This window comes from Sus scrofa, chromosome 5 (assembly GCF_054392235.1).
Source record: "Sus scrofa isolate SSC_HxYL_T2T_F1_AM1 chromosome 5, Sscrofa_HxYL_maternal_Yorkshire_Landrace_v2.0, whole genome shotgun sequence".
Classification (NCBI taxonomy): Eukaryota; Metazoa; Chordata; class Mammalia; order Artiodactyla; family Suidae; genus Sus; species Sus scrofa.
Genome location: NC_139387.1, coordinates 6277462 through 6766810, shown reverse-complemented (window position 1 = coordinate 6766810; position 489349 = coordinate 6277462). Strand labels below are relative to the sequence as shown.

Below are 489349 nucleotides of genomic sequence, written 5' to 3'. Positions count from 1 at the left end.
CCAGCAGTAAACATACTTTCCCCTTTTAATACTGTGAAAGTCGTTGTCAACAGATAGACATTCATGTATGTAATGTTTAATGATGCCATGATAATTACATTGTGTGGATGTAATTTATTCAGCAGGTCGTTATTGGGCTTCCCAATTTTTCTCAATTTACAGAAGACTCTGATGAACGCCTTTGAACACACAAACTTGCAAATTTTTTAAACACTCATATTTGTCTTCCTTATTTATAAATTCCTAGAAACGTGCACATTTGTTTATATCGTGACCAGCTGCAGAACTGAGAAGTTTAAGAGTGGGAATCCGTGGGTGGGTTGCGCCTCATAATCCCCGCATGATGCTCATGCCCGGACCCAACCTCTGGAGGCCTGTGATAGTTCCAGGCACTGGCATTATTTTAAAGGACTGCAAGGGATTCTGATGTACCGGGGTGAGACTGGGTGAGGCTGTCGGAGTAAGCGCGTCGTCGCGGCAGGTGCAAAGGCGCATGAATTGCAAAACATGCTCCACTCTTAGGCGGTTCGCGAGCTTTCGTAGCGCCTTTGCAAGGGGCTTAGCTGGAACGTGACTTTAACGATCTAAGGATTCCTCCGTGCTCCAGTACTAGGGGTCTAGGTTTGATTCCACCCGCTTCCCCAGCGGGCTGGGATCGTGGGGAGGGCGGGAACAGCTGGGAAGATGACGTAATGTGCTTAAGGCTGGCTTCGGGGGCCTCCCGCGGCCGGGGGCGGAACTTGTTAACCCTTCAACTCCCAGCAGTCAGAGGTAGTAGCTTGCGGAGCCAAACCAACAAAAAAGGGAGCGGTTCCTTTAAACGAGGGGAAGAAGGTTGGACTGAGGACCCGGAGCCTTCTCTTCGCATTCGCTAAGAGGCCGCCAGGGGAGGAGCCTTCTTATGCAAATCTGAGCTGCTGATCGTTGACGCGCCATCACCCCACGCGCCGCTCCGCAAGGCGATTGGTCAAGATGGGCCTGGTCCCATTGACAACAAACAAGGGGGTGCGCGGCCTGGGGGCGGGGCCATAGAGGGCGCGGGTTGGGGCGGGGGAATCCCGCCCCGCCCTCCCGCGCAGCGCAAACATGGCGGCGGTTGGCACCGGCCGGTGAGGCAGTACCGGGCGGGAGCTCTTGGGTGTCATGGGTGGTGACGGCGGCACCGCCCTCGCGTCTCCCTGAGCGGGACGGCAGGGGGGTCCTCTGCGCCGAGCCGGGCGATGGACGAAAGCGGCGAGCTGGGCGGTCTGGAGACCATGGAGACCCTCACGGAGCTGGGCGACGAGCTGACCCTAGGGGACATCGACGGTGAGTGATGGGTGGGTGGGTGGATGGGAGTGCGGGGGCGCGCGGAGAGGAAGGGGTTACGGCGGCGCGCGCGGGGGCGCGTACGCCCATCCCCCGGCACCCCAGTCTCGCGCGGGAAGAACCGGCACGCGCGGTCGCCCCGGCAGTCCCCAGCCCTCGGCGCTGCGGGTTTCAGCCCCGCCGGGCCGCTCGGTTTCGGCAGACCATGGGATCTTGTCGGGGGCGTCGCGGGGGAGCGGCCTGAGGGGAGCGCGCGGCCGCCGTTTCCCTTGCGCGCCTACACGCGCCGCCCGAGGTCCCGCTTGCCAGCCAGCGGGCCCACGTCGCACCTGTCACTCCCCGCCCGGCCGCGTGGGCAGCTTGGGATTCCCGGGGCCGGGCCCCCAGGCTCCGCGCGCTCACCCCTCAGGTCTTCTCCGGGTTGAGCCACGGCCCAGTTTCTCCGTGCTTCGGGAAACTTTGGGCAGCGAGCGGCCGCAGAAGCAGGTTGCTGATGAAACGAGTGGTGGCGGCGTAACGTGGACGCATCTCTCCGGGGTTGAGACCGGGCCGCTCCTGCTGTCGTTCTGCACAGGGAGTTGAGCAGCAGGAGTTTTGAGTTGTGGCCCCTCGGGGACAGGCTGGGGAGCGGGTGGCCTTTGTTCCGACGACCTTAACAGCGGAAAGGAAGAGCTGGTAGGAGCCCAGGGATGCTCTCTTGCAATACTCTCATTTGGTGGCTACGGAACCTAAAGTTTGCAGAGGGTCAGCGGCTTGCCCGGGGTCCCCCAGCTGGTTACAGAGCACAGTTCCTGGGCCAGTGTTGGTGTCGCCACTACCTGATCCTGGGGGGTGAGGAGTCCAGTGAATAGGTTAGTCACCAAAATAATAATTCTCAGTAGTTGGGCTCTTCCGATATTCTAGGCCCCAGACACTTTATATTGTTTCACTTATTCCTCACTACAGTCACTCGAGATAGATGTTCTTATTGCTCCTACTTTACAGGACACTGAGAGCAGGAGGTGTTAACTTTAGATTGTCCAGAACCCATGCTCTTAATCAGTAACTCAGGTGTGTTTTGCTCTTGAGTTTTACCAAGTGCTTTCAAGTCCAAGATCTCACTACAGCCTTGCAGGCAGGTAGGATGGCTCCCATTTAATTATACAGATGAAGAAACCCAGGCAGCAGAAGATTCTCTTCCAGGGGATGAGATAGTGGCAGAGGCTAATTGAAAAGGATCTGTTTCACATTTTGCTTTGGTTACATTTCACCCCTCGGCCTGACCTTGCTTTCTGATTTTGGTCATCCAGGCAGTGTGGTAAGATCCTTAAATGAAACCTCAAGTCTAACCACAGACTTTTCCACTGAGTGCTGCTAAATACAGAGATGTGTTGACAAATGGGGGAGGGAGGTTCTGAGAACTTAACAAGGGCAGCTAACATGTTGTGAGTATTTACGTGCCAGGCACCGTATTAAATCCTCACACATATTAATGTTTTAGATTCTTTTTTTTTTCCTTAGTTTTATTTTAAGGCCGCACCTGCAGCATATGGAAGTTCCTGGGTCAGGGATTGAATTTAAGCCACAGCTGCGACTGGGGCAATACTCAATCCTTTAACCCACTGTGGGGGGCCAGGGATGGAACCTGCACCTGAGCCCCTGCCCTGCAGTTGGATTCTTAACCCACTGTGCCACAGTGGGGACGCTAATGTTCTCAATTCTTAACGAGTTCCATCAGGGAGACTCCTTGTCATACTACACTCCTCCCCTTCTTGTGGATCCTGACACTGAGGCTCAGGGCCTCATTAACTTACCCAAGTTTACATAGCCAGTAAGGATTATGTCCAAAGCTGCCTACCAGCAAGCTCACACAGAGAAATTTGTGTGCATTTTGCATTCCCATTCCAAAATTGATCCCTATTTGTCTTAATTTGTAATGTGTTAAAGTACCTAGTAGTTAAGTATTAACCTTATCCCCATAGATTCCTGAGTAAAATGTACATTCTGGAAACTACCAGAGTGGTTCAGTGGCTTCACGGGGCTCCATATTAGATTTGGGGGAAAGTGGCTCCCTGTCTTCATTGGTCAACAAGTATTCAAGTGCCAGCTGTGGTTTCTGAGCTTCAGGGAACATGGAAAGATAGAAAAGATATGGATAGATATGTTGTGGCTCAGCAGTAATGAACCCAACTAGTATCCATGAGGATGCGGGTTTGATCCCTGGCCTCGCTCAGTGGCTTAAGGATCCCGAGTTGCTGTGAGCTGTGGTATAGGTCACAGACACGGCTCATATCCTGTAGTGCTGTGGCTGTAGTGTAGACCGGCAGCTGTAGTTCCCATTCACCCCCTAGCCTGGGAACCTCCGTATGCTGCAAGTGTGGCCCTAAAAAAAGCAAAAAAAAAAACCAAAACCAACAACAACAAACAAAAAAAGAATAGGAAAGATAGAATTTTATGACTTCATGGAGCTGGAGATGAATAATGAAACTGTGGTGCCAAGTACAGAACAGCTCACAATTACCCAGAGCAGTGATGGAACATCAGCATTGGAGGGAGCTCGGTGTAAAGACTGGTTTAGTAGGATGGTCACTACAAGGCCCTTCACCTGGGCCTTGGAGGAAAGAAGCATTGGGCGGTTGAAGGCCAGCCATCTGCAGATATAAATTTCCCTGAATACTTATCCATTCATCCCTCTCCATGATGTCAGCCCCATGAAGCCAGGGCCTTTATTTTGTTCCCTTCATCAAGAATTAAGTAGTTTGTGGAATACCTGAATGATTTCAGGGACCTCGAGCTAGGCAGGATTCTAAGTTGTCCTAGGCCCAGCCCTTGGTGTTGGGTTAGATTAGGGCTGGCCAGCCTGGATGCTTCTAGAAACCAGTCAGGTGAGGAAGGAGAGACTCCGTGTGTGTGAACACATATACTTCCTTTGTGTGTGGTGGAAGGGGGTGGGTACCTGTAACCTAGAGAGCTAATGCCTGCCTTTAGGAGGCAGCCCTCTGGGTGTGAAGTGATGATACTGAGAGGAGGATGGATGGGGATGGGAAATGGCTGTTGTGTAAGATGCTGGGCGTGATGGGACGTGGCCTCAGTGAAACTTGGCCTTTAAGGCAGAGCAGAGGTGGAATTCTAAGATCCCGTCAAGGCCTTCATCCTGGGCACCAGGAGGGTTCAGAAACCAGCAGGAAGAGCTGGTTTGCGGAGGTGATGAAAATTTGTCCTAAATGGACTGAAATTGATTTGCTAGTAGGAAATGGGAGGCAGATACTTAAGAGAAGGTTAAAACTGGGGATGCAGATGGAGGAGCAGACACCCAGATTGGTGGGTTGAGGATAGAGATGAGAGAAGAAGATGGAACCAGAGGTCAGAGCAGGTGAGGGAAGTGGGATAAACTAAGGGGAGGTGAGCTTTCTGAGGAGCTGTTAGTGGATGACGGAGACAGTGCTACAGAGGACGGCAAGGATGACAAGGCCACGGAAGGAATCATGGGGTCTGGCAGTTAGGAGGCCCACCTTCGACAGCATTCGGATGGAGCAGGGCTGGGAAAACCAGAAAGGAGTCAGGGGTGACCAGGTGGTGGGCGAGGAGAGGCAGCTGCTCTCTTTGGAGAAGGTTGAAGAAACTTTTCAGCGAGCTAATTTCTATCTTTATGGGTTGGCCTATTCTGGACCTTTCATATAAATGGAATCCTACAGTCTGAGGCTTTCTTCACTGAGCATAATGTTGAGTTTCATCTGTGGGGCCCCACAGTGTTCCCTTACATGGCTAGACCTCATTTTGTTTATCTGTTCTTCAGTTGTTGGACATTTAGGTTGTTGCCACTTTTTGGCTTTTACAAATGAAGCTGCTCTGAACATTTGTGCACAGGTTTTTCTGTGGACATGCGTTTTCTTTTCTCTTGTGTGGATCCTCTCCGTTTTTTGTTTGCTGTCTGTTTTTTACTAGGGCTTTTGATAGCCCTGTTTATTCACTTGCTTACTTTCCTTGTTCCTGTAACTAATTCAGCCCTGTTTTGTGACGGAAACTCAGTACGGTGGTCAGTTCCTTTTGTCCCCTTGTTGGGGTCTCTTTTGGAGCTTGCCCTGTTTGTGCCCCAGCTGATGGAAGCTTGTCTAGGTCTGCTGCTGTTCTGCACTTATCCTGGGACTACCCTTAACCATCCCTGGGGGAGGAGGGGTATGTTGAAGCTCCTGTCCCCTAGTTCTTGTTTTGTTTTGTTTTCCACTCCCTTACTTCGATGTAGCACATCATCCAGTACCTTCCTTCAAGAGAGATAAATTGAGGGGGGGGGGTTGCCTCTCTAAAAATATCTTTATTCTCACCTTTCCAATTTGATAATTTGAGTGAGTTAGATTCTTAGGTTGAAAGCATCGCTTAATTGTTTTCTAGCTTCTAGTAGTTGAGAAATCTGATACCATTTTGATTCCCGACCTTCTGTGTGTGACATGTCTTCTGGAAGCTTGTGCCATCTTATCTTCATCCTTGTTGCTCTGAATCCCATGACCGTGTAGACTGACGTGGCTGAGCTATCAGTCATTGTCCCTGTGTGGTGGGCTCTGAAGGGCTCACAAAGTCAGATACGTGCCTTCAGGCTGTCCTCCTGCACCCCAGTCGGCGGAGAAACTTCCAGCTCCTTAACCTTGGAGTGGCGCTGTCTTGGGCCTCTGCTGGCTTCTCTCAGCATCTCTTCCATCTTTGGCAGAGTCCCCTGACAGTACCTGGCACTAAAGAGGGCTCTGTCAAAGTGGGTCTAATGGGGAAAGGAAAGCACTTCAAGTCTGGGGTGTTGGATGGGCCCCCAGTCTTGGTGTCCACGTCACCGGGAAGCTTGGAGTGGCCCAGCCCGTGTTTGGGAGGGAGTGGCTACACCACTGGCAGGGGAGGTGAGGAAAAGGGGTAGAAACTGACTTCGTGTTTCTCCAGTGAGTCATGCCTCCCAAAAACAGCTCAGTGAGGTGAAGCTCAGATCTGCTTTTTACCTGTGGTACCTTTTTCAAGACACAAGCTCTGTCTTGACACTTGAACATGTGTCACTGTTGCTAGTGTTTGGGTTGGAAGAGCTGCGTGGCTCTCAGCGTATGTGTTTTCTACCAGCTTTTAGCTCCTAATCTCACCCGGCTCCAGCTCCCGGGACACAGCTGGGTTTGCTCAGGCCACTGAGACCTTCTGCTTGGGTTTTGCCTCCTTCCTGGGTCTGTTTGGCCTCGCCCTTGACAAACGTTGTGGTGTTCACGCCCAGGCCTTTGGCCCAGTGTTCTGGAGCGCTGCATGCCTCTCACGGAGCAGTCTTTTCTGTCCTTCTCACACTCAGCTCAGGTCTTGATATTTTTTAAAAGTATGCTTTTGTTTCTCTCTGGACTAGGTCTTTTCTTTTTACAGTGTTGTCATTTAAAAAAGAGGTTCTTAAGCAGCTTTAGTCACGTAGCACTCCCGAGCATCACATTGTCCGCCCTGCTGGCTTCTCGTCTGAATGTGCAGGCAGGTTGTTACAACATTTTCACCTGCAGGTTGCTGTGTGTTGAGACACTTGAGGTGCAGTGACCGTGGAATTCAGCGTAATCCGTCTGAGGAGCAGACACCAGCCGTGTCCCTGTGCAACATTTGCGTCCTGCAGTTTTTCATTAACGTACACACTGTTGCTTTGAACATGAGTGAGCAAGTCGCTTTGGAGTTAGTTCATTGATGCGCATTTCCCAAGGAGGACTCTCCAAGTCAGGAGTGGAGTGACAGCTCTTAACACGTGCCAGCTGTAGCCCTTTCATTGTAAAAAACGTCCCCAGTGCTGTAAACTACTGTGGTGATTGGGACCTACTGTTTGGAAAATATTTTCATTTTTTTCCCCAAAAAGGTAATACATTCAATATGGCAAAACAAGCACTATAAAAGGGTAGTGTGATGTCTTGCCCCCAGCCCTGTCGTCATCGGCTTAAGGCCTACAATCCCCAAGCTACTAATTTTTTTCAGTTTCCTTTACCTCCTTCAGAACTTTAATAGAAGTAAACAAATACGGATTTTCCTTTTTGCTACCTTTTTTATTTTTCACAAACGGCTAGCATGCTAGATAAGCTTTGTTCTTCTGCAGCTTATCCTTTTTTTTTTTTAATCCTAACAACGTGTCTTATAGAGATCCTTCCAGCCTTTTTTGCTGCTGCTTGTTTTCCATTGTATAGCTGCACTGTAATGCATTCATCCAGTCCCTTTTTGATGGACAGTTGAGGGTGATTCCAGTCTTACTGCTAAAAACTGCTGTAAGTGAATGGCTTTATAAATTCATCATTTCACACATGTGCAGGTGTGGAGCAGGATAAATGACCAGAAGTGAGGTTTCTGGGTCCAAGTGGGCTGGTAATGTCCACAGCATACATGCTGCAGGAATCAAGTGAGATAAAACTTAAAAGGAAGGGGCAGAAGCTAAATTCTCGTCTGGCTCCTTGTGCATTTGCGTTTTGTTTTCTTTTAAATTTTTTTTTTTTTTTTTTGCTTTTTAGGGCCACACCTGCTGCCCATGGAAGTTCCCAGGCTAGGGGTTGAATCTGCTACAGCTGCCGCATCTGTGACCCACACCACAGCTTATGGCAACGCCAGATCCCCAACCCACTGAGCAAGGCCAGGGATCAAACCCATGTCCTCATGGATACTAGTCGGATTCATTTCTGCTGTGCCACAGTGGGAACTCTGCATTTGTGGTTTTGATAGCTCCTGTCAGACTGCTCTCCACAGTGGAGGTACCAAGGTTCTCTCGCCAGTGGGGAGGAGAGGGCCTTTTCCCCTCATCCAGCCAGAGTCTGGAGCTCTCCCTTTATTCTGCCTGTCTCTTTGCCACACGTGTGCCAGTTTAGAGCTGATGCCAGCCAGCCCCCCAGCAGTGCACACGTATGGACCCCTCTGTCCTGCTTCTCGTTTCCTCATGTGACTTTTCTGTGCTTAAAACCAGTGGACAGTCAGTGGGTAGCCACCATCTTTCCGGGCAATCCCTCCCTGGGCCTCCGCTGTGTCCTCTGCTTGCCCAGGACCCTTGTGGTTGCGATTGTCTTACTCCTGCTGCCTTTGGTTTCTTGGAGTGAGCCGTCGTCTAGATTGCTTGCTCTCTGTTCTTTTAAAATTGCTTCTGAAGTCACAGCAGTTCCTTCTTAGCCCCCTGCCTTGGAGGACTTGAAAAATAGCTCTGAGAGTTCCCGTCTTGGTGCAGCGGAAGCAAATCCGACTAGGAACCATGAGGTTGTGGGTTCGATCCAGCATTGCCGTGAGCTGTGGTGTAGGCTCGGATCTGGCATTGCTGTGGCTGTGGCGTAGGCCGGCAGCTGTAGCTCCGATTAGACCCCTAGCCTGGGAACCTCCATATGCCGTGGGTGCGGCCCTAAAAAGACAAAAAGACAAAAAAAAAAAAAAAGAAAAGAAAAGAAAAGAAAAAATGGCTTCCGGTTTTACATTGTTTCCCTGAGGCTCTTTTCTGCCTGGGTTCCCTTTCATGCAGTGCCTTGGTGGCAGCCTTGGCTGTCCTGAAATTTCAGTGCGTCCTCGCATAAAAATCCTTTGGGGGTTTCCATACCTATGAATAGTGTTCTGGAAGTTGCTTCCTTTCGCTCTAATTTTCTTAAGACTGCTTTTCACCAAAATCTGTAGACGTTTTTAGAAATGCCCTTTTATGAAGAGTCTCACTTCTCATAATAGTTTCCTTTGAGCTTAGTAGTTTTTCTTGGTAGTTTCTGAGCTGGTCGGGTGGCCTCTCTGTGACTGTTTGTTGGGCAAGACTGAAATGGACTTGTGAGAGCTGCTTTCCATTGTGTGATTCTTCTACACAGACATACACTGCATTTGAGAATGACTCTGGGACCCTTTCGTCTTGGTCCTACCATTGTACCATCATTTACCTTGAGCCCCACCGGTTCTCTCGGTGAATGTAACCTGTCTTGTTCCTTATTAGTCATCGACTCTGTTTATAGACCGTCTACTTTTCCATCCTTCATCAGGTCGTAGGCAGCACCCACTATGTGCCCAGCACTGGGTCTGGTTAGCCCTGCAGTTGAGACCCTCACGGAGGGCCTGTTTTGTGCTGGGCCCTGGGTGCAGCACTCTCAGAGTAGCATGGTCCCTGCCCTCACATGGTGTGAAGGGCCCTTTACCTACACTGTCTCGTGATATGTTTAAATTCTTTCTCCGATTCCACGTCATGTTACAGATAAAGAAACTGAGGACCAGCTCTCACAGTAAGTTGTAGAATGGCAACCATAATCCATTCAAGTCCAACTCCAAAACCCACGTGCTTTTCTTTTCCTCTGCCCCACGCAGAGTCCCTGCCTTACATGAGCTTGCGAGCTTCACGCTGTGAACAAGGCGGGGTGGTGAGCTCTGCCCAAGGACACATTCAGTCCACATGTGTTTATCCAGAAGGGCCTGGCTGTGCTGGGCACTTGAAGTGACTTCCCCCACGCCCCGCAGCAATTTTCTAAGCCTTGTTTCCCCTGCAGGGTGGGGTTGGGGATGTCTGTCTCCCAGGTGCTGTTAGAATGGAGCAAACGAAACACAGAAGAGGAAGAGGGCAGGAGATAACACTCTGTGACGCCCTCTGAGAGTGAATGAGGAACTAGCTACGAGTCGCCAGTTGACTCTTAGGACCAAGGGGCCGTTTTGAAATGTTTATTTCTTCCTTTGAAAGGGCTTTTGTAGGTGTGGTGGGTGGGACACAAAAGAGCAGTCACAGAGAACAGGGTGAAGTGTTCCATTTCTGGACCACAGACTCAAGGGTTAAACTTTGTTGACATGGTGGAATTTTTTAAAGAGTAGCAGAGTCCCAGAGCCTGGGCCTCAAAGTAAGGCTTTCTGGGGAACCTCTGTTTACAAACCAATCTTAAACCTTCGAAGGGCTTGGGAACTGGAAAACAGCCCTTCTGCACCTCCCAGGCCTTGGGAATTGCTCATGAATATGTGTCTAAATGTCCCTTAGAATCCAGCTTCTGTGTCTGGCCCCGTGGAACTGGTCCGTTGGGCCCAGTGATGAAATTCTGGCTGCTGAACCAGATGCGGAACTGCCTTGTTAAACCTGTGCCTGCTTGACTCAGGCCCTCGTCGCACACAGCAACAAGCCAAGCGGAAGTCATGCTTCTTCCTAAGTGTGAAAGTTCCCATGGAGCCTCACACTTAACACAAGTCCTTCTGATACATTTGTCTTCCTAACAGTGCTGTGAGAGAGATTTTTATTCCCATTTTGCAGATGAAAGTATGTAGTCAGAGAAAATGATTTGTCCAAGGGTTACTGTTCTGATGCAGTGGGGTCAGGAGTTGAACTTGGGCCTTGTGACATGGACTCTGTCCTCCTCCCTGGCTGTGGGAATGAGGTGGGAGATGCCCTGGCTCAGGAAGCCTGTCCCAGAGCCCCTGCTCTGGTCAGAAGCTGTTTTTAAAATTTTAAGTTTAAAAAAATATGTGTGTTCATTCCAGTTCATTGTGAGTATCCACTCCATTCCCAGCAGAGCACTAGACCCTGGGGTGTCAGGAGATGAATGAAACAGTCCTGACGTTCAGGGGGCTGACGTCTGAGAACCAGTCATAATACAAAGCCAGATGCCACAGAGGCCAGAACAGAGGAACAAAAGCCTAAGTTTTTGGAGCACTAAGGAAGAGAAGTAGAAAAATCTTCACAGAGACTTTGGCATTTGACCTGAGCTGTAAAGGATGAGCGAACAGCGCTTTAGCAAAGAGAATTTGGAAAGACAAGGTGTTCATTTTGACAGGATTGGACCAAAGTTTGGAATAATTTGCATGCTCTGGGAATATGTGATTCGTTTTGGCTGGAGTACAGTGTGGGACAGAGGTCCTCAAACCCTGCTGTGCCAAAGACCCTGCCAGGGTACACCCCCAAAGAGCCAAATGTGGAAGGTCTGGGGTAGAGGGGGGCGGCTGACTAGTGGAGGAAGTGGAATCAGTGTCCCTGGCTGAGTCAGGAATCCTTTTGAAAGGCTTGACCAATGGGACCCAAATAAGCTTTTGCACAACAAAGGAAACTATTAAAAAAATTTTTTTTAAAAAGGAGTTCCCATTGTGGCTCGGCGGTAATGAACCTGACTAATATCCATGAGAATGTGGGTTTGATCCCTGGCCTTACTCAGTGTGGTGAAGATCTGGCATTGAGCTGTGAGTTGTGGCATAGTTGGCAGACATGGCTTGAATCTTGGGTAGCTGTGGTTGTGGTGTAGGCCAGCAGCAAATGATGCAACCAACAAAGGCTTTATCTCCAAAATATGCAAACAACTCTTATAACTCAACAGCAAAAAAAAAAAAAACAACCCAATTGAAAAATGGGCAGAAGACCCAAATAGACATTTTCACAAAGAAGACAGGAGTGGCCAACAGGTACATGAAAAAATGCTCAACATCATTAATTATTAGAGAAATGCAAATGAAAACTACAATGAGGTACCACCTCACAGCAGTCAGAATGGCTCCTATTAGTAAGTCCACAAATAACAAATACTGGAGAGGGTGTGGAGAAAAGGGAACCCTCCTGCACTATTGGTGGGGATGTAACTTGGTACAACCACTATGGAAAACAGTAAGGAGGTACCACAGAAAACTAAATATAGAACTACTGTATGATCCAGCAGCCCCACTCCTGGGCATCTATCCAGACAAAACTTTTCTTGAAAAAGATACATGCACCCCTGTGTTCATTGCAGCAGTATTCGCAACAGCCAAGACATGGAAACAGCCTAAATGTCCATCAACAGATGAGTGGATTAAGATGTGGTACATAAACAGTGGAATACTACTCGGCCGTAAAAAGAACAAAGCAATTCCATTTGCAGCAACATGGATGGAACTAGAGATTCTAAGTGAAGTAACTCAGAAAGAGAAAGACAAATACCATATAATATCATTTATATCTGGGATCTAATATATAGTACAAATGAATCTACAGAAAAAAAATCTCATGGACTTGGAGAATAGACTTGTGGTTGCCAACGAGTGGGGGAGTGGGATGGACTGGGAGTTTGGTGTTGGTAGATGTAAACTATTGCATTTGGAGTAGATAGGCAATGAGATCCTGCTGTGTAGCACTGGGAACAATATCCGGTCACCAGTGATGGAACATGATGGAGGATGATGTGAGAAAAAGGATATATGTATATGTATAACTGCGCCACTTGGCTGTACAGCAGAATTGACAGAACATTGTGAATCAACTATAATTAAAAAAAAAAAAAAAAAAAAAAAAAAAAAAAGGATTCTGGTTCCCTAAGTTCAGGGTGCTTCTCTCGTTCAAAAAAAGAAACGCTTGACTACTGCACTCAGGTGTGTGGGTGATTTGCAGGCTACATCTTTTTTTTTTTTTTTTACTTTTTAAGGCCACACTTGTGGCATATGGAGGTTCACAGGCCAGGAGTTGAATCGGAGCTACAGCTGTCAGCCGCAACCGTGGCCACAACAACATGGGATCCAAGCAGCATCTTCGACCTACACCACAGCTCACAGCAACGCCGGATCCTTAACCCACTAAGTGAGGCCAGGGATCGAACCTGCAACCTCGTGGTTCCTAGTCGGGTTCTTTAACCACTGAGCCATGAAGGGAACTCCCAGGCTACATCCTTGATAAAGTGTTATTAGTTATCTTTCTCAGACTCAGTTTTGAGCAGGTCCCTCTCCTGCTTCACTGCATTCTGTATCAGTCAGGAGTCTTGGTGGTAAGCAGCAGAAACTGCCTCTAGCTAGCTCAAACAGAAAAGGAGTTTTTTTGCAAGGATGGTACACAGATAGATCAGAAAAGCTGGAGACCTGGACTTGGAAGATGGGCCAGAGCCACGGGAGGCTTGGCAGCAGAGCCCAGCTGAGGAGAGCCTGAGCAACTCCATAAACTGTGACAAGAGTGAGAAGAGACAGGTGCCTTACAAAGAAAAAGATGTCAGAGGGCAGAGAAAGGGCTGATCCAACCCGCCAGGCAGTGAAAGCTGGGTCTAGAAGGATGAAGTAACTTCTTTCATGGGGGTCTCTGTTTTCCCTGTGAGGTTGGGTGTGGGAAGGGAACCACCACCAGAGTCCTTGCTCTGTGCTGGGCCTCACGCAGGACACTCGGGATCCTCCAGCTCCTGGCACACAGCGCACAGCTTGTGCACGTGCTGGGTGGATGTTTGTGGCATGATTGACTAACTCTCTTGGCAGGTATCGTTTTCGTCTTTACTCCTGGGGAGACTGGGGTGTGGTAATGAATGGAAGGGTAGGTTGGTGGGTCGATGGGGTCTTTGGCTTTGGCCTTTCACTTTAAGGACTGAAAAAGGTTGAGATCTCCTGTTCTGGAGACTCTGCCCCCCAGAGGAGGACTGTTCAGGTGAAGCGGCTGGTGCCTGACTCTGTTGACACTTGATCACCTGGCGTCATGCAGCGTGAGGCCCTCGGATAACAGAACGGGATTGTGCAGGAGCACTCCTTGGAGGCTTACTCTCCGCGTGTTGCCTCTCTTGCAGTCTTGTTCCAGGACAGTGAGAGGGAATAGCGCAAGGCAGGGCAGGAGCAGCCCAAGAAGGACATACAGGAGTGCTTGGGATGTCACGCCCTCCCTTCCCCTTCCTGAGCTGGTGTGTTTGAGCTCATTCAAGCACCAGCTCTTACTGAGCGTCTGCCCGATGTTGGGCCCTGGTGACATCCATGCCGTCGTTGAAGCAGAGCATGTGTACAGGGTGGCAGCTTAGAGCTTGCCTTAAATCCCAGCCCCAGTACCTTCTGACTGGTTGATGTTGGGCAAGGGGCTTAACCTCTCTGGGACTCGTTTTCCTTGTGTATGAGGCGGAGGTGATAATGGTGTCTACCCCAAAGTGTTGTAGAGATTAAATGATGAAATTTATGTAAAGTGCTTAATTAACATAATAGCTGGCACATAGTAAGAGCTCAGTATATGTTAACAATTACTGTACTATTTTTATTGTTCCTAATTGACTTAAGTTTTTTCTTTTTCTTCCCCCTTTTTGGCTACCCTGCAGCATATGGAGATCCCAGGCCAGGGATCAGATCCGAGCCTCAGTCTTGACCTACGTTGCAGCCGAGGCAATGCGGGATCCTTAACCCCTTGTGCCGGGCTGGGGATCGAACCTGAGTCCTGGCAGTGCAGCGACACCAACGATCCTGTTGCACCACAGCGGGAGCTCCATGTTTTTTCTTTTTTTCTTTTTTTTCTTTTTTGCTTTGTAGGGCCATCCTGGCGGCATGTGGAGGGTCCCAGGCTGGGAGTCCATTCGCAGCTGTAGCCGCCGGCCTATGCCAGAGCCACAGCAACTCGGGATCTGAGCCACGTCTGCGACCCACACCACAGCTCACGGCAACGCCAGATCCTTAACCCATTGAGCAAGGCTAGGGTTCAAACCTGCGTCCTCATGGATGCTAGTCGAGTTCGTTAACTGCTGAGCCACAATGGGAACTCCTGTTTTTTCTTCATACTTGTGGTTCTCAAAGTCTATCCTTGACCTCTTTCTAAGCATTCAAAGTAATGAGTGGAATAAGATGGGCAGCCTGTCAGACGTGGGGTGTCAACAAATCCAGTGCCTCTGATTTGGTGCTGGGAAGGGTTAGGGGCTTGGACACAGGGTGGGGCTCGAGAGGTGCGGTGAATTCGGGAGCCCAGCCGCCGCCGTGAGGCGGGCAGCCCCGGGGATGGCGAGACTCCTGAGAGGAAACCCCCACTGTGCTTGTTGGGGCGACTTCAGGAGCAGGGTGCTCATGGGAGGAGCACAGGGTCCAGCCGAGGGTAGAGAAGGCTCCTGCCTCAGTGTGCCGCTCGGGCTCACCTGCCTAAGACCCCCATTTTGGACTTGGACTCTTCTCTTCCTGCGTAACCACCACCACCACCCCCTGGAAGCACTTGTGAGAGCTGCGCACTTGGTACCCCATTTAAAAGAGAGCTTGAAAGGGCTCCCTCACAGGGGGATTTGCATTGTATACCTCGATGTGTGGAAGTGCCAGCAAGGTGTTAGAAGCAGAAACAACTGGGTGACCGTGCTAATGAGGTTCTTTTCTAAGATCGTTTTTTAAAAAATCACGTTGGAGCTTTGTCTATAAATACACACATATTTGCATATAAACATGAAGTAAATCACCCTAAAAATCCACAACAGGAGTTCCCATTGTGGCGTAGTGGAAATGAATCTGACTAGGAACCAGAGGTTGCGGGTTCGATCCCTGGCCTCACTCAGTGGGTTAAGGATCCGGCGTTGCTGTGAGCTGCGGTATAGGTTGCAGACACAGCTTGGATCCCGCGTTGCTGTGACTCTGGCATAGGCCGGTGGCTGCAGCTCCGATTAGACCCCTAGCCTGGGAACCTCCATATGCCGTGAGTGCAGCCCTAAAAATACCAAAAAAAAAAAAAAAATCCACAACAAAAAGCTTTTTAAGTGACAAACTTCAACTGGTTCCTCTTGCATCGTGTGCCGTTTTTCACCCGAACTCCCAGCGCCGGCCCCGGCAGATGCTCACACAGGGTTTCTTCTCCACAGCACATGCCTCTTGACCGTGTTCAAGTCTTGTGTCTGGCACATAGTAGGCTCTGTTAAAGTTTGTTGAATGCATGTCGTGAGGGATGTGTCTTTATCGATTTGTTCTTTATTTGAAAAATGAGAGTGGTGTTGTTGAAAGGAGCATCTTGTCAGGGCAGGAAGTCTCATTTGGAGAAGAATGTAGTAATTTGGGAGGAAGCTATACTTGCAAAATGCAGTCAGGCAAAAACCTCTCTCCTCTCCTCCTCCATGAATCAGTTACATGCGTGTTATCCTGAGATGAATCTTCCTCCCTTAGCAGTGAACTTCATATCGGAAGTAATGAGAGACGTTACATAACTACCCCGCTCCACACACACTCTGATGCCCCTTACTTTATGGTCACTCCAAGTCTGTCTTGCTTCTTTCTCCCAAGCTGTGATGACCTAAATCCAAGAAATGTGGGGGGTGGGGTTTTGGTAGCAGAAAAGAAGTGCATGAAGGAGAGACTCAGACAACCCTCCATATGGGTGTCAGTTCAGATCTCAGCTCAGCCACTTTGTAGCTGGGGGAAGGGGGCCTTGGGCAGGCAATTTAGCTTCTCCGAGCCTTATTTTCCTCACTTGTAAAGTAGAATAATAATACCAGCCTCTGAGTTTATGTGAAGTGCTAAGTAGAGATCAGTGATGGCCGTGACCATGTGGTCCTCATAGAATCGATGTGAAATGCATGTAATTTCAGTCCTCATCACCTTCTGTGCATGTAAGTAAAATATAAATGTGATTTCTAATTAGAAAAGATGGGGACGTTCCCGTTGTGGCTCAGCAGTTAACGAACCCGACTAGTATCCATGGGGCTCCAGTTTGATCCCTGGCCTTGCACAGTGGGTTAGGGATCTGGCATTGCCATGAACTGTGGTGTAGGTCACAGGCATGGCTTGGATCTGGAGTGGCTGTGGCTGTGGTGGAGGCCAGCAGCTACAGCTCTGATTTGACCCCTAGCATGGGTACCTCCATATGCTGGGGGTTCGGCCCTAAAAAGACGAAAAAAAAAAAAAAAAAAGAAGGAAAATATGCTTATTAGCTTTGTCCCTGCGTTGTTTTTGCTTTTAAACATCAGTGGTATAACCTTAGGCTTTTAGTCAAAGGTTAAATTGGAATCTAACCTGGAGATGTCCCTCTTTCAAATGTTATGTTAAAAAAAAATCAAACATTTTATTATGTGCTGGACGTATTCCTATACATTAATATATACCTATCAGAGTTTGGATTGTTCCCATATTTATAAATAAAGAAACTGAGTCTCAAGGAGATAAATAAATTTTCCAAAGGCAGCACAGCAATTGCATTACTAGATTCACAACCCAGTTTCGCTGATTCCACTGCCAGTTTTTTTTCCCCTCTTTTTTTTTTTAATTTTCTTTTTATGGCTATGCATGGGGTACATGGGAATCCCCAGGCCAGGAGTCTGAGTGGAGCTGCAGCTAAGGCCTACTCCACAGCCACTGCAATGCCAGATCCTTAACCCATTGAGGCCAGAGACTACACTGGGTTCTTAACCCACCAAGCCACCATGGGAACTCCAGCCAGTTCTCTTTGAATTCAAACTTGGGAATCTCCATTCTGTTTGGCCTTCCAGTTTGTTCTTAGTTTAGCTTTTTGACATCCTGCTTTTCTTCATTAATGATTCTTTGATGGGAGTTCCCTGGTGGCTCAGTGGGTGAAGGATTCGGCATTGTCACAGTGGTGGCTCAGGTCACTGCTGAGGTGCAGGTTCAATCCCTGGCCTAGGAACTTCTGCACGCCGCAGGCATGGCGTATATATGTGATTCTTTGCCACATTTCCTTCACACAGTCCCTGTGGCCTGTTTCCCAGTTTTCATACATGACCAGAACTTTTCTATAATTGATTTTCAGAAGAATCTCTTCATTTGACAACGTTATCCTAGTTTTTATTTTAGCTGTTTTGATATTCTCTCATATGAGAATATAGCCCTAAGTTTTTGTTTAGAACGATTCTTAAGCTTCTGATGAGCTCATGATTGGGGGCTCTGTGCAGGCTGCTGAGCAGCTGCTGGGCTACAGGGCCCTCCTTCCTAGAGCACTGTTTTCCTTCTTTTTTTTTTTTTTGGTCTTTTTGCTATTTCTTGGGCCGCTCCCGCGGCATATGGAGGTTCCCAGGCTAGGGGTCGAATCGGAGCCGTAGCCACCAGCTTACGTCAGAGCCACAGCAACGCAGGATCTGAGCCGCGTCTGCAGCCTACACCACAGCTCACGACAACGCCAGATCGTTAACCCACTGAGCAAGGCCAGGGACCGAACCCGCAACCTCATGGTTCCTAGTCAGATTCGTTAACCACTGAGCCATGACGGGAACTCCTGTTTTCCTTCTTTAGTAAGGAGACTATGAGGGGCAGATCCCTTCATGATTTGTTCCCGACTACCTGCCCACCTGGGTGCCCTTCAGCCGCCCACCATATGGCGCCAGGCCTCCAAGCCTTGGCTTATGATACACTGTGGGCCTGGGTTCACTTTGCATCCTGATCAGCCCTCAGCCCAGCTTCTTCAGGAGGCTGCTCGGCCTGCTGGAGTCAGTGATTTTATCATGGCCCCGTGTTCTCCTTGTCTGTAGTGACAGTCACTGCACTGTGTCACTTTCACTAACTCTTTGTGGCAAAGGGTTGTTCCATCATCTCTGTGAGTCAGCGCATGCTGGGTGTTCAACATGTTTGTAACCTTTTGCGTTTATATACCTATTTTATCAAAAGTAGAAGCTTTGCGGAAATTGCTTAGATTTGTCCAGATTTTCCAGGATAATCCAAATTTCCAAAGTATTTTGTTCCAGGCTTCCCTAGTATCCTAGAGGTCAAAGATCTGGTGTTGTCACTGCTGTGGCGTGAGTTTCACATGCTGTGGGGACAGCCAAAAAAAAAAGTCTTGTCCCTTGTCCCATTGTGAGTGTCCCTTCCAATTTTGGTTCAGATGTCCAATTTTTTAAACTGCCAGAGGGCTTAGTGCTGGAAAGGTACAGGGGAGTGGAAGAGTCTGTCTATGTGCTTGTAGAACACAAGATATAAGAAAAACATTAAAAATTTAAAGTTAAAAATATACTCCTATACTAATATATCATCAGCACATATCAAAGACTTATTAACATTATTGAGAAAACCAGCAGGATAACAAAGCTGGACCCAGGGATAATGCAAGAAACTGATATGTGGGTAGTAGAAAAAGAATACGTTTGCATTTTGTGTGTGTGTGTCTTTTTGTCTTTTTAGGGCTGTTCCCACGGCACATGGAGGTTCCCAGGCTAGGGGTTGAATTGGAGCTGCAGCCACCAGCCTACACCACAGCCACAGCAATGCCAGTTCCGAGCCGAGTCTGCGACCTGCACCACAGCTCACGGCAACGCCGGATCCTTAACCCACTGAACGAGGCCTGGGATGGAACCCACAACCTCGTGGTTACTAGTTGGATTCGTTAACCACTGAGCAAATTTAGATGCATAACTGGTTAACTCACAGGGTGATAAAAACAAAGCTTTTAAGCTTATCTTTTTACCAAACAGAAATCATTTGCAACTTGTTAATTTTCTACAAGCAAAGGTGTGTCTAATCGGGGATAAAGAGGAAGTCACAGAAGTTTGTTCCCTAGAGCCTCAGGCGGCCTTTAGGTGGACGGGTCAGACAAGACTCTGGCCTGACTTTAAAGAGAAACTGTATTTTTTCCCCTTATTTTCAACTTCTGGACTTTTTTTTTTTATTTTCGTCTTTCTAAGGTGGCACCCACGGCATATGGAGGTTCCCAGGCCAGGGGTCCAGTCGGAGCTACAGCTGCCAGCCGACACCACAGCCACAGCAATGCAGGATCCTTAACCCACTGAGTGAGGCCAGGGATCAAAACCTCAACGTCATGGTTCCTAGTCGGATTCTTTCTGCTGCGCCACGACGGGAGCTCCCTGAACTTTTTTTTTTTTTTTTAAACAAATCACAAGATTTGGTTAGGTTCCAGAGCTAAAAGCTGGCTAGACCTGAGGTAGGAAAAGAGTCCTCGGTGGGAGTCATTGTTAAGTGTTTCACGATGGAATTGTGCAATTAAAGGGTGTGACCAGCAGGAAGGGAGGGGCGGGCGCGGTGACCACATTCTCAGATCCCCTCCCCACCCCCGCAAAGGTGAGTGCGGGAAAGGAAGAGAGCAGTTTCCCCAGGGGGATGCGGAGCTCAGCTGAGTGCGAGGGAGGGAGCCGTTGGGAGGAATCTGTGAAGCTCATGCTTAAGCAGTTTGATTTGCTTTGAAAGACTGTTGGACCAACAAGATACTCAAAGATGTTTTTGTCACTGGGTAGGAGGCTGTGGTTGAAATCAAGGCAGGGTATGGAAGTGGAGCAAAGAGATAACTTTTCTGTGATACCAGGCAAGGGGACCTGCCAGGAATTCATAGCAGACTCACAGCAGAGGAAAGAAGAAAGAGCAGTTGAAGGGAGTGAAGATCACTCTTCTTTTGATTGAAAGAGCTAGCACAGGTTCCCTGCTGTGTCGCGCCAGGGGAGCCAGGACGAGCCAGCTGGGGCAGGGTGGTGCCCTCAGGGGCTGCCCGTGATAGCCAGCCTGGGCAGGTGGTGGGAGAGCCAGATATGCCAGAGCAGATACTGAGAATGACTTGGCTGCCCTTTGTTTTCCTTTTCTCTCAATTTTCAAATGTTTTATTTTATTATGTAATACTCGGTGTATGCAAAGGAATACATGACACATTTGTGTGTTACAAAACACAAGCCCTCCCCACCTGATTTTCCTCTGTGGTTCTTTGCCAGTAAAACGAGTTCACGCATCCCTTGCTTAAGATATAGGATGCCTGAGTCACTAGTTTGCCCTCCTGTGTCATTTGGCACCTCCTCCAGTCTCCGTTTCCCCGGGATGGTGATCCAGAATTCCCTTGAAGTACATGATGCTGTCCCTGTGCCCTGAGCTTCTTCCCAAGTGAAGGTGCCTCCTGGTGTTTGAGTGGGGCAAATTTAGGCACCAGTTTACCTGTTAGCGCTGATGCGCTGTTCCTTCTGTAACTGCTTGCATTTCAGGGCTTCTATGTTGAAGGGTGTGGTTAACAGCCCGGCTCCTTAACTGCTCCTTTGGGTGACTGGAGAAAGCAGAAGTGATCACAAATCCCACAATGGTGGGAAATGGAAAGTTATCTTGCAGTCAACCCTTAGGTTTGATATGGATCTACTTTTGATTTTTTTAATTTCAAGGGTTTTTTTTTGTTGTTGGTTTTTTTTTTTTTTGTCTTTTTAGGGCCGTACCTGCGGCATATGGAGGTTCCCTGGCTAGGGGTCCATTCAGAGCTGTTGCTGCCGGCCTACGCCAGAGCCACAACAACGCCAGATCCGAGCCGAGTCTGTGACCTACACCACAGCTCATGGCAATGCCAGATCTTTAACCCCCTGAGTGAGGCCTGGGATCAAACCCGCAACCTCATGGTTCCTAGTCAGATTTGTTTCTGCCGCGCCATGACGGGAACTCCAATTTTAAGTTTTTTTAATTATTAGAAAGAAACATCTCAGAAGGGGAAATTGGATCATCAGCTTGAAAGCAGGATATTGGAGTTCCTGTTGTGGCTCAGCGGAAACGAACCCAGCTAGTATCCATGAGGATGCGAGTTCCATCCCTGGCCTTGCTCAGTGGGTTAAGGTTCCGGTGTTGCCATGAGCTGTGGTGTAGGTCGCAGACACGGCTCAGATCTGGCGTTGCTGTGGCTGTGGTATAGGCCAAGTAGCTACAGCTCCGATTCAGCCCCTAGCCTGGGAACCTCCATGTGCTGTGGGTGCGGCCCTAAAAAGACATAAATAAATACATAGATAGATAGATAGATAGATAGATAGATAGATAAATTTAATTAAATGAGAAAAAACCACAGGGCTTATGGGGAAAGTGGGATTAGGGGTCGTAACACTCAAAAAAAGATAGAGAAAAAAATAGACATTCTAAGAAAAAGACAAGGAGGTACAAACTACCATGTATAAATCTGTAAAGATTTTGAATCACTGTGTTGTACACCTGAAACTAATATATTGTAAACCAGCTATAGCCCAATAAAAAATGAATTTAAAATAATATAGATCTTCAAAGCAGCACAGTTTTACAGATGTTAGGTGGCTCTGAAATAAATGTTTGACTAGCACAATAAACACAGCACTCGACCTTGCAAAAGACCTGAGGTTTGCTTGTGGAAATGAGTTACTGTGAAGTGAGGGAAGGCGGGCTCTCTGACGCCAGATGGAAATTTCTGCCCCCAGATGTGGATGGTTGTAGTTCATTCATAGCACATGCAAGTGACCTGACGGAACTGATAGAAGTTTGAAGTGTGTGCATTTTTTGTTTTCCTCTGTGGCTCATTTCAGCTGAATATGGTTTTCTGCATAGTTTAGTGTTTCTTTCATGCATAAATAAACACAAAATTCCTGTTATGCCTAAATTGTTCCCTAATATATCCAATGCATTTGAACAAATTTGAACTTAAAAAAAAAGTCAAAGCAAAACGAACTGTCAAAAACCACTATGTGTGACATGTACTAGGTAATACTCAGTGCCGGGCACTGTGCTGTGTTCTTTCTCAACAACAGGACGAGTTCGGTGTAATTGTTTAGTCAGCTGCAGCTCAGAGAGGTGAAACTTGCCCCAAGTCGCAGGACTAGGACAGGGTAACTAACTCTCAGTGACTCTGCCACTCTCTTTCCTGAGCAAAAAACCCCCAGCAAAGTGCGGCAAATATTTGCAGATATATCCATAACATATGAACGTTTTTCAAATCACTAAAAAGAGACAAATAGTCCAATAGAAAAAAGAACAAAGGTCAAGGGCAGGCCGTTCACAGAGAAGGAATACTAATGGCCAGTAAAATGGGGGTTTGGCGTTCAACGCGTTTAATCCTCATTCCTGTCAGTCAGAACAATTAGGTGTCATTTTTTTTCCCATCAAAAGGACAGAAATAAATGTGAGGAAACACTGGCAGGAGTATAGATTGTTTTAACCTTTCCAGAGTATTCATACCTTTCCTTTGACCCAGTCATCTAATTTCTAGAAATTAATCCTAAGAAAATAATCAGGTAAGTGGGCAAAGATTCTTGTACAAGGTTTTTGTAAGCGTTGCTGGAAATGCTGAGACGCTGAAGGCACACCTCCATCATCACTAAGTGATTAAGTTCTGGTGCGTTGATACAGTACAGTGTAGTACCACACAGTACAGTACGATACGTGGGACTCTCAGAAAGGATGATATCATATCCATAATGCTGACACTAGATGCTCTTCACATTTTATTAAGCAAAGGGAGCAGGGAACATAGCACGTTCCCTGTGATCCCATTTTTGTAAAACCATCCCCACACACATGCATGCTTGTGTCTGAAAGCAAGCCTTGTATGGGAAGAAGTCTGGAAAGGTACACATCAAAACATTGCCAGCAGATGTCTCAGGGTGGTGGAATTACTGGACGGTTTTTATTTTTATCGTTATTTTTTTCGTTCAACTTTTTTCTAATTTTTTCCTGTAGTATGTTACTCTTATGATTTAAAAAAGAAAATTATTACTATTATTTTTACTGCCGCACGTTTGGCATATGGAAGTTCCTGGGCTAAGAGTCTAAATGGAGCTGCAGCTGCCGCCACAACCACAGCAACACCAGACGAAGCCATGTCTGCTTCTTAACCCACTGAGCAAGGCCAAGGATCAAACCCACATCCTTGTGGATACTAGTTAGGTTCTTATCCTGCTGAGCCACAAAGGGAACTCCAAGAAAACTATTTTAAAATACTATCTAACACAGGTCCATAATCATACAACAATATAAGAATAAATGACCTTGGAAAATAGTTCTCATAGCACATGACAGGGCCAGGTAACAAATACCCGCAGAATTTTTGACTTGACTGCAGTTTAGAGTCATTGTTACCCCACCGGGGGCCCCAGAGTCTTCATTCCTGACCCGATTTCCAGTTAACCTCATTCTCAGGGAGATGCCACTAGACTGAGCCAGACAGAGTGGCTTATGTTAACCTCCAGGTCACAAATTCTGTAAAGTACATGAGAACTTGGGGTCTCCTTGGATGAAGCCTGGGACTGTCAGACACAGGTGACAGCCAGGGCCTCTAACTTTGGTCATGGGACCAAAACTCATTCTGGGGCCCAACCAGCTTTGTCAGGCAGCTTAAGCCTTAGTTTAAGAAGCAGCTAAACATGGGGATATGGCTGGGTGGGATCCAGGAGCACCCCCTCCAGGTGAGCTGGGGTTTGCAAGCCTGGGCCTGCAGCTCTTCGTGCAGGAAGCAGAACTTCGTTTGCAAAGCTCCATAAAACCTCGGGCTTCTCCCAGGCCTCCCTTTTCTAGGTTCATGGCTCCCTGCAGAAGTGAGAGCCTGTAATTGCAGCACACGAGTGATGGGAGCAGGAAGAGCTCGGAGATGGCAGGAGCTCCCATGGGGTGTAGCTGGAGTCACAGAGCGAAACCTCGCCTGGGCCGGGCCTCCTGCACCTTGATTTTGCGGCCTTGTTCTGCCTGGTGGGCCTCCCCTTCTTTGTCACCGTACACCAGATGGGGTCCTGGGGAGGCCCAGTGCACCCTGCTGGAGCAGTGGCTCAGAGAACCTCTCTGTTCCTTCTCCTTCAATTGCTCAGTCTTTTTGTTTTGTTTTGTTTTGTTTTGTCTTTTTAGGCCTCACTCATGGCATATGGAGGTTCCCAGGCTAGGGGTCCAATCAGAGCTGCAGCTGCCAACCTACGCTACAGCCACAGCAACACCAGATTCGAGCCACATCTGCGACCTACACCACAGCTCACAGCTTTAACCCACTGAGCGAGGCCAGGGATTGAATCCGTGTCCTCATGGCTGCTGGTCAGGTTCATTTACCACTGAGCCACAACAGAGACTCCAGATGCTCAGTTTTAATGGCCCCTCTGTGCCTCTCCACCCAGTACCCATCTGCCTGGCTGGAGAGAGCTCCAAGGAGCTCGTCCTGTGTGCGTTGAAACGGATTTTTTTTTTAATTTAAGCAGTCACATTCCATCTGCCTACACACACTTAACCTCCTTTGTGAACTAAACTTTGTGACCTCTGCAGGTTCCTTCACCAGCCAGCCCATGTCTCACCCCACAGAAGGTTTTGGAGAGCACTTGTTGAGATACGTGGAGCCGAGCGCCCACGGAGTGGTGTTCTAGAAGCGGCAGTAACGGGCCTTTATGACGGTCTGCCCCTCACCAAGCACCTTGCATAGACAACGGACAAGCCTAGTGAGTCTCAGGACAGCCTCTTGTGAGATGTGGAGACAGTTGACTTGCCCACATTCACACAGTGGTCAGCTGGGCCCTTTGAGACCCCCCTCGTACTGAGCCTGCACCCATCTCCCAGGCCCCTGGCCTCTTTGTCCTTCCTTAGCTTCCCACAGATTAGAACAGTCAGCCGGGAGTGATGCTCTCCTGGCTCACAAGGCAGTTGTCTGTGTTGCTTCCCCAGAGTTGGGATGTTAGGGAGTTCTAGAAAGCTCAACAAATGATGAAGTGTCTCTTAATCCTTTTTTTTTTTTTTTTTTGGGTCTTTTTTTTTTTTGCCATTTTCTTGGGCCGCTCCTGCAGCATATGGCGGTTCCCAGGCTAGGGGTCGAATCAGAGCTGTAGCCACTGGCCTATGCCAGAGCCATAGCAGTACAGGATCTGAGCTGCATCTGTGACCTACACAACAGCTCACGGCAACACTGGATCTTTAACCCACTGAGCAAGGCCAGGGATCAAACCCGCAACCTCATGGTTCCTAGTTGGATTCGTTAACCACTGCGCCACGACGGGAACTCCTCTTAATCATTTTCTTAAAGCATTTTATAATCTTATGTTGTGCTTGGACTGTGTCAGCACTAAATTGTCTTTTGTTTAAATTCTATGCTGAGTTTGAAGATGTTTCGTAGTTTAATCACGTACAAGGAATTGGAATTAGTTGGTACACGAGTTACAATATCTGTGGCATTCTGCCCATTTCTCCCTCCCACACAACAGGCTAAGTGGGGACAGAGAGAGTGTCACAGTGTTTGGCAAATAATACCAGTGTGTAGTCATTTCATCTTGCGAGATGCTTTTTTGCCAGTGGGTTGAACTGACTGATCCCTGAATGTGCTGAACTGCTAAGCTCCAATTCTCCTGTATGGAGGGCACTCTAGAAACCCCTGGTAGCTTTCTCCTTGCCTGAGATAAGACTCTCCATAACTCACTTTCTCTCTCTCTCTCTCTCACACACACACACACACACACAGAGCTGGGAGGGACTTGTTAGTGAAGGTTTGGAGAATGGATGGAGATCGTGTTTGGGGGCTTTCCACCCCCCCCGTTTTTGTTTGTTCATTTTGGTGACCAGATCAGCACATCCTGTGGCCCTGAGGGTTTTGAAAGGAGGGCGCCACAGTTTCGGAACAAAAAGCAGCTTCATGGGCCTGTGTTGGAGAGGAAAGGGGAGAGAACATGGACGGGGAGGGAATCGTAGAACTGAAAATCCCAGGGATGAAGTCGAGGCTCCGAGTCCTAATGGGGAGCAGCGCCGTGGAGGGAAGGACTCATGAGAGAGGAGTTGTCCGTCATGATTAACTTCTCTGGATCAGCCTTTGCGAGGAGGAGCCCGGGGAGGAGGCTCTGGAAGCAGGCTTGGGCTCCTAGCTACTTGAAGCGTGATCTTGAGGGGGGCACGGTCTCCAGGTGGACGCATTCCCATGGCCCCACGGACTCCTGGCCCAGAGGGAAGGGACAAAGCCACAGGAGGCCAGGGTGAGGCCTCCACAGCTGGAGTCCAGGGCCCTGGTTGTTCTGCCCTGACCTTTGGATGACCTTTGGACCGTGAATGTGCCAGGGTGCTGGGAGGCAGAGAATGGGTTCTAATCTTTGCCGTGTCCCGATGAGCCGTGTGACCTTGGCCAAGTTATTTCCCTGTTACGGACTTGGCATCGGATCTTCCCATCCATTCCACCTCTAAAGTCCCGTGACTCAGGGACCGTGGACTTCATCACCCCTGAGTGTTTCCGGGGTACAGCAGTGCCCAGAGACATGCTCAGCTTGGAGAGAAGGCCCAGGGCCTGCCCGCGGTGAGCAGAGTTAGGGTCTGGCACAGCTGTGCAGCCAGAACCACATGGCTCCTGCTCCGCCATGGGGAGCAATGCCAAGACTGGAGGTGGCTTCACAGCACAAAGGCCTCAGAGCTCCAAAGACTAAGGAGAGCGATGACCCCAGCTGTAGAAAGGGACCAGCAGTGTCCTCCAGAAGCTACCCTCGCCCAGCAGAGATAGCTCCTATTAGGCCTGATACAGACAATCAGCAGAGTGGGTAGGAAGGGCCTGGACGTGGTAGGGAGAGAGAAGGAGGTCAGACAGATGCAGTTCTGTCCCAGTCTGCCTTGGTGGGCCAGCTCGGCCCAGTGGCATCCCCCTAGGGGAGGGAGGTGACCCATTTCTGCTGTGGTCCTGGGAAAGCTGTTGGATTTCATGCCTCATTTCTTAAGGCATTTTGAAAGTTAGTAGGCAGTTTGGGTGGCAATGAAAGTATTCCTTTCCATTTGTTCACAGAGATGCTGCAGTTTGTCAGCAATCAAGTGGGAGAGTTCCCCGACTTGTTCTCAGAGCAGCTGTGCAGCTCCTTCCCGGGCGGCAGTGGAAGTGGCAGCAGCAGTGGCGGCAGCAGCAGTGGCGGGAGCAGTGGTGGCGGAGCCGGGGACCCCTCAATGCAGCGGTCCTTCAGCCAGGTCCCGTTACCTTCCTTCTCTCCCTCGACCACCTCCCCCCAGGCTCCAGCCCTCCAAGTCAAGGCTCCCCCCACTTCGGTTCCCACGCCGCCCAGGGCGACCCCTGTTCTCCAGCCCCGCCCCCAGCCCCAGCCCCAGCCTCCTGCTCAGCTGCAGCAGCAGACAGTCATGATCACCCCGACCTTCAGCACCGCTCCCCAGACGAGGATCATCCAGCAGCCTTTGATATACCAGAATGCAGCTACCAGCTTCCAAGGTGACTCCGAACTCCACACGGGAGTGCTTGGTTGGTTCAGAAGCTTACATGCCAGCGTGCAGACACTCGCGAGGCAGACTGTAGCGTTCTTTCCCCTTGGGGCTGGCAGGATCTGTCAGTTTGGTCCCGTCTGAATGAGGCTTTGGTAACTGGCAGTAAGACGAGTGGTGCCAGAACAGTTCACATTCAGCCTTTTCAAACAGCTTAGATGTCTGCTGTGCCTGCTTCAAGGATACTTGGTCAAAGACTCCAGCAGGCACAGTAGACCCAGGGCCGTCCTGGTAACTCGAGGTGGAGGCTTAAATCAATTAGTCTTGAAACTTACCCAGGCACCAGGCACATCTCAGCACCAGTGGGTTGAGAACCACTCATCCAGCAAGCATCTCCTGAGCATCCAGTATGGAGAAGACTATGCTTCTTAACCGAGGCGCCGTGTCTCTGTGTCGCTGGCCTCACAGTGGGCCCTTGGTGTGCACTGGTGAATGAGTGACTCTGGGTGCTGTGCTGTGTCCCAGCACCTTTCATCACATTTCCCTCCAACCCCGTGGGGAGCCCTGGGTGGGATTACTGTTGCTCCACTAATTCCAGAGGCTCTAACAGTTCTTCTGTGGGCTTCAGGGAATTTAAGGGCTGGGGAGGCAAAAAGCAAAAGGCAGAGTCAGTCATCCCAAAGCACGCTTGCTGTTCGTTGCCTGGGAGGAAATGAAGCCCCAGGGAGGTGTTGGTTCCTTCCCAGAGTCTGTTCACTCCCTTGCCGGGTGCAGTCATTTGCCGATGAGCCTCCCTCACCTCCAGCCCAGCACCCAGAGCAGTAAAATCATTTGTACTGTTCTCTTGGAAGTTGATGCAGCCCTCATGGGGTGTTCGTGCCCCCTAACCAACTTGTAGATGGCTGTGCACATCTTCCTGCGCAGTAGGTGGGAAGGTGCGGCAGCGTGAGGCCCTCCGTCCTCAGCTCGTGCTGCAGCCACAGTCACAGAGTGCAGTCCTCGTCCAAGTAACTTTTTGCTCCTCTTCTCCCAAGTCCTTCAGCCTCAAGTCCAAAGCCTGGTGACGTCCTCCCAGGTGCAGCCGGTCACCATCCAGCAGCAGGTGCAGACCGTGCAGGCGCAGCGGGTGCTGACGCAGACGGCCAGCGGCACGCTGCAGACCCTCGCCCCGGCCACGGTGCAGACAGTTGCTGCGCCCCAGGTGCAGCAGGTCCCGGTAGGTGGCTGACAGGGAGTCAGGGTGGCCCCAGTTGGGGCTGTGGGCTGGTCTTTGGTTTGGTCTGTGTGCTGAGGCCAGCAGAGTGTAAGGGAGCAGCTTGTAGGGCAGGTAGAGGTGCCTGAACCTTAGCGAGGCACCCCTGAGCCCCAGGCAGGTCGCGTCTGTCGGTGAGCACTGGCACTCCCACAAACTCGGTGCCTGCTGGTGTACGCGCTACACGTACAAGGGCTTTTAACCTGGGAAGAGGGAGTGCTGCTGCTCTGGTGGTTAGGACTGGGTGCTGTCAATACTGTTGCCCAGGTTCAGTCCCCGGTCTGGGAACTGAAATCCCATGTCAAGCTACCACATGCCACAGCCAAAAGAGAAAAAAAACAAAACTGGAAAGAAGTGTGCCAGAATATCTTTAAGTCTGTACTATAGCAGACTGCCTTTCTCCCTTCCTTCCTTCCTTTTCTCTTTTTCTTTTTTCTCTTTCTTTTCCTTTTTTTTTTTTCTTTTTACAGCCACACCTGCAGCATATGGAAGTTCCCAGGCTAGGGGTTGAATCAGAGCTTCATCTGTGACCTGCACCACAGCTTGTGGCAATGCCAGATCTTTAACCCACTGAGCGAGGCCAGGGATTGAACCCACATCCTCACAAAGACAATGTTGCATCCTTAATCCCCTGAGCCACAGTGGGAACTCCATAGACTGTTTCTTTTTTTTTTCTTTTTGCCTTTTCTTAAGCCACTCCCACGGCATATGGATGTTCCCAGGCTAGGGGTCGAATCAGAGCTGTAGCCACTGGCCTATGCCAGAGCCACAGCAACGTGGGATCTGAGCCGCGTCTGCCACCTACACCACAGCTCACAGCAATGCTGGATCCTTAACCCACTGAGCAAGGCCAGGGATCGAACCCACAACCTCATGGTTCCTAATCGGATTTGTTAACCACTGTGCCACAACGGGAACTCCTAGATTGTTTCTTACTAAGGAAGTAATTTACCTTTTCTTAAAAAAATTGAGTTTCCATTGTGATTTGGCAGACTAGCGTCTATGAGGATGCAGCTTCGATCCCTGGCTTCACTCAGTGGGTTAAGGATCCGGTGTTGCCATGAGCTGCAGTGTAGGTTGCAGATGCAGCTCAGATCTCCAGTTGCTGTGGCTGTGGTATAGACTGACAGCTACAGCTCTGATTCAACTCCTAGCCTGGGAACTTCCATGTGCCATGGGTGTGGCCCTAAAAAGCACAACAACAACAAAAATTGAGGTTTACCATTTTTGCTTCTCAGCCATGTTTCTAAGCATTCCTAAGTTGCCTGAAATCGGCTCTCTCCCTCCGCCATCCACCCCAAGCCCTGCCTGCTCTCTCCCTGCTGCTGGGCCACTGGCTCTGCTCTCCTCAGCCTTTAGCCTTAGGACCCAGAATCCTCTTTAATGGTACTCGTTCTCCCCCTCCACCTAGGAATTAATCTGTCTTCTCAGTTTTATAAAACTTCTATCATTCTTTCCTAGAGGGTCCATGTAGTAAGAAGTAATACGAGGTAGAGGAGTTCCCATCTTGGCGAAGGGGAAACGAATCCGACTAGGAACCATGAGGTTGTGGGTTCAACCCCTGCCTCACCCAGTGGGTTAAAGATCCAGCATTGCCCTGAGCTGTGGTGTAGGTCGCAGATGCGGCTCGGATCTGGCATTCCTGTGGCTGTGGTATAGGCTGGCAGCTGCAGCTCCGATTAGCTCCCTAGCCTGGGAACCTCCGTATGCAGTAGGTGCGGCCCTAAAAAGACAAAAAGAAAAAGAAGTAATACAAGACAGAAAAATCATGCTACCTTCCTTTTCCTTTTCTTCCTTTGGCTTCCAGGTCCTGGTGCAGCCTCAGATCATCAAAACCGATTCCCTTGTTTTGACCACACTGAAGACAGATGGCAGCCCTGTCATGGCTGCAGTCCAGAACCCAGCCCTCACTGCCCTCACCACCCCCATCCAGACGGCTGCCCTTCAAGTACCGGTAAGAGATGCCCCCACCCCCTTTCTTGGGGGTGTTAGGCCTCAGAGATGTTAACGAAATCTCCAGATGCTGAATAGATGCAGAAGCTCTAGAGTCAGATTGAAAAATCATCCCTTTTGGAGTTCCCTTTGGGGCTCAGCAGGTTGAAAACCTGACATAGTGCCCGTGAGGATGTGGGTTCGAACCCTGGCCTTGCTCAGTGGGTTAAGGATCTGGCGTTGCTGTGGCTGTGGTGCAGGCCGGCAGCTGCAGCTCCGATTCAACCCCTAGCCTGGGAATTTCCACATGCCGCAAGTACGGCCCTAAAAAGCAAAAATAAAATTAAAATTAATGAAAATAGGAACAAAGAGTGGGAAAGCAGGTTTGAGGGGGATCCCTCCCTCTGTAGTCTGTTTAATAAAAAGCCTCTCTTGATTGTCAGTTCTGCCCTTGAGCTTTTGATGGTCGAATTGTATGAGGAAATGCAGTAAGTTACTTCTCCGGCATGAGAGAGGAAAAATGTGTCCTACACCAGGAGAAAGCTTTCCTTAGGGCCAGTGATGTGGTTGGTGCGCCACGTGCGAACGCGGGGTGGTAACAGCGTGACAGCAAAGCATATGACGTGATTCAGACGCCCCTACCTCAAAGGTCAGCATTTACTCAAAAACAGAAAAGAAAAGGTTAGCATTTATCTGTGCTAATGCTAGTGTGGCCTGTGATTAATCAGCAGTGATTTGGAAAGGGGCAGAGCACCTGAGGTACGGTGGCTCCTAAGGCTCCTGAACCTGATTTAACCCAGGAAGGCAGTCAGACCACACAGCGCATCTTCAGGTGGTGCCACGTGGCCGAGGCCAGCAGGTTTGTGTTTCGAGGTCGCTTTCCTCAGACTCACCAAGCAGTCCCTCTGCTCTGCATCTGTGTCTGTTCTAGACCCTGGTGGGCAGCAATGGGACCATTCTGACCACAATGCCTGTGATGATGGGGCAAGAGAAAGTGCCCATTAAGCAGGTGCCTGGGGGGGTCAAGCAGCTCGAGCCCCCCAAAGAAGGAGAAAGGCGGACGACACACAACATCATTGAGAAGCGGTACCGCTCCTCCATCAATGACAAAATCATTGAGTTGAAGGACCTGGTCATGGGAACAGATGCCAAGGTAGGTGCCAAGCAGAATGGCGTTTGTGCCCATCATCTCTCCCGTCTTTGCTGCGGGAATTCAGGGAAGAGCCAGGCCCAAGCTGAGTGAAGGCAAGAAAGTTAGAGGTGCTTTCTTATTAACGCATCTCTGTGTCTTAAATTCCAAGATGATTAAATATTAACCGTCGGGGAGCTGGTAAAGCAGTGGCCTGCCTGGACCTTTGACTCTGCTCTGCAGTGATGGTCACAGACACCGGCTGCTCACCGAAGGCCAAGTACCCGGCCGAGTGTACCTTTGAGTCAGCTAATGGCATTTTTGACATGTGTTTGATTGTATTCAGGGATGGCTCGCAATATTTTAACCTTAAGGGAAGAGACAAAATGGCCAAGAGCAGGTAGAGTAGATTGGTTTTTCATACCTTTCTGGTGTTGCACTGAATATATCTTTTGGCTTTGGCACATAGGAGTTTTTTTTCCTATTATCTGTTTATTTTTACCTCTATTTTGCAAGAAAATGTAATTTTCCTTTTAGCCTGCAAATCTGAAAGGTACTAATATACCTTTACTTAACCATCCAGCAGTGCTCTGGTCTTTTGCTTGCCATTTGTTTTCCTTAAAGTTTGTTTTGATGCTAGAATTATTATAAGAAGTGGGAGTAAGAGCTAATATTTAGTGTTACTGTGTGCTAGGCCAGAGTCTAAGCTCTTTACACATATTATTTCATTTAAGCCTCACGGCAAGCCTATGACTCAAAAACTGTCATTATCACTCTTTTATGGAGAAGGAAAGTGAGGCTCAGGGAGTTTCCATCATGACGCAGTGGTTAACAAATCCGACTAGGAACCATGAGGTTGCGGGTTCAGTCCCTAGCCTTGCTCAGTGGGTTAAGGATCCAGCATTGCCGTGAGCTGTGGTGTAGGTCACAGACGCGGCTCAGATCCCACGTTGCTGTGGCTCTGGCGTAGGCCAGTGGCTACAGCTCCAATTCCACCCCTAGCCTGGGAACCTCCATATGCCTCAGGAGCGGCCCTAGAAAAGGCAAAAAAAAGTCAAAAAGAAAAAGAAAGAAAGTGAGGCTCAGAGACATTGAGTAACTTGTCCTGGGTTGCACAGTTAAAAGTGAGAACCTGAACCCTGCACCTCCCACTCCAGAACCTGAGCTCAGGGCCTCTGCTCTCCTCACTGCAGGCTGATCTGATGCTGCTGTGTTTTTCACCCATCTCCCTTCCCAGATGCACAAGTCTGGTGTTTTGAGGAAGGCCATTGACTACATCAAGTATTTGCAGCAGGTCAATCATAAACTGCGCCAGGAGAACATGGTGCTGAAGCTGGCAAATCAGAAGAACAGTGAGTGTGCTCGTTGAGAAAAGGGTTTCAGATCTTCTGGTTGTGGGCCGAGTCCTGTGCTGGGCACGGGGGACTTCTCACCGATATGTGTAGATGCCCTCAGGGGCGAAGCAGGGGCAGGGGCAGGGGCAGGGGCTGGGGTGGTGCGTCCCTCACCCAGCCCCGCCCCAGCCCAGGTGGGACGTTGTAAAGCGGACCATGTGCGAGGTGGGCTTTTCTTTGCAGAGCTCTTGAAAGGCATCGACCTGGGCAGCCTGGTGGACAATGACGTGGACCTGAAGATTGATGACTTTAATCAGAATGTCCTTCTGATGTCACCTCCGGCCTCTGACTCAGGGTCCCAGGCGGGCTTCTCCCCCTACTCCATCGACTCTGAGCCAGGAAGCCCTCTGTTGGATGATGCAAAGGTAATGAGCTTTTGAAATCCCCTGACCCCTGGAATCTCTCCCGTCTCCCCTGAGTTACTAGAGGAGAGGCCACAGACAGAGGCCCAGGCCAGGTGTGCAGAGGCCCTGGGCTGGAGAGGAACAAGGATATTGTGAAATTAGCCAGGTACTGGGGAATAAAGAAAAAGAAAACCGACTCTGTGTGGGAAGACAGCCTCCGGTTTTATGGGTTCTTGCTGAAAGGGCCCATCAGAGAGGAATAAGGGCCAGATCCAGGACGGGAACACGCAGCAGCTGGCGTGGAGCTAGAGCTGCTGGAGGCACCTCATTACTTCCCTTGCCCGTAATGAGCCTGGCAAGACCACTTTGGGAGGTTGATAGTTGGGCTGGATGCGGCTGCCTCTGGGTCCTCTTCAGGAAATTGCAATTTGCAGTCTAACAGACAACATTCCTACCAAGGGCCTGTAATTGTAGAAGAAAGCCCTTGGCAATTGTTTGATGGAATTAGTTAGAAAAGGCTCAAGCCTAATGATCTTCCCAGGAACCTGTGCAGACCGCTGTGGTTAATACCACATTTTGACATTGGCGGTTTCTGGCTCCGAAAGCACCAGGTGCCCTTCTAGCATAAGTTTTTGATCAGGCTTGGGTTTTTTTTTTTGTTTGGTTGGTTGGTTTGGTTTTTTTTGGTGGTGTTTTTGTTTTTTATATCATGTACTTAATTTTATTAAGGAAGTTCTATTTTGAAAAATTTTATAAACTATGATTCAGTTGGGTAGCAAAAGTCCATATGGCATATACTTTGAAGTAGCCAGCTATCTGAATCATCAGGAGAAATTTTCAAATGGTTTTAGAGCACTGAAAAGGAGTGGTGTGGTGTATACACACTGGAAGTCAGGGGAGATCTGGCTCCATCCTCCCTCCACCCCCCGGACTCCCTGGGCCGGCAGGGGCTCTGCCTCCACTTCCCCCTCTGTAGAAAGGGGAGAAAACAAAACAGTGTTGTAGTTTCAGGAAGGCCAAGCTCCTGTAGATATATTCACGCTGAAGTGTTGTGCCCTTTAACCAGCTTGGCGTTAGAGTTTATATGTGATAAAATACATCTGTTTTAGTGTCAGACCGTACGATGAGTTTCAGCAAATGTACACTTTTGTAGCTCTCACAGTAATCAAGATAGATACAGATTAAAAGCTGAAAACGTTTCTTCTAAGGTTAGGAACAAGACAAGTGTGCCCACTTTCACCACTTTTATTCAATGTCGAATTAGAGGTCCTCGCCACAGCTCAAGAAAAAGAAGTAAAAGGAATCCAAATTGGAAAGGAAGAAGTAAAACCATCACTGTTTGCAGATGACATGATACTATATTTAGAAAATCCTAAAGAGATCAGAAAAAAAACTATTAGAACTAACAAATTTAGTGAAGTTGTAGGATACAAAATTAATATACAGAAATCTGGGAGTTCCTGTCGTGGCGCAGTGGTTAACGAATCCGACTAGGAACCATGAGGTTGCAGGTTTGATCCCTGGCCTTGCTCAGTGGATTAAGGATCCAGCGTTGCTGTGAGCTGTGGTGTAGTTCGCAGACGTGGCTCGAATCCCGCATTGCTGTGGCTCTGACGGCTACAGCTCTGATTAGACCCCTAGCCTGGAAACCTCCATATGCTGAGGGAGCCGCCCAAGAAATGGCAAAAAAGACAAAAAAAAAAAACACCCAGAAATCTGTTACATTTCTAAACACTAACAACAGAGTATAGGAAAGAGAAATTAAGAAAACAGTGTCATTTACAATTACATTGAAAAGAATAAAATGCCTAGGAATAAATCTAACCAAGTAGGTAAAAGACTTGTGCTTGAAAAACTATGAGATACTGATGAAAGAAATTGAACATGACACAAACAGATGAAGAAAATATAGGAGTTCCCGTAGTGGCACAGAGGAAATGAATCCGACTGGGAACCATGAGATTGTGGGTTCAGTCCCTGGCTTTGCTCAGTATATTAAGGATCTGGTGTTGCCCTGAGCTGTGGTGTAGATCTCAGACGTGGCTCGGATCTGGTGTTGCTGTTGCTGTGGCTGTGGTGTAGGCCAGTGGCTGTAGCTCCAATTAGACGCCTAGCCTGGGAACCTCCATATGCCACGGGTGCGGCCCTGAAAAGAAACAAACAAAAAAATATCACGGTCATGGATTGGAAAAATTAATACTATTAAAATGGCCATACTTGTCAAGGCAATCTACTGATTCAGTGCAATCCCTATCAAATTACCAATGACATTTTTTTCACAGAACTAGAGCAAATAATTCCAAATTTGTATGGAAACACAAAAGACCCCAAGTAGCCAAAACACTTTTGAGAAAGAAGGCTAGAAATAGCATGTTCTCTGATTTCAAACTACAGTGGTCAAAACAGTGTGGACTGGCCCCAAAACAGACACATAGATCAATGGAGCAGAATAGAAAGCCTAGAAATAAACACATACTGATATGTCAATTCATCTATGACAAAGGAGGCAAGAATATACAAAGGAGAAGTGACAGACAGCTTCTTCACTAAATGGTGCTGAGAAAATAGGACAGCTCCATGCAAAAGAATCAACTGGACTACTTTCTCACACCATGTACAGAAATAAAGTCAAATGGATTAAAGACTATGTGTAAGACCTGAAACCATAAAACTCCTAGAAGAAAACACAGGCAGTATGCTCTTTGTCATTGGTCCTAGCAATGTTTTTTTGGATATGTTTCCTCAGGCAAGAGAAACAAAAGCAAATATAAACAAATGGGACAACATCAAACTAAAAGAGCTTTTGCACAGGGAAGGAAACTATCAACAAAACAAAAAGGCAGCCTACTGAATGGAAGAAGATATTTGCAAACTGTATCTCTGATAAGGGGTTAATATCTAAAATATGTAAAGAATTCATAGAACTTAGTGTCAAAAAAAAAACAATTTAAAAATGGGCAGGAGGGAGTTCCTGTCATGGCTCAGCAGAAACGAATCTGACCAGTGTCCATGAGGATGTGGGTTCGATCCCTGGCCTTGCTCTATGGGTTAAGGACCCGGTGTTGCCATGAGTTATTGTGTAGGTCACAGACATGGCTCGGATCCCATGTTACTATGGTTGTGGCATAGGCTGGTGGCTATAGCTCCGATTCAACCTCTAGCCTGGGAGCCTCCAGATGAGGGGGTGCAACACTAAAAAGCAAAAAAAAATAAAAAGAAAAATGGGCAGAAGGGAGGTCTCTGGTGGCTCAGCTGTTTAAGGATCCATTGTTGTCACTGCTGTGGCTCAGGTTGCTCTTGTGGTACAAATTTGATCCCTGGCCCCTGTACTTTTGGTGCAACCAAAAAAAAAAAAAAAAAAAGCAAAGTTCATGAGTAGACATTTTTCGGGAGAACACATACAAATGGCCAACAGGCACATGAGAAGACGCTTCATGTCACTAATCATCAGGGGAAAATGCAAATCAGAATCACAGTGAGATAGCACCTCCCCCCCGTCAGGGTGGCCATCATCAAAAAGACAGCAAATAGCAAGTGTTGGTGAGGATGTGCAAAAGAGGGAACCCTGGTGCACTATTGGTCGGAATGTAAATTGGTGCAGCCACTATGGAAAACAGTATGGAGATTCCTCAAAAAATTTAAAATAGAACTGCTATACAAACCAGCAGTTCCACTTCTGGATATTTATTGGACAGAAACAAAAACATTAATTCAAAAGGCTGTATTACACCCCCAGTATTCATTGCAGCGTTATCTACAGGAGCCTGAGATATGGAACCTAAGTGCCCGTGGGTAGGTGAATGGATAAAGATGTGGGGTACAGGTGCAATGTGCTAGTCAGCCTTAAAGAAAAGAATAAAATCTTGCCATTAGTGACAACATGGATTGGCCCTAGCGGGTGTTATATGCTAAATTTAATGAGTCAGACAGAGGAAGAGAAATATTTGTAATTTCAGTTAAATGTGGACTCTAAAAATCAAAACAAATGAACACAACAAAACAAAGAGACTCACAGATCCTGAGAACAAATGGGTGATTGCCAGAGAGGAAGGGGTTGGGATGGGAGGGTGAGCGGAAGAGGAGAGAGAGATAAAGAGATACAAGCGTCCAGTCACAGGGATGAAATACACACCCTGGGGATACAGTCAGTGATGCTGTGGTCCTTTTGTGTGGTGACAGCTGGTACCTAGACAACGTGGGGGTGCTGTAATGTATAAAGATAGCAAGTCACTATAATTTATTGAGTTGTGCACCCAGAACCAGCACAGTGTGGTAGGTCAGTTATACTTCAGTTTAAAAAATAATAATAAGTGAATAAATCGCTAGTCAAAAAAATGATGAAGAACGTATTTATCTCGCTTCAACACACACCTTCGCAGGAAGTTCACACACCCGTCCAGCCTCAGACAACTTCCGATCTTTTTTGCCACATCAGATTAGTTTGCCTGTTGTGGGATTAGGCAGAAACGAGTCGCGGGGTGTTCTCTGTTGTGATCGAGCTCCTCAGCCCCTGGTTGTGGCATTCTTCTCCCAGGTGGCAGGAGGGCCAGTGTCCTGGGGTCTGAGCAGCCCTAGGAGGGTGAGCCTCTTAGTTCCCTCCTGGTTTTAGTCCCATCTGACCCAAGGGGCTTGAAGTTAAATCTCACAGTCTGATTCTGATATACAGGTATGGAAGTAAAATGCTGTCTAAACGCACGCAGTATTCATTCTAACCTTGTGGCCCCGTTTTGAAGGTCAAAGACGAGCCAGACTCTCCTCCTGTAGCGCTGGGCATGGTGGACCGCTCGCGAATCCTGCTGTGTGTCCTCACCTTCCTGTGCCTCTCCTTCAACCCCCTGACCGCCCTGCTGCAGTGGGGAGGGGCCCACGACGCGGACCCGCACCCACACTCAGGTTCTGGCCGCAGCGTACTGTCGCTTGAGTCAGGTAGGCAGAGGGCCACCAGGCGTGGGTGGGCTGCTGTGGCAGGACAAGGCCCTGTGTGCACCTGCCCGGCTCGTCCTCCAGGCCCAGGGGGTGTTGGTGGTGCTTCCTCATCCACTCACCTCTGAGAAGGGCCGGCAGAAGTAGCATTTTGAAAGTAATAGGGCAGGAGTTCCCATCGTGGCGCAGTGGAAACGAATCCCACTAGGAACCATGACATTGCGGGTTCCATCCCTGGCCTCGCTCAGTGCGTTAAGGATCCAGCATTGCCGTGAGCTGTGGTGTAGGTCGCAGACACGGCTTGGATCCTGCGTTGCTGTGGTGTAGGCCGGCAGCTGTAGCTTTGACTAGACCCCTAGCCTGGGACCCACCATATGCCGTAGGTGTGGCCCTAAAATGTCAAAAAAAAAAAAAAAAAAAAAAAAAAAAGGCAAACCCAAGGTCAGTCAGAAAGAGCAGAGGAAATCAGGGCCCCGCACTACCACAGTTGTGGGGGCCAGGGGTGGGCCTTTTGAGGGAGGATGTGCTCTTACTGCCGGAGTCGTTATGCCAGTGGCCTAAGCCCACCTTGTTTAACCTTCGTGAAGCTCTTCTCCATGGTGACGAGGGCTGCTGGGTTCCCACTTAGGTTCTAGAGCTGTCCCACATTTGCCTGTGGTGTGGATTAAGGTGCCCTAAGCACTTAGACACTGTTGGTAAATGTAGCAGTCTTGACATCTGCCCTTTTTCTGGAAATGAGGTAGGAGTCTCTTTGCTCTCATGCTGCCGGGGTTGGTCACGTGCCCTGCAGGCTCCCAGGGCCGCTTCAGGGGGCCCTTCCTCAGGGCTCAGCGGGGATGCTCCTCCTTAGGTTCTGGGGGCTGGTTTGACTGGATGGTGCCCACGCTGCTCTTGTGGCTGGTAAATGGTGTGATCGTCCTGAGCGTCTTTGTGAAGCTGCTGGTCCACGGGGAGCCAGTGATCCGGCCACATTCGCGCTCCTCAGTCACCTTCTGGAGGCACCGGAAGCAGGCAGACCTGGACCTCGCCCGGGTGAGTTCTGCGGCCCCCTTTCCCCAGCCTCCCCCGGGCTCGGTCCTTAACTCAGCAGCATGTGTCCTGTACCCCAGTGCATAAAAGTACTCCAGGGGACCCAGGGGGGGAAGGGACCCCGCCCCAGCAGTCAGGGCAGTGGAGGCCAGGGCGCCGGGGGAAGCCATCCCTGGACGGGAGGTGATCTCCAGTCTGGTATGACAGGGAGCCCACGAAGTGTGGTGGGAGCTTGGGCACAAGAGATGAGCGTTGGCTGAAGGAATCTGGGGCTTGGGCCGAGCCGTCACGGGCAGAAAGGACCTTCCCGGTGGCGAGGAGGGCTTGGGGACTGGCGAGTAGACGGTACAACCGGTGTGTAGGATGTGTTGGGGGTGGGGGAGGCTAAGCTTATAGTGGAGCCAGGGCCCGAGTCAATGAGGTGTTTGTTCAGTAACTGATTTGGGGCTTTTTCTCCAGTTCTCTGGAGAATCAAGAAAGTTTTTGAGCAGGAAAATTAGCTGAAAGTGTTCTTCTGAAATCAACAAAGGAGTTTTGGGGAAGGATTTGGGGCAATTCACAGCACTGGAGGAAGACTTAAACATCCATGTCTCTGGAGGAACAAGAACCAGGACAGCCCTCAGCAGCAGCAGCCACGGGCTTGCTCTCCTGCCGCAAGCTGCATTACCCACAAGAGAATCTGACCAGCCAGCCCGTCTGTTCCACAGCCCCGGAACTGTGGGCCGTGTCCGGGGCTGTGGCTGCAAAATGTAGATGTGGTTGTTGGGGGTCTACCCCTTAGAGCAGGGTGATTCCCCAAGAAAGGCGTCCCCAGATGTACCTCCTCGAGGCAGGTGCAGGCCTGTGTTTGACAGATGCCTTCTGGTGCTGTGTGAAGGGATGGGGAGATACAGTGCACAGAGCGAGGGGGGGGGCTCCTAGAAGAGATCGGGTGGCAGGTGGCCAGGACCTGGAATTCATGAATTCAAGAAAGACTTGAGATGTAAAATGGAAGGAAAGTGGCTGTGACAGTGACTCAGAGATGGGGGAGGCTGGAAGCAGTGGTGGCTCCCTCTGGACATGCTGAGAGGGCACTGAGGGTGAGAAGGCCCTGGACCGGGGTGACTCAGGCAGGTCGGGGGCAGATCAGGAATTTGTATTTCTAACAAGCAGAATGAAAAGGCCGCCTCGAGGCCAGCGAACGTTGCACCTTCTTGCTGTTTGCTAGGGGGATTTTGCAGCTGCCGCTGCAAACCTGCAAACCTGCCTGTCGGTGCTGGGCCGGGCACTGCCCACCTCCCGCCTGGACCTGGCCTGCAGCCTCTCCTGGAACGTGATTCGCTACAGCCTGCAGAAGCTGCGCCTGGTACGCTGGCTGCTCAAGAAGGTCTTCCAGCACCGGCGGGCCACCCCAGCCACCTCGGCAGGCTTTGAGGATGAAGCCAAGAGCAGCGCCCGGGATGCAGCCCTGGCCTATCACAGGCTGCACCAGCTGCACATCACAGGTGAGGGTGGCCAGCCTTGCCCAGCCTGCCTCGAGGTGCCACCTGCCATCTCCCCACCTGGCTTGGTTTGCTAGTTTTCTGCCCCAGTTGAATGAAGTCGCCTTTACACTGTTCATTTAAGATGATTAGACAGACCTTCCACCCACAGCCGTGGCTGCAAAGATTGTAGTTCGTCAGTTTAAGAGGCACGTTTTTTCCCAGTAACAATGTCTACACTTGGCTGTGTCCTCTACGCATAGAATGTCACGGTGGAGTTGGCAGTGTTTTTCCCTTGGTGGTACTTAAATTAATGGTGAAACTTAAAATTGATGCCATCTTAGATTCAATGAAATATGATCATTTATTCCCTCGACATACTCCTGCTACGGTAGAGAAGCAGACAGGTCAGCAAGTGAATGCCAGTTCATTGTGGTAGAGGCAGCAGAAGGTTTGGGTTGCAGTCGGGAGGGAAAGGGTACTTGTTGGGGCGGCTTTCAGGAAAGGCTTTCTGGAAAGTCTTGATGTGTATGGAAGAAGGAGTGCAGAGTTCACCAGCTCTGCACAGGCGCGTGTGCCTTCCACGCAGAAGGATGTTCCCAAGGAGGAGCCCCACCTGGGTGGCTCTTGGGAAGAATGGTCCCCAAGTGGGCTGTGCAAGGGGAGGGCGATGGGAGCCGCACGGGGAAGGGCATGGCGGCTTCAGATCGGTGCCCCTGGAGCTGTGAAGTTTCCCTCGGACGGAGAGGGTTAAGACCAGCTTTGGGGAGGCCTCGTAGAAGCTAATGCTGAGACGGTTTCCTGGTTTCTCGAGAGAGTTTGGGTGAATGGTGTTGCCACCACAAAGGCGAGGAAAACAGGAAGCAGGTGAGGAGTTCTGCTTGGGGCACTTGCCTGCGAGACACTGGGGGGCGGGGGGGCGGGGGGGTGCCGAATCCGCCATCCAAGAAAAGGAGCGGGTCTGTGGCCTGCAGGTGGGATGAAAACCAGGGGAGCTTGTGGTGAAAGGGGGTCCCTCGAGAAGGAGACCTGCATGGGAAGGACAGGCAGGGGACAGGGAGTTGGGCAGAAGCTGCCCGAGAGGGGACAGTTGGAGCAGTCAGGCTTGGTGTAGGGGGAGCAAAGTCAGAGAGAGTTCAGGACGGGAGGTTCCTGAGGGGCCCTGTGATAGGATGAGGGCAGAGGGCAGCAGGGCACGGGGTCACGGGAAGGGGATGGGAGGCCTGGTGGCTGAGGGAGCTCCCGCTTGGAAGTGGGGTGGTGCCAGGCCCCAGGGTGAACGGGAGACAGAGACGGGCCAGCGGAGGTGCCCCGTCTGCAGATCTTGCCTGCGTCTCTCTCCTGTCGGGGCCCCTGGGGGAGGAACAAGCCCTGTCCCAGGCCTCTGATCAGGAGGCTGCAGCGGGTTCAGCATTCCTGCTGGGATGGTTCACATCGCTCATTCCCGCCACATTCATGGAACAAGCACTCTGTGGGCCTGGCCCTGAGCAAGGCACCGAGAGGACAGCGGGGACCAAAACATGGTCCCCACACAGCCCCTCCCTCCCCTGGGGAAGATGCCTCTTGCGGGAGGCCTGGCTGCGCCACCGTCTTACCTTCGACGTGGGCTCAGCTTCCCCGCCTGTCCTCAGCAAAGCGAGGTGACCACTTGTCCTGGCCACCTCCCAGCCCTGCAGTGAGGACCAGAGCAAGCGGCAGCGTGCGAGCCTCAGAGCCTGGCTGGGCCCTCGGGCCTGAGCAAGGGCACTTTGGTCCTGGGCTTTAGGGTCACCGCAGATGGGCTGTTGGGCCTCTGCTGGCCTTCTGCCTCCTCACCCAAGGCGTGTCCGGCTGTCACCGCTCAGTTTTGTGTTGCTTCTCTCTCTCGAAAGGGTGTCTGTTCATATATTGTGGGGTCTTGCTGAATGAAAATCAATTCTCATCAGTTTGGTGGGGGGTTTTTTTGTTTTTTTTTGTTTTTTGGTATGTGTTTTTTTTTGTCTTTCTGTCTTTTCTGGGGCTGCACCCGCGGCATATCGAAGTTCCCAGGCTAGGGGTCCAATCAGAGCTATAGCCACTGGCCTACACCAGAGCCACAGCAACGCCAGATCCGAGCCATGTCTGCAACCTACACCGCAGCTCACGGCAACGCCGGATCCTTAACCCACTGAGCGAGGCCAGGGATCGAACTCACAACCTCATGATTCCTAGTTGGATTCATTAACCACTGAGCCACGTGGGAACTCCTCAGTTTGGGTTTTTTAATGTTATTACCTCTCTTGCAACATTTGGAGGCATAGGACTGTATTAGCAGAGCGTGACCACGCCGTTGACACAGTTTGGGAAACGTCACAGTTTGTGCTTCCGAGTTCTGTGCACCAGCCTGCAGTCAGAACCACGCCATTTACACAGGGCCGGGGGCCGGGGGCCGGGGGCCAGGCACTGGCCATGCATTTCCCTTGTCCCCAACACCCTGTGAGGTGGAAGAGCACACAGCCACTGAGTCACAGAGGCTGATGGCCCATCCAGCACTGTCTGATCTTAGAGTTCACATGCTCTGTGCTCGAGAAAGCGGGAAAAAGTGGGACTCTGTCAACGTTCCTTACCCGCTTCTGCCACCACAGGCAAGCTTCCAGTGGGATCGGCCTGCTCAGACGTACACATGGCCTTGTGCGCCGTGAACCTGGCTGAATGTGCCGAGGAGAAGATCCCGCCCAGCACGCTCGTTGAGATCCATCTGACGGCCGCCATGGGGCTCAAGACCCGGTGCGGAGGCAAGCTGGGCTTCCTGGCCGTGAGTATCCCTCAGTTCCCTCATGGGACCCTTCACTGAGCGCCCTTCCCAGCCAGGAGCCAGGGTGCAAAAATAGTGGTGTGCCCTGCCCTTGGGTGCTGACCACCTAGGGGCGAGGTGGGTCATTCCGCAAAGGCTACGGCCCTGAACAGCAGTCCGACCTGCCTCCTCGGGGCCCTTCCAAGAGTTTGAGTGCCTTGAGGTGAAACGATGGATAGAGTCGGTGATACAGAGTGACCTCTATTCAGGTGGTGGTGGTGGTGTCTTTTTAGGGCTGCACCTGCGGCATATGGAGGTTTCCAGGCTAGGGGTCTAGTCAGGGCTGCAGCTGCCAGCCTACACCACAGCCACAGCCACGCCAGGTCCAAGGTGCGTCGTGACCTACACCACAGCTCTGGGCAATACCAGATCCCCAATCCACTGAGCGAGGCCTGGGATTGAACCCTCATCCTCGTGGATACTAGTCAGGTTCATTACCTCTGAGCCACGACAGGAACTCCTCAGGTGTTCTCTGTGTGGAATCTTCTGGTTGTGGCTCCTGGTTCTTTTATTCACTCAGAGGGTGTTTTAGTTGCTACCCTGTGTGATCATAGCAGTACAGGCCCAGAAAAGGCAAACAACGTACGTAGAACAAGGAGCCCAAGTCAGACCCTGGGTGGGAATGGGGTTTCAGGCGCCTCCAGTGTGCCTGGCACAGGGCCAGCCTCAGGAATTCACAGTCCTTCTTACCGACTAGTTCACGGCGTCCGCTGCCCTCAGGCTTTGTCTCAGCGCGGCGGACACAGGCGTGTTTCACTCGGTGCCTGTTGGGGGTGGGCTGCCCAGCACATCAGCTGAGTGCAGAACAGAACCATCACGTGGCCCCGTTCGTTTCCAGAGCTCAGTCGTGGTGCTGCTGGGCTGAGAACGAGCAGGAATGTGCCCTGTGGTGACACTGATGTTTCATGAAGTGTGTCACCATGATCTGGGTGACAGAGGGCATGGGAGAGCCTGGTGTACTTTCTATGTCTCCACCCTGTTTCCAAGACCCAAATAAGACGTTCAAGCCGCACAGGTTACTGGGTCCCTGATCTGGGCCAGGTACTTCCCAGAAAGGGGATGCGGTGGCGAGAAGGACCTTCGCCCTGCCCCGGGGCACACACTGGCTGGCCGGGCATCCAGACCCAGGACCAGGCCTTCAGAGCACCTGGATGAGTGTGAGGCTGGGGCTCATCTGGCTCCCGACCCCGGCTTCGGGCCAGGCCAGGTGGGCTTTCTGGGGGGAGAGAAGCTAGGCTGAGGGCAGGAGGTCAGGCCGCTCCCTCGTTCCTTTGCTTATCCCCGTGCTCTGGGCCGTGACTTCCCTGCCCTCCAAAGTATTTTGAATGAATTGGTTTTATCAAAGTACAACACATATACAGAAAAATATGCACATTTAAACTTAACAGCTTGGAGTTCCCATTGTGGCTCAGCGGTAATGAACCCAACCAGTATCCATGAGGATGTGGGTTTGATCCCTGGCCTCGCTCGGTGGGTTTGGGGTCTGGTGTTACCATGAGCTGTGGTGTAGGTTGCAGATGCACCTCTGCCGTGGCTGTGGCGTAGGCCAGCAGCTGCAGCTCCAATTTGACCCCCAGCCTGGGAACCTCCATATGCCGCTGGAGCAGCCTGAAAAAGCAGGAAAAACCGTTAGCAGCTTGATGAATGTTCACAAAAAGGACTTCCCCATGTAACAAGCGCCCAGATCAAGAAGTGTACGTTCCCTTCCCTTCCCTCCTGCTGCCCCGCAGAGGTAACCATTAATCTGAATTCTGTCGCCGTAGTTTAATCTACTTGTTCTTGTCAACTTTTTGTTGAAGTACAACATACACGTAGAAAACTACGTAAATTGTAAATACACAAGGCGGTGACTTCACAGAATAAATACACCCTCATAACCCGCAGACAGATCGCGGAGCAGAACACAACCAAGACCCCAGAAACGTACCCTGAGCCCCTCTCCGTCCGGCCGGGGTCACCACCACCTCCGCTCCCTCAGATGTCTTATTTCTCTAGACTTCATGTGAGGAAAGTCAGACAGCGCGTGCTCTGTGTGCCTGCCCAGCGTCACGCGTGAGGTCCCTGTGTGTCGTCGCGGGTGGTTACACTTTGCCAGGCTCGCTGCTTCAGAGCGGCCCATGTGTGGCCAGATGCTGACAGGTGGGCTTAGGGCTTACCTCCTGTGCAGACTTACATCAGCAGTGCTGCTGTGACCGTCCCCGTTCAGTTTCGGTGACCGTGGGATGGCACTTCTGGGCCGGCACTGCGGGTCAGTGTGCGTATGTTCAGCCTCAGGAGACACAGCCCGAGTTTCCCAGGGTGCGTGTGCCCGCGGGGGCCTGAGAGCCCCAGTTCCGACCCGCCGAACACGTGATCGTGTGGTTTTCTCGGCCCTTCTGGTGGCGCCTCAGTGTTGTCGTGTGCAGGTCCCAGGCGGCTGAGGAGGTTGAGCACCTTGTCGCTGGGCATTTGACTAGTCTCTTGTGAAAACCCTGTTCAGGCCTTGTCCCTGGTTTGTGTTTGGGATGCCGGCCGGCTTTTTGTTGGTGCGCGGAGCTCGTTCTTCTGCCTGTGAGACTTTGCCGGCCACGGGCCTCGCGTGTGTCTCCTCCGCACTGTGGCCTGGTCGCAGCGGTGCTGATTGATGAGCACGGGTTCTCGGTGTTCATGGGATCTACATTCGTCTTTTCCATAACAGTTAGACATTTTATGTCCTGTTTAATAGATCTTTATCACCTCAGAGTCAGGAAGGTATTCTCCTATGGTGTCTGCTAGACAGTTTATTTTTAATTATTCACACCAGCTCCGTAATCCGCTGGGAACCGATTTTGGTAGGAGTTGGGGGAGTAGGGGTACGAGATCTCCTCTTTTTTCTTTCGTATCTCTCCCTCCCTAGAACGTGTTGTTAAAATGACTGTCCTTCCCCCACCGCACCAAGTGGCACCTTTTGCGTAATTAAATCTCCGTGCATGACGAGTCTGCTTCTGGTCGCTCTAGGCTGTTCTACTGCACCAGCACCGCAGACCCCTAATGGCCAGCTCCTCTCATACGTCTTGATACGTGGAGGAGTCAGTCCTCCCGCTTTAGTGCCTAGTGATTGCCCTGTACCTTCCCGTATCAATTTTATCACCCCAGAAATCCCGCTGAGGCTTTTGGGGTTCTTTTTTTAATGATTTTTATTTTCTCCATTAGAGCTAGTTTACAGTGTTCTGTCAGTTTTCTACAGTACAGCAAAAGAGCCAGTCACACGTACATATATACATTCTTTTTCTCACATTATCCTCCTTCATGCTCCATCATTTGTGACTAGATATAGTTCCCAGTGCTGTTCATTGCTTATCCATTCCAAAGGCAATGGTTTGCATCTATCAACCCCAGATTCCTAGTCCATCCCACTCCCTCTCCCTCCCCCTTGGCAACCACAAGTCTGCTCTCCAAGTCCATGAGTTTCTTTTCTGTGGAAAGGTTCCTTTGTGTCATATATTAGATTCCAGATATAAGTAATATCATATGGTATTTCTCCTTCTGACTTACTTCACTTAGTATGAGAGTCTCTAGTTCCATGTTGCTGCAAATGGCATTATTTTGTTCTTTGTTATAGCTGAGTATTCTATGGTGTATATGCAGCATATCTTCTTTATCCACTCCTCTGTTGATGGACATTTAGGTTGTTTCCATGTCTTGGCTATTGTGAATAGTGCTGCAGTGAATATACGGGTGCAGGTGTCTTTTTCAAGGAACGTTTTGTCCAGATATATGCCCAAGAGTGGGATTGCTGGGTCATACACTAGTCCTGTATTTAGTTTTCTGAGGTACCTCCATACTGTTTTCCATAGTGGTTGTACCAATTTATATTCCCACCAACAGTGCCGGGGGGTTCCCTTTTCTCCACACCCTCTCCGGCATTTGTTATTGTGGACTTATTAACGATGGCCATTCTGACTGGTGCGAGCCACTGGGGTTTTGATTGCCCTTGTTGCTAAGATGCAACCGCTCTTTAAAAGGGCTTCAGCCCATTCGAGGAAGGCAGCACTATTCACAATAGCCAAGAATCGGGAAAATGGTTCCCTTACTGAGCCCCGAAACCCTGGAATATATTTGGTGTGCCTAATAGTGGTTTGAGGTGCATTTCCTCAGAAGAATTTTCTTCCTGCGTATAAGAATATATGTGCGTTATAATTTATTTAATGTGATCATACCAGAAACCCTGTTTTGCCACTTGCCTTTACATCTTGGGCCTCGTTCATTGTTGCCTCCTTGTTCCATCGAGGTACTTGCTCCCAGCACATGTAAATACCGTCCTTGGCTGAGCCACTGAGCTGCTGCTGGGTGGTTGGGTTGTTTCCAGGATTTGCATTTGCAAACAGTGCAAGGACCTCTCCAGGTTAAACCCCCAGAAGTGGTGAAGCTGGATCAAAGAGCATCCGTATCTGGAACGGGAAGGTATTGCCGAATGTGTGTTTTGTGGTAAGGTGGGAAGAGGGAGAGGCCAGTTTCCAAGAAAGTAATGGCCCCTTTTATCCATTTGCTTCTCTGGGGATGAGAATAAACACGAGACCTGGATCCAAGTTCTTTCTTTTCTTTTTTCTTTTTTTGTCTTTCTAGGGTCGCAGCTATGGCATATGGAGGTTCCCAGGCTAGGGGTCGAGTTGGAGCCGTAGCCACTGGCCTACACCACAGCCACAGCAATGTAGTATCCGAGCCACGTCTTCAACCTATACCACAGCTGACAGCAGTGCCAGATCCTTAACCCACTGAGCGAGGTCACAGATGGAACCCAAGTCCTCATGGATGCTAATCAGATTCGTTTCCGCTGAGCCGCAGCAGGTACTCCCAAGAACTTTCTTAAGAGGAAGAAGCTTTGAATTTGGTGTAATACATTTCGCCAGCAAAGAGTTGGGCACAGACGGCTGGCCTCTGTGAAAATGGTTTAGACCAGAGGTTCCCAAACTTCCCTAGTTCGTGGCAGCCTTATGTCTCAGTAATTTTTTCTTCATAGTTTCCTTTCACTAAAAGAAGTACCTAACAGTTCTCTGTGTTAATTAGTACAAACATCCTAAGAGATATTTATATCTTAACAACTTAGTGGCCACTTGGAAAAAGAACACAAAAATGAAAGAAGAAACAATCATTTTATTCTTACTAACCGTACCTACTCATGGGGTGTGTGTGCCTGTTGCATGTACCTTCCCAAACCCTGAATCAGACTGGCCGCCGCCACCTTCATTTCCTGTTCCTCATCAGGCTTTCATACAGTGCTTGCTTTTTATTACAACAGCCTCCAAAAACTCAGCTTCCCAAAGATGAGGTCACCCAGAGGAAGGTCGTGCAAGCTCACACTGAGACTGAACTGCCCCTGACTAGCAGTTTGCCTGGTGTCCGATTCATGCTGAGCATTGCCGTATTCACCCCCAAATGTAAAATAGCCAGTGGTACCCCCGTGGGCTCGCTGTGGTGCTTTGGGGTGCCTTGGCACACAGTTGGAGAACCACAGGGTAAGCCTGGTGTGGGAGGACATAACTGGGGTATAGGGTGGCCCTCGGGATCCAAACAGCTCTGAGTCTCCTGCCACAGCCACTCAGCTCAGCAATTAGCCCATGAGTTACGGGGGAGGGTGTGCTTCGGCCCCAGCTGGAGTGAATTCTGGTGTCTGTAAAATTTAGGAAAGTGATCACAGGGTGATAATGCCAAGAAAATTAAAACAACAGAAGTTATTTTCTGTTTCCCTTCGAGAAGCCGTACTGTGGGTGACTATCCCAGGATTTTTATTTCTCATTAATGCAAACCGCTGAACTCGGGCTCGCCCTCCCACTGAGCTTCGTTATAATGAAGGTTTTTCTTTTCTAAGAATTAAGCTTAAAAATGTATTTTAGGAGTTCCCGTCGTGGCGCAGTGGTTAGCGAATCCGACTAGGAACCATGAGGTTACGGGTTCGATCCCTGCCCTTGCTCAGTGGGTTAACGATCCGGCGTTGCCGTGAGCTGTGGTGTAGGTTGCAGACGCAGCTCGGATCCCGCATTGCTGTGGCTCTGGCGTAGGCCGGTGGCTACAGCTCCAATTCGACCCCTAGCCTGGGAACCTCCATATGCTGCGGGAGCGGCCCAAGAAATGGCAAAAAGACCCAAAAAAAAAAAAAAATGTATTTTAACTTAGTGATTTTCTAAATGACTTCTCTGGGTTCCTCTTGCAGTATCAGCTAAGCAGCTTGGGTTCAGCTTCTGCTGGTGATGCCTGGGCCCTTCTTAGGGACCAGGGGTCCTCAGTTCCCCTGATGCAGCCATCAAGCTCCTTTGCTTATCAGGCTTGTGCTCTCAGGAGAGTTGGGGATCTGAGACTTCAGAGGGCCTGGAATTGCCGCCCCCCGACCCCCAACCTCGGTTTCCTTCAAGGCTCCTCAGCTGCTGTTCTCCGGCCATGGCTGTTACAAGCTCCCGTCCAGTGGGAAGGTCACAAGCTTCTCGTGTTTGCTCCCCAGTCCCCTTTTTAGTATGGTGACCAGCAGAGAGGAGGAAAGGCCTTCCGTGCCGCCAGCCCTGGTCCTGCAGGCACTGTGATGCCATGGTGTGACTAGAGCAGTTGAGCCAGGCCCTGTCCTTTAGAATCCAGGCAGCCGTCTCCAGGTCCCCCCAGGAGAGACGGTCTTCTTGGTCCGTGTTCCTTGAGCGGCGCTCTGGCAGTGCTGTTTCTGACCCTGGCGTTCAAGTCCTGCGAAGCCATTATGCTGACGGTGACTTAGAGCCCAGCAAAGGTCAGAACCATCAGACTGAACCGGATGTGGAGGCAGCTGCCTTCATTGTGGAGGCGGCGGCCAAAGTGAAGGTTGAGGTCCCCTGCCCAGCTCAGCACCCAGCCCCATCCCTGACCCCACCCCAGGCTCCCTCAGCTTCCTGCAACTGATGCTGCTCTCTGCCTCCCTTCTTCTCTGCTGAGCCTCTCATCCAGGTTGGCCTGTATGGTCTTATGGGTTGGAAATCATGAGTCTTAGAATAAAGATATCCTTGCTCAAAAAATGACACCATTTCTGAAAATACAGATGCAAGGCATTGTCCCTGCAGTTCTCTCCGGCCACCAGGAGTGATGTTCTCCTGTGGGCAGAAGAGGGCCCGGAGACTCTCTGTCCAGCAAAGGAGCTCTGAGTATTTTCCTCATGAGGCCAGTGTTCACGGATGAGGCCCATCCAGGAATCCGGGGGGAGCTGGACAAAGCCCTTGCTGGGCCAGTCGCGGGGGAGGAGGACAAGCCTTAGGGCTGCCCTTTCGTTCCAGTGCTTTCTAGTGTGACAGTGGTGGGAAGCCAGTCCCTGACCCATGGGCCTGGTCCGGTAACCTCTTCCCACTTAAAAGTCAAAGAGATGAAAATTAGTCAAAGCAGAATACAGTTTTGCCTAAAAATACTCTGAAAGCTGTTTAGTGAAAATGACGGACGAGAAAAAGTCCCAGGATCCAGGGGGCTGCCTGGCTGGGGGCCCGCGAGAGCCCTCCCCAGCTCTGCAGGCCGTGCGCCCGCACGGCTGAGAACAAGATTCCAGTTGGGTTAGGCAGACCCAGCAGAACAGGGTGCAGCAGGGCTTCCACAGATGCCTCAAGGCCCCACCCACTCCCGCTGGGGCTTGTCCCCAGTCCTTGAGCCTGGCGGGTGCCACCAGAGCCAGTGCCCTGCTCTCAGGGGTGGCGTTGACTTTAGGTATATTCTGAGGGCCCAGCCCTTCTGTTGATCTCCCTTTCCCAGCCTGTCTCCATGGTGCTGCTTTCCGATGGCCTCCTGATGGCTGCAGCCAGCATTCTGCCACCCTGGTGTCACTGTGGTCATTGTCCTTCCACAGAGCTACTTCCTCAGTCGCGCCCAGAGCCTGTGTGGCCCTGAGCGCAGCGCCGTTCCTGACTCGCTGCGCTGGCTCTGCCACCCCCTGGGCCAGAAGTTCTTCATGGAGCGGAGCTGGTCGATGAAGGCAGCTGCCAAGGAGAGTCTGTACTGTGCCCAGAGGAACCCAGGTGAGCCGCCGGGACTGCGGGTGACTGCGCTCCAGAACGTGGAGCCCGGGACACCTCGGTCTTGTTTCCCCGAAGCTCAGGGAGGTCAGGGGCCCGGTCAGCAGCTGAGCCAGGCGTGGGGCCCACCTCGCTGACACACGAAGCCTGTGGTCCTGCCATCAGTTGCACGGCCACATGTTGCTGAATTGCGCTTGAGCGCCGGCTGTGACCATGCCCTCGTTCTGGGCGCTTTGGAGACGGAGGACGTGCGGAGATGCTGTCCGCTGGCCCCGGTCCCTGCTTCCCTTGGAGAGCAGGCAGACATCGACGGAGCAGTTAGGGAACAACAGGCGACAGACGGTCATCAGGGACTCCGAATGGTGGCAGGGACAGGGCTCCAGGCGTCAGGAGATGGTGGCTTGCTGTCCCTGGTGTTTGACACTGATTGGAGTCGACTCGCTCAGCCTCCGAGCAGGAGAGGCTGGTCGGGTTCACTCTGGCTTGAGCAGCCAGTGGCTTTCTGCGCTCTTGCCGCTCTGCACGGCGAGTCGGAGAGAGGCAGGCCCCTTCTGCAGGTACAGGGCTGTGGGTCAGACAGTCTGGGGCGAAGCCCCACAGTGATTCTCTTTAGGGACATTATTGCTCAGTGTGAAAATGGAGCGCAGCACCAGAAAGTAAGAGCGAAAGCGAAAGCCATTGTCTCTCGCTGTGTCCTCAGGCTGCTTTGTCTGTGCCGTGGTCTGCCACAGGCTCTGTCACCTCTGGCAGTATTGTCCATAAGTGGCCTGGCTCCCCACCCCTGTCACATTGCAACCCACACGTCTGTGGCCTGCGAGGGGAGGGAGGACACCGTGCTTTGGGCCCGCCGGTCGGGAGACTTGTCGGTGGCAGTCAGCGGTCACAAGCACTGCAAGGCCTCTTGTTTAATTGGCTCAGCCAGACCATGGGTGACCACAAGTCCCAGGCAAAGGCTCTGCTAAGCAGGACCTGGGGGCTTCCTGATCCCGTCAGGCAGCAGCCGGCGCCCTGTCCTCTGCTGGCTGTCCTCCCGGCCGCAGGAGCCGAGGCAGCTCCTCAGACTGGAGGTAGCCGTCCACCTTCTCATTTTCTGTTTTCTGACAAGGATGTGGTCCCCACCTCACAGCCCCCAGCCTTGAATGGAAGACCTGAGCATGTGCCGAAAGACACAGCACCCCTCCCAGTCCAGAACCAGCCTTGGGCTTGGCCGCCCTCTCCGCCCGGCCCCACCCTCTGACCATTTCCGGGCTCCGTTGGGGAGGCTTGGCACCACTCAGAAGGGGGACCTGTTCCTGGGGTTCCTCTCCCTGCCCTCTGTTTTCTCTGTGGGACGAAATGAACTCGCAGGTGAGACCCACTCACCCCTTCTCCCCGCCTCCCTCCTCTTCTTCAGCTGACCCCATAGCCCAGGTGCACCAGGCCTTCTGCAGGAACCTGCTGGAGCGAGCCGTGGAGTCCTTGGTGAAGCCTCAGGCCAAGAAGAAAGCTGGAGACCAGGAGGAGGAGAGCTGGTAACGACGGGTCGGGCCGTCTGCCTGGGAAGGGCCCAGGCAGCGTGGAGGGAACAAGCCCCCCAGCGTAGGGTCTGCAGGGAACCCCAGTGACTCCTTCGTCTTTGTTTCTCGAACCTGGCAGCCCCACAAGAGCCCCCTGTGAGCGCTGACCTGGCCCTTTGCCCTTTACACCCAGACCCATACGTCACTTCTCCGCCTTTTCTTCTTTTCACCTGACCCTTCACCACGTGGAGTCAGTGCTTGGGGGTGGGCAGGGGCCTGTGGAGGGTGTGGGTGGAACGTGGACAGCTCGACAGAAGGCAGGCGCCCCTGCCCAGACATCTTGGGGATCCAGTCCTTTACTGAGCATGTCAGGCAATGGCTTTTTTGTTTTGTTTTGTCTTTTTAGGGCCGCTTCTGCGGCATATGGTAGTTCCCAGGCTAGGGGTCCAATTGGAGCTACAGCTGCCGGCCTACACCACAGCCACAGCAATGCCAGATCCCCAACCCACTGAGCGAGGCCAGGGATCGAACCCACGTCCTCATGGATACTAGTCGGGTTCGTTACCACTGGGCCATGATGGGAACTCCGACAGTGTCTTATTCTTAGTTGCTGAGCTCAGTCTTTCCTTGACAGCAGAAGACCTGAGAGGCAGACAGGTGCCAGTGTCACTCTCGCTCGAGGCCCAGGTCCTGACCGGAGTGCACCTGAGCAGAGGGGAGGGTGGCTGTACCTGGGAGATCAGAAATCTTCTGCGCAGAGATGACAGTGGATTTGGGTCTTGAAGGGCGAGGGTTGGAGGAGAAAGGCTGGCTCTCCCCACAGAGGGAGGAGTGTCAGGGAGGCGTGAGGAGGATGTGAATGGGGGGGTAGGCAGAGCTCAGGGTGTGCCCCCCAAGTCGTGGTCCTTGTGTACATTTTGATGTACGTGGGACCCTGTCTTTTCTTTCTAGTGAATTCTCCAGTGCTCTGGAGTACCTGAAATTACTTAATTCTTTTGTGGACTCTGTGGGGATCGTGACGCCGCCCTTCTCCAGCAGCTCAGTGCTCAAGTCAGCCCTCGGTAAGCATCCGGCAGGGCGGCACAGGCCTCGGTTGCCTGCTCCAGCCCGTCACAGCCCTTGTGTCCCTGGGGTCCAGCGCCGGTAATGAGTGGGCACTCGAGAATCTTCTCTGCACCTGAGCTGTGTATCTCTGGCCTCATGTGGCCCCGTCCACAGGTGCTCCCTGCTGGGCAGCCTGGGGTGCAGGGGTAGGAAATGGTGATTCTCGCGAAAGTGGGACAGTGAGTGAATGGGTCCTCCTGGGCCCTGGCAGGTGGGGCAGGTCAGGAATCCTCCCAAACGCCCAGAATGGCAGCAGGTAGTCTGGGCCCCGGGGGCTGGTGGGGACTCGCACTTTAGTACAAGGGTCGCTGGGGCTGGTCTCGGGTCTGACTCTGCAGAAGCAGCCTGTCATCCGGGCCTGCACCCTGCTCCAGCACCACTGCCTTGGGTAGTGCGGCACTGCCGTCAGGGTGGTGGCACAGAGCTGCCACCTCTCAGGCCTCTGTGCCACCACCCTGGGGAGAGGGGCGTCGAGCTCCCTTCTGGCCACTCTCCCTAGGGAGGCACAATCCCCAAAAAGCAGCTGCTCTGTTGTGACCAGCGACCTCGTGGCCTAACTTTATTTCAGAGTTTAGAAAAGAAGTTCTGGGGCCTTTCATCCTTTAGGTCTGTTCACTGAGAAAAACTAGGCCTCAGGAAAATGAGTCTAACGTGAGCCTGTTATTACAGATGCTTTGGAAACGCCGTTTTCACAGCCATGGCAAGTTTAGGTTGTTTCCAGCTTTTTACATAACACCCCCGTCATCATCTTCGTTGAACTTTTTTTCTCTATTTAGGTCAGATTCTTTGTGATAGATTTGCCGAAAATGGGATTGCTAGGTTAATAGGAGTGAACTTTTTGTTTTTGTTTTTGTTTTTTGGGGCCACTCCTGCAGCATATGGTGGTTCCCAGGCTAGGGCTGGAATCGGCCTACACCACAGCCATAGTAACGCAGGATCCAAGCCACATCTGTGACCTACACCACAGCTCACGGCATCGCCAGATCCTTAACCCACTGAGTGAGGCCAGGGATCGAACCCGCATCCTCATGGGTACTCATCGCGTTCGTTAACTTCTGAGCCACGATGGGAATTCCTGGCGTGAACGTTCTTAAGGGTCTTAATACAAATTGCCAAACATGTTCTGAGATTGTGCTGGCTGATGCTGCCACCAGAGTCGTGTCAGAGGACAGCCCACAGGCCCCAGCCTGTCACCAGGAGGGAGCGATGGCACAAGCCGGGTGGCAGCCAGGTTTCTGCAGCTGCTGGAGCCCATTTGGTTCTGTTCGCCTCCAGGTCCGGACGTCATCTGTCGGTGGTGGGCGTCTGCCATCACCATGGCCGTCAGCTGGCTCCAGGGAGACGACGCGGCTGTGCGTGCTCACTTTACCGAAGTGGAGCGTGTCCCCAAGGCGCTGGACGTGACAGAGTGCGTAGCCCACCTTGACCCCCTTGCTCGCTTCTCTCCAGGGAAGTCTAGGCGCTGCCGGTCTGGGTTGTGGGAGGGAGCCAGTCTGGGTGTCCGTCAGGGTGCAGGCTCAGGCAGCCTGGGGACTCTGTGACGGATGGAGAGAGAAAGTGGGGGTGGGGTGTGCGGGCTCGCGAAGAACCCACCTGGGCCAGCGCCGTGTGCGTGTGTGTGTGAGAGAGAGAGAGATCCAGCAGCTGTCAGCGCTGCTTCCGGGGCTGCCTCCCCCGTTCTCTGTGGAGCCTCAGGCTAACGGGAAGGGAGAGTGGGTGGCTCCCAGGGATGCCAGTGGTGTGCTGATGGCTCCCGGCCAGTGCCGCGTGTGCGCCCAGCGCTCCTTTGCTCGTGCGCCGGCGCTCGTCCCGTGTCCTCCCCGCCCTCCGCCCCAGCAGCCCTGCGCTGAAAGGCCTGGAGCACAGGCATGACCGGAGCGCTCTGGACTCTCCTCTTGGGGGACTCATGCCTGTTTCTCGAGGGCATCTGGCCCATGGAGACGGGAGCCTGCGACATCCTGGCTGCTGCTGACTGGCTCTGAGTGTCCCTGACATCTTCTGTTACTCGAGAGAGACGTTGTGAAATGCTCCAGGGCAGAAAGGCCTCACCAGGTCTTTCCCCGGAGCCAGAGCTGTCGCATTTCCCATCAAGTGGACGCTCAGCCAGGAGAGCCGGGGGGAGATGAGAAAGACAGGGCAAGGCAGATGCCCTAAAGTCGGTGTGACACTGTAGTTTCATTGAAGTTGCACCCCTGCCACCCACCCCTGCTTAGTTTTGGTTTTGGGTTTTTTTGGTTGGTTGGTTTTTGCTTATAAAAAAATAGAGGTACATTTCTCACAGAAGCTGTACCTCCCAGATGAAGGTGTCAGCTCGGTCGGGCGAGGGCTCTCTTCCAGGTCGCAGGCCTCTCCTGGTGTCCACAGTAGAAAGGGCTCGCGAGCATTCTGGAATCTCTCTCGCTCTCTCTTTTTGGCTATGCCTGCAGCATGAGGAAGTTCCCAGACCAGGGATCAAACCCCAGCCGCAGGAGTTGATGATGCCAGATCCTTAACCTGCTGAGCCACCAGGAACCCTGGACTCTCTTTTATGAGAGCGCTAATCCCTCAGGACCGCAGCCCTCCCAAAGGCCCCACCTCCCCCCACCACCTTGGAGATTAGGATTTGAACACAGGAATTTGGGGGGACATACACATTCAGCCTGTGCCACACAATGAAGTATTACTAGACACTCGCCAGAGTAGTTAAAACTTTAAAAGCAGACAATGCCCAGTGTTGGTGAGGTGGAACATCTGGAATTCTCATTCCCTGCTTAAAAAAAAAAAAAAAAAAAGGCAAAATTGTACATCATTACTTAAGAAAATGATGCGGGCGTTCCTATTAACACTAAATATGTAGGGAGTTTCTAGGCATGTGCCCAAAATAAATACATCTCTTCACCAAAAGACATGCATGATGATGTTCATGAATGCAAGACTCACAAGAGCCAGATAGTGGGAGCTTTTCACGTTTTCATCAAGAATGCAAGAGATAGGAGTTCCCGTCATGGCCCAGTGGAAACGAATCTGACTAGGAATCATGAGGTTGCGGGTTTGATCCCTGGCCTCGCTCAGGGGGTTAAGGACCCGGCGTTGACGTGAGCTGTGGTGCAAGTTGCAGATGCAGCTCGGACTTCACGTTGCTATGGCTCTGGTGTAGGCTGGTGGCTACAGCTCGGATTCAACCCCTCGCCTGGGAACCTCCATATGCCGCAGGGGCGCCCCTAAAAAAAGAAAGAAAAAATTGCAGGAGATGAGTTGTGCTGTAGTCACACATCAGAATGCACCGGAATGGAATAGCAACTACTACGTGGAACACTGAACAAACCTCACACACACAGTATTGAAAACACAATGCAAACCACTCGATTCCATCTTATATAAAGTTCAAGGACAGGCATACCCCACCTCTGGTGTTAGAAGTCCGGAAGGTGATAGGTTTAGAGAGGGGAGAGCATCGTTGGGAGCAGCCCTGGACACGGCTTCTGGTCCTGGAAATAATCCACTTCTTGACCTAAACGGTGACGACGTGGGTACGTTCACTTTATGGTAACGCATGATACACTAGGGGTTCGTGTGCGTATTAGGTAACGTGCTTCTAAGCACGCTGACCAGCGAGCACCACCCTGTACGTGCTGTCTCCCCGCCAACAGGTGCATTGCCTAAAGTCACCTCACTCCGAGAGCAGGGACCCTCAGCTGGCCTTCCCTCTGCCGCAGCCGTCACTCTGGGGTCCCTTTGCTCTTTAGGGATAAGGATGCCGTGGAACCCCAACCCCACCCTCCCCCTTCCCTCCCCCATCTGCTCTATGAAACGAGGCCAAGATCCGCCAGAGAGTTGAACACCCAGCCTCTAGGGGAATGGCCTCTTAGCAGGTGCAAATAGTCAAGCCAGTACCGCCTGTGGCCGCAGGTGGCAGCGGGCAGTGTGGCGGCTGCTTCACAGAGGAGGAGCCTGAGAATGTTTGACCTTCTCGGTGGCAGTCCTGGTGCCGAGCCCGGCTCAGGCCTCTGAGGTCTCCTCCGCTCCTTCCAGGGTTCCAGTGTTCATTCAGCAGACACTTGACAGAGGACGTATTGGGTGCCGGGGGCATTCTAGGCTCTGGGAGGCAGCCGTGCACAGGACAGCCAGTTAGGACCATGGGCAAATACGCAGTGGCCCGGGCTGCTCGGCACTCCCTCCGTGGGAGCTGTTGCCTTTGCCAGGCCGGTCATGGCTCCTGTGAAGCAGCCAGCGCATCTCGTCAGGGCAGGGCTTCCAGGCCAGAGGCAAATCAGCCTCCACAAGTTCACACAGCACCTGGTGCGGGAAGGAGGCCCATCAACCAGAAGTCAGTGTCCGGGAGTTCCCGTCGTGGCTCAGCAGAAATGAATCTGACTAGCACCCATGAGGCTGCAGGTTTGATCCCTGGCCTCGCTCAGTGGATTGAGGATCTGGCACTGCCGTGAGCTGTGGTGTAGGTTGCAGACGTGGCTTGGATCCTGCGTTGCCGTGGCTGTGGCGGAGGCCGGCAGCTACAGCTCCAATTCAACCCTTAACCTGGGAACCTCCATATGCTGGAAGTGCGGCCCTAAAAAAAAGTCAGTGTCGGGAGCAGAGGGCCTGATCCAGTGGGCAGCCAGAGGAGGCTTGTAGGGGACAGGACGGGAAGGATGGCCAGAAGGCCCGGCAGGTGGAACGAGTCTTGGGAGACAAGTGGGAAATGGAAAGAAAGGATGTTCTGGGCAAAGGCATCCACGTCAGCAGAGGCCGTGAGTAGGGAAGGGAGAGGAGACGATGCTCCCAGGCCGGAGTCAGCAGCAGGGTCAGAGGTGGCCGGGGGCAGGGCCACGGCCAGGAGAGGGGGCCTGGCTGGGAGTTCAGTCTCCCTCTGCTCCCCTCTCGGCCTCCTCCAGCCTCGCTGGCTCCTGGATCGTCTCGCATGGTCAGACGCTCAGGGCCTTGGCACTTACTGCTCCTCTGCCCAGAACCCTCTTCCCTAGAAAGCCCGCGCCAGTCCCCCGGCTCCTTCAGGTCTCCGCACAAGGGTCCCCTTTCCATAGAGGACATCCTTGACCCTTATAAAGTGCCCCCCTTCCTCCTCATGACTTTCCTCCATGGCCCCTGCCCCGCCTGACATGCATAGTCTGCATCGAATGCATTTATTATCTGACTCCTTTGCTGCAAAGTGAACCGTGTCGAAATTCCTCAAGTGAGGAAGGCGCTTAGGGGTAGGACCTGGCCCTCAGTCAGGGCTGGCGTTTCAGATCTGGAGCTGGGTGCCTGGAGCCATTGTGGCAACATTTGGTTCAGTATTACCACATGTTAGAGTTCCCACTGTGGCTCAGTGGTAATGAACCTGACTCAGTATCCATGAGGGCACAGGTTTGATCCCTGGCCTCGCTCAGTGGCTTAGGGATCTGGCATTGCAGACTCAGACTCAGCTCGGATCTGGCGTGGCTGTGGCGTAGGCTGGCAGCTGCAGCTCTGATTCAACAGCTAGCCTGGGAACCTCCATATGCAGCAGGTATGGCCCTAAAAAAAAAAAAGAACGACATGTTATGGCGGGGGGGTGGGTCACTGGCTCGGGCTCCGCCCTCTTAATGTCCAGGTGACAGGCACTGACTTCCTGCCTCTCTGTCCAGGAGCCCTCTCGTGAAGGCTGTCTTCCACACCTGCAGAGCCATGCACGCCTCGCTCTCCGGGAAGGCGGATGGGCAGCAGAGTTCCTTCTGCCACTGTGAGAGGGCCAGCGGCCACCTGTGGAGCAGCCTCAATGTCAGCGGGGCTACCTGTGACCCCACCCTCAACCATGTGAGTGGGGGCTCATCTGGCCCCTCGGGGAGGTGCTCAGCTCTGCTGGCCAAAAGCACTCGCACCCACCTTGAGCCTACCCGGCCGTGGGGCTGTTGGAAAGACCGGCCAGGCAAGCAGCCCCTTTCCCTGGAGCGTAGCCTGTTGGTCCAGGTGGGCTTCCTTTCAGGACTCAGGCCAAGCACGGCTCCACCTGGGTCAGTCCCAGGTGAGTGGCCCCCAGCTGGCCACGGCCATGCATTTGCTCCAGGCAGCTCGCCCCCTCGCCTGCACATCCTGAGCCAGCCCACCCTCCCCGGCCGCCGGCATACCCTCAGGTGGGCAGCTGTGGTGCATTGTAGTTGCATTGCATGTTCTGGCAGTACCCGTGCAGTGTTTCCACAGTGCATCACAGAGGCCTGCCCGCCCTCAAGAGACTTCCGCTTATGCCTTGTCCCAGGGCACTGCTGTCACTGTTGGGTCACAAGGCAGGGCCACCCAGGAGAGGGGAGGGTGAGTGCCTGCAGCTGAAGATGAAGCATTGTCTGTTCACGGAGAGGCCCGTGGTTTCACTCCAAGAGCAGAGGCAGCATCTATGTCCCGCAGGCTCAGTCTTGGAGCCCCTCACAAGGGTTTGGTCCCAAGTGGCTGCTCTGGCACTTCTGGCTTGAAGTCATCCGTGGCCCTGGACCCTGGGGTGAGCCCAGGGTGGCACGCCAGCCCTACAGGAGAGACAGCGTGCCGATAGGGCCAAGACCAAAGGCTCGAGGGGCAGCCCCAGCCCACTCTGTGCCTTTCCTCTGCTGGTCTGCAGGAGCGTTTGTCTTCACGAGAGAACCAGGCTGTCTCAGCTGAGTTTGGGGCACAGGAGAGAAGCTGTGGGCACCCTTAGGGCTGGGGTTCCTCTATAGGGGGAGGAGGGCCTGGGAGAAGGGGCCCCACAGAAACTGGCCTCCATCAGAGGGCTCAATTCAGCCCCAGGCTGCTACCCTCCTCCTAGAAGTGCCACCTTTGAGGAGAGAGGCCTTGTCTGTGTGCCCCTGAAACTGTCAGCAACCAAGCAAACACTGGCCAAGGTCGGCACCATGCAGGCACCAGGAGAATCCAGGTGACCTGGGGCGGCACTGTGACCTCCCCGGGTCCAGCGCCCTGGAGACGGGAAAGCTGTGCCGGGTGAGATGAGGCCCGGCCTGGGCGTGTCCATCGGAGTCTAAGGGCCGCGTGTGACCATCTCCAGGCGCGCGCAGCTCTCCTCACTCCCACGGCCCCTTGGTGCTGAGGCCCCCTGGGGCCAGGCAGGAGGCCCTGCCTCGGTGCTGTGTGGCCTTGGTGCCTGACAGTGGCCAGCGTGGACTGAGGCCGGGCGTGGTGCCCACTCTCAGAGCTCTCATGTAGCGCTCATGGAGGCCCCGTGGTGCCCCTTGTGTGGGTAGGAAACTGAAGCTCAGAGGCCTGGCCGTGTAGTGGGTCATGTGGTCAGTCGATGGCAAAGGTGCAGTAGATCCGGGTCAGTGGCTCTGAGGCCAAGCGTTCGGCTGCTCTGAAGCCCTTGGCTGCCCTCTGTCGAAGCAGCGAGCCTCTTCTCCCCTCTCCTCCGTCTCCAGGCTCTGCTGCTGCTGCAAGGCCCAGGCCGTGGCACCTTTTGAGTGTCTCAGCCTCCAGGCCAGCCGTGGGGCGGCTGCTGTGAAGTGGGAGGGACCTTGACTTCCTGTCAGGCCCATGAGGGTTCCATTCCTGCCCCTGCCACGTGTGTTCCCTGAGCTGCTGCCCCCTCTGAGCCGTGGCCTCCTCACTCGTGAAGTGGGAAGACGGATCTCCCACCCGGGGCCATGGAGAGGACTCAGCTCGCCCTTGACGTGGTCTCACTCCCTGCGGTGTGTCCTGGGCCGCCCCAGCTGGGGCTCCCCTCTTGCTCCTGGAGCTGCCAGGTGTCGGGCCAGGGGTGGGGGGCTAGTGATGCTGGAATCCTTATCCGAGTCATCAGCCAGTCACCTGTCTACTCCCTTGTGGCTCACCCCGCAGGTGGTCCAGCTGCTGACCTGTGACCTGCTGCTGTCGCTGCGGACAGTGCTCTGGCAAAAGCAGGCAGGGGCCAGCCAGGCCCTGGGTGAGACCTACCACGCATCAGGTGCTGAGCTGGCTGGCTTCCAGCGGGACCTGGGCAGCCTGCGCAGGCTGGCACATGGCTTCCGCCCTGCCTACCGCAAGGTGAGACCCAGCCTGCTGCCAGGAGAGGTCAGATCAGAGTCCTGGAACCCAGTGGGGCTCCAGAGTGGGGTCGGAGTCGGCCCTCTGAGGTCAGCTGACCTGCCAGGCACTGGGCTGGGTGCCCAGCATCCCTTCATTTGCCTCATGTTGGTGGAGTACTTGCTGTGACAGGCCAGCACAGATCGCACCCCACTCGGCAGACGCGGGCATGGAGGGTGGGGCTCCAAGGGCAGGGGGAGCAGGGCTGAGGGTGGGGGGCTTCCAGCCCTCGTGGGAGGGGCGGGAAGGACACGAGCAGCTTTCTGGCTTTCCTGGAGGCGGGGGGCAGAATCACGCTAGAACTGCATTTCACTCTTTCTGAGCCACTGGGGGCTTTGGTTCTGCTTCCGACTCTCCATGTGATGTCGCCTTGGCGGTGGCCACGGGGTCTGAGATAAGGCTATGAGAGCAGCTGTATAACTGGGCTTTCTGGACTCAAGTCCACACATTGTTTCATTTTTATGGTTAATTAGAGCCACGTACTCAACATATTCTTGCCTGAATTATTTTCCAAGAATTCAAGTGAGAAGCCAGGAGTGTCAGGAGGGAAGGCCAAGTATGGGGGGGCTCAGGATGAGGCTGCCCCACTCTTGGGGACCTGGGACCCTCACGGGTTACACCATGGCCTCTGAGCAGTGAACCAGGACAGACACAGCAGCCAAAACATGAACATGTGAGAGCCACCCTTACAGAGGAAAAGGGGAAGCCTGCCCAGCATGGCAGCCTCAGAGCCACCTCTGAAAACACCTCCATCTGCCTCTCCCTTGCTGAACCCCGTCCCGGGCGGCACAGGGCCCTCCTCATGCAATGAGATGCTCGGGTATCAAAGAACCTTGAGATTTCAAGAAATTAGAGACTTAGGCCTGGCCCTCCCATCTCTAGTGACTCATATTTTATAGAAGAGCTGCCGAGTTTCAACTGAAGAAACAGTTTCCTTTCTGAAGAAACAGTAGGAAACAGGACCCTCCTTGGTGCCAGTCCAGCGCTCCCCTGCCCCCGCCTCCTGTCCCTGCCTCACCTCTGTCCTATTTGCAAGCTGCAGGCTTCCTCCGGCAACTCAAGGGGACACCCAGGCCGCTTGTCATCCAGCCCCAGAGGGCGTGTCGGTGCTCTCAGTCGCCTGTAGAGGAGGCAGCCCTTAGCCTCTTCCTCAGCTCACTCACTCGCTCCTGCCCCACCAGCTGGCCTGTGCTCCGTTGCCTGTTCCTGCCCGGCTTGTGTCCGGTGTCAGAGTGAGAACAGGAGGTGTCCTTCAAGGGGCAAGCAGGGCAGGATATTGTGGGGGAGAAGGGAAGGGGTGTCGTCGGATGGCAGACCAGATGCTGCAGGGGTGCAGACAGGTGACAGCCCTGGGCTTGTGTCCCCCTGTACCTCACCAGGTGTTTCTGCACGAAGCCACCGTGCGCCTGATGGCAGGAGCCAGCCCCACCCGCACCCACCAGCTATTAGAGCACAGCCTGCGACGGCGCACAGCGCAGAGCGCCAAGCACGGTGAGTCCACCGCGGGCGCCTGGGCCTGGGCGGGCGCTGCCTGGGGAGGGGAGAGGGGGCTCAGCCTCTGCGGGGTTCTCCAAGGTGTGAGGATCAAAGAAACCCAAGGCTTGATGGGGTGGTCTGCTGGCAAGGGTCCCTAAAAGTGCCGTGGGCCTGGGATGATGCCGGTCAGGTTGTTGTGGTCCAGCCTCAGTGTGGAGCGGGTGCTGGGGGTGTCCCCGTGCAGGAGCCAGAGGAAGCTCGGGCCCCAGAGCCCCACTGATGGGCTGCAGCTCAGCCCCCCGTTACCAGGGGGGCAGCCAGGGGCATCTCCTCTGAACTAAGGAGGCACTAGACCTCCCTCATGTGCTGGTGGTGACAGTTCAATAAACAGGGTCACACCGAGCCTGGGGACCGCGCCTGCGTCCTAGCGGGCTTTCAGCGAGTAGCTCCTACCTGTGTCTCATCCTTCCCGCAGGAGAGGTGGACGCCTGGCCCGGCCAGCGAGAGCGGGCCACCGCCATCCTGCTGGCCTGCCGCCACCTTCCCCTCTCCTTCCTCTCCTCCCCGGGCCAGCGGGCAGTGCTGCTGGCCGAGGCCGCCCGCACCCTGGAGAAGGTGGGCGACCGGCGCTCATGCAACGACTGCCAGCAGATGATCGTCAAGCTGGGGGGTGGCACCGCCATCGCCGCCTCCTGACCACCGGGCTTTGCCCACCTCGGCCCATCACCTCCCTCTGTCTCTTAGTCTCTCTCTCTCCCTCCTCCTTCTGTCTCTCTCTCCCTCCTCCCTCTGTCCCTCAGGCTCTCTCCCTCCTCCCTCGGTCTCTCAGCCTCTCTCCGTCCTCCCTCTGGGAGCTGTAGGATGAGCCTTGTCTGCAGAGCTGTCACCTCCCGAGGCTCTGGGACCACCTCAGGCTAGTGGGCCCCTGGGCAGAGCCCTTGAAACTGCTGTGGATAGATGCCTGCAGACTGGGGCCAGTGGGCCTGGGCAAGGAAAGACAGGGTGGGGCAGCAGGGGGAGCTCCCAAGCCGCCCAGCCCCACCTCTGGGCCTCCCAGGACGTGCTTCCTCTGAACATCAACCCTCCCCTCCTTCCCTGTTTTTATCAGGCTTTCCCTCTGAGGGATGTAGGGCTCTGGCACCAGAGCACTTCGCCCTTGGCGCTGTGCCCAGCACGCCCCCCTTTTTATACGAATGTTTTTATACCAGTGTGCTTGGGGTTGCCGTGATGCAGGGCTAAGCTGCTGTGGCATCCTGCTTCCCTCCCCAGCTCTGCATCCCCGCCCTCGTGCCTGACAAAGCCAGTTCCTTGTTTTCTCGTGATTGCACAGGACAGCCAGGGAGGGAGGCGGCCTGGCCCCGGGAGGTGGGTGGGAGGCAGGGGGCAGGCCTGGGCATGGATGAAATAATGTCGGCATTATTTTTTAATTTTTTAAAAAATAAATGGTCTCTTATTTAATTGTCCTGTTCCTTCCCACTCCCCCGCCCCCTGGGATGTCAGCCTGAGCTGGGGGTAGGCCCCCGGGGGCTGGAGGGATTGGAGGGATGGAGCCGCCGCTGGGGCTGGGCCAGAGGGCCTTCGGTATGGCTTCTCAGCTCCCACCTCAACTCCTACCTCCATTGTCTATTTTTATCCCTAATTCTTGACCTGAAAATAAGCCAGGGTGGCAGGGACCAGACCCCAAGCCCTCCCTAGTGACAAGCCCCTTTTCGGGATGGGCACAGTGCTGCCCAAGATGGGCCCTAGGAATGAACTCCCCTGCCTTGGGGGGGGTCCTGGGTGGGAGAGTGGTCCCACTTTCTGGATCCCCTGGCTTGGTGCCTGCCTGGAGGCCATTTCTCCTGGGGCCTGAGGACTGCCTGGTCCCCCCAAGCCTGCTGGGAGGCTGCTTGGGCCAGAAAGTGGGCTGGGACCTCAGCACAGACCTGGGGGTTCTCACAGCAGGGGCTCCCTTGGTGCCAAGTGCAGGCGGGAACAGTTGCCTTGGACCTGGCCCCCTCTCCTCTCCTCTCCATCCCCCACCCACCAGGTGAGCCAGCCCCTGTGTCACGTGTACATACTGTGCCTTTTCTCGTTATTGTTTAGGGGTGGGGGGGTGGTTTTTTCACTGGAAAGGGGGATACGCCTATGGCTTCCTTGATGTGGAATCATTCACTGTGTCCTGGATGTGGGTTATTCAATAAACACAGATCGGTACCACCCAGTATGAGGTGTGTGAGGGTCTGTGGGGGGACCACTGTGGTGACTGGCCAGGTGGCTGCGTGGCTCAGCATCCAGTGGGTCGGCGACGGAGGACAGCCTTTTGCTCTCTGCTCAGAGGCCCCTGGGAGGCTTCAGTCCAGTAGGCCTCCCTTGCCATCCGTGCACCTGGCCCCTTCCACCAGCCCCGCCGCCTGGCTCACTCCAGAGCTAGCACAGGCCTGGGATATGGGGTGTTGGTATTGCTGGGGTCAGAGGTCACTGTCTGCAGGACCTGGAGCTGGCTGTTGGTGGACAGCAGCAGTTCTTTGGGATTTGGAGGCCCTTCTGTGTCTGCCCTGGTGGGTGGGGGCGCCTTGGTTGCCCCACCTCCCTGGAGGATGTGGCCTACACGTCTCGTCTGAGTCCAGCTCCTGTACTTCCCAGCTGGGTCCTCTTGCAGCTGGGGGTAAGTCAGCCTCTGGTTCCATGTGTGCAGAATGGGGATGACGGCCCCTGCTTTTGACCAAGTCCCCATAGGCCTGCTGGCCAATTTGAACGATCCGGCGCACGTCAAGTGCCAGTGGACAGCAAGGGCCTGGTGAGCCTGTGAGGGGCCTGTGGGGAGGGGGGGTCGGGGTGCCACTCGGGATGAGCCTGGGGGCTGAAGTGTGTGGTCCCAGACCTGGCCTGGCTGAACAGTGTGCCAAGGCCCTTCGGCTCTCTGAGTCACTCCCTTCCCTGAAGGGCAGTCACTGGCCACACTGTCCCAAGGCCCAGAGCAGCCCATGGTGGCAGGTGGGGGGCGGCTATAGTTGGTCCCTGACCACAGTCATTATAGCACCATCGCTGGCGGAGGCCGTACCCGTGGCCTGAGCCTGGCTCCCTAGGTCGGAGATACAGGGCCCTTGGGACGGGTAATAAGGGAAAAGGGCACACCTGCCTCCCAGCACAGCCCAGCCAGAGCCTGTGTCACCAGGGTGGGTGGGCGTGGGTGGCTAATCTGTGCCCAGGAACCCAATCCCTTTGTGAGTCTCTGCAGGATCCATGACTCAGCACCCACCCCCCTCCCCCAGCTCTATACAGCTGCAGGGTGGTGCCTGGGGCGCCCCCCCAACCCTGAGGGTGTGAGGGTGTGAGGGTCATCTCCCCTGCAAGCCACGGGAGTCCTCGCTGCAGCCGTGACCATGCGCTCTAGGATCTGTCCTGTCCTGGGGTTTCTGGGCCTTGGTTTCCTCAACAGCCATAAGAAACAGCAAGGTGGGAGTTACCTTGTGGCTCAGGGGGTTAAGGATCCAGGGTTGTTACTATAGTGGCTCGATCTCTGGCCCAGGAACTCCCACAAAAAAGAAAGAGTGAGGGAGTACCCATTGTGGCTCAATGGGTTACAAACCAGAGTAGAATCCGTGAGGATGCAGGTTGGATCCCTGGACTCACTCTGTGAGTTAAGGATCTGGCGTTGCCATGAGCTGTGGTGTAGGCGGCAAACGCAGCTCGGATCTGGCGTTGCTGTGGCTGTGGTGTAGGCCGGCAGCTGTAGCTCTGATTGGACCCCTAGCCTGAGAACGTCCTTATGCTACGGCTGCGGCCCTAAAAAGCAAAAAGAACAGCAAGGTGGACCCTCCTACAGGTGGGTTTGGGGGCCTCGGGGCAGCTCAGCCAGAAGAAGGTCTGATACTACCTGTACCCTGGGAGCAGGGGCCCCTCCCTGCCAACACACATCTAGAACCTTCCCTCCTCCCGCAGAATGTCTGCTGCTGCCACTCCACCAGGTTCACACTGGAATTCCTAAAAACTGGAATGCGCAGTTCCCGGCCTCACACAGTGGGTTAAGGATCCGGTGTTGCCGTGAGCTGTGGTGTGGGTCGCAGACGTGGCTCGGATCTGGCATGACTGTGGCATAGGGCGCCAGCTACAGCTCTGATTCAGCCCCTAGCCTGGGAACCTCCATATGCCACAGGTGTGGCCCTAAAGAAAAAAGCAGCAATGGAATCAGCTGGGTGACCTTGGCGAGAAACTTGGGTCTCAAGACCTCAGTTTCCTGTCTGTAAAGCCACACACCCAGTAGGGCTTTGTGAGGAAAAAATAGTAGCAAATGCTGGCCGTTAAGCAGTATACTGTGCCTGGGGTTCCCAAGGGGGAATCCGAGGTTCAAGTGGATGGTTTTGTTGGGGTCACACAGGAGCATAACCCAGCCCTTCACCTCCCCAGCAGTGCCTGGCACAGAGGTACTTGAGGCACAGAGGCTGTTGACAATACCCTGGGCCACAGCCAGGCACAGGGAGCCTGCCTGGCAGCAGCGGGGAGAGCTGGCAGCGTGGGGCATGTGTGGGGTGAGCACCCGGGTGGGTGCCCTGCCAAGGCTCGGGGTCCAGCCTCCCCATCCCCGTTTCCCCCAGAGCAGCCCTAGGAGGAGGCACCCCCCCCCATCCTGAGCACCAGCTGTCCACCCGGCCCACTGCCCACACCCACTGGGGGGGTGGCCCTCGGCCAAGCTGGCCAAGTGGCCTACAGGCCAGGAGCCGGCCCAGGGCCAGACAATGTCAATGAGGATCAGCCAGGCTCAGCCAACTTGAGCTGTAGAGCTGGTGACCGGCCGGCAGGAGCTCACCTCCAATAAGGGGCATGGACCTCTGGGGCCACCAGACCCTCTCCCATAGCTGGGACTTAACTGCTCCCTCTCCCTTAGCTCCTGCTTGTGTGGACATCAAGCCTGGCATTCAGCCCTGACCACCCTCTCCGGCCGCTTCTTCCTGGCTCCCAGAGCACTTGCCTGCCAGCTTTCGGGAGCAGTCCTCCACTCTTGCCCATGCTGTGCCCTCTGCCGGCACTGCCGTCTGTCCAGTCAATGACCAAAGCCTCCTCCGTCAGCGCCTCTCAGAGCCGAGCTGGGGCTCCTTTATTCTCAGGGGTGAGAGCCACAGAACAGGGTTTATTTACACAAGGAACTCTGGCCCCAGTGGGCCTCAGCCCTGCAGGCTCCAAGGCTCCATGTCCAGTTTGGGTGGGCAGGAGAGCTGGCCTTGGCAGCCCGCACCCCTCCGGCCCGAGGCCTGGGCCCGGGATCCGGCGGATGGCGAGTCCCCCACGCAGAAGAGGGCTCCTAGCAAGGCAGTGAGTGCCTCGGGAGAACCAGCGGTCCCGTCTTCACACAGTGACCTCGGCTTTGCTGTTGGTACTCAGGTGCCGGGCTCCACGGCCAGCACTGCCATAGAGGCCAGGCGGCTGCGGGCTGAAGGCCTCGGGCAGCTTCTCCACGCTGAACTGGCGCCGGGGCGCGTGGCCGGGCCGCCGGGGCGCGGGGGAGGCGTGAGCCGCCGGGTGGCCGCGGGGGGCGGGCCGGGCCGGGCGGCTGGCGCTCCAGGCCTTGTAGTGGACCGATGGGGTGGGACCGGCGGGGGGCGCGTAGCCCGGCGGGGCCCAGGGGCAGGCGTCGAGCAGCGCGGGCACGTCCTCGGGGGGCCTCCGGGCCCGCGCGGGGAGGGTCAGCGGGGCAGGTTCCGTCGCGGGAAAACGCTGGTAGAAGTCCTGGGGGGAGGCCTCTGCAGGGACAGATTGTCGCGAGCTGGGGGCGGGCTCAGACCCAGGGGGAGGGGCCTCAGCGCCTCCGGGGCGGGGCGGGGCGGGGACACCCCCGCTCTGGGTTCAGCGATGGGGCCCCAGACCAGGGGGTGGGATCCGCCCGCGGCTTAGGAGCCGATTGGTGCAGGCGCGATGCGGAAGCCGGCTGGAGCGCTGGGAACTTTAGAACTCGAACTGGGACCCGGAGCCTCGCAATCTAGGAGCTTGGACACCCGGGGTCCAGTGAGGCCAGTCGCTCCCGGCACAAATTCGGCCACTCACCTGCGGCCTTGAGCGCGGCTGCCTTGAGGGTGGTGTACTTGGCGTAGTCGGCCTGTAGCGTCATGCCGCCGCCGCCCTGCAGCCGAGAGGCGCGCGGGGGCCCCGGTGTCACTGAACCCAGGGGCACGTTGTTGGGGCGTTTCTTGTCTGGATGGGGGAGGGAGGAGATAAGCAGAGCGGACATGAGGACATCTTGCGCCTGCGCCACCACCTCTCTGCAGCCCACTCCCCAAGTGCAATTCAAGGAGAACTTGTGAGATGGCTTAGAAATTAATTACTCCATCCGGACTGAGCACAGAACCTGTCTCTTGAAGACAGACTCTCCAGTGCCTAGTGCAAGGCCTGGCTCAGAATAACATGAATAATAGCCAGCTCTGAGTGGTAACCTAATGGATGACTTGCCAGCATGTTCGATCTGAGCCTGGCAGTGAGGTCCAGGACCTGCTTCTCCCAGAGACGAAGAGAAGGTCTGAGGATTAGCACCCATACTGGGGCGGGGGTGGGGTGGGGGGAGGTTCTGTCAAGCCTGTCTGGCCAGCAGGGGTCCAAGAGGGAGGCACCAGCCTGAAGGAAAAGGCCCACAGAAGGGCATAGACTGGAGCCAGGCAGCCCCCTGGGCACTGAGCCAGAGCCTAGAACCAGGCAGACCTCAGAGCCTGAAGTGGGGACCCCTGAATCTGGAACCTTCCTCACAGAGTCCCTGAGGCTGGAGGGAGCCTGTCCACCAAGAAGAGCTGATTGGCTTGTGCAGCCGGCACTCACGCACCTGCCGAGGCAGGCAGCACTTCCATTTGGGAAAGAGCTTCCGGCCTCAGCTCCCTCTTCCCCTGCTCCTGGCCCCCCTCAGACACAGCAGGCTCTGTGCTGCAGATGCACAAACACCTGCCCGCTGCCCTACTCACCGGTGCTGTTGTGGGTGGGGCCCCGGGGAAGGCCGTCACCCATCTGCACCTGGACACAGCTACCCAGGGGTGGGCCCAGAGGGGGAGGCAGTGGCTCCTGGGGGCCAGGTTGCTTCAGAAGTTCCGTCAGTGTCCTGTGGGGACAGGGGGGGATGAGCAGCCCTCCCAGCCTCCTGCTTCTCTGTCAGCCAGGTCTGGTCTATCAAAGGCCATCGCTTCTCACTGTGCAGCCCCGGGCAGCTCTTTCCACCTCTCTGGCCTCCCCTCTCCCCTGTGACTGACCTCACACAACCAGTCTCCCTCCCAGGCATGACCCATAGCCCCAACACTGCCAGTTCTCAGAGCAGGTCAGGAAACGAACGGCGTCACCAGTAACCGGGGCCACCTTATTTTCCAAAGGCTCCGCTACCCCCAAGGCCCTCCATGCTGAGCCTCCTCTCCCAACACAAGCTCTGGGAGCGTGTCAGCCTCCCAGCCTTTGCTGGTGCCACTCCCTCTGGTGTCAGTTACTTTTCTCCACCGCCTCCGGTAAAACTCCTACTCATTCTTCAAAGCCCAGCGGAATCCTTCCTCTACCAGGAAGCCTTTTCTACCTGCCTGCCCAACGCCCCTCCTGCGGCAGGAATTCTGCTGGGCTCTGGGGCATCGCTGCAGGCACAAGCCCGGAGGAGGGACAAAGGAGGGAAGGGAGGAGCCAGGAGATCCTGCAGTGGCCACCCCACACCAAAGGCTGGGCGACCTTGGGCCTGGCCTCCCAGGACACCCAGCCCCCACCCAGCTGTGCCAGAATCTGACTGCGCCTCCCCCCCCCACCCCACAGCCAGACCCCGCCTGCAGCCCAGCTGCCTTCAGAGCCCGGAAGCCATGATTTTCTCCCAGCTTGCTCTGACCCTCCTTCTGGAGCTGGGCCTCAGAGGACTGATTCACCAAGAGGCACGCTGGAGGCCGGACACCCGGGGTGGGCACAGTTTGGCTGCCACGTGGCAGAGTCTGAAAGTCTCCGAGTGCCAGCCTGAGGCGACCTTCACGCCCTGCCCGCTCCTCAGCTGCCCACCCCTGTGCTCGCCCCCTGGGCAAGCACCCACCAACCAGCTCTCCCAAACACCTGAGCAAAGTGCATGCCTCTGAGCCTGTGCAAAACTCTCCCCAAAAACAGACTCCAGCTCCCCACCCAGGCCTCTGAGAAGCCTTCCCTGGCCATCAACCTCATCGTGGCAGAATTAAGAGTAAGACTTAAGGGAAGGGCAGGGTTCAGAACACACCTGCGCGTGAGCTCAAGGTAGGCTCCAGGTCTTCCCAGGTAAGAACTAGGAATCAGGGCCCGTAGGAGCCTAAAACCCAGAAAGAGGAAGGCCCTGGCCCAGGCCACACAGCACCTCAGCAGTGGCCCAGCTCTTCCTGCAGCATCACCAGTCCTGCTTCCCAGAAGTGGGTTCCAGGTGAATGTGTCACTAGACGACCCCAGCCGCCCCTTCTAAACCATTATGGCCCTCAGTTCCTGCTGCCCCACTCTGGTGAAGGCCATGCCCTGTCTTCTCGCCCTCACCTGGCAGGAGGCTCCAAGCTCAGGAGGCCCAGGCTCTGCTCCTGAAGCACCCAGGACACAGGCTGAAAGCCACCACATCACGGACAGCAGCTGCAGCACAGTAGCTGAGGCCAGGGTTCCAGCCCCAGCTCTGCCCTTCAGCTGTCTTAGAGCAGGTGGGCTAAGTTGTCCGGGGGACACGGAGTGCCACGAGGTGCCAAGGAAGCCCTCCTTTCCCTGAGGTCTAGGAGTGAGGAAGCATCCACACAAAGCCCACCCAGGCATGGGGGCTTCTCTCCGCTGTCACTTCTAAAGCCAGTCTGTCATGCACCATGTCAGCAGCCCACACACCCAAGGGAGCAGGAACCTGGGTGAGTGAGTGAGGAGGGCTCTGGACCCAGGACGTGAGGGTGGCTGGGGGCATGGGAGTGGAGCGGGCGGGGTGTCCAGGGTCAGGACACATAATCCCAGAGTCCCTGTCCCAGCTGAGGAAAGGAACCTGGGTCCTGGGGACCCCATTTCACATGAAACTCAGAATTCAACTAGCACCTGTCCTGGTCTCAGTGAAAACAAATCTGTGCCTCCCCCTTCAGATCCCCTTCTACGCAGGGGAATACCCGACCCTTGCCTGGGGCCGCTGAGTGAGCAGGGCAGCCCTTCTGAAACCACCAGGTAAATAAGGTCAGGCTCCAGTCACAGCCATTGGGGGTGGGGGGAGATGAGAGAAGCTGGAGGGGAGAGAGCCAAGAGAGCCCCAGAAAATGTCCCTTCCCTAGGGACCTTAGACGCCCAGCACTACATCAGCCCACATCCCTCAGCCCGCGCTGGTGGGGCCGAGCCCCCAGTCCCCTCCCCAGGGCGCAGGCCTCTGCCCTCCCCGCCCACTCCGGAGGAGGCGGGAGCCGCGGGGGAAGGCAACCCAGCACCCAGTTCCAGCCGGAAGGTCAAGGAGAGACAGAGCAGTATCAGCTGTCTCCCTCCGTGACGTGGGGGTGGGGGGCAGACACAGACCTGGAGACAATCAGAGGCAGGGAGGAGAAACCAGGCGGAGGGGGCTGTGGAGGAGGGCCGGTTTCGAGATGGGCAGAAAGGATGAGGCGGCGCCCACGGGGCAGGCTCGGCCGTCCAGAGGGCTGGAGGGGTTCCCAGGGCCGGCGCGCGCTCACCTGGTCACCGTGCGCCGGGCGCGCGGGCTGTGCGCCCTCTCCAGGCCGAGGCGCGCCCCGATGCCCGCCAGCACGAGCAGGGCGGCTACGCCGCAAACCGCGTAGACGGCTGTGTGGCTGCGCTCGCGGCCTGGGTCCCGGGGCGCGGCGGCGTCGCGGGCACGCGCTGGCGGCCGGCCGGTCTGCACCCAAGCCGGAGTGTCGTAGTTGGAGCAGCGGCTCTGGTCGAGGCGCCGCGGCCCGTCGTGGCAGCAGAAGCGGTAGCCGCACGTGCCGCAGCAGAAGTTGTAGGCGCCCGAGCTGCAGTTGAAGGGCGGGTCCCACTGGCCCATCACGTCGTAGTAGCCGCGGCAGCGGTCGCCCCCGGCCGGGGCCGCCGTCCCCGGCGCCGCCGGCTCCTGCGCCTCAGGGGCCCCCGCGAGGCCCGACGGCAGCCGTGCCAGCAGCAGCACCAGCCCGAGCGCGAGCGCGAGCCCGAAGCCCCGCGGGCGGCGGCCGCCGCGCAAGCCCGGCGCCCCGGCCCGCTCCATCGGGCCCGCGACTTCGGCTACAGCGCCCGGCGCATGGCGGCGCGCCGCGGCTCCCTCCCGCCCGGCTCCGGGCCGGCTGGTCCGCGCCCGCCCTGCCGCCCTCACGCTGGCTCCTGGCAGACACCTCCGGAGTCGTCCGTCTCCTGAGAAGCTCCCAGACCCGGGTGGGCTCGGTCCGGACCTCGCGGGGCCGCGCCTCCGGGGGGCGCGTCCTCCGCCGGGGCTCACCTCGGACCCGAGCCGGCCAGGGCGCGCCCTGAGACTCCCTCCGGGCCGGGCGGCGGGTCCTCGCCTGCGCGCGGCCCCGGCCACTCCCCGGCCCGGCGGGGGTGCGGGGCCCCGGCCTAGCAGGGGCGGCGGGCTGCCGGACACCGCTGTCTTCCCGCCGCCCGCTCCGCACTGCCCGCGCTCTGGCTGCGGCTTCGGCTCCGCGCGGGCTCAGGCGGGCGGGGGAGGGAGCGAGCGGGGGAAGGAGGGCAGGCGGGAGGCAGGCAGAGCCGGGGGAGGAGCGCGGCCGCGGCGAGGGGAGGGAGGGGACGCGGCGGGGCCCGCAGGGCCGGGGCGCCCCACCGGGGACCCCCCCCCAAATATTCCTGGGAACTGGCGCTCCCGGAGCTTCATCTCCGCTCCTGGGACTGGTACCTTGGACGTTCGGCCCACCGCGGGAGCGCTTCTGTTTTACAGACGCAGGGACTGAAGGGACCGAGCAGCGCCGGAGGGTCCTTGCTGTCCATCCCTCCTTGTCGGACCCTCTGTCCGTTCCGATCGAGATAGATGTGTGACTTGAGGCAGGGCCATTCCTCTCACTGCGCCTCGATTTTCCGCCAGTTAAATGGGAAGGAAACCCGCAGCGGAGCCGCAGCAGAGAGCGAAGTATGGGTCCCCTCCGCCCCACCTGGGGCGCAGCGTTCACCCCAGGGCGCGCGCCCTGGTCCCAGAACTTCTTGAACACCGGGCTGGTGTCCTGGGGTGTCCCCATTTTTATGCGCAATGGACAAGGCCTGGTAGGCGCCCTCGCCGAATCCCTCGGCCACCCAGGTGTAAAGGGGAGGAGACTGGATTAGCCCCCGCTTGGATGAGGACAGCGGAGGGGCCCGGCTGGGGGCAGAGCCATTAGCGGACCCTTCCACCCGGCACCACAGGACCCTCAAGCCCTTTGTCATCACGGGAAGAGGGCGGGGGGGGGGCAGGTACAGAACGTACTCAGAGCACTACTCAGGTTGTGTTTTTGGAGTTGGGTTTAACTGGAGAATGTCACGAAGCTGAGTGCCTTGCTATTCTCGGCTTCGGTTTCTTATTTTCACATCAAAAACTATTTCCGGGAGTTCCCTGGTAGCTCAGCAGGTTAAGGATCTGGCATTGTCGCTGCTCTGGCTTGGGGTACTGCTGTGGCACAGGTTCAATTCCTGGCCCCGGAATTTCTGCATGCCACCGGGGGTGGCCAAAAAATTTTAAAGTAATTAATTAATTTAAAAAACTCTTCGCGGGGGCAGATTGAGTGATTGATTAATTGATTGATTCCTACCTCCTGCCCTTTCTAAGACGCAGAAATCAATATGGGGCTTCCCACTGCCTAGATGGGCGCAGCAGGAAGGCGAGAGCTGCATGGGCCAGTTCCCCGCATTGTCTCCACACAACGCAGGCCTCTGTCATAGCTGCTGAGTGAATGAAGTGACTCCAGTCTCTGGGCTCCTAGGGTCCTTCCTGCTCCCCTTTGCATCATCTCTTCACTCAGCTACTGGGATCAGCTTATAAAAATGGAGGAGGTGGAGGAAGAGAGAGAAGAAGGATTTACATTTAAAGGAGGATCAAGGTTTCTGTTGATGAGATGAGGGGCTGACAGGCTAATTTCAGGTATTAGTGGGCTAAAACAGGAAGCGGGTGCCCCCCCTACAATTTCCTCCCCCATCAGAGTGATTCCTTGTGCCCTGGCCAAATACAGCCTGCTCCTCCCTCCTCCACCCACCAACCTGCTCCTGATCCAGCTTGGAGACCCTGCCCCCTTAAAAAACTTTATTACTTGGGCTCAGCAAGTATTCAGGTTCGATCCCTGGCCTCGCTCAGGGGGTTAAGGATCCGGCGTTTCCAAAAGCTGCAGCATAGTTCACAGATATGGCTGTGGTGTAGACTGGCAGCTACAGCTCGGATTCAGCCCCTAGTCTGGAAACTTCTGTATGCTGCGGGCGTGGCCCTAAGAAGACCAAAAAAAAAAAAAAAATTTAAATAAGAAGCTTTATTACAATTTTAGGGAAAAAGAGTATAGATGAGCAAAGGGATAAAGTGAAACTGCCTTAATCCCATGACCAGGGACAACTGGACAACTGATGCTTTACAAACCATTTGTGTGTGTGTGTGTGTGTGTTTTGTTTTGCTTTTCAGGGCTGCACCTGTGGCATATGGAAGTTCCCAGGTTAGGGGACTTAAATTGGAGCTGAAGTTGCCGGCCTATGCCACAGCCACAGCAGCTTGCGATCTGAGTCACATCTGTGACCTACACCACAGCTTACTGCAACACCAGATCCTTAACCCACTAAGCAAGGCCAGGAATTGAACCCACATTCTCTTGGATACCAGTCAGGTTCATAACTTGCTGAGCCACAACAGGAATTCCCTCTTTTTTTCTTTTTAGGGCCATATATGCAGAGTATGGAAGTTCCCCAGTCTAAGGGTCAAATCAGAGTTGCAGCTGCCAGTCTACACCACAGCCATGGCAATATGGGATCCAAACCACATCTGTGAACTTCACCGCAGTTTGTGGTAACATGGGATCCTTAGCCCACAGAGTGAGGCCAGGGATCGAAACTGCATCCTCACAGACACTCTGTCAGGTTCTTGACCTGCTGAGCTACAACAGGATCTCCCAGACCGTTTTATAGCTGGGTTAAGTTTACTGTTTGCTGTCAAACTTTCAGTTTGTTATTCTGCTTTTGAATTTTGTAAGTATATTTTCTGGGGCATGCTTTTCTGCTTCCTCGGCTGGTCTACCTAGAAAGGGAATCCATGGCTCCAACTGTCCAGTTTGCATCAGCGTCCCCATCACACACTTCCAAGCAGCCCTTTAGGGTACTGGGGCTCTGAGCATGGCAGCTTCTCCCCCCTTTCCCACCCTTTCCCATCCCTCTTCCCAGGTAGGATAACCCTACTGGATCCAGAGCAAGTCTTCCAATGCCCTCCTCTGGCTTACAGCCCCTCCCTGGGCCCCTCTCTTGCCCTCACTGTCCTGGCATCACTGGGTGCTCTGCTCAGCTTCTATCCCAAGTGGACTGCAATCAAGGAGATGTATATATATCTCCATTTATCAGCGAAGGGCTGGATTCCAGCACGCACCCCACCGAGGGACTAAGATCCAACCTCCGCTCCTCCCCACATCCACGGCTTCCTCCCCATCTCAGTCTGGTTCAGTGGTCAGCCAAGAACTAGGGATGCCCATATCTACCAGATCCGTGCCAGGCACGCCGTGCCCTCTCCCTGTGAACACACAGCCTGGCCAGGAGGCGGGAGCAGGAGAGGACAGATGCAATGGCAGACCACAGTGACTGGCTGAGCCCTGGGGTCTGGCCATTCATTCAGCCACCACTGTCTCCCAGGTACCCAGCCATGTGCTGGGCAAGGGGATCTAAAGATGGAGCAGTCCAGCTGAAGAGAGACCCCTGTGCCCAAGCTGCCCTCCCTGGACCCTGGGGTCTCTCTCCATAACAGGGCACCAGAGCACCCGCTTCTCATCTCCACTCCCGACCGCCCCCAAGCCTGTGTCACCAAAAATCATCCATTGATCTGGGCTTAAAATAACCCCTGGCATCTGCAGCGAGCCCCATGAGGCGGGCAGAGAAGCCGTGTCTCTGCTCCTGAAGGGCACCCGCCCCGCCCCCAGCTCCAAAAGCTGGCAGCTGGAGTGTGCGGGTGTCTGAGTGTGCTCAGGACTGTGAGTGAGAGTGAGCATGGCTGGGACTGGCACAACTATGAGGGCCTTCCCTGCATATGGGCACTTGTACACACATGTGTGTCTGTGTGTGGATGCACCCATGCAAACATATTCCTCCCTCTCACTGTTGAGTCGCCACCTGGTGCCCAGCTCTGACTGGGCAAGGCTCAGGGTCCTGAGAGGTTGTGGACATTAAGAAAGCCTGTCTTGGGCCTCAGCGTCCCTATTTTAGGTGATAGGGCACAAACCTGCGCAGTCTTCCTACAGAGAAACCCAAGACCCAGAGAGGGGAAGTGACTTGCTATGGCTGGCATACAGCCTGGAAGGGGCAGTGTCTGGCCTGGAACCTGCACTGTGAGCCCCAAACTTACCTTCTGGCCAGTTCAGTACAAACAGAGAGAGGAGCTGGAGGACCCCAGCCCAAAAGCCAGGGAAGTTCTCCTAACCCCCACAGCACACCCAGTGCCGGACAATGCCTGACATGCCAACTCCTCCAGGAACCCCCAGGCCTTCCCACAGGTTGTTTCTCCCTGGAATAATGCCTTTCCAGCGCCTCACACTCAGAGCTCCTCCTTATTCATTTTTGGAGCCAGACTAAGGCAGGTTGGAATTCCTGCTCTAATAGACCAATCAACCTTTCTAGGCCTCAGTTTTCTCATCTGCAAGGTGGGCTGCTAGCTCCTCTTTGGCAGGGCTGAAGGGAGAAGCCAGTGGGTCTCCAACTGAGAAACTTTCAGGATCACACAGCCTTTTAGAAGCCCCCATGACAATGATGTTGCAAGGATGGTGACAGCCACCGTGGGTGCCATCCACAAACCTCCACGGTCTCATTCCCAAACCCGTTTTGCTCCCATTTTCTCCGTGGTGGAGGGTTACCCTAGAAGCAGAGATTCTAGGGGACTATGGACTCCCTGCTAGTGCAGATGCGGAGGGATGCCAGAACCGGAGGGGTTCTGGAGGGGAGGGCCCGCGGCTCTTTTGTCTCCCTGAGAGGCAGCTCGTGACTCAGGCTCCAGCTGCCTGTGGGAGGGAGGGGGCGCCCGGGCTCCTGAGGTCGCGAGGGAGCAGCGGTTGGTGGTGGGGGTGCTGGGAGCTGGGGCTCAGCTTCCCTTCCAACTCCTCATGCACCCAGTGAAGGTGCAAACCAGAGCTGCCCACCAACACCGTAGCGCGGCAACACACCCAGAGAGGACAGCGCTCATTGGAAGCCCCACAGCGCTTGCACCCGGGACAGGGGCGCCTGCCGGGTCCTGGGATACAACCGGGAGGTCAGCTCCGAGCCTGGAGCCAGAGATGCGGGGTGGGGGCGGTGGAGAGAAGGCCACCTCTCCCCAGAGTCAGGGCCATGCCCTGCATTTGACACCTCCAGGCTCGGTCTGGTCGCGCGTGAGGACCAGGACCCCGCGTGAGCGCGAAGGTCCAGAGTCTGCAGAGTCTACCTTTGGTCTCAGTGCCGTCGCTCCTCCGTTGGCTCCCTTTTCCCTACCGGGTGGGCCTTGAACCCCCACCCCCGTCTATTCGCTCCTGGCCCCGCCCCTTTCATCAGCCCCGCCCTCTCATGGACCCCGCCCCAGCCACGCCCCTCGCCCAAGCCACGCCCTCTGCGTCCCGCCGCCCCACCTTCCGGTGTCTGAAGGCTGACAGCCGAGGTGCCGCGGGTCCCATTGACCGCAGGAGCTGCCGAGATAGACTTTCACCTGCCCTGGAGTCGCTGGCACGGTCCTGGATCCGGGCAGGACGCCCGGGATCGGTCCTCAGATTTCTGCAGCTCAGGGGGGTGAGGAGTTGCTTAGAAGCCCGTTGGGCCCCGGCACCCCTGTGGAGGCCCCCCCGGAACAGTTTCTTGGTCCTGCGGAGTTCCCCGGGAAAGAGCTTGGGCCGGGAACAGGGGCGTCTGTGTCCTCCTGGCTCCTCCTCCACTCTCCGTGTGACCTTGAGTAGTCGTTCCTGCCATCCCCCCACCCCCACAGGTCAGGACCCGGCAGCTGGGGAGCCCGCACAGGCTGGAGAGAGGTCAGATTTCCGCTCTGGGTGAGGGAGAACCTGGCCTGAGCCACCTACAACAGAGCAAAGGAGAGTGAGCTTCCCCCCAACCCCCGTGCCCAGAGGAGGGCCAGAGGGGTCTGGTGGCCTCTCAGAGGTGACAGTGAAGGGTGGGACCGAGGGGTGGGGCTGGAGGAGCACCTGGTTCCCTGAAGTGGGTGGCCCTGTGTGAATGGTCAGGAATGGCCCCAGGAAAGGTTCTGGCACTCAGGGGCCCTGGTGCCCAACTCTCCAGGCTTTTCTCCTGTTCCCTCTGCTCTGCGCCTTTGCACACAGTTCCCTGGGCCAGGAAGGCTTCTCTGCTCTATTCCAGCAGGAAAACGCTGCAGGACTCAGGGCATACCTCCTGCTCGACAAAGCACTCTAAATGCTAAATTAGTCCCCCTCCTGCTTGAGGCATTCTCTGGCCCTGGCGGGGATAACCCCACCCTGTCACTGTGTCCTGCTCTGTCTCTCCCACTGGACTGAGACCTAATGGCATAGCCTGAGGCTGACCACCTGGCACTGACCAGGATGGCCCTGGCCCAAAGCAGGTGTGCTGGGATCAGGTGCGATCAGCGGGGCAGTAAATAGATAAGCAGTAACTCCTGAGATCAGAGCCTCAGGCCAGCCTCGGGAAACTTCCCAGGGACTTTCTGAGGGTTGGGGGCTCAGAGCAGAAAGTGTCTGCATCTCAGCAAAGGAAGGAGGTGGAGGCACTCCTGGCGTGGAGACCTCACCTGCCATGGGACCTCTTTAATCTTGGACAGCTGGTTGGCTTTCAGGCTCCAGGGGTTTTTTTGTTTTGCTTTTGTGGTGTTTTTTTGGCCACGCCTGAGGCATGTGGAAGTTCCCAGACCAGGGATCGAACCTTCATCAGAGCAGGGACCCGAGCCACTGCGGTGACAACACCAGATCCTTAACGGGCTGCACCACAAGGGAACGCCCAGGCTCCAATCTGAATGTGGGCGACAGGCCCAAAGACAGGCTACCGGCCTCCAGAGGCAAGGGTTGGCTGAGACAGAGGGAGCTTAGGGGTCAGGTCCTTCCTCCCTGGCCTCACCAGCTGGGCCTCCCCACCCCCACCCTGAGCCCAGAGCCTGGGCTGCCCGGCAGGAAGTGAGAGGTGCCTGCAGGAAGCCCCAGGAGGAACTGAGACTCCAGCCAGCCCCGCCCCCACCTGCCAAAACCCCGGGGACTGTGGGGAAACCTGACCCTTGATCAGGAAAAACTGGCCAGAAACAGGCCAGAGAACAGGGCCTGCGTCCCTCAGTTGCCAACCCGACAGGCAGCTCCTCCAGTCTGTCCTACATCCCTGTTACTGCAGAAAGAGACCAGTCAGGAGGGAAGCCTTTGAGGAGTGATGAAAACAAAGAGGAAAGCCTGGACTCAGTGCCTGGAGTCTGTCGCTCCCAAGGAGAACACCTGGGCCAGTGACTGACCACCCTCCGGGCAGGCAGGTGTCCGGGTCTAAGCCAGCTCCATCGCTGCTTATTGCATCTTGAGCCAGATCCCTTCTCCTCTCTGGGCCTCTTCTCGCCTATCTGCAAGATGGGTCATATAGTCCCTGCTCATGCAGGTAAATCGGTCCAGATTTTCAGGAAAGCAATTTGACCAACAGAGGCCTTAAAAAAGGTCAAGGCTGGAGTTCCCTTCATGGCTCAGCGGTTAACAAACCCGACTAGGATTCATGAGGACTCAGGTTCGATCCCTGGCCTCGCTCAGTGGGTTAAGGGTCCAGTGTTGCCATGAGCTGTTGGTGTGGGTTGCAGATGTGGCTTGGATCTGGCGTTGCTGTGGCTATGGTGCAGGTTGGCGACTGGGAACCTCCATATGCTGCAGGTGTTGCCCTAAAAAGCAAAGCAAAGCAAAAAAAAAAAAAAAAAAAAGTCAAGGCCTGTGGCTGAAATTACTCTCCTTCTGGGAAACAGACTCAGGCAAAGATTTATGTTTAAAGAGGTGCTACTGCCTCAGTTACAATAGCAGAGGTCGAAAACACTCAAGTGGAAAAGTTTACAAATGAAAACTTTGGTTTAAAGACAAAATTCAGCAAATATGATAGTCAAGATACGAATTTCCATGTATAGAATGGTTACTCAACCCTGGTGTTCTGAATCTGGGGTGACTTCCCGAAAGACTCCACCCTGGACTACCATCCTGAACTTTCCAAAGTGTCTACAAAACACATCTCAACTTTTTGTTCTTTTAATAAAAGTCATTTTTTAAAAAAGCAAACACAAGTACCCACTCCCCTCCTCCTGTTGTGAAGACCAAATACATTCACTTCCAGAAGGTTCTTTAGAAAGCAAGGGCAGGATGGAGGGCTAGAAAATGGAGGCCTCTGGGAGGTGGGGCTTTTTTAGGGGAGACAGACCCCATTCTTGTCCACCCATCCCCTGGCCTCTGCTCCTGGTTCCTCCCCAGGGAATTGCCCTCTGCGATTCGCTGGATGAGGCCCCCTCTCTGGGCCTCAGTTTTCTCATCTGCAAAATGGAGGGGGAGTGTGTGCTCTCTCGAGTTCCCTCCCAGTCCTCCTGGGAGAGCCACGGGCCAGGAGGAGAGCTTTGTATCCCCCTCCCCCCATTTTTCTTAAAAGGAAACTGAGACCAGACCAGGGGTTCAGTGGGCACACAGTGGTGCCCGAGGTTTGCATGTCTGGGCCCCAGGGGGGTTTCACCCACTTGTTTCACCTCCAGGTGCCCCCACCCCCGGCTGCGGTGGAAAAGATGGTGTGGGAGACAGGCATGGCCGGGAACAACTCAGACTGCTCCCCAACCCTGAGATGGAGAGAAGGGGAAAGATGGGCCCATTCTGGGCCTGCCTCCCACTGTCCTGCCTGTTGCGCCCACCCTGACCTCACCCCAGCCACCTGGCAGCCAGGGAGCGGGGGACATCTGAGCCGGGTTCAGGAGGGAGAGGTGGTCCTCGAGGCTGCAAATGCTGCTGACTGCTGACTGCTGACTCTTCTGAGCTGGGAAAGGGGTGGGCAGGCAAGGTGGGTATCTGCTGGGCAGCTCTGATAGGCAGGTCAGGGAGAGGCGGGCAGAAAGCATCGGATGCGCAGAACAGAACAGGGTCAAGGACCTACAAGTGGAACAAACTGGTACCCAGGGTCCCATCTTCTGACTCGCCGTCCAGTGCCCCTTCCGGGGGTGCTAAACTGTGACAAGTTCCATGGCACTGTCCAGGGTGAAGTCCGGGTCAACTGTTTCTAACTCTGTGTAGGAGGGCCAGCAGGAGAGTCAGTGGCCAGCTGAGTTCACAGTGTGGTCCAGAACTGGAAGAGATGGTCTCAGCTCCACTCTCCAGGGCAAGGGGCACCAGTGTCCGAGGAACAGTTCCACTGGGATGATGGGTGACTGCAGGGAGCTGGCACAGAATGGCCAAGTGACCTGAGCACTTGAGGAGGACAGGCCACAGAAGGGAGCTCAAGGGATATCAGGTCCAGCTGGTTCAAGGCTACAGGCCTGCCCTGGCCTCTGAACAAAAGAGCCTCCTGCAGGTCTTGGGCCCTGCCCTGTGTACAGCTCAGAGTGCTCTGGAGGCGGCTAGGACTCCAGGTGGTCTCTGATGGAGAGGCCTGCCAGGGTACCTTCGGTGTGAATTTGCAGTCCAGCCCCAGAAGCTGTAGACTTCCTCCCAAGTGTGAGCCTGGGGTTCTGGAAGCGGCCACCAGGGTAAAGCTGGCATCGTAAGTTCTAGCAGGTTGGGTCAAACTCAGGGCTGACCCTAGGGTACAGGTGCCAAAGAATCAGGACAATCCAGGCTATTTCTTAGAATTACCTTGTGCGAAATCCCAAAGGGTCAGTTGGTTACTCATTGCTGTCATTGGCATCAGTTTAAAAGCAGAACGACTCTGAGAGCAAGTATTAAATACAACATACAGCCACAAATTAGGCATCCTCCCACTTGATCCTTCTCCTAGATTCATTTTGGCTGATGGTGGCTTCCCCATGCTTAAAGAAAAACGCCTACTCAGGGTGCCCAACCCCTCAAAGGCACATAGCTCAGGCTTTGAGGGCTGCCAAAGATAGTCTGATTTTAAGCCAAATGCGAACACGCCATAGGATCCCATGTAGTCCGAACCCTGTGTCTGCAGCGCCTATAGTTCTGCAGGATGAGCCCGGGAGCAGCTTGACTCTCAGTAAAGAAGCAGGTGGGACCAGGGGAGAGGAGCCGAATTCAACCTCCAAGCCTCTGCCTGAGGGCAGCCTCCTGTCCCCTCCATCGCTACTGCTGCTCAGGGCCGGCCGTCTTGGTGGTCACCAGCTCAGTGGAACCCAGCTCCGTGGCTGGCACAGGGACGCTGTGGGCAGGTGGGGTGGTGGCTGAGTCTTCGCTGGGTGGAAGCCAGATGGGAGCAGTGGCATCCAGGGTTCCAGGAGAGGGGACGATGTCATTATCCAGGGGCCCTGGTTGGGGGGTGGGGGGGGTGCAGGGTCAGGATTGGGTCACAGCCTTCCGCCATCCCGTTTCTGGAACCTCCCCGGAGAGAGAGCCCTCCGACTTCTGAGAGAAGTCAGGCGAGGAAGCCCCTAGGCGGCGGTGGGGAGGGGGAGGGTGGCACATGATGGGCCCTCGGGACCGGAAGTGCTGGGAGGGTTTGCGCAGTGGCAGTGCTGACACTGGGAGAGGAGGCGTGGGGGTCAGTTTGGCCTTCCCGGAGCGAGGGCAGGACGACCCCTCCCTCCCCCGGGCCCCCAGCCCGCGTCTTCCTCACTCAGGCGCTCACCAGGCCGGGACCCTGGGCAGGGCCGCTGCTCCCCGCTCAGCCTGAGATCTCAGACGGCGCCCCTCGCCGCCCCCTCCATCTGCCTGGCTTCAGACCCCCTTCCCAGGGCCCCTAGCCCGCCAGGGCCATGTGTCCCCTCCGACGGCCCCCGTCCCCCAGGGCCGGACCTTCCCGGGCTGGACAGTGCCTCTCGGTTCCTCTAGACGGGGAACGTACCGTCCTGGTCTCCGTCCAGGGCTTCCGGGGCCTCCGGGGCAGCCGAGGCGCGGGGCCGTTGCCTGCGGCGCCTCCAGCTCACCAGGCCCAGCAGGACCAGGGCCAGCGCCAGGCCCAGCAGCGCGGGGGCGCCCAGGAGCAGCGCCGGGAGTGGCAGCGCGGCCTCGGCCTCGGCGGCCCCGGGCCCCACCGACTCCTGCGGCTGCAGCGCCGTCCCGGGAGCCAGGCTGCTCGAGCCGCCTGCTGGAGGGGACGGAGAGGGAGGTCAGGGGCAGAGGGGAGGGAAGAGAGGGTAGGGGAAGGTCGGAGGGAGGAGAGGCTGGGACGGGAGGGGAGGGACAGCCGGTGGGGGGGGGGGGAGCAGGAGGGGCCACGGCCGCGCGCAGGCTCCAGCCCGCAGCCCGCATGGCTGAGCCACTCAGGCTCCAGCCCACAGCCCCCCGTTAACTGATGCCCCAGCCCGGGTCCTGGGCAGGTGCGGGCCATGCCTGCGGCTCTGGCGGGGCACGAGCCTCGGTGGCAGGACCCTCCTTCCCTCCACCAGGGCTGCCCTGGCGCTCCAACGGCCAGAGCCGGGTAACGCTTACCCGGTCCAGGATCGGGCGTGCGGAGGAGGCTGCAGGCCACGCAGTTGCGCACCAGCAAGTCGAAGCACTGGGTCTGCAGGCACTGCGTGGGGACCGGCCCGTCCCTGCCCCTCAGACTCCTCGCCCTTCGCCTCATGCTGCCAAAGCCCAGGCCTGTCTGCACACCCTGCCGGGACAGAGTCTGGCCTCTGCTGCCCCACGGGGAAGAAACCGGGAGGGGCCGCCACCCACTCCGCCCCGCCCCGCCCTCCTGCCTGCTGGGGTGGGACGGGGTGGGACCACTCTTAGCCAGGGCCTCAGCACCCCAGACCTTCTATCTGTGGTTCCTCCATTCAGCCACTCAACCATCACCCCCAGACAACCACGGGGCGGGCTCCCTGCTGGGCACTGGGACAAGGCTGGGGCTCAGACAAGGGCCCGCCCTTGGGGAGCAGAGGATGGGTCCCTGAAGAGGACACAGACCTCGGGGAGGCCTCTTCTGCCCTGCCCCCCAAGGCCAGCCCATAGGCCCAGGTGCTCCCCACCAGCCATCTCCCCCCAGCTGCCTCCTCTGGGAAGCTCTCCTGCCCTTCTCCCGCAGAGCTGGTCAGTTCATCGAAGACATCCTGAGGGCCCCCACATGGTACCAAGCCCCAGGGGACTCACACTGGTGGTGGTGATGGGGGAGACGACACCTCACAGCATGGCATCAGTGAAGGTGGTACCACAGGGCACGGGAAGGCTTTGTGGAGGAGATGATAAGGTGTTTGCTGGCTGAACTGAGGTCGCAGGGGGCGGGGGGCACCCAGGGTGAGCAAGGGGCCTGGGGGCCAAATACGAAGGCCAGGGAATGCTGGAACCAGAGGGCCGGGCTGGGGCCTTAACTGAGAGAAGCTCGGATTCTGGCCAGAAGGGCACTTGAGAGCCATGCAGGGAGTGACACAGTCAGAACCGCTGGCTGGAGTGGAGGGCACAGACCGGGGGCAGCTCGGTCTCCAGATCCTAAGCAGGAGGGAGGCTCAGATCAACAGATGAGCAGACAGACCCAGGCCCAGTAGGCACTAAGTGGGCAGCCCACCCACCCCACCTCCTCCTCCCAGGGCTGTGTGTGTCCTGGCCTGCTCGCCTGTGTCTCTGTGGGGCCTCTTCTGTGTGTCTCCACTCGCCAGTGTTTGGGGAAGCCCCACCTGTCTCTCACACTGAGTGTCAGGCGGACACTCAAGCCCCCTGGGCCTTCCTGGACTTCCGCTGCCCCCTCCCCCGGGGCAGGGGCTGGCAGAGAGCCTCAGCATGGACCACGGGCTTAGAGCCTCATGGTGGGCCTGGCCAGACCCTGGGGCACTCAGGGCTGGGGGTGTACAGCGGAAGGACTGACAGTCCCTGGGGCACGGAGGGGGCTTAGGGGCTGGAGTAGATCTTCAGCAGCTCAGAGGGGAGGGGAAACTTCTAGGCAGAGGGCAAAAGCAGGAGCTGGGAAAGTGGAAGCCGACTCTGGGGACAGGCCTGGCCCCTGCCTCCAGAGGTGCTGCCGAGGGAGAGAGACTGAGGCTGCAGCTGGGCGGGCCAGGCCGCAAGCCATAAGCCCTGGGCAGTGAGGAGCCCCAGGAGGTACCTGAGTGGGGGAGAGGGTCTGAGCTGTGCCTTTGAAGGGACGTTCCCCCTGCTGTGGGGTTGGAGACAGGGTGAGTGGAGTAGCAAGGAGGCTCCCCCATGACTCAGGGCCAGGGAGCAGCCAGCAGCTGTTTAGGAGGGAGGAGTGATGCTATGGAGTGAGGGGAGCAAGGCCGGCCCCCAGGTTTCTGGCTCCGAGGACACGAGGACTCACACAGAACCTCGAGCCGGCTGGCCTTGAGCCGCCCTGGCCCACTGCCTCTCCGTCCCCTGCCCACGGGCCAGCAACTCCGTAGCAGGAAGGTGTAGGCGGTGGGGCAACTGCAAAGGAGAAGTGGGTCCGGGGCGGTGGGTGTGGGTGTGAGTGGGGGTGTGTGGTGAGGGGGTGGGGGAGCCAGGGGCCTGCCAGGAGCCAAGGCAGGGAAGGGCCTCCTTAGGGCAGAGGGGTGGGGGCAAGGCCTAAAGACTGGGCCCCTGTCCCCCCCCCATCGCTACTGGTCCTGTTCTCACCCGCGACCCTCAGGGCGGCAGGGCCCTTACCACACATGCGGCATCTCTTCACCCCCAGCCAGATGTTCAGGCCAAGTGGGCTGGGTCTTGGGACCCTGGAGGGGGAGCCTGTCCCCGGGAGAGGGGAGGCCACTCACAGGAGCCACCTCTATACCGGCCACCTGGAGGGAGAACCAGAGAGGCTCCACTTTCACCCTTACCAGTGCCTCCTAAGTGCCTGCAGTGGGCAGTGCCAAGCACAGAGTGGGCAGCAGGATTGGTGTTGATGGTGTGTGGGGCACCTGACTCCAGACAGACCTTCCACTTGCACCTTCTAAATAGGGAAGTGGGGGGATGTTCCCGTCGTGGCTCAGCCGTAACGAACCCAACCAGTATCCATGAGGATGAGGGTTCGATCCCTGGCCTCACTCCATGGGTTAAGGATGCGGCATTGCTGCAGCTGTGGGGGTAGGTCACATACATGGCTCGGATCTGGTGTTGATGTGGCTGTGGTGTAGGTCACAGCTACAGCTCTGATTCGACCCCTGGGGACTCTCCATATGCTGCGGCTGTGGCCCTAAAAAGACTAAATAAATAAATAAGTAAATAATAAATAAATAAATAATAAATAGGGAAGGGGGGAGTGCTCGAGTCTCCACTTCCACAGCTTAGCAGTGAAGAATAGAAATTTCACCCTCAGACCAATGTAGTAAAAGTCAGGTTATTCCTCAAGTTTTTTTTTTTTTTGTTTTGTTTTTTTTGTCTTTTTAGTGCCACAGCCGCAGCATATGGAGGTTCCCTAGCAGTCGAATCAGAGCACATCAACGCCAGACCCGAGCCGTGTCTGTGACCTACCCCACAGCTCACAGCAACGGCGGATCCTTAACCCACGGAGCGAAGTCAAGGATCGAACCTGCACCCTCATGGATGCTGGTCGGGTTCATTAACCACTGAGCCACGAAGGGCACGCCTCCTCAATGTATTTTTTTTTTTTTTTTAACATAGCTCCTTAAAAAAAGACACAACAAAAACCTTCATTATAGGTGATTTACAATGTTCCGTCCATTTCGGCTGTATGGCAAAGTGACCCAGTCATACATATATACACATACTTTTTTCCATATTATTTTCTATCATGTTCTAACCCAAGTGATTAGCTCTAGCTCCCTGTGCTGTACAGCAGGACCCCATGGCTGATCCATTCTAAAGGTAATAGTTTGCATCTATCACCCCCAAACTCCCCGTCCATCCCCCTCCTCCCTCTCCCTCTTGGCAACCACAAGTGTGTTTTCCATTAACATAGCTCTTAGGTCAAGGTTATTAACTTTTTGGGGGGTGGGGAGCTGTGCCTGTGGCATGTAGAAGTTCCCGGGGCCAGGGATCAAACCTGCACCACGGCAGCGACCTGAGTCACTGCAGTGAAAACGCTGGATCCTTAAGCCACGTCACCACAGGGAATTCCCAAGTTTATTAATTTTCTAAACTTAAATCTTCTACATCACTTCTTTTTTCTGTTTTAGGGCCACACCCACGGCATATGGAGGTTCCCAGGCTACGGGTCGAATAGGAGTTGCAGCTGCTGGCCACAGCCACAGTCACAGCCACAGCAACTCGGGATCTTAGCTGGGTCTGTGACCTATACCACAGCTCATGGCAACACCGGATCCTTAACCCACTGAGCAAGGTCGGGGATGGAACCCGCATCCTCGTGGATGCTAGTCAGATTTGTTAACCACTGAGCCTTGATGAGAACTCCTCTGTTACTTTCTGAATATGAGTTATGACTGAGAGAGAAGTTAAAGTTTCAAAAATCAATGTGGTTCAAGCAAATGTTCCTCGTTCTTTCAAAAGTTTTTACTTGAGGAGTTCCCGTCGTGGCTCAGTGAGTAGCGAATCCGACTAGGAACCATGAGGTTGCGGGTTCGATCCCTGGCCTCACTCAATGGGTTAAGGATCCAGTGTTGCTGTGAACTGTGGTGTAGGTTGCAGATGTGGCTCAGATCCGCCGTTGCTGTGGCTCTGGTGTAGGCCGGTGGCTACAGCTCTGATTCAACCCCTAGACTGGAAACCTCTAAATGCCGCGGGAGCAGCCCAAGAAATGGCAAAAAGACAAAAAAACAAAAAAACAAAACCCCAGAAGTTTTTACTTTAAATCATTTGATATCATCAGCTCACATGTGCCCAAGTAGAAAAAAAAAGGGCTTTGTTGCTGAAAACCTCTTCTAACTGAATTTATGTCTCAGTGTTCTCAAGTTTGTGTGCTTGGATGAGTTTTTTTTTTTTTTTTTTTTTTTTTTTTTAAGATGATTAATTTAAGTCTATCAGGGAAAAGGGAGTCTCCCTTGATCCGTGTCCCCAAAATACCCCACAAAACACCCTCCCGATGGCTCTGACACAGGTGCCAGCGTGACGTCAGTTTTTCAGTTGGGGAAATTGGGGCTCTGAGGGCCAAAGGGATGACCCAGCACCTACGAGGGGGCCGGGCTGGGGTCTGTGGCCAGCGGACCGTGAAGTGCGGCCTGTGTCCTTCATGCCTCAAGGACAATGTCGTGGAGGGAGGGCTGGTCCCCGGGGGCAGAGAGGCCCAGATCTGGATGTGAAAGTGCAGACACATGTGTTCTGTACCTAAAAATTAGTTTTATTTGTCATTTTATGAGTAATACCCGGACACATTTTCATGAAAAGAACCCCAAGTACCACAGAGGTCTCTGATTAAGAAGGGACAGTTCTCTCTGTCCCCAGCGGGAGTCTGTTTTCACGCTGGAATCTTTCAGTCCAGTCTTATTTTATGCCTTTAAATTCCATACGTGCAGACAGAAAAACAGGTCTCGTGGGTCCCAGAGGGGCCTCAGGGTGTGACCTGTTCCTTCATCTCTGCTCCTCCAGGCCCGTCCTGGGAGCTGGCTCTCTGGCTCCACCTGCTTTTGTCCCAGCGGCCGGGTGCCCCCGGAGCAGGGGTTCCCCTTGTCTTTCTCGTGTATTTAGCTCTGACGTACAGGACACTCCCAGAAAGTCCCCCTCACTGGGGACAGTGGGAAGGATGCGACATTGGGCCTCTGGACACCGAGAGGGGGAGGGAGAGGCAGGGAGGTCTGTACAGAGTCCTGGGGAGGCCGGAGAGTCCCGGGTCCCTCTCCCCTGGAACTCAGGCTGCGCAAGGGCAAGTCGTGCCCACCCAGGAGGCAGTTGTAAAATCCCTGCCCGGCTCTCCCAGGCCTCATCTGCTGATCCTCAAGCCCCTTCTTACACACTCATGCGCACACACACACACACACACACACACGTGCCGTCTAGCACTGTTCTGGCCAGGGCGGCCCCTGCACTTCTCTCACTGTGGCCCTGGGCTGGAGACAGGGCCCCTTCAAGTGCGGTGGGAAAGGAGACCTTGACCCTTGGCCTCACAGCCACAGGGAATGGAGTCCCCAGCTCCTGGGCCAGGCCTGCGGGGTGTAAGGTGGCGGGCAGGGGTGGCGAGGCTGGTGGGGAGGAGCAGGGAACCTCGCAGGGGCCATCCCTCCCCCAGGCATCATTCAGGGCACCACACAGGAGGGACACGGCGGCTGCCCTGAAGGCGCAGGCCGACCCCATGTGCAGACACCTCCATTCACTCACCAGATACCTTCTGAGACCTACTGTGCGTCAGACACCATTGTCCTAGGTCCTTAGGGAGACAGCAAGGAACCACAGAGTCAAAACTTCAACACTAAAACCATGTACTAGGTGAGAAGGTGACAAGCGCTGGAGAGAAAAATTCAGGAGGGAAGGGTGGCAGGAGGGCCAGAGACTTGGGCAAGGCCCTGTGAGACCTTGGAAGAGAGGGACAGACGTGTGAGCGACCCCCTGGGGATGTCTGCGAATGTGCAGGCAACGCCCAGGGGTCGGCCCGCAGCCTGGAGGATGGCGGCGCACAGCGTTCCCGCCCCCCACCTGCCTGGCCCTGCGCCCTGCATGTCACCTGCATCCCTCGCCTCCACCCTGCGGGGGGAGGTGACAACGCGATTCTTACTTTACAAAGAACAAAGCAGGCTCAGAAGGCAAAGGGATGAGCCTGGCAGCCGCTCAGCCCCTGAGCGCTCCCATCCCTGCCCCCGCGACACAATAGCTGTAGGTCGATGACACTGGAGTTGGGGGGGGACCCGGGTCCAGCTTAGAAGGGGACCAAGTACTGCCCCCCCCACCGGCCTGGCCTTGCAGGGCTATTATGCAGTCAGGCCAAGCAGCCACCAGATGTTAGCTCACAGGGCTCCCAGATGTTGTCGGCATCGCCCAGATATAGCAGGGGGACCAAGGAAGCCTGCCTCCTCTCCAGCTTGGGGGCACTGACTACTGCCCACTACTCTCCCTCCCAGAGCTGCTCCTCAGGGACCCCCCAGTCCACGGGGTCGCACTCAGTTGGGACTCAGCAGATGTGGTGGGGGGGCGCAGGGCTGGGCAGCCCGCCACACCATCTCACTCAGCCTCTCCAAGGGTCTGAGAAGTCCCTTCACAAAGATTCTCTGCTTGCAGCTTTACGGCCCCAGGGGAGACTGAGGGAAGGGCTGCTAAGCCAGCAGGCTCCTTCTGGAAAAGGCCCCTCCGTGCTGGAGTCCTGCCAGGTAGACCTGGCCCAGAGCCGGGTGTGTGTGGGGGAGGCGAGCTGTGGCAGGGCTGCATCTCGAGAACCTCTGGCGCTCACCTCACCCACCACAACCCCGGGCACGACCAGCCATCCCTTGGGCCACCGTCTGAGGAGGGCGTAGCCGTGCAGGTGCGGCGTCAGGCACTTCAGTTTCTCTGAGCCTCACAAGAACCGCAGCAGACCATGTGGCTCAGAGACAGGAAGTGAGCAGCCCCAGGTCACACTGCATGTTGGCCGCAGACCCCAAGTCAGTGGGACTCAAAGGCCGGGTCCTTTCCCACTGCATCACTTCCCCTCTGCGGCCGGGCTGCCCTGCCGGAGCCACAGCTCAGGCTGCCCCTGCCTCTGCTCGCTGAGGGGTGGAGGAGACACAGGTGCCACGCTGCGGCACCCCCTCCTTGCGGGAGGCCCTGCTCCCCTGGGCAGGGCTGGGAAATAACAAGGCAGAACTGGGGCCAGAATGCGTGGGTCTGGGCTGCTTCCTACGGAGAATGCGAGCTCCTTGGGCCTCAGGGCACACAAGAACCAGTGACCCTGATCAAGCCCTGCCCTGTCTGGCAGCCCCATGCCTCGTCCACACAGCCGGGGCCCCCAATACCCATTCCCTCCGCTGTGCCCTCGGAGGGCATGGACCCCGCGGTGCCCAGGCCCAGCTGAAGGGCAAATCCTCCAGGAGCCTCACGCTGCCCACCCACTCGGACCTGCAGCCCAGGGGGCCGAGCCCACCCTCAATAACCGCCTTCACCTGTGACTGTGGCCGGCCCGAGAAGTCTTACATTTGCTTCAAGCTGGTTTTTTTTGGCCACCCTGTGGCATGTGGAGTTTCCGGACCAGGGGTCAGATCCAAGCCGCAGTTGTGACCTACACCACAGCTGAGGCAATGCCAGATCCTTAACCCACTGTGCTGGGCTGGGGATCGAACCTGTGTCCCAGTGCTCCCAAGATACTGCTGTTCCTGTTGTGCCACAGAGGGAACTCCCATTTGCTCCAGGTTTTATGTTTAAAATAAAGCCTTCTTGTTCTCAGTCCTCACAACCAGCTGGGAAGAAAGGCATCAGTTATCCTGACCCCATTCCACAGATGAGGAAACTGAGGCATGCCGAGGCTACGTGACCTGCCTGAGCTCGTGAGATCAGTACACAGCCAAGCACCAGGCTCTCCTGTCTCCCTCCCTAGCACCAGGTACTAGTGCCGGGCACCACAGGGGCATAAAGACTGGCCTTCCATCACTTCCCATGGTCACAAGTGTCTCCTGGACAATGTCACCGGCCCCGCCGAGCTTGCTGGGACTGGCTGCAGTGACAGCACCGTGTGCCCCCACCCTGGCACTTGGAAGGCTCCCAGAGCCTCGGCTGGAGAACGTGGTGCCATTTCTCTTGTTAAATGGCAGCAGGTGGCGAAGAAAATGTGGCAGAGAGACCAGAGCGGGGACAGGGAGAGAGCGTGCCCTGTGCTGGCTGGGGGAGAGGAGGCGGGGAGGCAGAGGACCCCGCTTCTCTCCAGCCCAAAATGACAAGGCCAGAAGAGGTAGGCGGGCTGTGCCCACACCGCTGCCCTCGCCTGCTGGGACATCATGCTCCCGCAGCCCCTGCCCTCCACCGGCCCTGGCTCTGCCCTGCAGCCCTGCCCTTTATGGTCCAGGCTTCTGAGGGGCTGACAATGCTGGTTTCTGGGAGCGCCGGAGCCACCAACCTCAGCGCAGCTGGCCACCCCTCCCAAATGCCAAGGGATGTCTTGGTGGATCCTCGTGTTCGGAGCCCCAGGCCTGGAGCATCCTCCTCCTGGGGTGGCGGGTGCTCCTCTCTGCTCACCATCCTCCCCTCTGCGAAGCCTCCCTATGCCAGTGGGGCCCCGAAGGTGGGAGCCACGTTTGAAGAGACCGCACTTCCAGATGCTTTATCTGGCACCAGGCCTGTGTGTCCACTGTTTCTGTGCCCTCGGCTCAGGGCCGGCCCAGCAGAGAGGCCCAAACCTTTGTTCAGTGATTAGGCGCAGGAGAGAACAAGCCGAGAGAAATGGCAGAGACCTGAGGCTAGTAGCTGGCTCTGCCTCCGATGAGCTATGTCACTGTGCCTGCGCCTCTGATGACAATGATCTGTTTCATCAGCTGAAATGGGGAAGCACGGCCGGCCTCACAGGTCTGCTGGGAGGGCGGCAGGTGTGAACGTGAGCTCTGCAAAGTGTGAAGCTCCGCCAGGCTCGGGTGTCATCTGGGACCTGAACCAGAATCTCTGCATCTGGGGTTCTCGGGGGCCCCGGGGGCTGCTGGAGACCAGCCAGGTGTCTGCAAACCTTACTGAGCACTCGGGGTGGGGCGATGAGCCAGGTCTGGAAGGAACCCAAGGAGGAGAGAAAGGTGGGCCCCACTCTCATGGCACCTGCCCCAGTGAAGGGCATGGGCTGCAGCTGCCACGGTGACGTCAACGCAGAGGCCCTGTGGTGCTGGCACTGCCCAGGGCATCCCGCAGGGACAGTCCTGGGACCTGAGGACAGAGGGCACAAGCTGGGTGGAGGTAGGAGGGCGCTGTCACGCTCCAAGGGAGCCAGGACCTGGCTGTCTTCCCGAGGCCTCTCCCAGCAGTCCTCTTCAGCCCCAAAGCGCCCTGTGCGGGCCCAGCTGGTGACAGGGGACCCACAGGAGAGCAGACCTGGCTACCAGGGTCTCTGGAATGTAACCCAGTACCTCCAAAAATTCTTCATTTTTTTTCTATTACTTTTTTTTTTTGGCTGCACCCGTGGCATGTGGAAGTTCCCAGGCCAGGGACCGAATCCGTGCTGTGGTTGCAGCCTGCACCACGGCTGTGGCAACACCGGATCCTTAACCCGATGCACCGCAAGGGAATCCCCACCAATTCCCATTAGACCCAAAGGAGAAGGAAGGCAATAGTCATTGCATAATCTCTTGCTATCAACCCAGAAACCAGCCCTCCGGCCAGACTCTCTCACTTAATTCTCGCCAATTTAAGAAGTCACAGTCTAATTCCTGGATTGTGTCAGTTTTTGAAACTAGCTCTGCGTGATTTCAAATAATAGTCCAAATTACTGTTCACTTGGTGCTCACCTGGCGCTGTGCAAGCTTTAATATGTTTATTACAAAATACATCCAGCACGCAAACAAGCACGCGGTAAAACCACCCGGGCGCATCACCCGCACTATTTCATTCAACCCTCACAACGCGGCAAGGAAGCAGAACGACCTCCATTTTCCACCTGGGGAAACTGAGGCTCCAGGAGGCAACAAGCAGGGCCTGTAGGGATGACAAGGCCAGAGTTTCCTCTGGGGCGCAACAAGATCAGTGGCGGTGTCTTGGGAGTGCTGGGACGCGGGTTCGATCCCTCGGCTGGCACAGTGGGTTAAGGATTCGGCATTGTTGCAGCTGTGGCCTAGGTCTCAACTGCAGCTCAGATCTGATCCCTGGCCTGGGAGCTCCATGTGCCACGGGGCAGCCAGAAAAGAAAAAAAAAGGTGGGCAGGGCTGGCAGGGCCAGGATGTGGAGTCGGATTGGGCCCCGAGAGTCCAAGCTCTCGCTGCCTGACTTGTAATTGTTCTGAGTCAGTTTTCTCATTTGCAGAATCAAAGTGGTGGATGAGACCAGTGATTTTCAAACTTTTTTTAGCCACAGATCCTTTGTTCAGATGAAGTCTTAAGCAGAGATGTAACACGTCAGGTGGACGAGGACCCAGGGCTCTGCTGGGGTGAGGATGGGATGGGCGGCTGGAGTGCTGCCAGCTGGGCTCCCCCCCACCCCCGCAACCTCAGTTCTCCCACTGGAGCTGGAGCGCAGAGACCCCGGGCCCTGAGGGGACTGCCTGTGACCTGGGTCTCCCAAGCCCTGGCTGGTCTTCGGCAGCAGTGAATGTTTACTGAGCCGGACCAAGCGATGGGGAGGGGCGGCCCGAGGGTGGTGGCCCTCACAGGTCCTCCAGGGAGGGGTTCTCGGAGCTCCTCAGCAGGGACAGCAGGTTCAGGGCCGAGACGCCCGGCACGTGGCCGGCGCAGATCTGCAGCATGCGGACCAGGCGCTGTGCCATGGTGGCTCGGAAGTCTTCTATCTGCAGAGGACGAGCAGAGAAGACGGTGAGGCAGCCTGCTCCCCTGGCTGCCAGAGGGGGCTGGGGGGACAGCTGTCCGCGCCACACCTAACCTCAGCTTCCAAACCCTCCAAACCCCCTCCGGGGACACTAGAGACCGTGACCCCTGCTCCGGAAGAAATGAAGGCTCAGCAGCAGGGCTGGCGAGGTTAGGTCAACTGCCCAGAGACACACAGTGCCGGCAGAACCTGGGTTTGAACCAGGGCCAGTCCCAGCTGATGCCCGGGTAGCAGAGGCCCCAGGGGCTCCCTCACCTGGGAGGGAGAGGAGGGGCGGACAGAGAGGGGTCCTCACTGGGCGGAGGGCGGTTCCCATAGCAGGGCCTCCGAGGGCTGTGGGCCCCAGGGCTGTGTGACTCGGTAGGGGCAGCAAGGCTGTGCCAGGGCCTGGCACCAGCTCGTGCGGGCAAACCAGATGCTCCATGAATGTTTGCTGAAGAGCAAACGCTGATGCTCAGATGCCCTTCCGTGACCTCCAGGGGGCGTCAGAGCACCTCCTCCTTCCCCTGCTCCCTCTCTAGCCCGGGAAGGGGGCCCCCTAACCAGTCACCTGAGCCAGGGACTAGGCGTCCCTAAGTCCTCCTGCCCTTACCTTATCACCTGTCACCCGTGACGTGCCCCAAAAAGGAAAACGCAGGTATGAGGAGTGCCGACTAGGTGCTTGGGGAGACAGAGTGCCAGGTCTGATGGCTGGAAACAGAAGGTCGGCCACAGACGGTTTTGGAGAGTGGTCTCGGGCTGGAGGATGAGCCCTGACCGGGTGCAGCCTGCCACCTCTCGGCCACACGCAGAATGGCATGCTCATCGCAAAGGGGACCAGCCACCGCACTTGGTCCTGGAGCAGGGGTTTCCCTGTGCTCCTTTAGAGCCAAAAAAAGGAAGGCTGGAGGGGTGGGGGACCTGACAGCCCACAGTCAGCCCGCGAAGACAGGATGGATTCAGCTCGCAGATGAGCTCGGCTCTTCTGCCTACTTACTAGCCCTGAGACTGTGACCCGCCGCCTCTTCTGCTGTGAGGAAAGCCTGGCAGTGGCAGGCCCTTCAGGCATGCCCTGGGCCCCTCTGTGAGATCAGAGTGGTGGTCTAGTCGGGGTTCTGGAGGGACTAGGGAACACACGTGTGTGACAGGGCAGGGCGGGCACTTAATGGATGCACTGAGCGAGGAGATGCAGGGCGGCTCTGATGCGAGCTGCCCCGTCCCCAGGGGATCCAGCAACGTCTGCCGTGTCTGATGCTGACACGCAGATTCTGCTTAATGCCGCTCACATCTTCTGCCAACACTCATGATGCTACATTTCACTCAGGGATTAGAGAGGACAAGAAGGAACTTTTTGGAGTTCCTGCTGTGGTGCAGGGGGTTAAGGATTCAGCGTTGTCACTGAACTTGGGTCGCTGCTGTGGCATAGGTTCGATCCCTGGCCTGAGAATTTCCATATGCTACAGGCACGACCGAAAAAAAAAAAAAAACCCAACGTAATTGCTTTCTCGTTCAAGTCCACAAACCCCCTGAATTCTTCCCCCTTCAGCCCAGAGGGGTCCACAGCCCTCGGAGCAGGAAGCCCTGATCTGGATGGAGGTGAGGGACCACGTGCTGACTCAGTCCCCTCGGTACATCACTCTGCCTTTGGGAACAGGTGCAAGACCCAGAACAGGGCAGGAACGCAAATCTTTAAAACCAACCTCCAATAAACAGGCTCCAAAACCAACTGAGCAGGCCTGGTGCACAGGGGGTGGGGGCAGCCCAGGCCCTGGGAACCCTCAGCAGACTTCCCCGAGGGAGCAGCATCAACTCCTCCTGAGGCCCCTTTAGCAAAAAGTCATCAGGACCCAGCCATACTGCAGAGAGGCTGAACAGCCAAATTCACCAGTAGAATAAATTTGCTTTGCTCCCCACCCAGGTAGGTGTCACCTCTTGAGAAACACCAACAGAGCAAGTCAGGGCAGAACCAACACCATGTACCCATCCAGCCACCTGCCCACCACCCACCCCTGCTGGACCCCCTGTCCCGGGGCTGGGACCGGACAAGGTCTGCGATCCAGGGAGGAAAGGAGTCGACAAGAGACCTGGCCTCACGGCACGTACTCCGCAGCAGGAATGAGGTACTAATGTGGACCCACAGATCCACATACAAGACTTAGGGACGCGTCAAGAGAGCAAAGCAAAAGCAAGAGGTCATGGTGCCTGGCGTCCGAGAGCAGCTCCAGAAGCCGCAGAGCGTCGCCCTACTTTGCATGTGTGCGCCCCGAGGCTCACGGTGACCCACCGAGGGCAGTGGGCGGGAAAGCCAGGATTCCTGTCTCCACACCAGGGGCCCCTTCATTCGGGTACTTGGCGATCCCCCGAGAAGCATTCCCAGCGGGCCCCCTGCGTGTGACGGCCCCGCCCCACCCGCGCGCTCAGGGGGCTCACCTCCAGGTCACAGAAGAGCAGGGGGCTCCGGTAGGTGTGGGCCAGCTTCACAACTGTGCTGCGGTGAATGCTGCAGTGGCTCTCCCGCCCGGCTGCAAAGAAGCCATGCCTGAGTTCCCGTCATGGCTCGGGGTAAAGAACCTGACGAGTACCCATGAGGACGCGGGTTCAATCCCTGGCCTTGCTCAGTGGGTTAAGGATCTGGCGTTGCCGTGAGCTGTGCCGTGAGTCGCAGATGCAGCTCGGATCCTGCGTGGCTGTGGCTGTGGTATAGGCCGGCGGCTGCAGCTCCAATTCAACCCCTAGCCTGGGAACCTCCATAGGCCACAGGAGCGGCCCTTTAAAAAAAAAAAAAAAATGCCATGCCTGTCATCTCTGCCCGGATGGCTGCAGTGGGAAGCACTGGGCGAAGCAATTCACTTCCCCTCTCTGGGCCTCAGTTTCTTACGCATCTCGTCGTGGGTGACAATCCCGTTCTCCTTGTTACCAGGGCAGCCAGGATGACCAAATCGGACGATGCAGCCGAAGGAGCCTGGAGAGGGTGCTCTGTGGACGAGCTCCTCGTCTAAGAAGTGAGGCAGTAACGGGTCTACTGCTCAGTTATTGGAGAGTCAGTGAACGAACACACGGACGTGACCTGGTGTCCCCGCGCTCAGCGGCGCTGAGAAGTGTCTGGGCCGGGCCGCCCTGCAAGGAGCAGCCGGGCAGACAGCAGGGTGCCCTCTGCCAGCAGGGTGCCCTCTGCCGAGGCAGGCGTGGGAGGGGCGCCCCAAGGGCCCAGACGGCGGGGCTGGTCAGGAAGGCGGCCCTCAGGAGGCAGAAGATGGGGCTTGGCTGGGCCAAGAGGAGGAAGACGTGTGTGAGAAGCCCCGCGGTACAAGCAGGAGAGGCCCGGGCTCCGGAACACGACCACCCAGCTGTGAATCCAGCTCAGCCGCACGCTCTTTAGCTGCGGGGCCCGGGCAGTTACCCGACCTCGTGAGCCCGGCCTCCTCAGCTGCAGAAGGGAGAAAACAGTACCGACCGCGCAGGGCCGCTGTGGACTAAGTGACATAAACGCAAGGCGCTGAGTGTCTGGCGCAAATGAGGGCTCAGGGCAGAGGACGCTGTTGTCGCCACTGTCCACATGGCTAGGACGCGGGACTTGTCCAGAGAACTCTAAGCTGAACCAAAGAACGGAAGAGGGATCGGACATGAGACTAGACAGGAAGGCAGGGGCCAGACTGCAAAATACTTTGTGCCTTTACAGGAGGTTGGGTTTTAGTTTATTTCATTTATTTTGTCTTTTTGAGGGCCGCACCCACGGCATACGGAGGCTCCCAGGCTAGGGGACCAACCGGAGCTGTAGCCGCCGGCCTACACCACAGCCACAGCAACGCCAGATCCGAGCTGCGTCTGCGACCTACACCACAGCTCATGGCAACACCGGATCCTTAACCCACTGAGCGAGGCCCAGGATCGAACCTGCCACCTCATGGTTCCTAGTCGGATTCGTTAACCCACTGAGCCACGACGGGAACTCCAGGAGGTTGGATTTTACTCTGAAGGCCACAGAGAGCCACCAAGCACCGCTAAGCTATTACCTCAGTGGATTTAACTTGGCCGAATGATCAGTTCAGATTTGCTTCATAATGATCAACAACAGGTCAGACTCTAAAGCCCACGGTCTTTTCTTTTTTTTTTCTTTCTTTTCATGAGGAATATGGAAGTTCTTGGACCAGGGGTCAAATCAGAACTGCAGCTGCTGGCCTACACCCCAGCCATGGCCACACTGGAGCCAAGCCGCATCCGCAACCTATGCTGCAGCTTGAGGCAATGCTGGATCCTTCACCCACTGAGCAAGGCCGGGGATGGAACCCGCATCCTCACGGACACTGTCAGGTTCTTAACCCACTGAGCCACAACGGGAACTCCTTATTTTACTGGAGCACAGGTGACTTACAGAGTTGTGTTTTCAGGTGTGCAGCAAAGTAAGCCAGTTATCCATATTTGCACATCCTTTGCAGGTTCTTTTCCCACATAGGTGACTACACAGTATCGAGTGGATTTCCCTGTGCTGGACAGTAGGTCCTTGTTACCTGTCCTATTTTATACCCAGCAGTGGGTACACGTCCATCCCAACCCCCTCCCAAGCCCATGTTCTTTCTAGCACCCGGGCTGCCTTAGCAGGGAGTCCATAGGCCCAGCGGCAGCTCGCCCTGGGTGGGGGGTGGGCAGCAGCAGGCGGCGGGGGGGGACACTTACCGCCGGTGACAAGGAAGCTGACCTTCCCTAGGAAGAAGGTGGCGTCCACGTGGTGCAGGGACTCCTCTACATTCCGGAGGCTAGGGTGGCAGGGTGAGAAAACAGAGCAGAGGACAAAGCTCACAGCACAGAAAGCAGAGGCCCCCACACCTCGGACCCCAGAGAGGCCAGAGAATGAGATGAGGGTGACAGGAAACAGCCCTAGAGGAAGACTCTGTCACTCCACTTCTTTTAAGACTACTTTAAAAAAATTTTTTTTTACCTCATAGTTGATTTACAATGTTGTCAAATTCTGCTGTGGAGCAAAGTGACCCAGTTACACATAGATAAAACTACTTTTAATGACAATGGGACTCAAGGTCATAAAATAATCGAATAGTAAACATGGGTGTGTTAAGCAAACAAATAAAAGGTCCCCATTCTCAGCACCACCCTTTCCGTCCCAACTCCCCGGAGATAACTGCTGCCAACAGTCTGGGATGTGAGTCTCCCGGAATTTTTTTTGTATGCAAATGCAGACAGTGATAGTATAAGCATCCAGTTGGGTCTACTTGGGTTCAACATCCTTGTCACATTCCTTGCAACGACCACACAGTACCACACACCATCTTCCCTGTGATGGACATCTAGACGGCCTCCAGGGAGTTCCCGTCATGGCTCAGCGGAAGCGAATCTGACGAGCAGCCAAGAGGACGCAGGTTCCAGCCCTGGTGGCCTCGCTCAGTGGGTTAAGGATCCGGCATCGCTGTGGCTGTGGTGCAGGCCGGTAGCTGTAGCTCTGATTTGACCCCCAGCCTGGGACTACCCATATGCTGCAGGTGTGACCCTAAAAAGACAAAATAAATAAACAAACGGCCTCCAGTTTTTCACCATTACGAAGACTGATGCATGGGCGTTCCTGCTGTGGTGCAGTGTGACTGGCAGCGTCTCTATGGTGCTAGGAGGCAGGTTTGATCCCCAGCTGGGCACAGTAGGTTAAAGGATCCGATGTTGCCACAGCTGTGACCTAGGTCACAACTGCGGCTTGGATCTGATCCCTGGCCTGGGAACGCCATATGCCGTGGGGCAGCCAACAAAGAAAAAGAAAAAAAAAGAAGGCTGCATGAACATTCTTTCCCACATATCCTTACACGTCCAGAAAATGTTTCGGTAGGACAGATGCTAGAAGTGGAATGGCTGGGTCACCGTGTGTGTCTTTTTAAAATGGTGATAAATACAAATGTAATCCAATAAGATTACAGCAATTTTAAGTCATATCAAAGGTGTGAAAATACTCTTTTCTGCTAAACAAAGCACTCTGACCTCTTGGGTTGAGGCTTTTTTCCTTCAGTGGTGTCCAGGTGGTGAAGGACTCTGCTGTCTCCTGGCCAAAACACCATCTCGGTCAGGTTTCGGCCAGAGTGAACAGGGCCTGAGGCAAAGAGCCACGATGGCCCTGCCCCTAACTGTGGCTTTGGAGCAGGATCTCGCCAAAGCCGGGCCAGCGTCCCTTCTAGTGAACAGAGAGAGCTCACCCAGACAACGGCCCTGCTGAGCCAGGACCCTCTGCCAAGCATAGCCGATCTCAGCCCTTTCTGGGCCCCACCACGGGCCCAGGTTGCTGCTGACCGTCCCCAACTGGTCAGCTGCTGTGATCTGGACTTGATGCCATGTGGATCTGGCGTCTCTGCCCCTGGGTTCTCAGGTGATTCCCCCACCCCACCCCCTTAACTCCCACCTCACGGCCAGGTGATTGCCTTGGTCCCTGTGTGGGGTCCTGTCCCGCCCTTAGCCTGCTGTGCCCCAGGAGGGAGAGGGTACGCCTCCTCCTGTACGCCCCAGGCTGGCTGCAGTCCTGTCCCCAGGGTTGCCAGCACCACGGAGAGGCCAGGCCAGGCCAGGCCCTAAGCACCAACACGCTGCCACGGTCACAGCCCCACACCAGACTGAGCTGGGACCCTGCACAGGCCTCCAGACGCACAGCGATCCTCTCGCTCTGTGCCCTAACCCTTCACCTGAAACATTCTGCTCACTTTCCTCGTTACTCGGCCAACTCCTCCTTATCTCTTGGGAGTCTGTTTGGATGTCACCTCCACTAGAAAGTCTACCTCGGCCTAAGCCCTGAGGTCTTGTGTGGGCTCTCATGGCCCAAGGCTTCCTTCTTTGACAGACGTATCCCAGGTAACAAAACTGTCTGTTCAAAGGCCCAGGCAGGACGAGGAGCACCTTGAGGACAGGGACCTGTTTCATCCGTGTGTGTGGCCGCTGTCAGGGACACAGAGTAGGCTTCAGAGAGCATTGGCTAAATGACAGGTGACACTGCTGGGATTTGCCAGTGTCTTTGAAACATCTTGCGGGGCCTGCTGGCTCCTCGCTCCTCTCCAACCAGGTTCACCCCAGGCAGCCTCTGCTGCTGTCCTCATCTGCCCATCACAAGTGAGGCCACGTCCTGGCGCACCCCTCAGCCAGGTCTACAGAGCCCTGGTGGCCCCCGGTGCCCAGCTCTTACCTGTGCTTGCTGTGCAGGTTGATGACAAACACAATCAAGTCAATCCGGGGCCGAGTCACGCTGGAGGGCAGGGGGAGGGAATTTGCCAAGTGGCTGTGAAACAAGAAATTGACTAGTATCCACAAAGATTGCGGGACTGGAGGAGTTCCTGTTGTGGCTCAGTGGTAATGAATCCCGACTAGTAGCCATGAGGACTCGGGTTTGATCCCTGGCCCCGCTCGGTGGGTTAAGGATCTGGTGTTGCCGAGAACTGCAGTGTAGGTCAAAGATTTGGCTCAGATCTGGCGTTGCTGTGATTATGGCGGAGGCTCCGATTTGACCCCTAGCCTAGGAACCTCCATATGTCACAGGTACGGCCCTAAATTAAAAAAAAAAAAGAAATTATAGGACTGGAGTTCCCAGGTGGCATAGAGGCTTAAGGATCCAGCATTGTCACTTCTGTAGCATGGGTTTGATCCCAGACTCAGGAACTTCCACATGCCATGAGTGTAGCCAAGAAAGAAAAAAGGAAGGAAAAAAAAGTAGGCCCAAATTTGGGGTCTGTCAATGATCAGCTGTGTGACCTTGGGCAAGTCACCCCCATCATTCTTTTTTTTTTTTTGGTTTTTAGGGCCACAGTCATGGCATATGGAGGTTCCTAGGCTAGGGGTCGAACTGGAGCTGCAGCTGTTGGCTGATGCCACAGCCATAGCAATTCGGGATCCAAGCTGCATCTTCGACCTGCATCACAGCTTATGGCCATGCCGGATCCTTAACCCACTGAGTGAGGCCAGGGATCGAACCTGAGTCCTCATGGATCCTAGCTGGGTTCATTAACTGCCGAGTCATGAAGGGAACTCCCCTACCCATCATTCTTATCTGGACTCAGTCTCAGGTTGTCAAATATCCACCCAGAGAATGTTTTTGAATCCTCTACTTCTGCCAATTTCCATATATTATCTCTATTTCTTATCTGCCCTCTCCCTTCAGCTTATAATTCAAGTATACCAAAAAAGCATAAAAAGCTCCAAAGTTAAAAAAAAAAAACCACATATACCCTTAAGAGTTCAGTTACCTAGAAGTTACTACCATTAAAGTTAGAGTATTTTTCTAAACATCTCTCCATGTACATAATGTAAATGCATTCAGACACTAAATACAGTAGATATAATCTAAAAATAATATAATAGCATTGATTTTATTTGAATTTAACGGAAGTAAATTAAAGTAGAACTGAAAAAAAGATGGACTTTAGATAAATTATATTTTTTCTCTCTTTTTTTTTTTTTTTTCTTTTTAGGTCTGCGCCATATGGAGTCATATGGAGGTTCCCAGGCTAGGAGCTGAACTGGAGCTGGAGCTGCCAGCCTATACTGCAGCCACAGAAAGGCCAGATCTGAGCTGCATCTGTGACCTACACTGTAGCTTGTGGCAACGCCGGATCCTTAACCTACTGAGCAAGGCCAGGGATCAAACCCGCAATCTTTGTGGATACTAGTCAAATTCTTAACCCACTGAGCCACAACAGGAGCTCCCTGGATAAATTACTTTTTAACCATGAGAAATTATTTCCTGAAAGAACCCAATTTTAAAAGATTATGAAAAAATTAGTGGGTTATCATTTTTAATTGTATGTTTTAATTTCATCTATATTGGATTTTTTCTCTTTTAAGAAAAAAGAGAAAATTAACATTCTTATAATTTATCCTACCATTTGGACAAGACTTATCAATGTACATTTATATTGCTACTATTACTGTTGTTATATACATTTATATTTTGCTCTAACCATAACTTTGGGCTTCGGCTGATGAAGGCAGCTTCAGCTGCCACTCTAGAACATTGCTGGTTGCCAAGGGAGCAGAAAAGGGTACTGAGGAGTGTCTCTCATGGGCAATTAAATACTTTAGCAATTAAGAGACAATCATTTTCTTGCTCACAACTCATTGGCCAGAATCAGTCACAGGGTTCCAATAACCATAAAAGGTCGAAAAGTGCAATCCTGGGAGTTCGCTTTGTAGCTCAGTGGTGACAAACCTGACTAGTACCCATGAGGATCCTGGTTAGATTCCCAGCCTTGCTCTGTGGGTTAAAGGATCCGGCGTTGCTGTGAGCTATGGTGTAGGTCAAAGATGAGGCTTGGATCTGGCATTGCTGTGGCTATGGGATAGGCCAGGGGCTGCAGGTCTGATTGGACCCCTAGCCTGGGAACTTCCTTATGCCACAGGTGTGGCCCTAAAAAAAAAAAAAAAAAAAAAAAAAAAAAGTGCAATTCTGCTTCCTGCCAAATGCTCCAAATAGCAGAGAACTGGAAATATCTGGCAATGGAATGAACAGATGACTTTATGGGTGGTTTGCTTTTCCTGCCTAAAAGTCTGAAGAGTTATTTACTCTTGAGGTTCAATGACTTAGGTAAGCTATAACTTGCAGGAAGTGTTCTGTATCCACCTTTCCTGCAATAAGATATACGTACCCTGGGAATAGTTTTCTTCTATTACACTTTGAACTCTTTTGCTGTGACCTTCTCAAATCTTTCGTCTTTGTAAATAATTAAGTTTTCAACCAAGTCTTCTCTACTCCTTGTTGTTTCTATATATTTATTAGATAGATCTTATATGGTATTCTTTTTGATCTTTTTTTGCCCTTAGCTCTGAAACCTCTCTTTTCCTCTCATTCTGTTGTGTTATCACTTGGCTTTGAATGCGTCTTTTAAAAATCCGCATTCTTATTAAATGTCTCAGTGGCAAAAAGCACTCAAAAAGACTTGTTCTCCTCTTTCCAGAGGGGTTTCCTCTTCCGATTTTTGCATGCCATGTGACTTGCTCTTTTTTGGCAATGGTTTCCATGACACTTCTTTCCGTCTCGCTCAAGGTAGGCAACTGTGCCCATATTTTCCATTTACTCTGATGCTAATTAAACTACTTTTGTTTTTAATCCTTTCCTATTTCTGAGCTATGGGTTTGAGGTTTGTGGTTATGTGTTTGATGTTCTACAGCCTAAGAGCCTGGCAAGATAGGCAGAGCACAGATGGACCTATGAACAATCTTTATTTCAAGGGGAAGGTTATGTTCTTATTCTAACTAGTAAGGGGGCATTTCCAATTCCCATACAGGAAATACCCTCTAGATCAGGATCATTCTCCTTCAGTATAGAGCCCTGGAGCTATCTTTCTATCAGGAGAATAACACCCACACACATTCAGTCACTTGACTCCCCTCAGCAGCTGTTTCTACTCTTTTTCATTTAGAAAAAGGAAACAAAATAAACTTTTCAGTCAGCTTTTCTCCAAATTTGGGGGTTGTGTGAGCATCTACTTGGTACCACGTACTGGTCAAGGCACTGGGGAATCCCCAGGGAGCGAACGTCAAAGTCCCTGTCCTCAAGGGGGCTGACCTTGGGGTCCCTCAGGGTGGCAGACTGTTAACAAGTAAACAAACCAGAGAACAAGGAAATTTCTTACGGTGCCAAGTGCTAGAGAAAAGTAGAACAAGTGTGTGACAGAGAGTGGTGTAGGATACCTTAATCGGGGCCAGATCACGCGTTAGGGCGCCCAGAGGTTGGCGCCCGCCTCTCTGGCGGTCCCCTCACCCCCACCTCGCTCTCCCTCGCGCCCAGGTCAGCGATCGGACACCCTGGGCATAAGGTTACTTACACCTTCAGCTCCGAGGCACAGTCCTCCTTGAGCATCGAATCGGCCAGCTGCTGCAGAAGAGCATCCTCTGTGCCCACCAGCTGCGCAGAGAGCAAAGGCGACGGACTGATACCAGGGCATAGCAGTCCCGCTAGAGGGCCTGGGGATCAGGCCACAGACTCAAGACAGCTGCACCCCAAGATTCCGGCTCCAGCACGCGAGGCGCCCTTTACCGAGACGACTACAGAAGGCACGGGTGAGGATCAGAGGTTGGCACCTGCTCCGGTCCTGTCCGGTCTGCACTCACGACCTCTCCGGACCCTCCCTCGGATGGCCTCGTCTCTCCGGGAGGCCAGACCCCGCCACGCAGGAAAACCAAGTCTTGGACACCTCACACCCCGCACCCCGCCGCGCGCGGTCTCCCCGCCCATCCGTCCCACCAATCAGAAACTGGGAAAGAGTCTGCCGCGCACTTATTGGTGGACACGTCCCTCGGCCTCAAGAGGACCGCTATTCCGATTGGTTCAGAGCGTGACTCTCCCGCCCACCACACCCCTGCCAGAATAGCCCGCGCCAGGCACCTCGGAGAGCTCGGAGAGCGGAGGCGCAGCTTAGGAGGAAGGGCGGGCGGGGGAGTCGCGGCTGTTGACGCCTACCAATATGGTGGCCGTGTTCAGGCCCGGCAGCTTGTCCATCGGCCGCAACACCGACATCGCAATGACAGGCGAACCGCCGCTCCCGCGGTGCGCGCCGGGCTTTCAAACCGCCCGGTGTTCCGCCTCTACTGCGAGACCAAGGGTCACGTGACATTTCCCGGGCGGGGCTTCTTGGGGGCAGGACGAGGCCTCCTTAAAGGAACCGCTACCTGCTTTTCTGAGGGGGACGTTCCAGCGCTGGCCCTGGGCACATAAAGCGCTCCCTGAGCGAGAGGACTTTTATTTCAGTCCTGGGAGAAAGAAGACATTCAGTGATTCATTCATTCATTTTCGTTCATTCATCCTGCATTTGTAGTACTCCTGATGCCTTCCAAACCTGTCCTTCCCTCATCTTCTCCATCTCTATTGTGCAGCTGTTCCGAGCAAAACCTTGGGTCATTCTTGGCTCCTCTTCTCTGCACCTCCCATCCAATCTGTAAGCAAGCCTGTGGGTTCTGTTCTTAAAAGACAGCTGGGGGGTTTTGTTGTGGCGCAGCAGAAATGAATCCAACTAGTATCCACGAGCTTGTGGGTTCTATCCCTGGCCCCGCTCAGTGGCTTAAGGATCCGGTGTTGCTGTGAGGTCTGGTGTAGGTCGCAGACCTGGCTTGGATGTGTTGCTGCTGTGGCTGTGGCGTAGGCCAGCAGCTGGAGCTCCGATTGGACCCCTAGTCTGAGAACCTCCTTATGCCGCGGGTGTGGCCATAAAAAGCAACAAGAACAAGAAAGAAAGGAAGGAAGAAAGAAAGAGGCATCTAGAAGCTGACCATCTCTCACCACCCCCACTCCCCCACCAGGATAAGCCCCAGTTATTTCTCTTCCAGTCTATTCTAACAGCCTTCTCACTGTCTCCCTGCTACCACCCTGGTCTCCAAGGCTACTAGCTATTCTTCACGCAGCAGTCAGAGTTATCCTTTCAAAACAAATCAAAGCAGATACTTCTCTGGTCAAAACCCACCAATAGTTCCCCTTTCACTCAGAGTATACTGCAAAAGCCTTACATGGCCTTTGAGACTCGTGTGATCTTCTGCTCTTTTCCCTGCAATGTCAGCTCCAGGACCTCCGCCGCCCAGGGTTCCCTCTGGCTGAAATGCTCTTCTCCCAAATAGTCATTTTGTTTATTTCCTATCTTTGTGTTTCTGCTGCAATGTCACTTTATCAGAGGGGAGTTTCTTTTTTTCTTCTTTCTTTTGCTTTTTTAGGGCTGCAGGTGAAGCATATGGAAGTTTCCAGGCTAGGGGTCGAATCAGAGCTGCCTCTGCCAGCCTGTACCACAGCCACAGCAACACAGGATCCGAGCCACAGCTACGCCACAGCTCACAATAACGCCAGATCCTTAATCCACTGAGTGAGGCCAGGGATCATTCCCACATCCTCACAGAGACTACATCAGGTCTTTAACCCACTGAGCCACAATGGGAACTCCAGGAGGAGCCAGTTTAGGTCAGAGGAGAACCTGCTAAGAAGGTGATGAATGAGTGAAAGAGGAGCCCGTTAAATGCAGTGAAGAGGACTCAGGCAGAAGGAGCAGCAAGTGCTAAGACCCCAAGCAGGGAGCATTGCTGACACTTCTGAGGGGCAGCAAGGAGGCCCGTGGCTAAAGCAGGTGGAGGTGAGGCTAGAGGAGGGATCGAGGGTCAGGTGACTGAGGCCCTTAGAGAGTCTAGGAAAGACTTTGGACACTGGTCAGCATTTTCCAGGAGGGGCTGAGCTGAGACCTATTCAACCAACTTGTGCTGAGTGCCTGTCTTGGGCCAGGCCTAGTGCCCGGGACGGAGCCCCAGGCATCAGAGGTGCCATCTCTGCCTCACGGAGTTTTGGTGGATGGGCAGATGACAGCCACCAAGGGTGGCATAGTGGGAAGTAGCTGGAGCCCAGATGAAGCTGCATGAAGGCTCCCTGGGGAGCCCCTGCTGCACTTGGCTGGGGAGGTAACTGTTGGCTGAGGCGTTGGGGTGTTTGGTGCTTGTCCCATAGGGATTGCAATAGAAAATAGTTGTGTGTACAAGCCAGACTGTGATGAAGGGTAGAGAATGGCAGGAAGGCCAGACCTGGAGGTTTCTGTGTCATCAACACCCAGAACTGGCAGGGCCATCAGAGACCCTCTGGACCAGTGTTTTTCACACTGGCTTCTGGGAGAAGCTGAGGGAGTGGAGGATTCCTGCCCACCCACCCCCCCTTAGCAGAAGCAGGGGGCTTTACCTCTATTACATATTGACCTTCCCATAAACTTCAGTGTGAATAATCACATGGGAGTTGCCATTGTGGCTCAGCAGATTCAGAACCTGACATAGCATCCGTGAGGATGTGGGTTTGATCCCTGGCCCTCACTCAGGGGGTTAAAGATCCGGCGTTACCGCAGGCTACTATATCAGCCACAGATGTGGCTTGGATCCAATGTTGCTGTGGCTGTGGTATAGGCTGGCAGCTGAAGCTCTCCTTTGACCCCTAGCCTGGGAACTTCCATATGCTGCAGATGCAGCCTTAAAAAGAAAAAAAAAAAATCACATGGTCGAAACAATATCTAAGAGCCAGTGATCACTTTAAAAAACAGATTTATTAAGGTATAATAGACATGGAATAAGTTACACAGTTTTTTTTTTTTTTTTTTTTTTTTTTTTTTTTTTTTTTTTTAGCGCTGCACCTGTGGCATATGGAGGTTCCCAGGCTAGGGGTCAAATTGGAGCTATAGGAGTTCCCGTCGTGGCGCAGTGGTTAACAAATCCGACTAGGAACCATGAGGTTGCGGGTTTGGTCCCTGCCCTTGCTCAGTGGGTTAACGATCCGGCGTTGCCGTGAGCTGTGGTGTAGGTTGCAGACGCGGCTCGGATCCCGCGTTGCTGTGGCTCTGGCGTAGGCTGGTGGCTACAGCTCCAATTCGACCCCTAGCCTGGGAACCTCCATATGCCGAGGGAGCGGCCCAAGAAATAGCAACAACAACAACAACAACAACAAAAGACAAAAGACCAAAAAAAAAAAAAAAAACCAAATTGGAGCTATAGCTGTTGGCCTATGCCACAGCCACAGTAACATCAGGTCCCAGCCGCATCTGCAATCTACACCACAGCACTCACGGCAACGCTGGATCCTTAACCCACCGATCGAGGCCAGGGATCCACGACAGCATGGTTCCTAGTTGGATTCTTTTCCACTGTGCCACAATGGGAACTCAACTACACAGATTTAAAGTGTATGGTTTAGTAAGTTTTGGCATAAATATATGCCCAGGAAGCCACCCCCACGATTGAATTTTTTCTTGGCCATGCCTGAGGCATGTGGAAGTTCCTGGGCCAGGGATTGAACCTGAGCCTCAACAGTCCCCGAGCCATAATAGTGACAACACTGGATCCTTAACCCACTGTGCCACCAGGGAACTCCTACAATCAATTTATTTTATTTATATTTTAGGGCCACACCTGAGGCATATGGAAGTTCGCAGGCTAGGGGTCCAGTCGGAGCTGTAGCCACCAGCCTAAACCAGAGCTACAGCAACGTGAGATCTGAGCTGCATCTGCACCACAGCTCATGCCAACGCCAGATCCTTAACCCACTGAGCAAGGCCAGGGATGGAACCGGCATCCTCGTGGATACTAATCAGGTTTGTTACTGCTGAGACACAATAGGAACTCCCACAATCAATTTGTAATGAACAGGAGTTCCTATCGTGGCTCAGCGGTTAATGAATCCAACTAAGAACCATGAGGTTGTAGGTTCATCCCTGGCCTTGCTCAGTGGGTTAAGGATCCGGCGTTGCCATGAGCTGTGGTGTAGGTTGCAGAAGCGGCTCAGATCCCGAGTTGCTGTGGCTCTGGAGTAGGCTTGGCAGCTGCAGCTCCAATTAGACCCCTAGCCTGAGAACCTCCATATGCTGCTGGTGCGGTCCTAGAAAAAGGCAAAAAGACAAAAAAAAAAAATTTATAATGAACATCTTCATTAACTTCCAAAAGCTTCTCCATGCCCCTTTGGCATCCCTCCCCGCTCCTCTCTGCCCTCCCACTCCAAACTGTTGAACAGCACGTTGGCAGCTTTGCTCATTATAATTCAAGGCTGGAAACGACCCACGTGGTAAGCAGATAAACAAGTTGTGGGTCACTGGTATAGGCAACAGCCTCGATGGCCAGCAACAGCATTCTGCTGAGCAGCAGAAAGCAGACACAAAAGAGCACATGATATACGATTCCATTCATGAGAACTACAAATCCAGGCAAGAGGAATCTAGAGTGACAGAAATCAGAGCCGTGGGTGCCTTTGGGGAGGGGTATGGACTGGCAAGAGGCAGAAGGGAGCTGCCTGGGATGATATAACATCCCGGACGTGATCTGGGTGGTGGTTGCAAAGGTATATACACGGGTAAAATTCATCACTTAAGGTGTATATTTTCCTGTATGTACCTTATATCTTATTAAAAATCCCCATGTGGGAGTTCCCATCAGGGCGCAGCGGAAACGAATCTCACTGGGAACCATGAGGTTGTGGGTTTGATCCCTGGCCTCGCTCAGTGGGTTAAGGATCCAGCGTTGCCGTGAGCTGTGGTGAAGGTTGCAGACACAGCCTGGATCTGGCGTTGCTGTGGCTGTGGTACAGGCAGGTGGCTATAGCTCTGATTAGACCCCTAGCCTAGGAACCTCCGTATGTCGCTGGCGCGGCCCTAAAAAGACAAAAACCTTTCCCACCTGCCCATCCTCAGCTTCTGGGAATGAACTCCCTAGGGAGAAGGTTGCTTGAAGTCTCCTCTCCACCCCGTGGGCCCCCAGGGCTGCTCTCTCCTGAGACAGTAAGTAGACTGTTTATGGGATGCTCACCAAGCACCTGAGACTCTACAGACACTCTCTCTCTAGCACCGGCGGAGGGCACAGGCCTGGGAGGTGGGCCCCCTGCCCCATCCCAGCCCCCACCCCCCTGGCTTTTTCATTGAGAAGCTGACTGACCTGAACAAGGACAGGTAACAGCTTCACCTCTCTGAGGCAAAGCTGCCTCATCCCCAAATGGGCTCCAACACCCGCCCTGCTGGAGGACCGAACAAGGTGATGAGGGGGACGGGCCAGGCCTGGCAGGTACGGGGAGGGCTCAGCGCCAGGGACCGGTGACTATCTCAGGCCGTATCCCAGCTGGGGGGTCTGGGGCTGGGAGGCAGGATTGGGAGGGGCAGCCCCTCCGTGGGAGCCTGCAGTCCAGTCCAGTTCAAGCGCCAACCCTGGCATTGCGGCTCTCTTGCCATGTGACCTTAGGTGCCCAATAGATGACTTAATACAAATAAATCACTGCAAGCAGAGTCTGGAATATGGTAAATGCTACTTCGGACCAATGCATCTAGACTCTCACTGGCTCTACTGGTCTTTGCTTCTGTGTCCCCCTCATGTGCCAGGGACCCCGATCTCTCCCTCCCCTCAAATGACAACCCTCCAAACCCACCCGGTTACCTCGGTTGGGGCCACTTCCTTTCTAGGCCCAGCAGCCTGCTGGGTGGCTCCCATCCCTCCTGAATTTTCGCAACTCTGCCTTGCCTGTCATCTCTGTACCACGTGCACACTGTGAGAGATCCAGAAGAGAAGGCTGGTTACCAGGGCAACGGAGGATAAAGCCCTTGCTCTGCCAGGCCGCTGATTGGCCGAGGCAGGTCCCACCTCCTGCCATCCTGAGGATGGGGGGCAGAGGGAAGGGTCTCCGAATGGCAGGGAGCAGTACAGGCTGCTGGAGCCAGCCCAGGACCGCCCCCTCCTGGCCCAGTCAGTGCCCCTGGGCCTAAGAAACTGTCTCCTGTGGGAGGTATTGGCCAAATCCTTTCTCTGCTCCCAGCACCTAGGGAGGCTGCAGATGGCAGTATCTCTGGGGACAGCAGCTGCGACTGAGTCCACGGGCTGACACTGAGCTGCTTAGGCCGAGGCGGTGCACTCAGCCCAGAGCCCCCGGAACAGGCATCTGCAGGGCGTCAGGTGGGTCTGCGGGCACGAAGGGTTGGGGTGGGGGACTGAGTGGGGCCAACGGCTTGAGGCAGGGACAGGGGCTCTGCAACCCTCACGCTAGATGGGACTTTAGCTGGAATGGGAGCTACAACATTCCTTACAGCTCCTCTGGTACTGCTCACCCCCACCCGGTCACCCTGTCACTCTACAGAGAACCCTTAATATTCAGAGACGGTGAGGAGGGGCCCAAGGTCACACAGAAGGCCAGTGAGTGTTTTGCTTCAGCTAAGCCAGTCCACTGAGATGCCAGGAGAAGGTGAGGGGTTCTCGGTTGCCCCAGAATGGCTGGGATTCTGTTCACAGGGCTGGAGAGGTTGGGGCACGCTGAACTCTGCCCCACAGACCCACAGCATTGCAGCTGAAGTGGCTTCTGCTCTGCCCGAGTCTCCCATCCTCACACGTGTCTAAGAGGAGACGAGGTGGAGATGGGGGGTGGGCAGGGGAGGGCATACGAATCCCTCTGCCTCAGTCAGGCTAGTCTGGAGCAGGCTTCCTGCTTGCACGTCCTCTTCCCACCTCCCTGTAAACCAGGCAGCGCCAAGCCATGCCGAACCCTCTCTCCCTCTCTCAGAAAGGCGGATGGTTTAGGAAGGTGCCGCTGTAACCCTGACTTTGGGCCATCAGCACACTCTTCATTTTATTCCTCCAGGAAGAGAACAGGGCACCTTGAGGCACTGTGCTTCGGGACAGCCAAAACGGGGACCCTGGAGGGGCCCAGGGTGGAGGCAGGACTGGGGAGCAGCACCTCTGCCTCCCCCAGGGTCACAGCCCACCTCGTAGACCCCTCTGGAAGTAGAGGGTCCAGAGGAGATGGAATTTGGAGACAGGGCTCTGAAGCTGGGGCTTCTCTTCAGCAGGCCCTGGAGGTCACTCCGTCCAGCCCCTACCTTCCCTCCCAGGAAGACAAGGAGGGCCTGTGCCCCCTTCATTCTGTTCAGCGGTCTTTCCCCATCAAGCCTCAGGACATCGCTGGGGGGCTGGGTCCTGCCCTGTCACTCCCCAGTTGGGTAACTTAGGGCAAGTGAGTAAACCTACCTGGGCCTCAGTGTCTTCATCTGTAACCTGTGGACGGCAAAACCTACCCCAGAGGCCAGTTGTAAGATGTGTGGCTGCGTTCTGACCATGCCGTCCAGGCCTGGGGCTCCTCACCCTACGCCTTTCCTTTTTTTTGGGGGGGGAGGGGTGGCAGCACCTGCAGCATGTGGACGTTCCTGGGCTGGGGATCAAACCCACATCACAGCAGTGACAACACCAGATCCTTAACCTGCTGTGCCACAAGGGAACTCCATCACACTACCCCTTTCTCATACCTCGGGAAGGGTTTGAGGGTGGGTTAAATGGGTCCTGCTTTAATCCCATTTCTGGAGGATTTCCTCTGTGGTGTGGCTTCTGAAGTATGAACAGGAGTTTGCCACATACACACAAATGCAAAGGACCTTCCAGGGCAAATGAAAGCATGTGCAGAGCTGGAGAGACTGTATAACAAGCAGATGTACTTAGGTGGCTGACAAGTGGTTCCGTGTGATGGCACTTAGTGTGGGAGATGAGGCTGGGAAGGTTGGCAGAGAGCAGCTGTGGGCATCTCTGGGCCATTCTTAGGAGCCTGGGTGAGAAGTAGCTTCAAGCTGCTAGCTTCTGCTTTCCTGCTTTCCCACCTCTGGTTCCCTGGAAGCAACAATAGCTAATATGCATGGACTGCCAATTCGGCACCAGGCAGCTGTGACGCTAAATACTCTTTAGCCATTGTCTTGTTAAACATTCACAGAGACCTTAAGAAGTGGGTCCTACTTCTGTGCCCATTTTACAGATAAGGAAACTGAAGCTCAGAGAATAAGAACAAACGTCTGTGTAGCACTTAGTAAGTGCCAGGCACCAGTTCTGAGCATTTTATGTAAATTAACCTTTTACCAGTCATCACAGCCCTATGACCTAGGTACTATTTTTACTCCCATTTTACGGATGTGGAAACCAAGGCCCAAGTCTTTCTGGTGTGGTGCCTTGGTCCATGCTTGTAATAATGAAATTGGGCATGGGCCCGAATTTGGGAGCCTCTGCAGACCCTGCTGCTTTCAACCATGTTCCCTGGGGGTGGGTGTTTACTCACTGTGTTCACCAAGCCACATCTGGCCAGGATGTGTGGGTGGCCGGGGACCCACGCAGAGGGGCCTGGCATGTTGGCGGCCTCTGCAAATGCACAGTCAGAACTGGGAGGGGTGGCTCAGAGGAGGTGTGGCGCAGGTTGTCCTTTACCAAGCGCTCCGAGGGGTCAGTCACCTCGTGAATCCCCACATGACTCGTTTACTTTTTATTACTTTTTTATCCTTTTGTTTTTTAGGGCTGCGCGTGTGGCATGTAGAAGTTCCCAAGCTAGGGGCTGAATCGGAGCAGCAGCTGCCTGCCTATGCCAAAGCCACAGCAATGCCAGATCCAAGCTGCATCTGCAACCTACCCCAGAGCTCACAGCAACGTTGGATCCTTAACCCACCGAGTGAGGCCAGGGATCAAACCCGCATCCTCATGGATACTAGTCCGGTTCCTTACCACTGAGCCACAGTGGGAACTCCCTCACATGGCTCATTTAGCTTATGCTTCTGTAGGGGACAATGCTGAGGCCCCGGAGAGGTTAGGCGACTTGCCTGAAGGCACACATACTGTTGAGTGACTGAGCCAGGGCAGGCCCTTGGCTATAAGCTCCCTCGTAGAAGGGCGAGTAGGAGCTGGGTGGGCCCCTGGGGTGGCGGCGGCTCTATGCTTGATCAGATGGCCCCGGCTGCGCGTCACTGCCCTCCACTCTCCCATCTGTACAGTGATGCTCTGACCTGGCTCTGCCAAGCCTAAGGGGTTCCTCTCTGGGAGGGTGGATGGGACAAGCACGTTCCGCTGGCTCTCACCGCCTGTGTCTCGGCAGCCTAGGCGCCGCGATGCCGCACTTCCTGGACTGGTTCGTGCCTGTTTACCTGTTCATCTCTGTCCTCATCCTGGTGGGCTTCGGCGCCTGCATCTACTACTTCGAACCCGGCTTGCAGGAGGCGCACAAGTGGCGCATGCAGCGCCCCCTGGTGGACCGTGATTTCCGCAAGACACTGATGGTCCGCGACAACCTGGCCTTCGGGGGCCCGGAGGTCTGAGTTGACGGGCTCCGGTGGCGGTGGGGGAGCGGACACCGGATACCTTCTCCCGCCCCACCTAGGCTGGAGACTCTGTGGCAGAGGGAGGACGACCCCTGGTCCCCCAGGCCATCCCTCTGCAGCCTGGGTCCTCCCAGGAGGAGATGCTCTGGGAGGACCCTGGCTGTGGAGGGACGGCGCGCTCCGGTGCCTTGAGGTATCCCTGCTGATGGCCCAGGGCTTGCTCTCCAGGTCAAGCCAGCTCACCCCACAGCTGCCCTCCCCAGCTCTAGGGCCACCCCCAGTGCCTTCGTGCCTCCCAGCACTCCTGCCCTTCCACCTGGAGTCAGGTGGGCTGCCCCTGCCTGCCTGAGCCTCTAGATCTCCCACTTCCCTGCTGATCCTTGGGTACCCTCAGCTCCCCACTCCAGCCAATGGTAGTGGCCCTGCAGCTTCATGTGGCGGGCTTCAGAGCAGACTCCAGCAAGGGGTCCTCTTTGGAGGGATGTCAGCTTGGCCCAACCCAGCCCCACACTCTGGATCCAGGCTTGGTACTGATGAGTGTGTGTGGTGGGGTGTGCAAGGGGCAAGACCATAGAGGAAGGAGGGGTATGTGTGTGTGTGTGTGATATAGAGAGAGAGGGAGAGAGAGAGAGAGAGAGAGAGAGAGAGGGAAAGGGAGAGAGACAGAAGTTTGGTGGGTGTGGGCCGGCATGGGGAGGGGAGGAGATGCAGGTATGTGAGAGCCCCCTGGAGAGTGGGGTCCCCAGGAAGGGTGGGAGTTAGGGGTGATGGGGTGAATTTTAGGGGCGGTGTGGGGCCCCCTTCACTCTGCTGGATTTCCCTCCCCTCCCCTTTCCCAAGGCTGGCAGGACCCCACCCTCCACCCCCCTCTGGTTCTGCACTGTACCTCCAGGGCACCTCCATCCGGCTGAGCCAGGCCCCCGCCCCAGGCCCCCCAGCTCATCTGGAGCCCTCCTCCTCCGTGGAGCACCACCGCCTACTTTTGGACAAAGATCGGCAACCTGCCTCTTCTCCTCCTTGGGGGGCCTCCATCTTAATTTACTGCAATAATAAAGACTTCATGACTAACTTTGCAGGACTTCTCCTTTCTTCAAAGTAGATCATGGCTATCATCTCACTGGATCCTCACAAAAAACATGATAGCTTGGAGCTCCTGCTCTGGGTGCAACGGAATCAGTGGCGTCTTGGGAGCCTCGGGGATGCAGGTTTGATCAGTGGGTTAGGGATCCGGCGTTGCCGCAGCTGTGCCTTAATTCTCGACTGTGGCTCCGATCTTTGGCCCGGGAGCATCATGTGCTGTGGGGAGGCCAAAGATGACCCAAATAAAACATGATAGCTCAGTATTCCCCATTTTGGGGGTGGGAACAATGGATGTCCGAGAGAGTAGAGCAGCGGCCCTATTGACTTTTTGGACCAGATCATTCTTTGCCGTGGGGGGATGTCCTGTGCTTGTCGAGCATCTCTGGCCTCAACCCCTGGAAACCAAAAGCACTCGTCCCCTCTCCGCCTCAGGACAGCCAAAAATGCCACCTGGAATCCCTGGGTGGAGAACCAGCAAGGATATGCTTTCAGGTACAGAGATGCAAAATAACAAGACCTTAAACTGAATAGAATGTTCCTTCTTTCTCATGGTACAGCCCATTGGGAGGTTGTCCAGAGCGGGTCTGGTGGTCGGTTCCAGGCAGTGTTCGGGGACCTGAGGTGCTTCTTCTCCTGCTGCAGAGATTTGTTCTGGTTGGGGCCACCCAAGGGAGCTCTTTTCTCTCTCTCTCTCTGCAGAAGTTCCCGGGCCAGGGATCGAATCCACGCCACAGCAGCCACCCGAGCCATGGCAGTGACAATGCAGGATCCTTATCCTGCTGCACCACCAGGGAACTCACAAAGGGGCTCTTCTGTGTCCCAAGAGCAGGGTGGAGGGAGGCCACCTGCCCCCTTGATGGACACTCTCGAGCACCATACCCCTAACCTCCCCTTGCACCTCACTGGTCAACACTTAGTCACGTGGGTACTCCTGGGAGGCGGGAAAGAGCTGGGTGTCCGTGTCCATTTAAAAAGTCTCCCTCCTCGGAGTTCCTGTCGTGGCGCAGTGGTTAACGAATCCGACTAGGATCCATGAGGTTGCGGGTTCGACCCCTGCCCTTGCTCAGTGGGTTAATGATCTGGCGTTGCCGTGAGCTGTGGTGTAGGTCGCAGACGCGGCTCGGATCCTGCGTTGCTGTGGCTCTGGCGTAGGCCGGGGGCTATGGCTCCAATTCGCCCCCAAGAAATGGCAAAAAAAAAAAAAAAAGTCTCCCTCCTGGAAAGGGGGAGGACTCATGGAGGCAGCTGCCCTTTCCTTTTCTTAGGGATTTGCCAAGGCCACAGTGCAACGGGCTGAGATTTGGACCAGACCTCCTTACCCCAGAGCTGGGCTCACTCTCACACATGCCCCATCTTGGAGTCAGTGGGGGTAAAGCTGCCTTCTCTCCCCTTGAGGTGCCCCTTCTTCCCTGGGGCAAACCCAGGAATGGCAGGGGGCTGCCTTGCAGAGACGAGAGGGGGACCTCAGGGTCACACCCAGGCCCCGGGGCTGAGGCAGGGTCCTGCGTATGGTCCAGCTTGGGTCAGGGCCCATCTGGACCAGTCAACATGACCTGGGCTCAGGTCATCTCAGAACCTGACTCCCCCCAGTTCTCTTGGGATGTCAGGGAAGGAAGGCAGGATTCGGAAGAAATGATACGAACTGCTCCCCTGCTCAAACACACCGGACAGTCCCTATTGGAGGTGTATTAGGCTTACCTGGCTGAGCCGAGGAAAACCTCAGAATAGATCTGGCCTGCAGCCAAATTTTGTTTGCTCAACATGGTGTTTTGAAAAAATGCAAATTAATTGGCAACGTTTATAAGCCAGGAGATTTCACATGAAAAATCTCTTTCTGACTCCTCTTTAAAATAAAAATTCTGGCCCTACTGGGTCTAAAGTGGGATGGTGTTCGAGGTTATGAGTTTCACAGCTCAGTAGGGAAGAGGTTGGCCTTGACCCTGCTTGAGGCTTGGGCAGTAACCAGTCTTCCTCTCAGGAAAGCTGGCTCTGTTCAAGGGCTGCAGCAGGGCCTCCTGCCCCAGACTGCCAAGGAGGAGCCTGAGGCTCAGAAAGGGTTAGGGATTCACCCCAGTCTTCTGCTCTTAAACCTGGGTCCTTTCCCTTTTCACAGGACTTATTCCATAAATGGTTATGTATACCTGCTCTTTCCATAAAGGACTCAAGAAGATCTCACTGAAGGAGTTACATACCTGGAGGTGAGAAGGAAATATTCTGAGTCTGACTCCTACTGTAGTACTTTCACTTGTCCCTGAGCTTCCTGGCAGCCAGAGGGAAAGGGGAAACACAAAAAGGTCATTTTATTCCTGTTAGGTAATAGAAGGGAGAGATTGAATGTTCATGAAAAACAAAATTTCTGGTTCTCAATATTAAGAATAAATATCTCAGGAGTTCCCGTAGTGGCTCAGCAGATTAAGAACGTGACTGGTATCCATGAGGATGAAGGTTCAACCCCTGGCCTTGCTCAGTGGGTGAAGGATCTGGCATTTTTGTGAACTGTGGTGTAGGTCAAAGAGGCAGCTCCGATCTGGCGTTGATGCAGCTGTGGGGTAGGCCAGCAGCTGCAGCTCCAATTCATCCCCTAGCCTGGGAACTTTCATATGCCACAAGGGCAGCCCTAAAACCAAAACCAACCAACCAAACACCCCCCCACACACACAACTTGTTCATTTAAATTTTATTTATTGGAGTTCCCATCATGGCTCAGTGGTTAACGAACCCGGCTAGTATCCATGAGGATGCGCCTTTGATCCCTGGCCTCGCTCAGTGGGTTAAGGACCCAGTGTTGCCGTGAGCTGTGGTGTAGGTGGCAGATGTGGTTTGGATCCCACGTTGCTGTGGCTGCTACAACTCTGATTCGACCCCTAGCCTGGGCACCTCCATAGGCCGTGGGTGCGGCTCTAAAAAGTCCAAGGAAAAAAATGTCTTTCTTTGGGCACGTTTCCTTCTCTTAGACAGACAGTTGAATTCACCAAGCATTCCTGTGTGCCAGGCACTGAGAATCACAGGTGATTAAAGCCCATAAATGTCCCCCGTCAGTGCCTGGCATTGTGCTCACTCCTGCCCTGCCTGCTTCATTGGATTGTGGCAGAGGTCAAAGGAGATAGCAAGGCACTGTATAAATGCTGTGTATCATATAGCACCTCTCCTGAACCCTGCAGAGGCATGTCACACGCTGCTCTACCCCAGCCCTAGGTCTGGCACTAAGAGGGCAAAGACAAAGAAGATAGGAATCAAAAAAAAAAAAAAACTCAGAAAGTGAAGGGGCAGAGGGCTATGTAAACAAATTACAACACTGTTACTGTAGCAAGAGGATTATGTGGAAGAAACTAAAAATCGAACTGAAGAGGTCCCGGCAAGGAGTTTATCAAAGAAGGCTTCCTGGAGGAGGTGGCTACTGATCTGGGTTTTGAAGGCTGAATAAGAGTTTTCCCTGTAAAGGGAAAAGGCACCAGCAAGTGCAAAGCCATGGAGGCTGGGAAGAACCCAGTTCTTTCTGAGGCTTGTGAGTGGCGTCATGTGGTTGCAGCACAGAATCCCAGTAGGTGATGAGAGAGGAGACTGCACAACCAGAAAGCTGTATTTCAAGTAGGGCTTTGATCCAGCAGGAAAACCTGATGAACTTCTAGTAGCCACCTCCTCCAGGAAGCCTTCCCTGACTGCACAAGCAGCTTTCCCCCATTGCAGCCCTAGTCTTGGGATGTGATTTTGTTCACGTGTCTGCATCTTCTTATCTCAGCCCACAGCCTGCCTGGCAGTGGCTAGAGCCTTCATGAAATCATGTTTGTTGGATGACAGTGCCTGTCTCTTGGTCTTGTCGGGGACTACCCATCTGCTTAGAGACAGAGTTTTTAGAACGGCTTGGAGGCTTCCTGGGGGTCAGGCTGTTGTGCAGGTTTTTAAAATGCTTTGGGAGGTTTTCAAGAGTTCCGGGAGCTCTCCTTTCCCACCATCTGGCTGCTGACAGGATATGGTGGGTGTGCCTGGGCTGGGCCCAGGACAGGAGGAAGGAGGCAGGAATGTGCTGGATCCCAGCTTGGAATGGCTGCAATGTTCGGACTCTAGCTCCGGAGGGCGGCACAGACCTCTCATTGTTCTACCCCCTCGGCGCTCCACTCTGGCTGAGCGAGAAGGACTTGGGAAGGCTGAGAGACCCGCTTTGGGAGGAAGGCAGAGGCGACAGGCTCCTTCAAAGACCGTCTGTCAGTCAACATCCTTCCGGAGAGCCCAGGGTGGGCAAAGCCCCATCTCCACCCCATCAGTTTGGGGGTAGGGAGCTCAGAATTTGGAGCCTGGAGACGTGGGCGTCCAGCTTCTGGGTCATTGTGTGAAACGGGGCAAGCCCTTTTCCCTCTCTGTATCTGCAGCTGTAAACAGCTGGAATGGAAGTGGAAGTCGCAGGAAATCACCAGATAAATAAAAGAGGAAATCAGAATTACGAGGCGGTCATTTCAGAGGCTAAGGTGGACTGAGTTCGCTGCACAACAGATGGTGCCCTGGCACTTCTCGCTGCCTCCTCACAGCCATGCCTGAGGGCCAGGATGGCTGCTCACCAAAGATTTCTGGCTGGGCAGCTCTTGCACATGGTAGGGTGTCCCTCCCAGCATCCTTGTGATGGTGGGGACCACGTGACTAGTTCTTGTCAGGGAGTTGTGATCAGAAGGGAGTTCATATCAAAGCACTTAACAGCTAGTGCATGATCCACCCGCGTGCCCTTCCTTCTGTCACAGCCACCCACAAGGCTCCATAAAGCCGCTGCTCCATCAGCCTGGGTCCCAGAGCAAAGATGACATGGAACAGAGCCTCGGTGGACCCAAAGCACAGTGGACATGAGGCCTGAATCAGAAATAAATCTTTGTTCTTTTGAATCACTGGGATTTTGGAATTGTTTGTGACTGCCACATAATCTAACCCCTTCTGACTAGTAGAGTTCCCACTTCACCGATGAAGAAACGGGAGCTCACAGAGATTAAGTGACTTGTTCAAAATCACCCAGCTGCAAAAAATCAAGGTTTGAGACAAGAGCCTGTGCCACTTGTGTGGGAGGCCACCACCGTGATGGTTTTGCTTGGGTGGAGGTCTGTCCTCCGAGCCCCCTTTCAGGCCTGTCCATTTTTCCTTTGGGAAAAACCGTTTAGACACAAGGAGGTCATTGCCACTTTGAACCACTAGAGGGCAGGCCTGTACTTACAGGCAGGCAGTGCCCTCTAGGGCCCTCAAGACTGGAGGAGAGATGGGCAGTGGGAAACCTGAAAATGGGCAAGACTCTCCTTGCTCTGAAGGCCCTAAGAGCCTGACAAGGCGAGATGGAGAGATTCCAGATCTTCAAGAGAACACAGGAAGGCACCTGGTCCCTATTTAAAAAGGCAACCGAGGCCCCGGTGGGCAAGAGATCTGATAGAAGCTGTACAGTGTGTCAGTGGCCAAAGTGAGGAGAGGAGCCAGGACCCCTGCCTCCAGCTCAGGGTTTCTGCATCTCAGAGACAGTGCAATCCAGTGGAGGTGAGTGGCAAAGGGGCCCCCCATCCCCCCGCAATCCGTCCAGGGAGAACTGTGCCTTCCCCTCCCCAGCCCCCAGTCCTCAGGCCTCAAAGCAAGGATGGAAGGGGGAGAACTCCAGACAGTTCCCTTCCCCCACCCACTGCGACTTCCAGCAGGTTGCCCTGGTAACCAGAGCACGGCCAAGTGTGAAAACCTAAAGCTTGAAGGGGAGAGAATGAATAAGAGGGAAGGGCCACGTAGCCACCACTCATTCAATCGTTTTCTTTTTTTCATTCATTCATTCTACAGAAACTTATGAGGCCAATTTTTCCCAGGTCCTGGGGCCCAGAGAAGAATACAATGCAGGCCCATCAGGACGGTGCTGTGTACTATAAGAGCCACAAATTAAAATTAAGTATAATCGTAAGGGCTCAGCAGCTGCCCGTGGCTGATGGCTCTTGCACTGGACAGCACAGATACGGAACCTTGCCATTATCGGAGAAAGTTCTATTGGCCGGCATAGCTGCAGAAGCTCAAACACTAAGGAGAGCAACACACAGGAAAACAGACCCGACCACACAGCCCTGTGTGGGCTGTGATGTCCTCGTCCGTAAAAAGCAGGTGACAAGGAGAAGGCTAAAGGCGATGCCGCGAAGATGCTTAGCCTAGTTCCTGGCTCAGGGGGAGTGACTGTGCTAGAGCTGCTGGAAGCATCTGTGCACGTACCCAACTTCCCGGGCAGACTGCACCCTCCTTCCCAGCCCTGACATAGTGCCCGGCACACAGTGAGCATTCTGCCAATGGGAGCTATTATTATTGCCATCGTTATTATTTTTTCTATGATGCAGGCAGAAGGGCGCACCCAGTCCAGCCCAAGGGCCAGGGCCTGCTGATAGCCCGCAATGCCAGAGCCAGGCTGGGAGGCCTGGTGGGTCTTCTCGGGCCCAGGGGAGGGTTATCTTTGCAGGCTCAGGACCTCCGTTCAGGGTCCAGCAGGTGCGAGCCCAGGCTCAGGATATAGTTGCCGAAGTAGAGAGCCCCTGCTTTAGCCTCCAGGAACTAACTCCAGCTTGCTCGAGGAAAGACCTCAGATGGGCAGGCAAGGGTCACAGAACTAAACCGGTATGTGGGGCAATGCGGAGAGAAAGCAGGAGTGAGGCTGGCTCTGGGACCACCACCAGAGCGTGGCCACATTTGGGAGTCTTGCTATTCCTCCTGCAGACTCTCTCCAGGGCTCAGAGTCTGCGGGATCCTGGGCAGATCTGGGCAGGGGAGGCTGCAAGCCCCACCCCCCGCCCCCTCCGTGGCCTTGAGTCCCAGGCAGCTCAGCTGGGCCATAACCTGCCTCCCATGGCCTGTGGGATTCTAGAGGCTCAGAGCAGCCATTCACTGCCGCCCACTGCTGAGAAGCCAGCCCCGCCCTGCCCCAGAGCCCAGCCCAGCTGCGGCTGGAGTTGGTGGGACAGGTCCGGAGAGGGCTGGGCCCTAGCCTGGGGACTGTGGCCTGGAGACTAAGTGAAAGCCCATGAGGGGACCAAAGGATGAGGCCCCTGAGCTGGTCACCACAGCCAAAACCTGGGCACGGAGGAGGTGAGGGGCCCACACCAGAGTCAGCTTCCCAGACCGAGGACCGCCAGACCCTCCTTGTTCTCTGATCAAGGTAGGTGGGTATTTGTGTGGGGGGACAACAGGACCGAGTGATTGATGGGGGGGGGTTGCTCACTGAGGGGAGGGGATCTGGTGACGTTAGAACAAGGAGATCTCAGAAATTCTGTCCTCTGGCTCTGTGTGTGCGTGCGTGCGTGTGTGTGTGTGTGTGTGTGTGTGTGTGTGTGCACGTGCACACTGAGGGTAGATGCTTGTGGTTAAGTGCAGGGTAAACATGGGTGTGCCCAGGGACCTGTGGTTGTAAGGGCCCAGAGGCAGGGCTCCAGGGGTGTGCCAACCAGGGAGGTGATGGAGGCCGCGACGGCCTTGTGTACGAATATGTCACTGGAGAGAGATGAGGGGCTGGGACTTGAGGGATGATGTGACAGCCTTGGTGCCCTGCCTTCCCTGTCCCTGCTCTAGACTTTAGGGACCTAGCTACAGATCACACCATCCCCATGAGCCCCTGCTGCCAGCCCTGGCCCGACCCTCTGCCAAGCTTCCTGCCCCCGGCTGCTGTATTGAAAGCAACAGAAACAACTTTGTTCCAGGGGGTGTCATATGGAGCCCAGAGTGGGCACCAGCTTTGGAGCCCCCCTTGGGGACTGGCTCACCCATGCAGACCACCAGCCAGGGTTCTTGCCCCCCAACTCCCTTCATCCAGGCAGTCCTGCCGCTGCTTCTCCTGCGCTATGAGGCTTTCTCTGGCCCCCACCCCCAGCCGGCAGGGTCAACCTCGTCACTCTCCTTGCCTCCACTTCTGGTCCCCTTGACCTGTCACACATCCCCGGAGTGACCACCTGCAGATCTGACCAGGTCATCTTCCAGGGCCCGAGCATCATTGCGGCCTGGCCTGGGCCCCGGCACACCAGCAGCCGTGTTCCCCTGCCCCAAATGCAGCCTGGGAACCCCGCGGTGGATTTTCAGAAAGATGCCACACCTCATCTTTGGACCTTCTGTCTGTGTGAATTCTCCCGGACCCAGCCCCAGCCCCAGCCCCCATCCTTTATTTTATTTTATTTTTTATGGCTGCCCTGCAGCATATGAAAGTTACCGGGCCAGCGCTTGAATTTGAGCCGCAGCTAGGACCTATGCCGCACGTGTGGCAATGCAATCCTTTCACCTACCGCATCGGGCTGGGGGTCGAACCCATGCCTCTGCAGTGACTCGAGCTGCTGCAGTCGGATTCTTAACCCCCTGTGCCACAGCAGAAACTCCCCAGCTTCTATCCTTTAACCCAAAGACTGAGCTAATGCTCCCCCCACATGGCTTCCCTCTGCAGTAGCTCTGCCCTCTTCACTGCCTGGTACCCCTGGGGGTGACAGGTTCCCCCCAGGGCAGGGACTGCTCCTTTCTGAGCACTCGGGTTACTTCTCCACTTCCCAAGCCTCACCTTGTGCAGGGGGGGCCTCTTCAGCTCCAATTCCAGCTCCAACTGCGGCTCCAACAGCAGGCCAGCCCAGGGCTCTTTCCTGGTTCTGGGCAGGTGCCTCAGATGCAGACCCTGTTCCCAAGGCCTCCTACCTGGACGCCTGAACTCCGATTTTGGCTGCTGTGGGTGGGAACCCAGAGTCCTCCTGCCCCTTGTGGAAGAGGCAGATAGGCTTCTGATAACCACGACCCTCCACTTGGGGTCCCTGAACACGTCTGCGGACCTCCACGGAGTCGTCCACAGAGAGAGGGGCCACACTCAGGCCCAAAGGAAGGGAGAGGTAACCCCCTTGCCATGGGTCCCCTCATGCGGGGGCAGCCTGCCCACTGATGCCACCCACTGTTCTTCCAGCCCAGCGTGTGAGGTGTGTGGGCATGGAGCAGGTGGGGGCTGTGGGGAGGCTGTGGGAAGGGCCATGTGGACTCCACCGAGGATGTGACAGTCCCCCAAACAAGGCCCCTTCAGAGGCAGCTCTAGCTGCTAATCCAGGGGGAGAGGTGGCACCTCTAGGCTCGAGCACCTCACCCCTGCCTGACCCCTTTCCTCTGTTGATCAGGGGACGCCGAAAGACTCGGATGGACCACGACCTCGAGATGCAGCCACATGGAGCCCCAGGGCCTGGAACCTCCTTTTCCCGTGGCCATCTACTGGGGCGCCCTGCCCGCCCCTCAAAACTCCCTGGAGGGGTGTCACCTCTCATCCCTGTTCTCAGGAAGACCATCCACCTGGACGCTTGCCCCCAGAGCCACATCCCACAGGCTCCTGGTCGACTGGGACTAGGAGCGAGGACCCGAAGCGTACCCCTGCAGGACACTGGCAAGAGTCTTGTGCCCAGAAAGCTCAGCTCCGTCTCCTTAACACTTCGCCAGCACAGCCACGCATGGCCCCTGGGCCCCCTACCTTCTCACTGGGAAGAGCTGTCCACCTCGGGCACCCATGGAGGAGGAAGACTGCCCACTCCGGGCTCACCATCTGTGACCCGAGCGCCAGGGGGCAGGGTCCACTCCGAGGACCCAGGTAACCCAGGTCTGGCCAAACCCAGCAAGATGCCCACGGTGGAGAAGCCCCTGGTGAGTTCATACCTGACCCTACCTTTCCAAGCTCGGTTAGCTCAGAGTCCACCAGGTCCTGCAGGGCCAGGCGCAGGGGGTCAGAGGCACCCTGTCCCAGCGACTGCCCATGTGCCCACCAGAGCTTCTCCAGGAAGAGGCAAGCCCCGGGCCAGGGGTATTCCAAGACCCCGGCTGCAGCTCCAAAGGGCCACTCCTACCACGGGGTCTGCCATGGCCATGGATCTGGCTACTCCGGACCCCACACGGCCAGGCACAGCCAGACATTTAGCCACAGCGGCCAATAGACCTGGTTTGGCTGTCAACTTGGCTACACCAAACACCTCCAGACTGGACATGGGCACGGAGTTCCCTGATCTGGATCCCAAACTGGGCATTGCCACGGACTTGGCTTCGGCAGGCACGACCAAGCCAGGCATGGTCATGGACTTGGTAACCTCAGACCCAGAAAAGGTGAGCAAAGCCATACCTACAGCAGGCACAGCCAAGCCAGACACAACCACAGGGGGGCCAGCCATGGACCTGGCAGTACCAGACCCAGTCAAGCTGGGCACAGCCAGGCCAGACAGAGCCATGGTGCTCAGCAGGGCCAATACAGCCAATCTGGACATAACTACCAATTCTCTTGCTATGCATACAACAAGCAGGCTGGGCAGAGCCATGGGTTCAGTTGTGCCAGTCACCCCAGACCCAGCCACTGGGGAGATCGCGCTGGACTGTGTCATTAACCTGACTACATCAGATATTGCTATCTACCCATCAATGCTAAGCAGAAGCCCAGATCCAGCCCTGGACCATGTGACAGCCGATGCTGCCACAGACGTGGCCACAGAGATCACCATGCTGGACCTGGCCAGAGAAAGCAGAGGTAAATGCCAGAGGTGGGCTGGGGATGTACTCGATCGCCGAGGGGGCAGGGAGGTGTATGCCTGGGACGGACTATGCTTGGATAGGTACGGAAACGGAGGGGAGACTTTAAGGTCAGAATTGGGGAAAAGGGGAATGGGGTTGAGGGACAGAACACAGGGGATTCACCCTGAGCTGGGTCCCCACCTGCCAGTCAGAGGTCAAGTTGAGGGAAGCTGTCAGAAGGAAAGATGATGGGGTAATCTGTGGGAGAGCAATTAAGCTAAATCCATGTCCTCTAGCATGGATTCCAGGAGTGTTTCTTTGTTCCCTGAAAAGCTCAAATAATCAGGTGATCTATAGGTGAGTCCAGTTTTATTTTATTTTATTATTTTTTATTTTATTTATTTATTTTTTGTCCTTTTAGGGCTGCACCACAGCATACGGAAGTTCCCAGGCTAGGGGTCAAAGCAGAGCTGCAGCTGCTGGCCTACACCACAGCCATAGCAACACGGGATCTGAGCCATGTTTGCAACCTATGCCACAGCTCATGGCAAGGCCAGATCCTTAATCCACTGAGGACAGGGATCGAATCTGCATCCTCATGGATATAGTTGGGTTCGTTTCCACTGAGACACAATGGGAACTCCTGAGTCCAGTTGTATTTATTTTTATTTTTTTGTCTTTTCAGGGCCACACTTGTGGCATATATATGAAGGTTCCCAGGCTAGGGGTCGAAGCAGAGCTGCAGCTGCTGGCCTACACCACAGCCACAGAAACACAGGATCCAAACTGCATCTGCGACCTACACCACAGCTCAGGGCAACTCGGGATCCTTAACCCACTGAGTGGGGCCAGGGATTGAACCCTTGTCCTCATGGATGCTAGTCAGATTATTTCCACTGAGCCATGATGGGAACTTCTTTTTCTTTTCTTTCTTTCTTTCTTTCTTTCTTTCTTTTTTTTTTTTTCTTTTGAGTCCAGTTTTAAAAGCAAACCACCTACATAAAAATACAGACCAGCACTTCAATAAGTGGTGCCTCATCTAACAGTCTACACTGTCAGGCTCCTCTAGCTGTTAGAAGTGGTCTTACCTGAAACCCTCTAAATCACATTCGGCCTTTCAGGAAGGTAGCTGTTGCTTAAAAGCTGCCTCACCTGGAATTCCTTCTTGGTCACCTGTCTCCAGCCGTTTAGGTGAGCTGGAGACTTGTATGTTGACAGCCCTACACAGAACTGCACAGAGGCCAACGTAAGGACGAGAGGTTCTTCGTCTTAGAGAGGCTGTGACATGCCTAAGGTCACACAGCTGGTTGGTGGCAGGAAACTCATGGGAGCCCAGATCTGGGAATTCTACTTTGGGCAGTTGCATTCCTGACATTTCAGAGATTCTGGGTCTGGCGGATGCTCAGAAAGCATCCAGTCCAGTGGCTTAATTGGACATTGGGGTTGTCAGACCCCCTTCTCGTGGCACTCTGCACACTCAGTCCGGGGGGCTCGCCCAGGCTCTGGTCTTCACTCCTCCCTCTGGGTCCTCAGCTCTCCATCTTCAGACCAGTCCTCTCTCCGGAAATGCAGATGTGGAAGCCAGCAGCCTGCTGGACCCCTCAACCCAGACAACTCCAGGTCACGTCCCTTCCTGCCCCGACACCTGCCCGCCCTGATCTTGCTCCTGCAGCTGCAGGCACTGCCACTCTAGAAACCTGGTCCCCTCCTCTTTCTCTCTCCCTCATCCCATCCAGTCTAATTCCAACATCCTCAGTACTGGGCTGGCTGCCCCCTCCTCTCCATCTCTCTGCCCCTACGAGGCCACCCCCTCCTTCTTCACGCAGCTGCCAGAGGGACTCACATGGTTCACGGCAGCACTTTCTGCTACACAGCTGTCGGTGACTCACGGTTATCTTCCTTGGCTTCCAAGGCTTTGGACTTCTCCAGCCTCTTAGCGCTATATCCCTGTCTGGAATTTCCCTGCTCTGTTGTCCCCAGCACCATGCAGCTCTCGCCTCTGGGTCGCCTCACCTCTGCTCTGCTCCTCTCACAGAATGCCTTCCACTTGCCTTTCTGACTTGGCCCTCACCCCCTCCAAGACATCCTCCCAAACCCCCTCTCCCCAGGGTGCCCACCCTGCGCATATATACCCCACCCCCTGAATTAAGACAGTCCAGCTTTGGGGACTTCCCGTGGCGGCTCAGTGGTTAATGAACCTGACTTGGATCCATGAGGTTGCGGGTTCCATCCCTGGCCTCACTCAGTGGGTTAAGGATCCGGCATATGCTGTGAGTGTGGTGTAGGTCACAGATGCGGCTCAGATCCCACGTGGCTGTGGCTGTGGTGTAGGCCGTGTAGGCCGGCGGGCTACAGCTCCGATTAGACCCCTAGCCTGGGAACTTCCATACACTACGGGTGCGGCCCAAAAAAAAAAGAAGAAAAAAGACAGTTCAGCTTTCGGTCTTACTCCACCAGCCCAGAGCTCTTTGAGGACTTGAATTATGAGCCTCATTCCGGTCCCTGAAGGCCTGGCAGCATGCTGTCCGTTAATGTTGATCGCATACAAGAAAGACTTTTCTGATGGGTCCATTGAGGCTCAGGAAAGTTCCTGACCAGCTCAAGGTCATAGGGCTCATCATCCCAGAACCAGGCCTGGCACTCGGGCCCCTGAATCAGGGGCAGACCCGCGCTGATCCAGCCCAGCATCCCCACCACCGTGTGACTCACGCACGCGCGCACCGCCTCCCGCGGCTGCCAGCGGTCCCCTGCGCACCACCCCGCCCCCGCCCCGCCCCCGCCCCAGCGGGACAGAGAGGGAGGGACCGGGACTGGGATGCGGGCACATTCCTAGGCCCGGCATCTCGAGCCTGCAGGCGCAGCGTCCCTGCGCGCCTCCCCGGCGACCTGCAGCCGGCGCTGGCTGCCTGCTCTCGCTTGCGGGCGGGCGGGGAGCCGGTGCGGGCGCCGACGCCGTGGGAGGGGGAGGGGCCCTCGGTGGGGCGGGCGCGCGGGTCACGTGGTGCGGGTGGCAGCGGCGGCGGCGGCATCCGTGCGCGCGGGCAGGGGCAGCGCTGCGCGGAGCCAGCAGAGTCCAAGTCCCAGGCGGGCGCGGCGGCGCGGGGCGCAGGGGCGGCGCGGCCGGGCCGCGGGCTGGGCGGGTGGGCGGAGAGCGCGGAGGGGCGAGGCCCGGCTGCAGGGGCTGCTCGGCCCAGGAGGAGCCCGCGCCCCGCTCAGCCTTGCAGCCCCGCGCCCTGAGCATCTTCACGGAGGAACCGAGACAAAGGAGGATTCATGTCCAAAGGTAGGGCGGCCGGCTGGGCCACCGGCGCCCGCCGGGAGGAGGCTGCGGCCCCCTAAAGCCTGGCTGGAGATGCCACTAGGGGGAGGGTTGATGCACCGAGGAGCCCACGCGCGGTGACATATGCAGGGACACACGCACGCACGGTGGCACACACTCCGAGATATATGTGCCCTGAGAAATGCACACACGGAAATGCGGGGAGATACAGAGACCCGTGAACACACAGGCGGGCACCTAGATGCGCACAGAAAGCTCCACGCTGGAGCACACCAAGACTCGCACGCCACGCACAGGTACCAGGGCCACCTACCGCCAGATTAGAGACCTGTGCGCTGACACATAGACCCCTTCCCCCACACACAGGCGCCCGCTGCGACTGGCACCAGCTGGTGGTCTCCAAGGGAACTCGTTGGCCTCCAGAGGACTGGGATGGAGGCAGGGGGTATCCCAGGGCCCTTTGCTCCTGTGAGTGGGAAAGTACTGAGATAGCTTTTGTGATTCCTTCCTTTTCTGAGAGCCGGGGCAGAAGCTCAGGTGGACTGGAATTGCTTATGCGGGTGGGGGCGGGGTCTTGAAGGCTGCCAGGGGCGGGGGGCTGGGGAAGAGCTCCAGCTCCGGAAAGAAGAACCTCCCCACCCCCTGAACACCCACTAAGCCAGGGAGGCAGGTGCTATTCTGAAAAGGTCCCCTCCCCACTGCTGCCACCTTCCCAACAGAGGGGTGGGGTCCCTGGGCCAGACAAAGACAAAGCCTTTCTTTTGCCTGTAAAAGCACTGGGGTTCTTGCTTGGCACCAGGATGGTGAGGTGCTGTTTCTGTGGGGACTCAGCCAGAGCTGAATCAAATGGACAAATGTCTCTCCCTGGAGCACTGAAGGGGCAGGTGGCTCCTGGCAGGGGGTGCTGCAGACAGATCCCCTCCTCTCCGGGAGCCCTGGGAGAGCAGGGAGCTTAGGAGGAACCCCAAGAACTATCTAGGCAGCTTGGCCTATCTGATGTATATCCTGAGCTCTTCCCCATCCTGGGGAGCCCCCCTCCAATCCCTGTTATAGGGGAAGGAGAAGGTGTCAAAACAGAGTCTGCCCCCTTGACTGTGGCTCACCCACAAGCTATTTGCTGTTTGGAGGTCAGCTGCCTTGCTGAGGGAGCAGCATCAGATGAGAAAGGTGATGGCTCTGAAGTAGCATCTGCCTGCAGGGAGGCTCGTATTCATTCATTCATTCATTCATTGCCGAGTGGCTTCTTACACTAGGTACATTGGGGCACAGAAATCATTAAGACATGGCTCCTGCCCTGAGGAAGGATGGGAACTGGCCTGTGTTCAGTGACAGGTAATTTGTGTTTTTGTATAAGCTTCATAGTAGCTCAGCAAAGTAGGCACTGGCTCTGTTTTCCTGAGGAGAACACTGTGGCTCCCAGAGGTCACCCCTCCAGGAGTCAAGTGTGGTCCAGCTGCCCACCCGGAGCTGGCACGGCGGGACTGGGGAGCTGTAGGGGAAGAGGATGGAGCCTCAGAATTCAACTCCTGAACAGCATTTGTCCTGTGCCCTGGAGGTCTCTATTGTCCTTGTCAGGCACCCTCACCAAACAGGGGCCCCTTGGGGGCCAGGGCCTTGTCTGGGGTCCAAAAGCGTCCTTGGTCTTTAGTCTAGGGTTTGGCTGGGGTAGGCTCCCATTTGACAGCATGTGGAATGGCCTGGATGGGATGGAGGGAATGAATGAATGAACGGGTGCGATGTGTCCTAAGGTGCTTAAGGGCCCAGGTAGCACAGAGGAGAGGCATCCACATCAGATGGGAAAGCAGAGGCTTTCCTGAGGGGTGGCACTCGGCTGAATGGTGAAAGAGGAGGACAAGTAAGCCAGGGGCTGGAGCGGGCCAAGGCTCTTCTGGCAAAGGCTGTGACACAGTGACCCACCACAAGTTTGCAGTACAGCTGGCCAATGGGTGGTGGCGGTTAGCATGTGACTGGCGTGTCCTTGCCATGAGATTGGGAGGGGCAGCTTGTTAGCAGGAGCTCTGTGCAGTGTGCACATAGGTGCCAATAGGTGCTTGCTGGACGCGAACAGGCCCTAGAAGTTGCCTGGGAGTTTGGTAGGCCAGCCCCTTCCTGCATCCAAGCTCTGTCTTTGGGGCATGGTCTTGGAGGATGCTGCGGTTGACAGGCCAGGCTGAGCAGGCCACTTTCTAAATGTGTTCACAAAAACTCTCATAACTAAATGCAAGACTCACTTTCCAGGTCCGCAAAATGATGTCAGCCCCCGTTTTCCTGGCCCCTTACACACACACACGCACACGCACACGCACACACACACCCCTACCCTGCAGTACAGGTTGTGGACACCAAATGGGCTGGTTGTGGGCATGAATAGGGCCGCCGTGGGAGCAGCTGGGCCGGGAAAGTGGGGCACTGGCCCCCAGCGCAGGTGTGCTGAGTTGGGCCCAGGAGCCACGTGCAGGGCGGAGGCGCAGGCCAGGCTGCTGAGAGTCAGCTGCTGCAAGGCTGAGCCAATCTTGCTGCCTTCTGGAGCCGCCCGGCTGGCAACAGCTTCCCAGGAAGCAGGAGGGAAGGACGCCAGCCCCAGGGAGGTCCAGAGACTTTGTGAGATTTGGCCGTGCCCGGGAGTGACGAGAGAAGAGCAGTTTCCAGTTGAGAGAGTCTGGCCAGGACCCGCGAAGGAGCAGGTGGTGGGGGCCCAGGAACAGACTCCTGGCTGGGTTCGGGGGTGGGGGGAGGTCCTCCTGTCCCCCTCCCGCTTTTCCATCTGCTGCTCCACCCGTCCTCCCTGGATGCCTGGGACCCTGCGGGGCGGTAACCACGAACCATAGGATTCTAGAATGGCGAGGCTGGAAGGGGGCCTCCAGAGAGCGTGGTGTCCTGACACTCTGCTGTGTAATTAGCCTTTAACAAGTGCTTTCGCACGCCCTGCTTCATGCCCCCTCCTGACACACCGTGAACTTGAAAGGGCGCCCGGAGCCTCACCTCCGGACCAGTGAGGCACTGTGTGGGTGCTTCTAGCCCTCACATCTCGTGTGCAGGGCTCCCCGCAGCCTTAGTCAGGGCCCTGACCAGTTTACAGAGGAGGAAGCAGACTTGGGGGTGGGGGTGGGGCGGTGGTTCCCCCAAGCCCGCCCAGCTGGCACATAGCAGAGCCAGGCTCCTTACCATGCACACTTGTTGTGCGGGGAGGGCATGGAGTTGCCCTGTCCTGAAACCCAGCCTGGCGGACAGTGGGCTGGTGAGGAAACGCATGGATTTCTCTCGTATGTGCAGATACTCGTGATCTGCCCGACACAGAGGGACGTTGCGCTCTCTCCACGGGGGCAGGGCTGTGATCTTAGCCTCCCTTTTCTTCTGCTACCCACCATGGCAAGAACACACTATGTCATGGCATCTAAGCCAGCCCGTGAGTCCGCCTGCTCCGGTCTCATCTCCAGCGGTCAAAGGGGAGACTGATGGAGTTCCCACTGTGGTGCAACGGGATTGGTGGTGGCGGCGGCTCTGCAGTGCCAGCCTGGCACAGTGGGTGAAAGGATCCCCGGCTGCCACAGCCGCGGTGCAGGTCACACCCGTGCCCTGGATCTGGTTCCCAGCCCCGGGATCTCCATATGCTGCCAAAAAGGAAAGGAGGGGAGACTTATTACTCTTCAGATTGAAAGCTAAGGCTCAGAGGGTGTCTGGGGCTCCTCAGGGCACATCACCCCTACTTTGCAGCAGTGCTCATGGAAGAGATGGGGTCCCGAGGCTGGGAGGACAGGGTGAGGTGTACTCTGCAGAGACGGGGTAGCCCCCCGTGCTTCTAAAAGACAAAGCAACAGTCAGTCAGTGGATATCAGGTCCAGAATCCTAGAAGGTCTTTGCCCTTTATCTGAGGGAGGCTGGACTCAGGTTGGAATAACCACTGTCATCTCTTAGATCAGTGGCTCTCAGCTGAGGCTGTGACCCACCCCCTCTGCCCCCCGGAGACATTTGGCACTAGCTGAAGATATTTTTGGTCATTAAACTGGGGGGCTACCACTAGCATCTAGTAGAGGCCAAGGGTGTCACGAAACATTCCACAGAGCACAGGACAGCCCCCTCCAACAATCATCCAGCCGAAAATGTCCACAGACCCAAGGTGGAGAAACCCCCGGCTGTGGCGCGTTGGAGCAGCACGGTCCATCTGGAGGGTCTGGGTACTGGTCCAGACGGTGCCCCTGACTTGCCCTGTGTTCCTAGGCGGGCCCTTTCTCCTCTAGGCCTCAGTCCCCTCATCTGTGAGATGAGAGACGGGTACTGGGTGCCCTCTGAGGTCCCTTCCAGGCCCCAAGTTTGTATGATGTTGGGTCCAGAAGGGAATCGTGTGGCTTTGTGTGCCCTCTGCTTTCCTGCAGCCCACCCTTCCCTGCTTGGCTTTGCAGGGCTCCCGGAGGCCAGGACGGACACAGCCATGTCAGAGCTGGTGCCGGAGCCCAGGCCGAAGCCGGCCGTGCCCATGAAGCCCGTGAGCATCAACTCCAGCCTGCTGGGCTACATTGGCATCGACACCATCATCGAGCAGATGCGTAAGAAGACCATGAAGACCGGCTTCGACTTCAACATCATGGTCGTCGGTAGGGTGGCCGCGGGGTCCCCGAGGTCCCGGTGGCCGTCCTGCTCCTTCCTCTAGGACGGCCTCAGCCCGGCTTCCCTAGAATGAGCGCTTCCTCGGAGGAATGCGCTCCCTGGGCTGATCACACAGGCCTGACCCCTTTCTCCGCCCAAGGCTGGCCGGGACCGGGCAGGGCTGTGGGTGGATGTTGTGGCCGCTCTCAGTGTGTGGCCTGGGGCATCATTAGAGCTGGGGCAGGACCAGAGGAAGGGTGGTCTTCTTTCGGCTCTTGGGTAGACCTTTTAAGTTGAGAGAGAATTTCCGGACATTGGACACGAAGGTAGGGTCGCTGGGTCACAGAATATGAGAGCGAGGAGGGACCTTTGCTGACCTCGTGAGGTATCCTCTCGGTGGCTGACACTGGGCTCAGGGGTCATCCTTCTTTCCTCCTCCTTTATCCCTCCATCCTCAAGTCCTGCTGATTTACCCGTAAATCTCTCTCAAGTCGGTCCCTGTGTCTCTACCTCCACCGCTACATCCCTGGGCCAGAGGGGTTCTCTGACCTGGATCACTGCGGCCACTCGACGCAGAGCTGCTCAGAGATAAGGAGCTAGGCCAGAATGGAAATCATCTAGAAAGTCGGGCTCTAAAAAACATCAGCTAACGAAACTGTGCTGTCTGACCTGAGTTGGTTTACTTTCTGGTGGGAACTTCTTTTTTTTTTTTGCCTTTTCTAGGGCCGATCCCGCAGCATATGGAGGTTCCCAGGTTAGGGGTAGAATCGGAGCTATAGTCACCGGCCTACGCCAGAGCCACAACAACGCAGGATCCAAGCCGCATCAGCAACCTATACCACAGCTCACGGTAACGCCGGATCCTTAACCCACTGAGCAAGGCCATGGATCGAACCCGCAACCTCATGGTTCCTAGTCGGATTCGCTAACCACTGAGCCACAGTGGGAACTCCTGGTAGGAACTTCTTATCTCAAGACCCAGTGGCTTATGGTTCATGGACCCTGGCATCTGGGCCACAGGCCACACTTTGAGTGGCCCTGACCCTCCTGGTTCTCTGTCTCCTTTGTCCTTCAATCCAGGGTCCACCTGTCACTGAATAATTTTTCCAAACTGCATAACTCAAGTCCCCCATTCGACTTAAAATCTTTCAATAAGTTTAAGGATTTAAATTCCTAGTCCGGGAGTTCCCGTTGTGGCGCAGTGGTTAACGAATCCGACTAGGAACCATGAGGTTGCGGGTTCGATCCCTGCCCTTGCTCAGTGGGTTAACGATCCGGCGTTGCCGTGAGCTGTGGTGTAGGTTGCAGACACGGCTCGGATCCCGCCTTGCTGTGGCTCTGGCGTAGGCCGGTGGCTACAGCTCCGATTGGACCCCTAGCCTGGGAACCTCCATATGCCGCGGGAGCGGCCCAAGAAATAGCAACAATAACAACAACAACAACAAAAAGACAAAAAAGACAAAAAAAAAAAAAAAAAAAAAAAAAAAAAAAAAATTCCTAGTCCGGCCTGATGTAGCCTCGCCACTCACCTCTTACCACTTCCCATGTAACATTCTACTCCTCACTTATAAGGAACAGTTCTAGACTTGTGGTTGCCAAGGGGGAGGTGGAGGGAGTGGGATGCACGGGAAGTTTGGGGTTAGGAGATGCAACCTATTCCATTTGGAATGGATAAGCAATGAAGTCCTGCTGTGCAGCACAGGGAACTCTAGCCAATCACTTGTCATAGAACATGATGGAAGGTAACACGAGAAGAAGAATGTATACATGTGTATGTTTGACTAGGTCACTTTGCTGGACAGCAGAAATTGACAGAACATTGGAAATTGACAATAATAAAAAAATTTTTTTAAAAAGAAAAAATGGGAGTTCCCATTGTGGCTCAGCAGAAACAAATCTGACTGGCATCCATGAGGACGCAGGTTTGATCCCTGGCCTTGCTCATTGAGTTAAGGATCTGGCATTGCCATGAGCTATGGTGTAGGTCGCAGATGCAGCTCAGATCCCACGTTGCTGTGGCTGTGGCGTAGGCTGGCAGCTGCAGCTCTGATTCAACCCCTAGCCTGGGAACCTCCATATGCTGTGGGTACGGCCTTAAAAAGACCAAAAAAAAAAAAAAAAAAAAGAAGAAGAAGAAAGAAAAAATGAAGTTGGGAGGGGGAAAAAAAAATAAGGCAGAGTTCTCCTGGACTTGCCATGTTCTTTCCTGCCTCTTAGCCTTCGCTTATGTTGTTCCCTCCCTCTAGAACTCCCTTCCAGCTTCTTATGGGTCATTTGAAGTCATTCTTAGATTTAAGCTTAGTAGCTCCTTCTTCCTAGAAGTTCTTGGTCCCAGAGAGACTGGATTAAATTCCCTGTGGTACACTGTTGTAATACCTTGTGGGTACCACTTTCACAGTGATTGTCACAACATATTGTCATCATCTGTTTATGTGTTGGTCTCCTTCACACCAAATGCCTCCTTAAGGTAAGGAGGATGTCTTGTTCCACACTCTACATTCAGTTCTAGCACAGCAGCTGACACGCAAGAAAACTTAGTGAGGGAGTTCCTGCTGTGACTCTGCAGGTTAAGACCCGCCTAGTATCCATAAGGATGAGGGTTCAATCCCTGGCCTCACTCAGTGGGTTGAGGATCTGGTGTTGCTGTGGCTGAGAGGTAGGCTGGCAGTTGCAGCTCTGATTCGACCCCCCTATCCTGGAAACCTCTGTATGCCACAAGTGTGGCCCTTAAAAGCAAAAAAAAAAAAAAAAAAAAAAGAATACATAGTGAGGAGTTCCCTGGTGGCCTAGTGTTTAAGGATTCAGCATTGTCACTGCTGTGGCTTGGGCCTGATCCTGGCCTGGGATCTTCTGCATGCCACAGGTGCAGCCAAAAAAAAGAAAAAAAAAATTAATGAACAGTGACCTTAGAAAATCCCAGATCTAGAATGGCAGGTACCAGACATGTGAACCATTTCTGTCCCCAGCAGGGCCCACCGCAGACATCACTGGTCAGTCACAGCACACACTCAGTGCTGAGCCCAGATGGAGTGTTTGAAACATTAGACAGGTGGCGACTGCCAGTTGATCAGGTGGATTGAGAAATGTAGCTTATTCGCCATCCCTGGTCTCATCCAGTTCCCTCCCTCCTACAGGTAAAGAGAAACTAACCCCAGAAGGGCAAGCATGTCCAGTCCAAGACCTTCAGGGGAAAAGCACAGTCGAGTCTAGAACCCTAGGCTCTAGTTCTCAGCCTGACCCCTGTCCTGATATACAGCAGGAATGCTCTAGACCAGTGCTTCTCAGGCTTTACTGTCCGTATGAATCATCTGAAGTCCTGTTAAAATGCAGATTCTGATTCATAGGGTTGGGGTGGGGCTGAGGAGCCCATGCAGCATCCGGGCAGTACTGGCACCGCTCATTAGTTGCAAGGCCTGCCGGCGTGATTCTTATGCATGTTAGTTTGGGAAGCATTGTTCACACCAGTGGTTTTCAAATACCTTTTTTTTTTTTTTTTTTTTTTTAACTCTCAGAGCGCACCTGTGACATATGGAAGTTCCCAGGCTAGGGGTCAAATTGGAGCTTTGGGCCTATGCCATAGCCACAGCAATGGGGGATTTGAGCTGTGTCTGCGACCTATACCACAGCTCACAGCCACGCCAGATCCTTAACCCACTGAGCGAAGCCAGGGATCGAACACATATCCTCATGGATACTAGTCGGGTTTGTTTCCAGTTAAGCCACACCGGGAACTCCCTCAAATACCTTTTAATTATGGAACTCTTCCTTTTAAAGAAATCTGCACAACTGAAGTGTCAGTATGCACAGTAATTCTGTCTTTACTTTTCGTATTATTAAAGACTACAAAACTTAGGCCAAAAACAAAAGCAAAACAAAAAACAAAACCGAGGAGTTCTCTTGTGGCACAGTGGGTTAAGAATCCAGTGTTGCCACTGCAGTGGCTTGGGTTGCTGCCATGGCACATGTTCGATCCCTGGCCTGGGCATTTCTACATGCTGCAGGTGCAGCAAAAGCAAACAAACAAAACCACTACATGAGACAAACGCAGAGGTTGTCCCTTTTCCAATGGCCCTGGGCTTCCAGAAGGAGAAAACATGGAATCCAGCCGTCGATTCTGCAGGTCCTTCCGCAGCGAGCGGGAAACCCTCCCCATCCCTGCCCAGCCTCATCTTTCCCCAGTGAGTGGTCAGACAAGGGTTTGGGGTCACAGCTCTAGAATTCCGTCAGCTCAGGGGAGGTAGACGAGGCCTGGGGGTGGACGCGGGGGTCTCCCTGCCTTCTCACCCTCCTCCTGTCCTGCTGCAGGTCAGAGTGGACTGGGCAAGTCGACACTGGTCAACACCCTCTTCAAATCCCAAGTGAGCCGCAAGGCCTCCAGCTGGAACCGGGAGGAGAAGATCCCCAAGACGGTGGAGATCAAAGCTATTGGGCATGGTGAGGGCCAGGCTGGGGCCCCAGCAGGCGCCGTTCAGAGGGGCCTCTGCCAGAAAAGGGGAAAGGCTGGGGCTGCTTGGGCGTGAGCACGTGGAAGGCACCCACGGGACAGAATAGAATTAAACCTAAACCCTAAGGAGCCAGTTCTTCAGACTCTTGAGTCCAGAAAAGGGAACTGGAGAAGAACAACATGGGAGTTGAGCTGGATGGTGAAGCCTGGGCGGATGTGGACGGAAGGAGTGAGGAGGGCCTTCTGGGTGGGGACCCCGAACTTTCCCAATAATTCGTCCTGCAGAAGGAAGGAGCCCGGGTCTCCCTGGCGGATAGGCAGCTGGTGGGGCTCCTGGCGTCAGCTGGAGGAGTGACCTCCCCGGTGCTTTTTCTGTCCACTCCCCAGTAATAGAAGAAGGCGGCGTGAAGATGAAACTGACTGTCATCGACACCCCGGGCTTCGGAGACCAGATCAACAATGAAAACTGGTACGTTCTGCCTGTGAGAGTTCCACCCTAAAGAGCGGGGCAGACACTGTGGGCCGGCCAGGTTCACACACACTGAGAACCATCTGCGCCCTCCGTGCTGAGGGGTTAAGCGGGAAGACTTGCTGAAAGCTGGGAGCGGGGGGTGGTAAGGAGGCAAGGGGAGAGGCCCAGAGGGGGGCCCCGGCGTGGGGAGGGAGAGGGGGCCGTGCAGAGGGGATGTCAGCCAAGGGGTTGCCTGGAGATGCGGTGGATCTCACCCCCACGAGGAGAGACAGTAAGGCGAGCTGGGGTGCGAATCCAGGCTGACCTGAGGGCCGTGGCAGAGAGTGGGGCCTGTGAGCCAGATGTCACAGCCCTGGACAAAGAGAGGGTGGGTGCAAAACAGGAGGAAGGGGCGTTTTCATGACGGGAGAGCCTCTGGGAATCCACAGAGCAAAGCCTCAGGAGCATCAGCCGAGACGAGGCGGCATGCACGGGCCAGGCGTAGATGAAAGTGTTGACCATGGAAAAGCCCTGTGTCGGAGCTGGGAGCTGGGTTTTATTCCCTGTCTTGCTGTGGCCTCCGAGACTCGCTTTTCAGATAGCTCTGAGCAACTGCTGTCGGGGGCCAGGCCAGCCTGTGTGTGATTTCTGGCCAGAGGACACGTGCAGTCACACACACACACACACACACACACACACACACACACACACACACACACACACACACACACACAGGAAAAGACTACTGCTAGTCAAAAGGAATAGATAACTCAGGGAGTTCCTGTCGCGGCTCAGTGGTTAACCAATCCAACTAGGAACCGTGAGGTTGCGGGTTCAATCCCTGGCCTTGCTCGGTGGGTTAAGGATCTGGTGTTGCCGTGAGCTGTGGTGTAGGTCGCAGACCCGGCTTGGATCCCGAGTTGCTGTGGCTCTGGCGTAAGCCAGTGGCTACGGCTCTGATTCGACCCCTAACCTGGGAACCTCCATATGCCGCAGGAGCGGCCCAAGAAAATGGCAAAAAAAAAAAAAAAAAAGAAAAAAAAGGAATAGATAGATCAGTTAATGGTTTTCATGCTTTTCTAAGGAGGGGGAGATGCAAGAATTTGGGTCCATAAATGTTTTTCTGAACCATAACTGTCTGAGGGCCTGTTTTCCTAAAGCACAGAGAGCCTTATCCTGTCCTTTGTCCTGAATTCCTTTCCGGGGCATCGTAGGCCACCTGCAGTGGCCAACGACTTCATCCTTGTAGAACGGGATGGCAAGTGACATCCCCCACTTGATGGAAGGTTCCAGGCAGACGCTTGCTCCCAGACAGGGCTGGAGACAGCCGTGCCTCTGTGAGGGCACTGGGCTCTGCCACAGACAGATAGGGCTGCTGAACAGCACAACTGGGAATTGGCTGTATTGATCGTGGGAAAGTGGCTGGTTGCTCTCGTCTCTGGTTCGACACATGCTCCTTGACAGAGAAGGGCTGTTATTACCACAGTCAGGAGAACAATGAATTATGGCCACGAGCGAGTACTTTCTCTGCGCCATGGCTCTGTTAAATCCTACACCTCTGTTTGTGCTCATTCTCACATGAACCTTATCAGGCACCTCTGGGTCCTCTCTTTATGAGAAAATAAGCTTCAGAGAAGGGCAGACACTTCCCCAGAGCTTCCCGGCTAATAAGTGATGGATACGGGCCAAGTGTGGGTTGCCCTTGGGAGTCGGATGGGGTTCTGCAGGTTCCTGTGGCCCAGGCAGGGGGCTCGGTCCCCGGGGGAGTTCCGCCCTTGCGAACAGGTAAAGCCCTCCACGGGAGAAGGGTCAGCAGTCCCCTAGACCCACCAGGCGAGGCCGGAAGTAAGGGGACTGCTGCCCGACCCTGCCTACGGTGAGCTCCCGGGTCTTATCCTTCTGGACCGTCCTTCTGCTTTCTCCCCCACCCCCCGCCCCCCGCCCCCAGCTGGGAGCCCATTGAGAAATACATCAACGAGCAGTATGAGAAGTTCCTGAAGGAGGAGGTGAACATCGCCAGGAAGAAACGCATCCCTGACACTCGTGTCCACTGCTGCCTCTACTTCATCTCCCCGACTGGACACTCGTATGTACCCGTCCTCTCCCCCCATCCCCGGGCCTGGCTCTGGTTTGCATCCTCTGTGTCCAGCCTGGAGGGGACAGCCAATACGTGGACTCGGCTGGGGAGGGCCAGATGGGCCCCGGTAGAGTCATGGCCCGGTGATCCCCCAGACTTTCTCACCGGGAGAGAGGCGCTGACCAGCATCAGCCCCCATGCTGTTCTTTGATGTTCCAGCATCACAGCATGGCTGGGCCAGCAGAGAGAGGTTGCGGGGGGGTGAGCAGGAGGCTCCTCATTTGTACAGTAGATGCCTGCTCTGCACACGCCTAGGGTTGGGGGCAGCCAGAAGGGTGAAATGGGGAGGGGCAGGGTTACAGGACTGGGGCTGGTGTTTCAGGCAGGCGTGGGACGTGGCTGTAGGCATTTGGAGGGGGGGCAGCGCAGCCTAAGGCGCCAGGTGTCTGGAGAGGAAGGCAGGCAGCAGGCAGAGCATGCTGGGAACTCAGGTTGGGCGTATCAGGCAGGGCTGTGTGATAGGAAGGGCCGGCAGAGGGTGAAGAGAGCTAAATGGGCAAGCAGGCAGCCTTCCTGTTGAGGCGGTCTCGTGACTTATCCCGAGGCCTGGCTGCTAGACCAGGGTTCAGTTCTTGAGAAGATGGTGCAAGAAAGGCAGGCCCCAAGTTTTGGAGGAACCAGGCACTTAGCAGGTTTTCAACAATGCGGCTCAGGAACTCAACAAAAAGATAGCTTTATCCCTCTCTCGAACCTGGACCCAAGGTCAGAGCAGGCCAGCAGGCAGCCTGACTTGATGAGTCCACTGCACTATGAACCAGAGCCAGACTGGGGCCTCAAAATCCAGTGGAAGCTGGGCCCTCAGATGGCGGAGCGCCCAGGCCCCCAGCTGGACCCCTATAGGATTACCCGGGGGCTGGGAGGAGGCCTGTCAAAATGTGCTGCCCCATTGGCTGAAAAAGACGCACACATGCGGAGATCCTGTCATGGCTTAGCAGTAACGAACCCGGCTAGTATCCATGAGGATTCGGGTTTGATCCCCGGCCTTGCTTCGTGGGTTAGGAATCTGGTGTTGCCGTGAGCTGTGGTGTAGGTTGCAGAGGCAGCTTGGATCTGGCGTTGCCGTGCAGCTGTAGCTCTGTTTCAACCCCTAGCCTGGGAACTTCTATATGCTGCACCTGCAGCCCTTAAAAAAAAGAGGCACGCATGTAACCCTGACACAGGGACGTATGGGCAGGGATGACCGTCCACAGCTATTCCCAGGAGAAAGAAATCCCAGGTCAGAAAAGACGTTAAAAAAACAAAAACGTTGTGAAGGAGCCGTTTGCATGGGGCGAAAGGAAAGCCAGGGTGTACACGTCGGCTGAGGAAGAGAAAGGGGGCTGCCGGACCACGTGCGGTGGGTGGTGAGTTGCGGTTGTTCTGCAGCTCTGAGGTGGTGGGTAGACCTCCGAGAGGAAAGGGAGCAGCCTCTCGGCCTCCCAGCCCAAGGGGACCCCTGGCGGGGCGGCGGTGGCTGAACAGGGGGGAGGGCAAGGTGGCTCTGACAGTCCGCCTTCTCTGGGCCCCAGCTTGCGACCTCTCGATCTGGAGTTCATGAAACACCTCAGCAAAGTCGTGAACATCATTCCTGTCATCGCTAAGGCTGACACCATGACCCTGGAGGAGAAGTCTGAATTCAAGCAAAGGGTGAGAAGGCCCCTCGCTTTCCCGTCCCCACCCCAGCCTCCCCCTCCTCTGGTTCAAGCCCTCTCGTCTCCCTTATCACAGCCACCCTCTCACCCTGCTTCCCACCCAGCTCCTTCTTAAAGAGGCTGGACTGCTGGTGTCTGGCGACCAATGGGGAAGAGACGTCAGTGCAGCTCCAGCCTTCTTCCCACCCTCCAAACTTATCGGCAGAGACCGCTGAATACAGAAATCACCAAGCACAAGAGAGACCACTGCTCCCAGTCATGTTGCTGGAAGGACTAGAGTCATTAGTCAGCTGCCCACTAGTCCTTATTCTTACCTTCCATAAGCTCGATCCTGGGCTGTACACACAGGGGACAGGGCTGGGGAGATGCAGAAGTGTAAAGACTGCCTTTAAGAAACTTACAATCAAGTAGGTTACTGAAAAGGTACCGGATAGCTTCCTGGAGGAGGTGTCTTAAGCTGAGCTTTGAAAGAGGACAAACAGAGGCTTGGGGTCGGGGGACGCATCTCTCCTCCGCAAGCAAGCACATAGCACATATGGCATGAGCACTGCCCTGTGGAATCTGTTCTCAGCTGTACTGCTTGTCTAAATCTCACGCACCCCAAGATGCACAAGCTATACCTCGAGACTCTTCCTCATCCCAGGCTGGGGTGAGCTGTAGCAATTGTATGACTGGGGCTCCTGTTTATTCAGGATTCTCCTGCTGGAGAATTCAGACATGGCTGGATCATCAGAGGCTGCATTCATGCCTCTGATGTCAGCCCACACACACTTGCACATCCATGCACACAAACACATGGCTCTCGCTCCCATCATTCTGACACTTGGCTACCTGGCTTCTCCTCTCTGCCTCTAGGTCCGAAAGGAGCTTGAAGTAAATGGCATTGAATTCTACCCCCAGAAGGAATTTGATGAGGATTTGGAGGACAAGACAGAAAATGACAAAATACGGGTAGGTGCCTGGGACTCAGTTTATCACACAGATGCCCACCTTGGTCCCCATGGTATGCATATCACGTACCATTTCTCTCTTTCCACCTGCTTTTCCCTTTTCATGCTCCCTGACCCTTGCCTGACCCAAACCAGAAGTAAAATGGGGGAAGCTGAGGAGTTGGGGGCCTGGCCAGGACTGTGAACCCTGCACCCAGAAAGCCAATGGTCTGTCCATCCCCAGACCTCTCATCCCCCCACCGGGCTGAGTAAAACCAGGGTTTGGGGTGAGGGAAGAGCACAGGGAGGAGAAGCTTTAGGCTGGGATCCAAGGTGTCTATGCTCTATCAGAGCTCTGCCTCAGTTTCCTCTTCTATACAATTCAGAGATCAGACTCAAGGAGTGGTTTATAGATTTTTTTCCCTAGAAAAACTCTTTTTTTGTGTGTGTCTTTTTTTTAGAGCTGCACCTGTGGCACATGGAAATTCCTGGCTAGGGGTCGAATCAGAGCTATAGCCACTGGCCTATGCCACAGCCATAGCAACATGGAATCTGAGCCATGTCTGCAACCTACACCACAGCTCATGGCAACGCCCGATCCTTTAACCCACTGAGTGAGGCCAGGGATTGAACCTGCGTCCTCATGGATACCAGTTGGATTCATTACCACTGAGCCACAACAGGAACTTCCCTAGAAAAACTCTTTAGAAAATTAAATGTCAGGCGGAACTCCAATATATAAAACATAAAGCTGCTTTGGCTAAGTGACACAGGCACAGAGCTTTACCTTCTCAGGAGCCCCTGCGCTATCTTCTGGGGATCTTTTTTTTTTTTTTTTTTGTCTTTTTTGTTGTTGTGTTGTTGTTGTTGTTGCTATTTCTTGGGCCGCTCCCGAGGCATATGGAGGTTCCCAGGCTAGGGGTTGAATCGGAGCTGTAGCCACCAGCCTACGCCAGAGCCACAGCAACGCGGGATCCGAGCCGCGTCTGCAACCTACACCGCAGCTCACGGCAACGCCGGATCGTTAACCCACTGAGCAAGGGCAGGGACCGAACCCGAAACCTCATGGTTCCTAGTCGGATTCGCTAACCACTGCGCCACGACGGGAACTCCTATCTTCTGGGGATCTTAAGGCTTCACAGAAGCGGGCTTAGAAACCATGGGCCTGTTTGATTTCCTTTTTTTTTTTTTCCATTTCTTGGGCTGCTCCCGCAGCATATGGAGGTTCCCAGGCTAGGGGTTCAGTTGGAGCTGCAGCCGCTGGCCTATGCCAGAGCCACAGCAACATGGGATCCAAGCCGAGTCTGTAACCTACACCACAGCTCACGGCAACGCCAGATCCTTAACCCACTGAGCAAGGGCAGGGATCAAACCCGCAACCTCATGGTTCCTAGTCGGATTCATTAACCACCGAGCCACAACGGGAACTCTGTGATTTCTAAGGTCCCTCTTAATTCTAAACTTCTGCTATTCTGTGATTCTGCATCAGATTCCTGGGTTCTAGTCCGAGTTTTCCTATGAAACACTGTAACCTGGGACAGATCACTTGCTTTCATCTTGAGTCTCCTTCTCCATCCAGTGTGGTACGCTAGTAGGATCCGCTTACGTGATGTAGTTGAGACAGATGGTTGGTCAGTTAATTGAAAAAGTCAATGGAAGTGAAGGAATCATTTTAAAAAATGAAGCGTACAAATCCTAAATGTTTTAAAATAAATGTTTCTACTAAATGGTTAAGTTAAAGTATCATAAAACACATCACATTCATTAAACATTCTTTTCATGTAAAGACAAGACCTCTTCTTTGACCCACTCTTTTTTTTTTTTTTTTTTTTTTTTTTTTTTTTGTCTTTTTGCCTTTTCTAGGGCTGCTCCTGCGGCATATGGAGGTTCCCAGGCTAGGGGTCAAATTGGAGCTGTAGCCACTGGCCTACACCACAGCCACAGCAATGCAGGATTCAAGCTGCGTCTGTGACCTACACCACAGCTCACGGAAACACCGGATCCTTAACCCACTGAGTGAGGCTAGGGATTGAACCTGCAACCTCATGGTTTCTAGTCGGATTCGTTAACCACTAAGCCATGATGGGAACTCCAAGGTAGATCCACTCTTAATACAAAATACACTCGCCTTTATCAAGTCTTTCTGAGATATTCAACTTAACTTTCAGAGAAACGGGGTTGCCACACTCACGTGACCTTAGGCTATATGGTAATTAATTGCAATATCAAGTCCACCCCAGGCACATAGATTTGGGAACAGACATCTGGTGGAGCAGAGAAGCCTGTGCATGTCAGAAAGTGGCCCTCAAGCTCTGGGAGGTCAGCGGTTGTGGGCCTCTGCCAGTGTGGGAAGCAAGGTGAAGCTTCAGTTACTTTGGCTGTCAGTTGGGTGGGTGTCATTCCTAGTAGCTCACAGAGTTGTCCCACATCCAACCAAACCTGTTAACGTGCTGCCAAGAGTATGAAGCATTCTCCAGTTGTAGGAAAGTGGCTTACTGAGGTTTACCAGCTAAACAGGGGTGCAGCAGGGGTTGGATCCAGGATTTTGGACTCCCAGTCTAGTGCTTTTTTTTTTTTTTTTTTTAAATGGCTACACCGTGGCATATGGAAGTTCCTGGGCTAGGAATCTGAGCTGCAGCTGTGACCTAAGCCACAGATGTGACTAGATCCTTTAACCCACTGTGCTGGGCCAGGGATCAAACTCCTACCTGAGCTGCTGCAGTTGGGTTCTTAACCCACTGTGCCACAGCGGGAACTCCTAGTGCTCTTTTTAAGAGACAAGGGCCTTGCCCTTGCCATCAGTGGGATCACTGAATGAGCTTCAGAAACATGCAGTTCAGGGGTTCCTGCTGCTGCACAACAGGATCAGTGGTGTCTTGGAAGCACTAGGATGCCAATTCAATCCCTGGCCCGGTGCAGTGGGTTAAGGATCCTGCGTTGCTGCAGCTGCCGCTTGGGTCACAGTGGCAGCTCAGATCTGATCCCTGGCCCGGAAACTCCCTACGCCATGCAGAGCGGCCAAAAAAGGAAAAAAAAAAAAAAAGTACGGTTCAGAGCTAGAGGAGCAGGACCATATGCCACCCTGCCCTCGGAGGCCCAGATGGTAGGAGGTTGACATGCACCTGTGTCTGGTTTGTCAGCAGGAGAGCATGCCTTTCGCTGTGGTGGGAAGCGACAAGGAATACCAAGTGAATGGCAAGCGGGTCCTCGGCCGAAAAACTCCCTGGGGGATCATTGAAGGTAATTCAGTGCATCTTCTTGAAGAACTGGCTGCTGGTCAATTATGCTTATCTATTAAGCCTCGATGGGGCGAGGCACGGTCCTGGGATGTAAGATATAAAATGAATGCCAGCCAGCCAGTGCCGTAAGGGGCTCAGTAATTGAGAAGACGAGACTCACAGGCTAGAAGCAATAAAGGATGGATTTAGCACCTGACTGGGAGGCACTAAACTCACAGGTCACAGGAGTTCAGAACATGGAGAGATGAATAAGGGCGAGAAAAATCAGAGAAAGGTTTGCATGCGAAAGGGGCCGTCATCTGACAAACTGCCGGAGGGTTGTTCGGGTGCTGCCATTTTTGTCTTTTTAGGAATGGATGTGACCTTGAGAAGGTCACAGTGATTCCAAAAGTTCTCAGAATCACTTCAGTGACTAAATTCATTATGATAACCCTCTGAGGGGAGCAGGGCAGGCGTGACTGTTCTCAGAACATCAGCGCTGAGGTGCTGGTGTCTCAAGACAGGTTGAGTGTCCTGCCCAAGATCACATGACTTGTTAGTGGTGAAACTTGGACTTGAGAGCGGTTATATATATTTCAATGTCTAATATGCAATATCGATTGAGATTTTCATAAGTATTCCCCAAATATCTTTGATGGGGTTTTTTTGGATCCCTGATCAGCTCAAGATCACGTATTACATTTGTATATTATACCTTTTTATCTTTAGTCCCTTTTGATTTTTCAAAAATGGGGGTTGATTGACAATGTTCTTTCAGTTTCTGTCGAGCAGATATTTTGATTCCCAAACCAAATTCATCCTATTGTATCATGTCGACTCTCATTTTTCTCATGACCCTGTGTCCGGATTTTTTTAAAAAATAGCATTTCCTCATCATCGACCTTGAATGGAATTTATGAGGACTTCTGGCCTGCCTATTAGAATTGTGGGACTAGAGGGTTCATGGCTTAATCTTCTTCTGCTCCCACCATCCTTAGCAAGTGGTTTGCAAATAGTAGGCTCAATCTACGTTGAGTATGACCTTTTTAAGGTGGCTCCATGATTTTCTATGTGCATTGCTGTCTTTCAATCAGAGTATAAGCTCTTTAAGGATAGGAATTGTGTCCTAGGCCTTGGGGTAAGTTTCTGAGGCTCCCTGTGTATTAGTTTCCCTAAGGAACCAGTTTTCTAGAACTCTAGTGTTATAGAAAACTCTAAAATGGGAAACATAATAGTCCCTATTAGCTATTATTCCACAGAGTCCAGAACAGGATTGCGCCATCGTAGCTGCTTCATGACTAGTTCACTGAATAAAATCCAGTGCACTATTCAGATGAGCACACCTCTGGAGGGGGGACAGTGCCTCCTGAGCAGAAATTCACCTGCCGGTATTGCTGCCCGAGTGAAATGACCACCTGTTTGGTTTCATTCACAGTGGAAAACCTCAACCACTGTGAGTTTGCCCTGCTTCGAGACTTTGTCATCAGGTAAGATGTACCCCTCCCGTCAGGTGGTAAGTTTAATTATTTGAGGTCTGGAGGCCATCTGTCCAGACCCACTTCCTCAGTCTCCAGGTCTCTCTGCCAGCCTCCTGTCCCTGTCCCGGCTCCCCTCCTGAAGGCAAAAGGGCTGAAGAGGTACCCTTGGTTCTCTGCAGTGGGTCCCAGCCATTGGGTCTAGGCTGTGGGCATGATGCATTGACCTCAGACCTGGGTCCCCTCTTCCTCCTCCTGCCTCTGATCACATCCCCATCTCTTCTCGCCCTGTGTCCCTCAGGACCCACCTCCAGGACCTCAAGGAAGTGACACACAACATCCACTATGAGACCTACAGGGCCAAGCGGCTCAATGACAATGGCGGCCTCCCTCCGGTGAGCGTGGACACAGAGGAAAGCCACGACAGTAACCCATGACGACCCTTTCTCTGTATCATCACACATACTCACCTCTCCACACACACACACACACACACACACACACACACACACACACACACACATATCCCCAAACCACCACCAACCACCTTCTTCCTTTCTGCTCTGTCCCACAGGCCTGTCTGATATTTGTGGAGCATCTTGTCTACAGTGTGCACGTGCACGCGTGTGTGTGTGTGTGTGTGTGTGTACATGTGAGAGAATGCGCGTGTGTGTGTGTGCGTGCGCGTGCGTGCGTGCATGCGCGTGTCTGTGCAGGGCTGAGGTATTTTCACTGCCCTCCCTGCAAAGTCCCTTGTAAGTTTGGCTCCTCCATGGCTGTCCATTATCTGTCTCCTTTCCTTGTGTCCCAGAACACAGCCGAGTGCCTCACTCACAAGGTCTGGGGGAGGTTTCATTTAAAAATGATGGGAGCAGGTGAGCCACAGGTAACTCTTTCTTATCTCTGAACCCACCTGCAAACACAGTGACTTGCCAGATTCTCCAAGGACAGTCTGTGGAGCTAGGCCCCGGGCGGGGGCGGGGAGTCGAGCACTTCACCCTCCCTGGAAGCCCAGGGTGGTCTGGGATAAGGCTAGAACTTTCTGGGAAAAGAAAGGTCAGGGGGGAGCAGAGAAGCTGGGCTCCCCTAGAAAGAATTAGTGCCTAGAAGTGGAGAGGAGAGCGCCACACTTCTGTCCGTGTCACTGTCTGAAAGCTACCACCTGTCACCATCGCAGGCTGCTGTTTTCCGTGCTCCCCCGCCTTGTCCCTACGTTCTCTCTCCTCCCCCTTTTCCCTCCTTCCTTCATCCTGCTCCCTCTGACTTCTTTCACTTCTATTTAGCCTAACCCACATCAGCTTCGTTTCTGTGTTTAGGACTGATGCCTGGTCTACTTCCAGAAATGACTTTAGGCCACTTAAAATCACAGCTAAAATCACGGGACAGTACAAACGGAGATTACAAGAGGAATGGGATCTATAGAGAGGCATGGGAAAGAAAGCTGCTGCAGTGAGCCCTGAAACTGGCCCAGGGCTTGTGGGTGGCCCAGCCAAGGAGGAGACACAGCAAGTTATGCAGGTCCCAGGGTCTGGTTAAAGACGCACATGTGCGGGTCAAGTGAGGCCGCCTCTTTTTAGGCATTAAGTTCTAGAAGAACTGAGTCTAAAGAAGTATCAAGACCAATAATACACTGTATTTGTCTTGGTAGTTTGGCTTCAAAGACAGTTTTAAACCACACCTCCCTTCTATTAGGATTCTTCCTTCTTAAAACGGGCTTCTCTCTTTCTCCCTTCTTCTTGTATATGCTTGACCCCTCTTCTACTTTCCCTTTCTCTCTGGAGTTGAAGCCAATTGCATTTTTGTCTGTCTTCCTTTGCTTTTCTCCAGCTCCCCCTCCTGACGCCCGGAGACATTCCCAGTGATACCCACAGTCATACATGGAGCCTTTTCTTGCCTTTCCTGTCCGCCCTCTATTTATTAATGCATATATTTCCCCTGTCCTTTTAGAGACAACTTAGTCTTTCTCCTTTGGTCTGTTAGGTGGCTGACATTTGGGGCTGGGGTAACAATGTAGCCTTAGGCAAGGGGAAACAAGTGATACAGTTTACCATAACTTCTTACAACGTCCTGTTCCATCTCCTCGTCCAACCCTAGGTGTTTTACCGGTCCTCTGCAAATTCCAGCATTTATAGTCCCTTATCACTCAGGTGCTAGGAAAACACATAGACTTAAGGAAGGCCAAGAAGATTCAGTGGACCAGGAGAGAAAGAGGTGGGGGATCAGATTGCCAGTGGCTCGCAATTTATGGTCGCACTTTCCTGAAAGCTCCTTACCCATCCCACCCACATCTTGCATCGCCCCCAAAGTCACTCCAGGGTAGGCACCTGTCAGGACAGAACAGCAGCAGGGTTAGAGCCCAGAGGTTGACTGCTGCATTTCAACAGAAGAGGGATCCCGGCTTATATGGAGATGGAGGCCTAGGGGGGAAGGTCTAGGGGTGGGGGTGGGGGCGTCGGAGAGGCTGAGTAGGAGAATGTTGCTTGGCACCCCTCAACCATATCTCAGCCTCCCTGGAGAAGCCGTTCTGTGTGTCTGCTGCCAGCTGCTGGTCTCCACACCCTCAACCGTTCTCAACCCCTCCTCCCCCCGCAGGGAGAAGGCCTCCTGGGCACTGTCCTTCCACCTGTACCAGCCATCCCCTGCCCCACTGCTGAATGAAGGCCATTCCAAGCGCCGCTCCTCCCTCCATTCCTCTCAGCGTATTGCTGCAGGGCCACGCCCCTTTTAGTGCTGTGCGGGCCCCGCCCACCACCACGGCCCCTCCCAGCCCTCTGCAGGTGGGAGGGGCCAGCTGCCTCTTTAGGACAGTTGCTTCCTCCATTGATCCGAACCACCCTCCCCTCCCAGTGGAATGGAGCTCTAGAGAGCGCGAGCACTGCCCTCCTCCATCGTCTGTGTCAGCCGGCCCTAGCCCATCTCTAGGGCAAAAGAACTCGCCAAGAGCTTCTTCTGCCCTTGCAGACCCATACCAGCTACTTGTAACCAACCATCTTCAAGGGAAATGGCCTTGCTCCCTGTCCATTCATCTGCATGAGCTACTCTTGGCTCCCTTAGAGGGTCAAGAAAGCAACTTTTCTGCTTGTCAGATTTGTTGACGTCAGCTGTGTGAGCCCCAGTGTGGGACTAGGGTGTCTCCTTCATTGCTTAAATCTTATTTATAAAGATAGGTCATTAGAGATGTGGGGGAGCAAGGGCTAGGATTCCCCCCCCCCCCATTTTTTAAATCACTCCTTGTGGCTGGTCCCAGAGTACAGTCGCACACCCTCCCTACCCCATGACAATGCAGCCACTTGGGAAGAGTGGTTTTCCTAAAGAGACATTTCTGGAGTTGACTTCCTTATCCTAAAACTTTAAATAAGAACTAAACACACACCAAAAAAACCCTCCAGAAACTCATAAGATGTGAACTCTAGGAAGAAAAAAAGCACCCTTCTGACCACTTAGCAATAAGAGGGATCCATTCCCACCTCCCCTGACTACTCCTACCACCCTGTCCCCACCCCGTCAATGTGAGTAACAAACTACCCTGGCTACAGTCAGTCACTGTAGGCTAGTGGACAATCCCTAGTGGAGGGTAGAGCCCCCTCATCAGGTGCATGAATGTTTGCGAGTGTCGGCTGCCACTGCCCCACACATTACGTCTTTATGGAACATCCCCTGCCCACCACCCCAGTATTTCTACTTGGACACACCTAACTCAAAGGTTGGTGACTTGTGGGCCATTCATCTACAACCAAGCCCTGATGGAACAAGAGACCCAAGCCTAGGGGATGCAAGAACGACCCACTTCTTAAATGTTACCAGTCCCAGCCAACATTTTGGTGACATTATGGTTAATTTTCCCAACTGAAAATAAGCCAACACTCAAACTGGTTGTGTAAATGTTGCTAGACTTTATGTGTTGTACAACTAAACATTGCTCTTTGAACAGTAACTTCTGGCCTGTGTCTTATTTGTGCTCTTCAGTCCATGGCCAAATTATATGTGACCCATGTGTGGAGGGTGAGACAAGGACCATCCTGGTAAGAAGCAGACACAGAAATTAAGAGATGGAAACATTTTGTGAGGTCAGCTCATCGTCAGTTGACATGAAGTTGGGCCCTAGTCATTATTTCCTGGAGTTTTGTCTTAAAATTTTGATGATGATGTACGCTCATGTCAACATTGACCTCGAGGGATGCTGTGCTCTTCATAGCCTGTTTCCGCCAATGGAAACAATGTTTATTTCATTTTCATTTAATTAATTTCCTTTTTTCCTGATGGCATAAAAACCAAGTCTATGAAAGGAGTGGACCTATCTTCCCTGAAGACCTGTCTATTATGTAATGGAGACTTTTTTTTTTTTTTTTTTGTCTTTTTAGGGCTGCACTCATGGCATGTGGAAGTTCCCAGGCTAGGGGTCAAATCAGAGCTATAGCTTCTGGCCTATGCCATAGCCACAGCAATGCTGATCCTTAATCCACTGAGCAAGGCCAGGGATTGAACTCACATCCTCTTGGATACTAGTCAGGTTCATTACCACTGAGCCACAATAGGAACTCCTGTAGTGAGCTAAGAATTTAAACTCAAAGCATTAGCTTGTCTCTTGTCTTTTTCTAATGAACCAGTCCTTCCTCTTTTGAGGTTCACACTCTCTTTTATAGCCAGCAAATAACAGAACTCTTGCCCGTATGTTATTTCTCTGAATTGGAAAGTGACAAACATATGAAACTGTGTTTGGGGCCACAATGTTTTGTAGGGTGAGTACAAGGTATAGATGAATGGAGGGGAGGTCAAGACTGGAGGAAGACAAGTCAGTAGGCTCTTGGGGTCATTCAAATAAAATGATAGTGGGCTGGAACTAGAGTGACAAGGCCATACCAAGATGGAAAGAGGTGAGATTTGCGTGACAGAACAGTTTGGCTAACATAAAATATCACAGCTGAAAGAAAGCTAAGAGTTCTCAGTTCTTCCTTCAGATAGATATGGAAACAAGTCTAAAAGCATAATCCTTTTGCCAAGGTTGCACACTTAGTTACCAGTGTAGGACAAGGCCTAGACCTCAATGCTTCTCCCACTGCTCATGTAGCCTTCTGCTTTATTTTTATTTTATTGTTATTTTTGTCTGAACCCATGGCATGTGGAATTTCTCAGGCCAGAAATCAAACCTGTGCCATAGCAGTGATGATGCTGGATCCTTAACCACTAGGCCACCAGGGAACTCCTCATAGTGCCGTATTTTAAAATATATGTGTGGATACACACACACACACATATTTCTGGTATTTCTGGAGTTCCTGCTGTGGTGCAGTGGGTTAAGAATCAGACTGGAGCCACTCAAGTTGCTGCCTGGTGCAGTGGCTTAAAGGATCTGGCATTGCTGCAGAAGTGGCTCAGATTCAGTCCCTGGCCTGGGAATTTCCATGTGCCTCAGATGCATCCATCAAAAAAAAAATATATATATATATATATGTGTGTGTATATACATACACACACACACATATATATATGAGATCAGAATACATCTTACAACTAATGAAATGTCAGTTTATTTGGCAACTTTTTTTTTCTTAGAGGTACATTTTTGTTTTTGTCTTTTTTTTTTTTTTTTTTTTTTTTTGCTTTTTAGGACTGACCTGTGCAGCATATGGAGGTTCCCAGGCTAGGGGTCGAACCCAAGCTGTGGCTGCTGGGCTACACCACAGCCACAGCAACGCAGGATCCCCAACCCACTCAGCAAAGCCAGGGATAGAATCTGCATCCTCAAGGATACTAGTAAGATTCATTTCCACTGCATCACAACAGGAACTCCCTTAACGGTACATTTTTAAATGGTACATTTTGGCATTCCTGCTGTGACTCCACAGTAATGAACCCCACTAGGATCCATGAGCATTTGGGTTTGATCCCTGGCCCAGATCAATGGGTTAAGGATCTGGTGTTGCAGTGAGCTGTGGTGTAGGCCGGCAGCTACAGCTTTGGGTTCGACCCCCAGCTTGGGAACTTCCACATGCCACAAGTTTGGCCTTGAAAAAAAAATAAATACAATGGTGCATTTTATAACTGACATCTTAAATTTGAAGAAATACAGTAGTCCAGATGTTAACATCCGTGGGAAGCCCTCTAGTACTATTTGTGAAGTTTAGAGGAAATAAGAATACATAAGTATTGTAGTTGTAAAGTAATTCCAGTGTAATATATCCTGCTTGATCCTCACACTTACCCTATGGAGAAGGCAGGGCAGGTAGGCTGGTAATGACACAGAGACAAAAGGCTCTCTCCATCTTGAAGCTAGACCAGACTCATGCAGGGTCGAAATTCCCTTCTGATTTCCTGACTCAGCTCATGCGCCCTTTCCTGGATGCTATCTCACAAGAAATCAGCTCTGATTCTACGCATTCTCTGATGGAGAAAAGTTCTGCTCACCTTAGGAGAGGTGAGGATTCATTCTGGACCCTTTCTCCAAAGGACAATAGCTTCCTGACCCGGGCCAGTGAGGTCGCAGGAAAATCCTACTCTTAACTTTTTTTTTTTTTTTTGTCTTTTGCAGGGCTGCACCCGCAGCACATGGAGGTTCCCAGGCTAGGAGTCGAATCAGAGCTGTAGCTGCCTGCGTACGCCACAGCCACAGCAACCAGAGGTCCCAGCCGCGTCTGCGACCTACACCGACGCTCATGGCAACGCCAGATCCTTAACCCACTGAGCAAGGCCAGGGATCGACCCGCAACCTCATGGTTCCTAGTCGGATTGGTTAACCACTGAGCCATGACGCGAACTCCCCTACTCTTTATTTTTTTCTTCTCAATTTTTCACTCCTCAATAGCTACAACAACCCTAAAATTCTCTAGAATCTTCTCTTTACAAATGCAGAAAAACTTTTTTTTTTTTTTGTCTTTTTGCCTTTTCTAGGGCCACTCTCGCTGGCACATGGAGGTTCCCAGGCTAGGGGTCCAATCGGAGCTGTAGCCACTGGCCTATACCAGAGACACATCAACGCAGGATCTGAGCACGCGTCTGCAACCTACACCACAGCTCACAGCAACGCCAGATCCTTAACCCACTGAGTAAGACCAGGGAGTGAACCCACAACCTCATGGTCTCCTAGTCAGATTCGTTAACCACTGCGCCATGACGGGAACCCCCACGAACTCCCCTACTCTTAACTTTGATTCCTGACAGGACCAATTCAAGTCCACGCCCATGGGCAGTGGGGCAGCCAGGCAGGACCACCACGCAGGGACCAAGACCGCGGGTAGCTGCAGAAGAAGCCAATCCCTTAACTATCACCCCTCTGCGCACAGGGGGCGGAGTCAATTCCCTGGACCCGCCCCTTTCCCCCCTCAGTATGGTCTCAATCCTGCCTTCTTCCGGTCCTCGGACCACCGCCCCTCACGTGACCAGCCGCCCCCACGTGACCAGCTGCCTCATCCACCCCCCCCCCCGCCCCGTCCCTGCGCCACAATCTCCTCCCTTCCCTTCAGAGCCCCGCCCAACAGCTTGGCGCAGGCCCCGCCCCTTCCCATCCGAGGGGCGGCAGGAGGGGGCCTGGGGCAGGATGGCAGTGAACCAGAGCCACACCGAGAACCGCCGCGGGGCTGTCATCCCTTTTGGTGAAAGGTGCCTGGTGGGGAAGCCTCGTTGCTGTTAGAGGAGGGAGGAGACGCAAAGGGAACAGCTCGCAGCGAATCACAGGCTTTCCCGCCTTTTCCGGGCGTGGCTCGCTTAGCTCCGCCCCGACGTTAGGGATCGCGCGCTCTCGCGGGAGTTGGAGACGTCGCGGTGGTGGAGGCGGGCGCAAGCGCAGGGAGCGAGGTGCCTGCAACCTCAGGAGAGAAGTGGTAAATTCCCTGATGCGAGTGGGGTGTCGCACCGCCCTTCTGGGTGGCGTGTGGCTGCCGTTGGGAGCGTGCCGCCTTTGTACAGTGATAGGAACAAGGTCCCAGGCTTTTAGGATTTAGAAGAGGCGTAAATTTCGATATTTTTGGAAAGATTCCGGGACTGTCAAAGGGCCTCTCCTCGCCCTCAGAGCTTGGAAAAGCCCTCTTTCTTCTTTACCCCAACCGAGGAGATATAAAGATGGGGACCAAAGAAAATGCGTCAAGGAGGCATGACGCCCTCTTGCCTCGAGGAGCCTTGTGGTTTGCAGCTGTGGCTTTGCGTGGTGCCTGCGGTGCCCTCCGCTCTGCCTTCTCTGTCAGGCTCAGCCCAGAGCTGCCCATTTTCACCACTCTCCTCTCAATGTCTTCCACGCCAGTTTTTCCAGTCTTGCTCCATCTCCCCAGCAATTCTTTTTTTTTTTTTTTAAGGGCCAAACCTGCGGCATATGGAAGTTCCCAGGCTAGGAGTCAAATTAAAGTTAGTTGCACCTGCGGGCCTACACCACAGCAACGCCAGATCCAAGCCGCGTCTGCGACCTACACCGAAGCTCACAGCAACGCGGGATCCTTAACTCACTGAACAAGGCCAGGGATTGAACTCTCATCCTCAAGGACAGTAGTCAGTTTCGTTTCTGCTAGTCAGTTTCTTCTGTGTCACAGCAGGAACTCCCTCCCCAGCAGTTCTTAAATAGGCTCCTTTGCTCTCGCCTGGTAGCAAGACTCTGAAAGCCTCAAGTGTGGTGCTTGGGTGAGATTGCACACCTAGCTCGCTTTGAATGCATCTGTCGCGAAGATCCTCTAAGACAGTACCAAGTGGTGATGTCCAGATCTTTTTTCTATGCTTCCTTCTTCCGAATATTTTCTTGACAGGTTTATACGCGCCGTCAAACTGTACGGTCCTCCCTCGTTCCCGAAGGACGGCTGTGGCTTTGTTGAATTTTGTAATAGGAGGGGATCGCTTGCCATTCTGACTACGTGCTGCACTGGCCTAGAGGACGTTGGCCTGTGTGCCTGGGGCTCTGTGCCATGAAGCCATTTCTGATCTGGTGTTTGGGTGTCTTCTCATGCAGGCTGTGGGTTTGTCTCTAATTTTCTGTTTCTGTGCTGGAGGCAGGGTTTAAAAAAAATTATAACAAATACTGATTTTCTTTTGAACCGGGAAGCCAGAGCAGTGACAGGAGAAAGCAGAGAAGCAGTCTTTTTCCTTTTGAGGGACAGCCAGGGTAGACAAGTGACTGCACAATACCTGTACTTTTTTCTGGAAATATATACACGGTCCCCAGTCAGATTACTTTGTAATTTGTTTTTCTCATTTACTGATGTATTGGAAATGCTTTCCAGGATGAGTATATACCTCATTATTTTCAAGGTCTGGTATTCCAGTATGCATAAATCTTTACTCAAGCTGCTATCTGGGATATTCTGGTTTTACTTTATCATTGCTATAAACATTGCTGCAGTGAACTTTTTAAATTTTTACCTTTGCCCACCTGTCAAAATGTTTCTTTCAGATATATGCCTGAAATTGTGGAATCAGAGAACATAGACTTTTTTTTAAATGTTTAAAATATATTTTTAAAATATGAAAATACTTGTCATTAAGATATGAAATAAATCTTTAATATATTTCAGATAGAAATATATTTATTTACAGTCTACTTAGTGCTCTTTTTTTGTTTTGTTTTTTGTTTTTAGGGCCACACCCATGGCATTTGGAGGTTCCCAGGCTAGGGGTCATATCGGAGCTGGAGCTGTAGGCCTATGCCACAGCCACAGGGATCCGAGCTGCACCTGCAGCATACACCACAGCTCACAGCAGTGGTGGATCCTTTAACTCACTGAGCAAGGCCAGGGATGGAACCTGTGTCGTCATGAATGCTAGTCCGATTCATTAATCACTGAGCCATGACAGGAACTCCTACTTAGTACTCTTGAGTGCCCAATTTCACCATACCCTTGCCAACATGCTATGCTAATCTTTGGTATCTCTGCCAGTCTGATAATGGAATCTAAATAACAAAATACTATATATATTCTTTTTCTCACATTATCCTCCATCATGTTCCATCACAAGTGACTAGATATAGTTCCCTGTGCTATACAGCAGGATAGCATTGTTTATCCACTCCAAATGCAATAGTTTGCATCTACTAACCCCACACTCCCGGTCTATCCCACTCCCTCCCCTTCTCCCTTGGCAACCACAAGTCTGTTCTCAAGGTCCATAAGTTTGTTTCTTTTCTGTAGATAGGTTCATTTGTGCCATATATTTGATTCCAGATATGTGATATCATATGGTATTTGTCTTTCTCTTTCTGACTCACTTGACTTAGTATTAGAGTCTCTATTTCCATCCATGTTGCTGCAAATGGAATTATTTTGTTTTTTTATGGCTGAGTAGTATTCCATTGTGTATATATACCACATCTTAATTCATTCATCTGTCCATGGACATTTAGGTTGTTTCCATGTCTTGGCTATTGTGAATAGTGCTGCAATGAACAAAATTTTTTTTGGTCTTTTCTAGCACCACACCTGCGGCACATGGAGGTTCCCAGGCTAGGGGTCTAATTGGAGCTGTAGCTGCCTGTCTACACCATAGCCACAGTAACATGGGATCTGAGCTGCGTCTGTGACCTACACCACAGCTCACAGCAACGCTGGATCCTTAACCCACTGAGCAAGGCCAGGGATGGAACCCACAACCTCATGGTTCCTAGTCGGATTTGTTAACCACTGAGCCACAACGGGAGCTCTGGATGTATCTTTTTCAGGGAAAGTTTTGTCCAGATATATGCCCAGAAATGGGATTGCTAGGTCATATGGCAGTTCTATATTTAGTTTTCTGAGGTACCTCCATACTGTTTTCCATAGTGGTTGTACCAGTTTACATTCCCACCAACAGTGAAGGAGGGTTTCCTTTTCTCCACACCCTCTCCAGCATTTGTTATTTGTAGGCTTGTTAATGATGGCCATTCTGACCAGTGTGAGGTGGTACCTAACAGTAGTTTTGATTTGCATTTCTCTAATAATTAGTGATGTTGAGCCTTTTTTTCATGGGCTTGTTGGCCATCTGTATATCTTCTTTGGAGAAATGGCTCTTTAGGTCTTTTGCCCATTTTTCAGTTGGGTTGTTGTGGATTTTTGCTGTTGAGTTGTATAACTTTTTTGCATATTTTAGAGATTAAGCTCTTGTCAGTTGCATCATTAGAAACTATTTTCTCCCATTCCATAGGTTGTCTTTTTTTTTTTTTTTTTAACAGTTTCTTTTGCTGTGCAAAAGCTTGAAAATTTGATTATGTCCCACTGGTTTATTTTTGTGTTTATTTCTGTTGTCTTGGGAGACTGACCTAAGAAAACATTTGTATGGTTGATTATCAGAGATGGTTTTGCCTATGTTCTCTTCTAGGAGTTTGATGGTGTCTTGTCTTATGTTTAAGTCTTTAAGCCATTTTGAATTTATTTTTGTGCATAAAAACCTTTTGAGGTTGTTTTCTAGTTTCATTGATTTACATGCAGTTCTCCAGTTTTCCCAGCACCACTTGCTGAAAAGACTGTCTTTTTCCCATTTTATATTATTGCCTCCTTTGTTGAAGATTAATTGGCCATAGGTGTCTGGATTTATTTCTGGGATCTCCATTCTGTTCCAATCGTCTGTATGTCTGTTTTGGTACCAGTACCATACTGCCTTGATTACTGTAGTTTATTGTCTGAAGTCTGGGAGAGTTATGCCTCCTGCTTGGTTTTTGTTCCTCAGGATTGCTTTGGCAATTTGGGGTCTTTTATGGTCCCATATAAATTTTGGGGTTGTTTGTTCTAGTTCTGTGAAAAATGTCATGGGTAATTTGACAGGGATTGCATTGAATCTGTAGATTCCTTTGGGTAGTATGGCCTTTTTAACAATACCAGTGTGCATGCACACAATTACTAAGAAAGAAAAAAAAAGCTAATAGGATTCTATAAGTGAGAATAGGATGAGTCCCAGTTTTTCAGGTTAGGAGTGAATGTGTCAGACAGAAGGAATGTCTCGGAGGATTCTGGAGCCCTCTGTGTATCCTTTACCTTCCTTACCAGAGTCCAAGAAACATTTCCATCAACACGATTCTTTATACCAACTGCATAAGAAGTGTGAATATTCATGAATAAACCTTAAGAATAGAAGTAGACTGGATAAGGGAAAAAAGGACCCTGTGATAAAGAAGGATAAGAGTAAGTGTGGATTGCCAGAGAATAAGATCGTTTAAATTCCTTTCTATTTTAATGCAATAGTAGTTGTAGTAGGTGTTGTTGTCGCGGTTGTGGCTAGACATAGTAGCAGTGGCGGCAGTAGCAATAGCAGCACGTAACATTTATGAAAATCTCCCTGCAGGCTGGAAACTGGGCTAAGAGCTTTAACTGTATCATTTTATAGAACCTCTAAGTTATGTGCCGTCTGCCTTTTCTTTTCTGCAGTGTTTTGAAGCAGTGTCAGGATGTGGATCTCTCCTTCCTACAGCAGCCCGCAGGATCTGATCTCTTTCGGGGTACAAAGAAGGGAACGCTGTTTCTCACTTCATACCGGGTAATTTCTCCTTGCACCTTGATCTGATAAACTCTACATTTCTTTTCCTTAAAACGAGTTTACGCAGTGACTTTCGAAGCATTTCCAGGTTGAGATTTTCCATGTTGGAGAGCGAGGGAAGAGAGTCGGTGATGTTTCTCAACTAGGCTAAGGATGCCAAAGCAGCCTTGACTTTGGAGTTGCTCTTGAATGTCTCAATCCATGGGCAAGTGGCGATCCTTTTCCAACGTTTCCTTCATCTCTTAGGTGATCTTCGTGACTTCACACTCAGTCGACGACCCCATGTTTTCTTTCATGATGCCATTTGATCTGATGAGTAACTGCACCATTGAACAACCCGTCTTTGCCCCCAACTACATTAAAGGAACCGTTCAGGCAGCTCCAGATGGTGAGTGTTCCCCACAGAAGTGCATTTTTTCTCAAAAACTTCCAGAAGGTTTAAGACGCAGACTTGGCTCATGTTGGAATTCAAAAGAAGCAACCCTGCTCCACTGAGTTGTGCCTCTCTCAGTATTTGTGGCCTCCTTATTTACCGGCGTGCCAGCCTCTTCATGCGTGTGTGCCATTTCTTCCCCCAGGTGGCTGGGAAGGACAGGCTGTTTTTAAATTATCCTTCAGAAAAGGAGGTGCCATTGAATTTGCCCAGCTAATGATGAAAGCTGCCTCTGCTGGTAAGCAATGCTGATAAAGATATTAAGCTCTTTGGGGCTTGGGGTGTGTGTAATTGAAGGACTGTTTACTGTCGAAGACTTCTGGCCTCCCTGCTCAGGCAGCTGGTGGTTGCACATGTATTCAGCAGGCATTCCCCGAGCCCACCATCCGTATGCCAGGTACCACACTACATGCTGGGAACACAAGATTTAGGCCCTCCCTGTCCTGAAGGAGTTTGTTTTCTAGTGGGAGCTTACCATCAGACACCTGAGCAACAAATTACACCTGACAGTGGTTTGTTCTTAAGTGCTGCTCCCATCTGTCATTGAGTAGGTTCACTTTCGGGGTGTTGCCTTGGCTCTTCTTCCTCTGGCAGGGCCTTTTGATCTTCTCTGCTCTCTGACTTTGCCTTTTTGCTTCTCTGAGGTTTCATTCCCATCTTCCATGGGACTAAAGCCTGGGAAGAGGTACTGTTGTGCCCTGAAGCATTTGAATACAAATGATCTTTTAATGAAATATTTTAATTCAATCTATCCTCACTCTACACCCCTCACCCTCTCACTTTTTGTACTCCAATCCAACCGGACTTCTTTGTGTCTTGCTCTCCTATCTCTGAGCTTTCATGCTATTCACTCTGTCTGGAATGCTCTTCCCTTTTCCCCTTCCACCTCCAACTCAATACTAGTTGAGATAAACACACTCTAGGAAAGAGAGACATCTGCAAACATGTCACCCTGTCTTCTGGCAGGTGCTATAATAGAGGCGTAGACAAAGTTCTGGGGACACACATCATAAAGGTGTGGATTTTCTACCTTTGAAGACTGACTGGATCATGATGCTATAAATCATGGTCAAGAGTATAAGAGGTAGTCTAAATTGGAGAGGACTCCAATATAAAATAATAATAATAATTATTATTACTATTATTAGACAGAAAAAATGGAGAGGAAATGAGTTCAATTTTAGACAGTAATACTAGCTAACATTTCTTGAATGCTTATCATGTACGGGGCAGAGTTTAAGACCTTTGCATATGCTAATTTATTTGATTCTCACAAAATCTTATGATATAGGTCCTGTTATTATCCCCAATGCATAGCTAGGGAGACTGAGTCAGTAATGGTTTTATAATTTTTCCCAAAGCTATACAGTTAGCAAGTGATAGAGCTGGAATTTGAACCATGCTCTCTCTCTCTCTCTTTTTTTTTTTTTTTGGTCTTTTCTAGGGCTGCACCCACAGCACATGGAGGTTCCCAGACTAGGGGTCTAATTGGAGCTGTAGCCACTGGCCTACACCACAGGCGCAGCAATGCAGGATCCCAGCCACGTCTGCGACCTACACCACAGCTCACGGCAACGCCAGATCCTTAACCCACTGAGCAAGGCCAGGGATGGAACCCGCAACCTCATGGTTCCTAGTCGGATTCATTAACCACTAAGCCACGACGGGAACTCCCACTCTCTCTCTTTTTTTAAAGAGAGAATTACGCTCTCTCTCTTTTTAAACCTTTTATTTTGAAATAAAAGTCAAATCTATAGAAAAGTTTTAAGACTATTACAGTGAACTCCCATAGAACTTCATCTAGATTCACCCATTATTAACATTTTCCCACATTTGCCTTGTTATTCTTTTTTTTTTTTTTTTTTTTGGCTTTCGTTTGAACATTGATCATTTCCTTCATTCCTGAATATTTGAATGTGTATCTCCTGTGAACAAGGGCATTCTTTTATCTAACATCAGTGTGCTTATTAAGTCAGAAAGTTTAACATTGAAATAATGCTATTGTTTAGGAGTTCCTACTGTGGCTCATCAGGTTAAGAACCTGACTACTATCCATAAGGGTGCAGGTTCAATCCTTGGCCTCGCTTAGTGGGTAAGGATCTGGCATTGCAGCAAGCTGCGGTGTAGGTCACAGATGTGGCTTGGATCCTGTGTGGCTGTGGCTATGACGTAGGTCGGCAGCTGCAGCTCCAATTCAACCCCTAGCCTGGGAATTTCCATATGCTGCAGCTGTGGCCCTAAAAAGACAAAAAATATATATATTATTATTAAATATATAGTTGAGGTTCCAATTCAAAGCACTGACCATTACTGTTCATAATTCTAATAGCACTTATTTTCCAATCCAGAATGTAATCCCAGATCACACACTGAATTCAGGTGTCCTGCTCTTTGGTCTCCTTTAATCTGGGCTCAGCCTTTCTTTGTCTTTCATGCCGTTGACATTTTAAAAAGAATACGGCCGTATTGTTTTGTGGAATGTCCCTTAATTTGTGTTTGTCTGTTTCCTCGTGGTGATATTCAGGTCATGTATTTTGACAGGAATAATGTGTCCTTTGGAGCCTACGCTCCTAACCCCTGTACCATATTAAGTGTGAGGTACATGAGAGGCTAGCGGTGGTGGACATGCAGCTCAGCCCCCCGGAGGTGAACTGTACTGAGGCACTGATATGGGACTCCTCAGCACACAGGTCATCTCTGGAGCCGTGTGAGTCATGGGCTGGTTCACTGAGCCGAGGATGGTATTCCACAGGCCCTCAACATTTGAGGGGTAGGTAGGGAGGGTGACCTTCAATGAAGACTGAGAGGGGGGACAGTCAACTGAGTGTATGACCCCAGAAGTCAAGGGAGGAAAAAGTTTCAAGCATTACTGGGTGGGTATCTAGCTGGAACGATGCTTGGTAAAATGAAGACTGAAAAACGTTCATCGCATGTGGGGATTTGAGTTTTTTGGTGGAATTAGCAAGAGAAAGTTCAGTGAACTTCCGGAGAAGAAAGGTGATAGAAGAGCCATATTATAGACATTGAGGAGTAAGAAAAATTTTGCAGTTACCTTTAATAATGCAGTGCAAAGATATAAAGGCCAGGGAATTCACAAGCTGTACCCCACTGAAAACTCTTTATGGTCTGGAGGGCAGACAGCATCTGGAAGCCTGACACTGGCTAACAGGGTGTCCTGCAGACAGAGTGAGCATAGCTATGGAGAGTCCAGGGTCCGGGGACACCTGGAAGTCTAGTTCCTCTTTGCTACAGATGTCTCGGAACTCAGGACAGTTGCATTATTATTTTTGGCCTCAAAGTACTAAGGCAGCTTATTTTTAAGATTATGGGATAAGGGTGAGGCAATTTTAAGGGATTTTCTTTGTGCTCTCATTAAGTTCTGCTTCTTGGCCTGCACAAAAGTAGGTCAGTGTCTTGGTGGTTGCACAGCTACTTGGAAAGGATTTAAACAACTTATATGAACTTGGCCCAATGCTCAGGGTCTGATTATACCAGCTTTAGGCTTAGGAACCTATGCTTTCTTCCTTGACAAGAGTCAGGTGTTATAAGATGGGCTTCCTTGAGGCTTTGGAGTGAATTAACCACCCATCATCCTTCATGATCTGATTAATTGACCAGGAAAGATCCATTTCCTCTCTGCAGAGTTAATTTGTCAGAGCTCTTTGATTTATATATTTAGCAGATTATATTGTGTGAGACACTAGGTGAGACAATAGGGAAACGACAGTGAATAAGACATATGTACATAGTCCCTGCCTTTGTTAAACTTACGGTCTAGTAAGAATTGGATAAAAAATAAGCAAACATGGAATTCCCTGGTGGCTCAGTGGGTTAAGGACCTGGCGTTGCCACTGCTGTGGTATAGGTTTGATCCCTGGCCTGGGAACTTCTGCATGCTGTAAACATGCCCTCCCCCACACAAAAGGAGCTAAGCAAACAGGTAAGCGAATAAAATAATTACTTATTCTGAAAGGGGATACTAGTAGAATATTGAAAAGGAGGGTAGGAGGTCCTGTTGTGGCCCAGCGGGTGAAGAACCTGACATAGTACCCATGAGGATGTGGGTTTGATCCCTGGCCTAGCTCAGTGGGTTAAGGATCTGGTGTTGCTGTGACTGTGGCATAGGCTGGCACCTGCAGCTCCCATTTGACCCCTAGCCCAGGAGTTTCCATATGCCGCAGCTGCAGCTGTGAAAAGAAAAGAGAAAAAAAAAAAAAAGAGTTACAGGGAAGGATGACACCTTTAGATTTATAGAGAATTAGTTAAGATAATGCTGTTGAAACAGATAAGCCTCAAATTATCAACAGCTTAAGGTAATAGATTTTATTGCTTACATAAAGGCCAATCAGCAGAGGTGAAAGGGGGCTTTGTTCCACATAGTAATAGAGTCTCTGCCACCATTAGCTCCTGGATTTCATGGCCTCTTTGGGTAGCCGGCAGAGAGAGATGAGAGTACAGATCTCACCTGGGAAGTTTTCGGGGGCTAAGCCTAGAAGCAGTGCACATTCCGTCTTGTCATATGCCATAGGCCAGAAATTAGTATGGCTGATAATGGTTCCCAAAGATATAATCCATGGCCTAATTTGCAGAATCTGAGAATGTTACCTTGTTTGTAAAAACAAATTCTTTTCAAATATAATTAAGTTTGGGCCCATTCAGGGATGCAAAAAATAAAAATAAAAAAATTAAGGATCTTTTTTTTTTTTTTTTCTTTTGGTCTTTTTGCCATTTCTTGGGCCAATCCCATGGCATATGGAGTTTCTCAGGCTAGGGGTCTAATTGGAGCAGTAGCTGCCAGCCTACACCAGAGCCACAGCAACATGGAATCTGAGCCGCATCTGCGACCTACACCACAGCTCACGGCAACGCCAGATCCTTAACCCACTGAGCAAGGGCAGGGATCGAACCCACAACCTCATGGTTCCTAGTCGGATTCATTAACTACTGCGCCACAATGGGAACTCCAAGGATCTTGAAATGAGGGGATTGCTCTTGATTGAGGCCCCAAATACCATCAAAAGTGTTCTTATAAGTGAGATGGAGAGAGAAACAGAAGCGCTTTCTCTGGTACTGCCATTGCATTGGCCTTTAATGGATGTATCTTGCCAACTTGATAGAACCCTCACTTGGAAATTTTTTCTAAATACCTATTATAGTAGATGCTAGGCCAGTCCTTGAATAAGCACAGGCAAATACACACATTCATCAGGAAATATACAATGTGAGAAAAAGAATGTGTATATACATATATATATGTATATGTATGCAGGTGACTGGGTCACTTTGCTGTACAGTAGAAAATTGACAGAATACTGTAAACCAACTATAATAGAACAAATAAGAATCATTAGAAAATTAAAATAAAATAAAATGCCTAATGGAAATAGACAATAAAAAAATAAACAGATTTGCCAACATGTAAATAAGGATTTTTCTCATTATTATTTCTTTCACTGTGGAAAATATAAGGTACTTTTTTTCATAAAAATATTAGTGTTTCCATGTAATGGACTTATGATGATTATTTTGAAAATAAACAGATTTTTTAAAAATTAAAAACCGTACAGTTCAGGACAAGGGCAGTGTATATTTTTAATCTTGTATCCTGGGGGCGTTGATGGACATACAAATAAGGTGGCGATGAAAACTCTGTCAATTATTTGATGGATAGCTGCTGTACCTCCGACTTAAGAGAACTAAAGAATCCTTCTTTTGTCAAATGTGTCTTCTCAGCTGCCAGAGGAATTCCACTCGGAAGTGTGAATTACTGGTACGGCACTTCGGGACTGTTTGTAATCACTACACCCGGGGGCACAACGTGCACCCAGCGCACACCTTGTCCAGGTAAGGTATGGCAGGGAGGGTCTTCCTAGGAGGAAGAAGAGTATGCCAGGGGCTCAAAGATCTCTTCACTGCCAGCTTGCCTCCAACTCTGCTGCAGGAGAAGCAGCAGAGGTTTAGGGGGTTGGAAAATGGTTGCGTCCATGACTTCATTTCCAGACTGAAGTCCAGCGGCAAGTGAATAAGTGACTGGGCTTCCGTTTCGGGCTTGGTTTTTACCCGTAATGTACAAATATGCAGCCTGCCTGGGCAACTCCCGTCAGTGGAACAGTTGCTTCCTGCTTACAGCCTGAGCAGAAAACATGTGCTCTTGCCCACATCCTCCTCCCCCTTTCCTGTAAGCATAGCCATTAAGCCATGCCCTTCACCCCCACTGAGGACCCCAGTCCTGGGCTTTGCACCCTGTACCCTTTCCGCTAACTGTCGTGCCTGAGCCGTGGTCCTGGGAGCTGAGAGGTCAGTGATTCTCAAGTGCAGTCCACAGAAGGTTGGTGGGCCACAAAGGGTCTCCTGTCGGGTGGCCAGTAGACCCCCAAGTGCAGGCCAGTTCCTGAGTTCTCCTTGGAGCATGATGTGCATGTGCGTTGGCTTTCAGTTTTGTGGACAACTGAGGAAGAGTTATTTCTAGCCTTAATAGTTCCCTTAGTTTTTGCGTTAATAAAATCTAATGTTCAAAATCTAAAAGTAAGTGTTGCTAAGGTTTTATAAAAATGCTTTTGTGTCGAGGAATTCCTGTCGTGGCCCAGCGGTTAAAGAATCTGACTGGCATCCGTGAGGATGCAGGTTCCATCCCTGGCCTCGCTCAGTGGGTTAAGGATTCGGTGTTGCCCTGAGCTGTGGTGTAGGTCACAAATGTGGCTCGGATCCCACATTGCTGTGGCCCTGGCATAGGCTGTTGGCTACAGCTCTGATTGGATCCCTAGCCTGGGAACCTCCATATGCCATGGGTATGGCCCTAAAAAGACAGAAAGACAAAAAAAAAAAATGCTTTTGCATTGAAATTCGTATAAAATACATTAACCATTTTTAGATGTACAATTCAGTGGCATTTAATGTATTCACAATGTTGCGCAACCATCAGCTCTTCCTCTGGTTTCAAAACTTTTTCTTCGCTCTGTAAGAATACCATACTCACTAAGTAATCATTTCCCATTGTCCCCTCTTCTATGTCTTGGCTTCCTCTAATCTGCATTTTGTCTTTATGGATTTGCCGTTGCTGTACACATCACATGAAAATCATACAACACATGTGACCCTTTTGTGTTTGGCTTATCTCACTTAGCATAATGTTTTCAGGATTTGTCCAAGCTGTGGCATGTGTCAGTACTTTATTCTTTGTTTGTGACTGAATAATATTCCATCATATATATCACAATTTATGCATCCATTCGTCCACTGATGTACACATTTGACTTGTTTCCATCTTTTGGCTGTTATGAATAATAGCTGCTGTAAACATTTGTATATAGGTTTCTTGTGGATATAAGTTTTCATTTCTCTTGGGAATATACCTAGGGTTGGAATTATTGGGTCATATGGTAATTCAGTGTTTTAACTTTTTGCAGAACCACCAAATTATTCCCCCAGCAATGACAATATTTTGTATTCCCATCGGCAACATTCAAATTTCTGTTTCTCTACATCCTTGCCAATGCTTGTTATTTTCCCTTTTTGCTTTTTTTTTTGTCTTTTGTCTTTTGTCTTTTTAGGGCTGCATCCACGGCCGAGGCATATGGAGGTTCCCAGGCTAGGGGTCTAATTGGAACTGTAGCCACTGCCAGATCCGAGCTGTGTCTTCGACCTACACCACAGCTCACGGCAACACTGGCTCCTTAACCCACTGAGCGAGGCCAGGGATTGAACCCACAACCTCATGGTTCCTAGTCAGATTCATTTCCGCTGCGCCACAACAGGAGCTTCACCTGTCATTATTTATACTAAAGCCATCCTAGTCAGTGTGAGGTGGTATCTCATTGGGGTTTCAACGTACATTTCCTTAAAGACCAAAGATGTTGAACATTATTTCATGTGCTTGTTGGCCATTTGCGTTATCTTCTTTGGAGATATATCTATTCAAATTGTTTGCCTGTTTCTAACTTGGGTGAGTTTATCTTTTTTTTTTTTTTGTCTTTTGTCTTTTTGTCTTTTTTGTTGTTGTTGTTGCTATTTCTTGGGCCACTCCCGCGGCATATGGAGGTTCCCAGGCTAGGGGTTGAATCGGAGCTGTAGCCACCGGCCTACGCCAGAGCCACAGCAACGCGGGATCTGAGCTGCGTCTGCAACCTACACCACAGCTCACGGCAACGCCGGATCGTTAACCCACTGAGCAAGGGCAGGGACCGAACCCGCAACCTCATGGTTCCTAGTCGGATTCGTTAACCACTGCACCACGACGGGAACTCCTTTTTTTTTTTTTTTTTTGTCTTTTGTCTTTTTGTCTTTTTTGTTGTTGTTGGAGTTTATCTTTTTGTTATTTGAGTTGTAAGAGTTCTTTATATATTCTGGATATTGAACCCTTATCAGATATGGGATGTATAAGTATGTTTTCCATTCTATAGGTCATCTTTCACAATCTCAATAATATCTTTTGATGCACAAAAGCATTAATTTTTGTTTTATTTATTTTTTTCTCTTTGTTACGTGTGCTTTTGGTATCAAACTAAGAATCCATTGCCAAGGTCAATGTCACGAAGATCTACCTCTATGTTTTCATCTAAGAGTTTTATAATTTTACCTCTTATATTTCAGTTATTGATTCATTATGAGTTAATTTTTGTATATGGAGTAAGGTTAGGGTCCAGCTTTATTCTTTTGCATGGGGTTATCCAGTTGTCCCAGAATCATTCGTTGAAGACACTATTCTTTCCCCATTGAATGGTCTTGGCATCCTTGTTGAAAATCAGTTGGTAACAGATGTTTACGTTTATTTCTGGACTCTCAGTTCTATTCTCACTGGTATATAAGTCTGTCTTTGGAGTTCCCACTGTGGCACAGTGGGTTAAGAACCCACCTAGTATCCATGAGGATGTGGGTTAGAATCCTGGCCTCACTCAGTGGGTTAAGGATCCAGCCTTGCCATAAGCTGTGGCATAGGTTGTGGATGTGGCTTGGGTCTGGCATTGCTGTGGCTGTGACACAGGCTGGCAGCTGCAGCTCTGATAAGCCCGGGAACTTCCATATGTTGCAGCTGTGGCCATAAAGAGGAAAAACAAACAAACAAAACCCCCCCAAAAACTAAGTCTGTCCTTCTGCCAGTACCACATCATTTTGATTACTGTAGCTTTGTAGTAAGTTTCAAAACAGGGAAATGTGAGTCCTCCTGTTTTGCATTCCCTTTTCAGTATTATTTGGGCCATCCATCGTCTCTTGTAGCTCCATATGAATTTGAGAATCACTTTTTACATTTCTGCAAAAAGACCATTAGAATTCTGATAGGGATTGCATTGAACTCATAGATCACTTGTGGGGGAATTGCTATCTTAATATTAAAGCCTTCTAATTCATGAACATAGGAAGTCTATTTATTTGGTCTTTTGAAATTTATTTCAGGAATGTTTTGTAGTTCTCAGTGCACAAATCTTTCACCTCCTTGGTTATATTTATTCCTAGGCAGTTTATTCTTTTGGATGCTATTTTTTTTTTTTTTGTCTTTTTGTCTTGTTGTTGTTGTTGTTGTTGCTATTTCTTGGGCCGCCCCTGCGGCATATGGAGGCTCCCAGGCTAGGGGTTGAATCGGAGCTGTAGCCACCGGCCTACACCAGAGCCACAGCAACGCTGGATCCGAGCCGCGTCTGCAACCTACACCACAGCTCACGGCAACCCCGGATCTTTAACCCACTGAGCAAGGGCAGGGATGGAACCCGCAACCTCATGGTTCCTAGTCGGATTCGTTAACCACTGCGCCACGACGGGAACTCCTGGATGCTATTTTTAAATTGAATTATGTTCTTAATTTCTTTTTTGTGTCATTGAGTGTTATAACTATGGAGTTTATTTTTTACTTTTATACTACTTTGTTTTATTATATAATTTTACACATTTTTATATATTTATATATCAATATATTTGATATTTTGCTATACATGTATGTATGTATAGTCCATATACATAGGCTTTTTTCATTTTTTTAAAGTTTTATTGAAGTATAGTTGATTTACAGTTGTTGTGATAATTTCTGCTGTTCAGGAGTTCCCATTATGGCGCAGTGGTTAACGAATCCGACTAGGAACCATGAGGTTGCGGGTTCGATCCCTGGCCTTGCTCAGTGGGTTAAGGATCTGGCGTTGCCATGAGCTGTGGTGTAGGTTGCAGATGTGGCTTGGATCCCACATTGCTGTGGCTGTGGTGTAGGCCAGCGACTATAGCTCCCATTAGACCCCTAGCCTGGGAACCTCCATATGCCACAGGTGCAGCCCTAGAAAAGACAAAAAAAAAAAAAAATTCTGCTGTTCAACGAAGGGATTTAGTTATACATATACATATATCCATTCTTTTTCTGATTATTTTCCCATATCGGAGTTCCTGTGGTGGTGCAGTGGTTAACGAATCTCACCAGGAACCATGAGGGTGCGGGTTCCATCCCTGGCCTTGCTCAGTGGGTTGAGGATCCTGTGTTGCTATGAGCTGTGGTGTAGGCCGGCGGCTACAGCTGTGATTACACCCCTAGTCTGGGAATCTCCATATGCCACAGGTGCGGCCCTAAAAAAAAAGACAAAAAAAAAAAAAACCAAAAACAACCCAGATTATTTTCCCATGTAGATTATCACAGAATTTCGGGCAGAGTTCCCTGTGCTATGCAGCAGGTCCCCATTGGGTAGTCATTCCATATACCATGGCGTGCATATGCCAATCCGTAACCCCCAGTCCATCCCTCCCCCCACCCTGTCTCCGTTGGAAACCATAGGTTTGTTTTCAAAAACTGTGAGTCTGTTTCTGTTCTGCAGATACGTTCACTGTATCCTTTTTTTTAGATTCCACATATAAGTGATAGCGAATGATGTTTATGTCTCACTGTCTGACTAACTTCACTTAGTGTGATAATCTCTGGGTCCATCCATGTTGCTGTAAGTGGCATTATTTCATTCTTTTTATGGCTGAGTAATATTCCATTGTATGTATAATACCACATCTTCTTTATCCACTCCTCTGTTGATGGACATTTAGGTTGCTTCCATGTCTTGGCTCTTGTATACAGTGCTGCAATGAACATTGAGATCATGTATCTTTTCAAATTATGGTTTTCTCCTGATAGATGCCCAGGAGGGAGATTGCTGGATCATAGGGTAGTTCTATTTTTACTTTTTTGAGGAACCTCTGTACTGTTTTCCACAGTAGTTGTACCACTGTACATTCCCACCAACAGTGTAGGAAGGTTCTCTTTTCTCCACACCCTCTCCAGCATTTATTGTTTGTAGACTTTTTGTTGATGGCCATTCTAGTTGGCGTAAGGTGATACCTTAATGTAGTTTTAATTTGCATTTATCTAATAATTAGTGATGTTGAGCACCTTTCCATGTGTTTTTTGGCCATCTGTCTATCTTCTTTGGAAAAATGTCTATTTAGAGCTTCTGCCCATTTTTTTTAATTGGATTATTCTTTTTAAATATAGAGCTGTATGTGTTGTTTGTATATTTTGGAGATTTATCCCTGCCAGTTGCTTCATTTGCAAGTATTTTCTCCCATTCTGTGGGTTGTCTTTTCTTTTTTTTGTTTGTTTTTGTTTTGTCTTTATAAGGCTGCACCTGCAGGATATGTAAGTTCCCAGGCTGGGGTCGAATTGGAGCTACAGCTGCCGGCCTATGCCAAAGCAACGTGGGATCCGAGCCATGTCTGTGACCTATACCACAGCTCATGGCAATGCCTGATCCCTGACCCACTGAACAAGGCCAGGGATCAAACCTTCATCCTCATGGTTCCTAGTCGGATTCATTAACCACTGTGCCACAACGGGAATGCCTTTTCTTATTGTCGAGTAATGTTTCATGGTATAGTAATATTTCATGGTATAGTAATATTTCATGGTGTAGCTGTTACAACTTGTTTAGCCACTCAGCAGTTCAGGGATATCTGGGTTGGTTCCAGGTCTGCCTTACTATGAGTAAAACTGCTGCAAACATTCATGTACAAGTTTCTGTGTGAACATAAATTTTCATTTCTCATTCATTAGGATGGATACCATAGGGAAAACATACAGAAAACAACACATGTTGGCAAGGATGTGGAAAAATTAAAGTGTTTAGGTACTGTTGGTGGGAATGTAAAATGGGATAGCCACTATGAAAAATAGTATGGAGCTTCCTAAAAAAACTGAAGGTGACACAGCAACGCCACTTCTGGGTATACACCCGAAGAGTTGAAATCAGGGTCTAAGAGACATTTGTATGCCATAATCGTAGCCGTATTATTCACAATAGCTAATAGAATGAGTTAGGAAGTGTTCCCTCATCTTCATTTTTTGGAAAAATTTGAGAAGGATTGGTATTAGTCCTTAGGAGATTTGTAAAATTACCTTAGCAGGTCTATACAGATTTTCTGTGTCTTCATGATTTAGTATTATAGGTTTTGTGTTTCTAGGAATTTATCCAATTTCTTAACATACATTTGTTCACAGTAGTCTATTATAGTCCTTCTTATTTCTGTAGAATCAGAAGTAATGTACCCACTTCCAATTTTTTTTTGGGGGGGGGGCATGCTGAAGCATGTGGAGGTTCCTGGGAGAGATCAAACCCACACCGCAGCAGCACCCGAGCTGCTGAAGTGACAGCACTGGATCCTTAACCTGCTGCGCCACAAGGGAACTCCCCCACTTCCATTTCTGATTTTGAAATGATAATTTGAATTTTCTCTTTTTTTCTTGGTTAGTCCAGCTAAAAGTTTGTCAATTTTGTTGATATTTTCAGAGAACCAGCTTTTGGTTTCATGAATTTTCTCTGTTGTTTTTCTCTTCTCTTTTTTATTTATCGTTATTCTAATCATTATTATTTCCTTCCTTCTGCTAGCTTTGTGTTTAGTTTGTTCTTCTTTTATTTCCTAAGTTGTTAGGTTATGCTGGGGTTTTTTTTGCTTTTTTTGTTTTTTCAGGCTTGCACCCGTGGCATATGGAGGTTCTCAGGCTAGGGGTCGAATTAGAGCTGCAGCTGCCAGCCTACACCACAGCTCATGGCAATGCCAGATCCTTAACCCACTGAGCGAGGCCAGGAATCGAACCCCCAACCTCATGGATCCTAGTTGGGTTCCTTAACTGCTGAGCCATGAAGAAAACTCCAAGTTATGCTGTTGATTTAAGATTTTTCAAAAAAAAAAAAAGATTTTTCTTGTGTTTTTAGCTATAAAATTTCCCCCCATAGCATTATTTTTGCTGCATCCTATAAGTTTTTATATGTGGTATTTTCATTTTCATTCATCTCTATTTTCTTCTTCTTTTCTTTTCTTTCTTTCTTTCTTTTTTTTTTTTTTTTTTTTGCCATTTCTTGGGCCGCTCCTGCGGCATATGGAGGTTCCCAGGCTAGGGGTCTAATCGGAGCTGTAGCTGCTGGCCTACACCACAGCCACAGCAACGCTGGGTCTGAGCTGTATCTGCGACCTACACCACAGTTCATGGCAACATCAGATCCTTAACTTACTGAGCGAGGCCAGGGATCGAACCTGCAACATCGTGGTTACTGGTTGGATTCATTTCTGCTGTGCCACAATGGGAACTCCCATCTCTGTTTTCTCATCTCCCTTATAATTTCTTTGATCCATTGGTGGCTTAAGAGGTGTGTGTTGAATTTCCACAGATTTTGAATTTTCCAGTTTTACTCCTGTCATTAATTTGTAAGCTCATCTCTGTGGCCAGAGAAGCTACTTTATATGAAATCTGTCTTAAAATATATCCGGGCTTAATTTGCTGCCCTATATATGGTGTACCCTGGAAAATGTCCCATGTGTACTCAAGAAGAACGTTGCTGTTGGGTAGAGTGTCCATATATGTCTGTTAGATCCAGTTGGTTTCTTGTGTTTTTAAAGTTCTCCATTTCCTTATTTATCTTCTGTTTGGTTGTTCTGTCCATTATTATGCATGAGGGATATTGCAGTCTCCAACTCTGATTGTAGAACTGTCAATATCTCCCTTCACTTTTGTCAGTTTTTGCTTCTCATATTTGATGGTCTGTCACTGGGTGTGTAAATATTTATAATTGTTATATCCTTTTGCTGTATTGAACATTTTATTAATATGAAATTTCCTTCTTTTTGATGTAAAGTCTATCTTGTCTGATTTTAGTTTAGCCACTCTTGCTCTCTTTTGGTTACTATTTACATGAAATGTCTTTTTCCATCCTTTTACTTTCAATTTATTTATGCTTTTCATCTAGAATAAGTCCTTATACACACAGCATATATTTGAATCATGAGTTTTTATCCATTCTGCCAATCTGTGTCTTTTGATTGGGAAATTTAATCCATTTATATTTAAAGTAATCAGTAGGAGTTCCCATAGTGGCTCAGCGGCTAATGCACCCGACTAGTATTCATGAGGACATGGGTTCGATCCCTGGCCACACTCAGAGGGTTAAGAATCTGGCATTGCCATGAGCTGTGGTGTAGGTTGCAGACACGGCTCAGATCCTGAATTGATGTGGCTGTGGTGTAGGCTGGCAGCTATAGCTCCGATTCAACCCCTAGCCTGGGAACCTCCATATACCACAGGTGCAGCCCTAAAAAGTCAAAAGGCAAAAAATAAAATACAGTAATCACTGATAATAAGGGCCTTACTTTTGACATTTTACTCTTTGGTTTCTATGTGACTCATCACATTTTTGCCCCTCATTTCCTGCATTAATGTCTTCTTTTGTGGAGTTCCGTTGTGGCACAGTGGTTAACGAATCTGACTAGGAACCATGAGGTTGCGGGTTTGATCCCTGGCCTTGCTCAGTGGGTTAAGGATCCGACGTTGCCATGAGCTGTGGTGTAGGTCGCAGATGCGGCTCGGATCCCACATTGCTGTGGCTCTGGCGTAGGCCGGTGGCTGCAGCTCCGATTAGACCCCTAGCCTGGGAACCTCCATATGCGGTGGGAGTGGCACAAGAAAAGACAAAAAGACAAAAAATAATAATAATAATGACTTCTTTTGTGTTTAGTTGATTTTTTTAATACTGGAAAGTTTAAATTCCCTGGTTATTTACTTTTGTTTACATTTTATAGATTTTTTTTTTTTTTTTGTGGTTACCATGGGGTTACATTTTACATTCTAAAGTTAGAACACTGGAGTTCCCATCATTGCTCAGCGGTAATGAACCTGACTAGTATCCATGAGGAGACGGGTTCAATCTCTGGCTTTGCTCAGTGGGTTAAGGATCCAGCCTTACTGTGAGCTGTGGTGTAGGTTGCAGATGCAGTTTAGTTCTGGCATTGCTGTGGCTGTGGTGTAAGCTAGCAGCTGCAGCTCCCATTCGACCCCTACCCTGGGAACTTCCATATGCTGCAGGTGTGGCCCCCCAAAGACTAAATAAGTAAATAAGTAATGTTATAACACTAATTTGAATTTTTACCATCTTAACTTCAGTAACATACAGATGCTCTGCATCTTTACAACCCCCCATCCTCACTCCTTTGAACTGATGTCACAAAATTACATCTTTATACATTGTGTCCCTCAAAACATAATCTAACAGTTTTAAAAATTCATTAGTCTCTTAAATTATGTAGAAAACAAAAATGGAATTACAAACCATTGTTATAATAATATTAGCTTTTAAAATTGTTCAATGATTTACCTTTATTGAGATCTTTATTTCTTCATATGGCTTCAGATTACTATCTAGTGCCCTTTCATTTCACCCTTTAGGACTCCCTTAAGCATTTCCTTTTTTTTTAAGGGCCACACTTGCGGCATATGGAGGTTCCCAGGCTAGGGGTCTAATCGGAGCTGTAGCCGCCAGCCTATGCCAGAGCCACAGCAATGCGGGATCCAAGCTGCGTCTGTAACCTACACCACAGCTCACGGCAACACCAGATCCTTAACCCATTGAGCAAGGCCAGGGATCAAACCTGCAACCTCATGTTCCCTAGTCAGATTTGATTCCGTTGTCCCATGACGGGAACTCCCCTTAAGCATTTCTCACAGGGCAAGTCTAGTGGTAATGAACTCCCTCAGATTTTATCTAGCAACGTCTTAATTTCTTTCTCACTCTTAAAGGAGTTTGGGCAGATAGGATTCTTGTTGGAAAGTTTATTTCTGGCCTCTGTTTCTGATGAGAAATCTGATGATTTTCTTTCTTTTTTTTTTTTTTTTTTGTCTTTTTTTTGCTATTTCTTGGGCCGCTCCCTCGGCATATGGAGGTTCCCAGGCTAGGGGTCTAATCGGAGCTGTAGCCACCGGCCTACGCCAGAGCCACAGCAACGCGGGATCCGAGCCGCGTCCGCAACCTACACCACGGCTCACAGCAACGCCAGATCCTTAACCCACTGAGCAAGGGCAGGGACCAAACCTGCAACTTCATGGTTCCTAGTCGGATTCATTAACCACTGGGCCACAATGGGAACTCCTGATGATTTTCTTATTGAGGATCCCTTTTATGTGATTATTCACGTCTTTCTTACTACTTTCAAGATTCTCTCTTTATCTTTGGCTTTTGAAAATTTGACTATAATGTATCTCAGTGTGGCTCTCTCTGAGTTCATCTTTCTTGGAGTTTATTAAGCTTCTTAGATGTTTATATTCATGTCTTTCATCAAATTTGGGGTGTCTTCAGCCATTATTTCTTCAGATATTTTTTCATCTTTCTCTCTCTCTTCTTTTTCTGGAACTTCCACAATGTGTATGTTGGTCTGCTTGGTGGTGTCTCATTGGTCCCTTGGGCTCTGTTCACTTTTCTTCAATCTTTTTCTTTTTGTTCCTCAGTCTCAACAATTCCATTGTCCTGTATTTAGGTTTACTGATTTTTTTCCCTCCTGCCTATTCAAATGTGAATTTGAATCCCTCTAGTGAATTTTTCATTTCAGTTATTATACTTTTCAGCTCCAGATTTTTTTTTTTGGTTTCTTATTAGGTTTTCTATCTCTTTATTGATATTTCTATTTTATTGACTTTCTCCACATTTTCCTTTAGTTCTTTGAGCATCTTTAAGACAACTCTTTTAATGTTTTTCTTTCTAGATAGCTTAATCATAAATATGGATTATAGAAAAATAACAGTTGTCCATTCACCTTGACTCAGTTAAATCACTTTGGGGATGTAGCCAAGGAAATAAATAAAACCTACGTTCATTATAATATTAATTGGAATGTTAGAAACAACAAGCTCTCCTACCACCCGGGAATTAAGCAACACTTATCCATATGGTAAAATATTGTCCAGCATTTAATTTATGAAATATGTTAAGAATATAAAGAACTTTCTTATAATATCAAATAAAAAGAGCCAGATTTTAAAGAATTGTATGGTTGTTATAATCATGATTGTATAAAAAAGAGTAACAGAAGGGAGTTCCCTCATGACTCAGTGGGTTAAGGATCTGGCATTGTCACTGCTATGGCTTAGTTACAGCTGTAGCATGGGTTTGATCCCTGGCCTAGGAACTTCTGCGCCCCCCCCCCAAAAAATTAATTAACAGGGATCCTACAAAGAAATACACCAAAATATTTAGTTTTTGTCTTTGAAAATGGAATTATAGATGACTTTTAAATATTCATCTTTTCTCTATTCCAAATACACATTCCTCGAGCATTTATTATTTTTTATAATGAAAACAAAGCATTAAGCTATATATATATGTATAACTATAATTAATATAGAGATATAAATATAGGGTTATTTTCATGTTAATGTGAATTCTTCCACAACAGGAAATAAGCCTTCAACTGGTGATGGCCGAAGGATATGGTTTTTGCATTGTTCTGCCTGAATGCTCTTCCTGTGTCAGTTTGCTTCTGCATTATTTTTTATCTTCTATCCCGTTCTTATTTACACCTAGTCTACTCTAAAAAATAACTGATTTTGTGCTTCTCTTGCGGTGCAGTGGGTTAAAGTTCTGGTATTGTCACTGCGACTGCTTGGTCATTGTGTGGCATGGGTTTAATCCCTGATCCTTGAGAACTTTCATGGGCCGTGGGTGCAGCGCCTCTCCCCCACATAAAAAAAAAAAAAAAAATGTTTTTTTTTTTGCCTTCTCATCATACCCAGTTGTGGTCTATGGACCCCTACCAGTAGGATATGGAGGCCAACCAGCAGAATATAGAGCCCCACCTCCAGGATACAGAGCCCCACCTCCAGGATACAGAGCCCCACCTCCAGGATACGGAGCCCCACCTCCAGGATACGGAGCCCCACCTGAAAGACTCGAAGCCCCACCAGCAGGATATGGAGTCCCATCTGCGGGATATGAAGCCCCACCTGCAAGATATGACGCCCTGCCTCCAGGATACGGAGCCCCACCTGAAAGACTCGAAGCCCCACCAGCAGGATATGGAGTCCCATCTGCGGGATATGAAGCCCCACCTGCAAGATATGATGCCCCGCCTCCAGGATATGGAGCCTCACCTGAAAGATATGGAGCCCCCTCTGCAGGATATGGACACACAACAGCTGAAAATGAAGCCCCACCTCTAGCATATGAAGCCCCATCTGCTGGAAATAGAGCTGCCTCTCACAAATCTGTGGCAGCCCAGCCGGAGGCTTCTCTTCCCTCTACCTCATCTTCTCAGGCGCATTTACCACCTTCTAAGAAGTAAACCTAGAAGATTCACCAAGCAAAGGGTACCCTAAAACTGAAGTCACGATAAGGAGGAGGACTCAGGTATGTGGTTAAAAGCCTGTCTCAGGAGTTCCCGTTGTGGTGCAGTGGTTAACGAATCCGACTAGGAACCATGAGGTTGCCGGTTCGGTCCCTGCCCTTGCTCAGTGGGTTGACGATCCGGCGTTGCCGTGAGCTGTGGTGTAGGTTGCAGACATGGCTCGGATCCCGCGTTGCTGTGGCTCTGGCGTAGGCCGGTGGCTACAGCTCCGATTCGACCCCTAGCCTGGGAACCTCCATATGCCGCGGGAGCGGCCAAAGAAATAGCAAAAAGAAAAAAAAAAAAAAGAAAAAAAAAAAAGCCTGTCTCAGGTAGTCATCACACCTTTGGAAGGGCAACCTTAGAGGGAAGATGAAGCTTTACTTCCATGCCTAGGTGTTGGAGGCAGCATCAACTCTTGATTAGATGGGCTACAGAAGAAGTATAATTATAGAGTTAATTCTCCAGTAATTTGGTTGACATTGGGCTGCATTTTTTTTTAAATGCCTTGAGCGAGTGTGGAAAAAAGTGTCCTGCATTTTCCCCTCCTCCATTCAAGAAACATTTATTATGGTCATTTTGTTGGGAGGTAAGACATGTGTTAACATCAAGTTGAACGCTTAGTTATTTTTCATAGCATTATTTATACTAGTGAAAGGCTTGAACAACTTAAATTTTCAATAGTGAGAATTCATAAATTATGGTATATCCATACAGTGAAATATTATGCAGCCATTGAAAATGGTATCTAGAGATAGGGAAAGCCTTTTAAGAAGATCAAAATCAATGAAGCAGTAAAGGAAAACAGTGCTAAATTTGACTATATAAAAAATTTAAATTTCTGTATGACCCAAGATAAAAGATAGGCAATAGACTAGGAGGAACTAATTTCCAACATGTATATTAAACAAATAATTTATATTCAGAATATATGAAGAACTGCAAATCAACCCAAAAGAAAAAATGGACAGGGAGTTCCCGCTGTGGCAGAGTGGGTTAAGAATCTGACTGCAGTGGTTTGGGTTGCAGAGGCCTAGGTTTGATCCCCAGCCTGGGGTGTAGTGGGTTAAGGATCTGGTGTAGGTCACAGCTGCAGCTTGGATTCAATCCCTGGCCCAAGAAGCTCCATATGCCATAGGTATGGCCAGAAAAGAAAAAATGGATAAAAGATGTGAATTCCCAATTACCTGAGGCAGTAGGGTGACCAAGAAACATTTGAAAAGATATTTGTTCAACTTGACTAGTGTTAGGTAAATGCAACTTGAAATGAGAAATAATTTTTATCTCTGAAGATTTACAAATATTAAAAAGATTGAAAAACTCAAAAGCTGGAAGATTATGGGGAAAAGATTATTTTATTACACTATTGTGGGAGTGTAACTTGCTGTGCCTTTTTAGAGAGAAATCTGGCCGTACCTTTTAAAAGTTAAAATATTTCTACTCTTGGAGTTCCCGTTGTGGCACAGTAGAAACGAATCTGACTAGGAACCATGAGGTTGAGGGTTCGATCCCTGGCCTCGCTTGATGGGTTAAGGATCCGGCGTTACTGTGAGCCGTGGTGTAGGTTGCAGACGCAGCTCGGATCTGTCGTTGCTGTGGTTCTGGTATAGGCCAGCGGCTACAGCTCTGATTAGACCCCTAGCCTGGGAACTTCCACATGCTGCGGGTGCGGCCCTAAAAAGACAAAAGACAAAAAAATAAATAAAAAATAAAAAATGAAACAAACTAGTGATGGAGGTCCCATTGGCAAGTGGCAAGATGTCATTCTTTGTATGGCTGAGTGGTTTAAAAGCCTTTGAAAATGACCTAGTGATCATTACTACAGCTGGTGCCAGGCAAGTGCTCAGGCCCCGCAGCGGTACATCCCACCCAAACCCACAGCGATCCAGGGAGGCGGGCGCCGTCAGGGTCTTCATGTTACAGCTCAGCACCCTGAAGCCCGGAGACCTCAGGAAACCAAAGAACCCACAGCTGTTGAGTGGTGGAGGCAGGACACGGGACCCTGACCTCTACCTGGGAGCCTGCGCACCCTCCTGAGTACATCTTTTCATCTTTTCACAGGTGCAGGCAGGAGGAGGCGTTTCCTGGGCATGGAGTGACCTGACGCTCCCCACACATCTGTGAGGTCCTGGTGAGCTCCGAGTCCCTTTCTTTGCTGTGGGCTTGATGGTGATCAGAGGGCTTAGAAAATTGGCTCTGTCAGACTTGGTTTCGTAGGTCAAGGGAGGGCTCCGATGTCTCACAGAACCAGAAGATTGGCCCCAGATCTTCTGGGGTGTGGGGGTTGCTGAGAGCCTGAGTCAGCTGCCCTTGAGTCAGCTCTACTAGCACAGGGAAGAGAGAATCCTGAGATCTTTGGGTTTTTCATGGCCTCATTCTCTCATCCGCTCATCACAGCCCCAGACCTGAAGGCTCTGCCACATTAATTGCCTTGGTGATGCCCCTGAGGGGAAAGGGTACTTAGAACAGATGGAAGGTGAGGAGGTTGAGAGGGAGCAGTAATCAGGTGGCCAGGCCTGTTTATTAACGAGCTGTTCATGCCCAGCCCCTGCCTGGGTGCATAATCCAGTGAGGTGGGTGCCTGGACCCCAGTCTCACAGATGAAGAAACTGGGGCTGAGGGCGAAGTAAACTGCCAAAGGCACACGCTGGCCAGTAGGTGACAGGGTGGGAGCCAAACCCAGGTTTCCCCTTTCCTCCACACACTCATTTGGCGAATGCCTTTTCTGTGCCATTTCTGTGTGCTTGGGTTATCGGTGACCCAAACAAACAAAAATTCCTGCTCTTAGGGTGCTTACATTCTAGCACTACCAAGATACAGTCTACATGTATGTGATAGAACGAGGCAAATCATATTCAAACTGCAGAAAATGCAAAGACAGAGAAGTTGTTAAGAGCTCTGAAAAAATATAGAGCAAAGTAAGGGAGTCAGGAGCACTGGGGGTTGGCAGAGGGAGCCGATTGCAGTAGAGCCTTGTTGAAAAGGTAGTATGTGAGCAAAGATTGCAAAGATCAAGGCGATGAGGGAGCTAGCCAGGCACACATCTGGGCAAGAGTGTTCTAGGCAGAGGGAACAGCTAGTGGAAAGGCAGCTTAATTGCAAGGTGCCTTCCCTTACACCCAGAGCCTCAAAACACAGATGCATGTGAGAAGACTGCTGTCCCCAAGGAAGGAAAATGCCTGACAGATGCGAGCCAACCAGAGCAAGAGAGAGATCCGAACCAGCACATAAACAGCTTGGGGATGAAGACCGATTTCTGGGTTCTCATTAGGAAACAGGCCTGGGCCTGTGTCTCAAGGAGAAGAGAGAAGTCCTTGCAACCTAAGAGGCTAGGGTTACCCTGGTTTTACACCCTCGATTAAAGCCTGCTTGCTGTTTGTTGCGTACCTCTGCTGTGGCCTGGGTCTCTGTGTCTGAGGGCATCTGTGATATGCATTTCCTGGGGCTGGTCCCTGGGGACCTCCCAGGAGGGCCGCTGGGATGTACCCGGGCCTCAGCTTCAGTCTGGGCCCTGCACTTGTCCTGCTTCAGCTGTTCATCATCGGCTTTCAAGAGAGAAGGATCTCCTCAGTGCTGAAATCTCCCTTGATGGGGCACTTGCCTAAGGCAGGGAAGCCTAGTCCCTGGCTTTCCATGGAGAGGTGGGCCAGGATCAGTCGATGTGAGAGCTTGTGGGCTGACCACTTGTTTGTTGTACTGCCCGGTACTGTGCTCCGGGCTTCTGAAGGATCAATTCAGGTGAAGTACCTACTGTGGCTGCTCTGTGCCAGCTAGCCCTGTGCTCTGAGCAGTCTGACATGGCCCGATCTCGAGGATCAGGTACCCTGTTCCTAAAATATAGCATGGGGGCAGGTAGGTACCGCACCCTCTGCGGAGTCCCCCTGGGCAGGTTGCCCCTCCTCCTGTCGGTGTGCGCTGACGGTCTTACTGTCCCTGTGCCTCACATCTCTGATGTGGCCTAGGCAGACCCAGCGTGAGAACTACTTTAGAAATGTTTCTGTTCAAGCTTTTGGGTTTCTTCCTTGGACCCAGTTCTGTGGGCCTTCGGCTTTTACCTCATGATCAGTAAGAGAGACACTTCTGTTTCCTGAGGTGGAGTAAGAGGTCTGCACGGGGTCTAGAGGCGGCGTTCTGGCCAACCTCAGTGGGTTCTGCCGGCTTCCTGGAGAAGGGGATGCCCCACCCAGGAAGGCCTTTCACAGACTGATTCCTAAAAAGGAGATGAGGCTTTTCTGGCCCAGCACGTAAGGGGCTTGACGTCAACACGCCCATCTTCACAACAAGAAAAAAAGCTGAATAAGTTCAAAATCAGTTACTCTTCTGGGATCCAGCAGAGACTTGAAGTCCTCAGAGGAAACTGCTGCCCGAAAGACTGGGGAGACAGGTGCATGCAGAGAGTCACAGTTCACCGAAAAGAAAGCTCAAGAAAGGGAGCGGCCAGTGGAGCCAGTACCAGGGTGGGAAAACTTCAACTGCAGACGATGACCTGCCTACGACCTGCCAGAGGCAATTCAAGCCTGTAGACCAGCTTGAGAGTTAAAAGTTTTAGGGGGACCGGTCTTAGGGAGGAGTCTAACATTTCTGTGAGTTTCACTTCCAGGGGCCCTTGCAGCTCCCCAGAGTCAAGAGTGAAGAAGAACCCCTCTGTGCCTCCAGAACGGGTAATGGAATAGGAGCTATTTTGAAAATACATCCAAAGCATTCTGGTCTCCTTAATATGGTCTACCCTTAAGAGAAACCACTTAACCAGAGACTAACTGACTGAGGTTGAACCAGAACTTAACTGACCCAGGGAAGGGAAATACCCAGCTCAGCCCACTGCGACTTTTCACATGGCGGAAGGGAAACGTCCAGGTCCTGCCCTCATTAACCTTTTTCTGTCCCTACTAAGGGGTTGGAACCCAACAACTGGGAAATACTTGTGAAAGTTAAAGCCCAGCGGCAGAAGTCACTAAAAGTTTGACACCTAATCACAGGACTATAAAAAGCTTCCGTTCCCCCAATACATACCACCACATCAGTAGGCTCGGGCTGAACAACAGGGGATTACAACTCAAGAAGGCACATCTCAGACCTTATTTAAGACGTCTCTGGAGGAGTTCCCATTGTGGCGCAGCAGAAACAAATCTGACTAGCATCCATGAGGATATGGGTTTGATCCCTGGCCTCACTCAGTGGGTCAGCGATCCAGCGTTGCCCTGAGCTGTGGTGTAGGTCGCAGACATAGCTCGGATCCTAAGTTGCTGTGGCTGTGGTGTAGGCTGGCAGCTGTAGCTCTGATCTGCCCCCTTGCCTGGGAACTTCCATATGCCGTGAGTACGGCCCTAAAAAAGCAAAAAGAAGTCTCTGGAGAAACACAAAGACAACAGAAGAGACAAAAACACGGATGTGAGAGAACATTTTAGCCTCTAACACCTGCAGTTACAGCAGACAATAAACACAGCCTAATTCCAAGTCAGATAAACATAAAGCTTTACCCTAAAGGCCTGTTTAACTCAGTTGCTTCTACATAGTATGTCATGTCTCGTTTTTAGCATAAAACTACAAGGCATACTAAAAGACACAATGCAGCTGGGACAGAACAAGTATCAGAACCAGACTCAGACATGGCAACAATGTTGGAATTATCAGACTATAAATCTAAAACAACTAATAATATGCTGAGAGCGCTAATGAAAAAAATGGACACATGCAAGAAAAATGGGTAATGTAAGCAAGAGGGATAGAAACACTAAGAAACAATTAAAAGAAAATGCTAGAAATGAAAAACTCTGTAATGGGAATGAAGGATGCCTTTGATGGAGTCATGAGTAGACCAAGGAAAGGATCGGTGAGCTTAAAGCTCTGTAAATAATGGCCCCCAAAACTGAAATGCAAAGGGAAAAAAAGAAAAACATGGAACAGAATATCCAAGATCTGTGGGACAATTATCAAATGTCTAGCACACACATACTGGGACTACCAGAAGAAGAAAAAAGGAAAGGAAAAGAGGAAGTACTTCAAGTCACAGTGACAAAGGATCTTCCAAAATCAGTGAGAGAGAACCAAACCACAAATCGAGGCGTCTCAGAACAGGAAAGATACTCCAAAAATCTTCTACTGGGCATAGCATGTTGAAACTGCAGAAAAATCAAAGACAAAGAATAAACCTGGAAAGAAGCCAGAGGGGAAGAATCTTGCCTATAGAGGAACAAGGGTGAGAACTCCTTCAGGCTTCTTTCCAGAAACCATACAAGTAAGAAAAGAGTGGAGTGAAATAATTCAAGTGTTAAGAGGAGAAAAATAAGCCACAAGGAGTTACAGGGAACTAAATTCAGCATCCCCCTTTTGTGTGTGTGTGTGTGTGTGTGTCTTTTTGCCTTTTTCTAGGGCCACTCCACAGCATATGGAGGTTCCCAGGATAGGGGTCTAATCGGAGCTGTAGCCACCGACCTATGCCAGAGACACAGCAACTCAGGATCCGAGCCGCATCTGCGACCTACACCACAGCTCATGGCAACGCTGGATCCTTAACCCACTGAGCAAGGCCAAGGATCGAACCTGCAACCTCAGGGTTCCTAGTCGGATTTGTTAACCACTGAGCCACGATGGGGACTCCTAAATTCAGCATCTCTTAATAACTTATAATTGAAAATAATCTGAACAAATGTAACTGAATCACTTTGCTCTACACCTGAAACTAACACGATGTAAATCTACACTTCAATTTTTTAAAAAGGAGGAAAAATATAGAATTCTGTATCCTGTGAAATTAACCTTCAAAAATGAAAAAAGTGCTCTCTCAGACAATCAAAAGAGGGTTGGAGATTTGGAGTTCCTATTATGGCTTAGCAGGTTAGAAGCCCAACTAGTGTCCATGAGGAGGCGGGTTGGATCCCTGGCCTAGCTCAGTGGGTCAGTGATCTGGTGTTGCCGAGAGCTGTGGTGATGGTTGCAGACATGGCTCGAATCCCACATTGCTGTGGCTGTGTAGGACAGCAGCTGTAGCTCCAGTTCAACCCCTAGCCTGGGAATTTCCAGTGCTGCAGGTGCGGCCCTAAAAAGGAAAAAAAAAAAAAAGAAGAAGAAGAAGAAGGGGAGGTGGTGTTGGAGTTCCCTGGTGGCTCAGCTGGTGAAATACCTGGCATAGTCACTGCTGTGGCTCAGGTCGCTGCTATGGCACAGGTCCAACCCCTGGCCCAGGAAATTCTGCGTGCAGTGGGTACAGTCAAAAAAGTAAAAATAAAGGAATTCCTGTTGTGGCTCAGTGGGTTAAGAACCCGACTAGTGTCCATGAGGATTCAGTTTTGATCCCTGTCCTTGCTCAGCGGGTTACGGATCTGAAATTGTGGCTTGGATCCCATGTTGCTCTGGCTGTGGTGTAGGCCAGCAGGTCCTATTCAGCATCGCCTGGGAACTTTCATGTGCTGCAGATGCAGTCCTAAAAAGAAAAAAAAATTTTTAATAAACTGGAGTTCCCGTCGTGGCGCAGTGGTTAACGAATCCAACTAGGAACTATGAGGTTGCGGGTTCGGTCCCTGCCCTTGCTCAATGGGTTAACAATCTGGCGTTGCCGTGAGCTGTGGTGTAGGTTGCAGACGAGGCTCGGATCCCGCGTTGCTGTGGCTCTGGTGTTGGCCAGTGGCTACAGCTCCGATTCGACCCCTAGCCTGGGAACTTCCATATGCTGTGGGAGCGGCCCAAAGAAATAGCAAAAAAAAAAAAAAATTTTTTTAATAAACTAATTAAAAGGGGATCAAGGGGAAGACAAGAGAAGTCCACTAAGAGTGAGAGCCTGTTATCTCCCATGTCTTCCCACAGAGAGTTCCTGGGCTTAGTGGCAAAAACGACAATGTGGAAAAGTCTGGCCTGAATAATTGCTTGTTCAGGTGCCATTCTAAGTACTTTACAGAAATTATCTCATTAATTCTCTAGCAACAAAATCCTATTAGGTAGGAACCGTTAACATTCATACTGTACAGAGGAGGAAGTAGAAGCACGGAGAAATCAAGCAGCTTGTTCAAGATTGTGGTAAGTGGGGAGTTCCCATCGTGGCTCAGTGGTTGGCGATCCCGACTAGCATCCATGAGGACATGGGTTCGATCTCTGGCCTCGCTCAGTGGGTTAAGGATCCGGCGCTGCCGTGAGCTGTGGTGTCGGTTGCAGACGTGGCTCAGATCCTGAGTTGTTGTGGCTGTGGGGAGGGCTGGCGGCTGCAGCTCTGATTTCAACCCCTGGCCAGGGAACTTCCATATGCCATGGGTGTTGCCCTAAAAAGACAAAAGACAAAAAAAAAAAAAAAAAAAAAAAAAAAAAAAGATTGTGTTAAGTGGAGCCAAGATTTAAATCTAAATATTAGAATATAGAACTAAATCACCACATGCAAAGTTTTTCTCCTTCTATAAATGGGGGGTAGTCTCTTTTAATGAGGAAAATCACCCCAATTTATTATATTGCAAACCTGAGTCAGCACACATGCCTCTGTTCCAACCTGGGGAGGTGTAGAGTCTCTTTCAGCTGGAAGGTCAGTCTTGTAGAACCCCCCCCCCAAAAAAAAACACTATCTCAGGGACTGTCTGGGAGCATAACTTCCAAAAACTCTCTTTTTCTTTTCTTTTTTGGCCACACCCACCACATGCAGAAGTTCCCGAGCCAGGGATTGAACCCTCACCACAGCAGTGACACCACCAAATCCTTAACCCGCTGAGCCACCAGGGAACTCCATTTCTTTAAACAGGAACCCAGTTTTGCTGCTTTTATCTGGGAAGTTTAGAAATGTTAGACTGGCTGGAGACAGTGTTGTGAAATAGGTAGTTTTCAACCACCCCTAACACTCGTGTCTTTATTTGCCACCAGTGTCTCTGGCCCATGCCCGCTGCTTTGTGGTCCCCCGCCCACTGCCATTCCGTCCTGGGGGTCCGGCCAGTCCTTCTTCTTCTTCTTCACTACAGCCATCCTCGGTCACTGCCTCCCTGTCTCTCCCCTGGACCCTTGCACAGCTGGTTCCAGGCTCCCTGCGTCCCTGTCAGGGTGCAGCCAGAAGACAAACCGCACCAGTTATTTGAACAGAGATAGTTGTGTCATCAAAAGCATCTAATTCCGGAACATTTTCAGCACCTCCCCCCAAGCCCTGTATTCGTTAGCAGTCACAGCCCATTCCCTCTGTCAGCCACCTGTCTACTTTCTGTCCCTGTGGATTTGCCTGTTAGGATATTTCACATAAGCCAAATCATACAATAAGTGCTCTTTCAAGTGCCTTTTTTCACGTTGCATAATGTTTTCAGGGCCCGTCCATAGTGTAGCGGGTACCAGCATGGATGTATTGCATGGATGGTGTAGCCATGTCACATTTTGTTTATCCGTTCATCACTTTCAGATGCTGAGCTTGTTTCAATTTCTGGATTTTATGAATAATGCTGATGTGCACGTTAACATATAAATCTGTGTGTGGACAGTTACTTTTATTTCTCCTACAGGTGGAATTGCTGGGTCATTATCATAACTTTCTTTAACATTTTGGGGAACTACCTGACAGTTTTCCACAGTGACCGACGGCTAATAGCGCTGAGAATTTTTTCATGGCCTTATTGGTCATTTATATATCTCCTTGGAGAAATGTTTATTAAAATCCATTTTTCCCCCCAGGCTAAGGGTTGAATTGGAGCTGCAGCCACTGGCCTACACCACAGCCACAGCAACAACAGATCCAAGCCGTGTCTGCGATCTACACCACAGCTCATGGCAATGCCAGATCCTTAACCCACTGAGAAATGCCAAGGATCGAACCTGCGTCCTCACGGATGCTAGTAAGATTCATTTTCACTGAGTTACGACAGGAACTCCTTTTGCTCATTTTTAAATTGGACTATTTGTCTTTTTACTGTTGAATTATGAGAGTTATTTATATATTCTGGATAACAGATCCTTATCAGATAAGGATGTGCAAATATATTTTCCCATTCTGTGTGTTGTCTTTTCACTTTCTTGATGTCTTTGACACACAAAAGGTTTTTATTTTATTTTTTTTGAGAGGTAAAAACATTTATTTTTTTTTTAATTTTTTTTTTTAAATTTTCCCACTGTACAGCAAGGGGGTCAGGTTATCCTTACATGTATACATTGCAATTACAGTTTTTCCCCCACCCTTTCTTCTGTTGCGACATGAGTATCTAGACATAGTTCTCAATACTGCTCAGCAGGATCTCCTTGTAAATCTATTCTAGGTTGTGTCTGATAAGCCCAAGCTCCCGATCCCTCCCACTCCCTCCCCCTCCCATCAGGCAGCCACAAGTCTCTTCTCCAAGTCCATGATTTTCTTACAAAAGGTTTTTATTTTGATGAAGTCCAATTTATTTTTTCTTTTATTCCTTGTGCTTTTCAGTGCCATATCTAAGAAATTGTTACCGAATCCAAAATCACTAAGATTTACACCTAACATTTTCTTCTAGGTGTTTTATAGTTTTAGCTCCTAGATTTAGGTCTTTGATCCATTTTGAGTTCATAAAGGGTTCGAATTTATTATTTTAGGAGTTCCTGTCATGGCGCAGTGGAAACAAATATGACTAACCATGAGGCTGCAGGTTTGATCCCTGACCTCACTCAGTAGGTTAAGGATCCGGCGTTGCCGTGAACTGTGGTGTAGGTTGCAGACGTGGCTCGGATCTGATGTTGCTGTGGCTGTGGTATAGGCTGCTGCTCTGATTAGACCCCTAGCCTGGGAACCTCCATATGCCACAAGTGTGGCCCTAAAAAGCAAAAAAAACAAAAAAATTTATTATTTTACACGGATATCTAGATGTTCCAGCACCATTTATTGAAAAGGCAATTTTTACTCATTGAATGGTCTTAGTGGCCATTGTCAAAAATCAGCAGACCATGGATGAATGGGTTTCTCTCTCTGTCTTTTGTCCTTTAGGGCTGAAGCTGCAGCGGCGGCATATGGAGAGGTTCCCAGGCGAGGGGTCAAATCAGAGCTGTAGCTGCCAGCTTACACCACAGCCACAGCAACGCTAGATCCGAGCTGCGTCTGCGACCTACACCACAGCTCATGGCAACGCTGGATCCTTAACCCACTGAGCGAGGCCAAGGATCAAACCTGTGTCCTCATGGATGCTAGTCAGCTTCCTTTCCACTGAGCCACGAGAGGAACTCCCTCAAGAGTGGTTATTGATGGGTAAGGACTTAACTAATGCTGTGACTAACCTTATTGTTTTCTGGCTGGTTTTTTTTTTTTTTTTTTTGTCTTTTTGTCTTTTGTTGTTGTTGTTGTTGTTGCTATTTCTTGGGCCGCTTCCGCGGCATATGGAGGTTCCCAGGCTAGGGGTCGAATCGGAGCTGTAGCCACCGGCCTACGCCAGAGCCACAGCAACGCGGGATCCGAGCCGTGTCTGCAACCTACACCACAGCTCACGGCAACGCCGGATCGTTAACCCACTGAGCAAGGGCAGGGACCGAACCCGCGACCTCATGGTTCCTAGTCGGATTCGTTAACCACTGCGCCACGACGGGAACTCCGTTTTCTGGCTGTTTTATAGTCCTTTGCTCCTTGTTCCCTCTCTTGCTGCCTTCCTTTATAAATTGACGGTTTTCTACAGGACGCTTTGTTTCTCTCCTGTTTGTCTTTGTGTATCGACAAGTGGGGTTTAGCTTTGTTACCATGAGACCCACATAGAACATCTTCTGGATGCAACAGTCTATTTGGTGCTGACAGCAACTTCTACTGCAGACAAAACTCTACCCTTTTACTCTCCCTCCCTTTATGTTTCTGATGTCACAGTTTACCTCTTTTTATACTGTTGATTCATTAACAAACTATTAAAGCTGTAATTACTTTTAATACTTTTGTATTTTAGCTTTTATACCCAAGTTAAGTGGTTAGCACACCAGCATGTTACAGAATTATTCTCAATTTAACTGCATACATACCTTTACAGCATGTGGTATATTTTCATATGTTTTCTTGTTACTAATTAGCCTACTTGCATTTCCACTTGAAGAATTCCTTGCAGCATTTCTTGTGAGGCACATCTGGCGGTAATTGACGCCCTCGGCTTTTTCTGGGGGTGATCTTTATCTCTTACTCATTTCCGACAGACAGCTTCGCCAGGTAAAGTATTCTCGGTTGGAAGCTTTCTTCTTCCAGCACTTTTAACGTATCATCCCATTCTGTCCTAGCCCCTAAGGTTTCTGTGGAGAAACGCCCCAGGCCAGGGATCAGACCTGCACCACAGCAGTGGCAATGCCACATCCTTAATTCGCTGGGAAAATGACAAGCTTCCTTGAAAATTACAAGCTTCTTTTCTCTTGCTGCCTCTAAGAGGCTTTCTTTGTTTTTAATTTTTGACATTTTTATCATAATGTATCTTGGAGATGCCCTGAAGTTGGGTTTGCTTAGTGACCTGTGAGTTTCGGGAACCTGGATATCCACCTCACTCCCCAGATTTGGGAATTCACAGCCATTATTTCTTTAAATAAACTTTCTGCCTCCTTATCCCTCAATTCTCCTTCTGGGACTCCAGTAATTTGCAGATTGCTTTTTTTTTTTTTTTTTTTTTTGTCTTTTTGCCTTTTCCCGAGCCGCTCCCACGGCAAATGGAGGTTCCCAGGCTAGGGGTTGAATCGGAGCTGTAGCCGCCGGCCTACACCAGAGCCACAGCAACGCGGGATCCGAGCCGCGTCTGCAACCTACACCACAGCCCACGGCAATGCCGGATTGTTAACCCACCGAGCAAGGCCAGGGATCGAACCCACAACCTCATGGTTCCTAGTCAGATTCGTTAACCACTGCACCACGACGGGAACTCCAGATTGCTTCTTTTAATGGTATCTTACAGGTCATACAGGCTTTCTCATTCTTTTTTATTCTTTTTCCTTCGTTATCCTCTGATGAGTAATTTTAAAGTTCCTGTCTTTGAATTCAGATGCTTTATCCTGATTGGTCCATTATGCTGTTAATACACTCTATTGCATTATTATTTCATTCATTGGATTCTTCAGCCCCACAACTTTAATTTAAATGATTTTTCTCTCTATTAAACTTCTCATTTTATTCATGTGTTGTTTTTGTGATTGTGTTGAATTGCCTTTCTGTGTTTTCTTGTAGCTCATTGAACTTCCTTAAACCAGCTATTTTGAATCCTTTATCAGGCAAAGTGGAGGTCTCCACGTCTTTGAGGCCAGTTTCTGGAAGGTTACTGTAATCCTCTGGTAGTGTCATGTTTCCTTGACTTTTCACATTCCTTGATGTCTCCCACTGCTGTCTTCACACCTGAAATAGGAGTCACCTCCTCCAGTTTTCACTGACGGACTTTGCGAGGGAAAGCCCTTCCATTAGTCCCTGATAAGGACACTGAGGCCTTCTCAGACCTTCCGTGGACACACCTCCTCCATGCTCCTTGCTCCCTCTTGGGGCAGAATTCTTAGCCTGTATGTCTTTTGAGGGGGAGGGGCAGGGGGGCACCTACGGCACGCCCCAGGCCAGGGAGCAAACCTGCACCACAGCAGTGGCAGTGCCGCATCCTTAACCCACTGGGACTCCTTGTATACCTTCTCTTGACCCTGCCACACACCAGGCCAGGTGCTGAGAGCCTCCCTTTCGTCTTCCCGAGAGCTAAGCTAAAGCTCCACTTTGCGGTCTCTCCTCGGCCTGCACAGTCAGGCTGGCTTTCTACATGTGCTCACGAGCCACCTGCCACAGCTCCTTCTTGCCATCATCAGGAGTGTGCACAGAGAGCTGGCCACAGGGTGAGGGGGTGCGTGGGTGAGGCACACGGAGCACGGGGGCTGTCTATGGGCCAGGTGGGGCGACCTGTAGGCAAGGCATCCCCAGCAGTTCACAGGCAGGCCTCTTGCTGGAGTCTGCATGGCGGTCAGCAGGAGCCCCAGTTTCCCAGTTTCCTGTGTGTCACTCTCCCAGCCTTTTCCCACCCCCACACCAGGCAGCTCATGACTCCGAGCTCTAGCAGAGTGAGAGCGCACTGGGCCTCCTTGGCAACGGCCCACCCAGCTGGGGGAGCCAGGCGCTCACTCGCCCACTTTACTTTCCCTGTGGGACCAGGCAAAGGCCGAGGACACCTCACCTGCAGGGAGCTGTGCTGCCTTGGGGGCGGGTCATGTCAAACGCTTCCTCTTTTGCTCTCCAATGTGTGCAAACCTCTGTTTTCTTTCTCCAGTGGTGTGATGGAATTTCACTGGAAACCTGGACTTCCGCAAAGAGTCTCTGGTCTGTGGGCCATTACCTAAGACCGCGTTCTCCTGGAGCCAGTCAACAGGCCGCCGCAGGGTCTTCGGCTGGAAGCAAGGTCCGTATGCCTCTTGCCTGCCACGGGAGCGGGCGAGACGCCTCCTGGGTCCCTTTTACCTATAGGGCTGCATCCTACGGGTCCCACAGGCACGTCTGTCAGCAGAGGGATGCCACACGGTTGGCAACGGAGACAGGTGAGGGATATCTTATTCAGCCATGTTGCTGATGTCACCCCACCTTAACAATTCTTACCCCTCACCCTGAATATCCAACTGACAGACGGTATACACGCTTTTTTGAAATATTCTTTTCCACCACGGGGGGTCACGGGACACTGCCGGCCGGCCTCTGTGCTCTACAGCAGGACTTAATCCCTCCCTGGGGAAGAGCCGACATCTGCTAATCCCAGCCTCCCAATCCGTACCTCCCCCAGCACCTTCCCCTTTGGCAACCACAGGTCTATTCTTGTCCTTGAGTCTGTTTCTGTTTCAACAGATAGGTTCGTCTGGGTCCTGTTGTAGATTCCGCATGTAAGTGACATCCTCTGGTGTTTCTCTCTTTCTCACTTCCTGATGATAATCTCCACTTGCATCCATGTTCTTAACTGCAATTCAAGTTAATTTAAGGACATTTTCGGGGGAGTTCCTGTGGTGGCACGGCGCTAACAAACCCAACTAGTATCCGTGAAGACACAGGTTTGATCCCTGGCCTTGCTCAGCGGGTTCAGGATCAGGTGTGGCCGTGAGCTGCCATGTAGGTCGCAGATGTGGCTCGGATCTCACACTGCTGTGGCTGTGGCTGTGGTGTAGGCTGGCAGCTGCAGCTCTAATTCAATCCCGAGCTTGGGAACTTCCATATGCCATGAGTGTGGCCCTGGGGGAAAAAAAACCATCACCTTAGAAAGAAAGGAACCTTGTACTTGGCGCTGTCACGCCCCAGCCCCCCATCCTCCCCCGCTGTCAGTTTCTCCATCCTGGATTTTCATATGAATGAAATCAGGTAACACGCCCTTCTGTAACGGGCTTCTTTCCTTCGCAAAAGCATTTGCAAGGTTCGTCCACCTTGTAGCGCGTCGGTGCTTCTGTGGTTGAATAATATTCCAGCGCGTGGTTGACCACATTTTGTTTATTCATTAACCAGTTGGACGTGGAGGTTGTTTCCACTTTTTGGCTGCTGTGAACAATGCCGCTGCAAACATCTGTGTACAAGGTTTTGTGCAGGCACGTTTGCAGTTCCTTTGGGTACACACCCGGACGCGGCATTGCTGGGCCAGGTGGTAAACTCTGTGTAATTGTTTGAGGCGCTGCCACAGTAGCGGTACCAGTTTTACGCTCCCACCAGCAGTCACGAGGCTTCCAATTTCTCCACCTCCTTGTTACCACTTACATCTGACTCTTCTCTGGCCACGCTTTTGGGTGTCAAGTGGTAGTTAGTTCACTGTTTTCACTTGCATTTATTTCCCTGATGGTTAGCGGTGTCGGGCACTGGCCATTGGCATCCCCTCCTCAGAAAAAACCTCCAGTCAGATCCTTTGCGAGTTTAAGATTAGGTTGTCTTCTTAGTCAGTTATGAAGTCTTTATTTATTTTGTTACGTTTTATTGACGTATAGTTGATTTACAAGGTTGTGATAATTTCTGCTGTGTTCATGTATTTTAAATACAAGTCCCTTACCGGATATACAAGTTGCAAATATTTTCTCCTGTTGCGTGGGTTGTCTTTTCACTTTTTTTGCGGGGGGGAGGTGGGCACACCTGCAGCATGTGGAAGGTCCTGGGCCAGGGACAGAACCTCAGCCAGAGCAGTGACCTGAGCCAGTGCAGTGACAGTATGAGATACTTAAACCACGGCACCACAAGGGAACTCCCTTTTCAATTTTTAAAATTTATCTATTTATTTATTGTTGGTCACGTCATGTGGAAGTTCCTGGGCCAGGGATCAAACCCACACCACAGCAGTGATCCAAGCTGCTGCACGGATGATGCCGGTCCCTCAACCTGCTATGTCACAAGAGAACTCCTTCACTCTTTTTAATATAGGCAAATCATAGCCATTAATTTCCCTCTAGTCCTTACTTTCACTCCCTAAGTTTTGGTGTGTTGTTTTAGTATTTTTGGTGTTGTGTGTTCATTTTCACTCATCGCAAAGAATTTTCCCTTGTGTGTGATCCGTCACTTCTGCCTTGCTTTCAAAATTGTCTTCTGAGAGTTTGGTTAGGACACGTCTACAGGCACAGACCTCTCTTGCGTTTATCCTGCTTGGAGTTGTTGAGCCTTCTGCACGTGTACATTAGCATCTGTCATCAAATACGTGTGTTAGGAGAATAAAGGGCAGAGGCTTCACCAGGTCCCTCGGCATAAAAAGGACACGTTACAACGCAGGTAAAGACAGAAAGCGATCTCTGGGTCTGGAAGGCCAAGGAGCGGTCGTCACATCCAGGCTGGTCCCTGGCCCCAGCTCTCAGGTCTCTTTGGCCTGAAGAGCATTACGACCAAGACCCGGCGCTGGAGCTCTGCCCAGGGTGACAGGCCTCGAAGGGCACAGGCCTGGGATGAGGCGGGCGTCCGTCTTCCTGAGTGATCCACAGCCTCGAGACACCAACTGGGGAGAGGGAACTTTGTCGGGTGACCCTAGGCTAAATCACTAAGCTCCAGCCACCTTAAATGACACTGTAAAATGTATACTGGTGAGTTCTGTACACCACACTCTAAATACAAGGACCCCAAACCCTGAGGGAGGGAATGAGGGAGATGCACCCAGAAGAGCCCCCACAGAGCAGACAGGGCCAGGCCTGGGGCAATGGGTGCGCTCACATTTAAGGCGCCAGAACCTACCTAGCCTGCTCTGCTGCCAGCTTTTCAAAGGGAAACAGAAGCCATCAGGGAAGGACACGTGCCCCAAGGCCTCAGCTCAAACGAGGGCTTGGGAAAGAGGAACCAGACGAAGGCGGTCAAGAACCCGCCAGTCTTTGACTTCACAGCCCTTCCCTACAAGGAGCACGGAATACGATTTGAGACACAAAGAGCCCCTAGACCCTACCCTGGACACTGCTGAGGGGTTTGAAAGTGCTGTGCAGCCAGGCTCGGAGAGGCGTACGAAGTACTGGGGGCAGCTGGGGGGCACTGTGGGAGAGAAGCAGTAGCCTGTCAGAAAGGGGGAGATGAGCCGAAAGGTGCAGACATTAAGGCCGAGTTCCTTAGCAGATTGGGCACTGAGCGGCAGGGCGGCTCCTGAGTGGGGAGCGGGCAGCAACCACCACAGGTCTGCCTCACTGTGCTGTCGCCTCTGCCGCTGTGCTGGGTGGAGCAGGGACGACCCCGTGGTGGGAGGCAGGTCTGGCGTGGCTGGAAGTACAACCCACAGGTGGCCGCGGACTGAGGGGCCAGAAGATGCGTACATCTGTGGGAGGCCAGGCCCGGCGCCGGCCCCCTGTGGCGTGCCCCCCGGAGCCCCTACCTGAAACTGGTCGTGGCCCCAGGTCCAGAGGACAACGAGGTGACTGAAGAACAGCTTTATTGGTGACCCGAGGACACCAAGATCACTTCCAGGCACTGTCAGCCTGCAAGGCCGTCTCTTGGCAGGAAAGTCAATCACATAAATCATTTGTGTTCCTGACAAGGGGTCAGAGCGCCACGCCCCGTTATAAGAAAAATTCCAAATCCTGATTTCAGAGTCGACAGAAAGAAGGTGAGCGGCTGGAGTCCTGACACGTGTCAGTGCCCCCGGCGGCAGTGGTGGGTCAGGAGGCTGGCCCAGTTGCTCAGCAGTACCTGTGGGGCTGCGCAGACGAGGCAGAGGCCGGCAAGGCCCCAGGAATCTCCGCAAGTTCCCCAGAGGGTCCTCGCTTGGGCGGGCACAGAGCCGGGCCTGAGAAGGCGTCCGATGGGGTCAGGCCGCCGAGCGGGCCTGGGGAGCAGAGCCCCCACCCACTGGCCCTCAGCACGTGGACCCTCCGTGGTCCCGGCTCCGTGGTGCGGCCGCAGCCTGTCACACGTCCCAGCTCCTCACTGCGGGGGCGTCCCCAGCGTCTTGATGGGGTACAGGTACCACATCACCACCCCCGACGGGTTGACGGTCACCGTGAAGTTGGTTGTAACATGGAGGCCACTGATGATGTCGCCCGTGTAGACGTTCTGGGCCTGCGGGGAGGGCCGTCACCGGCGCCACTTTAGGACCGGCTGCGCAGAGGACGGCTGCTCCCCCCCACGGCTGGGCCGGGAAAGCCAGGGCTTTGGCCTCTCGGGGGGGCATCTGAATCCCCAGCCCTTCTCCTCGGGCAATGCCAACGGATGCCCAAACGCAGGCAGCCGTGAGGGGCCCAGCCCACCAAGAACCCCAGCAACGTGACGACACAGACTGATGGAAAAGCGGAAGCTCCGGCCTCAGGGGCTCCCAAGACTCACTTGCACACAGACGCTCATTTGTGCGGCCCTAAAACACCCGTGCGGAGAACAGCGCCCGCCCGCGGAGGCCCGAGGCCCAGGGCTTAGGGGAGGCTGTGTGAGCGAGGCCCAGCCACGGCCTCAGGGCGGCCCAAAGCCCCGCGGGAAGCAGGGCCCTCACCTCATACACTCTGGAGCCAGTGAAGTTCAGCCGGCCGAGGGAGCAGTGGTAGCGATAAGGCATGTCCGTCCTGCGGCTGAAGAAGACCAAGGCGCAGGCCTCATTGGCCAGGGGTCGCATGAACACGTCGATGAAGGATTTCTCCTGGGCACAGAAGGTGGCACTGGCTGGGGTCCCTGCTCAGCAGGGCCTCAAGCCCCCTTCCCAACCCTCCCTCGAGTTCTGGGTCCCCCCAGCCCACGGTTCTGTGTCACCCAGAAGCTCGCAGGGGATACCCCAGCCTACCCGCTCCCTGCCTTACCTCACCCTCCCTTCCCCCGCTGCCTCAGCAGATGCTCCCTGATACCTACGCTGTGCCAGGCCCCACGCTAGGACAGACAAGTGCTGCACGGGGTCCTGCCACAGGCAGCTCATAGGGTCATGGGAGGGACAGGCGTGGGCAGCTGCTGGCACTGGAGTGGAGGGCACCATCCAGTAAGAACGATGAGCTCTGCCCAGAGCAGCCAGGAGGGGGGACCCCCATCCTCCAGAAGGCTCTTGAGCCCGCCTCCACCATCAGCTGGCAGGGGTGAGTTACCTCCTCGAGGCATCGCCAGCTCAACAAGTGCCTGCTACAGTGGTGTCGAGTTCTTTTTACTAGGGAGGCAAGGATCTGGGCAAAGAGCACAAGCTCTCAGGCGACACTGTTGGCATCGAGTCCTGTTGTACCATTCACCAACCGTGTCGCCTGGGCTAAAAGTTACTGAGACACTTCAAGTCCAAGTTTCCTCAGTTGTAAAACAGGAAAAGAGCATCTAACCTTCTCAAAAAAGGTATCTAGAATGCCCGGCACACAGTAGGTCTTCGGTAAATAGTAGACCCTAGTACTAGCGGTTGTAAACTCCTGAATTGTGGAAGGAAGCCCCAGTTCTCTGCCAGACATCACAGATTTGCACACAAGTCTTGCCCTTCCAAGTGGGGGGGCCACACGGTTCCCACACGCACTTGTGGCGAAGTCTCCCCTCCCCAAATACCAGGAGCTGCCCTGCTCTGGCTCCGCTCTCAGCCACGGCAGGCGGGGGACAGTCGGAGCACTGCCAGTGGTCTTCCACTCAATGCAAACGGGAAGGATCCGCGGATTTCAGAGGCCCATCCGCCCACCCCGTAACTCCCAGGCTTGCCCCTTTGTTTTCAGGGGAGCCCAGTCCCTCAAGCTCCCCACATTCCCAGTACCTTGAGAACCCTGCGTCCCTGGATGCCTAAGGGATCCTGGTTGATCTTGATCATGAGCGTATTCTGCAGAATGTCCACGTTCTGGGCAGAGATGGTCCGCAGGTCCGTGGACATGAAGAGCGGAGCCGCCAGCACTGTCCACAGGGCCATCTGGGACTGGGCTTGCTCGAAGCTGAGGCCAAAGTTCCCAATGAGCAGCTGGGGGCAGACGAGAGGAGCACTCAGCTCTGCCCTCTTCAGGGCAGTGGGCACGAGGGCCAACCCTGAACTCGCAGCAAGAGAAGTGGAGGTGGGGGTGGACGGCCACACGCGGGCCCTGGTTCTGCAAACCCCGTTCCCCAGTCAGGTGGCCCTAGGTAGGGTAGGACACGTCACTTTTCCTCTGGGTCCCAGCTTTTTAGTTCACCAAGACAATGGGGTAGTAATATGTTCTGGCCATGCTACAGGTTGTTCAGATAATCCGATGGATTCTTTGACACGCAGGTCAAGAAATAACAGGTTGGTAGGAAAACAGACCTGGACAGAGTCCCTGCTCCTGGCACTGGCCACCCACCTGTCCTCATGACCAGTGAGCACTCCTGACCCCAGGGCAACCCATCCGCAGACAGGACACAAACGGTAAATGGTTGTCGCTAACACGACATGGTTGCCCACTTTTGACACCAGTTTAGGCGCTACACTGGCAGCCAAACTGTGCCAAGCATTTAAAGCATCACCCGTTTCACAAACAGAACAACCTATACATGGCAGCTACTATTATTATTTTCATTTTCCAACTGACAAAACCGAGGCACAGAAAAAATTAAAGGCCCAAAGGATGTGGCAGAGCTGGAGCTAGAACTCTAAAGCCGGCCAATTTCGGTTTCTGCAGGCGCCTTTCCATCTGGCCTAGTATTTCTAATTATTATAATCATCACTGACCGTAAATGCTTATTGACTAAATGGAGAGAGAGCTGTTAAACTGTAAGATAAACTGCAGAAGTTCCTGCTATGGAGCAGCAGGATCGGTGGCATCTTGGAAACACTGGGACGCAGGTTCGATGCCCAGCCCGGCACAGTGGGTTAAGGATCTGGTGTTGCTGCAACTGCAGCTTAGGTTGCAACTGAGACTCAGATCTGATCTCCGGCCTGGGAATTTCACATGCCGTGGGGCAACCACGCACACACAAAAAACCCTGTAGGATAAATTGCAAAGAAATTTAAGTTATCAGGCCTAGATATGAGGCAGGTATGAGGGACCAGGTCTGCCTGAGGAGGCTTTGCTGGAGGGTAACAGTACACAGGACTGAAAGAGGGCTCAGAGGCAGGCCTAGCAAAGACAGTCTAGGGGGCACTGGCGAGAGCGTGTGGCTGCTCATGACCTTCGCCCTACATAGGAAGCAAGTCTCGCGTAAGAGTCACTACAGACTAAGTTCTCAAGTTCTAAGAGACATCAGAACTGCCCGGGAAGACTGCTAACAATGGGCATTGCCAAGCCCTCCCCGAACATTCTGATCCAAAAGCTGGGGGTGGGGCCCTGAAACAGAATTGTAAGGAAGCTTCTAAGGCAAGTCCAAGGCAGCTGGTTCAAGGACACATTTCAGAGACCTTGATCTAGAACCTGGCAATGTGCTTTCAGGAAGACAGCACAGGGCAGTGGGCAATGGGTCTGCCATGGGCAGTGGGCCTTGGCCCATCCCCCTTCCATGCTGGTACCATGTCTGGGTCATTCCAGTGCCCGGGGCCTGCCACTGGCTGCAGAATGTCCTGGTGGGCCACGAACCAGTCCAGGATGGAGAGCACGCTCCACCAGGAGTCCTGGATGTCGTCATAGTTGCGCCAGAGGTTGCAGATGTCCGCTAGCAGGCTGTAGTTCACCTGGATTGGGGGAGAAGGCAGCGTCCAGCACCAGAGTCACACTCTGCTGCCTGGAGGCCCGCACGGGGGCCAGGGAGCCACAGCAGGAGACACAGAGGGTGGGGAAGCGGGGAGAGAACAGGCCCTGGGCGTGCTCAGGTTGAGGAAGGCCTTGCAGAGAGCAGTCCTGCTCCGGGGCTGCCCAGGGCTCCCTCCCATGTGTGCCAGAGGCCTGCCCTTCCCTCTCATGCCAGCCAGGGCCAAGCCCAGGGCATGAACCCAGGCTGCTGTACCCAGAACCACATCCACCACACACGCAGGCCCGCGTTCTCTCAGGGAGTCCCCCCATTCTCCACGGCCTGCCTTCGCCCTCTGGGCTGCAGGTCTGACTGCCCTCTGTCTGGGGTCCTCTGTGCTGAGGGGCCCCCGGGAGGGGCCCACAAGACCTCTCCGAGGCTAGGCCCCAGCTGCCTGGCCTCATCAGCTTTCGGCATCTCTGAGCCCACTCAGTACGAGCCAGGGTTCTGACGGCTTGCGGGGTGCTGCGGCAGCACATGAGTTATGATGCCCACATCCTTTCAGCCCACCTGACAAGTGTGTCCCCCATCACCCTGGGCTGGCGCAGGCCCCCTCGGGGGCACTTAGGATCCTCTCTGCGACCTACAAATCAGCACATGAGCGGCACCCCGAGAGCGCGGAGGGCTGGCTGCACAGCGTGACTTACCCTGGGCGGGAGGCCCCCTTCGTAGGCTGGCCAGCTGCAGGAGAAGGCGATGGGGCGGCCTGTGGCATTCAGGGCAGCAGCCATCTTGGGGTACCCTGGAAACGTCCAACCCCCATGTTTTAGGATGAAGACATACAAGAGGAAATCAGGGCCCTCAACCCAGCCCTCCTACCGAGTGTGAGGAAACTAAGGCTCAAAAGGCGGGGTGCATCCCCTTTACCCAGAGCTGCAAACACTTCCCAGGTGGGACCTGATGCCCACCCATCTTCAGGGAGCCTGGGAGCTAAGATCCCCCCAGGCCTCGGGTGAGGAGAATTGGGAAATGCTACTCCCTAGGGCCCAGAGAGACAGGCACTGGTGGGCCTTCCTTGGCCACCACTTCCTGTCTATCTGATGACTCCCAACCAGCTGTGGGACCCACCCTCAGCCCGTTCCTTGTGGGTCGAGAAGCAGCCATCCAGCTTCAGCATGTCCACCTTCCACTCAGCAAAGGTCTGCGCATCCTGGACCACCTTGTCTAGCGTGGTGCCCGGGTAACCCATGCAGGTGAAGCTGCCCAGATCCTCATAGATGCCCAGCTTCAGGCCCAGGGAGTGAGCCTGTGAGGGGTTGAGAGCAGAGTGGCTCAGTTAAGACCTCGGGGAGCTGCCTCGCAGGCACAGCTGACCAGACCCCACTGAAACCTTCAGGGGCTCCCCAGAGCCCAAAGGAAAAGGTCTCCACTTGCTGGCCTGGCCTCTGCCAACTGTGGCACTGCCCCTCCCTCCAACACACACACCTTGCAGACTGTTTCTGGCCTCTAGGTGTCTGCTCCTGCCATGCCCTGATGGCTCAAGACTGCTTCTTCTGGAGAACCTTCCTGAAATCCCAAGCTAAATAAGATGTGCTTTCTTGCTCCCACCCACCCCAGTGGGCCCCAACTAGCTGTTGACTGATCTATTTCCTCCCCAGCCTGAATTCTCAAGCAGGGATTAGAGAAATGAGCCCTCAGTGGGGTGGGGTGGAAAGAGTGGTCTGGCCCCCAGGCTAACGGGCAGGGCTGGCCTGGGGTCGGGTGGGGCTCACGTAGTCAGCCAGGAAGGCAATGCCATGGGGGAAGCGCTTGGGATCAGGCATCAGGTTGCCTTTGGCATCACGTCCACCAATCCAGCAGTCATCGATGTTAAGGTACACGTAGCCCAGGTCCCGCCATCCATCCTGTGCCAGCCGGTCGGCCATCTCCATGAAGAGCCGCTCGCTGGCACGGGGCAGGGGACAGGGCAGCTCAGTGGCCCAGCATGGGCCTAACCCTAACCCTACCTCCCTTCCTCAGGGCTTTTCAGACTTGTCAGATCCTCTGAGTGTAGCCCAGGCCACAAGGACCATAACCTTGCTGGCAGCTGATGACGAGGAAGCCAGGTAACAAGTGTAAAGAACACCGAGGGTTAGGTCATGAGGCCCCAGGCAGAGAGGCAAGATGGGGCAAGGGGAAGCCACTTATCTCCCTTCCATTATCTCAGGAGGTGTATCTGCCACAACGTCCCTGTCCCACAGGTCTAAGGTCTGCTCCTGAGGCCCCAAGCCAGTCACGAGGCTGAGAGTCAGATGTCCCAAAAGTTACCTCTGGTTGCTTTCTCTCTGGGATGGGCTCTAACCCTGCCCTCCTTTCTAGCCGACCCTCCTCCACTCCCTGCCCCCAGTCTCTGGGGGCCCTAGGCAAGGCGTGCCAGGGGGTAGGGACCTTACTCACCTGATGCAGTTCTTTGGGTCCTCGTCACAGTCAATGTTGCAGCGGAAGCGTTCCCAGGCCAGCCAGCCCATGGGTGGCTTCCGCAGGAGTCCATTCTCCAGCATCAGCACCTGGGCCACCAAGGCCAGCAGGAGCACTGCAGGGGGTTTGGAAGGATGGCCATGAGTGGCTCCTGTAACTCCAGCCCTCACCCCACCCCATCCACATGCTGCCCAACCCTGCAGAGACTGCCAGCTTGCACAGGAGGGGAACTAGACTAGGCTGCCGGATGGCACAGGAGGGGAACTAGACTCCCAAGCTTAAGGGGGGATGGGCTCCTCCTGCGAGTGCTGGCTCCTGCAGTGCAGTGAGTAGGCGGATGGTGTCTGCAGTGGGCAACTTGCTACTGCCTAGGTCTCTACTCGCTACCGCCACAGTAGTCCTGGAATTATCAAAAACACTTGAGGTCATATCCTTTCCATATCCTAACCAGCTCCCCCAGCTCCACTCACACTGAGCCTGACAGTACACTGTAGCCAGACTACAGATGGGTCTCCTGAGTCCCATCCAGGGCTCTCTGTTCTCCAGATACCCAAGAGGCTTCAGAAGGGCTTAAATGGTCAGCCAGTTGGATCTGCTCCTAGACAGCTCACTTGGGCAGATGCTTTCCCCCTACAGCCTCAGTTTCCTTACCTCTAAAATGGAATTATTGTACCAAAACTTTACAGGGCTGTTCTCAGCATATATGATAGGGCCTCTGCTCTTGGGGTAGAGGGAATGAGAAAGGAAAAGAGGGAGTTCCCGTCGTGGCGCAGTGGTTAGCGAATCCGACTAGCAACCATGAGGTAGCGGCTTCGGTCTCTGCCCTTGCTCAGTGGGTTAACGATCCGGCGTTGCCGTGAGCTGTGGTGTAGGTTGCAGACGCGGCTCGGATCCCGCGTTGCTGTGGTTCTGGAGTAGGCCGGTGGCTACAGCTCCGATTAGACCCCTAGCCTGGGAACCTCCATATGCCACGGGAGCGGCCCAAGAAATAGCAAAAAAAGATAATAAATAAATAAATAAATAAATAAATAAAAGGACTGACTGAATGAATGAATGAGATTATATTAAAAAAAAAAAAAAAAAAGGAAAAGGCCTCCTAGACAGGGAGCATGTCCAAGAATAAGAGAGAAACACGTCTCCCCACATACACACAATAGGGAAGGAGGCCCAGACACCACAGGACTGGAACTTCCTCCAGGCAGCCCCACCCTCAACTGGTCACCTACCCTCCCAAAGCCTCCCCCACCCGTGTAGGTACCTGTCTTCAGCAACATTGCTCTGGACTCAGCGTTTCAGAACCTGACCAGATCTGCTCTGCCTTTACCAAGCTTTATATGTTGGGCTGTGGAAGTTAAGAAACGTTAGGAAAGCACTGGAGTCACTACCGCCTGGCTAGCCCTGCCGCCCTTAACCTTGGGTGTGAACCCCACTCTGGGTCCCCAAGCCGCCCTCACAGCCCCCTCCCCCTCTCCTCCCATCACTCCCCCGAGCCCGGATTCTTCCTAAAGAAATACTACTCGAAGTATCCTGGACTTAGACCTCACCCCCTCGGCAGTGCGAGGGAACCCGGAGCGCCCAAGCGTGGCCCTGTGCCAGGCGGCGGCCAGAGCGAGGCAGCCCAGGAAGAACAGCGGCGGCGCGTCGGAACCAGGCTCCGGACTCCCACTGAGACTGGGCTGCTGGCCCCCGCCCCCAAGGACCGCAGGCTCAGCGCCCCAGCACGAAACCCCCGGCCCCAGAGGCTCCAGCCCGTGGAACTCACCAGTTCGGAGGCCCAGGGCACCTCGGCCCACTAAAGCCTTCTGCGCCGATTAGCAGCAATCGCCGGATTCGCCTACGGAGTTCCAGGGGGCGGGGCCTGGCGGCGGCCAACCTTCCCCGACGGAGCCTATCAGAATCCCCCTGGCAACGCCGCGTCCCTCCGAACCTCCCAAAGCCCCGCCTCCTTCGAGCTCCCGCTCGGCGCGCTCAAGGCAGGCAGGCAGGCAGGCAGGCAAGCAGGCAGGCAGGAGCCCAGAGGCTTTGGGGACTGGATGTCCTGTTTACCCCGCCTCTGCGTGAGGCTAGTCCTTGCACCTCTGCGGGGTCCCTGAAGGCGAGAAAGTGCACTGTAGATGCTCAATAAAAAGCTCTGGCGTGAATACCTGCGGAGGACCTTGCTAAGAAAAATGACGGAATGGCCCGTAGTAAGACGCTAAAAAAAACAGCAGTGGAAGATGAATAGGCACCACGAAGAGGATGAGTGGGGGAAAGCAAACCAGGTGGAGGACACAGTTCTTGCCAAGCCAGGAGGCCCTCCTCCCATGCCTGACACTTGGCCACCGGTTATACTCATCTAGACACTCCATAGTCCTTCTTTTTTCATCCATCAATTTTTTTTTTTTTTTTTTTTTTTGTCCTTTTAGGGCCGCACCTGCGGCATATGCAGCTTCCCAGGCTAGGGGTCTGATTGGAGCTACAGCTGCCGGCCTACGCCAGAGCCACAGTAAGACCAGATCCCAGCCTCGTCCACAACCTACACCACAGGTCACGGCAACGCTGGATCCTTAACCCCTGAGCGAGGCCAGGGATCAAACCCTCAACCTCATGGTTCCTAGTCGGATTCGTTTCCGCTGTGCCACGACAGGAACTCCCCATCAAACATTTTTAAAGCAACTATTAGGTACCAAACACTTTATTCTTGCACCTTCACCGGGATGGCCACTGGGCATTTCAAACTGGCTCCAAACTGAACACCTTCCACTTCCATGTCTCAGGTTATGGCAATTCTCCTTCCGGTGTTCAAGTCAAAACGGGCATCCTCCTTGCCTCCTCTTTCCCTCACTCCCTACATCCAATCTGTCTGCAAACCCTGTGCTCTCTACCTTCAAAACCCATCCTGAATTTGGCCACCTCCCTCTACTCTCCCAGCCGCCAACCCCTCTTGCCTGGATTACTCCAGCAGCCTCCTCACAGGTCTGCTTCCACCTACTGTCTTTTTTCTCTCCTTAGCAGCCAGGGTAATCCTTTAAAATATAGCCTAAGATCTCACTCAAGGAGTTCCCATCATGGCTCAGTGGTTAATGAATCCAGCTAGGAACCATGAGGTTTCAGGTTCGATGCCTGGCCTTGCTCAGTGGGTTAAGGATCTGGCATTGCTGTGAGCTGTGGTGTAGATCACAGACACAGCTCAGATCCCATGTTGCTGCGGCTCTGGTGTAGGCCAGCAGCTACAGCTCTGATTAGACCCCTAGCCTGGGAACCTCCATATGCCGCAGGAGCGGCCCAAGAAATGGCAAAAAGACAAAAAAAAAAAAAAAAAAAAAAAAAAAGACCTCACTCAAGGCCCTGTGATGCTGTTCATTTCAGTCTGGAGTAACAGCCCTCACCAACTGACAAAGTCCCAGTCCACACATTCTGACCCCTCTGCGACTGCTCTCCCGCCTCGTCCCCGCCTTTGTGCCACACTGGTCTCCGTGTAGTTCCGCAAACACAACAGGCCTCAGGGCCATCGCACTAGCTGTTTCCACTGCCTGGAACGCTCTTCCTGCAGATTCTGGCATGACTGGCTCCCTCATTCAAGTATTTCTCAAATATCCCCTTAGTGAGGCCTACCCTGACCATTCTATTTAAAACTGCGACCCCTACTCCCCCAGTTGCAAATCTCCTTGTTCCTGCTCTACATTTTCCACAGAAGTTATTAGCTTCTAACACATTTATCATGGTTTCTATTATTAACCGAATAAAATTTAGTGGGGGAGGCAGATTAGAAACAGGAAATGAAAGCATCAGTGTAGGGGAGTTTTTTAAATAGTGGTTCGTGACATAGTAGAAATACAAACCAGGGATGTGACAGAGACAGAGGGAGGCTACTTTACATCTCATGGTCAGGGAAGGGACATTTGATCTGAGACCTAAACTGATGTTAAGGGAGCTCTGAGGAGTTTGAGCAAAGGGGTAGGTCCAGAAGGAAGAGCTTTTTTTTTTTTTTTTGCTTTTTAGGGCCACACCTGCAGCAAATAAAGTTCCCAGACTAGGGGTCGAATCACAGCTGCAGCTGCCGGCCTAGCAGCGACGCTGGATCCCATTGGAGGCGTCTGTTGCCTTCACAGCTAACAGCAACGCCAGTTCCTTAACCCACTGAGCGCGGCTAGGGATCAAACCCGCAATATCATGGACACTAGCTGGGGACCCGCTGGGCCACAACAGGATTGCCCAGGAAGGGCATCCTAGGCTGCGGGACCTGCAAGGGCCGGAACTGGGAGGTGGGAATCAGCAAGTTCATGGGCATATGTTCGGAGCTCCCGGGCTTCCGGGGCTGTCAGGAAAGCCTAGCCTCCAGCGTTTGGTGCTGGACTCCTGCGACGACCTTCACTACAGGCTTAGCAGAGCCTGGGCGCGAAAGTGGTTGCAGGCCAGCGGGAGTGGCGGAAGCTGAAACGGATAATCCCCAAAAACAGAGATCCGGCCGACACCAGGGGCTGGGTCTCGCGGGCTAGATAGGAGCCCGCCCAGAGGAGGTGTCTGGGCCCTGGCCAGGCTTGGCTCTGCGAGAGAAGCGGGCCGGGCGGGGAGGGGGGACTGACGGGGGACGAGAGGGACTCCGAGTTCTCCAGGAGCTGGGCTGGGTCCGAGGTGCCCCGGACGGACGGCCGGAGGTGGGTCTCTGGGTTCGAGGCCGCTCGCCACCGACGGGCAGTGTGGCGCAGGCAGGTCACGGCCTGCCGGGCCTCAGTTTCCCTCGGGTCTGGACCGAGAGGCGGCTTCGCGGATCGCGAGGCCTACGGAGCGTTGGGCGGGGAGGGGCGGTAACTGGAGCCGCCCAGGCGGGGTCTCCGGGCTCCCGCGGGCACGTTCGCGGCGGCGTGGGGACGGGAGCCAGCCGGGATCGCCCCGGGCTCCAGCGGCGCGGAGGTGAGAGCGGCCGGGGCGGGCTCGGGCGGAGGCCGCCCTGGGGAAGGCGTGGCCCGCGGGGACGTGGCAGGACGGCCGCACGCGCGAAGGGGAAACCGAGGCGGCAGCCGCACACTGAGTCTGCGGCGCTCAGCGGGGAGTTGCCGGCGAGGGGATCCCGTTTCAGGGCGACAGAGGCAGAGGCCCAGAGCGGGGGCCACTGGCCAGTGGGGCACCCCCCCCAGCCCGCCGCTCCCCTAACAAAAGAATCCAGAAAGAAGAGGTGCACTGGGAGGTGAAGTCCTGGCCTCGCAGCCGCTGGAGGAGAAGCGGGGCTGCAAGGGGGCCGCCCTCCCCCAGACACGCTGCTGCGGGGTTGGGAAGACGGTTCGATGGGCCCCGATGCTCTCTCCCTCTCTCCGCGCCCCGGGCTGGGGGGCGGAAGGAGGATGAGGCCCCTCTTCGTGCAAACATCTGTGACTCCGCCTCCGCCTCCTCTGAGCTCCAGCCTAGAATGGGCTATCCCCCCACACAAGGCCCCTACTCGTCCCTCCATAGCCCTCACCATGACCTGTCCTATGTTCTTTATCATTTAATTTTAAAATTCACGAATTATTATTTATTTTTGTCTTTTTCTTTTTCTTTTTTTTTTCCACACTGTGTCTCCCCTGCTGAAATACAGGCTCCAGGAGAGAGAGAGACTTTATTTTGTACACTGCTGTATTCCCAGTTATTTTAACAAATGCTTCCAGAGGGCCTCCCCAAGCCCTGCAAGGGGCTGGATTTCAGGGGTTTCAACTGGAACCAAGCCCAGTCCTGGCCTTGACATTCTGGAACTGGGGACAGAGATCACTGGGGGATGAAGAAAATGAAAACAGTTCCTGTTGTGGCTCAGTGGACAGGAACCTGACTAGTATCCATGAGGACGCCAGTTTGATCCTTGGCCCCGCTCAGTGGGTTAGGGATCTGGCACTGCCGTGAGCTGTGGTGTAGGTCACAGATGAGGCCTGGATCCGGAGTTGCTGTGGCTGTGGCTGTGGCCAGAGGCTGTAGTTCTGATTTGACTTCCAGCCTGGAACTTCCATATGCCACAGATGTGGGCCTTAAATAAAAAAAAAAAAAAAAAAAAAAGAAAGAAAAAAGAAAACAAAAGAAAAACAGAAGTGAGGGGGCTGCTCGTTGGGTCACCTTAGATCAGGCCACCTTGGTATCAGGACCATCTGGGATAAAGTGATCAGGACAAGCCTCTCAGATTACGTTACATATTAAAGAATTAAAGACCACCGTGTGACAAGTACTAGAAAGGACAAGCAGGAAGCTCTAAGGGCACTTTACTCTGGCCCAGCCTTAAGGGGCAGGAAGCTGAGATCTGAAGCGTGATGAACAAGACAATGGGACTCGGCTCCTTACATTGCTTATAGGTGGTGATCTGGTAGGTGGGGGCATTATCAGGGGTCAGGGAAGGCTTCCTGGAGGAAGTGGTGATTTCATACAGCCCCAAGGGCTGAGGAGGAGTTTTCATCCTTTAAGATGGGTTGACTGGGTTTGAGAATTCTTTTGCAGGTGCCCTGGAAACCGCGCGGTCAAAGGGTGGAGCTGTGTGGCCAGACAGAAGAGGCCCCCACCAGTGAGCTCTGCTGGTAAGTGGGTCACTGCCAAGACTTACCTCCAAAGGATGTTAGGGAATCAGGAGACCAAGCTCTGGCTCTCGCTGGCCATGTGACCTTGGGCAGTTCACCCTCACTGTTCTGGCCTCGGTTTTCTATGCGTCAAGAGGACAGCTGGATTTAGATGTCACTGGTGATCTGTGGGGCACCAACATTCAGTGGTCAAGGCTGATCCTACTCAAGCGTATCTGTGCTACACTCTTGTTTACTGAGCCGGTCCCTGTCTGAACTCACTGATGGATGAATGAGGCAGGCCTGCCCCACCCCAGCCCCATCCAGCTTTGAAGGCTACTAAAGGGCAGCTGTGCCATTAACAAACGAGAGGGGACCCAGGGGGCTCACGGAAGCTCTGGATGTTTGGCCTCAAGGTTGGAGCTCCAGGGCCTTCAGATTAGGGGGTGGTTTAAGCACAGTGGTTTCTGTGAGCTTGGGCTCCACTTCAGTTCAGCTGCTGCCTTTTCCTTTGGGTTTTAAAAAAGCTGTGTCAAAGCCCTGCCACACCTCCTGGCCTGACACTATCACATGAGCCTTTTCTCTGGATCCTCTGATGTCCAGTTTTTTTGCATGATCCTCACAACAACCCTTTGAGAGAAAAGGCAGGGAGACTAGCCCATTTCACAGGTGGACACACTGAGAGCCTCAGGGCACAGCAAGGGAGAAGAGGCCACAGGGCTGGAGCCCAGGTCTCCTCCAGAGCCAGAGCTCTTTTCCCCGCAGCGGCACGAAGCCTGCCTCCCCCTCTGATCTGCGGCTGCCTCTCTCGCCTCACAGGCCCTCTGGGAGCCATGAAGCTGAACGAGAGGAGTGTGGCCCACTACGCACTGAGCGACTCCCCAGCAGACCACACGGGCTTCCTGCGCACTTGGGGGGGCACGGGGACTCCACCCACCCCCAGTGGTACTGGCCGAAGGTGCTGGTTTGTCCTCAAGGGCAACCTGCTGTTCTCCTTCGAGAGTCGGGAGGGCCGAGCCCCGCTGAGCCTAGTGGTGCTGGAGGGCTGCACCGTGGAGCTGGCCGAGGCGCCCGTGCCTGAGGAGTTCGCCTTTGCCATCCGCTTCAACGCCCCTGGCGTGCGCCCACACTTGCTCGCAGCGGATGGGCCCGCGGCCCAAGAGGCCTGGGTAAAGGCCTTGTCCAGGGCAAGTTTTGGCTACATGCGTCTGGTGGTGCGCGAGCTGGAGAGCCAACTGCGTGATGCCCGCCACAGACTGGACCTGCATCGCCGCTCATCCTGGAAGGCTGTTCCCAGGCGCTTCGAGCCTCAGGCTCCTGCCCACTGGTCTCCCGGCCTAGAGAATGGCCACTCCCTCTCCAGAGACTGCAGCCCTTTGGGCTTGGTGGAAGAAGGGGGCAGCAGGCCCACAGGGCGGGGCATGGCGGAGTGGGAGTTGCAGGGCCCTGCCAACTTCCTCCTAGGCAGGGGGCAGAGCCCTGTGTCCCCTGAGACCTCCTGCTTCTCCACCCTGCATGATTGGTATGGCCAGGAGATTATGGAGCTGAGGCGGGTGTGGCTGCAGAGAGCCCAGGGGAGCCAGCCAGAACATGAGCAACAGGACAGGCCCTGAGCCTTGGCCCTTCAGGTTCAGCCCTTGTCTTGCTGGTCAGGACACCAAGGCCAGTCCTTGTTCAAGAGTTTAATGTTTACTGGTTTCTGAAGGTTTTTTTGGGGGGGGGGGGCCTCGCCTGTGGCATGTGTAAATTCCGGGGCCAGGGATCCAACTTACACAGCAGTGACAATGCTGGATCCTTAACCCGCTGAGCCATCAGGGAACTCCTAAAGTTCCTTTTTGAGGAGAGCTCGCTCCTTCCTGCTCTGTAGGTTTTCTCCAGGTTCCCAATCCACCCCTATGCCTGCAGGGGACTAAGGAATCATTATTTTCAATCCGTTTTATTCTTGAGGCCCAGCGAGGGGAGGTGGCTTGCTCAGCAGCCAGAGCGAGATCCAGGTCTCCTGACTCCGCTGGACTGCCCCTGGCTCAGGGGATACTAATAGAATGGAGGAAGTGGGGAATATTACATGGCCCCAGGCTGCTCTGCCTCTCACCTACACATGATACTACAGACACAGTTTCCAATATGAGGAGACTCCTGTACATTTAAACACCAGAAATTGGCTGCAGTGTTGGCTTGAGGGACTGACACTGTTGAGAAAGTGGACTGACCGTGTCACAACGGCCTCTGGGGCCTGGCTCATCCTGAGTGGTGGGAGACTGTGCAGGGGACTCCCCCTCTGCAACTGGGACAGGGCTCTTTGGAGGGAGAGGGCCTTTAGCCAGTAAAGAGGGATTTATTCTACTCGGAAAGTACTAGGACTCCCATCTTTCCCTGGCTGCCTTGTGTACAGATGGTGCTTTGTCATTGTCTCAGGAGGGGCCAGTACCTTTTACATGTCAGCAGAAATCCTGCTTGTACTCTTTCCTCGGCTGCCAAGTTGGAAGCTAAAGAAGTGGAGAGGCAGTGAGGCTCCCTGGGGAAGCCAGTTTGTTACTTTGGTTTTCTGTTCTGGGCATACTAGGCACTCAGGCATGGGATTCCTGGCACCCTGTGGTAAACTCTTCTCTCCTGGCTGGGCTCCCAAAGAGGTGTTCCTGTTCCTGAAACCCCCTAGGAACTCATTCACCACCTTGCTTGTCACCCAGTGTGTATCTGCCAAGACCACCTACTCTCACCAGCATGGAGCCAAGCGTTTCCTTTATCATCCATTGTTCTGAGATGCCCGGTGGCTGGGCAGACAGAGCCAGAGGCTAGACCAGCCTGACACCCTGAGGGTACAGTGGCAATGGCTGGATGGAAGATGCAGAACCTGGTCTCGTCATCCCCTCCCCCAGTATACACAATCTCCACCTTCTTAGCCTCTCTCCCTTTGGGGTCCCCCTAGGTGGGGGCCTAACTAGGCCTAGAGGCTTTGGCTCAGAGCCTTTTAGGTCCAGGAGGATCAGATGCTGCCCAGGGTCCAGGGCTGGTTCCCAGGAAGCTGTCTTCCCAGTCCTGTATGGGAGCACCACAGCCCACTGCACCTTGTTTATACACAGAATCTACAAGCTTTTGTTATCTTTCTTACTGTTACAGTGCTTTTTATATAATTAAAACACCATGTTTTTTTATTACCCATTTTGGCTCAAGTTGATTTTAGCAGTCGCCTGCACAGCCAGTTTGCCTGAAAGCTCCCATTTCCCCCTTTTTTCAGATATATTTTTCTACTTGGCTATATATTACTTAAACCTATAACATGCAATAAAATTCCAAAACCATTCATGTAGCACGAGTAATACATTTGAATTGTATTTTTAAAGTGTTCAAAAATACAATAGTTTGAAGTTCAAATAAGTGATTTCTCATTTCAACAATCACCTGCCCTGCCAAGCCCTGGCTGTCCTGGGTGCAAGAACAACGACGGAACTCTTAAGGCCTCCCACCGACGAATCCCGTGCGGCGGCCCTGCCCACCAGGCCCGCAACGAGGGCTTACCGGGTCTTCCGCGTCATCCTCGTGACGTCACCGTGTCGGGCCGGGGACGAACGCCTCTTTCGGCAGCGCCACAGGAACTGGGCGCACTGCGCAAGTCTGAGAGCGGGACCTCGCGTCTGATACCTAAGGCCTCGCGAGGCTCGCGGCGGCGTCTTCCCCGAGGGTGTCACGGGGGCGGGGCGGTGGGTCCGGGCCCAGGCTAGGGGCGGAGCTGGGCGATGGCGTCCCGAGCGGCTCGCTGGCTGGCGTTGGCACCTGTCCGGTTTGGGGCTTTCCGGAGCGGGCTGAGCCTGAGGAAAGGGGGTGATGTCGCTGCCGGACAGGGCCACCCAGGTCGGAATCTGGTACCGTCGAGGTCAGTCATCGTTACTCGCAGCGGCGCCATTTTGCCTAAACCGGTGAAAGTGAGTGTCGGGCTGGAGGCGGGGCGAAGGGGCCGAGGCCAATCATGTGGGAGTGTGCGCGGGTCGACGCTGATTGATAGGCGCAAAGGCCAGTCGCACGACCGCCTTAGATCCGAAGGAGGATCAAGGACAAAGTTTTGCGCTAATGCGCTGCTAATTTCTTTGACAAATAGGAGATGGGTCGGGTTAGATCCTGGCGTTGAGCTGGGTGCGGGGGGACCGAAGATAGGGGGTAAGAGCTGCGAAGGACGGCACTTTGCGTCGTGAGGAGCGCGGTGCCCAGGCTCTCGGGAGCCACAAGACTCGGCTTTGTGTATCCAATAGACACAGGTCGTGTAACCTCTATTTCAGAGAATGGATGGCATGAAATAACGAATTGTGGAAGGACTTTGTAAATAAAGGGTACGTGGGAGAGACTCTATCTTTTTGTGACCTAGTAATTTAATTCATGTGATTAGGTGTGCAGGGAATCGTTACAATTAGTGTTTTTACAAAGGAGGGATCAGGGATCCAAGTAGTGAAGCCAGTGCCCGAGGCTAGCAGCTGAGTTCAGATTCAGGCTGCTACAATCCACAACCGTGTCCCATCTTTTCCCCACCGCGAGTGTCATCACACGCCCTCGGCACCCTTGGAAGTTTTCCTAGTAAAAGAGGAACAGTCCCTTATACCAGACAAGTTTGCTTTTTGACTTCGGGGCTGTGTGGGAGTTACAAAACTCATTCTTTTGAAGCTAGTTTGGCTGACACAAGCTCAGGTAGACAAGTGAGTTCGAGGTTGTTTCACCGAAGCACAACCTGGGGTGGGGGTGGGGAGCAAAAAAACCCTTGCACCAGAGAACTGGTTTCGTACAGAACTGTAGAGAATACCCCTTCACTGTACGTGTTCTCTCTTTTGCCATCTGTTTTCATGTATTTGTCTTCAGGTAGAGCTGAACTGTTTCCCTCCTCCAGTGCTTATTACCTTCTCGTCGGTTTATAGGTATCTGCAGGCAATTAATAGGTTGTGCCCTGATTTTTAGTTGTCTGTAGAGCACCTTGCACTTTTCTTTCCAGTGTTAGTTTGATGGCCATAAAGTCACTTTATCGCTCCTAATTATTTTCCTTTCAATTTTTCCAAGGACTTTAAAATCAAGTTGCTTACAGTGGGTCTGAGGTCCCCGGGAGGGAATGCCCCCGAGAGGGCCAGGCCTTCTGTGGCCCTCCCAGAGTGGGCTCTGCCGCTCACAGCCACCCCTCTGACCCTCTGCAGATGTCCTTCGGCCTCCTCCGCGTGTTCTCCATCGTGATCCCCTTTCTCTACGTCGGGACGCTCATCAGCAAGAACTTTGCTGCTCTCCTTGAAGAACATGACATCTTCGTTCCAGAGGATGACGATGACGACGACTAACAGGTGAGACTTGCTTCTTCCCTCCGTGGACCATCTGGACACTTGAAGCACAAGTACATGCCACAGGTGCAGCCGAAAAAAGAGGAGAAAAAGAAAAGTGCGGCGAGCTCTGGTTACCAAGCTCTGCACCAGTACAGCCTCTACAGGCGCTGGAGCCCGGTTCACACACTGCTCCCAAACCCTTCCCCTGCGCCAGTTCCAGCTTTTTTTTGTCTTCTTAGGGCCACACCTGCAGCACATGGAGGTTCCCAGGCTAGGGGTCCAGTTGGAGCTATAGCTGCCGGACTACCCCACAGCCACAGCCACACAGGATCTGAGCCGTGTCTGCGACCTACACCACAGCTCATGGCACCACTGGATCCTTAACCCACTGAGCAAGGCCAGGGATCGAACGGAGTCCTCATGGATACTAGTCGGAACTCCCCATTCAGCTTGTTTTGACTTCTGGTGCTCTAATGTGTTGATTGGCTGCCTTATTGTTGTAAATGAGGATACTCCTAACTGCTCCTTAGTCTGGCATTTCAAGCTTGCCATGACGTGGTCACACTTGTTATTCCAGCCTTATCTTCCATCTTCCCAACCACGTACCTGTCACCAGTATTCACTGTCTTGAATTACCCACTCTTATTCACTCCCAAGCAGTGGCTCATTATTCCTCCCAATTGCAAGGCTATTTCCCACTGCTGTCTTATTTCCACTCATTCCTCATGCTCATTCCTCTATTTGAAAGTGACTGCTCTTCTCCCTGACTGACCAGTGCCTCTCTTTTGACGTACCTTTGGGCCCCCAGTGCATGATCTCTGGTGAATGTTCAGTAAATGTGAATGAATAATCGAAGGTACTCAAAAGTGCCTTTCTCCTGCCAGGTTTGATAGAACCACTCTGGGGAATCCTCTTTCATTATCTGGCTAGAGGACTGCTCTGTGGCCCAATTTACTGCTACTCTCCTTTCTTACAGGGCATGGACACAGTGCAGAATGGACAAAGCCCTAACTTAAGAAGCAGTGATGCTCACGGCCTCTCCTCCTTCCTGTCGTATCAGCAGATGGGCCCAGGGCAAGCCCTCAACCTCCTGACCCCACATGGTCGGTGACCACAGGCCAGATTGCCAGGCTCTGGGAGGTTCGCAGAGATACGCTGTCCCCTGGGCATAATCAAATTATAAATAAATATAGTGAACATCAGCTCTGTATAACTGAGTGATGGCTGAAGTTTCTCAACACAAGCAGGTTCTAGCAGTTTCTTGTCCCTGCTGTCCTCTCTCTCTTACCAGCTGACATACAAGTCACCCCTGTGGATCCACAAAGCAATTATGGGAACCTGGGAACAATTTTCTTTGTCTCTTTTTTGGCCATGCCTGCAGCATGCAGAAGTTCCTGGGTCAGGGATCAAACCCATGCCGCAGCAGCACCCTGAGCTGCTGTAGTGACAGTGTACCTGATCCTTAACCTGCTGTGTCACAAGGGAACACCATGGGACCAATTTTCATTATTTCCAAAAGCCCAATAAAGACTCCATTTTCTCACAACAAAGCTGCTCAGGCTAACTACAGCCTCAGGCTTTTTTGTGTGTTGAGTAATACTGACTAGTTATCACATGCAATCGTAAGATCTGATTGTTTAAAATTCCTTGAGAAGTATCATTTTTTAGAATTCTTTCAAAACCTGGGTTCCTCATATGAAAGAATGATGCAAGGGTTGTAACGCTGAAGAAACTGGGACACCTCGGGGTGACTGTACCTGTAGATACTGAGCCCCTTTCTCCAGCAGTGAGACCATCCAGGGGAGGAAGAGAAGACTACCCTCCAAAGCACACAGACGTCAGTTCTCTAACGTGCGTGAAGATTTATCCTCTTGTCACTAGAGCTACACCCCAGTTTACAAAGGGACTGTTTCTGTTGTGTGTGTGCATTGAACAGCTGTGTCCCTAGCAGAATGTCTAACTAAGAGCAGGCAATTCTTTTTTTTTTTTTCTCTCTTTCTTTTGGACTTTTTAGGACTGCACTCTGGGCATATGGAAGTTCCCAGGCAAGGGCAGGGGCTGAATTGGAGTTATAGCCACAGGCCTATACCACAGCCACAGCCATGCCAGATCCAAGCCACATGCGCAACCCACACAGCTCATGGCAAGGCCAGATCCTTTAACCCACTGAGTGAGGCCAGGAACCCAAGTCCTCATGTATACTAGTCAGGTTTGTTACCGCTGAGCCACAATGGGAACTGAAGCAGTTACTTTCATTTTAAGGACTGGCGCTTGTTACAGGTAGAGGGCTAGGCCTCTGAGAGGCCACCTTCTTGAGAACCCTGGGGAAGAGTCCAGCTTGTCAGCTCCACTTACAGGCCATCGAGTGCTGCTCTGATCCTTCTCCAGTAGCAAGAGCTGGCTAATTTTGGATCATCTGTGCATTACACCAAGCTAACCAATCCTGGTGGCCGTAGAAATACAGCTAAGTTAACAAAGCCATCCAGCATCGTACCCAGAATGATAATTTCTGAGCAGATGGCCTCATCCTCCCTGTTTACCGACATGCAAGGCTCTGAGAAAAGAGAATCTAATTTATTGGAAACACCACGTTTCAGGAAAAGGGAAGAACAGGTGGTGTGTATATCAGACCCAACTTGTTCAGACAGAGAGAGAGAGAGAGAGAGAGAGACTGCAGAAGTACAGCTTCCCATTGGTTCACCAATGGAACTCTGTCATGAAGTGACCATCACATACTGAGTTTATTTGTGCTCTAAAATATTTAAATAGCAACATGCACCTTTCCACTGAGTGACTTCACGGGTCGTGGCCAACGTAGAACTTGGACAGGAAATCCGTTGGCCTTGGTGCTTCTGTTTCATGGAAAAACCGCATGATATGTGTCCGCTGCTTCCACACGTTAATCGTCTCCTCCAGCTCCATCTTTCCCTGCACAAGGAGGGGAGAGGTCCCAGTCAGAGTGGCCGAGTGGAAGGGCTGCGACACTGAAGACCAAGTTGCGATTCTCTGCCCTGGCCCTGACTTGAGTGGCCTTGGGCAAGTAACATACTCTCTAGACCACAGTTTCTGCATCTGGAAAATGAGGTAGTTGGACTAAATAATCTCTGAGGCCTTTCAGATAGTCTTTATTTTATTTTTAATTTTTTTTGGTCTTTTGTCTCTTTAGGGCCACACCCATGGGATATGGAGGTTCCCAGGCTAGGGGTCCTATAGGAGCTGTAGCCGCTGGCCTGATCCCGTGTCTGCAACCTACACCACAGTTAATAGCAATGCCAGATCCTTAACCCACTGAGCAAGGCCAGGGATCGAACCTGCATCCTCATGGATGCCAGTCAGGTTCACTAACCGCTGAGCCATGATGGGAACTCCTCAGATACCCCTTAACTCTCCGGCTCACTGGTTCCAAGGAGACTTCAGGTTACCAGGCCTCTGCCCCATGACTGCCTAACCTGACTGGCTTAACATTTCTACTTAACATTTTTTCCATGGTATTTACTGAGGTTCCACGCTAATGAGGCAACACTGAGAGACAGAATCAGGCCCAGGAAGGCACTCCATTTACACAGGACTCAGCCAGCTTGCCTAACCTGGCTGTAAACTGGCAACCAGGGGAAGCAGTTAACTTCCAGGGATGAGGTTCAAGAAGAGTTCAAACTTTCTTCCGTTTGTTGTTGGTTTTATTTATGTATTCATTTATTTTTGGCTGTGCCTGCAGCCTCTGGAAGTCCTCAGGCCAGGGATCGAACCCGCCCCACAGCACTGACCCAAGCTGCTGCAGTGACAATGCCACATCCTTAACTTGCTGTGCCACAAGGGAACTCCTGTTTTTTCGTCTTAAAATGCAAGCCCCAGTGGATTTTTCCTTGAACAATCTTATAATTTACATAAATATAAATATAATATTTAACCAGGTGAGAATCTCTAAGTTCACCTGTTCCTTTGAAACATTAAGTAACAGTTACTGACTCAGTAGTTGCTTTTAAACTTGGGAGACAAAAATGTTCACCTGAGAAGAGTGAGAAGCTCTGTACAAGTCAGCTGCTCTTTTAAATCAGTCAGGGAGAGTCAGTTACCTTAATGACCAGAAGATCAACCACCCTGGGGTCTGTGACGTGGGCATTCTTCATAAACATTTCTCGGACTTTATCTCGTCCCTGTTTCACAGAGATGTCTAGCTGGAATAAATGCACTAGAAAGAAAACATGATTCAGGGTAGAGAGGGTTAAAATGTGTTTTAAGAAAATTGAGTCAATGGCTAGTCATTGAACACGTAAGTTGCCCATTCATTCCACTCACCAAATACTAGCCTGACCCTGAGTTAGGTGATTGAGGATGTGAAGAACTGTGATACGGCACTTGCTCTCAGAGCTTGCATTCTGTCTGGGGAGACAAGCTCACTGCTTTTGAAGAGGCAAGATAGCACAGTTCAAGAGTATGAACAAGCTGGGTTCAAATCCCAGCTCTGTCACTTATCAGCTATATGATCCTGTGTACGTTAACTTTTCCATGCCTAAGTGTATTTATCTGTGAATGAAATGAGGACGAGAGCAGCATATGTAACTCCAGAGCTGATGTGATGAGTCAATGAGAGAAGGCAAGATGCTCAGAACAGTGCCCCGGATAGAATAAGCTCTCAATAAATGCTGGCATTTTTACTGCATGGAACAACTGGCACAAGATGACAGGGTTGAAATTAACGTACAATGATAGGTGTAGGCTTGTGCACCACACAGACCTAAGAGTTGAGGGAGACTGCTGCGTGTGCAGGTAAGGAAAGGCATCAATCTAGCAGGCAGTGACTGCTATATTAGGTTACGTGGGGGAAAGAGAGAAGTTTAAGGGGTAGCTCCTGCTCTCTAGGTCTTAAATTCTAATTGCAGGGACAACAATTAGAATTTATGAATGCAATAATGAATGCAATTGTAAAATGTGATTGCAATGAATGCAAATGTAAAAATCACAGTGTTCAGGCGTTCCCGTCATTGTGCAGTGGAAATGAGTCCGACTAGTATCACGAGGATGTGGGTTCGATTCCTGGCTTCACTCAGTGGGTCAAGGGATCCGGTGTTGCTGTGAGCTGTGGTAGAGGTTGCAGACGCAGTTCGGATCCCAAGTTGCTGTAGCTGTGGTGTAGGCCAGCAGCTGTAGCTCTAATTCGACCCCTAGCTTGAGAACTTCCATAGGCACATGTACGGCCCTAAAAAGCAAAACCAAACCAAAACAAAACAAAAAAAAACCCCCGCAATATTCAGCAACCCCTGATTAAGTGCTAAAATAGTGGCACAGACTCAGTGACCTGGGAGCTCAGATAAAGCCCATAGATGTTCTCTGAAAATTAGGTTTCGGTCATTTGTATTCTCATCCTCTGGCGGCTGGCCTTCAGTGGATTTGCTGGTGACAAGGACACGAACAGGGCCTTGAGTGGTAGGTAAAATAAGAAGAGAGGGGCACACGAGGCCCAGGCAACAGAATAAACAGGCTAGAATGGGCACCGAGGCTAGAATGGGCACCGAGGTTGAGGAGGCCAGGGGGCTCCCTTGGTGAGGAGACCTTGCGGTGTGGCCATTCCTGTGTCGTCGCCACTCTGGTCTACAGAACTATCACGGCCAGCTCTGAAAAGCACAAGGGCTGTTTAGGGACAATTAAGTTTGAATCTTTGATTATACTCATAACTTAGTGATAGCAATAGAAAAATAAAGCTTCTGCTGAGGAAAAGATCAAGCCTGGCTGATCCAACCAAAGAATAAAAGCAACAGCAGAAATGTAACAGGAGAAACTCCGCCATCCCAGCTTCACGGGTGTTAACAGGGAGGGCAGAGGGTCACCCACACAAGAAAGAGCTCGGTGTCCAGTGGTGTGCTGGAGCAGGCTGCCTGGGGAGCCAGGCACACACGTCTCTTCCCAAATCTGCCTGCACTGACTTCACTTTGAGGGCTTAAAAATCCACCGCGGTGGGAGTATTTACATCACTGAAAATGGTAAACACTAAAAATCTAGGTTTTCAGCCACAGAGTTAGGTGCCAAACACCACAGTCAGTATCACGTTAGGAAGTCTGGAAAAGCAAACACAGGGACAAGAGGACAAAGACACACAAATCCATGCAAACTAACATGGATCCTGGATTTGAGAATCCTAGCACTAGAGCACTGTGGGGACTTGCCTGAGGTCAGACCACTGGTTCCTGGCAAACAGGGGCCAAGAATCCAGGTTGTTTATTGTTTTATAATGTACGATATTCTGCTCGTTTAAGGAAGGGAGCATGAAGAATCTCCCCCCGCTATCAGTGCTTACCTTTCCCGCATAGTCACATCAGATACCTGCCCAACCTTGGGAGAAACAACAAGGCACCTCCACGCCTACTAGGGAAGCTGGTGTCCACCCACTCCCGTTCCACGTGATGTCCTAAACCACACACCAGCTCACTGGGTGCATGCATCTTCTCCTCAGGAAAATGTTCACAGGCACAGATGCAAAGATGTGCTTACGATGTTAGTTTACGGACCCCTGAGTGCCCACCCTGCCCGGTTAAGAACCCGTGTCTCTAAAGAGAAAAATTCCATAGCTTTGTCCTAGCCGGCCTCCTCCTATCCCAGCCCCCTGAACACACCCCCTCCACCAGTGAGAAAGCCGGGGACAAAAATGTCCCTGACACGTGTATTGCCCCTGACAGTTTACATGAGGTTTTCCCCAACTTTTCCTTCACTAGTTACACTGGGCAGCGCTAAGGGGGATGCCCCTCCGGGCCCCCGAAAAAGACAGTCTTTGAACCCAGGGAGCTAATACCTTAATCCTGCAGGTGGACAGACTGGTTCTCAGACACGTGATTCCTGGGGTTCTGAGGCAGCAGAGGGCAGGGGAAGGCGTTCTTAAGGAAAACTAGCCTGCAGAGCCAGGTAAAAAGACTTGGGAGACTGCGGAGGGTGGCCCTCTCACCTGGAGGGACGGCAAAAGGCACCACGTCTTACTGGATGACCTTGGGAAAGTCCCTTCCCTTCTCCGTAGGAAATGTGGGAAGACCACGATGGCTCAAATTCTACAGCCCTTTGGTTTATATAACCTAACGGGCGTCCGTAAATACATTCAGGTTTTCCAGAGTTCACCTGGGGGTTGACCTGGCCTGGCCTCTAGGTGCCTCGGTTGCCTCACCTATAAAATGAGTATGTCAGTGACAGCCGCTGCTCTCCCTCGCAGGGGCTCGGGAAGAAATACAGGGGGGCAAAGAGCGAGAGCGCTAGACGCGCGGTTCCGACGCAGAGCACGACTAGGCACGTGGGACCCTGCTGCCCTGAAGCACTCGGAGTCACCCCTGCCCAAGTTGGCCACCTCCGCCCGGCCCGGCAGAAACGGGAGGCCGGGGCGGCTGCGACCTTGGGCGGCTGCCTCCGGGTGCCCGCGTGCGGCGCTGCCTCTCACCAGTGTTCGGCACCTCCCGATACCAGGCGCGATAGAGCTCGCGCACCCTCCGCTTGGCCTCGTTCATGTCCCGACTGAAAATGGGCTTCACCGAGGTGCCGGCCGCCGCAGCCGCCCGGGGAAGTCCGCTCGCCGCCATCTTGCTAAATAAACCACAGCTCAACACCACCCCCTTTTCTACTCTTCAGGGCGGCCTGGGGACGCCTTTTTTTTTCTCATTGGCTAAAACCTGTATCCCCGCCCACAATCTTCGCTGGTGGGCGGGAGAATGGCTGTGGGGCTCTCTTATTGGCTGAGAAGCCTTGCTCTCTTGGTTGGAGACCGGCAGGCGCATGCTCACCTGCGGAATCGCGCTATCGGCCATTGGGGGTCCTAGCCGTCGCCCTGTTGTGCCGCCGGGGGGCGCTCGGGCCCAGGCTGATCTTTGGGCCGCGAGCTGGTGTCTCGCTGCTGTCAAGAGTCAGGCCGAGCGCTCGTGCTGGGCGGGTTGTGGAGCTTCGTCTATCAGCTCCCCGGGCTCCGGCCGTCGGCCCCAGGGGCCGCTGAGGCGGATAATAGCTTCTGTTCTGCCGTGGCGTTGGCCCAGCAGCTCTGCGGCTTTTCTGGAAAAAAAAAAAAAATTTCCTGTACACCTGCTCTCTCGAAGCGTGGTGTAGAGGTAGAGGTGAAAGCGCTCTCCTGGCCCTTTAGGTTCTCAGCGCTTCTCCACGCCCAGGAGGTAGGTCGTATCATCAGCCGCATTTAGACGGGGACGTTTTCATCCCAAACTCTGCATCTCTGTGACAAATAGCCCAGAATTTTGGAGCTGGACCGAACCTTAGGTCGTCCACTGGGGATAGCCCTTTTGCCTGGCATTCTTCTCCTGAGGTTACCTCTGAACATCAAGGGGAACCTGGAAGGGTAAAGGGAAAAGTAACAGCTGACAGCCTGTCAGGCCGTGCACAGGTGTTCTGCTTGGTCTTTGTCAGCCTCCCAGATCAGGGAGGGTCTGCTGGCCTCCCATCTTCAGGTGAGAAACTGAGGTGGTGCCAGACGTCTCGGTCACTGGCCATCTCCGACTGCGCCCCTGCCTTAACACTTGCCTGGAGTCCATGGGTCTTTTCTGAAAGTGCAGCTGGACAGACACCTTGTAAGTGTTGGGAAGGAGTTGGGGTCAGGGCTCAACTGGGACCCCAGCCAGCATGGGGGATGGACCTGCATCTAGCCCAGTCTCTCCCCCCCCCCCATTTTTAATGTCTTTTTGCCTTTTCTAGGGCTGCTCCCACGGCATATGGAGGTTCCCAGGCTAGGGGTCGAATCGGAGCTGTAGACGCCGGCCTACGCCAGAGCCACAGCAACGCTGGATCCGAGCTGCGTCTGGGACCTACACCACAGCTCACGCAACGCCAGATCCTTATCCCACTAAGCAAGGCCAGGGATCGAACCCACAACCTCATGGTTCCTAGTTGGATTCGTTAACCACTGAGCCACGACGGGAACTCCTTTCTTTCCTTTTTTAGCAGACTCATGGCCTATGGAGTTCCCGGGCCAGGGGCCAGATCTGAGCTCCAGTTGTGACCTGAGCTGCAGCTGCAGCAACACCAGATCCTTAACCCACTGTGCCAGGCTAGGGATGGAACCTGTGTCCCAGTGCTTCCAAGACGCCACCGATCGCATTGCACCACAGCAGGAACTCCAGTTTTTCCCATTTTATTTGTATTTATTTATATTTATTTATTTACTTACTTACTTACTTTTTAGGGCTGCACTCTCAGCATATGGAAATTCTCGGGTTAGGTGTCCAGTCACAGCCACAGCAACGCCAGATCTGAGCCACGTCTGCCACCTAACCACAGCTCACGGCATCGCCCTATCCTTAAACCACTGAGTGGGGCCAGGGATCAAACCCTCGTCCTCGTGGATATTAGTCAGGTTCGTTACCGATGAGCCACAATGGGAATTCTCCAGTCTTTCCCATTTTAAAGGGTAAAAAAATTGGATTGTTTTCCTCCGTATTATTTTTTTAAATGTGTTTGTATGCTTAACTCAATTATGGGTTAAAAGAAGGCGTGTAGCATGTAGTATATGTAAGTTACAAAACATAATATAATGGAAACTTGAACTTCAGTAGCTGCCTCAGGAAGTTTTAGTACAGTTAAGTTTATATAAATTGTCCCATGCTCCTTGTAACCACTGTTTTACATTCTCCAGGCACATTAACTTGTTTAGGCCTCACAACACACCTGTGAGATAAGCATTGTTATACCCACTTTACAGATGAGAAAACTGAGGTAGAGCAGCTAAGTTACATGACAATATTGGATTGAGACCCAGATAGCTGGCTTCAGAGTCTGTGCTCTACCTCTGATGTCTACCTGTGTGATTCTAGCCAGGTTCATGCTCCTGCCTCCTCTAGGAGTAGCTGCCATCATGAATTTAATGTTGTTGTTTGGCTTTGCCTGAAGCATGCGGAAGTTCTGGGGTCATGGACTGAACCCAAGCCACAGCAGTGACAGCACCAAATCCATAACCACAGGGCCGTCAGGGAACTCGATGTAAATTCATGTGTTTAATATTATTATTCATTGGAAAAATAAGTGTCTCTAAAACAACTCACGAACTGGGAGACAATAATTACAAACTGAATATTCCATAAGGGAGTTATATCTAGATATAAAAGACTCTTACAACTCAATAATAAAAAACCAAATAGCCCCCTTTTGTGTGTGTGTGTGTTTTTAGGTCCTGGGCTAGGGGTCAAGTTGGAGCTGCAGCTGCCAGCCTACACCAGAGCCACAGCAATGCCAGACCTGAGCCACATCTGCAACCTATGTCACAGCTTGTGGCCACACCAGATCCTTAACCCACCAAGTGAGGTCAGGGATCGAACCTGCATCCTCATGGATACTAGTCCGGTTATTAACCTGCTGCGCCACAAAGAGAACTCCCAAACAGCCCCATTTAAAAATAAGCAAAGGTGACAACACCAAGTGCTGATGAAGATGTGGAGCAGTAGGAACTCTCATTGCTGGTGAGAATCAAAATGGTACAGCCGGTTTGGAAGAAAGTTTCGAAGTTTCTTACTAGCATGCTCTTACCGTATAATCCAGCAATAGCTCTTCCTGAGATGTATCCAAATGAGTTGAAATTTATGTCCACACAAAAACCTGCACACAAGTGATTATAACAGCTTTATTCATAATCACCAAAACTTGGAAGCCACACAGAAGTCCTTCAGAAGGTGAATGAATAAATTGTGGTACATTCAGACAATGGAATATTGTTGCGTGGTAGAAAGAAATGAGCCTCAGAAAGACATGGAGGAAACTTTAATGGACGTTACTAAGTCAAAAGAAGCCAAACTGAAAGACTACATACTGTATGATTCTAGCCACATGATACTCTGGAAAAAGGCAAAACTATGGCGACAATAAAAAGATCATTGGTTATCAAGGGCTAGAGTAGAGGGAGGGATGAATGGGGGAGCGCAGAGGGGTTTTAGGGCAGTGAAGCCATTCTGAATAATACTGTAATGTGGATACATTATACATTCGTTCAAATCTATGGAGTGAATCCTAATGTAAATTATCCACTTTGGATGGCAATGACGTGTCAATATGGGTGCTTCCATTGTAACAAATATACCACTCTGGTTGGGGATATTGATAATGGGGGGGAGGCTGGAGGGTAGGCAGGGCAAGGGGTGCATGGAAACTCTCAGTACTCTCCACTCAAAACTAGTTTTGGTGTTCCCATCGTGACTAGTGGAATGAATCTGACTAGCATCCATGAGGACGCAGATCCCATCCCTGGCCTCGCTCAGTGGGTCAAGGATCCAGCATTGTCATGAGCTGTGGTGTAGGTCACAGATGTGGCTCAGATCCCACGTTGCTGTTGCTGTGGCGTAGGCTGACGGCTACAGCTCTGATTCAACCCCTAGCCTGGGAACCTCCATATGCCAAGAGTGTGGCCCTAAAAAGACAAAAAAAAAAAAAAAAAAACCATTTCTCACCCACTATAGTGCCTCAAATAGAAAACACGGGCGGCAGTCCATGTTGGTGAGCACATGGAGAAATTGGAACCCTTATACATTGTTGATGGCCGTGGAAAATGGTACAGCCACTTTGGAAAACAGTCTGGCAGTTTCTCAAAAAGGCGAACGTAGACTTAACTATATGATCCAGCAATTCTGATCCTAGGTATCGACTAAGGAGAAATAAACATTTGTCCACACGAAGACTTGCATGGGAATGTTTATAGCCGCATTATTTATAGTAGCTTAAAAGTAGAAAAAAAACCTGTTCCCGTTGTGGCTCCGAATCTGAATAGTGTCCATGAGGATGAAGGTTCAATCCCTGCGTGAGCTTTGGTATTTTATGTCTTTGAAAGATTTTGTCCTTTTTTTTTTTTTTTTTTTTTTTTTTTGTCTTTTTGCTATTTCTTGGGCCGCTCCCACGGCATATGGAGGTTCCCAGGCTAGGGGTCGAATCGGAGCTGTAGCCACCGGCCTACGCCACAGCCACAGCAACGCTGGATCCGAGCCGCGTCTGCAACCTACACCACAGCTCACGGCAATGCCGGATCCTTAACCCACTGAGCAAGGCCAGGGATGGAACCCGCAACCTCATGGTTCCTAGTCGGATTCGTTAACCACTGTGCCACGACGGGAACTCCAGATTTTGTCCATTTTTAATCTAAGTTGTCAAATGTACTGGCATAGCATTGTTCAAAATGTTTCCTTATTATCATTTTAGTGTCTATAGAATCAGCATCAGTGTCACTGTTATAATTCTTCATATTAGTTATTTGCATCTTATTTTTTCCCAATCTAGTCTATCTAGAGGATTGTACATTTTAGTGATCTTTTGGTTTTTTTTTTCACTTTTTTCTATTCTTTTTCTGTTTTCTATTTCATTTCATTTTCACTTAAAAAATTCCCTTTTGATGCTTACTTTGGCTTTTATTTGCTCTTACATTTCTTTCTTTCCTTTTTTTTTTTTTTTTTTTTTTGTCTTTTTAGGGTCACACCCATGGCATATGGAAGTTCCCAGGCTAGGAGTTGAATCAGAGCTGCCAGCCTATGCCACAGCCACAGCAATGACAGATCCAAGCTGCATCCTTGACCTACACCGCAGCTGACAGGCAACACCAGATCCTTTAACCCACGGAGTGAGGCCAGGGGTCGAACCCACATACTCGTGGATAATAGGTTCTTAGCCCGCTGAACCACAAAAGGAACTCCAGTTTGCTCTTTCTGGTTTCTTAAAGTAGAAACTGAGGTCATTGATGTGAGACATTTCTTATTTTCTAATATAGGTATTTTAGTGCTGTAAATTTCCCTCTATGTACTGCTTTAGTTTCATTCCATAAATTTGGGTATTTTTTCCCTTTTCATTCAATTCAGAATACCGTCTAGTCTACGGCCATACCACCCTGAACATGCCCGATCTCGTCAGAATAACTTCTAACTTTGCTTTGGAGTTCTTTTTTATGTCACTCATATATTATTTATTTATTTGTTTAGTCTTTTTAGGGCCACACCCGGAGCACATGGGGGTTCCCAGGCTAGGGGTCCAATCGGAGCTGTAGCTGCTGGCCTACGCCAGAGCCACAGCAACTCGGGATCTGAGCCACGCCTGTGACCTACACCACAGCTCCCAGCAACGCCGGATCCTTAACCCACTGAGGAAGGCCAGGGAACCCAGGTTTGACCCCTGGCCTCGCTCAGTGGATTAAGGATCTGGCGTTGCCGGGACCTGTGATGTAGGTCAAAGATGTGGCTCAGATCCCCCATTGCTGTTGCTGTGGCTGTGGTGTAGGCTGGCAGCTGCAGCTCCTATTCAACCCCTAGCCTGGGAACTTCCATATGCCGTGAATGTGTTCCTAAAAAGCCAAAAAAAAAAAAAAAAAGTGAGTTATTTAATTTCCAAGTATTTGGGAATTTTTTCAGGGGTCTTTCTGTTAGTGATTTATAATTTAATTTCATGTGGTCAAAGAACATACTTGAAGTGACTTTAACCTTTTAAATTATAGAGACTTGCTTTACTATGGAGAATATGGTCTTTCTTGGTAAATATTCCATGTGTATGTAGAACTAAGGCATTCCTCTTTTTAGCCACCATAGTTTTGTAATTACTGAACAGCTAATCTCTAGTAATTTGGGGAGGGTGTAGAAATTAGTGCCTGAATCAGAAGATGTCTGTCTGATATCTTCAGGCTCTTCAAGGGCAGTCTCTGTATCCTGTTTACCTTTCCTTTCCCAGCACTGTCCCCGGCCCCAGGTGAACGTTCAGCAGACCCCGCATGAGTGGACGAATGGATGACTCTTAGAAACAGTCCATGTTCTTGTTTCGTTATGTGACAAAACTACGTCTTAGACACCTTTGTGGTTTTGTGTCCCTACAGGACTTTCCACGGTGTGTGGCGCATCGTAGGGACTCGAGCAGCATCGATGGCGTTAAGTGGAACCGAAGAGATAGCTACCAAGGTGCTGCCTCTGACTGGTGGAGATTTAAAGCCACCCTGAAGCAATGACAAGCTACCCTGGCCAAGGTTGGAGAGGCTGTCCTGTCATAAAGCCCCCTAGGTCATGAGGTCACATGCAGCCACCGCTCTCCTTGTGAAAGGGAGGGGCTGTGGGCTGGACTCCCAGACTTAGTCCTGGAGCCCCAGGGAAGGTGCATAGGCTGCCTGCACACTGATACGGTCAGAGGAGGCCCTGGAAGTCGCTGCCATCTGCGAGGCTGGCAGGCGTGGTAAGCCGTTTCACAAGGCCGCCCTCAGTAAAGCACCAGGCAGGTGGAAGTTGCCTCAGGACCCCGGCCGCCTCCGCTGCTCCCCTTGCTACTCAGTGGTCCCCCTTACCCCACTGCTTCTCTCACTCCGGACTCACTCTCTCTCCTCCAGACTTTTGCTCAGAAAAAGCCTGCTAACTTTGCTCACACCAAGTTATAAATGACCAAAAATATCTTACTGTTGAATATACTGTTGGAAATATTCGAAGAAAAAGTGATTCGCTGTAGTCGGAGGGAAGGTGCTGGGGTGCCCCGCAGAGAGAGAGGGTGAACTGCGGCCTTAAAAGGGCCACTGGATTGGGTGACTCGGAGCACACTGGTCACTTTGGTAAAGAGATTTCAGAGGTTTGTGGGGACAGAAGCGGATCGAGGTGGGTTGTGGAGTCGAGGCGGCGGGGGGAGTGCCCATGGGCCTGGGGACACTCTCAAGAAGACTGGTGTGAGGGGCAAGGGCGACAGGGCAGTATCTGGAGAAAGGATACGGGAGGTTGGGGAGTTCCCGTCATGGCGCAGCGGTAATGAACCCAACTAGTAACCATGAAGATGCAGGTTCCATCCCCGGCCTCGCTCAGTGTGTTAAGAATCCTGCGTTGCTGTGGCTGTGGTGTAAGCTGGCAGCTGCAGTTCCGATTGGGCCCCTAGGCTGGGAACCTCCATATGCCACAAGTGCAGCCCTAAAAAAGCAAAAAAAAAAAAAAAAAAAAAAAAAAAGAATAAGAGGTCTCCTGGGGGGGGGGGTAATAGAAGATGTGGGTGATATGTTTAAATACCGAGGGGGAGGAGCCAGAGGAGAAAGAAAGGCTGAATACACAAGCGAAAGAGGGGCCCCCAACACCCAGGTTGGGAGAAGAACAGAGGAATGGAGCCCAGCAAGGGGCTAGGAAAAGAGGAGACCTGTGAGAAGCGGAGAGTGGGCGCTGGGGCAGGAAGGCCAGGAAACTCCGGTCTGATGGTGCCTGTGCTCCCTGCTGAAAGCGAGGAAGGCAGAGGCAGGGTTTAGAGAGAGATTCTGAGTTAGTCCCTGGAGAATGGGGAGCTCCCTTGGGAAACAGAGGCTCACCTGGCCACGCTGAGGTCTGCGTCACCCTGGAGACCTTGACTTTAGAAGGGCGTCAGTTTAGGTGCAGTTCCTCCCCGAAGGTGGGATTCTAGGCAGACAGGGTATCTTTGAGGAGGCTAGGGACTCTCCTCCAGTGTTCCCAAGGGTATTCCAAAAATTCTGCATAACACAGAAACTACTTAGCTGTTGGCAGTTTTTAATCATTTTTTTGTTTACTGTTATAATTAACCACCTACATAGGCTGTGGGTGTGGCCCTAAAAAGACAAAACGCAATAATAATAATTAGCTGCCTACACCCGGGGTCATTTTCACCATATGTTCAATAGATCTGTACCTCTCCCCTTAATCTTCTTCCAGCCCATCCTGCCTTCCCCATCCTGATGCCCCGGGACCTACCTTTCCATCTCTGAGGACACTGAAACCAGCTTTTGTTTGGGGCTTTGAGGTCTTGGGAGAAACTCCTGAGTACTTTGCAAGCTCCTAGTGCTAGCCCGCTGCATCCCCCGTTTAGCCTCCCGTTGTGACCAGCAGGCTCTTCCCTGGATGAACCCTGTGGGTGGAGGTCCTGCTTCCCCCCCAGCTGCCTCTAGCCCATTGCCGTCCCTGCGAGCCGCAGGGTAAAGGACCACCAGGAGCCTGGGTCCACGTGATCACTGACTTGCCCACCTCTTCTTCTTAGACTGAAAATGGTGTTCAGTCTACGCGGCCAGAGAGAGAGGTAAGTTTTTGTTTTTTGTCTTTTTAGGGCCGCACCCATGACACATGGGGGTTCCCAGGCTAGGGGTCGAATCAGAGCTGTAGCTGCTGGCCTACACCACAGCCACAGCAACTCGGGATCCGAGCCGAGTTTGCAACCTGCACCACAGCTCACCGCAACGCCGGATCCTTAACCCACTGATCGAGGGCAGGGATCGAAGCCCCATCTGCATGAACGCTCGTCAGTTTCGTTTCCACTGAGCCACGACAGGAACTCCGAGAGAGATAGAGAGAGGCTGAGAGAGAGAGAGAGGGAGAGAGAGAGAGAGAAGTTTAAGTGGGCCCCGTTACCATGCCCCAAAGACCAGGAGAGGGGAACCCCACTTGGACCCATGAAGAAGGGAAAAATAGGGCTCTGTACACCTCTTTTCCTGATTGTTATTGTGTCTCTGTGCCTCATAGTGGAGGGCCTGATACCGACAGTTGGGACACTCTGTGTGTGTGTGTGTGTGTGTGTGTGTGTGTGTGTGTGTGTGTGTGTGTGTGTGTGTGTGCGTGTGCATGCAGGCAGTGCCAAGATGCTGTTTGTCTCAAGGGCGGGTCCTGGAAGAGGAGGATGGGCAAGGGGATGTTATTTCTGATCCAGGTTGTGGAATCTTTCAGTCCAGAGTAGGGAGGGCCCTGCAGGGCTGTGGGGAGAGGAGCGGATCCAGCGCTCGAATGAGCAACTATCCACGCCCAGCCGAGGCCAAGTCCCTGCCTCCTGGCTGGAGAGGCAAGAGGGACCCTGTGTAGTCATGTAAGGAGGCAAGGACAAGGGAGGGGCCAGGGTTTCGGGGGGGCTCCAGGCTCCACGCCTGGCTTTCTAAAGAGGCAGAGGCACAGATGAATGCTGGCCAGTTAGCAGGAAGCCCAGGCTGAGCCCTGTTACAGCTGATGGATTTATTCATCCACAGACATTTCTTGGACACGCCCTGGTGGAGTAGGTCCTGGGACTAGGATGGGGGAGGCAAACTAGCTCCCACTGGTGAGGGCGCAAGAGACCCCAGCCTCACGCTCAGCTCTGCCTTCCTTCCAGGCTCTACCAGTTCCTGTGTGGAGTACAAATCTTCATTCTTGCAGGTAAGGGCCTGCGTGCTGGGGTGACTTGGGGATGATGGCAGGGAATGGGTTCTCATCTCAGAGCCACCCCAGTGCCCAGCTCCTCGTCGGGATTCCCAGAGGCCCCTCCCGGGACAGCGGTGGACCAGGTTTCCCAGGGCTGGCCACACTGCTCAGAGCCAAGGCTGGCTTTCTTCTTCCCTTTCTTCCCTCGGCACCTCCAGAGTGAAGCTGGGGTTGAAGCCCATGTCTCACTCTAACACCCGTGCATCCCCCCAAAAAACCCACACACCAACCAAAACCCCATACAACCAAGTAGTGTCCTGCAGTAGTCAGCTTCACAGTTTTCTTCGTAGACATTTTAAAATCTGTCCCCTCATTGCATATTTAAATAGTTTAAAAGAATATAATTTCTGGCATATTGTAAGTACTGGCATTTTAAACTAATTGCGTCCCTCTTTCAAATGTTTTAACTCGTCTTTCTTCATCTACCTGCAGGGGTGCTGTACTACTATTTTCAGGGGTCTGTGGGGAACACAGCCCCTGACCACGGAATTGTTGGCGAATCATCCCAGGTAGGGACCTCCGTCGGGGTCTAGGGCTGGGCCATCTCCGTGGAGCACAAGGAGAGCTCATACCCGACCTCAAATGGTCAGGCTCCTGCGGGTGTGTGGGTGTGAACGTCCCTGTGTTTCTGGCAAAGCATGAAACAGAGGCCTCCCCGCTCCTGCCTCACAGGCTGGTTGTGTGGTCCCCTCAGGGCTATGTAGCCATAAGCTCACCTCAGGGTTCCATGGCAGTGACCTAGACAAACCTACGGGAACGAATGATCCCTAATGCATGTGAGTCGCCCCGGAATAGGGTTCTGTACTCATGTGTGAATGCGGTGGTGGGAAGCAGGACACCTGCCTGGGGCTACAAACCCTCTTGGGTGTCCTGGGTCCGAGAACCTGTGCAGAAGCCCCTACTGCCAGCCCTCTGTCAGGAACATAAAAATGGATGCTGGATGCCCACTGAGGGCCACTTGCTGGATTAGGTCGTCTGTTATGCCATTGAAACTTCGAAGCAACCTAGCAGCTTCTCCTTTATAGATGAGGAAACTTCAGCTCCCAGAGGGACTAGACCCAGGCTGCCCATGGTGACAGGACCACCTGCCTGGTCTCTGGAGGCCTCCTGCTCTCCATCTAGAGCTGTTGGGAAAAGGGGATTTTCATGGGGACAAGCTTATCTGTGACCCAGCAGCACTGAGAAGTATGTGCTGCGTGTCTCAGGAGTGACTATTCAGAGATTGGAGAGGCCCTAAGAAGGCCCATGTTGGCAGGTGCCTTGGAGACCAGGGAGCCCAAATCTGCTTCCTTTGTTCTTTTTTTTTTTTTTTTTTTTTTTTTTAATTAACCAAATTTCCATTTTAAAAAGTTTTCATGGAGTTCCCATCATAGCTCAGTGGAAATGAATCTGACTATCTAACTAGCATCCATGAGGACTCAGGTTCCATCCCTGGCCTTGCTCCGTGGGTTAAGGGTCCGGTGTTGCCATGAGCTGTGGTGTAGGTCGCAGACGCTGCTCAGATCCTGCATTGCTGTGGCTGTGGTGTAGGCTGGCATCTGTAGCTCCAATTCAACCCCTAGCCTCGGAACCTCCATATGCCGCAGGTGTGGCCCTAAAAAGACCAAGAAAAGAAAAGTTTTCTTGTCATCAAAGATATGTGTATACAGGAGTTCCTGCTGTGGCAGTGCGGGTTGGATCCCCGACCTACAGATCTGGCGTAGGTCGCATCTATGGCTCAGATTCGATCCCTGGCCTGGGAACTCCCATATGCTACGGGTGTAGCCATTAAAAAAAAAAAAAAAAAAAAAAAAAAAGATGCGTGTTATACGTAGTTTGATGAGTCAGACTTGAAACAGAAAACAGCTGCCTTTTGCCCAACCCTTCTCACCCCCAATTCCCACAACCCGGGGTAGCAATCTTTCCAGCTGCCAATTTTCTAGCCAAACCCTTTGATTTTGCCTCTATGGTTCTTAATAGAAAGCTTAGCCTGCTTTGTCTTGATTTTTCAAATTCAAACATTATGCAATGAATTCCTGCACTGAAAGATGAGGATTTAGCTCTTACAACAAGTACACACTTTCTGCCACTTCCAACACACATTTCATCTCTCTCTAGCCTTCCCTTAGAGTTATACCCTAGTTTTTGGCATTGTAAATATTTTAATCTGAGTAATGACATCTTCAATTTTTAAAAAATTTTAAGTATCGGAGTTCCTGTCGTGGCTCAGTGGTTAACGAATCCGACTAGGAACCATGAGGTTGCAGGTTCGATCCCTGCCCTTGCTCAGTGGGTTAAGGATCTGGCGTTGCCCTGAGCTGTGGTGTAGGTCACAGACATGGCTCGGATCCCGCGTTGCTGTGGCTCTGGTGTAGGCTGGTGGCTACAGCTCCGATGCAACCCCTAGCCTGGGAACCTCCATATGCCGTGGGTGTGGTCCTAGAAAAGACAAAAGTAAAAAAAAAAATTTTTTTAAGGATCATTTTTGCTTTTTTGCTGATTTTTACGTTATTTTGGTTTTTAAGTCCCTCTCCCCTACTCTGGGCTTTTTTTTTTTTTTATTCATTTAAAAAAATTAAAGTATTATTTATAGAGAGGGAAATCCATCCTTTTTAGCATACAGTTCTGTGACTTTTGACAGACATGCACAATTGTATAACTGCTACCACAACCAAAATACAAAACAGTCCCATCACTTCAAAAAATGCCCCCGTGGGAGTTCCGGCCATGGCGCAGTGGCTTGGGTCACTGCAGAAGTGTGGGTTCAATCCTGGCCAGTGCAGTCAGTTAAAGGATCCAATGCTCCCAGGGCCGTGGCTTGAATTCAGTCCCTGGCCTGTGGAACTTCCTGCTGCGTGTGCAGCCATAGAAAAGAAAAAAAAGGAAAAGAAAAGAAAAAAAGAAAAGAAAAAAAAAAAAGGATTTATGTACTACAAACTAAAAAAAAAAAAAAAGATAGTTAAAAAAAAAAATACCCCATACTCACATGTAGCCAACTCTTCCCCCAGTCCCTAGTATCCAGTGAACTGTTTTCTGCTCCTGTGGTTTCCCCTCGCAGGATGGCCTTCTAAATGGGAACATCCAGCATGTACTATTTTCTGTCTGGTTTCATCCACTTACACAGTGCATCTGAGGTTCACCCACTGTATGTAGCGGTAGTGTGTTCCTTCTGATGGCTGAGTAATTGTCCACTGTGTGCCTGGACTATGGTTTGTCCATTCACCTGTTAAGAGACATTTGGACTGTGTCTAGTTTTTGGCAATGACAGATAAAACCAGTATACGCAGGAGTTCTCTTGTGGCACAGCCGTTTAAGGATCTGGCATTGTCACTGCAGCGACTTGGGGGTCAGTCACCACTGAGGTGTAGGTTCCATCCCTGGCCCAGGAACTTCCATATGCTGAAGATGTGGCAAAAAACACAAACGAACCCACTGTAAGTATTCACGTGCAAGTTTTGTGTAAACATAGGCTTTCTTTTTACTTAGGTAAATACCTATGAGCAGGATTGTGGGGTCATGGGGTAAGTGTATACTGAGTTTTGTAGGAAATGCTCAACCTTTTCCAAAATGATGAGTGCCCATTTTGCATTCTCACCAACGATGAACAAGAGCTTCTATTTGTTCCATATGGTTTCCAGCACTTGCCATTTTTTAGTCATCCGAATAGGTTTGTATCGTAATTTTATTTGCAATAAAATTGTAGTATTGAGGGTTCACAGTAATAACGATATAAATAGTATCCCCAGTCATGTGGTGTACTATAATTACTCCTTTGTGTATAATTTTGGTTTTTCCTCTTTTTAAAGTGTTTAGTTTTCTCTGTACCTATAATTAATTCATCCAAATTCTCCACCAAAGAATAAATCTTGCAATACATTTAGACAAATGAGCTGGTTTCTCAATATGTTTTCCTGGAAACATATCTCATGGAGCCCTTCATCCTGCTATTTCCATTTGGTTTGTTTGTTTGTTTGTTTGCTTTTTTAGGGCTGCACCCATGGCTTATGGAAGTTCTCAGGCTGCAGGTTGAATCAAAGCAGCAGCTGCCGGCCTACACCAGAGCCACAGCAACGCCAGATCTGAGCCGCGTCTGAGACCTACACGACAGCTCATGGCAATGCTGGATCCTTAACCCATGGAGCAGGGCTGGGGATCGAACCCTCAATCTCAAGGATACTAGTCCAGTTCATGACCGCTGAGCCACAAGAGGAACTCCCCTGCCGTCTCCATTTGGACAGTTGTCCTTGAGGCCTGCTGCTCAGCTGTCCTGGGACCTCCCCTCTCCGTCATTCTCGGGGGTGCTTCACTTCTTTCATGTGTGGGAGCCCCGTTACTCTCTTTTGGCGGGGCAAAACCTCCAGTTGCTTCCTGCGGGGTAGGAAGTCTTGAGATATGACACATCTGAAAAGGTCTTGATGCATACTTAACGAAGAGTTTAGCTAGGTATAGAATTCTAGCCTAGATATAATTTTCTGATAGATTTTGAAGATGCGCATTATCTTCTGGCTTCAAAGACTGGTGTTGGAAAGGAGTTTCTGTTGTGGCGCAACAGCAATGAATCCAACAAGGAACCATGAGGTTGTGGGTTTGATCCCTGGCCTCGCTCAGTGGGTTAAGGATCTGGTGCTGCTGTGAGCTCTGGTGTAGTTCGTAGATCCCGCTCAGATCCCGAACTGCTGTGGCTGTGGTGTAGGCCAGCAGCTGTAGCTCTGACTGGACCCCTAGCCTGGGAACCTCCATATGCCGTGGGTGCAGCCCTAAAAAAAGGCAAAAAAAAAAAAAAAAAAAGATTGGTGTTGAAAAGTCTGATAAAAGTTGAATTCCTAAAGTAGACTTTTTTCTTTGTCATCTCTGGAAGTTTTTAGGTTCTCTTCATCCTCAGTGTTTTGCAATTTATTGATGACATACCTGGGGTAGGTCTCCTTCATCCACTGTCCTGGATACTTGGCGATTCTCTTCTGGAAACTCACATCCCTCATCTTTGGGAAGCTGTCTTGATAAACAAATACTACCTTTATTTGGTATCTCTCTCCCTGCCACCCCCGAGTGTAGGCTCTGTTCCCTCTCTCAGAAAGCTCTAGGATTTAGCTGTTGGAGCTCCTGATCTCTCTGTTCTTTCCGGGAAATATTTTTTCAACTTTATCATTGACATTTTGGATTTTTAACTTCCATATCTTTGTATCTTTGTTGTTGTTGTTTTCTTTTTAGGGCTGCGCCCGAGGCACATGAAGATTCCCAGGCTAGGGGTCAAATTGGAGCCACAGCTGCCGGCCTATGTCATAGCCACAGCAACTCGGGATCTGACCCATGTCTGCAACCTACACCGTAGCTCACGGATCCTTAACTCACTGAGCAAGGCCAGGAATCCAACCTCATGGATCCTTGTTGGGTTTGTTAACCTCTGAGCCACATCGGGAACGCCCTATTTTTTAGTTGTTTTTGAAGTATTAGAGATTGATGTTTGAACATTTCTATTTTACTTTACTTTGCTTTATTTAATTGATTTATTTATTTTGGTCACACCAGCGGCATGCAGAAGTCCCTGGGCCAGGGTCCAAACCTGCGCCAGTGCAGTAACCAGAGCTACTGCAGTGACAAGGCTGGATGTTTAACTCGCTGAGCCACATGGGAACTCCTGAACATCTCTATTTTAGAGCCTCTTTTTGTTTTGTGAATGCGAAGTTTTATCTTTTTGTGTGTTGGAGCCCTTAAGATGTCACCTCCGCCTTCTCTGTCCTTGTCGTGCAGCCCATAGGGGAGACCTTAAGGCCCGTGTGGGGGCGGATGGATAAGTGCTACCCTGTGACTGCTCAGGTGGGTACGGGCTGGGCCCTCCCCCGGAGTGGGGGCTGTCCTGGGCACCCGTGGTTGGCCTTGGTAAGAGGATGGGCCAGGCAGGGAAGGACTCCCAGACCCTCATAGATTTACGTCACTTCTGTCGCCCTCTGTAGAGACGCAGAGTCAAGCGTGGGAAGAAGCAAGGCTTCGAGGTAAGTGAGGCCTGTCCTGGAAGGCCCAGGCCGGGCTCTCCCCTGTCAGACTCAGCTCACGGCACCTCGAGTCCCAGGGAGAGTGGCAGGGCGCCTCCAGGAGACTCACAGCCCTACTGCAGCTCGAGCTGAGAAAGGAGGGACTTCTTTGGAAAAACAAAGACCTACACACAGTCCAAGCGTGGGGAACAGGGAAATGACCAGGGGATCAGAGGGCCTTTCTGCCCATATTCTCCCCTCTCGACCCTCCCAGCAGGCCATGACCCCTGCGGCAGCGGGAGGACTGAATGATGCTGCCCCCAAGGAGGAGACTGGCATTTTGGCCCAGGCCGAGGGGGAGGAAGCCGCCAGCCCCATTCCTGCTGGGAAGGAGGTGGCCGAGGAGGTGGCGGTGGCAGGGACCTCAGGCTGGGAGGTAAGGCAGCCTGGTCCCAGCAGGGGCCCTACTGAGAAGGCCCAGGGTGCTGTGGGGTGAATGGGGAGGCTCTGGGGAAGGAAGGCGGTGCTGGGGGTGACGGCTCTGTGTGGAGCCGAGGGGAGCAGACATGGTGAGCAGAAGGGGATCTGAATCTGGCCTCCCCTGACTTCTTGTGAAGTGAGGCCTCAGTCTCCCCATCTGCACAGTGTAGACCCTGCCTCACCCCCACTGTGCCCATTCTTCCTTCCTAGGAAAATAAAAAGGTCCCAAAGGAGACTGCTGCCTACACCTCTGGTAAGACAGCTGACCCCGTCCTGCGGCAGCAGGACGGCTTTCCTCCCTATCACAGTGACCCTGCAGAGGTCACAGAAGGCCGAGCTCCTCCCAGACCCTCTGGCCTTGGGAGGGGAGGGGAGAAACCCGGGTAGCCAGATGATGCCCTGTCTTTCCTGAAGGAGCCCCCATGCTGCTTCCTTCCTGGGTTGGCAGGGCCTCAGGCCATTCCCCTTGGGCTGGAGGAATACCTAGCCTGTTAGCCATGCTGCCCTGCTCCGGTGGCCCCAGAGGGGGCCCTGGCCCTGGGGAAGGTTCCTCCAGGAAGGGGCCCAAAAGGCATGCCTGCTTTGGCTTTTTAGAGGCTTCTGAGGTGGATGTCAAGGAGGAAAGGCCTGGAGGCTGGGTCCCCCAGCTCCTGAGGACGCTCTGGCCAGGCTGGTTCCCAGCCTCTGAGATCCCCAAGACTCAGGACCATGAATGACGATGCATCCAATAAATCCACAGTTGCTGCCTCTGCAAGCCTGGTTGCCTCCTTTCAGGACCTCGAGCTTCCCCAAACCCAGGTGGCTCCATCCACACTCCCTGTCCCCATAAGCTGCAGGAACACCCCCTCCTGCCACTAAGCCCTGACATCACAGTGGATAGGCTGGAGGCTGACAGGGGCCCTGACTGGCCTTTTGACTCAATGCCAAGGGACAGACCACGTTCCCTGAGTGCTGGGAGCTGGGGCCCTCTCCATCATGAAGGCGGAAGCGGCCTGGTTGAGAGGGTGCTTCTGGCCTGAGTGTCTGTGGTCCCCAAGCTGTTAACCTAAATGTACGACGGGGTCCGCCTAAGACGCAGGTAAGCAGCCATTAGAAGCCCTTGGGCGGCATCTGGGAGTTCCTGTCCTGGCTCAGTGGTTAACGAACCCAACTAGCATCCATGAGGACACGGGTTCGATCCCTGGCCTCACCCAGTGGGTTGGGGATCCTGCGTTGCCATGAGCTGTGGTATAGGTTGCATGTGTGGCTTGGATCCTGCCTTGCTGTGGCTGTGGTGTAGGCCAGTGGCTACAGCTCCGATTTGACCCCTAGCCTGGGAACCTCCATATGCCGGAGGTGCGGCCCTAAAAAGATAAAAAAAAAATATTTTTAAATAAAGAAATTAAAAAAAAAAATAAAAAGAAGCCCTTGGATTGTACCTGTGTGTGCTCAGTCTGGAGCCAGTCACCTGTGGAGGTGGGCACAGGTGGAGGACAGCAGTCCCTGCCCTTAGCTGGGGTTCCAGCCTAATAAGGTCGCAGCCCCAGAGTCAGAGCAGGAAGATGGGACCCAGAAGCCACCTGATGCAAATTTCTCATTGGGTGAAGGAGAACTAGAAGCCCAAGGTCACCCAGTGTCATAGCAAAGCAAGGACTTTTGAGCCAGGGTGTCCTCCTCCTGGCTCCCTGCATGGCTTCCTCCTGCTCTGGCCACCCCATCTGTGGCTCAATGTCACATGAGCCCATGGTTGACCCCTACCTCTAGGGCATGCCTGTGCCCACAGAGGCTTATTCCTGCCCCTACCAAGCCTCATGAGAGTCTGGCCTGACCTGGCTCTTCAGAGGATGGAGCCCCAGGTTGGCGTGTCCTGCTCCCACTCCAGCGTGGCCACGAGTGGCAACTCCTACTAGGCAGGGGCTAGGACATGAGCATCTCTCAGGGAAAGGGGGCCCTTCGTATCTTGGGGGACCAAGAGGCCCAGGGAGGTGGCTCACTCCTGAGCCACCATCAGGCTTCACAGCAGAGAGCTCTGGCACCTGCAGATGGAGCCCTGGGTGGTGACCCAGCGTATGGCTTCCAAGGCATCCCTGAGCTCCCACCTTTCAGGGATGGTGCTGCCTGAGCTGCTGGTCTGTGCTGCAAGCTGGGTGTGGTGGGGCCTGGAATGTGGGCATCCAGGCTGAGTGGGGCTCTTCCCATCCCCATGGCGGCCTGACATCTCTTACTGGCCTATTCTGGCTCCTCCCAGGAGAAGCCAAGACCTATTCATAGGCTTTATCATGACCCAAGTAACCAGTATCGGGTCTCATGGGTATGCTGTCACCTTCTGAGCTTCAGTATACCCATCTCCCAAATGAGGTCAAACGTCAGGTCACGATGGGTCAGGCAGGGGTAGGGGCTGGCCATGGGCAGGCTGTGGAGACACCATCACTGCCAAGGGGCTGCTCAGAGGCCCCAAGTGGAACGCAAGCCAAGCTGGAGCTGCCGGACAGCTTTATTGCATGCCAGGGCTACTGCTGAAGCGAAGGCTGGGGGCATGGTGCCTCCCCCTAGCGGGGCACAGCACAGAGCTGGTAGGGGGATGGGAACAGCAGGAAGGCAAAGACACCGTGGTCGCTGGGGCGAGGCTGTCCTGTGGGCACCGAGAAGCTGAAGCGCTGCAGGAGGGTGGTGAAGAAGAGGAAGAGCTCCATGCGGGCCAGGGGCTCCCCGAGGCAAGAGCGGCGGCCTGCAGATGCGCACGGGGACTCCGTGAGCCTGGACACCTGGGCTCCACCCTCCAAGACCCCCTCAGGAGAGGGAAATGAAATGGGCATCCCCCCGCCCCCTGGCACCTGCTGAGAAGGGCATGAAGGCCTCCTGCTTGGTGAAGCGGCCCTGGGCGTCCAGGAAGTGCTCTGGATAGAAGCGGAAGGGCTTCTTCCAGACAGTCTCGTCCTTCAGCACTGACGTCAGGTTGGTGATAAGTGTGGTCCCCTGGCAGGAGACATCTGGCATGGTGGGGTCCAGACTGGGGGGTGCTTGGACCCCTGCCACCGAACATACAGGGCACACAGCCTCTGCCTGGCACGTACCTGGACTCTTCAAGTAACCCTCAGCCCAAGAAGCTTCTTGGCCTCTTGCATGGGCTCCTGCAACACTCTGTGGCATGTTTTGGCTTGTCTTCCCTGCCCAACTGGGAGCTCTGAATGGACAGGGCCAGCCCTGCCTCTGCCCTCATCCCCACACCCACCCAGGCTGGGACACTCAGTGCCTGTGGACATTAGTCCTGGCCCCACCTGGCAACAGGCGCCTGGGCCTACCAGGTGGCAGCTGGTGCTGAGCTGGGGTGAGGAAGGTGCAGGCTTACCTTGGGGATGAGGAAACCCTGCACTTCAATGTCACAAGATGTCATGTGGGCCACGCCCAGTGGGACGATGTCCCCAAAGCGCTGCACCTCATGGAGCACGGCCAAGGTGAAGGGCATGAGGGCCTGATCCTTTATCTCCGGTTGCCGCACGTGCCCTATCACCTCATCGATTTCCTGTTGGACGCGTCCTGGAAAGACAAGTGTCCTCTGGTCAGACCCAAGGGAGGGGTTCCAGCCTCCTCCTGATGATCGCGTGAAGGGCTGTGCCCACGCAGGGGAGGCGGTCGCTGTGACCTCTGAGCTGGGCTCTCAGAGCTGCTGCCGGCGGCCACAGCAACCCAGCTGAAGGCCTTGGGCTGTCCCTTCCCGCGCTCGCCCACCCCACCTAGCCCCCAGGGCGAGGCTCACGCTGCACGTCTGGGTGCAGGATCATGAGGAGGAGAGCCCAGGCCAGCGTGGTCGAGGTGGTGATCATCCCAGCGGAGAACAGGTCAGCCACCACCAGGCGGAGGTTCTCATCATTGAAGCTGCTCTCGGGGTTCCCCTTGGCCTGGGAAGGTGAACTCAGGGTCGGAGGGAGGAGGCCTCCCACTCTGCTCCTGTCGCCCAGGTGCTTGATCACTGGGCGGCACATGCCCGCCCCCCTGCCACCCTTGCCCTGGCTCACCTCCTGGGGCCCTTAACCCACATCCTTGTTCTGTTCGTTCCCTGGCTCCTCACCTCTTTCATTTCGTCCAGGAAGGCATCCGTCAAGTCTCGGGGGGGCTGGGCCAGGTCCCGGGTCATCTTGTGCTCTGTGATCAGCTCATCTATCATGACCAAGAAGGCCTTCTGCCTTGGGAAGAGCTTGGCACACAGCCCCGGGATATGCCTGAGAACCGGCATTGCTTCCAGCACCTGCGAGGGTCACACTTATGGGGCCCTGGGACCTCCTGGTGCCCAGGTGTTCACTTCTGCCAGTCAGGTCCTAGCCTTCTCCAGGGTTTCCCCACCACTGACCTTGTTCCTAAGTTCATCCTCTCTCCCGGCCCTGGGCCCAGAAGAATAAACCTAAAATCTGCATCTCAAGGGAGCTGGCGTTTTCCGGTGAAGAAGCCCTCCCACTCCTAAGCCATCTGACCCTGGCTCCGCCCCTCCCATCCGTGTTGTCTGTCATTCCCGGCTTCCAGGCCTTTTCTCTTGCCGTTGCCCCTCTTGGAATGGCCTTTCCCTCTGGCCCCCTAGACGGAGCCTCCTCCCAGGAGGCCCACTGCAGGGCGGAGGCTGCTGCCACGGAGCTCGCCCTGAAGGGCTCCTCCACGCCGCCCTTCCCGCACCTGGCGCATGAGGCCCACTTCCTCCTTCAGTCCTTCCAACACTAGGTCCAGAAGCTTGAGCATGCGAGGGTCGTTGTACTCGAAGCGGCGCGCGAAGGTGAGGGAGGCGATCACGTTGCTCACCGCTTTATTCAGAAGGTTGTTAGGGCTAAAGGGGCGTCCTGAGAGGGGATCGTACAAGTCAGGGGGTCGCCTTCATCTCCTCTTCCCCAGCTTCTCCAAACCTGTCTCCTGTCCCTCGGCCCCAGCACTCACCAGCCTGGTCGGCGAAGGCGGCACAAAGGCACGAGGCCTCTTGGGTCACCCACTCCTCCAACGACTTCTTGCCCAGGCCAAAGTTGCGCAAGGTGGACACCGAGAAGCGCCGCTGCTCGCGCCACGCTTTCCCGTAGCGCGCCAGGATCACTCCTGGGGGCGGAGCAGGCGCGTGGGCGTGGCCCGGGTGCGCCCTGGCCCCGCCCTCTGCCCGCAACCTGCTCTCGCGGGCCCGCGGGTTCTCCACGCCCCGCCCCGCGCTCCGCTCACACAGTCCCGCCCCTTCAGGGGTCGGTCTCGCCCCCAGCTCCTCCCACACTAACCTCACCTCCCAAGCCCCGCCCACTTTGACACCCCTTTCCAGGTCCTCCTCTGCCCGCCTTCCTTGCCCTCCCACTCTCCCCGGCTAGGGCCCGGTCTTGGCCCCACTTTTTGCTTTGCTCATCGTGACCGTTCTGGAAAGGTCCTGGCTCGCCCCGGCTCCGCCCACTTTGACTTCATCCTCCTAGTTCCTCTGGAACTTGACCTTCCCTTCGGTCCGCAGTGGCCCTGGGCCGCCCTCTCTCAGGCCTCACCCTCCTCTGCCTCACACATATTCTTCCTCGCTCAACTCTTGGCCACAGACTCCCTACACCTGCCTGCCGCCCCTTCAAATTCGCTGACTCTTCTTGCACCCAACGTCCACGGCCCTGCCTCCGCCTGGCCCTGCGGGTATCGGGTCATTGCTGGCCCAGTCCCGCCAAGGCGCGGTCCACCCCCTCCTCTGCTTGCCTTCGGAGCGCGGCCCGTAACCCAGGTGCTCTAAGATGAACACAGGTGGGCGGTCGGAGGTTTCATGGCTGTGGGACACCAGCGCCTCCCGCACAGCCGCCAGCCCATTGAGCACGACCACGGGCCTCCAGATCTGCTGCAGGCTGAATACATCCCCAAAGCGGCGCCGCAGCTGCAGGCCAAAGGTCAAAGGCGTTTTGTCAAGTTCAGGCCCCACCAGGCTGCAGGCCTAGTCTCACGGCGTTAGCCTTGGGGGACCCCTGCTGCAAGGACTTCATCCAGCCTTAGGACCCTGGGAGTTACATACATTATGGTCCAGGACCTCAAGTTGCCTCAAATCACCCAGCTATGACTGTGTAAAGGTCACCAAAATTGTCAATAGGCCAAGTTAGCACCCCATTTTACAGGGGAAGAAACCAAGGTTCATAAAGGTGAGCACCGGGGCCCAGGGTCTCAAGGTGACAAAAGATTTGAACCAGATCACTGCACCTCTCTCAGCCTGAACTTCCTGATTTAAATAGAGCTCATGGAGTTCCTGATGTGGCACAGTGGAAACGAACCTGACTAGTAACCATGACGTGGCGGGTTCGATTCCTAGCCTCGCTCAGTGGGTTAAAGATCCAGCATTGCCATGAGCTGTGGTGTAGGCTGAAGACATGGCTCAGATCCTATGTTGCTGTGGCTGTGGTGTAGGCCAGCAGCTGCAGCTCTGATTCGACCCCTAGCCTGGGAACCTCCATATGCTGCAAGTGCGGCCCTAAAAACAAACAAACAAAAAAACAAAATAAAGAAATAAATAGAGCTCATGACCAGATGCCCATCCCCCTTCTCAAGACACTTCCTCCTCTGATGTAATCAGAGGGGCTCAGGCTCACACCATTTAGGTGCTGGCCAACCGAATTCCCAGCCTGTAGCCGAGTCATGTCCACCCCAACCCCCACCTCCACCTTTGCCCTCTCTGAACTTTGCTTGGAAAATCTGAACTGTCCTCAGGAACTGCACAAACACCCTCCCTCAGGAAGCCTCTCGAATCTGCCTCCTCTTCTCAGCCCAGCTCCTAGGCCAGACTGTGGCTTTGTCCAGTGACCACAGTCTGCTGCTGTGTGGGGTCCCTAAGACCTTCACTGCCCACTTCCCACCATCACCTTGCTCACCTGGATAAAGCTGAGACGTGGGTCTTGGAAGTTCACTTGTAGCAGGTTACCCAGCCCAGGCAGTGGCATGGGGCCCGGTGGGTAGCGTGGAGCCCAGCGTGAGCGCCGGTGCATCAAGTCCACCAGGAGCAGGAAGATGACCATGGCCAAGGCCAGGATCCCCAGTAAATCCCCAGTCAGCAGACCCATGGCTGCCTCAGTGCACACTGGGCTCCTCACCGCACCAAGCACCTAAGACCAGGCCATGCAGAGCACTCTGAAGGCTTGACCAGCCTAGGCCCATTTTATAAAGGGAGCCGAGACTGGTCTTTGCCCTCTGCTCTGAGCCAACCTGCCAGGGAGACTGGGCTGCCAGAGGGTGCAAGGGGTGGGGGAGGGGCCCGGGAAAGTCAGGTGTGGGTATGGTGACTGTCCCTCCTGCCCTCTCCATGTGCTTGCCGCAAGGACACAAGAAGTCCTCCTTCACCCTGGCCGGATTCCCACCTCTGTAAAACTTCCAAAGAATCAGACGTCTTTACACTTGACTCTGCCACTCTTGTCACTTAGGGCTCACACTCCCTGATGTGGCCACAGCCTCAGCCCCAGAACATACCCTTGTCCTGCTGCCTCCTGAGTGGCCCAGGTTTTTCAGTGGCACCTGCCCAGTGCTGGAGGGAGATCGTCGTGACCAGAGGGACCATCATGGGGGATAAAGGTCTTGGCATCCCCTCATTTCATTAGAACACTGAACACAGACACAGTCACACACTCATAAACCACCCACACACTGCTTACTCACACGCACACATTTACACACCCACAAACCCACACATTAACACATATGTACCACACGTACGCACACACACCCTCTACTTCTCAGTGGCTGCCCAGACCTGACCCCCTACCCCACCCCACCCCAAGGCTGCTCGCAGGGGTGCTGAGGCCCCTCACCTGGCTGGCTGCTGGCTCAGCCCTTTCTTGGCTTCCACCTGGTTGTGGCCGTGGCCACCGGAGTCTGGGGACGGGGAGGCAGGAGGACTGTTTTCAGAGCTCCCTAGTTCCCTGATGGCCCAGAGACCCTTTCCTGTTTGTTACAATTGGTCCTCGGACCTTCTAGCTCTTGCGGCCGTCCATTGCCTTTCTGTGTCATTTCCTGACTCGGAAAAACGTGGAGGGGGCACTTGCCCTTGTTGACTGAGCTACCAGTCAGCCTCCACGGTGGCTTAGCATAGGCTGTGACTGTCCTCAGAGGAACAGGCCTCATGGATCGTGGGGAACTGGGGTTCTGGGACCTCAAGGAGGCAGGGAAACCAGTTTTAAGGCCATTCTACAAAGAGGGTAAGACCCACGGGCACCCTGGTGACATCTCAGATCCAGCCTGGGGTCTCTCAGCTGGCCTCAGGTGAATGTTCCTGTCCCGTCTGGCAGCAATTTTCCACCCAGGACAGCCAGAGAATCAGGTGGTATGAATGGGGCTGGCAGGATGGTTCAAGTGTTCGTCTCACAGTGCCCTTGGATCAATTGCCTTTGCCTACCCTTGGTTTTGGAGGTGTCATGCTCTCTTCCAAGCAGTCACGCTAATGGACACATGAAGGGCAGTGTCAGACACATCTGTAGTTTAGGCAGGGCCCTCCCCATACTGGGAACCTGTTGCCCAGGACAGGGCGACCTTGAGGATAATCTGCAACCTCAAGGTCAATGGCCTTGACGACCTTGAGGATAATCTGCAACCTTTTGCAATCACTGTGCAATCCTAGCCTCTGTTCACCCAGCACTCACAGGCCAGGCGCTGCTGTTCACTCCCCATCCTCCCCACACTCTGTAATAGGTGGCTTTATGGCCTCCAAAGCGCAGTCTCAGGGATTGCACCAGGGGGTCAGAGTACCATTAGGTGCACCTGAAAACTCACGCTGAGCTACTGGTCTATGCTGGATGTGAACTTCAATCAGGGCCAGCATTTAAGTTACTGAGATTACTTTAGAAACATTCTCAGCCTGCCCTTGCTGGCTTCTGCTCTGGTGAAGCTGTTGCGGCCAGAGGGATGAGCCCCCACTCCCCCGCTCCCCGCCCCTCCATCCCAGTGTCACTGGTGTTCACTGTGTAGGGAAGGCTCCTCTGGATACAGGGACCTGAGACTGAGTCCAGGGTGATGTCAGCAAGACGGCGGAGCAGAAGTGCCAGGCCCTGGGACCCCAAAGTAATGCCGAGCACACCCCCTGGAGAGAGCTCCAGAAAGCGGGTAGGGAGCTGCAGCACCTAGCTGGGTGCTAGGGAAGTTGGTGGCATTTTGTTAGCGCCCCCGCCCCCAGCGCCCATGGAAGAAACCTTTCAGTCCCCACGCCACCCTGGGCACAGGACGAGGGGAAGCTGGGTTTCGCTGCTCAGGGCGCTGCACTCTGGGCCCAGCGGCCTCGCCTCCCCTGGGTTTTGGCTTCTGCAGGATGAGAAAGTTCTGGCTGCACGACAATGTGAATGTACTGAACACTACTGAATGGAGCACTTACTGGTTCAGATGGTCATGCTGTTGTGTTTGTTAATCACCCTTTCAACAGTGGTACGTCCAGGCAATGGAATTTTCTTCAGCACTAAAAAAGAAATGAGCTATCAAGCCATGCAAAGACATGGAAGAACCTTAAACACCCATTACCACATGGAAGAAACCAATCTGAAAAGGCAATTTACTGTGTGACTCCAGATTTTGGAAAAGGCAAAAACTACGGAGACAGGGAATGATCAGTGGTTGCCAGGAGGTTGCGGGGAGGGGACAAAGAGGCGGGGCACAGAGGATTCTTAGGGCAGTGAAACTACTCTGATACTCGAATGTTGATACATGTCTTTTTTTTTTTTTTTGCTTTTTAGGGCTGCACCCGTGGCATATGGAGCTACAGCTGCCAGCCTACAGCACAGCCACAGCAACGCCAGATCCAAGTCATGTCTGTGACTCACACCATGGCTCACGGAAACACCGGCTCCTCAACCCACTGAGCCACGAAGGGAACTCCGGATGCATGTCTTTCTTTGTCCAAACCCACAAGACGTGCTCCAAGAGAGAACCCTAATGGAAACTACGGGCTCTGGGTGAGGTGCTGATGCAAGCTCACCAATCCAAGAAGATGCATCACTGTGGTGGAGGAGCACTGACACCGAGGGAGGCTGTGTGCATGTGTCTGGGGGCAGAAGATAGATGGGATATCTGGGTTTTTCCCCCTTTCTTTTCCATTTTTGCCCCGCCTCCTCACGGCATATGGAGTTTCTCAGGCCAGAGATCAGATCTGAGCCACAGCTGTGACCTACAGACCCTTTAACCCACTGTGCTGGGCAGGGGATCGAACCTGAGTCTGACGCTTAGAGAGGCCACCCATCCTGTTGCACCACAGAGGGAACTCTGATATCTCTGTACTTTCTGCTCAACACTGCTATGACCCTAAAACTCTTCTAGAAAATAGTCCATTAAAAAAACCCCACACACATGGAACTCAAAAAGTGGCAGGAGTTGAAATGAACATGGAAAGTTCTCCCTGCAGAGGCTGGCGAGTTAGAGTCAGCAGTCAAGCGTGGAACGGGACCATGCCCCAGTTAACCGGTCCTCTCAGCAGCCAGGATGAGCAAACACCTGGAACAATCACAAGTGTCTCACTCACAGTACCATCAATAAGTCAAAAGGAGATGGAACAAATGGCAAAGCGATGAAGAACCATCCACTGTCAGGAAAGTATTTTCCTTAAGACACCCCTCTTACATATTTGGTGGTTTAAGTCCTCCACCCCTAATCCATCAATCTGAACTGCGTTAATGCCAAGCTGAGACCACAAGGAGCTCAAAAAGCCGTCAGTTCTACGCGGGTCCCCTGGCCCACAGCACACCCGCCCACACCTCCATCCTGGCACAGCAGAATGAGAACTGGATTGTGCTGCTGAATGTAGCCACTACAACAAAATTAATCTGCCGTTTCTGTAGCCTCAAAGTGATGAGCACACAGGAACTCATTTATAATTGCTTATTTCTACTTCACAACATTCCTTCCAGTAGTTCGGTTCCCTAAAATAAAGTCCATTAACGCTGCATTATTTTTTAATAACCTTTAAAATTCATGTTGATGGAAAATATGCCCTCATATCAACTTCAAGTCGGCCGGCCAGCCCCTTACACGGCTGAGTTCCACCCTCCAGGCTGAGCCCATTCCAGGTTCTGCTACAAAGGCCGCTGGGCCTATGCGAGGCCAGGACTGCTGGGCCAGTCAGGTGTCAGCTGCCTCTGCAACAGAACCAGAGCCACCCGGGGCGGCAGGCGGGGGCTGGGATGGGAGGAGAAAGAAACACATTCACTTCAGAGTAAACAAAAAAGGAAACAAGGTTAAAATGAAGTTTATTATTTTTTTGATTTTTTTGTTTTGTTTTTTAAATAAAACTGTTTGTGAAACAGCTATTTTATCCCCACGGCAGAGTGACCCCTGAAAGATGCACTAACCCCTTCTTAAGGCCTTAACAAGATTTTTTTTGTATTTTTTTTTTAAACCAAGACATTTAAAAATTATACAATTTACAAAACAAAACAACAATACAACATAAAGAATCATGTAGCATGGGGCTGCTCAACTGGCAGGCCCCCTTTTCCTTTATAAAAATGAAAGCAAAAGAAAAAAGCGTAGAGTGGGTGTTCCTGGTCAGCTGACCCCACATGATGGCACCTGACACTGTCCCTCCCCGTGTCCACTCCTACAGCTTCGGTTCCGCCTGTCTGTCCTGGGGGTTCAGGGCACAGCTGCCTGGAACATGCCCAGAGGCTGCCAGCCCTTGACCCTGCTGGCTGAGCCACTTAACGGGACGCTTGGGGCCCCCACAGGCCACAACTATGACCTTGGGGCATCTGCCAATTTCACCCCCTAAGAGAGAGAAAAATTTTAAAGAATAATAAATAAATAGTGTTTCTGGAAATGAGCACGATTTTATTTTTGTGTTTAAACATCATTCTCCCACTCTTGAAAGCACAGACCATCCCCACTTCCCTCCCCCTCGACTTTCCCACTTTGGGGCAAATTCATGACAAAGGAATGGTTTGCTGTGGTTGGTCTGCTCTCCCAACCCCGGGTCTAGAGTCTCTGAACTGTGAAAGCTGGGCTAAGGATCTAAGCCACCCCTGTCCTTGTGAGATGAGTTTGTTCAGTTCAATTTCACATTTAAATTTCACTGTTATTAGAACAAATTTGGAGTTAATTTTAAAATAGAATCAAAAGGGATAGCGCACCTTTCATTTAAACAAAGTCTTTCCAGACTAAAAATAGATTTATATATATATATTTTTATCCCTCCCTTTTAATTCCCCCCACCCTTTCCCATCATCCCACCCCTCCCCCCTCCCCCCACATTGTCACTATGGAGATTGTGTCCATGGAAACAGCCATTCCGACTTCTTGGGTCTTTCTTTCCTGTGGTGTCACCGGTTTGAGAGTGATGTACGAACTTAGGAAGGAAGTGCTGGCACGGGCAGGCACGTGGGGCGGGGCGGGGTGGGGTGTGGCGGCACAGGAGGGCCATTTCCATTCCAGCACGAGTTTCCACCACCTTTCATCTCCACAGTCTCACCTGCAAGACAGAGAAACACTGGGTGCTGGGAACCTCCGTGTGCTGCTGCAGCCAACAGCCCTTGCTCCACGGTGGCACCAGGATGGGCGCGGGGTCCAGGACCGCAGACCCCACGTGGACATGCTGCTGACACCGTAGACACCCAAGACCAATGGCTGAGCTGCCATGTGGCTCTGGGCCTGGCACAGGGGAAAGGCAGCAATGACCTAGCCAGGTGCACTGGGACGAGACTCAGGGCCCCCTCTAGGTGTGTCCACCTTCCCGAGACCCGGAGAGGATTCCCTGATCCCCCAGGTGGGGCTGCCCTGGAGTGGGGCAGCTCTGGGGCCACCCTTGCTCAAAACCATGCATCCTGTGGCTGGGCTTAGCACTTGGTGGCAGGGCCCATCCTCAGAGGTGGCTCAGTATCAGCCAACCTTGGCGTATCTGGCTCAGGACCACGTCGTGTCTGCCTCCAGTGACTGGCGGTTCTTCACCCCTAATGGAGCCCACTCTGCCCAGCAGCTCTGACGGGGGCAGGTCTCAGCTCATCCTCTGAGGCTCCCCAGGCCCTGCCACTGGTGTCTCCTCTTCCAGCCCAGGCACAGGCTCAGCAAGGCTACCCTGATGATTGCCTGGGGTATGTGGGGTCGTACTCAGAATACTTTGTGGGTCGTTACGTGTGCCAAAGCCTCAGAGAGACAGCAATTTCCAAGGAATTCAGCCCAGAAAAATTAAGCCAGAAGCCAAGAGCAGTGGCAGCCTCAACCTCGCCTTCCTGCCAATCACAGCACTCTTAGAAACTGTGTGCGTGCATGTGTATACACATATGTACACATGAGTGTCAGGGGCTGGTACCCTCAACCTTGCTTCTTCCTCAAACCCTCTTTGGAGCTCTCCTCCAAAGAATAAACCTCAGAAAACCCAAGCATCACTGTCTCTTCTCTGTTTCCATAAGTCACTGGACTTTCCTAGTGGCCTACAGCATAACTGTGTGGTGCTATCACTGCTTCAGCTCTGGTTTGACCTGCAAAATTTACTAATGTGAAAAAGTTAAGAAGGCTGGTCTGTGTGCATGAACTAAGAACAGACGTGCACCTGCCCTTCCTAACTGCTTGGCAGGAAGCATGAATGAACAGCAGGAGACTCAGAGACAGCAGGACAATGTCGCCATCCTCAGGAAAAAGCAAACCCCAGGACTCTTATGCAGGGGCCCGGGGACATGGACCAGTGGCTGAGCCTTCCTGCCAATTGCAGGCCGTCCCAGCCTGTGCAGGCCAGGCTTCCTCCTCCCCCAGCACGGACATTCTCTGCTCCTTGCTCTGGATTCCTGAGGCCAAGGCTGCCAGGAGAGGGGGAGAAGAAGCCTTTTCTGGTGTCACCCCAGGAACCACAGGCCCTTTGTAAATGTGAGGACAAGGGTGAGGCGAACAGGGCACCTCAAAAAATGACCAAAGGGGCAAAATCTTGCTGGAGATGTGGGCCACTGGTGCAGGCACCTCTGCCCTTCCACCCACAACCCCCGCCACCTGGGCTCTGGCCTTCCCAACAGGGACCGATGCAAGACAGAATCGGTGTTAGGGCCCAGAGACATGATGCCCCGAGTGTGATGGGCCCCCGACTTCTCAGTTTCTTCTAAAAACTGTTTCTCTCGCAGGGAGAATAGGAAGAACATTTTTTTAAGCACCAACTAGGGGCCAGGCACCATGCTAGGAGCTTTATACATGTTATTCCATGACAACAGTAAGAGGTACGACCTCCGTATCTTAGAGACCAAGAAGCTGCGGCTGGTCAGAGGTGGATGAAGCTCTTCTGACTGGGCCCCAGGGACTCTGCCTCAGCCTCCATCGCTGTGAGTCCTGTCCGAAGCGCAGGGAGCGGCTGAGAAGGCAGAGCCCCAGAGCGGGCGCAGAGCCCTCACGGCCGAGGCCTCGCTGCTCTCTGTGAAAAGGCGCCTACAGGTCTGGCTGCCAGGAATAGGATTTCACCCTGGCCCAAAGCCTCCCAACACCCCGGCCTGTCATGCTCCCAGCCTCCTTCCTGCTGCCATCTGTGGCTTGAACCTGGGCCGGGGCAGGCTGTCCTCCGAATCCTTCCACATCCAGGCCGGCCCCTCCGCCTGCGGCCGGTCTCCACCGTCTCAGCCCCACCAGATTCCCTGCTGTGACAAAGTGACACTGAAGCTGAGACCCAGAGAGGAGACGGAGGTGCAGGGCTGTGGCCCAGGGACTAAGTGCAGGTGCAGAGGCCCAGAGGGAGGGAGGGAGCCTCCGGAGCCTGGGCTTCACTCTCCATGTGACGGGACCCTCTGACCCTCTGACGTGGAGGAGAGGAGTCTGAGCGGGGCTGCGGCAGGCGGGAGGGGCCGCCTGGGCTGGGGAAGGAGAGAGGCGGATGGAATCAAGCCTCCTCTGTGTGGAACCCCAGGACTCCCCCAGACAGCCTGGGGGAGGAGGACATCGGGATGTGACACGTGGGCAGACCGTGTGACATTCCAACCAGAGACGGCGCTCGGGGAGGCCCAGCGCTGGGACGAGGAGGCTGCTGAGTGGAGGTCTGCATGGGGGGCCTGGGGTCTCCTTGTTTCCCACGGGCGAGCACGGAAGACAGATGCAGGGGTTCCGCTGTCGGAGCCCTGTCCTCTGGCTGGGCCAGATGACATCGGCACAGGGAGAGGGCAGGTGGCCACAGTCCTGCCAGGCTGCTTCGTCACCCTCAGACCTGGGCAGGGGTGGCCCACTGGCGGCTCTCCTCTCCGGCACTGCTGGCTGGTAAGGGATGAGCACCAGGTACTCACATGCTGGCAGGAGGGTGGCAGGAGATTAGAACTCACGTCTCCCGGCTGCCAGCCCTGGACAGCTGCAGGGTTCCGTATGCGGCCAAGAGGGCAGCATGCCCAGGGCTTGCTGACGCCTCACCACAGGCCAGGCTGAGCTGGGCACATAAGAGACACCTCAACCGAATCCTCACAAGGTTGGCCCCCGTCGCTTCTCTTCTTAGAGGAAGAAACTGAAGCGGGTGGCCTGACCTTGGTCACACAGCACTGTCCACACCACGAGCTGGGCCTCCCATGTACCATCACTGTCCCTTTCCTGCTGGGAGACCCAGTGATGGCGGCTCTGTGTCAGGATGACCGCTCCCGGGGGGGTGGGGGGCACGGGCGTGCGTTTCTGCCCCTGATCACTGGGTTTCTAACAGCAGCCCCGGCCGGAAGGACGGCACTGCCCGAGGTGGGACTCTGAGCTGAGAAGGCAGGACGAGGGCCCAGCCCCACGGCAGCCCTCAGGGCAGAGGAGCCTGGCTGTGTACACCGCTCCCTGCCATGCGGCGAGTGTCTGGCCTCAGCAGACCCTGGATGGCCGCAAACTGAGGGAAAGGCCGCTTCATCACTCAGCACCTCTGTTTCTTTGGTACAAGCGGGAACAGTAACACCACGTTTCTGAGGAATGAATGATGACGCTTATGGTCCCATAAGAGTCGAGGGCTCTGTCGGCTGGCAGAGCCCAGGAAGGGGCGCAAGGGAAGGCCATGTGAGCAAAACGAAAACCTCCGAGAGGAGATCTGCCCACCAGGCCCAGGGCGCAGACTCCCTCTTTTTCTCAACCCGGGCTGGGGTTCCCGGACAGGAACAAAAGGCCCTGAGACAGACGGTTCTCTCCCGAACTGGCTCTTCCTGGGACCTTCCAGGAACATGTCACATGGCCCTTGGTGACAACCGCCTGGGCCAGGAAGGTGGCAGAGCTGCCTGGAAATGGTGACCAAGCCCAGGGACCCACTGAAGGGCCAACAGAGACATTCTTTCTTTTTTTTTCAGTGGCCTCTCCGTGGTTCAGGGAAGTTCCCAGGCCAGGGACTGAATCCGAGCCACAGCTACAGCAGCGCCGGAGCCTTAGCCCACTGCGTTGGGCCGGGAATGGAGGCTACACTTCCACAGCAACCCAAACTGCTGCGGTCGGAGTCTTAACCCACTGTGCCACAGCAGGAGCTCCCCAACAGAAACATTCTTGGAAACCACCCATGCTGTGCTGCCCTGAGGGTCATGGATCCCGTAGTTTCTGACCCTTGGGCTCCGAGTCCACAGGGGGTCATGTGGCTCCTGTGACCCAACCTCCCGTCCTGCTCTGCTCCCTCCACTCCCAGCCTCACTCCACGGAGGGGAAGAGAGAAAAGCGAGTACCAAGTCCTCACTTGACAGCCCCTCGGGAGAGCAACGTAACCCCCACAAGCCCCCCAAAGACTCATCCCACAGTGGAGGGGCCTCTCTGGGGGTCGGTACTGGGACCCCGCCTAAAAAACAAACGACTTCCTGGAGGAAAAGTGCTATGTTCTGAGATGAATTCCATTTCTTCCTCAAATGACTGTTAGGTACATTCCAGAGAAAGGCAGACCTCCCTGCCCCCCACCCCGCTGTAACAAGTGGGGCGACACTCCACAGAGACACAGGCGCCTGGTGCTGCCCAGAGAGCCAGGCCGAGTGCACGTGTGTGTGGGTCTCAGGTGCCTGGAACAGACGCAGACACGCTCACTTGAGAAGTAATCCCTCAACGAACGTTTCTGAGACATCTGGTCTCTGACCCCATCCTGTGGCATCAAGTGCCCCAAGTTACACTTTTTTTTTGGTCTTTCTGCCTTTTCTAGGCCCACTCCCGTGGCATATGGAGGTTCCCAGGCTAGGGGTCTAATTGGAGCTGTAGCCGCAGGCCTACGCCACAGCCACAGCAACGTGGGATCCGAGCCGCGTCTGCAACCTACACCACACCTCACGGCAATGCCGGATCCTTAACCCACCGAGCAAGGCCAGGGATCGAACCCGCAACCTCATGGTTCCTGGTCAGATTCGTTAACCACTGAGCCATGACAGGAACTCCCCCAAGTCACACTTTGGTTTTTCTTCTCATCAAACGTTTTCCTTTACCCCCAGGGACTCGGTGAGGCCTGGGAGGGCGAGGAAGGCAGCGGAGGCGCCAGAGGCCGGCTGCTCCTAGAGACCTGAGTCCTCTCCGCCCGCCTGCCTAGGAGCACGCGGCTGGCCCCGACTGCGACTGCGCGCCCACAGACACACCGGAAGCACAGCTCCACCTCCTGAGATTTTTTAAAGTGAAATTAAATGGGATCCTAACGTCTCCTAAATCTTTGAGGGGATTTTCCTTCCCTTTGTACCATGAAAAGAAAACCTTCATAGTACTGGGGGGAAGAAAGATTTCGACGGACAAAGGTTGGGGAATTTTTTTTTGTTTTTCAAAGGAAAATCCGCCACACACTTTAGAGAGAGTAAATCAATTAATTAAAAAGAAAAGACCTCTGGCAAGAAGCCTTTCTGAAACAGGCAGAGTGAGGGTTGCTGGCAGAAGTGCCCCAGCCCAGAGGGTCCATCCCAGAAGTCTGCTGCCACCTGCCCCCAGGAACTCCACAAACAGGCTTGCCTCGGGGAACAGTCACCCTGAAGCTCAATGGACGATGGGACCGAAGCCTCACGCCACCTCTCCACACGTATTCTGGGGAGCTAAGCAACAAATGAACCAACACCTCATCCACCTGGTGCTGGCAGTCCGTGCGATTAGACGCTGGAGGTGCAGCCTGGCTGGGCGACAGGGCAGAGGCTACGACACCCTTGGAGTCTGGCAGGGGTGGCGGCCCCGACTCACCTGTGCTTGCTGTACTTTCCATTCCCACGAGCACACTGCCCCCCTCACCCCCGCTCGGACTGCTCTGTGCTGAGGCTGCCTTTCGCTGTCTTGTTCTGCAAGTGGGGGAGAGGGCATGGGAGGGGAGGCTGCCGCCGGCAGAGCCAAGGAGACAAGACAGCAGGGACAGAAGAACGAGTGCGGGGTCAGGGCGGGCGGAGGTGAGGAGAGGGACGCACATGGAACAGGAAAGAGAAAGCAGAGAGTCAGTATTGAATGACAAACAGGAGACACTCAGGGTTGTCTACGGCAAAATGTGACCATTAAAAAAGAGAAAATTTTAAAAATAAAAACACATAAATTAAGTAAAAAATATAAAGAGAAAATTGTAAGATCCTATGATCCACCTCTGGCAATAATTTTTAAAGAAAAGCATAAGTACGCATCTTTCAAAAGCATCTGAGGGCAGACCTGCCAGGACCTCTTTCTAGTACTTTCTGGCCCCACTAGGAGACTGCAGACCGTGAGCACCAGTGGCCACCAGGTGTCAGTGTGCCCTCAGCCAGGGAAGAGCAGCCGCCGCAGGGCGTCCACCACCCCAGTCCCTTCCTTGGGGTCCCTTCTCCAAACCCTCTCCTCTCCACGCGTGTGGCGTCTTGGAAACAGGCCCTTCACCCCCGTTGACCTTCCTTTTCTAAATTTAAGAGGCAACTGAGAGACCACCTCTTGAATCGACGGCTGACTTGCTTCTGCGGAGGTAAAACCTGGAGGGGACTATGAGTTTCCCCAAAGCCTGGAGTCAGCTCTCGTCCTCTTAGTCCCGGGAGACGCCTCTGCTTACACATCTGGGCTGCCACCAATCTTACCTCCCGCCGACCCGCCATCTGGGCTCCCCTTACACTAAGGGGGACACCAGGAGTGCACCGTGTTCCTCTCCAGTTTCTCTCAACTCACAAACACCTTCCTCCCCAGCCCCGGCCCACCCCGGCCCTCGCCAGCCCAGCCCCCGGCCGGGAGCACAGGCTCTTCGGGCTCTGCCTCACCTTGTGCTTGGGGCACCTCACCGAGAAGTTCTCCTCATGGAGCAAACAATCTGCAAGACAGAAGGGGACAGTCAGGGAGGTCCTGGTGTGCAACACGGCCTGAGGGGCGGGGGGCCTCGCGGGCCAGGACTGACAGGGCCACGCGTGGAGCGAAGCCGTCCCCACGCTGTGAGGAGAGACACCCCCGACTAAGCTACGGTTCCTCGATGAAGGAACGTCAAGTCCCGTGTTAAATGACCAGCGTTTGAGAATAGGTGATGGTACGGGAAAACACGATGCAAACTGCTTGAAAAACCAGGGCACATAAATATATAAATACAAGCCCAATTTCATAAATATTGCATACGCATAAAAAAGGACAAAGGAAATCTACCAAAATACAGCAGTGGTTCTCTGTGGATAGTAAGATTATAGGTGGTTTTAATTTTCTTTATTTTTTTCCTGTATTTCCATGATGATATCGTATTACGTTAATTAACAGAAACCATCTTCAATAAATGTTATTTTAAAAATTCCTTATCCCAGGAATGCACTAGTTCCACAGGTACACGAAGCTTCCTCACGAAAACACGTCGCATCTGGGGGCATCTTTCCCGTGTCTTCAGAGGCAGAAAGGAGGCCAAGCCCCGGGGCCCTGCTGCCGCCCTCTCCCCACAACCCATGCAGATACTGAGAAGCTGCAGAGCCCACGTGAAATGCTGCAGAGGAAGGTGAAATCCCATGAGGGGGCTATTAACCCTTGGAGGGAGAGGACTCATTCCAACTTTCCACAGGGTGACACGTCCTCCCTGACATCAAGGGTGGGCATCTGCCTCCAGGTGAGGCGCGCTCTGTGGCACAAACGTGGTGCGCGGAGCAGGGCGAGCAAATCTAATTAACGAGTTCACTCTGCACGCCCCAGCTCCCGAGGACCGACAGCCACGTCACTGGTGCAAGAGACAGCGGCAGAATGTTAATAAATATTGATCACACGTTCAGAAAGCTCCCAGGCACTAGGATGGGAGGCAGCCTTGTTACTTAGCCTTGTTAAATTTACAATTTAACTCAGGTTTAAAGTGAGATCCAAGAATTCCCACTGTGGCACCGTGGGTTAAGATTCCAACTGCGGTGGCCGGGGTCGTTGTGGAGGTGCACATTCGATCCCCAGCCCAGCGCAGTGGGTTAAAGGATCCAATGTTGCTGCAGCTGCAGCTCGGATTCAATCCCTGGCCTGGGAACTTCCACATACTGTGGATGTGCCCATAAGAAAATAAAATAAAGTAAAATAAAATGAGGTCCAGATCAGCACTTAGTAATAAGCAAGGGAGCACACAAATGCAAACTTATGAGGTCCTCTATCCGTTAATAAACAAAGGCCCTTTCATAAATCTGGTTAAGCCTGTACTATCACCTCCTGCCCTCAGCTCGTCAGGGCACAGAAAACAGCAAGTCCTGCTCGACTTTGCATCCCCCACACCCCGCATGCAAAGAGCACGGCAGTAAATGAAATGTGTTAATTTAAAACCCACAAGTACATGGCGTGACCAAGACTCCTGCTGCTCCAATCTGCCAGAGAGCTTATGAACAGCAGGATTCAGGCAGCTGGAGCTCGAGGGAAGAAGCACCTTCTCCTTACCTGGCGGTGGCAGCACTGTTTGCCAGCACCATCTTTAGTTTGGGCCAAAGAAAAAGAGCACAGGCCATGTGGGGCAAGGCCACCCTCACACCACACGAGTTTACAGAAATGAGGAGGGGACCACGTTAGCTGGAAGAGATGTCATCAGAAAGGTAGAGGCGGCTCAGGTCCCCTCACGCCGCAGAACGATGGATGGACCATTAGTAAAAGATGCTTAAAGTCAGGAAAAAGGTTCCCAGAGGTTAAAAAGCAGAAAAGAAGTAGAACAACACAAGCACACACTAAAGGCAGCCTGGAACTAATGCCAGGGACTTCCGGAAATGGAAGCCTCCGAAACACATCTAGGAGACAGGCTCCACCTCTGGCAGGGCCTCCGTGCAGGACACTGCAGACAAAGGCCCTCACTCGTTCTTGTCAGGGCCATGGGCCACCAGGACTGTACTTCACATTCCTGGCAGGGGGAGAAGCACACCTGGAGCGCTTACACACCTGGAAGGGGCCCGGGAGCCTCTTCTTCTTGGCTGCCTCCAACCAGCCTCTGCTGGGGGAGGAGCGAGGAGCGGCAGGAAGGGTAGTTAACGTCCTCTGAGGTCTCTGCGCAGAGACCTGGCCCCACCCCGCCGGCCACCCGCTTGTTTTCCTTAAGCTCCTGGCAGCATCCTACGGTGCGCAGAGGGCCTGGTCGGCGCTCCCCACAGTGAGCTGGACCATGGCACAGGCTGGAAGGGACTCGCCAGGTTGTGCAGTCCACACAGACAGCAACACCTCAGAACAGTGCTCCACTTTCACTTCTCTTCAGGCCTAAAGGTGGAGGACTCTGCAGAGCTCCTGACAACAAGCTCCAGATACCCACAGACACCCACTGGGAGCTCCAGACACCCGCAGGCATGCGTACATTACACCCCAGCAGGAGGATGGTGAGCCCAAGAAGGGAAAAAGTGGAAGGAGGCCTGGTGTCCTTTGGGTCTGCCAGGCCCGGTTAGTCTCCAGCCCAGCCAGTCTCCTCAGAGCTACTCAGTCTGGCAAATCCAGGCTGGGACCCGGGGACCCACCAGCCTCACCCCACCTCCCAGAGGGGCGGTCTCAGGAAAGGCAAGCCCGGCTCCTGGGGCTGAAGAAGGGGAACAAGGGGGCAAGAGCAAGGCCCGGACTGGCCTCTATGATGCAGAGAGCTGCCTCTCCAGGGAGGGGCCAGACCGCCAGCTGATTCATGCCACCCATCCGGGGCTCTGAACCCACTGCTGCAAGATCAAGTCAGCGGTGGAGAGAGCGGCTTGAAGATGCTGCTGGAAGGGTGGCTGCAGCAGTGAAACCCCCAGCTGTGTGTCTTCGGAAGGGTAAACGAAAAAGCCCCTCTGGGCCAGACTCTTCATGCACAGTGGAATTATTAATGAGCCACCACAGCTCTTTTCCTCTTCGGTCTTCACTTTTGTGGCTCAACACATTAAATACATTAAATTTTTCTTTCTTTCCTTTTTTTAAAAGCTGGTGCTCAAGTTCTTATCATTGCATCTCTCACCCAGAGACAGATCCAGTGCCTGTGACATAAAAAGCAGCCCAATGCTGCAAACCGAGATGTCACAAGAAGACTGATAGCAGGTGGGGCAAAAGCTGCGGGAGCCACAGGTCCTCCAGTTTCCGTGGAGCTGTCCCTCGTGATGAAACGTTTCCCCTGGACATCAACAGCTCTCTAAGGTCTGGGCAGCTGGTGGCAAGGCAGAGAGGAAAAGGCTAAACTGTCCCTTATTCCACACAGAGATGGAGGACTCAAACTCAGGAACTTATTTTTCTTATAACTAGAAAGTAAATCAACAAATGCTTTTTTCTGGATGCAAAGATCCATCACCTATAGAAGAAAATGCCTGAGAAGTCTGTATGGGATAAATACGGGCATCCATCTGGACAGAGAAGTGTAGGCTCTGGGAAGCTAGGACTCAGGTCATCAAAAAGACCAACAAAGGCCCAAGACACAGTCACCTTGTGAAGCTGCTTCTTTGGCCCAGCTCCACGTGGAGGAGCAGAGCATGCGGCAGCCGGGGCAGCAAAGCCAGAAGGCCAAGGCCACACTGACCCAGACAGCCTCCCTCTTGCTGGATACTCGGCCACCAACTTCTACCAAATAGAGAATTTACCTGGGGCAGGCCATGAAAGGACAGGCTCAGACAGAGTGACAAATACCATTTACTTTCTAACCCTCAGCTGGTAAAGCAGGCCCTGCTTCCCTGCTGGTGGTACGTGGGGGTGCCGAGCCTTGGCCGGAGGGAGGAGAGCCCGGTTGCCTTTCCCCAAAGAACCCCCAACACCTGGGCTTGACCAAGGAGGTGCTGAGCCTGTGCTGCCAACCGCCAGCTGCAAATGGAGTTGGAATTCCACGGGAATTTAAGTTTAAATAAAAATAAAATTAAAAACTCAGTCGCTTCTTCCCACTAGCCACCTTCCGAGCACTCAACGGTCACACACGGTTTGTGGCTACTGTGTTGGAAGGGCAGCTCTAGAAAAGTCCATCACCAAGTTCCAAGTTCTACCGAGTGGCATCGTGCAACCCCTGGAAAAAATCTGCCTGGACACAAGTGTGTGGAAGGGAGCACATGTAGGGGACAAGGCTGCCTGGCTGCTGCTCACCTGATGTTTCTGGGCAGAGCCTCCGTACGGGAGACCACCTCCCATCAGCCACTAACAGCGCAAACTAATTCCTGCAGTATTCCCCACATAAAACTTACAAACGACGGCCAAAAGCCTAATACTTTAAAAAAGCCTTTGTTTAAAAACCAAGAAACTTAAACCAGAAAAAGAAACAAAACATTCTGATGTGACCCTGGGCGGTATCATGAAAATGTGAGAGAGCCGGATTTAACGACGGCACCAGGAATGTGCCAGACCACCAGCATGGGCGAATGACAGCCCAGACTCGACACGGAAACATGCAGAGGAGGGAAGGGAACAGAAGAGACAGACGGAAACCCAAACTCCCTGAACTGACATTTCAGGCTCTCTTCTTAGTCCCCACCTATCCTTGGCCACCAGCTGCCCTTCAGCACGTGCAAACGACTCCCATGAGACTCGAACTTTGGCGTAAGCATTACCTTTCTATACCTTTCTTGTTCTCTTAGTTGCACCTTCTACAGAAACCTGGTAAGAAAAACAGGAGGGAAGGAGAAGGACGCGCAAGGCAGGGGGAGGTGCTTTAAGCAAACGTCAGGAGCGCTGGGAGGAAGGGTGGTTGCGAGGAGCTCAGTCAGATCCCTCCCATACCTGTCGGATCCGACTCCAAGTGCTTTACGCCTCTGCACTTGCTCCCATCACCTGGTCAGCCACCTGCCACTCGAGCACTCTCATTTGTCCTCTCAGTTTCTCTCCCTCCATCCTGACCGCAAGCATTATGAGGACCTGCTAGGTGAAAGTCTCAGACCCATGTGATGCTCAAAACATAACTGGTGAAAACATCAATCAAGAACCAAGAGTCAGGAGTGCCCGTCGTGGCACAGTGGAAACAAATCCGACCAGGAACCATGAGGTTGCAGGTTTGATTCTGGCCTCGCTCAGTGGGTTAAGGATCTGGCGTTGCTGTGAGCTGTGGTGTACGTCACAGATGAGGCTCAGATCTGGCATTGCTGTGGCTGTGGTGTAGGCCGGTAGCTGTAGCTCTGATTAGACCCCTAGCCTGGGAACCGCCACATGCCATTGGGTGCGGCCCTGAAAAAAGAAAAGAAAAGAAAACAATTCCAGAAACTAACAAAAACTGTAAATTAACTATGTAAAATAAAATACACAATAAAATAAATACCCACATACACACGTACAGAAAGGAAGAAGACTATTCCACTTATCATTACTCCAAAAATAATAAAATGCTTAAGAACAAATCTAACAAAAGAAGTGCAAAATGTGTACTCTGAAAATTACACAACATTGTTGAAAGAAATTCAAGACTGAAATAACTAGAAAGACAGCCGCCCATAACCATGGGTTGGAGGAATGGCAACACTCTAATCAATCTGGAGATTCAAGGCAATCCCTATAAGGTTTCTTTCTTTCTGTGTCTTTTTGTCTCTAGGGCTGCACCCATGGCATATGGAAATTCCCAGGTTAGGGGTGTAATCAGAGCGGTAGGTGCTGGCCTACACCACAGCCACAGCAACGCAGGATCCTTAACCCACTGAGCGAGGCCAGGGATTGAACCTGCGTCCTCACGGATGCCAGTTGGGTTCGTTAACTGCTGAGCCACGAGGGGAACTCTGCAATACCTATAAAATTTCAATAGCTGTTTTTTATTTTAGTTTCATTTTAAACAGAACTAGGAAAAGCTGATCCTAAAATCCGTATGAACGGAAAAGTATCCAGAATACCGAAACAATCTTGAAAAAAAAGAACAAAGTCGAAGGACTCACACTTCCCAATTTCAAAATCTACCACAAAAGCTACAGTAATCAAGACGGTATGATACTGCAGAGAGTCCAGAAATGGCCTGTACATCTACAGTCAATGGGTTTTCAATAACGATGCCAAGGTCACAGAATGAGGAAAGGGTAGTCTTTTCTACAAACGGTTCTAGGACAACTGGAATCCATATGCAAAAGAACGACCTGGATTCCTACGCCACACCATATACAAAAATTAACTCAAAACGGATCAGCGACCTTTGTAAGGGCTAAAACCACAACACTCTTAGGAGAAAATGAAGGCATTATAAATCTTTGTGATCTTGGATGAAGCAATGGTTTCTTAAGTGAAAGAAAAGCCAATGAGCAACAAAGAGCATAAGCAGCAAGAGAAAGATAAACGGGTCTTCATCAAAGATGCTCAACATCATTCGCTGCCGGGGAAATGTGTAAGCCCAAAGAACAATGAGATACCACGTCATGCCCAGTGGGACAGCCACAATAAAAAAGACAGATAAAAACAAGTGTCGGTGAGGGTGTGGAGAAGTTGGAACCCTCGCACACTGCTGGAAGGATGGAAAATGATTTAGACACTCTGGAAAACATCTGCACGGTTCCTCAGGTAAACACAGCGTTACCATTTGACCCAGTAATTCCACCCCTACATTTACACCCGAGAGAAATGAGAACATCAGGTCCACACCCAGAGTTGTCTGTGAATGTTCACGGCAGCGTTGCTCACAAAAATAAAAAGGCGGGAAATCCAAACATGTGTTGAGCATGATATGGTATATCCTTACAATAAAATATTTCAAAATAAAACAAGGAGTTCCCATTGTGGCACAGCGGAAATGAATCCGACTAGTATCCATGAGGATGCGGGTTTGATCCCTGGCCTCGCTCCATGGGCCGGGGATCCAGCGTTGCCGTGAGCTCTGGTGTAGGTCATAGGCTCGGCTTACATCCCCAGTTGCTGTGGCTGTGGTGTAGCAGGCAGCTGTAATTTTGATTTGACCCCTAGCCTGGGACCTTCCATATGCCCCAGGCGCAGCCCTAAAAAACAAACAAACAAACAAACAAAAAACAAAAAACCAAAGTATTGACACAAGCTGCAACATGGATAAACTGGCGAAACAAGAAGCTGCGTCACAGAGGAGCCTGTCACGAAGACCATATAGTGTGTGAGTCCACCTACATGAAATGGCCAGAACAGGCAAATCCGCAGAGATGGAAAGCAGATTAAGTGGTTGCCAGGGGCTGGGGAGGGGATGGAGACCACCAACGGGTAGGAATTTACGAGGCGATAAAAATGCTCTAAAATTGATTGTGCTTGTGCTTGTGCAACTCTGTGAATATAATGGTGAAAAACCACTGAACTGAACACCTAAGGAGGTGAATCTTTTGTGAGTTACATAAATAAAACTTACTAAAAAACCGCCCTGTTTCATTCCTTTTTATTGTCTTCTCTGCCTTCCTTCAGAATTTACAAACAGAAAAGGGTCAGAAGAGACAGAGGAATCGTAAAGGCAGAGAATCCAGGTGTCCGTCCTAGGCTTCGGATGCCCTGGACAAGGGTCCCTGGTCCATCTTACCTGCGTCAATGGCACACGGGTAATGGTATCGGAAGGAGCAGCCTTTGTTGTAGCAGCCCAAGGTGGCGCCAGCCTCCTGGCAGTGGGAACATTTCTGAAAGGAAGGAAGAAGTCAGGCGTGTCAGCACCCAGATGCACCCCTCTCCTCTAGCCTTCCCCAGGCCCCACGGGTCAGACCTCAGCACATGTCTCTGTGGTTACAGGGGTCTGTGGTGGCAGGACGGACTGTCACTTTCTAACCGCTGCTCACCGACCAGTCACGGACGGGATCCAGCAGAAATGTTTCAGGCCAGGTGTCACAAATGCTCACAGATAAATCAAACAGAATAACGCTGGGGCGAGGGTGAGACGCCTGGCCCTGCCTCTGGTGTCCCTGCTGTCCCTCCGCCGCCTGCCTGTCCGTCCTCTCCTCACTCTCCAGCGCTATCCTGAGCCGCCTACAGATCTTGCCCATCTATTTCTGCTGTGGAAGTCTGGGGTAGGAGGAGAGGGTAAGATAGTAGAGTTATATATAAACTTTTTAGAATTAAAAGTGGAACTTGGTTTCTAGTTCTTATATTTGTAAGAAGATTTTATTTTTATTCTACTTATCCCAAATGCCCAATACAAGCATATTTCCCTTTTCAGAAAATATGGGCTCCTGTGTGCAAACGGTATTTTTATACACAAACCTATTTTAAATGCACTAGGAAACCTGCCATGAATTTCTGGCTGAGACAGTGTTCTGTAATTGAGATGTCCCTCCTTACATGGTCAGGTTTTCGTGAAGTGGGGTATATTGCCATCATCCTGTGATGCAGCTGCTGGGAGAGCACTCAGTCCTGTGTCCTGTCAACAGTACCCATATTTGTAAAATGCAACCACACTGGCCCTACTGGGAAGCATGGAGACTCTCCCGGTGGTGAAGCACACACAGGTAAGGTACCTGGATGACACAGCCGCCGCTTCCTGACTCTGGGAAAAATAAATACAAGTGCTGCGCATCCAGCTACCCTTGTGGAGAATGACTCCCCACCCCACACCGCACCCTCCCTGGGACAAAGTGACCAAAGGATGCCCTTCTCTCTCTTTTCTCTTTTGCCTCGGATAGCTCGAAGGCCGGCAGCAGTCAGGAACCCCTCACCCAGTGGGGGTGAAGCCCACCTGGATGGTGCCATGGACCGAACACCCCCATGCTGGAGCAAGCTTCCCTAATGCTGATGGGCAACTGCACGGATGCCAGCAACACGCATCATGTGTCAGGCATGTCTGGATGCGACTGACACAGGCCAGTTCACTCCATCCTCATAACTCCCTGTGACCCCCTCATCCCGGGATAAGGTGTCCGGAAGCACCAGAGGCGCCTCCCCGTCTCACTCTGGAAGGTGCGAGAGAGCAGCACCCTGCTTTGGTTCAGATTTTTATTATTATTACTTTTCCGAACAAAGAGAAAACGTGGCCTTGAAGTGCTCTCTGGGCCGCCTAGCGGCAAGGGCGCCACGCCCACGCTGGCCCCGGAACCCACGTTCCCGTGTGGCCTAGGCAGGGCAAGCGCTCAATGCTCCGCCTCCCCTCGCCCACCCGCAGGTAAATTTTATTTTAAAGAAAACCAGCGCCAAGGGGGGCAGACATCAGAAGTAAGAGAGGCTACAACTCTATTGTCTGCAAAAGGGAGACCACATCAAAAACCTATAAAAATGAAAAGGCAGAGAACTATAACTCAGATAAGGGAGCAAGAAAAAACCCCAGAAAAACAGCTAAGTGATCTGGAGATTATCGGCCTCCAGGAAAAAGACTTTAGACTGCTGATGCTGAGGATGATGCAAGACACTGGAAATTAACTGGAGGCAAAGATTGATAATTTACAGCAAACACTGAGCAAAGAAATACAAGATTTAAAACTTAAGCAAGCAGAGATGCAAAATACAATAACTGAAATAAAAAATTCATTAGAAGCAACCAACAGCAGAACACAGGAGGCAGAAGAATGAATAAGCGAGCTGGAGGACAGATTAGTGGCAATAACTGATGCGGAACAGAAAAGAGAAAAAAGACTGAAAAGAAACGAAGAAGTCTGGGGGAACTCTGGGACAATGTTAAACGCACCAACATGTGTCTTATAGAGGTGCCAGGAGGAGGAGAGGGAGGGAAGGAACAGGTGTCTGAGGCACCAGAAGGGGAAGTAACCTGCTCCAGGTCCGAGCTGATGCCGGCTGGCCACGTCTGGCATCCTCCAGAGGCAGGTGGGGCAAGTACAGAGCTGTAAGACAGCGCTGGCAGACCAATGTCTTTCTGGGTGCTGATAACCAGCAAATATTTACCATGTACCCTCACAGCCTTGCCAGGAAATAAAAGACTACTCAGCCTGGAGTACACCAAGGACAGCTGGCAGCTTCTTGGGCAGCCCTGGACTTTATTTGCTTCTGTCAGTGCCACTGAGCACCTTCAGAACAAAGGTCTCAGCATCAACAAGAGGGAATAAACGTGGCTGACTTCTCATGGGTCACTCATAGCCATTCCTGCCACACCCTGTTCAGGGCGCTGGTGTTCCGGGCCCTCCCACCCTGGGCTGCATCTCAGTGGTGGCTGTTTAGGAACGGGTGTGTCAAGCATTTCTGGTAGTAAAGAAGTTCCTTCCTTCGGGCAAGGAACTTCTGGGCAAGTTTCACTCCTCTTAACAAGGGACATGAGAAAGGAACAGGCCTTCGTCTTGCTCGGCCTCTGCGAGGATGGAATGCAGAGCTGTGTCACAACCATCTTGTCAGCACAAGGGGACAGCTCTGAAGACAGAGCCCAGCCCACCGAGGGCAGCGGAATGACAGGACGGACAGAACTTGGATTCTGGTGGCATCAGTGAGCACTAAAGTAACCAACCCCAGGATCACCCCCTCTCCAAACTTGGTAAGGGGGAGGACACTTTGCTTTAAAAAAAAAAAAAAATCACTTTTCAGTTTAGTTTTGCAACTTGCAGTTAAAATACCTTAATTTATTCAGAAAGAAACCTAGTACTTGGGCCCTGCTGTAAAAAGTTAAGTGTGTGGCCTCTGGAATCTAAACAACTCCCTGGTAAGTGACCCCACCACCTCCTATCTTTGTGCTGTTCTCGGCCAAACTCCTAACCGTTGTTTCTTCACTCTGCAAATGTGGACCTAATGATACCATCTACCTCAGATATGCTCTGAGGGTTGAATACGTTAATCCAGGCTTACAATGGTGGCTGGATCAAAAGTGCCCCGTAAATGTGACCCAAGATGACAGAGACCAACAAAAGCAACCTGTGGAGCAGGCCTCGCCATCACCCAAGTTTACAGAGAGACCCCCACCAGGCTCAGATCCAATCCAAACACTGTCCATTTCCTTCCTAATCAATGTCCCTCTGCCCCCGGCAGGACTCCTCAAAGCTTCTTGCCCTGAACCAGCCTACAGGCTCCATTTTTCTCATAAAGAAAAGCACATTCATCCCTCATCAGAAAATCACATCAATACAATGACTGCTTGCTTCTTTCAATTAAGAAAGCACAAATAGGGAGTTCCCGTTGTGGCTCAGTGGGTTATGAACCTGACCAGTATCCATGAAGGTGCGGGTTTGATCCCTGGTCTCACTCAGTGGGTTAAGGATCTGGCGTTGCTGTGAGCTGCGGTGTAGGTGGCAGATGCATGAGGCTCAGATCCCATGTTGCTAGCAACGTGGCCAGCAGCTGCAGCTCCAATTTGACACCTAGCCTAGAAATTTCCGTATACCATGGATGCAGCCCTAAAAAGATAAAGGAAAAAAAGCACAAATAATTTACTACATTGCATCCAGAGTAGTGGCATATTAGGGCCTTAAAGAAAGGGCCTTAAGGTGTTTAGGTCAGTGGTTCTCAGAATGCTCCTTGGACCAGCAGCATCAGCATAACCTGGGAACTTCTTACAAGTGCAAATTTTGGGATTCTGGGAAGACTGCAGAGTAGATAGCACCAGGAATCTATATCGCCACCCAGATAGCAATTGCGCTAGCAGAATGTCTGATGTAACTACCCTGAAACTTTGGAGTCTGTTGAGATAACTTCCAGGGGAAGACCTGGGTGGTAAACTGCAGATAATTCTGGTTGACTTCTGCTCTTAGTACAGCATCACTACCCTCCTCCCATCTTAGCCAAGTGGTAGGCCACATAATTTTATAAGTTAAGGCACTACGAAAGAAGAACAAATAAAACCCAAAGCTAGCAGAAGGGAGGAAATAAAAAGGATTAGAACAGAGATAAATGAAACAGAGAACAGACTACAAACAACAGAGAAAAACCCATGAAACCAAAAGTTATTCCTTCGAAAAGATCAACAAAATCAATAAATCTTTAGCTAGATGGACTAAGAAAAAAAAAAAAAGACTCAAATTACTAACATCAGAAATGAAAGTGGGGACAGTGCTATTGATTCTACAGAAACAAAAAGGATTATAAGCGAGTACTGTGAGCAAGCATACATTAGCATCATCTAGAGGAAAGGGACACACTTCCAGAAACACACAACCTACCAAGATTAAATCAACAAGAAATAAAGATTTGAAAAGACCTATAACTAACAAGGAGATTGAATCAGTAGTCAAAAAGCTGAAAAAGAAAAGCCCTGGACCTGATGATGACCTCACTGGTAAGTTCTACCAACATTTAAGAAAGAACTAATTCCTGTCCTTGTGAAACTTTTCCCAAAATTTCAAGAGATGGGGACATTTTCAAAATCATTCTAATGAAGGCAGCATTAGCTGATACTAAAGCCAGGAAATCTCTCTCTCTCTCTTTCTCTCACACACACACTACAGACCAATATCCTTTATCAGCACTGATGTAAAAACACTCAACAAAACACTAGCAAACAGAATCCAGCAGCTTACTGAAAGGATTATATACCACAACCAAGTGGGATTCATTCCTGGAATGCAAGGATGGTTCAACACATGAAAATCGATCAACGTAATATCAACATTGATCAACAATGTATATCAACAGCATGAAGGAAATAACTACGTGATCATCTGACAAAATTTAACATGTTTTTATGATAATAACACTTCGCAAACTAGGAACAGAAGAAAACAAAAGCCTTATCTGAGAACCCAACAAGTAATATCATTCTCATGGGGAAAGACCAGGGCTGTGTCCTCTAAGATGAGGAACAAAGCAAGGATGCTTGCATTTACCATGGCTATTCAACACAGCACTGGAAGTTCTAGCCAGAACAATTAAAAAAGAAGAAGAAATAAAAGGTGTCCAAATTGGAAAGAAAAAAATAAAATTATCACTGTTTGAAGATGATATGATCTCACATTTAGAAAACCCTAGAGTTCATTAAAAAACAAACACTGATAAAACTAAGAAACAAATTTGGCAAAGTAGCAGGGTTCAAAGTCAACAGAGAAAAACCAGTTGCATTTCTACATATGAACAATGAACAATTTGAAAAGGAAATTTCAAAAAGTTTGATTCCTAATAGCAACCAAAAGAATAAAATACTTAGGAGAGACTTGTACAATGAAAACTACAGAACACTGCTGGAAGAAATTAAAGACATGAATAAACAGAAACATATCCTATGCTCAGGGATTAGAACACTTAATAAAATGTCTACAGAGTGATTTATAAATGTGACCTACAGAGTCAATGCAATCTCTATCAAAATCCTAGTGATGTTTTTTCCAAAAATAGAAAAACCTATTCTAAAGTTCATATGGAATCTTAAGGGACTCCGAATAGCCAAACAATCTTGAAAAAGAACAAAACTGGAAGACTCACACTTCTGATTTCAAAATTTACTACAAAACTATAGTAGTCAACAGTGAGGAATTGGCATAAAAAACTGATAGAAACCAATTGAATAGAGAGCCCAGAAGTAAATGCTTCCATATATGGCCAAATGATTTTTGACAAGGGTGCCAAGTTAACTCAATGGGGGAAAGGACAGTTGTTTCAACAAACAACTGCTCTCTTGTGGCACAGTGGATTAAAGATCCAGCATTGTCACTGCAGTGGCTTGGGTTGCTGCTGCGGCATGGGTTCAATCCCTGGCCTGGAAACTTGTGCATGTCATGCATGTGACCCCCCCCCCCCCAAAAAAAACAACTCACAATGGATCAAGGATTTAAATGTAAGACCTAAATAAAACAATAAAACTCTCAGAAGAAAACACAGAGGAGTTCCCATTGTGGCGCAGTGGTTAACGAATCCAACTAGGAACCATGAGGTTGCGGGTTCGATCCCTGCCCTTGCTCAGTGGGTTAACGATCCGGCGTTGCCATGAGCTGTGGTGTAGGTCGCAGACCCGGCTCGGATCCCGCGTTGCTGTGGCTCTGGCGTAGGACGGTGGATACAGCTTCGATTAGACCCCTGGCCTGGGAACCTCCATATGCCGCAAAAGTGGCCCTAGAAATGGCAAAAAAGACAAAAAGAAGAAAAAAAAAAAAAAGAAAACACAGAGGTTCTCAGGCTAGGGGTCAAATCACAGCTGTAGCCGCCAACTTGCACCACAGCCACGCAAGGCCAGATCTGAGCCGCGTCTGCGATCTACACCACAGCTCAAGCAATGCTGGATCTTTAACTCACTGAGTATCGCCAGGGATCGAACCTGTGTCCTCATGGATGCTAGTCAGATTCGTTTCCACTGAGCCACAACGGGACTCCATCATAAAATTTTAAAATGTTGTGTATCAAAATACACTATCAACAGAGTAAAAAGGCAACCTACAGAATGGGAGAAAATATTAGCAAATCATATCTCTTATAAGGGTTAATATTTAGAATATATAGAGAACTCCTAAAACTCTACCAAAAAATAAATAAACAAACAAAAACCCCCAAAACCATAACTGAAGGAAAAAAAAAAAAAAAAAGAACCAAGAAATAAAACAAAATAAACCCCAGCCCATTTCAAAAATGGGCAAAGACTTGAATAGACATTTCTCCAAAGGAGATATACCAATGGCCAAGTCACATAAAAAGATAAGACACCACTTCATACCCATTAGAATAACTACTACCAAACAGAAAACAAGTGTTGGCGGGGATGCGGAGGAATTGGAACGCTTGGGCACAGCGGTGGGAATGAAAAAAGGCACAAACGCCGTGTAAAACAGTATGGCAGTTTCTCAAAAGGTTAGAAATAGAATTTCCATGTAATCCAGCAATTTCACTTTTGAGTATATATCCCACCAAAATGAAAGCAGACTCTGAAAAGTATCTGTATATCCACGTTTACAGCAGCATTATTCACAACAGCGAAACTGTGAAAGCAACACAGTGTCCACCGATGGATGAATGGATAAGTAAAACAGTATATGCGTACAATGGAATACTATTCAGCCTTTAAAAGGAAGGAAATTCTGACACATGCTACAACATAGAGGACTCAGGACACTGTGCTAAAGTGAAATAAGCCAGTCAGCCAAAGACAAATACTATATATAACTCAACTTATACGAGGCATTTAAGTCATACTATAAATCATAACATAATGGTAGTTGCCGTGATCTGGGGTGAAGGTGTGGAGTCTTGTTTAATGGGTATAGAGTTTCAGTTCCATAAGATGAAAAAAGTTATGGGGGATGGATGATGGCGATGACAGCACAACACTGGGAAGGTATTTAATACCACTGAACTAGGTACTTAAAAGGGTTATAAAATGGTAAATTTGATGTTGTCTTATTTCACAATAAAAAAATAATTAAGAAAAAATCCAAATTTTCAAGCCCCATCTCAATGTGTAACAAATCTTCAAGCAATTCTGATGCCCAATACAGTTTGAGAACCACTAATCCAATTTCAACTCCCCAACTTTTTATTTTTTTTAATTAAAAGAAAAAATTTTTTTTTTGGCCACCTCACGACCTATGCAAGTTCCCAGGCCAGGGACCAAATCGGAGCCTGACTTGTAACCTACAGCAAGCTGCAGCAACACCTGATCCTTAACCCAATGCACCAGGCCAGGGATTGAACTTGCATCCTTGCCACTGTCAAGCCCCTGAGCCAATGGGAACTCCCAACTTTTTATTTTTATTATTTATTTACCGGCCACAGCATGCGGACGTTCCTGGGTCAGGGGCTGAACTTGAGCCACAGCAATGACAACTCTGAGTACTTAACTGCTGGCCCACCAGGGAACTCCATCTCCCTAACTTTTTAGATGGGGAAAACAAAGATCCAGAGAGATGCAATGACTGGCTGAGGTAAGATTTCAGGCTTCCTAGGAGTCATTTAGCGCTTTCTGCACTAAACTTTTGTCTCCTGCAGGCTAATGTAGACCATGGGGTGTGCCAGGGAGAGGTGACCTCCAACGATGTTAAAGATACTTAACCTTATCCTTAGAAGCTTTGCCTCGTGGCAATGGGACTCTGCAGACGTGATTAAGCCAAGGACCTTGAGACGGAGAGAGCATGCTGGATCACCCAGGTGGCCCCAATCTCTTCACAGGGTCCTTAGAAGTGAAGAACCTTTCCCAGAGCTATCAGAGTTGCAGGTAGACGTGACAGTGAAAGCGGGGTCAGAGAGATACAACACGGCTGGTTTTGAAGGCAGAGGAGGGGCCGTAAGCCAAGACCGTGGGCAGCCTTTAAAAGTCAGAAAAGACAAGAGGAAAAAAACCAATGCCCTGACACCTTAATTGGAACCGAATGAGACCTGTGTGGGACTTGTCACCCACAGAACTGTAAGATAACAAGTTTGTGTTTTAAGCCACTGAGTTTATGGGGATTTGTTACAGCAGTGATAGAAAACTACTAAGTGAGGATTTCCTGAGAATCCCACAATAAGAGAAGTGACAGTTCATTTCCCTTTTATATGCCTCAAAATAACAAATTCTCCCTCGAGGAAACACAATGTCACTCACTTTTTATTAGACAAATTCTGGCATCAGATCAGCGACACTGGAACTAGAAGGGACACTGGGTCTGCCTTCAAGGCCTTTTTATTTTGTTATTTTATTTTATTTTTAATTTTGGCTTTACCCATGGCATATGAAGTTCCTGGGCCAGGGACCAAATCCGAGCTACAGCTGCAACCTGTGCCATAGCTGCAGCTGCAACCTGTGCCATAGCTGCAGCAACTCCTCACGGCCTTTTAAAATTCTGGTTTAAAAAACAGGCTACACCTTGCTGTACAGTAGAAAATTGACAGAACACTGTAAACCAGCTATAATGGAAAAAATAAAAATTATTAAAAAAAAAAAGGCACAGGCTAGAAGCAAAGTAACATGCTGAAGATCACATCACTACAAGCACAAGAACGAAGAAAACTCTGTTTCCTTTGTATCCAAGACGACCATTCTTTACACTACACCATGTCTCCTTCCGTCCCCTTCACTCACTCAACTGAACAACATCTGGAAAGTAATTCCTACGTGCCAGCCAGGTGCCAAAGACAGAATGTAAGAACTTATCTCTATAATACCTTCTGTTTCTATTCTCCGCTTCTATCCTAAAACTCAATACCCAGGTTAGCACTGTTTCCAATTCGACTTTTATTCTTCACTTTTTACCTGAAGAAACTCTTGACACTACCATTCTCCCATAGCGTAAATAATATGATAAAGTCAGTGTACAGCTAAGTGCTCTTGTTGTGGATGCCACTGTTGTGAGAAGTTCAACGGCATTCACTCCTAGGAGAGGTAAGTCCATGATAGTGCTTCCTACACAAGTGAGACGCAGAGGGACTTTTCAATCATGGTTTCTAAAACAAAGTACTTTTTCAAATAAGCAACGACCCAATCATTTCAATAGTGAATCTTTCATCTTTTTTAGGAGGGAATAAAGGTTATTTTTAAGCAACTGCATTTCTTGATACTACAAATCTTGGGAAGTAAATTATAAAATTTTTAGCTTCTGGACATGTTTAAACAAAAGAAAGCGGCCAAACAACCATCCTGATCCTTCCACCAGCCCTTGTCATTACCCCAGAGGCAGGGCTTGTTGACTGGAGATGGAAGTTGCAGGAGCCGAATCCCCTAAAAACGGTTTAATCCATACCTGGCAGAAGCACTGAGGAGACTTCTGCATGCCTCTTCATTCACAGAGAGGTCTTTCCTATGAGATGTAATGGTGGCCTGAATCACTTCTTTGTTTAATGAGCATCTCCGAGCAGCCTCAGCACACAGAGGCATCTGGGTGAGGGTATTATCAGTGCTGATGATAGTCAGTTCTGTGCGAGCCTTAACGATCACACACGTTGCCACCTCTGTGCCCAAGATGGCTTATACCCAGCATTGCACACATTTCTGCTCATGCTTACAGTATTAACTTTTTCATGTCTGTCCACCTCCCTAAACTTTGAGACTCACTCTTGTGCCCCCGGGGCCTGGCACGCTGCAGGGACTGTGAATGAGGGCTGATGGAATGAATGCAATGCCTGAAGCAGTTGAGAGCACGGAGAAAAACTAAGGAGGCTGCTCTTCAACATGAGTTAAAAAGGTGATGCTGGCAGAGCTGGGAAAATGTGGAACAGGTATGTGTGAACTTCTGGCCACAAGCAAGAGCTTCCTTTTCCTTTTAAACATACCTTCCCTATCCAGGTCTAAGATGCAGCTGGGGAAGGGTGTCTTCTCTAGAAGAGTCTATCACATGCATCTCTTGGTTGTGTTATTTTACAAATCCAGATTTTCACACCTCACGTGTGTTGGAAGTAAGGTGCATCTGTGCTACTTCCATCAGATGTGAAGGTTAATAACCACCAGCTAAAAAGCTGGGGTTTCTTTACAGAACTGGGAAATACAAGTTACCTTCCTGAAAAAGCAGAAAGGATTTTGACTTCCTAACAAGCTGTTCTTAGGACTTTTTTTTCTCTTTTCTTTTTAGGGCCTCACCTGTGGCATATGGAAGTTCCCAGGGCTAGGGGTCGAATTGGAGTTGTAGCTGCTGGCCTACACCACAGCGACTCAGGATCCGAGCCGTATCTTCGACCTACAATACTGCTCATGGCAATGCCGGATCCTTAACCGAGTGAGGCCAGGGATCGAACCTGCATCCTCATGGATACTGGTTGGGCTTGTTTCTGCTGGCCACAAGGGGAACTACTTAGGACTCTGAATTTACTTAATTTACTAACATGCTGAATCTACAGGATAAAACAGCAAAATTTAGGAACTGGAAACACAGCCTGGAAGAAAATTAGTAAGAATTCCATCAGTATGGTCTTTATCAGCTCAAGTTTTCTCTAGACCTCATCTTTCTAACACCCTGGTATCTCTAAAGGTTGTGAGAGACTGAATGATCAAGGGGCCTTTAATTCAGTGGCCTTTGCTTTGATATTTAAATTCTCTTAAATGGTACCAACTTCAGAAATGTAATAATCTTTCCTTTTCATCCAATCAACAAACTTTAGCTGTTTATATGTGAGGCAACGGGGCAGATCTCAAAGATCAAAAGGCTTCCTGCCCTCAGAGAACTTATGGAATGATTTGCAAGTACCAAAACTGCGATGTATTATGATGTAAACAGTACTTCAGAGCTTAGAGGTAGCACCTCTGACCTAGTGAAGGAGGTCGGGAAAGAATTCAGACGTCAGGGCAGAAGGAACAAACTGCCTGATAGGAACAAGCACCCCTACTTGTGGGCAGGATTCTGAAGGGGCAGGGAGCTGAGCAGAAATGTGGGACCGCACTGGCCTGTTGCTGGGTTAGGGATGTCATGGAAGAGTTTAGGTATGGGGAGTGGGGTGGCAAGGCACACCAGAGGCTGCATTTAGAGACGTGGAGATAAAACCAATAGGAATTGGTGATAGGCCACAGCCGAGGGGGTCCGAGACATGTCTTCTGAGGCCTTCCAGCATCTGTGCAGCAGGATTCTGATGAGAGGTCCCTGCTCTAAAAGCTACTCTTGGAAAAAAAAATCCTCAAAACTCCTCTTTTTTTTTTTTTTTGCTTCTTAGGGCCACATGTGAGGCATATGGAGGTCTCCAGGCTAGGGGTCAAATCGGAGCTGTGGCTGCCGGCCTACACACCACAGTCACAGCAACTTGGGAACCAAGCCACACGTGTGACCTACACCACAGCTCACAGCAATGCCGGATCCTTAACCCACTGAGCAATGCCAGGGATTGAACATGCGTCCTCATGGATACTAGTCAGGTTTGTTGCCAGTGAGCCACAATGGGAACTCCCAAAATTCTTAAAAATAGAATGTTTTGGACTTCAAGCAAAATCTCAACAAGAATGATGAGGGAAGGGTTAAACATCAAATGACATTTTCTTAGCAACTAATGATAAACTAGAAACCCTTTCTGGAGCACACGAGTCTATACTACTTTGAATTAAACTGATTATTCTCTATTGCTTCAGAATGATGATTCTATTATTAAGAATTCTCATAAGATATTAGGTAGAGACTATGGTTTTTTTTAAATCAAAGTGACCCCAAGACATAACTTACAGCCTGCTTTTTTTTGGTCCTTTTTTAGGTCTGCACCCTTGACATATGGAGGGAGGTTCCCAGGCTAGGCGTTGAATCAGAGATGTAGCCGCTGGCCTACACCGCACCCACGGCAACGCCAGATCTGAGCCTCATCTGTGACCTACACCATAGCTCATGGCAACGCTGGATCCTTAACCCACTGAGCGAGGCCAGGGATCGAACCCGTGACCTCAAGGTTACTAGTTGGGTTTGTTAATCACCGAGCCACAGCAAGAACTCCAGAACTTGCTTTAAAAAATAAATCTCTAACAACCCAAATGAAAAATGGGCAAAAGACCTGAATAGACACATTTCTCCAAAGATATACAGATGGCCAACAGGCACATGGAAAAATGTTCAACACCACTGATTACTAGAAAAATGCAAATCAAAACTACTATAAGGTACCACCTCACACCAGCCTGGCCATCATTAATAAGCCCACAAATAACAAATGCTGGAGAGGGTGTGGAGAAAAGGGAACCCTCTTGGCACCACTGGTGGGAATATAAATTGGCACAACCACTATGGAAAACAGTATGGAGGTACCTTAGAAAACTATATATAAAACTACCAATCCCACTTGGCATATATATCCTGACAAAACTTTCCTTGAAAAAAGACACATGCACCTGTATGTTCATTGCACCACTATTCACAACAGTCAAGACATGGAAACAACCTAAATGTCCATTGACAGATGAATGGATTAAGAAGACGTGGTATATATACACAATGGAAGGCTACTCAGCCATAAAAAGAATAATGCCATTTGCAGCAACATGGATGGAACTAGAGGTTCTCATACTGAGTGAGAAACACCATAGGATATCGCTTATATCTGGAATCTAATATACAGCACAAATGAACCTTTCCACAGGAAAGGGAATCATGGACATGGGGAGAGCAGACTTGTGGTTGCCAAGGGGGAGGGGGAGGGAACAGGATGGACTGGCAATCTGGGGTTAACAGATGCCAACTATTGCCTTTGGAATGGATAAGCAAGGAGATCCTGCTGTATAGTACTGGGAACTATATCTAGTCACTTATGATAGAGCATCATACTGTGAGAAAAAAGAATGTATATATGTATGTGTGACTGGGTCACCTTGCTGTACAGTAGAAAACTGACAGAACACTGTAAACCAGCTATAATGGAAAAAAAAATCATTAAAAATAAAAAAAATTTTTTAAAGATAAAAAATAAAAATAAATCTCTGGGGAGTTCCCACTGTGGTGCCGTGAGTTAATGATCTGGCCTGTCTTTGTGGAGGGCTGGTTCGATCCCAGTCCTGGTGCAGTTGAACGCTACTGCAGCCGTGGTATAGGCTGCAGCTCTGACTTCTTGCATTTAATCCGGGGAACTTCCATGTGCCTCAGGGGCAGCAGAAAAAAGAAAAAAGAAAACAAATTCTCTGCTAGCAAGCTCTTTTCCTTATCATTTTCTTTGCCTTTTCTTCTTCTTTTAACGGCCACATCTGTGGCATATGGGGGTTCCTGGGCCAGGGACTGAATCTGAGCCACAGCTGTGACCTACACCCAGGGGCAGTAATGACAGGTCCTTTATCTCACCACGCTGGGCCAGGGATCAAACCTGCACCTCTGAGGTGCAGCTGACCTTAGCTGCTGTGGTTGGATTCTTAACCTACTGTGCCACACTGGAAACTCCTCATCATTTTCTTGTTTATCCAAAAGTGGAGGGAGAAAAAAAATCCAGGTAAAGACATGTTCTAGTTGGTTATTCCATCTCCTGGATTTCCCTTCCCTTTATTCAATGGGGTATCTTTTTCTTGGTTCCTGCCTCAAATACAGGCAGCCTAAAAAGAGAAAGATATGAAGAGAAAAACGGAGCAACAGCTGGGGTGGAGAGGAGGACCTGAATTCTTCATTGTGGCCGAGCCGTCCAGGGAGCCTTGGCAGGGCTGGCCCACAGGAGACCAGCCTGGCCCTGCCTCCACTCGGTGGCCGAGCTCGGGCCAGCTAGTTAATTTAAGCCTCAGTTGCTCTCAACACTAAACTGGGGATAATACCCAGATGAGAAAAGAGGGGAGGGCTGGAGAATCTTTTAAGAAAATTGAGGAAAACAAACAAAACCCCTCCCCCAATCAACACCAAATGTGCTTGACAATGCAGGAAAAGAGTATTTTTTAAAATGACACATAGGGCATTCCTTCTGTATAAAAACAGAATTGAAGAAAAAGTCCCTAGGAGTTCCTGTCATGGCTCAGCAGTAGTGAACCCGCCTAGTATCCATAACGACTTGGGTTCGATCCCTGGCCTTGCTCAGCGGGTTAAGGATCCAGTGTTGCTGTGAGCTGTGCTGTGGGTCGCAGATGCAGTTTGGATCCCTGAGTTGCTGTGGCTGTGGTGTAGGCTGGCAGCTACAGCTCTGATTTGACCCCTGGCCTGGGAACTTCCATATGCCTTGGGTGCAGACCTAAAAAGAAACAACAACAACAACAACAACGACGACAAAAAACGTCCCAGCAGTGGTCCTGGGATGGCCTCAGGACAGCAGAGCCCTTTAGGCTTATCTGCAAGGCTACAGGAAGCAGGAGATACAGCAGGGCAGACCTCCCAGAGGAGCTGCTTTACAAAAATCTGCTACCAGCGAGCGCTGACACCCAGCAATGCTGCCACTTATGTGCATTCGCTTTAAACATTTATCTTTCTATTACAACATTTTTTACAGACCAGACACAGTATCTAATCACTCTTTTTTTTTTTTTTTTAAAACTGATGATAACATTCCCTAAACATGTACCAGTACTATTAGGTACTAGTAATTATTTCTACCAAGATGCCTACAAAGTTAAAGGTTTTAACTCACATATGGAATGAACTTCCAATGTGGATGTGGTGGACACAGACAGGGGACATTCACTGTGGGTTTTAAATGTTCTATAATCTCTACCTCTAATTCCCCTGGGTTTATAGTCTTCAGGTTCAGCAGTAACACATTTACAGAGGCAAAACAAAGCAATTTCCCACATAAAACGCATCCACTTGCTACAATTTAAGTTAAAACCAGCCCTCATTCCCCTCTTCTAGAACATTAAAGCATTTACAAAAGACTTGGTTTAATCATTTTTCTCCTGAACTGCATATTGTTATGTTAATCCACGTGCTTCATAACTACTCCACTTAGGAGAATGTCAACACAGGCCTCACTAATAATGCTTCTTTGGCTTAACCAGACGTTGATTTTTTTTTTCCTGAAACACACTTCACGTTTTATCTAACCCACAGGTACATGTGCTACATTAAAATATTTCTAATCAGAGGATTTCTTGTACAGTTGGAGAAGAAAGCTGTAACTCTGTTGAGAACATTATGTATTTTGTCTAAGGGGAGTTTCTACATGTTAGGCAGAAAGGGATGTGTGCCCTTTAAGAAGTTAGAAAGGAGGTTTAAGGCAGTAATTAGCACTGAATAGCAGCCGGGAACCTGAGAAAGGCCAGCCCAGCAGGAGGAGGAGCCCGGAGGCTACCCTCTAAGAAGAAAGCGAAGGGCCTTTTCTCTCAGAGAAATGCTTAGAGACAGAGTTTAAAACACGGAATTTAAGTTGCACAAGACTGCGTACTTGCTTATTTTTTACCCTCTGCTCAAACAGTGGATTGGCTTATAAGAAAGTGATTGCCCTTTGTGCTTTCTGAATCTAAAAAGGCATCTTTTTAAAGACATTACTTGCCAGCAAAGTGACTCTCAGTTATAACCCTGCTCCCCAGGAGCTGGGTCTATGCATCCAGAAAGCCGCTCCTTCGCACGGTGGGCATATTCAAGGGTTTACAATTTCAGTGGCAGAAGTGATGAACTGACTGAACAGGCTTCCTTTAACAGCATCTCAAATCTGAGCAGCTTACACTGGAACTCCAATCTCCAAGGAAGTTCCAGATTCTTGGAAAGCTTTTTCCTTATTTTCACTGCCTCTCTTCCCACTTGCATTTGTTTCATCTGTTCTTAAGAGGGCAGATGTGCTTCCACCCAACCCATGCCCCACCTCCCCAACAGAACAAATGAATGACTATCCTAGCAGAGATCTTGTCAGGCAAAGCCCACCGTTCCTGAAAGCAGCAAGTTCTTCAAGGGCAGAGACAGCCTGAAAAGGGACAGACACTTTTACACGGGGACGGGGGGGGGGGCGGGCAGAGTTCTGGCAGAAAGGAACTTTAAAAAAATGAGTCACTTTGCTGTACAACAGAAATTGGCACAACACTGTAAATCAACTATATTTTAATAGTAGTAATAATAGTAATAAACCAAGGGTATCTTGGCATATTTAAGCTACTGCCAATGCAAATATCCATAGGGTCACTGGTCCCCACACCCTAAAGTCAGTGGGCTTTTTGCGGCCACTTAATGAAGTGAGAGTGTGTGAGACTCCTCACAGGGCATTTCAGGTCCCTCACATGCCTTTCCTTCGCAGCGCAAACCTTGCACTGGAAGGAAAATCTGGGTCCAAACCTAGAATGCAAACTTTAGTACCAAAGGGAGTTGACTAGCTGAACACTTGGGTTTTCAGAGTTGATTTTAGTCTGTCTCCTGCCCTGGCATCACCTGCAGGGCCGTCACCCAGAAGGACCGAACATGCGACATCCCAAGTGTTTCTTACCACTCACAGGTTAAGAAGTTAGGCTGAGAGAGGCTCAACTGACTTGTCTACCGCTACAATTCTCTAAGAGGCCGGTCTCTATGAATACTTGGATGAAGGATAAGATGAGATCTACGAGGTTCTATGGTCATTACTCTTCTCACCAATCTCTTTGATTGTCTTCCCAACAATGACTGTCTGTTGGGAAAATCCAGGAGCCTCTTTTGCACTCCTTCTGGTCCTTGTTCTCTGGGCAGCCTGATCAGTGCACCGTGTTAATGGGAAGAAAGGTGGTTCCGTCAATACATATGGGCTTTCTTTCATGAGTGAGATTACAAAGAAGCAACAGAGGATGGGGTCTCAGAATTCCTAAGTCAAATTAAGGGGGTAAAGGCAACAACTGGTGTTTGCCGGTGGCCTCAGCATGTGTGTATGTGTGGCTGGATGTTTCCTGGGCTTCTGAGAATTAACTGGGAAGGGTTTGAATGGAGTCTCGAGGAGCTGAGCAATGAGCTCATGCTGGCATATTAACCTTAAATGTAACTCTCTTTTTCCCAAAGTGGGGGTGGGGTGAGTGGTCACCGGAGAACGGAATCCCCCTGCCTGAGAGGCAGCATCCCTGGATGCAACTGGCTTTAATGAGGAAAAGGCCTGGAGCTCTGCACAGCCTCGCCTGCCAGGAGCAGCAGCAGCAATGTATAAAAGATGCCACCCACAACCTCTGCAATTGTTCTTCAGTCCCTACTGTGGATGCTCAGCCTACACCCCACCCCCACCCCCCGCCCCGGCCTCATGTCACAGCAGAGGAGCAGGTCTCTTGGAGAGCAGCTGGCCCACTGTGAGTGTGCAAACACTGTCCACCTGTGAGGGATGAGGGGACAGAGGCAGTGACACTAAGAAAGCCAGGAAGGGGCTGCTCAGAGTAGAGAATTAAGAGTGTGCTCCTGACGGACTGAGTTTCAAGGGCACAATGGAAGGGCTTGGGAAAGCAGGAAGACGTGGACCTTGACATGTGTGCCTACTTCTCCTGCCACTCGCTTGTCAGATTCCCCATCCCTCTGAACTTCTGGCAGGTCCGGGTGCACCATGACTCTGGGTAGCTCAAGCCTCTACAGCCTTCCTGACTTGCCTTTCCCCTTGCCCAAGTCAGGTGCAGCTTCTCAGTGCTTACACAGACCCCACGCCCTCGTGGCACTTACACAACATGCTGATCTAAGGAAGCCAAACTACATCTGCTCTTAGCTGCAAGAAACTATCCATCTGAAGTTCCTTAATTTAGAAGACATACAGATGGCCAAAAAACACATGAAAAGATGCTCAACACCACTAATTATTGGAGAAATGCAAATCAAAACTACAGTGAGGTACCACCTCACACCAGTCAGAATGGCCATCATCAAAAAGTCTACAAACAATAAATGCTGGAGAGGGTGTGGAGAAAAAGGAACCCCATTACCCTGTTGTGGGAATGTAAGCTGGTGCAACCAATACGGAGGTTCCTTAAAAAACTAAAAATAGGACTACTATATGACTCAGCAATCCCACTCCTGGGCATATATATCTGGACAAAACTTTCCTTGAAAAAGACACATGCACCCGTATGTCCATTGCAGCACTATTCACAATAGCCAAGACATGGGAACAACCCAAACGTCCATCAACATAAGAACGGATAAAGAAGATGTGGTATACATATACAACGAAATATTACTCAGCCATTAAAAAGAAAGAAATGCCTTTTTCAGCAACATGGATGGACCTAGAAATTATCATACTAAGTGAAGTAGTCAGAGAAAGATAAATATCATACGAAATCACTAATATGTGGAATCTAATAGACTGACACAATAGGACTTAAAAAAAAAACACAGAAGCTGACTCAAAGATTTCAAAACCAAATTTATGTTTATCAAAGGGGAAATGTGTGGAGGGGGTATAAGTTAGGGGGTTGGGACTGACATATACGCACTACTATATATAAAATAGGCAGATAATAAGGGCATACTGTACGGCACAGGGAAATCTGCTCAATACTATGTAATAACATATGGGGAAAGAATCTGAAAAAGAGTGGATATACAAATATGCATAACTGACTGACTTTGCTGTATGCCTGAAGTTAACACAACTTGTAAGTCAACTCTATTCCAGTAAAATTAAAAAAAAAAAAAAAAAGAAATGCTTTAATTTGGAAATGGCCACTCGGACGTCCCAACGGGAGCCTCTAACATGGACACAATACGCCTCTTGACCTTCCCACCGAACCTGACCTTCTCCCTCTCCTTCCTTGGTTTCCTATTCAGTCACTGGTTCAGTTATTTTGTTGACCTTGGTCTTAAACATTTGCTTATGCGGCAGTTCTTCAGTTCGGTTCTTACTTGACAGCAGCATGCTGCTGACATACTCAAATCAAGTGTCTGTCAAGCCCACACAGTCCGCTGTCCCGGACCTAACAGGACAGGGTCACATAGGGCTGAAGTTTCTTTTCAGTTTGATTTCTACTCAACCAGCTTAATGACAGGAACACATCGTTACTAAAACGACACGGGAGGACACCTTTAGGACACCAACCTGTAGTCCTTATTTTGTCTAAAAACCACAACTCAAAACCCACCAAGGAAGCTACCTGATCTCCAGCAAAGTTAATTTTACCTCAACAGTCCTCTGTCATCATCCTATTTATAGATGAGAAAACTACCTAAGAGCTCTCCTGATGCCTCATTTAGGTGGCACTCCTAAAAAAAGGACTTTCACACATCTGAATTTTTCAGATAACTAAAGTTATTCACACTAGAAAAATATGCACAGAAAAATGACAACAAGTTGAGGAGAAACATTGAAATTCCAAATTAATGATCAATAGACACAAAGTTTCAAAGTAGGAAACAACAGCAATATCAACAATACAAAAAATAAAATTAAAAAGAAACAAAAATTTAACCAAGAATATCCAATGTCAGAGTTCCCGTTGTGGCTCAGTGGTTACCGAATCTGACTAGGAACCATGAGGTTGCGGGTTCGATCCCTGGCCTCACTCAGTGGGTTAAGGATCTGGTGTTGCCCTGAGCTACGGTGTAGGTCACAGACTTGGCTTGGATCCCAAGTTGCTCTGGCTGTGGTGTAGGCCAGAGGCTACAGCTCTGATTAGACCCCTAGCCTGGGAACCTCCATATGCCACAGGTGTGACCCTAAAAAGACAAAAAACTAAAAAATTAAAAAATACATCCAATGTCATTGAGATTGTAGTGAATGTCGACTCAGGTGTATTTGTGGTATGAGCCTACCAAATACCATGAAGCGTTCACATTTTTTGACTTAGCAGTTCAACCTCTGGAGAATTTCTCCCAAACAAAACTCCATGAATAAAAATGTTTACTCTTGCATAGCAGATAGTAAACTAACTGGAAACCTCAATGCCCAATAGTACAGGAATACTTGGATAAATTATATTACTCATTAAAACAAAAAACACAGATTAATGTGAAAATTAAAATGTCAAAATTAAGTGAAAAAAGCAGCACGGAGACCTATATCCAGTGTAACAGGGCAAACTCTCTGGGTCTGAATCCTGGACCTCAGTCTCCTGTAGGAGCATGATGGGACCCACGTCAAGTTTGTTTTGAGGTTTAAAGGGGACAATTTATGTACACTGCTTAGAAAGCGTGCAACACATGCTAGCACTCATTATTATATGTAGTAAAATAAGCCCATGGACAAAACCTAGAAAAGAGGCAACTCTGCTGGGTTATCGGAATTGTGACTTTCTTTTACTGACAGTTCAATTAGTCTATCGATAGGAATACTACTGTTATTATTTACCTTTATTTAAATAGGTATCACCTTTATAAAAGGTATTTTGTCTTTGCACAACTTAGGAGTAAAGCTGGAACCCCAACCAGGGACAGTGCCCGGGAGCCCCTCCAGGCCCCGCAGCCAGTCTGCCAGGCCCTCTCTTGCGCCCTCTCCCACCTTCCCTGCCGATTTCTGTGAGTGGAGCTGCCTCAGGCCCTCATCAGACAAGTGCCTGTCTGCGGTGACAACCCTAATCTCAGGGCCCATGTTCCCGCCCGGTAAAGTGCAGACACTCTGCCTAGTCTCAATTCCATACACAGACCTTAAGCTGTATGTTGGAACTCGGAGAAGAGGGGTGTTGCTGCGCACCACAGAGCTTTTTTCGGGCCCACAACAGTAATGTTTGCTATCACCCCTTCCTCACTGTCGTCAAATGCAATCTGGAATTCCACTGTGTTGTCCACGTCAGTATCTTGAAAAAAGTATCAGGAAACCAAAACCAGCAAATTATCCCTTTGTCCCCCTCGTTGTCTTTTAGGCAATAATTATAATACACTTAATTTCTTTCTTTGATACCTTTTCAGGGTTCCCTGAAGGATTTAAAAAAAAAAAAAATGACATAGAGCTCATGATTTCCCACTTCTCTTCCAGAACGTGGAGTTCTTGTGACCTGGATCTGAAAGTTCACCAGTTTTTTATATATCAACTCGAAAAGCTAAGTACAAACCAACAAGTTTTTATTAAAATGACTTAGATCAAAAACAAACAAACAAACAAATAAATAAACAGACCTAGAGTGTTGACTGAACTGCTTTCATACCGAATGAACGCATTCTTCTTCTGCCTGCTACACATTAGCCACAAAATGAAGGGTCTTCCTTCTCCTCCTCAACCCCCCTTTCTGTTGCTGGCATCCTACACCAGGCTCCCACCCTCACTGACTTGCTTGTTGAGCTAGAAGCCTCAGCTTCATTCCTCACTGTCCTTCATCTGCCAGGTCTAATCAGTTTCTAAATTCCATCCACTTGAAATTCTAAAATGTTTCTACTACCTGCCCACCCGCTCTGATCCCTTTACTGTAACTTACTCATCCCTTGTACAAATTAATGCCACAGCCTCTTCAACCAGTAGGCTTGCTTCCCGTCTCTGCCCATGTCCTTTCTGAGTTTTTTTCTGAAAATACTGACCTGATCATGTGATTTCACATGCTTAGAAATTCCTGGTGGTTTTGCACTGCCCATAAATTACAGGCTAAACTCTAAAACTACAGAAGAGCCCTCCATAGTCCACAAATACTATAAACGTTAACTATTTTTGGGTGGGAGGAGGAGTGCAGTTGTCCTGAATGCTTAATTATTTTGGATCTCCTTCATGGCGCGGACCTGTCAAAAATGTTTATTTAAAAAACTTTATCACTCGGTCGACTCTTTACTGTGGCCTTACGGTGATAGGTAATCACTATCAAAAATTTATCAACTCACAAGAATACTAGTGCTTTTCCTCAATGTGCAGGCAGATTTTATTCTCTTCCTCTTGCCTCCTTTCCTTTGAGGAATCTAATTCCTGAGAGTGTTCATGTCGGCTAATGCTATTTCACGAGACAGTAATTAATATTGCACCTTAAATACCACTCTCCCTGCTTCCCCCAAACTTGAATTTCCCAGAAGAGTAATAAAAATGAGGAAAAACTGTTTGTTTCATATGCAGGGCAACTCTGCTATCCAGGAGGATACGTTCTGGACACTTTTGGGACGAACCATGAATTGTGCTAGGATGGAACAGTACACAACCCACGGCTTACTCGAATGGGCTGAACAACGGAGCACAGCATCGCCACAACACGTGAGGACAGCTCTCTAGGGCAGACTCCAGTCCCCAGGACGCACTAGCGTTTCTCTAAGTACTTTCCCCAGAGAAACTCGCTCAATGTTCGGGGCAACCTTTACAGCAGGTGCCCGTCAGTTTCTGTACTTGGCAGATGAGGGCGGTGAAGGGCAGCGGTTAAGAGACCTGAGCGAGGGGCCAGCTGGGAAATGGCAAGTGCTGGAATTCACAGGGAGCGATACAACCACAGCGGCTGAGCAGACGGCAAAGGCAGAAAGGCGACAGGATCTCTGAGGGCAACTATTAAGTTGACCGAATTTTCTCCGGGAAGAAACTGGTCTGCAGTTTCGGCCTTCAGGTCCTACAAAACTGGCCTTGGCTTGGGGTAAGGGGCGGAAGCTCACTTTCTCTAACTGTGTTAGATGAAGGAAGCTGGTATCTCCCGGAAAATTCAAACCCTAGTGCAGGAACTGTGTGGGGCAAGGCACTGCTTTCCACATAAATAACACAAACCTTCCTGAAAAAGTCCAGGAGCCCCCAGGCTACAGGGCTTCTCTTCACACACCAGCCCTGGGACCTGGGGCCGAGGCTCACTCACCTGTGAGGTGAGAGGGTCCCTCACAGTGCTCACCTTCAGACTTTCACAGTTTCCTAACAAGGACTCAGCTGTTGTTGAACTGAAATGAATACTTACTTTTACATGCTATTTGCTCGTGTTAGCTCTTTTAACATCTGAGCAATAACTATTTTAACATCTCAGGGATGAATTATTTGACTTAATATACGGTGACTTGTCAATATTCTTACTTATGGTCCTTTAGCATTTTCAAAGAATAGTCTGCCTCATAAATTTTATTTAAAAATCAGGTGTAATGCTTCTATCATCATCCCTCCACCCCTAAAAGAAATAAAGAAACAGACAGTAGGAAAACTAAAAGTCTTTTCAATTTATCATGATTTATTCTGTAAGGCAATATAAGCAAAAGAGTCAAAACTGCAAATTTCAAAGGAGATTCTCTAGAATTTAAAAAACCAAATTCTGAAAGAAAAAAAAAACCAACTCTTTTTCTGGAGGTTTAGTCTCAAGGCCGTCTTAGAGTGATATAAAAAGAGATACTGCACAGGTACATGTTAAGAAAAATAGGTAATGAGACAACCAGACAACTCTCTGCTGTGTGATAAGTCGTGGGACTAGAGATGAACAGGCCTTGGTGCCTTCGTGTGTAATGTGGACAGGCTGTGACAGAAGTGAGTGCTGCGTAACAAAGATCCAGGGCCAGCGGAGTGGGCTGGGGAGAGAGGGAGTGTGAGGGAGACAGAAGAGGAGAATGAGAGCGAACGTGGAAAGGAGAGAGGGAGGTGGAAAGGGGAGTGAGGGGGAAGGAGCAGGGGGGTACAGGGAAGGGGCCATCCCTGTGGGTGGAAGGGGCGAAGAGGGAAAGTGGAGTTAGGGAAGGCCTCAGCAGGCCCTGGGCTGGTGGCAGCATCCTCCTCACCAGGCGGCTAACTTAAGGAGCACGGAGGTGGGAATTCAGGGAGAATGTGGGATACTGCCTTTATCTTACAGATAACTGGAAAAGCTGAATAGCCTGTTTCTGAGCTTTTAACAAGCAGTCACATTTTCACAACATAATCAATGTATTAAACTTTTACACTTATCAAATAGTTTTTGTGTCACAATTTTTTTTTTTTTTTTTTTTAGGGCGTACCTGCAGCATATGGAAGTTGCCAGGCTAGGGGTCAAATCAGAGCTACAGCTGCCGACCTACACCACTGCCACAGCAACTCGGGATCTGAGCCACGTCTGCGACCTACACCACAGCTCAAGGCAACACCAGATCCTTTATCCCACTGATCGAGGCCAGCGATCAAACCTGTATCCCCATGGAAACTAGTCGGATTGGTTTCCACCGCACCGCAACAGGAAGTCCTATTTTTTTTTATCATAATTTTAAGTAAGTTAAGGAGGACGTTAACCTGTTAGATGTGGGAAGGCAAACTATTACCCATTATTGAAACTTATATCACAGATAAACTTGAAATAACATCTTTAACATACTGATCCAAAAAAAGAAAATTAACCTAAAATCACTTCTTCAGTATATACCTGTAGGGTGAAAAAAAGATTAAAAAGAATCTGTTTGGTGCCACCAGCCTAGGTAGCGGAGGCGGGGCCAGGAACAAGCACAGGCAAAGCTGCCATGCGCAGTCCAAGGGAAACACTAGAGCTCCGTGGCCACCCCCCCCACCCCGAGGGCCTTCTCACTCCTAAATGCACCAAACAGGTTTTCATAACCCAAGTACAGTATGCCTGTTTAGAGACAGTCACCTGTGGCATATCACCCGTGTCACCAAGGTAAATAAGCAGAGGTCAAAGTTAGATAATGTCAACGAGGACTGTGCAGCCCCAGACTCCGAAAAATAAAGAGTGAAGGCCATCTGTCTGTAAAAGAATATTCTTTTTTTTTTTTTTTTTTTGGCTTTTTAGAGCCGCACCTGCCACATATAGAAGTTCCCAGGCTAGGGGTCAAATTGAAGCTATAGCTGCTGGCCTACCCCACAGCTCACAGCAATGTCGGATCCTTAACCTATTCAGTAAGGCTGGGAATTGAACCCACATCCTCATGGATCCTAGTCAGGTCGGTTAACCGCTGAGCCATGAAGGGAACAGCAAGAATATTCTGTTTTTCAGCAATTTTCAGAGTAGTGTGACGTTCACAGGGAAAGGAGCTATTGTTTCTTGAGGACTTTGTACTATTTTGTTATAATATCATGCTTGTCAAAACATCTGATAATTACATAGGCCAAAATGGATCTTTAATCAAATATATACGGCCTTATCTCAACATGATAGGATTGAGAGCTTGCTTATTAAGCAGAGCAAAATTGAAGGCATCTGCTAAAACCTAAGATAAAACTAGACTCATAGTGACCCTGACAAATTGAAACAGCACCTATCAAATTAAATTTAAAAGAAGGCAAGTTAGTATAATTTTAATTTGTTCTCAAGTACATTAAGAAAAGGAGAATAAAAGCTAGGCAAATGAAACTGAAAAGGATCTTATAGTCATAGTGGGACATCAGCTCCAAGAGCCTAGAAGTATAACTTTTTCTACTGCTTTAAAAAGCAGCACATGACTGGGCTACACCCCCCAAGCATGTGTCAGGAAGTCCAAGTCATCCTTCATTCTGACGCTAACAGAACGGTATCTTCTCCCCCCCATCTCACTGGGTGGTCTGTGAGAACACAACCGATGTGCAGTGTATTGACAAATTAAATTTAATATACAGAGCTAGATTCTACTCTGAAAGAGGGCTGTAAAATAAACAGAATGGGATTGAGGGAAGAGAAAGTTAATATTCTTAAAAGCCACTGGTATAGCGAGTGCTATATAAGGAAATAAACTTAAAGCTGCAGTATGAGAATTAAGATTGGTCATGAAACTAATATACATCTCAGTTTTTTTTGTTTTTGTTTTTTTTTTTTTAAAGATTGGTCAGCTGTTCTGAAACCTGTAGTTAAAGAAGATGGTGGAATGTGCAGCCCTGACGGAGCCATCATGGAACCCCAAGATCGAAGTTTAGAGTTACACAGAAGCAGGTAGGGACAAAGATACCTGCTTTTATGCTTTTTACCTTTAAATAAAGCATTTAAACTTTTTATCCCTTAGAACATATGATTACTTTGAAGCACTTCTGAAACAGTTTAGGCCGAATTTAATTTTTTTTTTGGCCACACCTGAGGCATGTGGAAGTTCCCAGGGCCAGGGATCGAACCCCACACCACAGCATCGACCAGAGCTGTTGTATGTGGCCATGCTGGATACCTAACCCACTGTGCCACAAGAGAACTCCCACAGTTAGTATTTTAAAATTCAAAAACTACTTTCAATGTCTTCTACCTAATGTGCTTCATGTTATTTTAACCATTTAGTCAATGAAAGCCATGAGGGATGAGGGGCTAAAGAATGAGACCGATTTATTATATTCAGCGTATTTGTTCCAATTATAACATTCCAGATTTTATTTTGGGATCAAAGCTGACAAGTAGTAGACTAAATTGTCACTTTCTGAAGACATGATTCTTGGTTAGGAATTTTAAAAGGCAGGCCTGCTGTTCAGCCCTTTTGGGGATGGAGGGGGCTGTGGTTTAGTGCCTTCTACTTTCTATAAACTAGACTTGGATTGAGACATGGGATTTAGTGATTTGCTGGGAAGGACTCAGCCTTCTGACTACTGGTTACCAGTTATTACTAGAAAATGCTTAGAAGCTTACACATAAAAATTACTCTGAGAGATATTAATAATATTTTATGTTGAAATAAAGAAAATACTGGCAGATGGACACACACGCACACACACACACACACACACACACACACACACGTGTCACAAACAAAACAAACCGAGCGACCAACTTTCAGAGGAAAGCTGGCAAGCCAGGCCATCAACTGGGGCAAGAGGATGACAATGGATTACTGGATGCTCACAACTGACTAAAGAATTTTGTACTTTAGGGTCTTAAATGGTCTGTCCTTTTAGGGCTTTTGCATTTTAAAAATGCCACTGTGTCTGAGAAGTAAATTTATTTGGGGTTTAGAGTGACATGGATGGGGAAGAGGGGGAGGAGAGTGGAAAAAAAACCCTGTGTGGGGGTGGGGGCAGGGGGAAGGTTTTGGAGGGAAAGGCAAGTTCCTCCTGTGGCTGAATTGGAATGTTCTAATTTAAAATACATGTAAATTTCATGTTAATTATATTTTTGATCATAGTTTATGGAGCACTTCCTTTTTATCAGACACTGTTATAAATTCTGGGGATAACGTAACGATAAAATACGGTGCTCTGTGGGGAGATGTAGTGGGGAGGGGGAGGACAGTGTAAAGTGCCCCAGAATACTAGGATCCTGGCTGATAAAATCCTTATTAAGCGTGACTGGAAGTCATCTGTATATCTGTCAGGTGTGCTAAGTTTTAAATACAAACAGTACGAAAATTCATCTGATTAAACATCACAGACCGAACATATATTTACACACCTGTTTCCTTTCCACAAAAATAAAGGGATACACTTAAAAGATAAGAAGGATGGGAGAGGAAACACCACATAAGAGATGTCCCAGCTCTGGAAACTGGAAACAGAATCGCCGGAGAGGAGAGTGCAGGGGAGGAAAAGTCAAGCCACCTTGTGGCACAGGGCCCGGAAGCGCAGGTGTCTCAGGGAGAGGTAGGGGATGGGGCTGGAAGCCAGAACACTAGCTCAGAGTTTGCCAGAGGAGTTACGTCCCAATTTACCATGTAACTGTCCCCACCTCCCCGCTCCGCCCCAACAGGAACATTCAGAGAAGAAAAAGTTGCTGAAAATATCAGAAATGAAGATAAATAAATAAAAGGTTGGTTAGACGATAAAGTTGAAGTATGGAGAAATCAGAACAAAAAGGCAGAGAGGACACAGAATAGGAGAGAAAAGATAACGCCAGAGAAAAGGTCAACCCAGGAGGTACAATCCTTAATTAACAGGAATTCTAGGAGGAGAGAAAAAGAGAAACCAGAGAGAAGGAAATTGTCAAGTAACACGAGACAAACTTCCTGATCCCACAGCCATGAGTTACGGACACCGAGACCCTGCGGAGCAGCCCCACAGAGCCTGAGAAGGCCGACCTGAGGCCCGTCGTCTGAGATCTCAGAGCTGCAGAGCCTCAAACCTCCAGAAGGGACAGACCCGACACACAAGAGGGCCTGAAAGTCAGTGGTTCCGGGCCTGTCCGCTCAATACCAGAAGCTCGAGGACAGGTCAGCAAGCAGGACTCCAAGACAGTGAGAGAAATCTCAAATCTAGATTCCATGCCAACCGACAGGGGGGCGGGATAGAGACGTTCGGATGCGTGAGATCCGTATTTACCTCCCACGCGGGCTTTCTCTCAGGGCGCCCCTGAAGGGTGGCGCACTCCCTCAAGTGAGGGCCCAGACGAGGAAAGGTGAAGCCGTGGGACTCAGGAAACAGCATCCAAGAGGGGGAGGAACTCCTGCCCCAGGAAAACAGTTATGAGACAGCTCTGAGTAACAAATATCCTGACTGGAAAGAGGTAGTGCAAGAAAATAAAAAGCAAACAAAAACATGAAGCAATAATTCTAGAGAAGTGAAAAGGTTTTTGGGTTTTTTTTTTGTTTGTTTTTGGCTTTCATAGGGCCACGCCTGCACCACATGGAGGTTCCCAGGCCAGGGGTCGAATTGGATCTACAGCTGTCGGCCTGCGCCACAACCACAGCCACACGGGATTTGAGCCGAGTATGCCACCTGCACCACACAGCTCAGGGCAATGCCGGATCCCCAACCCACTGAGTGAGGCCAGGGATCGAACCCGCATCCTCATGGATACTAGTCGGGTTTGTTGACCACTGAACCGAGACGGGAACTCCGAGAAGTGAAAAGTTTGAAAAGAAAGGGGTTATAACCATAGTACATACTTCAGATGTTGTAAAATGGAAAAGAAGATCCACAGAAAAACACAAATAGTGGCAGAAGCTCATTGTTTAGAAAAGAAACAGAGGAAACCAGCAGAGGAATCGGGTCTGAGGAGGGTGGAGCAGAGACGTTTGTTTTAATGAGCACAGAATACGAACACAACCCCATAACCTGTAAACATACGTTGATAAAAATGAAAGTTAAAAAAATTTCCAAATTACTTCATTTTCTGTCCATCACTTGCACCCAGGGGCTTTACTATTATTTTTTTAATTGCTGTATAAGTGAAGTACCGTATTATATAAGCACAGGTGCACAACGTAGCGATCCACAATTTTTAAAGGTTATCCTCCCTTTATAGTTATTAGAAAACATTGGCTATATTTCCTGTATTATACATGGGCCTAGGGGCTTTAATTTGGAGGAATGACCATGTGACATGTAGGAATAAAAAGCAGGGCTGAAGCAAGGAAAGGTGGAAGAAAGGGAACGAGAAGCCGGAGAGGGCTTTCTCGTACTCACCATCTCTCTGGCTATTTCCAGCGCTTCCTGCAGGCCGTAGAGCCTGCCACAGACCAGGTAGATTCCATTGGCCCAGAGAATACAACCCTCATGGACCCAAAATTCATTGCTGTCAAGAGGTAGTTCAGGGATTTGTAACTCCAACTCGGGGCCGCCTTCTGAAGTGGTGGACACGGAGGGCTTTGAGTCCAAGGCAGTCTTTTCACTGCTGCCCTCGGTGGTTGCTTTTTTACAAGGGAGCCCCCTGGACAGGGACCGGGGGCCTCCGCCACAGTCTTCCGAGCGGTGTCGCCGCTTAAACCTGGGGTGGGCGGCGAGGCTCCTCTGCTCCTTCTGCTGCTGCTGCTGCTCTTCCTCCTCCTCAGTGTCCGTCTTGGAGCCATTTGAAGCGCTTTTGTGCCGTACCTTAACTTTGCTCTGCATTTCCGTGGCCCTCTTAGGAGGCGGATTCTTGGGGAGAGTGGCTGCATAATCTTGGGGGTAAAAGGGTCCAAAGAGGTCACCCATGTTCCGGTAACTGGCCCACTTGCCACACAGACAGCAAACCAGGTGCCCCATAACAGAGGACTCTGTCACCACAGGTCCCTGCAGCATGAAGGACGAAGCTGGGAGCGCCTTGCTCTCCGTGCTGCTGGGTGGAGGGGTCAGGGACCTCTGACCCTTCCGACCCCTCACCAATTTGGTCTGCTCCTCTTCCTCAGCATTGATGATTGTACAAACGGCTCCAAGTTCACACTTATTTACTACATGGATATAAGGGAAAAAGGACTTGTTCTTGGCATCGGTTTTATCCAGTGGCTGGGTGGCATACTTCAGTTTGATCTCGGGTTCTTGGGGTTCTACGATGGGAACTGCCTGTTTGGTTTTCCGCTTCCTTGGCTGTGCCCCAGGCTTCCGTCTCTCCCTCCTTTGCCTCTGCTTTTTTGGCTTTGGCTCTCCATCTGCAGAACCTTCTGGTATCTGAGGGGGCTGAGGGGGTGGAGGCGGTGGCTGCTGTTGTTTCTTTTGCTTATTCACACTACCAATGGGTCTCCCCTTCTTCTTTCCCGATGGGAAGTAACCCTTTGGGGGGAAGCCCTCCTGTTTGGGGGAGATGGTCGCTGTATCGTTCTCCTTCTCTTCAGCCTTGGGGTTCGCCTCAGGAGCCAGGATGCCCGTTGGAGGCACATTCTTGGAGTCAGGAAAGATTAAAGGTGCTGCCCCGCCCAGGGAGCCATCCGGTCTCCCTTGGTTACTCCCAGGCTTCTGTGAGGTTGCGGACGTCATGGCACCAGCGGGTTCCTTTCCAGCAGTAACCGAGTCTAGGTGTGCCTCGGTCTTCACTTTGTCGTCCCCACCGCCGCGCCACTCCTCTGAGGACCGGGCCAGAGGCTTTTCCACGCTCGACTCCTGGCTGGTGGGACCCACCAGGTCAGATACCCCTGCACCTTTTCTCTTCTCCATCTCCGCATCCGGAGCAGCGACGCTCCCAGCTTCGGGAGGGCCGCTCTTCAGAGACAGGATGTCATCGAGAGTGACTGTGTCTCCCCCAGCCTCGGCGCTGTTGGAGGAGGCGCTCCTCCTGATGTTCGGGGAGGTGATCTTCTGCACGATAGCTTCCAACTTCAACCCCCGTCCTTTCCGCGGGGGTAGTATTTTGGTCTTCGCAGGACTTGTGAGGGTAACAGCAGGGCAGTTTCTACTATCCGGACTTGGAAGGTCTTTGGAGGATTCTCTCTTGGGGATGGACTTGAGCTCCTGACTGTGAGAAAGGTGGGCATAGGAATTGAACGCTTTATCAGCGCCTTCTTTCAGAGGGTGAAGGAGGCGCCCTTTGTCTTCCGTGTTACTGTTCTTCACGTCTTGTGACTGTCTCTTACTGGGAATGGGAGAGATGAACGAACGGACACGCCTCCTCATGATTAAGGGGTTCTGCGAAGAATGATCCTCCTGACCTGGAAGCCTTAGCATCACATTACCGGGTTTGGATGACTGTGCAGACTCAGCCAGCCCGTGTCCATCAGTCTCATGGGGCGGGCCATACCTTTTTTGAGTGGACATTCCTGGAGGACCGCTGCTTTTGGCTGGAGAAGTTTGCCGAGAAAGATCCCAACAAGATTCCTGCTGTAACTTCTGGGAGCCGTGCTTCAACTCAATGCCTTTGTTAGAAAGACCATCGCTAGACATGAGGCAGCGCCCACCCTCCTGACCACTCGGGTCATGGTACGTCCCCATCGGTGGGCCATACATCATGCCATCTTTGTCATTCTTCAGGGGGCTTCGTACTCGGTCGAGAAACTGCTGCTGCCTTGGGCTCTTCCGGGGTCCCTCCTGCCTGTGCTGTGCCGCAGCGATGACTCCCTGAGCAGAAGTGCTGCTCCAGTCTTTATACTCCTCTTGCTGCTGTTGGTACATCTGTCTCTTATAGTGGAGCTGAGAATTCAAACCTGCATTGGGGTCCCCATAAGCGTGAGCACGAGTGTTTGTGTGATACGCAGAGGCCAGGCTTTCTGAGTTAGGAGAAAAGGGAGTGTGCAGAGAACTCCTGTTGGCCCTCTCTGAAAAGGTCATGTGTGGGTTCATGTGGTGGGGGTCTCCCCCCGGGCCTCTGCTCCTCCCAGGAGACATCTTCAATTTTTCTGAAAAGTCATGGTACTGAGAAGGGGACCGACCCCTCATGCCCTCCCGACCACCAACTCTGCCAGGGACCCGCCGCAACGGCATGGGCCTGCTGTCCTGTGGGCCGTAGTCTGAGATGGCATCATGGGCTGCTGCCCCAGGGCTGGCGTTTCCTCGGTAAGACTCATGCTTGATGCTGGCAGGGTGGCAGTGGTCTCCAGATTTTTTGTTGTTGACGCTAGCTTGCAATTTGGGCTGTTCGAAGTCTTCCTCTTTTATCTGCCCACTCTGGGACTTCAGCTTTGTTTCCATGGACACCAGCCCACCTGGAAGAATGACTGACTGACTTAAACTTGGATTGAGACGTTCATTCCTCCCAAGTCTGGTGTCGGCACCCATGTGTCCCAGTGAGTGAGCCCCTGGGTCCCTGACAATCTGTCTTAGTGGAGAAATGTCACAGATCACGGATCTCCTCTCAGAGAGGGAACCCCCGGGCTCATGGGCTGATGACTGAGGCTCGATCTCAAACTTTCTGGGGATTGGATAGTCAGCCAAGTTGATCTGTTTCATTTCGGGGGCTGTGCCGCTTGATTTCCTTTCCCAGGGGCCCCAGTGGGGGTTTTCTAGGAGGGACCCAATGCTTTTGTTCAAAAGGCCCCTGCTCGCTAATTCATTGGTTTGACTAACTAGGACATTAGGCCTCGTGGCTCCTTCCAGGCCCCCGGCCATGCCCTGGTGCTCCTGAGCGCTCCTAGAATACCTGCGGTCGGGGTGGTGGTGATAACCCTGAAGCACTTCCTGCAGGAGGCTGGGGAACTTCTCATTCCGACCCTTTCGCTCCGCGTGGCCAGGGAAGTCCCCCTTATCTTGTCCTGAAGGATACTGAGGAAAGCCACTGACGTTTCTTGGCACAGCTGACCCAAAACTATCTTTGTAACTATAACGCAAGCTCCCAGGAGATTTGCTGGGCTCAGTTCTGCCGATAAAACCAGAGCCCCCCGTGGCGTGCCCACTCTGGCCATTTCCTTCTCCGTTGTGGCTGGAGTTGTTATCTCCGTTCTTGCTTCCTTTACTCCCTCCTCCTGGAGGCTCTGGCTGTGGAAGGGACGCGTGGCCGGTCTCCTTGGCCCCGCCAGTGCTGGGTGGCCTTTGAGTGGCTGCAGGATCCTCCTCTGGGGCGCCTTTCTCTTGCCCACCGGGCTTTTCTACCCGACCTGTCATAGCTTCCCGGGAGACGATCACCCCAACCGTCTTCTCGTTGACTTTGGGATTGCCCTCAGACGACACCGGCGTGTCCTTAGCACCTGGTGAGGTGGTCTCTTCTCCGGCTGCAGGACTGGCGCTGAGTCTGGGGGCTTCGTTCTGAGTGCCTTGTGCTGGTGAGGAGCCTGCTTTCTCTGAGGCTCCACCCTTGTAGGTGGTGTCAGAGCTGGTGCTCTGGCCGCTCAGCTGCCTCACCCGCTCGCCTTGGTCCTCGGAGCTGCTGGAGCAGCCTCCATCCAGAGACTCTGCCAGCGGAGACTTGAGCTGTTCTTCAGCCTGCGAGGAGCCTTCCGAATTTGTGCCGCTGTCTGTTTTCTTAGAAGATGAGGAGGGCCTCTTGGAGGTCTTCTTCTGAGGGGTCAAGGCGTCAGAAAGTAGCATGTGCTGAACAGTGTTCGGAAGATTGGCCACTTGAGTGCTCAGGGCACTCAAACTACTCAACCCAGGATCTGTCAGCCGCTTTTCTGGCACCCCTTCTAGTCCAAACCCTTTGAAGCCTGCAGCGTGAGAATTAGGACTGGGCATCATTGATGGGGTTGGGCTGAGCTGAGGCATTAACTGCAGAATTCGGTTTCTGGAGCCTATGGGCACACTGCCTTGCCCACACTGGAGATTCTCCCCACTCTGCATAAGAGGAGAGGGGGTAGAGCTACAGCTTGGAGACTGGACCACAGAGGCAGCTGGGGAAGGGTTAGAGATGGGGCTGAAGTTCTGGTGAAACTGCATGGGGGACCTCACAGGAACCTCGGGCTGGCTGTACTGCCCCACCTGGCTCTGCAGGGGCAACTTGGTGGCAGAGTTGGGATACTGCATCACATGCTGAGGGGGATGCTGTTGCTGCTGCTGCTGCTGCTGCTGTTGCTGCTGCTGCTGCTGCTGCTGCTGCCCCTGCTGAGTCCCTTGAGGAATCTTTGCCTGTTCGAAATTCTTCATAGATTGAGGTTGATAGCTGTAATTTGATTGTGTTCCATAAGCCTGTGCGTTAGAGCCCACATTATGTCCTTCGTACTGGGATCCAGCATTCACACTGTAACTGCCGTCATAGCTCTGTCCAGACTGGCTAAAACGCTGTGGTGAAGGGAAGGAGGAGGAGGAGGAGGAGGCGGCAGAAGACTGGTAGTGTTGGCCAAACTGACCTACTCTCAACTGGTAACCAGTAGCAGAGGCTGACAAGGTTGAGGGCCGCTGCATTGGCTGCAGATGGGACGAGCCAGATGCTGGCTGGCCAGTGGCTTGTGGCAGGGGCTGATGGGACTGGTAAAGCTGTTGTCTCAACTGCTGTACTTGCTGCTGCTGTTGGCTGGAAGGCTGCTGCTGGTACTGAGCACTCCCTGGAGAGAAAGGCCCAGTGTAATCCTGCTGATAATGCGACACACCACCAAGGGCAGAGTGCTGTGCTTGAAACTGGCCCACATGACCCTCACTCCCATACTGATTGCTGAAGCTGCTCCCCTGGGGGGGTCCATAGCTCTGCACAGGCCCAGAAGGCCTTCGCTGAGGAGGCTGCGGGGTTCCCGTGGCCACGGGGTCTTTGTTGCCTGCCATGTAGTAAAAGTCTCCAGCTTCTTTCCTGAAACCCTGGTAGCCTTGATGGCCGGAGGTTTCACTAGCCATCGCTGCAGCAGCAGCCGCTGTGCCTCGTCGCCCACCACTGCTGCTGCCGCCACTGCTGCCACTACCGCCACCTGCACCCCCAAAATTCTGGAACATCTGGGTCTGACGAGGGCTGAACTCTTCTATCCGGGATGAGCCGTGTACCTCCTGTGGGTAGCTCTGCTGGTTTCCGTGGTAACTGCTTTGCTCCCGAAAGGACTGCATACTGTTCAGCAGAACAGCAGCAGGCCAACAGCCCTCCTGGAAATGGAAGGAAAAAAAGAAAAATATTAGACATGCATCTCCTCAGTACAAAAAAATCAAGTCTAGGGATGGAGGGGACACGAAAATTCAGGTGCCTGGATGAAGCTGACTGGTTTGAATTTCATCTCCTTTCTTCTTTCTTTTTTTTTTTTAATGTTTTAATTTTTTCCATTATAGTTTTCTACTGTACAGCAAAGTGACCCAGTCATACAGATATATATACACACATTCTTCACATTATCCTCCATCACGCTCCATCGCAAGTGACTAAATATAGTTCCCAGGGCTCATCTTCTTTATTTCTTATCCTATCCATTTCTGAAGATGCAAATAAGCAGAGGAATGGCTTAAAGAGTGAGGCAGCAGTTTAGAGTAGTATGAAAAGAAAATACTCCAAATAAATAGAAATTCAATACAGTAAAAACCTCCCTATTAGATAAATGAGCCCCCTCCCCCAATTCAACTGGGTTAAAATATGGGACTGTCTTATTATTAGTGTCAAGTCTTCCAGTTGTGGATGGTGAAAGGGTGAGAAAAAAATACTTTCATTTAGTTGCTTTCATGTATTATTAGACTGATCAAGGAACTGAGAGCCTCACATAATAATGAGGCAGTCACTCCACTGGCTTCTCCACTTTTGAAAACAGAAGTCAGTTCCTTATATCCACATGCAAGTTGCTGCAGATTTGCGGTAATTGCCAACTACCTGTGATGATGGGTGACCCGAGGACACTCAACTCTTAGCACTGCATGGACTCCTTACTGCTACAGGCAGCCAGGCAATCTTAGGGGTCAACCTCTTCTTGACACATAATTATGTCCAAGGCTCCCCACCTCAACCACCCCTCCTCATTTCCCGAGTACAAAGGGCTAGGCAGCATAAGCCAAAAGAGCAGTGATTATTCCTCCAGATTCTTTCCGGAGGCTTACGAGAAGTTTTATTAGCACCTCTAACCCCTATGTAGCTTCTGACTTGCACAAAGTTATTACTCGCTACTACTATGAAAGAGGGAACTGAAACAGTCACATAGGAGGACAGCAAGAGATACAGAGGAAAGTAAGAACTCACCAAGCCTGGGACCTAGACTCTTCCCAAACTATCTGACTGGATCAACACGTTGCATCACCTTTGCTAATGTAATGAGCATGTAATGCAATGTTCCTCTTGAACAACTAATCAAGAGCTGCCTGTATTTTGCCTCTCACCTGGCCTGTTTCCTCAGAGTCAGAGATGAGGAAGACAAGGCCAAACTGTTCCAAATGACTTTAAAATCAATACTCAAAAAAGAAGTTACGAAACACATGTGGGTTAGGGTATAAGTTAGGACAAAGTTTTCCTGCAATGGCTTATGAAGCTAGTTTCTTGATTTCCTCTCAGAAGGAGCTGAAAAAGGAGTCGCCGGGAGGAAAGTCAGCGATCCTTTTAAGAGGTGAGCTGGATACCTAATCTCTAAGCCCTGCGATGGTTCCCCATCTCATCCCAGGTGGAGCTGGTCTGGTCTCACAACCTCTCTGACCTTCTCCTTTGCCACTCTCCGCTCTCGTCCCACTGTCTCCTTACTTCTACCCAGGAACTTGGCTTGTGTCAGCCATGGTCCTCCGCAGCCTCCTGCCTCGCCCCTTTACTTCCTTCCGGTCTCTGGGCAAAGGCCACCTGGTTGGTAAGGCCTGCCCTGGCCGTCCTACTGAAAAACAGCCAACTCCACACCGCACCCGGGCTTTCCCGACTCCCCTGCTTTATCTCCTCCCTGGTATCTATTCCCAACAGGCTCAGATATGTTACTGATGTACTGTCTGTCCCCAGCCTCCACTAGAATGTAAACTTCCTAAAGGGCAGAGGCTTTGTGCCTTGCTGGAATCTTCCTGTCCTTAGCAGTAAGGAGCACATGGCATTCTGTAAACCAGTAAATGCACAAGAAGGAAGCCTTAGAGAACCAGGTTAGAACTTCCATACTCAGAGATGAGATGAGAGAAGTGTAGGAAAGAGAAAACAGAATCTGAAAGCAGAGCCTGATGATCCTTAAGACCCTGCCTGTAAAATGCTCCAGGTCCAGGAGTAAAAAACTCAAGTCCACACGAAAGCTGCGAGGAGAATTCAGAAAGTAAACACGGATCATAGCTGAAGATGGTCAGAAACTCCAAACTCTGAATGCCTGACCCACTTCTTCCTGAAACATCTTAAGTCTAAAATAGCTAGGCAAGAGCCTACGCCTTTGATTCTAAGTTTGATTACATAATCACATGACCCAAAGTCACTTTTAAACATTCAAGGACAAATAATCTCAGAATCTAAAGGAAACTGCTTCTCATCCTCCTCAAATGCCTCTGCAACAGAGGGCTACTTTCTGTGTTCCAGTGAATCTGGAGTAATTACTGCAGTGCTTGATGCTGTACCAGCAACTTTACATGCACCCACTCGTCTCATCCCCACAACTTGAGAATCCTCATCTTCCAGATGAGGAAACTGAAGCACACAGTCCACAGGCTCTGCGGGGCTGAGGGCCTGGTCTGGCCACCTACCCCTTCAGGCTGCACTGCCCAGATGATCTAAGAGCAGTCAGTGACAACTGCCACTTGTCCTGTCAGAGGTCAATCTTGAAAGTGGGGGGCCCCCCCGCCATCAATACTTTTAGGGGACCCTCCCTCACTAAGCCACGTAGGGTGAGTTAGTAAGTAAGATTTAGTTACTAAGACTGTCAAATTCTTTTGTGTATATGTGTGCGCTTTTTTTTTAAGGCCATACCTGCGGCATATGGAAGTTCCCAGGCTAGGGGTTAAACGGGAGCTATAGGTGCCAGCCTACACCACAACCACAGCAACACAGGATCCAAGCCATGTCTGCAACCTATACCACAGCCCAGCAACACAGGATCCGAGCCGCATCTGCAACCTATACCACAGCTTATGGCAACGGCAGATCCCCGTCCCACTGAGGGAGGCCAGAGGTCAAACCTGCATCCTCACAGATACTGGCTGGATTCGTTTCCACTGTGCTACAATGGGAATTCCTAAGACTGTCAAATTCTGTCCACACAGGTACCCTCCCTGTTTGCTATGTGTTTCTATCCTAGATCTCAGTGCTAATGGCCTTCTTTCTCTACGTGATGGGTTAAACTGAACAAAAAGAGTGTATGTGGCAGTTTAATGAAAAGTTCCTTGAGAGATACTATCTCCATAAATAAATACCTTGCATGTTGTTTAACTGATCCTTCTGTAAACAAAATCAGGCTCTCAAAAAATCTCAGTGTATAAAAAAATGTTGCCACTTGCCCAAATTTTTCCTAAAACAGGAGCTGCTGAGAACTAAAGAACACGTTAACACCAGCACTTCTGGCCTCAGGCTGCCTGGTTCCACAGAGAATCCCATCTCCAGAGAGGGAAAGAGACCTGGGTACCATTCCCTTGGATGTGTGTCCTCGGCCCCTCTCTGGAGATTTCCTGTCCTGTATGATGATGCCCCCCTCCCTGTTGCATCAGTTTTGGTTTACGGACCAGATGGGAGAAAAAATTCACAACCAGATTCCTCCTACAGGGTGCTAGTCAGGTTAAACACTCTTATTACACATCAAGTTTCTGAGCACCAGAAAGTGGGTGCAAGTCCATCTTTTTTAGGAGTTTCAAGTAAAGCAACTAGGAAAACCAAGTATACCAGCAAATGAAAATGAAAATGAAACCTAGATTCTTTTTTTTTGGCCGTGCCCACAGCATGTGGAAATTCCAGGCCAGGGACTGAACTCACACCGCAGTGGCAACCCAAGCTGCTGCAGTGACAATGCTGGATTCTTAACCCACTGCATATTTTAATTTTAGCATCAGTGCATAAAATAAGCTACTAAATAGGTCATTCCAATAGTATTCCATCACTGAAAAAAAGCAAAGCATTGGGGAAATCAGTTTTACAGCATTGTGATTAATAATGACAAATGCCTGAATTTCCTTGTTTGAATGAGTACAGATGCAGTAAAGAAAATCTGACACTCTAAAAGATGTCTCCCAGGAGTTCCTGTTGTGGCTCAATGGTTAACAAACCCAACTAACCCTGGGTTCAATCCCTGGCCTCGCTCAGTGGGTTAAGGATCTGGCGTTGCCGTGGGCTGTGGATCCTTTGTTGCTGTGGCCGTGGCACAGGCTGGCAGCTACAGCTCCAATTTGACCTCTAGCCTGGGAATCTCCATATGCTGCAGGTGCAGCCCTAAAAAGACAAAAGACAAAAAAGAAAAAAAAAAAAAAAAGAAAAAAGAAAAAGAAAAAGAAAAAGAAAAAAAGTCACCTATAAGGAACTTGTACACGTGATCTGAAAAAGAGGTTTACCAATGCACCTCCTTCCACAACACTCCTTTTCCTGGTTCTCCATCTTCCTAACCTTTTGAATGGTCTCGTGAGGGCTATGAAGGCACTGGTGAGGTCTAGTGCTTGGAGCCTTTCTCTTCCATTGTCCATGATCCAGAGCCCATACCCTGACCTCACCACAAGCACTGCTCCCACCCCAGGGCCAATGACCCTGCAGTTTTTGTCTCTTCAAGGGCCACTCCCGAGGCATATGGAGGTTTCCAGGTTAGGGGTCTAATTGGAGCTGTAGCCGCTGGCTTATGCCAGAGCCACAGCAACACGGGATCCGAACCGCATCTGTGACCTACCCCACAGCTCACGGCAACGCCAGATCCTTAACCCACTGAGCAAGGCCAGGAATCAAACCCAAAGCCTCATGGTTCCTAGTTGGATTCGTTAACCACTGAGCCATGCAGGAACCCCACCTTGCAGTTTTGTAGAAAACCAACCAAAGCCTTCTTTGTCCTTCCTCCTCCTACTCAAGACCTCTCCCCGCCGCCAATCCATTCTCTTCCCCACAAAGCTTCCCAAACTGTCTTCAAGACAGTTTCCTTGAGAGAGCTCTTCCTTTTCTGGGCTGCGTCCAAGGCTTGGAGAAGTTCCTGGGCCAGGGATCGAACCCACACCACAGCAGCAATCTGAGCTACAGCAATGACAATGCCAGATCCTTTAACCTGCTGAGCCATCAGGGAACTCCAAGAGGTCTTTTCAAGTACCTGCTTCCTCTCTCATTTCAGGTTCAACCCTTGATTTTCTGCTTATTCTCTTTCCTTGCCCTAAAAAAGATGCTTTAATCCTCAACACATATGCTTTGAGTTATAGCTCTGGGCTGGTAAACTATACTACTCTGCCCTCCAACCTTACTCTTCCACCCAACTCCGTCCCACTCTCTACCCTGAGAGAGGGCACCACAGGGACTGTTAAGAGGCTCCACTGCCCCTCTGGCTTCTAGTCCAGTTGGCTGGGAAGAGGCAGGAGAGTGAAGGGGAATTTATTCTTCTGGCTCACACCCTGCAGTCGTTGAGGCTGGCCGAGATGACCTGCCAATGGCCAAACCCAGGCTGGACAACCTATACAGCCACCTTCTCAGGGCTCCTCTTCCTGTCTTCCAGAAGGATGGCTTCGTCTTCTTGCCTTCCAGGCCCAGGGGTGTAACACCTCCCCCTACTTCAAGCCCCACTGCCAGCTCCACTGGCGTCCCCAAGCCCTGTTCACCCTTTGTCAACAGTCCCAGTTCTGCACTGTGGACAACTCAGCAGCATGTGAGCTACTTTTCAGAACCCCCTTTCCAGCATAAACTGGGTTAAGAGTTTGCCAAGAGAAGCACAAGAGAGATTTGAAAGGCAGAAGAAAAGGCAAGGTTAATACTCCCAGAGGTGGCTGCACCAGACAGGGATTCATAGCAGCTTTCCCATCAACGCATGAGAACCACCCACTGCGGGGCTTCCGTCTGAGATGATCAGCAGCAGCTTCCCTGACCTTCCCAATCCCAGTTCTTCCAACAGCTGGGTAAACCCTTAATTCCTCCATCAAACTCTTCATACCTGGAATAGAGAGCTTCCCTTGGCCTGAAGGAAACACTTAAACACTCCTTAAATTACCCAGTTTGAGCATGACATCTGTTTCCTAACAGGACCTGACTAATATCATTCTTCTCTCATTCCTAGGATTTCAGAGCAGACTATTATTACTTGGGGAGTAAGAAACTTCTATTTCATGCAGAAGACCAGAGGGTCTAAAAACCCTCCCATAACAAAACACCCAGAAATGTCAGATAAAGTGCACAGCCAAGCTGCAAGAGAGTAAGGTATGCCCAGGGTTCAAAACTGGCTGGGACTCTGACAACCAGGGATGGGGTGGTTGGGCTCTGCAGGACTTGTTAACCATATGAAAATGGTTTTAGAGATCACACTGGGACAGAAAACAAGACCTCCAGGCCTCTTTCGGTGGCAGCGGGAAGACAGAACAGTCACTTTTTTATATGAAGACTCTAAGCAGTGTCATTTGGACTAATTTCTAAAAAGATGACAAAATACATTTTTAGGCAGTAAAATGACAAAAATGTTCTTTCCTCAACTGATTCAACCTCCTATCTCCAAGGAGAACCACAATCATCTCTTGGATACCCTAAGCCAGAAGCTTTAGAACAGCCCCAAATTCATCTCTTCCTTTGTAGTTAAGGGGTTACCTAGTCTTGCAACTTCTCTACTTCCTGTATCTGCCCTTTACCTTTTATTTTCCTCTTTCTTGGACTAGAAAAACATCTCCAGAAGTTCCCTTTCCCAGGACCAATCACCCAGAACAGCTTTTCTTCACCTGCTGTTTTGGCAGCACTGCCGCCCCACATTCCTTGAAGTCCTCTGGCATCTTCCCAACCCAATTTCTGCCCATCTCCACCCTCTCAAACCAACCTGCTCAGTCCCCTCTGTGCCATCGCCCTGCTCTCACCTTGAAGCCTTCTGTGAAATATCTCTAGGTGCATAAATTCCCTGCTACTAATTCAGGTCATATGGTTCCTGAAATGTGACCTTTTCTATAAGTCTTTCTTAAAGCAGGTAATTTGTTGGCTTTTCTCTGTTAATAGAAACAAACTTAGGAAGTTCCTGTCATGGCGCAGCGGAAAAGATCTGACTAGGAACCATGAGGTTGCAGGTTCGATCCCTGGCCTCGCTCAGTGGGTTAAGGATCTGGTGTTGCTGTGAGCTGTGGTGTAGGCTGGCAGCTACAGCTCAGATTAGACCCCTAGCCTGGGAACCTCCATATGCCACGGGGTGTGGCCCTCGAAAAGACCATAAATAAATAAATAAAATTTAGTAAAGTGCATTTGCCTTTAACTACTATCTAAAGGTATGTGCTACTGATGTTATGTTAGCTACCATTTATTCTATGTGTCAGGCACTGGGCAGTTTTACATATATTTCAACTTACGGATGGGAGGGGGACATTAAATTATGTAATTTGTCAAAACTCCCTCTTCTAAGATAAACTGGAGTTGATATCTTATAACCTAAATTCTTTCAGTTCTAAAACCCACTTTCCCTTTTACTGTACCATCAATTGAACAAGGAACATCTGAATCCAGGTTTTAAAAAGAGTCCTAACACTTAGACAATAACTGTAGCTATTGCGTATCTCCCACGTCTAACACAAGTTACTCAGTGCACCAGGCGCTTCACATAAATATTAATGTATTTAATCCTTATCATGCTCTAGCAAGTATTAGTGCTCCTTTTTGTAAGTGAAGCTCAGAGAAGTTAAACAAGCAAAACATTCATAGTAAACAGACAGGTGGAATATGGAATGCCCACTGCAGAACCCAGTCTGTACTTCTGGCAGAAGCCTTCTGTGAAATAGCAGCAAGCCTTTCACAGATTGGGAGGCATTTTAGAAGGGAATCTAGAAATTTTCTAGAATTGGGTTGACTGCCTATACCCAGATATGTTTATGTTTGCTCTATGTATGTGCAAATGTAGAATCTTCCTAAGTAAATCAAGGACAAAGATTTACTCAAGGATTTGACTTGGTATTTCAAATTCTACGTCCTATTTGCAGATGAACAGAGCTTAGATTTTTCTCGATGACTGACAGCTGTCTCAGTACAATTAGGCCTTGAGAATAAGATGATGTCCTGATACTGCTGGCTTGTCCCCTGGCTTGGAAGCCCCGAAAGCAGCCTAAGAAACCAACTAAGTCAGAATTTTCAAGACAGTCGACAAGAGGCAAAGAAACCCACCACAATGCTACAGATCTAAAAAGACTGCTCTGAGGGTCAAAACCTGTATTATTTTAACCATGTGAACTATTTTAAAAAAAAATCACCTTCAACTATGATCAAATACATGCTGACAAAAATGGCACAAATCTATATAGCTATTAGATTTTCTTTTCTTTTTTTTTAATGCCTGTACCCACAGCATATGGAAAACCCTGGGCCAGGGATTGAACCCATGCTGTCACGGCAACCTGAGCCACTACAGTCAGATTCTTAACCCACAGAGCCACAGCAGGAACTGCTATAGCTATTAAATTTTCAAAAAAGTATTAGACTGTAGCAGACCAGTCCAGGACCACTAAACACCAACCATGAAGAAGAATGAAAGCTTATAACTACCCTGGATCCTTATCTGTGGCCCTTTATCCACTCTAAAACTATAAGACCACCTCCTACCCTCTCCCAAAGAGGGCACAATCCTTAGGGCATTAGCTTGCTATGACTTCTTTTGCCTGGCAAAGCAATAAAAGCTATTATTTTTTCCTTCACCCCCCCCCAAATTCTTTTTCCAAAAAAAAAAAAGAAAGATGACATGACATTTGCAGGCTGGGCTGAAGCTGGTACAACCAATAACAAAAGCAGCATAAATTATTACAGCTCTCTGGAAAAGCAATTTGGTAATAAAAATATTAATATCTTTTGATCTAGTAATTCTATTTACTAGATTTTTATCCTAAGAAAATCTCAAAACAACCAAACAAAACCAAGGTACTGACATATTCACTCCAGTGATATCTATAGGCAAAAAAAGATAAGCAAGAACCTAATTTTTATCCTTTGAAAATGGTTAAACACATGGTATTTTTACTCAATGAAACAATGCATACTCATTGAAAATAACTGTGAAGATTCTAGTACCACAGGAAATGCTTATTTTATATAATAAAATGAAGAAAAGCAACTGTATCTGTGCCATTGTTACAACTACCTAGAAGTCACGTGGCCCAAGGCCAAAGAGAATAGTACAGAAAAATGAAAACCTTTTGGTTATTCAGGGTGGCAGGATTACAGATGCATTTTCATTTCTATTGATATTAATATCTCTGTAGAATATGATTACTTAAAAATATAATGTTATTTAAAAAATATACTTCTTACCTGATATCAAAAGTATCTTTGAACTGTAATTGCAATGTATACATGTAAGGATAACCTGACCCCCTTGCTGTACAGTGGGAAAATAAAAAAAAAAAAAAAAAAAAAAAAAAAAAAAGTATCTTTGCTCTAAGTTCCCACTGTGGCTCAGTGGCAATGAACCGGACTAGTTTGCATGAGGATGCAGGTTCAATCCCCGGCCTTGCTTAGTGGGTTAAGTATCAGGCGTTGCCCTGAGCTGTGGTGTAGGTTGCAGACATGGCTCAGATCTGGCATGGCTGTGACTGTGGCATAGGCTGCAGCTCTTATTTAACCCCTAGCCTGGGCACTTCCATATGCTGCAGTTGCGGCCTTGAAAAAACAAAACAAAAATAAAAAATCTTTGTTCTACTGACAGCAAAGCCCTTCCCTGACCAAGGGGGAGAAAGGGAGGCAGAGGAGACTCTACAAGTCCAGGAGCAGGTAGAGGAGAGAAGCATTCGCCAGGCAGAAGCCCTTCCTCCAGGGAACCTGGTACCAACACCACTCATGCACTGTAGTGCCCAAGTGAGTGTGCACACAAGAAACACCAGCTCTGAGCTATTTTTCATAATTAGGCCTAAAAACAGCTGAATTCAACCCCACAGTGGGCAGTCCTATTTTTGGACATTATCTCAACAGCTAAGAGACTGTAGCATCCTAGCTCTGCATGTGTCTGTCCTGCATGGAAATGCCCTAAACATGCTCCTGGATGGGCCAAAGGGGCCTCACTCCATCCTCGCCCTGGACAGCTACCTGTCTCATATTCACAAGATCAATTTAGATGACCACATCTGTGGGCAGGATGGCCAACTGTTCTTGGAAAAGGGGCAGGAGGAGGTGGTGTCTCGGGGGCAGATTCAGTGGTGTCTCTGGGGTTGGCTGGTGATCCCTGCAGGTTTTTTCTAACTGTTGAGCCTGAGGGCTTTTGAGATGTTATTAATTTTTTTCTCACTTAAAGGTTGTATAAGTATATATTATCTAAACCTTCACAGACAAAAGGATCTCAGAAAGCAATTAATGTTGCCATTTATAGGCAAAAACTGTTTCATTTTATAGTAGCAACAAAATTAAAAACTGAAGGACCGCAAAGGGCTCAAAAACAAAACCACCTAACCAGAGAAACATACAGTGTATCTACAGGAAAGATGCAGTATCTTAAAGAGGTCAATCTTCCACAGATTAATTTGTAAAACTAATAATGTTCTAGTCAAAATCTCAATAGGGTCTTAAAAAAGAATTTATTTTGAAATAATTTCAAATGTACAGAAAAATATAATAGTACAGTGCTCACATACCCCTTTCAACAAGATTCCCCAACTCACAGCATTTTTTGAAATTTAATGGTATATCATTCACTCCATTACCTAGGCATACTCATTACCTATACCGTCAGCCCTTTGTATCTATGGGCTCTACATCTATGGATTCAACCAACCGCAAATCAAATATATTGGGGGGGGATTCAAGCACAGCTTGAATTGGCTGGGTGCCCAGCAACTATTTATACAGTACTCACATTGCATGTACAACTATTTATGTAGCATTTACATTGTACTAGGTATTGTGAGTAATCCAGAGATGACATATGAAGGATGTGCACAGGTCATATGCAAATACTATGCCATTTTACACGAGGGACCTGAGCATCCATGAAAGAATTTCTGTGTCTGAGGAGGTCCTGGAACCAAACCCCTGCAGGTACGGAGGGATGACTATATACGCCCTGCTTAAATACCCATTAGCTTCTTCTGGACCCTCCTGAGAGTAGGACTGTAGACATGGTGCCCCACCACCCCTAAATATTCTAGTGTACATTTCCAAAAACAAGAACATTCATCTACATAACCAGCATAAAACTCTCCACATCAGGAAACGACCATTCATACTACACCACCCATCCAATCCATGGAATCCATTCCAATCTTGCAAACTATCACGACAGTGTTTCTCTTCCCTTTCTGGTCCAGGATCCCACCCAGGAGCACAAGTTGTCCTGTCTTAATGGTGCCTTGCCAATCCGGGGTAGCTCTCCAGCATTTTCCTGACTTCTGCGTCCTTGATAGAGCACAGCCCATTCCTTCTACAGGGTCGAGCTCAACCTGCATGCTAGACTTGGGTCCCACTTTCTTGACTGCAACACCAGAGAGGTGACACTGTGCTCTTTCAAGTGCACCCCGTCAGGAATGGATGGCAAGCCACACCGCCACTGGTAATGTTAACCACATTCACTGTATGGCTCGAGTCATTGTGGAGGTGCAGGTTCGATCCCCAGCCCAGCTCAGTGGGTTAAAGGATCTGGCACTGCCGCAGCTACGAGGTGGCAGTGGTAGCTTGAATTCAACCCCTGGCCTGGGAACTTCCATACGCCACAAGTATGGCTATAAACAAAACAAAACAAAACAAAAACTCCAGGTGAATTAGAAAGCTAAACATCACACACACACAGACACACACACACAGAGGCATCTTAGTTTTAGAAGAAAACACTAATAATCCTAGGAACCAGCTGATATTCAGTTTATAAATGCCATTCCTCACTAAACGGAACCTGGACTTCTTGGGGAAATGGCAGCTTTTCCAGGCAACAGGCAAAGTACAAGGAATAAACCTTCAACTGTGCCACAAAGTTCAGGAAATACTTTCACCCAAATGCAAACATGTCAAACCAGCCTGAGGGGGAACCTGTGATTTTGTAAACTCAAGCTTTTATTTCTTTTACTATATTAGATGAATTGACAATGGAAAAATTCCAAATTAGCTCCCTAGTTCTGTATGTACGAACATGGATGTATTTTAGAAACAATATACACAAAAAAAGACATGGTGTGGAATTCTCCTGAGCGCAGAGGGTTAAGGATCAGGTGTTGTCACTGCAGCAGCTTGGGTTTGATCCCTGGCCCAGGAACTTACATATACTGTGAGTATGGCCGAAAAAAGAAAAGAAAAAGGTGTGGTGTTTGAGAGCACGGGCCTAGGTGGAGGGAGGGGGGTACTCAGGAGGATCCACTGTGACACTGTTAGCCTGGGGGATGGGTACACAGATGCTATTATTAGTAGTATTCTCTGCTTTTCCGTATGTCTGACAAATCTTGTAAATAAACAAAACTCTGGTTCCCCCACTTAAACCAGTTTAAGAAAATAGGAGTTCTCTTGTGACACAGTGGGTTGAGGACGTAGTGCTGTCATTGCTGCAGCTTGGATTGCTGCTGTAGCGTGGGTTTGATCCCTGGCCTGGGAACTTCCACACGCCTTGGGCGTGGTCAAAACAAACAAACCACAAACCCAAAAAAAACCCCAGCATTCATAGCATGGAATTTAAGATCCTTCAGCTTCTGGAGTTCCCATCATAGCACAGTGGTTAACGAATCCGACTAGGAATCATGAGGTTGCGGGTTCCATCCCTGGCCTAGCCCAGTGGGTTAAGGATCCAGTGTTGCCGTGAGCTGTGGTGTAGGTCGCAGACGCGGCTCTGGATCCTGCATTGCTGTAGGCTGGCAGCTACAGCTCGGATTAGACCCCCAGCCTGGGAACCTCCCTATGCCAGGGGTGTGGCCCTAGAAAAGAGACCAAAAAAAAAAAAAAAAAAAAAAAAAGAAGAAAGAAAGAAAAGAAATTGACAGACTCATAAGAGGAGTAATACATCAAATCCCTAATTCTCCAAAGTGAATTATATATTCATTAATTCAATAAACATTAAAAAAAAAAAAAAAAGATCTTTCAGCTCTGACACCAATAGACTTTCTAGCTCCACATCCACCTCACTTTCACCTGCTACTACCAGTGACAGTGAACTTCTCCCCACTCCCCAAATACGCTTTGGGCCTCAGGTGTTTGCCCCAGCTGGTGCCATGACTGGAATGCTAGTTCCCTGCTCACTCTCACCATGTGATTAACTCAGACTCTTCTGTGAAGACCTGCTCAATCGTCCCTTCTTTAAGAGCCTCCTTCCAGTGAGTCAATGACTCCCGCCTCTGTCCCCACAGCTCCTGCAGCATGAAGCAGCCAAAGGGCACGCACACATGGACTCCGAACCCAGACACAGATTCTGAAATGAGTTTTGCAGCTTACTGGTAGTAAGATCTTGAGCAAATCACTTTTTTAAGCTTCAGTTTCCTCAACTACAGAACAGAAATGTCCCGGAGTTTGCCTATGGTAACGGCAAATGATACACTATTCCACTAAGAAACCTTCTCCTGATACTGGAAGCAAGTCCCATCTTTTATTACTGATAAATTTCTAAATAGTAAATCCAGGGAATGGCCAGAAAGATACATACCAAAATATTAACTAGGGGAGGGATATATTTTTACCTTTTTTTTTTTTTTTTGTATTTTTAGGGTCATTCCTGTGGCATATGGGAGTTCCCAGGCTAGGGGTCGAATTGAAGTGAAGCTGCTGGCCCACGCCACAGCCACATCAGATCCGAGCCTCATCTGTGACCTACACTGCAGCTCAGAGCAACACCAGATCTTAACCCACTGAGTGGGACCAGGGAGCAAACCCATGTCCTCATGGATACTAGTTGGGTTCATTTTCACTAGTCACAACAGGAACTCCCTACTTTTTTTTTTTTTAATAAGACTATAGTCATATGTTACATAAAAAAAAAAGATTTTAAAGATAGATATGGGGTTGTGATGACGGTTGTACAACTATAAATAAAATTTACTTAATTTTTAAAAAGACAGATTTGGTTATAAGACAAATAAGGTTAAAGAAAGCCCCTAGCAGAACAATCTGGCAAACAATAGCTAATAAATACTGAGGACTGATGCTCTAGGGGTGAGGAGGGGCAGGAGAGGACCAGAGTGAGGATTCAGACTAAATACCTAAAAAACAAAAAGGAGTAAGTCAAGTCCCTTTCCTCACAGGGGTCTTATCTCACAGAGGAAACATTTATATTCATGTCCATTCATCATTCAACACACATGCGAGCAAATACTACATTCCAGGTACTGATTCTGGGTTCCTGGAATAAAGCTATGAACAAGACTCACAAAGTCTGGACCTTCCACAAAACCAGCAAATAGATACAAAATGATTACTAATAAGTATGTATCAGGAACTAAGACGTGCTCCGGGAGAAGTAACAAAAACCAAGCAGACAGAGAGAAGGATGCAGAATGCATGGGGTATAAACAGGAAGATGAGCCTCCTGGAGGTGATGTGTGACGGGAAGGAGGTGAGCGGACAGGAAGGTGAGCATAGAGGTCAGAGGCAAGAATGAGCTTGGTGGGAGGACCACCAAAGAGGGTGACAGGGCAAAAGCCAAGTGCAGGGAAAGCAGAGGACGGCACCGCCAGAGAAAGGGGCCCTGAGCACACAAGCCTCGCTATCACTGGGTCCACTTCCATGTGGAGTCTTGTTGAAGATGCAGAGTCTCAGGCCTTGTGGACCTACAGGCTCAGAATCCATGTGTTCACATGCTTACCAGGGAGCCATGTACATAGAATAGTCTGAGAAACACAGATGAAGGGCCCTTTAAGCCACATAAGAATGTTGGATCTTTTTAGATGGCCTTGGAGGGTTTGAGCTAGAGAGTGACACGCTCTGGTTTCAATTCTCAAATAGTCGCTCTGGCTGTTTTGTGGAAAACAGACTTTGGGAGGGGCAAGGGCAGAAGTGGGGAGTTAGTTAAGAAGCTATTTTGGTCATCTGGGTAAGGGATGTTGGCTGCAGAGATGAATGTGGTGTTGATGGAGGTGGTGACATGTGGCCAAAGAAAGGACGCATTTTGAAGTCAGAGCCAACGGAAATTGCTAATGGATCAGAAGTGGATGTGAGGGACACAATGACGATGACAAACAGCAGGGGCCGCGCCAGTCACTGCTCTCTGTCCTTTACAGGTAAAACCATTCAGTCTTCACAACAGTCCCAGGAATGTACAGCCGAAAACCCCACTGTTTTAACATGAAGACAATGAGGCAGAGGGATGTTCAAAGCTCGTCAGGGGGCAGCGCCAGGGCCAGGCAGTGGGCTTGGAAGTTTATACTCCAGCACCGTCCCTTACTGAGAACCTGTGACCACAGCACTGCTTATGGCGAGGGGCAAGGAGCCGGGCAGGCTGAAGGGACCTACAGCTCTGAGATACCGAGGGGACACCCAAGTGGACATGTCCGGTGAACAGCTGCAAGTCTGGACCTCAGGGCAAAGGTGGGGATGGAGATATAAATGGGAAGGTCATCAGCAAGAGACAGTATCTAAAGCCAAAGGAGTGGATGAGATCACCCAGAGCAGTTTTTCAAACTGAGGGTTCTGAAATCAATTTAATGGGTCATTTTAAAAAAATGACACAGAATGGAAAATAACAGAGTCCATGGCTCAGAGTAAGATGAAGTAGAACTTTCTTGTGAAACTTTTATTTTAGGTCTAAGTGCCTCTGTGGATAAGTGAATGGAGTTTGCTTATTCCAAATTGGCGTGTAGTTTGGTCAAAAAAAGGTTTAAGGCCACTGGACCAGAGATTACAGGTAGGACCGATCCCTGAACCACTCCTACATTTAGAGGTTGGAAAAGAAGAAAAAAAGCCGGAAAAAAAGAGTGTGACATCCTGGACTCCAGATGTTCCAGTGAGGGTCATGCAGTGTGATACCAAACAGGTGTACACAAATGATTATGGGATGGGGAGGGAAGCACACAGCGCTATGGGAGCACAGGGGAGGGTGATCCCTTTAAAGCCTGGTGGCTGAGGGAAGAATGAAAAGGTGAGAGATAAAATTAGGATTTTTAGACCCTGAATTTAAATGGATAGCAGCAATCCTAAAGATTCCACAAAAAGCAGGATTCCAGTGGTCCCCACCCCACCCCTTTTCTTAAAGCATCTACTGTGTGCTGGGCCTCTTTACTAGGCCTGGGAACACAAGACTAAGGCTATTCTGCCCCTTTGGAAAGGCTTACACTCTGGAAAAGGGCAAAAACACAATACAGTGAGGTCAGGGCCACAGAAAGTGCAACAGGTCTGACGAGGGCACTGGCAATTCTCCTCTCCAACCACAGTGCCCACTACTGGCCAACCCAAGTCCACCCCTCCATCCAGACCGAGCAGCTATACTCCTAGACTTGTGCTCTGCCCCTCCCCAAAGTGTTTCCCAAATCTGAGTCATTCTTCAAGGCCTGGCTCATGCCTGACCTCACTGAAGCCTCTAGGAAACAGGGATCTTCCTTCCCTGAAGAGCTACGGCATTTCTTTTCCACCCATCACTGTCTGGCACCTGGTCCCTGCCTTGTCCTCACTCGCCCACCTCAGGTGAGTGCCTCATTTCCCCAGTTGGGATCACATGGCTAAAAGCACGGAACACATGTGTTTAACAGCCAAACAAATACTTGCTTTTCCACTACAACCCAACCTACGTTTTAGCACTGTTACTGAAGGAGATCTGATCAAGTGACCCCCTGACCTCTAAAACTATCCCTGGTTCCTAACCATCAGTACAACACAGAGACAGCTCAGTCTCCCTATGTCAACCCCACCCCGCCCCCCTGCCTCCAACGGCGTATGAAAGTTCAGGCCAGAGATCAAATCTGAGCCACAGCTGCAACCCATGATACATCTGTGGCAACGTGGGATCCTAAACCCACTGTGCCAGGCCAAGGATTGAACCTGCCGCCCCTGAAGCAACCCAAGCCACTGCAGTCAGGTTCTTAACCCACTGAGCCACAGCAGGAGCTCTGAGATGGCTCAGTCTCAACTTCTAGGAGTGCACACAGCATTCCCCTTCCCTGCTTCCCAAACACCCTAAAGCTGGAACAGTGGCAGTCAAAACAAATACAAAAAACAGAGATGTATAGAGATGAAATTAAAAAGGAGACACCAAACTGTTGACAATGTTGTCTCTGGAGTAGACTGCAGGGTAGTCACCTTCCAGAAACTGGTTTAATGAACACATTAATTTTAAAGGAAATAAAACTTTTAAAAGAAGAAAAATGAAATGACTGCATTTTTTTTTTTTTTTTTTTGTCTTTTTAGGGCTGCATCCAAGGCATGTGGGAGTTCCCAGGCTAGGGGTCAAATCAGAGCAGTAGCCTCTGGCCTACACCACAGCAACACAGGATCCGAGACACGTCTGTGATCTACACCACAGCTCAAGGCAATGCCAGATCCCCGATCCACTGAGGGAGGCCAGGGATCAAACCTGCATCCTCATGGATACTAGAGTTGGGTTCATTACTGCTGAGCCACAGTGGGAACTCCTGCAGCTATTTTTATTGAGTGCTTATACTATGTGCCAGGCAACATATTATAGATATGAGGCAATTATTAGTCATTGTGCAGATGGAGAGACTGAGGCTCAGAAAGTTGAAGTAACTCTCACAAGGTTACACAGGTCCTCAGTGAAGAAGAAAGGCTGGGATTTAAACCCAGGTCTATTAGAATAAGCCCTTAACCTCTCCTGTCCTTAGTCCTGCTCTGTGCATTCCTTCTGCAGCCTTTCCTTTATTCCAGCTAGTTCTTCTGCCTGAATAACATTAGCTTTGCCAACATGCCACTCACCTTTCAGACCTAGTGCAAATTCTACTTTCCCCGAACTCCTCCCTAGAGCACACACCCTCTATTTCCCCAAGAGCTAGGACCCTGGCTCTCCTACTACCATGCACTTACAAAACAAGCATTCAAGTGCTGGGTGAATTATGTGGACAATGTAAACTCTCCTTCTGACAAAAGCAAAGCAGATGGAAACCAAAAGTTTTTATCTATGAGGGACGTTAATCTGGAGTTTCTGTGACCCCCTCCCTCATTCCCAGCTTTCAGCCCCCCTCTCCCTGGAGGAGCACAAGGAGAAGCAGGTTCATCAGCGCCTCTTCCCCAAAGGAGCTGAACATTATACAGATCCTCACTTCTGAGGAATAAAAACCACTTAACTTACTATTTAAAAATGTAAATAAGGTAAATTGAAAGTTTTTTTTTAAGCATCTTAGAGAGTTTTGAAAATTGGTTACCTTTTTCTAAAAGCTCTGACCTTTTGAAAGTACTTTTTAAATTTAGCACAAAGAAATGTAAAAATATTATGCTGCTTTACAGACACATAAACACAGAGAGATGTGGGCCAGTGAATCAGACATGCTTAAAATACAAAAAGTTCTTTTAACCCCATCTGACCACATCTGAATTTATGAGCAGAAGTTGAGTCCAAACAAACAATACATTGTAAAACAAAAGCACTGCCCCAGCAATCTTAGAAAGGAAATACAGGAGTTCCTGTCGTGGCGCAGTGGTTAACGAATCCGACTAGGAACCATGAGGTTGCGGGTTTGGTCCCTGCCCTTGCTCAGTGGGTTAACGATCCGGCGTTGCCGTGAGCTGTGGTGTAGGTTGCAGACGCGGCTCATATCCCGCGCTGCTGTGGCTCTGGCGTAGGCCGGTGGCTACAGCTCCGATTCAGCTCCTAGCCTGGGAACCTCCATGTGCCGCGGGAGCGGCCCAAGACATAGCAAAAAGACAAATTAAAAAAAAAAAAAAAAGAAAAGAAAGAAAGAAAGAAAGGAAATACAGGATGGGATGAACAGATTTTTAACAGTGTCCTTGGCTTTCTTGGGCAAAGCAATGAGAAATGCAGTCAACTGAAGCATTAAGGCTTGATTTTATTGGCAGTACCAAGACCATAGGTCAACCTGTCAAATGAAGCAAAGGCAGAACTGAGCTCTATGGGTGCAGTCCACTCCAGATAAAAGCCAGTGGACCTTTTTACAGCTTATGGGGTCCTCTTCATGTGGCTGGAGATACAGGCATGGGAGGAATACTGTCTGGATGACTCATTCCTGTGAAACAGCACAGGAGTTGAAGGAGCAAAGCAGACACACTCTACAACTTGTACCAATGCCTCAAACTCACCACAACTTCAAAATGCTGAGAAACAATGCGTTAGATCTTGTTACGTGCATCTATAAGCCAATATCCTTCAAAAGTCTGCTGAGCTGCCCACTTAAAAACAGAGGAAAAACAAAACACAAAAATTCCACACTGATAAATTAGCTCAAAGGATTGTTTCCAACATCTTAAAAACTTCTAAATTCCAACTCCAAACTAAAGAGAAAGAGTCACCTCTACGTCTCTAAGAAGAGCCTCAAGAATTAACAAATTAATTTGGAGTTGGAAGATTTTAAAGAAATAAAAAGGCAGGTCATTTCAGTAGTATGATCTTTATGAATGGCTTCAGCTCTAGACCATATTTTAGGTTCTCATTTCATTTCCAAAAAAAAAAAAAAAGGGCAAGTCATAGTTGTAACAAGGAGGGTGCCAAGTATACAAACAAGCACTGAGAGACAAAAAAGAAAACTACTCCTGACAACTGTTCACTGTCTTTCCCAAGAGATCTTTGAAGTAATAACCATAAAACCCTCCTCAACTGGGACCCCTATCAGCAAGAGTACCAAGCACTGCCTTCTGACCTAGAGTCAAACCAATGTGCTGAAGAAAGAGACCAAGAAAAATATGTTTAAAAAATCTCCTGGAATAGAGTTTTATTTTAGCAAGCGAAATGAGCAAAAATACAACTTTATTTTTGCAAGGTACAATTGCTTCCCTTATTAAACCTGTTTCCAATTGATTCTCCTGGGTGATGCATTGGAAAAAAAATACCACATTTAGAATCAGGAAACCTATATTTAAATAGTAGTTTAGCCACTTGTTCTGTGACTTTGCAAGTTACTTAACCCAAAAGTCCCACTTTCCTCACTTGAAAAAATGGAGACACCTACCTCGCTGCCTCACAATAAACCTACAAACTGCTAAGCACCATATAAATTACGGTGGTCGTTACCAGTGTTACCATCATCCCCCCTTCCCAGGTAAAAGTCTGAACCAATGGCAACACTGGCAAAAGACAAGCCAACAGAGGAAAAAACCTAGGAGGTCAGCTATCAAACAAACAAACAAAATACAACAAAACAAACCCTAAAAAACAAAATAACTCATCACAAGGACTGACAGAAAACTACTCTGTGACAGTTAATTTCTATGTCCTTCTCTAATTAAGAAAGCTCCCATAACCCTGGGATCCACAGTCCATTCATAAAGTCACAGCAGGGCTAAATCTTCATCAAGCCTCATAACTCACGATCAAAGTGCCAACAGAGCACATTCTCACTCTAAAGGCAGGAGCCACAAGCCATGAGCCCATTCCCCTGCCTCCCCACTGAGGGACAGCGGCTTGACTGATGAGACCCACTTGGAGGCCGCTGGTCTCTGACACGAGAGGAGCATCTCTTCCTTCCCTGTCCACTGGTGTGGAATTAGCAAACACCAACTTCAGTTACCCGGAAATAAGCCCACGAGAACAGGCGGCTGATGAAAAGGCATCAGAACTTGCAATCCCAGATTTTGAAAATGAAAGCCAAAACAACATAAACGTCTTCTGAAAAATCAGCTATTTCTGAATTTTCTGGATGGTTATAATAATTCAATTTTATCTGGTGATTACTTCGAGTTAGGCAACATTCTAAAAGCTTTCGCTATTAAATTAATCAGAACAATCACAGTTTAGTACAATTCATTTTTTCTTTTTTCTTTTTTTTTTTTTTTTGCTTTTTAGGGCCACATCTTCACCATATGGAAGTTTGTTCCCAGGCCAGGGGTCAAGTCGGAGCTACAACTGCTGGCCTACACCATAGTCACAGCAACATGGGATCTGAGCCGTGTCTGTGACCTACATATACCACAGCTCACGGCAACACCGGATCCCTAACCTACCGAGCAAGGCCAGAGAGTGAACCCACATCTTCATGGATACTAGTCGGGTTCTTATCCCACTGAGCCATAACAGCAGCTCCCATATTTTCATTTTTACTTTTTATTTTTATTTTTTGATTTTAGGGTTGCACCCATGGCATACGGATGTTCCCAGGCTAGGGGTCGAATTGGAGCTACAGCTGCCGGCCTATATTGCAGCCACAGCAACGCAAGATCTGAGACTGTCTGTGACCTACACCACAGCTCATGGCAATGCAGGATCCCTAACCCACTGAGTGAGGCCAGGGATGGAACCTGCAACCTCATGGATACTAGACGGATTCCTTTCCACTGCACCACAATGGGAACTCCACATATTTTCATTTTTTAGTCAAGAAAAAAGACGCTCGGAACAGTTACTTGCTTAAGGTCATACTGCTAATAAGTGGCAGAGCCAGGATTGAAGAACTGCGTAACTGGCTCTGGAGACCATCTCTAGATAACTGATTCTTGGAGAACGCTCCAACCAATACCGCTTGGTTTCCTGACCAGCTGTGCCACCTCACACTCAGTGTCACAATGAGATGCAACTGGGACTATAGTGCCGTGTCTCTCACCTTATGGTCACTTATTTCAAGGTGAATGTTAGAATAATATGAGCCCGTGAAAATAAGATCTCATTTTCTGCGTTCAATAATGACAGATTAAATAACCTGGTGAAAAAAACAGATGAAATACACACACACACACACACACACACACCCCTTTTAAAAAGCTAACAGGATAGTGAGGAATTACAAAGACAACAGCCTGCAAGAACTGGAAACCCAAAGAGGTGAAACCTGGGGACAACTGCTGATCTGCTAGAGGTGGCCAAGAGGCCTAGTGGCATGTCTGCCCTTCCAGGCCCTGTGCAGGGAGACACGCAGTAAACCCACTTACTCCTGCCTTCCCCCCAGCCAGAGGATCGAGGCCCTAAAGGGGAGCATCCCAGGAGTAAGAGTGAACTAGAAGTAAATCAGTCTTCCCATGGACTCAGCTTCAAACCACTTGGATAGTCCAGAAAATCTCAAACTCTTAAACCTGGATAAAAGTAATCCTGGTTTGCTAGTGCCCTCAAGCACCTGGAAAGAGCAAATGAAGATCCTCCTTGGAAAAAGACACCTAAGGCCTCTAATTATTTCTATAAATAATGTTTCAAGTTCTATGTCCAGCACACAAACACATGAATAGACAAAACATCATGAGTAAGAACCATCGTAAATAGTCAAAGACCCAAAGGGACTCCAGATAAAGGAATTGAGAAAAGGAGATTATAAAACAACTATATTTACCCTGTTTTAGGAAATAAAAACCAAGCTTGAAAAAGGTAGCAGGAAGTAGGAATCCATAAAAAGAAACAGCAAATTTGAGAGCACCCAAACTTTTCAGTTTTTACTGTATTTTTCAATACAATAAATCCATAGAGTTCTTAATTTCAATTAAACTCAGATTAGTCAAAGAGAGAACTGGTTAAATGAAGACAGGTCAGTCAACAGAAACCACCCAGAATGAAAAATGGAGAAGGATAAAAAATACAGGAGAGGAGGAGTTCCCGGTGTGGCTCAGTGGTTAACGAATCCGACTAGGAACCATGAGGTTGCAGATTCATTCCCTGGCCTCACTCAGTGGGTTAAGGATCTGGCGTTGCCGTAAGCTGTGGTGTAGGTCGCAGACGCTGCTCAGATCCTGCATTGCTGTGGCTGTGGTGTAGACCAGCAGCTACAGCTCCGATTAGACCCCTAGCCTGGGAACCTCCATATGCCACAGGGGCGGCCATAGAAAAGACAAAAAAAAAATATATATATATATATATATATGAGAGGAATTCCTGCTGTGATGCAGCAGGTTAAGGCTCTGGTATTGTCTCTGTGGCGGCATGGGTTCAATCCCTGGCCCAGGAACTTGAGCCCATGAAAATAAGAACTTCCACAGGCTATGGGTGCAGCCAAAAAAAAAAAAAAAAAAAAAAAAAAAGGGGAGAAAGGATGAAATGACCAGAAGGAAACAGTGGGAAGGTCTAACATACCCATAAAACTGGAGTCTCAATGAGAAAAGAATGGGGGCAAGGCACATGCGAAGAGACCTGCTGGGAATCCTCCAGAAGAGATGAGAAAAGTCAAGCCACAAACTGAAGAAGCCTGGTGAATACAAAAATCAGTGATCTTTGTTATCCCAGAAGGCCTTCTAAAAATAACATGGCTTGTTCTGTAAGTTTAGTGCCACAGCTAATTAAGCATCCACTGAGGTCCTACTAGGGGCCAGACACAGGGAATATAGACGTAACGCTCCCAACATGTGACGAACTCAAAGTCATGCACTTAGAAGAGAGATGTAAATTCACAATAATCTAATACTCTCTCTACCTATGTACTGCCAAAAAGGAGACAAGGAGGGAGGGAGGGAGGGAGGGAAAAAGGCAAGGAAAACTGCTGGAGAGAAGTATTTAAAAGGAAAATGGGTTAGGCTTAAAAGCAATAAACTAAAAGGCACCTGCAAGAGGAACAGTAAGGACACTCCAGTGTTAGCCGAGGCCCACGCCTAGATGCTATTTCCATTCCGTTCACGGTGCTGATTAAGTCCACGGCATGAGACGTGCAAGGGAGAATCTTCACACCCACCTCCAACCTTATCAAATTGAAAAAATGTAATTGATAACTCTAACACAGACAATTCTTACTTCGCTCTTCACTCTATTTGTGGTGATACAAATAATTTTAATGAGCATCTTTCCTGTATTACTTGAGACAAGGTGGAGAAGCTGGCTCTTGGAAGATCAGGCAAAGGAAGGAGAGTTCCACCAGGAGCTAGCTGAGCAGAGAACAGTCACTGGGGAACAAAGAACACCTACAGAAGATAATCAGGAAACAAGTGAAAATATAATACTTGGAATCCTCGAGTTATATGAAAACCAGTCTTGTAAAAAGCCCAAGGATCCCTACCTTTTAGTAAGCTCAAACTGCTAAAGGGGCCCTCTACCCAAGGGGATAAAACACAGGGAGGGAAGCAGGCTCTGATGTTGCCCTCCTCTCAAGCTTCTGTAGCACGTACATCCCCACATGGGGAATAAAGTGGGAGAAGAACTGGCTAAAGGGGAAGCATTGATGCATAAACCCTGCTCCCAAGTCAGAAAGCTGACATGCAAAGAAGCAGGCGATACACTGACCAATGCATTGATGAAGTAACAATTCCTTCCGAGCACAGTGCGACTGAAGTTTCAGGATAGGCTGTCCAACACTTGGGAGTGTTCCTCTGATTCTGTGTTTGGAAATATGACCTTCAGGCTAAACCACAGAGACATGATTCAATACATGACTGTAAATGTCTCTGTCTTAGGAATAAAGTGGCTTACAATATTCTAGGCATGCTGAGACTGTCTCTCAAAGCTTGGCTTCTCCACATCTCATGAGTCTTATAAGTTGTATAAGCCTCAGAGATCAAGAAAAAATACAATGCCTAAGTAAGTACACAAATAGCAAACAAATTTCAGAATCAGTCAAAATTTCTTCTATTTCTGAGATTTCAGTACGGTGCAACCTTGCACACAGGCTTATTCAAGTCTAAACCAATGTCTAACTTAACTTGTTCAAATGAAACTAGCAAAAAACAACTCCAAATTCCCAAACAATATAAATCATATGTCCAATATCTGATCAGAGTCTAGTATCTAGGATATATAAAGAACTCTACAACTCAACAATAAAAAGACAACCCAATTAGAAAATAAGCAAAGGACTTTAATAGCCATTTCTCCAAAGATAGACAAATAGTAAGCAAGTACATGAAAAGATGCTCAACATTATTAGGAAAATTCAAATCAAAACCACAGTGAGACGCCTCACGCCCACCTGGATGGCTATAATCAAGAAAGGGGAAAATACAAATGTTGGGCAGGATGGAGAGAAACTGGAACCCTCAGACATTGCTGGTGGGAATGTGAAATGGTGCTGCCACTTTGGAAAACAGTCTAGCAGTTCCTCAAAAGATTGTACCCAGAGTTACTGTATGACCCAGCAATTCCACTCCCGTACATACCCCAAAGAATTGAAAACAGAGGCACAAATGGATACCCATATGCCAATGTTCATTGCAGCATTATTCAAAATAGCCAAAAGGCAGACACAACTCATGTCCACCAACAGATGAATGGGTAAACAAAATGTGACAGACACTGCAATGAAATACTATTCAGTCATAAGAAGGAATGAAGTTCTGATATGTACCACAACACAGATGACTCTGAAGCACATTAAGCTATGTGAAATAAGACAGACACAAAAGGACAAATATGGATGAAATACTTAGAATAGTCAAATTCATAGAGAAAGTAAAGTAAAATGGTTAAAATGGTAACGTTGTCATATGTTTTCTTAAATCACAATTTTAAAAAGTGAGAGAGACGTTACCAGGCAGCCATTTTGGAAAGTAGCTTGGCAGTTTCTTACAAAGCTAAAACAGTCTTATATAATCTAGCAGCCGTGTTCCTAGCTATTTATCCAAATGAGTTGAAATTTATGTAAACACAAAAACTTGCACATTAATGTTTATAGCAGTTTTGTTCATAACTGCTGAAAACTGTAAGCAGCAAAAATGTCCTTCAATAGGTAAATGAACAAACAAATTGTGATATATACATTATGATGGAATATTATTCAGCCATAAAAAGGAATGGAGAACTGATACATGCTACAATGCGGATGAACTTTAAAAACATGCTAAGTGAAAGAAGCCAAGCACAAAAGGTCACACACTGTGTAATTCTAGTTATATAAAATAACCAAACTAGGTAAATCCATAGAGAGACAGAAGATCTGGGGAACACTGACAGGGTCTGGGGGAAGGGGAAAAGTGAACCTTCTGCTTGAGGGGTATGCGGGTTTCTTCTGGAAGTGATGAAAATGCTCTGCAACCAGATAGAGGGTACGGGTGCATAACGTGAATGTCCTAATACCACTGAATTGCTCACTTTAAAATTTTGGTCAAAGGGTACGACCTTTCAGTTGTAAAATGAGTAAGTTCCGGAGATTTTACGTATAGCATGATTAGTATAGTTAACAGCAATGCATCATATTAAAAATGGTTCACCTTATATTGTGTGAGTTTCGTATCAATTAAAAAAAGGAAACAAAACCAAATCCAAAGGAGGTACCTTCATTTTAAAGAACCTAGGACATCCAGGATTAAGTAATCGCATCACCTGGTCCCCTCACTTACTCATCTCCCTCAATCCCGGCTCACTCCTATGACTTTGAATCTCCAGCCCTGACAACACATGAAGTACTGAAGAACAAGCTGCTGTATGGGTTTCAACACTAAATTCACCACTGTTTCTTTTCATTTTAATCTACTTCTCCCTTAAGACCTGAGCTCAAACACTAAAATCTAACCTTTCACCGTCATTGTCCTAAATGTTTTTGTGATAGCTTTTGCGATGATCATTTAAGAGGGACAGGAACATTGATGCCTCGACCCTAAGACTCCTCCTGCTGCATGATGCCAACCTTTCTGCCCACCTGTTCAAGACCTAAACCTTGCCAAGACTGCTGGCTCTTATTGCTATCACTTCTCTAGAATCAACTAGTGTTTTCTAGCATCTTCCCTTCTCTACAGCTAAATATTTTATAATCTATAATCGCTGATCTACCTGTTTGCTTCCCTCACTATACTGCCGAACCTCCTGAGGACAAGTGCTAGGACTCACCCCAGAACTCTGAAAAACTGCTGCTGCTCACCTGGTCATTTCCCCATCTGGTTTCTTATCTTCTAGTCCAACAAGAGACCTGCTATAGTTCTTTTTCTTTCTTTCTTTTTTTTTTTTTTTTTTGCCTTTGAGGGCCCCCATGCAGCATATAGAAGTTCCCAGGCTAAGGGTTGAATCGGAGTTGCAGCTGCCAGCTTACACCACAGCCACAGCAATGCAGGATCTGAGTGACCTGAAGCTGCGAACTACACCACAGATCATGGCAACACCAGATCCTTAACCCACTGAGCAAGGCCAGGGATCAAACCCACATCCTCATGGATCCTAGTCAGGCTCCTAACTGCTGAGCCACGATGGGAATTCCCAAGACCTGCTACACTCCTTTCTTTACCTACCTCTGTCCCGAATTCTCTTCCAAAAGGTTCCTAATCATCAAAACAATCCTTGGATAAGGACAAGTCTTCCCTGTGCCACACTTGGCCCTCTGCATCCTCAGATTCAACCAACTATAGGCCAAAAATATTGGGGTGGGGGGGAAGATTCCAGACAGTTCCAAAAAGCAAAACTTGAACTTTTTTGTTGCTGTTGGTCTTTTTAGGGCCGCACCAGCGGCATATGGAGGTTCCCAGGCTAGGAGTCTAATCAGAGCTGTAGCCACCGGCCTACACCATAGGCACAGCAATTCGGGATCCGAGATGCGTCTGCGACCTACACCACAGCTCACGGCAATGCCAGATCCTTAACCCACTAATCTAGGCCAGGGATAGAACCGTGTCCTCCTGGATGCTAGTCAGATTCGTTTCTACTGAGCCAAGATGGGAACTCCACAAAACTTGAATTTGCCACACTCTGGCAACTACTACATAGCATTTATATTGTATTAGGTATTATAAGTAATCTAGAGATGATTTAAAATATGTGGTAGGACATGCATAAACGTATACGCAAAATCTATCTCATTTCATATAAGGGTCTTGAGCATCCACAGATTTTTTTATAGCCCTGGTGGGGGTGGATGGGTGGCGTCTCCTTGGAACCCATCCCCAAGTTACCAGGGGACAACTGTACTATCAACTCTGCCCTTTGCCTACTTCTGTTCTTCTCTACTTCAAAAACTATTCACAGTCTACTCACATATTCAACTCACTGCAGAAAATATAAGGAGTGTTGACAACCACAATCCTTGCCCCCAAAGAGCACTGAGAAAGGAGCAAGAACATGTTTAGAAGGGTATAATAAAAAAAGACGATTAAATGTGCACAAGAAAATTACAAAATGCCATGAGAGAAACAGCTAGTTAAGGGAATGTTAAGTTTCATGGAAGAAGGAGTTTTTAAGAAAGGCCTTGGGAGTTCCAGTCGTGGCACAGCAGAAACTAATCTGACTAGGAACCACGAGGTTGTGGGTTCAATCCACAGTCTTACCCAGTGGGTTAAGGATCCGGCGTTGCTGTGAGCTTGTGGTGTAGGTTACAGATGTGGCTCAGATCTGGCATTGCTGTGGCTGTGGTGTAGGCTGGCAGCTACAGCTCGGATTAGACCCCTAGCCTGGGAACCTCCATATGCCACGTGTTTGGCCCTAAAATGACAAGACAAAAAAAAAAAAAAAAAAATCTCAACAGATGATGAAGAACGGGAAAAGAGGGTACATACATGTGCATGGACATGGGGACACAGAAGCTGCAGCAGAGACGTGTGGGGAAACTGGGAGATGGGGCAGGAAAGGGTCCTACCCAGACGTCATAGCAAGGAGTCTACATTTACTTCAGTGCACAAGTGAGAGACATGCGACAAGAGGTGCATTTAAGATCTTCTGGCAGTTGTGAGGAAGAAACTGGACCAGGGCCCGGGAAGAAGAGCTGCTATTCAAAAGGCTCTGATGGCAGCTCACCAGGTCTCCCACCACACTTGCCCAATTTCTGCTTCCACAACAGCCTTGTCTTCTACTTAACCCGTTCCTCCACATCTTCTCAAGCTTCCTCTCCTTCACCTAAATCACTTACTAAAAGGGAAAATAAGTTAATGGTTTGTCCTACAAAAGCAAACAAAACCTATGGTACATATTTTTTTCAACGAATATGTGGGCTTCTATTGGGTGCCATGTACTGCTCTAGGCAACAGAGACGCAAAGGTGAAGAAGGAGGCAGTTTCTAACCATGGAGTTTACATCTTAGCAGGGGGTGCGAGGGCAGGGAGGGAGGTTGTTTAAATCCTCTGCAGAGAAAGAGAAAACGCGCGAGGGCTCCTGAGCTCAGGTGGGTAAAGAAGGAAACAGCCATGCATTTTTTATGAGGTACACATTTCATATTAAAAGGGAGAAAAAGGTTTTGGAGCCATACAAAACTGGGTTCAAGCTATGTTTTGTCAGAATTAAATAAAATAATAAATATATTATGCTTTGTGCCTGGCATTGGTAAAGGTTTGTATAAATGTTAGCCATCAGATCAGAGGTTTAATATACAAAGAAAATAAATTTTGCACTGTTCTAACTAAAAACTAGGTAATAATGGAACATCAATTGTCTGAAACAAATACTTAAAAGGTCTTCAGGAGATGAACCACCTACAAACAAACGTGGGAATATTTTGTAAAACAGTATTAAGAACCACCTTCATCAGCACATAAAAAGACAGTTCTTTTATTCACTGCTAAAAAGAAATGAGTAGAAATGAATCCGACTAGGAACCATGAGGTTGCGGGTTCAATCCCTGGCCTTGCTCAGTGAGTTAAGGATCTGGCATTGCCTGAGCTGTGGCGTAGGTCACAGATGCAGCTCGGATCTGGTATTGCTGTGGCTCTGGTGTAGGCTGGCAGCTGTAGCTCTGATTAGACCCCTAGCCTGGGAACTTCCATATGCCGTGGGTGTGGCCCTGAAAGACAAAAAAGACAAAAAAAAAAAAAAAAAAAAAAAACTAAATAAAAGAAATGAGCTATCAAGCCAAGAAAAGACATGAAAGGAACTTAAATGCGTATCACTAAGCGAAAGAAGCCAATCTAAAAAGGCTATACACTGTATGAGTCCAACTATACCCTATTCTGAAAATTGAAACTATGGAGACAGTGAAAAGACCAGTGGTCTGCCAGAAACTGGGGCGGGGCAGTGGCAGCAGAGATGAACACAGAGGGTTTTTAGGGCAGTGAAACTATGCTGTGTGATACTGTAATGATGGATACAGGTCATACGTTTCTCCAAAGCCACAGAATAGAACACCAAGAGTAAACTGTAAACTGTGGGCTTCGGGCGATGATGACGTGTCACTGTAGGGTCATCTAGCGTAACACGTGCACCACTCTGGTGGGAGATGCTGATGACCGGGGAGGCTGTGCATGGGGAACAGGGGCTGTGTAGGGAATCTCTGTATCTTCCTCTAATTTTGCTGTGAATCCAAAACTGCTCTAAAAATAAAGCCTGTATTTTTTTAAAGTACAGAATATGCACTAAACTGTAAACAACAGTTATCTCTGGAGAGTAGGACTATACATATATGTATGTTTGAATTTTATACCTAGAGCAGGCATTAATTTTATAATAAAAGGCTACATTTCAAGAAAAAAGATGTTCTAAAAGTTGTTTCAATTAAAACACTGCTAACATTCTTGACATTTTTTTCTTTAACATATATAACTATTTCAACAAAGGTAACTATTTCCATATGACCTTTTTTTTTTTTTTTTTTGTCTTTTTGCTATTTCTAGGGCCGCTCCCGCGGCATATGGAGGTTCCCAGGCTAGGGGTCCAATTGGAGCTGTAGCCACTGGCCTATACCAGAGCTACAGCAACGCGGGATCCGAGCCGCGTCTGCGACCTACACCACAGCTCATGGCAACGCCAGATCGTTAACCCACTGAGCAAGGCCAGGGATTGAATCTGCAACCTCATGGTTCCTAGTCAGATTCGTTAACCACTGAGCCGCGACAGAAACTCCTCAAATCTTATTCTTAAAAGAAAATATTATGAAGTATACATCTTAATAAAATATTAATAAACTAAATCAAGTCAACAAAAGAAACAATATATCAGCTTGTGCAACTAAGGCTTTATTCACCTCTAGATGGAAAGACAGAATTTCCCATTTTCCTATTCCTAAATGATGTAATTTAGAATGAACTAAAGCAGAGAGAAAACAGTCTTGTCTCCTTAGGAATCTGTAATACCAATTAATTTTCTAATGAAATCAGATACAGGAGTTCCTGTCATGGCTCAGCAGTAACGAACCCGGCTAGTACCCATGAGGACACAGGTTTGATCCCTGGCCTTGCTCAGTGGGTTAAGGATCCGGCATTGCTATGAGCTGTGGTGGAGGCTGCAGACATGGCTCAGATCTGGTGTTGCTGTAGCTATGGTGTAGGCTGGCGGCTTCAGCTCCAATTGGACCCCTAGCCTGGGAACCTCCATATGCCTTGGGTGCGGCCCTAAAAAAAAGCAAAAAAGAAAAAGAAAGAAAGGAAGGAAGGAAGGAAGGAAGGAAGGAAGGAAGGAAGGAAGGAAGAAAGAAAGAAAGAAAGAAAGAAAGAAAGAAATCAGATATATGACGCCTGGTCAATGTGGTGACTTTACATTAGTGGAGATACCAAGTGTACTACCATTGGGTTCCTAATGAACTGCTCACTGAGGAAGATGCCTCAGCAGATACAAAAGAACCAGTGTCAAGTATTAAGAATATTGGCAAAAAAAGGGGAAGTAGAGATAATGCTTGGCCTCTTGGAAAAAAAGACTTCTGCTGAAACGTTTCTCTTTTTTCTGACTGCACCTGCAGCACATGGAAGTTCCCCAGCCAGGAACCTTGAGCCACATCTGTAACCTGTGCCACAACTGCAGCAATGCCAGATCCTTAACCCACTGGGCCAGGCAGAGACTGAACTGCTATCATCACAGAGACAGGCCAGATCATTATTTTGTAACAGCAGGAACTCTAAACCTTTTTTTTTTTTGCCTTTTTTTTAGGGCCACGCCCAAGGCATATGGAGGTTCCCAGGCTAGGGGTCAAATCGGAGCAACAGGTGCTGGCCTACACCATAGGCACAGCAATGCAGGATCCAAGCTGAGTCTTTGACCTACACCACAGCTCATGTTAACACCAGATCCCCTAACACACTGGGCGAGGCCAGGGATTGAACCTGTGTCCCCATAAATACTAGCCAGGCTCATTACCGCTGAGCCACAACAGGAACTTTTTAAAACCGAAGATTTTGATTCTGAAAAGGTACTGATTTTTTAAATCCAGAGAACAGGAGACTGCTGTGGCATCCTTTGAAAGCTGAGCAAGATAAGTTCAATAAAAACAAGCAAGTAATAAACGCAGGGAACTCATTAATTTAAAAAAGGGATCATGAACAGTGAACCAAAGGGGGAAAAGAATCTGAAGCTTCCATGGCACATTCCTTTGAAAGCTGGCAGCAAAATTCTACTTCATTTATTAATTCACACAAAAGTGATTTGCTGAGCAGTATCTACATCCCAAGCACTCTTTCAGGGGAAAAGAAAAGTCCTGCCTTCACACAAATGATGTTCTACCAAGGAGGCCCCCAAATGGCAATTCTGCCCTCCACTCCATACTTTTTCTACAATCCAAACCCAAACTCTTCCCCTTCAAAGGTGTCACAAACTTATTCTACAGGAGTTATTTTCCAGTTCCTCCAAAATAAACACAGTGTACAGGTTAAGGGCACAGATTGTGGAGTCAGGATGCCTGATTGCAAATCCTGGCTCTGCTACTTTTTAGATGTAAGGTCCTGGGCAGAGCACTCAACCTCTCTGTTAGTTTCCTGGAAAATGGGGATAACAGTACTACCTCACAGGACCTATACAAGAATTGAGGTTAACGGTTTCAAGTGTTTAGAACAATGTCTGGCATAGAATTTATTATTCACATAAAATACCTATTTATATTATTTTGAGGGGACTGCACCGCAGAATGCAGACGTTCCCCGGGCCAGGGACCAAATCCACACCACAGCATTGACCTGAGCCACAGCAGTGACAATGCTGGATCCTTAACCTGCTAGACCACCAAGGAACTCCCCACACTTCCTTCTGACAGTCCCTTCCCTGTAATCGCCAGGCCCGGAGAGACTGAGCTTTGCCATATAATACACCACATCCTGCTGAGCCGTAGTTCTTGAAGGACCTTCCCTTGGAATGCTCTCTATCCATCCTTCCAGGCCTGCTTCCATGTCCCCTCCTCTCAGACTCCTCCAACGTTCTTCCCACTCTCTGTCAGGGGTAAAGTCTGGTTCTCTCCTGAACTCTGGCTATGCCACTTATGGGTCCTTTACAGATTTTATGAATGTTAATTTTTCATGCCTGACTCTCCCACAGACACCAAACTGCAGGAAAAGAGAAGACCTTTGGCCTGTGACTTATCTTTACGGACAGCCAACTTTTTAACTCCTTGCCAGCCAATGTAGCTAAATTTTAGGTTGAAAAGAGAGACATTTAATAAGTGACACAGGCTGCGATGTCCTTCGCTCCAACTCAAATCTCTCCTACTCAATATATCAGAACTCAAATCCACTTGCACAAACACTTCTTAACTAAAAGACAAAAATCCTACTCCTGCTATGTTTATTTATCTACTAGGAAAAACCCAGGACAGTAGCACTAGATTCAATGCAATGTTTACTTTTTTGCTTATGTCCATTCACTAAGGTACAGGTGACTGTAAATCCGTTTAGGTTCATTTACACTGTGTGTGCTGAGGTTGTAGGAAGCATTTGGCTGGAATCTTCAGGGTAGGTTCACCATGCCTCTGCCACCGAGTAGGAATTACTGCACACAAATGGGTTTACCCCATTGCTTAAAACTCTCCAGAAGAAATTCTCATAGTTCTCCGAGAGCAGGGAGCTCTTTGGTTTGTCCACCTAAACCACTAACACTCCCTCTGACCTCATCTGCTGTTGTTTTTCTTCTCCAAGAGTTGAGAAACAGTAGGCCATCACTCCTAAACATACCCTAAACATACCCATTAACTCATTGCTTAGAATAGCTTATCAGGCTAAATTATTTCATTTCTTTGGCTGATACTCTCTCCGAATTTTTCCCTCATTCAACTATTTTAGTTACTCTTAGAGATGCTTTACAAGTTTTCTACAACGAATCCAAATTGAACATTACTTTAATACCTACCATGTGAAGGGGACATAAAGAGAGAAAGACGAACAAGGCATGATGACCATTTAAGAATAGGATCCTGTGGTGAAATAGACACATTCCATAGTAACTGTTAACATACATTCCATAAATCACTACAATATATGGATAAAGACAGAGGTGAAAGATAACGCAGAGGCTCAGAGGCAAAATGGTACATTTACTCTCAGTGCACAGACAGGCAATTTTGCTGGGGCTACAAAATAAAACAAAACACAGCCTTGACCACAAGGACCTTAGAGAGTCTAGTGCAGTGATACTCAAAATTATTTTGCAGTTTTTCCAGCAAAAATCTTATACAGATACTCAAGAAAGAAAGGGATGATGAGAGTTGCTCTGGCTGTGGAGCTGCTAGGATGACTCTCACTTGTGCTCCAGCCAGGCCACCTGGGGCAGCCCAGCACCAAGGGGGTAAGAGTGCCCCCACCTCACTGTGCTGCTTTGATACCACACTTCGAACACCGCCACCTACTACCTAACACAGTGAATGCTGCATAAGCAGTGGTTAAATAAAGCATGAGCGCTCTGGAATAATTTACAAGTCACTAGTCTAATGAATGTGAATGGCAGAAGCATATGGGGACACAAGGCAGGAAAAGCTGAGTCTACTGAAATCACTGCAATTGAAACCAGACAAACAATTGTAAAGGTCTGACCAGTTTCTAGGAGGTAGAAGGCCCATCTTAAGCACCTTCCCCCTGCAGTAGCTTCCTTAGCCGGCTCTACCTGCTGCCACAGCAGTGTCTTCAAATCCTCCCTGGGTGCTTCAAGCTTCCAACTCCCCACTCTCTCTGGTCCCTCCAGCAGAGGACCTTCAGAGAACTCAAGGAAAAGCCTTCCTTATCCTCCTGCCCCCATGCGCACACACCTGGTTTTCCCCCGGGAGGGCGTGTCCTTTCTATCCAAAGCCAATCGCCTGGATCACAGGGGGCTTCGAGTTCCCCAGGAAGATGCACAACCCAACACTCTGTCCTGCATCTTCAACACTGCCTGGGCTAGCTCCTTCTCACACTGATTTACACACACTTAAAGTTTTCTTATTTAAAAAAAAAAAAAAAAAAAAAGTCTTTGCTTGAACCCCAGATTCCCCCTATAGTTATTTTTAACTTTCCTTTCACAGCCAAATTTTAGGAAGGTTTGACTCCAAACTCATTTTCTCCCCTTCTTCACCTCACTTTTTCATCAATACACAACCATCTGGCTTGAAGTAACCCTCTCCTCTCAAGAGACACTTTTCAGTAATCTTGGCTACCACCTCTGACTTGAAACGTTTTGTTTCCTTGCGCCATGCTCTCTGGGTTTTCCTCCTCACCTGTCTGGTTGCATCCTGTCTGCTCTTTCACTGTTGCTCTGCTCCCTTAAATGTTCACATTCCTCAGAGTTTTGTCCTGACCTTCTGAGCACTTGTCATTATTAGCAAAAATAACATAACTGGGGCCTGGGGGTGGGGGAGGGGAGGGTCTGAAATTATAAAACCTAATAGGGGCTGAATCCTGTAAAGTCCCTGTTACTGTGGGAGACACCCATCACTGGGCAGGAGGGAAAAAAAAGGGAAGAACCACTTCTCTACACACTGACATTCCTTGTTTTCCCCTGGGAGCAATCTCATCTGCTCCCAGGCTGAAATATACATGCTAACCTCTAAGTCTTAGTCTATAATCCAGTCCCTTCTCCTAAATGCCAGTTCTACGCCTCAAACACTTAATGCCTTCCTTACAAGCATCTCAAATTTAAGTACAAAATTAAATTCATCACCATCTACCCCACCCCAATCTTCTCATTCTCCATTGTTTTCCAAGTCAATGAATGGTGGTACCACCGCCACCTAGTTTTCAAGCCAAAGTCGTGACTCTCCTTGGCTCCTCCTTCTCCTTCACAAGCTACCTCCCAGTAGACTTGTTCTCATCCTACCTCCCCCAGCCTCAATACCTTCACTTAGTCAATACATATGGCCTACGATGTGCCAAATACTGCTGCAGGCATTGAGTGTACAACACTGAACAGCCAAGCAAATAAATAAAAGGATAATTGCAGATGGTGATAAAAATGATGAATAAAATAAAGCAGGGTGATGTGATGGAGTACTACTTTAGACTGTAAGAGCCAGAGAAAACCTCACAGAGAAGGAAATATTTAAACTGAGGCTGAATGACAAACAGAAACAAGTCTCATGTAGATTTGGGAGGGGCCAAGTATAAAGGTTCTAAGGCAGAAATGAGCTTGAGGTGTTCAAGAAATAGAAGGAAGGATCAAGTAGCTGGAACTTAAGGAGCAAAGAGGAGGCCAGGCCACATGGGCTCAGAGGGAGGTGACAGACCCTTGCCGGCCACCATAAAAGCAATGGAAAGCTACTGGAAGGTCGTAGGAAGACAGGTGACATAATCCAATTTGAATTTTTAAAAATCACTTTTAGCTGACAAACAGAAAAAAATGGTTTGGGAGGGGAAAACAAACCAACCAACCCTGAGGGTTGGAAAACCAGTTAGGGGGAGTTCCCGTCGTGGCGCAGTGGTTAACGAATCCGACTAGGAACCATGAGGTTGTGGGTTCGGTCCCTGCCCTTGCTCAGTGGGTTAAGGATCCGGCGTTGCCGTGAGCTGTGGTGTAGGTTGCAGACGCGGCTCGGATCCCGCGTTGCTGTGGCTCTGGTGTAGGCCGGTGGCTACAGCTCCGATTAGACCCCTAGCCTGGGAACCTCCATATGCCGAGGGAGCGACCCAAGAAATAGCAAAATGACAAAAAAAAAAAAAAAAAAAAAAAAAAAGAAAGAAAACCAGTTAGGAGGCTAATAATCCAGTAGTCTGGACAAGAGGGTATGGTGTTTGAGATGGGATTTTGGACTAAAACAGAATTTGCTGGGAGATTAAATGTTGAGAGTAGAGGGGGAAGAAATATAGGACAATTCCTAGGTTGTGTTTAGGTATAATTTTCATACAGCAAAATTATATACAGTGTGTTATTCAATTCAGTAAGTTTTTTGGGTTTTTTCTTTGTTCATTACTGATGAGCCACAACAGAACTCCCGTGGTGGCTCTGTGGGTTAAGAGCCAACTAGGATCCATGAGGACACAGGTTCAATCCCTGGCCCTGCTCAGTGGGTTAAGGATCTGGCCTTGCCATGAGCTGCAGTGTAGGTTGCAGATGTGGCTTGGAGCCAAAGTTGCTGCAGCTGTGGTGTAGTCCTGCAGCTGCAGCTCTTATTTGACTCCTACAGGAACTTCCACATGCCTTGGGGGTGGGGGGGCTAAATACAAACAAACAGGAACTCTCAATTCCTTAAGATTTGATGAATGCCAATCAAGACACAGAACATTTGCATCACTCCAGAAAGTTCTCTCATGTCCCCTTCCCACTGAACCACCCTTTCCACCCAAGAAGCAACCACTGATCTGACTTTAGGTATCATAGACTCCTCTTTTTTTGCCTATTCTAAAATGTCTTACAAATGGGATCATTCATCATGCATTTTTGTGTGTGCCTGGCTTTTCACTCAGCACATGTGTGAAATTCATCCTTGTTACAAGTATCAGTAGTTTGTTTTCATTGCTGAGTGGTCTTTCACTGGGTGAATATACCAGTTGGTTTAGGCATTCTCCTGCTTATATGGACATTGAGACTGTTTTCAGTTTTTTACTATCATGAATAAAACTCCTATTAACATTCTTGTACAAGGCTTATTTGTGGATGTATATTTTCATTTCTCTTGGATAAATACCTAGAAATGGAACTGCTGGGTCACAGGGTAGACATATGTTCGACTTTTTAAGAAACTTTCAACAGTTTCCCAAAGTGATGGTATCATTTTATATTCTCATCAGCAATATATTTTGAGTTCTGGCTGCCTGACTCCTTGGTGTTTTGCTTGAATAACTTCACTTACTCCACAACCAAACTCACATTCTTTGAGCTCTTCAAACATTTATTTCTATATTTCTTTTTCTCCAAACCTTTGTAGATGCACTCCAAGGACACTTGTCTTCCTACCTACCCCAGTCTCCGTTACTGCCTTCTCATACTATTTTATTCATTCTACAAATATCCTGAGGTAAAGAACCCAACTAGTATCCATAAGGATTTGGGTTCAATCCCTGGCCTTGATTAGTGGGTTAAGGATCTGGTGTCGCTGTGAGCTTCGGTGTAGGTCAGCAACTACAGCTCCAATTTGACCCCTAGCCTGGGAACCTCCATATGCTGTGGGTGCGGCCCTAAAAAAATATATATATCCTGAAGGATGAGAAAAGGCTGGGTTGGCCACAGTGTTCTGGGCAGAGGAAATGGCATATAAAGGTGTACCTAAGAAGGAACACAGGGGACACAGAGAAAGTCAACGTGGCTGGAGCATGACAAGCAAAAGCAGCAAAGAGGTGGTCAGAAGGGTGTGCAGGGGCCAGGGACCTCATAGCCTTGTAAGAAAGGGGAAGGAGGTTGGATGTTGTAGGACGTGCTGTAAGAAACCATTAGATGATTTTAAGTGGAGGAAAGACGGGTGATTTTGGCTGCTCTGGGCAAAATGGAATAGAGACAGATGGGTAGAAACAGGGAGGCCACGTTAAGAGGCAATCACAGTGTTATCAGTGTTCCAGGTAGGACAGGATGGCGTCTCAGAGGCAGGGGCAACAGAGCAGACAGATTCCAGCTGTATTACAGAAATGGCACTGACGGTAACGTGGTGATGGAGCAGAGGTGGAGGGTCGTGAAAGAGAAGGAGGAATGTGATTTGAGAAAACAGATCGATGGTAAAGTCACTCATGGAGAAGGGGACAAGTGGAGGAGCATTTGAGCAACATGTGTTAGTTTTAGACTTACGAAGCTCAAGTCACTAGTGAGATACCCAAAACGACAGTGTCGAGCAGGAGTTGGAGGAGCCAAGAGAGGTCTGGCTGAAGATATCAACGTGGGGGCCATCGGCTTACGGACAATCATCAAAGCCTAGGGATAGCCGAGAGCACCCGGGGAAGGGAGTGAAGTGAAATGAGAGGGTACAGAGAATGACAACGGTTAAACCGAAGAAAGGAAGGCATGAGCCACAGAGGGGAGAAGAGATCGCTGAGACAAGACAATTGCCTGGATGAGGAAGTGAACGGTCCTCCTCTGAGAAGCCTCCTGGGACCTTTCAAGTCAAGATTACACGGCTTGGTACAGTGCGGTGTGCTCCTCCATCAGAGCACTTTCAAGAGCCCTGTTTAACTGCCCTCCTCTACTGAGCAGATATCTGAGGAGGCAAACTCAACAGGACTGGAAGGAGCCAGCCCTGCTCTAGTCAGCATCTTGGCACACAGCACAATGTGGACCGTTTATTTAATGACAACTACCAATCACCGAGTGTCACCTACAGGTGGTGAACTCCGCCATCTACTTTTCCTATTTTAGTTCCTTTTTCCACTGTCCCTGAAGAAGATATACCTCCATTTTACAGACGAGGAAACTACAGCAAACCTCAGGCAAAATACCCAAGGTCGCTTGCTGCTAATAAGTGATGGAGCCAGACTGAGGCCACACTTCTGCCTTCACAAGCTCTGCTGACTCCATCAACTGCCCAGCACATGGACTTTTTATAGCAAGAATGCCTGCTTACATTACTGCCAAAGGAATACAAAATCTGCCCCCAGGTAACTGGCCCACCAAAGCACCAAGTCAGAAAAATGTCCAGAGAAGCAGCCCTGCTCAAGAATCCCTACTCTTGTCAGGCACAGCGAATCTCCAGGTTCCCAAAGTAATGCTTCATCTTAGGGTGCTTCTAAATGCAGCAGTGAAATCTTCCCTGAAACTGAGGTCTAGAGGTGAAAAAACAGGATTGCTAGGGCCTTACCTCTTTTGAATTCTAGAATGTAATTTTAGCCACATACCAGAAATTTCTCTCTCCATCTAAGGTGCCTAATGCAAACTTCAGAACTAATACTGCACGTGACGGAGAGCTTCTCCATGTCATCCATCCTGAACCAAGACATAATCAGGGTAAGATTATGTCTCAGTGGGGCTGAAGAAACTAGCACTACATATCTTGGTGAAAATAACAGTAGTATAATTTTCTTTGTCCATACTCTGCTTTCAGAGACTGATGTACCGTCTTTTCCCTAACTTCTTAAGGCTGGAACTACACAGGCTTTTTCCTAAGTGAGTACATTAACACCCAGAGGCTTCCTTTCTTTTTCTGCTTAGGAGCAACTGGTAACTATCAATCATACGGTCGGAGCATGGGCTACGGTGTAAAGAACACCATGCTCACTGGCAAAGACCAGGGTCCTAGCCTTGACTCTGTCCGTGGAAAGCTGCATAACTCGGGGCACATCGCCGTCTTCCTGGCATCCTTCCTAAGTTGTAAAGACAAAATGCAGGATTAGACAAGTCCTTAGGTTTCTTTCCACTCTCTCCATACCTCTGCCACCCGCGAGCACAGAAAGGGCGGATGAGGGTTATGCAGGATGCCACCAGCTGGCTGGGAAAAGGGCAGAGGACATACCCTCCTGGTCATGGATAACAAAGCCTGTCTGACCTGGGCTGTTTCCTCTCCCGCCAGAGGGCCTACTCTCAGCGACCCTTGCTTCCTCCAACAGCCTCCCCACCATGTTTGACTTGGTCACCTGGCATCCTCCATTTGAAGCTGTGCCTAGCTATGTCAGTAATTTCTGCTGGCTTCATCTGAAGCTTTAACAAAGTACAATGATTATAACATCCCAGTTCAACTCCCCAACAAAGAAACAAACATAATTTAACAATGTTTCTAATAATGCCTAGCACTCATCAGTATAACACATTTCTGTGTTTTATCAGAACAATTTAAGCAGACACATTCCTCTTTCTTATCCTTTATGAGGTACCATTAATGATCCCTCCTAAGTCCTTCTGATCCAGGTAGGTCCCCATTCACAAAGCATAGATATAAACAGAGGGAAGCCTTCAACCAACCCAGTTCTACTCTTTGGATTAACGTCTCAAGATGCTCAGGGCTAAAGCATATCACTTACTTTGTTTAATGCCATTTTCATCCATCCCACAGATTAAGCTTGACTGCCCTGCTGGCAGCAAGGGCTTCCCAAGAGGGCTCATCTTCATGACCATTCCGAAGCAGCACCCCCCGAAGTCACTATCATACTGTCTTTTTATTCTCTTCATAGCTATCACCACCACCTGACACTCTTGTTTACCTACTGCCTACAACCTCCAGAACAGGCCCCTTCTCTCTCTTGCCCATGACTGCATTTCCCATGTTCAGAACAGAGCTTCCAAATGCTTGTTAACGAAAATGAGAACACACACACACACACACACACACACACACAGAGGAACTTAATCCACATTCAGGGATGTGATGGTCAAACACAGAAACCAGCTTCCAATCAGGCTGATATTCAAGTGATTCAATGAACTTCCACCCTTTCCCACAGAACAGCTTACATATGCATACTGCAATAAGGATATTTCTCCCTGTAGCTAATGTTTTCTCTTTCTTAACTTCCCCACAATGCAGCATCAGATAACAAGCCACAGATATACCAATAAGTCACTTTATAGTTCATCTTCCTGCTGGGTCCTGCACATTACCTACAAAGTAAACAAAGCTCTAACGCAGAAAGTACTGATTGTGTTTGTTGCCATGAGAACCCTTCCACACTTACTGCATGTACCACAGGTATTAAAAGGACTTTTAAGCCTAACAAATAATAATAAAAAAAAACTATTCACTTTAACTGCAGTGTGACCAAATTATGCTCTGTGAACACCCTGATTTCACTGTATTCCAAATACATAGTTTTACTACAGCTTTTCTCCAACATAAATAGCTTTAATGTTTTGCTTTATTTTGTTACCTTTACCTCCACAAAAAGACAACGAAGGCAGCAGAGTCAGAAGGCCCATACAGATCTACTGGACACTAAGATGTCTTGAACATAAGCCCCCACCAAGGAAGAGAGCTTAAGGCATTCTGGGGAAAGGGCTGTTTTTAGAAAATGTATCTCTGAATCCCGTCTGGTCAAACTGAGAACGGGCACCAGATAATGCTTCCTCTGCCATGTAAACCAGTAGCAAGAAGAGAGACAGCCCCTTATACACTGTATCGCTCTTTGAATAGATACAAGAAGTTTTCGGCTCAAGACAAAATGGCAGAATTGGGTATGAAAGAGAAAATTTTAAGATTAAATCTCAGGTGCACTGGCAACTGGCCAGGTAAGGAGAGTGAAATTTTAGAAAACTCCCAAGGGCCACTAAACCACATGGCACAGTCACAAAAACCATGCTTTCTAGTATTTTCCCCAAGTCCAGATTTAAAGTTCATTATTACTAAAAAAAGAAAAAAGAAAAGGAAAGGGGGGAGGGGCACAGTAGGAAATGTGGATTCCAAAGTCAATCTATCACTAGCTGATTTGTCTTGAGCTGGCAGTGAGTTATAAGAGATCTAGTAAAGGCTTTGGAGCCAAGGGGAGGACAATCGCAATTAAACCCTGACCCCTCGTTAGCGCTATGATCGCTCAGAAAAAGGTGAGGTGATATACCTCTCAGGTTGGCTGTGGATTTCGCAGGACAAAGTTAAAATACCTTGGACAGAACCTAGCATTCTGGGGTGTTTTGGATTTTTTTTTTTTTAGACAAATGTTAGTATCCTTTCCTCTCTAAATGAAAAGAAGATTGAACTCACCGGAAGTCCAACTAATTTTTTGGTCCACATTCCATTAAATTTTATGAAGATTTAAAAAAAAAAGAACAGTATACCATTAAAAGGTTACAGAACCTGGAGCTCCCATCGTAGCTCAGCAGAAACAAATCTGACTAGCATCCATGAGGACGCAGGTTTGATCCTTGGCCTCATGCAGTGGTTGAGGATCCAGGGTTGCCTTGAGCTGTGGTGTAGGTCACAGACATGGCTTGGGTCTCGAGCTGCTGTGGCTGTGGCTGTGGCATACGTCAGTGGCTACAGGTCCTATTCAGCCCTAAGCCTGGGAACCTACATATGCCTTGGGTACAGCCCTAAAAAGACCTAAAAAAAAAAAAAAAAAAAAAAAAAAAGGTATAAAACCCCTATCTCCTGATATTTTACCACCTTGGCAACCTACTCTCACATACATATCCCTCTTACCTCTGTGTAAATTTTATAGCTTTCCTCATAAGTTTTTATTTTATTTTTTATTTATTATTATAATTTTTAAATTATTTTTATTTTTTGTCTTTTTGCCTTTTCTAGGGCCGCTTCTGCGGCATACGGAGGTTCCCAGGCAAGGGGTCTAATTGGAACCTATGCCAGAGCCACAGCAACTCAGGATCCGAGCTGTGTCTGTAACCTATACCACAGCTCAAGGCAACATCTGATCCTTAACCCACTGAGCAAGGCCAAGAATCGAACCCACAACCTCATGGTTCCTAGTCGGATTCGTTAACCACTGAGCCAACACGGGAACTCCTCTCATAAGTTTTTAAATGAAAATGTAAATTTACATGAGTGCGATAACTACTGACAATGTAAGTAACTATAAGATTTTTAAAACTCCACACCAGGAGTTCCCATTGTGGCTTAGCAGGTTAAGAACCCACCTAGTATCCATAAAGATGCAGGTCTGATCCCTGGCCTTGCTCAGTGGGTTAAGGATCCAGCACTACCTCAAGCTGTGGCGCAGGTTACAGATGCGGCCCTGATCTGGTGTTGTGGCAGAGGTCTGCAGCTGCAGCTCTGATTCAACTCCAGTCCGGGTACTTCCATATGCCACAGTGAGGCCATAAAAAGAGGGCGGGCGGGGGGAGCCCACAAAAACACAAAGTCATTATTCAAATACTAACAAAGAATAACCTGTTTATTTTTGTAAACTCCAAATAATCAGTCTGTGTAGCCATATAAAGGTGTCTACATAGGAGTTCCCATTGTGGTTCAGTGGTAATGAACTCTGACTGGTGTCCATGAGGATACGGGTTCGATCCCTGGTCTTGCTCAGTCACTGCTATGACTGTGGCGTAGGCTGACAGCTGCAGCTCCAATTCAGCCCCTAGCCTGGAAACCTCCATATGCCACAGGTGCAGCCCTAAAAAGAAAAGAAAAAAAAGTGTCAACTCATGTGACAGGTGTGATTTTAACATATAAGTCTACCAATCTGCCTCCGAAGTCAGCATTATGAGCATACGTCCAATGCTGTGACCATTTCTGAAACTGTTTGCACTGAATGAATAAAGTGGTCTAAGAAAGATATACCACATTAGGCACAAGTCCTCCGAGCACCCCAGTACTAGAAATCTAAGACAAACAAGACCAACTTCGGAGGCTGGTCTAGGATAACCAGTCAAAAGCCATGGCATGAGGCCCTCACACACCATAAAATCAGTGAAACTAATTGGGGTTCTTCAGCATCTGAGAGAAAGCATCCGGCTGCCATTAAGGAATAAATTGGGGATGCAAATAATTAGTGCACCCTGAGGTGATAGTTAATTCCACTAGCACACCATTTCACAGAAGATAATATGGAATTCCACTTTACCCCTACCTTGAGAATACTAAAGCTGGAAATTTCAAAAGTTAGCCAAACGCCAAATATTTCTTGAAAGAACTTTAAGATCCTTCCACAATACCCTGCATAGAAAAACCTTGGAACACCTTAGCCAACCAACACACACAGACCCAAACACACTTATATTATCTACAATTCCAAGTAGTAAGACATTCTCTGAAAAATCTTTTTCCTGATTAACTCCTTGCAAAGACAAAAAATAGGTACATTCAGTGTAGGCTAGGATATACTTTCTGAGAAGCACAGAACAGCATCTGGGATTTGTGGAAAAACTACTCTACTGGAGTATGAAGAAGAGACCGAAAACTAAAGGGTGAGGTAGGCTTTTAAAAGTCAGGTAGAGGACAGCCTGCATTTTCAGGAAGTCCCCCTTGGCTAAAACAAAAGCACAAGACGGGGTGGGGGTGGAGGGAATACCGAAAACCCCTGTAATGTTTGACCTGGAAGGAAGCCCTCTTTTAATGCCATGAAGCAACTGGAGCCTTGGGAGGTAGGTAACTTGGCCAGGCTTATAGTTTATTTGGTGGCAAAACTGGAAGTAGATTCCTGGTCTTCCAGGCCGGACTTCAGCGCAGTTTCCCACTTCACCAAGCTGCCAGCCCATTTAAGATGTTTTATAAAACTCCTCACTGAGGCTGTTAACATAAGGGTCCAATTATCATCCGCAGATCTGCCGGTTAGATAATAGCTCGAAAATTCCATCCATTTTATACAGCAGTTACCAGAATCATCTCATCTTCCAGGGGGAAACAAAAAGCAAAGGGGAAAAGCGGGGCGGGGGGAATCCTAATTTTGGTCTGTCCCCTAAGGGCGAACGAAAGGGCTGCAGACAGTGCTAGTATCCACAACCACAAAAACACAGACAATAATCCCCACCCACAGGCCCAGGAAGGCGGCCGATCCTCTGCACCGCCCCCCCCCCCCAACTCTGTAAATTCCACTCCCATCCCGGCGCACGGGAGACGTTCCACCTCCCGCCGCTACCAGGGCGGGCTGGGCCGGATCGACCCCACTCCTTCAACCACCACTTCCCCCCAACCCGAAAAACGGCGAGAAGCCTAGAGCCCCAGTCCCCCCAACGAGCGTACGCTCGCACCAGCGGACCACCGGATCAAACACCCCGCCCTGCACACCGCGGCGGGGGAGGGGGAGAAAACCCCACGCAGGAAGTGTGTCCTCCGCTCTGCTCCCCGCCCCCAGCGCCGGGACCTTGCGCCGGGCCAGCCGGTACCTGCCCTCCGCCCCCAAGAGGCAAGAAGCGGCCGCGTCCACATGGCTTCAGGTGTTCGCAAGGCAATCGACCGGCCCCCGGCCCTCCCCCGGCAGGGGCGCGCTCCGGCGCCAAGGCGCCCCAGCGCCGCTCCCGCCGGCCCGCCCGCCCGGCCCCTCCCCAAGCCCGGCCCTCCGCCCGCGCGCCTCGCCCCCTGCCCGCGGCGAAGCGGCGAATGCCGCCGGACCCCCGGCGCTGCCAGGAGCCCGGAGCCGGCGGCGCTGACCCCGCCGACCCCCGGGCGCCGCCCGCTCACACCCGCCGCCTTTGCAGCCGAGGCTGCGACGAGCAGGTACCTTCCCCCCGGCACCCTCCGCCTAGGACCGGTGCCCAAGCCCTGCCCGAGTCCCAGGCCGGACCGAGTCCCCTCAGCGCCCTGATGCCGGGCCGGGCCCTTTCCCCTCCGCGCCCCGAGGCCAGGGCAGGCCGCTCCTCTCTGCACTCACGGGTCGGGCCGGGCCGGGCAGGGACAGTCCCCTCAGCACCCGAGTCCCAGCCTCGGAGTCCAGGGGCTCAGCACTCCCAGGTCGGGCCAGGCAAAGACCTCTGCCCTCAGCCCCACAGACCGGACACCCCGGCCTGGCCCCGGCCCCTCAGCCCTGACCCCTGCCCCTCCCCCTCAGGCCCTGGCGGCGGTTACCTGCCGGAGCCCCCCGCCCGGTCCCTCGGCCTCGGCCGGGGGCGGGAGGGGAGGGAGCGGCGGCGGACGGCGCTGCGCGGGGTGGGGGTGGGGGAGCCTCCGCCGCCTCCAGCTCTGGCGCCCCGGCCGGCAGCGGGGCGGGCCGGGGCCGCGGCCCCTCGAGGCTCGCTCCGGCCCGCGCGCTCGCTCCCGGGTCGGGCGCGCCTCAGGGTGGGCTCCCCCGGCGGAGGCCGCGGCCGCCTCGCAGGGGCCGAAAGCGGCTGGGCTCGGGGTTTTTTCTCTCCATTCTCCCAACACACAGGAAATAACAGAGCGTCAGGTGACGGCGCGCGGCCAATCGGCAGGCTCCGGGCCGCGGCGCGCGGGCGGGCGGGAGGGCGCGCGGCGGGGCGGTGCGCGCGGCGGGGGCGGGGCAGCAGGGGGCGGGGCCGGCGGGCGCGCGCGTGCCTACCCGCGTGCGGCGGCGCCGAGGCCTGCGCGCGCCGGGCCAGAGCTGTCCCCCGGCCCCGCGGCCCGGGTCGCGCGGGGGGTCCCCTGGGCAACTGCCCCGCGGAGCGCGAGCGTCTCGCCCCTCGCCCAGGGCCATCTTGGCCCGCAGTTCCCGGCCGTCCTGGGAGTGGCCGCGAGCCAACTTTCTGGGGAGTTGGTGGCCCGGAATCTCTCCCTGGGATTTCTGGAGTTCCCTGGAGCCTCCAACGCCAAAATCGCTCGTCGGGCAGCCTGCGGAGCCCGCGGGCGAGGGCACTCTCCCCTCCCGATGACCTGCTTGGTGGGGCTGGCTTCTGCCCACCGAGCGCGCTCCGGGCCCGCAGGCCTAGTTTCCTTGCTGCCTCCACCCCTTGGTGCCGCGTGTCCTTGGATGAATGAGTTGGGCCCTCTCGAGCCTCAGTTTCCTCCGCAATTAAAAAAAAAAAAAAAAAAAAAAGAGCAAGAAAGAGGGGAGGCCCATCAACTTCGTGTGTAAAATAGATGCTCACCAAATGCCAGTTGCCTTCGCCTGAGGCGGAATTAAAAAGCTGCCACGCCTGGCTGGCTGGACTCAGGGTCCAGAATTAATTTGGAGACAAGGTGGAGGATTTGCGGTGCCAAGGCCTCAGGCCGTTCCCAGCCTTCTTTTGCAAACCTCATGTATGTTTTATGGAGCAAAAAAATGGGTGACTTTTTTTTTAAAGAAAATCTCAGTTGTAGAACAACCAGAGAGATGTTTGCACCATGAGACCCACTGCTGTCCAAAGTGAGAAGGCCAGTGAGGGTGGAGTGTGTTTGGAGTGTTTGTGATTCTCCCTCTGACTCACCCAGAGACCCGGGCAAATTCTCTCCCCTCTCTGGGCCTCAGTTTCCCCTTGGTGCAATGGGAAGGAGGAGAGTTTGGACTAGCTGTCTCTTGGCTAAAACTGCTGATTCTAATGTAGGCCCCCATCTGTCCTAGATGTTAAGGGAGTGTGTGGCTTCCTTTCCTGAAGCAACCCAACTTGAAAGTGAATTGGAATTGCAAGAAGAGTGCTTTGGGCAGCAGGTGGAGGCTGATAGGAACCAGGTGTGGCCTGGGGCCCAGTTTCAGTATATTTGAGGTCCACAGCTCTCCAGGGCCTGGCTCTACCTTTTCACCTCTCCCCCCTCACCCAGAGAGAGACACTGACACGTCACCTTGCCTTGGGCTGCCCAAGGAGGGTCTTGGCTATGACAGTGCCTGCCCCCCACAACGGGATCTGAGGCAGGGCCTGCGTTTGGTTCCGGCACCCCCGGAGGATGTGGTTGGGGAAGGCAGTGAATTCTCCTGGCTTCTGTCCAATCACACAAAGTGGGGGCTGGCTCCAATGTGGGTCAAGGCTATTCTTGGAGACTTGATTCCCCAGCACCTCCTGCATGCCAGGCGGGGTGCCGGTCTCTTCCGGGGCAGAGCTGAACAGGCAGCCAAGCCCTGCCCTCTGGCCGTTCCCATTGTTCTGTGAGTTTCATTTTCAAATTCTTTGGCACCAAAACTTAAAAGACCAGAGCTGGCTTCTGCTTAAGTCAGAGCTACAGAGGGCAAGGGGGAACTCTCGGCACAGACGCATGTTTTCTGGGCAAACACAGAAAGACGCATGAGAGCTTCCACTTGCTGTTGGGGGCACCCTCAGCTTCTTGATTGAATTCATGAAGGAAAAGGAAGCCCTTTTCCTTAGAGTGTCCTGCCCCGTCATTCTTCCCTTCCTTCCCCTTCGTCCTCAGCCCACTCGGGTCTCGGACTTGGGACGAAAACATGCAATGGATGGCCCCAAGCTGTGCAAAGCCTCATTCAGGAGGGAAGGAATGCCGACAGATACCTGAAGTCCAGGCTCTTGTTTGACTCTGCCCCCTGCTCTGAGACTGACCCTACAGCCTCCTCCCTACTCCTGGGGGTCCCTCCCTGCCCGAACACTGCCTAGCCAGCCTCCACCTGGAAACTTCCCAGTTGGAGGGTCAGGCTCGCCTGAACCCTCTTCACCCAGCAGCCTATCATTTTCCCTTTCAGTACCATTCGGAAGAAGAACGTGTATGAGCATTATGACCAATGGGCAGATGTGAGTTACTCTTGGGCTCTGTGGCCTTGGACTAGTCACTTCACCTCTCTGAGCCTTGGTTTCCGCCGCTGTCAAATGGGGATAAGAGGACCGCACTCATAACGTGTTAGGGAAACGTAAAGACGCGTGCATAGAGGATTCAGTACAGTATGAGGCACATATTAACCATAGCTGCAGTTCTGCGGTGTGGACACACAAGCAGCCTGCGGCTCAGAGAGGTTGGGTCACTGCTCAAGATCCCACAGTGGCCAGAGCACAATAACCGGGAGCCCCCTCCTCTTTGATCACATTAGCTTCTTCTGATGGTCTCTTACGGTCTCATCTGTGAGAATCCTGCTTCTCCTACCACACTGTAAGGACTGTAGATTACTTGGGGTTTTGTTTGTTTGTTTGTTTTCCCCTCTCTCCTAAGCCAGCCCACTCGAAAAATACTTACAGAATTGAATCAGTGGTTTCAATTCCAGGAGCAAAATTAATCCTTTCCCCCCCTCCCCCAGCTCAGAGATGCCTTTTGGAAACTCTGTGTCACTCCCCTTATTACAAACTCCTCTGCCCTCCTCCAGGCGCCTGGGCCACTCCGGGATTACAAATGGAGCCTTCTGCCTCTAGGTCACTGGTTCTGCTACCATCTGTCAGCACGGATTGATTGAGGAGACTGGCCCTGCTCGGCAGATCAGTGACTTGTGCAAAGTGAGCCGGGGCATCAGTGCCTTCAGCGGCAGGCGGGTGTCCTTCCTCTCACACGCTGGCTCTCTTGAGCACACGTACAGCCCTCACCTTTATCCTTCAACGAGCCTGGCTCTCCTTCCTCTTGGGAGGAGCCTCCTGCCAACCCCAGCATGCCAAGAGGGAGGCCTGGAATTCCTGAGCAGTGCTCTCCAGGACACAACTTAAAAAAGCCTCTGGTTAGCAGAGCGGGGAACCCCCACAGCATCCTGCAGAGCCTGTCCCAAGCCAGGCACTTTCCCACGCAAAGCACCGACAGCAGGGGTGGCCAGAGCTTTGTGGGCAAGGCTTCATTCCACACTGAGCACCTGCTGTGTGCTAGGCTGTAAGCCCTGAAGGAGGGGACAGAGGGCCTCAGAATCGGTTTTCTGGGGCAAGGGCAGGGCAGGTGTGAAGGCAAGACTTAGCCATGTGGGGACAGGCACCTGCAGTTCCCAGGAGGGCTGGGTCCAGCACAGGGCTAGGGGAAGGAGATGAGGCAGCTGCGGCGGGACCCTCCCAGCCTTGTATCTGTAACGCACTTGGCACATATTTGTTTCATGGGGTCTCACAGCGACCTCTGCTCAGATCTGCCCCCGAGCCCTGCCCCCTCAATCCTCCAGGGTCCACTGGTCACACTGGGCCCTTTGTGACTGTGTCTGTCTCTCCCATAGGACTGTGAGCATTTGCAGGGCAGGTACCTCTGCTTCCTGCGGGTCTCCAGCATCCTATGCAGGGTAAGGCGGCACCACAAGCATAAAAATGAATAATGACGCTACAGCCCAGCGGGATCCAGGCTCACTGGGGAACAGGCACCGTGTGTTTGCAACAACCTGATGAGCTTGGTACCATCATCCCCACTTTGCAAATGGGGCCATTAAGGCGCAGAGAGTTTAACAACTTGTCTCAAGTCACACAGCTTGGAAGAGGCTGAGCTGGGATTTGAACTTGGGTCTTAGCCACCACGTTTCCCAGCCCTCAGTAAACACTGGAAAATGGATGGACACAGCTAGTGAGTCCCAAAGTTTGCAGGCGGATAGGGAAAGAGATGTGAGGGAGAACAGGGATGGCCCCAGCCTCCGCCCACAAGTAACATCTTAAAGCCCCAAGACTGGGCACTCTTCGGGGGTTAGACCCTCAGACTCCACGCCTAGAAGACCGAGGCCGGCCCAACCGGCAGCAGGAGCCATGCATCAGCACACTCGCAACACTGGAAGAGATGGAGCTGAGCAACTGGAGGCCCCTGTAGCCTGGCCACACAGGCGATCACCCTTTGGCCCACTCAGCACTCCTGCTACTAGTGACCGGAGTCTCTGTGGGCAGCCCCTGGCGTGACAAGTCACTAAACTGGGGGCCCAGCCGGCCTCCCTCATGTGAGTCCTTTAGCCGATGATCCGATGGCTCTGAGTCTCGATTTCTTCGTATGGAAATTGGAATAGGCGGGAGGAGGGGCTGAGTGGTCCATCTGCCTCCGAGGAGGCAGGTCCCTTAGGGCAACCCCATTCACTCCTCCCAACAACCTTGTGAGGCGAGGATTGTCATCTTCATTGAGAGGGCAGGAAATGGACACAGAGAGGTGAAGAGACTTGCCCAGGGTCACACAGCCAGCAAGCCGCAGAGCTGGTTTGAGCTCAGCCTTCTGGCCCCAGAGCCCTGGCTAAGTCACTGACAGCACTGCAGGGCGTGAAGGCGAAGATGAAATGATCTAACAACAGTGAGAAAGGCTTGTTCTAAGCACTTCACCTGCATTAACTTGCTTAATTCTTACAACAGCCCTACGAGGAGGCGGATACTATTATCACCTCAATCTGCAGATGAGGAAACTGAGTCATGGAGCAGGCAGGCAGAGGTGCAATCTGAACCCCGGCAGGTCAGGCTGCAGAGCCCCTGCATCGCTTTATCAGGAGACAACTATAGGGACGTTCCTTTCCGTCGGGATTATTTCTGCTTGAAAGCTCAAGACTTTTAGCCCCATCACTGTTGGGCTCCACGGGAAGGCAGTGCCGCATGCTGAGGCATGCTGGGAAAAGACTTTGTTCCATCCTGTTTTGTTGACATGCTCTTCATTTTAAGCCTGAAACCCAAGCTTCCTGCGAAGAATTCAAACGGTGGAGAAAAATGCGGCCATGATACAGCCCCTACTTCCTGCGCCTCCGGTGTCCCCTCAGCTTGGGGCTCCCTGTGTGTCCTCACACTCAACCTTCGCGACCGCCCAAGTAGCCCCCGCCTGACCGCTGAAAGAACTGAACTGCTAACAAGATGCCCAAAGGCACCCAGCTGTGAAGCAGTAGATCTTGAACGTGTCCCCGGGTCCTGCTTGAGAGTCCTGGCTCTTCTGGCCCCATCAGCTGCACCCCCGTGGGGGCATGGGGGTGGGTCTCGTTTGCTGGGCTTTGATGGAAATGCTTCTGCTCATCTTCTGCCAGAGGCTGGACCCATAGGGTCACAGGTCCCAGGGCCACAGGGAAGGCACTAGGACACAGGTGTGACAAGTGCAGCCCTCAGTGTTCCCTCGGCTCCATCTCTCCCTCCAGCGACTCAGGAATGGCTGCCCTGTCACCCAGGTGATTGTCTTCTGGAAGCATCATGCCCTGTGAGGTTCCTCATCACTGCCCTGCATCTCCCCAGGAGCTCACAGGATAACTCCAAGGCACATGTGTGATTCCGGGGAAACAGAAAGCAGCAGAGTCAACAGCTTCTCCAGCTGCCAGCGGGAGCTCTTGACTGCTCTTCCCGGCCCGCCCATCCCTGCAGCAAACTCCTTAGTTACCAGAAGCCCACTTGACCCTACGCCCCCTGGCTAAAAGGTTGTGGGTGGGTCCCAAGTAGCTTCAGAATTCAACTCAATTCCACCTGGAGTTCAAAGCCTTCCTCTGGCCCCAGCCACCTCTCCACCCCCCTCTCCCGCAACTCATTCTGCCTCTTTGCCAGACCAAATGAGTTGTGTTCCCACCATGTACCCATCTGCTACCCGAAGCAGGAAGCCCTACTCTCTTCCCTACAGACTGAAATTATACCCTCTTTCAAATCTTACTCAAACGCTACCACCTCCACGAAGCCTCACCTTCATACTCATCATAAATTCATTCAACAAACGCTGAACGAGCCCTTACCATATGCCAGGCATTGAACCCCAGGGTCCCTGTTGTTGTGGCACTTACAGTCCCATGGGACCATTAGAGAAAACAAATGATCAAATAATCACTTGGTAAGAGCCATGACAGACACTGGTAAGGAAGCGGCCAGGTGTGCAGAGGGTATACAGTGGGACCCGGGGTCCTGGGGGTCCAAGACATTTGAACTGAGACCTGAAGGACAGAGAGGACGATGCCCCGTGATGCGGGTGGAAGAGAGCTCCAGACGTCAGGCACAGCACAGGCGAAGGCCCTAAGGCAGGAGGGAGCGAGTAGATCTCCAGGAAGGAAAAGGAGGCCAGTGCAATTTAAGTGAAATGAATAAGCAGGAGATGCAGCTGGAGCAAGACAGTGCTGACCACGAAGGGCTCGGGGACTCTACCCCAGACGCAAAGGAGGAGCCGCTAAAGGATTCCGAGCGGAGAAGACAGTCAACGTTCATTCATAAACCACCCTGCCGACTGCCCCACGGCTCAGCATCTTCGGAAAAGCCCAGGCTTGGCGTCCAGCCACCCCTGACCCTTGGATGTCTGGTCACTTGGGGGTGGAGTTCTCAAACCCTTCCTCCTGGCCTGAGCCCTTGAGGGCAGGGCTGACCTCCGTTCTCCTGCATCACCCTCAGCCTGTGGAGCTGCTCCAAAAACATCTATGGGACGAACCAACAGATAAGACAAGACACTTACCAGCATTTCCCCTGGAAGGGGCCGGGCTGCCTGAGGGGCCTTCCGCGTTCTCTGGAAATCACAAAATTCAAGGGTTTTAGTGAAGTCACTCCTGAGGGAGCCCCGGAGTGCAGAGCAGACATTCCACTGCTGGCCATGCCCGGGGCCAGCGTCCAGCACGACACCGCACTGGCATCTGCCCGTGACCATGCCAGGAATGACCAGAAACAGAACCGAAAAATCCTAACAGCACTAAGGTGCCTTGGAGTTGAGACAGCACACCTCACACAAGCAGCCTCCCACAGGTCAGCCCTCCTGGGCCTGCTGCAGTTGCTGCCCCATTTTACAGATGAGGAAACTGAGGCCCAGGCAAGGGAGGGTCTCTGGTAAGTCGTCTCAAAGCCAAGACTAGACCCTGACAACAGTTCAGGCTACTTAACGGCCCCCACGGGGTTAAGAAAGCTTTCCAAACATTTCTTTTCAAAGTGTTTTAAAGTGACATATTTCATCAGGATGTCTGTCACGCCAGCAGTGGGAGCCAACACACCAGTGCTCACAGGCTGTTCCCCCTACAGGCAGATCCGCAGATTCAGCCTCAGGCCCTGAGGCTGGCGGCTTAGCCCAGGGCACAGGAGGGGCCTGAGTGCTGAATCCTCGGCTCCCTGGACTTGGTGCTGGCACGCAGCAGGTGCTCAGGAGATGCCGAGTGTCCTGCAGGAGAACCTGAGCCGCTTTGAGGGGTTGACAACAGAGAACATTCCCCCAGCTCTCACGCATGCCAGGAACCCTGCTAAATGAGTTCCCGGCATTAACTCCGGTCATCTTCACAAGAAGCCTCGGAGGTGAGTACGACAGCCAAGCCCACCCACAGGTGTGGAAACAGGCTCAGAACAAGAACCCATCAGCCTACGATCGCCCAGCCGATGGGCGGCAGGGCCGGAATCTGAACCCACACGCAGAGCCCTTTAGGGAACCCCATGCCCTGGCTGAGGGAGGGTGGCAGAAACCACCCCAGCAGAGGGACCAGCAACTGCGTGTCCTCAAGGACCGTGACCGTGAGGGGCGCCCCTCCCCGCCACACCGGATGACCACTCTTCCCACTCCCGATATGTCCCGTGTGGGCAAGCCGGGACAGGCTGGCATGGCTACTACCTCATTGCAGGTTTTGTGTCTCCCCAACCTTCCTCCCCCCACCGCGTGGCCTCTGGACTCCCTTCACCTGCCTGCTACCTATGGGAGCGTTCTAATCAGCCTCAACCCATTTTGGGGAGTAGATGGAGTGTACAAAAGAAAGGGAGGGCAGAGGGCGATGCTGCCTTGAGAGGGCTCCCTAAGCTCTAGAGCCTCAGCTTTTTCAGCTGTGAAAGGGGGGCATTAGCATCCCCTGCATTGGGAGGCTGCATCCACACAAGTGTCTAATCTGTGACCTCACACCTAAGTGCTGATTCCATCATTCTGACCCCAGATGCCCCTTGAGGTGGAATCACCTGTCCCGTGAGCAAGCAGACTCAGGGACATGGGCACCATGGGCACCCATCACCCAGCACAGACACGGCGGAACCAGGGGTGAGCGGTCTGACTCCGAAGCTTGAGCCGAGGAGAGGAGGAGAGGAAAGGAGCCCTGGGGTCTCCATGCAGCTCGGCATCACACAGCCAGGTGTGGGCTGGCTGTGGCTCCCGAGTCCTGTATACGCCCACTCCCAGGGCTCTCCCCACAAACCGTGCACATCCTGGGGGCCGCTATCTCGCCAGGCCCCCTCCGCCCCCTTCCTCAGCCCAGGCGTGGTGTGCTGGTAGGGGCGGGACGAGCAGTGGGAAGGCTGGGTACCGAAGTTTCTCAACTGTGGGCTGATTGCAGAAGGGAAGGGAAGAAAGCATCCTTTCTGGAAAAATCAATGCACAGATGATGCCGCCCAAGTCACAACCTACATGGAAGCCATCCAAGAAAATCAAAGAGATGAGAGAATCGCCACCCCTGAGAGGTGAGTGAGCCTGAGCCCCTATCAGACAGGAAAATCAAGGCCCAGGGTGAGCCCTGCCTGGCTCACAGTGTGTCTATGGGCAGAGTGCCCTTGGCAGTGCTGGGCAGGCCCTTGCTGGTCCTCCACGCCGCACCCCCTGCTGTCCAGTTCCTTCCAGTCTTGCCCACACTAGTGGGAGGCCAGTTTATTTTTTAACCTGTTTGCCTGCTGAGTGCAGTGGCACGTGGGATCTCAGTTCGCAGACCAAGTATCAAACCCTGGCTGCAGCCGTGAAAGCACCAAGTCCCTGGACCACCAGGGAACTCCCCCAGGAAACACCCAATCTCTGGGGCTCTTTGCTGCATGCTTTTGGCTTCTGGGATGCCCTGCCCACCCCACCCAGATCCTTGCAGCTTAGGCAGAGTGAGACCATATTATTCAATAAGCTACTACATGGTTATGCAATTAGAACAGAGCCTGCCTGACTCACTGTAAGTGCTCAGAAATGTTAGCATTTTTTTTTTTTTAACTTTTTTGGCTGCCCCACAGCATACGGCAGTTCCTGGGTTAGGGATCAGATCCGAGCCGCAGCTGTGACCTATGCCACAGCTGCAGCAGCTCGGGATCCTTTCACACACCATGTGGGGCCAGGAATCAGGCCTGCGTCTTGGTGCTGCAGAGACGCCACAAGTCCCGCTGCGCCACAGCAAGAACTCCAGTGTTAGCTATTACTACCAGGCATGACTACCACCCCCATTTTACAGCTAGGGAAATCGAGGCTCAGAAGGATGAAGTGATTGGTCCACAGGTACAAGATGCTAGAGCCTTCCCTCCCCTGGGCTGACTTTTCATTAAGCTAACAGTTGTTAAAGAGCCGTGGGCTGACTGCTTGCAGAGAGTTATCTTCCCTAATCGTCACCCCAGCCAGGAAAACAAAGCTCAGAGTGGGCAGGTGATTCACCTGAGGCCACAGAGCTGCTCCAGGCACCCTCACCCAAGCTGGGGACCAGGTGTCTACTCTGATTCCCTGGCAGTGTTGGCCCCTGCTCAGAGTGGGGCCTGGGCCGGTCCTGGAAACCAGGAGGCTCCGAAAGGAACCCCAGGCTGTCCCAACGCAAGGCCAGCCTGAGAAGCCAGGTTTTGGGAGGGGCTAGAACAGGCCTGCTTTGTGTGAAACCTGCCCACCCTCATCAGGTCAGGCTCTCCCTTCCTCCAGAACCGGCTCCACTGCCGAGCCAGTGTTCCCTCGCCCCCTTCCCCTTCCTGGGCTTCAGCCACTCATGGCCACTGACCTTTTACACCTGCAGCTCTGGTCTTGCTCTTCCTTCTGGTGGGACATCCTCCCCAGTCTTAGCTTGGCAAACTCCTACTCATTTTCCAAGGCCTTCAAAAGGCACCTCCTCTTTGAAGCCCTTCTTGATTGACTTGTCAGAATTCAGAAGAGTACTCCAGGGCGAACTTTTTTGTTGTGCCTCTAGGTTGCTGGCACAGCCACTTCCTTCATAACCACAGCTGCCATTAATTGAGCACTTGCTGTATACAGGCATTGTTGCACTGGCAGTCTCCTTAATTCCCCTAACAAGCCTATCAGGTCACTGATTTTTAAAACTGAAGCTCAGAGAGACTAAGTAACTTGCCAAAGGTCACAGAGCTAGAAAGTGGCCAGTGCAGCTCAGGACTATCTGACTCCAGGGCTCCCGGGATCCATCAGATCGGGGGTATACAGAGGAAGGGGCTTGCTGTGCTTCCCCCAGTGATACATGCCAGGAGGAGGGGCACACAGCCCCAAGTGTGCAGGCTCTGTGAGCCTGGGCTGGGTGAAATGCACTGGCTGGCCACTCGGAACCTTGCCTGGTGCTCCCAGCATCTTGGCCTTGAGGAGACTCTATCCACTGTTCCTTCTTTTTCCACCTGGCAGAGAAGACTCTGGGGCATGAGCTCCTCACACAGCCCTTGGCTCCCCTGCACTGCACTGTGGGCCCAGGACCTGAAGGCAATGCCGCAGGAGCTGAACAAGCCCACCATCAGTTTCCCAAGGACTCTCCAGCTTGAGACACACTTCCCCGTCCCAGGCAGAACTGCAGCTTGTCCTCACATGCCAGGCTCCATGGGGAAAAATCCCCTTTGGGTGGGTTCGCCCGAAGGAAGTATGCCCGTCACCCCTTCTAGGGTGTGAGGCGGGGTGGCTTCCATCCTGGGGGCCTCAGGGGTATCTGCAGGTCTGGATCTGCTCCCCTGGCTTCCAGGCACAGACCGCTATGCTCAGTTCTGGGCACGCACTGGGAGCACCAACAGGGTGCCTTAAAAATCCCTGTAGCCAAGGGCCTGGCAGTGGCCACAGTGCCATCAGCACTGTGAGAGGGGCATGGGGTGAGTTAGTCCCAGGCCATCCAGGTGGAGGGCAGGGGAGGCTTTCTAGAGGAGCTTAACTGACTCCAGAAGGACTTGACCAGACAAGAGAGGTGGTGAGGTCCAGGTGAGGAACCAGCTCCTGGGGAAGGAAGAGTAGAATTTGGGCCACGGCCTGAGGCCTGGGGTGTGACAGGCTGACCCTGGAGGCCACAGCCTTCCCCTGACCCCTCAGAAGAGGACTTCTGCCTTGGTTTCTCAGCTCAGATTTTTCCAGCCATATGACCTGGCCCTAGTAAGGCCCCACCCTCTAAAGACTGATCACCTGCGCCCCTGCCTGAGCCCTGCTGCAGCCCGGGCTGTGGGCTGCAGTTCCTTCCCAGTCCAGCTTGGGCTCAAGCTCTCTGCCCTCATGGGCCCGTTGGAGGAGACAAGATCCTGGACACTTTGCCAACCCCAACCTGGCCACAGAACCCGTTGCCAGCCTCCTGGGTAGATGGGCTGCCACTGCAGCACGGGGCAGGCCCAAGGCTGGCCTGGTATCTTCGAAGCCCCATCTCAGCCTCAGTCCCCAGCTCTCTGTCTCTGGTTACCCTTGGGAAGCAGCTGTGGGCAGAAGTAGCCTCCTGAGACCTTGAGCCACCCAGGCTAAGAGAAGGACGGGACCATGACCCTGGCTGCGGACAGAGAGCCCTAGCAGGGAGGCAGCCAAGATGTGGCAATGGCTGGGGGTCAGGAGAGCAGCCTCGGCCTCCCGCAGCGTGAGGAGGGGGCTGGCGTGCCAGGGAGGAGGGAGGGCCAGCTCCTCCCTGCCATGCCGGCCTGTCTGTCTCCAGCACTTCACTGTAAAAATAAATGGAAGAAGCACACGCCAGACAGAAAAAAGGGAGGGGGGAAAAAGCCCAAACCGCCCTGCACGGGCTCCGGCGGTGGGTTTGGGCCAAGGCCCTGGCCTGGGTTATTTGCTGCTGCTTTTCCCGGGAAGCTACTGGTGCCAAATTTGCATTTACCACAAACAGAGACAACACAATGTCATAATCCTTCTCCTGTCATTCTCCCCTCTCTTCCTCCTCCCACCTCAGACACACACACGCTAACACAAAATGACGGCTCCCTCGACAGCCTGAATGAGCAAAGCTCTGGATCTGCCTCTTAATTGTTGGCGTTTCTCCGGCCTGCGCTCTCCGTGCCCCTCGCCCAACTTGGAGCAGACCACCCACTGCCCCCTCCTTTGTCCCGAATCACCGCTGACAAATGGCCCGCTGGAGGTGGAAGAATATGCCTGGAAATAATGGGGGGGGGGGGGCGTGCAGCCTTTGCCCGCCTCCCGCAGCCCCTGCACCCTCCCCGCTGGGATGCCAGCCCGGCCGCCGCTGGCTGGACCTGAGGCAGGACCAGGGCACCAATGGTGACTCGGCCCCTGGGACTCTGACCCAGAGCCCTGCCCTTCACGCCCCTGCCGCTGCCGCCCTGGCCGCGAGCTCCCGGAGCAGCCCCCGGCACCCCTCCTCTCCCAGCCACCCTCCCGGGCACCGCTCTGAACATCCCCCGCGCTCCCCTCCCTCTATCGCTCTTTATGGCAGTTTCAAAGCTGCAGCCGCCACTCGAGCAGCTGCGGCCTTTGATGGGGACAAGGCAGTGAAGGCCGCCCGGGAGGCCCCTGCCCGCCCTGCCCTGGCCCTGCCTGCCCCCCCGGGAGCCTCGAGCTGGGCAGCGCGGCGGCGGAGCGCCCAGCGGGCACGCCTCGCACGCCAGAGCAAACTTTCGTGACCGGAGGGAGAGGCGCCGCGCACGCCGCGTTACCTTTGCAGCAGCAGCCCTCCTGGCACTTGCTCCAGACCCCCCCCAACGGCCCGGCGACCGGCCCGAGGAAAACAACTCCCGAGCGAGGCTGGGGACAGAGAAAGGGAAAAAGGAGAAGGAAAGGGGGCAGTTTCTTGCCTCTCAGCCTCCTCGCGGCTCCTCCTGCCCAAGCCGGCAAGTGAAGTCACAGGGCCGGGGCGGTGACATCAGCCGAGCCTCTGACATCACTGCCCCTGCCAGATCTCACCTCTGCAGAGTGGAGATGGAGGAGCAGCGGGGAGGAGGGGATGGATGGAGGAGGGAGGGGAGCACCGATCCCTCCATCGCCCTCAACCGCGGAGAGCGTGTGCCAGCGTGGGGAGGGGGGCAAGGGAGGGGCGGGTAGCTCATCTCCGAAGAATATGTTTTATCTCTATAGATAGGGGCGATTATGTGTCTATTTATAATTGGCCCCAGAGTGAATGGCTTAAAAGGGGCAACCGCCCACCGCAGGCGAGAATCACAGCTTACTGCTGGTCTCCGAGCCCACCGAGTAAAAGACAGCGTGACCAGTCCTGAAGCACCTACTGTGTGCAGGAACTCGCACCCAGTACCTTGGGCGCTGATCGAGAAAACTGGTGCAGTTCGGAGAGGGAAGGGGCTCCCTGAGGCAGCGCAGCAGGAAAATGAGCTGGGAACTGAGGTGTGGGCCCAACAGGGAGGGAAAGGACCAGCCAGGCAGTTCAGGGCTTTCTGAAGCCTTTCCCTGGCTGCTGGGTCAAGGCCTTGGGTCTGATTCCTCAGCGCAGGCCAACACCCCCCTGCCCCCTGCAGCAAAGATGGGCATCAATAGAGGCTGGCAGAATGGAGCAGTCCCTGTCACCCCAAATCCCATCTCGGGGGTGGCAGCAGCAGCAGGCAGCTTGCCCTCAGCATGTGGCTAGCAGTACTAGGTCGATGGGCTGAGCACCTACTATGTGCAGTCCCAGCACCAGGCAGTCATACTCCCCCTTACTCCATGGCAAAGCCTAAGAGGTAAGATGGCAAAGCCCTGTGTCAAGATGGGAAAACAGGCCCAAGATATAGTGGGGCCAGAGGCCCTGGTGTCCAGTGGTTGGATTCCAGACCATGGCCAGATCCTTGGGCCTGCAATGCCCTTGGCCTGAGTCTCCTACTCTACAGCTGCCCAGACCATCCCCAGCCTGTTGGGTGCCTGCTGTCTTGAAGTAACCTGCGGGTGCTCTAGCCTCTGCTCTCAGATGAGAGGCCACACAACTCACTCTGCTGTGCTCTCTTCAGCGCAAGACCCCAGTGTGCCAGTCCCACTGCAGCACCCTCTCCCCCCGCACCACAGAGCATCTGGGCTGCTGACCACTGGCTGCCCCTAATTCGGCTCATAACTTCATCTGAGCTTCTGGGCCTGGCATTTGGTGTGGTCCTACTAAGCACCAGGCTCCAGTCATCTTATTTCATCCTTCCCACATCCAGGATGTCAGGGTTAGAGGCAGGACATGAGGCTGTTCCCAGTGTCTAGAAAGTACTTCCCCTTCTCCTGGGCTTTCCCTGCAGCCTGGAGCTAATGTCCCCACCTCAGTTCTCAGGACTCTGGCCATGCTTTGCCCCAGTCCTCCCCACACCAGGACCTGACATGGTGTGGAATCCACACCGGGCACGCAGTAAAGCCTTATAGCAAGTAAATCGATCCTATGCACAAAAGATGTGCATGCAAATGCAAACACCTGGGAGGAAATCCAGAAGAAACATTCCATTTGGTTCCCTAAGCAAACCAAGCTCTCTCCTGAGCCTCCGGCCCTTTGCACGTGCTGTTCCCTCTGCTTGCAACACCTCACCCCACCTCCATCTGTTCTCTGGCTGCATGAAGATCTGCATGAAGAGCATTTTCAGACCCCTGAGTCCAAGCGAGATGCAGCTTTCCATGTTCAAATCCCGTCTTCCCAACTCACTGTGTGACCCTGGACAAGCCACTTGACCCCTCTAAGTCTGTTCATCCTTTGAAGTGGGGGTGATAACAGCAGTTCTGTTGTGAGGGTCTCAGCACAGTGCTGACCCTCGCCACACCCGGCAGAACCTGCCTGCCTCCGCAGCCAGGCTGCTAAACCAACCAAGGAGACAGGGTCTGTTTTGTCTTCCGAGCCCCAGCATGGTGCCTACACACAGTGGGCACTCAAGAAATATGCACTGAGGAAACTAGGCAAGGCTGGCTGACACCGTGAATTGGAGAGTTTTAATTCAGTTCGGCAGGCACGTGGTTTTAAATCTTGGCTCCACCACTTCCTTCCTGTGTGATCACAGGCACATTACTTAACTTCTCTGAGCCTCGGATGCTCCACTTGTAAAATGGGTATAAGAACAGAACCTACCTTATAAGGTTGTCGTGAGGTTACATGAAAGAAGGGGTGCCAAATGCTTAGATCAGTGCGGCCAGAGACAGATCCGTGTTAGCTGCCATCACTATTACTTTATCTGACCTGGGCCTGCCACGTGCCACAGACGACAGAAAGGAGTCTCAGAGAGATGCGCCGGGACAGTGGGAAGGAAGTGGGCTTTGGAGGCGCATAGGCTGGGCTCCAACACAACCTCAGTGAACTTCAGTTCCCACTCTCGAAGCCGGATAATTAACACACCTTACTGCACTGAATGTTTGAGTGGGTAACTGCAGACAAGGAATATGAGTGTACCCAGCACAGAGCCAGGCCCTTGGCAGATACAGAATAAATACAGGTTCCCTTCAATCCCCTCTATAGACACACACGGGCGGTTATTCCATAACTTTTTTGCAAACATCTCGACGGGGGCAACGTAGGATCATAAGTCAGGAGCCCCAGATGCAGAAAAGAGGCTTCGAAGGCTTGGGGGAGGCAGCCTTAAAGGCTTCCTGGAGGAGGAGGTGTGTGAGCTGGGTCAGGAAGGTTCAGGGGAAGGGGGTGGGAGCAAATGCACTGACAAAAGAGTTGGGGCACCCAACGCCCCAAAGGCAAGGCACACTTCAAAGCAGAAACTCAGCAGCGCACTTGGGTGAGGGAGACGCTGTCACCTCTGTTTGGGAACATGAGTTTTTGGTAGCATGGTGACTGAGCTAGAGGGCTCCATGAGCACCAAGCCTCTGTGCTGAGCACGGTGCCCTGAATAAAGGCCCACAGACCAGGACAACTGAGCTAGGTGGGATGTTCGAATCATCTGGCCCAGTCATTCTATAGATGGGGAAACTGAGGCCCAGAGAGAGGAAGGGACTTAACCAAGGTCGCGTGGTAGGACAGTGGCAGAGCTATGGCTTTACCTCGTCTTGTAAGCCCTAAGTCAGAATACTTTTAATACTTTTAATGACAATGACAAGTTTTTTAGCTTTTGTCTTTTTAGGGCTGCACACATGGCATATGGAGGTTCTCAGGCTAGGGGTCGAATCAGAGCTATAGCTGCTGGCCACAGCCGCAGCCACAGCAAACACGGGATTTGAGCCACGTCTGTGACCTACACCACAGCTCACAGCAACACAGGATTCTTAACCCAGTGAGCGAGGCCAGGGATCAAACCTGCGTCCTCATGGATGCTAGTCAGATTCGTTTCTGCTGGGCCACAACGGGAGTTCCAGTTATAACGACAATGACACAATAATGGTACTTACTTGTTGTATGCACCCCTGTCTCAGCTTCTTAGGAACTCATTTGAGTCCCACAACTACCTCCTGGTGAGGGATTACCATTACCCGCATTTTACAGATGAGCAAACTGAGGCCCTGGAAACTCAAATGAGTTGCCGAAAGTCACACCCCTAATAAAAAGAGCCAGGATTCAGCTCCAGGCTATCTACACCACAATACACCTTACTCCTTCTCATCATAGCACGCATCCATTCCCCTATGCATGTGTGCCTCCATCCACCCAGTCAAGCACACAAGCATTCATTCAAGCAACGCTGACTTGCACTCCTACGGTTCCAGGCACTCGGGAGTCAGCGGTGCACGCAGAGCCAACCTCCCGGAGCCCTGCCCGGCTCTCTGTGACCCCTGCCGCCTTATGCTGTGCCCAGCCAGTTTAGAGCTCAGTAAAAAATGTGAAAAGCTTGGTCTCAAATTCAGCTGCTCGAGACCACAGACCACTCTAGTCCTGGGAAAACCACAAACCAACCCCCTTTCAAAGGCCATTATGTCGCCTGCTTCGGAGAGGGGGAGGGAAGATCCAGTATCCATTTCTGGGTAGAATGGTGAGGTGCATGGAGGTCAGACATCAGATCTGGAAATAGTCCACAGGGCCTGAAGCCATCGAGCGGAAAGTGCGACCATTGAGCTCTGCTGCCGCAAGAGCTTCCGACAAGTCCAGCTCCCTGGGCAGGGAGAGGGCAGGCCAGTCACATGCACTGGCACCCCGTCAGATAGCCTCGCTGGCTCCCGGAAGACCCAGACCTTCTCCCGCTCCCAGCAGAGCACCTGCTCTGCTCCAGGCCCACTGTACTGTTCTAGCCTCAAAGGCTGGTGGGTGTGACTGCCCCACTCCCCAGAGGAGGAAAGAGACTCAGAAAAAGGAAGCCCTTCCCAAAGTCAACCCAGGCCTGGCGGGTTCCAAGGACTACGATCACCCTTCGAAGCTGCCACTGCAGTACAGCCTCGGGCAGGCCTTGTGCCATCTCTGATCCTCCAATTTCCTCTTCCTTAAAGTGAAGACGCTGAGAAACAAGAGTAAGAAGCGCCCTTCCAGCCCTGGCATTCGGTGTGCTTCCACCTGATGAGGCCTCACAACGGGGGTCAAGGGACAGGAAGCAGGGCCGGGCAGACATCCCCTCAGACCCACATCACCGCCAGCAGCTTCGTCATACCTCCAATCAGTACCCTGAGTTAGCTTGTGGATGGCCCCAGAACAATCCTAAAACAGAAGTCTACTTCAGGGCAGTTTGTCTGATGGTTTGTTTTTAAATCACCACATTCATGGCATATAGAGGTTCCTGGGCGAGAATTGAACCCCTGCTGCCACAGAAACAACACTGGATCCTTAACCTGCTGTGCCACAGTGCAAACTCCAAGGGGAGGTATTTTTATACCCATTCTACAGATGGGGCTATAGATGCAGGTCTGTAAGATAAATACTCTCTCCCCGCCACCGCCTCCCCCCAACATACTGAGAAGCTCCAAACACAGAGACAAAACTGAAGGAACTGGTGGCTCCTGAAATCAGGTTATTAGTAGAATTATTAATAATAATCCCCAACATCTGCATACCAGTACGGGGCCCCGCCCTGCTGTGCACATGCTCACAGCCTCAGTTTCCTGCTCCATAAGTTGGGAATAATAGTCCTTCTTTCCTAAGAGGGCGGGACAGAAGTCACATGTCCCACTTTTCGGCTAAAGAAACCGAGGCCCAGAAAGGTGGCGTTAAGGGCGGTGAAGCCCCAACTTGAACCCGAGGCTCTGACAACAGAGGAGGCTAAGAGCAAAGAAAGGCGCGGGCTGAAATTCTGGACGGAGCACACTTTCAACGGCTGGCAGTCTGCCGAGGGCCACAAACGCGGGGTGATCTGCACGGCCGGGGGCCAGCCGGGGCCTGCAGCCTGCCCCGGGCACAGCTGCCGCCCTGGCAGACCCCCAAAGAGCCCCCCGAAGAATCGCTGCGCTCCAGAGCTCTTTTCCCATTCCAAACATGCCAGAGCCCCGCGGACCCCGGAGGCTGCTACTTAGCGCCAGATTAATCACACCGAATTCTCCATCCAGATATTGCGTGCAGGCCGAACTCCCACCGCTAATCGCCGTAATATTCTCCTCGGCGTGTGCAGGCGGCCGGGGCGATGTTCCAGGAATATTAATTCTCCACAGCCGGCTCGCTCCCGCCACACGCATGCGCCCCCTGCGCAGCCGGCTGCTGTGCGGGGACCGGGGGCCGGGCAGGGGCGCCGGCGGGAGGCGGAGCCCAGGCCCGAGCCCCTCCCCGGGGGCGGGGCCTGCCGGGGGGGCGGTGCCCGGAGGCCTGGCGGACATTTGAACCTGAGCCACCACAGGGCTAGAGGTGGCTCAGGCCTGCGGTGGGGGTCGACTCGCTCACCCTGCCTCTTCTCCCACTTTGGCCCCAGAGCCCCCTGCCCCAGGCCCTGCAGGAGGCTCAGGGCCCCCGAGAAGCCACACAGCATGAGTTGTCTGATGCGCTCTTAACACCAACAGAGCTTTGAGCAAACCCGCAGCTAGGGACCAGCTAATCCCAGCCAAAAAAAGAAAAGGCACACACACACAAAGGAATGAAAATCTTTTTTTGGGGGGCTTTCTAGGGCCATATCCGCCAAACATGGAGGTTCCTGGGCTAGGGGTCAAATCAGAGCTACAGCTGCCTGCCTACACCACAGTCACAGCAACACCAGATCTGAGCCACGTCTGCAACCTACACCACTGCTCATGACAACGCCAGATCCTTAACCCACTGAGCAAGCCCAGGGATGGAACCTGCATCCTCATGGATGCTAGTCAGATTCATTAGCCACTGAGCCACGATGGGAACTCCATGAAAATCTTTCACCTGCTTAAAATATAAAAACGTGGGCTGGGAAGGGGACTCGGGTGAAGGAAGGCTGCCGTGGGCCTGTCCTGGGGTCTGGAGGGGGCAGTCCACTGAAACTGGGCCACACCTGACCCTTGCCTGGCACAGGGAGGGGACCCGCTCCCCCTAGTGTGGCCATTGATAATGCCGGTGGAGACAGCTTCTAGCTTCTAGAGGGCGGCCAGGAGAGGGAGTACACCTCTGTCCCAAGCCCACGGGCTCTGGCTGAGGCATCTGCCACTGGGTCTAAAGATGAGACACTGGCCTGTCCTTAGGGAGCACCCAGCAAGCTGCCAATTCAAGGAAGATGACAGGCTCCCTGAGCCCAGGCCCCCAGAGCAAACCTCCTGCCCAGCCTGACCCTGAGGCTCCCGAACCAGCTCTGGGAAGAGTTGCATCTTCAGGGGCTTTGCAAAACGCCCCTCTTACCCTATCCTGGTTCAAACTCAGTACAACCACGGGAAGTAGACTGAAGATGCCAGTTCGCAGATAAAGAAGCCGAGGCTCAGAGAGGTGACGTCAACGGCCCAGCTGAGTCTGTCCTGGGGGGCGGGGGGGGGAGGAAGAATGCAAAGCCAGCACCCTCTTCCCTCCGCCACACAGCCTCAGTCCACCCGCCCCGGCCCTCCCCGCGCCAGGACTCCATCTCCTCTTCTCTGAAATGTCCTTAAGATTCTCCCTGCTCTCATATGCTGCCCAACAAGCAATGGCAATTATTGAGCGCCTTCTGTGTGCTGGGCCCAAGGATCCAGAAATGATAAAATTGTGTTGGTCAAGGAGCTCAGTCTGACGGGAGGAAACATCCGTAAGCCAGCGACCACCGTCCAGCCCGAGCCCTAGGAGAAGCGGCCTTCCCCCATGGCCTTGGGGGTTGAGGAGGGCTTCCGGGACGAGGCAGTCATTGAAGAGAAAGTCAGGGGGTGGGGGAAGGGATCCCTCCACTGGAGTCTGGACCAAAGTGGACAGATGAGGCCGAGAGTGGCTTTGGTGAGCAGTGCGGTGAAAGCGGCCTCCATGTGGGGAATCAGGTAAGAGCAGGGAGGGACCATGTGCTGGGGGGCAGGACTCCGGGCCCAGTGTGGGCCCAGGTGGGCTGGGCCCCTACCTGGCTAGGTTGTCTAGGCTGGCCCAGGCTAGGCAGGGGCAGGGCCCTGGGCCATGGGGTGCTGAGCAGGGGCCTCTTGAACCCACGTCCGCGACTCCTGGTCCAGTGATCTGATTAGGGGGCGGAGCCTGTAAGAACATCCAAAAACATGGGTCCAGCCTAACAAAGTGAGCAACAGGGGGCTGCGTGAGGGTCTGGAGCTCGATTCAATTCCTTCTTGGCACAGACAGATTAAGAGAATCAGGTTTAAACCACGGAGGTGAGGGATGTGGTTCAAGCCCCTGGCCTCCCCAGCTGCAGCCAGCTCCGGTCAGCATCAGGGACACCAGCTGTCACCCTCCCCCTGTGGACCTGAGGTGTCTGACCTGGGCAGGTGCATGGCATCTGTCACAAAGCACCCCTCCCTTAAGTATCACGGGCATTAAAGAACCAAGGGGTCTTCCACCCATTTCTCAGATTAAGGAAACGAGGCTTGGAGACGAAGCACAGAGGGAAACGGATACTCACATCCCTCCTGCATGTCCAGCTCTCTACCCGTAATCTCATGGGGTGAGAGAACACGGAGGAGCTCCCCCAGGTCCCACAGGCAGCATCTTATGTCTGGGTGTTTAGGCCCCAATGCTCCCGATGAGAACAGGAATATAGACGCTAGGAGACAGTAAAAGGACACTTTCTCGCCCTGCTTCTGCCCTTACAGTCCCCAAGCAACAGTCCCATGCCTTGGACTCACTTCTGAGAAAACTGAAGCAGGGCTGGGACTTAGCTGGGATCCAGCAGATGCTCTGAAAGACTTGGGGACCAGCCAGGGCCCAGCCTTGCCCTCAAGGTGATAACATCCCAGCATGTTAACTGGAACCAAGGGGAGTTGTGGGACGCCAGGAGGGTGGGCAGCAAGTCATCCTGGGAAAATCCCAGAAGGCTTCCTGGAGGAAGGGACATTTGACAGCAACCTAGAGGGCAAGGAGGCCAGAGTGAGCTGCAAAACTCCACATGTGTGAGACACAGGGTCCCATGACTTTGAGGGAGACCGGACCTCGGTTAAACTCTCAGACTTCACTTCCCCAGCAACCCATTCCAGGCCAGCCCCCCCAATCCTCTGCACCCTGTCTTCTGCTCCAGGGTACCTATGCCTGTGGCTAGCCCCAGTGAAGGCTCAGTTCTAGGGCAGTCCTACTGAATGACCAATTGACCACGGTGGCACAGACGCGTGCTTGGTGTGTCCCGGGCTCCAGATCCCACACCTCCTCTCCCTTTGGCACTACCCACCAGGAGTGACAGGGCCTGACTCTCAAGCACTGTGCCCTGGTAGGCAGGGCAGATGGACTAGGGAGTCAGGCTCTGGGCTCTCCTTGGACTTCGTCCTGGAACGAGGCAGGGCAGGGTATGAAGCCTGGATGAATCGGGGGCCCAGTCTGCCCACAGAAGGCCTCCTGCTTGGGCCCAAGCCCTGGAGGAGGCTGACAAGTATGCTTCCTGGACACCTGCCCCCAAGCAATTCAACAGGTTCAAAAGCTGGCTCCCAGCTCCTCTAACAAGGGAAAGACCTGGGTCTGGGCCCAGCCTCCCCACTCCTGGCTGAGACTCTAAGTAAACCTCCTCCCCGCTCTGAGCCTGTTTGCTCCTCTGAAACACAGACTGACCACACCTATCTTGCAAGGTTATTGTGTTTATCTCAAAGTGAGTGACAAACAGAAGGGGTAAATGATGGCTCCTTCCCTAGGGCATTGAAAACAGGTCCTCTCCTGGACAAGGGAACTGACATTTACCTCCTTTATGGCTCATGACGGCCTGGAGAAGGATGCTCTAATATTACAGGTGGCAGTGGGAGGGCAGGCAGGTGAGGGAGCTTGCCCAAAATCACAGCGCTCCAAGCCCCAGCTGCTCCTGGCCTGACTCCCTAAGCAGGCACTTTCAGGCTTTGGGAAGGGAGGAAAGAGGCTGATTAGCCTGGCCTCAAACCCCAAACCCCAGCTCAAGAAGAAAAGAGCCCCCCACCCCCTGCCTCCCCAAGCCTGCAGTCATCTTGGGCTCCAGCAGGGGCTTGTTTGGAAAGCCAGGAGCTTTATCAGCCCTAGGACGGAAGCCAGGAAGGGGCTGGTAAGTGGGAACAGCCCCGCAGGATGCGCCTCCCGGTGGGGAATCACCCCCTGCCAGCATCCTGCCCACCAAGCCTGCAGTGCGGTGCATTAACAGAGCACAAACGCTGTGCTCAAGGCACAGGCAGGCACCTGCCAATCTCAGCCCACGGCCCCCGCCCCAGCCCCCTCTCCCGGAGGACAGATAATTCTCTCGCTCTCCCAGCCTGACAAAATAACTAATGCTAACTCAATAAAGTCCCCTTGAAGGTTTTTAATTACCAGACTGTGCCGAAGACTAAAGACTCTGGGAGCGGGAGGGAGGCTGATGGAGGTCAGAGAAAGCAGCGTCCCTTCCCACTCGGGGAGAGGGCAGGGCCAGGCCGCTGCTGTCCAGGGTGCTGGGCTCAGCGGTCACACGGGTTTAGGATTCCTGTTTGCAACAGCGGCCGCTGATGGAGGCGAGGCTAGTTTCCTGGCGGGGACTTGATAAAGATTATCTCATTTAAGCCTCGCGGCCAACCACCCGGTCATCGCTGATGTCCCCACTGTACAGATGAGGACAACAAGGCTCGGAGGGGGGCGGCGGTGCGCTGCGGTCCCACAGCCAAACCTGGATTATCCAGCCATACTCGGGGACAGGCAGAGTGAGTGCCTGGCTGTCTGCAGCCAGAGACACAAACCAGGGATGCGGTTGACTGGATGTGGTTGGTCTGAGGGCATGGGCGTGGTGCTCAGGAAGGGCCCCAGGGTGTGCAGTGGCTGCCGTGCAGCAGGATGGGCTGGGCCGGGGACATGGCACATCCAGGAGCTGGCAGACTGGAGGCTGCCCAAGGGGACCCAGGCAGAACACGACTAGTCATGGCGCAGGGGTCCCCATGAGGAACCCTCACTGCCACCAAGGAAGTTGACGGGGAGGGGGAAGGCGCTGCAGGAGAGGGCGGGACACAGCCTAGGACTCAAGCCAGACCTCCTGATCCTGGCCCCTGCACTTCCTCTCTGAGGGAAACCACAGTCACACCTAAAGACGCCTGCGTGGCCGCCTGGGCCCTGGGCGAGCCGCCCGGCCCTCCTCGTCCCCACCCCCGAGGCAGGGGCCTTCCTTCCCCTCCCTCCAACTTGCAAGCCTGTTCCCACCTCAGCACCTTCGCCCTGGCTGTTCCCTCTCCCTCAGACACTATTCCCTTAGGTTTTTGCACAACTGGCTCAGGTCATTCAGGTCGCAGCCCAAAGGGCACCTCCTCAAAGAAGCTTGTCTTGCCTCTTCTCTTTTCATTTATTTATTTTTTTTTGGCTGCACCTGCGGCATGTGTGGAAGTTCCCCAGGCCAGGGAAAAGCAGCCTTTCTTCACCTCCCTACCTGGGCCTTCAAAGGCCATGAACGGCTGCTGGCAGAAGTGCTGTGCAGCCTCCAGCCCCGACCCCACATCCTCCGCCTCTGCGCTGCTTCCTCCTGCTCTTGGCAGAGCAACCGGCTCCCCACATGGTTCCGGCCTCCCTCCACGCCCAGACCCTCGGCATCGCTGACGTGTGGGCTCTGAAGCCTGCTTGCTGGGGTTCAAATCCCACCATAGCCACTCTCCAGCTGTATGAACGTCTCAGCATCTCAGTTTCTTCATCTATAAAGTGGGGGCGAAGTCCCCTATTTGTAGAAGGCTCAACGCAGTGTCTGGTGCGTTCCCAGGACTGCCTAGACTCACTGTGACCGTCACCATCAGCCAGGCTGCAGCTAACGCCAGGCTGCATCCTTTGGCCCCGGCATAGGCCCTAGACACGTGGGCATCAGTGAGCATGGGTTAAATGTCTGACCCTGCGAGACAGGCCATGGAGGTACAACTGGCTCCTTTCTCCAGCGGAGGAAAGGGAGGCTGTGAGCGGCTCACCACTGTGGACCTGCCCGGCTGTGCTCTTTTCATGGCTGCTTCTTCGAATCCACACTTTCCAGCTCTTCAGAGGCACCGACTTGGGGGGCGGTGCTGAGAGCCGGAGCAGCTGTGCCAGGCTCCCAAGGGCTGCGTGGGGCGGCTGGAGGCCCCAACACCCAGCCCTGCCCGGAGCCTCTTGGCTGGGATCACAGCCCTGCGGCGTTCGAGCTGCTGCCCACCAGCCGGCCCCCTGGCATCAGGCCCGGGATGCCAGCCAGCCGGAGAGAGGAGGCAGCTTGGCTGGCAGCCAGCTCACGGTGCTCGAGCTGTCAGCCAGGAGGCAGGCCAGGCAGGGCTGAGACCCCCGTCCCCACACAGGGCCCTGGCCAGGCTACCGAGACACGGCCAAGCTTTTCACTGCCCTGGCTACAAGGGGGCCCTGGGGCTGCCAGCCCCAAGCAGGGCTCAGAGATGTGATATCGCTGGGTCAGGACCCAGGAGGACTGGTCCCCATTCACTCAGCTCAGCTCTTCACTACTGTAGAAGGAGCACGTGGAACAGAGGGAATTTTCAAGTCAAATAATAATAAAAACAGCAACAACTACAGCTGACATTTAGCAAGCACTTACTCCGTGCCAGGTGTTCCATGTGTGACTGCACTGCCTCCTCCCAAAGGGAGATGCTATTATTATCCCCTCTCTTACAGATGGGGCAACTGAGCTCAGAGAGGTGCAGCAACTCACCCAGAACCACAGAGCAAGCTGGGGGAGCACGCAGAATCTGAACTCACGCTCCAGAACCTATGCCCCCACCCCTCCACTGACTCAGGCAGGCCTAGGTGCTCACACTGGACAGTCCAGCTGTGGGTGGCCTTGGGCAAGGACGCCACCCGTCTGTAAAATGGGTACCATCAGCAAGGACCCCACTGCAGAACTGACCAGGGGCTGAAGACAGAAAAACATATTTAGGGGACACGTTCCCCAAATATTGGCGAGGGGGTTGGTCCTATCCATCGAGCTGCAGAATGAGGAGTGAGCTCCAAGATGAGACGGCCCATCTCCTCGGGGCCTCTGCCACCATCCCCCACAGCCTCCTGGGCACTCTCCATGGACTAGAGGCGGGGCACTGGGGTGGGGCAGTTCCCAGTGCCATGAAAGCCAAGCCTATGAAGCCAGGCAGTGCCCCTCCCCACCCCAGAAGGGGAACTCGGGAAGAAGTGGCCAGAGAAACGTGGGCCAAGGAATTTGGACACATCTCCTGTGTGATTCCTCTTGTCTCTCAGCCTAGATTCCCTGTTCCCCCCCGCCCCCAGCAGCCGGGGACCATCAGGCAGGGCCCACCATTCCTGGCTTAAGGTCTCATAGGAAGGGCACAGAGAAGGCGCTGGGGAGCATGTGCCAGGTTCAAGGCCGGGCACTGGGGTGCAAAGGCAACTGCTCATATTTGTACCAAGGGCTGAGGTTTTGTTGTTTTTTACCATCTCCTCATTTAACTGAAAACAAACCCACAAGAGAGAAGATATTTCCAGTGTCCCCATTTCTCCCCTGCCCAGAGAGGGACAATGCCTTGCCCAAGGCCACACAGCTGATAAGGATGCAAACCAAGCCCCTGAGGCCCCTGCACACACCTGTCACAAGAGGCCCTAATGCCAGGAGGGCCAAGCGCTCTGCTTGGAGTTCCCAGGGCAACTCCTCTGAGGGGTGGAGGCGGCCTTGGATGGGGAGGGGTCTTCTGGAGAGGGTGGGTGAGGATGGGCGTAGCACAGCTACCCCGACAGGCTGACTGTGGCTGGGGGTGCCCGGCAGGGGGGGCACCCAGAGGCAGGAGCCCACGCATTACTGACTGAGGCTTCGGGGAGGGAAACCGGGCAGATGCCAGGAGCACTCCTGGTGACTCCACAGTGGAAAGTCCCCCTGTGCCCTCCTGCTGACCAGACACCTGGGCAGCACGAGGTACCCGAGTGCCCCGGGTCCCGGGTGGGGGTGGGGGTGGCAAGGAGGGTCTGGGCTCTGGCGGCGGCTCTGTGTGACCATGTGAGTCCTGGCACCTCTCTGAGCCTGGGCTCCTCATCTGCAGGTGGAGCAGGACAGGCGACCCCCTCACTGCCCCTGGGAGGGGCTGGGCACACAGTAGGCCCGCCGGCCAGCTGGCACAATTACAATTTTTGCCCTAATTGCTTAGTCTCTGCCCTTGCCTTTCATGGATATGCCTGCCAGGAGGACAAATTTAACCACAGAAAATAGAGCAGGGACAGGCCAGAGCCTGGGGGCTGGGCAGGTGGCTGCCCCTCCCCCACAGCACAGATCACCCTCCTCAGGCCCGTGGGAACCAGCCAGCCTGGCACCCGGGACTCCACCCTGCTGCCACCCCACACGGAGGAGTGGTGTGTTCTGGTGTGTTCTCAGCCTCCATACCTGTGGACCAGTACATGGGGGACGGTGGGGGGTGGGGGGACCCCCCCCAACACCAAGATTTCCTTCCAACCCCACCCCTGGCTGTGTGTGGGGAGGAAAAGGGAGGCTCTGCCAGGCCACCAGGCGAATCTGGATATGGGCCTGGGGGGGCTCGGCCTTTAGAAAGCTTGGGACAGACAGGAAGGGGTGGTGGGCGGATGGCAGGACCCCCCAAGGGCAACCAACTAGGGATCCCAGAGAACATTCGCTGGGCAGAAGAGGGCAGGCAGGAGGTGACAAAAGGGTCCTTTCCCAGCCCCTCTCCTCCCCTCCATCCAGCCCCTCTGGGTGCTGACAGCCTCGCCCACCGCCTCTCTCGCACCCCCTCTGCCCTCAGCACTGCCCACTCCTACATTCCTGGTCTTATCTCCCCCCCAAATCTCTCCCTCCCTCCCCCCTCCTCCCAGGGGGCCTCCAACACCCCAGGCCCCATTTCCCCCCAGGACAAAAAGGCTGTGACTTGGTCTTAAGACCTCATGAATAAAAGATGCTGGCAGGGGTGGGTGACTCAGGAACAGGTAGGACTGGGGCGGGGGGGGGGGGGGGGGGGGGGCACCCCTCTACGGTGGACACAACCCCCACGGGTTAGGGCTTCTTCTCTCTCCTGCCAATACCCGGGTCAGTAACGTGCCAACCTCGGCACCTCCCCACCCCACCCACAGCAGCTCCCTCCCCAAAAATTCAACCTCCTGGGGTGACCTGGCCGGGCCTGTAAACGTCAGGATTGGAAGGCAATTAGCAGACACCTGGAGAAGGAGGGGGGAGGAGAGCAGAGCAGGGGAGAGGAAGTGGGGGGGAAAGGGGAGAAGGGGGAGGAGGGAAGGGGAGAGGAGGGAGAAAGGGGGAGGAGGGGAGAGAATGGAGGGGGAGGAGAGGAGGGGGGAGGGGAGGGGGAGGGGCGTCTGAAATCCCGCAACATCAAAGCCTTCCCAGCCGCAGAGCTCAGTCACGTGCGCGGCCCCGTTCCTCTCGTTCCTTCGCTGGGAGAAGCCGCTGGGCCTGGGGCTGCCGAAGGAATTTTAAAACGAGGCAGATTGCCTGGAATATTGGGGCGGGGCGGGGGGGGGGGGGGACCGCAGCCAGAGCGCTTTGTCTCGAGGCAGGTTTTGAAACCTTGCCCTCCAAGGAGAGGGTCCGGGCAGAAGGGGCCTCTGGTCAGCCGCTGGGCAGGTGGCCAAGCGCCAGGACCACCCAGCTACTCAAGCCCTCCGGTGGCAGCCAGCTCTGTTATCAGGAGAAGCCCGAAATCTGGATTTTTATGTGAATGCTTCCTCTTTTTAATACTGGCTCAAGGAAGAAAGAGAGACAGGAGAGAAAGAAAGAGAGGAGGAGAGGGAGGGAGGGAGACCACGTGGGCCAAAGAGAGCGCAGGCTGACTAGGGTCCAGCTCACTGTGTCACAGATGCGGAAACTGAGGCCCAGAGAGAGGGAGGGTCACTCAAGGTCGCACTCAGGGGCGAGGGCTAGAACTTGGGGATCTCAGGACTCCCAGGCTGGAGCCTCCAGGCCAGGCTGACAGGGAGCCTGAGGGTCCCAGGGCCGGGGCGTGGGCAGGGCTGAGTGGCTGAAGGGGAGCGGCCTGGGCAGGGGCTGGTGGCAGAACCCCACCACGTCCAGCCTGGGGCCCATGTGCCCCACACTCCTCTCACCCAGACCTGCCTCGCTGCCTTCACCCGGCCCGCTCTGCCTGCCCACTTCTCGAACATTCCGTCCTGACCCATCCCACCAGGTCCTTCACTCCCCAAGGCCCCAGCCTCAGTTGCACTGTTCCATATTCACTGAGCGATTCATTGCACTGTCCACTCCCACTGGGCCTGCCTTGGCCCCACCCACAAATACGACCAGGACAGCGCACAGGTGTGGGGCTATGGTTGGGACAGAGAGGAAGGGCCTCCAAGGAAGCAGCAGTGACCTCCATGGAGTGGTGCCTGGGATGGAGGTGGGGGCATCTCCCTAAAGGAAGGTCCCAGGGCAGGGGACGGAGAACTGTAGGCAGAAGAAATAGCTGCTGCATTCGTGGTGGGCAGTGTGGGGGCAGGGGGCGGGGTGAGTGTACAGCTGCAGGTGGCTAGAGGTAAGGCTGGGTGGGAGGTGGATGTGGGAGCCTCAACAGCTGGACTTAGAAGCTTGAGGGTCTCTCTTCACGACTGGGAGGAGTCTGAACAGGAGGGGGGTGGGGTCTGAGTGCGCAGAGCCAGAAACGCTGCTCTGAAAGTCTTTCATTCCTTCATTTGGTCCTGACAAGTCTTTCCTGAGCACTGACTGCACCGACTCTGTGCCAGGCCCCAGGCGGGCAGACGGGCGGGCCCTCAGGTGGTGGGGGAGGCGGACGTGAACTCCAGAGCCGCCACCACAGGGTGAGAGTGGGGCCTGCCCTGGGCGGGCAGGTGACTCGGACTGAGCTGGCCTGGTCCCTCCAAGTAGGAGCTCACCTGCAAGGTGAGGGCAGAGGGAGAGGCAGGTGCACAGGGCCAGAAGTGAGATGAAGAGGGGCTTTTCTTTTTTTCTTTTTAAATTTTCTTTTTAGGGCCACACCCATGGCATATGGAAGTTCCCAGGCTAGGGGTCCAACTGGGGCTGCAGCTGCTGGCCTACACCACAGCCACAGCCACAGCAGATCCGAGCCATGTCTACGACCTACGCCACAGCTCAAGGCAACGCCAGATACTTAAGCCACTGAGGAAGACCAGGGATCGAACGTGCATCCTCGTGAATACTAGTTGGGTTCTTAACCCACTGAGCCACAATGGGAACTCTAGGAGAGGGGTTTTTCTAAGTAGAAAAAGTGGTTCAGCAGGCAGAGGTGTGGGCAGGAGCTCCGCTGAAGGTGACAGAGCTTCCTGACTTTATCAGAAACGGCAGTGGGGTGGGGGGAGTGAGGGAGGGAACAGGACGAAGGATGCTCTGGGGGAGGGGACCTGGCTACATGCCTTGGCCCTTTGAAGGCCATCGCAGGGTGGGAGGGAGGACTTCCTTTCTAGCTATAGAACCTGAGCAGATGGGCAGCCGTTCCTGCAGACAGACTCCCGTTCCAGTCAAGGAAGAACTTTCTAGCGCACAGAGGCTTTGGCTGGGCAGCCGCACGGGCTGGTGTGAGCAAGACAGACCAACGGGCCCAAAATCTGGGTCCAGACTGGACAGCCTCAGGCAAGCCCTTCAGTCTGAGTTCGCGGAGGAAGCCCCCTTGGAGAGGAGCTGTTCAGGGACTGGAGAGAAACACTAGCGTGGCGCTGACCCCTGACCCCGGAGTGGGCATCAGGGGGGCAGCTGAGGGGACAGTAAGACAAGGGACCAGGCTTGGGGGAGTTGGAGGGGACCCCTCACGGAGCAGGAGCCTTGAAGCCACCAATAACAATGCTACTTCTCCAAGTGGGGACACTGAAGCAGGGCTCCCCCAGCAGTGAGGACTGGCACTGAGGCTGGCAGAGACCACACTCAGGGTCTCTGGAAGCGACAAGGACAGGGCAGACGGGCCCCTGCGGAGGGACAAAGCCTGAGATCTCTGGGGAGAGGGTGCAGAGAGGAGGCAACCTTCTCACAATCCTGGGCAATCCACCGACAGCGGAGGGTGCGGCCAAGGGGAAAGCCACCTGGCTGGTCCACCTTCCTCACTCTGTGCCCGTTCGTCCACCAAGTGTCCAGCCCTGGGGCAGGAGGAGCTCAGAAGATCAACCTCTATCCTCAAAGAGCTCCCATGCCACCTGCCAGCCACCAACAACCCCCTCTTACAAATGGAGAAGCCAAGGCCAGGAGAGGAGGTTTTGCCAAGGTCCCTAGCCAGAAAGAGGCAGAGCCAGGCGCCAGCTAGCCTTCGGTTCCCTGGTCCTTCATTAGTGGCATTCCTGGATGGCTGAAGCTGGGGCGGGGCGGGAAGAAGAAGGAAAGGAAAAAGGAAGGAAAGAAATTGGCCCTGCTGGTGGCCCTGCCCCAGGCAGGCTCTCCCAGGACACCTCCCAGCATCCTCGACCAAGCACAGAGCACACAGCACCCTTGTGCCAGCAGCTCTGGCACGACCTCTCACTGGAAGCTCCTTCAGGGCTGGGCCCCCCCACCGAAGCCCCATCCCATTCTCCAGCCCTGTACGGTAGGGGGTTCCTACACAGCGTGGATTATTCATGAAAACTAGCATGTGCCAAGGCCTATCCCCCAGGATCTTTTTTATCCCCCCCAGCGCAGCCTGTGAGGGGTGGGCGGGCAGTGTGAGCCACACTGTCGTACAGGGGAGGAAACCGAGGCTCCAAGAGGCCCAGCCTCTCCCCTCGGTTGGAGAAACGGAGACTCCAGCAAACAGGTATTAAGTGTCTATAATGTGCAGAGCCCTGATCTGGTAGCTCCCAGAGGGCCTGCTCCTCACAGGGCAGCGATCCAAGCACCTTGCACACATGCTGTCCCCTTCGCCACCACCCTAGGCAGCTATTACCGTGTCCCCATTTTCTAGACGCGAATCTGGATGCACAGAGAATTCAGGTAACTTGATTCGAGCCTGATTCCATCCCAGGCTCTGGCCCCAGTCCACACCTTAAACCACCTTCTCCCCACAATCAGCCTCCTGGTGAGGGAGCAAGCGGGACTTGTATCTGGGCCAGTGGCTGTGGCCTGTGCCCTTTCGGCACTTTCATTGAAGGGACACTCGTGGATGCCAGGGGTGGGGGGGTGGGGGGGATGGCCTGTGGGCAGGAGGTGTGCACGGCTCCAAAGTGGCTCAGGCCAAAGCGGTTGGGGGGGGGAAGAAGATGGGGGAGGGGAGAGGGGGGAGGGGGAGGTGAAAAGGACAAAGGGAAGCAGCGGTGGGGTGGGGGAAGAAGAACGTGAGGAGGGGGCCCACGGCCCCCCAGGAGCCTGGCAGGCCACATTCCAGTCCAGCTGGGGCCAAGGCCCCAGCCCCTTCTGTGCCAGGGAAGATCTGCCCGGTCCCCTTGCTGCTGGAACATCAAAGCTGCTTCCCAGCCAGCCCCAAGGTAGCATCCTTTGAGGTTTGGCAGAGATGGGGCCATATTTCAGGCTGATACAAAGCAGGCTGCACCCACTCCCTCCTGCCCGAGATCCCCATCTGGGTTGTCTACTTAATACCCCATTACGGGAGAAAATATACAGTCAGCTCCCGCTGGCCTCAGCTGCCCGTCCCTCCCTCCTCCCTCGGCAAAGATCAAAGCTGTGCTAGATTCCCGCCCAGAAACTCCGTAACCAGAACACAGACTGGGGCAGGGGCAGGGAGAGCCCAGTGCAGCGGCGAAGTGGGGAGGCTGGGCAGGTGCAGATGAGGCCAGGTGTCCAGGTGGGTGCTGACGTGGCTGGCTCAGGAGAGAGCCCTGGTCTTGGGGAGGTGGCGGGGTGTCACATCTCACCCTGGGTCCTGGATGCCCACCTGTCCAGCCGGGCCCTCCCAACTCAACTTCACCTTGGCTCACAAAGCCCGCTGCCTTCATGTCCACAAGGCCCTCTGAGCTCTTCCCTGCCCCCGCTGCAAGCGTCGCTACAGGCCAGTCTGTATCTATTGTAATCACACCATGGCTCGGGCCTGCCACCTGTGCCAGGTGAGCACTCCAATGAACATTTAAGTCTCCTAGCAATGCCATGAGGTGGGGAGAATCACTTCTTCTTACAGCTGGGGGAAACTGAGGCCCAGGCCTTAGGTGCCGTGCCCAGGGAGGCAAGCAGCTGCAGGTCTGGGCTGCCCAGTGTCCACTCCGGCGCCACACTGAGGCACAGGACTTCCGCCGAGGAAAACCCTCACTTCTGGGATGAGCAGCAGGTGTCCGTCTCCCCAAGGAAGCTGACAGCCACATCCTCTACAGCAGGGGCGGGCACTGGACCCTCGCCCTGGCTGAGCACTGGAGTCCCCAGCGTCTCAAGCTCATCTGGCCCTAACTTCTACCAGCAGCCCCATGCCCTAGGGTTTGTCCATAGCTTGTACCCTTTCCAAACCAAGGAAGTAAGTTCAGAGAGGCTCAGAGACCCACAGAAGATACACAGCCCATGGGGAGCTCCCAGCACACAATAAACCCTCTCCCTGGTCACCTGGTGGGAAGGGGGGGGCGGGGCTTTAACTGCACACCTCTGGGTCCCGCCCACCCCACTAACCTGAAACACAACCAGAGCACATGTCAGCCCCGCTGCACCGCCGCAGCGCCGTCTCCTGGACCCTCAGGCATGGGGTGCAAGTCAGTTAATGAGCTGGGTCCCTTTCCTAATTCCCACTAGGAAGTGACCAACCCCCTCCTCCTCGTGCGGGCCCTCCTCTCCCCAGACTGTCCCTCCCTTATCTCCCTGCCTCCTTCTCAATAAACGACCCTATCACCTACCTGGGGCCCCCCACCCACCCCCTCAACCCACAGCATTCTGCCTGGTCTTCCTCATGGCCCCTTCCCAGACACCCTCCTCCGCTCCCCGGCCGCCCCATCAGTCTGTCCACAATACATCAGAGCAAGCCTCACCCAACCTCCTGCGGAGACGGAACTCCCTGCCCTGGACGGGTACCCGACCTGCCCTTGGGTCCCCATCGTTATTTCCCCATAGCTGCTTAACTGACAGCTATGGGATGAATGGAGAGGTGAAGCCCTGCTCCTTGGCGCATGTTGCTCCAGAACTGTATCTTTGTCCTGTTCCCCCAGCCATCCTTCTAGGCCCTGGTCTCCCCATTCTCTAGCCTCTGTCCCTCTGGCCTGACAAAGGCCCTGGGCCAAGTGTCATCCCTACTGTGTCGTCTGCCTCCCCACGACTGGAGCTGCCTGAGGACCGGACGGTGTCTGCCCTTCGTCTCCTCCCCACGTCCATCCCCGCACGGGGCCTCAGGGCCACTCGAGAGCCGGAAGGCAGGAAGAGCCTCTCAGGAGGGACACCAATCCCATCAGGAAGCAAACGCAGAGGCAGGGGTGTCCCTGGGGGCTCAGAGACCTTGTCCCCTCCCATCTACTGATGGCTGACCCTGGCTGATCCCGACCCGTATCTCCCTCCCCACGGGCAACGGAGCAGCAAGCACAGGGCGAACCAAGCAATTTCCCAGAGCTAGTGGGGCTCGGCAAGCCAATGTGAACAAGGAACAAACCTCCGGCCTCTGTGAGGGGGCACGGCCAGCAGTGTGAGCACAGTGGCTAATGTGCTGCCCCCCCTCCCCCCCCCGCAGCCCCCCACCTCGAGCAGAGAGCAGGGCTGGCCAGGAGATGCCGCGCTCGGCTGCCAATTCCCCGCTCAGCAGAAAGCCTCCATTTTGCAGGGAGAAATTAATGAAAGGGAGAAGCCTGGGAAATTACGAGTTGCCACCTGCAATTTCTCCTTCCAAGGAAAGTGGCGCGATGGCTGATTAAAGCAGCAGCCGCCCCGCCAGGCTGGGCCAGCAGCTGAGGACCCTGTCTGCCGGCTAGGAGGCAGGTGGGAAGCACTGAGGCGGGGGCTGCTAGGGGACCCCAAGCTTAGACAGCCCCTCCCGGGACCCTCGGAACTGAGGAAACCTCCAGTGGAGAGAAACTGCCTTTTATCAGCAGGCAGGCGGTGGGCCTCTGTGGCGACCCATGGGGCCCCATGGATTAAGAGCCCCCTAGCCCATCCCCCCACGCTCAGGTGCCGGGGTCCTCGCATCTGACCAGTGGCACGGAACTGTCAAATCCTGGCCGCCCTCCCTCCTGGTCTGGTCACCACCCCAAGCTTCTCCTTCCATAGACAAGCCAAGTTCCCTGATCCTGGCCTGCTTTCCATATCCAGGCCTGGGGCAGTGGCCAGCTGGGAAGGGTGACTTTGGAGCCGCTGCTCTTCCCACTGCCCCACCTAATCTGTCAGGAGCCAGACCCTTCTTCCTCCCTTCTAAGAGTTCACAGATGTCTAGCTCCCCTCAGATGCCAGCCCTCATCAGAATATGAATTCAGACTAAAGTGTGAATGACTGACATCAGCTTCATCTCTCCTCCTCTGGCCTTTCCACATTCTGAGGCACAGAGCTTGACTTCCTCACTGTGGGGATAGTGATTTGCATGGGGGAAGACCCCCTGGGGTGAACATCTGGCAGCTCCAGCTCTTATAACAAGCATCACACACAACAGAATGCAACCACCCCAGAGGAAGACCAGGCCTCCTGTGCCAGCGTCTCCTCTTTGGCCGTGCACATTAGCATGAGCCCCGCGACCTCTCTGAGCCTCGTCTCCTCTCCCCAACTGTGTGACTCCAGCCAAGTCCCTCAGCCTCTCTGGGCTCCAGCTCTGAGAGGCGAGAGGCAGACTGCTGTGGTATCCGTCGGAAGGCAAACTTGGAGGCACCGCTATCTCCCAGCTCCACGGCCGTGGCCGTATATTATTATAATGGCCTTGGCCAATAGGGGCGCAGGCTATTAGAATGAGTTAAGACCAGATTAATCTGCTTAAAAAAATATGCCTGGTTTTTACTCTGTGCATTCCCTCCTAACAACTCAGGCTCCTTCCAGGCCATTATCTCGTTTTATCGTTAATTCAATTCCATAAACATGTATTAAGTGTCTATTATGTGCAGAGCCCTGGTCTGGTAGCTGGGGTGGGGTGAGGGGGCTATGGTGGGGGCGGCCCCAGCCCCCAAGGTGCCTGTCGTCAGAGAGGGGATGCACCTGACCCTCGGCTCTCGCCACTGGGACAGGAAATGAGTGAGCCAGAGCTCAACGCGGGGACATTCTCACCAGCCTGGTGGATCTGGGGGTGCTTCCTGGGGAGGGTGCTCTGGACACTGGGACTGGAGACAGTAACGTGTGACATGGACTGAAGGCCTTCTCTGTGCCAGATACTGAGCTCAGCACTTTACACACAGGGACTCTACAGGGGGGGGGGGGGCACTAATGTCACCCATTTCACAGATGAAGAAACTGAGGTTCAGAGAGGTGATCTGTTGGAGGTCCCCAAGCCGGTAAGGGCTAAGCCATGAAGTCTAAGCACAGAGTCTGGGCTTCACACTCCATGCTGGATCCCCAGGGCCCAGAAGGGGGTGCCTGGTACAGGGAGGGCAGGCACATGGCATCCGTGCATGAAGGAAGGAGGGAGGGGAGGGATGAGCACTGAGCCCCAGCAAGGGGCCAAAGGAGCCTTGAAGGATGGTTGGATCTGGGTGAGCAGAGATGAGGTGGGGGCTGGGGGAGGGCTGCCCTGGGCAGGGGTGCTGGGGAAGGAGCAGCAGCATGGAGCCAATCCGCCTGGGGTCCAAATCCTGGCTCCATCTTACAGGCTGGGTGATGATGCACTGTTACTTGACCTCTCTGAGCCTCCATGTCCATCGCTGTGAAAATGAGGTGGCAGCACCTTCCTGGCTGCGCAGAGGTGGGGATGAAATGGAGCTGGGGCTGCCCACTGTGTACCCAGGGTGGACACTGGTGCCTGCAGCCTGGAGCAGAGGACAGGACACACTGGAGAGGCCAGCTGGCCCAGATCACCGGCTGGGGAGGCCATGTCAGAAGCATGGACTGAGGGCCTCAGAGAGCGGCCCAAGGCTGGGAGGGCAGGTAGCATGTGCCCACATGTAAATGAGAAGATAGGTAAAGAGGGGCCCTGCAGATGCTGCGTGACAGTCACTGGCTCCTTCCCCAACTATGCCGAGATGGCAAACAAGCCCCAGGGCCCCCACCTGCCCTGTCAGCCTGGAGGGAAGAGAGTGGAGGCCGTACAAGCAGAAACAAAGGACAGTGAAGCCTGGAAGCTGCCAGAAGCCAGAGCCCACAGTGGCCACGTGCCAGGACCACAGCAGCAGACCACATGCCCAGAGCTCCATCCATCACGCAGGCCCTCTGCAAGCACCCATGTCCTGGCCTGGCCAGCTTCCCCAGCCTCCCTCCTTCCTGCCCCCCGCAATCGGAGGTTCCTGAGCCTCCACACATTCAGGAGCTACCGCCCCTGTACCTCCTGCACACCCCTCACCCCCACCCTCCGCACCTTTGCCCGCACAGCTCCCAGGGCCAGCAGTGCCCTCTGATTCCCTCTGTGCCCGGAAAAACAGGCGCTCCTTCCAGTCTCATCCAGATGTCTCTTCCTCTGTGAAATCTCGGGTGTGACCCCCGCCCCCGGCTCACAGACACGGGAGGAGTGGGCTCCGCCGCATTCTCACAGCCCTTCACGCTCCCCTCCATGGAAGCAGAGCAGCAAGCGAGAAGGAACGCAGCTTTGAGTTCAAGTCCAACTTTTCATGAACCAGCTACAAGCTCTGCCATCTCTCTGAGCCCTGCTGTCCTCATCTGTAAAACAGGGTAAAACTGGCACCTCACAGTGTGGTGGTGAAGAGGAAGTATGCAAAACACAAAAATAGTGCTTGGGAACAGTGCCTGGCTTTTATCTAACCATCATCACCATCGGGATGCTTTGAGGTTTCCATCCATAGGGCTGGCTCCTCACTGATCCTGATCTCCATCCTCCCCAGTGCCCTGCACAGGGCCTGATGCCCAGCAGCTGTTGGATCAAAGGACAGACCAACCAACTCTGCCTGGAGCAGCCAGGAAGGCTTCATAAAAGAAGTGGTACCTATTGAGGTTTTGAAGGATGCATAGGAGTTCACTAAACAAAGGGCACAGACAAGGAGGAAACCCCAAGCAGGGAGAATTGTCTCAATTGGACCCCCTATGTCTCAAAGGCCTCACTGAGGAGTGTGGACTTCACCCCAGTGGCAACAGGACACAAATATGTTCATTAGGGCAATGGCAGTCATATGATGTCATTCATCAAACATTTGCTGAGGACCTACTGTGTACCAGGTACTGGGGAGTCACTGGAAAACAAGACAAGTATGGTCCTGGGACCGCAGAGCTGGTGTTCCAGGGGGGTAAGATGAGACAGTAACCAAGAATCTCATAAATAGTTCATTGATTCCACCGTCTGGAAGGTTCGGCTGGAGAGGTAAGAGGTGCTTTGAGACCATGGACAATAGCAGGAGCCCAGCCTGGCGTGGGCGGGAGCTCTGAGGATGCAGTGTTTCAGCCAGACCTTAACGACAGGGCGTTAGCAGAGAAAGGAGGGGACAGAGGGCGACGAGAACATTCCGGGCAGTGGGAACAGCACAGGCAAGGCCCTGAGGTGGGAGAGAGTGTGGTCTGTGGGGGGACGTGGTGGCCTGTGTGGCTGGAGCCTGAAGGGAGGGCACTGGCCTGGCCATGGAGGCAGGAGTGGCAGGGCCAGGGGGCCGAGGCGAGCCTTAGGATTTCATCCCCAGACAATGGGCGGCCAGGTCAGGAGCCCGAGAATGGAAGACAGCCAGGTCCTGGGCCCCCTGCAGATTCCAGGACAGGGAGCAATGAATCAGCCCCAACAGGCAGACGCGTGGTTTAAGAGGACCACACCGAGCGCAGGAACCCTCCCACCCCAAGCCCAGCCCACATGCCCGCCCTCTCCTCCCCAGCAGAGCGGCCGCGGGCAGATGGATGAGGCGGAGGCCCCATCCATCTTGAGCTTAGCTCAGCTTCTGGCTGTGTCCTGGGTGACAGTGGCTCATCAATACTTGAGAAAATACAGCTCGGAGGGGGCACCAATTAGGAGCTGCACAGCTGACCATGGGCCGGCCAGGGCAGGGTCTGTGGACCGCTCTCTGCAGGGAGGGGGGCACGCGAGTGTGGGAAGTGGGGGGGGGGCGGGGGGGGGGAGGCTGTGCTGCTGCTCCGGAACCTGCCGGCCACTCTCCCACCTGCAGCACCTGGATCTGCGCTCAGGGAGGCAGAAGGGGGCTGTCTGCGCGCTTCATCTCCTGGCACCAAGACCCTCACCCCCGCCCCATCCAGGGGGTGCGGAGAGCATTGAGTGGTGTGTCGTGCTCTGGCTCTCACACCTCCTCACTGGAGGGCCATGCGTGAGGCCCCCGGCCTCTCCATGCCAGTTTCCTCATCAGAGAAATGGGAACATCTCTGCCTCAGAGGGTGGCTGCAAGGCTCAAACCAGATTCTGGAGTGATTGCCTTTCAAAAGGCTATGAGAATCGGGCTCTCCTTCAGCTGTGCCCAGAGGGGTAGGCCTCAGAGTCTGCCGTGTCACACAACCACACATGGGCAGGAGTGAGGTGCAGTGAGGGCATGGATGGGAGCCACAGAGACCTGAGTCCAGCTGAGGAACCTGCAGGGGGGACCCTCAGCCTTATCTCCTGCAGAATGGGAATTAAAACACCTTCAGCCCAGGGCTCTGGTGTTGGACAAGTGCAAGAATATGTAATTAATCCCAGGCAGCCTGCAGGTGCACAGACCCTGCCGCGTGTCCTCCTGACTCTGCCTCTTTTCCCTGTTTCTCTTTCTCTTGTACCTTCAAGACAGCCTTAGCTTCCTCAGCACAGGGGTTACCCAAAAACTGGGACTTAAAAGGGTCTCCTTTCTAAAGGGGAAGCATTTCCAATTTAGAAGAGGAACTTGGACAGGGCAATAGTTACGCTAAAGGAATGAATCCTTAATGGTAAAATTTATGCCAACCAGCAAAGAGGGTTGGGGACGGTCCTTCCTAGAACTGTGAAAACACCTTGTAGAGGTGGGAGGTATTTGCAGGGTATGTGCTATATGGCTGGCTACACACCAGGTACAAGGGCCAAAGAGAAAACGGAGCCTCGAATGCCCCGCAGGTGTCCACCACGAATGAGAGCATGACTAGGGGTTGAAGCATCAAGAACTCTACCACTGGCTGCTTCCTGCTGGTCAGCAGGCTGCCTGCCTGCCACCAGGGCAGCACATGCAGCCATGGCTCTGCCTGGTCTGGCTGAACTCTGCTGCAAGTGTGATTCTAAGGGGCGCAGCCAAAGAGGTGGTTTCCTTGGCTGTATCTGACCTTCTGAATGCGGGTCTGACAAAGACAGGCCAGGTAGGGCCCAGGGCTTAGAAGAATCCAGGAAGGGAGCTGTGGAGGTGGGCACAGGGGAGCAAAGCTTGGGGGAGCCTCAATTCTGGAATCTTCTCTCCCTGCCCTGGCAAAGCAAGTGCTGGGGCCAAAGCCCAAGATGACGGCCCATGTTCACAGCCACCACCTTACTGCCACCCCCAGTGAACAGCGAGTCCCTGGGGACAGGGGCCCATGGCTGCCCGGGCCCGGCCACGACTGCTGTGAAGCCCTGCTCTGAGCTCAGGCTCCTCGTCTGAAAGATGTAAAGGGTCACCCCGGCCATGAAAAGCCGGGAGGCCATGGATTCCTGGAAGCTCCTTCCCCTCCCAGTGTCTGAGCGGCAGGTGAGGGTGTGGGGTGCCAGCTCCCGGCCTCCAACCTCCCCATGCCCATGTCCCACATCCCAACACCCAGGCCTCTGAGCACACTTCCACACAGCTCAGGCGAAGGTGCCCGAGGACAGCCAGATCTGGGGACAAGGGTCAGGGGCGAGTCATCACTCCCTGTCCAGGAATATTCAGGAAAACCAGGTCCCTGCAAACTTCCCCGCTCAGGCTCCCCTGTCTGGCTCCCAGCACCAACACATGTGACCCCTGGACAAGCCTCTTAACTTGTCTGGGCCTCCGCGACCCCGCCCTGGTGACAAAGCCCACCTGCGGGTGGCATCCAGAGCGTCTTCAATGTCAGGCACTTAGTAGGCCTGGGGCGAGCGGAGGAGGCTGCTGCGAAGTAGATGGACTCCTTGGTGCACAGCAGGACTTCAACCCCAATGCTGCTGACCCCCTGGGCCCACGGTAGGCAGTCGGCCAGGTGAGGTTACCAAAGGCCTCTGAGAGCCAAACTTGGCCTGGAATCATCCAGTCCAATTCGGCAACCTCTCCCCATGTCAGGGAGGACCCCACAGCCGCACAATGAGCCCTGCCCAGCACGCACTCTCCCTCTCACCCCTCCAGCCCCCATTCATGCTGCTCCTGCTTCCTGGAAGCCCGTCCTCATAACTGACCCCACTGGGCAAAATCCCGCTGCCCATCGTGGCTTTCACCCAACACCACCTCCTCTAGGGGCTTCCTTGATCACCTGCCAGAATCCTTCTTGCTTCCTCTGGACACCTCCCCCCACCCACCCCCCGGGGCTCTGTTAGAACCTTGGCTCTAACCCTGGATTACTCCTGGGCAGCTGAGATTCGCAGCAGCCTAAACGAAATTCTGTTCTGTAAACACAGCAAGCTTAGACTCAGCTCAGGGCCTTTCCAGATGCTGTTCCCTCTGCTTGAAATGCTCTTCCCCAAGCTCTATGCAGGGCGGCCTCCTTCCTGACCTCTCCCTCTCAGCTAAAACGTCACCCTCTTGGGCCGCGGCAGGGGCTCTGTCTGTTGCGTTCCGTGCTTTGCATCTAGAACCGTGTCTGCTATGAGGCGGGCAGGGGGCCGCAAGGACGCTCCATTCTCAAGGGGTCTCAGGCTCTCGCGGGGGCTGCCTCCCCCCCAAGAGCCCAGCAGGGCCACCCCACCCTGGGGAGGGGACACCTCCACTAACCCAAGGACCTAAAGACAGACGAGGAGATGCCGCGCGGCATGTGTGAAACTGGCCGGAACCCGTCTCTTCTGGATGTGCGCTCTGGGGCAGACGCCTAATGGGAATCGTTTCTGTCATCAGGACACGGAGGGGCTTGACACGGACCAGCTGCCGCTGCGAGGGACAGGCTGCTGGAGCGCCGATGGGCTCTCAGCAAAATTGATGACCGCTGTCAGAAAATGATTTCCCCACGGCCCGACGCAAGCCCTCGGAGGAGCTCAAATCCCAGGCAGTGATGCCTCCTGGGGCGGGTGGGCAGGCGGCCAGGCAGGCAGCCAGCCGGGCGGCCTTGCACCTGGCCCAGCTGTTTCCCGGGGCCCCGGGAGCCCGGCCCACACCCCGGAGGCCCCGCGTGCGCACGCGCAGGGGCTGGGGGGCAGCAGGGAGCCCTGTCCCCCAGGTGAGGGAGGCTCCTGGCCGCATCCCCTTTTCTTCACTTCTGTACACCCAAGCCCAGTGCAAAGCCTGGCACGGTCCTAGTACTCGGTGCATGTTTGCTGAATTAAGGAGCAAATAAATGACAATTCTAGAAAGCTTCAGGGGACCAGCATCTGGAGAAGGGAACTGCCAATCAACGAGGAGGGTGGAGGGAGGCTGGCCAGAGCCATCCATGCACCTACCCGGGGAGGGAGCGACTGCCGGGCAGGAAACAGCTGAATGAGACCCCAGTCACAGGCCAGCCCGGGCCAGAACCCACCTCCCAGCCCTCCAGACACAGTCTTTGGCTCATATCAGAGAAGACCAGGCAGAGGGAACCACGCAAGCAAAGACATGAAGATAAGATAAGACAAGACATCGCATAAAGGGAGGGGCTCAGACTCCACCCTGACTGCCAGGGGCGCCCGGGCAGGTGCTGGGACGGGAGTGAGCAGGGTCACTGAGGACACAAAGCACAGAGCCTGCAACGTGACCTGCGGGCTCCTGAGGTCGGAGCGGTGATGAGATGCCCTGAGAAGGTTCCCAAATGCTGACCTTGTGAAAATGTGACACCCAGAGGTGCACGTGAGTGTGGGGGCCTCACCCCAGCTTAGACTCTGGGCTCATGGGGCCCTCGTCCCCCCACTCCCAGGGCCCCCTCCCAGCCGGCACACTGTAGCCACTCAGGAAACACAGACTGCGCCCCCAGAGGAACCTGTCAGCGCCAGGAGGACCAGAGGAGCCTGGAAGGGTGAGGGGGTCAGAGGCACCCCACCTGTGCCCTGGACCAGCCGAGCCACGCCTGCTCCCTGCTCAGCGCCTCTGCTGCTGTGGCACCCTCTGCCTGCAATGCCCTCTCTTCTGGTCTGGTCAACTGCCAAACGTCCCCTCCTTCAGGAAGCCTCCCTTGACTTGCCAGCTTCCTCTCGCCCTTGGTGCTGAGGCCACTGCAGCACCAAACCTCTGGGTGGGGTCGTCACTCCCATGGACACCTCGGCTCTGCTGGTGAGTCCCTGTGCAAACCTGTGCAAACCTGACACCAAGCAGGGGCTCCGCGATGATGAGCTAAGAGGAAATGAGGGGCCTGGAGGGGAAAGAAGAGGTGATGAGGATGGGGACCCCCTGGGCCAGGAATCCTCCTCGCCGGCTGGCTGCTGGGAACCTCGGGGGCAGCCCAGGGAGAACTCCCTCCCCCCAAAGACACTAAGCTGCGCCTGTGCTGAGGCTGAAACACAAGCACTGAAAACCTCAGTCCCAACAAGAACTCAGCACCCCTGCCCATCGCTGCTGTCCCCTCCTTCCGAGATATTTAGGGCAGTGGCTCTTCCCTCCCCCTGCTCCTGTGGCCTAGGAGCACAGATGCTCACCCCATCCACAACCCAGCCCCAAGTGCCCATCTGGCAGATGAGGAAACTGAGGCCCAAAGACAGAACGTCTTTCCATCCTCTGCCCGTGGAAACAGCTCCCTCTACAGGGGCTCCCAAGGGGGGACTAGAACCATCCATGACTACTTCTGCCTCACCCCCAGCCCTCTCCAGCCCGTCGTTTCTTTCTGAGACCCAGAATCTGATCACCTCAGTCCCTTGCTCAAGTGCCATCAATGGCTCCCATTGCCTCCAGGACCGCATCCAAATTCCTTGGCTTCCAACTGCTATGGGGCTGGCACCTGAACTTTCTGGTGTCATCTCTGTCTCTTGACTCCAGCCATAGCTAACATCTCCTTCCCTCCTCTGAGCCGCTGTGCCCACCTGCCACTCTCCCTGGGACGTCCTCCCCCTGCCTTCACTGCCAAGAGGACTCTGACTCGGCCTTAAGGCATCAGAGGTCCCACACCCTCAACAATCTCCCCCGCCACCCCCAGTCCAGGTGGCCTGGGGGACCATGTGCCTCCACCAAGCTCTCCAAGCGCCTGGCCCTCCCTGACTCGCCCGCCACCATCCCCACCCACCCTCCCCGGGCACACCCTCAACGTTTGCTGAAATGAATAAATTAACTCACTCAGCCACAGAGCGAGCCCAGCTCCAACGTCGGGCAGTTCAGCCAAGAGCTCGTGTGGAAGTCACCTCTATGAAAGCGGCAGTGTTTCACCTCGCCCAGAAAGGGACCGCAAGTCCTCAGGTCTCACCAGAGTGTGCGTGGGAGTGGGAGTGTGTGTGTACGCGCGGGTGCTGGGGGGGCTGGGGGCGTGGGGCAGTGCTGGGTGACCGCTTGGACTTATCCCAAGAGGACAGACAATCTCCTCCTCTTCCAACTGCGTCTGGCCCATCAAGCTCACCCGGGCCCTTCTCCAGTGTCTCCAGCGTTAGCCCCTCACCACCCTGCAAGGCAGGTGGGCCAGGGAAAATACCCCCATTTCGCCAAGGTGGAAACTGAGGCTCAGAAAGGCCAAGGGAACGGCGGGTCATTTCAAGCCACAAATGACAGGCTCTGCTCTTTCCTTCCTGTCTGGACGGGGCAGGAAAGGGGGTATTGGATGCAACAGGGGGTCACCCAGGGGGGAGTCTGTGGGCGTCTCCCACAGCCTGGAGGTGGGCGGGGGCAAGATGGGCCTGGGGTGACCCCTCCCTCACAGACCTGAAGAGGAGAACAGCAGCGCGCCAGCAGGGCCCAATTAGGTATCTGGCTTCAAAGACACCGGCAAGCCAAGAGGAGCCAGATCCCACTAGAGCCTGGGCAGGGAACCATCCCGGCTCTGCGCCACGCATGCCCGCCCATGCCCTGGAAGCCCCGTTGGCCATGCTCCCAGAGCCCCACGGGGCAGGCAAGCCCGGGCAGCCTGGGCCCTACACCAGAGGCCCTACCAGCCCCAGCAGAGGCCATGTGCCAGGGGAGGCTTGGGTCCTGACCCCACCACCACCCCCAGCCCGCTTACCTGCCAGAGGCCCTGGCCATGGCCATGGGCCCTGCTGGGGCACCCCAGGCCCCACCCTGCTCACCACGCCTGATTTGCATATGCTAATTAGCTGCACATCCCTGGCTCCCCTTGCCAGCTTGTTTGGGGAACGGCTGGATCTGGCTATACCTGTACCGTGCTGATGTCACGCCGAGCTATTTCCAGCCTGGTTGCCATGGAAACCACAAGGCCTCAGCTCCAGTTAGGAGTTCAATATATAATTTACTTACTCCCCCATCCCCCCAGCCCCACCCCAAAGAGACTGGGGCGTACGGGGAACAATCAGCTAAAATACACCATAACACCCTCCACTTCCCGTGGCCCGTGAGAGGAGAGGGGAGGAGGAGGAGGGGGCAGCGGGGCACAGCAGACCGGTAAATCCATTTTGGAAGAAGTGGGGGGATGGCCGGGAGCAGAGAAAAGCCTTCCTCATTAAGAGGAAAAGCAGAGGCTGGCCTTTGGGGGCGATTTCAGAGTGGGCTCAGCTCAGTGAAGGGGGCAGGATGGGGCCCTCTGCCCAGCGATGCTCAGCACGGCCTGGCCAAGCCTTGGCCAGGGGCCTCCCTCGGCTGAGGAAGGACTCCAGGCTGAGCCACCAGGCCACAGGTGACCAGCCTCGCTCCGCGAGACCCCAGCGCACTGCTCTCTCGGGTGTCGCCACAGCCTGCTCTTCAGAAACTGTCCCGGGAAAGGGGCCCTGGCCACCTCCAGGCCTGCGTGTCCAGGATACCCCTGACCCACTGCAGGGCCAGCTGGGGTCTGGGATCATGAAGTCAGCCGGCGGTGGCACTTACCCAACTGGGTTCAGGCCCTGCCATCCCCTGGACTGAGGTCCCGCTCCGCCCTACAGGGTTTCACGGACATCAGCTGCACGCCACGCCCTCTGAGGGACAGTGAGGGCGCTGGCTGGGCCGCAGCCCCACAAGCAGGGAGTCCCTAGGCTGGGTAGAGGAGGACAGATCAAAGCCCCAACAAGGTTCACACTGAGAGGGACAGGGGCACAGGGCTTTGGGGGCAACATCAGAGAAGGCTTCCTGGAGGAGGTGCTGGCCCAAGCTGGGATTTAAAGGGAGGCGCTTGGCTGGGGGGAGGGCATTCCAGGCCATGGGCACAGCATGAATGAGGACCGGCATGGCATGGGTGTCCCTCTGGCCCTGCCCTTGTGCCCCACGGGCAGGGAGGCCTGCGGACTGGGGCCAGCTGCCCGTGCTCCAAGCTCCAGCTACCCCAGCCCACTCCTGCCCGGGAGACGTGGAAGGCTGCGCAGGCCTCACTGTGCGTGTGTGGAGGGGGATGGGGGCCTCTCCCCGCCACCCCACCCCGAATTCCACAGCCCTTTGGGCCTGGCCACACGAGGACCCAGAGGGGCTCTGAGCCAGTCACTTCCCTTTCTGACCTTTAGTTCCTTCCCCATAAAATGGGGACATTTACAAGCACCCCAACGCTCAGAGCGGCATCAGTTCCAACAGTGAAGATAAGGACGCAGCCAAAGTGCCCGTCGAGAGAGGAGCAGGCGGAGAAGATGCGCGTGTTCGCGATGGAGCCGGCTCGGCCATCGAAGAGTGACATCCCCATCTGCACTGACACAGATGGACGTGGCCGGGATTACGCTCAGTGAAATGAGGCAGAGGAAGACAAGCACTGTATGATACCATGTGTGGAATCTAAAACGAAACAAACCTGGAGTTCCCGTCGTGGGGCAGCAGAAACGAATCCCACAAGGAACCATGAGGTTGTGGGTTCGATCCCTGGCCTCGCTCAGTGGCTTAAGGATCCAGCATTGCCGTGAGCTGCAGTGTAGGTCACAGATGCAGCTTGGATTCCACGTTGCTGTGGCTGTGGTTTAGACCGGCAGCTGCAGCTCTTATTTGACCCTTAGCCTGGGAGCTTCCATGTGCTGTGGGTGCAGCCCTAAAAAACAACAAATAATAAAAGTAAACAAGCTAGTGAATGTAACAAAAAAGAAACAGACAGACACACACACACACACACAAATGGGGATGTTATTTGAGCCCAGAGAACTGAATGAAACAGCCTGTGGTCAATAAGCAGAACTGTTTTGTTTGGTTTGGTTTTGTCTTGTTTTTTTTGTCTTTTTGCCTTTTCTAGGGCCTTTCCCACGGCATATGGAGGTTCCCAGGCTAGGGGTCCTATCGGAGCTGTAGCCACCGGCCTACGCCAGAGCCGCAGCAACTCAGGATCCGAGCTGCATCTGCAACCTACACCACAGCTCATGGCAACGCCGGATCCTTAACCCACTGAGCAAGGCCAGGGGTCGAACCTGCAACCTCATGGTTCCTAGTCGGATTCGTTAACCACTGAGCCACGACGGGAACTCCAATAAGCAGAGTTCTAACCTTTCTCCAGCACCATTACAACCATTATGTCTAATTCTCATGAATACCAGAATTCCTATTTTCTGGATGAAGAAACAGGCAGGGAGTGGACAGCTAAACCAAGTGTCAGGGCTGAGCTCCAAGCCCCTTCCTCACACCAGGCAGAGGCCGAGACAAACGTTCTCAGTGGGCAGGCAAGGGGCCAGCCGAGAGGTCCTGGTTTTCTGATCCCTGGAACAAGACCACAGTGCAGCTGAGCTACTGGTCCACCCTGCCGGCCCTTTCCCAGGAAGCCTCCTCTCCCTCCCAGCCCTGCTCCTCCCAGGAGTTTCCCTCCTGCTCATCCTGCCCCACAGGAGCCCCTAGATCCTTCCCTACTGCATCCTGTTCCGCCCTCCCCCGTTTACCACCCCCCCTCTGCCCCCCACTGCTGCCTTGATGCAGGAATAGGACAAGGGAGCACGGTGAGCCCCCAACTCCTCTGGATCAAGCCCCTCAACTTCTCCACCCTCCCCTCTCTCCCCTGGTCACTGTGCTCCAGCCACAATGGCCCTGTGGCTGCGCCTCAGACTCACCAAACACATTCTGGCCCCAGGGCCTTTGCATGTCCCATCCGTCTCATCTGAAATGCCTCTTTCCCCAGAGGGGTGTGGAACAGAGCAGTGAGCACACAGATGATGGAGCCAGAGGGCCGATGTTTGATGCCAGCCTTGCCACTTAGCAGCTGCTAACCTCGGCACCATCTGCGAAATGGGCACAATGCCCCCCAGGGCCTCGGTGTGCGGGTTTGATGCATTAACACGTGCAGAGTGAGGCCTTGGTTGGTCAGAGGAAGCTACTGCTTCCATGACTGCCCTGGAGCCACACGGCTGGTTCCTGACCTTCTTTGGGTCTCTGCCCTTCTCCCCACCCCCCAAGTGACCTCCCTGCACCTCAGCCCTTATTCCCATCCCCCTACTGGCTTTCCTTTCCTCTCAAGCCATCCCAGTCCCTGACACCGTGCTTCTGTCAGGTCAATATCCATCACCCCCAGCACACCGTCTCAGGAAGACAGGACGGCTGTGGTCCTGCTGTGTCTCCAGGCTGGGTGCACAACAGGTGCTCAGCATGTGTCTGGGGATGGATGAAGAGACAGGCACACTTGGACAGGAAGAATAATGAACATGTGACGCTGGGACCTCACCCAGGCTCCAGAGCCATCCCTAACCAGGATCCGGCATTCACCAGCTACACAGCAGCATCCACAGCTTCGGGGGGGGGGAGGGGGGCACTGCGAGCACCTGGCTGGCAGAAAACACCTTTCGTGGGGGCTCATCGGAGGCACCCCCGCCCCTGGTCAGCCCCCCAGGACCAGGCACACTCGCAGCTGTGTTTGTCCACGTGCATGGCCGTTTCCACTCCCCCACCGCCCCACTAATGTACACACGGCCTCCCAGGAAACTGCAAAAAATGAGTTAATATAACATTACGGCTGAGAATTTAAATACACAGGAGTCGGGCAACGCAGACTTACAGTTCCCCAAGCAACTGTAAAAAGCGCACAAGCAATTCAGGAGCAAGGGCTGGGAATGGATTTAAGACCTTCTCGTTCACAGGCATACCAGGGGCTGCCGCGCCCTGACCCAAAGGCGACGGACAGAGGCCTTGGACAGCCGGTCCTTCGGGGACACCAACTCCCCTTGGGAGAACCAGCAGGGGCTGAAGGGAAAACCCTTGCCCTGCAGCCCTGCGAGCTGGGCTCCCCGTCTCCCCCAGCTCTGGCCGCACCTGCACCCGCCACCCCGGCTTCTAAGACCAGCTCACAATCAGAACTCATGACCCCCATGTGGCGTGACACTCTTGTCATCTGTCTGCAGAGGCACGGCCCCTGGGGCAGCTGCCCAGGCCTCCTGTCCCCTCTTTGGCAAAAGAGAGTCCTGTCTCTAATGACAGATTTAAAAGAACGCACCCTGCGGCTCCGCCTGGTTTCTATTGCCCCCCCATTCGGGAGCCCTGTGACCCTGGGCACGTGGCTGGCCCATGGGCCTGTGTGCCCACATCACTGGGGGGCACGAATGCCTGCCCCACAGGACTGAGACACGTGGACGGATGTACACGTGGAGAACACTGAGAACGATGCCCAGCACACAGCAGGCGCTCGACACATCCAAGCACTTATTATCGCTGTCGTGATTATTTGCCCGTCCAATTCAAAAAGAATCTGAGGAGGTGCAAGACACAGACAGTGGCACTTAAGTGAGGGAAACAGAGGAAAGAAGTCCCTCTCCACTTAGCAAAGACGGAGGGAGGGCTTAGTGTGTCGGGCCGCGGCGTGGGCCCTGAGAATATGCACAAGACGGCCCGGGGGAAGCGAGTCCCAACACAGACCCTAAGATCCTCCTGGAGGCTGGCTGCAAACCTGGCTCCCAGCATCCCCACGGCCGCCCCGCACAGGGGGTGGGAGAGGACAGGTGGCAGGAAGACGTCGGAGCAAGCGCTTTCCTTTCTCTTTTTTTTTGGCCACGCCCACAACATGTGGCCGTTCCGGGCCAGGGATCGAACCGGAGCCTCAGGAGTGACCTGAGCCACAGCAGTGACAACACTGGATCCCCGCCTTTGTGGATCATGACACCAAACGTCAGCAGGGAGGGTCCAGGGTCTCCCTCGGGAAGGTGCAGGGAGGGACTTGCGAGGAAAAGGCAGGGACCGAATTGGGGTGGGAAAGGCCGGGGCAAGGTAAGGCGAGGCCTCCGTTCAGCACAGAGTACGCGGGCAGCAGCAAGACTCCTAACATGTTAGTGCTGAGTGAATGAATGAATGAGTGAATCAACGAGTGAATAACTGAATGGGCGAATGATTGAATGAATGAGTGACCATGTGAAAGCAGGTGTGTTCTGTGAGTCCAGATTCAGGTCACGCATCCAGCTCAGGTTTCTTTGGCTTCTAGTGCAGAGGCTGAAGCTCCCACTGGACAAGCCAACCAAGGATGTTTGAGCATCAGGACCCAAGCTGGGAGCCTCACAGAAGGTTGGGAGCAGATCCTGGCAGGGGATCCTGCGAGGGCAAAGGCTCCGAGGCAGGCACAAGCCCAAAACAATACGATGGAGGAACAGGAGCGAGGCCGGCGAGGGGAGCACCGAGCAAGATGAGCAGGGTCGAGACCAGGGCCAGCACTGGCTCTCCTGATTCCAGCCGACGGGCCAACGTTTGCTTCACTGAGGCTGAAACACAGGCCAAGCTGAGAAGCAGCACAGACTGTGGTTTAGAACACAGACCCTGGAGCCAGCGTCCGGGCTGAAGTCCAGCCCTGAGCCTCCGTTTCCTCATCTGTACAATGGGGACAACAATGGTGCCAACTTCAGGAGGCTGATGGGAGGATTAAACGAGTAAATGTGCTCCCGAGCAGATGCCGCAGGAGGGGCTGATATCATTATTACGGAAAGGGGCAGGGGCGTGGGAGAGGGGGGGACAAATTAGCCAGCAACGTAACACGTAAACATTAATGAATTTCGCTAGGTCTGATCAGGAGTTGAGAGAACTGGAAGCTGAGAGCCAAACAGCAGTGACCACAGAAGATACTCTACAACTGAGAAAATAACCCCTTGTCCTGAGTCCTGAGGGTTTGCTAATGGCCTTTCACAGCCGCTGTCCCATGGGACCTCTCGGCCACTTGGGGAGTATTATGATCCCCAATCTTCAGGTGAGGACACTACAGCCGAAAGGCTGGCCCAAGGTCACGAGTGCGTCTGTGGACGAGGTGAGACCCAAAGAATCCCAGCCGGTTTATTCCTTGTCCCCTGCCTGGTCCTCTTTGTCCCCTGCTCTGCACAGGGCTGGGCTTGGGCATAACTGCTGAATGAACGAATGAATGAATGAACGAAGGTCAACCAAACATGGTCAGATCGCACACTGGCAGCCCCAGTTCCAGGGCCTCTCCCACCTTCCCAGCCTCTCAGTGGGTCCTCCCTGGGCAGAGTTCTGTGGCTCCTCCGCACCAGCCACACAGTCAATCAACAAAGCCACCAAGAGGTACCAGGGACAGTACTCCTCCTCACTGGGCTCCCTGGGTTGTTCCAGGGACAGGACCAGGCAAGGGGATGTTCCTCCCCCAGGAGCCACCTCCTGGAAGAAAGGTCCCCAAGGTGTCCCCTCCTGCCTACTGGCCCCCCCGTCAGCCCCCTCCCTCTCACCGGCCCCAGCAGGCCCCTGGGGCCAGGCCCACCTGACTGCCCCAGCACCACCACTGCTTCCTGCCCAGCAGACCTGCTTCCCGGCTGTGGGCATCACCGAGAGACAGGGGCTGGCACCAGCCCTAACCGTACATGGCAGTGAGTCACACTGGCTGGGCCTAAGGGTGTCCCAGGGGGCTGAAGTTTTCATTCAATTCTGCTGGTGTCTGTGCAGCGCCACAGGCCTGGGCATCGTGCCAGGAGTCTCAGAAGGGCAGGATACCATGATCTTGCCCTCAAGGAGCTCATGCTCCAGACCAGGGTCCATGCTGGGTGAGGGCTAGGAAAGGCCCTCGAAGTCAGAAGGACAGAGAACGTTCGCCTGCCAGGGCTTCAAGCAGACACTGTGGCGGAGCCCAGACAACCTCGAAGAGAGAACGAAGAGGGGCCTCGGGACAGGAGCGGCTGCAGGAGCGCCGGCCCGGGGTCTGAAGGCGTGTGGCGTGCAGGGAAATGGAGCCCGTGGGGTGCAGGGCGTCCCGTCCAGAGCCCCAATTCTGCCACTTACTGCCTGGGGGGACCTGCACCTCCGGGAGCCTCGGCCTCTCAGGCTGAAGGTGCCAATCAAGAGTCCTGCCTTCCAAGGGTGCTGTTACTGCCATCCTCAAGGAGGTGAAACTACTTGGAGTTCCTGTCGGGGCTCAGCAGTTAACAAACCCAACCAGTATCCATAAGGACGTGGGCTCCATCCCTGGCCTCGCTCAGTGGGTGAAGGATCTGGCGTTGCCATGAGCAGTGGTGTAGGTTGCAGACGCAGCTCGGATCCTGCGTTGCTGTGGCCGTGGCGTAGGCCGGCAGCTACAGCTCCGATTCGACCCCCAGCCTGGAATCAGGGGTGTCGGTTGCCGGGGACTCAGAGCTGTGTCTCGGCAGAAGGGAGCCCCCCCTCCCAGCCACATCCTCTTCCGGGGACAGCAGTGCCCCTCTGCGGGATGACCCCAGCTCTGGCGCATAGGGTCCCGAGGCCTCTATCATGACTACAGAACCGTGTGACCTCACCCTCTGCCCCCAGCAAGCACTGTTCCGAGAGCTCCCCAATAAGCCCCCCGCGTGGAGACCTTGCAGTCCGTTTCTGGTGAAGCCAAACTGTGACAAAGTCCCCTCCCCTCTTGGCTGGGGCCCAAGGCCAGGCAGCAAATTCCCAGCAGACACGACATGCAGCCCCTTTGCCACAGGTTACTCTGCAGCCTCACCTGGGACAGACCTTGCGACGCGCATCAAACACGCTGCTCTAGGTCAGGGTGGGTGCTGGGGCCCCACTGGCCGATGCCAGGTTCTAGGCGGGGACAGGGACCAGGACCGAGAGGATGTCCAGCATGGGCAGTGACGGCCTCGTGAGCCGGTGGCATCCCCAGCGGAGCTGCCCCAGGCCAGCCCTCCCCCCGCCCCGGGCCTCAGGGTCTTCGGCTCTAAGACTACACATGGCCACGGTCTGGACCGAGCTCCGAAGCTGGCCAAGAGCTGCCACATTCACTCTCAGGTGGTGTTTCCAGGCCTTGTCAGCCTTGCTCACCTTCTGCAGAGGAGCCCAGCGAGGGCACATAACCTGCCCAGTGACACAGAGCCAGTGAGCCCAGAACGGCACGGCAGGCTCTGAACAGCCATCGTGTTTTTTCTAGGGAGAAGAGCGCACGTCTTTGTCCACAGCCTGAAACGAGTCCCCATGGCATCAGACCAGGACGGGGAAGGAGGTTAACGCGTGTTCAGTGACGAGTGTGTGCCAGGCATGTCCCCAAGTGCGCGAACTCTCACAACAGCCGCATAAGGCAAGCAGCACTATCTCAACTTAAAGAGAAGAGGCAGAGCGGTCACAGGGCTACGGCGGGGTTCACCCCGCATCTGACTCCAAGGTCGGCCTGGCTGCGGGGGGAGGCGGGGGCACAGGGCCTGAGAACACAGCTGGATGCAGCCTCTCCTGACAATGTCTCTGGGGGGAGGGGCCTCGTGCTGCAGAAGGCGGGCATAGCGGGCACCTACCATGGCCTCAGAAGACCCTGCCTGAGGGAGAGGACCCCTGACCTGGGCCATGAACTCACCCTTCCCCAACCTGCCAACGAGATGGAAGCCAAAAGTGGGGGACGCAGGCTTCCCCACCAACCTTCAGAGGGTGAGTGATGAGTCTCTAGGGGAGGGAGGAGGTGCACTGATTTCCTGAGGGGGACCTTCAGAGCTGGGAAGAGGGGGGCACCCTGCTCAGGCATTTCACTCTTTCCCATGCTGAGTCCTCAGCTGGGCTTTGAGGGGAGAATGAGCCCATTTTATAGATGGGGAAACAGAGGCACTTTCCTCACCCAAGAGAACACACAGAGGAGGCAGTGGAGCTGGGCCATGAAGCCTGAGACTTCCAGACTTGGGGCTATGAGGACTCCCTGGATTCACAGAATCCAAAAGTACACGTGTGACATCTGATTTGACCACTCCCCAGCTTAAAGCAACACCCCAGAGGACCTGCCTCGTAAGGCGCCACCTCCCTGCCCTCAACCACACACTCTGCCTTTCGCCTCCTCGGAGGTACAACATTCCCTGCCACAGGGCCTTTGCACAGGACTTCCCTCAGCTTGACGTGCTGGTCCCTGCGTCTACCTATTTAAGTCCTTTCCCACCGTAGCTCTGGGCCCCTCCTCCAGGAAGCCTCCCAGATCTCCCTCGGTCTTTGCAGCCCCTGTCCCTGCTGCAGTGGGTTTTTTTTGTTTGTTTGTCTTTTTTTTTTTTTAATAGCTGTGAGCATCCGATGTGCCATCAGTGTAGTGGGTCAGGCCCTATCTTCTCTTAGATGAACTCATGCATTCCCTCCACCCACCCTCCCAGGCCTGGCCTGGAGAGACTGGGAGCTGCTCCTTCTGCAGGAAGACCGCACCCCCAGGCCTCTCCACCTGCCCTACACCCCTGTTCCCTGCAGCCGGGCCACAGCACCCTCTGCGGAGCCCACTCTCGGGAACCTTTTCTCAGCAAATGGCCAGGGTCTCCTGGGAAGACAGGTGGCCTGGAGCCCTGGCCTCCCCGGGGTAGGACAGGACGGGTGCCTTCAGGACCCAGTGCTTGATGGTTGTGAGGTCCAGTCCTCTCCAAAGGAGCGTGTGGAGATAACTTGGCCCCAAGACCCAAGCTACACTCAACGCACAGGGCTCAGGCCTGTTCTCAGGCACAGCTCTGGAGTTCCTGCTGTGGATAGGCGGGTTACGAACCCGACCAGTATCCACGAGGATGCAGGTTCAATCTCTGGCCTCGCTCAGTGGGTTAAGGATCCGGTGTTGCTGTGGCTGTGGTGTAGGCTGGCAAATGCAGCTCTGATCGGACCCTTAGCCTGAAACCTCCATGTGCCACGGGTACAGCCCTAAAAATCAAAAAAAAAAAAAAAGGCACAGCACCCACTCCACAACCCACCTGAGCCTGGGCAGCTGTCCCCACCTGGGCCCTTTTCCTGCCCCCAATCTTCTGGTTACAAGCTCAGTCCTTAGTTTCGGACTACCCAGGATCAGACCCAGCTCACTCCTGGCTGTGTGACCCTACTGAGTCACTTAACCTCTCTGGGCCTCAGTTTCTGCATGTGTAAAGCAGGCAGAGGGACGATACTCCCTCACCTGGTTGTGGGTTGGGGCCCAGAGGATGATACACGTGAAATGCATAACCCGGGCCCAGCACGTGGCAAGGGCCCAACACACCTTTGGGAGCCTCGCTGCTCACTCTCACTGAATTCACCTGCTGCGGCCCGTTCCAGAGCCCGGGGGAGCCTGTGACGCAGGCTGCGGCCAAGGAAGGGCTTACCGGGTGGGAGAAGGAACACGAGCCGAGGCTGGGGGAGGAGGAATCACACGTTTCCCGGTGTTCTTGGCCAGCCCCCGCCAAGGCTGGAGTCCTGCCCACCATGCGTGACCCCCCTGAAGCACTTGACTGCCAACCAGGGGCAAGCTGGGGCCCACTCTGTCCACACCCGCATCCCACTGGCCATCTCTGTCCCCGCCCTGGGCTCACTCCCCACCCCTCTTTGGCAGCCCGCCTCCCTGCATCTCTCTCTGAGCCAGGGCAGGACCTCGGTGGGGTCTCCTGGAGGCGAGAGGCGGGTGAATCTGATAAACTAGCTCTCTTCCAGAGCCACCACCTCCCCAGGCAGGTGGCAGCAGCAACTGTGACAGCAGCAGTCACACCACGCCGGCAGTGAGAAGGAGGCAGCAGAGTGGTGGGAATTCCTCCCTTCCTGCGGTGAGGCCGTAAACCCGTCCTTCGGCGCGGCTCTCAGGCTGTTCCGTCTGCCCAGCAGCCGGGTGAGCACCTGCCTGTCGAGTCTGGCACATACCCGCCTCGAGAGGGGCCACGGGACAGATGGTCATGCAGGACCCAGGCCTCACGCTCCCCTCTCCAGGAGGAAGAGGGTGTGGTGACTCGGGGAGAGCAAGGGGACGAAGGGAGCAGGGGACTAGGGGACAAGGCTGGGAGGCCATAAACGCCAGTCCAGAAAGCGAGCTTCACGCTGCAGCAGCAGCGGGAGTCATGGACGGTATGGGGCGGTGGTGGGGGAGTGTCAAGAGAGAAAGTGGGGACAGGACGGCCACAGCAGACACCTGCTGGAAAGCCACTCAGGAGGCCACTACAGGGATGCAGGAGGACGGGGATGGGACCCAGCTTTCAACAATGGCAGAGAAAACCGGGAGGCAGCCGAGGGCTGGCCATGGGGGCGGCCAGTACCTCTTCCCCTCCTGACTCCCTCTCCCCCATCCCCCATCCAAGCCGAGCCCTGAGAAAAGGGTGGCCTCAACCTGGCTGGAAACGGCCCTGCGGGCGGTAGAGAAAGTGTGAGTTCCTAGGTTCAAACACGGGACCTGGCCCAGAGTAACAGGAGCCAATCACCATTCAATGGAGGCCCCAGGCTGCCCACCTCTGCTGGGCGTGGGCTTAAGGCCTGGACAGGGTCCCAGGCCCCAGTTCAGCCCCCTCCTCATCTGAGCGCCCATGTGGACTCTAATCCACGCTTAGCAGACAGCTCCTGGTCCAGGGCCTCAGGGGGCTCATGGGGCTCCCACACCCCCCATGCTGTGTGCCTCAGTTTCCCCTTCTGCGGCACAAGGCAAGGATCCTTCCTTCCAGGGCTGTCAGAACGGTTAAATGAAAGGTCCCACGGTGAAGCTGCCCAGCACAGGGCATGAACAAAGGCCCTTCCCTGGGAAGCACTGACACCTTCAGCATGTCGCCAGATGGCTACGGTCCTCCCCAGCACCACACTCTCCCTTCTACCTCAGGGCCTTTGCACGTGCTGGTCCTCCTGCCTGGAACACTCTTGTGTCTCTCTCTCTCTCCTCTTTTGTTCTGCACTCAGTTGCCACCTCCTCCAGGAAGCCCTCCCTGACTCCCCAGATGAGGTCCAGACCCCAGGAGTCTCTTCCACTAGAATGCAGACTCCGTGACAGCAGGATGGTGACTGACTGGCTTGCCCGCTGCAGTGTGTTCTCATCAACATTTGCTCAATGAATGAATGAGACACAACGACAACCATCCAGACCTTTGGTGACAACGCAAGGCCATCAGGATGATGGGGCTTGTCTTGAGGGCTGAAGGTGCCTGTGGAGGCCCCGGACTCAGCCTGCAGGGTCTGAGAGGGATTCCTGGAGGAGATGACTCGGCCTGAAATCTGAGACTTAAAGCTGCAGGGAAATACAGATGCAGAAACTGAGGTCTAGAGTCAGGTGGCTGCCCTTAGGTGTCCTGAGAAGCTGCCCTGCTCCACTGCCCAAGGCTCCGACAGTCCCCCACCCCTGGGTGGCCCACCCCCCTCCCCTGGGAATGCCCCACAGCCCACCCAGGGCCACTGCCTCCTCTCCTGGTCATCCTGGTGGCAGGGCCACTCGGGGCTCGGGTGGCGCTCGGCGCGCGTTTGCGCGGCTGAGTCGGGCAGCTGGCAGCGGCGCAGCTCCGAACCAGCTGTTTGGATGACAAACTGCGTTCAAGCTTCATTAGGGTAATCACGGGCTCCCCTCCCGGCAGCGCCGCGGAGCGCGACTGTCAACCTGAACTAATCAAACCTGGCCCCAGGACACCCGCCCGCCTGGCTGACAAGCCGCTAAGCTGCTGAGCCACCTCGCGCTGCGCGCCGCCTGCACGGCTCCCAGCTGAGGCCGGGGCCGCCTGCGCCCTGGACAAGGCCAGCCTCATGGAGACCTGCCCCTGGCCCCCCAAGAGCGTGTGACGCTCAGAGGCCCCATCGGGACAGGCCACTGCCACTTTCACAGCTGGGGAAACTGAGCTCATGAAGGGAGGAGGCACGGCTGTAAGGGGAGAAGCCAGGCTCAAAGCCAGGCCCCCAGCCCTCCTTCCCACTGCCTCCCACACGCGAGCAACCCTACTCATTCCTTCCCTTCCAGGCCCAGCAGGCCAAGCCTGGAGCTGAGGTGGGGTCAGCTGCAGGGCCCTGGCAAGCCCCCTGAGCCCTTCACCCCGACAGGGTCATCAGGGGCGCTGGCGACCCGGGTGTGAAAGCACTGGGCCAAGCACTGGGGCCAGCACTCGGGCAGGCATTGCTGTCTGCGGCAGCATCTGCCCTGTAGCCTGCAGTCACCGCCCCGCTCAGCTCGGCTGCCCCCGGGCATCTGACAACCGAAACCAGCCCATCTGCCCCACAGCCTCGAAATCAGAACTGGGCTGGAAGGGGCAGGTCTGGTGCCTTTGGCATCCGGGGAAATTGAGGCCCAGGGAGGTAGCAAGAGAGATGATGGAGTGGAGTGGAGTGAGGCCTCAGAGGCAGATGGACACTCATTCATTCATTCAGCCAACCATTCATTCAGTAAATACCAGCTAAGAGGCTGCAGCATGGCAGACACTCCCTATCTGCTGAATGAACAGATGACCAGCAGGAGGGGTAAATGCATCAGTGAATGGTGCTGGGGATGTAGCCATGAACCCAGCAGACACCATCCCTGCCTCCTGGAGTCTACTGTTAGTGGGGGGAAGCAGATGCTTAAGAGACAATAAATTACAAACGACATGTGCAGTGAAGAAAAAGCATGGCCTAGTCTCGTGACATCCAGCAGGAGGGTCCAGCCAAGTCAGGGGAAGTCCAGGCAGGCAACCTGGAGGAGGTGACACTCTAGGCAGGCACTGGAAGGAGGCTGAGGGCAAACAGGAGGGGGAAAAGGCATGTGAAAAGGCCCAGAGAGATAGGAAGGTGCTCAGGGTTTTAGAGGATGAAAGGCCCATCTGTCCACATGGCTGGAGGGCAGTGACAGGGGCAGGGGCTGACGCAGCAAGGCCTGGGAGAGGATTTGGGTCCTTCTTCCAAGGGCGATGGGAGACACTGGAGGGTTGTGAGCAGGTGTGATCTCTGGGTGTCGTGGGCAGAGTTAGTGGAAGGGTTCAAATACCAGCACTGTCAACTTCTGCTAGATCAACGACTCAGACACCTCGCTCAGACGTCGTGCTGAGCGAAAGCAACAGACCCAAAAGAGGGTGTCGTGCGTGATCCTGTTTACGGGACAAGCAGAGATGGACAAAGCCAGACTCTGATGTTAGATGCCAGGTGGGCGATGGCTAGAAGGGGCACGAAGGTCCGGGACCCGGATGGGAGTTCAAGGCTACCCAGGTATGTGAAAATCTATCCAGCTACACACCTAGGATTTGCGTACTTTCCTGTAGGAAGTTATACTTTCAAAAAAAAGGAAAAAAGAACACATCCTCGCTCTGCCACCCTGCCTCTCTCAGTCTGTTTCTGCATCTGCGAAACAGAGGCAGTGATTGGGTTTAAGGGGATGGTATGTCCCCAGGCTGTGCACAAGCCTCGCTGACAGCCAGGGCGCCAAGGAAATGCTCTGGCTTCCCCCACCCCTTGGCATTCTGTGGGCCCCAGCTTCCCCATCTGCAAGAGGCCAGTGGTCTCCACCTGGCTCAGGGGCAGCCAACAAAAGGGGGCAAAACCCCCAACATCCAGGCCCCATTATTCTCACATTTGTACTCCCAGCTACAAACATGAGAATAAATCAGGGGGTGACAGCCATGGTTCTCAGGCGTCCCTCCAGCTCCGCACACAGTAGGTACCGAACCAGTGACCTAGTGTCCAAGGTCACACTCACAGCTGCAGGACTGAGGCCAAGCCCAGGCCTCCAGGTACCCACCCTTACAGGCACACAGTAGGCCCTTTCTTCAAACCTACTACATGCCAGGCCCAGCCCCAGGCCTCCTCCTAGGAGGTGTGCCAGCCCACTGCAGTGGCTCCTCCAAGGCCCTCTGGGCTTCAGAACCACGGGCACAGGGGCAGTGGGAGGCCAGGCTGAGGGCTGCTCAGTGTAACGTCACCCTTGACATTGGAGGGGCCACTGGAGGCAGGGAGAGGCCTAGTCTCCCTGTCTGGAGCCTGAACATCTCCCTGGGCCCCCGGAGACCTAGGGCAGCCTTGGGAAATCAGGCGGTGTCATCGCCAACTTTCCTGTGGGCTCGGCTATATCCTCAGGGTCCATTTCAGAGCATTTCCTCACGAGTCTGCCAACGACCTGAGGACAGGTCATGGGGTCAGGATTCCCATCAGCTGCATTTTACAGAGGAAGGAACTGAGGCTTGGAGAGGTATGGTATCCCAAGGCTGTCCCAGACGGCCAGGATCCCAGGGGTCAACCCACGCTCCCAAAGCAGGAGGCCAACTGTGGTCTGTGCCCCGTCTACCCGGGCCGCTGACAACCAGTTCACTCGGTCAAGTAGTCAGTCAACAAACACCAGCAGAGCACCCACCCCATGTCACAGGCGCTGTTCTAGGAGCTGGAGCTAGAAAGCTGAACAAAGCTGCTGGGACAGATTCCAAATCAACAACAGCCCCGTCTGTTACTCAGCAGTGTCAAGAACAACCACGGAGGCCAGGGCGGCACACTTGGTACCTGTCCTGTGCCCGGTGCGGCACTAACTACGATCTAATTTAATCCTCTAAGCAGCCTCATGAGAGAGGCGCTGTTGTGCCCATTTCACAGATGAAGACACAGAGGCTCAAATTCCGTGACTGCCTGAGACTGGTCTCACAGCCTCTAAGGGGAGCAGGATCTAACCCCAGGCTCACAAGCTCCCCCTTCCCGTCTGTCTGCCGAGTGGGGGTTAGCCCTTCACGCGCCTTCTCTCGCAGCTCTCCGCATCCACCCTGTGAATCCAGCTCGGCCCTGCCTGGGCACCGACAGCTGCTCACTCCCAGGCCCACGACTGAACTTGGTTGTGGCCTCTGCTTGTGTTCCTGGGCCCTGGGCTCTGCGGGGCCCCTGGTGACCCTGCCCAAATCAGCTCAGCCTCAGTGAAGCTCGGTGCTGGCTGCCATGAAGCACCGAAGTACAGGAGAGACGCAAGAAGGCGGCCGACCCCGCTGGGAATGTGCTCCCCCCTGCACCTGCCATGGCTGACAAGTTCTCCTCCCTCAGGTCTCGGATACAAGCCTCCCTGACCACTCTGCCTCCTTCAATGCCCCCCACATCCTCCTGCCAGTACCCCTCAGCTTTCCTACGCAGCTCTGCCCATAATCCGGCTCCCAGCATGGTTCTGCTTGTTGACTAGGTGTCTGCCTTTCCCACCACGCTGGGAAGGGTGGGAGCTGGTCTGGGTTATTCTCAAGAGCGTCACTTCCCACCTCACCCCGAGCACATGGTGTGCACAGTAGAGTCTCATTGTCCTTCCTAAGTGAATGCACTTGCTGGATAAAAACTGCAGAGGGAAGCGCGCAGGGGCTGTGGGAACATAGCAGGGGCACCTGTTACCCCTGATCTGGCAGGGGCGGGGCAGGGCAGGGGAGTGGGGAAGAGCTGCGGGCAGAAGGCACAGAAGAGGCAAGGGGCTTGGTGGCAAGAACCACTGGGCTCTGGGGACCTCTGAGCACCGTCGCTGAGCGTGAGGGGAACACAGAGTGTGACTGGGAGGCCAGCAGGGTCCCGGAGAGGATGACAAGAGGCTCTTTGCAGGGCTCCAGCTCCAGGGCAGGGGCCTCCCAGCATCCAGATCCATCTTGCCTAGACCAGCTTGCCACCCCAGCCCCCAGGCCCCAGGAGCACAGTCCTCAGTGCCCACCAATGGGTCTGGGAGCCAGCCCACCACCTATGCAGGCTGCGGCCTGTGACCTTGACCCCATTATCCCGGCCTCCTCCAGCAGAGCAAACCAGTTGGCACCAAGAGACAAAGCAGCTTGGGTGAACTTCTCACTGCAAAGGGTGGCACAGCTATGGACAGCAGGCTATGTCACCTATGTGCTCCGGCCAGGACCAATGGCAGTCGGGGGGGAGCAGGTGGCAGTGGTGGTGGTGAGAACTGGCCGTGTTCAGGGCAGCAAACCGTTCTCACATCCCATACCAGCACCACCTGGCACACGCTGGCACAGACGGGTGGTCAGGTGGGAAGACCCACTCCAGACAGCCTTCGATTCTCCAGGCCCAGGCCAGGCCTCTGCTCCCACCTCCCCTCCCCTTGGCCAACTTCAGCTTTAACCACCACCAGCTCCAGTCACCTCTGGAGCCCTTCGCCTAGATGCCCCCCAATTCAGACCTGCTCCAGGCACCCCATCTCCCCAAATGGCACCTCCATCCCCCCCAGGTATTCAGGACTGGCGCCCTAGCCTGGCCTTCCCTCTCCCACCTCCCAAACCACTGGACTCGCTCAGCTCCAGCCCCATTGCCCTCTCCCTCCTGCTCTACCACTGAGACCCTCTCAAGATCCCGCATCACAAGGAGGATAAAGCCCAAACCCCTCCCTTTCTGGCCCTTGAGAGGCCACCATTCAGACCTGCCACAGGAGCCTTTGCCCCTGCCTCTGCCTGGGCTGCACGTCCCCCGATGTCCCCGTGGCTGGCCCTCCTCACCCTGCAGGTCTCAGCTCCAATGTCCCTCCCTCGAGGGGCCTGCCCCAGAGCACCCTGGCCAGCGGTACCCACACTTGAGTCCCCTGGCTCCTTCGCCTTCTCATGTACCTGCTTCCTTGCCCACTGTCTGTCTCCCCATCAACCCAGGAGCTGCCTGACTCTGTGGCTGTGTCTGAATGGTCCCTTGCTGTGTCCTTAGAACCTGGCATGTAGCTGATGCTCCATAAATCTGCTCAGTGAGTGCATGAACTGCCAGTCTCCATGGTGCAGCTGGACCTGACCACATCAGTGGCTCCTGGAACCCTCTGGATGCTGCAGCCTCGTGTCCAAGGCCCCTGTGGTCTGGCCTTTGCCTACTCTAGTCTTAACTCTGTGGCTCCTCTCCCTCTGATTCCCAGACCCACATTGTGCCTGGATGCCCTCGTTGCCCCTTCTCTGCCAGCGAAGTCCTCCTTAACCTCTTCACGGCACCGTCTCTGACCTGCCCAGGCACATGCCTCCTGCTCCTGCCTGCCTCTCCCACAGTCCTCAGCGCCTTCAGTCTCTACCCCTCCTCAACCTGCCACTCACAGCTTCCATCCCCCACCCCCCTTCCTGTCGTTTTTGTTTACAAGCCTGGGTGCCACAAGCAGTATTTGGTGCCCCCCACATCCTTCATTTTCACATCTCCATGCCCTTGACTCCTGCTGTTCCTTCTGCCTGAGTGCTCTTCCTCCTCAGCTCTGCTGTACAAACTCCTTCCTTCAAGACTCAACTCAAAATGTCGCCTCTTTTGTAAAATCCGGCCTGATTTTTCCCATCCATCAGGACTCTTGGCGGCAAGGGAAAGAAATCAACTCAAGATAACTTGAGCAAAAAAGGGAACATGTCTCTCTATGTAACTGAAAACTCCAGGGGTGGTTTCAGGCATAGCTGGACCCAGAGGCCCACATAAAGTAATGTATACTTCCATCTCAGCTCTCCCTCCCTCCATGCGATGACCTTATCAGAGACTCCCCACCCTAGAAATGGCCATGAACGAGGGTAGCCAGCAGTCCCGTACGCACACCCTCTGGGTTCAGCAACCACAGCCAAGTCGGTCTTCCCCACAGGCTCTAAGTCAAAGTTCCAGGGAAGCCTCTGATTGGCCTAGAAGGGCCACGTGCCTATTTCTCAACCAATCACTGTGACCAGGAGGATGCGGTGTTTGAGCCCACGCTGGGCAGTGGAAGGCTGTGCATCCCGGGACAAGCCTCTCGGGCCCTGGCCCCACTCTGGACACACCACCCCCTCAGTCTCCCCGCAGCCCTGAGCTGTGGGTTCTGTCTATCCAGCTGGGGCCCTGGATGTTCACAGCTTCGCAGGACAAGGAAGCCTATCTTCCTCACAGCGGGTTCCCCGGTGCCGACTCAGCGACAGCCCCGGAAGGCAGCCTGAGAAACTTTTTGCCTGACTGACGGAGATCGGGCGGCACAGAGGAGGCTGCACGTGCCGGGTGTGTAATAATGGGTTAACCGTCACCCCTGGCAGGCAGCAGATCTGCATTTTCACGGAGGCCTCAGGGGGACACAAAGCCTAAACGGCAACGCAGAAAGTCTGAAGGGGGGGGTGCCCACGGTGGGCGGGGGGGGCTGCAGAGCCGGGTCCCAGCAGCCCAGCCTGCGGGGGCCACCCCGCCCATCCCGAAGAGCTCGCTCAGGGGCTGCGAGTGGAAGGGCTGGGAAAATAATTACCGAGGAGGCCCGGGAGGGAGGCGGGGAGGCTGGCGAGAGGCTTAATGAAACTGCTAACGCGTTAGTGATTCCTGCCTGCTCGGAAGGCGGAGGCAGACAGCCATGTTGCCAGCTCCTGTGACTGAGGCTGCCAGGCGGGACGGGCTGGGCACGGCGCGAGGCGGCAACAATAGCACCTCTTCATCAGCTGCCTCTCGGCACGTGACTCGCAAAGGGCAATCTTAATAGACTGGAGTCCGGACGGCAGTATATTTCAACACATCTCGTATTAAATCGGGCTGGAGTCCATTCAGATGCGTTAGGAACAGAATGGCTCTAGTTCTGATTCAACGTAGAATCACGGAGACCTAAGGATGCATGTCTGCTCCCATTTTCCAGACAGGAAACAAGGGCCCCAGAAGGTCATCCTCCTCCTGGGAAACAGGACTCTTCCAAGAAAGCATCCAGCCCCTTTGCCCGACCCCACGCATCTTTTCACTCTCAGAAGAGCTCCACGAGGCAGGCAGGTGCCATGCTCCCCGCCCCCCGCAACAGACGTGTCCAAAGAGTCTTGCTCACAGTCACAAGGCAAGGCCAGGCACCACCCAGGGCTCAGACTCCTGGTCCAGTGCTCCAGCCTCCACACGAGGGGGGCGCTTCCTGAGCAAGGCAGTCTGCACTGTGGTTTTCAATTTACATCTCATTTCAGCCCCAGATGAGAAAATGAAGGCACAGAGAGGTCAAGTGATGTGCCCAGGTCCACACAACTGGTGGGTTACAAAGAGCTAGGTTTTCTGACTCCAAAACCATGTGCTTTGTGTTCGAGCATCCCCCGGTGCCCCCTGGGGGCTTAGTACCCCCTGTGGGGTTGGCAGAGAGGTCTGGGGCTGCAGAGAAGCCTCCATTCCACTTACTCAAGGTTCTCTGGGAAGCAAACAGAAGTTGGGACAGCTCCTAAGGCAGAAAGGACCACACGACAGAGCTCCCTGGGCTCCACTCTGCCTCAGCTCTGTGTCCAGCACCAGCACAGTGTCGCCCGTGGTGGGCACATAAGGAAACTGAGGCTTGGAGAAGGGAAGTCACAGGCCTTGCAGAGGGACCCTCAGGTGGTGACAGGCAGAGCCCAAACCATTCAACTATCTCTCGGGGCAGCCCTGGCCCAACTGCTGCCTACCCCCAGCCTCGAGCAACCACATGGCCCGCCACGCACCCATGGGACCCAGTCCGAGGTACAGACTGGAGGCCAGTGAAACCAGGTACCAGGTCGGGCCCATGCCCCTCTCCCACCCCTCACCGTTGGATGCACAGGAAAGGCTGGGCGATGGGAGCGGGAGTGGGGAGGGGGGGTCTCCGTCCCCGCACACTCAGCAAAGCATCCCCTGTTCCCACACTGGTCCATGGCCTGGTCTGGGGGACCCAGGAGGCCAGGAACCTGACAACTAGCTGGACGCCCCCGGGTCAGAGTCCAGAGCAGACAAGGTCTGCAAGGAAAGACTGCACCATCTCTACCTCCCAGGTGTCCCCTTGGAGACTTCCGGAGACCCCCAGGTTTGGGGAGATGCTTTCTAGGGGTTCTGCTGCTGGGTCTGTTTCCCCAGGGAGGCCTCTGGAGGGTGAAGCCACTTCTGAACCCCCTGTGGGTACAAGACCCCACTGCCGGAGACCTGCCCTGAATGAACGAATGACTAAATGAGGGAATAAATGGTGGAACAAGCCCATGCCTGCTGACCTACTGCTGCAGTCACTTCCCACAGCAGCCTCCACCCAGCGTGAAGACTCTGTTTCTGTCTGCCTCGAGGGACTCCTGTCTCAGGAGACCAGCCCTGGCCCGCGACCACCGAAGCTCAGAGAGCCCAGGGCCTCACGGGAGGCGGCAGCACAGGATTCGGACCCAGAGAGCTGGACTTCGGTCTGTGCCTCAGCTCTGACTTCATTCTGTCCTCATCTCTAAAGACAAATCCACGTGCGCTCCCTTCTCTGACCCCACCCCTCCCAGGGGGCACGACCACGCCCCTCCCACGGACGAGGATGGGGCGCAGAGCAGTGCAGGGCCTAACTCAAGGTCACATGGTCACCAGGATGCACAGGTCTCAAATCCCTCTGCTCTCCCAGTCCTCATCATCCATTCCATGCGCCAAAGCTGCCTCCTTCCCCATCATCCATGCAGTAAAGAAAAAGGGGAGGGGGAGAGGGAGGGGGAGAGGGAGGGGGAGAGGCGGGAAGCCCTCCCCCCATGCCCAGCCCTCAGCTGGCCCCTTTCTGGTCAGGGGAAAGGCCTCTAATGAAGGCCCCACAGATGCCGCTGAGCTGGCGGTGTCAGCCTGGGAGCCCCGCGGAGCCGCGGGGCGCGCATCTCTGCTCCCAATTAGCACACAGGTCCTCCATCAAAGCGCACGCCTGCTGCCAGGAGCAGAGGCCAGGGGGACGGCCCTTCGAACAGTAGGAGGAGGCCACGGCTCTCTGGCAGGCCCTGGCCCCTGCACCTTGCCTTTCTGGGGGGAGCGCAAACCTCCAACGCCCTCACTCACTCACACCCTCGCCAATCCGCCAGCTCAGGGCAGACGCCGTCACCCCAGGGGACGCGCTAATGAAGATGGCCGACATTAATCTCTTCCCTCTCCCGACAGGTCAATTTATAGTTCCATGGGGAGCCCTGGCACGCGGCCAGAGGGCCTGACACAACTCTCCCCTCTTCCCTGGGAGGACGGAGGGGGTGGTCTTGATGGGGCGGAGGGGGCTGGGGCCCCGGGGGCAGGGTAAGGAGGGCCCCTCCACCTGAGCGCCACCCCCCATCACAGCCCCAGCAAATCCAGGTGGGACCTTGGCCTCTGAATGCAGTGGCTGAAGGTCAAGGCCTGCAGGTACCTGGGGGCAAATGTGGTCCTCGGCTCCTCACTTCAGGGCACCCTGTTTACCAGCAGGAGACCCCGAGGACTTGTGATGGGGAGGCTTGCGATTTGCCACTTCTCACGGACTTCTGTGGGGTCAGGGGAGAGCCTCTCGAAGGAGCTGTGGTTCACCTGCTTCCGACAGACTCCCCAGCATTCAGGCCTCAAAGGTCACTGAGCTGGCCAGAGCTCCCAGTGTTGGGGGGGGGGTGAGGTAGAAGCCTGTTGCCCCATGCTAAGAGCCACATGGAGGGGTTCACCAAGAGCGGGGGGGTGCCCGTGGGAAGGAGCGCTGACTGCACCCACCCAAGAGGAGTGGGGGTCTGGGAGGACCCTGGGGAAAAGAGGACGCAGCCAGGCCCTGAGGATGAGCAGGCGTCCAATAGGCCAGAAGACACGGGGGAGGGGCTGTTTGAGGATAAGAGCATCTGAGTCTCAGAGGCTACCCAGTGCTCAGGGGCTCTGTGACCAGAGGACATCCCACTTGCTGGGGTGAGGCTGCAGAGGGGGGCAGGGCAGACCACGGAAAAGTCCAGCTTCAAGGGACAGCTCAGGAGTTTGCCCTAGTTTAGATCTGTGGACAGCCGAAGGGTTCAGAAGCTCAGAGCTATGTTTGGAAAGACAGCTCTGGCTATGGTGTCCCAGACCAAGGGCTGAGGCTGGGAAAGGGCGGTGGGAATGTCCAGGGCAGAGGGTAAAAGGAGGGAGCGAGGCTCGAGGGGGTCGAACCAGTGGAACCCTGTGGCTGATTAGAAAGATGGATAGATAAGAGTGCCCAGGAGGCCACAGGCCTGGGGTGCTGGTGGAGGTGACGTCACTGGCCTGGGGCAGGAGAAGGAATTGGGCCTGATGGTAAACTTGTGTGAGCCTGGAAGGTCCCAGCAGGTACCAAAACCCAGACCTGGGCTTGGGAGAGGCCGGGACCCAAAGGTGGCCCCGGGTGCCAATGTCTGAGCAGCACAGGACTCCTCCTCGCAGATGCGTTTCCCTAGCAAAGGTGAAGCCAGGAGGCTGACCCCCTTCCCAGACACTCCAGGAGGAAGCAGGGGCCTGGCAAAGGCAGGGTGTGGAGCCAGACAGTCCCACAGTGCTGGACAGAGCCCGCCTGCAAGAAACACATGGGCCAAGCTGCCCCCACCTCCCCCAGGCCGGAGCCCAGTGATGGTTCTGCTCATAATAGGTGCTCCATGAGTCCCTGCTGAAGGGACTCCCCTTTCTTCCAGGCCCCGCCCCTCCCCACACCACCCTCCTTCAGGGCCACCCACCAGGTTTCATCTAATGTCCTCAGGAACCCTGGCAGTGTCCCCATTTTCCTGGGCTGGCGACCCAGACCCTGGGAGCTACAGGACTTGCTCAAAGCCTCTCAGTTTCTAGGCGCTCAAGTCAAGATGGAACCAGAGTCTAAGTGACCCCAAAACACACATTTTTAAAGAAGGGAGTGGGGGCAGAACGAAGCTGAAATAAAGAACCTGAATGCTTACAGTGGCTGCATTCTGGTGGTGGGACAATGGCTGATTTTCTCCTTTTGCCTACAATGAAATATTCATACCCTCACTCTGTGGCTGTGTGTGCCCTAGTGGGGAGAGCTCCAGTTTTGGCGTCAAGCAGTCCGGGGGTCAAATCGCGGCTGGGCCACTTCCTGGCTGGGGACCCCTCTCCTAGCCTTCGTTTTCTCATCTGTACAATGGGGACGAACACCCCCACTTGAGACGAGCCGGTCACGCCCGGCGCACAGTAGGCACGCAGTAAGTGCCAGCCTTAGAGCATCACACCCCCGCGTTCTCGCCACCTGCCCGGCCTCCAGAGGGAACTTGAGACGCCCCCACGTGCCAGACGCGGGTGCTGGGCGGGCACCAGGTCCTCGGGGCGGGCGTCCACCCAACCTCCTGCCTCATCCCGCCGCGCCCGCGCTGTCCCCTTACCCTGGCGGCCGGAGGGCCGGCATCGGTCCCGCAGGAGAGCCCGGGCAGCGGGGCCGGGCTCCGGAGCGCGGGGCGCGGGCGCGGGCAGGGCGCGCGGGGGCGCGGGCCGCGCGCTCCGGGCCGTGCGCCCCGCGGCCGCCGCGTCCTCGCCTCCAGCGCGGGCCCCGCGCGCCCCGGCCGGCCCGGGGGCAGGCCCTGCGCAGCGCCGCGCCGGGTGGGGGCGGGCCTCGCGGGCCCTGGAGAGGCGCCCGGGCGGCGCGGGTTCCCGGCGGGCGCGGGCGGCGCCGCTGCGGTGGCCCCGCTGCTGAGTGGTGGGACGCGATTTACTGGCTGCAATTCCCGGCGCCCCTCGATGGCACTTAAGAGAGACCGGGAGGGAGCCGGGGAGAGCGGGCGGAGGGCGGGCGGGCGGAGGAGGGGCGGCGGGAGCCGTGCGCGCCGGCGGGGGAGGGGCGCGGGCGGGGGCGGGCGGGCGGGAGGTGGGGAGAGGCCCGGATGGAGGCGGCGGGCGGCCGCGGCGCGCCGGGCTGGGGTGGGGGGGGGCCCTGCCTCCGGCCCCCGCCCACCCGCGCCCAGGTCCCCCCCACACACAACCCAAGCACTGGCGCGGCTGCCTGCGGGTTCAGCCAGCCCCCACGCTCCGCCGGGCCACCCCACCCCAACCTCCCCCCTCGCAGCTCCCCCCACGATCCCAGCGGCCCACCCCGCCCAGCCTCCACCTCCTTCGCAGCCCCCCCCAACTTCGAAGCAGCCTGCTCCACCTCCACGCCCTCTCCCACCACCACCACCACCATTGGAGATCCGAAACTTGGCCCACGGGCCCAATCCAGTCAAAGCCATGCTTGCTTTGACCCCACAGTGTTTTTTTATTTTTAATTAAAATTAATTCCCATCATTTAAAAAGCGGTAATTTTCGCATGAAAATCCACGTTTCCAGCTTGGTTTGGAAAAGAGGAGGCTCAGGCAGAAGCCCCCGCCCCACGTTGCCGCTTGGCAGCAGCCCCGACAGAGCCCTGGCCCGCAGCTTGCCCGAGTCCCTACCAGGCTCACCTGCCTGGCCCTGGAGGCCTGTGCGTTCTCACCAGCCTTTCACAACCGCCCCCCACCCCCAGGCTTTGCGGCTCCAAAGGCCACCCACCCCCACCCCGTAGGGCCCCTCCTCTGGGAAGCCTCCTGGCCCTGCATACACACATCCAGTGGCCACCCAGCTCCTCCCTGCTCCCACAGACCCCCAGGAGGTGGTGGCGCCTGCCCTGCCCTGCCTGATTCCTTGCTGGCTGGCACTGTGGCCTCTGCGGCTGCGCTCTCGCCACAGGGCTGCTGCTCTCTGGCTGGATTCTCCCTCCCATCCTGGCTCGGGGCCTCGCCCACAGTAGGCGCTCAGTAAGTGTTGGCTGAGCGGCAACCAAAGAAGAACAGCCGGGCTGGGGATTCCGCGAGGCGGCCTGGGCCGTGGCGGGTACGGGGCACGGGTCCCTGCAGCTGATGTTCATTTTAAAAGCCCCAAATGTTCATTCAGGGCAGCTCTTGCCAACCAAGGAAACTAATGATTTCCACGCTTCATTTTTCTCCACCTTAATCCCACTGCCAAGGCTTCAGGGCCTCTACTGCTGCTGCTGCCCTCAGACTGGCATCACATCCCTCCCAGAAGGTGCAGTCCACAGGGTGAGTGTCCAGGAGGCTCAGGGAGAGCCCAGCTGGGCCTCCCTGGCACTTGTGAGGTCACGGCAGACTTTAGGGTCACAGATCTGAGGACAGCGGCTGGCCAGGGCCTGTGGTGGGGACAGAGTAGCCCTCCTTGGCTGGTGAAGCTGTGATGGCTCTCCTAGCAGGTGTCCCTGGTACCCCTTCATCCTAACTGTTTCCTGAACAGAAGACAAGGGGACCCAGGTGAGAGATTAAAGTAGGTAACTCGGGTCCGATGTTTAGAACAGCACCTGGCACCCATCTTCAGTCATCAGATATACCATAGGTTTTTCTAAAAAGCTCTATCACAAACCCACAGCCACCAGGATTCCATTTTACAGAGAGGAAACAAGTTAGAGAGGTGACCTTGCTAAGGTCACAGGTTGTAGGGCACTAAGCCGGGAGCCTATTGTCCCACAGAGATGGGAGACCCCCTCAGGACTGGATCCACAGCTCAGTTAGAAGGTGGGACTTGTCTACAATGGAGGAGATGCAGCACCTGGATCCCAGAGCTGGTTCTGGGCAGGCCAGCCTCCTAGAGCCTCGCACACCTGTCCCAGGACCCTGTCCCCACCTCCTCAACCATCCCCTGGGCCCAGTGCTCCCCACCCCCACCCCCAGTGTCTTCTCTGTGCAGGGACCAGGCAGCAGGCCTGACTCAAGAGTCAGCAACCATGAGCAAGTCAAAAACACCTTCCTGGGCCTCAGTGTGCCCATCCGCGAAATGGGGGAACAACCCAGCCTCTAGGGGCTTTCAGAGGAACCAAGAGGACGGAAGATGAGGAGGGAGGCTAAGTGCTTAGGTTCTGAGATGAACTGGTCTGAATTTGAATCCTGACTTCCCAGCCTCCTGGCTGTGACTCACCTGCATGGGGCCTCAAGTTTCCTTCTCTGTAAAAAGTGTAGGAGCACAGAGTTCCTTGGTGGCCTGGTGGTTAAAGGATCTGGCATTGTCACTGCTGTGGCTCGGGTTTGATCCCTGTCCCGGGAATTTCCACATGCTGTGGGCATGGCCAAAAAAAGGAGAAGAAGGAGAGAAAGAAGGAGAAGAGCTGACTTGAGAAACGGTAACGAGACCGACATGGGACAGTGCTGGTAGAACCGCTCAGCACAGCCTGGCCATAATAAGGTTCAAGGCTTGTGACCTTGGCAGAAGGCAGAACAGTTAAAAGTGTGGGCCTTGGAAGGTTCACATCCTAGCCCTCCTCTACCAGCTGTGTGGCCTTAGGCAAGTTACACAACCCTGCTGGGGCTCAGTTTCCTTATCTGTAAAATGGGACTATGAATGGAAGTTCCCATTATCATCTGGTTGTGCTGGAGATTGAATGAGATAATTCTGGCCCGATGTTTAGAACGGTGCCTGGCACCCATAACGCTCAGTTAGCATTCGCTCACTGCTCGTTGCTGCCCAGAGAAATAAAGCGGTGAGTCCCAAGCTCGAGGACACAGGCCCAGGAGCTCCAAGGCTGTCTAGCTGACATGGTTGGCAGGGGGTCGGGAAGACTAACAGAGACCCTCAGGGGCCAGGATTGTCCTGGAGGCCACAAAGAGAGGTCTCCCCTGGAGAGGGGGATGGGGGACCCTTAGAGAGGCCTTGGCTGGCCCCCCAGCTTCAGTCCTTCCTGATTCTCCCGTCTTACTGTCTCTGTAGTAACGATCAGTATTTAAAATCGCCTTTATTCCCCTGCGCAGCGTCTGTCTTGGCCCTCCGTCCACAGAAGCTCTGCGAGGACAGAGCTTTGTGGCTGTCTTGATCCTGGCTGTGTCTGAATCAGAGCCGAGCACATAGTAGATGCTCAGCAAACATTGGCCGCTGGAAAAAATTCTCAGATGCTAAGGCTTAGCTGAAAATGTGGGTGGGCAGAGCTCCCCTTCCCAGAAGGGAGCCCAGCCCACCTGCTGTCCCCTTGTGAGCCATGCTTGCTGGCCAGAGTCCTCCCCTCTCTGCAGCCCGCAAGCATGTCACTGTCACTGCAGTGCAACGGGGCCTCTTCGGGGAGGGAGGGACCCAGGCAATTTTCTGGCTCGCAGCTCACTTCAGAGCTGCCGAGTGACAGAGCCCGCAGGCTCGGGAAGGCCCTGCTCCAACAGATGCAGCCTGGGACTCCCGCTCTAGAGCCCAGCAGGGCTTCTCCACCCCCGGGACAGGAGGGGTTTCCAGGCTGAGTCCCAGGCTGTCGTCTGGGGGCTGAGAGACCGCCCCCTCCCCAGCCATAGTCCCTCACGTGTGCATGGCACTCCCCCGTTACAGTTTACAAAGTGCGTTCGCAGACATTATCACATCGGCTCCTAAACGCCCCCTAAAACCCACAATAAATCTCTCGCTCTGGCTCCCAAGCCCACCGGCTGCATAATCAGTGAGCAGAGGGGCCTCAGGGCGCAGAGCCTGCCAAAGCCGACGCCAGCAGGGGCAGAGGGGGGTCCACGTGGGCGGGTGGCAGGTGGCGGGTGGCAGGCCCAGCTGGGGCGCTGTGGGAGCGGGGAACGAGCCCGAGGCCCAATCCTGCAAGGAAGGAAAAACGCCGTCTGGGAGAGCAGCCAGCAGGGCTGCAGGGGAGAGGTCTGGGAACCAGACTGAGGGGCGGGGCCCAGGTTCGGGAGGGGACCCGAGGGTTCCTTAGCACTTAGCAGGGCCACAAGGGAGGGGGCTGGGGCCAGCCACCCTCTGCTGGCATCTCCCTTGCCCCTCCCCACCACCCAGGTAACGCTGTGACCAGTTAGTTCCCCAGCGCGCCCGGCCTCTGTGCTTGCTGTGCGCCGCCTGGATGCCTCTACTGCCTTTTTGAAATCCTGACTCTCCTTGAAGGACAGTTCGGAACTGTTCCACCTGTAGATGCCTCCCTGGCTTCTGGAGGCAGCACCTCAGGCTCCCCAGCCCTGCCTGGGGCTCCCCTCTTTGAATCATCAGGCCCCTTTCCCTCTTTGTACCCTGTGCCCCGAGGGCAGCAGCTTTGCGGTGGCCGGGAGCCAACCTCCCGCCTCTACACACACACATACACACACACACACACACACACACCACAAGCATTGCCATGAGGCTGGGGGCTGCTGGCTGGGCAGACCCCCAACCCAGAGGGTCGTAGAGGGCGCTGAGACCTCATGTGATGCCCAGCCAGCCCTGCTTCTGTAGTTCCAGCCCAGGGCCCAGCCCTCGGCAGCCACAAAGAACTCCCCCATGTCTGAGCCAAATCAGCCAGCAGCCATGGCTGAGTTTCATGGGGTTTTTTTGGGTTTTTTGTTTTGTTTTGTTTTTTACCATTTCCCTTGATTCTCCAAGTTATAGGAGCTCGGCTTACAAACTGTGGAAAGTTCAGGAAAGTTTAAATAAGCAGGGCGAGGGAGGGCCTGGCCCCAGGGGGCTGCGGCTGTACTGGCAGGCATCCCGCCCACAGGCAGGCCTGTGTCTTCCCCTCTGCTGCCCAGCGGGCGGGTGTCCGGGGAAGCCTCTGGCTTGACCTCTGGGCCGCAGAGGCAGCTGATTGTGGCGGTGTCACAGAGGCTGTGGAACAGGTGGTGGCTTCTCTGCAGTCACCCTCGAAAGGATCGTGTTTTCCCTTTTCCCCGATGTGAAAACCAGCTGCTGGGCCTGGGCCCCGGTGGGTGGGGGCACCAAAGTCCCCGTGAAGAATTCACCATGTGCGGCCTGAAGCGAGTCACGGCGGTGGATGCGAAGGACCTGGAGGTGGAAGGGGACCCTGGAGTCCCGCTCGGAGACAGCCTCGGGGCCCGTGAGGACGGAGCTCGGGAAAGCCCAAGTTTATTGGCTCCTCGGCCTGATATCCCAACTCCTTTGCCCCGGAGAGGGATTTGTACTCAGAGATACAAAGAACGCTTACAACTCAACAAGAAAAGGACAAATAACCTAATGTTAAAACAGGCAACGGAGAGAGTTCCCACTGTGGCTCAGTGGTAATGAGCCCAACTAGTATCCATGAGGATGCAGGTTCGATCCCTGGCCTCGCTCAGTGGGTTAAGGACCTGGCGTTGTCATGAGCTGCAGTGTAAGTAGTAGACGTGGCTTGGATCCCACCTCGCTGTAGCTGTGGCGTAGACCGGCAACTGCAGCTCCGATTCGACCCCTAGCCTGGGAACTGTAATCAAGACAGACAGTCCCAAGCGTGGCTGAGGATGTGGAGAGGTCCAGACCCTCAGCCACTGGCCCTGGAAATGGAAACTGGTGCAGCCACCAGGGGAAACAGTGTAGCCCCTCCGGGAAAGGTTAAACAAAGTTACCACATAACCCAGCGATTCAGCCTCCAGCTATCTAGTGAAAGGCAATGAAAACACACATCCACACAACTTGCACAGAACATCTGCAGCAGCCTTAGTCATCATAGCCCCCAGATGGAAACAACCCGAATGCTCACGACCTGAGGAGTGGGTGAAGAGAATGTGGGAGATGTGGTCTGTCCGTTCCATGGAATATTATTTGGCCGTGAAGAGGAACGATGTACTGATACATTGCTGCAACGTGAATGAATATTAAAAAAAAAAATTATGCTAAGTGAAAGAAGCCAGACACAAAAGGTCACACACTGTCTGATTCCATTTATGTGAAATGTCCGAAATTGGCAAATCCACAGAGACAGAAAGTAGATTAGTGGTTCCCAAGGGCTGAGAACAGCGGGAAACGGGGCATGACTACTAATGGGTACAGTTTCTTTGGGGGATCATGAAACGGTTCTGGAACTGGAGACTGGTGATGGTTGCACAGCTCTATACATATAGTAAATTGAACACTTTAAAAGGGTGAATTTTATAGTTTGTGAGTTATATCTCGATAAAGCCTTTTTTTTTTTTTTGCTTTTTTGGACTGTATCCATGGCGTATGGAAGTCCCCAGGCTAGGGGTCGAATCAGAGCTACAGCTTCCAGTCTACACCACAGCTGCAGCAATGCCAGATCCAAGCTGTGTGTGTGACCCACACCATGGCAATGCTGGATCCTTAACCCACTGAACGAGGCCAGAGATCAAACCTGCATCCTCATGGATACCAGTCAGAATCGTGTCTGCTGTGCCACAGTGGGAACTCCATTGATAAAGCCATCTCTTAAATGATAAAATATCCCACACCTCAGTCTACCCCATGGGCCCCAAGAGTTGGCCTTGCCATCTGCCCAGGCTCAGCCTCTGCCCCTCCTAAGCTACCAACCTGGGACAGGGGTGGGGTACCAGGTAGTGGATGCCTTGATGTGGACACAGGACCCTGCTTCCTCCAGGGGGTCCCCTGGTGTCTGTCTCAGGCCTTTTGCTCCTGCTTTCCCTTCATCCCGCAACACTCTCCCCCTCACCCCCTCCTGCTCATCCCCTGGACCTCAGCACAGACGTCTGGTCGTCAGAGAGGCCTGCCCTGTCCCCAGGCCACATGACTGAGTCTCTGTCCTCTCACCCAGTTCCCAACCTTTGATGCAAGCATGGCACCAGCACAGACTAGGCGTATAATAAACCTTAGCCAAATGAGTGAAGCAAGAACAAGAAATTCAGTCTGAGGCTGGTTGTGTTGGGAAGCATGACCTGAAGAGGGGAGCAGGTGAGCCACAGAGGGCCTGTGCTGGTGGGCTTTCCTCAGGGCAGTGGAAAACCATGAGAATGAGGAGGGTGGTGTGTCAGACTCAGGTTCCAGAAAGATCGCTTTGGCTATCCTACGGGGGATGGACCAGGAGTACAAGGCTAGAGGCATAAGGCCAGGAGGAGGCCACAGCCTTAGTCTGAGCCTGGGGTTGTCCAGGTACCGAGGAGAGATCCGTTGAGGAAGAATTTGGAAACCAAGATCAAAGTGGCTTGGAGGTGGCACCGATGCAGGAGAGGGGTGGTCCAGGATGGTGCCAGGTACTGGTGGTGCCAAGGGCCTGGTGACAGTAAGGGCATTTCCAAGGTGGGGGCACCACAGGAGCAGCATGTCTGGTATGAGCTTATCTGACGGGGTAGATGGTGGGCTACCAGCGAGGGGCACCTCTCCCACTTAGCAGATCTCTGCAGCCCCTTCTGGGACGCCCCCGCCCCGTGTCTTCTCCCTTGATCCCTCCTTCTCCTGGGTCAGGTCTCAGTGTCCCTACTGGCCAAGGCCAATGCCTCCTCACTGGTCTCCCCAACTCAAACCATTTGCCTTTTCTCGTTCTTCCTCTGTGATGTCACCAGCATGGGGTGGGTCATTCCCCAGCTCAGAAACATTCCATGGCTCCCCACTGCCCTCAGAACAAAGCCAGATGCTCCATCAAGGCAAACAAGACCCTCCTTGGCCGGCCCACTTGGCTTCTCAGCCTTCCCCCTCCCCCCACCCCATCCCCCTCCCCATACCATGTGCCTTCTGGGGGCGGGGGGCGGGGGCTGTGCTTTCACCCACACGGCCTCTCTCCCTCTCTGCCTGGGTATAAAGACTGCCTCCTTGGGAACCCCCCTACCCCTGCCACCCTGAATCCTCTCAGCTCAGAGTGCTCAATCCTAACAGTCTTTTCTGGAAACCAAACCAGGAGATATGGCCTGATCAAAGTTTTTTTTTTAATGATGGTGAGTTTGTTTGACATGACTTAGAAATGCTCAGCAGTCAGATCCCAGGCAGTCACAAACTTGCGGAGGGGGCTTACATTGGAAAGAAGCGAGAGCATCCTTTGGAGTTATTCTGCCCCGGGAAGCAGATGCTTCAGGCCCAGACACACCAGAGCAGAGATTTATCTGTTGAGTTCATGGCCACAGCCCCAGTGCCTGGGACAGGGCCGGATGGCTGGGGCGCTGAGGTGGGGCTGGCTGGGTGGGAGGAAGGGTAGTGGGTGGACAGGGAGGAGGGTGGATAACTGGATGGACGCGTGGATGGCGAGGAGGGACTGCGCAGAGGGTTCATATCAATCATGGACCACAAAGCCCGGCAGAGAGGGTGACCCTTCCCGGGGTCAGGGTGGGATCCACCAAGCCCTCAAGGGCGCGGAAAGCCCAACTCTCTCATCTACCAGGGGCTGCCAACCTGGAGAGCCCTGCTGGCCATGCGCATCTGATTATTTGAGGTCCCTGGCCCCCCTTAGGGCCTCTGCTGCGTCTCGAGGCCCAGCCGGCCTTTCCAGCAATTTGACCAGAACTCTCTGGAGCTCTCCTTGACACCTCTGCTTGCTTGTGCTCTCCCTCTCTCTCTCCCCGCCTCTCTCCACCACATCCAGTCCATCCGCAAATCCTGTTAGATTATTTTCAACAGCCTTCTCTCCGCCTCCCTGGTCCTGCCCTTGCCCCTCCCCCAGTCTATTCTCCACTCAGCAGCCAGAGGGATGCTTTTAAATGGTGAGTCCAGGAGGCCTCACCATCTGGCCCCCATTTCCTCTCTGAGCTCATCTGCTACCGCCTCCCCCTCCTCTCCCTCCCCTCCAGCCACGCAGGCCTCCTCACTATTCCTCGACCGTGCCAGCCACGCTCCCACGCCAGCCTTGGCCCCAGCTGATCCCTCTGGCTGGAATACTCTTCCCCAGAGAGCCAGCCGGCTCACCTGCCCAGTGCTCCTGTCTTTGCTCAATTACACCTTCTTTGGATACTTTATTTATAAATGGAAAAAAATCCACCCCATTTCCCATCCCTGTTTTATTTTCCTTCTTAGCACTTATCACTCTGGACCGCAGTATATTTCACTTCTTCTCCTTTTTGCCTTTTAGGCCCACACATGCAGCATATGGAAGTTCCCAGGCTAGGGGGCCAAAGATGAGCTGCAGCTGCTGGCCTCTGCCACAGCCACGGCCACCCCAGATCCAAGCCCCGTCTGTGACCTACACTATAGCTCACGGCAATGCCAGATACTTAACCCACTGTGCAGGGCCAGGGATCAGACCCACCTCCTCATGGATACTAGTCGGGTTCATTACTGCTCAGCCACAAAGGGAACTCTTATATTTTACTTCTTGTTTATGCTTTTTGTCCATGTTCTTCCTTTAGAAAGTGATCTCCAGGAGGGCAGGGGTCTTGTCCACTGGTGTGTGCCCAGCACTGACCATGGGGTCTTCAGGGCACAAATGAGGCGCTCAACAAACCCAGGCAGGATGAACGAATGAATGAACCTCTCCAGATCCCAGGCTTGCTCCCCCATAAGCCAGCCCGCTCCAGGCTCAACATCCCTGCCAGTCCTCCCATCTCCATCATTGCCTTTATGCCCTGGCCACTGGCAGCTCTAGCCCACTGCCACAAGGCAACTTTGAAGAGTCCCAAAGCCCCCTGGGGTCTGCCTCCCCTGCCTGAGGGCTGCCACACTCTCAGAGGCTGCTGGGATGGGTGGCTCCCAGAGTCAAGTTCAAGGGAAGTCAGTCCAGGGCTGGTCCACCGCCCACTATGCAGCACCTCCCCCAGAGGGCCCAGGTGGACCCAGGCCTCCACTGTACATAGACTCCTGTTCTCCCTCTTTCATCCTCATATTCACTGCCCTGCTTGAGCCTCAAATCCAGCCTGGCCGGGTAGACAGACGGGATGGAGTGGAGTTGTGGTATCACTTAACCGATGAGGAAACCGAAGCTCAGAGAGGTCACGTGAGCTGCGCAGGGTCCCCAGCAAGGTGCCAGCTGTGCTGGTGCTGGGCCACATGAGACTGGACGGAATGTGCTGGCTCCTGCTTGCCACCCCCACTGCACTGGGGACTCTGGGATGCTGAACCAGGGCTGGGGAGTCCCCAAGCCCCATCCGGCCCCATGAAGGATGAGCCAACAGGAGCTCCAGGGAAATCAGCCTGGGGACTGAGGCCAACAAATCGATGAGCAGTGACAGCTCGACTCCAGTGTGTCACGGATTTCACGCAGATGCGGTTGCAGGGACGTGGCAGAGACATGGCCCCGGAGACCGGTGAGGGAACCTGTTGGCCGCAGAGGTCAGGTGTATGCGTGCGCATGTATGTGCACATGTGTCAGACGGATCAGCATGAAGAGACGGGTCACATGGCTCCCCTAAATGCACATCCCCTCGTCCCAGTGACTCCCAGCTTTGGCCTGGTGATGGGAAAAGGCACCCAGGGGGAGAGAAGTGGGTGTCTGGTCTATTTGGCAAAGGGTCTGCAGGACAGAGTCCCAACACACATAGCTGGACCCAGATGCAAAAGCCAACTCAGCGGCTCACTCCCTAGACTCGAGGCCCCAGCTCTCTAAGCCTCAATTACAGCATCTGCCAAATGGGTCGAATAATCCCCACATGGAAGGGTAATCAAGATGAGACCAGATGATGGAGGCAAGCAGTACATGGTAATGATTTAGGTTATGGGCAGTTTTATCAGAGCTCACATTTTCACAGGGGACCTGGATGCCCATTTGTTCTAGAAGCAGTCGCTGAGCCCCTCCTTCTTTCTGCCTTGCCGGGAGCAGGACACCAGACAAGGCCCTGCCCTCAGGAGATTCACAAACAATAATGATGCACGTGACTGTGTATGCCCCGCATTTCATCCCCCCACCCCGGAACCCTGGGAGTTGGGGGCTGCTCCTGCCGTCCTACAGAAGGAAAAACAGAGGGGTGATGTGGCTTGTCCATGGTCATCCAGCAGGCGAGGGGCAGAGCCAGGTTTTGAGTCGGGGACCTTGACGTCACTCAGGCAGGACAGAAACCCGCGTGACCTGGGTCACTGACTGCTCGAATGGAGGTAGCCCCTGGGGCTGTGGGAACACTGGGGAAGGAGGGTGGTGGGGGTCAGGGTGGCTCAGGAAGAGACTGACAGGGAAATCCAATGATCAGGGACCTAAAGGCATGAAGGCTTGGACAGGACAAAGAAGAGAAGGGCAGGCCAAGAAGAGAGGACAGCCTGAGCAAAGCCCCGGAGTGGGGAGAGCGCAGCCCCCCTGCCCAGCTCTGGCTCCCCTTTGCTGGGCTCCTCGCCCCTGCCCGGCTCCGGCTCCATCCTCTGAGATGCTACAGCTCAAAGGGCAACTCACAGCCTCCTGCCTCTGCCTAATGCTGTTCCCTGTTTGTATTCTGGCTCCCTGATTCTCCTCCCTCCCAAGTTCCATGGTGGTGGGGGGGGACCTGCAAACAGGCCTGTGGATTCCCTGCCACATGGCCCTGCTTCACAGAGACGGGGAGGCTGAAGCCAAGAGAGACCCGGGGTAGCAAGGAGTCTGCCAGGAAGAACATGGTGAGCAGGGGGAACAGAATGTGCAAAGACACGAGGGCAGACTCAGGACTGGGCCTGGATCTGTCCTCCCGCATGGCCCAGGGTCCCCCATCAGACTCCAGGGCTGTGAAACCAGTGCTCCTCCCACTGCCCTGCCCAGGGAACGCAGGATACAAAGACTGCTCATGCCCAGGGATAGAACCACAGCTCCGATGTTGCTCAGCCACGCGACTGCTTCTCTCCTGCAGTGTGAGATCGTAGACCCAACTCAAGAATTGTTTGAGCAAAGGTAAGGAATATGTCTAGCACAGAGCAGGGGCTCTATAAATAGCAAAGGCCTGGAGCACCGTGACAGATCCCACCGGGGTGAGATACCCCCCACCCCCGTCCCTGGGTCCTGGGCTCAAGCCATTTCCTAGCCAGGGAGCCAGGAAGCGCTGGAGGGCAGGGAGGCTCTGGGCTTAGCCCGGGTGGGGCTGTGATTTAGAGCAGTGAGGTTATTACAGAGAGCAAATGGGAGTCCTACCCCTGGAGGCTAGGGTCAGTGGCGGCCAGAGGCCTGCATCTGCCCTCAAAGCTGTGCTTTTCAAAAAGTTCCCGTCATGGCTCAGTGGTTAGCGAACCCAGCTAGCATCTTTGAGGAGGTAGGTTCGATCCCTGGCCTTGCTCAGTGGGTTAAGGATCCCACATTGCTGTGACTGTGGCGTAGGCCGGCAGCTACAGCTCCAATTGGACCCCTAGCCTGGGAACCTCCATATGCCACGGGTATGGCTCTAAAAAGACAACAACAACAAAAAGACCCAAAAGTCATGGTGGGGCCTCCCCATTACTCAAGGTACCCCATGGCCCAGTTGACAGATGAGACCAGGAGGCAGGTTCTGGGGCTGCCCCAGCCTAGCCCAGCCCCCCGCCTCAGCTCCCCAGATGGGAGACAGTGGGTCTGCAGGGCCGCTGCACAGGGACAGGGCTATTGGAGGTGGCCTCTGCCACCCTCTACCCTCTAAGCTTGGCTGTTACAGGGGAAGCTTGGGAGCCCCAGGAGGGGACAGTGGCTCTTACTGGGCACCGTCAGTGGGCTCCTTGACTCCTAATGCCTCTGAAGGCTGGATATCAACAGCCCCACTTCATAGGTAAGGAAACTGAGGCTTGGAGAGGTCAAAGGAACTTGGACTGCTTAATCCACCTGCTCCTTTGACCTTAATCTCCCCTCCTCTGATTTGCAGAGGTTGTTGAAAACGACAGGAGCTCCCTCCTGCAAAGACTCCATCTCGGGGCACAGTGGATAGTTCTTAGTGTGGTCTGAAGTGAGTCTCCTGAAACCCTTGCTTTAGGCCCCAGCACCAGCTCTGTCCCCAAAGCAGCCTTCAGAGAGTGACCCCGATTGACCCTGAGCTCCTCTTTGAGCTTCAGTTTCCTGAGCTGTGAAATAGGGATGACAGCAGCCCCTGTGGGAGGGGTGGTTGGGAGGCTTCTGGAGGCAAGAATCTTCGAAAATTCCAGGAGTTTCCAGAGTCTTCCAAGAAGCTCCAGTCAAGGGCAGAGGCCCCGCAGTGGGGGCTGGGACTGTCTCACCTGTGCGATCCTGGCTCCCCCCAGACCTGGTTGCCCACCCACAGGTGTGGCCCAGTCTTGCACAAGGACAACAGGGTCTGGGGCCAGGTAGGCCTGGATTTGAGTCCTTTGTCCGCCACTTCCCAGCTGTGTGGTAAGATGGTACCTGTCACCTCTCTGCTCTGAGCCTTGGCTTCCCCAGCTACGAGGACCTGACTCTTGGGGCTGGGGTGCTCAGTGTGAGGCCAAAGCTGGCCCCTCAAGTGAAGAACCAGGCATGCCCCAGGCCTGGCACCTGCTGGAAACAGCCCGGCCACCCCCATCATTGTCTTCTCTGCCTCTCTGCTCGCTGAGGGAGTGACTGGAGAAACACATCCTGGAGAAGGAAGGGCCTTATGTCTTTGCACATTCTGTTCCCCCTGCTCACCATGCTCTTCCTGGCCTTCTCCTCTCCACCCTAGATCCCTCCCTCCAGGCTTAAGTCTCACCCTGTCTGTGAGGCAGGACAATGTAGCAGAAAAGGCACATTGTCAGGAGTCCACTGCTGGGAAAACTGAGCTGTGGAAAGAAGAAGTGATGCCTGCAGGAGCTCCCGCTGGAGAGGGAGACAGAGCTGGGACTCCAACCCAGGCTCCGCTGCTCCTCCTAACACCTCCCCAGGGAGCACTTCAGAGCTTCCCCAGTCCATCCCGAATCCAACCTAGAAAAGCTTCTCTTCTCTGCCCACCCACCAGGTCCTTATCTGTTCATCTATTTATGTTGCTTTTTAGTTCTGCACCTGTGGCATATGGAGGTTCCCAGGCTAGGGGTTGAATTGGAGCTACAGCTGCCAGCCTGCACAGCAACATGGGATCTGAGCCGCATCTGTGACCTACACCACAGTTCACGGCAACGCTGGATCCCTGCCTGACCCAGTGAGCGAAGCCAGAGTTCAAACCCGCATCCTCATGGATACTAGTGGGATTCGTTTCCACTGCACCACGAGGGGAACTCCCCCACCTGGTCCTTATTGACCTTTACTAAGAGGTCCCCTGGAGTTCCCTAGTGACCTAGTGATCTAGGATCTGGCATTGTCACTGCTGGGGATCAGGTCACTGCTGTGGCATAGGTTGGCTCTCTGGCCTGGGAACTTCTGCATGCTGCAGGCATGCCCCCCCTCCAGCCCCGACCCCAAATAAGAGAGCACCTGCCCACCAGGCCTGTCCTCAGCCCTTGGAGCAAACTGCCCACCTGTCTCCCCAGCACACGCTGCCCGATTCCTGTTCATCGTCCAGGCTGCCCTGCTGGACCACTTCCTTCTCTGAGCTCACTCCCGGACACCACCCCGTTCCACCCACTTTGCGATCCCCTGCCGTGGCTATGGGTGGGACAGGGGGTCTTGTTCACATGTGTCACCTCAGCATCCGGCACAGAACCTGGCGCAGACCAGGTGTTCAGTACCTGCTGTCCCTGCATGGAGTCCATCCATCTAGCTTTTCATTCCACAAATGTTCACTGAGCACCAGGGCCACGGCAGTGAGAAGACAAGCCAGGCTCTGCTCTAGCGCAGGTGACGTTCCAGGAACAGAGACCTGAAGTGAGTCTCCTGAATATGCGTAATATAAGGTCAAGTGGGAGTAACTGCTGAGGAGCAACAGAGCAGGGAAAGAACAAGCGTGGGCACAGGATGGGGTGAGGGCAGTAAGGGAAAGCCTCTCGGATCAGGGGACATTGGATGAGATCTGAAGTTAAAAGAGGGAGTGACAAAAACGTGAGAAGGTGGGCATTGGGGAGAAAGAGCAGTAAGTGCAAAGGCCCTGAGGTGGGAATACACACAGTGTGAGAGTGTGATGGGAAGGAGCGAGGAGGCCAGCGAGCAAGATGGGGGCGCTGAGGTCAGAGAAGGAACCCCACCTCCTGCCTCCAAGCGCGGCCCCAGGCAGGACTCTGCTTTGACCCTGAGCGAGCTGGGAGCCTTGCTGGGTTCTGGGCAGAGGAGTGCAGGATCCGACCTGAATTCTAACAAGATCACTCTGGCTGCTGTGTGGAGAATGGATTCCAGGGGGCCGAGAGGGGAGCGGGAGAACCGGGAGGAGGCGGCTGTGTTCCCACAGGTGGGCAGGGCAGGTGGAGACAGGGTCAAACTGCCGGTACGTTTTAAAGGTGGAACAAATGATGATGCTCATGGTGATGGTGGGGGAGGTAGAGAGAAAGGGAGAGAGAGACGAGCGAGAGGGCGGGAGGAGTCAAAGAAGATCCCAAGGCTTTTGGCCCAAGGAAATGAGTGGAAAGGGAAGGTGCTGTTACCTGAGACGGCAAGGTTGTAGAGATGAATTTCAGGAACTGGGTTTGTGACCTGCTGGGCTGACGGAGCCCACTGCCACCCAAAGGGACATGTGGCAGCAAAAGGCATCGGCTGGATGGGCCTGGAGCTTGGGAGAGACCAGGCTGGGTGTGGGCGCCTGCTGTGGGAGTCCCCCGGGTCTTGCACGTAGCAGGTCCTCAGCGAATGCCTTGTGAGGGACACGAAGCTGGCCACAGCCCAGCTCCTGGCCTGACGGAGAGGTGGCCAAGGGCCCAGGGACCAACCACAGAGAGCCACCCCCTGGGAAGGGTCCCGCCAGCATTCCTCGGGGGACACAGCGGGAGGGTGACCTGAGAAGGCCTCTTGGCCAAGGTGGTGTAAGTCTTGGCAGACAGAGCAGGGGCTCTGGCTCTAGGGAGGAGGTGGGAGAGAAGGAAGAAGGCCCAGCGGAGCCAGAGGAGCTGGGGTTAAAGTGGTTGGTGCAGGAGCCCAACCCCCGCCTCCAATCCAGGCTCCGGCACCTGAGAAAATATACTTCACCCCGATGTCTCCGTTTTTGCCTCTAAAATAGAAATGACACCTGTGCCTCCTGCCTGGGTTGATGTGAAGATTACATGAGTTACTCCGTGTAAAGTACCCAGATAAAGTGATGGCAGGTGCTCCAACACATGACCTACCCACAAGTACTGCGTCAAAGAAGGTGACCTGGTCCAGCTGGGAGGACAAGGGGAGCGACGGGAGAGAACAGTGCGAGGCCCAGGTGGGAGGTTCCTGGGGCCCAGATAAGGTGGGGAACCTTATTCCCTTTGGGCAATGGGGAGCCACGGAAAGTTCTATGCAGAGAGAGAGAAAGAGGAGGGATGCTCTCTTTAGTCCTTGATTCTCCTCCACCTGTGTTCAACCGAACACACCCCTCCCATCCCAAGCCCGCAGTCCTCCCCAGCAGCCTGCCTGCTGGGCTTGGGGGCACCTCTCCTAGTAAGAGCCAGCACCTGGTGAGCGAATACTGCCTTAGTTCTCTCAATTGCCCATTGTAGGAGATGCAGCCTGTTATTATTACGGTTTGATGAGCGAGGAAACCAGGGCGCAGAGGCCAAGGTCATCAGGCAGATGGTAGCGGGCAGAGCCGGGACACAAACTGAGGCCATGGACTCCACTGCAGAATCGACACCAGCCTCTCCCGGCTCTGACACTGACCCCAGAGCCCTCTAAAGTGGCTGGGCATCGAGTGCAGCTTCTGTCTCTCTGCTTCTCCCAGCAGACAAGGTGAGGTCATTATGCCCACTCATGGGGCAGAGGCACCAAATTGATGGGCCCACAGGATGTCCAGATCCTGGGCCTGCCGTTTCCGACGTCCTTGGTCCCCTTTGGGAAGATGGGGGAGATAGTGGATCCACCACCCCCCGCCCCCACCCCCCGGGGCAGGGCTGGTGACACAGGACCCTTTACTGTATGTCCCCCTCCTTGGTCCTTTCAAAGTGGTTTTTCACCCCAAGAATCGCCCTGGCCTGCTGGGTCCCAGCCCTGCCCTTCAGAGAGGAGGCTGAAAAACAGGCTTCACTGCATCCTCTTAACAGTTTCACAGCCAGAAAAACCAGCAGAGGGAAATGCAATATTTGCAGACCAGGTCAGGTCCAAGGTCACGCCATAAAAATGGATTCCTGGAAAAAATGTAAACCAGCAATTTACCCAGTGAATTTTATTGGCCTCAAAAAAAAAAAAAAAAAAAAAAAGAAAAGAAAAGAAAAAGAAAAAAAAGCTATCCCATTTGAATAACGAAGGGAGAGAAACCATTCCCCATTCCTCCTTTATTAGTGAGTAAGGACACACAAAAACTCAGCAGCAATGGAACATTCACAGGCAGCTTCAGGTCTGATTTATTAGCCGCTTTCGTTTCATAAAAACCAGCACTTCTATTAAAATAGGATGATGTCCAAAAGGTCTGTTTGTTTTTTTAAAAAATCGCATTTAATACAGGTCGTATCTTAGTTTTATTTTTTGTTTTTTAAACAAAGCTCACAGTCTCCTGACTTCACGCCTGTTCCTACAGCTGGAGGGAAACTGATTTCAGAATTCATCTGATATGTCGGATTTCTTTGTGGCATCCTCTTCATCGCTCAGCAGCCAGCCATGATGTCATAAGCCCATCAGATTTCCGGTAGGGGGGGAACGCTGGGGAATTGGAAAGAATGGATGTTTCTTACCGTCAGGAAGGGGAGAGAAGGGGCTGGGTGTGTTTGGGAGGCGACGGGAGTCAGGCTCAGTGTTTGTGATATTAAATGTCAGGCAGAAACCTGAAAAATCCAGCCAGCCAGATGTTTTCTAAATATCCAGATGTCTGGCACCAAGCAGACCAGGCTCCCCCCGCTTCCCCCTCCCGTCCCAAGAGGCCTCGACGTTTCGGCTTTGACCTCAGGTCCACAGCGAGTGCGTGCTGCCAAGACCTGTACATCCTCGAGGCTGCCCACCCTCGGGTTTGGGATTTTGTTTTTTCTAAATCTTTACACTTGGATGACAGGAGTAACTAGGTCCAGATTTTAAAAAGCTGTGGAAGCAGTGATTTGAAAAGTTCAGTCCCTGGAATTAGCTTCCACGGAATACACTGTGCAGGCCAAAAAGGAGGGGGGAAAACATCCCTCAGCCAACACACAGACATATGCGACTCTTAAGCCATAGGAGTTAAAAACCCAAAACAAAACCAGTCTGAGTCTGAGAACCAAGGACTCGCAACTGACACTGAGAAGCGATGAGCCCTCCCCCAGGAGCGGCCCCCCCCATCAGAAAAACACCAAACAGCTTTGTTCTTCCTGACAAAGCCCCTCGCTTCCAAGGAACAGACAGTTGCCAACAAAAGCACAGGGTAGAACTAATTTACACTCAGACTCGGGGCTTCAAGGAGCCATAAAGTACAGAAATGGAAATGGCTGTGCCTGGGAACCTGACTCCCCACAACTGGGATGGGGACACACACACACACACACACACACACACACACACACACAGCCCTGGCCCCAGGGAGCCCCTCAGGCCACAGACGGAGCAGAGTCCTGGCTTCCAGTGGCCTGGCCACATGCCCATGGAGGCCACCTCCAAGGCCTGTGGCTAATTGCTCCGGAAAATGAGCCAAGAACGGCAGGGCCTCTGGGGCTCAAGCCCTGCGACTTCACAGGGAGCCAGGAGGAGAGGCAGCTGGGGCGGGGGACGGTCTCTAATTAGAACTGAGCGCCTGGATAACAAGGAAAGGGGTGGCCAGGCCAGGGTGTCTGGCTGGGGGCAGGAGGAGGTGAGTGGGGGCTCAGGGCTCGGGGGCGGGCGGGGATGCTCAGTGGCATCATCTCCTAGAACAACGCCTTTGCTTTCAGATGCAGAGATTGGGGCCAGGAGTGGCTGAGTGGCCCGCCCAAGGTCACCAGGCTAATTAGGGGGACAGCCAGTCCTGGGGAGCAGAAAACATGGGCCTGGCATTGCCTGGCTCTTCCCTGAACGTTGTCTAATTTAATCCCCACAACACCCTGTGAGGGAAGGATTATCATTAACCTCAGTTTCCAGAGGAGCCGACGGAGGCGCAGAGAGGTTAAGTAATTTACCCAGGGTCACACAGCTCATCATTAGCAGAACTTGGCGTGAATGGCTGAGACTCCTAATCCAGTGCTCTTTCTGCTGGGGGAGAGGGGAGGCCATGAAGGTTTCACCGGGAGCAGTGCATCTGATTTAAATGCATCTTTAAAATGCTGGTGATCCCCATAGAACAGAAGGGAGTAAATCATTGCAAATTAATTTTTTAAAGCCATTCCAGTCAGGAGGGCTGGCTGACTGGCTGGCTGGCTGGGTGGGGAGGCCGTTTTTATTCCATCCCTTGCCAGAGCCTGGATAAAGCACGCAGACACTCTCTGACTGTGCGTGGAGGCCACTCAGTCCCCCGAAGTGGGGAGGATGTGCGGCATAAGAGCTTTGTCAGGCATCTGCGAGAGCATAATCTGCCACAGGAAAGCTGCCAGGCGCACAGGTCTGACAGCCGGGGAGGGAGAGATGCACGGAGTAGAGAAACGATGAAAAATGAAAATACGAGTTGGCCCTCTGAGCCTGATTCCTACTTTCCAGCCAGGAGTTTAAAGGAACTGCAGATCCCCTGGGCTGCTATTTGTGGCCCGAGGCCTGCCTCTGGGTTGGGGAAGCACTGCCCTGTGTGGCTCCAGCCCCGGCCATCCCAGGGACCCTGCTGGCCACCACCTTTTCCCAGAGTGGCTTCTGAAGGAGACCAAGCTTCCCAGAGCTGGGACAGAAAAATGAGGAGTAGGCTGGTCTGAGCTCAGAGAACAGGACAGTCACCCGTCCCCGGGCTTCCCCCCAAAGGCGCCCTTCCCTTCTAGACGGCCGGCCGTGGCACTTTGGTGGGCCACCTGCGCCAGGCCTCTCCCTGCTCTTTTCCTCACCAGGCCTGCTGGTTTCTGTCACTTTGCTTCTGTGAACAGCAGTTGGGGTGTGGAGCCCAGGACTCAGGCCAGGAAAGGGGAAAGAAAAATTTCTGCCATCTGGATGCCTGACCTGGCTGAGCAGCTCCCGTTTTTCTGGGGAAATTCTACACAACATCCTTTATTTGCTTTGCCTACATCCACCCCGAATAGATTCAAGTCCTGCCCTCACGACACTTACAGCTGATGGGAGGAGACAAACACTGACCCACTGATGATACACAAATGTCCATGGAGGGAGTGGTCCCCAGGCTATGCGAGCCTGCCGCAGGGGAAGTGTCAGGCCAGGAAGGTCAGGGAAGCCTTCCTGGAGGAGGTGACTGGTGATGATGATGATGAGTCATTAACCCTTCAGTGTCACCTCTGCAGAGAAGCCTTTCCTGATGCTCATTTGAGGCTGCCTTCTGTCCCCACACCCCATTCCCTTCCAGGCTGTTGTTCACCATCTATGGCCCGGCACTGGTCTGGAAGTTCCGAGAGGGCAGAGACTGGGTCTGTCTTGTTCACCACTGACTTCCCCGTGCCTGGGACATAGTAGATGTTGGATGACTACTTGTTGATCAAAAATATGTATAAATAAACAACATGTGCAAAGGACCTGTGTTGGAGGAATCACAGAGTTTGGGAGGGTGAGGGAGTAAGAATGGGGACAAAAGGCACAGAGAGTCGTGGGAGATGAGACAGAGCCACCCCATGAACCACCCTGGACCTGTAAGTGTCCCCCTTCTGGCCTTCCCCTGTGGCAGGGACTGAGGTTGGGCATCTTCCTTCTCCTAATGAGAGTGATATCCTGCCCCACTTGATCTGCCCCAGACACAGCTCTCCTGGGGGCCACGGAGGTGGGCAGTAGCATCACCTGCCCAATCCCCCCCACCCCCAACTGCCTTCCCTCCTCCACTCATTCCCTTGTCTGAGGCTATGGTGCCACTAGGAGCCACAAAGAAGCAGTGGGAGGCAGATCCAGGGGTCCCAGTCCAGGGTCTCCACACCCCGCCCCCAGGTTTCATCTGCACACACACCCCCCCCATGACCAGCCTGACACCCTTTCTCCTCCCTGAGGCAGAAGTGGAAGGAGGGAGAGGCAGGACTCCGGGCTTGGACCTCACCGGGTTTTGCGTCCCCTCAGCTGATTACCAGCATGTGTCTGGACACCAGACTGGCCTCTGCCCCTCAGATCCTTCACAGGTGAAATGGAGATGCCCCAGGCTCCCAGTGGGGACAGAGCCAGTGCTTAGAGAATCTGCCTGAGAGGCTCAACATCAATCACTAGTTTTCCTCTAGGACTCAGTTCAGTCATTCCCGCCCCAACTCCCTCTTCCACCTCCGCTGCAGCAGCGGAGGTTGGGGTTTGGGGTTCCTCCCCGGCGCCTCCAGCCAGGAGAGGCGGCTGAGACCACCAGCGGCTGAGCCGGGTCCCAGATCAGCGCGGCGCCTCCATCTGCGCGCAGACCCTCCCTCCGCACCGCCCGCGCCGCGCACTCCGGCAAACTTTCCGCGTCTGCCACCCGCCCGCGTCTACACCTGCTCGTAGTTCTGCGGCGCGTGTCCATACAGCCTCATCCGCCCCCGGGGTAGCTGGAAGGTGCCCCGGTCATAGTCCGCTACCTCCATCACCCGCCGCGCGTTCCGCGAACCACCAACCCCAGCCTTAGGGATCAGTCTTGACTACGTCGGGATTTCGGGGGCGCCTCCGCCGGCTCACCTGCGCTCGTCTACACCTCCTCGGCAGCCCCCGGGTCACTGAACACCTCTCAGTTCAGGGGCCACGTCCACACCGCCTGGGAGATACCTCAGCTCCGGGACCACGTCTACACCGCTCAAGGCTCACGAAACCCTTCAGGAAGCGGACCCGGACGCAGACCCCGCGACAGCCGCTCGGCGTGGGAGGTGGTGCTCAGACTTCTCCCGGTGCCCCCAGCGCCAGAAGAAGCTGCTTACCTTGTCCGCGCCCTCACGGTCCTGTCCAGGCGATGCCGTCACTTTGACACATTTTGCAATATTGTCGACGACGAAAGAAAATGTTATAAATCCTCTCCCGGCCACTGAGCAATTCCCCGCCCGCCCCGCTTTCCTCTTTTTTCGGCCTTTAAGACAATACTCGGCCCCAGCGGCCGGCCGCTGGCCAGGGGACTCCAAGCAGGCGCGGCTGGCCGCGGCGGGGCGGGCCTTGGGCGGGGTCTGGGCGGGCCCGGTCGCTCTGGGGGCGGGGCCGGGAGGGGCGGGGCGGGCACGCGGCCTCCGTCCGCCCTCCCCAGGGAAGCCTTGGCCCGCGACTGGCGCTCCTGTTCCGGCTTCTGATTGGTTGGCCGGCCGGCGATACTGACGGCTGATTGGCTAAGGCCGAGAAGTGGCTCAGGCAGTGAGGGTGGGGGGTTGAGGGATCCATTCTTTAGCTTTTTTTTTCTTTCCCCTGTGGCTGCTACTGCTCTTTGGGCTCTCCTAAGATCCGCAGGCTTTTCCTCACTGCTTCGGTACACCCCGTCACAGCACTTAACCACCTCGAGTGTACATGCGTTTCTTTGTCCTTTTCTACCAAATAGGTAGCACCTTGAAGTCGGGCCACCGTGTCCGTGCTGCTCACCAGGGCCTGACACTCAGGAGGTGCTCAAAACCTGTTTGTTGATTGAATTCACGGAAAATGTACATAGAGGTTTTTAGAGCTATCTTTAAGGTTAGTAACATCCCTAGAAGATGGTATCACTCTCCTTCAAGAATAAGGAGTCTGAAATGCAGAGAAACGCTCTCACCTAGCACGTGCTTGCATCCCCGGACCTCAGATCCCTACACAGCCAGTGATGCCCTGTGGTGTGCGCAGGCTCAGTTTCCCACCTGTCAAAAGAAACTGTTGGTTTAGAGCAGAAGATGTGTTAGAAGGTGAATTGTTTCAATGAAGAGGCTGTACCGGGCGCTGTGTTTGGCAGTATCAGTGAGATAGCTCTGCCTTCAGGTTAAAATCTTGATAGCCTGCTGTGCCCTCTCCATCTCTGCACCCCACCCCCCTGGCACACATTACAGGGGAACTTAAAAGCACTCTGGTCAAATTAGGGTACTTGGCCCACTTCTGAGGGTCTGGAGACAGGTGGGAAGATTTTCCTAGGGGAGCCACAGGGGTTATCACTAAGTAGACTGACTTGAACAGCCCTGCTGTTTCTGGGCAAGGAGGTGGGAAGTGCCCCCACCCCTCCCACCCCTGGCAGGAGAGTCCTTTTGATTGTGGGGTGATGTCTGATATGGGATAGAGGAGAGCATCCTCTGACAAAGGAGGATGTAGGAACTGCTTCTGGAGTTGGGTGAGGGAGGGTTAGTCCATCAGAAAAGTGCTGAGTCCTGGGCAGCCAGATTCAGGTGTGTAGAGGAGCCAGCTTAGTGGCACAGGTAGTTCTTTCTGTGTCTCTGTCTTTGCATGGCCTACTTTTTCTTTTTCTTTTTACGGCCACATCTCTGGCATATGGAAGTTCCAGGGCTAGCTTACTGCAATGCTGGATCCTTAACTCACTGAGCAAGGCCAGGGATCGAACGTGCATGCATATGGACACTATGTCAGGTTCTCAACCCACTGAGCCACAAAGGGAACTCCCCACCTGACCCTCACATGGCCTTCTTTTTGTTGTTATTTTGGTTGTGGCTGCCCCATGGCAATAGATTTCCCAGGTCAGAGATCAGATCTGAGCCACAGTCACAACCTAAACTGCGGCTTTGGAAATGCAGGATCCTTAACCCACTGTGCCATACTGGGGATCAAACCTGTGTCCCAACGCTCCTAAGACGCCACTGATCCCTTTTGCACCATAGCAGGAACTCCCCCACATGGGCTTCCTATAAGGATGCCAGTCATTGGATTTAGAGCCCACTTTAATTTTTTTTTTTTTTTTTTTTTTTTTTGTCTTTTCTAGGGCCGCTCCTGCGGCATATGGAGGTTCCCAGGCTAGGGGTCCAATCGGAGCTGTAGCTGCCGGCCCACGCCAGAGCCACAGCAATGTGGGATACGAGCCACGTCTGCAACCTACACCACAGCTCACGGCAACGCTGGATCCTTAACCCACTGAGCAAGGACAGGGATCGAACCCACAACCTCGTGGTTCCTAGTCGGATGCGTTAACCACTGTGCCACGACAGGAACTCCAGAGCCCACTCTAATTTGGTGTAATGTTAACGTCCTTACACCTGCAAAGACTATTTCTGAATCAGGTTACATTCACAGGTACTGGTAGTTAGGGCTTCCACATAGTTTTGGAGTGGGGGCATAAGAACATTCTGGTTAGAGGGGAACAGCAAGAACCACGGCCCTGAGGGTGCCCAGGGTTGATTACCCTCCTAGCTGCCCACTCCTCTTTTAGGGCTTCCCTCCAGCTCATCTTGGTTCCTGGTACCTGGCAGCTGCCTAAACAGAGCCAGGAGGGAGCTGACCCCCCGGATATCAAGCCTCTCCTTCCAGCAGACCCTGCTCAGCCTTGGGACCCTGAGGAGGGCCTGGCTGGCCTTGCCTTCTCCCGCTTCCTGCCTGGTCCCATCCCCATCCACACCCCGCAAGCAAGATGGACAAGGACAATAGAAGCTGTTTCACAAGCAGGTGGTGATTAATCACCAAGTTAATTAAAGAGGCAGTAATTACTCGTGGTTTTCAGAGGAAGGAGTGGGGTCTCGGGCAGGGGTGTGTGGTCAGGCTCTGTCTCCCTGAAGAGGTGGGGCCAGAAGGTAGAAGTTGAAAAGGCAGGAAGAAGAAGCACCTAAGGTTTAAAAGCATTAATCACAGCTGTACAGTTTTATTGGAAGATCAGGTGGTGGGCTTAGATGGTTAAGCCTGTCTCTGTACTTTTCCGGCTCAGAAATATTTCATGCACAAAACAAAAACCACCCAAAAAACAAACAAAGCGGGGGCGGGGGTTAAATATTCTAAACTCCACTTGAGGATTTATAAATGGCCTCAAATACCAATGTGCCTCACTTTACACAATGGAGAAGGCCTTAAAATTATGTATAAATCGAACCCTGTTTGCCCACCCAGTGGATCTTAATGCCAGGGATGCTCTATCTTCATTTCTGATTGATTTTCCCTGGCAGAGGTGCAGAATTCGCTGCTTTAAGTGTCAGGCTCTCTCTGTCAAGTACTTAATGACCTATAAAGCACTTAAAACGTACTAGAGGAGATGCTATTTGGAGGCTCCCCGTGGTGTACCCTCTCCTATTGTCAGTAATCACCCCTCATTTATTTGCTCTTATTGGTTTGGAATTTGCTATCAGGGTTCCCTCACGTGGAGCCCACCAGGAAAGGTCCAATTCCATACGGGCCCATGTGGGTGCTGGGGTGGGCACCCAGGGGCGGCGGCAGCACGTGAGGCGGGAAAGAGCCCTTTCCTTGAGGGTTCTTGACGGTGGGTGGCCTGGTCACCTCTTGGCACACCTTCCTTGATTACCTCATTCCCCCTGCAGCTGTGGCCACCACACCTTCCCAGTTTCTCACCATCCTCTGTCTGCAGCCTCAACCCGCCACCTGGGTCCCGACCCATTCTCTTGGCTGCTTTCCAGACGCCTCCCCCTGGTTGCCACCTGGATTTCTCCCTGCATGGCTGCTCTTCTCCTGTACTTCTGGTTGTGTTTACTGGAGCCAGCCTCTGCCCATCGGATGGGGCATGGACACCCCTTCACCCTGTGCCTTGAAGCCAGGAGATCACCAGGTCTTGTGGGCTCCCTTTCAGTGTAGCTCTTGGTCCCCTGCCCTCAACCTCTACCTCCTCAGGCTCAGTCCCAGCCCCAAAGCTTTTGCCTGTCTCAGCAGCCTCCAGATGGAACAGGCCACCCTGCCCAGGGCCACTCAATCAGGTTGCCTCCTAGAGGACAGCATAGAAGATTTTGCTCTCTTGTTCCCCATCCTGGCTGTGCCTCCCAGCCTGGTAGCCAGCCTGGGCCTGGTGACACCTCCCCAGGCTGCTCCCAGTGCCTTCCCTTTCCTGCCATCTCACTCCTTCCATCTCCAGGCCTTTGCTCATGATATTCTCTGCCTAGAAGGGCCCCTCTTCCAGGAAGCCTTCCTTGGTTTGCTCAGGTAAAGTTACCACCCTTCTTGAGGGCCCACAGCCCTGCCCTCAATGCATTTTCCCTGGGTTCCTGTGTCCGCTGGCCTTGACATTCATTCGGGGACATCTACAGTGTGTCCACTGGGAGAGGAGTTGTTGGAAGCACCAGCTCTGTTATCAGACAGGCCCATATTCAAGTCTGGCTTTGCCAGCTCAGTGACCTCAGGCATCCCTGGCCCTCTCTGAGCCTCAGTTTCCTCCTCTGCCATGACCCAGAGCTGGTGCCTGTCTTTGGGCAACGGGAGCGTGAGGCCAGCCTGGTGAAGTCAGCTGGGAGGGAGAGAAGCCCAGAGGCTGTGACGGCAGCAACCTCCAGGGTTAGAGCCATGAGGATACATCACAAGGAGGAGAGAGCAGGGGTGGGCCACTGACCTGAGGCCTTGGAGGCTGAATCAGCTCTTCTGGGAGGGAAAGTGTCTCCTATTCCCAGGGTTGCCATAACAAATTCCCACGAACTTTTTTTTTTTTTTTTTTTTTTGCTTTTTAGGGCCGGGTACACCATACGGAAGTTCCCAGGCTAGGGGTCGAATCGTAGCTACAGCTGCCGACCTACGCCACAGCCACAGCAACTCGGGATCCAAGCTGCACCTGCGACTTACACCAGTCGGATTTGTTTCCGCTGAGCCACAAGGGGAACTCCTCCAATGACCACAAACTTGATGGGTCAAAATAGGGGACACTTTCCGCCTTACAGTTTTGGAAATCAGAAATCCAAAATCAGTTTCACCGGGCTGAAACCAAGGAGTCAGCAGGGCCCCTTTCAGAGGCTTTGTGGAGAATCAGTTTTGTTGCCCTTTCCAGCCAAGGAACAAGGGGCTGTGTTCCTTGGCTCATGGCGCCGGCGTCCATCTTCAAATCCAGCTGGGTAGCGTCTTCGAACCTCTTTCTCTGCTTCCATCATCACGTTGCCTTCTGCCCTCTGTCTGTAATCTCCTTCCACTTCCCTCTTTTAAAGACACCTGTGATGGTGATAATCCAGGACACTCTCCTCGTTTTAAAATCCTCAATCAGGAGTTCCTGTTGTGGTGCCGAGGAGATGAATCTGACTCATATCCATGAGGATGCAGGTTCAATCCCGGGCCTCGCTCAGCAGGTCAGGGATCTGGCGTTGTCGTGAGCTCTGGTGTGGGTCACAGACGTGGCTCGGATCCCGTGTTGTTGTTGTAGGCCGGCGGCTGTAGCTCCAATTCGACCCCTCATCTGGGAACTTCCGTATGCCGCAGGTGTGGCTCTAAATAGATAAATAAATTAAAAAAATCCATGATCACAACTGCAAAGTCTCTGTCATATAAGGTAACATCACAGGTTCTAGGAATTAGGATATAGATATTTTTGTGGGGGAGAAGAGGGGCTCATTATTCAGCCTCCCACAGAAGGCAGCCAAGCAAAGAGGTTCAGACCACAGGCTCTGAAGCCACTTCTGGGGGCTTGAATTCAGCAGGTCCGTTTGCCAGCTACCTGGCTTTGGGCAAGTTGCCACATCGCTCTGCCACATCTACTCAGTTTCCTCATCTATAAAATGGGAACAGTGCCTAGCTCCAGACAAGAACTTAGTGAGCACTGAAGTATCTACTAGGCTGAGGGAGCTGCATGGACCAGGGCCTGGAGGTGAGACCACAGAAGGATCCTTCTGTAGGAAGAAGGGGCGGAGGGCAGGAAAGGGGACAGGGCAGGCTGGAGTGGAGGGTGAGGGTAGTGCCAGGCCAGGTCCCAGGGAGGAGTGTGAGTGTGTGTGTGTGTGTGTGTGTGCGCTCAAGCACCCACAAGCATGCAGGACAGTTTTAGGGTGGAGCATCCTAAAGCTCTCGCTGTCTCTTCTTTTTTTATCATTTTTGACCACCCCACAGCATATGGAGTTCCTGGGCCAGCGATCAGATCCAAGCCGCTGTTGCAGCTGCAACAATGCAGGCTTCTTTTTGATTGTTTTTTTGCTTCTTTAGGGCTGCACCCATGGCATATGGGAGTTCCCAGGCTAGGGGTCGAATTGGAGCTGCAGCTGCCAGCCTGCACCACATCCATAGCAATGTGGGATCCGAGCTGCATCTGCAACCTACATGGCAGCTCACGGCATCGCCAGAACCTTAACCCCCTGAGCGAGGCCAGGGATCAAACCTGTATCACCACAGGTTCTAGTCAGGCTTGTTACTGATGAGCCACAACGGGAACCTCCAGCAATGCCAGATTCTTTAACCCACTGTGCTGGACCGAGGGTCAAACCTGCATCCTGGTGCTTCAAGATACCGCTGATACCATTGCGCCCCAGTGGGAACTGCCTAAGACTCTCTTTAGTCCCCAAGTCCAGGTTTGAACCCAGAAAGGTAGGCGTGCCAGCTGAGAGGCCGGGCCAACCTGGGGTCACCTCTTTCTTGGGCCCTCCCAGTGTCCTCACCTAATCCAGGGAAGCTGGGGTAACCCACAGCGCAGCCTGAGGGAGGTCGAGGGGAAGGGGCTCAGGGGCTCAGGGTTCGCTTTGCATCATCACTGTTGCCATTTTTCTTTCGGAGCCTGGTCACTTCCTCTGCTGGGGACTCAACTGCACAGACTTGTTCTAATAGCTCGGGGCGGGCAGCAGTTCTCTTGGCCTGACCTCCCATACAAAGCACCCCCTCCCATGGGAGAGCAGGCTGTGGGGCTGCTGGAGGAAGACAGGGGGCCCTAAAGCTGGGACCTGACTTGTTCCCAGGAAGCCAGCATGGGGGACCTTTGAAAGGCCTGAGTGCCCTGAGACTTCCTTACCAACGCAGCCACTCCCAGGGTGGCAGCCACCCAGCCTGGACACAAGGGACCACGGGACTTCTTCAGGGCTCCCACCCCATGCACCCTACTGGGCTCAGTCCTGCTGGCTGCCTGGAGGGTCCCAGGCCCCTTATGGCCAGGGCTGTCTGGCCTCACCTAGAGGCAGCTGAGGGACAGCAGTCAGGACATTGCTGAGTTGGCTGAGGCATCCCCTGGCAGCGACAGAGGCTTCTGGGATCAATTAGCAGAACCATCCCAACAGAGCTCATGGCCTCTGATGTGCACTCCACAGGCACACAGCATCGATCAATCGCCCCGAGCCTCTGATGGCTTCTGCAGCCAGGAGGCGAAGCGAAGGGCCGCCTCCCACAGCCCAGCATAGAGCGCGAGCTCTACCAGGCCACAGATGATGCCCTTCCAGCACCTGCACTTTCACTGCCCTGCCTGTCCTGGTGGTGTGGCTGCTGCTGCATGTCTGTCTCAGTTTTCACGTAGGTAAAATGGGTCACGTACTGCCTGCTTCCTGGAAACTGGAAGGGAAAATGTTCTCCCCTTTTCAGCAAAGACCAGCACTAAATCACCCCCAAAGGAAAAGTTGCATTTGTTCTTTAAACAAATTGCTCTTGAGCCCCTCTGATGAGGCAGAAAGAGAGACGGGTAAGATGTTTGCCAGGCTCAGGACGCCCAGAGCCTCCTGGGGTGTGTGAACTGATTCAGTGCAAGGAGGTCAGAGCTGGGCGCAGGGGCGGAGGGAGATATGAATAAACTGCTTGTTGGGGGAGGAAGTTTTAGGGAAGACTTCCTGGAAGAGGTGGCATTTAATTAAGCAGGAATTCCTGTTCAGGTTCAGAGGTGGGGAGTTGGGCACCGTGGGAAACAGCCACAGTGATTGAAGCAAGGATGGGATTAGGGGGTGCTTTGGGCCAGCGGGGGCTGTTTGGAAATGAAGTTCATGGACTGAAGTTCATGAGGACAGAACTGACTGTCTCTTATCCCGGCCCTGGCACAGGGCCTGGCACACAGTTGGAGCTGGACAAATGTTGGAAGAATGAGGGGGTTGTAGGAGCCCGGGGCCGTCTCCAACCTGCAGACAGTGGAAGCCACTATGAGATTTTGTATGGGGGGTAAGGTCGGGGTCCAACTTACCTTTTGCAGGTGCATACCCATTTCTCCACTATTACTTGAAAAGACAGTTTCACCCATTGAATAATCTTGGTCCCTTTACTGCAATGAATTGACCATAAATGCCAGGTACTGCAGGGTTTTGAGAGGGGAGTGACTCGGTGAAATCTGGGCTATAGGAAGATAAATTTGGTGGCAGGGAGCCAGAAGGGCTGGAAAGAGGAGGGGTTGGAGACTAGATGGGTGGGCTCAAGGGAGAAAGGAAGGGGGAACTGGGGAGAAAAGCAGACCCCAGATCAGCCGGAGCCATGGTGGGGAGCCAGGTTACAGGGCTGTGCCAGGATGTGGCCTGTGGGGGCCTGTGGCACTGGCTGGGGAATCAGGATGGGGTGGGTAAGGGGGTGACAGAGGAAAAAAAATGGTGCTCCTCAGGCCCTCAAGGTCCACAGAGTGGTAAGATTGAACCCTCTCCAGATATAGCCACTGCGGGTAGGTTTTCGGGTAACAAGAGGTTGTAAATGCAAAACACCACCAATTACAGCCGCATTAGCCTGGATTATAATGCTTCCAAGAGGCGGCTCACACCTCCAGGCATGCTGTGCCTGGATATTTCCAGGAGAATGCTGGGATCCAAACTTCCAGGCTGCCTGAAGCCAGCCCTATCCCTACTCCCCGGGGGTGCAGGCTGCCTTCATTTCCCCAAGGAAACAGACCACTGGGGGGGCAGGAGGACCCCCCACACCCCCACAATTCTGAGCAACATTTTTTTTCTTTTCTTTTTTCTTTCTTTTTTTTTTTTTTTTTTTTGTCTTTTGTCTTTTTTGGGCCACACGCGAGGCACATGGAGGTTCCCAGGCTAGGGGTCCAATTGGAGCTGTAGCCACCAGCCTACGCCAGAGCCACAGCAACGTCAGATCCGAGCCGCGTCTGCGAACTACACCACAGCTCCTGGCAACGCCAGATCCTTAACCCATTGAGCGAGGCCAGGGATCAAACCCCCAACCTCATGGTTCCTAGTCAGGTTCATGTCTGCTGCGCCATGACGGAACCTCCTCCTTCTTTTTTTCTTTTTACGACCACACCTGCGGCATATGGAAGTTCCCAGGCTAGGAATGGAATTGCAGCTGCAGCTGCCGGCCTACACCACGGCCACAGCAACACCAGTTCTGACCTGCATCCGTGACCTACGGTGCAGCTCTTGGCAACACTGGACCCTTAACTCACTGAGTGAGGCCAGGGATCAAAACCCACATCCTCATGGATGCTAGTTGGGTTCTTAATCCCTGAGCCACACAGGGAACTCCTGGGCAACATTCTGAAGGAATTGTGCGCCTTCATGGGCTCCCGCAGCCCTATGGGCACAGAGGCCCCTCCGTGGCTCTTTCTGCCTCCCCCCGCCCCGTCCTGCCCTGTTCCTCTGCACACAGCTGAAGCCAACCCTTCCAGGTATGACCTTGAACCAGTCAGCTTCTCCAAATCATAGTTTCTGCTTTGGTGAAATGGGGAGACAAACGCCCCCACCAACTTCTCAGCCTGTTTCCAGGATTAAATGAGATACTGCAGATAAAGGGTCTGAGGAATAGGAACCAGCACAACCTCCGTGCACACACGATGTGGCAGTGGCTGTTAAAACAGTAAATGCCCCCGCCCTGGGCCCCCACCATTCCTTCTTGTCATTTCCCGTGGAGAGAGTTTTGCAGATACATCCAAGGCTGTGCCCTGCAGCACCTTCTGTGACCTTAGAAAATCATAAACAACCGAGAAGGGGCATGAATAGGGGCCTGATTACATCAGGATCCATCAGTCCTGTGGAATCCTTTGCGGTAATTAAGGAGTCTGGCAGTTCCTAATGTGCTGTCACGGGCAGATCCCCGCCACGTGGAGCTGCATGAACAAAGCAAGAGCCAATAGCACCTACAGATGATTTCCATTTAAGCCTTTCAGAGCCTCACGCAAGCACTAGATTTTGTATGTTTGTATATTTGCACATAGCTATGGGAATGCCATAAAAAACAGTCCGAAAGAAAAAACACCCAAACGACCCAGCGGCTGCCTCTGGGGACAGGACTTCAGGGTGGAGGCTGGGAGGTGCCAGGAACATCAAAGGGAATTTCACTTTGCTGTAGTGTAAGTGTTTTACTGCAATATTTGCCGGTGTCACCTGCAGAGGCACAGACACACACAAAACACATGCCAACCCCAAGCGCGAGAGCAGTCATGGTGAGCCTGACTCAGGCACCGTCAAGGCTCAGAGGCTCAAGGAGAGGCACCTGGGAAGGAAGGTGTCCCAGGACCTCATGCTGATGTCCCCAGCTCTTGGAGTCTGCATTCAGGACATTGGCCAGGCTGGGCTGGCTCTCACGCAGCCCACCTCTCCTGGCTGAGCCATCTGCCAAGAAAACTATTGAACGACATAAAAATCCATCCTGGAAATCCCAAAGGCATCCTTAGAGTGGAGCGTGGCCTTAAAATTAGAATGCGGGGGGGAAAAAAAGAGCAGATTTGCCTGTAACTTGATTCCAAGTGAGTGAGGAGGGCCCAGTGGCCAGAACACAACGGCTGCGCCTGGCCGAGGCCCCCCACCACCAAGGTCCTGCCTTGTGGCTGTGAAGAGGACCCCAGCCCCACAGAGGTTTCCAAGGTAAACAGCACACGTTCCCATGGAAACTCTGTTGCACAGAAGCCTCTGGAAACTGTTTCCGAGGAGGGGGGCACCGCTTCCCACACCCACTTGGCGTTCCTGGCTTTGGTTTCCAGGGCTGATCTTCTGGAGCAAGTGCTGGGAGGGGCAGGAGCAGAAGGGAGGGTAGGAGGCCAAACCCACCCGAAGGGGCAGGGTGGCCACTCCTAAGCCACTCGGCGGGACAGGCCAGTGGGGGCTGAGGGTATCAGCCAGCAGTAGCTGAAATCTTTCAGATGGGGCCGGGTCTGGACAGGGGCTGCCTGGGGCTTCTCCTACCAGCCCTGGTCCCGGGGGTCCATTCTCAGGATGGCCGCGACCACACTTCTGGTCGAAGTTCACCTGGGTCTCCCTTGGCACCCCAGCGCCTTCCCCACAGGCCCCTCCCAGCCAGCTCGCTGCTCTTCCCCGCCCCTGACCCGCCTCTGCTTGCCCAGCCCCAGGGGCTCCCTGCACAGCGAGCTCCCCACCCCCAGGGAGGCCTGCCCTTCATCTAGCCGGCTCCCTCCCGTGGCACTTTCCTCAAGGATGAGTGGAGAAGGACGTTGCACACCGTCTGAGGCTCTACAGAGCACAGAGTTCCCCATCTGTCCTCTCTGAGCAACGCAATGATTCTTCATCGTCAGCGAAGCCAAAGCTCAGGTGGAGCTGGGATCTGAGAGAGGCCAGCGGCCACCCGGCCCCAAACGACCCCCAAGGGCAGTTCCTCTCTCTTCTTGCCTCCGTGGCCTGAGTCCACACAAGCCCTCAGGGAGCTCAGTTCAGGGCCGCTCTGTCCCCTCCGTCTCCCTCAGGGCCACCTGCACCTCCTGCAGTCATCTGTCGCCCCTCGCCCCCGCGCTGGCCCGTCTCCACAGACTCTCAGTCCTTGGGGCTGGGGATCGGGGGGCTCGGTCTTCTTTGCCCCCCCCTGGGAGTCCCAGAACATTGTCCCCTGAGGGTCCCACCTTCCTCCTGGACCCTCTCCCACTTCCCTGCCTCTCCTGGATCACCGAGGACCTCAGTGAGCCCGCCCAGCCTCGTCCCAAACCGAGCTTGGCCACCACACTGCCAACGCCTGTGTCCACAAGAGGGGTGATGAGAGGGTCACTGAGGGCCTCTCGGGTCCCGGGGAGGAGCTGGGATTTTGTTCCGAGTGAGGTGGGGCCCATGGGAAGCTTTGAGCACAGAGAGACATGAACGCATATAGGTCTCTCCGGGATCCTTTGGCTGCTCCTTGGAGAGGGGCCTGTGGGAGCAGGGCAGCCGTGCCGGGGCCTGGGCCAGGACGTGGGGGCTGCAGACCCCCCAGGTGCCCTGCACTGCCTTTGGGGCCAACTGGAAAAGGCCAATTCCTAGCCTGGGGGTCTAGGGTCCAGGGGCTGAGGAAGGTCCAGGGCCCAGCCTGGTCTTTGCGGATTTGATTGATCCTGGAGAGGCCCACCGCCCCTGCAGTGGCACGTTTCCCATCCCCCCCCTCACCCAACCCCTGCGGCTGCCTCCAGCTGCTGGAGTCCGGAGCCTGGAAAGCAGCTCTGCTCTCGGCAAACAGGGGCCTCTCCGCTCAGCCTCATAATCCAGCTCAGAGCCCTCCTTGCCGTGTGCTGAAGGCCAGGCCCAGAGCCCAGCTGGCAGGCTCTGGACTGACCTGTGGGCCCAGGGGCGGCCTGTGCCACCCTAACAGAGGGTCTGAACCCCTTCGGCACAGCAGTTTATGTCCACCTCGCAGCCCCCAGGCCTTCCTTCCCTGCAGGGCCGGCCTGGGGCGGGGCTGACTGCAGAGCTGATGGGGGCGGGGCCTGAAGTTGGGCGGGGCCTGCCGTTGGGTGGGGCCTGCGCCACCCTCCTGGGCATGTTGGGGTTTGTGTGGAGAACACCTCAGGGGCTCCGGGGCAGCCCTCAGTGGGGAGAGAGGATGGACCTGCCCGTTTCAGGAAGGAGCAAACGATGGAAAAATGAGGATTGAGAGCAGAGGACAGAGGGCACAGACCCGGTGCCCCCGTTAGCCTCTGAGAGGGGTTCCAGTGCCCTGCTACTGTGGGGATGAAATGAGGCATAATGTGAGCACTTGGAGCAGCAGAAATGGCTCAGGACCCGACCCTGAGGGCCCCCCCCGACCTGAACCTCCCCCTCCACTCACCCAGGGGAGGCCCCAAGAGCCAAGCTGAGCAGCTGAACCACGTCGGAGAGTGGTGGCCTCAAGGCAGCTGGGCTGGCCCTGGGCAAGGAGGGCCTCGATCCCCAGGGGGCTGGGCTGGGGCCCAAGGCAGATCAGGACAGAGGAGGTGGGTGGGGTCATGATGGGCCAGGTCGGCAGGGGCTCTGGGGGTGGGGAAGGTTTGAGGGGCTGGGGTGAGGGGGTAGTTGGTGCGCTGAGCGTGGGGGGCCAGGCTGATGGGAAACAACCTTGGGGTCCCGGCTGGGGAGGCAGAGAGCTTCAGGCTGTTGGGCACCTGTTTAGCCAGCACCTCCCCCACCCTGCCCCCCAAAGTGCCCACATCTGCTTCCTCAGCTGCACATGTCCAGATGCAGCTTCAGGCCCGCAGCCTGAGGATCACCCCTTAGCCACCTCCCTGGCCCCTGGCTCTGTCCCTGAGCCCAGCCCAGCCCCTGCCTGGCGCAGTCTTCCTGCCAGCCCCCTCCTCCACTTTGTGTGGCCACCTTGTGTCTTTGGCCTGGTTGGGCAGGGGGCAGGGGGCAGGGAGGTGGGGGCATTTGCATGGTTGCTCCTTTATTCAACTAGTCTGTGGCCCTTGTGTGCTCAGCACTGCAGGTGCAGGCTGGTGCCGGAGGGCCTGTGGGTCTCGAGAGGGTTAGGAGGGCTCCCAGAAGGGTTGGTGTCAAGAGAGCCCTGAAAGACTGAGGGGGGGCCCGCCTGGCAGTGGGAGCAGCTCAGGCAAAGGCCTGGGAGGTGGACCGCTCAGAGGGTATGGCTGGGCTGCAGAAGGGGGGCGGTGGAGTCTGGCCCAGGCAAGGGGGCCTTGAATGTGGGGGTGAGGTGATGGGGACCCCAGGGCCTCGCTCCTGGCACAGATCAAGTCCTTTGTAGAAGAGGCTGTCCCGGGGCCTGTGATCCAGGGTGGGGCCCTTGGGGAGGCGGAGCTTGTCCTAGAGATTTTCATAGACCAGGTTAAATTCACCGTCCCCCTCAAATCTGTGCTGTTTCTCCTGGAAAAAAATAAAAATAAAAATAAAGAACGGTGGGGAGGGAAAAGAACAAACTTGCACAACTCTAGTTTTAGTCCGAGGCAGACAAACAGAGGACGTCCCAAGGAGCTTTGACAGGGAAGCCTGTCCTTGTCCCCAAGCCCACCCCGCAGCCTCTTCTCCCATCACGCCACCCCACGCCTGCTCTCCGCCTGCAGCCCCATTGGCCTCTCTTTCCTGCCTCGGGCTTCCCCGTGTGCTCTTCCCTCTGGGGTGCTCCCTGATCCTGGCTGTTCCCTGACTACCTCTTACTCACTCTGCCGGGCTCAGCACCCCTGAATGCCACCCCACCCCAGCTCTGAGCTGGTCCCTCCCTGGAGCCCACGCTTCACAGGGGCCACAAGAGTCTCTGTGGGTTTGTAAGATCAGTGGCCCTAGTCCTGCCGACAAGGCAGGAACATGTCTAGTCATCTGGGCCAAACCCAGGGCCTGGCACACGGGGGGCACTGCCTGGGATGGCCTGGACATCCTTGGGGCTCCCGGAGTGGGGAAGCCCTGCTCCAGTCAGGGTCTAGTTCAGGAGGGAGTATGGAAAGGACTTGGAGAATCGGAGGTTCAACAAACAGAGCAGCCTAGACCGGGGGACCCAGCACCAGCGTGTCTCGCTTCACCACGGCGCTTCCAAGGTGCCCACCCACTGCGCCTGGGCTGCCAATTCACTCCTGCGCTTTCTGGTGTCCACGGCTCTGGGGCAGATGTTACTTAACTTGGGTCTCATTTGCATACAGGGCAGTTGGGTTTGTTTGTTTGTTTATTTATTGTCTTTTTTAGGGCTGCATCCATGGCATATGGAAGTTCCCAGGCTAGGGATTGAATTGGAGCTGCAGGTGCCAGCCTACACCACAGCCACAGCAATGCCAGATCCGAGCCGTGTCTGCGACCTACACCACAGCTCACGCAGCACTGGATCCTTAACCCACCGAGCGAAGCCAGGGATCAAACCTGCATCCTCATGGATACTAGTCAGATTCGTTTCTGCTGAGCCACGATGGGAACACCTTTTTTTTCCTTCAACTTTTAAAAGGCTTTTTATTTTATTTTTTCATGCAGTACCTGTGGCATATGGCAGTTCCTGGGCCAGGGATTGAATCCGAGCTTTAGCTGTGACCCTAGACACTGCAGTTGGATTCTTTTTTTTTTTTTTCTTTTTTCCTTTTAGGGCCATACCTGCGGCGTATGTAAGTTTCCAGGCCAGGGGTCAAATTGCAGCTGCAGCTGCAGCCCACAGCAACATTAGATCCTTAACCCACTGAGCCAGGCCAGGGATCGAACCCACATCCTCACAGAGACAACATCCAGTCCTTAACCTGCTGAGTCCCAATGGGAAGTCCTGCAGTCAGATTCTTTTTCTTTTTTTTTTTCTGTTTTTGTTGTTGTTGTTGTTGTTGTTGTTATTGTTGCTATTTCTTGGGCCGCTCCCGCGTCATATGGAGGTTCCCAGGCTAGGGGTCGAATCGGAGCTGTAGCCACCGGCCTACGCCAGAGGCACAGCAATGCAGGATCCGAGCCGCGTCTGCAACCTACACCTCAGCTCACGGCAACGCCGGATCGTTAACCCACTGAGCAAGGGCAGGGACCGAACCCGCAACCTCATGGTTCCTAGTCGGATTCGTTAACCACTGCGCCACGACGGGAACTCCTGCAGTCAGATTCTTAACCCCCTGCAGCACAGCAGGAATTCATCCACTTCACAGAGGAGCAGACTGAGGTTCAAGAGAGAATCGCCATCGAGTGCTATGCCTTGGCCCCATCATGATGCTAACGACATCTTTCCTGCCCAGGCTGCCCCCAGCTCAGACTCCAGCTCCTGACTTTAGACAACATCAGCCCGGGGACACCCCCATTTGACAGTGTAGACACTATCTCGTGCCCGGCGGTGGTTTCAATTGCTCACCTTGCATGGCGCCTACGGGGTCCCAGTACAACATTTGATCCTCATGGCCAGTCTGGGAGGGGAGAGCTATTAGGCTCCCCAGTTTACAGAGGAGGTGCTGTGAGCACAGAGGTCAGCCCCTTGGCCAGGGCTGCACAGCCTCTAAAGGGTTCACTGGGCCAGCTGCCTTGGGGAGAGAGCTCTGATTCAGCGGTGGTGGCTCACTCCTGGGATCCCATTTACTCCCATTGCCCAGGGGAGGAGAGGGCCCAATGGGATAGAGGAGGAGCCAGGCTGGCCCCGCCCCTGCATACCTGGGACAGAAGGTCCTGGGCGGTGGGCGGGCCGATGGCCTCACTCTGGATGCAGTCGTAGACCTCGGTGTCTCGGCGCTGCAGGTCCTGCAGGGAACGCGGGAGGGTCAGCAGCCGCTATACCTCAGCCCTGCCCGAGGGGGCCCAGGGCAGGGGCCAAGTCTGCGAGGAGACACCACCACCCCCAGCCTCACCACGTGCGGTCGGTCACAGGGCTGCACCTTGGCACTCTCGTAGCCACCTCACCCTTCTCCTGCTTATACAGGGCGACTCCTCCCTGTGCCCCTGCTGCCTCCCTCAGGCCACCTCCAGGCTCTAGTAGAGCCGTGTGCTGAGCCCCAGTGGGCTCTCCAGGCCTCCGCCTAGCCGGCCCACTCCCACCAGCCCTGCCTGCCCTTAGGTCCTTGGGCCCCTGACAGCCAGCAGCCCCTGATGTGACACCCACAGCCGAGGCTCCAAGAGGATGCTCTCCTGGCATCTGCCCTCAACCCCTGGGCCAAAGCCCTGCCCCTGTGAGGGTCCCGGCCACTTCTCCACCCCTCTAGGTGTCCCTTAATGCCCTCATCCAGCCTGTGCTGACGGATCACCTAGGTACCCAATGCGGTCATATTCCTTTCCCATCCAGCTGTGTCTGGCTGTCTCTGGGTCTCCAGAGCTGTGGGTGGTGCACTAGGACACCAGCACCAAGTGAGCTCTGCTGAGGGGGCTCCTTGCTCTCCTGGTGTGTGGCTCAGGGCCATGCTCACTCTTGGTCCAGCTGTGAACAGCCTGACCAGAGGTCTCAGGAAGGTAGAAAGAAATTGAGTTTTGCTTTTTTTTTTTTTTTTTTTTTGCGTTTTAGGGTCATGACCTTGGCAGATGGACATTCCCAGGCTAGGGGTTGGAATCAGAGCTACAGCAGCCAGCCTACACCACAGTCACAGCCACCCAGGATCTGAGCTGCATCTGTGACCTACACAGCTCCCAGCAACGCTGGATCCTTAACCCACTGAGCGAGGCCAGGAATTGAACCCACATCTTCATGGATCCTAGTTGAGTTTGTTAACTGCTGAGCCACGAAGGGAACTCCAGAAATGGAGCTTTGAAATGACACAAGACTAGATTCGAGTCTCAGCTCTGACACCTGCCAGCCTCTGATCCTCTCTGTGCCTCAGTTTCCTCATCTGTAAAATGGGAATAATCATATCTTTCTTGCAGGCTCAATGCATGATTAAATGAGATGCTGTGTGTAAAGGGCCTAGCACAGGGGCTGGCAAGTGGCAGGGACTTAATAACTGTTGAATGATCATCGAGAGAAGCTTGATGCCTCTCTCCCTTCTCTGTGGTCCAGCCTGGGCCCTCTCTCAGACCCTGTTGGGTGCTGGAGTCCCAGGCAAGGGGCAGACGCTGTTATTTGGGGGTTGTCAGAGCAGAGCCACCAACAGCCTAAGCAAGAGGCAGGAACCTTTCCTTCCCACGTGTACTTGTCATATGGATGCCGGCTTGTTGCCAAGGAGGTGGTTTCCCTGGCAACAGGCAAGCAGGGGTTGCCGAGGCAGGCTGGAGAGACAGGTGGTGCTCTGAGGCAAGAGAAGGGGGGGAGGGGGGAGGCTCTGGGAGGCAGCAGGGCATGAAAACCTGTGTAATAAACCATTTGGCACATGGGAGACCCTCACTTCAAGGGCATCACACATAGTGATGGCAAGGCTGCCCTAGGGCCCTCGGAGTCAGAAGGAGGGTGGGCCTTGGACCAGGAGCCTCCAATCGGCCTCCGGGTAGGAAAGGAGGCAAGCGGTCCCAAGGAGGAGCCCCAATTCTAGTGGAAGGCGTCTTCCAGGGCCTGCTCTGGCCTGTTGGGCTTTCATGCCTACCCAGAGCCCCATGCCCTGCCGGCAAGCCTGGCACGCGGGCTTCTCAGCAGCCCTGGGCCCCCACTCTCTGTCCACCCAGACCTGTATCTCCACAGATCTGACAGGCCTCCAAGCTTGCTGGTCACAGAGAGAAGGGGTGGGTCAGCAATAACAAAGCCAACTAGTATCCATGAAGACATAGGTTCGATCCCTGGCCTCGCTTAGTGGGTTAAGGATCTGGCGTTGCAGTGGCTGTGGCCTAGGCCAGAGGCTACAACTCCGATTCAACCCCTAGCCTAGTAACCTCCATACACCACAGGTGTGACCCTAAAGAGACTGGAAAAAAAAAAACCAGAGATGGGGGACAAAGGACCTCCTAGCTGACATCTTGGCAGGGGAGCAGCTCTCGGGTCCCACACATGGTTCTCTTCTTCCTCATGTCCAGGCCACATGCGGCCTGCCACACGCTAGCCCAGAGACGCCCAGAGCTGTCTCAGGTCACACAGCCCCTCCCACCCTCTGCTCCCTGTGCTCCCACCGGGCAGGGCATGAGGCGGAGGGACTTCCGAGCCAGCAAGAGGCAGCCCGCCCTGGGACCACACAGGCCTCTGACTCACACTGGCAGTGGTCATGCTGTGGGTGGGAGCAGCTGCTGGGCTGAGGGCAGCAGGGGGGCTGCAGAGGTTGCCGCCAATTAGCAGCTGCTGAGTGAAGCCTTTGACAAGCCCTGACCTGCTGAGCCGCATTTGCATGCAGGCTGTGACCTGCAGCACCAGGCCGTGAAACGAGGGCAGCCTTGTCTTCAGGACACCTTCTCAGCTTTCCTTAGAGGTGATGGGAACTGCTGCCCGCAGGGTAGGCCTGCGGGGAGAAGACCAGGTCTCCAAATGGGTTGGCCTGGGCTGGGCTGGGCTGGGGCTGCTTGGCTGGGACTCAGGCCCGGGATGGGCAGCGGTGCCAACCCGCGGGGTCACCGGCCCTGGCAGACGTGGGAAGTCAGAGCCAAGGCCTTTGACCAGGTGGGCCAGGACCCAGTGTGAGGCTCCTGGATATCAGTCCCCTGTAATACTGCCCCTGCCCCCTCCCATCACCAGGGAAACACGAGGCCTGTGCTGTCGGGAGCACCTCCTTGTTGATTTGCATGAAGCCCTCTGGGGGCAGATGGGGGAGATCTGGGGGCCTTGTTCAGAAGGGAGAAGTACTCGGGAGAGAAAGAGCACCTCTGCTCCAGGTCAAGGCCTGGCGCAGCTGGGATGAAGGGCCGTGACAGGAGTCTGGGGAGGCAGGACTGGGATGGGCCTCCCACGAAGGCCTCTTGTGCCAGGCCAAGGAGCTGGCAGCAGGGAGCCACTGGAGGTTTCTGAGTGGGAAGTGACAGCATCAGTGGCATGTTGGAAAGGCCCTTCCTGCTACAGTGAGAAGCAGGGTGGGGGGGGGCGGGCGGTGCTGGAGGCTGAGAGCAAGAATGAGGGCACTGGGCCAGGTGGAGGCTGGAACAGAGCTGAGGGGAGGTGCCCAAGGGCTTCTGGGGAGAGTGAAACCACAGCGCTGATGCCTGCATCCGCCGCGGGAGCCCTCTCTGTGCCCAGCACTGAGCTGCACGGAGCCCCGGCCGGGCACCTGGGACCTAAGAACAGGCCTCCACGCAGAGGATGGCTGAGCACCTACTGTGTGCCGGGCACTGCGGGGGAGGGGGGGCAAGACAGACCACAGTCACGAAAGTAAACAGTGCCACTAAGGACCATGGGAGACCCAGAGAAAGGAGATGCGGAGCTCAGGAAAGGCTCCCCCTGCAAACATGCCCTCTGAGCAGAGAGCAGAGACTGAGAGAGCGGTCCCGTGCACAGTTCCAGGAGCGGCCGGATGCATTTAGATAAGAGCGAGGAGGCCAGTGTGACTGGAGCGAGTGAATGGAGGGGAGAGACGGCCGAAGGACCCGTGGGCAGAGCTCTCCGGGGCCACAGTCAGGGCCCTGATGTTGACTCCGAGGGAGACAGGAGCCTCGGAAGAGACAGGAGCCATTCTCTGGCCATGAGAATGGGATTCTCAGACCTCCCGCTCCAGGGATCAGCACTGACCAAAGGCCGGGCTGCTGGGCTCTGAAAACCACCCTTGCGGTGCACAGAGGCCACACCCCCACGGGCTACGCCCAGCCAATGGCTGAGCGCGGCAGAGAGGCCATCACAGCCTCCCGCCCCGCCCATGGCCTCGCAACCTCCCGAGGCTGTGCGGTGCTGTATGCTTCCTCCCTGACATCTGCTCGTTCCTTCCCCCAGCACCAGATCTGCATCGGCCCGATGGCTCTCCCAGTCTTCTTCACTTTTCCTCACAGGTGATCTCCCTAATAAAACCAGTGCACATTTACCCCTGTCTTGGTGTCTGCTTCTCAAGGGACCTGGACTCAGCCAGGACTCTGAGCAGAGCGGGATGTGATCTGTCTATGGCTGGACAGGATCACGCTCTGGCTGCCAGGTGGAGCACAGACTGTGGGGCAAGGAGGATAATGGGCCAGCCGATTAGAAACCAATTGCAGGAGTCCAGGCGAGGAACAGTGGTGGCTCCAGCAGCGTCAGCCCTGGCGGGGTGAGAAGGGTCAGATTCTGGATAGATTTGAAACAAAATGTGCTGATGGATCAGATGTGAGCAGTGATGGCAGGTGAGAGGGAAATGACAACGTCAACGGTTTAGCCTGAGCAACAGGAAGGATGCTGCGATCATTCACTGCGTGAGGAGAACTGTGGGAAGGGGCACTCAGATAGGTAAAGAATTGGAGATTGGTCTGAGAGAGGTGCCGGGGAGGGTTCCAAAAGGAGTTGATGCTGATGTTCAGCGGAGATGTCTGGGCTGGACACAGAAATCCGGGAGTAGTCAGAGCATAGATGGTCTCAAAACCTTGAGGCTAAATGACCTCACCCAGGGAGGGAGGTGAGGATCAAAGGTAAAGCCCCCCCCCCCAGCCCCGGCCCAAGGTTTAGAGGTCAGGCTTCTTCTGTTTCCTAAGGATGAACTAGTGAAGGAGGCTGCAGAGGCTTGGCAGTGACTCAGAGGGGCATCCGGAGAGTGGAATATTCCAGAAGCCAGAAAAGAAAGTGTGTCCAGGAGGAGGGAGAGCTTGATGGGTGTCAGCTGCTGCCGGTTCACCAAGGAAGATGAGGAGCAGGAACTGACCACTGGGTTTAATAATGTGGAGGTCAGCAGTGACCTTGAGATGGAAAGTTTTGGTGGGCAGAAAGCCTGACTGAATGGATTGGAAAGGAGAGAGAAACTGAAGACAGAATTTTGACAGGTCTGTTATAAGTAGTCATGGAGGAGTTTCCGTGGTGGCTCAGCAATAACGAAGCCAACTCGTATCCATGGGGATGCAGGTTCGATCCCTGGCCTTGCTCAGTGGGTGAAGGAACGTTGCCGTGAGCTGTGGTATGGGTCCCAGATGAGGCTGGGATCCTGCATTGCTGTGGTGTAGGTTGGCAGCTGCAGCTCCAGTTCGACCCCTAGCCTGGGAACCTCCATATGCTGTGGGTGCAATCTTAAAAAGACAAAAAAAGTAGTCATGGAGAAAGGCCGGGATTGCTGGAGGGGCATGTGGACTCAAGACAAGGAATTTTAGAGGGAAGAAACCATAGAATGTTTCCAAGCTGCAAATGTAACACTGTATCGTTCACCTTTGGTTACACATTATGGAACCAAGACTCAGAAAGTTTAAGCAGCAGAATCTGTGAGCAAAAGAACTAGACTTTGAACCCTAGTCTGTAGGGCATACTCCGAATTCATGCTCCTCCTTAATGGGTCGAATCTCACACACACACTCCTTTTGAAAGGGAGTAGTACGACTCTGCTTTTCCTGTCACAGTACATCATGGGCATTTTTCCACATGAATAAAAAGCAAAATTTGATATATCATAAGGAGATATACACAAATCTATAGTCACACAGACAGACTTTTACCTCGACTCGCTTAAGATCTAATAGACAAAAAAATTCAATAAGGATATGGCATATTTTAACAACAGGATAGATAAACTTGACCTCACTGACACATAGAGAACACTCAGCCATGCCACAAACAATGCGAGTTCTTTTCAAATTCCTGCAAAATCTAAGCTGACCATCAAGCAAGTCTCCAAAGACTTCAAAGGATAACAAACATAAAGATTATATTCTATGATCACAATGGAATCAGTGAGAAAAAAAGCAGAATGATAACTAGAAAATAAAATTTGAAAATGAAGCAAAACCCTTTTAAATAACTCACCAGGAAAGAAGGAAATCTCAATGGAAAATTTAAATTGAAAGATAATGACAACATATTAAAACTCATGGGGAGTTTCCGTCGTGGCACAGCAGAAACAAATTCGACTAGGAACCATGAGGTTGTGGGTTCGATCCCTGGCCTTGCTCAGTGGGTTAAGGATCTGGCATTGCCATGAGCTGTGGTGTAGTTCACAGACGTGGCTTGGATCTGGCGTTACCGTGGCTGTGGCTCAGGCTAGAGGCTGCAGCTCCGATTCGACCCCTAGCCTGGGAAGCTCCATATGCCAAGGGTGCGGCCCTAAAAAGGCAAAAAAGACAAACAAACAAACAAACAAAAAACCCTCAAAAAACAAAAAACTGTGGGATGCAGCTAAAGCCACACTTAAAGAGAAATTCATAGTCTTAAGTGCATAAATTCAGAATAAGTAAAAATGGAAGAGTTCCTCTGTGGCTCAGCAGGCTAAGGAGCCAGGTGTGGGTTGCTATTGTGGTTTGGGTTACTGCTGTGGCACAGGTTTGATCCCTAGCCTGGGAATTTCCACATACCACAGCCATGGCCAAAAAAAAAAAAAAAAAAAAAAAAAAAAAAAAAAAAAAAAGGAAAAAAAGAAGAAGAAAGATTAAAAATAGTTGTTTAAGTATCCAACCAATAAAAACAGAGGTGAAATATATAAAAACCCTTCCCTGGAGTTTGCCCACTGTCACCACTCCTATTCACCATCACTGTCTGAGGCAGAGCAATAAAGCAAGAAAAAAAGAAATAAAAGGTATGAAAATTAAAAAGGAAAAAAATGAAATGTCCCTTATTTATAGATGACTTAACTGGGTGCAGAGAAATTGCAAAGAATTTACAGATAAACTATTAGAATTAATTAGTGGATTGAGAAGTGTCACTCTACATAAAGTCAATATAAAAAAATCAGTCACCTGTCTACATACCAGCAACAGCCAATTAGAAAGTCTAGTTCAAATCGGCATAGCATCTGTACCCTAAAACCTTATTACGAGGATTAATGAGATAACAGGTGTAAGGTCCTACCACAGTGCCTGGCAGATACTCAATGAATGCCTCCTGACGTCATCACCAGCACTGCTCTTAAAGGCATTCTCATCTGCCCAGGTTCAACGCCAGCTGCTAGGGATGGGTCTCAAGGGCTAGCAGAGTCTTCAGCCTCCATTCACACCTCCTTTCCAGCCCTCAAACCACTACAGGGCCATTGGGCTTCTTCCCCACACTCCGGAGAAGTCAGCCAGAGCCTCAGAGAAGTCTAAACACAGGCGAGCAGGATGTTCCATACAAAAGGGAGTCTCTCCCATGAAAAATAATCTTGGAGAGGGATATTTATTCATGTGGAAAGATGTGCATGAGATATGGTAACAGGAACCAAAACAGCCGCACTAGTCCAATTTTTAAAAAAGTATGAGAGTTCCCTGTTGGCCCAGTAGTTAAGGATCTGGTGTTGTCACTGCTGTGGCTCAGGTCCCTGCTATGGCGAGCCTCCGATCCCTGGCCGGGGAACTTCCGCATGCCTCAGGCACAGCCAGAAAAAAAGTATGTGTATATGTTTGTATGGGTCCCTTTGTACTGTTTATAGGAAAAACCTGAAAGGTATAGAAGTCAATGTAATTAATATTTATCTCGGAGGAAGGTAGTCTGAGGAAGATGGTTATTTTCTTCCTTTTGATGCAGAAAGATTGTGTGTGTGTGTGTGTGTGTTTGGGGTGGGGGGAGGCAGGGAGAGAAATGCTTTTATTTAACAGCTGGCACCAGAATTCTTCCTAGGGAAAATACCTCAATGAGTTGCTGGGAGAAAAGAGAGGATACGGGGACGTCTGGGCCCCGTGGGAGCAGCGGCTGATGGAAATTCCCTGGGGCGGGGGGCCTGAAAGCCCCTTGAGAGATGCCCATGTTGCAGCCCCTTTGGGGTTGTTGGCGCTGCCCCGAGGAACACAGCCTTAGCCTCGTCCCCGTCGGCCCCATCCTCAGTTAACTGGATACTCTGAGCGCCCTCAGTGCCGGGTTTTGTGGACATTGAGGAAAGTCCCACGTGTCACATGTGTGTCACGGTGGTGGGGACAGGAACAGGGACAGCACGTAGAGGCAGAGTCCTGGTACAGGAGGCAGCCCCAGAACCTGTCCTGGGGACCCTGCAGGACCCTGGCAGGGCCTTGCACCTTCCAGGTGTGGAGCCAAGACCCCTACCTTGTGGCTCATGGTCCCTTGGAGTTGAGACCTCAGCTGGCACGGGGTGGCATTCATGCTTCCCTTTCTCTACGATGCGCATATGTTACTTGTGAAACTAAAATAGATATAACTGGAAAAGAAGGTCTGTCGCCGCCCCAGCCACTAGGCAGAATGGCCCTGGCGCTGCCCAGGCAGGCGGGCTGGGCTGGGGGAAGAAACAGCACCCCGGCCCATGCTCTGCTTGATCGTAAGGGCATAACATGTGTGTGGGGGGGGAGTGGGAAGAACTGAAAGCTGTTGGTGTGTGAACGGCGTGGGATGCTGCCTGACCTTTTCCTCTTTTTGTGCTTGTTGCTGTGGCTCCGATGTTTGTGCAACAGAAACAGGAAGGGGCTGGTGAGCCATTCGGCATCATCTGCTTGGATGAAGGAACCGTCTTCGTTCCTCCCCCAAAGGTGCCCTCACTGCCCCTTGTTCCAGAAGTGGAGGGGCGTGCCAAGGAGGGGCTCCTGGCGGCACCTCACATCCACGCCCCTGCCAGGGGCCAGGGCCACACCCTCGTAACCCTGCTTCACCTTCACAGAAGCCCCGCCAGGTGAGAATTCTTGTCCCTGGTTCACAGGTAAGGAAGTGGAGGCTCACAGCGCACAGAGAGGCCACGGAGCTGGTACCTTGACCAAGCCCAGGAACCAGACTCCAAGTCAGACCTGGGGAGTGGGGGAGGACTCACCGTGTAGATGGATTCAGACGGGGGCTGCTCCAGGCTGCTGGCAGTGCTGGGGTCCGGGCCTCTCTGGGCAGCGTGCTTCCATGGAGCCTGCATCTGTTTCTGTGGGAAAAGGAGGCGGGGCTGTCAGGGCTGGGGATGAGCGGCTGCCCTGTATCCCTGCACCCCCCCAAACTCCCCTGCCACCAGGGGAAAGGAGGGCAGACTGTCAGGAGAAACTGGCCACGCAGCACCTCCCTGCCTCCTTCCAGGGAAATGTAGCAAATACCTCTGAGACCAACATCAAACCACTCATTTGCCCAGAGACCCCAGAAACGATAAAAGACCCCAGGGAGGCATTGCCCTCAATCACAGAGCCCGGCTCTGGGAGGCCCGTGCTGCGGGGCACAGTGCCAGCGTGACAGGGTCCCCGGCTGCAGGGCCGGTTGTTTTGGGGGGACCTGAGCAAAAGCCAGCCAGAGCAGGAGTCCCGTCCCTCTCTGTCCCCCATTGGCTCTGTGGCCTCCCTCACTTCCCCTCTCTGGACCTCAAAATCTTCATCAGCAAAATTCAGGGAGGTGAAGAGAAAGTAAGTGCTTGACACTCAGGTACCACTTAGGTGGCCCTTGTCCAGCCAACACACACTCATCAGGCACCTCTGGTTACAAGCGACCTGAAGAGGTGGACACCAACCTGGCCGTTCCGGGCAGGCAGACAGTGAAGCAGCACTTTTGTCTTGTTTTTTTTGGGGGGGGGGTCTTGTTTTGTTTTTGCTTTTTTGGGGCCAGACCTGTGGCCTATGGAGGTTCCCAGGCTAGGGGTTGAACTGGAACTATAGTTGCCAACCTATGTCACAGCCACAGCAACGTGGGATCTGAGCTGTGTCTGTGACCTATGCCAAAGCTCACGGTAACGTTGGATCCTTAACGCACTGAGCAAGACCAGGGATCGAACACATCCTCACGGATACTAGTCAAGGTCATAATCCACTGAGCCACAAAGGGAACTCCTGAGGCAGCAGTTTTACCAAGGGTGGTTCATTTGCTGACCGGTGGGGCCACAGCCCCTGGCACAGCCTCTGGGGGCAGGGAGGGGTGTTGAAGACCAGAAGGCTGAGAAGTGAGGGAGGAAGAGGCGGAGGGAGGAGCACATGCCGAGGCCTGAGGTCACTTAACGATGGTCACCATGACCCAAGAGGCGAACCTGCCCTGATGGGTGGAGTATGGACGGTGGGGAACATCGGAGGGTTTAAGCAGGAGGTGCTGGCATCAGAGGGCAGCTGCAGGAAGCTCAGGCTGGCTGCTGTGTGAAGCACACAGGCGGTGGGCCTCCGGGAAGGTGGGGGGCTTGGGGAGGCAGGAGGCCATGCAGGCAGCTCCTTCCAGGCCGGAGGGAGGCCGCCCCAACGCCCCGCTCGTCGTCGCAGGCATCACACTGCCAGCAGCGGAGCAACAGCAGCCTCATCTCAGGGCAGGAGCTAATTAAAAACCCTGGCTGCCTGCCAATCCCCAGCCCATTTACTTGGGATTAGCTCTCAAGAGCTACTTAACTCTCAGGCAGAAGCCAGCGCCACCCCCAGTTACAGCACAAAAATGGTTCAGGACTACGGGGGCCTCTGGGTGCCAGGCGGGGCTTTAAATGCGTTCCCTGCCTTATCTCCTGTGCCCCTTCACCAATCTGAAAGACCTCCTCACGTCATCGTGTTCCACACAGGAGACTGTGAAGGCTGGCAACTTGCCTGAGGCCACAGAGCTGGAAGTGGCAGGGATGGGATTTGAACCCAGGTCTGTGTGAGTCACCAAGATGCTGACCTGACAGTATCTGGAGTTTTCGCTCCTCTGTTGTGTTTGAACATGTTAGGTCTCTTTGACAGTTAGATGGGTGCTGGCATGTGGGCCGCCCTTTACAGGTTGCAAAGAATTCTGGGACTTAGTCATTTAAGTCTCATAATAGCCAGAGGAGGTGGGCACGGAACTCCCACTTTCAGGGGAGGAAACAGGTTTGTCCAGCTAGTCACTGACTGCCCTTGGATCAAAGCCAGATGCCCTGTTTTTTTTTTTTTTTTTTTGGTTTGTCTCTTTAGGACTGCAGCCACGGCATATAGAGGTTCCCAGGCCAGGGGTCCAATCGGAGCTGTAGCTGCCGGCCTATGCCAGAGCCACAGCAACGCCAGATTCAAGCCACATCAGCTCATGGCAACGCTGGATCCTTAACCCACTGAGTGAGGCCAGGCATCGAATCCCCATCCTCATGGATCCTAGTCGGGTTTGTTACTGCTGAGCCACGATGGGAGCTCCCAGATGCCTGTTTTTAAATCTAGTATTCCTGTCACTGCCAAGGCAGGTGAGTGTGGGCTCTCCTAGACCCCATGGTGTGCAAGACCCAGGCCCGGCCTCATGGTACCCCCACGAAGACTGGTGGCGCCAGTGGGGAGTTAAATGCCACTGTGGGGTCCTGAGAAGGAGTCCAAGTCCGTCTGGGGTGGGGGGCACTGGGGGCTGGGGCAGACTTCTCAGGGCCTTGCTTGTCTCCTGAAGACAGGAGAGGAGGCTGAGGGAGTGTCCCAGGCCTCGGAAAGAGTGCATTTAGTGACAGGGGAGCGGATGCTCCTTGGAGCCGGCCTGGCCCCATCTGTGTGCCCTGCCCCAGACTATCGACCCTTCTCCTACCTACTGTGATTTTCAAATGAAGAAACCAATCAGCAGGGCCGTCAGCAGCTCAGGAGACCTGTAGAGTCTCAGTGTCCCCGTCTGAAAAATGGGAGCAATTCAGTCACCTTGCCCACCGCACAGCCTGGCCACCTCCAACTCGTCTTTCAGGCCGCAGCGGTCTCTTACTCTGTCGTTGCTTCTGCAAGCACTCTGTGTCAGGCTCCCCTAGGCCCCAGGGACACCGAGTCCCTACTTTCTGGGTTTAGGCTCCGGGAGGGTAGGGAGACAGTGATGACACAGAAGCAAGGGTGTGGGGAGCAGAGTGAGAAGAAGCAGGGCGAGGGGTGCTGGAGGCCTGGGCTGGGGGTTGGGGCAGGAGAGAAGGGGCTGGATCCTGGGCAGAGCGTGGACAGGCCTTGCTAAGGGATCAGTTGCAGGGCTTCGGCCCGAGCATCCAGGGCCTGGTGCCATGTGCTGGGATGGGGCAAACTTAGGGGCTTAAAGAGTGCTGTCTGGACCACATACACACAGATGCCCACAGGTGCCCGCACAGGTGGATGTGGTCTGGAGCTCCGGGAGGGCTTTGGGCAGCAACCTTGGGTGATCTGGGAGCGACACAGATGGGGGGAGCTCTGAGGAAGGGGCCCGGGACCTGCCGATGCTGAGCGGCCACGAAGATGTGGGTGACCCATCACAGGGCCACCGGGGGTTCTGAGACCAAAGAAGGAGTGGAGGGTCGGGGAGACAGGCTGTGCCCGATGCCCTCAGAGGATGAGGTCTGATCAGCATCGGAGGTTGCCTGAGCCGGGAAGCCAACCTTGACCCCAAACTGAGTGGGAGCCCTCGAACCTGCTCTCAGGATGGGAATCATCTGCCGCTCCTGGGTCAGAAGCTCGGGCTTTGATTCATTTATCAAGCGTGCTCCTGGGGTCCTCGGTGCCTCTTCCTCCCCAGCCCTGTCCTCTCGCCCCGTGGCTGGCTGCCTGGCTTGGTCTCTGGCCCCGGGACCCCACTGCATGCTCTGTTCCTGCATTCATGTCACAGGAGAGGACAGGCCACTCGTGGCATCCAATTCTGGGGCAGGGCAGCATCTATAGGGTCCATATCCGAATTTGGATCCCGCTCCAAGGAGCTCTGGGGATGTCTCTGCAACATAAACCAGAAGCTGGTCTTCCAAGTTCTCCCTCTTTCAAGGCCAGACTCGCACGCCAGCCTTCCTCCCCCAAGTGCCGGGAGGGGCGGCAGGAAGCACCGAGCGCTGCCCTCCTATCAGGGTCAGGCACCAGCTGGCCGTCTTCACCCTTCCGGGGGAGGGCAGGGACCCAGCCTCATCCCCACTGCCAGAGGAGAAAACAGACTCAGAGAGGGTTGAAACTGGACGAGAGGGCAGGGGCTGCCTCTGTCTTGCTTTCTGCTGTGTCTGGCACTTAGCCCAGTGCCTGGCACGTACTAGACACTCAACAGCTATTCCTGGAAGGAGAGGAGGCGGGGAGGAAGGAAAGTGGGGTCCCCGAGGCCACATGGCAGGGGGAGGGGCTGGACTGGAGTCACGCTGAGGCTCTGAGAGGTGTTCTCCCCTTGAGATTTTACTGAGCCCCCACTCTGTCGCGATGCCGCCCTGGCCTCGCAGGGCACTGAGATCCAGTCGTTACAACCCTGTTTTTGCCAAACAGGGGCTAAAATGGGGGCTCAAGCACAAGGTCTCACCCTAGCCCTGCTCTGCCTCCACCCACTGCGCTTAGTGCCCTTGGAAGACCCTTGCGTGGTCACAGAGCTAAGCCCGGTGTGGGGTCCCCCAGCACCCTGGCCTGAAGCGCAGTTACTGTGTCTGCACCTGCGTTCCAGCCAAGGAGCTGCTCAGTGAGAACAAATCAAGGGCTGTCCAGAGTTCCCGCTGTGGTGCAGTGGGTTAAGGATCTGACTGCAGCAACTTAGATCACTGCAGAGGCACAGGTTAGACCCCTAGCCCAGTGAAGTGGGTTAAGGATCTGGCATTGCTATAGCTGTGGTGTAGATCCCATTTGCAGCTCGGATTTGATTCCTGGCCCGGGAACTTCCATGCGCTGTGGTTTGGCAAAACAAAACAAAACAAAACAAACAACAACAACAACAACAAAAAACTGTCCTACCTGTTCCCATCCTTGGAAGAGCAGCAGGGGTGGGGAGGAAACATACTGAGGGCAAGGCGCTGCCTCTCTGAGCCTCACTCTTCAGAGCTGTAAAGTGGGAGGGGAACCTCGCTCATGGAGTTACAGTGGGGTACACACCAGGGCACACGTGGGAGGGGGCCTGGCACACAGCAGCCCTGAAGAAATGCTTCTTCCTTCCTTCTAGGTTGCTGGGATCCAGAAACCCGGGGATAGGGGTTCCTAATCTGAAGAGCTAGAATCAGGAAGCCCAGGGCCTGCAGCTTCCATCAGCGACTCAGAGGCACCTGTGACCCGGAAAAGGCTGAAAAGCCCTGGTTTCTTGCAACAAGATCAAAAAAGACCTGGTGGTGATGAGCTGGCAGCACAGGCCCAGCCAGAGGGGAGGGCAAAAGAGAGGCCCCTGGTGCCAGTGGCCACAGAAACACCCATTCCAGGCTCCGATCACAAGGCCCACGGGAACACCCTCCACCCCTTGGGGAGGCGTCCCTACGCCACAGCGAGCAGGGTGGGGGCAGCGCTGCCATGTGCCTGCATCCCTACCTTCTTCCAGAGCAGTAGAGCTGTGCCCAGGATGCTGAGGACAATCAGGATGCCGAGGAAGCAAAAGAGCAGGAGCTTCTGGGGGCCCTGTGAGGGCTCTCGGTACCCTGTGTCTGGGGGAGGCCAGGGAAGCAGAGGTTAGCTGCCTGGGAGGGGCCGGACACATCCCATTCCCAACCCTGCTTACAACTGTCCCCCCCGGGGACCCCCAGATGTCACTATGCTGAGTTCCTCATTCCCACTCTCCTCGGCTGAGCCCCCATTTTTCTTTCTTTCTTTCTTTCTTTCTCTTTCTTTCTTTCTTTCTTTCTTACTTTCTTTCTTTCTTTCTTTCTTTCTTTCTTTCTTTCTTTCTTTCTTTCTTTCTTTCTTTCTTTCTTTCTTTCTTTCCTTCTCTTTCTTCCCTTCCTCTTTTTAGGACCATACCTGTTGCAATGGAAGTTCCCAGGCTAGGGGTCGAATCAGAGCTGCCGCTACCGGCCTACACCACAGCCACAGCAATTCGGGGTCTAAGCCACGACTGCGACCTATAGTGCAGCTTGCAGTGACACTGGATCCTTAACCCACTGGGCGAAGCCAGGGATTGAACCCACATCCTCAAGGACAATTGTCGGGTTGGTAACCCACTGAGCCACAACGGGAACCCTGGCTGCACCCCTTTCTACGTTTGCTGCCTTGTTTCCAATTAAGGGCAAGGACCACATACTTTGCTTCTTACGAGCTCCTGCCTTGGGGCGCTGGCTCCACTGAGAGGTGCTTGGGTCGTTTCATTTCGTGGGGCCTCCTGCTTTCCAAGGGTGAAGTGGTGATGGTACAGGCAGAAGCGGGGAGGGTGAAGGAGGTGGCTTTGCACCAGGCCTCGCAGGTGCTGGCCTGCCCCAGGGGTAGGGGAGGGGCACAGCCTAGCCCTTTCCCTTGAGTCATCCATCCTTTCATCCATCCCTTTCTCCCTCCATCCCTCTGTCCATCTGGCTGGCCAAAAATTGCAGAGTGCCAACCACACTCCAGGCACCAGAGTATCTGCTATTTATCTAGCATGTCCTATCACTGGGCTCCAGCCTTTGCATGCAGGAGCTCACTTATCTCAAGAAAAGCCTCTGGCAGGCAAGGTGTTGCCATGAAGACCAGATCCAAGGTCACACTCAGGCAAGTAGCAGGACTGGGGGTCAAACCCAGGTCCGTGGGATTCTGAAACCCTGGCCCTCCCGGTGGGGGTGGCAGAGGTAGGTCGGAGAACCGCGACTTCCGTGATGGGCCCTTCTTAACATCCAGAGTCATTGCTCCTTGGAGAACGTGAGGAAAGCTAGAAATCTGTCCCCAGAAAGACGTCCAAGAGCGCGTGTGCTCACTCACAGGACTCCGCAAACTCACCCGTGCCCTCACCCAACCCCCGAATCGTGCCGAAGGGACACTGAGAGCAAGGACCAGGGGACCCTTCGCAGATCACTCGCCAGAGGTGGCCAGGGTTAGATTCACATCCCCGGCCTTGGCCCCTGCCACACCAAGGCGGGCATCTCGGCACACCTGTGCAGCCAGGGGCTCCCCGCGGCTGCCCTGTTTCACTTGACTGAAGCTGAACGATGAGGCCCGCGTTCCCCACTTTAGTTCCTGTGCCCCAAACTCTGCCGCTTGAAACTCCTGGGCCCTTCACCTTGGGAAGCCACGCGGAGGAAGCTCACCTCTGACCAGGATGAAGGTGCCGTTGCCTGTCACTCGGGAGCTCGGCCAGCGGACAGAGCAGTAGTAGGTGCCGGTGGCAGATGCATCAGGCAGCTTGGGGGTGACCTGACACTCCATGAGGAGGGTCTGGTTCTCTCTGCTCCGGCCAGGTTTGCAGCTGGTCTGCTTCTTAGAGCTCCTCCGGCCCTGGAGGTCCACATAATAGTAGCCCACGGTGAAGTTCTCAAACTCGGGGGTGTGTGGGTAGGCAACCCTGCAGTTGAAGGAAACGGCCTTGTTGGCCAGAGACACCACAATGGGGAGGCCGGTGTGGGTCACTGACTGCCCTCCTGCAGGGGAAGGAAAAGGAGAGAGTGGCGGCTTCAACCCCACCTGCTTCCCGGTGAGCACGCAGGGTGTGTGCCCAGCGCCTCCCACGTAGGACCCCACAGTTCCCAACGCAGCCAGCAACGTGTCTAAGAGAGGACGCGTCTGAGGGTCAAGGAGGTCAAGCCGCTAGCTTTCACCTTCTCAGCAGGCATGGAGGGGACCTGCAACCTTGCCCAGAGCTGGAAGACGCCCGATCCCAGGCTCCCAACTGCTGTCCTTCCCAAAGTCCAAGAAGCCATGCTTGATAAAAGCGCAGGTGTGAGATGCGCCGAAGCCGGGGAAGGCGGAGAAATCAGGAGGAAGGAGGCAGGACCCAAAATAAAGCAACCCGTCCCGGCAGGAAGAAGCACCTCCTGGCCTAGGCAGACAGCAGAGGGAGGCAGGTCTGCCCGCAGCTCTCCCCCACCGGAAGGAGGAGGAACGGCAGCCATCAGACCGGAGAGATAAACCTTCCCCTGAATCTCAGCTCGGGAAAGTATGTGTCAAGTTTTTGTTTGGCTTTGTTTTTAATGCCACACCCATGGCATATGGAAGTTCCTGGGCCAGGGATTGAACCTGAGCTGCTGCTGCAACTTGAGCCAAAGATGTAGCAGCTCTGGATCCTTAATCCCCTGTGCTGGGCCGGGGAGTGAACCTTCATCTCTGCAGCAGCTGGAGCCACTGCAGTCAGATCCTTAACTCACTGTGCCACAGCAGGAACTCCAAGTTTACACACACACACATACACACACATATACAGATAGGAACATACATATGTAGATATAGATATACACACACATATAAAAATTACATATACATTGCAAATCAACTATAATAAAAATTAAAAAGAAAGAAAGAATATATAAATAGAACAAGCAATACCCAAGAGTGGTTTTCCGACGGCGCAGAGGTGTTCCACGGGTTTGGCCACGGCCATCTGAAGGCTTCCAGAGCGGTCTTCCCCCCCTCACCCGCACACATCACCCCTCTCATCAGCTGCACTGAGAGAACAGTTCAAAGGCCCCACAGCGGCAGCCTGCCTGGGCCGGCCTCCCGCCCTCCTACAGGCTCCCAGATGGGGGGCAGCTTCAGAGCTGGGTCAGCAGCTGCCACCTCGCCAGCCCCGGACTTCGGCTGCAAAGCACCCCCACCTTCAGTTCACATCTCCCCAGCACCTTCCCTCTCCAGCAGTCCAAGAGCAGACAGTTCTAAATTGAGGTCATCATTATACAACTACAGATGTGATAAATTCATTTGAATAATAATATATATATATATATACATGATTTAAATGTAAAAAAAAAAAGTAAGTGGAAATAGCTTAAGCTCTGCTGCTTTAAGTCGAGAGAAAAAAATAAAACCCAGGTAACAATGGGAAAAAAAAAAATTGAGGTCAGCATCGAGCAGCTGAGAACACGCTGGCCAGGTTGCTGTTCGGGAGAGATCCCGCATTGGAGCCACTTGGAAGGAGTGGCAGGGTTTATTTAGATGGGGACCTGGGGCGCGGGTACCACCCCTCCCCCGCCAACGGTGCTGCGGGGCTGGCGAGAGGGCAGACCAGTTTCTTCTCGGGTCTCCTCAGCAAGGCCATGGGCTGCATCCCCAGGGGAGGCTCAGTGACAGGTGACAAGGACAGAGGTGGCCCTCCACGCCAGCTAATCCCCCAAGCTCAGACCACTCTGATATGTGAGCTTCCTATGGCGCAACTAAAGAGGACCCCCCCCCGCCCCCCGCCCGAGGAACTCAAGCCAGTGACAGTTTCAGGGAACGGACTGGCATGTCTGGATGTCACAGCAGGTCGGCTTTGTCAGTTGTGCTGCTCAGGCCTGCAGTGCCCACTGTGCCGGCCCCGGGGGAGGGGACCTCACACGTCACCATATATCCCTGGGCTGGTGGTGGTGGTGGTTTAACGATAACAATCCATTAGTTTTGTCATAAAACCGGGAGCCTTGATTCAGGGCTGGGGATTGAGGAGTTGCGGGGGCCAGGTCGGGGTGCAGGTCCCAGGTGGGTCAAGAGGGACAGGAGGTGAGGAGGTGACATGAACTGTGCTCACCCCGCCCTGTGAGCCCACCCTGTGTCCTTCCCGCACACCCAGGACACGGCCCCACCCTGCAGCCACCTCTGCTGTCCCTCCTGCCTCGGATCACGACCTCCTCACCTGCCCGACTCCTGCTTAGCCCCCCAGACTCGGCTCGGGAACCGCTTGCCAAATTGTATGCACCTTCTCCTGTTGGGCTCTCACGGTGACCCTGAGAGGAAGCCAGCCGTCCAAGTGCCAGCGACAGGCTGGTGTTTCCTCATGAGGGTCGGAGGAGGGGTGGGAATCTGACCCAAACCACCAGGCAAGTGGTCTCGCTGAAGCCTCTGCTCCTCCCCGGGAACCTCCCACTCCTCCTCTCCCTCTAAGAAGCCACTCCCAGCCCGGGGAGGCTGGACAAGCTGTCAGCACAGCGAGGCCACCTTTCTGCAAGGCCAACTTCCCGTGTGTCCTGGCAGGAAGACATTCATCCAGTTGCCTTAAAAGATTATCCCCATTTGAGGTATCCTTCTAGAAAATGATGGAATCTGCAGGTGCCATTAAGCCCATCTTTGCAATTCTGGGGAAATCTGTAAAAATGGATCACCATCGTTCTGTATTCTTCCGGGATTCGTTATTTTAGGGTCAGAGGGATAGGCTCGTGGAAGTGCGTGGCCCTGGCTCAGGTCTGCCCCAGAGAGACCCTCAGACCGCCCGTGAAACCGCTGTCTCCAAAAAATGCAGCGATGAAGCTGTGTCTGTGGACCAATAAGGACAGCCAATCAGGAGACAGCAGGCCAAAATCAAGGAGGAGGGAGGGAGGCCTGCTTTTGCAGCCAAGGCGAATAGGTTCTGGCCTGATGAGGTAGCTAACGGCTTCCATGCCCCCCCTTTTCACTGGGGTGTTGGCACCCCAGAGCCTGGACCATGGCAGCCCAGCTCCCACGTCCTTCCCTGGATTTGTGCCTCCAAGCGGCCCCCTTTTGGGTGCAGGCTGCTCCCGTTGGCTGCCACCTAGAAGCATCTGGCTCAATGCTACGAACAAGTTCAGAGTAATTCCCAAGTCCATGAATGCTTCTCAGCTCTCACTTGTTTGCATCTCCAATAAACATATAAGAGTACCAGCTGGAGTTCCCGTCATGGCTCAGCGGTAAGGAAACCAACTCATATCCATGAGGATGCAGGTTCAATCCCTAGCCTTGCTCAGTGGGTTAAGGATCCAGCGTTGCCATAAGCTGTGGTATAGGTCACAGATGCAGCTGGGATTTGGTGTTGCTGTGGTTGTGGCGTAGGCCAGCAGCTGCAGCTCCGATTCGACCCCCAACCTGAGAACTTCCATGTGCCTCAGGTGTGCCCTCCCCCCCCCCCGAAAAAGACCAGTTAGATCACAAGCCCTGTTGGAGGCTCCCTGGCAACCACCCCCATCTAACATGGCAGCAGAGGAAGCCTGGAGTGGGAGGGCTGGTGGGGAGGGGACCACTAATCCTAACGGGGAGGTGAGAGGGGTGGTGACACCCAGGGGGTCTGGAGGTTACCAGTGACCTGAAAGCAGAAACACACAGGTACAGTGGGGAGAGAAAAGTCCAGAAAACATCCTCCGGCTGGGTGTGACACAGGCCCTATGACTGTCCTATGAGGCAACTACTGCAAACTCATTTTGCAGATGAAAAGAACAGAGGGTCTTAGAGGTGCAAAGCCACAGAGCGCCTAAGGGATAGAGCTGAGGTCTGAACCCCGGCCTGTCTGACTCTGCTAAGAAGAGCCAACAGCCGGGCCAGGCGGTGGAGTCAGAGACCCAGCCAAGCGTGACCAGGGCAGGGCGGCGAGTGCTCAGGGTGACACCAAGCTCGTAGCCATCAGATGCTAAAGAGAAGGGTTGGTTAGACCCCTGGGAGGAGGCATACATTTTTACAATCGGAGGCTGACAAGTGGCCGCATGGCTGCAAGGCAGGGTCACAAGGACCAGAGAGCGTGCATGCAGCGGGGGCTTGGCAGGGCTGCCCTACAGAGGCCTGCTTCGCATCCTACATGCAGAAGGGCTTCCTTGGAACCCTCCAAGAGCTTGAGGTGAGCCTCTGAGTGCCACAGGGATGGCACAGTGGTAGGTGTCTGTTTCAAACCCTGTGTCAGCAGCTTCACGCTTTGCTGGGGCCAAGTGAGCCAGCCTGGGGATACTCTTAGACTGCAGGCTGCCCAGAGGGGCAAATGGCCCAGGGATTGGAGGACTGGGGGGACCTTGGGTTCCTGAGGCTGTGGAAGGAGGGAGAGCCACAGGAGCCAGGTCGGGGGACCTGCGTGGCCCACAAAATGCCCAAGGGCGTCTACTCCACGCTCTGCAAACACCCCAAGACAGGGCCAGTGCCTGCAGCACCTGATGGGCCTAAGTCTCTGCTTCTTCCTGCTCCTCCGTCCCTGCCTCCGCCCAGCTGACATGTGCAGAAGCTGGATGAGGGGGTCTGAGGACAGAAAGAGAGAGACGGCGCCAGGAATGAGTTCAGGGTGAATCAGTTCTGAATCTTGGCTGGGCCTCGGGTTTGGAGACCAGAAGAACTAGGCGCATTTGCCACCAAAAGTGACAGCGGGACCCTTGCTCAGAGTGGCTGAAGCAGCCCCAGGCGTGGCGGAATCTCCCCACACCTGGGAGGCCTGAGCTGCAGCAACCCCGCCAGGTTGCTTTGGGATGATTCAGGATTCCTGTGTGCGCGCACCCCATGTGGCGCGGCAAGGCTGAGACAGCTGGCGAGGATAGAGCCCCAAGGAGCCTCGTGCATTTTCTGCAGGAGGGTCAGATTGGTGGCCGAAGGGAGCAGGGACTGGGGTGGCTGATCTTTCTGGAACAGGTCCGAGAGGAAAGGAGAGAGTGAGAGGCACAGGGGGAATTTGAAGGCTGGGTCCAGGGCAGGGGTTTTTGGAAGGGAGAATGGTGAGCCTCTGTCGGTGTGGATGGTGGGGTGCCAGGGGCCCTGCGTGAGGTCCAGCAGGTGAGAGGAGGCTGCGAGCAGGGTCAGCCAGAGGGGGACTGGGAAAGCCTTGCAGTATGGTGTTTGGGGAGTGCTCCCCAGGGCCACCAGCCCAGCCCCGGACATCTCTGAGCCCTCCCCTCCCCACCCCCACTCAACAGAAGATTGTGTTGGGCAGCCCCGGCTACCCCAGCCATGCCCTGCCCACCCCACTTTGCAGGAGACGGTGTTTTCAGGGACAGCACATCCTCTGCCCCTCCTTTATCGGCAGCTCCAGGGATTGCTAGGAAGCTGGGGCCTGGCCAGAAATGGGGGTGGGGCACCTGGAAGAAGCCTAGTTCCTGGAGGCTGCGGGCCTGTGTTCGGATCCTGGCTCTGTCATTAAAATCTGTGCAACCTAGAAGGTCCCATTGTGGCTTAGCAGTAACGAACCCAAATAGAATCCTTGAGGAGGTGGGTTCACTCCCTGGCCTCGCTCAGTGAGTTAAGGATCCAGTGTTGCTGTGAGCTGTGGTGTAGGTTGCAGATATGGTTTGGATCCAGTGTTGCTGTGGCCGTGGCTGTGGCCAGCAGCTGTAGCTCCAGCTGGACCCCTTACACAGGAACTTCCAAATACCATAGGTGCAGGCCTAAAAAGAAAAAAAAAAAAGTGCTGTGCAACCTTAGACAACCACTTGACTTCTCTGAACCTCAGTGTTTCTCCTACAACAAGGAGAGAACAGCAATGCCAGCCTTACAGGGCTGTCATGGGGTAACATGGGGCCAAGAAGACGGCATGCCTGCCTCAGGGCCAGGCTGCCTTTCTCCAGAGACAAGGAAGCAGGGACACCTCCTAAGTCCTAAGTCTTGAGTCCTATGTCCTCAATGTGAGCTTGGAAAACAAATGCCAGCCTGACTTTTCTGCCCATGTAAGTGACAGGCCCATAGCACAGAACACCATGGCATGGGCGGCCTTTGGACAGGACAGAACCCCCAAGGACCCCTTGCCCCCTGCCCCAAGCCTGTCTAACACCACGGGCCCCGTGCTGGGCTGGACACCAGGGAGTAGGCAACCCCCCAGGTCAGGTACTGGAGGCTCCGCTGCTGCTTGGCAAGCAGTGAGTGTGCCTCGGCTCAGCCTGGGAGCCCTCCCCGCCTCCCCGCCAGCCTCCTCCTCCTCTTCCCCCACCCTGTTCCTGGCCAGCTCGTTGGGAGAGACTTTATCTACCACCCGCTGGTGCCTGATTCCTTCCTTTTCCGGTTCTTCTTTTGAATCTGCAGGCGCTTCAAGAGCTGGTTGGCGGTGCCTCACTCCCACCTCAGAAGGACCCCATGCCGAGTCCCCACGGGGAGGGATTTGCCATCAAAGACCTTGACTGGGTGTGGGAGGGGTGCCCACCCCATCAGCCCTCCCCACCCCCAGCACGGCACCCCCCCCTTCCCCCTAGAGACAGCCCCAGAATCCAGCCTGCTCTGCTCCCCAGCCGGGGCCTGCCTGGCACTGCCCCGGGGGATTGGTCAGCCACCCTGCTCCAGCCCTGCCTGACCCGGCCTGGGAACCCCCGCCCCCCCGCCCCCGACAGCCGAGGCCGCGAAGGAGTCTGAAATCAATTTACAGGGTCAAGACATGCAGTTAAAAAAAAATAGAACTCGGAGCATTTCGTTTGTAGGAAGGACGCTGTTGGTGACCTTATGGTTTGTTATATTCATACAACTGGGTTCAGACAGGGTCACGCTGTGACATGCATCCCTTCACTGTGGGCCACCGTTTAAGAAAAAAAAATGTTTAGGTCCCTGGCCTGGAGGATCCAGTCTATTCCTCTAGGCCTTGTGCAGCCCAGCTCAGCTGCGCTTGGTCCCCAGTTACCCACTCCCCCCTGACGCCAGGCCTGCCGGGCTCTGGAGCCTTGGGCCACATTATTCCCACAGCTCAGAATGCCCTCCTGTCCCCTCCCTCTCCCTGGCTGTGGGGTCACCCTCTCTGCCTGCCCGACTCTCTCACCTCTTCCCTGAGCCTCTTCAGGGTGCACAGCTCCGTCTGTACAACACAGACCCTCGGATGAAGCTGTGAAACCTGCGATGATAAAACTAGCTGTGCCTGTTCCCTTTTGCAGATGAGAAAACTGAGGTTCAGAGAAGGGAGGCCCATGGGCACAGCAGTTAGTGGTGGCGGAGGCGGCAGTGTTTTAAGCTGGGTCTCCTTGAGCCGATCACCCCACACTCATAACCACTGCTCGAGGCTACGGTTTTAAAATCTCGAAACAAGCAAAAGAAAAAAACTTCTCAAATGAAAGAATGGCCCTTTTTAATTTTATTTTATTCTTTTTAGGGCCTATGATATATGGAAGTTCCCAGGCTAGGGGTCGAATCAGAACTGCAGCTGCCGTCCTCTGCCACAACGGCAACTCGAGATCCAAGCCACATCTTGCGGCAATGCCAAATCCTTAACCCACTGAGCAAGGGCAGGGATCGAACCCGCATTCTCCCGGACACTAGTTGGGTTCTTAACCCACTGAGCCACAACAGGAACTCGCAAACTGCCCTATTTTAAAGGGAGCCAAAAATTCAGGGGTCTTCCCCCTAACTTTGGGTCATCTAAGAGGCAGAGACATCTGGCAGCCCCTAGGGCTCTGAGGATGATGGCTAAGCCTGCAGCATCGGGGGTTGGCTACTGTTGCCTAGCTCAAGAGAGCCTGTGGCTCCCAGAGCAGAAACCAATGGCCCCATGAGCCCCGTAAGACAGATCCTGTGGCAGGGCCAGCCAAGCATTTGAAGAAGGCCAGCCAGAGTCCCTCCTTCTTCCCCAGAACCTGGCACTCACCCCATCGCTGCCCCCCCATCACTGCCCCCCCACTCCAGCTTCCCCGGCTCACTCACCGTTCCCCTCACCAACTACCTCCCCAGCCGGGCCCTGGCCCCCACTTCCCCTCTGCCTGGAACCCAGTCCCTTCCATGGCATTGAGCCAGAGGAACGAGAGCCCAGAGTTGGGGATCAAAGGTATGCATTCCAACTTAGGTCGATTTTAAAGGAACACACGTTGATTCTCCAGCTACAGAAGAAAGCAGTTCCCACGGTCTTTATTTTAGGCATGGAGCTTTGCCCTCCCATTTAATCCTGGCATCTCTCGGAGCCGTGCCTCTCTTTTCAAGGCCCTTACGAGGGGCTGCTGGGAAGACACAGATGCTGGTTTTATCACAGGACTCTGGCCATCTGCCTGGGCATGAAGTCCCAGGATGCCACAGAAAAACGGGTGAGTCCTTTAGGACAGAGGCATCAGACACGGAGGTACGTCGCCAAGTGGCTGATCAGGGAGAAGCGTGGGGCAGGCGCTGGAAGGCAGCCGCTGAACGGAGTATGTGTTTCCTGGAGCTTTTGGCGCCGATGCCCTCGGAACACTGCCGTCAGACTGGCTGTCACATCTTTCAACACCTCCAAATGACAAAGATGCTCACGCATGGGACTTGCCTTGTGGGGGCAGGGGTTAGGGGGTGGGGGTGGCATGTCCGCGCCTGCCTACATCCTGTTCTCATGCCTCCAGACTCTGGACCCTGGGTGCCGAGTGGCCATTCGGGGACACAAACAAAGTGTGGAATGCCAAATGTGTGGTCCCCGAAATGTATGAGCTTCACGGGTGTTAACGGGTATTTTTATAGCAGTCACCTCCCTTTTGGCCTGTGTTTGAAAGGCAAGTTGCTCAGACTTTGGAGATGGTTTCAGGATGTGGCCTGTGCCTTTACCTCCACCTCAGAGAAGGCTGTCGGGATGGGGTAGTGTGACAGAGCCACCGGACGGGTGGCATGAGGTCCTGCTCCTTGTCTCTGAAAGGGGAGAAAAGGAGTGAGGGGGGTAGACCCCACCAGGATGCCCCCTCCTGCAAGGAGTGTGTGCCCCCCCAAAGTCCCACTGCCCCCCGGGAAGGGTGCTGCCTGATGAAGCTGAAAGCGTGGGATAAGAGGAAGTCTGAGGGATGGCGGACACGCAGGGGAGGGGACCCCGCCCAGGAGGGGACCCCGCCCAGCGAGGGGGCAGGGCCTTCCTGGAGAGGGGACAGTTGGAGTCCCTTTGCTTTTTAAATGGTAACTCGTCAGGGCACCCCGCGCCCCCAGTACAAAAGTGCAGCATGCTCACTGTGTGTATTCTAGAAACCTTAGCACTGAGCTTGTGTGCAGGTCTGCCCCCCTGACATCACAGCGGGGCGAGCATTTCCTGTCCCTTTACCAAGCGGAACTTTGAAGGAAGAGGAGGAGGGAGCCAGGTTCACGGGGAATCCAGGTGAGGAGGTTTAAGCCTAAAAAACTCTTGGGCGAAGCTTCTACAAGTCTCGAAACAGGGCGATGCACGTGGGAGGGGTGGGATGGGGGAGGCGGGGACCTGAATGTGGAACGTTGTCCTGGAAACCTGGGGGGCCTCTGTGGACACCCCCCCCCCCGTGGGGAAGTGACATGATCACATTTGACGCTAAGAAGGTGACAAGAGCCAAACAGCCTTCCTCGGTCACCTGAAACCCTCACATGAGTGACTCCTTCTGTGGGATTCGGCACCCCCCGCCTCCAGCCTCCTTTTAAAATATAAACATTTTTTAATAGAAATACTTTTAAAATATAAATACTTCTGGCTGACAACACTAATTCCTTCCTGTGAACGCCTTCACCACATTACTTTCATCCTGACTCCTCTTAAATCTCTCCCTCCCCAAAGAGGCTACCCCCTCCGGGCACAAAATCACTCAACTGCTCCCCCCTCCCTTCCACATCTATTTCTGCCAGCCTCGTCCTTCCCTCCCAAGACCTGATGCTCTCCAGCCAGGAGGTCAGCAAAGACCCTGTGGCTCCTGCTCTGTCTGGCCTTGACCCTGACCCTGCAGACACCTTCCTCTCGTTCTTACACACCCCACCTCCAAAGGGCTGGGTACTTGTTCCGGGACTATACCCTCACCTGCTCCCGGTGAGCTCACACCTCTGAGCTCCTGCACACTCAGAACCACAGGTGAACACCCTGGGGAGCAAGGCTGGGTGTGTCATTGGCTGGGACCGTGAAACAGAAAGAGCACCACAAAGAAGGTACCAGCGTTCAACCTTGACCAACAGGTGGTCGTCACCAGGTGAGCGAGGGAAAGGACACCTTCCAGGCCAAGCAAGGCACAGGAGCAAAAGCTCAGGGGCAGCAGGCATCCAGCTTGGCTCAAAAGTGGGGGTGGGGGGGCAGGAGCCGGAGGGTTTCATCTAAATGCTCTGCGGACGGAGCGAGGCCGGCTGTGCTCCGTGGACCCAGGAGCGTGCATCCTCATATACACGCCCTGTCTCCCGGGCCCCCAGCTCCTCGGTACGTGTCTGAGAAGGGGAGTTACTGCCTCAAAGAATATGTGTGTTTTAAATTTTGATGTATGTGGCTGCGCGTGAACTTGCTTTCAGAAATGTGCCTCTCTGACCAGCGCTGTCGTGTGTGCCACCTCTGATGAGAGGACAGGCTGCCTGACGGGAGGCCACCCCTGCACTTGGGCTTGGGCTGCACCCACTTGGTGTCGCCTCTCCCCTCCCCCCTCGTCTGCCCATCAGCAGCAAGCAGGGATCAGGCCTGGAGCCCGAAAGGGGCTCCAGCCCTGGCTCTACCTGTCTCCCCCACAGCCCATGGAGAGTCTTAGGGTGAGACCGGTGTGTGCGGTGGGGGGAGCAGAAACCCACCAGGATCGTCTCCTCCTCCAGGCAGCCTGTCCCTGTGGTCCAGGTCCACAGACCCTCCCCGAGAGGTCCCAGGTGCCAGCCCTAGGATTACTGGTGGTCCTGGATGTGCCCTCCTGAGGCCACTGGCAGAGGAGGGAGGTGGGAGCCCAGAGTGGTCGGGTGACTTGGCTAAAGTCTGCCAGGGCTCAAACCAGACGGGTCAGGTTGTCCTTTGCCAGGAAGCCGGACGCTCCACCTGCCAGTTCATACCTACGCCCTCTCCCTCCACCTCTCCAGGCTCACCTCCTTTGCCCCCTTCCTTTCCTCTGGCCTCAGCCCCCGCTCCAGTGCCTGACACCCCCCCGCCCACCACTGCAAGGCCCCACCTGGATCCATAACAAGCAAAGAAGCGTGGGGGCAGCGGTGGTGTCAGATCCTGTTTCTGGGCCAGGTTTGCCCAGCAAGCTCCCACTCCCTCCTCATTCAGGAGTCAAGACGGCTATTGCGCCTCTCCAGGGGCGTCTCATCTCCAACTCCGGGGTCACCTGGCTGGAAGCTGAATTCATTCTGCGATCATTAGCATTTCCTGGGCCTCCCCTGGGGCCCAGGCACCCTGCTGGGGGGTCAAGGATGCAAAGCCAACCACGTAAGCCCACGCATGTTCTGCGGACAGCTCGGAGAGAAGCAGCCTTCGTGGGCAGATCCCCCGGAGACACCGAACCCACGTGAGCCTGGAGACGACACCAGGGCTCACAGCCACCGGCGGGAACACCTGGACTGTCCATCAGAACTAAACAGCTCGCGGATATTCATTCAACGGGACGCTCCGCAGCAGGGGTTGATAAGCATGATCTGTAAAGGGCCGGATAGTAAATATTTTACGCTTTGCGAGCCATATGGTCTCCATCACAGCTACTCAACTCTGCGGTTGTGGGGCAAAAGCAGCCACGGATGAGCTATGAATGGATACACATGGCTCTGTTCCAATAAAACTTTATTTATGGACGCGGGAATGTGAGTACAGTTGTCACTCCGTATCCAGGGGGGATTGGTTCCAGGATCCATCACGGAAACCCAAATCCGCACACGCTCCTTTACCCCCAACGGCACAGGGGTCCCACACTCAGCTGACCCTTGAGCAACGTGCTAGTTAGGGATGCTGATCCCCACGCCGTGGGACAGCCAAATACAACTCGCTGTCAGCCCTCTGTATCCAGGCTCCACATCCTCAGAGTCAACCAACCGTGTAGTCCTGTCGTGGCTGCTATTGAAAAATAACCACGTATAAATGTACCCTTGAAGTTCAAATCCACTTTGTCCAAGGGTCAACGGTCCTTTAAATCATCTCTAGATTACTTATAACCCTTAATGCAATGTAAGTGCTAGAGGTACGGCTGTAAATACTATGCTTTATAAATAACTGCCCGCAAAAGCAAGGGTGGCTTTTTGGCACGATCTGGAAAGTCTTCCCCGAATATTTTCAGTCCACGGTTGGTGGAATCCGCAGATGCGAAACCGGTGGGAATGGAGGGCTGACATGATGGTGTAATCTCACATGCTGTGCAATCAGTATTCTTCTTTTGATTTTTTTTTTTTCCCCAACCATGAACAGATGTAAAAAACCATTCATAACTTGCAGGCCAGACAAAAAGGTGGTCGGCTGGATTTACCCTACGGGCCAGGGTTTGCGACCCCTGTTCTTTAGCGACGAAAATAAACAAACTTCAGCCACACGGTCAGCTGGCTGTATCTTTAAAAAACAGGACGTCGAGTAAAAGAAGCAGGTCACACAGAACACTCGCAGGGTTGCGCTGATTGCACAGAGTTCAAAAAACAAGCCCGACTCACCTCTATCATTTAGGGACACGAACCAAAAGATAAAAGTATAAAGAAATGCCAGGAAGCCATGGCCCTATCTTCAGAATGGGGGTGCCTGGGGGGAGGGGACGGTTTCTGAGGGGGGTCCAGGGTCTCTGGGGAAGTGTCCTGTTCTTTTTCGTGACCTGAGAGGGCCACACGCAGCAACATGTTTTATTATATTGATTGTTCTTTTCTGCGTGTCTATTCTATTTCACGATTTAAAAAGAAAGCACTGACAATAGGAGCTACTGGAACAGCACCTGAAGCTGGACCTGACAGGCATTCATAATCCACCCAGAATTATATCCCAGGGGAACCGTAGCCCACGGCTCTGCTAAGAGACGCTCCTCCCTGGTCACACCGACCCGCTCCCGGTCCCCTCCCCCGGCTCTGCCTTCTGGCCTCCCAGCCTTTATTCCAGCTGTGCCTGCCACCCACCCACCTGCTCTGTCTCCCCCTCCACCACTCCCCCTGCCCCACCTCCAGCAGAGAGGTGCTTTTCCTCGCCTGCCTCGAAAGCTCTTTATTGGGATTAGAAGAAGATGAAAAGCCGAGGCCGGTCCTGACAGAGGCCCGCAGCGGCAGGGAGGGAGGCAGCAGGTTGCAGAACATCTTTGGGACAACAAAGGGGGTGGTGACACCTGAGTCCAGAGCTAACGGGGGAGGGGAGGCAAACCCGCCCTGGTTCCCTCCTGCCTTGGGCCTTGTTTTGCGGGTGTCTCACAGTTTCCTCCAAGCTGAGAGTGGGGGCTGAGGCTTTTCACCAGCAGGTCCCCCCAGTGCCGAGTCCTGGTCCTTTTCTATGAATGTGTGAGAGATGAACACAAGACAGAGCTCTGGAGAGGCCAGGAAGAGAAAGGGGACGGATGTTTGTTGAGGTCACTGAGATTCAGAAAAGTTAAGTAACTTGCTTGAGGTCACACAGCAGTCGCTAGATGAAGGCAGGACTTCAACATGGTCTGTCTGGCCCCAAAGCCCTTGGAGGTGACTTGAGGCCTTTTGAAAGCATGTGTGCAGCTGCTCTCAGGAAAGTGAGCCTCAGCTCTGGGGGAGAGCAGGTGACCATGAGACCAGAGGTGGCTGCTAGACCTTTTGAGAAAGAAGTGGCAGAAGGCTCAAGAGACCAGAGGAGAGCAGGGGGAGGAGGACTGGGAGCAAGAGAGGTCCTGACCTGCCATCCCAGGGTGTGCTGGAGATGCCGGGAAGGGGGGTGTGACCCAAAGGAGCCCGTGGGCTCCCTAGGATATAGGGCCAACAAACTGAACCTTGCATTTCAGCTGGCTCTGCCAGGCTGGCAGGTGGCTGACGTCTTTCGAGCCCTAACCACGTGCCCTCCCCCCTCAGTCTCAGGATGTGCTAGCAGGCAGGCATCACTAGTGCACCCATTTAACAGATGAGGCCACTGAGACACAGCAACAACAAGAACCTGCCCAGGGGCCCAGGCTGAGTCGCAGAGCTCAGATCCAAACTCAGGCCCAACATCCCTGACTGGCCCTCAACCCTGCATCAGGCGGTTGAGGGACATGACACACTGAGCCGCGGCTTCAGTGACCACGCTACCCAAGTCCCCCTGTGGACACGGCTGAGGGCTGCAGGCTGGGCTCAGTGCTCGCAGTGGATGGAGTGGGTTGGACCAGGCTGGTGGGTGAGCTGGGGAGGTTTGGGGGATGAAGGAGAGGTTGGATTCTTCCCATCAAACCCCCAAAGCTCAGAGGCAAGAGGGTGGGGGAGGGGCGGGGCATAGCAGAGCCAAGCACCCGCGGGGGAAGGACCAGGAATGATGAGGTGCTGCCTGTTGCTCCAAGAGGTTCTAGAAGATCACGGGGTGTTTCCACCTCTTGTGAAAGAGCAGAGTGTCTCTTTCGTATGTTTGTTGCAACACTGGGGAAGAAAATCTGTTTGCAATGAAGACAGTTACAAAAGCACTTTTCATGGCAGCACCTCGAAATCCTCTTCCTCTTGGTTACTGGGATGTGCTGGGTGCCTTTTGGGGAAGACGGACCACACAAAGGGAAATGATGTGAATTTGGGGGCAATCAAGCTAAAAGTGAGTACGAATGAGTTCCAACTCGTCACCAACAAGCCGAGTTTCCCTCTTGGCATCTGTCCCTGGGTGGGGGAGGGGCCGGAGGGGCACAGACCAAAGGAGATGAAGTCACAGGGGCCTGGCCCTTGAGGCCTGCAGTGGGTACCACACAGTCAGGTCTTGGCTCCCCAAGGGTGTATTTTTCTGTGAAGAGAATTATTTACAAAGAAAGGCGAGAGGACCCCCGGAGCCCACTGCCAAGGGTCCTGGCTCGGAGCTGAATCTGACCTCCCCTCACCCTCTAGGCTCGGGCGAGCTACCTGGCCTCCCGACCTCAGTTTCCTGTTCTTAAATGATGCCAGTGGGACGGCACCCAAGGGGGCCTGAGGACGGGGGCCTGAGGACGGGAGAAGCTAAGGCATAGTAATAAGAATAGCTGTTATTATTTAGGGTATAAACGAGAGACAGACGATGCGGCAGAAGGGTGGGGCGCAGCTCCCCGAAGGCTCATAAAAGTCAAAGGATTGGGAAGAAAAGCACCCAGCCTGCACAGCTGGGTCAGGGCACCCTGGCACTCCAAGAGGGTCAGCCCTGCCCAGGTGAGACAGACTGAGCCTCAGGGATCCTGGGGTACTCAGCCCTGTCCAGGGACACTCCTGGGGGGGGTTCCCTGGCCCGGATGAACTTGCCCCCAAGCCACCTATCCCCAGGGCCAGTCTGAGGGGACCTGGAGCCAGGAAAGAGGCCTCTAGCTGTATTTCAGGAAGTGGGAGGTGCCATCCTTTTTGGCAACTGTGTCAATTCTGTGCCTCAGGCTCTGAGCTCCTGTGACCAGCAGCTGGCCTCGCCCCTCCCTGGCTAACACGGGCCAGGCACTGCGTGGCGGGCTCAATGCGGGGGCTCCACTGTGAGATCCTCGGGGGCAAGCTGTCCCTTCCCAGGGATCCTGCACCCAACCTGAGGCCCCCTGGCCGCAGCAACGCCCACCCACCTCGTTCTAGGGCCAGGAGGTCCGGCTGTACACAGAGGGGCTGTTCCAGCAGCGAGGAGGCAGCGCTGCCCCTGCCTCTTCAAAAGCCACCTTGGCAAGGCATTAGCTAAACATCGCCTGGTCCCTGAAGGCGTCGCCTGTGAAGTCTGCAATGTTCAAAAGCAACCAGCAAATCCCCCGAGACAGGTCCGGGAATTAGCCGCCCGGAGGATGAAAGCGGCTCTGATGTGCGAGGCCAGAGAGCACGTGGGAAGAAGGAAGACGGTGTACCTGTGAGCTTCAGGTTCCAGGGGAGCAGGAACAAGCCCAGGAGCCAGGGGGCCGAGAGGGGGCCCGGCGGCGCCCACCGCCCCGGAGGCCAGCTCTCCATCGGGCCCTTCACGCCAGCGTTCCTCCTTCCTCTTTAGCTCACAGGAGGGGACAGCTTCCAGGCAGCCACAGTTCCCCTTCGCGTCCCCACCAAGCTCCTCCCTGGCCAGCCCTCTGCTTCCTCGAGGCCTCAGTGGGCCACCTTGTCCTTTCAATAACCCCAGAGTTTCCGCTCAAGCAGTGGGAACAGCCCCAAGCTTGGGGCCAGCAGGAAGGTCTCCCCAGCCCTCTTCCCTGGGCCATCGGCTTCTCCCTTCCTTACCCCTGTGCCAGCTGGTGGCCTGTCCAGAAGACACTGGTGACAGAGAGGGCACAGGATTTCCACGGGTAACCCCAGGGCTGGCATAGCTGCGCACCTCTGAAACTCTTAAAAAAAAAACCAGCCCCATTCACACCAACTTCTCCCGGAAAATAGTCTGGGAGCCCCTTAATTAACGTGCCCCTCGAAGAGCAGACTTTGCGGTTGGGAGGGGCAGGTGTGTGACGGAGAGGAGGGCCAGGCAGTTCGGGTGAGGGCAGGAGCCAGCTGCCCTTCATTAGCCCAGCGACGGCCACAGTGGGTCCCCTGGGGAA

General features: G+C 52.8%; 15 protein-coding genes and 3 long non-coding RNA genes across 87 annotated transcripts; 8 read left to right on the top strand and 10 right to left on the bottom strand.

The window, feature by feature from the left end:
* The first annotated feature begins 1075 nt into the window (after positions 1-1075).
* Positions 1076-66260, top strand: SREBF2 (sterol regulatory element binding transcription factor 2). Of its 14 annotated transcripts, XM_084955191.1 has the most exons (21): positions 1076-1308; positions 24847-25016; positions 27323-27754; positions 28779-28855; positions 28928-28960; positions 30804-30950; positions 31860-32081; positions 33295-33409; positions 33635-33816; positions 38529-38721; positions 39569-39750; positions 40955-41231; positions 43811-43980; positions 51821-51989; positions 53380-53497; positions 54434-54543; positions 55862-55994; positions 60187-60355; positions 62357-62542; positions 63961-64072; positions 64533-66260. In XM_084955191.1, exons 3-21 carry the CDS (start codon positions 27325-27327, stop codon positions 64751-64753), a joined length of 3246 nt encoding a protein of 1081 aa, XP_084811317.1. In that variant the 5' UTR covers positions 1076-1308; positions 24847-25016; positions 27323-27324; the 3' UTR covers positions 64754-66260. The 14 variants fall into 14 exon arrangements, 6 of the variants coding, with proteins under 6 accessions (XP_084811317.1, XP_084811315.1, XP_020947104.1 ...); XM_084955189.1 differs by lacking the exon at positions 24847-25016; XM_021091445.2 differs by having other exon boundaries at positions 28779-28960.
* Positions 3540-11567, bottom strand: LOC146403097 (uncharacterized). The gene is made up of 2 exons (XR_014803025.1): positions 8607-11567; positions 3540-7336 (listed from the first exon to the last, which is right to left on the bottom strand). It is a non-coding gene; the product is annotated as an uncharacterized LOC146403097 (long non-coding RNA).
* A 2842-nt stretch (positions 66261-69102) lies between the features above and the next one.
* On the bottom strand, positions 69103-74602 carry SHISA8 (shisa family member 8). The gene is made up of 4 exons (XM_021091447.2): positions 73672-74602; positions 70981-71114; positions 70079-70225; positions 69103-69777 (listed from the first exon to the last, which is right to left on the bottom strand). Exons 1-4 carry the CDS (start codon positions 74199-74201, stop codon positions 69383-69385), a joined length of 1206 nt encoding a protein of 401 aa, XP_020947106.1. The 5' UTR covers positions 74202-74602; the 3' UTR covers positions 69103-69382.
* A 7732-nt stretch (positions 74603-82334) lies between these two features.
* Positions 82335-85904, bottom strand: TNFRSF13C (TNF receptor superfamily member 13C). 3 transcript variants are annotated; one of them, XM_021091440.2, is made up of 3 exons: positions 85681-85875; positions 85094-85333; positions 82335-84557 (listed from the first exon to the last, which is right to left on the bottom strand). In XM_021091440.2, exons 1-3 carry the CDS (start codon positions 85814-85816, stop codon positions 84376-84378), a joined length of 558 nt encoding a protein of 185 aa, XP_020947099.2. In that variant the 5' UTR covers positions 85817-85875; the 3' UTR covers positions 82335-84375. The 3 variants fall into 3 exon arrangements, with proteins under 3 accessions (XP_020947099.2, XP_020947098.2, XP_084811396.1); XM_021091439.2 differs by having other exon boundaries at positions 85094-85336; positions 85681-85874; XM_084955270.1 differs by lacking the exon at positions 85094-85333 and having other exon boundaries at positions 85681-85904.
* A 9523-nt stretch (positions 85905-95427) lies between these two features.
* On the bottom strand, positions 95428-108014 carry CENPM (centromere protein M). 8 transcript variants are annotated; one of them, XR_014845214.1, is made up of 6 exons: positions 107877-108014; positions 107242-107321; positions 103611-103703; positions 101123-101202; positions 97062-98970; positions 95428-96431 (listed from the first exon to the last, which is right to left on the bottom strand). XR_014845214.1 is itself a non-coding variant. In XM_021090974.2 (6 exons), exons 2-6 carry the CDS (start codon positions 107274-107276, stop codon positions 96291-96293), a joined length of 441 nt encoding a protein of 146 aa, XP_020946633.1. In that variant the 5' UTR covers positions 107277-107321; positions 107802-108014; the 3' UTR covers positions 95428-96290.
* Positions 108015-113530: 5516 nt separating this feature from the next.
* On the top strand, positions 113531-117286 carry SMIM45 (small integral membrane protein 45). Its single transcript, XM_084955172.1, has 2 exons — positions 113531-113848; positions 116787-117286. Exon 2 carries the CDS (start codon positions 116800-116802, stop codon positions 117004-117006), a length of 207 nt encoding a protein of 68 aa, XP_084811298.1. The 5' UTR covers positions 113531-113848; positions 116787-116799; the 3' UTR covers positions 117007-117286.
* Positions 117287-123104: 5818 nt separating this feature from the next.
* Positions 123105-154654, top strand: SEPTIN3 (septin 3). 10 transcript variants are annotated; one of them, XM_084955163.1, is made up of 13 exons: positions 123105-123591; positions 123880-125230; positions 127206-128587; positions 136252-136443; positions 140741-140869; positions 141267-141348; positions 143279-143416; positions 144976-145093; positions 145954-146049; positions 149168-149267; positions 150681-150732; positions 151022-151115; positions 153313-154654. In XM_084955163.1, the coding sequence occupies exons 3-13, from the start codon at positions 127225-127227 to the stop codon at positions 153376-153378; spliced, it is 2430 nt and encodes an 809-aa protein (XP_084811289.1). In that variant the 5' UTR covers positions 123105-123591; positions 123880-125230; positions 127206-127224; the 3' UTR covers positions 153379-154654. The 10 variants fall into 10 exon arrangements, with proteins under 10 accessions (XP_084811289.1, XP_084811290.1, XP_020947097.2 ...); XM_084955164.1 differs by having other exon boundaries at positions 123289-123591; positions 123906-125230; XM_021091438.2 differs by lacking the exon at positions 123880-125230 and having other exon boundaries at positions 123292-123591.
* Positions 154655-158158: 3504 nt separating this feature from the next.
* Positions 158159-198081, top strand: WBP2NL (WBP2 N-terminal like). Of its 2 annotated transcripts, XM_084955158.1 has the most exons (9): positions 158255-158316; positions 163029-163137; positions 163384-163525; positions 163716-163808; positions 169304-169414; positions 181575-182187; positions 184226-184295; positions 191789-191949; positions 196315-198081. In XM_084955158.1, exons 1-6 carry the CDS (start codon positions 158255-158257, stop codon positions 182120-182122), a joined length of 1065 nt encoding a protein of 354 aa, XP_084811284.1. In that variant the 3' UTR covers positions 182123-182187; positions 184226-184295; positions 191789-191949; positions 196315-198081. The 2 variants fall into 2 exon arrangements, with proteins under 2 accessions (XP_084811283.1, XP_084811284.1); XM_084955157.1 differs by lacking the exons at positions 191789-191949; positions 196315-198081 and adding an exon at positions 185288-185550 and having other exon boundaries at positions 158159-158316.
* Positions 198082-199879: 1798 nt separating this feature from the next.
* On the bottom strand, positions 199880-216565 carry NAGA (alpha-N-acetylgalactosaminidase). 12 transcript variants are annotated; one of them, XM_085024428.1, is made up of 13 exons: positions 216476-216565; positions 213350-213468; positions 213007-213145; positions 208231-208557; positions 207727-207810; positions 206448-206583; positions 205784-205955; positions 205140-205317; positions 204719-204813; positions 203854-204015; positions 202159-202356; positions 200947-201090; positions 199880-200522 (listed from the first exon to the last, which is right to left on the bottom strand). In XM_085024428.1, exons 5-13 carry the CDS (start codon positions 207740-207742, stop codon positions 200388-200390), a joined length of 1236 nt encoding a protein of 411 aa, XP_084880554.1. In that variant the 5' UTR covers positions 207743-207810; positions 208231-208557; positions 213007-213145; positions 213350-213468; positions 216476-216565; the 3' UTR covers positions 199880-200387.
* Positions 210974-216258, top strand: PHETA2 (PH domain containing endocytic trafficking adaptor 2). 2 transcript variants are annotated; one of them, XM_005663774.4, is made up of 3 exons: positions 210974-211105; positions 212904-212980; positions 213779-216258. In XM_005663774.4, exon 3 carries the CDS (start codon positions 213793-213795, stop codon positions 214570-214572), a length of 780 nt encoding a protein of 259 aa, XP_005663831.1. In that variant the 5' UTR covers positions 210974-211105; positions 212904-212980; positions 213779-213792; the 3' UTR covers positions 214573-216258. The 2 variants fall into 2 exon arrangements, with proteins under 2 accessions (XP_005663831.1, XP_005663830.1); XM_005663773.4 differs by having other exon boundaries at positions 210974-211361.
* An 88-nt stretch (positions 216566-216653) lies between the features above and the next one.
* SMDT1 (single-pass membrane protein with aspartate rich tail 1) lies at positions 216654-219457 on the top strand. Its single transcript, XM_003481528.4, has 3 exons — positions 216654-216879; positions 218128-218268; positions 219224-219457. Exons 1-2 carry the CDS (start codon positions 216694-216696, stop codon positions 218263-218265), a joined length of 324 nt encoding a protein of 107 aa, XP_003481576.1. The 5' UTR covers positions 216654-216693; the 3' UTR covers positions 218266-218268; positions 219224-219457.
* A 1108-nt stretch (positions 219458-220565) lies between these two features.
* On the bottom strand, positions 220566-225817 carry NDUFA6 (NADH:ubiquinone oxidoreductase subunit A6). Its single transcript, NM_001185178.1, has 3 exons — positions 225662-225817; positions 222321-222436; positions 220566-221175 (listed from the first exon to the last, which is right to left on the bottom strand). The coding sequence occupies exons 1-3, from the start codon at positions 225798-225800 to the stop codon at positions 221044-221046; spliced, it is 387 nt and encodes a 128-aa protein (NP_001172107.1). The 5' UTR covers positions 225801-225817; the 3' UTR covers positions 220566-221043.
* Positions 225818-230936: 5119 nt separating this feature from the next.
* On the bottom strand, positions 230937-240334 carry LOC110260623 (uncharacterized). Its single transcript, XR_014802949.1, has 5 exons — positions 240246-240334; positions 238458-238560; positions 234367-234487; positions 233495-233653; positions 230937-233399 (listed from the first exon to the last, which is right to left on the bottom strand). It is a non-coding gene; the product is annotated as an uncharacterized LOC110260623 (long non-coding RNA).
* Positions 232242-242540, top strand: LOC110260835 (uncharacterized). Of its 3 annotated transcripts, XM_084955161.1 has the most exons (10): positions 232291-232395; positions 232547-232779; positions 234175-234213; positions 235270-235313; positions 235791-235867; positions 241086-241151; positions 241289-241327; positions 241581-241742; positions 241997-242039; positions 242381-242540. In XM_084955161.1, the coding sequence occupies exons 3-10, from the start codon at positions 234182-234184 to the stop codon at positions 242500-242502; spliced, it is 585 nt and encodes a 194-aa protein (XP_084811287.1). In that variant the 5' UTR covers positions 232291-232395; positions 232547-232779; positions 234175-234181; the 3' UTR covers positions 242503-242540. The 3 variants fall into 3 exon arrangements, with proteins under 3 accessions (XP_084811285.1, XP_084811287.1, XP_084811286.1); XM_084955159.1 differs by having other exon boundaries at positions 232242-232779; XM_084955160.1 differs by lacking the exon at positions 232547-232779.
* Positions 242541-244241: 1701 nt separating this feature from the next.
* CYP2D6 (cytochrome P450 family 2 subfamily D member 6) lies at positions 244242-248864 on the bottom strand. The gene is given in 9 exon segments (NM_214394.1): positions 244242-244493; positions 244600-244741; positions 245115-245302; positions 245523-245664; positions 245835-246011; positions 246431-246591; positions 246686-246838; positions 247457-247628; positions 248611-248864. Coding segments are annotated over 9 exon segments (1503 nt in total). The 5' UTR covers positions 248800-248864; the 3' UTR covers positions 244242-244314.
* A 4073-nt stretch (positions 248865-252937) lies between these two features.
* TCF20 (transcription factor 20) lies at positions 252938-440718 on the bottom strand. 21 transcript variants are annotated; one of them, XM_084955137.1, is made up of 7 exons: positions 440523-440718; positions 356933-356983; positions 297983-303697; positions 268404-268497; positions 260818-260867; positions 259796-259923; positions 252938-254171 (listed from the first exon to the last, which is right to left on the bottom strand). In XM_084955137.1, exons 2-6 carry the CDS (start codon positions 356936-356938, stop codon positions 259840-259842), a joined length of 5949 nt encoding a protein of 1982 aa, XP_084811263.1. In that variant the 5' UTR covers positions 356939-356983; positions 440523-440718; the 3' UTR covers positions 252938-254171; positions 259796-259839. The 21 variants fall into 21 exon arrangements, with proteins under 21 accessions (XP_084811263.1, XP_084811280.1, XP_084811265.1 ...); XM_084955154.1 differs by lacking the exon at positions 440523-440718 and adding an exon at positions 418538-418898; XM_084955139.1 differs by lacking the exon at positions 440523-440718 and adding an exon at positions 363163-363269.
* LOC146403095 (uncharacterized) lies at positions 320854-326614 on the top strand. Its single transcript, XR_014802950.1, has 2 exons — positions 320854-324763; positions 326522-326614. It is a non-coding gene; the product is annotated as an uncharacterized LOC146403095 (long non-coding RNA).
* Positions 440719-450476: 9758 nt separating the features above from the next.
* Positions 450477-488812, bottom strand: NFAM1 (NFAT activating protein with ITAM motif 1). Of its 4 annotated transcripts, none has more exons than XR_014845385.1 (6): positions 488678-488812; positions 472562-472891; positions 468211-470995; positions 465566-465664; positions 456570-456656; positions 450477-454343 (listed from the first exon to the last, which is right to left on the bottom strand). XR_014845385.1 is itself a non-coding variant. In XM_021093097.2 (6 exons), exons 1-6 carry the CDS (start codon positions 488775-488777, stop codon positions 454284-454286), a joined length of 789 nt encoding a protein of 262 aa, XP_020948756.2. In that variant the 5' UTR covers positions 488778-488812; the 3' UTR covers positions 450477-454283. The 4 variants fall into 4 exon arrangements, 3 of the variants coding, with proteins under 3 accessions (XP_020948756.2, XP_084881121.1, XP_084881122.1); XM_021093097.2 differs by having other exon boundaries at positions 470883-470995; XM_085024995.1 differs by lacking the exon at positions 488678-488812 and adding an exon at positions 473793-474113 and having other exon boundaries at positions 470883-470995.
* Between the last annotated feature and the right edge of the window lie 537 nt (positions 488813-489349).

What these genes read in the sequence shown, in the direction of transcription:
- SREBF2 (XM_021091444.2), top strand. Translation starts at nt 1,221, where the DNA reads ATGGACGAAAGCGGCGAGCTGGGCGGTCTGGAGACCATGGAGACCCTC. An exon ending in CGGCTGCCCTTCAAGTACCG is followed by an intron (nt 30,951 to 31,859) that starts GTAAGAGATGCC and finishes TGTCTGTTCTAG; the next exon opens with ACCCTGGTGGGCAGCAATGG. An exon ending in CTCTGTTGGATGATGCAAAG is followed by an intron (nt 33,817 to 38,528) that starts GTAATGAGCTTT and finishes CCCGTTTTGAAG; the next exon opens with GTCAAAGACGAGCCAGACTC.
- SHISA8 (XM_021091447.2), bottom strand. Translation starts at nt 74,201, where the DNA reads ATGGAGCGGGCCGGGGCGCCGGGCTTGCGCGGCGGCCGCCGCCCGCGG. An exon ending in GCCCGGCGCACGGTGACCAG is followed by an intron (nt 71,115 to 73,671) that starts GTGAGCGCGCGC and finishes CTGTCCCCACAG; the next exon opens with GACACTGACGGAACTTCTGA. An exon ending in CCCCACCCACAACAGCACCG is followed by an intron (nt 70,226 to 70,980) that starts GTGAGTAGGGCA and finishes TCCCCCATCCAG; the next exon opens with ACAAGAAACGCCCCAACAAC.
- TNFRSF13C (XM_021091439.2), bottom strand. Translation starts at nt 85,816, where the DNA reads ATGAGGCGAAGGGCGAGGAGTCTGAGGGGCAGGGACGGGCCGGTCCCC. An exon ending in CACGCCCGATCCTGGACCGG is followed by an intron (nt 85,337 to 85,680) that starts GTAAGCGTTACC and finishes CGTCCCCTCCAG; the next exon opens with CAGGCGGCTCGAGCAGCCTG. An exon ending in CCTGGACGGAGACCAGGACG is followed by an intron (nt 84,558 to 85,093) that starts GTACGTTCCCCG and finishes CCCCCCAACCAG; the next exon opens with GGCCCCTGGATAATGACATC.
- CENPM (XM_021090971.2), bottom strand. Translation starts at nt 107,933, where the DNA reads ATGTCGGTGTTGCGGCCGATGGACAAGCTGCCGGGCCTGAACACGGCC. An exon ending in TGTGCCTCGGAGCTGAAGGT is followed by an intron (nt 101,203 to 107,241) that starts GTAAGTAACCTT and finishes CTGCCACCCTAG; the next exon opens with CCTCCGGAATGTAGAGGAGT. An exon ending in TGCTCTTCTGTGACCTGGAG is followed by an intron (nt 96,432 to 98,878) that starts GTGAGCCCCCTG and finishes CGTCCTCTGCAG; the next exon opens with ATAGAAGACTTCCGAGCCAC.
- SMIM45 (XM_084955172.1), top strand. Translation starts at nt 116,800, where the DNA reads ATGCCGCACTTCCTGGACTGGTTCGTGCCTGTTTACCTGTTCATCTCT.
- SEPTIN3 (XM_084955163.1), top strand. Translation starts at nt 127,225, where the DNA reads ATGGACCACGACCTCGAGATGCAGCCACATGGAGCCCCAGGGCCTGGA. An exon ending in CTTCAACATCATGGTCGTCG is followed by an intron (nt 136,444 to 140,740) that starts GTAGGGTGGCCG and finishes GTCCTGCTGCAG; the next exon opens with GTCAGAGTGGACTGGGCAAG. An exon ending in ACAATGGCGGCCTCCCTCCG is followed by an intron (nt 151,116 to 153,312) that starts GTGAGCGTGGAC and finishes CTCCCCCCGCAG; the next exon opens with GGAGAAGGCCTCCTGGGCAC.
- WBP2NL (XM_084955158.1), top strand. Translation starts at nt 158,255, where the DNA reads ATGGCAGTGAACCAGAGCCACACCGAGAACCGCCGCGGGGCTGTCATC. An exon ending in GTCATCCCTTTTGGTGAAAG is followed by an intron (nt 158,317 to 163,028) that starts GTGCCTGGTGGG and finishes TCTTTTCTGCAG; the next exon opens with TGTTTTGAAGCAGTGTCAGG. An exon ending in TGTTTCTCACTTCATACCGG is followed by an intron (nt 163,138 to 163,383) that starts GTAATTTCTCCT and finishes TTCATCTCTTAG; the next exon opens with GTGATCTTCGTGACTTCACA.
- NAGA (XM_085024428.1), bottom strand. An exon ending in AAGGGGGCCTCCCGCCCAGG is followed by an intron (nt 204,016 to 204,718) that starts GTAAGTCACGCT and finishes CCCCCAATCCAG; the next exon opens with GTGAACTACAGCCTGCTAGC. An exon ending in CTGGCTCCAGAGTGTATGAG is followed by an intron (nt 200,523 to 200,946) that starts GTGAGGGCCCTG and finishes CCCTCCCCGCAG; the next exon opens with GCCCAGAACGTCTACACGGG.
- PHETA2 (XM_005663774.4), top strand. Translation starts at nt 213,793, where the DNA reads ATGAAGCTGAACGAGAGGAGTGTGGCCCACTACGCACTGAGCGACTCC.
- SMDT1 (XM_003481528.4), top strand. Translation starts at nt 216,694, where the DNA reads ATGGCGTCCCGAGCGGCTCGCTGGCTGGCGTTGGCACCTGTCCGGTTT. An exon ending in TTTTGCCTAAACCGGTGAAA is followed by an intron (nt 216,880 to 218,127) that starts GTGAGTGTCGGG and finishes GACCCTCTGCAG; the next exon opens with ATGTCCTTCGGCCTCCTCCG.
- NDUFA6 (NM_001185178.1), bottom strand. Translation starts at nt 225,800, where the DNA reads ATGGCGGCGAGCGGACTTCCCCGGGCGGCTGCGGCGGCCGGCACCTCG. An exon ending in TCGGGAGGTGCCGAACACTG is followed by an intron (nt 222,437 to 225,661) that starts GTGAGAGGCAGC and finishes TTTTCTTTCTAG; the next exon opens with TGCATTTATTCCAGCTAGAC. An exon ending in TTGATCTTCTGGTCATTAAG is followed by an intron (nt 221,176 to 222,320) that starts GTAACTGACTCT and finishes CTCCTTGTGCAG; the next exon opens with GGAAAGATGGAGCTGGAGGA.
- LOC110260835 (XM_084955159.1), top strand. Translation starts at nt 234,182, where the DNA reads ATGGTGTTCAGTCTACGCGGCCAGAGAGAGAG. An exon ending in ACAAATCTTCATTCTTGCAG is followed by an intron (nt 235,314 to 235,790) that starts GTAAGGGCCTGC and finishes ATCTACCTGCAG; the next exon opens with GGGTGCTGTACTACTATTTT. An exon ending in TTGTTGGCGAATCATCCCAG is followed by an intron (nt 235,868 to 241,085) that starts GTAGGGACCTCC and finishes CTTGTCGTGCAG; the next exon opens with CCCATAGGGGAGACCTTAAG.
- TCF20 (XM_084955135.1), bottom strand. An exon ending in CCCGTGTGCCATTGACGCAG is followed by an intron (nt 260,868 to 268,403) that starts GTAAGATGGACC and finishes TCTGTCTTGCAG; the next exon opens with ATTGTTTGCTCCATGAGGAG. An exon ending in TGAGGTGCCCCAAGCACAAG is followed by an intron (nt 259,924 to 260,817) that starts GTGAGGCAGAGC and finishes TGCCGGCGGCAG; the next exon opens with CCTCCCCTCCCATGCCCTCT.
- NFAM1 (XM_021093097.2), bottom strand. Translation starts at nt 488,777, where the DNA reads ATGGAGAGCTGGCCTCCGGGGCGGTGGGCGCCGCCGGGCCCCCTCTCG. An exon ending in CTCTACTGCTCTGGAAGAAG is followed by an intron (nt 465,665 to 470,882) that starts GTAGGGATGCAG and finishes CTTTTCCCACAG; the next exon opens with AAACAGATGCAGGCTCCATG. An exon ending in CGTCTGAATCCATCTACACG is followed by an intron (nt 456,657 to 465,565) that starts GTGAGTCCTCCC and finishes CGTTCCCTGCAG; the next exon opens with GACCTGCAGCGCCGAGACAC.